At 41.9% G+C, this 576,716-nt stretch overlaps 4 protein-coding genes, 1 long non-coding RNA gene and 1 pseudogene across 57 annotated transcripts in view; 4 read left to right on the top strand and 2 right to left on the bottom strand.

Moving 5' to 3' along the window:
* MEF2A (myocyte enhancer factor 2A) overlaps window positions 1-155,200 on the top strand; it is a 166,376-nt gene extending 11,176 nt beyond the window's left edge. For 3 of the 49 annotated variants that reach the window (XM_072737141.1, XM_026001684.2, XM_072737142.1), the window contains exons 2-12: window positions 22,356-22,442; window positions 64,586-64,776; window positions 92,631-92,834; window positions 119,548-119,685; window positions 121,816-122,035; window positions 122,748-122,807; window positions 133,832-134,019; window positions 142,216-142,239; window positions 146,026-146,152; window positions 149,689-149,815; window positions 151,127-155,200. In XM_072737141.1, coding sequence (XP_072593242.1) covers window positions 64,723-64,776; window positions 92,631-92,834; window positions 119,548-119,685; window positions 121,816-122,035; window positions 122,748-122,807; window positions 133,832-134,019; window positions 142,216-142,239; window positions 146,026-146,152; window positions 149,689-149,815; window positions 151,127-151,490 — 1,506 coding nt within the window. In that variant the 5' untranslated portion in view covers window positions 22,356-22,442; window positions 64,586-64,722 and the 3' untranslated portion in view covers window positions 151,491-155,200. Of the gene's footprint in view, window positions 1-22,355; window positions 22,443-64,585; window positions 64,777-90,076; window positions 90,145-92,630; window positions 92,835-119,350; window positions 119,686-121,815; window positions 122,036-122,747; window positions 122,808-133,831; window positions 134,020-142,215; window positions 142,240-146,025; window positions 146,153-149,688; window positions 149,816-151,126 lie in introns of all 49 variants that reach the window. The other 46 variants (XM_072737143.1, XM_026001690.2, XM_072737144.1 and 43 more) reach the window with 27 other exon arrangements.
* On the top strand, window positions 106,305-109,636 carry LOC112922289 (small ribosomal subunit protein eS19-like). The gene has a single exon (XM_072737180.1). It carries the CDS (start codon window positions 106,432-106,434, stop codon window positions 106,795-106,797), a length of 366 nt encoding a protein of 121 aa, XP_072593281.1. The 5' UTR covers window positions 106,305-106,431; the 3' UTR covers window positions 106,798-109,636.
* A 4,853-nt stretch (window positions 155,201-160,053) lies between the features above and the next one.
* Window positions 160,054-172,922, top strand: LOC140595274 (ADP/ATP translocase 2 pseudogene; annotated as a pseudogene).
* Window positions 172,923-177,724: 4,802 nt separating this feature from the next.
* On the bottom strand, window positions 177,725-184,043 carry LYSMD4 (LysM domain containing 4). Of its 4 annotated transcripts, none has more exons than XM_072737131.1 (3): window positions 183,910-184,043; window positions 182,444-182,736; window positions 177,725-180,148 (listed from the first exon to the last, which is right to left on the bottom strand). In XM_072737131.1, the coding sequence occupies exons 2-3, from the start codon at window positions 182,726-182,728 to the stop codon at window positions 179,537-179,539; spliced, it is 897 nt and encodes a 298-aa protein (XP_072593232.1). In that variant the 5' UTR covers window positions 182,729-182,736; window positions 183,910-184,043; the 3' UTR covers window positions 177,725-179,536. The 4 variants fall into 4 exon arrangements, with proteins under 4 accessions (XP_072593232.1, XP_025857552.1, XP_025857562.1 ...); XM_026001767.2 differs by lacking the exon at window positions 183,910-184,043 and adding an exon at window positions 183,265-183,658; XM_026001777.2 differs by lacking the exon at window positions 183,910-184,043 and adding an exon at window positions 183,179-183,378.
* A 45,352-nt stretch (window positions 184,044-229,395) lies between these two features.
* Window positions 229,396-555,949, bottom strand: ADAMTS17 (ADAM metallopeptidase with thrombospondin type 1 motif 17). 2 transcript variants are annotated; one of them, XM_072737129.1, is made up of 23 exons: window positions 555,798-555,949; window positions 554,885-555,255; window positions 544,454-544,619; window positions 495,094-495,266; window positions 480,277-480,360; window positions 479,212-479,369; window positions 471,499-471,542; window positions 422,700-422,805; window positions 389,762-389,902; window positions 387,792-387,942; window positions 361,530-361,634; window positions 360,110-360,255; window positions 345,968-346,134; window positions 338,560-338,687; window positions 326,361-326,481; window positions 310,625-310,705; window positions 301,854-302,011; window positions 298,748-298,907; window positions 295,876-296,011; window positions 252,326-252,530; window positions 247,717-247,869; window positions 233,487-233,664; window positions 229,396-232,319 (listed from the first exon to the last, which is right to left on the bottom strand). In XM_072737129.1, the coding sequence occupies exons 1-23, from the start codon at window positions 555,874-555,876 to the stop codon at window positions 232,150-232,152; spliced, it is 3,381 nt and encodes a 1,126-aa protein (XP_072593230.1). In that variant the 5' UTR covers window positions 555,877-555,949; the 3' UTR covers window positions 229,396-232,149. The 2 variants fall into 2 exon arrangements, with proteins under 2 accessions (XP_072593230.1, XP_072593231.1); XM_072737130.1 differs by having other exon boundaries at window positions 361,530-361,631.
* LOC140595460 (uncharacterized) lies at window positions 343,729-351,466 on the top strand. The gene is made up of 3 exons (XR_011997075.1): window positions 343,729-343,856; window positions 344,061-344,497; window positions 347,685-351,466. It is a non-coding gene; the product is annotated as an uncharacterized lncRNA (long non-coding RNA).
* Window positions 555,950-576,716: the final 20,767 nt, after the last annotated feature.

The following is a 576,716-nucleotide window of genomic DNA, read 5'->3' as shown; positions in this document are numbered from 1 at the left end:
CAGGAGTTGTCTTCGTAAGTATTGTATTACTTCGGCAATTTATTTTGCACTTTGGTCTTTATTTCCTTGTTCATTCAGTTCATTGGCCTTGGTACGGAGGAATACAGTGAACAGGCTTGGCTTTCATAGTCAGATGGGAGTATGGACATATAGGTGTTTATCACCCACTTTGCTATGTGCTTGTTGTGTATCATGCAGAGTGCTATAGGGGCATACAGAAGGGGCAATTAACCCAAGTTGCAGGGAGGCCAGGAAAATTTACCTCGGAGAAGTGACACCTTCAGTTTAGGGTGAAGCCTCAAGAGGACTTAGCCTTGTGAAGAGGGTTTACTACTTGTGTTTACCACCTGTGTTAGGGACAGGAGATAACTTAGAGAGTTTGGATTGCTTGTAGAAACTCAGGATGGATCCGGCAGGTACTTAGGAGTAGTGAAAGATGAGGTTGAAGACATAAATTGGGGCCAGATATGAAGAGCCCTTGAGCTGTGTTAAGGAATTTGAACTTTATCCTAGGAAAAATCGAATATCTTAAGTCTGGGAGGGAATTAATTTAAAAGATAATACTGATTGCATTGGGAGGATTCTTTGGAGAGTTAAAAGTAGTAGGCAGGAAGAATAATTAGGAGGGTGTTACAACAAATTAGTTAAAAGAGGTAAGATGGCTTGGACTATGGTGTAGGGTGATGATAGAAGAAATAGGTGGATTTGAGAGATAATATAGGAGGGCATGTGGAATGAAAGGATTCCGTGATGGAGGGCATATGGAAGGTGAAAGAAAGAGGTGTTAAGAGTGATGATTAGGTTTATGGCTTGGACAACTGAGGGAATGAATGGGTAGTTTACTGAAATAGGAAGCACAGGAGGAAGAGTAGGCTTGGGGGGACTAGGATGAATGTACTTATGAGAGTACCTGGAAGGATAAGGAGGTGTAGTCAGAAATGGGAGACTTCCTGGTAATAACAAGGCCTTGGGATTTGGCTGTGGAAGTGAAGGTATGAAGTGATCTGGAAACAGGATTTGTATATATATTAAAAAGCCAAACAATATGTCTGTCCTGGGATCCCTGGGTGGCGCAGCGGTTTGGCGCCTGCCTTTGGCCCAGGGCGCGATCCTGGAGACCCGGGATCGAATCCCACATCGGGCTCCCGGTGCATGGAGCCTGCTTCTCCCTCTGCCTGTGTCTCTGCCTCTCTCTCTCTGTGTGACTATCATAAATAAATAAAAATTAAAAAAAAAATATGTCTGTCCTAAGGCCAGACGACCCTGTTTTAGATGATTTTAAGGTTTCCATTGTTTGATTTGAAAATATAAATTAAAAATTTCAAATAGCGTTTTATGAGTTAAGATTGTCTTATTAAAACAAAAAAAAAACCCCCATAACAATGAAAACTTTTTTTTTGGTAAACAGTGAGAGACTGTTGTCCCAGATAGCTAAAAATGTCAGTGCTTCTCAGTGGTGGCTAAAAATTATGAAACATATCAGGATACAAAAATTTGAGTGAATAATGTAATGAATACTAGCAGGATGAATGTAATGGATCTTTTTCAATCCTGTTGCCCTTTTTTCTTCTGCAGAGGTAATTGTTATCTTAAGTAAAGATTTACCTTTCTCATTCATTCATTTTTTTTAAGAGTATATATCCATATATATTGCTAAACAATATATAGTGTTTTTCATGTTTTAAAACTTTATAAAATGATTTCAAATTTGCATATCCTTCTGCAGTTTATGTCTCAACAAATTATCACATTGCAGCTTTTATCTGTTCTTTCAGTATTAATGATTTGGATTTTTTTCTTAAGGTTTTATGTATTTATTTGCCAGAGCACAGGCAGGAGGAGTGGCATGCAGGAGGGGGAGAAGCAAGCTCCCTTCTAAGCAGGGAGCCCAACGCAAGGCTTGATTCCAGGGTCCTGGGATCATGACCTGAGCTGAAGGCAGATGCTTAACACACTGAGCCATCCAGGTGCCCCATGAGTAGCAAATTAACATTGTAACAAAATGAGGGGATATTATGTCATTGAAGAATTATATTTTGAATTGCAATGGGAATTACCATAATGTAGTCAGTAAATTTTTATAAAAACTAAACTAATCATTTTGTGGCTATTCTTTTTTTTTTTTTTTATCACTAAAAAAAATTGTGGAATAGTGTTAGAGAAAAGTTGCAAAAATAGTATAGATTGTTTTCTTAATGTTGGACCACTGTGGTATAATAATCAAAACCAGGAACTAAATCTTAACACAGTATAAACTATCTTGTTTGTACTTCATTCACTTTTTTCCTAGTTTTTTTTTTTTTTTTTTTTTGATTAGGATCCAATCCAGGATCCCACATTGCTTTTATTTGTTTTATATAGTCTCCACATATCTGTGATATTAATTCATTCTTTTCTTGTCTTTCTCATCTGGATGCTTTTAAGGAGTACTGATTGTTATTTTGTAGAATGTCTTCCAATTTGGATTTCTCTGATGCTTTCTTAGGATTAATTTGGAATTTTGCTCTGACAACACTGAAGTAATGGTAGCATATCAAGAGGTATATTTTACATCAGGGGTACATGATATCAGTATCTTATTGTTGGTGATGTTAATCTTGAGTAATTAAGGTGGTCTCTACCGGTTTCTCCGTTGTAAAGTCACAGTTTTCCTCTTTGAAAATGATTAATATCTTGGGAGATACTTTGAGAGTATGTTAATTTCCTGTTTCTTCTCAAACTTTCACTTGTCTTTAGCATTCATGAGTGGGAATTAACCTGCAACGATTCCAGATTTCCCCCATTATCCGATTCCAGATTTCCCCCATTATCCGATCGTATAGTGTTCTTGTGAAACCTTCCAAAAGATTAACTGGTGTAAAGAAGCCTTTACCAGGGATCCCTGGGTTGTGCAGCGGTTTAGCGCCTGCCTTTGGCCCAGGGCCCGATCCTGGAGACCCGGGATCAAATCCCACGTCGGGCTCCGGTGCATGGAGCCTGCTTCTCCCTCTGCCTGTGTCTCTGCCTCTCTCTCTCTCTGTGTGACTATCATAAATAAATAAAAATTAAAAAAAAAAGCCTTTACCATTAATTTAAATTTATACAGAAAATTTTTGAGGTTTTTGACTAAAATAAATAATCTCCTTAGGCTTTTCTGATACTTCAGGACACATCATGTTAATGGACACACAGACTAAATTGAGATAAGGCACAGATACTGACAGACAAAATTCAGAGCTATGGCAGCTTGAGATTACACTGAGGTGCTGAGTATAATTACCAGGGAAGGAGCTTGGTGGTGCTGCTCAAGGTGTGTACTGCCTCTGTAATGGCTTATTGCAAAATAAAAGCTGAATGCTAGTTCTGCCTTTTTTCTTTTTTCTCTTTTCTTTCATTCCTTCTTTCTTTCTTTCTTTTTTTTTTTTTTTAGTAAAGTGAGAATCCTTTCCATATTTCTTTCAGTTAGAAAACAGGTACTATTGTGGATCTTTCATGAAAGTGAAGTGCCTTAATATATATTTTCAAAAAGTGGGGGATACTTGTATTACTGTAGTAGTTACCTAATAGCAATCTTATAGTTTTTTTTTTCCCTTTCTCACTTGTCAATTGAAATTCCTCTGTACTGAATAGATGTCACTTCTCTCTATTTAGTTATTTATATCAGTATAGATTCAAAGGCATTTATTTTGTAGGTTATAATCTGATGCTATTGTTATTTTATTGCTCAGATTATTATACAGCTTTAGCCATTGAAAGTTCCTCCTGTTTGACTCTTGTGTTCTTTTGACATACCTTCATCCTTTTTTCAAGAACTTACTTTCTGGTACTACAGGAAACTCCAGGCTCAATTTATATTTTCCCTGTCTCAGTCCTGGAATTAACCTCTTTTCCAAACAGCCCTGACTCCGTTTATTAGAGGATGACATTTGGAATCTGAGATCTGGTTGCTAGGTGAGCTCATTACTATTGGGGTGTTATTGTCTGCATTTTCAGCAGAGCTAAGAAATACATGTGAATACTAACCCACACATACATTTCTACAGTCAGTTCTACCATGACGCAGTGTACGTGGTCATAAAAATCTAATGCTATGCAAAGTGATGCAGTAAAAACCATGGGGTTCATGGGAGTTAGGGGAATGATACTCAAAAACTTTGTCAGGGATCCCTGGGTGGCGCAGCGGTTTGGCGCCTGCCTTTGGCCCAGGGCGCGATCCTGGAGACCCGGGATCGAATCCCACGTCGGGCTCCCGGTGCATGGAGCCTGCTTCTCCCTCTGCCTGTGTCTCTGCCTCTCTCTCTCACTGTGTTCCTATCATAAATAAATAAAAATTAAAAAAAAAAAAAAACTTTGTCAGTGACACATTAAAAAGAGGGACCAAATATATTTAAAACAATAGCATAGGGATCCCTGGGTGGCGCAGCGGTTTGGCGCCTGCCTTTGGCCCAGGGTGCGATCCTGGAGATCCGGGATCGAATCCCATGTCGGGCTCCCAGTGCATGGAGCCTGCCTCTCTCTCTGCCTGTGTCTCTGCCTCTCTCTCTCTCTCTCTCTGTGTGACTATCATAAATAAATAAAAATTAAAAAAAATAAAACAGTAGCATAGTTTTAGACATGTTGAATGTGTAATACATAGCAAATATGGCACTTCATTATGAAAAAGACATGAAGTTTTCTTATGTGAGTGTTGGAAGAGTTGAGGCTTGTTAGTGATTGTGAAGTGGTAGGTAGACAGTTACTTGAAATCAGATGAAAAAATAACACCAAATATGGATGGATGGGGCTCATAACTCTTGTGCCAGACTTTGCTACCTCATTTTCATTTGAGTCAATTGTCTCTTGGAGGCCTTGCAATTTAATCTGTATTTCTGTAATAATTTTTTATTTTTTCCATTTCTTTTTTTTATTCATTCACCTTTTAAAATTTCTGTTTGTATTTTGCTAATTTCTGTTTTTAGTTTTTGAATTTCTGATTTGAAGTGGCTTTCATATCCTTAAATGTTTGAATATCTTTAATTCTGTTTGGAGTATTGACTTACCTTTTTTCTGCTTTGTTGTTTGAAGTTGTTTTTGGCAGGGGTTTTTCTTCAGTTGATATGTGTCAAATTCGGTTTCCTGATTTTCTGAATTTCAGTTTTCTTTTGTTTTTATGGTATTGGGGTGTTTTACAGTATTTCTAGTTTAATGGTGCCCTCTTCTGTCAGTACAGAATAGTCTTGTTCAGTGGTTTTGGTTTTAATGGTTGTAGAAGGGTTGTGTGAGGCTTCCAATTTTATATCTCTCTTTGGTCTTGTAAGACCCTAACTTTTATCCTTTTTTCCTTTTCCCTTCACTATCCAGTTGCCAAAGGATACGCTTCCCTTCCTTTTGCCTGTCGTCTTACCTAGAACCTATATGTTTCAGAGTTGTGCTCCCTTATGTGGCAGCTAGTGCCTTAAATGGCACCTGTTCCTTTAAATCACCAGAACTTTGAACTTTCCTACCTAGTGTCAGTGTTCTGATCTGCCCATTTTTCCAGTATATTCAGATTTTGGGTGGGTTTCATAGCTTTCATTGTCCTTGCAAATGACCCCTGATGCTCCTTTGCTAGCCTTCTGTGTTGGAGTAGGAATGGAGTAACAGCCTGAGAGATGAAGTGCTAGGATTTGGTGGTTTTTCTGTTTTCACTCACAATTGTTTTGCACTATCAGCATTCTTTGGTCTACAAGGCTATGCTGAAAGCATGGTTTTGTGTAGAATTTCCTTTTCTTGTTCTTTTCATGTGGTTTGGGGGGATATTTTTAGAGTTACTTAGATCTACCATCACCATTGTCCTTACTGAAGTCTCTACTTTGGGGGAGGGAAGCAGGAATCTAGAAATATGTTGTCAGTGCTACATAGCCTTTAGTTAGGAAGAGACATAGACAGTTTCCATGGGTGAGCTTGGAGACTCCAGAAAATACCTTGTAGAAGAAATTAATTAAACTTAAATACTCTTCATTCTGTTAGCATGTAAATGCAATTTCTGGGTAATTGGAAGGGTCATAAGCGCTTTTTTTCTGTAAAGCAAAGTTATTAATTCACAGCTTTTTCTCTAGAATGTATATAGAAGTGCCTTGGTTTTATTTCAACATGAATGAGTTACAGGCCCACATTTAGCCACGGGCTTCTTGGTATTTGTTTATTCCAGTGGCAATCTAGTATGTGAACTTTTTGGAAAAGGTAACTTTTAGACTTGGGAAGTGACCTGATGTCAACTTCTTTGAAAATTGAACTACATGTACCTCTTATCATTCTTTCTTTACTCTTTTGGTTTTCTTTGTTTTATGACCTTGACAATTGTCTTTCAGTTGCAGTAAATAGTAGTTTGTGGCATTATTCCTTGGCTACATGCTCATTATTATGTTTAATAAGATAGCACTAAATCTGTTTACTGTAACTAATGTTAATTGGTTCTCTGTCTTTTATGCTTTTTGTCTTGTTAACATAAGAAATTTAACAGGAAGTTGGAATTATGTGTGGAAGTTCTTTATGCTTGGTTCTAGAATTTAGTTGTTTAAAATATTTATTGCCTTAAACATTTCTTGCCCTAGAATTAAGTTTTTTGTCATGTTTCATGTTGTTGGAGTAGAAATTGACTTGTATAAAATAGTCACGTTTTTAAAAATAGTTACGTTTTTAAAAATAAAAATACCAACTAGGATTGAAAGGTATGTTGACTTCAAACATCAGAAATCTTTCATAATATAAATTAAGATTTTTTGCTTTTATTTATTTATTATTTATTTTTTGATTTTTTTGCTTTTAACGATACATCTTTGGAGTTCTCTACCTGGCTTTCTAATGGTATTTAAAACTCAGTATCTAGGCCTATCTGTTTTGGGGTCTGCATCTGTAAGTTTTCATTTCTCTTTTCATAGTTTCCGCAAGTCTTAAATAATGACTTCCCAGGCTGTCGATACATTTTCTTTTTATTGCTTTCCTATTTTTTTTTTTTTTGACTGGTTTATACGGTAGCCCCAAAGCAATGTCCAAGACTGTGCTCCCTTCTTCCCTCTTTTGGACTATCCCTAACCTAGTCTCAGTGCTTTCACTATTTCTATAATAGTTGGTTCTGAAATCAAAACACCTATGAATACAGCTTTTTGCTTCTAGGAGGTAATAGCTTAGGGAGGGTAAAATTCCTGTTATTTGCTATGTTATACTAATTACCAAGTGATACGTAAATCTTAGACATAATGGATTAGAGCGTTCACAAGTGATAAGGGGGCTGCTTGATGAAGGAATTGGTATTTGAGTTGAATGTCAATTTTATTGTCAGAGAGGCCAAAGATATTCCAGACAGAGAATACAGTTGGAGCAAAAGAGCTAAGACAGGAAAGTGAGAGGTGTGTCATGGACAGAGTTTGGCTAGATTGGAGGTTCTTTTCAGTGTGAAGTGGGAAAGAGAGTTTGAGGCCAGATTATAATACACCTTGAATGTTGAACAGACTTTGTTCTTCAGGTAAGGAAGAGCTATTGAAAGTTTTTAAGCTTGAAAGTGACCAGTGCCTGCCTCAGTATGCCTGCCCATACAATAATGAAGATGGTGTGTATGTCCTTTTCTTATTAATAAAACTTAGTGCCTTAAAGAATACTCCTCAGCACCCCTTTTAAAAAAGCATAGTGTTAGGTTCATTCTTTTTTTTTTTTTTTAATTTTTATTTATTTATGATAGTCACAGAGAGAGAGAGAGAGAGAGAGGCGCAGAGACACAGGCAGAGGGAGAAGCAGGCTCCATGCACTGGGAGCCTGATGTGGGATTCGATCCCGGGTCTCCAGGATCGCGCCCTGGGCCAAAGGCAGGCGCCAAACCGCTGCGCCACCCAGGGATCCCAGTTAGGTTCATTCTTTAATTTGATTATTTGAAGGGAATTATAGGGGAATACATACCTTTCAAGTAAAGGCATGAACATAGATATATTATCCTTTTCTCGTTCTCTATATCCCATTAGTCTACTTTCCTAGGCCAGATCAGTGCTGTGCTTGCCATAAAAAATAGACTCCTTCCAATTAGAAGCTTTTTGTTTTGAAATCCAGTAGTACTTTGTATCTGTCTTATCTTAGTGACCTTGTTTGACCTTATGCTAAAGGCAATAGATGCATGCACAATGCATTGAAGGCTTTTATACTTGTGTATTAGTTCTTGCATTTTTTTCATGTAGATTCTTGGTAAATACAAACGAATCTTTAAATAACTGTCTTTCAGACGACCCTTTACAAAATGCATAATCTAGGATCTGGACTGAGCTAATAGGGTTTTCAAAAGATGACTTTAAGACATCTCTACCCCTGCTGGTCTGACTCAGTAGTACTTAAACTTTTTTCTGCTGTGAGATGAAATTTTGACACAGGGGCAACCATGGATCTACTTAGCAGAGAAGTATTATAGTAATTCATTATTGCCGTAGCTGTCCTAGGATATGTTGTATATGTAACAAGTAGTAAATAATGTGCAGTTCTTAGGGCTGTAGTTTGAACTCTTCCAGTTCTCTTTAGCTTAAGAAAGAGGTATCATATTCAGGCACTTTAGAAGTATCAGATAACTTGCAAGGGAAATCAAAAGTTACAGTATCCATCTTTTGAGATAACTTTAAGACCTTTTGGATTTTTTCTTTTTTTTTATGGAAACTTTATATGAAGTATAATTCGCATACAGTATTATATTAGCGTTAGGTGTACAGTATAATGGTTCAACAATTTTGTACATTATTCAGTGTTCACCATAAATGTAATCACCATCTGTCGCTAAACAATGTTACACCATCTTCTCAACATCTTATTCCCTATGCTGTACTTTTTCCCTCGGACTTATTTTGTAACTAGAAATTTGTATCTCCTACTCTCCTTTACATGTTTCACCCGTTTCTTCTGTACTTCTTTTCCATTTGTTCAGGCGTTTTGTTGTTGTGTTAAATAGGTAGAACCCTATTTTAGTGAATTAGGTTGGTAGTCTGGATTTTACTCCTGGATTCCATTTGATTTCTGTAAACTTTAGATTTGTGTCCCTAAAAAGACCTTTTTAAGGCTTCTTCCAGTTCAAAACTGTAGGAAGTTGCAGAATTTCATGAATTCAGTGTTTAAGCTTTTCTAGATTCTGGGCAACATCTTTATTAATATGGAGCATTTTCATATGTTTGACAGACTTTGCCAGTTTACCAGACTATTTAACCAGAGTGACGTGTGTTTGGTCCTTATGTTAGGTGCGTAGTGTCATGTTTTAAAGTGTGCCCATCTTCAAACTTTTTTTTGTTCTGGTGTGCTTGCTATTTGAGGTTGGGTAGTTGAGGACTATTGGTTCCAGTAACTATATGTCTGAGAAGGAATATTGGGAGTATTAGCACTTAATGTCAGGTTGAGGAGTAGAATAAATGGAACTTCAACATTTCAGAGGTCACATCCTCTACTTGAAGAATGACAGCATCATCAGAACATGTAATGAATATTAAATATTAATGTGAAAACTGTGAGTAATCTTGCTGATTGTAGATTGAGGGGATTGGTAAATTATTTGGGAGAATAAAATGGGTCCTGGTAATTTACTTAAAATGCCTAATTTATATCTGTGGCATAGCAGCAGATTTGTATCACTGTGCAAAGATGTTATATACCATAATGAAATGAGATTATAGAAAGACAATCTAAAGAGGCTCTTAATTTTTTTTATTATAAGAGCAGATGCTAGAAATGAAACACATAATGTCCACTCAGAAACTTGTGTACCAGTGTTCGTAATATTATAATAGGTAAAAAGTGGAAATAACCCAGTGTCCATCAGGCAATGAATGAATGAATAAAATTGTAGTATTTCCATACAATAGAATATTATTTGACAGTAAAAAGGAATGACATATGGACACATGGTATAAAGTGGAAAGATCTTATGTGATGTGAGTGAACTGAGTCAGCCAACAAAAGACCATATATTATATGGTTTCATTTATGTGAAATGTACAAAATAGGCAAATCTATAGTTGAGACAAAAAGTAGATGCGCCAGGTGTGGGTGGCGATAGGGAATGAAGAGTGACTACTAAAGAGTATTAGGTTTCTTTTAGGGTGATGAAAATGTTCTGGAATTAGATAGTGGCCGTGGTTGCACATTCCTTTGAATATAAAACATTTAAGTGTATACTTTACTTTCAAAGACTATTTATTCATGAGAGACATAGAGACAGAGACATAGGTAGAGGCAGAAGCAGGCTCCATGCGGGGAGCCCGAAGAGGGACTCAGTCCTAGGCCCCAGGATCATGACCTGAGCCAAAGGCAGATGCTTAACCCCTAAGCCACCAGGTGCCCTCAAGTGTATACTTTAAATGGGTGAATTATATATTATTTATCAAGTTATTTTCTTATTTACTTTTTAAAAAGATCAGAAGCTGAATGAAGAGGTATTTTGGTTCTCATGGGTAGTTTGGGGGCTCTAAATGAAGGTGAAAGGGCATGGGGGAAAATGGGACTCTCTTGGCATTAGTGTACTGTTACATTATGACACTGCTATCTTCTTAGTTCACTAGTTAAGAATGTAATAGGTTGTGTTTTAGTGGGGATTGTATATGAACCCAGCTTTTTAACATTACCTAGCACTGAGGCTAGAATTGTGCATTATTCCAGTTGAGAGGATAGTCTTGCCTTTCTCTTATCTTTGCATTTTTTGCCTTATTAAAATCAAGTACTTGTGTTTTTTCAAGGTAGTGCATAATTGTGTTCTGCCCATCTGTCCATCCTACACTCTGCTTTGCTCTTTTTGTTCACACCTACTCAAGTTTTGTCATCTTTCTTAGCTCTTTAATTGGAACAGTTCCTAGTTTCATGTGTGTCTAAAATTCCTTTCTTCCTTAAATGCTTGGTTCTGTGAAGTTTTGCTGATGTAAAGATATTGTTTCTTGTGACTTAGTATCTATGTGTTTAAAAATCTATTTTTAAGGCCTTAGTAGTAATTTTTTCAATTCTAGTATCAGATATTAAATGATACCAGTATCTACCTTTTTTTACTCTTCACCAAAATGTTTTTGCAATTCATCCATTTTTAGCATTTCCTGGTTTTTAGTGTTGCCTGGTGTCCATTATATGTCTAGACAGTTTCTCTATTCACCATGCATGGACATTTTGGTTGTTTTCAGTTTGGAGCTATTGTGAATAAAGCTATTCTGTGTATTTGAGTACAAGCCTTTGTGTGGACATACGTTTCCATTTTTCTTGGGTAAATACCAGGGAATGAGATTTCGGGTATATATGGTAAGTGTACCTTACAAGAAACTGTGAATCTGTTTTCTAAAGTAATGTGATTTTACAATGCCACCAGCAACAAGAGTTGCAGTTTCTCCATAATTTCAACACTTTGCAGTGTTAGCCTTTTTAAGAGTAGCCATTTTAGTGGATATATACTGGTGTTTTATTATAGTTTTATTTTGCCTTTCTCTGATGAGTAATGGTATTAAACATTTTTCATTTGCTTAGTGGGTATGCATCTGTATTCTTTGGTGAAGTGTTTGTTCAGATCTTTTGCCCATTTTTAATTGGGTTGTTTGGCGCCTTATTGCTGAATTGTAAGAGATTTTTTGTATGTTCTAGATAGAAGTCTTTTTCATTTTCATTATTATATTTTGAATATATTCTAGTATGTGGTTTGATTTTTATTTCCTTAATGTTGACTTTCAAAGAGCAGAAGGTTTTAATTTTGATAAAGTACCGCTTGTCAACCTTCTAATATTGTCAACTTTGTCTTTTTGTGGCATGATAATCTTTGCCTTACATGGGACAGCAAAATTTTTTTGTCCCATGTTTACTTTTGGAGGTTTTATATAGCTTTTACACATAGAGTTGTGATCCATTTTGAATTAACTTTAGTGAATGGTGAGGTAATATCAAGATTCATTTATTTATTCTGGTACCATTTATTGATAAGGCTTCTTCCCATTTCATTACCTTAGTGTCTTTGTTGACTATCAAATGACTGTGTGTGTGGATTTATTTCTGCATTCTCTATTCTCTTCCCTTGATTTAGAGGGGTGTGTGTGTATACTCATGTGTATGTGTCTCTGTTTAAACAGCATGCTTTATCTTCTGACTTTTATTTCTTTTCAAAATTGTTTTAGCTATATTAAAAATTTTTAAATACTTTTGTGAAGTTTTACAAGAACACTTGCTGGGATTTTTGATTGGGATTGTGTTGAATCTGTAGATCAATTTGAGGAGAATCAATATCACAATAATATTGATTTGAGTGTATGAATCTGTAAACATGATAATTTTTTTTTAAAGGTCTTAATTTGTCTCAGTGTTTTCCAGTATTCAGGATAATAGTCCTGCACATATATTGTTAAATTTGTTTTCATTTCATGCTAAAATGAGTATTTTATTTTTATTTTGTATTTTTTATTTTTTTTTTAAATGAGTATTTTAAAGTTAAATGTTTAACTTTGTGTTTGTCATTACCGGTATATAGAAATTTGACTTAAAAACTGATCTAGAATTGGCTCAGTTGGGAGAGCATGCAGCTCTTAATCTCAAGGCTGTGAGTTCAGGCCTCATGTTGGGCAGGGAGCTTACTTAAAAAATACTTAAAATCTCTATTAAAAATATTGATCTTATATTCTGTACCCTTGTAACACGCACTTTTTAGTTCCAGCCACTTTATTGTAGATTTTTAGGGTTTCTTGTGTATATTGTCATGTCATGTGTGAGTAGAAGCTGTTTTATTTCTTACTTTCCAACCTGGATACTTTTTTTCCCCCTTTGTTGCATTATAGCAGTTGTTAGGACCTCTAGTAAAATGGTGAATATAAATAATGAGTGTGCATTCTTGCTTTGTTTCCAGTTGTACAGGAAAAAAAATTCTTTTATCATTAGCTGTAGGCTCTTGTAGTAGATGCCTTTCATTAGATTGAAGAAGTTTCCTTCAGTCCTAGTTTGTTGAGAGGTGTCCCTTTCCCCCTTCCCTCTATAGATGTTTTTTTTTTATCATGCGTAGATGCTTTTTTACATCTATTGAAATCAATCTTTTTTTCCTTTTTAGTATGTTAATATAGTGAGTTACATTGATTTTTACATAACTAAACCAACCTTGCATTCCTGAGACAAACCCCATTTGTAGTGCTATATAACTTTTTACATATTGCTGGATTTGAGCTGCTTAGATTTTATTAATGATATGTGCATCTATATAAGCAAGTGTGTTTCCAGTATGTGTTTCCTTTTTCTTGTGGTCTCCTTGTCTTGCTTTGGTGGCAGGATCATTCTGACCTTATTAAATATGTTAGAAAGTCTTTCCTCTTTTTCTGTTTCCTAAAAGAGTTTGTGTAAGACTGATAATGTTTCTTTTTTAGGTATTTGAAGAATTCACTAGGGAAGCCACATGAGTCTGTGGTGCTTTTTGTGGGAATCCTTTTGATTTTGAATTAAAATTTCTAAATTAGGGACACCTGGGTGGCTCAGTTGGTTAAGCATCTAACTCTTGATTTCAGCTCAGGTCATGATCTCAGGATTGTGGAATCCAGCCCACAGTCAAGCACCCAGCTCAGCAGGGAGTGTGCTTGAGATCTCTCTTCATCTCCTTCAGTCTCTCCCCCTGTGTGTGTGCACACTCTCTCACTCAAATTAGTAAAATCTTAAAAAAGTTTTCTGAATTAGAGGGTTATTCAGAGTTTTTTTGTGTCTTTTGATAATTTGCATATTGCAAGGAAGTTTTTGTCTAAGTCATCAAATTTATTGGCATAGAATTGCAGTACTCATTATCTTATACACATATAATGTTTGAAATATCTCTAGTATGCTTTCTCTTACCATTCTAATGTTGGCAATTTGTGTCTTCTTTCTTCTTTTCTTGACTAGTCTAGCTAGGGGTTCTTTTCAAAGAACCAGCTTTTGTTTTCATTGGTTTTACCTTTTTTTTCTTTTTTAAATCTCTCATCTAGTTCACCAATTTCTACTTTTATTATTTCCTTACCTCCACTTTTAGTTTAATGTGGGTTTTTTCCCCTCTGCTTCTTAAGGTGGAAGCTAATTTAGAACACAAATGCTAAATCTTTATTCTTTTCTAACATAAGCTCTTTTTAAAAAAATTTCCAAGCATCCTTACATCTTTGTATCACCTACATAATTAGGTAATGTGTTTTTATTGTCATTCAGTTTCATGTGTTCTTAAATTATACTTATGAGTTCTTTAACCTGTGGGTTATTTAGAAACGTCAATTTACAAATACTCAGAAAATGTTCCAATATATTTTTGTTACTGATCTTTCATTCTTATGTTGTCAGAAAACACTTTCTGGGGAATGCCTCTCTACTTGCAAGATGAGATGCTGCCTGATTCATGAATCCTTTAATAAAGTCAATTTGATGTTCAAAAAGAAAACATTTCTGTATGATTTCACTCTTACAAATTTATATGTGCCCTGTGTTATGGTCCAGCATATGTTCTCTCTTGTTGACTGTACTAAGAGACATGAAAAAACTCCTCTGGTTCATAGTGTTGTTCAGTTTTTATGTATCTTTACTGATTTTCTCTGCTTGTTTTACTGATTATTGTGAGAGACAGTTGAATTCTCTAGCTAAAATTGTAAATTTATCTATTTCTCCTTTTAGTTTTGTCATTATTTGTGTTCTATGTTTTGAAACTCTATTACTGGCTTTATAAACATTTAGGATTATTTTGTATTTCTGATAAGTAGGTCCTTTATACCTGATAATATTCCTTTTCTTTTGTCATACTTTGATCTAATATAGGCATTCCAGCTTTCTTATGATTAATTTTTGTATGGTATAACTTTTTCTATTTCATGTTTTTTTTTTTTTTTTAAGGTTTTATTTATTTATTCATGAGAGACACAGAGAGAGAGGCAGAGACATAGGCTGAGGGAGAAGCAGGCTCCTTGCAGGGAGCCCGATGCAGGACTTGATCTCAGACCAGGATCACTCTGTGAGCGGCAGGCAGACACTCAACCCCTGAGCCACCCAGATGTCCCTCTATTTCATATTTAATCTACCTATATAATTGTAGTTAAAGTGGGGTATGTATCTTTACTCAATCTGACAATATCTGCTTCTAATCTAGCCTAATAGTCTCTACCTCTTTTTTTCTTCATTTGTTAGTTTTACTTCTTTTCTTTTTTAGTAGTTGCTCTAAGGTTTTACAGCATGCATCTTGAAGTTAATACAGTCTGATTTTATTACTTTATTCATTACTTTATGAATAATGAGAGATCCTTACTACAGTTTACTTTTTTCCCCCTCTCATTCTTTGTGCTGTTTGTCATTTTATCCTATGAATTGTTCTATTTTATTGCCCACTTTTGCTTTATACAATCACTACCTTTTTAAAAAATTAAAGGTAAGATAATAGATGGTAAACTCACATATTGACCATTGTTGTTCTTTATGTAGAAGTGGGTTTCTATGTCTTTTTTTTATTGATAGACTTATTTCTTAGAACAGCTTTACATATACAGAAAAATTGAGCAGGAAGTTTAAAGTTCCCATATGCTCTCTTCTTTCCCTTCACCTGTTCTCCCTCTCACTTTGACCCCCTCTAGCCCCTATTATTTAACACTTTGCATTGTTAATTGTGTGGTATATATGTGTTAAAATTGGTGAACCAATATTGGTACATTTTTATTAACTAAGTTTATAGTTTACTTAAGATTCCACTCTTGTACAATTCTGCTATCCTTTTTCTTACTGAAGAACTTCTTTCAGTGTTCTTTGTAGTGCAGACCTGCTGGTGACAGATTCTTAGCTTTTGTTTGTTTGAAAATGTCTTTATTTCCCCTTCATCTGTGAAGGATGTTATTGCTTTGTGTAAATTCTGATTTGCAGGTTTTTTTCTTCTTCTTAGCACTTCAAGGTTTTGTTCCTTTGTTTTAAAGTTGTTTGTATTGTTTTTGACAAGGAGCTTGGTATTTTTTATCTTTGTTCCACTATGTATAATGTGTGTATCCGTTCCGCCCCCGCCCCCCAGCTGTTTTTAGGATTTTCTCTATTACTGGATTTCAGCAGTTTGATTATTAAGTATATGACTTGGTGTGATTTTTCTATGCTTAACTTGTTTTTTGTTCACTGAGTCTCTTGAATATATGAGTTTAGTTGTCAAATCTGGAAATTTGTTGCTCCTTATTTCTTGAGATATTTTTTGTCTCCCCATCTTTCTGGGGCTATAGTTTTACCACTTTTAGACTGCCCTTGATATTCTCACAGGTCCTTGATGCTCTGTTCTTTGTTTCTTTTTTTGTTTTCTATTTTTATATCTTCAAGTTAGGGATCTTTCTTTTTTCCTGCACTGTTTTAGTCTGTTGCTAAGTCTATATAATTGATTTTTAAAATTTGAATAGTACATTTCTCATTTAAAAATCCATTCTTTTCTTTTTTAAAAAGGTTTTTATTTGTTTATTTGAGAGGGAGAGGGAGAGAGCGTGGGTACACAGGCAGAAGTGGGGGAAGGGGCAATGGCAGAGGAGAAGCAGACTCCCTGGTGGCGGGGAGCCTGACATACAGCTTGACATACATCCCAGGACCCTGGAATCATGATCTGAGCTGAAGGCAGATGCTTAACTGCTGAGCTACCCAGGCACACCTCCACCCCCCATTGATTCTTTTCAAACTATTTGTCTTTTTTTTCTTTAAATCCTTTAACATATTTGTTATTTTAAAGTTTATGTCTTTACATCATCTCTCTTGTTTCTGGGTCTGTTTCTTTTGTCAGATTTTTTCCCCCGATATGGGTCATCATTTCTCTATTTTCTTATGTTTAGTAAGTTTTGATTGACTCTTAGACATTGATTACACTGTTGTCTGGATTTTGTTGATTTCTTCTGGAGAGATTTTAATTTTGTTTTGGCAGGATGTTACATTTCTTGTGGATCTGTTTAAACCTTTTGAGGCTGGTTTTTTTTTTTTAATTTTTTATTTATTTATGATAGTCACAGAGAGAGAGAGAGAGAGAGAGAGAGAGAGGCAGAGACACAGGCAGAGGGAGAAGCAGGCTCCATGCACCGGGAGCCCGATGTGGGACTCGATCCCGGGTCTCCAGGATCGTGCCCTAGGCCAAAGGCAGGCACCAAACTGCTGCGACACCCAGGGATCCCCTTGAGGCTGGTTTTTAAACTTTGTTTTGGGCAAGTCTATTGTAGCCTTTATTCCAGAACTAGTTTAGCACAGCTACTAAGTGATGTTTCTGCTTCAGTTTTTACTGTTTTCCCCAGGTTTCAGTGAGGTCTTTCTCTTAAATCTCTGGGACCTTTTGAGCCTGCTTGATCTTAATTCTTTGCCTGGCCTTGTAGACTTTCACTTTACCCATGCACAGCTTTATGTTCAACAAGAAACTGCATTGTCAAGTACATGGTAGTATTTAGCCACATTGTGGCTATTGAGAGCTTGATTTGTGGTTAGTTTGCATTTAAATATGCCCTAAGTGTAAAACACGCTGAATGTCAGGCACTAATTGTGGGGAAAAAAAGAATGTAAAATACCTGTTTTTTTTTTTTTTAATGTCAGTCCTGTCCTGAAATAATATTTTGAGCATATTGGATTAAACGAATTATGTTAAAATTGGTTTTACCTGCTTCATTTTCCTTTACAATGTGGTTAGAAAATTTTAAATTCTATTTTAGATTCATGCTGTTTCTTTTAGACAGAGCTGCTCTGGAACCCTTTCTTCAAATTTCAGGAGTGCTTTTTCTTCTTGAGCTCTGTGTTCTCAGCTCCTCTGCCCTACAAATTCCCATTACCTCAGCCTCCCTAAATTTCAGCATCTGTCTGTTTTACTCACTGAGTCCACCATATTTTGCTTGGCCTCCTGTTCCTGCATTGCCCTCCTGACTGCATAAAGAGTATGTAGGGGATACTTTTCTATTTTCTCAAGTATCACAGTGCTCAGCTAGCTGTTTGGTGTCCAATGTTTTAAAATGATAACTTTATATATCTGAATAGTTTTCTAGTTGAGTTCGTAGGAAGAGCATGTCTGGTATTTAGTTACTACATCATAGCTGGTACCAAAACTCTTTTTAAGGCATGAGTAGTTTGATGCCTGTGTGTCAGAGCTGTGCCTCCCTTGAATTAAAAAAACACCATTGCTGGTTAACCTAAGTTTTTATTACAAAACAGAATCAGAATTTGAGCAAATTTGCACCATTTATTGTGTTTAATTTAAAATTAAATTTTAATTTTAAAATTTTATTTTATTTTATTTTTTATTTTTTTTTATTATTTATTTATGATAGTCATATATATAGAGAGAGGCAGAGACAAGGCAGAGATAAAGGCAGAGGGAGAAGCAGGCTCCATGCACCGGGAGCCCGACATGGGATTCGATCCCGGGTCTCCAGGATCGCACCCTGGGCCAAAGGCAGGCGCCAAACCGCTGCGCCACCCAGGGATCCCTAATTTTAAAATTTTAAAATTAAAAATTAAAAAAATTTCTTTGGCCTGTTTTCATTTTTCTTTTAATCTGGATTGATTTTAAAGCTGTTTGTTTTCATTTTTTTTAAAATTTTTTAAAGATTTTACTTATTTGTTCATGAGAGACACATAGAGAGAGAGAGGCAGAGACACAGGCAGAGGGAGAAGCAGGCTGCATGCAGGGAGCCCGATGTGGGACTCGATCCCAGGTCTCCAGGATCAGGCCGCTGAGCCACCCAGGGATCCCCAAAGCTGTTTGTTTTCATATAGAAACCTCTTTTCTTTGACACTGCATTGTGCTCAGGGCAGAGGTATATCCGGTGAAATTTCAGGAAGTTCAAACATAAAGCAGAAATTTTCTTCATAATTATATTGAGTTCTTTTTATCAAGACTTGAAATGTTTAGGATTTTAGGTCCTTAAGACTTGAAACTAGAAATGTTAATACTACATAAGGCACTTTGTTTAATTTTGCTTTCTAATTTATTGGCATTCACATAATTAACAACCTAATATAGTGAGAGAAGGCATTAGGGAGCAAATTATCTTGGGTCATTCAGGTCTTCAGTTATCAGCAGTTGTGTTAGTTAGGTGTTGTCTGTTTGCTTTGTAAAATGTAGTTGAGATATATGAAAAGAGGAGTTTGAATCCCAGTCATTTCATTTAACCCTTCTTATTAATATGAAAAATTGAAAGTTGATAGTAACTCGTGCCACAATGTAAACTATGATATTTGACGTTTAACTCTTATTGAAATGATACTGTCTTTAGTGTTTTCATTTGTTTCAGAGTACTTCTTCAAAAGTTTTAAAAAATGACTTAACCATGTGGTTTTTATGATACTGCCTTGTCTAATTTTTAGTTCTGATAATTATCATATCGAAACTTAAAACTTACTTTAAGAGTTATTGAGAAATTGTTAGTGTTTATCATTTTTGTTCACAGCAGGCACCCACCTTTTAATTGTCAGGATATCTGTCATACATAGGCATTGATGTACTGAAGCTACTTAAATGTATTAGTCCTCTGAGACTGAGATTTGCTTTTCTGGCTTTTGAATCCATTGCTTTAGTGTGCATTCATTTTTTTTTAATATATATATATTTAATTCATTTAACAAAAGCATGAACTGATGGTGGTTGTGCATAGTTAAAAGCATGCCTGGGTTTGAATCCTGGCTGTACCACTTTACTAACTTAGCTATGTGACCTTGGCAGGTACCTTCTTAGTATTTCCTTTTGAGGATAATAGGGAGATTATTGTTGGCTTTACCCCGTTGATGCATGTAAAACAGGATACTGATTAGCGTATGATAAATACTGCTGTGTACTTGCTCTCATTATTACCATCTTAACAGGTCTTTCTCAAATCTTAATCTCCCATGGTAATACTTACTTTCTTGCTCTATTTTTTTTTAATTTTTTTTATTTATGATAGTCACACACACACACATACACACACAGAGAGGCAGAGACGTAGGAAGAGGGAGAAGCAGGCTCCATGACCTGGGAGCCCGACGTGGGATTCGATCCTGGGTCTCCAGGATCGTGCCCTGGGCCAAAGGCAGGCGCTAAACTGCTGCGCCACCCAGGGATCCCTCTATTTTTTTTTTTATTAAGGACTTTGTATAACCTGCTGTACATATTGCATATTCTTTATTCACTGTGTGTTGTAAGTCTTCCCTCCTAGAATATAAACTCCATGAGGTCAGCTCATGGAATGTAAGCTCCATGAGGTCAGCCATAGATTATAGGGACTTATCCCTAGCACCTAGAAGAGTATCTAGAATATATTGAATGCTTAGTGCTTATGTTCTGAATGTACTATATTGAATTCTACTCCAGATATTAACTAGATGTGGGGATATAAAAATGAACAAAGTTCTTTCCCTAAGAAAAGCATATAGTATAGAAGAGACTCATACTTAACAAAACTAAGAGTGATAATTTGCCCCTTCTTACCCCCCCCCCCCCAGAAGTGATTGTGATAGTAAGAGTATTCCTGAGGCTGCTATCATGGAAGGTGCAATTAAACTGGGGAAGATTGTTTAAGAGATGGGGGAACATTGTTTCCAGCAGAGGTAAAAATGTGAACAGAATTACACAGTTTGACAGTTTGGGCAAATGGCTTATAGTCCAGTTTAACAACAATGTAGATTGATTAGAAGTAGGTGGGCCACTGGGTGGCTCACTTGGTTTAGCATCCCACTCACGATTTTGGCTCTGGTTATGATCTCAGGGTTGTGAGATCAGCTTGCATTGGGCTGTATACTGGATGTGGAGCCTGCTTAGGATTTTCTGTCTCCCTTCCCTCTGCCACCTCCCCAACTCTGGTTGTGCATACACATGCCTGCACTCTCTCTCTCTTAAAAAAAAAAAAAATAGAGGGAGCGAGGAGGTTGGTTGGAACCAGATTTGGGAGTAATAACAGTTGGAGGTACAGGTTGTCTAGCCTGGACAGAAGCAATGAGATTTGGAAGTTTAATATGTGAAATTTAATGATAACTGGATACAGCACCACCATTTTAGTTTTGGTTTTAGTTTGAAGGTGAGAGTATATTTCATGATTATTATAAAAGAGTTTGATTTTTAGTATATTTCCTCTTAGAAGACACTGAGAACTTTGTACAAGACACAAGTTGTCAAGTTAATTTATACAACCGAGAATGAATTTTTGATGTAAGAAAATAATACCAGGATGTATCAAATTTGTGTTAAATTGGTTATTTACTTGTAGGTCACATTGCTAAACTTTCTTTCTTGACACTGACACAAAGCTGGTGTTAAATACATTTTGAGTTTTGTTTAGATTGAAAACCCATGAATAACAGTTTCACTTTGAATTATTGGATTTTAGAAGTTGGTAGTGAAATTATATTTAAGGAACTTTTCTACATTTCAGTATAATTAGATTAAAAACCCAATTTAGTTTTTAAGCTGTTTTTAACCTTGCAAAAAAAGCTTATTTGTGTGTACGTATGTCTTAAAGTTCAGGCTTTTAATACTTAATTCATTAATACAAAAATATTTGGCAGTTTGTGTTTTTTTCCCCCCTTCTAGAGGAGGTATTCATTTGAAATAGAAATAAAATTACAATATTACAATAAGAAATGTTGCTGAATCAGATTCAAAATTTCCATGGAAAAATTATTTTTATATGATGTAACAGATTTACTTAGGGGTTGGTAGAATTATCGAGTCATGCAGTTCTAAATTATTGGATTAACATGGTAATTGGTCCTGGCCAATCTGGGTGAGGAGGAGGGAGTGCTTTTACCATCTTTCCTTTTTATCTAAGTGCTTTGCTTCTATTCCAAGCAAACTGGATTATTCTTTATGTACTAATCCATTGGTTAGTATTCACCAGTGGTTTTTTTTTTAATATGAATTATTGACATTGATCATTTTAATGTCCATTTTGGGCATTTTATGTTCATTATTTTCATGTCATTGTTCCCTATAAAAGATTGTAAAAGCTACAAGTATATACTTTGTATTTGAATACAAACATATTTTATGGCAATGAAAATCACTGACCCTTTGACAATTTTCTAAAGGAGAATGTGATACAGTGAATACTTTCAACTCTTTTAGCAAACCATAAATTAAGTAGTCTGTATAGTATGTACCAGGTAAATGTAAACCATATCATGTGATAATAAAGGGCAGAAAAATGAGACTAGATAGCTAATTTGTGAATCTAAGAGTACATAGAATATTACTGAACGTTTAAGTAATACTTCCTGAGAAAATGGGTCAGTCGGCTAACAGTATATTTTTATTAGACATATACCACAAATGACTTTTAAAAATTTATTTTCCTGTTATTCAGCAGGTAGTTGTGGAGCTATCTGCCACACATACTGTTGAAAATTGGAATTTAGAATGACAAAACATATGTTTAATTCTATTTTAGAGTTAAGAACATTCACTAATCCATCTCATATATTTTTTTTTCTTTATTTAGGAACTGCGTTTTGTGAAAAAGGAACAAAGAAGAATTTTCTGCAAGGGTCATACTAAGTGCACTTTTTTGCTGATAACGTCATTTCTAGTAAGACGTCTTTCATTTTTCTATGTTATGAAGTAAACACAATGGAAATTTTTTCCTTTTTTAAAAATCAGACTGTCTTGTGAGCTTGAATATAATAGTCTTTTTGGAGTTTATTTTGAGGTTTAATGTAGATTAAAGAAATTTATAAAGTCTACTTGAAGTGCCTTGTATACTGACAGTTTCTTACATATTTTGTCTGATGTTGCTAAGATAATCCTATTTCATCTTTCCCACTTCATCTTCCATATCAATTACCCTTATTTAAAAGAAAAAAATCTAAAGTAAGTAGTCTGTATTTATTCTAATAATACATAGGAGAAAGGGTGGATTTGAGTACATGAAATAGACATAAGCTGAGAAAGATTTTCAAATGAAAGATGGTGTAGACAAATATTTCTAGAAATATCTTTGGAAGTGTCAGAGAAAAAAATTAAGCAGAGTTAAGAGATTTTTTTAAAATGTAGATTTATGTGTGTGTGTAACTTTGAATTTTCTACCTTAAATCCTAGGCCCATATTTGCAGAGCCCTGGAGTAGGCTGTTTGATTTAAAGACTTACATTGGTCTAGGTTAATGGTTCCAATTTGCAAGATATATAGTCCTCCTCAGAAGTTTTCATGACTGAAAACTTCATCTGAGTTTCTCCTTTTATTCAAAATGGAAAAGAAATTAATTATATTAGAGTATTTTGAATTAATATAATTTTGAAAAATATTAGTAAGGAATAGTTTTTGGTGTATTTTAAATTAACATTTTAAATATTAGACGTCATCGATCATGCCTGATGATTATATCAGTAAAAAGCTTGGGAGTAGTACTTGACTTTTTTTTTTTTTTTGTATTTAAGAATAGTTTTGCTATTTAACATAAAGTGTACATTTTTTTGAGTATTAAGCAGTATTAAAAACTTAGAAACTTAAATAAATGAGTTCTTTGTTATTTTATCTTGATACCAGTTTCTTTTTAAAATTTTTTTATTTTTAAAATTTTCTTTCTTTTTTTGAGAGAGAGAGGAGGGGGAAAAGGAGGGGAAAAGGGGAGTGAGGTGTGGATGGGCAGAGGGAGAGGGAATCTTAAAGCTCCATGCCCAGTGCAAAGCCCAATCCAGGGCTTGTCTCACAACCTTGAGATCATGATCTGAGCTGAAATCCAGAGTTGGGCACTTAACTGACTGATACCATTATATTTATCTTGTTATGTATTTATCTTGTTAAACTTTGACAGAGGAAGAGCCCATTTTCTGATATCTTTCAGTTTGGGGAACTAGGAAAACAGACATTATTTTTTCAATGAAAGCAAAGTATCCTTCAGTCCAGAACTTGTATAACACACAGGCAAGTTGGGAATAATAGAGTCTAATTCACATTTTTAAATATAAACCTTGGGGGGCATCCCCGGTGGCGCAGCGGTTTAGTGCCGCCTGCAGCCTGGGGTCTGATCCTGGAGAGCCAGGATCGAGTCCTGCATCAGGCTCCCTGCATGGAGCCCGCTCCTCCCTCTGCCTGTGTCTCTGCCTCTCAGTCTCTCTCTCTCTCTCTGAATAAATAGATTAAAAAAAAAAAAAAACATTGTTCCCTCTTTAAAAAAAAAAAATATAAACCTTGGTTAGTCTCCTGTAAATCTTTGAATTTTTTTTTTTAATCTTACTTACACTTTTGTCTACTAATGGCTCAAAACTAAGTGATTCGAGTTAAAGCATTGTTGGAATTTAAACATTCTGATGCCCAAAGTTGCAGAACTCCGCACCTTCTGTGAACCTCAGGGATGGCTGTGGGCATAAACTTCAACTGTTGTATTTTGGGTCCTGTTTAAACTTAATGGAATCCTTTATGATGCTTCTTCAGCTAGGCTCTATGGATGTATACAGTGTCTTATTCTTCATGGCAGGCTTCTATGGCTCTGAGGGTTGTGCTTGAGTTAATAACCACTTGCTTAGGAGTTACTTTGAGTACTTAGATGGGAAATGCTTTCCTTTTGAATGGATTCATATGTTGACTGAAGAGCTTCAGATTAGTTACCCCTATAATTCTGCCCTAATTTGGGTTAGAGATTGGGCAAAATTCTGGGCAAAAAGTTTTCTACCTTTTTTCCATTTCCCTTATGTCTTGGGAACTCCATTGGGCTCTTATATTTTAGGGCTGTGATCCACTTTTGAGTTAATTTTTGCATATAGTATGAGGGTAAGGGATAAGATTTCTTTGCATATGAAAATCAAAATTTTCCAGAAGCATTTTTGAAAAGATTATATTTTTCCCTCTTGAATTACCATGGTACCTTTGTTGAAAATCAACTTGCAATTATATGTGAGTCTTTTTTAGGGCTTTTTGATTTTATTGATCTGTGTATCTATTTCTGGCAATACTGCACTGTCTTGATTACTGTAGCTTTATTTATTTTTTTTAAAGATTTTGTTTATTTATTCATGAGAGACACACACAGAGAGAGAGGCAGAGACATACATAGGCAGAGGGAGAGAAGCAGGCTCCCCGTGGGGAGCTCAATGCGGAACTCAATCCCAGGACCCCGGGATCATGACCTGAGCTGAAGACAGATGCTTAACCACTGAGCCACCCAGGTGCCCCTCCTTCTGTGTATTTTAGAATCAGCTTGTCAGTTTTTTACAAAAAAGCTTAATGTTATTTCAGTTGTGCATGCTTTTATCATAGAGACTACATTGGGGAGAATTGACCTGGTAAGAACATTGAGTCTTCTGATACATGAACTTGGTGCCTTTTTCTGTTTAAGTTGTCTTTAGTTCTTCTTAAAGTTTTGTTTTCAGTGTAAACGCATTGCACCTATTTTGTTAAGTTGATTTCTGTTTTGTATTTTTATGTTATTGTAAGTGGTAATGTAAAGAAAAATCAGTTTTCAGTTGTTTGTAAGCTTATGATGGATTTTTGTATTAAACTTTGTAATTTGTGATTCTGCCAAGCTCCTTATTAGTTCTAGTAAATTTCTTTTAAAGATTTATTTATTTTAGAGAGCGAGAAAGACAGAGAGGGTACGAGCAGGAGGAGCAGAGGGAGAGAGGGACAGACTCCATATGGAGCTGGATGTGGGGCTTCATCTCATGATCCTGAGATCATGACCTGAGCCGAAACCAAGAGTCAAGATACTTAACCACTGGCACCACCCGGGTTCCCTGTTCCAGTGACATTTTTTATAGTCCTTCAAATGTTTATTTTTATTTTTTATTTTATTTTTAAGATTTTTTTATTCATGAGAGACAGAGAGAGAGAGAGAGAGAGAGAGAGAGAGAGGCAGAGACACACAGGCAGAGGGAGAAGCAGGCTCCATGCAGGGAGCCTGATGTGGGACTCGATCCCAGGACTCCAGCATCATGCCCTGGGCTAAAGGCAGGCACTAAACCGCTGAGCCACCCAGGGATCCCCAGTCCTTCAGATGTTTTATGTAGACCATCATCTTGTCTGTGAATAAAGACTCCTTTAAATTTTTTATCTTTTTTTTTTTTTTTTTTTTTTTTTTGCTTTATTGCAGTAGTAGTCCCAATGCAATGTTGAATAGGAATGGTGAGCTGACATTCTTGACTTACTCCTGATGTTAGGTCAAAAACATTCAGTTTTTCACCAGTAAGTATGATGTTAACTATAGATTTTTAACAGATACCTTTTCTGAGATTGAATTCTATTCATAGCTTGCTGAGAATTTTTTTCTTATTGTGAATGGTTATTGATTTTTTTACCAGTTTTTCCACATCTGTTGGATGATCACATTTCCCCCCCTCTCTTATCTGTTAATATAGTTAGCTACATTGACTTTTTTTTTTTGAGTATCAAACCAAGGAATCTTGCATTTTTGAGATAGTTTGTACTTGGTCATGACTTTGTTATACTTTATATATTAAAGTGTACACTTTATATATTTCATCATTGCTCATAGTAGATATTGGTTTGTAGTTTTACTACAATGTTTTATCTGTTTTTTTTTTAAGATTTTATTTACTTATTTATGACATAGCAGAGGGAGAAGTAGGCTCCCCACAAAGAGCCTGATGTGGGACTCTATTCTGGACCCTGGGATCACGCCCTGAGCTGAAGGGCTCATGCTCAACTGCTGAGCCACCCAAGTGTCCCTTTGTCTGGTTTTTGTATCTGGATCAGAGTGAGTTGGAAAGATTTCTTCTTTTGGAAAAGTTTTCATGTGTTTGGTGTTACTGCTTCTTTAATTGGTAGAATTCAATAATGAAGACCTCTGTGTTTGGAGTTTCTTTGTGGGAAGGTTTTAGACTATGAACTCAATTTCTTGGATTTGGGCAATTCAGATTTATAGTACTTCTTCTTGAATAACTTTCAGTTGTTTGTGTCTTTCAAGTAAATTTGTTCATTTCAGGTAAATTGCCTTATTTTTGGCATAAATTTGCATATTCTATTTTTTTGCTCTTTTTAATGTTCGAAGGATTTATAGTGATATCCCCTCTCTTGTTCTGGTATTAGAGATTTTCATTTTTCTAAAGGAGCAATTATTAAAATTTTCCTCTTCATTTTACAAAGTTTGTTTTGTGTTCATTTACATAGAGTTCAAAGAATTCTTAAATTCCTTTGTGATTTTTTTTGACCTGTTGTCAAATATTTGGTTTTTAGATATATTTCTCTAATAAGTTTTTAATTATGTGGTGGTCCAAAAACATATTTTGTATATTTATTATAAAGTGCAGAATGTTGTCTTTGTCAGTGAATGTTTTGTATGCACTTAAGAATGTGTATTGTGCTGTTGTTGAGGTAGAACTTTCTAAAAATGTTAATTAGGTCAGATTGGGTGATAGTGTTTTTCAAAATTTATTCCTCTGATTTTGTCTTTGTTTCAGTAGTTGCTGAGAGAGGAGTGTGGAATCTTCAGTTTTAACTGGATTTGTCTGTTTCTCCTTTCACTTCTTGGTTCACGCATGCATTTTGGAGCTCTACTATTAGTTACATGCATATTTAATTTTCTACTATACTCTTAATGAATTGGGTTCTGTATCTTGAGATCGCCCTCTTTTATCCTTGATAAAATGTTGTGAAATCCTTTCTGAAAAAGTTTGCATAGTTTCTGATAGAGACTTTTGCTGTTTTTCTTCTTCTGCACCTCCCCCCCGAACCCCCACCCCCAGTAATTTTTCTGTTTTCTTTGACAGGTCTTAAGACTTTTTCAATGATTGTGTTTTAGTCATTTGATTATGATGTGCCTTAGTACAGTTTTCTCTGAGAAAATCCCTCTTAGGTTTTCTTGAGTTTTGTTTTCTTTTTTTTTTAAACTAATTTGGAAAAATACTGGCATGATTTCTTCAAATAGCTCACTTGCCCCAGGTGTGGGTTTTTATTTTTTTCTTTGAGGAGAGGGAGGGAATTTTATACATTTGATACTGCCTCAGCATTTGTACTTTTTTTCCTCTTTTTTTTCTTTTTGAATGGTTAATATCGTCATATTTCTAGTTTCAGTGATCTTCTGCAATATGTTCTCTTTTTAATCTTATCTAGTGTGTTTTTATTTCTGATAATTACTTTTTATCTCTGAAGTTTTATTTCTTCTATTTCTCTTCACATCATGTTCCTGTTTTCCCTTACCTGTTTTAACATGTAGAGCTTATTGATGATTATTGCTTTAATGCCCTCTATCTGTTAATTCCACTAACTTGATCGATAATTCCTGAGTTTCTTTACATCAGTTGACTTTCCTTCTTAGTATGGGGTACATTTCCTGCTTCTTTTCATTCCCTCTAATTTTTGTATGGATCTTAGACATTATGGTGTGAGATTGTTAAGTGAAGAATTTTTTTTGTATTATTTTATGTAGTGTTAAACTTTGTATTCATAGGAGTTACTTGGTACCAACTAAATCTTTTTGAAGTGTTGTTTTTTTGTTTTTAAAGCTTTGTCAGCATTGGTCCAGAACATTATTTATGTAGGGTTAATTTAGTTGCCCATTAAAGTTATATCTTTCTGAAGGTTATAATCCATGCCCATTTGAGGATTGTTTTTTTTTTTTTTTTTAATTTTTATTTATTTATGATAGTCACAGAGAGAGAGAGAGAGGCAGAGACACAGGCAGAGGGAGAAGCAGGCTCCATGCACCAGGAGCCCGATGTGGGATTCGATCCCGGGTCTCCAGGATCGCGCCCTGGGCCAAAGGCAGGCGCCAAACCGCTGTGCCACCCAGGGATCCCTTGAGGATTGTTTTTATCCAATATTATAAAATTTTCATTAGTTTGTTTTCATTTTGTGTTTTGAAGGAAATTTTTTGGCCCAAGAATAGTCTTGCAAGAAAAGATCAAAGCAGAGGATTTTCTTTACTCAAAACTTACAAATCTACAGTAATTGGTTTCATGAAATAATGCCACAAGGATAATAAATAAAGAGCCTGGAAGAGGGCCAATGTGTATTTGCATGGATGCATGCTTTATGATAAAACTGGCACTATAGAATAGTAAGGAAGGAATTATTTAACAGATGATACCAGAACAGTTGGTTGTCCATACAGAAAAAAATGACATCCTCCATACCACATGCAAAAATCAAATTGAGATTGATTTGTACATCTCAGTATGAAAGGCTAAACTATAAAACTTTAGAGGCTAATATAAGGAGAACATGTTCATGATCCTCCAACGGTCAAAGATTTCTTTAAAAGTAGTAAAAACCACTAATATAAATAAAACAATTGATACATTTTATTAACTTAAAATTAATAAATTTTATTCTTGTAAGGTTACCAATAGGAGAACAGTGAGGCAAGCCAGAGTGGAAGAACATATTTGCAAAATATATAACAGACAAAAAGCATGTATCAGAATATTCAAAGCACTTTTACAAATCAGGATGACAGAGACAATGGAAAAATGGCAAGAAACATGAAAAGACACTTCATAATATGTGAAAAGTATGTTTAATCTCATTAGTAATGTGAAAAATGTAAGTGAAAACTAAAGAGGCTTCATCATAAACCACTGAAGTGGCTGAAATTAAAAAGATGGACAGTACAAGTTTTGGAGAGGATGTTAAGTTATGGGAACTCATTAAACATTGGTGGGAATGTATGTTATTAAAACCATTTTAGGAAACACTTTAATATTACTATATTACTAGGTAAGAAATTACCTAGTAATTTCTTTCCATGGGTATATCCCTGAGAGTAATGTGTGAACTTGTGCACTAAAAGATGTGTTAATAAGTAACATTGGTAGCAGTGGTTTTGTAATAGCTTCAAACTCAATTATGTTGTTCATCAGCAGTTGACTGAATAAATAAAATTGTGATATATTCATATAACCCACTACTTTTCGACAATAAAAGTGAATAAAGTACAGCTACATGCCATACAGGCGAGTTTTGCAAATATGTTTCTTAAAAGAAGCCAGGAGCAGAGAATTCAAAATTTGTGATTCCATTTATGTAAAGTAAAACACAAAAATATAATGGGTAAAATGCCTATGTTTTATGTTTATGAACAATTATATGTTAAAACCAAAAATGCCAATTCCTAATTCCATTACATGCCTGTCCACATTTCTGAACTACTTTCCACATTCATTAAGAAATTTTCTGGGATCCCTGGGTGGCGCAGCGGGGATCCCTGGGTGGCGCAGTGGGGATCCCTGGGTGGCGCAGCGGTTTGGCGCCTGCCTTTGGCCCAGGGCGCGATCCTGGAGACCCAGGATCGAATCCCACGTCAGGCTCCCGGTTCATGGAGCCTGCTTCTCCCTCTGCCTGTGTCTCTGCCTCTCTCTCTCTCTCTCTCTCTCTCTCTCTGTGTGACTATCATAAATAAATAAATAAATAAAAATTAAAAAAAAATACTAAAAAAAAAAAAAAAGAAATTTTCTGATTATAATGGTATGCCCCAAGTCATAATTCATCTTTATAAATAAAGATACAACCGAATTTATATATAGGTTTGATTCAGGTAATAAAAGATTAAAAGTTTTTAATATATCTATTATTTAAATCATAATGTGGAGTTAATATGGTTTCTAGTAATGATAATTCATCTTTATACAGGATAGTTATTGGCAAAGCAGTTTTTCCACAAATCATCATGACGGTTTCAAAAGTATTTGGAATATCTGCATTTTACAAATGAAGAGAGTATTAACATGGAAAGTAAGTTGGTGGTGGTTGAAAGACTAGAACTTCATTTTCATTTCTATACTTTGCCTTAACTGCGTCCTTTATTTCTCTGGCATGTCCCCTGTGAAGACAAGACATTGCTCTTATGTAGATGTAATTAATCTGGGAATGAATGGTTATGTGGATGGGTTTTTAATCTTTTTTTTTTTAATTTTTATTTTTTTAAGATTTTTATTTATTTATTTATTGGAAAAAGAGAGAGAGAGAGAGAGGGTGGGAGGGAGAGGGGCAGAGATACAGGCAGAAGGAGAAGCAGGCTCCATCCAGGGAGCCTGATTTGGGACTCCATCCCAGGACTCCAGGATCATGCCCAGGGCTGAAGGCTGGCACTAAATTGCTGAGCCACTCAGGTGCTTCGGGCTTTTAATCTTAATAAGGGTAATTTTGTCTTTCTAACAGTGATTTTAATAAAGCCCATCTGTAAGGAGCTGAGGATGCCTTCTGGTTTTATTCTTATAATTTACTGTAAGAGTTTTTAAAAAAATTTTTTTAAAAGAATTTTATTTATTTATTCATGAGAGAGACACAACAGAGAGAGAGGCAGAGACACAGGCAGAGGGAGAGGGAGAAGCAGGCTCCATGCAGGGAGCCTGACGTGGGACTCCATCCCTGGTCTCCAGGATCACACCCTGGGCTTCAGGTGGCACTAAACTGCTGCGCCACCGGGGCTGCCCTACTGTAAGAGTTTCAACTGTATTCTTTCTCTACTTTTAGAACTGATTGAAATAGTGAGGAAGTGAGTCACTGAAAATCACATGACAATGCATTGGGTGTATAAATAAAGAAAGAAATAAAACACATTTTTAGGCTGGTCATTCTGAAAAAAAATTTTGAAGTTACCATGTCTTTTTAGTCAGTATTTTTAGTCAGTATTTAGTCAGGATTATTTATCATGATTAATTTATATCATTTTAGAATAATATTTCTTGATTTAAGGAAGCAAGTTTTACAATTTAGAAACCCTTTAATTCCCTGTACAATGAAATGAAGACAGTGATATTAACATTAAAAAAATTATTTCCAATTTCCCTCAAACTTAATTTCTGTAGTGAATTTCAGATGCTTAACTGACCAGTATTTGTAACCAGTACATAATTTTTAGCACTTCATTACATGTTGTGTAAAACAAGGCCTATATTCTCTAACAGGAATAGAGCCCAATAGGAATAGACTCTTGACATTTTATTCCTAAGCTTCTCCTAAATATTTTTTTAGCATTTTGTTTTAAAATGTCTCTCATGGGATGTCTGGGTGGCTCATCAGTTGAGCGTCTGTCTGCCTTTGGCTCAGGGCATGATACCCGGGTCCGGAGCTCAAGTTCCACGTCGGGCTCCCTGAGGGGAACCTGCTTCTCCCTCCACTGTTCTCTGAGTGTCTCATGAATGAATAATTTTTTTTTTTAAAAAGTCTCTCATCCAAAAAACATAGGGTCAGAGCATACAAAAATATATAACCTGTTATTAATCAAAGAAATCCAAACTAGATAGATGCCATATTTAAACCACTCTTTAGATTTTTACATGACTTCTCTCCTCTCCCCAGCCTATTCATGATTTTACCTATAACATTCTAAATAAATACATAGTAAGAAGTGATACTGTGTTACGATTTCAGGCAGGGGCACCAATATCCTGTATTTCAGTTGCCTTAACTTTCTAACAAGTAATTACTTGTTTGGAGGTGTCACAGCTAGGCCATAGCTAGTTTTTACAAAGCTAGAAAAAGGTTCTTCTCCCAATTTTTGGTAGATGCTGCCCTCTGTGAGCGTTCAGTGCTTAGAAAGTGGAGAACAAATCAGATTTCAGCCCCCATCTGCTCTCTCTTGGTCGTGCACTCATGTGCAGGGTACAACCTCCACATTATTCATAGTGGCCTTGAGACATAATGATTTCTTTCTTTTGATAGGTTTATAGCATTAGAATTTGCAGGTCAGAATATGTCACTATACCCACAGACTCTTCAAGCAGTCCCTTTTCTAGTTGGTCAGGGATTATTTTCTTAATGTGGTCTATACTTTTGTTGATCTTATTTCTTCAGTGAGATGTTAGTATTTTTGAATTTTACCTAAAATTTATACCAACTTAATAAAATAAGGTGGGAATGTTTGTAGGGTACATTCTGCCTTTATGAAAGTTACGTAGAACAATACAGCTGGGTTTTCAAGCAATGACCATGAATGTATAATTTCTATATTTGAACTAAAGTTTGTTTTCCTTGTTGGATCATTTCTTTAAATAGTGACTAGTGGCTGTTACTGTGTTCATACAACATATCATTGTATTTTTAAAATGTGTAATTAGATACAACATGTACAATTCTGGCTGAAATGGAATGCTTTAGTCATTTTCCATAAAACAGTAGTTTAATGATAGTCTTAAATTAATTTAGAATTTGATTTTGTGCCTGGATTTAATTGTTTGTAAGCAGTAATGAAAGCATCCTATTTTAGAGGGAACAAAGAAGATTGTTCTTATATTAAAAGTAACTGAAAGATAATTACGTAAGGTCAAAAGCCTCTGATTGCATTAAAAATGAACAGTAAGATAGTTTCCCCCAAGTTTGTCTGACAAACTTACTGTACAGTATGAGTGGTTTTTTTGTTTGTATATTTTATAAGGGAAAGTGTATATAGGGCATTGTGTGTGTATGTGTTATGTAGTTGCATTGGCCAGTACTGACATTAGGATTAAAATTATTTGATATTGCTTGATTCTGATTTTTCAAAAAGCTCTTTTAGCAAAGTGGGTAGCTAGTGGAGTTTTTTGCTTGTATAGGTCATTTTTTCTTCCTGTTTTAGTAGATCACAATTAAAGGATCTATGGTACTTATACTTTTTTTTTTTTTTAAGATTTTACTCATTTATTCATGAGAGACACAGAGAGAGAGGGAGGCAGAGACAGGCAGAGGGAGAAGCAGGCTCCATGCAGGGAGCCTGATGTGGGACTCAGTCCCGGGACTCTAGGATCATGCCCTGAGCTGAAGGCAGACGCTTAACTGCTTAGCCACCCAAGCGTCCCATGGTGTTTACACTTAAATGCAGTTAACTTTTCTAATTGCTTTTTCTTATACAATTGAAAGTTCTTGAAATTAAGAATAATGTAGAAGGTTATCAGTGAAATCTGTAAATGAAATTAAACAGTTCTATTTTAACAGTGTCAAAAGAATAAAATATTTGGGAGTAAATTTAACAAAAGTACAATACCTATATACTAAAAACTACAAATCACCCTTGAAAGTAGTTAAAGAAGACCTAAATAAATGCAAAGACAGGAGATTACTGTATTTATGGATTAGAAGACTTAATATTATTAAGATTGCAAACAGATTCAATTACAGAGTTACCATATGATCCATTAGTTCTGCTCCTAGCTGTATATCCAAGAAAAGTGATGACATGTCCACACACACACACACACACACACACACACACACACAAACACACATACTTTCATAGCATTATTCAGAAGAGAGTGGAAACAACCAGATTTCCCTCAGCTTGTTGAATGGATAAATGAAACGTGGTGTATCCATAAAATACAGTATTGTTCAGCCAAAAAAGCAGCGAGGTACTGATAATACTTAACACAGATGAACTTTGAAAACATTATGCTGAGTGAAAGAAGTTACAAAATGCTGCATATTGTATGACTCCCCTTGTTTGAAATATCTCAAATAGGCAAATCCATAGAGACGTTAAGTTATTGCCAGGCGTTGCGGAGAGGGAGGAATGGGGAATGATTTGCTAATGGGCATTGAGTTTCTTTAGGGGATGACAAAAATATTCTAGAATTATATAGTGGGGGTGTTTGTACAACTTTTTGAATATAGTAAGACAAACAAACCCTGTATGGTATACTTTAAAAAGGTGAGATTTACGACATATGTGAATTATACCTAAATTTAAAAAAATCACATAGAAATGAAAAAAAAAGTGGCCTACTTCTGATCTAATTTATTATCAAACAAGGATGTTTTTGAGAGTGAGGGATGTCACTTAATTACTCCAGCACAATACACATAAAGCTGGCTGTCCCAGTTAAACCAGTATGTATGTTCTCCCTGCTTTTTATACTATTTTTTCCTCCTCATTGAAGAAATATGAAGAATATAAAACTCTTCTAATATCCTTTTTTTTATCAGATGTGGGAAAAAGAAGATTAAGAAAGTCATGTAATTCAAAGAAATGGGAGAGAAGGTATTTCTTAATGAAAATGAGCATAAACATATATGTTAAATGCAGCGTGTAGCTATATACAGTTAGTACTTTTTTCATTTATGTGATTTTGTCACTTCATTCTCACACATAGCCAATTAGTGTTTGAATGAATTAGGAGTTTTGTGTTGTTATATAATAAAGCAGTTTCTCTGAACTAGACATGTGTATCATAATCTGTGGAGCTTTTAAAAGTTACTCCTGGTTGGGCATTAGTCTTAATTATGATTTGATAGTTATATTTTGGAGTTAGGGTAAGTTCATGCATGCAAAATATGTTTTAGCTCTCTAGTTGAATCTAGTATTCATTTAAATTGAAAACTATTACCTTAAGTCAATGAGTTTTATTGATCTATTAAAATATACAGTTGTTATTGTTTTGTGCATAAACAGTAAGTAGCAGTAGCAACTGAGGGAATCTCATTCTAACTACACCCACCTACCATTCCTCTCTACCAGCCCTGTATGTTGGTCATCCAGAAATTGTGATTCTTTTAATTCTCCCAAGCACTGAGGTGGGAGGAATCTTATTTATTTATTTAGGTTACCTTGCGGCAGGAGGAGTAGTGGGAAGTAGATAAAAGCTGCAGTTCCTTTGCAAATATTGAAAATCTATCTCTGGTAGACAGGGAAGGGTATCATCCTCACTATATGAAATATGAGGGCTTGAGAGATGGAAATCTTTTAGGGGGTCAGAACACTTTAAGTTAGCTGAGAACTGCTCGTGGCCCATTGTAACGGTAGATTGCTCTCTGTTGTTTGAACTGGGAGAGGATACAATGCAATGTCGTTTTTTTTTTTTTCCTCCACATCTCTAGTTTCTCTTGTGCAACCATGCAAAGTTTGGCCGAAATTCACTGAAAAGTAGCATAGACTCATGATGTTGAAGCTGTATGGCTCCTCAAAGATTTTGTAATTCAGCTTATTTAATGATGGATCATATCCATGTACTATGTCCCATAGTTTTGATAACCTTTCTTTAGCCACTACCTGCATAGTTACAGTAGGGATGCTGTATTATTATACTATACATGACATTAGAGCCAAAATTTTGACTGTGTCTCCTTCTGTGACTTTGGAAAAGTACATGCCAGTTTGGCTCCCAATTGTTTCATCTAGGAAATGAAGCAAATCCTAGCTGCCCCATAGGATTATCATGGCTTTTAAATGAATATAGCATACATTAATGTCTAACATAGCTGTAGGTACATGTAGATATTGGGTAAGTGGGTATGTTACCTTTCCTTTTGCAGTTCAATGAAGAACAACTGACTACTTTCAAAAGATTGGCTCTTAAAGAGTTTTCATAACCTGGGGCCTGAAATCTTTCTATATGTCGATTTATTGCATTAATTTATTAACTGTATGGCTGTTTATTGAACATCTGTTTTGGACTAGGCACTTTGGTAGCTGCTGGAGTTATGGGGGCAAATACAACATACTTGATCTTCTCCCTCATTGAGCTTACAGTTTGGTTGGAGAAAAATGAATAATTGTACAAGTAATTAATTACAGTTGTGGAAAATGTCATAAAACAAGTATAATGTGCTCTGAAAGTGTATTAAAAGGTCTTGATATAGTTTGGATGTTAGGGAACATTTTGGATGAAATAATGCTAATACTGAGACATAATGGATCTGTGGAACTCACAGTAAGGGGAAGTGCTTGGGATGAGACCTAGCAAGAGAGAGCAAGCTGGTAGGTAGTATATGCGAAGGCCCTGCAGCAGAAAGTATATAGCAGCTTTGCAACTACAGAAAAGCCTATGCCCAGAAACTTACAGGTAATAGAAGGCAAGGAATGAGAATGGGGGTGGGGGCAAGATTAGACAGGGTTCTTCTCTAGGCCATGTAAGGGTTTGGACTTTAAGAACAGTAGTGACATTTGCATTTTAAAATCACTGTAGTGAGAATGGGGAACTTGGATTGGAGAGGAATAAGAATGCCTGCTGAGACCAGTTAGGTTATTGCAAAGCCTAGGCTAGAGGTGGCAGTAGCTGTTTCTGGAAGTAGAGTACCGTGCTATGACTGGAGATTTGAGTTCAAACCAAATCTTTTAACAGCTTTGATTTTGTAGGCCATGTAGTCAGTGGAGATTTCAAGACTTTTACCTTGCCAGTACTTGTTACTACTAAAAATCAGCAAAAGACAAGATTAGTAAGTCTAGCTCCTTTTTCATGATCTGACTTTGAGAGTAAGTGCTCTTTTTTCTTTTTTCATTAAGCCCTTTGCAGAAAGACTTAGTCTGAGAGGCACGTTCTAAAAACAAAAACAAAAACAAAAACAAACAAACAAAAAAACAACCAAAAATCTATCAGCTACCTTTACTTCTGTGCTATTAGTTGATATGGAATGTCTTTTAGGTACTGAAACTGAATCAAGTTTCTTTTGGTCAGTGGATACACTAGTGAGAGCTGTGGCCATAGGATTCTTACTACAATGACGAAAAAAAATCTCACTATGCCAGGAGAACCTTTCTGAAACAGATAATTGAAGTTTGATTAGTTTAGTTGGATGTGAGAGTATTTTGAAGCAGTCTTACAAGGCACTTGAATTTTAGGAAGCAGTGAGTAACTAAATCACCAAGCTTACTGTTCCACTATTTCCTACTTCGTCTTTGTCACAGTCATTTGTTAAATTGCCTTTTATTTTGCATATGAATTATGATCTGTGTATATTACAAGAATTGATTGCTCATTTTTGAATGCTGGCTTCTGTCATCCCAACACTGCTGTTGTTTAGCAGTTTTTAATTAAGGGCTCAGTTCACACATCATTATTTCTTGTCAAGAAGTATCTGGGGTGCCTTTAGGATATCAGAAATAGCTTTCTTTAGAATTATATAGGAAACTCTTTGATTTTTAAGGTTATATATGTACTTTGTCTATATTTATTTATAAAGCATTTTGTATTCTATGTTTTCTATTTCTAGCCTTTTCTGTATCATCTGTTATTTTGACTTGGATTCCAAAGGTTTTGGTCATCTTACAAACATTTATCTTTTTTAATGTCTAGAACAAAAGTTATAAAATGAAGTGATAAATCAAGGAAAGAATATTTATGATCTGTTATGAAAATGACGTACCTGAAACATTTAAAAATGATCTATAATTTATTCTTTGGGAACAGATTGTAACTAACTCTTAAACTGTTTGCATGTATGCATTGGGTACGATGCTTTCTTTGCAAGCACCAGAAAAGCTACCCAAAACAGTAAGAATTTTACCACCTTGTCTAATAAGAAATTCAAAGTTAGGTTGGTTCCATGGTTGGTTAACTTGGGTCCCTCTTCTGTCTTTTCTCTGTCACTTTTGTGTTTTACTGTTTTATTCTAAATTTATTTAGTTGTCCTTCCCAGTAGCATAGTCCATTAGCAATATATGATTGACCTAGATTGTGTTTATGCCTGTGGGTTGAAAAAAGCAATAATTAGTCCTAGACTTCTTTGCTCTGGATTGTTCTAGCTTATTTTTTGCTTCATCTTTTATTTTCGTTGTTGAAACTAAAGGAATTTGAATTGTCTCCTAAGTATCTAATGATGTTTAATTTTTTTAAAAAAGATTTTATTTATTTATTCATGAGAGACACAGAAGGAGAGAGAGGCAGAGACACAGGCAGAGGGAGAAGCAGGCTCCAGGCAGGGAGCACGATGTGGGACTCGAGGATCACGCCCTGGGCTGAAGGCGGGGCCAAACTGCTAAGCCACCGGGGCTGCCTTTTTTTTTTTTTTTTTTTAAGATTTGTGTTTGTTCATGAGAGATACCAAGAGAGGCAGAGATACAGGCAGAGGGAGAAGCAGGCTCCCTATAGGGAATCGATGTGGGACTCAGTCCCAGGACCCTGAGATCAGGACCTGAGCCAAAGGCAGATGCTCAACTACTGAGCCACCCAGGTGCCCCTAATGATGTTTAATTTTAAGTTAAACATATATATCAAGGGAAATGAACATTAAGTAAAGCAGAGAGAATGACAAGTACTTCTGTCTGTAATCAGAAGCCCCTCAGATGATAAAGAATCTTGTCATTAAATCCAGTCCATTTATTGTGATGGCTGTGGTATAATATGAAAAGGGGTTAAAAAGAGTAAATAACTAGTGATGAAAATCCAATGTATTTTAATAATGAATTTTCAGGGAAAATTAAGAAATGATTTTTCCTTTCATAAAAGACAACCACAGGTTCCTCCTAAATAGTTAGCACTTCCTTTTATTCTAAATGTAAGTTTCTTACAGGTGTATAATATCTGATTAATTTCTCTAAATATTTTATAAAATTAGCAGAATTTGATATTGATCTTTTGTGTGCTTCTCAACTCCTCATTTTTGGCTCCTTTGCTTTTTAGATATTCCATAGCTGGCAGCCAAGCATGTGTTGCTGTTATTAATTTTATGATCGAATGAGTACTTGGAGTTGGATTCAGTTGAGTAATAATAGTTTTTAAAGCACTTGATATGTGCCAACTGCTGAACAGTTACTTTATTTTGACAAATTCTCATAAAACCCTATGTAAAATGTATTATTACCATTTTATAGATTTGAAAACTAGAGGTAAGAGAATTTTACCTGATTGTAGCCTACAGTCCTGTATCTAGTAAACAACTCTTGATATTTAAAAAGTGGAGAAAATTTTGTTTGTGTGTCACCAAGAGGGCCTCTCTTGTATCTTTTTGTATTGTCTCTCCAGTCTTTCTTGTGAGCATGTAGAACAGGTCCATGGAAAAGAACACATTCCCTTTGGGTTTTCCAGAGATTCTAAACTGTCTAGTCACTCAGCCTTTATGAATACTTTTAAATATGAACTAGTGGGATCCCTGGGTGGCGCAGTGGTTTGGCGCCTGCCTTTGGCCCAGGGCGCGATCCTGGAGACCCGGGATCGAATCCCACGTCGGGCTAGACTTTAAAATCCTTTCTTTTATAAAATTGAGATTTTCAAAAAACACTATTGATTAATTGCTCTCATTGGCAATTAATGTTAAGTGTACATTTTCTTAAGTCCATAATACTGTTTTAGGTAGGATTTGGATTTAAATTTTATCTTAATTCTCTGGGGGTATGCAGTGAAATTAGTTGAAATTGAAAAGACTCACTGATGATAGAAGTACAATGGAAATATACCAGAATTTCTTGGGGTGCATTTGTTAATTATGTAAAATAATCTTTCTACTCTGTAAAGAATAAATTGTTGTCTTGATTCCATTTAAGAATGAAAGGCTAGACTCAGAGTCATCTTCCTTCTGTTTATAAAGGCCACAGACTTGTTAGTAAAGCAATGCAGGGTAAAGCTTTTTGTTCCCTGATTGTTTTACATTCTGTGTCTATAGAAAACCTGATCATAACCTGAAACGCTATATGGAGCTAGAATATTCTTATGGGACATAACCTGATCATAACCTGGAATGCTATATGGAGCTAGAATATTCTTATGGGGATGTATGTATTTCCTATTTGTGCTTTGATACGTTTATTGTTTTTCACATATTAACTAAATATCGTAACACTTGAAGTTTTATTCCTTACCTTTGGCTGTTCTGAAAATACATTTCTCTCTAATGGTAGTCAGTATACCTTATCAGATAAACAGGGCAAATTTCACTGAATTTGAGTAATTATTTTCTTTATGATCTTGTGTGTCTCTCTGTCTGGAAATCTGATTGTCTTGAAAATATGCAAAGTTTTTACCTTTTGGGAATTGTCCTTGTCTCTGAGAATATTATTGAAAATGAGATCCTTGCTTGTATAAATGTTGCTTAAAATATTATATTGTGATGCCTTTATCAGTCCCACTTCTATTCCTGACCAACTTTGGGATTTTGGGTAGGCTTCCTGTTGTCTCTGGCTGCAGTTTACTTATGTGTAACAGAGATTGGTATCCATGTCTATTTCTAACTATTGGACATGAAGCATTTTAAAGTAAAATGAAGGTTTAGGAAAGAAGTGTTTAATGCAGATGAATGTCATGTCACCACTATTATAGGTGATTTTTTGTTAATGCAATCAATGATGGGAAATTTTCCTCCATATTCCTGGTTAGATGTCACTGGAAAATAATAATGCTTATTTTCGTGGCTCTAATTATTGACAAATTTCTTTTGATTTTTTTATTGCACTTGGTAGCTTCAATATATATTTATAATTAATTTTTTTTTTTAACTAACCAACATAGGCTTTTGAAATGGCAAAGAAATGATGCCTCTGGGCAACTATGAAATTGTTATTGCATTCTTTCTATGTGGAGAGGATATATCCATCCCTTGAGTTGTAAAACATTTACCATGATTACTGTGAGAAAGACAGCAGAGAGGTTCATTATAGAGCTATCACACTTGATTTGAGAGGATTTGGAAAAATTGATGTAGGATTTTTTAAAACTCTTTGCAGCATATTGTTTCCCTAAAAGTGTGAAAGAAATTTTGTGCAGAAGAAAATGGTATCTTGTTTGTCTGTTGAAGTCAGGATGGTGAAGTATAACATTTTTTTCCTTAATAATGATATCTTTAATAACTGTTTGGATGTCCTTCAACTTTCCTATCATTTCAGTGATGATTTATGTTGTCTATATAGTATTCACAAAGATAGTCAATCTTTGTTCAGCAGAGATTGTACTCTTCAGATGATACTGTAGATTTCATTTTTAGAAGTGTTTTATAAATATTAATTAGAGTTGTGGAATGTTAGACCTGAAATACTGCGTAGCATTTATAGAACACTTTATATGTGCTTGGCACTCTAATAAGGATTTTATGAACATCACTGCATTTACTCTTATGAATACACTTGTGATACATATGTTATTATCCTTGGTTTATTTTGTTTGGCATAGAGAAGTCAAATAACGTTCCCAGGGTCACACAATTAATAGCAAAACCAGAATAAAACTATTGATGTCTTCTCATCCCATTTAAAATAAAGTCCATATATCTCCTGCTTGCTTCTTCAGTATCATCTTTTCTCATTTTCCTACAAATAAATGCCTTTTGCCCTAGTCCAGGCATTCTAACTCCTTAGGGTTTTTCAAAATTATTTTCATACCATGTTCCCTATATCCCAGTAAACATATTAACAAACTTGAAATCAAACAAACCAATAAATGCTTCACTGCTCCTTCCTTCACTGTATGTAAATGATGTATGTTTGACCCTTGAACATCACAGGTTTGAAATGTGTGTGTCCACTTAATACATGGATTTAAAAAAAAAATAAATACAGTATAGTTCTGTAAATATATTTTCTGTAGCTTATTGTAAGAATACAGTATATAATATATGTAACGTACAGAATGCCTGTTAGCTTTGTGTTATTGGTAAGGCTTCAGGTCAGCAGTAGGCTATCAGTAAAGTTCAGAGAAACAAAAGTTTGCATGGTGGAGGGAGGGGATGGGCTTCCCTAACTCTTATGTTGTTCAAGGGTCAATTTATGTTTGTCATTGAATGTAACGTTGTACTGATGTTTATTTACATGGCTCTCTTGAAGATAGATTTCTAAAAAAATTCATCTTTGTTTTTTTAGTATTTAGCATAGTTGTCTGATATTTAATTGCTAGTTATGTGGTATATTGGGGTGAACTTTGTGGCTTTGAGACTGTTACTTCTAAACCTTAGTTTCTTGTCTATAAAAAAAATAATTTGGACTAGAATCTCTACGCTTCTTTTCCTTTTTAAAATTCAACACTTGAGGGCAGTCCTCGTGGCGCAGTGGTTTGGCGCTGCCTGCAGCCCAGGGCGTGATCCTGGGGACCCAGGATCGAGTCCCACGTCGGGCTCCCTGCGTGGAGCCTGCTTCTCCCTCTGCTTGTGTCTCTGCCTCTCTCTCTCTCTCTCTCTCTCTCTCTGTGTCTCTTATAAATAAATAAATAAAATATTAATAAAAAATTCAACACTTGAGACTGAGTGGTGCAATTGGTTGAGCCTCTGACTCTTTATTTTAGCTCAGGTTGTGATCTCAGGGTCATGATTAAGCCCTCAGGCTCCTCTCGGCATGGAGTCCGCTTGAGTTTCTCTCTCCCTCCCTACTGCATGCACACTCTCTCTAAAATAAATAAATAAATCTTAAAAATTTCAACACTTGAGTTTTTAAATATTGAGTTTGTAAAATAAAAAAAATTCAAGCTTTTGGTTTTGAGTCTTTTGTAGTGTTATTTTAATAAATAATAGATGTTATAGTAAAATTCAGTGGAAAAAGATGATTTCTATGAACTGTTAAATGAAAAACAATATATATGAAAAAAGCAAAGTTGTAAAAGAATATAGTATATTGTATGTAAGAAAAATTATTTTTGTAGAAAAGAAATAGGAAAAATAGTAAATGTTGGAATTAGTTATCTGTAAGAGGGAGGACAGGGAGAGAAGTAGGGAAAAGTGGACATTCTCTGATTCTAGATTTTAGTATGGTTTGGAATTGTAGGATCATGTTCATGTTCTATATATTGAAAAAAATAATAACAAAAGATTTTATTAAAATTAAAGAGTATCAGGGAAAAAGTCCTAAAATTGAATGCAAGTGGAAATGAACCCAGTGGTATAGAGAGTAGCAACCACCATCCTGAAGAGGGGAAAAAAAGAGAATTGATCCAAATAACTTTTGAACATAGTACTTGACTTTATCTGCTTATTCTATGGGGGGGAAAAAGAAGTATAAAACAAATACAGAGCTCTTCTTTAGTGATTTTTTGTTTTTTGTTTTTTGTTTTGTTTGTTTGTTTTTGTTTTGGTAACAGGATAAGAGAGGCAATTCTGAAACTATTTGGTGTGTATTGTGCTTCTCTCCCTGGGGGCTTTTGACCCCTTGGGGACATATGCAGTTTCTGGAAGTATTTTTGATTCTCATGACTAGAGGGGTGTGCTGCTGGCATCAAGTGGGTAGAAGTCAAGTTGTGCTACAAAATGTGCAATGATACATAGGATTCCCATCCTCCTCCACAACAAAGAATTATTTGTTCTAAATTTTTTTTTTATTTGTTCTAAATTGTCAGTAGCGCTATAGAGAAACTTTGGATTAAGCAAATGAATTAATGTATTGATATTGTTGCAAGCCGAGGTTCTTACCTTAGAGGATGGGAAGAACAAATAGGGAATAGAAGAGGCAGAGAAGAACCTTGTGGGAATTGGAGGTATCAATATGGACATATGTTTATATTTTCCTAGAAATGGTTTAAAACAATGGCACTACAGTAGCAATGAGCACACCTACCACCACTCAGATCTTGGCTTCTAAATACTATTCCCCAGTGAAGGGAACCAGAATCACTTGGATAAATGGCTTATTTTAGGGATGGCTCAGGAAAGTGCCAGATGAGGGACACCTGAGTGGCTTAGCGGTTGAGCGTCTGCCTTTCGCTCAGGGCGTGATCCCAGGGTTCCGGGATTGAGTCCCACATCAGGCTCCCTGCTCGGAATCTGCTTCTCCCTCTGCCCATGTCTCTGCCTTCTCTCTCTGTGTCTCTCATGAATAAATAAATAAAATCTTAAAAAAAAAAAAAAAAGTACCAGATGAGTCTAGAACATCTTGTTGGGCTGAAAGTAAGGAAGTGTGCTCTAAGCAAGGATGAGTCATATTTGCAAGACCTAGGACCCAGTTTGGAAGGGTGGGGAGGGGGGTCCCACTCGCCAAATCAGGAATAATTTGAGCATCATATTTAATAAGGAGATTAATGGCTTAATACTCATTGAGTAAAAGGAATATTGAAAATAAATAGTAGTGGACTTGGAAGACCATCATTTTATAATTGTTGTGGTATAGATTGGTTTAGGTAAGAATCATGAAGGCATTCCAAATTCAGGGGAAAAGTTTGAGGAGTAGGGTATTTGTAGGGGTCTAACATGTTTTCCCACAGATATGTTATTTGCAAGAGGGAAATAGGTGTATACAGCAGAGAAATTAGAAGACATTTTGATCAGATAATCAAAATAAACATCAGAAAAGAGCTACCTCTTTTGAACATCAGGTACCTCTGGGTGTGTGGTACCCTAAGAAGGATACAAGATCACTTATACAATATTTTGTCTAGGAATTGTGTGGGAACATCAGACAAACCTAAATTGAGGAATATTTTATAGAAAAATGCCTTGTATTATTCAAAATGTCATGTCATGATAGGTAAAGGCCCAGAAATTCTCCTAGATTCAAGGAGACTGAAGAGACTGACAACTATGTGTGATCGCATAGGTTCTGTATGAAGGAGGGGGAAAAGCTCTAAAGACTATTATTAGAACAATTGGCAAAATTAGTTTATGGCTTGTACTTTAAAGTATTGTATCAGTGTTGTGTGTCCTGAATTTGACTAACTATACTTTGGTCATATAAGAAATATTCTTGTTCTTAGGAATTTCTGTTAAGTATGGAGGGTTACGGGCATGATACCCCCAAGTGGTTCAGAGCATAACATTCTAAAACTTATGTATGGATTATAGCACATATGTGCTGTCATACCATGAGGAATGAAGGAGAGAATGAATGCTGTTTTGTAACTTTCAGTAAGTTTGGAATTATTTTTAAAAAGTTAAAAATACTAAAAGTTAAAAAATAACAATGTTTCTGAATGGTTGTAAATATTAATATATGGGCTAAGACTTTTAAAATATTTTCTTCTGAAGCATATGTGAATTTTAAATTGTGCAAGGTCAAGGAAGATGTATCCCAAAGTGTGGACAAAGTTGGAGGAAGAGGCTGCTGTGGTGCCCCTGGCATGGCTATGAATGATGAGAGAGGGAAGGAAGGAGGGAAGAACTAGGCAATGGGATTGGTGGCAGGGTTTCTTTGTCTTGCTAGTGTTGGTAGTCTTTGGCTTCTCCCATCTCCCGCATCACACTTTTTGCCAACAGTGAAATGAAGAGTTTTCATAGCCAGACTTTTGACCTGGGGTAGCCCTGGACTCGGGGTCCACTGGTCAAGGCTAGTGTTTGGCACCAGAGATTTAGCTGCTCTGGGAAAACTGATGCAGGGCTTTTAGATTCCTGATCGTCTTACTAAGGCAGGAGAGTCTGTTAGAGCGTTTTCTGGAGTTTACATAGACCTGGATTGAATCTTGGCTCTGCTCTTTGGCAGCTGTGACCTTGGAGAAAAGATACTTAGGGCCTGGGTTTTCATTTTCTCATATTTATGATGAGAATAATAATTATATCTCCTAAAGAAGCTGTAAAATTTAAGAAGATAAATGCATGTAAAATGCTTTGCTGTTATGTACTAGAGCCCTTGAAAGACTTCCATTTCTCCATTGAATCAAGTAATACATAATAGAAAATTTACTCATTGAATCCTGTGGTTATGAACTTACCTGATGACCTGACTGTGAACATAATGTGGATATTAGAAGATACAGGAAAGGCCTGATAGAAAACTTTTTTTAAAAAGTATTTTTCCCGGGCAGCCTGGTGGTGCAGCGGTTTAGCGCCGCCTGCAGCCCGGGGGGGTGTGATCCTGGAGACCTGGGATTGAGTCCCATGTCGGGCTCCCTGCATGGAGCCTGCTTCTCTCTCTGCCTCCCTTTTGGTCTCTCTGAATAAATAATTTAATAAATCTTAAAAAAAAGTATTTTTCCCAAACTGGATAGCAAAATGAATGGAATAGTACCTGTTTCCCGTAACTATTTGAAAATTGCCAATTATATTTTCACGTTTAGGAAGAAGGCTCTTGATTGTCCCTTGTCAAAAATTTGTTGAACAAAAGTGTCTCTCTTAATTAGGAATTAATTTTCAATATTCCAACCCTTTTAGAAAATGTTGCCCAGATCTTTTTTGATGAAGTACACATGTGAGATGAGATTCTTTGGTCTAATTTACATTAAAGCTAAAAATTGGAGTTGTCTTCCTAAATGAAATGGAACTGAATCCTTCTGTAATACTAATTTTTTTTTTTACCATCTCATTCTTATTACTGAAGATATGATTTGCAGGTGTGCATTTTTACAAATTAGGTAATTTGTTGTTACCATGATTTTATATGTATTATGTATTATATATTATATATGTTTATATATGCAGGTACAATATAATGTACTTATAATCACCATTATTATATATTATATATTACATAGGTTTATATATATATATATATATATAGTTACCATCTAGTCATGGTACTTATAATTACCATTATTATATATTATATATCATATATATATTTTTTTACCATATAATTATGGAAACCATATAAACGTACCAACAGTATATGTAAATACTTCTATTTTACTTGATATTTAATTCTGTTTTCATTATTTTTTTTTAATTTTTATTTATTTATGATAGTCACAGAGAGATAGAGAGAGAGAGAGAGGCAGAGACATAGGCAGAGGGAGAAGCAGGCTCCATGCACCGGAAGCCCGACGTGGGATTCGATCCCGGGTCTCCAGGATCGCGCCCTGGGCCAAAGGCAGGCGCCAAACCGCTACGCCATCCAGGGATCCCCAAGTTTTCATTATTTTTAAAGCAATTTTCCATTTGTGGCAAGATCTGTTTTCTATCAGTAATAAAGTTTTATATTCAGATAATTTATTAGAGTGAAAATGGAAACTGATGTAAAGAAAAAAATAGGTAAATAGTAGTGTTAAGAGTGGTACTTGGGAGAAAGATTGAGAAGTTAGTGTATGAATGATTAAAGTCAAGAAACAAGGGCCATGTTATATAGTACAAAAAGTCCTGGCTGTTTGAACCACCTGAGACTTTGGAGGGTTCACTTTTCTTCTTGGATTCCAGCTTGTCTGCTGAAGGGGTGGGGATTATAATACCAGATGATTTCTTTAAAAATTTTTTTTCTGTTTTTACTTTTATTTGCATTCATTTTATGCAGAATTTACCAGCCCTGGGGCCATAAGTTTTTGTTTCATCAGTTTCTTTTGTAATACCTCTTTCTTCTGCGCAACCTCGTCTTCTGGTTTAGGAACAATCTGCTCTTTTTCAGTAAGAGTTGTCTCGGTGTGCTGGGAAGAGCTCATATCTGGGTTAATCTGACCATGAACCCTGTAAATTCTATGCCACATCATGGGGACTTTGTTCACCTGGATGTGTTCAATGACCAGAGAATCTACATCTACATCTAAACCCTTAAGCTCAGCAATACTCTGCAATTTTAAGCATGTGTAGTAAAATTCAGCACTCTTTTTTGGCCTGTGTGCAGCCCCATTCTACTGTTGTAGTAACAGAATGACACATATTGGGTGTGCAAAGTGCCATTTTTCGGATACTTGGTGGCTTTTCAGGTATTCATACTCTTGATGGGCTGGGCATTTTCACTTGTGTTCTTAAAGTGACCGTGAAGATTTGAAGGTTAGCCTGAATTTGTAGGGTTTTTTGGGTCAAGTGAAGAGCGAACCATTTTCAGAGGTCACCTCTGGCCTCTTGGGGAAGAGAAGGAGCAATACAAGATGATTTCTAAGGTAATTTGAAAATTACAGGATTCTTTTTCAAGCATCTTTTTTTTTTTTTTTAAAGATTTTATTTATTCGTGAGAGACACAGAAAGAGAGGCAGAGACATAGGCAGAGGGAGAAGCAGGCTCCCCCCAGGGAGCCCTTTTTTCAAGCATCTTGATTAAAGTTTGGTTAAAAAAAAAAAGGTGTAGATTAAAATGGGTCCTGGAATAGTATTGACTCAGCATTTCCCCCTTTTCTTCATTGATAAACTATTTATAGAAAAAGGAAGAAATCAGAATATCTACCAAGCTTAAGGCAAAAAATTTATACTATATAGAAGCTATATATACGATATATGTATAATATACTTTTATCTCATGTTTTAGTTTGCTTTTTTTATAAGGTATCATCTTAGATACCAATTTGACTTAATTATTGGAAATAAATTGCAAGATAATATTTTTAATTTTTCTCTTGATTTATATTGTGTGTACAAAAGATTAATATGTTTCAAGGGAAATAAATATGTGAAATAGCATCATAGTAAATACTCATTTTTTTCTGATCATAAATATTAATATCATGCTTGGAAATCTATTTGTTAGTAGTAATAGTGAATCACTTTCCCTCTAATATTTACAATTGCGTACTCTTATTCTAGCCCTGTGTGGTACATATAATATGTATAATCTTAGTTTTCCTCTTAATATAAGAAGTTAGTTTTAGATATTGTCAGGTACCAAATTTATGCAGCTAATTTAGTGAAATGTCTGTGGCTCAGATCTAGGTTTCTTGCTCAAATAGTAATAAGCATAGTGCTTTGAAATTCCAAGCAAGTTGTAAAGAAAGAGTAATTGGAAATGGCACAAAATGCTGAAACAGAAGGAAGATTTCAGTGATGTTTAAAGTTCATGATTTTTTTTCATATTTTTTTTCTTAAATTTAAAAGCAGCCATTGCTTGTCTTTTTGTAGTAACTTTTTCCTTATCCCAACAATATTTATTTTAGAAGAAAAAAAACTAGAATAAATTCTTGAAAGCAGAATGCATTTTTCAAGAAAAGCTGAAAGATTTTTTTTTTGAAAAAAGTTAAAAAATTATTTCTTTAATGTTGGCCACATTGTTTCAAAACCTTATGTCTAGAGGATAGTTTTGGGCTATTTATTTGCAACAGTAATATTTGTTCCTTGGGACTTTGGTGCTGTTTTTTATGTTTTGTCTCTAGGTGAGCATGTTGTTTCCCACAATATTAATAATGACTATATGCCCAAGATTCCCAAAAGCATGTTTTCAACTCTGATGTTTGAGTCTTATATCTAGCGTCCTGTTTGACATTTTCAATTGTATGTTTTTTGACGATCTCAAGTTTAATATGTCCAAAATTGAATTAAGTTCTCTTTTCTCTCTCTCTCTCTCTCTCTCTCTCTCTTAAAGATTTATTTGAGAGAGAGAGAGAGAGAAAACACTCATGAGCAGGGGGAGGGACAGAGGAAGAGGGAAGGAGGAGGAGAAAGAATCCTCAAGCAGACTCCCTGTTGAGCACAGAGCTCAATAGAGGGCATGATCCTAGGACTCTGAGATCAAGACCTGAGTAGAAATCAGAAGCTAGCTGGCACTTAACTGATTGAGCCACCCAGGTGCCTCTTAAGTTTCTTTCCTTTAAAGCAGTAATGAATAATTAAAGATTTTCTCTTGTTAAATACTTGATTATTTGTTTAAAAAGTTCAGTCATTGATTGGACATAGTTTTACTTTTATGACAAATTCTTTAGTAGTTTTTGAAAAAATAGATTTACCAGAATCATCAAAATGAGATGTTCTGATGAACTCAAAGGTTGGTGTTTATTTGATAAGAGCTAACCTTAAAAAGTAAAGTTCACCTTCTGTTTAAAGTCCATGCTCTTAAAATATTTAGTTACTTAAGCAACAAAGTTCTTTAAAACAGTAAACAAAATTGATTTAAAAAGACTGAACATCTGTGATCAGTATTAGTATGAATTTGAATGTTAGATTTTATATTTCTTTCTTTCTCTCTTTTTTTTTTAATTAAGTAAACTCTACCCCCAGAGGGGCTTGAACTCATAACCTGAGATCAGGAGTCACATGCTCTAATGACTGAAACAGCTGGAGTTCCTTAAATTAAGACAGCAGAATCCATAGTGGGAGTCTCTTTTTTTTAATCTAGTTTCTGATTTTATAAAAATGATCTAGAAAGAATTTTGGTTAACTGAGAGTTCAGCTTAAACTAATTTTCTACTTTAATGTTGCCTGAATACAGATACAGACCTTGGGATTTAGTGTGATTCCACCCTCCCCCCGTACTCTCTCTCCCCCAAGGATAAGATACATTACTTTGTGGGAAAAATGCCCATCCCTGTTTACCAAATATAAGTATTAGTTTCAGAGGTTGGCTTTAAATGTTTCCATTTCTTAAACTTATTTTAGTTTTATCATATAGAAAAATTAGTACTCATTTGACCTAATGGGTTAATGGTTAGCTTAATTTAATAAAATCATAATCTACAGTTGTTTTAAAGGTGTGTAATGTACCTTTTTGTTTTTTAGTATTTGTATTTTTTGAAATTGTGGTAAAGTATACATAACATAGTATTTATCATTTTGGCCACTTTTAAATATATAGTACAGTGGTATTAAGTAAACTCATACTGGTGTGCAACAATCACCATTTATCTCCAGAACTTTCTTATCATCCCATATTAAAACTTTGTACTCATTAAGCAGTAGCTCTCCATTTATCCCTCCCTCTCATCCCTGGTAACTGTCATTGTACTTTATCTATGAATTTTGACTACTCTGTGTACCTCATATGAATGGAATTGCCTAATATTTATCTTTTTATGACTGATTTATCTTACCATAATATTTTAAGGTTTATTCATGTTGTAACAAGTGACAGTATTATTCAGCTGAAAAAAATACTCTGTTGTGTGTAGGTAACACATTTTGTTTTTCTCTTCATCTGCTAATGACGTTGGGATTGATTCCACCTTTTAAGTGTGAATAATGCTCTTGTGAAGATAGATGTTTCCACCTTTTAAGTGTGAATAATGCTCTTGTGAAGATAGATGTACAAATATTCAAGTCCCTGCTTGCAGTTCTTTTGTGTATAGACCGAGAAGTGGAACTGTTGGATCAAATTATTATTCTCTATTTAATTTTTTGAGTAGCCACCATACTGTTTTCCACAGCAATTGTGCCATTTTACATTCCCAAAAATAACGCACAGGGTTTCAGATTTATTCACATTCACGTTAAGGCTGCTTGTTTTTTGCTTATTTGTTTTGAGGATAGTTATCCAAATGGTGTGAAGTGGCATGTCATTGTGGTTTTGATTTGCATTTGCCTAATGATTAGTGATGTTGAGCATCATTTCATGAGCTCATTGGCCATTTGTATATCTGCTTTGTAGAGATGTCTATTCAAGTCCTTTGCTTATTTTTGTTGTAGAGGTTTAGGGATTCTTTACATATTCTGGATATTAATGTCAGCTAATATGATCTATAATTATTTTCTTCCCTTTGATGGGTTGCTGTTTTACTCTTTTAATAGTATCCATGGACACTTTGACATTTGGCCATACATTTATGGATTTGTCTGGGCTTTTTATTCTATTCCATTGATCTATATGTCTGTCTTTATGCCAGTGCCATACTGTATTAAGCATTATAGTTTTATAGAAAATTTTGACATTCGGTAGTGTGCATCCTCCAACTTTGTTCTTTTTTGAGATTGTTTTGGCTATTTGGAGATCATGAGATTCCATATTTATTTAGGATGGCTTTTCATATTTTTGCAAAAAAAATATCATTGGGATTTTGATAGGGATTGCATTGAATTTGTAGCTCACTTTGGGTAATACTCCCATGTTAACATTAAGTCTTTCAGTCTGTGGATATATGGTGTATTTTTATTTATTGTATTTTCTTTAACTTTTTTTTTGTCAGTGTTGTTTAGTTTTCAGTGTATAAGTCTTTTACGTTGACTAAGTTAATTCCTGAGTGTTTTAAAAATTTTGATGCAATTGTAGGGGCACTTGAGTGGCTCAGTCAATTAAGCATCTGACTCTTGATTTTGGCTTGGGTCATGATCTTGGGGTTCTGGGATTGAGCCCCTGTGGGGAGCCTACTTGAGGATTCTCTTCCTCTCCCTCTGCCTCTTCCCCATCTTGGACATGCACACTTACTCTCTAAAATATTTGAAAAAATATTTTGATGCTATTGCAAATGGAATTATTTTCTTCTTTCAGACTGTTCATTGTTAGTGTACAAATGCAACTGATTAAGCGTTCATTTGTATCCTACTACTTTGATGAATTTGTTTATTTCAGCAGTGTTTTGTGGAGTCTTTAGGGGATTCTATATATAAGACCATATTTGTAAACAGAGATACTTAACTTTTTCTTTCCAGTTTGGAGACCTCTTATTCCTTTTTTATTGCTTAATTGCTTTGTCTGGAACTTCTGTTGTTGAATCTAAGGGGTGAAATCAGTCATCCTTGTCTTATTCTTGATCTTAGAAGAAAAGCTTTCAGTCTTTCACCATTTGAACATGCTGTAAGCTGTGGGATTTTCCTAAATGATTTTATTTTATTTTTTTCTAAATGATTTTCATTATGTTTTTATTATGTTGAGGTAGTTTCCTTCTATTTCTGGTTGATTGCTTTTATCATAAATGAGTGTTGTATTTTGTGAAATGCTTCTTTTGCATCAGTTTTTAAAGGGTCATGTGGTTTTTCCTTCTTTCTCTTAATGTGGTGTATCATATTGATTAGTTTTAATTTTAGTATGTTAAATCATTCTTTCATTCCAGGAGTAAATCCCACTTTGTCCTGGTATATAATCCTTTTTAACATGCTGCTGGATTTGGTTTGCCAGTATCATCTTCAGTACTTCTGTATCAGTCTTCATAAGGGCTATTAATTATTTTATTGTCTAGCTTTGATACAAAGCAATGCTGACCTTGTAGAGTAAGTTAGGATGTATTTTTTTCCCTTCAGTTTGGGAAGAGTTTGAGAAAGATGTGGTAGTTTGGTAGAACTCCCAGTGAAGACATCAGGGTGAGTACTTTTCTTTGTCAAGAGGATTTTGGTTACTAAAATTCAGTCTCCTTTCTAGGATCTATTTAGCTTTTTCTGTTTGTTTCTTTTTGACTCCGTGTTGGTAGGTTTTGTGTTTCTAGGAAATTTGTCCATTTTATCTAAATTATCCATTATGTTGGCATTACTATTGTTCATCATACTCTCTTATAATTATTTCTAGAATTGGTAGTAATGATCACACTTTCATTTCTCATTTTAATTATTTGAGTCTTGCTTTCTCTTAGTCCATCCTAACTAAAGGTCTTTTTTTTTTTTTTTTTTAACCTTTTGAAAATCAGCTTGTCAGGTTTAATCTGATTGGTAGTGAAATGAAATAGAGAAGCCAGGCAAAAGTTGGTTGAGGCAAGCTTTTAATGGGTTGCGCTCTTGGGCAAGGTGTCCCCCCCCCCAGGCCAGCAAGGGGAGGGAGAGGGGGGATGTCGCACCCCAAAGGAGTACATGTGAGCTTTTTAAGGGGGGTGGGTAAGGGGCTGTGTCTGTTTGGGGTGATAACATATGCCCTTATATGGGGTTTGGGTAAGGTGCAGTTCAGGTTTCCTGTGTAGGCCCTGTCTCCCCATGATGACGTGTCCTTGGGCGGTCTGCTGGTGATGGGAAAGTTCCCAGGTGAGAGTAACAAGATGGAGGGTCTGCTGCCATTTTGTTGGTACCTCCCTATCCCCCTTGATCCCACTGGCCCAATACAACTTTTGGTTTTATTGTGTTTTTTCCCCCCCTTATTTTTCTATTTTTCTTTGTTTTGGTCTTGATTATTTCCTTCCTTCTGTTAGATTTGAGTTTGCCCTGGGGGCAAAATTCACACTGTCTCAAATTACTATTGCTTTGTAATAAGTCTGTTAAGTGACTGTATGTGAGTCTTTTAGCTTTATCCTTCAAGGTAGTTGTGACTGTTCTTTATATTTGCAAATGAATTTTAGAGTAGTATTGTTAGTTTTTCTGCATATAATAAAAGGAAACCTGGTGTTTTGATTAGGATTGTATTGAATCTCTAGATTAATTTGGCGGAGAATTTACATCTTTTATGAAATTGAAACTTCTCAAAGATGAATTTGTTTATTAGTATATTTTAAATTTCAGGATCAAGGCACTTAGTTTTCTCTATTTCATTTTAGGTAACTGATATAATAGTATCTTTTATTTAACTTTTTCCAGTGGAAGTGCTTCAGTATAGAAGAAGATTTTGACTTTGAAGGAAAGAAAGGAGGAATTGCTGCAACCAAGACCTAAATAGGAAAGCAGTGCATAATGGGACTGATGGTGATGGGTTGATAGTTGTCATGGCAGGAATTTGAGGAACTTCTCTTCTGATTACTATTTTTCCATCAGTAGAATAGAGAACAAAGTCATCAGCTGAAAGTGAGAATGAGTGATGAGTTTTGGAGAGAGGAGAGAGAATATGGCATAAAATAATCAACCAGGAAATTGGGCAATGGAAAATTGCTAAATTTATAGTGAGATTAATTAGACTGGTTAGCATGGTGGTTTATTCTCAGCCATATTCAGCTACATGGGAGCGGGTAGTCAAGAGTGAGTTTTTTCCCAGGAAATGAGTGGAGGGAGGAGGGAGAGCAAAAGCCAAGGGAGTGAGGGTATATGAAAACTTGACTGGATAAAAGGAGGGATATATACTGTGTGAGGGACCATTGAAAAGGCACTAGATGTACTTAAATTTTAGGACCTAATGGAATCTAAAGATTGTTACAATTATGTTGTTAGTGTGTTTGAGCTAAGTGGTTCAAGAGTTTACACCTGCCAGTTTGGTTTGATAAAATTTACTTTCATATTTTTGTTATTTGTATCAATCTTCATGTGATATAGGACATGTTATGAAAAACAAGTTCATATTTTTAAATCTAAGACCTTTGGGGCCAGATATGTTTTTTAGTTTTTTTTTTTTTTTCCACTGCTACTTTTTCCCTGGACTTACATTAGTCCTTCCAAAAACTTTTGGTTTTGTTGGTGTCTGTATGTTTGTTTTCTGTCTCATTAATTTATGCTCTTTTATTTCTTCATTTGTACTGCCTTGGGTTTAATTTGTTCTTTTTATAACCCTTTCAGATGGTTGCTTTAGAACTTTGGTTTTTGGCCTTTCCTCTATATATGTATTTTAAAGCTATAAATTTCCCTCTTAAGCATGGGGTTAGCTGCATCCCATAAATTTTGATGTGATGTAATTTTAATAGCATTCCATTCAAAATCTTTTCTAATTTTGACTATTTCTTCTTTGACCTATGAGTTAGTCAGAAGTTTATTGCTTAATTTCCCAATATAAGCATTTTCTAATTATATTGTTATTCATAACTTAATTGGAGGTCAGAAAAACATGTCTGTCCTTTGAAATTTGTTAACAGTTTATGATCTAGCATGTTGCTCACTTTTGGCACATGTTTTTGTGCACTGAAGAAGAACGTGTTTTCTGCTTTTATTAGGTATAGTGTTCTATATGTCAGGCTGTTAATTGTAAAGTTCAAATTTTTTTCTTCTTGTCTGTTGCTTGTTTTGGTTTGCTTGTTCCATCAGTCACTGAGAAAGCTATGTAAAAATCATCTTGCTAGAGGGATCCCTGGGTGGCGCAGCGGTTTGGCGCCTGCCTTTGGCCCAGGGCGCGATCCTGAAGACCCAGGATCGAATCCCACATTGGGCTCCCGGTGCATGGAACCTGCTTCTTCCTCTGCCTGTGTCTCTGCCTCTCTCTCTCTCTCTCTGTGGCTATCATAAATAAATAAAAATTTATAAAAAAAAAAAAATCATCTTGCTAGAATTGTGGTCTTCACTTAGTTCCCTTGGTACTGGCTGAAGTTTATTTGGAAAAAATATGTTTTCGGGCTGCCTGAGTGGCTCAGTTGGTTAAGTGTCCAACTCTTGATTTTGGCTCAGCTCAGGATCTCAGGGTTGTGAGATCGAGCCCTGTATGGGTGGGCTCTGCGTTCAGCAGGGATTTTAGTTGAGATTTTGTTCTCTATCTGCCTCTGCCTCCTCCCTCAACTCTCTTTTAAATAAATAGATCTTTAAAAAGAAAACGAAAAGTATGTTTTTACACTGCAGAATTCAATGCAATATTTTAACAAACTGATGTATGGGAAAAGTCAAAAAATAAATTTCAGATGCAATTTGTAGAACATTAGAATCACATGTAAGACATTTTTGAAGCATGTACTGTCAACAGAAGGAATGTGCTGTTACTGCTGGCAGTAAGAAAGAAGTTACCTTGTTATAAGCCATTGAGCTGTTATTTGGCATATGTATTTGTCTGAATAAGTTTCAATTGCTATTCATATTTGGCCCTTAAGTTTGCTTGGATTTGTAGAAAGCACACACCCAAAAATGTTCAGAAAGTATTAAATTGTGGAGAAGGAAACAAAGACAGTGAGCAAACTATTGTGTATGAAGTCATGTAGTATTTACATCCTAACCATGATAATTACTAATATAAATGGACATTTTCTGTATTTCAGTTTTAAAAAAGAAATGATTGGGTATTACAAGTTTTATATGTAGCATAATTTTTCCTATTGAAAGTAATGGAAAATAAGCTCCTGGTTAAGGTTTTGCACAGAATATCTGATTTTCAGGAACAGATTCCTGACTTTGTGTTATTCAGTACATTTAGATTTAGAATTGCTAAATCTTTCTGGTGAATTGAACTTTTACTGTAATGAAGTATTTTCCTGTATTTCTATCCATGTATTTATCTCCTGCATTGAAATGTGCTGCGATAGAATAAAGCTACAGAACTTTCTTTTGATTTGTGTCCATGCTTTTACTTTTTTTTCTATATAATTATACTTAAGATCTGCTTCTGTAATCGGCATTTAATTGGTCTTTTTTAAAATATAATTTTGAGTTATTAATTTTTCCCCTTCCATTAGTTAGCTGTATGTACTCTCACTATTCTTACATGCTTATTTGACTTAAGTCCAAAAAGTAAAAAAGTACTTTTTCTATTTCCCATAAAATGAAGGGATTTTAGCATACTTTAATTTCATTTACTACCCTTCCCAATTATGTACTGTTGTTGTGCATTGTAATATTTTAAGTTCTACAGTGTATTGTTACTTAGTCAAAATATTCACTTAGAAGTACATATTTCTCCTGTTCATGTTTTTATTTATTTATTTGCTTCCTTGCCTACTTGCTTACTTTTTGGTGTAATATCCAAACTATGCCTGGGATCCTTTTTTCTTTCTACTTGAAAGTGTTTTAGTGTTAAATTCTATTTGACTGCAAATGTCTGTGTTTCCTCCTCCCACCCCCACTCTGTTTTTGCCCCCTTCTCTGAAGAGTATTTTTTACCAGATTTAGAATTCTAGTCTGGCCTTTCTCCCACTCTTGGTACTCACAGGGTATCATTTCATTGTCTTCTGGCTTCATTACTTATGTGAAAAAGTCAACTATAAATCTTAATACTGTTTTTAAAGTTTATCTTTCCTTTTTTGGCTACTTTTAAGATCTGTCTGTGGCTGTCTTTTCGTCTCTCTTTTCCTTTATCTAACCTCTTTGATATGCTTTAAGTTGTGTTTTTCCTTGTATTTGTTTTACAGGGGAGTTTGTAGATACTGGATCTGTGGCTTGATGTCACTGATAAAAGTTTTAAAAGTTTTTACCTATATGTCTTTAAGTATTTCTCTCTTTCCTTTCTGAGACTCCCAGAAAGTTACGTGTACTTTGGATCCATGTGTCATAATTTTTTCACACTCTTTTCTGTGTTTCCCAATTTGTATCTTTTGGGGCATCAGTATTTTCCTCTTTCCTATCTTCTGGTGTAAGTATTTTCCTCTTTCCTATCTTCTGGGTAAGAGAAAAATTATGTACTATTCTTTCCTTAGCTGTATTCTAACCTGTTGTCCAACTCATCATAATTTGTTATTTTCTGTTTTCAAAACTGTTCTGTGTTTTCTATACTTTAAGCATTGTCTGCTAATATTCTTTGTTTTTAATTCTTTGAACACATTAACTTATTTTAAAGTTTTTTTCTGATAACATTACCTGGATCTACTATGGGTCTGATTGTATTCCCATTTTAAAATCTTAGTTTTTAGTCAAGACCTGACTTGGTCTTTCTTAAAATACAATTTTGAGTTAATTAATTTTTTCCCTTCCATTAGTAATAAAAAATAATAAAAAATAAAAATAATAATTATTTTTTATTTTTAGGCATTTTATTTATTTTTTGTAATAAATTAATTTTTACTGGTGTTCAATTTACCAACATACAGAATAACACCCAGTGCTCATCCCGTCAAGTGCCCCCCTCAGTGCCCGTCACCCACTCACCCCCACCCCCCGCCCTCCTCCCCTTCCACCACCCCTAGTTTGTTTCCCAGAGTTAGGAGTCTTTATGTTCTGTCTCCCTTTCTGATATTTCCCACACATTTCTTCTCCCTTCCGTTATATTCCCTTTCACTATTATTTATATTCCCCAAATGAATGAGAACATACACTGTTTGTCCTTCTCCGATTGACTTACTTCACTCAACATAATACCTTCCAGTTCCATCCACGTTGAAGCAAATGGTGGGTATTTGTCGTTTCTAATGGCTGAGTGTAATATTCCATTGTATACATAGACCACATCTTCTTTATCCATTCATGTTTCGATGGACACCGAGGCTCCTTCCACAGTTTGGCTATTGTGGACATTGCTGCTAGAAACATCGGGGTGCAGGTGTCCCGGCGTTTCATTGCATCTGAATCTTTGGGGGTAAATCCCCAACAGTGCAATTGCTGGGTCGTAGGGCAGGTCTATTTTTAACTCTTTGAGGAACCTCCACACAGTTTTCCAGAGTGGCTGCACCAGTTCACATTCCCACCAACAGTGTAAGAGGGTTCCCTTTTCTCCACATCCTCTCCAACATTTGTGGTTTCCGGCCTTGTTAATTTTCCCCATTCTCACTGGTGTGAGGTGGTATCTCATTGTGGTTTTGATTTGTATTTCCCTGATGGTAAGTGATGCAGAGCATTTTCTCATGTGCATGTTGGCCCTGTCTATGTCTTCCTCTGAGATTTCTGTTCATGTCTTTTGCCCATTTCATGATTGGATTGTTTGTTTCTTTGGTGTTGAGTTTAATAAGTTCTTTATCTTGGAAACTAGCCCTTTATCTGATATGTCATTTGCAAATATCCCTTTATCTGATATGTCATTTGCAAATATCTTCTCCCATTCTGTAGGTTGTCTTTTAGTTTTGTTGACTGTATCCTTTGCTGTGCAAAAGCTTCTTATCTTGATGAAGTCCCCATAGTTCATTTTTGCTTTTGTTTCTTTTGCCTTCCTGGATGTATCTTGCAAGAAGTTACTGTGGCCAAGTTCAAAAAGGGTGTTGCCTGTGTTCTCCTCTAGGATTTTGATGGAATCTTGTCTCACATTTAGATTTTTCATCCATTTTGAGTTTATCTTTGTGTATGTTGAAAGAGAGTGGTCTAGTTTCATTCCTCTGCATGTGGATGTCCAATTTTCCTAGCACCATTTATTGAAGAGACTTTCTTCCAATGGATAGTCTTTCCTCCTTTATCGAATATTAGTTGACCATAAAGTTCAGGGTCCACTTCTGGGTTCTCTATTCTGTTCCATTGATCTATGTGTCTGTTTTTGTGCCAGTACCACACTGTCTTGATGACCACAGCTTTGTAGTACAACCTGAAATCTGGCATTGTGATGCCCCCAGATATGGTTTTCTTTTTTAAAATTCCCCTGGCTATTCGGGGTCTTTTCTGATTCCACACAAATCTTAAAATAATGTGTTCTAACTCTCTGAAGAAAGTCCATGGTATTTTGATAGGGATTGCATTAAACGTGTAAATTGCCCTGGGTAACATTGACATTTTCACAAAATTAATTCTGCCAATCCATGAGCATGGAATATTTTTCCATCTCTTTGTGTCTTCCTCAATTTCTTTCAGAAGTGTTCTATAGTTTTTAGGGTATAGATCCTTTACCTCTTTGGTTAGGTTTATTCCTAGGTATCTTATGCTTTTGGGTGCAATTGTAAATGGGATTGACTCCTTAATTTCTCTTTCTTCAGCCTCATTGTTAGTGTATAGAAATGCCATTGATTTCTGGGCATTGTTTTTGTATCCTGCCGCACTACCAAATTGCTGTAAGAGTTCTAGCGATCTTGGGGTGGAGTCTTTTGGGTTTTCTATGTAGAGTATCACGTCATCGGCAAAGAGGGAGAGTTTGACTTCTTCTTTGCTAATTTGAATGCCTTTAATGTCTTTTTGTTGTCTGATTGCTGAGGCGAGGACTTCCAGTAGTATGTTGAATAGCAGTGGTGAGAGTGGACATCCCTGTCTTGTTCCTGATCTTAGGGGAAAGGCTCCCAGTGCTTCCCCATTGAGAATGATATTTGCTGTGGGCTTTTTGTAGATGGCTTTTAAGATGTTGAGGAATGTTCCCTCTATGAAGAGGGATGGATCAGGAATGGATGCTGTATTTTGTCAAATGCTTTCTCTGCATCTAATGAGAGGATCATATGGTTCTTGGTTTTTCTCTTGCTGATACGATGAATCACATTGATTGTTTTACGAGTGTTGAACCAGCCTTGTGTCCCGGGGATAAATCCTACTTGGTCATGGTGAATAATTTTCTTAATGTGCTGTTGGATCCTAATGGCTAGTATCTTGTTGAGAATTTTTGCATCCATGTTCATCAGGGATATTGGTCTGTAATTCTCCTTTTTGGTGGGGTCTTTGTCTGGTTTTGGAATTAAGGTGATGCTGGCCTCATAGAACGAATTTGGAAGTACTCCATCTATCTTTCCAAACAGCTGTAGTAGAATGGGTATGATTTCTTCTTTAAACGTTTGATAGAATTCCCCTGGGAAGCCACCTGGCCCTGGACTCTTGTGTCTTGGGAGGTTTTTGATGACTGCTTCAATTTCCTCCCTGGTTATTGGCCTGTTCAGGTTTTCTATTTTTTCCTGTTCCAGTTTTGGTAGTTTGTGGCTTTCCAGGAATGCGTCCATTTGTTCTAGATTGCCTGATTTATTGGCGTAGAGCTGTTCATAATATGTTTTTAAAATCGTTTGTATTTCCTTGGTGTTGGTAGTGATCTCTCCTTTCTCATTCATGATTTTATTAATTTGAGTCTTCTCTCTCTTCTTTTTAATAAGGCTGGCTAATGGTTTATCTATCTTATTAATTCTTTCAAAGAGGCATTTTGTTTATTGTTCGTTCATTCATTCATTCATTCATGAGACACACACACACACACACACACACAGAGAGAGAGAGAGAGAGAGAGAGAGAGAGAGGGGCAGAGACACAGGCAGAGGGAGAAGCAGGCTCCATGCAGGGAGCCTGACATGGGACTCGATCCTGGGTCTCCAGGATCCCGCCCTGGGCTGAAGGCAACACTAAACCGCTGAGCCACCCTGGGTGCCCATTTTTAGGCATTTTGTATGAAAATTATAAGATCATTTGAATTTCTAGATGATTTTATATTTTGCTGGTAAGATTTACTTTTGCTAACATTTTTTCAGAAGTTTTTACTGGCGTGCAGCTAGGCTAATAATTCTAAGTAGCCCAGGTTACCTTAACCTAATGAGGGATTGAGGTGATCTGAAGCTGTACTCTCCTCTTTCTTGGCCTGGTCTATTTCTAGTTTACCTTTATGCTTAGGGTATAGTCCTTTGAATTCCCTCCAGGTTCCTGGTGTGTTTACTGGGACTGTTTCTTGGTCCTGAATCTATTTTTGTGTCCCACCTATAGAGCTGTTGAAAGCTGTTTAGCTTCTCAGTCTCGCAGCCAATGATTTTTGTTTTTTTAAATATATATATTTTAAATATCTTACTTTTTTGGGAGAGAGAGAGAGCTGTGCAAGTGAGCTTGAGTTGGCACTGGGCAGATGGAGAGAAAGAGGGAGAAGCAAACTCCCTACTGAGCAGAGAGCATTCTGTGGGGCTCAGCTAAAGTTTTAAGAATCTTCTAATGACTAAGGGGAAAATTAGTGTGAAGTGTGGTCTTACCTGTTTCTTCCAAAGCTCAGCGCTTCAGTTCTGTCTTGAAAGTTCTCCAGTAGTTTTGAGCAGATTACTTTTCTTGTTGTTTTTTCATTCTTAAAAGAAGGTTGGTTTGGAGTGCCTGGTTGCTTCACTCTAGTAATTATCTGAGTCTTGGTTTGGGCTCAGGTTTTGATCTCAAGGGTTGTGGGATTGAGTGCCAAGTCAGGCTCTGTGTTCAGTGTGAAGTCTGCTTGAAGATTCTCCCCCTTTGCCCCTCCCTGTATTTGGGTTCACTCATGCTCTATCACTCTCTAAAATAAATAAATACATCTTAAAAAAAAAAAAAAAAAAAAAAGGATTGGAGTAACCTACTCAGCCAGCCAAAGCGAAATACTAAGATATGGTTTAGCATTCAGAATTTTTCAGATTAAAAGATAATATGCATATATCTTTTAGTCATTATTGAAATGTATGAATATTTATGTTACCTACTATAGTGCAGGTTTTTATAATGGGAATTGGATGTGATGTGGTCTATTAGGGAGCATGATTTGAATAAGCTGACTCTATTGGTTTATATATATGTATATATTATTTTACATATATGTATATATTTTTTAAAGACTGTATTTATTTATTCATGAGAAAGGCAGAGAGAGAGAGGCAGAGACACAGGGAGAGGGAGACGTAGGCTCCTCACAAGGAGCCTGATAGGGAACTTGATCCCAGAACCCCAGGGTCATGCCCTGAGCCGAAGGCTGTTGCTCAACCACTGAGCCACCCAGGTGCCCCTCTGTTGGTTTATATTGCAGTCTTGTGAGAAACAAAAACATTCTATAGCACAGCTGCCCGTTTGATTGGTTCTCACCAGTGACTAGCCATCCTTCAGTTTCTCTAGGGTTCCTTGCTTCCACCTACTTGCTATTCTCTCTGTCTAGAATATACACCCTCATACTTGGGTTTGGATATGAGGCACATTCCCAGGGTAACCCTCCCTAAGTAATAAATTTAGATCAGATAAATGACTTCTTAATTTTAATTCATACAGACTCACTTATATGATAGTTTGATTAATGTCTATTTGCCCCTACTAAACTGTGAATTTTATGAGATCAGAAATCAGGCCGTTTTGTTTTTACTATTTTGCCTTCTGTGCCTAGTTCAGTGTTTCGAAGTACATTTTTTTTGCAAGTAGGTGACCAATTAAAAGTTATCAGTCGTTAGTAGATGTTCAGTTAATGTTTATATGAATGAAGAAATGAAAACATGAAGGAAGATATATAAGCAATGCCATCCTTATGGTAATGATGGTACTGATAAGAATTGAAAAACTCATTGCTTTTGAGCAAAAGCCAGATTTAATCAAACAGGGATTTGCATAGTACTTTTAAAGTTTTATGACTATACATGTACAACATTAAAAATACTTTAATAAAATTGTCCTGAGAATTTGATTGTGAATGTTTTAGCATTTGTCTTCCTTGTAAATATTTTACCATATGAGTTTGAAAACACTACTGTCATTAAGAACATGACAAATTGTATCATTGCCAGTCACTGAATTACAGAGATAAATGGAATAAAAAAATCCTGTTTTTGAAGGATCTCAGAGGAAAATTACTTGGAATTTATTATACACATATCCACAAAGTAAGATACTATGGTTTACATGAATCTTGATTGATTAGGAGGATTTTATTAAATGGCTAAAAGGAATGGTATTTAATTTAAGTGGATGTTATTATGAAATCATATGGTGCCTTTGTGGATTCATAGATAGTAATTTTGGTGGCGACTAGGGCAGTTTGCAAGAATGGTTTGTAAAGGCAAATTGGGGCTACCAGATTATCAGTTTATCCTTTGACATAGAGGCCATCAGAAGCTTTTAAGGATATTCTGTAATGTTAAAGAGGAGAAATTCTGGAGCCAGACTCCCTGAGTTCATATTCCAAGCTCTGCCCTTCACTGTGTGTGTGATCTTGGACATATTATTTAGTATCTCTCTGCCTAAGTATTCTTATTTATAAAATGGAAATGATAATTATAACTAAAAAGATTGCACTTTGGATTAAATGAGTTAAGACATACCAGGTATGTAGAAAAAAGTGCTTGGCACATAGAAAAATGCCAGTAAGTGTTGGCCCTTGTTGTTGCTATTATTATATTCATTGAGGAAAAACTCAAAGGTTATAATTGCACTCTTTCAACCAGTTATAGTGGCACAAAAAGATTCAAAAGATGTTTAAGAGGTAAAGTTAACAAAACTTCAACTTAATTACCAATTTTATATAACCAGGAATTTTAACTAATAAGGGTGCCTATATACAGCATAGAAGCAGACTTGAAATTTGTATAACATTTTCATCATTTGCAAACTTATAGAACTTAAATTTTCTAATTTGTGTTTTCTTTTAGATCTTATAGAAAATTTCAGCTGTAGCCCTTGGACTAGAAGCTGAAATAATAGAAGCTGTGTACGATGCATTAGGGTATTGAAGAAAAATAATTTTGAATTAAATATTTGGAATATAAGGAAGGAAAGGTGACTGAAAATGGGGCGGAAGAAAATACAAATCACACGCATAATGGATGAAAGGAACCGACAGGTAAATGAAAATTTTAACTTATTTATAATTGATGTAAAAAGAAATTTTTTTTTTAAAGAGGAGCATAGGAGAGAATGGTTGGATTTTTCTTAAATTTAATTTCAAGTCTAAATATTTTTATTTCCAAACTAAATAAAATTTTAACACTTTTAGCTCATCGTGTGCTTTAAAGAAATTTTTTTTCTTGTTATAGAAATCATACTTGTTAATTATAGAAAACACAGAAAGAAAAAGGTCACTGTAGTCCCACCACTACTGTCCATTGTGTAGATTTATCATAATAAACTTAGTCTTCCGTTCATTTGATTATGTTTGTTAGTTTTTAACATATTATTATTGTAAATTATCATCTTTATTTTCATAATTAGGTAATACCTAAGTTAACTACAGTTATCAGTGAATGTGTTTGGGTCACTTAAATTTTCTGGTTAACTAAGAAATAATGAGAATTTTTTTATAACTCATTATCACATATATCCCTAGAGCATTTATGTATTGATCTCAGTTTTAACTGATAAAATATATTGAACTTAATTTTCAGTACCAATGTCAGTAAGCCCTTACAAATTCAAGATAGTTATAACACTAATATATGAAGACCAGAAGTTGTAAGAGTTTAGAGCAGGGATTGGCAAACTATAGTCCATCGGCTGGCTGACTGTTTTTATAAATAAATTATTTTTAGAACACTGCCATATGCATTTGTTTACATATTGTCTGTGAGGCTTCCACATTATAACAGCATAAGTAAGTACAGCCCATAAGCCTAAAATCTTTACTCTCTGGCCCTTTAAGAAAACGTTTGTCAAGCTCTTGGTTTAAAGGAAAGAAGGAAAAACAGTTTTGTAGAATATTGTAAATAAACTGGTAGTCACAGCATATGCAGGAAGGAGAGATGGTGTCTCTGGAAAGGTTGCCTATCAGGAGAAATTTCCAGAAAAGCTGGTTTCTGAAAGCTTACCAGGAATAGAACAGTACTAAAGTTAAATTCTTCAGTCTGAGTAGTAATTCACCTGGTAATGTGGATAGAATTGGAGAAAAAAACTAAGCCGAGTAGTTGGTAGAGAAGTTAGTGGAAGTGATTAGAATTATCAGTGGACCTAACTAAAGAGAACTCTGTTTCATCTCATGAAGATTGTTTAACTAGAGTGTCAGGCTCACACAGTATGATTCTTTATGAAGGTGGGTAAAATAGGGGAGTCTGATAAAATAACCATCATTCCAAAGGAATGACTCTAAACAAGGTTGTAAGTAAATGTCCTTTCATAAATCTGTGGATTGTGACAGGTAGAGAAGGCATGGGGGACTTGCTTCATGAACACATGCAATATAAATGTAAAATAGGGTTTATTAAGGGAGTAACATAAAAGCAGAGAACTAGCAAAGTACATAACATTCCCTGAATTCTCATTATCTCATACAGAGTTGTGTTTAAATTCAGCATAGATACACTGGATCTACCAGTGGAAAAGACCCTACATGTTTAAAGAGAAAAAGGAGCTAGAATATGTAAGTGACTGTGTGATGGAACTTTTAAGTTAAGGAAATTATCTTACTAAAAGACCTGGCCACTGTAACTCAACAACTAGAATTAGCCTGTTAATAATGTTAAATTTACCTAAGTCGTTTTCTTGCCAAGCTGCCAGATGGGGCAAGGGTGTCTGAATTTCTTCTCAGATGATTTTGGCAAAGAATGCAGAAAACATACAGAAGAGGTAGTTGGACAATTTATTTTTTAAGTTTGGTTAGGCACGGACATAATTTGTCATTTTGAATTTGTGGATTCTGAGTTAAAAGTTTCATTATTCTTGCATTAAAATGGGGGAATAAAAGGTTTCTCTGCAGAAGAGAATATATGTCATTTATTAATCCAAATGTGAATACCTGCTATATTTGAGAGAGACTGTTAAGCACTGGAAACTCATTAAAAATATATAGCCTATAGAAGAGATTTAACTACATGGCAAGTAGAAGGTAAGCTTAGGTGATGGGAAACTTCATGGAAGAATGACCAGCCTCTGATTGGGGTAGTTTGAGGGAGCGATACTGAGGGAGGGAATAGCAGATAGTTTTTTGATGATTGGATTTTTTGAGCTGGTAAGATAAAAGTCATTAGAACAGTGAATGAAAACCTTGGGAGTGATACTATCATGCACTTTTAAGAGCTGCCTCACCTCACCTCACTTCACTTCTACTTGGAAGCTTTCACTTCACTTCCATTTGGGAGTTTCTGGTGAAATCTTGGGTTTGTCCTTCTTGGTGTAATACATTTTTATTGAAAAAGTAAATTTTGTATTAAAGTGTAACGTAAAAAAAACTGCACAGATCCTAAGTGTGGCTGAGTGAGTTATGGCAAAAAAATACATTACCATGTAGCCAGCATATTTCAGTGCACGACCCTGGAAACTCTCTGTCCTGTCTCCCAGTCTATTATCTCCCTGCCCTAGGGAAGGAAGGCCATTAACTGAACTTCTCACACATAGATTAATTATGCCTGTTGTTGAATTTATGTGGACAGCATATGTTCCTTTGGCAACATTATGTTTGTGAAATTAATATTGCTGTTACATGTGGGTATATATGTAGATGTATTTTGTACATTTTCATTGATGTGTAATTCATTGTGTGGAGAGAACATAATGTATATACTTATTTTTTTCTATTGGAACTAGACTTTTGGGTTTTCCATTTTGAGACTTGTTACAGAATGCTGTTTTGAATACTCTTACATGTGACACAGGAATGCTTAGGTATATACCAAGGTATACAGTTGCTAAGTCAAAGAGTATACCTGTGATCAGCTTTAATAGCAATAGAGTTTTTAGAAAAAATCACTTTTAGTGATTGTGCTAATTTACAATCTGTACTAACATTGTGTTGAAATTACAGTGGCTCTAAATCTTCAGATAGTAGTTTTTATCCCCTTCATTTTAGCTATTCTGGTAGGTGAGCAAAAGTAACATTTTAAGTTTCTGTGATGTTTGATGAAGTTGATCACCTTTTTCATATTTTTATAGATATCTTCTTTTATGACTTAACCTGTGTACTTCTTTTCCAGTTTTTTTCCCTAGTGGGCTGCCTGTCTTTTTCTTATTAATTATTATTCTGTATATAATATGTTATAAATGTTTTGGTTCATTATGTGCATTACAAGTAACTTCTCTCATATCATGGCTTGCCTTTTCACTTTTTCAATCTTTTTTTTTAATGTTTTCCAGTTTACCTTCTTTTTTTCCTTTGACTAATGCTGTTTGTGTTGTGTTGAAATATTTACCTATCATAAGACCATAATGATTATTTTTATGCTTTTTTTACTTTTCATGTTTTAGATCTGTTACTCATTTGGAATTTATTTTTGTATATGATTTGAGGTGCTGGGGTCGAGATTTGTTTTCCTGATAAATATTTGGCTCATCCAGTACGCTCTAAGAACCATCTTTCCTCCACTGCATGACAAGGGTTGCCTTTGCCTGAATCATGTGATTCTACAGACATGGGGCTGTTCTTTTTTTCTTTTTATTTTTTAAAGCTTTTATTTATTTATTCATGAGAGATACAGAGAGAGGCAGAGACATAGGCAGAGGGAGAAGTAGGCTCCCTATAGGGAGCCTGATTCAGAACTTGATCTCAAGACCCTGAGGCAAAGGCAGACAACCACTGAGCCACCCAGGAGCCCTGTGGGGCTGTTTCTGAACTCTGTTTTGCTCCTTTGCTTATTTTATATCTTCGCTTAGTTCTACACTATTTTAGTTACTATAATATTTGGTAACAAATATTCTACCATGATGTTGTGTATGACTTAGTGGTTGTTTTTGCTGTTTTTCTTTCCAAATAAAACCAAGTGTCAATATTCACCAAGAGAACAAAAAACCTTACTGGAATTTAGGTTGTTTTTTTTGTTTTTTGTTTTTCATTAAATGTATGGATTGATTTAGGGAGAACTGAAATCTTTACAATATTAAGTTTTGTAATCCATGGTAATGGTTATCTTACATTTGGTTTTTGTTAATTCTTTCCATACTGTTTGATGGTTTTCAATGTACAGATCTTACACATTTCTTACTTTATTTTTAGGTATTGGATTTTTTTTGTGTGTCATTATGTTTTTTCCCAGATTTTATTTTCTGTATGGTTGTTGAGTATATAAAATTATAGTATACGTTTTTAATGTTGATTTTGTGTCTAGCAATTTTGCATAACTCATTTTCAAAATACACTTATTTCTAATAGTTTATATGTGCAATTTTTGGATTTCCTGTGTAAACAGTCATGTCTGCAAACAGTGATTTACTCTTTTTGAAATCCTTTGATTTTTTTTATTACATTATCTCATTTTATTGCATTAGCTAGGACCTCTAGTATAATGTTGAGTGAAAATGGAGATAGTAGGCATCCTTTGTCTGATTCTTGACTTTTTGAAGAAACATTTGATATTTGATCATTAATTATGATATTTACTGAGAGCTTTTTTTTTTTTTATAAAAAAGAGGATCCTCTTTATCAGAATAGAAAAGTTTTCTATTTCTAATGCCACTATTTCTTATACTGTATCAGTATTGAATTTCATCAAATGCTTTTTCTGAGTTTATGTAGATGATTCTGGGTATTTTTCTTCCCTTTTTTCTTTAATGTGGTATCCTATGTTGGTTGATTTTCAAATGTTAAAGCACCATTCTTGAAATACACCTTGTGATGTGTTAACCTTTTTATATATATCACTTGATTTTGATTTGCTCATGTTCCATTTTGGATTTTTACAAGTATGTGTATATAAGATGAGTCTCTAATATTTTTTTGTAATGTCATTGTTAGGTTATCACAAGTTATGCTGGTTGGGAAGTGATCTTTCTTGTTTTCTGCAGAAGTTTGTGTAATAGTAATGTATTTCTTCTTTAAATCTTGGAAAACTTTACTGGTAAATCTATTTGTACTTGGAGTGTGCTATGAGTGTTTTTTAAAAATAAATATTTAACTTATTTAATGGAGAAAAATGATTCATATTTTTCTACTTTTTCTGTCAATTGGGTAAATTGGGTTTTTAAGGAATTGTCTTTTTTTTTAATTTTTCAGTTTTTAAAAAAGATTTTATGTATTTATTCATGAGAGAGAGAGAGAAGAGGCAGAGACACAGGCAGAGGGAGAAGCAGGCTCCATGCAGGGAGCCCGATGTGGGACTCGATCCCCGGTCTCTGAGATCATACCCCAGGCCCAGGCCGAAGGCAGCGCTAAACTGCTGAGCCACCTGAGCCTCTGGGGCTGCCCTGTTCTTATTTTCTTCCTATTGCTCATACTCTTATATTCTGTCTTCCTGTTCCTTATATTGTTACTTTGTGTCTTTTTTTCTTGATCAGTCTTGCTGAGAGTATATCAGTTTCTAAGAATGAACTTTTTAGTTTGCTAAAATATTTTTATCATCAGCTGTTTTATTTTATTTTTTAATGATTTATTTTTGTTTATTTATGATAGACATAGAGAGAGAGGCAGAGACACAGGCAGAGGGAGAAGCAGGCTCCATGCGAGGAGCCCGACATGGGACTCGATCCCGGGATTCCAGGATCATACCCTGGGCCAAAGGCAGGCGCGAAACCGCTGAGCCACCCAGGGATCCCCTCATCAGCTGTTTTAAATGTCATTTATTTCTGTCTTTTCTCCTCCTCTTGGACAGTTTTGTTTTGTTTTGTTTTGACATTAATCATTGACTTTTCAGCCTTTCTCTCCTTCCTAACAAATCCTAGAGGACAATGTTTTCCCCTGTAAGCAGTGATTGAGCTGTGTCTCACAGAGTATCATAATGACGATTTTTCATCTTCGTTATTATTCTGCTGAAAATATTTTCAAATTTAAACTGGATTTCTTTTTTTAATGCATGAATTATTTGGAAATGTATTGTAAAATCTCTAAGAAATTAGAGATTTTTAAGCTTTTTTGTTAGCTTAATTCTGGTATGTTTAGAGAATGTGCTCCAAATGATTGAGGTTGTTTGAAATATGTTGAGGCTTGTTTTAGGACCCAGGCTTTTGGTCAGTTTTGGTAGGTGTTTTATTTGCCCTTGAAAGACCGTGTTGTTGTTTTTGGTTACTGTAGTGTGCTTATGTGAGGAGCAGGGCCACGGAAGAGAAAATTATATTGGTATCTTAATTGTGTTTCTCAGGCCTACAGAAGGACTGTACCTTTCTGATTATTTGGCTGCTTGTCCTGTCAACTAGTGATAGATGTTGTTGGGCTGTGTTGAGGTCTTTGTAAGATTATGGACATGTCTATTTCTCTTTGAGTTTCAGGTTTTACTTTATGCATTTTGGAGCTATGTTATGAGTTGAATATAAATTTAAGCTCGTTCATATCTTCTGGATGGATTGACATCTTCAGCATTAGGAAATATCTTTTTTTATTACAGCTACTACTGTTTGCCTTCAAGGTGTTTTATATTAGTATACCTTATATTAGCTTTCTTATGCTTAGTATTTGCTTGTTATATCTTGTATCCTCTTCAGCTTTTCATTATCCTTATATTTAGGGCAAATTTCTTCTAAGATTTGAACTCTATTTCATTATATAATCGTAGTCTTTTTAAGAAGAGTATTTTGGGGCACCAGGGTGGCTCAGTGTCAGTTAAGTAGCCACTCTTAATTTTAGCTCAGGTCATGATCCTAGAGTCCTGGGATTGAGCCCCACATTGTTGTTGGCTTTCCTCTTAGTGGGAAGTTGGCTAAAGGATTCTCACTGCTTCTGCCCCGCCCCCACTTGTGCTCCTTTTCTCTCAGATCTTTAGGGAAAAACAGTATCTTAAATTTAATCGCAGATATATATATATATAGAAATATATATATATATTTTTTTTTTTTTAGGTCCCTTTTTCTTCCTCATTGGCCACCTTTTTTATTTACATTTTTTATTCTTTTCTAGTAATTTTCTTCAACACATGTTTTTTTGCCTTTCTTTTAGTGGCTTGTCCTGGAAATTAAAGCATATATTCTTGACTTATTTCAATATAGCTGGTAATAACACACATTTATCTCTTAATAACACACTTCTTTTACCTCTTCCTTGATTTTAGATCCTTACAGCATACTTGGTTCTGTTTATGCTTCCTGCTTATTGTGTTTCTGTTACCAAGCATTTTAATGTGATAAATTAATTAAAACTCAAAGTTTTATACAGTCAATATTCATATATACACACATAAATACACACTGATCTTCACTTTTCACTACTTTCTTCCTTTATGTTTCTTTTTTTTTTTTTTAAGATTTTATTTATTTATTTATGAGAAACAGAGACATAGGCAGAGGGAGAAGCGGGTGCCCTGTAAGGAGCCTAATGTGGGACTTGATCCCAGATCCTGGGATTGCACCCTGAACTGAAGGTAGATGCTCAACTGCTGAGCCCACCCAGGCGTCCCTTCCTTTATGTTTCTACCTAGGATTAGTTTCTTTCTTCCTAAAGAACTCCCTTTCTTATTTCTTTTAGTGCAAGTCTTTTATGATCTTTATCTGAATATGTCTTTATTTCATCACTGTTTTTAAAAACTGCTGTATTGACATTAAAATTCACATCTCTTACATTCACCATTTAAAAAGAAAATGTACAGTTTAGTGGGTTGTTTTTTTTTTTTACTATAGTCACAGAGTTGTGCAAACATCACCATTTTCTTCTAGAACACTTTTTAAAAAGTTTGAGAGAGCATGCACACATGTGAGTGGGGAGGAGCAGTGGGCGCGAAGGAGAGGGAGGAAGAATCTGAAGCAGACTCTGCGCTAAGCAGAGGGCTCAGTCCCAGGACCCATGAGATCATGTCATGACCTGAGCAGAAACCAAGAGCCAGATACTTAACTGACTGAGCCACCCAGGCACCTCTTTCCAGAAGATCCTTATCACCCCTAAAAGAAACCCTATAGTTATTAGCAGTCACTCTCCATTCCCCTTCCTCCATATATGTCTAGCCTTAGGAAGTCACTAATAACCTATTCTATTTTTATAAGTTTGCTTATTCTGGATATTTCATATAAGTCAAATCATATACTATGGATCTTTTGTGATTGTCTTTTTTTGTATAACATAGTGTTTTTATGGTTCATTTATGTTGTAGAGTATATTAGTACTTCATTATTTTGACTAAATAGCCAATGAATATACTACATTTTGTTTATTCATCAATTGATGAGCATTTGGTTGTTTCCACTTGCTGGCTGTTATGAATAATGCTATGTGCATTCATGTACACATTTTTGTGTAAACATATATTTTCATTTTTCTTGGATTTACCTAGGTGTGGAATTGCTGGGTCATATGGTAAGTCTAAAGTTTAGCATTTTGAGAAACTACCAGACAGTCAAAGTTGTCTGTGTCATTTTGCTTTCCATCAGCAGTATATTCCAGTTTTCCCACACCCTTGCCTGCCAACACTTGTTATGTTTACCTTTTTGATTATAGTCATCCAGGTGGGTGTGAACTGGTATCTTACAGTTTTGATTTGCAGCTCTCTGATGACTATGCTGAACATATTTTCATGTGTTTGTTAGACATTTGTTTTCTTCTTTAGAGAAATGTCTGACTATTCAAATTCCTTGCCCAATTTTGTTTTTTTATGGAGTTGTATTATCTTCATTCTGAAAACGTGTTTTTTTTTTTAATATTTTATTTATTTATTTGGGAGAGAGAGCATATGCATGAGTGAGGGGATGGGTAGAGGGAGAAGGCAAGAAGCAGACTCCCTCCTGAAGCATGGAACCTGACTCGGCACCATCCCAGGACCCTGAGATCATGACCTGAGCCAAAGTCAGATGTTTAACTGACAGCCACCCAGACACCTCTGGAAAGCTGTTTTCTTTTCTTTTTAAAGAGATTTTATTTTTATTTGAGTGAGAAAGAGCCAGTGAACATGAGTAGGGTGGTGGGGGGATAGAGGGAGAGGGAGAAGCCAACTCCTCATTGAGCAGGAAGCCTCATGCAGGGCTTGATCCCAGGACCCTGGGATCATGACCTGAGCTGAAGTGAGACGCCTAACTGAGCCCCCAGGTGCCCTGAAAGCTGTTTTCACTAGTTATAGAATTCTAGATTGACAGTTAATAGTCTCTTAATACTTTGAAACCATTTTCTTCCAACATCTGTCACTTTTATCTTTGGAGAGACCAGCTTTCAATATTTCTTTGCCCCTTTTTGAAGATAATGTACCCTGTCTCCCCGTTATTTTTAAGTTTTTTAGTTTTTCATTAGTAAATTTTTTTATTATGATGTCTTCAGAGATTGTTTATGCTCATTCATTTCTCCTCTGGGATTCCAATTACATGTAACTTAGTCCTTTTGAGTATGTCTCATATATTTCTTATGCTTTTTTCTTCTTTAATTTTTTTTTTCTCTGTTCTCCCATTTGAATGTTTTATGGTGGGTGATCTGTTTTCTAGTAATGTTTTCTGTGTTCTAGTAAACTTATTTCTGGTTTTTAAAAATTAGCTTTTAAAATACCTAGTAATTTACTAATTTCTGGTATATTTTCAACTATAGAATTTCTTTTTATTTTTTCTTTTCATAGATTTCACTTCTCTCGTGAAATTGCCCATTTTTTCCACATATTTTCTCCATACTTTCCACTATTTTTTTGAATGTAGTAATCATGGAGTTTTTGTCTGCTAACCCCTATATTTAATTACCTGTAGGTTCATATCTGATCCCTTTTTTCTCTTCATTTTCAATTATATGGTCATTTCTTTTGACATGTCTTGTGGTTTTTTATGAGCCATCAGATACTGTATATGAAAGTTACCATAGATGTTCCATATTATGGTACTTTCCTGCAGAAATGGTTTACTCCTTTCTTTTACCATTGAAATTACCATTCCTACTGAATATCTTAGGCCAGCTAGGGATTGACTTGAGTTGAGGTTAGGTTGTAGTTTTGATGAAGGTTTTGGTTGCCCTTCAAGGAGGCTACTTTTAGGAGTAGCCTTTCAAAGATTTTGGCATTGATCCCAGTGTGTTCTTGGGGCCCAGTCCATGGAGTATTTCTTAAATTTGTTTTCTCAGGAAGATTACAGAAAACTCTACTTTGCTTTTTTGAGGCTTTTGCTTTTCTTTTAACTTCCTACCTCATTCAGTCTCAGAATGACCACCTCTGTTGCAGCTCCTCCCTTCTCACTAGTTTATTGACCCCTGGATTTTCTGTTTTCAACTTCTAGGGTGAAAGCTCTCTATCAACAGCAACCCACTGTCCAAACAGAGGTTAGATCCTTAATCTTCCTGTATCCAGAATCTGTAAAGGGCTGCAGGGGAAAAGCAGCTGCAGAGCACCATTTCACATCTGTCAGGTTCTCACCCCTCTAGAATCTTGACAACTTAAATTCTTCCTTCAGCAGCTTTCCAGTTGTAGTATTTTGTTCTGTTTTCTGGTTGATCTCAGTGGGTTGTTTGGTCTTCTACCAGTTACTTCATCTTACCTAGAAGATTTGTCAATTTCTTTCTACATTTTATTAGTTCAATACATAATGTTTTATATATTTTGGGGCTACATCTCAATTAGGCTCATACATATTTTGAATTATTTTACCATTTTTGTGAATTTTTCAATATCGATCTTCTCTATTTTTTTTAACTTAATTTATTCATGAGAGACACACAGAGAGAGGCAGAGATATAGGCAGAGGGAGATGCAGTCTCCCTTTTGCAAAGAGCCTAATGTGGGACTCGATCCTGGGACTCCGGGATCACGCCCTGAGCTGAAGGCAGATGCTCAACCACTGAACCACCCAGGCATCCCAATCTTCTCTATTTTCAGTGAGACATGCTTATTTTAAGTCTACTTTATTTTACATTAACTTAGCCATACCTTTCTCTCATCTAGTGTTTTCTCAGTAGGTCTAGCTCTCTACATTTACTTTCAACCTTACTATGTTCTTTTGTTTAAGTATGTTTTATAAATATCATATGGCTGGATTTTAATTTTTAAAGTCTAGTTTGATAACTCTTGACAGTTTACTTGGATTTTATTCTTTGTTATTGTTTGTATATTTGGACTATTTTATACCATCTTATTCATTTCAACTTGAGGGCCACAAGCATCAAAAATGTCACAATCATATCATTCCTTATATCCTTAACTCCTCAGATTGCAGCTTTACATAGAATTCCCCAAGGAAAAGAATGTTGGAAGAAGATACTTTCTCTAATGGATATCTACCAACCTCTTTTTTTTTTTAAGATTTTTTTTTAAGGCTTTTAATTTTTTTTTAGGATTTATATTTAGTTTGGGGTGGGGACATGAGTTGGGAGAGGGGCAGAGGGAGAGAATCTTTGAAGCAGACTCCCCTCTGAGTGAGGAGCTGGATGTGGGGCTCAATCTCACAAACCATGAGATTAGGACCTGAGTTGAAACCAAGAGTCAGATAGATGTTCAACTGACTGAGCCACCTGGGTGCCCCAACCTTGGAGGTTTTGATTAAGAATGGTTGGGAAGCCAATGCCAGAGGTAAAATATTTTTTAAAAAATGAATGTTGAGAAAGAACAACAGCAAAATATTCCCATAAAATCCTATTCATGTCTCCCAAAGAGAAATTCACACAGGTCCATAATGGAATAATGGAAAATAGGAAATAAAATAAAATAATGGAAAAAAGGAAAAAAATCGTGTTTCCTGTTGGACATTTTCACACCCGAGTTTTACATATATAGTTAGATTTTTACAGCACTAAAGCAAAGCCACCAGGGGGAAAATACAAAAGGTGTGTTCTGCTCTGTAAGTCCAATTCATCTTCACGTTGGTTCTCGTTTCCCTATCCATGTTTTTTTGACTCCCATCCCAACTAGTGCTTCTGTGATGCTCTGATGTTATTTTGGAGGACATTTGTTTGTACCAGCATTGCTGTCAATCCCTGTTATGAGGTGGCAGGTAGAAGATGAGAGGCATAAACTGAACTGATACTGCTCTTTTTCTTTTGTTTTGTTTATTTTTAAAGTTGGCTTCCATGCATAGTATGGAGCCCAATGTAGGGCTTCATTTCATGACCCTGAAGTTGAGACCTGAGTTGAGATCTAGAGTTGGATGCTTAACCAAACGAGGCACCCCTGAAAATGCTCTTTTTAAAATTTATCTTCTCATGGCCCTGCTAGTGGTTTCTTCTTCAGGCTACAGGCCTCCACATACAACAGTCCTGTTGTATACAAGTCCATATTCCAGCATAACGTGGAGTTTCTCACACTTTCCTCCACTATTCCTTAGGACCCATAATATTTTTAGTTCCACTGGGTTAATTTTTAAGATTTTATTTATTTATTTGAGAGAGAGAGAGAGCAGGCACGAGCAGAGGGAGAGGCAAAGGAAAAGGAAGAAGTAGGCTCCCTGCTGAGGGAGGGCCTCAGGTGGGCCTCGATCCCAGGACCCCGAGATCACAACCTGAGCCGAAGGCAGATGCTTAACCAACTGAGCCACTCAGGTGCCCCACAACTGGTTTAATTTTGAGGGAGGTAGATCCTTTGTCAACATCTTGTTAGAAATCCCAATTTGCTATTTTTTAATATTGTTAAAATTGGTAGTTGTATTCTGTTCTTTCATCCTAATTTCCACAATTACTTAATCATAGTTCTAAATTGAAAGGATTCATTGATTATCAGTGGTTTTTTACTGTGGCTTTTGTATTCTTTTGTTGTTTTAATCTGTTTTCTGGTTTATGAATTAATTCAGAGAATATTTTAGCACCACTCAGTGCCATGTGGCATTTTAGAAGCTGAGAATGCAGCATTGAACAAGACTGAAAAAAGTCCCAGTGTTTTTCAATTTATATTTTACTTAGATGACTAGATTTTTTTCAGCAAGTGTTTTATTTTGTTTTTCTTCCAAGAAGGGCTTGTGGGTGCTATATTTCCTTAGTATTTTTATGTTTGAAAATGTTCATTACTTTATACTTGAAGTATGACTTGGCTTGGTATAACATTCTAGGACCCCATTCCTTTTCCCTAGAACATTGCAGAGATTTTTTCAAGGCATTCTGGCTTTGAGTTTGCCAGCCTCATACCGAGTATATTTTTCTCTTTTCCTAACAAGTGACTTGACATTGAATAACTGAACCAGAATATGCCATTGCATTTGATTTCTTATCATTTTTGCATGTGTATGGAAAGTTTGTGGCTTAATATTATTGTTTTATTTTTTTTTAATTTTTAAATTTGGTATGACTATACTTTCTCTTTTTTTAATTTTAATTCCAGTGCAGTTAACATGTTATGTTCATTTCAGATGTACTATATAGTGGTTCAGAGTCCCATATATTACTCAGTACTCATCAAGATAAGTGTACTATTAATTTCTCTTCACCTATTTTACCCAACCCGCTACCCTACCTCCCCTCTGGTAACTGTCTGTGTTCTCTAACTTAGTCTGTTTTTGATTTGTCTTTCATTTTTTTCTTTATTCATTTGTTTTGTTTCTTAAATTCCACATGTGAGTGAAATCATATGGTATTTGTCTTTGCCTGACTGGCATATTTTGTTTAGCAGTGTACTCTCTAGATCCATCCATGTTGTTGCAAATGGCAAGATTCCATTCTTTTTTTATGGCCAAATAATATTCCATTATTTATACCACATCTTCTTTATCCATTCTTCAATTCACAGACACTTGGGCTGCCCTCATAATCTGTGAATAATGCTGCAGTAAACATAGGGGTGCATATATCCGTTCAAATTAGTGTTTTTGTATTGTTTCGGTAAATACCCAGTAGTGTGATTACTGGATCATAGGGTAGTTCTATTTTTAGTTTTTTGAGGAACCGCCATACTGTCTTCCACAGTGGCTGTACCAGTTTGCATTCCCACCAAGAGTGCATGCACAAAGGGTTCCTTTTTTCCACATCTTCACCAATGCTTGTTTCTTGCATTTTTTATTTTAACCATTCTGACAGGTGGGTGATTATCTTATTGCAGTTTTGATTTGCATTTCCCTGATGAGTGATGTTGAGCATCTTTTCATGTGTCTGTTGGCCATTCGAATGTGTTCTTTAGAGAAAATGGCTGTTCATATCTTCTGCCTATTTTTTAATTCGATTATTTGTTTTTTGAATGTTGAGTGGCATAAGTTCTTTATATACTTAGGATACTAACCCCTTATTAGATATGTCGTTTGCAAATATCTTCTCCCATTTAGTAGGTTGTCTTTTAGTTTTGTCAGCTGTTTCCTTTGCTGTGCAGAAGCTTTTTATTTTGATATAATCACAATTGTTTAGTTATGGTTTTTTTTTTAATTTTTGTATCTTTTGCCTCAGAAGGCATATCTGAAGGGATATTGCTATGACCAGTGTCAGAAAAGCTACATGTAAAAAAATGAAACTGGACTTCCTTAGAGTATACACAAAAATAAATTCAAAATGGATTAAGGACCTACATATAAGACCTGAAACCAAAATCCCAAAAAAGAGCACAGGCAGAAATTTCTCGGACATTGTTTTATGTTTAAACAAATATTTTTTCATTTCCAATTGTTCCATGCTTTTTTAGTATACTTGGTGTCTATTGACCATACCCAACATCTTAATTCATTTTAATTTTTATTCTTTGAATTTCCTTATTGTGGCTTTAATCCTTGTTATGATTTCTCTTTTTCCTGGTTCTTTTCTGAGTGATACTAGCTCCTTTTTTTAGGTCATTATATTGTATCTTTGGCAGTGATGTTAGGTACAAGTTAACAAAAGAGGCTTTTTCAAAAGATTTTGTTTAGAGAGAGAGAGTGCTCAAGAGTGTGAGGGGGGGGGTGCAGAGGGACAAGCCGACTCCCCACTGAATGTGGAGCCTCACGCTACATGGGCTCAATCCCAGGACCCTGAGATCATGACCTGAGCTGAAGTCAGACACTTAAACTCACTGAGCGACCTAAGCGCCCTAAGAAGCTTTTCTTTAAAATTCCCTTTTATGTTTTATTTTGTTTTGTTTTATATCCCTTCCTATTCTGCATTTAAAACAGGATTGCTACAGGTTTTTCTTCCTCACTTCTTTCATGGCCTTCCCACACTTTTGAATCTTACAGCACTAATCAAAGGATCTTTTTCTAAACCTTTACAGGCTGTGACATTGCCACTTTTGTGAAGAATCTCATTTGTATTTAAATTTCTCCAGGTGAAACCCAAATTTGGCAGATGAAAATTTATGTTTTAGAGGCCTTTTTTTTCCTTGAAGAAAACCCATGGTCAATGGTTCATTCATGTTTTTAGTGACTTTAAAAAGGAGTAAACATGGTTTCATTCTTCCATTTTGATTGAAAATAAATATGATTTCTGTTGAAGTTAAAAATAAATTTATGTCATTTTAATGTTTTGAAATCTTCAGCTTTAATATAGTATTTGTCTTGAAATAGTAAGTTGAATATTGAGTTGTAATTAATGTAGTCAGTCTTCTCCAGCCTAATTGTAGGTTATGTTATCTGCTTCACATGAAATTTATGAGCTGAAATGTAGCTGTATTGCAACATTACTAATTAACAGTGTATACTAATTAGACTCTGATGATACTCACTTTTGGATATCTTAGAAAACTGATGTCTAGAAGGAAAATACCTGTATGACAACCAAAAATTTCTAATTGTAAATGCTAAGGTAGAGGCAAAATGTAGACTCCAAAGGCTTATTTTCTTCCTTTGTACCTTGTTACTTTGTTACAATCTAATATTCTGGGCAGAATGGTTTTACCTTAAACTGTAATCAATATCTTTTCATTCTTCCTCCTGTTTTCACCCCCTTGAATTCCGTTTCCTTTTTGTTTGCTTCCAAAATCTATTTGTAAAAACAAACATTTCAGTAGATGTTCGTGTTTTTTTTACTTGTAATTTGTTTTTCATATTGAGAACTTGAAAATACCAAACATAGGCCAGTATTCAAAAATACTTCATAAAAAGTATTTTGGATGTGTGGCCAACTTTCATATAAATAAGTACCATAAGCAGGCTGGATTGTTTTTGCCTAATAATTTTTCCAGTCAAACGAAAGTTTAAATTAAAAAAAAAAAACAACTTTTCTCTCAACCATACTTTTACTTAGTTCACTAGCAAATAGGATATTTCTGTGGTCATATGGTATTTAGCACTTTGTACTCTTTATACTGAGAAATATAAAGGCATTACAACGTTTTAAGAATTTAAGGAGATAGAGCTCTATAAAATTATGAGAATAAATAGTTAAGTGCTAAGACCTGTAGATATTAAATGCATTTGATGTTACCAAAGGAAGAAAATAGACATTGTGCCTAAATAGAATGAAAACTATTAAATTATACTACATTTTAATTTTATCATACTACATAGGAAATGAAATTTACTAAGAAATAAGGAACATCTTTCATTTGTACAGTGAAATGCATTTTCATTGTTGCTTCTCTTTTACACGTATAGGTTACATCTGTAATGTAATAGTATAGTCACTTAATTTTATGCATGTGAAAAAACTTTGTAAACAATTATTTTTTTAAAGATAGATAGATAGATAGATTGATTGATTGATTGATTTATGATAGAGAGAGGCAGAGACACAGGAGGAGGGAGAAGCAGGCTCCATGCTGGGAGCCCAACGCGGGACTCGATCCTGGGACTCGATCCTGGGACTCCAGGATCGTGCCCTGGGCCAAGGCAGGCGCTAAACCGCTGAGCCACCCAAGGATCCCCGGAAACAATTATTTTGAATTGTATTAGAGATCCTCAGCTTCTTCAGTAGCTATTGTAATGTTTAATGTTCAGTCTAAATCAGTGTTAGACAAAGTTCATGGAAGGGAAACCATATCATAGCTGATGGTAAAAAGAGAAAATACTGCAATTAACATTGTTTCACAATTCTAAAGTCTATTTAATGGTATACTTGTGGACTTTTTTCTCTTTTTTTACCCATTTTATAAGTAGACTTTATTTTTAGAGCAGTTTCAGATTCGCACAAAATCAAACAGAAAGTAGAAAGTTCACTTACACTCTGTGCTCCCACAAAATGCAGTTCCCCCACTACCAGCATCTCACATCAGAGTGTTGTACATTTTTTAAAATTGTCAAAGCTACATTGACATATTACTGTCCAAGGTCCATGGTTTACTTTAGGGTTCACTCTCAGTGTTATGCAGTCCTTGGGGTTTTGAATGTATAATGTAGTTTCACTGCCCTAAAGAATCCTCCTTCCTGCTAACCTCTGAAACCACTCGTCTCTTTATTGATCACAGTTTTGCCTTTTCCAGAATTCCATATAGTTCATATAGTAATAAGTGTTTTCAAATTGTTTTCTTCTATTAGTAATAATACATATAATGTTCCTAGCTGTCATTTCATGGCTTGATAGCTCATTTCTTATTAGAGTTGAATAATATTTCATTGTCTGGATATACAGTTTGTTTATTCACCTACTTAAGGAAATCTTGGTTGCTTCTACCTTTTGGCATTTATGAATAAAGTTACTGTCAATATCCATGTGCAGGTTTTCATGTAGGCAGAAATTTTCAACTCATTTGGGTAAATACCAGAGTGGGATTGTTGGGTATATGGTAAGAGTATATTGAGTTTTATAAAAAACTGACATTCTGTCTTCCAAAGTGGCTGTAGTGTTTTGTATTCCCACCATCAATGAATGAGTGTTCTTGTGTTTTTCCACATTTTTTGCCAGAATTTAGTATTGTTGGTGTTTTTCATTTTTGCCATTTTAGTAAAGCATGTTGTAGTATCTCATCGTTAAATTTGCAATTCCTTAATGCCCTGTGATGTTGAGTGTCTTTTCATATGCTTTTATACCATCTGTATAATCCTTTTCGTTGAGGTATCTATTCACATCTTTTTCCCATTTTTATTTTTATTTTTAGAGAGGGAGGGGGGTGGCAGAGGGGAAAGGGAGAGAACGAATCTTAAGCAGGCTCCATGCCCAGTGCAGAGCCATACGTGGGGCTTGATCTCACAACCCTGAGATCATGGCCTGAGCTGAAATCAAGATCAGATGCTTAACCAACTGAACCACCCAGGCACCCTTTTTTGCCCATTTTTAGATTGGATCGTTTTTAAATGTTGATATAGCCATGCATACTTGGGCATAATCCCACTTGGTTATGGTATACATATTTTTTATATATTGTTGGATTCTCTTAAATACTGTTGAGTATTTTTACATCCATGTTTATAAGAAATGTTGGCCTGTAGTTTTAGCTTTTTGTAATGTCTGTCTGGTTTTGATATTTAAGGTTGTCTTGGCCTTACAGAATAAGTTAGGAAGTATTGCCTCTGCTTCTGTCTTCTAGAAGAGATTGTAAAGTGTTGGTATAATTCCTTAAATGTTTGATAGAAATTGCCAGTGAATCCGTCTGGGCCTGGTGCTATTTTCAAAAGTTGTTCACTACTGATTCCATAATAGAGGGTCTGAATAGGCTTGTATCCATTTCTTCTTGTGTGACCTTTGGCAGTTTGTGTCTTTCAAGGAATTGATCTGTTTAATTTATCAAATTTGTAAGCATGGAGTTATTCATATTATTCCTCTATTAATCTTTTTTAGTGTCAGTGGGATCCGTAGTTGGGATTGAGTTGTTGTATCACTTCTTTCATTTTTAATATTAATAATTTGTGTCTTTTCTCTTTTCCTTATTTAACCTGGCTAGAGGTTTATCAATTTATTTATTTTTTCCCCCGGAGTCAGTATTTGGTCTTGTGGGTTTTCCCCAATTGATTTCTTATTTTCTATTTAATTGATTTCTGCTCTAATTCTTACTATTTTGTCTGCTTCCTTTGGTTTTAATTTGTTCTTCTTCTAATTTCTTAAGGTAGTAGCTTAGATTATTGATTTTAGATCTTTCTTTCACAATTTATTCACCTAATGCTAATTTTCCTCTAAGCATTGTTCTCACTGCATCTCAAAACTTGAGTTGTATTATTTTCATTTAGTTCAAAATAGTTTTTAATTTCTCTTGAGATCTCTTCTTTGATGCAGGTGTTATTTAGAAGTATGCTGTTTAAGGATTTGGGGATTTTCCAGTCAACTTTCTGTTACTAATTTATTTCATTTATCATCATCTGAGAACCTGTGTTATCTGATTTCTAGTCTTACAGCTTTGTCAAGGTGTTTTATAGTCCAGAATGTGGTCTATCTTAGCGAATATTCCCATGTGAGCTTGACAGTAATGTGTATTCTTCTGTTTTTGGATGAAGTGACTGTCAATTATATTCAGTTGCTTAATGATTCTGTTGAGTTTAGTTATGCCCTTACTGATTTTCTTCCTGTTGGAACTGATATTCAGCATTTCTGATAGAAATGTAGTAAACAAAGTGTAGTTTAATTTAATACTTCTCACTAAATTTAGGTAAGATGTCTGTTTTCTTCTCTTGGGTAACATTAAACGCATTTAATATCTACATGTCTTATGTTGAAGTTTCCTCCTACAATAGTAAATTTCTCTATATTTCCTTGAAGTTTTGTCAGTTTGCCTCACATATTATGATGCTTTGTTGTTAGGTTCATATGTTTTAAGGATTGTTATGTCTTCTGGAGAATTGACTCCTTTATCATTGTGTAATGCCCCTCTTTGTGATAATTTTCCTTGCTCTGAAGTCTGCCCTGCTGGAAATTAATGTAGCTGTGTTAGTTTTGATTGATGCTAGCAAAGTATTATTTTTCTCTCCTTTACTTTTATTGTTCTATGTGTCTTTTATTGAAAGTGGGTTTTTATTTTTTAAGATTTTATTTATTTATTCATGAGAGACACACAGAAGCAGAGACATGGGCAGAGGGAGAAGCAGGCTCTCTGCGGGGAGCCTGATGTGGATCAATCCCAGGACCCCAGGATCATGCCCGGAGCAGAAGACACGCTCAGCCACTGAGCCACTCAGCTGTCCCAGAAGTGAGGTTTTTTTTTTTTTTTTTTTTTTTTTTTTGTAGACAGCATATAATTGAGTATTGTTTTTGATACATTGACAATCAGTTTTTTAATTGGGGTATTTAGACTGTTGACTTTTAAAGTGATTGGTGATAGAGTAATAGCTACCATATTTGTGTTCTCTTAGTTGCCCTAGTTCTTTGTTCCTATTTTTGTTTAGTCTTTTTCTGCATTCTGTGGTTTCAGTTGAATATTTTATGTGGTTCTATTTTCTTTCCTTTCTTAGCAAGTCAGTTATACTTCTCTTTGTATTTTATTTTTTTAGTGATTACCCTAGAGTTTGCAATATAAATTTGCAATGAATCCAAATCTTTCAAATAACACTGCAGTTATAGCTTCACAGGTAGTACAACAACCTTATAATAACAAATCTTCATAATTCCTCTCTTCCATTCCTTTTGTCATTGCTGTAATTCTACTATAATCATCTAATACTTTGTTGCTAATATTATTTTGAACGAATTGTCATCTATCAGGTAAGAATTTAAAAAAATAGAAGATTTTAATTTATCTTCCCTTATTCATTCTCTTTATGTAGATTTGAGTTTCTGATCTATTAGAATTTCCTTTTTGAAGAATTTCTTTTAACATTTCTTACAAATCACATCTACACACCATGAATTCCCTCGATTTTGTTTGTCTGAGAAAGTATTTTTAAAGTATAATTTCTCAAGATACAGAATTTTGGATTGGTGGGTTTTCTCCTCTTACTACTATATATATCACTCCACTATCTTATTCCTTATATTGCTTCTGAGGAGAGATTGGGTATAATTCTTTTATTTGTGCTTCTGTATATAAGGTGTTTTTTCCTCTGACTTTCAAGATTTTTTATTTTTTACTTTCTATTAGCTTATATATAATATACTTAGATATAGTTTTTTTGTTTTTTTCTAGGTTTTTTGTTTGTTGTGGGGGGTTTTTTGGTCAGAGGTTGTTGCATTTCTTCCTGGATCTGTGGTTTACTGTCTGACATTGAGGGAAATTCTCAGATGCTTTTGCTCCATGTGTTTCTTAACTTTCATTTTATTTTTCATTTTATTTCCTTCTGGTATCCATGTTATTATGTATATTATACTTTTTTAGTTGTCCCACAGTTCTTGGATATCCTGTTCTATTTTTTTTAGTCTCTGGTCTCTTTGATTTTCAGTTTTGGAAGTTTCTATAGACTTGTCCTCAAGCTTAGAGTTCCATATCAGTTTCCAGCCTGCTAATGAGTGCATTAAAAACTTTCTTCATTTCTATTTTTTTTTTGTCATCAACATTTATTTTATTTTATTTTTTTAATAATAAATTTATTTTTTATTGGTGTTCAATTTACCAACATACAGAATAACACCCAGTGCTCATCCCGTCAAGTGCCCCCCCTCAGTGCCCGTCACCCATTCACCCCCACCCCCTGCCCTCCTCCCCTTCCATCACCCCTAGTTCGTTTCCCAGAGTTAGGAGTCTTTATGTTCTGTCTCCCTTTCTTGTCATCAACATTTAAAAAAAAACTTTGAGAATTTCCATCTTTCTAATTACATTATCCACGTTCTTGCATGGATTTTCGGCTTTTTCCATTAGACCCCCTTAGCATGTTAATCAGAGTTATTTTGTATTGGTGGTCTGATAATTTCAGCATTTTTGCTATATCTGAGTGCTTCTGATGCTCCCCTTGCCTCTTCAGACTGTATTTTTTTGCCATGAAGTATGCCTTGTAATTTTTTGTTGAAGCGAGACATGATGTACTGGATAAAAGAAACTGCCAAAAAAAGGCCTTTGATAATGAAGTAGTAAGGTATGGGGAGAGGGAAAGTGTTTTGTAGTCCTATGATTAGTTTCTCGGTCTTTTAGTGAACCTGTGCCTTTGCACTGTGAACTTTGTGTTTCTCAGTCCCTGCCCCCCATCTGTAGGTGGGACAAAATGGATAGAGGGGTTTAAAGTTGAATATTTCCCTTTGCCCATGTTAAAGGCTAGTGGGAACTGGTGTTGGATATTTCTTTCTCCCAAGGTCAGTTGGGCTCTTTTTAATACCTCTAAGTTAGGGAACCCTGGGTGGCGCAGCGGTTTGGCGCCTGCCTTTGGCCCAGGGCGCGATCCTGGAGACCGGGATCAAATCCCACATCAGGCTCCCGGTGCATGGAGCCTGCTTCTCCCTCTGCCTGTGTCCCTGCCTCTCTCTCTCTCTCTCTCTCTCTCTCTCTGTGTGACTATCATAAATAAATTTAAAAAAAAATTTTAAAAAATACCTCTAAGTTAGGCTCTGGTAAAATAGTTTGTCTTAAAGGCAGGCCTTTTGAAGAACAGGATGTTCTGACATATTTCAGAATGGCTACTTTTTCCACTTGCCCTGCTAGAAGCACAAGGGGATTTTTCTCTGATCTTTACTGTGAGAACCTGATGGGCATAAAACTCAAAAGTGTATGCATGCAGCTTTAAGCCTGGGCACCTGCCCCCTAACCCCCCGGTGGAGTGTTTAACTTTTGTATTTGTCTACTCTGAGCTTCGAGGAATTCCTCAATTACAGTTCAGGTTTTCCTACCCTGCTGGTACTTTTTGTGAAGGTTTCTGCTGATTTATGATTTTTTGTATCTGCTTGTTTGTATCCAAATTGGGGAGCAGAAATTGCTCTTTGACCTCAGTTCTGTGAGGGATCTAAGAAGAGTTGTTGATTTTCAGTTTGTCACACAAATAACATGGAGGCTAAATAAGATGCTACTAAACAATGAATGGGTCAACCAAGAAATCAAAGAGTAAATGAAAAAAAATATATGGAGATAATGAAAATGGAATCACAGTGGTCCAAAATCTTTGGGATACAGCAAGAGCTGTTCTAAGAGTGAAGTTTATAGCAATACAGGACTATCTGAAGAAACAAGAAGAATGTCAAATAACCTAACCTTATCCCTAAAGGAGCTTAAAAAGAACAAAGCCCAAAGCCAGTAGAAGAAAGGAAATAATATAGAGCAGAAAGAAATGAAATGGAGACTAAAATTGGAAAAGATTAATGAAACCAGAAACTAGTTCTTTGAAAAGATAACAAAATTGATAAACCTTTACTAGACTCATCAAAAAAAAAAAAAGAAAGAAAACTCAGATAAATGAAATCAGAAATGAAGGAGAAATAACAACTGACACCTCAAAAATACAATACAAAATATTCTCATATTTATGAAAAATGATACGCCAACAAATTGGACAACCTAGAATAAATGGTTATATTTCTATATATCTGGAAACATATAACATACCCAAGCTGGAACAGGAAGAAATTAAAAAAAAAATTGAACAGACTGATTATTAGCAATGAAATTAAATCAGTAATCAAAAACTCCCAACAAAAATATAAGACCAGATGGCTTCACAGTTGAGTTCTACCAAACATTTAACGAAGAGTTAATACTTATTGTTTCCATAGTGTTTCAAAAAGTAAAAGAGGAAGGAAGGATTCCATGTTGTGAAGCCAACATTACCCTGATACCAAAACTAAGTAAAGATACTACCAAAAAAGAAAAATTTCATACCAGTATCTCAGAATGGACATAGATGAAAAAATCCTCAATAAAAAAACATTAGCAAACCAAATCCAGTAGTACATTTTAAAAAGTCATTTCCTACGATCAAATGGGATTTATTCCAGGAATGCAAGAGTAGTTTGGGTGGGTCAATATTCACAAATCAATTAATGTGATTTATTAATGAGAATGCTAAAAACTATATGATTATCTCAATAGATGGGGAAAAAGCATTTGACGAAATACAACATCCATTCATGATAAAAAACTCACAAGAAACTAGGCCTAGGGGGAACATACTTCAACATAATATGGGCAGTATATGAAAAACTCATACCTAATCTCATACTTAATGGTGAAAAACAGAGAGCTTTTTCTCTAAGACCTGGAACAAGACAGGGTTGTCCATTCTCACCACTTTTATTCAAAAGGCATCTAAATTGGTAAGGAAGTAAAGCTGTTACTATTTGGAGATGACATGGGGTACTATATGTAGAAAAACCCTAAAGACTCCACTAAAAAAAAAAAAAAACTAAAACTGATAAATGATTTCAGTCAAGTCCTAGGGTACAAGATTAATATATAGAAATCTGTTGTATTGGTATACATTAATAATGAAGTAGCAGAAAGAGAAATTAGGAGTATAGTCCCACTTAAAATTATACCAAAAATAAATACCTAAGAATAAACTCAACCAAGGAAGTGAAAGACCTGTATACTCTGAAACCCATAAAACATTGATGAAAGAAATTAAAGATGACACAAACAAATGTAAAAATATTTCATGTTCATGGATGACAAAAATTGTTCAAATGTCCACACTACTGAAAGCAATCTAGACATTTAATGCAATCCCTTTCAAAATACTGATAACATTTTTCACAGACCAAACAAATAATCTTGAAATTTGCATGGAACCACAAAAGATTCCACATAGTCAAAGCAATCTTAAGAAATAACAGCAAAGCTGGAGAGATCTCAGTGGTAGATTTCAAGATATACAACAAAGCTGTAGTAATAAAAAAACAGTGTGGTATTGGCACTAAAATAGGCATATAGATCAACAGAACAAAATAGGGAGCTCAGAAGGAAACCTATGCGTATATGGTCAATCTTCAATAAAGAAATAAGAATATACAATGGGGAGAAGACAGTCTATTCCATAGATGGTACTAGGAAAACTGGACCTGGACCTGAAAAAGAATGAAACTAGGCCACTGTCTTAAAGCATACACAAAAGTAAACTCACAGTGAATTAAATATCTAAATGTGAGACTCAAAACCATAAAATTCCTAAAAGAAAACATAGCCATAATTTCTTGGAAATCAGTTGTAGAAACAATTTTCTAGATGTCTCCTAAGGCAAGGGAAACAAAAGTAAAACTAAAGTATTGGGACTACGTCAAAATAAAAAGCTTTTGTATAGCAAAGGAACTCATCAACAAAACTACAAGGCAGCCCATTGAATGGTAGAAGATATTTGCAAATGATATATCCAACAAAGGGATTCATATCCAAAATATATAAAAAGGGTTATATAAATCAATACTAAAAAACAAGTAATTCGATTAAGAAATGGGCCAAGGACCTGAATAGATATTTTTCCAAAGAAAACCTACAGATGGCCAGCAGACACATAAAAAGATACTTACCATCACTAATCATCAGGGTAATGCAAATCAAAACCACAATAAGAGATCACCTTAGAATGGCTAGAATCAAAAAGACAAGCAATAACAAGAGTTAGTGAGGTGGTGGAGAAAAAGGAACCCTCATGTACTATTGGTGGGGATGCAAATTGGAACAGCCACTATGGAAAACTGTAAGCTTCTCAAAAAGTTAAAAATGAACTATCCTTTGATCCAGGAATCACACCACTGGGTATTTACCTAAGGAAAACAAAATCACTAATCCACAAAAATTTATGTATCCCTATGTTTATTGCAGCATTATTTATAATAACCAAGATAAGGAAGCAACCCAAGTGTCCATTGACTGATGAGTGGATAAAGAAGGTATTGTATATATATGCAATGGAATATTACTCAGCCATAAAAAAGAATGTGATCATTCCATTTTACAACATGAATGGACCTAGAGGGTAAAATGCTAATTGAAATAAGACAGAGAAGCACAAATACAATATGATTTCACTTGTGGAATTTAAGAAACAAAACAAATGAAAAAGATGAAAAGACTTAAATACAGAGAACAAACTGGTGGTTGCCAGAAGGGAGGTAAGATGGGTGGGAGGATATGAGAAATAGATAAATGGGATTGAGAGTACACATATGTTGATGAACACTGAGTAATGTTTATAACTGTTGAATTAAAAAAATTCAACAATAAAGATATGCCTAAATATAGATCATGTGAAAATCTTTGCAGGCACTTGGGATCTTAAATACAGACATTCTTTTTAGAGATGCTGCAGTCCAACCTTCTTAAACTCAGAATTATGTGAGTCCCAGATTTGATAACAAAATCTAAAAAAAACTAGTTAGGGTCAAGCAAATTTGTCTCAATTTATAGAGGTAATGAGTTTTTTAGGTTAGGCTTTTTTAGCCTCCCCCCCCCCCCCCCCACCTTTATAACGATTGTAGTGCTGGAGTAAAATGACAATAAAAATAAAAATAAAATTTGTGGGGTTTTTTTTTTTTTTGCCTAAAATTGATGTGGTTGAATGAGTAAAATAAAGCCTATCGAAAGAGTCCCGGTTTTGTCAAATGCTAACAAAATCCCTTGTGTATGTATACGTGTATGTATGAATATGGTTATATGGTCTTGCACAAAACCGTGGTATGAAAAATACTAAGTTGAAAACACTGGTTAAGGGACGTCTGGGTGGCTCAGCAATTGAGCGTTAGCCTTTGGCTCAGAGCATTATCCCTGAGTCCTGGGATCAAATCCTACGTTGAGCTCCCTGCATGGAACCTGCTTCTCCCTCTGCCTATGACTTTGCCTCTCTTCCTCTCTCTCTTTCTCTCTCTCTATGTCTCTGTGTGTGTGTGTGTGTCTTATGATAAATAAAATCTTAAAAAACAACAACACTGGTTAAGGGGCTTTATGTTGGTGCAAGGGAAAGTAGGGAGGCAAGCATAAAACACTATTCCATTTGTGTGTGTGTGTATATGCATTTATATAAAATTATTTGTATTGTAAGGGTTGTTTTGAAAGATTAAATAATGATAGATTTATTTTCACAAGGTAAGGAAAGGAACCATTAGGCACAGGTAGTAGAGAGTGTTCCACAGGGAGGGAAAATAGCAAAGTTCCTAAGGAGGAAAGTAGCTGGTGGTTAAGGAAGACATACACATGTACATATGTACACACATATCAGAGATTTGGGAAATAACTTCAGATAGAGAGTTTGAGGTTACATAATTTGTTTGCTTAATGAATTTGGATATTACTTTCAGTGCAGTGAAAAGCTCTGAATTTCTACTTATACAATCTATGTTTCAATAATATCAGTTGGTTTTCCAAAGGATAAAAACCTAGTGATTTGAAGGGGCACATCACCCTAGTGAGGGAAGAAAGGACATGAGAACAGACAGTAACAAAGTGGTGAGGTAAATGGATTGGAGGATTGGATAATGGTTAAAAAATTTCTGAATTTCTGGAGAGAGAATACAAAAATAGAGCTAGATAGGAGGCAAAATGGAATACATGAAATTGAGATTTTGGAGGTGATGTGTGTGGTTCTTGATGATGGTATAGTTAAAGGTATGACAGTAGGTGGGAGCTTGTCATGTGGTGGAAGCGGATCATTTGGAGGTTGGGAGATGTTGCAATTTCTTTCTTTCTTTTTTTCTTTTCTTTTCTTCTTTTTTTTTTTTTACACAGATACTGAAGTCACTAGAGCTAAGAGCAGGGCTAGAAAGAAAAGTATCAGATGAAAGTTATCAGTACATGATGGTCACTTGGTGCTCATCAAAAGGAGAATTATTTGGTGATACCTGGGGTTTTTGAAGGGGAAGGAAGGAAAAATAACTTGTAAGATAGAACAAGGAGCAAAAAGGACTTACTTTCAGGCTTTGAGCATAGTGGGTATAATGTTTTAAACCAACAAAAATTGATCTCTGAGAAGACTTGAGGTGACAAGTTCCAGTTAGAAACTGGAAGAAAAAAAAACTGGAAGAAATATTCAGAGAATTTAGACATTGGGGGAATTTGTTGACCCTAGACTGTGAATTTTAAACTGGATGGTAAAGGGCCAGTGGTCAACTGTGTCATTCTCTGGTTCTTTGCCTTCTGCAGCACACTGGCAGCCAGGGATAAAGGGAAACCTGCTCTGTCAGGAGTTACAAGTTAAACTTAGGACTGTAGTCTTGGAGCAGAGCGGGGAATAAGAGGCTCGTGTGGAGCATGAGGCTAGGAGGCTTTTTCAGCTTTGGAATATGACTCAATATTAAAATAAGACTCCTCTTTAGGTACCCTGTATTCAAGTACTACTAATACTTTTGCTAAAAATGTACCTTTTTTTCCTTTGATTGTCTAGGTCACTTTTACAAAGAGAAAGTTTGGATTAATGAAGAAAGCCTATGAACTTAGTGTGCTCTGTGACTGTGAAATAGCACTCATCATTTTCAACAGCTCTAACAAACTGTTTCAGTATGCCAGCACTGACATGGACAAAGTTCTTCTCAAGTATACAGAATATAATGAACCTCATGAAAGCAGAACCAACTCGGATATTGTTGAGGTAACACATATATCTAGAAATGCCTGAATTGAAGATATAATTAATCTTCCATTTAATAACTTTAACTATCATTGCTTTTCACATCCAAATTATAAATCAATTATATATATATATTTTTTCCTCCAAATTATTTCTTGGGATGATCTAATTGTTGCTACTATGTATATATTTTTTTCTATGAATCATTTGTTAGAAGGATATAATTACTGATATGTAATAACCCACTTATGCTATAAACATATCCTATTAATTGAGACAAAATAGACTATTGTACTATGTACAGCAGTATAATATAATGTTTTATCTATGATTGCTTTGTATGAGTTTTAAAGTTAATATAAGAAACTAGATCCGTTGGGTATGAAGTTACAGTTTTAATATGTCTTAATCATTTCATTAGGTCAGTAACTACCCACAACTTTAAAATGAATGAAATGGAAGAAAATGACATAAATAATACTTTCATTTTGTGAATAGTGCTTTAGTTGTGGGGTGGGGGGAGATTTTTCACTTTTTTTCCCCCTTATCTGCTATCCTTCAGTATCTCATAATTCTGCCAACCTAATTAAAATGAAAATAAAAGGAATTTTTTGGCATTATTTCCATCTTATTCAGAAGTCGTGTTTTAAAGCAAAACCTTCAAAAAGGAGAATCTGTATGCTTTCCCTTTTAATTCTCTTCCTCTGCAAAATATTTTTATAAAGATAACTTTCCATTCATAGTTCTAATAGCATTTTAAATTAGCCTAATTCTTTTGTCTTTTTTGTTTGCATTTAGAGATTTTGTTTCAGTTTTATTCAAAAGAGGGAATTTTTCCCCACTACTTCAAAAGATATATACTTTGGCTTAGTTTTGTTAATAGTAGAAAACTATTTCAGTAAATTACGGATTTTCTTGGTGAAAATACTAAAACCATGTGAAATGATGCAGAACTAGCTATAAAGGAAGAAATGAAATTTTAATATAGATTTTATTTGAGTAATTAAGATAAAGATTCTTTAACTGTTTTTTTGTGTAGGAATCTAATTTGCCTGCCTCCACCAATTAAATGCTTTTTAAATTTCCCCTATACCCTATTTCTCTACTGTAACCATTCCTTTTTGGATACTAATTGATTTAATTACTGCAAAAAAAAAATACTCTGCTACTTTTAACTAAAAAAACTTTTGTTACTTTTTAGCAGTTAATCAGTTGTTTGCAGTGAGAAGTAAAAGCATAATTACAGTTACAACTCATCTCTGTAGCATGTTCCCCACAGTTTTATTTAAATGGCTCATTGCTATGAACATCCCCTGAAATGTGTATGAAACTTTTGATTTTGCTTTTGTTGATCACTTCAGTTAAACAACAGTTACATCTTAGCCAAACCCCTTAATGCAGTTACGATTATATCAGTTATAAGTTACTTTATATTATTTAGCATTTGTGGTATGTCTTATCCACTTATGTGCAATACAAATTAGTAGACTTTTTCCCTGTTATATGTCATAATACATTTTCAGTCATAATTTTGTAAATTATAGGATCATTATTTGGATAATCTTTATCAGAGACTCCATAACTGGTTTCCCTTGAAATGGAAATATCCCTGATGTGTTTAATTTAAAATGACATCTTATTCTAAAAATCTCTGTATCTCATCAAATGCTCCTCTGCCTAAGTCAAAGAAATATAATTGACTTTGATAATACCAACAAATAGATACTCAAGCTAGTTTCATTGTAGATGGCAACCACCTCCTTAACCCTAACTACTCTGCTCTTTCATTGCAGCAGTTGTTGTTCTTGACCCCTGGAAGTTGAGGGTGCTTCGCACAGCCTAAAGCTTACTTCCTTAGAGAATGTGAAGAATATAGTCTGATTTAATCCTCACAGAATTTTCAGACTACCTCAGTCTTCATCTCTGTTGTGGTCAGCAATCAAAGTGTAAGAGAGTAAATCCCAAACATATTTTAGCAGTCTCCTATATTACAATTTACTTCAGTGGGAAGGAAAACTTTTGCAGGTCAATTGGAATCTTGATGTTTTCTTTTTAATTGAATTTCTTAGATACAAGTGAACACGAATATTATCAATAGTTCTTCATGGAGTTCTGAATTATATAAATACAATAATAGAAGACACATTGGCTTATGAGGGATCAGTTTGTTGGTAGGATAAATTATAAGGCTGAATTTACTTCTCTGTTAAGGTTATTGAATTAATCTTCATTAAGACAGTTTTGAGATTCTAGATATTCTTTCTTCCACATATAAAAGTAATGCAACTACAGCCTCACTAATAGTGTGCACATATTTGAGATTTCTTTTATCAGTGGTGGTGATGGCTTATATTAATGTAGCTACAAAGATTGTTGTGAACCAAATTAAGTTTACAGGACAAGAGTAATGACAAGTACATGTAAGAGCTTCCTATGGGCGAGGCACTTCCAAGTGCTTTATGGAGAACTCATATAAATGCATTTTAGAATACCATTGTAAGTATTTTTTTCATATAGTTTCCTTTCAAACAGTTGTAGTAATTGGTAGCACATTTTTGTCCATTTGTTCATTTAACAGAAATACTCGAGGGGCTCCCATGTACCATGGAGTCTGCAAAGTGACGTTATTTAGAAATTTCTAATTCAGGCTCCAAGACTATTCTTTCTACCCATAGTTTTGTAAACCACTGAGATATATTTGTACCAACTGAAGATTTTATATCCATAAATTTCTAATAAGTTGGTATAATGTTCTGGATAGGTAAAAAAGCCATCTCCTGTAGCTGAAAATGGAGGCATAAACAACTATAAATGACCCACTTTAGAGTGTTTCCTAATGCAGTGAGACTAACTGAAAGCTTTGAAAACAACCTTCATAAGGCCTGTAACCTGAATTCACTTGTTTCCTATTGCATGTAAGTTAGTCTTTAAGATCAGGATTTTCGTTTCCCCCATTTACTAAAAAGCTGCACCTGCAAGGATGTGCGTGTATTAGGCCTATGAAGTTAGATCTAGTATGTTTTCTGGGAACACAGTGGCATAAATATATTAAAAGTAGTTGGTATTTGAACATTATGATAAACCTATATAAAGGAAGACATGGTGCTCATATTTATCTACTTTTGATTTTAATCTCTAGTATTAGAAACCCATTTACAGAGTGGCATTCTATCTTTGCTGTCCCTTATTTTGCATTACTTATATTTTCAGAGTAATTTCTTAAAATTTTAATCAATTTTAACAATTATAGTTGATAAAAATGATTTTTATATGGTCTTTTAAAAAATCAACAGCATTTACATATTTTAAATTGCATTTAGATATTTTAAAGTTTATAGTGTCCTGTAGGATGTGGGTATCTCCTACATTGAGAAAGCTAAATAAATGAAAATGGAAACTTACTAAATTAGGAGTGTTATTAAGATAAACTTTATAAAAGACTTCATAACTGGATTTCTTTGAAATGGAGAGTATTGATGCTGTGTTAATGGTATCTTATTTGAAAATGCTTATACATGCTTTTTAAGAGTTCATTCCTTACAAAAAAAATGAGTTTTACTACTATATTTCCTATGTTTCATTAGGAGACATTCTGTAAAGAATGTCATCAGAGATATACATTGTATCTTTCCTTGTTATTAAGCATTGGTAACAAAAATGTGTGGCTGACTTTGTTTGGTCCTACAAGTAGTAATTTAATTGAAATTCCCAAATTTTCTTTTCAATAAATTAAGATATAAAAACTTGTGAACTGTAGTATGCAATTTTATAAGAACATTGGATTTATCTTAGAATATTAGTAACTAGTAATGAAAATCACCAGTTGGTAGTCACCATTATTCATACACGTGTGTGTATATATATATGTGTATATATACATTGAGCTATGCTAAACAAAAGCCTTGCACCAACAGAAGGCTTCTTCATCAAGATAAAAATTATGCTGACACCACAAAGTGACAATTTTTGCAGCTTCTATCCAATAATGCCTGAGATTACTTTTGTATCCACTTTTTCTTTCACTTTGCAGGATGTATTTCAAATATTCCTGAAACATATTCCTGCGTATGATATTTTAAAAAGTTATGACTAGGTGATATTGGAGAATATCCAGTAAATAGTTTATGTGGTGATTCGTATCATTGTACTGTTATTTAAGAATATAAGAGACCGTGGCCATTTATTTCTTTAGTTAATATCTTATAAACTGTTCCCAGATAGAGGTATTTTTCTCATAACAGGAATACTGTAGTACTTAAAAAAAACTTCCCCTTGTATTATCTCATTTGATCTTCATATCCAAGGTAAGCTTTTTTCAGAAGTGGAAATTGAGAGTCCATTAAATGACTTGCCCAGAGTCATGTAGCAATTTAGTGGCAGAAGTAGGATTACAACCTAGTTCTTTGACATTATAACCTTACTTTGCTCCCCAGTTTATTGAATCCACTGGAGCTCTGGAATATTTCACCATAAGTGGATGAAGATTTCATATATAAATCAATGATGTAAAACATGTAGCAAACATGAATGAGTTTTCCTCAGTAATAAAGAGAAAATGAGTGAGGATAACCACAGTAATATATTGCAGTAAAATAATAAATGACATTTATCTAGTTGCTAATATAACCTGGTATTCTTCCAAGGGCTTTTATTTATTTTATCTGATTGAACTCTCTTATTGTCCCCCTTTCACAGATGAGGAATTTGAGGCACAATGATAAATGAAGTAAGATGACAGTAATTTGGATTCTAAAGAAAGAGAAAAATCTGTTTTGTTTTTTTTTTGAGCCTTAATCATCTCTGCCTGCTTTCAGATTACAAGGGAATTTAGAAATCATCAATATCTTAAAAAAGAGGAAGATAAGGAATCGATATAAGATGCATCTATCAATTTATTAAATAAAAATAGCTGGTACTGAAACAGAAGTACATTATTTAAATCGCTGGCTGTCAGAGTGTGGTACACTGACCAGCAGCAGCATCACCAGAGAACTTGTAAAAATCTAAACTCTTGGGCCCCACATCAGATCTAGCGAAGTAGAAACTCCTGAGCAATATTGCATAAACTTGAATTAACTTGTCCTAAGTGGAGGGAAACTAAAAGCTTTGAGTTAACATGCGGTCTCTAGGCAGTGGTTATCCAGCTTCTTAAATGTTCTTATTCCCAAGAATATCCCCTGAAATATAATTTTAAGCAGTGAGCAAGCACAAACTGTAACTTTTAATATCTTCTAAGAAGCAGTGCAAAATACATGCCGATTTTGGTATGAATTGCAAACTAGGGAGCACATTTCTCATGGGGTTACCTTTCAGTTCACTTCTACATGGTTATAAGTGCTTCATACCTATTTAGGGGGTCTGATGGGGATGTGTGGGCGATGGATTACAGTTCCTCAGTTGAGCAAAACAGAAAGATAAATGACTTTTATTTCCTGAGATCATATAGTACTGACCTTATAGAATCAATGCTTCAGTTTTCTGACAGTATTATGTTCTCAGAGAGCCTTTTTGGGCCAATCATTTTTTTTTTCCTCCCCGTGTGGTGAGGAATGGAACAGACAGGGAGTGTTTAAGAGGCTTGCCTAATGTTTTACAGGGCTGCAGTGGAGCGGCAGGGAAAGGGGAAAAATAATGAGACATCTGAAGACAAGACAAAGCTTCCCTCCACCTCCAGCCCCCTGCCCTGCTCTTTTATTCCTAACAGAGCCTGAAGCAGCAGGACGGTGATTCACAGGGTGAGGCACGCAATCCTCATGGCCCTCCTCCTCTTCTCACATGTCCTGCACCATCACCTCACACGGCAATCACCGTAGCTCTTGCGATTTCAGTTTGACTCTTTTTATTTTTACTATGTATTTGAATATTATTATTTATCATACAATTATTAGTTTTCATTTATATGGTTTTTAAGGAACTGTGCATCTCTGCGTGTAATTTTTTTATTTTCTTGAGGTCAGATTTTTCTCCTGTCAGAGATTGATGTGACATATAAATGGGAGTTCATGCGGGAAGAGGGTGAGGTCTGTCACTTTATAATACAGATTACATTTCTCTAATGCATTTCTTGTGTTCATCAATGAATACCTATATATCCTCTTTATGTCCCTTTGTGTCAGGGATTGAGTGTTTTAGTAGTTATGATCAGATAAGTTGTTCCTTTTCCTCTGGAAGTTCTTTGCTACATTAGCAAAATTTTTGGCCAATGAGAAAAGCGGAGAGTACAGAGAATTGGGAGAGTGGTCAGAGAAAACTTCCTGTAGAGGTGACACCATCATCTTAGTCCTTTAAAAGACAGGATTAGAGAGGGAAAGGGGTAGAAGAAAGGTGTTCCAGTTCAGCAGGGCACCTTATGTGGAAATTAGGAAATGAGACACAGCATAGTTATTTTATGGAGTTAAAGTCCACTAAGTATAGCTGTAGTAGTATAGTGTGAAGAGTGGAAATAGCCATGACTGACCTGGGAAGTAAACCAGATCCCAGGCCCTTAACTTTATCCTGAAGGCTTGGGTAGCTATTGAAAGAGCTCTGTCTAGGTTATACTGTCTTGCACTTCCCAAGCAATACATTGTGTTCCAAATTGCCCTGTGATGTTTTTTGAAAGGGGTTGAAAAGGAGGGAGGAGGAACGGGTAAAAATGAATGATGATGAATGATAATGAATATGATGCATTATTTTTACATTTTTAATTTATTTTACTGATATTTATCATACTGTGTACAGGCATTGTGCAAGACATTGGGAATAACTGGCCTATTTCTGCTGTTTTCCTAAAAAGATGATGTGTTGGCTGTTTTATCTTATTACAGAAGTTTCTTTGTTGGTTACATTTTAATATAGATTTAAGATAGTTAGAATCCCAAGATTTTGAGCTTTCCTACCATATATTAATCATTCAGCATATAATACTATATATATATTAATCATTCAGCATATAATACTATATTAGTATTAGAGCTGCAAGCTTATTTAGTGCAAAAGATGCAGGGTACTTACCATGTTAGGATGTCCTGTGTATGCCTGTGAGATATATAGATAGATAAGATACACTATATATAGATAGATAAGATTGATATACCTCTATATCTTAGTCTTAGAAAATAAACCAAAATTTGAATTCCTATTGAAATTTACCTCTTATCATTCAATGGGGAATATTTTTCTGTGATGCTTTGTTTTTATAGATATAGCTCTATATCTATAGATACACCTCTATATCTATCTATATCTATAGATAGATAAAGTGATAATTCTCTTATAAAGAGGTAGCAAATGCAGATATGCGGTTTTTTAAAAGCTAGCCATTCATACACACATCTCCTTAAAATTAAGGAGACAGTGGTGTAGTTTTCATATTTATTTTGAAGTTATTTTTGTAGCTCAGTTTTGAGAGAAACTCCTAGGGATCTAGAATCTAAAGAAAGACAGGTATTTTCTTAGCGTAGATTAGTCATAACTCTACTTTTAAATTTACAATTACATAGTTGGTGCTTGACCTGTAAACATTTCTAAATGGTAGTATGAACTTCTTATATTTTGGAAAAGTAATTAGAGCTTATAATTTTGTAGGTTTTGTTTGGTGGGTTGATTTGTGAATTAAACCAATTTTTGATATGTGTTTTGATACTTGTGTATTCTAAGTGTCTTATATGAAGAATATTATATGTAGGCACATTGATAAGAAATATGTGATTATATTTCTTTACTCAAAGAATATTTCCTATAAGTGCTTATTTTAATTTATTAGCAGTAAAAGATCAGAAGTTATAGTTTTAAGATTGTTTTTTAAATGTTAGTGATTCTTGAAACTTGGTAAACAAGTTACCAGTTTTAGTCTTAGAAAATAAACCAAAACTTGAATTCCTATTGAAATTTACCTCTTATAATTCATTGGGGAATATTTTTCTGTGATGCTTTGTTTTTATAGAAATTTTCTTTTCATATAACCAGTTTGTTATTTTGTGGTAATTTCTGGGTTTGAGTTGTTATTTCCAAAGTCTGTCTTGAAAACCTCAAAAATGTTTGTGTTCTCCAAAACCTTAGAAATAACAACTAGTACTTGTACAGGAATTTTAAAAATCAGCTTACTTTTTCATACTACCAGTGTTCATAAAGGATAGTTCCATTCATTATATGATATAATTAAAATATTTTTGGTGCTATTTTCCATATTTGTTATAGTTGCATTAAGTTTTTTAATTGTTCTGTTACTTTGGGGTATAAAAAAATCTACCAGTTATGTTCTGTAGGACAGCAGAAAATAAATTAGATGAGGATTGACATTTTGTCAAAAGTGTTAATAATTCTCAAATTCTGCTATTTGATACTTCACTTAATATGATCCAAAGTAATTGCTGTTTAGTATTTATAATTAGTATTTCTTGGCTATACTAATCATTATTTATTGAATATTTATAGTACCTGTTAAATAGGAAAAGAGAGCAATATTAATGTTCTAAATCTTGTGAATTTGAAGGATCAATTAAAATAATGTATGCACAGCATTTTTTTTTTTTAATTTTAAGTGATCTGTACACCCAGCATGGGGGCTCAGACTTACAAGCCCAAGATGAAGTATTGCATGTTCTACTAACTAATAAGCCAGCCAGGCATCCTGTGAAAGCATTTTGAAAACAATTAAATTTTTATTTTATTTTTTTTAATTTTTATTTATTTTTATTTATTTATGATAGTCACAGAGAGAGAGAGAGGCAGAGACACAGGCAGAGGGAGAAGCAGGTTCCATGCACCGGGAGCCCGATGTGGGATTCGATCCCGGGTCTCCAGGATCACGCCCTGGGCCAAAGGCAGGCGCCAAACCGTTGCGCCACACAGGGATCCCTGAAAACAATTAAATTAGGTTGTTTCTGATTACAAACAAGAAAGATCGGATTCAAACTCACCTTTAAAATAGGGGTACTTGTTACATGTCACATAACAAAAAAATGAAACAGTATGGTAGAGATTAGGCTCTGCTCTATTAAAGTGGGTTCCAGGTTTCTGCCTTCCCTTGGGCATCATCTTTGTCCTGATGCTGCCTGCTGCATTTTGACAGTGGCAGCTCCCAACTTTACAGCTGCACATGGCATCATCTATAGCAACATTATCCAGTAGAACTTTTTGTGGAGATGGAAATGTTCTCTGTTTGTGCTATCCAGTGCGGTAGCCATTAGTCATATGTAGTAGCTGTTGAGCACTTGAAATATAACCAGTGCAACTAAGAACTATATTTTTAACTAATTAAGTAACCACATGTGGCTGGCTAGTGACTACCATATTGTTAAGCACCAATAGAAAGCATCAGAGATTACTTGTGTGATCTAGAAACTAGAGTTTCTACCAAACGTTCTAAAATTAATTCTGTTATGCTGGCTTAGATAACATGCATTCACACTTCTTCCTGTAGTACACTAATCATGGTGGTAAGAAGATGGAAAATACTTGTCTTATTTTAGCTAGATGTTCCATCTCTTAGATGTACTATGAAGCTACTGTAATCCAGAAAGTTTGTATAGGTCGGGATAGATATGTAGCTCAGTGGAACCAGGATAAAGAACTCAGAAATAGACCTGTACGTTCATGGTTAATTGATGTTTGACAAAAGTGCTAAGGTAAATCAATAAGAAAAGGAAAGTCTTTTTAATAAATGGTGCTAGAAAAACTGGATATACATAGAGAAAAATAAACCTCAATATTAGTACACATCATACCCATTTCTGTGGAATAAGGAGTATGTATAGGTGAGTAATAAAGGTGAAGAACAGACAGATTGGGTGTGGTTGATAGAGTGCCCTGAGTATAGAGTGTTTGACATTTGTCTTATGGGCATTGGGCAGCCTTTAGAGGTGTTTAAGAAGCTTAGGTAGTCAAATAATAGTTACCAGAATACTTATCGGGCAGCAGATTGTCAGCATTTTAAAAGTTGTTTATAGGGCAGCCTGGGTGCCTCAGCGGTTTAGCGCTGCCTTTGGCCCAGGGAGGGAATATTCTTCCCATAGATTCCCAAAGATCAGCACACAGCTTAGTAATGTGCTTTAAAATTGAACTAAAAGCAGTATTGCTTACTTCACTGTTAACAAATTTGTACCCATAAAACTTCATCAGGGGCACCCGGTGGCTCAGTCGGTAGGACGTCTGAGATTCTCTCTCTCCCTCTGCCCTTCCCACACTCATGCACACACTCTGTGTCTCAAATAAATCTTAAAAAAAAAAAAAAAAAAAGACTTCATCAAATGTTACCCAAAGCTATTAGGAACAAAAGCATAGAGTATGTTTAAATGGAAAGGAAGTTCACGAATGAAGGGGATGTGATTCTCTCCATTCTGTAACACTGGAAATACTGCCTTTATTGCTGTATTGCCCCATCTTCCACATGATTCCCAGTATATATTATTTCTAGCCATTAGAGAAGTAAACAGACGTACAAAGAAAAAAAGTACAGGTGCTTTTGCTCTCATGTAGTTTAGACATTTCTGAAAAATCTCACAACTCCAAAACTTGTACAACTTTGTGTTCTGAGCAACACAAACTAAAACATAATTGTAATTAAAAAGAGAGCTTGAACTGCTCAGTGAGGCAACTCAGTAGTGGCTACCACCATGGGTGTTACAAATGCACAAAATTCATTACTTGAGTAGAAATGTTGGCAACACTTGAATTAGAATGGAGATAGTCGTCTTAGGACAGTGCAGATGGCAGTGTAGCAGCGACCAGTGGAGGGTGGTGGAGGTTGCCGTTAAAGCAAGCACGGGAATGCTCAAGGCTGGGAATACTCTGAAGCCTTCATTTTCAATTTTCTTTTTTCTTTCTTTTTTTAATTGCATGCAGTTAATTCATTTTTTTTTTTTTTTAATACTCCTGCTCTCGGGAGGACTTTCTCCTTTCTGCTAAAGGTTATAATTCTCTTGCCACTTTCCTGGTTCCCTTTGCCTAGGAAAAAGTGCCCAGTGAACCAGAGAGACTTCTTTATTATACTGACACTATTCTGTATTTACCAGTTTCATAGCACCTAATTTACATTCCAAAACACATTATAGTAGAGCAGGCTTTATTGTTTAATCATAGAAAGTGTTTTTTTTTTTTTTTAAAGCACATTCTTCAGCTCAGATGAACTTATGTTCATAAGTGGCTACTATATAAAGAAGATTATTCAGAGAGGGGAAGTTGTATTATTTTGCTGTCTTCTTTTCGGGTATATAAAAGCTCTTTTCATAGATTCTGTTGGCTTTTGTTTCATTTGGTTGGTTCACTGGTCATAATATACCTGGATATAGGCTCAATAGGTATGGATTCCAATATGCTTATTCATAATCATGGTAAAGATTTCCAGTGTTTTCTATGACCTGCATAATTACTTTCATACGATTTGGTATCTTTATAAATCATTGCTCCCAATATCTTTCACTATCATGTGAAATTGAATGTTCAGTGAGGCAACTTAGTGTAGCTAGCGGCTACCACAGTGGGTATTATAGACATATCTGAGATTAACTTTGTTCTATTCTATTGAGATATAATTTACAGACCATAAAATTCATCATTTAAAATTATACATCTGTGGTTTTTAGTATATTCAGAAGTTTGTGCCACCATGACTACTAATTCCAGAACATTTTCATGAATCTGAAAAGAAACTTGGTACTCATTGACAGTCATTTCTTAACTCCCCTTACCACCTCATCCTGGCAACTGCTAACCTTTTTTCTGCATCTGTGGATTTTCCTATTCTGAATATTTTATATAAATGTTCTCTTTTTGTGTCTGGCTTTTTCCATTTAGCATAATCCTTTCAAGGTTCATCCATATTGTAACATGTATCAGTATTTCATGCCATGGCTAAATGATATTCCATTGTATGGACATAACACATTTTGTTTATCCACTCATCAGTTGATAAACATTGGGTTGTTTCTACTTTTTGATTGTTACAAAAATGTGTCTGAAATTTGTGTACAAGTTTTAGTATGGAGATCCTTTCATTTCTTTGGTAATCTCCCTAGGAGTGGAATATGCTGGGTTGCATGATAGCTCCCTGTTGAACTATTTGAGGAACTTGACAGTGGAATTTTTGTGGAAAATGTGGAACTCTTTTCCATATTTAACTTAAAGAGAAAGCAAAAACATCATCAGAAAACTTTGTGGATGTTAGAAAATATTTGGTTCATTTTTTTCCAAAAACATTGATTTTTTTTATTTCTGTTGTTGGACCAAGTTGTCTGGACCAACTCTTCAGTGAAGACAACTAAAAATACTAGATAAATTGTATAAAAACTTTATAGCATCAAAGAGCTGTTAAAGGACATGCCAGACCAAAATCTAAGAAAAGGTGAGAACCTAAAAAGTAAAGAAGTATTTAAAGTCTGGCTACCCTGAGTCATTTGCCCATCAGGATAAAACAGTTGTAAACTAAGCTTCAGGTTTTGGTGGATCCAGAGGCAAAGAATAAACCTCATTACTTCTAGGTTTCTGAGTCTAATAGATTGCTTCCCATATCAAATTGGGACCTTAGGAAGAGGGAAAAATCCACTGCCTTTTCCCTACTTGCAAAAGATTGCAAGGAGGGGTCTATTGTACTGAACAAATTAGGGAAAGAGGAGAATAATAAAAGAAAGAGAACCTGTGTCTCAGAGGTTGTAAAATAAGTACCAGCATTGTGTGGAATCACTGTCCAAAGTCCTTTAACACAAGAAGTCCACATTTGCCACAGGTAACTGGAAGAAGCAAAAGCAAATTGACACACTTTTTAAAGAAAGGCATCTTATTCAAGGCATCAAAAATGTCTTTCATATAACCTTTCAAAACTATAGAGTATCCATCATACAAAGATGATCAACCATAAAAGAAAATAAGGCATAAACAAAATGCAGAAGAAATAGCAGATACTGATGTCTGAATACTTCAGATACTCTTATTATATTCATAAATTATAAATAATTTCATTCTAATAAGCTTGCAAACGTGTGCAAGAAATGGGAAATTATAAGAGAGGTGATAAATAGATTTGAATGAAATACTTAGAGCAATGAAAAAAACACAGTAACCAAAATGAAGAACTTAGTAGGCATGCTGGAATTATATTTGACATAGCTGAAGAATTTGTGAACTGAAAGAAGTTATATGGAGGCTTAGCACAAAGGGATGAAAAGGTAGATACAGGATGTTGAGGAAAAGGAAGATTGGTTAGATATTCTAACCTAAATTTTTCTTGGCATTCTAGAAGGAGGGGGAAGAGAGGATGAATATGAATGGGGCTGACACAATATTTGAAGAGATAATTACAATTTTCCAGAGTTGATTTAAGGAACTCAACAAACCCCATGCAGAATGAAAAGAAAAAATAAAACTATACATAGACATAGTGAAACTACAGAAAACAAAAAAAGAATAATTTCAACACAGCAGATAATCTTCAAAGAAGTGTTGACTCTAAATAGCAACAAATGAAAATCTATAGTCCATGAAATGATACCCTGAATATGTTGAGAAGATGGAATTTGTAGTCCAACCTAGAATTCTATACCCAGAGAAGACATCTTCAAGAATGAAGGCAGGACAATTGACTTGTGTCCTTGGGAAACCCCGTTGCTCCCTTTCCCCTGGCTGGCAGTGAGGAGGCCACACTATGGCTGGAGTTACTATAAAAGACATGAACCAGCAGGAGTTCATCAGAGCTCTGGCAGTCTTCCTCAAGTCTGAGAAACTGAAAGTCCCTAAATGGGTGGGGGGTGGACACCATAGCATAAAGAGTTTGCTTGCTCCGTGTGATGAGAACTGGTTCTACACATGGGCTGCTTTGACAGCTTGGCACCTGTACCTCCAGGGCAGTACTGGGGTCAGCTCCATGACCAAGATCTATGTGGGATGTCAGAGAAACGGGGTCATGCCCAGCCACTTAAGCAGAGGCTCCAGGGGCGTGGTCCACAGGTCCTCCACACCTTGTGAGGGGCTGAAAACAATGGAAAAGGACCAAGATGGGGCTGCAGACTGATATCAGGGACAGAGAGATATGGAAAGAATCACTGGACAGGTGGTAACTGCCTCCCAGAAACATCAGAACAAATGCTGGGTTAATAAATTGGCTCATTTGTTTTTAAAAAATAAAAGCAAAATACCTGTGTATCAGTTTTGCAACTAAACCACATCAGGATTTTGGAGAAGGGGTTCAAAACCCTAGTCAGACTGCTTTACTAAGAAAGCAGTCTTCATGGGAACATCAGGTAACCTTCACAAGCTTCATGTGGACCGTAACCTATGTCCATGTCATCAGTGAACATCAGAACCTAGTAGGTGTTCTCAATAAGTTTTGTTGGATTAAAAGGAAAACAAGGTAAATTAAGTCATTTGTACAGTTTAAAAAATGGCACACACAAGGAACAGATGATGAAAACCAGGAGCCTAGAGTTTTGAAGACACACTTTCCTGGTTTTACAGTGCATTGAGGACCAAGTTTATTTATGTGTGGAGATTTAGAACAGAATTGCATTATCCCTGTTCATAAGCTGAGGCTAGTCCAATATCTAATTTCTGGGAGTTAACGGTCCCCCAAAACTGTTGGTTTTGCTCAGGGCTGAGAGGAGGAATACCATTACCATTTGCTGCAATCTCTGCAGTCAAATTTAGGAATATCATATAACTAGATAAGGCCTTAAAATTCAGAGAAGCCATAGCTTGAATACCACATAATTCTTTCTGAGGAAGATAGGAAAAAAATTATGGAGGAACTGGAGAAGGACCGTGAAGGCAGTGCCTGCAACTCCCTGCATAAGTAATATGGTATCTTCCCAAAGTTGAAGTGGTTCCCGATCACAAGCCTCTCTGCATTCTCCCTTTCATTTGTTGACTGATTAATGCAGTCTGTTGAACCAGGTGAAGTAGGATAGTGGGAAGAGCACTAGACTGGACATCAGAAGATTTAGGTTCTAGTCCAGTTCTGCCACTTAATAGCTGTGTGATGTAGTATGGTTGAAGGGGGAGTAGTACTTGGGTCTCTCCTAAGCTTCATATTCTCCTCTGTAAAGGTAAGAAGCAAACTAGATTACAAAGGTACCATTTAATTTTTTTCATCAACTATTTTAATATACTTTTTTTGTGCACACAAAATCTCAGGATCCTGTTGTGCCTCAAAAGTTTTTGAGGACAAAAACTGAGGACAAAAGTGCCTCAGTAGACAAATTTTCAGAAAAATACAATTTAACAAATGGAATCATGAAACTATAGACAAACTGAAAAGTCTTATTGTCAAGGTTACTGCAAAGGAACTCCAAATCCAGGTGGCTTCATAAGCAAGGACTAACAGATTTTTAGGGAAGAAATAATGCCAGTATTTCACAGACTCTACCAGAGAATAGAAAAAGAAGAAACACTCTTTTCCCCATTATATAAGCTAGCCTAACCTTGATAGCAAAACCAGGAAGGAGAGTTCTAAGAAAAATCAGAAGTCAGCCTCACTGAGAATAATTATAAAACTTCTAAACAGAATATCAGTCCACTTCTTTGAGTTCACATCTTTTTTTAGTGGAGACAGTTACTTTCACATGGATCCATTTTCTCTGCTGCTTGGGCACACATATAGACTTATCAGCCTCCCCATGGGAGTGGCCATGTGGCTGAGTTGACCAATGGAATGTGAGTAGAAGTGACACATGCCGCTTCTAGGTCTGATCTGTAAAATACCTCCCACATGATCTTCATACTCTTACTTCCCTCTTTGCCAGCCAGGTACAGAGAATTATGAGGGGAACTTTTTTTTTTAAGATTATTTATGTATTTATTCAGAGAGAGAGAGAGAGAGAGGCAGAGACACAGGCATAGGGAGAAGCAGGCTCCACGCAGGGAGCCCAACATGGGACTCGATCCCGGGTCCCCAGGATCACACCCCGGGATGCAGGCGGCGCTAAACTGCTGCACCACCGGGGCGCCCAAGAGGGGAACTATTGACGTCTTGTGTGTGGAGGCACAAGATAAATGAGTCTAGGCTCTTGGATAATCTCATGCAAGTCTCTCTGAGATAAGAAACCCTCTTTTGGGGGATCCCTGGGTGGCTCAGCGGTTTGGCGTCTGCCTTCGGCCCAGGGCGTGATCCTGGAGTCCCGGGATCGAGTCCCGCGTCGGGCTCCCGACATGGAGCCTGCTTCTCCCTCTGCCTGTGTCTCCGCCTCTCTCTGTCTCTATCTGAATAAATAAATAAAATCTTAAAAAATATACATTAAAAAAAAAAAAAAGAAACCCTCTTTTGGCTTTGTAAGAATAAGCTTCATTGTATTAGGCCACTGAAATTTGTGTTTGTTAAAGCATCTCATGTTACTTTATGCTAACTAATAAATTATATCCAGCAGTATGTAAAAGGGATAGTATAGCCTAAGTAGGATTGATCTCAGGAATGCAGGGTTGATTTACCAGAATTATCCCATTATTGTGGACTGGAATTCTCAATATTTATACTTCAGTGCCACAGAAAATAATCTTCGTAGAGTCAAAGAACTGCCAGTCAAAATCCCAAGGGTTTTTTTTGTTTAAGAATTTAACAACTGATTCTGAAATAAAGGGAAGTAGAAGGGGAAAAGAAGGACAGCCTGAAGAATAACAATGTGAGAGACTGTGCTGTACAATATATTGAGACTAATTTTAAAGTTGTAATAACGAAGATACTGTGACAACGGTACAAATATCAATTGCCAACCATATCAATGAAGTAATAGCTCAGAAACAGAATCATGTGCATAAGTGGATGTGATCTATAACCATAGGGGAAAAAACAAACTCTAATTGTGCTGGGACAATTGGATATATAGGAAAACAATTAAGGGAACCTACCTCATACCATACATAAAGTCAACCTCCAGGAAGATTATAGACTTATAATTTTATCATAAGGCAAAACTGAAAGCTTTTTAGAAGATAATATAGGAGACCTCTGTCTTCATGATTTTGAGGTAGTGCAGGATTTCTTACACAAGACATAAAAACTATAAAGGAAAAAATTGATAAATTTGACTTTGTTAAAATTAACCTGTTTTTATCTGGGGGCAGGTGGGTTTTTTTTGTTTTTAAAAACACAATGAGAAAATATTTTTGTAATGCATAAAGTTAACAAAAGACTTACATTGATAACAAACTTAAAAATGACAATAAAGCAGTAAGACGAACAACTCAGTAGAAAACTTGGGAAGGACTTGAACAGGCACTTATAGGAAAATTCAGATAGCTAATAGGTATGAAATGTGCTTCATTTCCTCAGTAATCAGGGAATGCAAATTAACTCTTTATTGCAGGTAGAAATGTACTTTGATACAATTTTAGTTGACCCTTGAACAACTCTGCAGTTGAAAATCCATGTTTGACCTTGTCTCCCCCAAAACTTTTTTTTAAAAAGATTTTATTTATTTATTCATGAGAGACAGAGAGGTAGAGACAGAGGCAGAGGGAGAAGCAGTCTCCCTTCAGGGAGCCCGATGTGGGACTCAATCCCTGAACTCCAGGATCATGCCCTGAGCTGAAAGCAGAGCTTAACCGCTGAGCCCAAACTCCTCCCAGACTTACCAGAAGCTTTACCAATAACATAAACAGTTAACATACATTTTGTATGTTATATGTATTATATGCTTTATTCTGACATTAAAGTCAGCTAGAGAAGAGAAAATGTTACTAAGAAAATCACAAGGAAGATAAAGTGCATTTTAAAAAAAGCATCTAAGTGGGTCTGCATAGTTTAAACCTGTGTTGTTCAAAGATGAACTGTACTTTAAAAATGGTTTGTCATTATCTAGTATAAGATCCACATATTTTATAAACTTAACCATTCCATTCCCAAGAATACACCCTAGAGAAGTGTGTGCAGGTATGCAGTAGGCTATGTGTCTGCATGCAGAAGTGTGCATAGCACCATTTTCATTTTAATAATGGCCAAAAGATTGAAGCACCTCTGGTGTTTGTCTGCAGTAGAATGAATAAAGTTTTTTTTTTCCCCTTTGCAATGTAATACAACATTCAGTGAAAATGAACAAATTGGAATATATGCCACTCTAAGAATGAATGTAATAAAATGTATGATAAAAGAGGCAAGACAAAATAATACATTACCTATATTCCATTCACATAAAATTTAAAAGTAAAACCTAAATAATATATTTAGGGATATGCATACATGTGGTAATCCTATAAAGAAAATCCATAAAATTTTGTCATCACAGAAGTAGGATAGTATTTCCTGGAGAGGAGAGAGGAGAGCATTAAATGAATTAGAGATATATAGGTTCTAGTTCTAGTCTGTGTTTTGATTTGGTAAGAATTACTGGTATTCATTTTATAATTCAATTTAATAAATTTTGATGCCCTTTGTGAATGTTTCACAGTTCTAAAAAATTTGATGTTTTTATGCATTTCCAAATTGTCTAGGAAGAATAAATGTCTTTCAAAATTAGCAACTATTATTAAAAAGGAAGAGGAGAATGTTCCTAATTTTTAAAAGTTCTATTTAGTTTAAATTCCTTAAAACTCAAGACATATTATTCCTTTATTTTAGAAGTGTTATATCTTATGTTATATCTAATTATCCATTCATCCAGTATTTAGGGAGCACTTACTGCTCAGGTGCTTGACAGAAATGAGATTGAAGGTGGGTGGTGATTAGTTATCGATTGATTAATTAGCTTCTCATGCATTTAAAAACTATGTATATATACCCTTTGAGTACTTTTAATTCCATAGTTTGCTTCTCAGTACTGTGATTCTATTAGTTTGGAATAGAATTCGATAGTTATAAAATTGAGCATACATTAACAAACATTTCAGTCTTGGTAGGCAGTAGTTAAAAACACAATCTTGTCAGGTATGGGCTCTTGTAAACACTCAGGCAGTACAAACTCCTGAGTCTAACATTTAGTGGCACATCTTAAAATTTCAGAAAATGCAGTCCCCTGGGATTTTTATCAGTTACTTCAGACTTTGTGTAGTTTAAATATTTAAATTTATTTACAGTGAAAAATATTATGAATACTAGATTTCTTTATTAAAAGAACAAAAGATTATAGTATATATGTATATATGTGATAGTACATATATGTATTTGTTTATATCTATACACGTGCATATATAATTTCTATGGAGCATAAGCATGTCTAAAATTTTAAATACATTATTTTTTGCTGATAAGAATATAAGCTAAAAATTTTATTTAAAATTAGCTACCTTTAATTTATAATCCATTTTGAAATATTCTTGCTCTTAAGTTTATAAAAAATTCTTTGAGTATACCTAGGGAAAAAAGTCTAAACCTAAACCTCTAGCATTACTTTTTCCTCAAGTTTCTTTTTTTTTTTAATTATTTTTTTTTATGCCTCAAGTTTCTTATCTCCTTTCCACCATTTCCTTGTCCTTTCCATCTTCACTTTCACCAACAGATTTAATAGTACAGACTAGAAAATGAAGTACAGGGCCTGCCAAGCAGTGTTATATACCCAGAATTCTATACATGCTTCCTTGAACTTGAAAGATAAGGTTATCTTTATAAGTAGAACAATACAACACTTGACTTTAAAGATCTTTGTTGGTATATGTACCATTATTTGAATCAATTATCTTTGGCCAGAAACTAAATAATCCTCAGTTATCTTACCTCCAGGTTTGGGATCCTGTCTGGGCTCAGCGTTCTGGAGGCACTAGCCACACTTGTTTTGGGAATTATGTGACTTAGATAAGGACACTACTAATATGTGACCTAAAGGATTATGACAGTTTTCTTCATCAAGGTTCTTTGATTATAAGAGGTAAAATCCACTTAAAGTAACTCAAACTAAAGGAGAATTTATCATTTTTTTAAAAGATTTTATTTATTTAAGAGAGAACATGGCGGGGGCCAGGGAGAGGGGGACAAACAGGCTCCCCCTGAGCAGAGAGCTCAGCACAGGGCTCTCTATCCCAGGACCCCAAGATCATGACCTGAGCCAAAGGCAGATACTTAAAACCAACTGAGCCACCCAGATGCCCCTAAAGGAGAATTTATTGAGAGAATACAGGCAGGTGGCACCCAAGGCAGGAAGGAATACCTGGTTTCCTAAAGGCTTGACATCAGGAGCTCCATCTCAAGATGTGCATGGTGTGTCATCTCTGCCACCAAGGCTGGTTTGCAGGTTGACTTTTGTGAAGGCACCATGGGTGGTCTTTATGTAAAAATAATTGAGGTTCTGGGTCCTTCTCAGGTATACATTTTTATAATAGAGCATAATTTCCAGATTTAAAAAAAGCTTCAGTTATGTAGTCTTTTGTCTCAGTAGGAGAAAAGGTTTAATCAGCCATGGGACCTTTGTCTTAGCATTAATATAAATGCTGGGTTGTATTGTTTATAGATGGTACAATATTTTCCTTATTCTAGAAAAGCTTGGCTGTTTGTTTGTTTTTTTTTAGATTACGAAGTTTGTACTCCAAGACTGCTGGGCTCAAAATAAAATCCAGAATCAAAACCTTTGGTTGTTAATAATTAGACACATTCAGTGTAAGAGATGTTTCTTGCCTGCTAGTTCTATCCAAAAGCCCACTGGAGCGTCTCCCAGCAGCTTTCAGAATATAGGCTGTTGTAAGTTAAATATATGTATGAATTTAAGAAATTATACATAAAAATTATATTTTTGTAGTTCAAAAGCAGTCAAATATCAACAACTTCTGTAGATCAGTCTAGTACAAACTAATGTCTTTAGATTGCCTTATTTACATTTTAACAAATTCATAACTGTGTTTTAGAAGACTTCAAAGGTAACTTGTCACAGCATCCTGATCTCATTCTTCTTACTATATATTTTTTTATCTTGCAAGTATTAATAAATACATATTTCATGTCTGTATAGCATCTTGTCTAGACTCAGAAAATGTAAAGCAATCTAGAATTCAGTCTTTGATTTCAAAGTTCATAGATTACTTGAAGGTACAGTAGATAGGTAAATACAATGTATATATATATATATATATATATATATATATATTAAATGAATGTTCTCTCTGTAGAGTAAGTGCTCTTAAAATTTTAGCATAGGGAAGTAGTGGGGGGAAAGTTTCATGAAAGATGAGGTTAAAATTAGGCCGCAGCAAGCTATGAAAGAGTCATATGGACAAGAGCAGGATTTCAAACAAGGGAATTGATACATAGGAGTTAGGCTGTTAGAGACCTGCATTTAGGCTAAGGAATTATGGTTTTGTATTCTATATCTGTTATTTCAAAAGAAGGATGTAAGGTATATAAAAGAATCTGCTGGGGTTCAGGAAGAAAATAATAGAAATTCTTTTTACCCTAAAATGCACTTATTAAGATTAATTTATGCATATAAATGGCAAAATATACACATATGTTGAAGGCTGTACATAAAATATGTTTCCAGATGGGGTAGATAATCTGAATCTTAGAGACTAGTGCTGTAGATCATAGCCACCTAAGATTTAAAACAAATGTGACAAATAGGAAGTGGCATTGAGGAGACTGGAATCTCTAACAGCTTATGGATCAGATTAGAAAAGAGAGAAAAGTAAAAGGGGGAGATATAATAAGCATCTAGACATAAGGCAGCACAGGCCTGTGTTGACTATGGTGGCAGTGGAAATAATAATCTATGAAATTTAGTATTCCGTGTGATTGTGGGGAAGAAAACAAAGCATGAGCAGCAAGATTGCTTGCTGTGTTGACTAGATAAGGTTAAGTCTGAAGAGGGGATCTATTAAATGAAAGATAATGAGTCCATTTTAGTTAAATTGAGATAGAGTAGCCAGCTATCCACATGATAATGTGCAACAGGCAGTTGGGACTATCGGTCTTCCAAATTTCAGATTAGATGTGTGAAAGAAACCATAATTGTTACTCATACAACTATAAAATGAACATGCATCAAAGATTTTATTTTACTAATGAGTGAACCAATAAGAGGTCACAATTCAAAGAACTCAAAATACCACGTAATAATAGTTAAAGAATGCTGATGTGAATTTAAAAATGCAAGAAAACAGGTCACTGTTCACAAGGCGATAATCAATGACATCCCACAGGAAACAATTTCTGTGAATAGGAATTATTTGCAGTTACTATTCATTTTCTGCAAGTTAGTCGACATCCATCCCTTCAGAGTTGTAAAATAGCCTAATTAAAGAACAAAGGTAGATAAAACCTGAATGAACGTTATAGCCAGGATATAGTTTTCATTGTTTTTTCCTTAAATTGTTATAAAAAAATTTTAAATTTCAGAGCCTTCCTACTGATGGGGTCTTTAATCAGTAGACAGGAGGTTTTAAGTTCCTCTTCATTAAGCTAAAACTCATTTAACTAATAACAAAGGAAAACAAAACCTTCTCTTTTATTTGGGCATCTCCAGGTCATCTCCTATATATCCTGCGATATAGGCATACCTTTTCCCTTGGAAATTCGTAAAGGTAAAACACTACCCACTCTCCTTCCACCAGCTTGAATTTCACCTTAGAGCTCAGTTGCTTCAGATGGAGAGGACCCTGCATCAGGAGATCATGGGTTTGCAGGTTTAGACCTTCGTACTCTCAATACTGTGATAGGAATAGCATTTAATTTATGAATTGTCACCAAAATTAAGGATTATTCTCTTTTATTTCTTGAAGAGTACTGACAAGTCACAAGCCTTCTCTGATTATATATCTTTAATTTTTGAAAGTATGATAAATTAATACAGATCATTAATCATTTGACCAAATATTTTCAAAAAATTTAACAACACATGAGTTTTTTCTTTTAAAAGCCAATACTCAGTCTAATACTAAGTCCTAACAAGAGGTACTATGAAGCTCTCTTACCCTGAGTTTACATTTACTATGAATCATTGTTAAGGGTAATTTTATTCTCATAACTGTTAAACAATAATCTTCAAAAAAAAGTTAAGTCATGACTCTCAGATATAAAATGAACATGAATCAAAGATTTTAACTCATTAGTGACTGAGGGAACTGGAAAAGAATATTATAGGTAGTTAATAGGTAAATCCAAAGATTAGACAAATATATAAGCCTATCAGGAAGGCAAAATACATTTGCTTCATAGAGGCAAAAAGAACCTGACCTCTTCCATAGTAAGGACAAAAGTCAGTTGAACCTCCAGCAGCTGGCATTTATTTGCATGTCTACAAACACTAATTATTTCCATTACTCTCAGTTTCAACAAAATAACTTCTGCCTCTACAGAGTTGTAAAAGAGCTCAAAGGCACAAACCCCATAGAATCGGATTGACTTGGAAGAATGTACCCTAAACAATACATAGTTTTCCAGAAAGACACTTTGGAATTGTATTTTGATCCATTTAAAAATCTTTCAAAATCTGTCTTTACATAACTATGCTGAAGGTGAATGTTAGCCAAGTTCATTGATTATTTAAAACTTACATTTTATACCATAAAGTATGCAAAAAGTACCTGACTGAATTGGCCCAAAATATGGAAATATTTAATGAAAATATAAAAACATTAAACTCCTAACACAGTTTAACTTTATTGTGAGAAGTAGAAATGTTTGTTTTTTAAAGGTGCTTAGCTGACCCTCCAAAAATAAAATTTCTGTCTTTTATAGATACACTGATGAAAATTGTGGGTGCATTCATTTTAGGATTTCATTTAAGTAATCTTTGCAGTTGGAATCATTAAACATGTTTGGAATACTGGTACAAAAGAACATAGAACAGTTTGTGTCAAGGTAGCTTAAATTCATAATTTAATTATTTAAGAAAATCAACTTAGTCAACTTACATGATACATAGCCCTGAAATTTGAAAGTATTTTGGCACAATTGAGCTTTCCCCTTAAGTTTGCCATGTCACTGTGAAAACTGTCAATTGCATGTACAAGAGTAAAGTACTTTTGAGATGCTGTTTACTTCAGAATGGAACAGTATAATCATCACTAATAGCATAGACTGTGTACTGTGCTAGTACCCTGTACCCTTAAGGAATCTACTTAAAAGCAGATTCCTCAAAATGGTAGCCTTTCAGACTGTGTTTTCTTCATTGAACAAGTGTTTTTATTGTGGCTAACTTGAAGCATGTAAAAAAAACAAAACAAAACAAAACTGAAGCTAGATTGTTTCATGCCTCACCTAGCCTTGTTAATAGATTGCAGCATTCCATTTGTTAGTACCTGTGACACAGGAGAAGCTTTTACTATTAAGCTATGTGGTAATGATAAAGAAGACAGAAAAAGTCTTTTTATGGTAGTTGGGTCCTCAACAACAACTCTTCGTGTTCTGGTGATAAGAAGAACAGTTGGATATCCAGTGGAGGTACATGGGCTTGTTATCTCCAGAGCTGATAGAGCCTCTTAAATTCCCTCACAATGACAGGAACCCCATCTGAAGTGAAGACTTGCAGAGCTGGAGATGCCAGAGCACTGTTCTTCCTCAATGAGTACAAGTAGGGTTAACCCTGTTGTTGTAGAATAAAAATTTTGTGTAATTACTTAGAAGGCCATATTCTTTTCGTTCAGTAATTTAAAAGGACTTCAAAGACATACATACTTAGTGGTTGCTGTTAGTGGAAGAACATGACTACGATTTTCCTAGTCTTAAAATATGTGAATAGGATGGGAAAATACCTAGAGATTTCAGGCTAGAATAAGTCAACAAGTTCAGGATGAAATCTTTGTTAGGCACTTACTATATTTGTTTTGTTTCTAGGGCTGTGTAGGTTATAAGAGTTCATTGTGTTCCAGTATTCTGAGTGTTAACGTCTTCATTGCTGATAGCAACTTGCAGAGTTTTGGCAAGCAGAACTTGCTGCCATGAACAGGGGAGAATACATGTCTCCATCCTTTAGTTCTAAATAACAGAACCTTTTATGGCTAAGTACACATAAAAGTTTATGTCATTAGTTAGATCCAAGGAACTTAGAGCCATAGTGCCAGTGTTGGGGAAGTAGGTGTAGTGTTTGCTTTATCCTTATGTTTAGTGATTGTATTATGGTGATGGTTTCAGGTGTGTTGTATGTAGGATTCCTAGTGCATGCCAAGTAATTTGAGAAGTTAACATATCTGTACTTAGGATTTCTTATGATTCTTTAAACACAAAAAAATCAAATAGACTAAAGTGATTTTAAAAATAATTTGACTTTAGAGAAACTAAGAAAAAAATTCTCAAATCTGAATCTAGTGTGTGTTTACATTCTTTTAGGGGAAAAAGGTATGAAATAAGCATTCATAATGATTGTAAATCATATTTTAAAGGATACCAAGATTTATTTTTATGAATTAATTAAAAGTATATCTTAAATCTAATTTAATCATTTAATATATTAATATAAGTTAACATACTTATATAGTACTAATCTATTGATCAAACTTTGTTTTCCAATTAAATAAACTTTGTTAGTTTACTTGGAAAATGTTTAACTTTCTAAAACTTCTCAATGGTTGGCTAGAAAATCAATAAGTCCCAAAGCTATTTGAGCTGTTGAACTCTAATTCTTTTTAAAAAGATCCATCAAGGTTTTTAAAAATTTAGACATTCTGCAAATAAGTTAATATTCCACAGATTGTTAAGCCCCTGGTTTTAAGGTTACTCTTCTAAATACTGGACAAGTCATTTCATGGTGATTTTAATGAAAAATATAAAAAAAAAAACAGAAAGCCAACTGTTCATTATACTTTTACCCCAAAGTAAGAAGGAAAAAAAGTGAACATATGGTCTAGGAGGTACTTTTGTTACACTCAAGAAAGTTCTCCAGAAAGTCAGTTCAGTGGATTAGATCAACTGACGAAGCTCTATAGAAAGAGAAAGCAAAGGGGGAAAAAGATACATGCTGAATGTTTTATTAAAAATACTGGAAATAAGTAAAAGGGGGAAATTTTCATTAGTTTTTCTTTCTTTTGGTTTTATAGAACTTCAAAATAAATTTGTTGCAATCTTATAATACATGTTCAGTGTCACTAATAAAGTCATAATATTATGCACATTCTACATAGGAAAGAGTCATTATTGTCATATGTAAATAAGTATTTGAGTTTTTATGCTTCACAGTTAGTAGGGAAATGATAGTATTTAAGGACAAATTAGGAATAAAGTTATTCAGATACGGTGCCAGTTCTTTCTGGTGGCTAGGATAAACTCAGGTGAAAAGCAGTTTCAATAGATGAAGTTGCTGAAATGTTCATTTTGTAAAGGTACTATGATAGCTTCCCAGAACCTCATTTTGATACATTTCTGTATCAGTTCTCACACTCATTGGCCCTATCAGATATGTTGATCAGGCTGTAATCAGATTCAGGTTATAACTGTCAGAGCTGTGAGTAATTTAGTATATTCTCTAGGAAGTTTGGGAAGAAATAAGCCAAATAAGTAAACATTCCTTTTTTTCTTAATGTACAAGGGGAACATTAATTTTGTGTGTGTCTAAAGTTTACCTTATTTGAAGGATTAGAGTACATTTGTGATCATTTAAAATCATTTCAGTGGCTCTTGTAATAACTCCGTTCATTCAGTCTGTGCTCTCTTAATAAATTTAACAAAAAAACTCATGGCAAGTTAGTATCATTTGTGTGTGAATTTTCCAATTGTATTTCAGACTTTAAGAAAGAAAGGCCTTAATGGTTGTGAGAGCCCTGATGCTGACGATTACTTTGAGCACAGTCCACTCTCGGAGGACAGATTCAGCAAACTAAATGAAGATAGTGATTTTATTTTCAAACGAGGCCCTGTAAGTACTTTTACTTTACCTCTACTTTTTATTTGTTGATCCTTTTTGTTAACTTCATTATATAGGCTCTGAACAAGAAGGAACACAGAGGGTGCGACAGCCCAGACCCTGATACTTCCTATGTGCTAACTCCACATACAGAAGAAAAATATAAAAAAATTAATGAGGAATTTGATAATATGATGCGGAATCATAAAATCGCAGTGAGTACTAAAGTATGGTTTGTGCTTTTATCTTGTGCATGAAGAGATTGGCTACACTTCTTGTTTATTTTCACAGTGGGTGATAATACTAATAAGTAGAAGGGGAGAAAATTTCATTAGTCTTTTTTTTGGATTTATAGAATTTCAAAATAAATTTGTTGGCAATCTAATAATAAAGACGTTCAGTGTCTTAAACATGAAAGTGAAGAGAAAACATCCTATTCCAAGTTCTACTTATTGTCTCCTGTACCTTTGGATAGGGCACTTAAGCCCTTCCTGGATTCCAGTATTTTTCCTATGGAAAGTGAATAAATTGACTTACATAATTTTTAAGGTCCCTGCTAGCTCTAAATTTCCATGATTGTAAATATATAGGGTGCTTCTAGGATTTTCTTTCCCTCTCATGGCTTTTAGGAAGTATTACATGTATGTAAATAGATCTTGAGACTATAAAATATAAATTGGTTAGATTTATACAAAATTTGGTGTTTCGCAATTATGTTTAGTTATTTATTATTATTATTGTATAGTGGCTGTAATAGTAGTAGCTTACTCTTTGGTTCTTTGTAAATGTCCCAAACTATTTGGCAAAATAACCTCCAAACTCCTATTATTTTCTTACACATAGGTATTGAGGAAGAGCCCCTTGGCTTGATATTTATTTAAGAAATCAATGTTCTTAAGTTGCAAAACAAATAGTTGGTTTAAAATTTTCCTATGCTCAAACATCTAACTGTCATGAAAACCAGTACTTTTTTGAGTTCATCAAAGAGTTCTCATGGGAAGCTCATTGGCCAAGAATTGCTTAAAACAGCTATTCTGGATCTGATTTTCTAATGCCATATATGTCTTGCAGGCTTCATGGAACAAATTGGTTCCAATGCTGATATTTATTTCATGGTCAGAATTAATTCTCTTAAAAACTGTGCCATACATCATGGATTATTTCTCCAAAGTAATCCTTTACTATTAGAAGCTCATGAAAAATAGATTTAAAGAAGTATTTTTGTGCTAATACCTTTATTGTTTTTAAAAAATAATCCCAAAACAATAGCAAACAAAATAAAATCCCTTCTGACCTCACACGGATGTTGGTAACTTTGTAGTTAATGTTAAGCTGCAAAAATATCATGTAAATAAAATTGCTTTACCTTTGAAAACATTTTTATCATATAGCCATTGTTTTATATGTTAATAAATTATAATTTTCTTTCTCAAATAAACTACTGTTGAAGAGAGTACATAAACTATATTCTTCCAACTTTGAATTAGCAGTGTTACCACTCTTTGCAATCACTGTTTTAAAATGTGGGGAGAGGAAAGCTTTTTTCTTTCTTTATGATGGAGATATTACAAAGAGAATTTTCATGTTAACAAGCATATTGCATGTGTTCTGTGGAAGAAATACAAGAAGATATAGAAAATACTATTTTAAAGGGGTATGAGATATTTAGGAGGGAAGTAGGATAGCATTTATAATTGTAATTTAATCTTCATACAATTTAAAAATAGGTTGTCAATGGTTAATTTTATTGTTTAGATTGTTTCTTTGCATTTTCATTATACTCAGATTGCATTGTGTTGTGTATATACAACTTGATATTTTTTTTAGTTTTGTTCATGGAGAATGTCAGTCAATTAAACCAGGGCTTACTTAAAATGTCCCACATTTGGTGTATTAAATTTATAATTTGTGTACATATTTTTCCCCTTTTGTTATATTTGTAATCTCTCAATAGAAATGTAATGTTTGGATTATTAGAGTGCTAATTTTATGCTTAGTAGGTAACAATAATATATTTTGTAATATCTAAATCTGACAACACTAATATCAGGTTCTGACATCTAATTTTCATCTCTGAATATTTGAAATATATACATTATAGTAATATATATGTATTAATATGTAAAAATGAAAATTGAAAAGGTTCATATCAAATGTACTCATGTTAAAATATAATTCTAAAGAGAGCAGCTTAAATCTGCCAATTTTAGTAAGAAACTATCCCCATCCTCTACTTTTAATAACCAGAGTTACCTAATCAAATTAAAGTTCATAAGTTATCACATTTAATATAGATGAAAATGAAACTAACAGGTTTTTTTTTTTCCCTTGTTCTTTATTTACAGCCTGGTTTGCCACCTCAAAACTTCTCAATGTCTGTCACAGTCCCTGTGACCAGCCCTAATGCTTTGTCCTACACTAATCCAGGGAGTTCCCTTGTGTCCCCATCTTTGGCAGCCAGCTCAACATTGGCAGATTCAAGCATGCTGTCTCCACCTCAAGCCACATTACATAGAAATGTATCCCCGGGAGTCCCTCAGAGACCACCAAGTACTGGTAGTGCAGGTAGGTAGTGATTCTGTATATATTCGTTCTGCTGGTTCTTTAATAAAAGGGTGGAAAAAATAATTGCTAATATAAGCAGTTTCTTATTTTGCTACTCTTTAAGATTCTGTCTTTGATGAGCAAGAGTCACTGCTACATAATTGGCTCCATTTTAAAGAATATTTTTGAGGATTCGCTGTGGTACTTTAGCTTCCTCTCAGGCAGGGTGGAATGATGTACAGAATCTGTCATCTGTAACTTTCCTTATGATGGGAAAGCCATACTTTGACAGACAGAAAATTTAATTAGGATATCATGAGCAAAGATTTAAAGTTTGGGTGTGACTCACTCATGTGAAAAATACAGAAAATAGATGTACCTGCCTGGAGTTAAAGTTCATTAATCCAGAAATTTGCAGTGCATTTATGGCTTTACTCTTTGTAATGCAGTGTCTTCTCTCCTCTAAGTCCTAAATTTAATAATACTCCATTAGCGCTGCCCCCATTCTTATCAATATATATGATTTGATACTGATACCGAAGGCATATGCATTCAGAGCTTGATAGGTGAGCTTTTATATGTATGTTTAACTATATCATATTACACAGTAATGCCAAATTCAGTCTAGGCTAGGTTTTGTTTTTCAGGAGAGGAGTGCTGATTACTTCATTCAGATAAAGAGAACCCATTCATATTCATTATTTACCTTCTTTTCTCTCTGTAATGTTTTTAGGTGGGATGTTGAGCACTTCAGACCTCACAGTGCCAAATGGAGCTGGAAGCAGCCCAGTGGGTACGTGAAATTACTTGTTTCACTTTGTAGGCATCTATCCTATGAGATCGAAGGAATATTGTCCCTCAAATAAGGCCTTTTACCAAATGAAGAGGAAAAAATGGATATATGACCAGAGTAAATGTGTCCCTTTGTAGACTTAATTTTCCTCTGAGGGATACTTTTACTAATACTTACCATTTTTTAATAACAGCTCTGCTGTTCTTTACACCTTGGCTTTAAGTGCCTCCTTGATAGTGGTTAATAGCGGTTATTGTTCTTTGCTAAAGTTAAAATTGTCTTAATATGGTTTTTACATCAAGCTAGTTTCTTAAGGAAGAAGCTTTCTGTATCATCTATTCTCACCAAAGTTACATTGTTAGCAGACTGATACATCTTCTAATAGCATGAAATGTTTTTATAGAGAGGTTGCAATACAGAGATATGGTGGGCCTACTCCTAGAGCTGCAAAGATTGTTGAGAAGTTTGTCTTCAAAAGATCTGTTTTGTTGGCCACATGTAGAACATTCACATTTTGTTACAGTTACAGCCGAATTGGGTGTTTTTTGTTTTTGTTTATTTGTTTTTACTTTGGGATCCTTTCTTTTTTTTTTTTTTTTTTAATTTTTTTTATTTATTTATGATAGTCACAGAGAGAGAGAGGCAGAGACATAGGCAGAGGAAGAAGCAGGCTCCATGCACCGGGAGCGCGACGTGGGATTCGATCCCGGGTCTCCAGGATCACGCCCTGGGCCAAAGGCAGGCGCTAAACCGCTGCGCCACCCTGGGATCCCTGGGATCCTTTCTAAAGATGACTAGCCAGTTTAAACACAAGGTCTGCCCAACCTTTGAAGTGCTGGCAAAGATAGATTGTAAACTGAACATCAAAAATTATGGTATATATGTGAAAGAGTTATAAGAGTAACTGTATTCCTTTGGATTATCATCACATTAAGTGGTCTTAGTCTCTTAATCTGTGATAAGCACAATTGTCATCATTGTTATCTGAAAACAAGGGCAGGAATTTTCTCCCTGCTTTTAGCTATTGTGTGTTCCTGGAGACCTCTGAACACAGATCACTTTTAAGAAAAATTCATAATTTTATCTATTCAACTTATTCATTCTGTAAAAATGTAAGGAGCTTCTGCCTCAAGAAAATTGTAGAGATGATTGAATAGCTTAAAGTGATGAGAAAGACGTGCTTGCTTCGGCAGCGCATATACTAAAGTGATGAGAAAGAAACAGATAATTGCTGAGACAAGTTATAAACCATAGTGACCTAAAGTAGAATAAATGCCTAATTATATCTGCCATTGTATTAATTGCTGTTTTAATGGAATTAAATATATAAGACTCATTGTAGGATTTTTAAAAAATTTTTTTTATTTATTTATGATAGTCACACAGAGAGAGAGAGAGAGAGAGAGAGAGAGAGAGAGAGGCAGAGACATAGGCAGAGTGAGAAGCAGCCTCCATGCACCGGGAGCCCGACGTGGGATTCGATCCCGGGTCTCCAAGATCGCGCCCTGGGCCAAAGGCAGGCGCTAAACCGCTGCGCCACCCAGGGCTCCCTCATTGTAGGATTTTTTAAAACGTAATTAATTGTGGAAAAATTCATAATGGTCTTAATAATTATACATTAGGGCTGCTATACTTGTATGTGTATTTCCAAGTATTTATAGTTTATTTCAGCTCCATTTTAGTTACTTGCATTCTCATATACATACTCTTTTGGTGTTAAATTTTCCCTTATGCTTTTATTCCCCACCTACCCCCCAGTACTGTCCATCTTACTTTTCCTTCTACTTCCTAGCCTGGTTAAGGATAGAATCAAAAATTTCTATTTCATTTAATGTTAATTGTAACTACCTCTTGGTTTATTTACAAAATTAGTTTTATTTAATGGAATATAACCCTTTGAAGATTTCTAATACATTTTCCTCTTGCCTTTACTTTTTTTTGTTTATCCTTCTGACATATCATAAACACAGTTCTTCCCCTTGTCAGATAAGTGTTTCAATTCTCATTTATTTTTTCTTGTACTTTCCACACTTCCTAAAAACTTTCTCACTGCTCTTATCTGCCATGCAACTGTAAATCTAGACTTTGTCTCTGCTGCTTGATTTTCGGTGTTGACTTTGATAATTCGAAACTCAGACTTTGTCGTCAACCTGATTTGACTTTCTGTGTGTAACCCTGTTTGTTTTGTTCTTTTGATTCATTTTCTTTTTCTTTTTTTTTATAAGCCTCCTCTCCCTTTCTGTAAACCTCATGTTTAGAGGGCTACATAGTCATACCCCTTGGATCATGGTACATCATGATGCATTAAGTTTACACAAAGCATCTCAGTATGCTGTGCATCAACCCTTTTTATATCTCAGTTCCATTTCAATGTCTTCCCTCCCCCATCATAGGCAATCACTTTAACGTGTTTAGTGTAAATAGTGTTAATAATCATGATTAGTGACCATGAGTTTCTTTTAAAACTTAACATTCATTATGTTTTAAGTGCTTAGTGAGTTACTTATATATTTAAAGATTTTATTTATTGCGGCGGGGGAGCAGAGGGAGAGAGTCAAGTAGACTCCTTGCTGACCTGCGGAACAGAGAGCCAGACACGGGACTTGATTCCAGGACCCCAAGATCATGACCTGACCTGAAGGCAGATGTTTAACTGAGCCATCCAGGGGCCCCGTTAGCGAGTTATTTAAAAGTCTATTTCCATTATTTTGTATACACAGAGATAAATCCTGCTTCTTAGGGCATGACTCAGCATCTCGTAACACATAAAGATTGGATGTCCTGATTTTTCATTGGTTCATACTCCTATATGCCTATTTTGCCTATACTACATGGAATTCTACTTACTCTGCTTGTTTGGATTATATTCTAAATGGCATGTGCATTTTAACTGCTTTTTAATAGAATCTAGATTTAACTGAATAGACCTTTTATATCACTTAATTCAGATAGTAACTGGAAGCAGTTATTTCTGTGCATTCTTAGAGCATACATGGGTTGAAAGTGTTTCTTGCTATAAATTTTCCCTAAAATAAATGATCTGTCACAGACATTTTAGAAATGTTATTTTTGTGGGGAAATGTCAGATAATATATTAGCACATTTCAACAATGGTGCCATTTTGGTTTAGTAGTTTGGAAAAAATAGTTTAAACTCATAATTATACCCAAACATAGTCTTTATGAATGAAAAGATTAAGCAGTTAAAATTCCCAGAGAAATTTAGGAAAAAAAATCAAAAGGTATCAGTATGATTTCTAATCTATATTTTTCAAGATATGTTTCTTAGAACTGTGTGAGAAAGATTTTTCTATATTTGGTAAACCTTGCGTTAAACAAAACTAAACAGGTTTCTTCATTGTAGAACTTAAGGGAGCCTTTAAAATGCTAATCTATTTTGTGAATCATTAAACTTAGTATATAACATATGGCTACACAAAGTGATTTTGTGATAGAACCCTTATTTTTTTTCTTCATGAAAAAGCATCTTTCATAATTAGTATCATGTAAAACATTTTGAGAAATCTTGCTTCTGATCTTAAGATGATACTTAGAAAAGTTTTTGAATAATGAAAACTTCCATAAATTAAATTAAAATTGAGGTTTAAAAAAAGACAAGCAAGACAATTAGGCTTGTGCTGTAATAATAGCAGATCTGGTCAGTGAGACCAGCCCTTCCACTGAAGACACCTAGAAATGCTAGGCAAAATATTTAAAAAATCTGCTTGAAAGCTTTTGAGAAACTAACAAGAGAATGAAGGATTTCTGGCTCAAGATGCAGGCAGTAATGGAGACAGAGCCTCAAAGAGGGTGGGCCCAGAGTCTATGACTGCTTTTCCTCAGGTGGTATTTGCCACTTCCATGGTAGAGTATGATAGCCTCAGGGGCCTAGGGGGATGGAGAGGGGAAGTTAAGGGGAGGGTCCAGTGTGCTCCTTTCACTGTGTGTCGAGCCCCCAGAAGGCTGAACCATGAAGGTAGAATGAATCAGAGATTAATAGCCCCTTGCAGTAGCTACATCCAATATTTGCACCATCCCCCTTCTTGAAATTAGAGTGTGCTCATCCACACTTAGAGGACAGAATAAACATTTCCAGTATCTGTGTTCTTTTATATTTAAAAAAATGTTCTTTGTGTACAAAAACCTGAAAATTGTCCACATATGCTGGGCCAAAAAAAAAAGTATCAACAGATTTCAGAGAATTTAATCATGGAGATAAGCTCTCTGGAGACAAAATATTTCAGCTAGCAATTAATATCCAAAGATACTTGTTTAAAATAAATTTTTAATATATATTCTGTATAATAATGTATTTTTTTTGTCAGTCTAGGTTTAGGAATTAGGAATTTGTCATGAGCCACTTATGGATAGTTTGACTTAACCTTTACTGATACTGTAATTTTCAAAGGCATAATATTTTTTATAGATGAGCCCTCCATTGGTCTTACTCTTATTTTAATTTTTGTTGAGTCTTCTTGCCAAAAGATAGGATGTTTCAGGCCCATCTAATCGTGAAAGCAGAAAGATCCTTGGGGTTTTTAAGCATTGAGCAAACTGAGGGTAGGGAAAGATATGTAAGTAGGAAACCAAAGGAAGCCTAATAACCGTTAAAGAAAGATTGATTTGCTTGTGTAAAATTAGGACACTTTGTTCATCAGAAACACCATGAAGAGAATGAAAAGGCAGACAGAGTAGAAAAATGTAGACTATAAACAGAAGGCTTTTTATGAAGAATATGTACAGATCATCATGAAAAAGAAAATCTGATTTTTGAAAATGTGCATTAGAACATAGATATTTCACAGAAGAAGTTATCCAGGTATCCAGTAAACATGTGACAAGATGCTCAATTTCAGTAACCAAGGAAAAGCAAAATTAAAACCACAGAAAGCATTATACACCTACCAGAATGGTTAAAGCAGAACAGGCATGATACCAAGGGTTGATATGCCTATGGGAACATCCAAACTCTCATTCACTGATGATGGTAATACAAATTGGTGTAGCCATTTTGACATTATCCATTAAAGTTGTATATATATGTATTCTGCAACCCACCATTTTTATTCATCTTTACATACTGTAGAGAAATGCATGTGTGTACCATGAGCACTAAGAGTTATGTAAAGGAATGTGCCTGGCATTATTTGTTGTAGCCAACATCTAGAAATAATCCAAATTTCTGTCAACAGTAAAATAAGCGATAATTTATTATATAAAGGAATACTATACTGCAACGAAAAGGAAGAAACTACAGCATTAATTAACAGAGTGGCTGAATTTCACCAAACTATGATGAATGAAAGACAGAGGATGTGATGCCTATGTGATTCTATCGAACTAAATAAAGCTTGAAAAACAGCTGAATAAAATTACAGTGCTAAAGATGCATGTGTAGATAGGTGATAAAAAGATGAAGAAAAGTCACTGTAGTGGTCATGGTACTGGTTATTTTGGGACAATAGGAATGTTTTGGAGGGTATGTTGTTAGAGACTTTCAGGGTTTTGGCAGTATTCTTTTTCCTTGTCTAATGGTTATATGGATATTCACTTTATGCTAAATCCTTGCTCTTTTAAGTTTTTGTTTCTGTGCAGTTTTGTATCATGTGCTACATTAATATGAGGTTTTAAATAAATAGATTTGATTTTATAAAGGAATTATAAGCCACAAATGTGGAGGCATTTTTAAAATTATAAGAGAATGTAATGTACATTATATAGGTGTTAGACTATTAATTCCAAAATCTAGAGAGAAAAATACACACACAATATTCACACTCACAGAAAGACTTAGCAGTCTTTGGGCAAAGACTTGATTCTTTTTTTTTTTTCTTTTTAAAGATTTTATTTATTTATTCATGAGAGACACAGAGAGAGACAGGGGCAGAAACACAGGCAGAGGGAGAAGCAGGCTCCATGCACGGAGCCCAATGTGGGACTCTATCCCAGGACTCCAGGATTATGCCCTGGGCCAAAGGCAGGTGCTAAACCTCTGAGCCACCCAGGCGTCCCCAAAGACTTGATTCTTTGGGCATTATTGTCAGCATGTGGCAGCTAGGTGTACAGCCCCATCTTGACATCATGAAACAAGACCGTATAAGAAGACTGGCTGACAAAAGCCTAGGATGGCAGAGTAGAAAGCTGAAAAGCTCTGGGTCCTCCACATTTAGCTGCTAAAGCTGCTGAGTTTGCAACCACTTTTCCCCAGTCGTCTTATAAAAGATAAAAGATTTTCTCATTCTTTACAGGAAATGTAAGATAAAATATAAGCCATAGGTAGAGGAATATTTAATAAGTAGATGGGTTTTTAATGTACCAAGTGTACACTTCAAAAAAGAAACCCAACAAATATTTTAAAAAGTGAAAGGGTGTACCAGGAGATTTTTTTTTTTTTTAAAAGGCAAAAAAACCCACAACTCACTAATTGCCAACTATTACCACTTTCTGTTGTGTCATGGAGAGCCGATAAAGGTGTGAGGAAACTGATAATCTTCTGTGTGCTTATGGCATTGTATATTAGGAACAATCTTTCTGAAAAGATTTTGGCAAGATGTTTCAGTAGTCATAAAAATGTTTGTGCCTCTGAGCCCACCAATCTCATTCCTGAGTATCTCTCCTAAAGAAATAAACTAGAATATGCAAAGGTTCACTGCAGCTTTGTTTATAGTAGTGAATAATAGGAAGAAACCTATTCAACAATATGAAAATTATGCAAACAAAAATTTTCAACTGAATTCCTTTTTAGTTATGATTTGAAAGTATGCGAAAAATATGCATGTGGAAAATAAAAAGGAGGGGAAACGCAAACTGATTATCCATAGTTCTGTTGGGATGGTGGAAATAGTTTTCCCTCTCTTTTTCTTAGTTCTTAAACTTTCTGAATTGATACAGTACTTCCACAAGCATAACATTTTTATTTTAGTAAATTAGAGCATTCATTTGTTTTTCCTTGAAGCATGGTCATTTTTTGTTTCCTTGAAACATGATTATTTTCAGTCTGTCATTGTCCAAGTAAAACCTCCCAGTTTTATACATGCTGTAAGTTGTATACATCTTCCATAGTGGCAATCTGATAAGGCATATTAGATAAATTTCTCTGTTGAAAGTTGACATTTAATACTTAGATAATACTGTAGTTCAGTGACTTTGGGAACTCCTTTTAACTTTGGGCCTGTGTTTAAAGATCAAGCATAAAATAAACTTTCCAATATCCAGCAACTTCACTTTTTAAAAACATGCTGAGAAAGAATAAAATACACTGGACTAGAAATAGAAGGACTCAAGAAGCTCTTAAAATTGTCTAGGGGTGAGCGAAAGTAATATATAAGGGCTTGCATTGTAGCAGAGGCAGTATCAGCTAAAGAGAGATGGAGGAAATGAAAAACATTATAAAGCAACAAAGCTAGAGCTCTATGGAAGTCGGATGGGAGTGACAGGGGTGGCAGGGGTTTAAAACAGGTTGTTTGAGGGGCAGTGGTTTAGCACTGCCTGTAGCCCGGAGTGTGATCCTGGGGACCCGGGATCGGTCCCATGTCAGGCTCCCTGAATGGAGCCTGCTTCTCCCTCTGCCTGTGTCTCTGCCTCTCTCTCTGTCTCTGTGTGTCTCATGAATGAATAAATAAAATATTTAACAAAAAATAAAAAAAAAATAAAACAGGTTGTTTGAGATGACGGTTGTATCTGTGGGGAAAAGGCACCGGATGAGATGGTTGCATGTGGACTAGAAATTAGGAGAGACACAGATTTAAGAGTCATATTGAGGCAATGGTTAAAGCCAGGGGGGTGCATGGAGTCTCTGAAGGAGGAGAAACTCTTTGGGGCTGTGCACACGGCATAGATTGAGAGGGTGAATACATTACTCAGGAAGAGATGCACAGGATTTCATGAGCATTGTCTGCTGTGGATTATAACACATGCAGAACCCATGTTGTCTGTCATACAAGAATTTCCACTGAATCAAGTAAATGTATCAGCTATAATTTTAAAAACCATGGTTTTTTTCATTAGAAACTCATTGATTTCTTACACAAAAGATAATTGTTCAGACTTTTAAAATGTACTTTTTAAATTTATTGAATAATCAGCTGAAAGTTTGTCAGATTTTATGAAAACTTGTCAAATATGACAAAATCAATTCTTGAACCTTGCTTTGGACGGATTTTTCAGAATCCTTTGAGATTTTCAAAATCCTTTGCATGTCAGTTCAACTTTTGAACAAGATTCATAGTAATAAAACATTAGTGACATCATTGTCTACAATTTAGCCCTATAAGAGTAGTATTAAGGACATGGAGAGCTTTCTAGCCACTTGAATACATTATTCCAGCTGATAGAATATTCTGAAATATGAGCCAGACTGATAAAATTGAATGATCTGCCTTAGAGTTGTAGGACCATAAGTGAGATTACCTTTGTTAGGTTTCCGGATGCATCAGTATGCAGTTTGCTCAAGAGCATTTTTATCATGTTTGTGTCAGGGCATAATTTACCTTAAAACCTGAAAATACATTTTAATAATAATCACATTGGGTTTATTCATTTACAGTTAGTACTTAATTCTTAAATGTGTAGGCTATGGCAAGATGAGATACTGAAAGTATATTTCTGTCTTAAAAAATGAATGGGAGGTAAGAAGTATATTAGATAGTATATCACTACACTCCACAATATAACAAATAGTGCATATAAGGTTATCCTCTTTCAGCCTGGCAAGTCACCAGACAGTTACATCATCCTGTAATAATTACCTGCTGCAGACTCCCGACTTCACACTAAAAAATACCATGCTTTTAGATTCCCTTCACTCTGGGTTACTATGGTATTCTACGTAGCTGAAAAGCATCCTAGACTCCACATGGGAAAGGAGTATTAGAGCTTCTTGATAATGGCATTCTTCTGCATCAACTTTGCATCATCATGTAATGTACTTGAGAAGAAATACTGCCTTACCCTTCAGATTGGAGTTACAAATGAAGTAAATAAAAATCTTCTAAATGTAATCAAAGAAATTACAAACATACGTTTGTGCCTTATAAGAGAAATATTAATCTGTACTTATTAGTGTTAATCCAACATTTTTTTGGTTTCTATTAAGTCTTTCTATCTTTGAAAAATTATTTGATACGCATTTTATATTCAGATGACTTGCCTTAGCAGTTCCCCCTGCCCAATGCGTGGATGAGCTCTACTCCACAGGGGATGGCCTGGTGAAGAGATTGTTTAAAAGCACTGCTTTCTGAAGCTTAACAGAATTCAGGAATTGCTCTCTGGGGTGTGGAAAGGATATTCAACCCAGATTTAATACATACTGCTTCAAGATAATGGAAGCAGAATGCAGGAAATAGCCTCATAATGTTAACTAAAATACCAGTCCTCACATCAAAAATTAAATCACATAAAAAAAATTAAATCACATAAATGAATTAAAACTGGTAGGTCATTTGGTAAAAATTTCAGAGAAAACAGGAGGAGTTGGGTCAGGTGAGGTTGGGCAAGAGGAAAACTGATTATGTGGATTCCTGACAGTTTGGCAGCTGCCAAAGAGTTGCATGCCAGTTCCTGATTGTCACACCTCACCACTGTTTGCTTTGTCCTTTGGAAATATACTGGTTAGAATTCATAAAGTTGATTAGATCACATTGTCAAACATCCATTTTTAATTATTCATGTAAATAATACACCCAAATAACATGTTTTTCAAACTCTATATTAGAAGCAGATATATTGAAGCAGCCATTTTCTTCAGCTGATTATCTTCAAGTACTTAATCCCTCTCTTTCTAGTTCTATTTTTTAAATTTTAGGATTCTCCTATTGATCAGTTGCCTCTATTCATTATAATACTGTTCCTAAAAGTGTTTTATAAGCCACCAACTACTATACAGATTGTTTTAAATAATATTTCTGTTCCATTCAAGAATCTTCCATAGATTTAAAATGTTCTGATACCCCAGTACAAATGCTCTTAAAGTGAAAAATATGTAGTACATAATTGTTTTTTGTCAGTAACTCATTGCAATTCTTTGAGACACATCATTTTACTTCTTGGCATACAGTCTTTTCAGGGTGCAGTTCTCCTTTCCCTGTCAGCTTTTTCCTCATTCTGGCTTTCTTCTGAGTCTCAAAATGGTCGAGAATCAAATGCTTCCTCAGTTGTATTTGGAGGAATGCAGGAGCCTCCCTCACCATCATGTAACAGCTGCTTTACTTAGGATCTGATTGGACATTCCTGTGTCCCGTCACTGTGGGGAGGGAGAATGCCTGTACCGATTGGCTTGGGTTTGTCACCAGTCATAAATTGAAGTGGAGTCCGCTCACTCAAACTACATGATTGCTACACCTGAGGAGGACTAGAAGGACGGCAGCATCCATGAAAATAGGGGTGATCTTCTAGCCCAGCTGACGCCCAGAAGTACTACAGCTATAGAACATACACGACAACCTATAGACTGTTCTTTTAGAGAAAGTTGAAAACAAGAATTAAGATGATTAAAGTCAGACCACAAATACTTAATGAAGACCTTACTGGCAGCCAAAGAAACAGTGTGGGTAGAGGTAGAGCAATAAGGAAGAAATACTTGGTGAAAATGAAGCATTAGAGCTGAGTGCTGAAGAGGCTGCAGTAAAGGAGTTGCCCTGGTAGCTCCTTCAGGCCCAGACTAGGAGGGTTGCCTCTGTTACCACAGGGATGAATGAATAGGCCAATCTCAGGCAGTTTCTTATAATATCTCCATTATCTCGGTCCCCAGTAGGAGATGCCCTGGATCTTGTGTCTTAAGTATCTCTCAGTAACTCCAAGCAGTAAGACTGGAAAGTAGTGGCATAAGTCTTAAGTTTTATGTGTATTTCAGGTTGGGTTGATATTTTTGCTTTTTAAAAAAAAATATTCCTAAAGATACATGGTTAGATACTGAGTTTTGTTACAAAATTTACTTGAAATTAGGACTAGGGAAAACTTGTTTCATATTTGTACCAAAGTGTTTTAATGACTGTTTTCAAGTTAATGAATGATACTTCCTTTTTCCAGGGAATGGATTTGTAAACTCAAGAGCTTCTCCAAATTTGATTGGAACTACTGGTGCAAATAGTTTAGGCAAAGTTATGCCTACAAAGTCTCCCCCTCCTCCAGGTGGTGGCAATCTTGGAATGAATAGTCGGAAACCAGATCTTCGAGTTGTCATCCCTCCTACAAGCAAGGGCATGATGCCTCCACTGGTACGTTAAATTTTTCTTCATTTTCATTCTTTAAAATACAGCCAGTCTGTATTTTTCTTTGGAATTTTCCGTACTTCCATAGAATCTAGACCCTTTCTTAATGAGTGTTTCTATTTGAAGTCAGCATTTGAAGAGACAGATCCATTTTAAATACACAGAAATCTGATTATGGAGAAACAGGATGTAAATATGCTTAGTGGTTATTTAAAATTAAAGCTAAATGAGGAGAGGTTGTTAGGCTTAATTTTATCAGGCTGGGATCTTAGCTCAGAAATTCCATCACCAAATTGATAAATTAAACCTGACTTAAATATTTTTCTGTCTCTACTTTGCATACTTTCGGTAATCGATTACATATGCTTTTCTGTAGAAGAAACACTGTATTAGTCGTTAGAAAATTCTGCATACCAAAAAGAACCATTGTAGAATAGGGAACAACGCATCAAGACCTGAATGAGTTATTCTCCAAATCATTTTCCTTTGTTTATTCCTTCTCCAGTAACCTTCCCATTTAATTCTATAAAGAATATAGATCTTCCCTCAAATCCCTTGGCAGTGTATTCATAATTGCAGCTTCATAGGCTTTTGAATCCTGTGTTCATGAAGAAGAAGAGAATATGTTTATCCCTTGAGCTTCTTACAGAAAAAACTTAGATTACGTATGCAAGTTTTAAAACCATTCCTAGTATCACGTAGCTTGACTAACATGCAATGTGATATGCCAGGTGTTCTCTCTACAGTGCAGCTGCTAAACCCACTATTTGATTTTTTGCCTAAATGAAAGTTGATGTTATCAGGCTTTAGATAATCTACGTATGTGTAATGCTTTATAGATTCCCGAACATCTTCATATGCATCGTCGCATTTGATTGTCAATTATACTATAATCTTGGCTAGGTAGAGATGAGGAAACTGAAGGAGAAGTTAGTACTTATCCAAGGTAATATAAAAGAGAGCCAGGACAAAAACTTTTTAAGTCAAGAAACAAACGAGTACTTTTTCATTTGTAGTAGAAAGCTGGAAACTGTGTTGCCCCCAGCCTTACAATGAAAACGAGTTGAATAAATGACAAGTTCACAGTTCTCTTTGAGTAGATTATAGTGCTGAGATTTCATAGTATTCAGGTGGCCCAGACTCTAGGGGAGAGACACATACTGCAGGCAGAGGACACATTCGAGCACTAGCTTATCCAGTAAGACCCAGGTAATAAGAGTTAAGCTCAGATGATGGATGAATTGCCAGAGGCCAGCTGTTCACTGGCAGGAGCGTGTAAAACCCCTAGGGCTGTGACATAGCAGGAGTCAGTTCTTTTATAGGCTTTTTCTCCACAAACCCCACTGGGTACTCACAGAAGAGATAGGGAATGTCCTGAAAAAGTCTCTGCTGTGGTAATCTGCTGGGAAAGGGGAAGAGCACCCACTACAGTAGGGACAAAATGTTCTCCCTGGACCCTTCTCCCCTTTCTCTCCTGTGGACCAGAAGCCTTAATCTGTAAGGAGATGAACAACCAAAACTGTCACCATTAGGGCATTGGTGACCTCCCATTGTATCTCAAGAAATGGAAAAGGAAAAATATCTAAAGCCATGGTGGAGAAGCAGGAACAATGCCAGAAGCATGACAGGGTGACCAAGGAGTCACAGCTCTGGGCACAGCATCAAGAGGGGAAGGCTTCAGACTGACAGTGGAGCAGTCACTGGGGAAAAAGCAAACAACCTCTGGCAAACTAGCACTTGTTTCCTCCTGGAGGGATTTGAGGCCCATGGTAGATGCACTTAGGGTGACCATTGATTGCAGCAGTGAAGCTCAAACCCAGTGCAATTCCTAATTTAACTCAAACCATGCACTAGGAAAGACCTCTTGGTCTATAGGTCAGTAGAGTTACCCAAACTGTAATACGAAGAGAAAGAAGAGTGAAAATAAAAAGCAGAACAAAGCTTCCAAGACCTGTGGGCTTTTATCAGGTGGTTTAACATATTTGTCATTGGAATTCCAAAAAGAGGAGAGAAAGAGCAGGACAAATACTTGAAGAAATAACAGAAGTAAGATAAATACACATTCAGACTGCTAAAAGCAAAAGACAAGTAAAAATCTTAAAGGCAGCCAGAGAAGAAAAAAGAAGAAAGATACGAATTTATACTATACATCTCTCTAGAAATTGTGCAAGCTACAAACAATGGAGTAAGAAAGTGCTGGAATTCAAAACAGACAAACAAAAAAACTCCTCAACCTAGAATTCTATATCCAGCAAAAATGTCTTTCAGAAATGACAGAGAAATAAAAACTTTCTCAAACAAAAAGTCTTGAGAGTTTATTGCTGGAAGACCTGTTCTGCAAGAAACACGAGGGGAAATCATTTGGCAGAAGGGCTATGATGCCAGCAAAAACTTGGATCTATACAAAGAAATACAGAACAATGGAAATGAAATAAATGAAAATAAAGCACAATTCGTTTTCCCCCTACATTTTAGAAGCCTTCTATTTTAGAACAATTTTATATTTATACAAAGATTACAAATATATTATCAGAAAGTTCTGCTAATGCTTCACACCAGTTTCTCAGATTATTAACATCTCACATTAGTATGGTACATAAGTTAGAACTAATGGGTCAGTACTGATACATCATTATTCACAGAAGTCCATACTTTATTCAGATTTCTTTCATTTGTAACCACATGTCTTGTTCTGTTCTGGGATCCCATCTAGGACAGCATTACAATTAGTAGCCATGTTTCCTCAGACTCCTTCTCTTGGCTGTGATAGTTTCTGAGACTTTACTTGCTTTAATCATCTAGACAGTTTTGAGAAGTTCTGATCAGGTGTTTTGTATAATATTCCTGAATTGGGATTTTATTCTCATGTTTTTCTCATGATTAGACTGGAGTTATGGGTTTTAGGAAGGAAGGCGACAGAAGCAAATTACCAGTTTTATCACACCACACAAAGGATACATACTGTTGTTATGAGTAATTATTACTGATGTTAACCTCGGTTACCTTGCTGATGTAGTATTCCATGGGTTTCTCTGCTGCAAAGTTATGCTTCTTCCTTTCTATACTGTCCTCTTTGGAAAGAAGTCCCTCTGCAAGGTCCATACTTAAGGAGTGGGGAGTTAGGCTATCCCTCCTTGAGGGCAGAATATCCATATAAATTATTTGGAGTTCTTCAGCAAAGGTGAAGAAACTTGTTTGCTTTCATTTATCTAATATATTAATACAGAGTTAACGACATTTATATTTTGAGTTATAATACTAAATTCTTTTAATATATAATTCTATCAATACTATTTTATTCTACTGCTTATATTCCAGCGTTAGCCATTGAGGACTATTCAGTTGGTTCCTGTGCCTCTTGCATGCACCGTCATCTTTCTGGGGGTTTTTTTGGGAGGAGTAATGGGGGGAGGTTATTTTTAAATTTTTCAGTTACTATGAAATGCCCTAGACTCATCTTACATATTCCTGCCCTAGTCCTAGAATCAGTCATTTCTCTAAGGAACTGTGGTTCCTTTTTATTGGGAAAGGTATTAGAAACCAGAATCTGAGCATCTTTCTCTTCTTAATTGCTCTAAAAGATTGCTGACTTTCTAAAGCAAAAATAGTGGGAAGAATTTTGTGCTTATAGCACATGTAAAAATAAAATCTATGACAATAAAAGGCAGGCAAATTATAAATACAGTGTTGTAAGTCCTTACTCTACACCTAATGTGATATCTATTTGAAGGTGAACTCTAACCTTATGTTATGAGTATGTTATGAAACCTAGTGCAACTAGGTTGACCAACGTCCTTTTTCTGCTCTTTAAAAAGAGAGGTATAAAGTCAGTAGAGGAGATAAAATGTAATTATAAAAAATGCTCAAAAAGCCCAAGATATAAGAGAAAAAATAAAAACAGATGGTACAAATAAATATAGCTAGCAAGATTGTAGATTTTAATCCAACCATACAAGTATTCACTCTGAATGTGGTCTTTTAAGACAGTTAAAAGACAAAATGTCAGATTAAGAAAAGGAAGATCATACTATACAGAAACCCTAGTTTAAATATAAAGGCATAGGTTTACAGATACAGAAAACATATAGTGCAAACATTAACCACAAGAAGACTAGTGTAGCTATATTAATTTCAAACAGTGTAGACTTCACAGTGAGGAATTTCATCAAGGATAAAGAAGGACTTCACACAGTCCATTTCCCAAGAAATAAGTATCTTTAATGTATACACACCTAACAGCAGACCTTCAAAACTTATACACCAAAAACTGATGGAACTAAAAGGTAAAATAGAAAAATCCACAACTGTAGTTGGAAACTTAAAACACTCTTTTCTCAGTAATTGACAGAACAAGTAGGCAGAAAAATCTGTAAGGATCTAGACAACCTGAGCAGTACTCAACCAGCTCGACCTAAGAGACATTTCTAGAACATCCCACAGCAGCAGAACATAACATTTTTCTTAAGAGCCCTTGGAACATTCACCAAATAGCACTTTCCTGTGTCACAAAGTAAACCTCAACAAATTTCAAAGAATTGAAATCCTGCAGATTGTATATTCTCTGATCATAATGAAATCCATAACAGAAAGGAAAAATCTTTATATATTGAAAAATTAACACACTTTTAACTAACCCACAAGTCAAAGAGGAAATCTCAGGAGAAATTGTAATTAATATATACATATATATTCTGTCAAAAAAAAAAACCTGTCAAAATATGGGGGACCAGCAAAAGTAGTATTGGGAAGGAAACTTACAGCATTAGATGTTTATACTAGAAAAGAGAAAGGTAACAAATCATTAAGCTTTACTTAAACTCAAGAAAGAAGAGCAAACTTAACCCAGAGTAACCAGAAGAAAAGAAAGAGCAGAAATTAATGAAATTTAAAACAGAAAAACAGAGAAAAGCAATCAAACCACAGCCTAGTGTTTTGATTGCTAAACTTATAGCCCTGCTGACCAAATTAAAAGAGAAGGCATAGGTTATCAATATCAAGAATGAAAGAGGTACTGGCAAAAAGATGGGCACATAGATCAATGGACAAAACGGAGAGCCCAGAAAATAGACCAACACAAATATATTCAGTTTATTGACAAATGCAGTAAAGCAATTCAACATCCATATGCAAAAATAAAATGTCAAAATATAACTCATACAAAAATTATAGACTCAAACATAAAATACAAAAACTCTGAAACTTTTAGAAGAAAACATTGGGAAAACAATACATCAAAAACATGATTGATAGAGAAAATTTTGATACATTGATGCTTATCAGAATAGTTTCACTGTCAAAAAAGTTTTACTCCATGAAAGGTCCTTATCCAAAGAATAAAAAGACAACCTACAGATTGGGACTGCTTGCAAATCACATATCCAGGAAAGGACTTGCATCCAGGATGATACAACTATATATCTGTTAGAATGGCTAAGATTTAAAAAATAAAATCAGTAGTGTTGTGATAGCCTTATGTGGTGACAGATGGTAGCTACACTTGTGAGCACAGCATAATGTATATATAGAGTTGTTGAACTGCTGTGTTGCACACCTAAAACTGATATAACATTATGTGTCAGCTGTACTCAACCAGGGGTGCCTGGGTGGCTCAGTTGGTTAAGCTTCAGACTCTTGATCTCAGCTCAGGTCTTGATCTCAGAGTAGTGAGTTCAAGCCCTGTGTTGGCCTACTTTACAAACAAAACAAAACCCCAAGATACTAAAATGCCAAGTTCTGACGAGGATGCAGAGCAATAAGAACTCTCATATATTCATGCTTGGAAAGCAAAATCATATACCACTTTGGAAAACAGATCATCAGCTTCTTACAAAGTTAAATATATACTTGTTATACAACCTCTCCTAAAGAATTTACCCAAATGAATTGAAAACTGTGCTTATACAGAAATCTGTATTTTTTCATGGTTGCCAAAAACTGAGAGCATCCTAGATGTCCTTCCAACAGATGAATGAATCGATATACACACTGTGGTACATCCAGACAAAGGAATACTGCTCAGCAATAAAAAGGGATGAGCCATTTATTCACAGCAGTACAGATGAATCTTAAATGAATTTTGCTAAGTGAAAGAAGCTGGATCTAAAAGACTACATAGCATGCGATTCCATTTATATTTCATTCTGGAAAACGCAAAACAGATCAGTGCTTGCCAGGGATGGAGAGAAGAGTTGACTACAAAGGGAATTTGAGGTGAATTTTTGTGGTGATGGAACTATTCTGTGATCCTGTGTTTTTGGATGTACATACGAGTCTGTGCTTTTGTTAAAAACCCATAAAACTGTACAATACCAAGATTAGTTTTTACTATATGCAATTAAAAATCAACGAGGATTCGAGGGGAACTGAAGATAGAATATAGACCGTGACACGTGAATGTAACTATATCTCAAGTCTGTGACATGATGATATGGAAGAGGATGAGGAAGGAGCTCACAATAACTTTGGAAACGTTCAAGTCTAAATAGAGAAAACAAAAAAATTTGTAGGAAATCATTGCATATCTGAGGAAATAGAAGTCCCAAATTATGGCAGATTTGCAGGTGGCTCAGTTGATTAAGCATCTGCCTTCCGCTTGGGTCATGATCCCAGGGTCCTGAGACAGAGCCCTGCATCAGGCTCCTGCTCAGCAGGGAATCTGCTTCTCCTTGTCCCCCTGCTTGTGCGTGGACTCTCTCTCTGTCGAATAAATAAATAAAATCTTTTAAAAAAATTATGGGACATTGGATAAGATATCCAACCAGTACTCTTCAAAGTTATTAATGTCATGAAAAATGAGGAAAGATGGAGGGAACTGTCACAGACTAGAAGAGACGAAAGGTACATGACACCTAAGAGCATGTAGGACACAGGATCTGGTCCTGGAACAGAAAAAGGACGTTGGTCAAAGACTGGTGAAAGCTAAGTGAGATACTATAGTTTTAGGTACTGCTGTTACTTTGTTAGTTTTGACAATTATATCATGTTTTTGGGGGGATGTACCAACTGGTGGAGTGGTGCTGGAGTGTGGTGTGTGACAGTATACTCTCTTCGCAGCTGCTCTCTAAGGGTAAAATTTTTTTAGGATACAAAGTTAAAAATACATATAGGTATAACAACCCCAAAAGAAAACCATTTAGGCATTCAGGATAGTCATTTGGCTCACCTTTTAGGAATGGGATGTGGAATATCTGCCACTATCTTTCAGAAATACAAACTACAGAAAGTTTCATTTATGGGTCAGAAATATATTGATAAGAATTATTAGTAAACTGAAGACTTTAAGGACGAAACTGCATTTAGGCATTTAGCAGCTGGTCAGGGTTATCTCTGATCTTTGTTTCAGAGATCATGAAGCATCTCTGTAGAAGAGTGAGAATTTGCCATATAAACTATTTTACACCCTTGTCCCTGCAGGTTCAAGGGAAAACTACACAGCAAGCACCTATTGTATTTCCATGTGTATCTTGTTAGTAGAGACCTGTGAAGGTCTCTGGAACTCAACAACTGAAGAGCCTTTTACCCACATTTGAAATAGCAATTGTAGGCAAGGTGATTGTTTTTCAGAGTAGATAACCAGCCTCCCAATTTTACAGTTTGTGTGCAGATAAACTGGCTTTCAGATTGGGGTTTCCTGTATCAATGATGCTTATAAAGACACCTTCTATAGATTACCAGTGATGCTATGTCATTTAAAACTGTTAACAAATGTTTGAGTTCTTGTTTCATAACACCATGCTAGCTGCAGTCGGAAATAATTCCTGCTGACTGAAGAGCACACATCTAGGAGATAAATAACGGACGTGTTTGACCAGGCGGGCTAGGGATGGGAGGATGAAGTATTCTGAAGGTTTCAGATATAAGCTGGTATGATTAAGAACTCCTTTTAAACATGGGTGCAGGGGCCTGGTGGTGTGCAGGGGCCTGGTGGTGTGCAGGTGAGACCAGCATAGGAGCAGACTAGGCTAGGCTAGGACAGGGGCTTCTTTAAAGCCTGACCTGAGAGGATTTAAAGAATCTTCTGAAATCAACTACCCGTGGCAAGACTATAAAAAATTTATATTTGTATTCGTTGCATATAATCATCTCTTTAGGGTTCCAGGCAACCACTAGTGTCCAAATGACATGCTTTTCTAAAGAAATATTTTATTTTTGAGTACCAACAGTCTTAGTAACTCTCGTATCCCTCTCATATGCTGAGTGCAGTCGGAGGAAGAGGAATTGGAGTTGGTGAGTGTGTGTTTCTGCTTGAAGGGAGTTGCAAAAGATCTAGAAAGTACTAATTCTATTAAATGTATTTATCTAACCCGTGTTCCCTTTGTTACACAGTTTTTCTTGCTGTTATTAAACACTATCCAGGCAATTTCAATAACTGAACTGATCTACTGGTCCTACAAGAGTCCATCTTATTTTTCTACTTATAATTGTATATCTTGACCCATTTTGTTTGTTGGAGGGAACATTGGAACAGAGTTTACAAAAACAATAGCTGTCAATGACTGCAAGACACTTATGAAAGATTTTTTTTAAGGCAAGATACAAAATACCTTATATAGTTCCCCAAATTATTAATATATTTTTAGAAAATGACTTCACCCTCAAAGTTCCTCAGATTGTAACACATGGTCTTGTGTTATTTCTCTTTCTTTCAAAAAGATTACATCATTTTTGGTGAGGTCACCTTTTTCAGAGTTGGAATTATTTCATACTGCATGAGACGATCTGAACCATAAGGGGGTTCCCTGTTTGCTAAAAGGAATGTCTGTAATTTAACATACATAAATTTACTTTTTTCTATCAGGACATAACTCTGTTGCTAAAAGTAGCTATTACCTTTTTTCTAAAACAAATAATTTCTATTGGCTTTTCTTCTAGAAAATAAATCTGACTAAAAGTAACTTTGATTTAATCTCTTTTTTGGGAACTAAAACTCAAAATTCACAGAAATGATCACATAAATTCAAAGTCAGTTGCTAACTAGTGACTCTAAGGGGGAAAAGCTTGAAAATGTTTAGTTTGTAGCATGGACAAGGGTTCAGATTGCATGAGAGCATGGGGGGAAGGCATCTATTGGTTTTGTTTATATTTTATTGCTATATATAAATATATGCATGCTGGTGTGTTTTGCACAGTTTGTGTCTTTTTAGATAAGGTTGTCTGTGCTCTGTCCTTAAAATAAGAGATCATTCTTTAACTTTGTGATCACTCACAGTTTTAGATGTGGTTTTTTATTTAGCAAACTAAAATATACTAGTCTGCCATTAATTGCAGTGTTGGATTATATCGTGCAGATTTAGACTTTCTTCTGGGGAAATACTTTACTTAGTGATACAGTAATGATTAGAAAATGGAAGTTTATAATTCAAGATAAAAGAATTCGTCTCAGACTACTTACCCTTAGGAAGTTGTCATGAATGCTTCCTTTCAATTCTCTTGCAATATGTTGCCCTCTAGTGGTCTCTCAAGTCTCTTACTCAGAAAAATCAATGCCAGTGAGATTAGAAGCTTTGATGCATGGAACCTATATATTGGCATTCACTATTACACGAGCACGTGCGCACACACGCACACACGCACACACACACACAAAACCACCCCTTCTTGAGGTAATCCCAGGAGATTGCCATGGAGATGAAACCCTGGCATGGATAGAGCCAGGCCAAACTGTGTCATGCTATGTTCTTTTGCCTACTGTCTGACTCTTGAGGTTCCAGTGACCAAATCTTAGAACAGATAAGTCCAAAGTATAGGTCTACCTCAAAAATTCATTAAAATTATTAACTTGATGCTGAAAGTGTATTTTCAGTTACCATACATTGACCTCCACCCACTTAAAGTTCATCCCCCATTCAGAGTCTCAAAGGTACGTTTCTAAATCTTTGAAAACTGCAAGATGAAGACATCAAAAATATTTATAATTATGAAATAAATACATAACCAAAAACTATCAACAATGTATATTCTTTAAAACTTAAGCTGATTCAAACTCTGAAACTTAATCAATTTTAATGCAAAGCTTCGTGATCACCAAAATAAAATCCCAATCTGTTAGCATTTAGAAAGTTTTTCAGATTGAACTCTCAGATATAATCCTGGATGGCTCTGACCTAAAGAGAGGAAAAACAGGTGCCTTGGAACCTACACTCAAAACTCTTCTGGGAAGGGCTAGGCCATGGAGATTCCTTGAGAAGCCTTGCTGTTCTAAAACAACCTTATGGTAGCTCCAGGAGCATACATATGGATCAGAAGTAATAAATATATTTATCTCATCAGTTACATAGAAATCTTGGGCCAGAGTGTTTCTTGGGATAATCATTTAAGGATACTATCATACGTTTGTGTAGTACTTGAGTTTCCAAAGCACTTCTCACCTCTTGGCTCACTAGAGCTTCACAGGAATCCTCCAAGGCAGGCAGCACAGATAACCACCATCTTCCTGCTGTACAGACAGAGGTTCAGAGAGGTGAACTGATTTCCCCCCTGTTTACGAAGTACTGGATTTGGGACAAAACCCAGGTCCTATAACCACATTCCAAATGGTCTTTCTTATTTAAAATAGAAACTTAAGATTGTTGGGCAGCCTGAGTGGCTCAGCAGTTTAGCGCTGCCTTCAGCCCAGGGCCTGATCCTTGGGACCCAGGATTGAGTCCCAAGTCAGGCTCCCTGCATGGAGCCTACTTCTCCCTCTGTCTGTGTCTCTCACGAATAAATAAAAATAAAATCTTAAAAAAAAAAAAAAGAAAGAAAGAAACTTAAGATTGAGTGAAAAATACAAACTAAAAAGAAATTGAGATTTGGATCCTTATCAGATGATCAACATTCAAGTATCTAAATCTAGCACAAGGCCTTCATCTGATTATCCTTTGGAAGTGGTGAGAGAGAAAACTGAATCATACTCTGACTCTTTATAATCTCAAGAGCACTGAATTGTACTCTTAGTGATATGGGTTAGGCCCACAGATGTCAGTTTTCAGGCTGTAACTTCTTCATTAAAAAATAATTATATATGTAAAAACCCTGGAGTAGTTCTGCTTTGGCTTTCTTGGGTGCTGATCTCATGGATCATGGAGTCTGTTCTCTTCCTCTGATCTTGGTTTTGGAGCGTCCCCTGAAGCCACTGTGGTAAGAAACTGCTGTCATCCCCTGGCATGTAGAGGAGTAGACATCTTAAGCTAACTTGATCATTCAGTAGATGATTTTTAAAAATTCATTCCCAGTGTAGATAGGATACTGTATAGATGGACTCGGTCAGCAAGCATTTAATATTGCTCCATTCACGGTCCTACAAAAAGTACGTTAGTCACAAGCTGTCTCCACAAAGCCTCTCAGAAGAGTTGGGAGACTGTGCAGGGATGCATATCTGAACCTGCTGCCAAGAAATAGGTCACTGGGTAGGTGGTGTTGACAGTGGGGGAGGCTGAGCAAGTATGAGGGTGGGGCACATAGGGTGTGTATGTGTGTGTTTCAACTGCAGGATCCCAGGGAAGAAATCTGAAAGCAAACTGTGTTTTGGTTAAGCCAAGACTTAACACCATGTTAACATGTGAATGCTGTAGATATAGGTAGTTTTGATGCCTAAACTCATGGACGACTTACATTCCCAGTATACACATGACTTTTCGCTATCCTCAAGTCTCTAAAACCTAGATGTTTGATTTGGGGCAGCCTGGCAGTATTTGTAGTACTACCAAGTCCTCATTTATGGTAACACATAAAAGTGTTACCACCCATGGTGCAAGTTTCTGTTTTAAGGATATATCTTTGACATCAATAAACACTATGAAAGACAGGGAAATGAATAATTAATGTAAAACTATATCCCTTGAAATTAAATATTTAGTTCTTCCCATTAGTATTTTTAAGTTTTTTTCATATCATCACTGCTTTAAGAAATAATGATATTCACATCATAAAACTGTGAAAAATGTCACTTTTAAATTGAATGTTATTTTTAAAATACTAAGTTTGAATATAAATACTCAAATAATGACACTTTTTTTTCCTGCTCTCTCACAGAATACCCAGAGGATAAGCAGTTCTCAAGCCACTCAGCCTCTAGCTACCCCAGTCGTGTCTGTGACCACCCCAAGCTTGCCTCCACAGGGACTCGTGTACTCAGCCATGCCGACCGCCTACAACACTGGTAAGCCTGCTCTCTGGCCTTCTGTGGATTTTAGTTCTTTGTTTTGTGATCAACATGTGCTTTTGTGATTTTTTTTTTTTTAAGTATATCGAAATAAATTATTTCCAGTTCTTTAGGTCCACATTTGGGTGTATTAAAAAACAGAGGCTAGCTTTGAAAAATGTACAAAAAAATACATTAATTGTAGAATGATTCCCAGCATCAACTTTTACAACCCCCCCCAGACAAAGAAACAAGTAGCTGTTACCAGAATTACAGCCTGTGCATCAAACCAGAGAGGATGATAGATACTGCTTGGCATTTTCTCTGTCACTTCTCATTACACAGTATCCCACTCCTCCTGGCTGTTGAAGCATAAGAAGTTTTTCTCCGTATGCTATGTTGACCCCCTGGGGGAAAAGACAGAATCCCCTTAACTCGGGCCTGCAGAATGTGGCAGGTGTGTAGCTGCGCCACGCAGGGTGTGTTTTCCTCTGTGTAACCACCTTTAGTTTCTGTTGTTTGTGTCTCAGGAGCAAAACCAGGACCTTTCTTGTTTCTCCTCAGAGCCAGTCACTCCTTACTTCTGAGAGGAACTTTTCACTCATTAATGTTTATGTAGACATTTTATTTTAAAATACCCTATTTCAGGAGTCTGTGAGGCAGAGTTATGACTGCTGAGTGGTTGGAGGGGCACTCTTAGCCATCCAGGGTGTCCGAGGGTCCTGGTGTGCAGCAGGTTTCTTTCAGATTAGCTGTTCTGAGGGGAGGGAGAAGGCTGGCTCGGGCGGTTTGCCTTTCTCACCAGCTGAGCCCAAGACCTTTTGGGTGATGCTTCAAAGGAAGAAGGAAATAGTTAAATTATACCTTGTCAGTTATTCAGATTACAGTGCAGGGCATTCAGTCTCTCATGATTCTTATAAGTAGACTATAATAAAAAAAAATAATCATCTAATTTTAGACTTCAGGGTAAATGCTCTAGCATGGTGCTTTCAAATTGCTGTCTGGAGCTCCCTGAGGCCACTGATATATTTTATTGTCACTTTAATTCCACGCAGTTCATTTAAAACAGAAGTTTAAAAGGTTTTGTTGAAAAAAGAGAGCAAATGGCCACTCCTTATCTAACAATCAATATAAAAAAATGCCCAAATCTATTAAGTGCAAATCTAGAGTAAAGCAAGAGATTACACATTCATAGAAAGTCTGTGTCCTTGCACTGATCACCAGCTGTATGAGTGACAGCAGGCCAAGGACAGAGTTTTTGTTCCAAATTCACACCAGCTCGGGCGACAGGATGTACCTGAGCGGCCAAGGCAAGCAGCGTGCACTCTGAGCTGGGGGAGCAGGAGCAAAGAGCTCAATGGTACAGACATGCAGGCAAGCAGCAGCGGCGCAGTGAGGGGCTGCACCTGGTGTTGAAGCTAGTGGCTTCCTGAACCCTTCCTGATAGGCTTTCCCATAGCCGTAGCCATGGAAGTTCCACTGTGCTTGTTTTTAGAAATGCTATTGGATGGATTAGCAAGAACTTATTTTTTTTGAAGTCCAGAAGGAATTACCGAAACATAAAGATGGAGTTCAATTCTGTCAAAACCATCAGCCCTTGGCCTCAGTCTCATTCCATCTCTAACCTGACCTGGTCCCTGTGCTCTTTTGCAAGCATGTATTTGGCTTGATTTTACCATATTATTTTTACTGTATTTCATTGCCCTTTTTAGACACATGTCCTTTTTTATCCTTCTGTAGTGTGTCACCTGCCTTTTTCTGTACAGAGTCAGACTCAGGTCAGATGGAACACTTGCTATGTGGCAGGTACTGGGCCAGGCACACAAGAGTATATGGTTCACAGTAGAAGTCAGGGCCTGCCCGGGAAGACAGACACAGGACAAGCAGCCCTGGGAATAATTGAGTTACAGTCATGGCAGGAGCTACATTGAGGCTACACTAAAGGGACACACGTGACCCAGTCGGACGGAGCAGGGAGAGTGTTCCAGGGTGAGAGAGCACCGTGTACAAAGGCCAGGAGATGGGAGCCTGGCGGGAGGGATGGGGATGGTTCAGCGTGCTCAGAGTTGAAACTGTAGAGGTAAGTAAGAATTTGTAGGCCATGTTGAAGATTTTGGATATTGAGAGCACCAAGAAGCCAGATTGTTAGGGAGAGAGATTTGGTGACCATATTTGTTATTTTAAGATCACTTTGGCTAGTGTTCATGGCAAAACAGCATCCCAAGAGACCACACAGGAGGCGAGCCTGGTGGCCCAAGGAGTGGATCCCAGTGGCATAGCAGGAGAGCTGGTGAAGTGGGCGGGTTTGAGACTGTACGGAGCACCAATCAGCCTTGGTGATTGGCGGTGGAAGTATTAGAGAAGTATCAGAAACACCCACAGGTTTCTGGTATGAACAATGAAGTGAATGTTGGTGCCATTTATCAAGATAAGGAGCAGGTTTGGAGGAGGAGAGAGGAGTCTGGTTTGGGTGTCAAATTTGAGGTGTTTGGAGAGACATCCACATGGACAATGGACATATCGAGTAGGCAGTTGGGAGGACCCAGAGGTAGAGAGTTAGGGGTGGCAGGAGGCACTGTGGAAGGCCGCAGTGTGAGGGACCCCCTGCGCCACCTGCCGTGGGAGTGGATGAGGCGGTCAGAGAGACTGTAGCATGAGCAAAGTGTAGAGGAACGCAGAATCATAAGCACTAACTATGCTCTTTCCACTCAGTCCTTTTTTTATTAATGTTAATTCACTAAGACCAGCTTCTTTAAATACGTCTCTTGAGACATGAAAAAGCAGTTAAAAGTAGAAGAGTTTTTGCCACCTCTCTTTAAAACTAAATGGAAAAGACAAGTGTTAATGAAGAACTGAAATAAACCGATGTGTGAATGATACGTAATGTCCCAAGTATTGGCCAAAGTGATTATGACTGAGGCATTCAGATACAATGAGCTATATTCTATATTATACTCTTGTAAACACATAAGGTTTTTCATGAACTTGAAGTTATGTTGCACAAGGATCTTTGACAGCCCCTGTACTGTGAACAACTGCAGTTCGTCAGTTGTGTGATAATGATAATGTCCTCTCTAGGCCACTGAGCTGGCCACCGCCTGGAAAAGGGCGCTGTGTCCTTCCTGCTCCCCTTGTACATCAAGAATAGAAGATCTGCTGCTCGAGGCTCCATCTGATCTGTCATTCCTTCTTCAGGGGGGTAGCAGAGGGCATGTGTAAAATGACAGCTGTGTATGAACATCCCTTAGCAATGGCTGTGTCATTATTTCTATTTACAAGTCTGGAAAAAGTATCTCAACTTATTGTGAGACATGAAACTGTAAACATATAGTACAAAGTTGAGACTGACTTTAGTGAAATAATCCCAGACAAGCAGATACAGTGAGGACCTGTAAACCTCCCAAAGAAAAACTATTGTGGGTTTAGACCTGTGTGTTTTATGTTAGGAAGTACCTGGCTTCTCTCAACTTGGGAACCTTTGGAGCTACTCTGTGAAAAACATTTTACTTGAGCCTTCCTTATACACACGAGCAACAGTTCTTTCCTTGTCCTAGATTACTCGCTGACTAGTGCGGACCTGTCGGCCCTGCAGGGCTTCAACTCCCCGGGCATGCTGTCTCTGGGACAGGTGTCAGCCTGGCAACAGCACCATTTAGGACAAGCAGCCCTCAGCTCTCTGGTGTGAGTAACTAGAAATTGTCTCCAAATCTCTCCTTTCAGCCTGTGCACTTTATTTTTCCATCAATTATGGTCTTCACTGTTTACTTTCATGTGACGATCTGAAAGGATTCTTTTTTACATGGTACAAGTGTTTGGAGAAAATATTTTCTTTATGTGACTCTAGGTAATAGCTTGGATATTGATCAAAGTAGGCATTCCCTGAGGAGATCTGGGAGGCAAGGCTTCTCTTCTGTGGAGGTAGACTCAGATAGTAACCAAGGGGTACTGAGGCAAGACATCACCCACATGCACCTCCCTTCTACCTACCAGCTGACCACTAAGCCACCCAGTCGCCCCCTCCTTCCTCACCCGTGTACCTGATTCCAGTGTTGGAACAAAGGCAGCTTAGAGGTATTCACCCCACACACATTTTTTTTTCCTTCTGGTGATTATCAGTAGACGAAGGGAACAGAAAAATAAACAGCCAACCCTCCTGGAGGCCAACTGGGAGTGCTCTTCTGTCCTCCTTCTGAGATGCTGTCCTCCACCTGAGCAGGCTTTCCGTCATCCTGCTTTCCCCTCCTACTAGTGCTGCCAGATACCCCCTGGGCACCACCATAAGGTCTTCTCACTCCTGTCCCTTCACCCTGCCCATAAGGAATGTTCTCATTGTTGAACTCGTGCGGTACAGTGTGTGCAGCATGTTTCGACCAACCCCATGGACCCCAGTAGCCAGATTCACACACAGATACCCAACCTCTGCTATTCTCCCCTCCTGTCCGCGGAGAAAGCTAAGGTTATTTTCCTTCTCTGATTTTCTTTGCCCACTGGCCCTCAGAGAGCCGTGCAGAAGTGAGTGGAGATGGCTTGGCACTCAGCCTGAGGGAGAAGCCTGTCCACACACTCTGCTACTCTGCACGAGGTGGCCTGTCTGTGCCATTTCCTCACCTGGGAAAGACAGCCAGGTGACTAACTGCCTTCTTAGAGTTGCTGTGAGAGGAGATGAGATGTGCCTGTCCCAGGACGAGAGCAGAGAAGAAAGCAAGGATGAGAGGAAGCCAAATTCAGAGGCCGAGTCATTCCTCTCCTGTTCTGGTCCATATGCAGCATTAGACACACTGCTTCGGAGACTTCATCTGCCGAAGGGCCAAGGGGGTGGGTGGGGACACTAGTCACCAAAGCTCTCGACTGTCCTGTTTTTTTCCTTCCACAGAGAGGTCGTTAAAAGCAGTATGGGGGAATTCTGATAGTGTCAGTCAGGGGGTGTCTGCGGTATCATTCCGGTTATGCAAAGGCACTCAGAAACCATCTAACATCTTTTCTTTCCTGCAGCGCTGGAGGGCAGTTATCTCAGGGTTCGAATTTATCCATTAATACCAACCAAAACATCAACATTAAGTCAGAACCAATTTCACCTCCCCGGGATCGAATGACCCCATCAGGCTTTCAGCAGCAGCAGCCACAGCAGCAGCAGCCACCACCGCCCCAGCCCTCCCAGCCCCCCCAGCCCCGACAGGAAATGGGGCGCTCCCCTGTGGACAGTCTGAGCAGCTCAAGCAGCTCCTATGATGGTAGTGACCGGGAGGATCCACGGGGTGACTTCCATTCTCCAATTGTGCTTGGCCGACCCCCAAACACGGAGGACAGAGAAAGCCCTTCTGTAAAGCGAATGAGGATGGACGCGTGGGTGACCTAAGGCTTCCAGGCTGGTGTTCATACTTCGTGTTACTGCAGTGAACTGCCCTACATATCTAAATTGGTAAATAAGGACATGAGTTAAATATATTTATATGTACATACATACATATATATCCCTTTATATATATATATGTATGTGGGTGTGAGTGTGTGTATGTGTGGGTGTGTGTTGCATACAGAATCAGGCACTTACCTGCCTTGTAGATTGCAGATGTGCGTCCCATGGCAAACAAAGCACCCCGTAGGCAGAGTCTAGTCTGGCACTTCCTTGGACTACTTGTTTCATAAGATAACCAGTTTTTGCAGAGAAACGTGTACCCATATATAATTCTCCCACACTAGCTTGCAGAAACCTAGAGGGCCCCTACTTGTTTTATTTAACTGTGCAGTGACTGTAGTTACTTAAGAAAAAATGCTTTGTAGAACAGAGCAGTAGAAAAGCAGGAATCAAGAAAGCAATACTGTACATAAAATGTCATTTATACTAATTACCCAGCCTGGCATGGGTCTCTGTTGCAGAGGGGTGCATGGGAAGGGCTGTTGATATTTTAAAAAACAAAAGAAAAAAGCCCCACACATAAATGTTTTGCACGTGCAAAAATGTATTGGGTCAAAGAAGTGATCTTTAGCTAATAAAAAAGAGAGAGAGTAGAAAACACGCATGAGATATTCAGAAAATACTAGCCTAGAAATATAGAGCATTAACAAAATAAATTAATATATTAAGTTATAATTGGACTATGTCAGAAGTTTCTTTTTACATTCATATCTTAAAGAAACTGATTTTAGCTCATGTATATTTTATATGAAAGAAAACACCCTTATGAATTGATGACTATATATAAAATTATATTCACTACTTTTGAACACATTCTGCTATGAATTATTTATATAAGCCAAAGCTGTATGTTGTAACTTTTTTTTTTTTTAAGAGAATAGCTTTATCTTGTTTTAACTTTTTAGTTTTATTTTAAGAGGGGAAAAAAAAACAAACAAAAATATCTTGCAAGCAGAACCTTGGAAAAAAAAAGCCATGAACACTTATTATTCTATATGTAAATTAAAAGTTGAGCCAAACTCTTTTGTGTATATAGCATCTTAAATATATTATCACCTTTGATGTAAGTACCTATGTATTGTATGGTCACCAGATTAAAAAGTATATTTTTGTGGATTGCCGCCAATTTGGGGGGAAAAGGCGAGATCCTTATTAAGTAGAGTATTCACTGTTTAACATTTACTATTTTGTTAAATATACTGTACTTTGGATTTTAATTATTAGCCCAGTCTTTTCAGAGGATTGTATAAAGGGGTTTCTCCCCTCACTGGTGGTGAATGTGTGATGTTACATTGTAATCTTTGTGCTGTATGGGTTGAGCATCATTATATATTTTATATGTGTACATAAATAGCAAAGTGGCAAAAAAAACTGGTGTTAAGTTCATCTTGCATAAATATAAAATGTGTTGTTACAGATTTTATAAGGCATTACTTAAAACTTGCCTTTTGTGAGGAAAAAATATAGTAGAAAAGCTGAACTAATTTAATATTAGAGAACATGGCAAAATAGTAGATGAGCACAAAGGTTTTATAAGTGGTAAATGATTAGGGAAAAATATTTGTGGGGGAAGGGATCTTTTTTCCCCGCTCCCCCCCCACCCCCCAAATAGAATGATGCAGCTGGTTATAAAATACTACCATTCTGAACTCTCTGCACATCGAAGTGGCACTTTGGTGTGGGGAGAAATTCTCTCACAGGCACATCGCTGGCTGGCCCGGCTCCCCAGTTGCACTCAGCGGAGCCTTTGAAAAGCCTTCCTCCTCCGGGAAGACAACGAAGCGTCCGTTTCGTGGGCTTGTGCCACAAACAAAATTCAAAGTCCTGTATATCTTTCATCATAGGTTTTTAAATACTCCCTTTCCTGAGCAACTCAAAATAAGGGTTTAAAAATTGCTGCTATTTTGTATTTTCAACTTAATGTCGAGCAGCTACCTACAATTTTTACTTATGTTTTGCTTTTCCCCCTAAATTGCCTTCTTCTGACATTTTCCTCATCTGCTATTTGTGACAAATCATCAGCCAGATTTCCTGACTGACACATAGGTATTAGGTACAGGATAAACCTGTGGTATTCAAAGCAACAAGACGGAATTCGGTTTTAGTTAACAGTTTGGGTAGTAGATTTCGACAGAGGCCCCAAACGGGAGGGTAGCCTGCCCTGTCCTCTTGTCAGTATGGCCGTCGGGCTCTCCTTCTGAAAGGATCAGTTGCTCCTTAAAATGTCCTTACTTTCCTGAACTGCATACAGGCACGTTTCTTCATAAGGTCACACCTGATTGAAACAAGACAGTCTCCCAACACTGAACTTCCAAGATAATCCTTACCACTTTGTAAACCATTTATAGCTTTGAAAGTGTTAAGTGATTCTTTTGTTCCTCTTCATGCACGTTCATGAACTTCTGCTGTACCTTGGAATAGGAGTTACCACATTCGCATTTACTGTCTATTTTCTTGTGTGCCTTATGAGATGGCTTTTCTGACTGTATCTCAATCGTCTTTCTTTCTATGCAGGTTTATAATCAGTACAACTACTGTTTTCTAAAATACTATTCCACGAGGCTCGGAGTTTGTATTTCAATTACACTGACCAAGTAACAATGTATTCCGTTTTCAGGAAGTGAATATTTGACTGTTAACCCTTCCCTGTCTGCCCAGTGTGACCTGGAGCGCACGGACGTGACAGACACCCCTCCCCCAGACTCCATGTACAAACACATCCACACGCACATCTCCGGGTGGAAAGCAGCTCAGAGCGGGGAAGACACGGATGGTGTTCCTTTAGAACTGACTTTTCTTACTGTTTTAGACTTGTGTGTTTTGTATGACACCATCACAAGAAAATTTTATCCTTCAGATGAAGTATTTTATTACTAAAAGACAAAAACAAAAAAAGCTTAGAGGACACCGCACTGGTTCGAGTACAGTTTCCAACAGCTGTCCTTCCCGCGGGGCGCTGAACCGGTCCTACATTGAGAGTGAAAGTCACCACTGTACGTCTGCAGGTGGTCCCGATCAAAACTCCATCCTTTGAGCCCTAATTATGTCCATTGTGTTCGAGACTAAATCAGGGGTTTGTTCTAAAAGAACAATACATGTTTTACCATTTCCTTTAACGCTAAGGACAACTAATAAAGCATTAACACATTTTCTGTATTAACCATCATGCGCACAAGAAATACATAGTAAATAAGGAACCAGAAAACTCCTGGCATTGGATCATAAGAAGCTAGATTAGAATGTGAAAAAGATTTTACAAATGTAAAACTTTTATTTCTCTGTAGAAACTTTCTTCACTTTGCTGTGCAAGAAGACACTGCTTTGCTATATTTAAAATGGCTTTTTTAAAAAAGAGATTTATGTATTTGGTAAATGTTTGTAGTCAACAGTTCACACAAGAAGCTGTACACGGTTTGATCATGTAAACCGTTTGGCGGCACAAGCTGGACTTTGTTGCCATCCTTGAGATGAACCTTTTAAGAAAAATAAGTTAATCTCAATTTTTCCCTGAATGTGTTGTTTTTTCTTCATTATACAATAAATATTATAGTGAACTTTTTATCAAATGGTTAAGAAAATGCTAGAGGTTGTTGTAAACTATTTGTATCCTGCACTCACTACAGTAAAGACGGACTGGCTTTTCCTGTGTACTCCCGACTCTGTCATGTTTGCCGCCAGTCGTCCCCTCCATCCCTCCTTCTCCATTCCCTTCTCCTCCTGGGCCACCCATGGCCCCTCAGGACGCAGCAGGGACCCAGGGCCCAGCACCAGCCAGCCTGGCCTCGACTGCAGTAAGTGTGGGTCAGGTGAGCCCCTCCAGGCTCTGGGAACAACTGCTCGCAGGCTGCACTATTGGGGAGTGGCAGTGGGGAGGATACCGTGGAGCAGAATCTAACGATACCAAGTTGCATCTCTCACATTTAGGGGGGAAGAGGATTTGTTTTACCCAAAAGGCATACCTCACACTAAGTGAGCAGCAGCAGAAGACAGATTTACTAAGTGAATTACTCTAAAAAATGACAGATGTGTTAGTCGATCTTCACCTTGTCAGTGGAAAGTGTTCTCTTCCTTGGACTGGCCTCTTAAGCCAACTCCTCACAGAGCAGATTCTTGCAGTCAAATTAAAAGCCAAATTTTTGTGCCGGTTTTACTCGCGGCTACAGCAAGGCTCTTATTAGTAGGTTTTGAAAGCTGGTTGAGTCCTGTGGCTAAAAATAGTCTAATCACAGCTGCAGCTCCTTAAAATCAATTCATTGTGACTTCGTAGTTGGCTCCCACGGGCGGCTCCCATTAGGCTCTAGCCCACTTTGAAGCCCGTCCTGTGCCTGGCCAGCTGCTAAGTAGGGGCCCGAGCGCCACCAGGGTGCCTTCTCATCCCCCACATTAAGGGAGGGGTTTCCAAATAGGGTCCCGGGAGCACCAGGAGAGGGGCCCCTCAGGCCGTCACACAGCTGACCAAAGTGAGCCCTGATCCCCGGCTGTCAGGGTAGGAGCTGAGGACAAGCTCCTCTCTGCCAGCCCCCAGCCGATGGCTGCACACAGCTGGGGTGCGCCCCTTCCTGCCTGTGAGAAAGCTTTTGCGCTCCAACTCCATCTGCGTCTGCTTCCCAGACGACCCAAACTGACACGCAGCTCACCCAGCCTTCGAGAACGTGTCCTAGACTGGAGTCACTGACATCATCTGCCTGCTTACTTGTACCAAAGCAGCTGAAGGCAGCTGGGGAAGAAAAAAATCACAGTTGTACTAATTGGTTTCCACTGTATACTCCTCCCACCTCTTCAAGCTTTTTTTAAACTTTACTTTGAACTAATTTGTAAGTTAGAAAAGTTGCAAAAATCTTAGTTTCCACATACATACCCTTCACTCGGCCTTGCCAAGAGTTAAAATTTACATAAACACCATGCCACTGTCAGAACCACGAAACTGACAGTTACAGGACTACCTAGCCCCACCTTCTGTCACTGGCCAGCATCACACTTCCCTGTAACTACCCCTCCAGCTGTGCACACCCCCAGTCCAGCTACAGAAGACAGCACTGCTTGCAGGTCAAGACCAAGCCTCATGTCCCTCATGTCCCTGGCCAGCACCACCATGCCCACTGCAGCTAGAGCTGGTCTGCCCAGCCGAGGACCCGCATGCCCTTCACCACCTTTTGTGCAACCTGATGCCTGTTGCCGACCTCCACTGCAGTATGCATGCTCAGCGGTAGAATGTGAGGTCCTGGGACAGCATGCTGACACTCAGGGCCTCTGCTAATGCCAGGGAGCCTATAGTTGACCCTAGCCCTTGCTACCTGCCCTGACACCTATTGCTACAATTTCTGTCTGCAAGTGACCTCTGCCACTACCTATGTGTCTACAGCTGGCCCCATGCAGTGGGGTATGTGCACACCATTGGCCCCAGCCACCAATGCTGCCTGCCCTGGTCCCTTGCTACTTACTGGTCCTAGAGGCATGGCTGCGAAGCCCAAGAGCCCTCACAGGCACTGCAGGCCCCTGCAGTGATCATCAAGTAATACACTGTTACCAATAGTGTGGACCCCAGTGGCTTGAGCCAAAGAGACATCATGCCCCAACTGGACCTACTGCTACCACTCACCCCTACATTTGTTGCCCTGCACCACTAGGCCTGGGTCACAACACAATCCAGTGTGCCCCTACCTGCAAGTGAAAGGCTTCTCTAACCAAAATCAGTCCATAAAGTCTAGAAGAGGGGAGGGTACCATGTCTCTCCCCAAGGAAGAGTCCAGTGACTGGACCCAAAGAAATGGAGATGCAGGCCTTACCCGACAAAGAATTCAAAATAACTGCAGTACAGATGCTCAGAGCTACAAGAGAACACATAAATGATCTAACAGTATGAGGAAAACAATACAAGAACAAAATGAGAAGCTCAAAGAGAAAAGAACCAAAGAATACAATGAACTGAAGAATCCAATAGTTTCAACAGTATAGTTGAACGGATAGAAGAGCAAGGCAGTGAACTAGAAGGCAGATGAGTTGAAATTAAACAATTAGAAGAGCAATAAAAAAAAATAAAAGGAACAAAGCCTATAGGAGTTATGGGACACAATCAAAAGAAACAATGTATGTGTTACTGCAGTCCCAGAAGAGGAGGGAGAGAATGGAATGAAAAGATTATTTAAAGAAATAATGACTGAGAATTTCCCAGACATGGGAAGAGAACTGGATATCCAAGTTCATGAAGCTAATAGGTCATCACAAAATTTCAACCTGAAATGGTTTCCAAGACACATAAATGAAATGGTCTAAAACCAAAGACAGAATTTTAAAAGCTGAAGAGGAAAAACTTTTACTCTCTCATGCAAAGGAACCACCCATAAAGCTTTATGGACTTCTCACCAGATATCTTACAAGCAAAGGGATAGTACAATGATATATTCCAAGAAATGCTGAATGAAAGACCTGCCAACCAAAATGTTTTACCCAGCAAAGTTGTCCTTCAGAAATGAAAGTGAAATAATAAAATCATCCTCTGATGAACAAAAGCTGAGGGGATTCATTGCCACCAAACCACATTGTAAGAAATACTAAAGGTAAGGGTTAAGCATCCAACTGTTGATCTCAGGTCAGGTCTTGATCTGAGGGTTGTGAGTTCAAGTCCCATGTTGGGGTCCATGCCCAACTTAAAAAATATTTATAGTATAAAATATTATTTTAATAAGCCTACTTTAAATAATTTTTTTAAATTAGAAATGCTAAAAGGAGTTCCTCCAGCTGAAGCAAAAGGATACTAATTAGTAGCTTAAAAACATATGGAGATAGCTCACTGGGAAAGATAAGCATAGAGTCAGATTTAGAATACCTTAACACTGTTAATGTGGTGATATGCTAGTAAAGTTCACCAAAGATTAAAAGGCAAAAGTATGAAACCTCGGTATAGCTTCGATAGTTTGTTAATGAATACACAGTAAACAATGTAAATGGTCTCATCCAAAATGTAAAAAAGGGGGAGGAGAGGGCAGAGGTTTTTTTATATGCAATCAAATTAAATTGTTATTAGCATAAAATACACTGTGGTATCTATAAGATTTTTCATATAAACCCTTATGGAAACTCCAAAACAAAAATCTGCAACACATAGATGAGAAGAAGGGAATCAAAGCATGCTGCTACAGTAAAAGGCAACCATAGGAAGGCAACCAGGGGAAAAGAAAAATGGAATTATAAACAGCCAAAATAAAATGGCATTAGTAAGTCCTTATCTGTCAATAATTCTCATAAATGTTAATGGACCAAATTCTCCAATCAAAAAGCAGACTGGCTGGCTGGATTAAAAAGAAATAGACCCAACTATATGCTACAAGAGATTCACCTCAGCTCCAAGAACACAAAAAAATTCAAAAGAATGGCAAAAGATACTCCATGCAAATAGAAGCCAAAAGAACATGGGTAGCTATACTAATATCAGAGAAAATTGACTTTAAGCCAAAAATGGTTAAAAGGGACAAAGATGGTCACTGCATAGTGATAAGGGGGCAATTCATCAAGAAGACATAAAAATCATGAATATATATGTAGTCAGCTTCAGAGCATCTGAATTATATTAAGCAAATTCTAACAGACTTTAAGGAAAAAATAGATGACAACACTATAATAGAAGGGGACTTCAATACCTTACCTTCCAACAATAGATCATCTAGGTAGAAAAACAATGAGAAAGCACAGCACTTGAACTATAGACCAAATGGACCTAACAGACATATACAAACATGCCAGCCAACAGCAGCATAATACAGATTCTTCTTAAGTGCACACAGAACATTCTCCAGAATACATCACATGTAAGTAAGTCATAGAAAAAAAATCAGCATATTTAAAAAGATTGAAAAATATCAAGTATCTTTTCTGACTATAGTGGTATGAAACCAGAAATTAATAACAGGAGGAAAACTGGAAAAATAACAAATATATGGAGACTAAAACACATGCTCCTGAATAAATAGGCCAAAGAAGAAATCAAAAGAAAAACAAAGAAGTATCTTGAAACAAAGGAAAATAGAAGCACAACATATCAAAAGCTATGCGATGCTGCAAAAGTAGTTCTGAGAGGGAAGTTTATAAAAATAAGTATCTCTAACAGGTACACATAAGATGAGAAGAAAGGAAACAATGATACCACTACAGAAAATCATTTATTTACAAATGCCCATATTAAGACACAAAAGAGAACATCAATAAACAACCTTACTTTACATGTCAAGGCACTAAAAAAAGAACTAAGCTTTCAGTAAGAAGAAAATAAAAAGATCAAAGCAGAAATAAATGGAGACCAGAAACATAACTAAAAAGATCAATGAAACTAAGAACTTTAAAAGAAGAAACCAAAGATTGAAAAAAATATTTAGCCAGAGTGACTCAGAGAGGGCTCAACTAAATAAGAAATGAAAGAGGAGACATTACAACTGATACTACAAGAATACAAAGGATCATGAGAGACTACTATAAATTTTATTACAACAAAATGGATAATCTATAGGACATGGATGAATTGCTAGAAATGTACAACCTGCCGAGACTGAAACATGAAGAATTTGAAAATCTGAGCAGACAAGTGTCAAGTAAGTAGATTGAATCAATAATCAAAAACCTCCCAATACACACACACATGCATGCACACACACACAAAAACAAACAAACAAACAAAAAATCTCCCAACACAGAAAAGTACAAGACCAGATGATGTCACTGGCAAATTCTACTAAATATTTAAGGAAGAGTCGATGACCATCTTTGTCAAACTATTCCAAAATATTGAAAAGAAAGGAACATTCCCAAACTAATTTTATGTGGCCAGCATTACCCGATACCAAAGCCAGATAGGGAGCCTACTAGACAAGAAAATCACAGACAAATATACCTGATTAATATAGATGCAAATATCTCTGCAAACTATTAGCAACCCCAGGGATCCCTGGGTGGCGCAGCGGTTTGGCGCCTGCCTTTGGCCCAGGGCGCGATCCTGGAGACCCGGGATCGAATCCCACGTCGGATTCAACAGCACATTAAAAGGATCATTCACCATCATCAGATGGGATTTTTCCCTGGAACACAAGGTGGTTCAACACACAAATCAATGAATGTGATAATAGTAATAGAATGAGATTAAAATCATATGATCATTTCAACACATGCAGAAAAGGCATTTGACAAGTACAACAACCTTTCATGATAAAAATGCTCAATAAATTGAGTATAGGAGAAAGACACATCAACATAACCAAGGCCATATATGACAAACCCACGGCCAACATCATAATGGTGACAAGTTGAAAGCTTTTCCTCTAAGATCAGGAACAAGACAAAGATATCATACTGTCACCACTCTTAGCCAGAGCAATCAGTTAAGAAAAAGATAATAAAAGGTATCCAAATAAGAAGTGAGACTGTCTTTGCTTATATTGCTCTGATCTTATATATAGAAAATCCTAAAGACATGATCAAAAAACTATCAGAACTAATTGACAAATTCAGTAAAGTTTCAGTATACAAAATAAACATGCAGTAAACAGTGTTTCTAAACATTAACAACAAAATATCTGAAAAAGAAAGAAAACAATCTATGCTAATACTAGCATCTACAACAGTGAAAATAGGAATAAATCTAACCAAGAAGGTTAAACTTCTTTGGTGAAAACTATAAGACTTTGACACAAGAAATTGAAGAAGACACAAAAATGGAACAATAACCTGTGTTCATGGATGTAAAGGATATTGTTAAAGTGTCCATACTACCCAAAACCATGTACAGACTCAGTTGTAATCTGCATCAAAATTGCCATGGCATTTTTCACAGAAATAGAAAAAAATAGTCCTAAAGTCTATAATGGAGCCGCAAAAGAATTTCAACAGCCAAACCAATCCTGAGAAAGAACAAACCTGGGGGCATCACATTCTCTGATGTCAACCTATACTACAAAGCCATAACAAGCAAAGTAACAAGCACATAGACCAATGGAACAGAATTGAGAGCCCAGAAAACAAACAAACCAAACCAGGCAGAGAGTCAATTAATATTGACAAGGGAACCAGGAATACTTACTGCGGAAAAGATAGTCTCTTTAATAAATGGTGTGGGGAAAACTGGATGACAACATGCAGAAGAATGAAATTGTACCTCTATCTTACTACCATTCACAAAAATTAACTCAAAATGGATTAAAGACTTAAACATAAGACCTGAAACCTAAAACTTCTAGAAATAAACATGGGAAAAAAGCTCCTTAACATTGGTCTTGGGAATGAGCTTTTGGATATGACATCAAAAGCACAAACAACAAAAGCAAAAATCAACAAATAGGATTACATCCAACTAAAAAGCAAAAGAAACAACAAAATGAAAAGGCTCCCTAAGAATGGGAGAAGATATTTGCAAACCACATAAGGGGTTAATAGCTAAAAATATAAAAACTATACAATAGTATAAAAACAAACAACCTGATTTAAAAATGGGCAGAGGACCTAAATAGATATTTTTCCAAAGAAAACATAAGGGTGACAAACAGGTATCCGAAAAGATGATCAACATCACCACTCATCAGGAAAATGTAAGTCAAAACCATAATGAGAGATCACCTCACCTCATCAAAAAGAGGTAACAAGTGGTAGTAAAGGTGTGGAGAAAAGAGAATACGTAGGCTCTGTTGGTGGGAGTGTACATTGTTTTGGTCACTATGGAAAATGGTATGGAGGTTCTTCAAAAATTAAACTACCATATGCCGCAGCAATCCCACTTCTGGGTATATATTAAAAGGAAATGAAAAGAGGATATCAAAAAGATATCTGTACTCCCACATTTATTGCAGCATTATTCACAATAGCCAAGATATTTTAACAACGTAAGTTAGATAAACAAATGGATGAATGGATAAAGAAGAGGGGAGATACACACACACACACACACACACACACACTGGAATATTATTTAGCCACGAGAAAGAAGGAATCCTGGTCATTTGGGATAACACAGATGGACCTTGAGCACGTTGTGCTAAGGAAGATAAATCAGAGAAAGAAATACAGTAGGATATAATTTATATGTAGAATCTCAAAAGAATTGAACTTGTAAAAACAGAATAGAATGGTAGTTACCAGGGGGAATTGGATAGATGTTGGTCAAAAAGCACAAACTTACAGTTAGAAGATGAATAGGTTCTAGAGCTCTAACAGCATTTTGATTATATTAACAATATTGTATTATATACTTCAAAGTTGTTAAGAGATTGGATCTTAATCTAAATGTTCTCACATTTTAGAAGTTATGTACTTATCAAAGAAATGATGGTTATGTGATGTGATGGAGATAACAGCTAATGCTACAATCATAGTCATTTTAAATTTTTACCCATTTATTTGTGAGATTTCTATATCTCAGTTTTAAATTTGCCTTTATCTAATTTGAGTGAATTTGAACATTTTTTCATATTAGAGGGCTATTTTAATCTTTTCTGTATCTGTTTGTGTCTTTTTCCCATTTGTCTATTGGGGTTTTGGTCTTTATCCTTCAGTTTTTTTTTTTTTTAATTTTTATTTATTTATGATAGTCACACAGAGAGAGAGAGAAGGGCAGAGACATAGGCAGAGGGAGAAGCAGGCTCCATACACCGGGAGCCTGACGTGGGATTCGATCCCGGGTCTCCAGGATCGCGCCCTGGGCCAAAGGCAGGCGCCAAACCGCTGCGCCACCCAGGGATCCCTATCCTTCAGTTTTTAAGAGTTCTTTTTATATTAGGTATATAAGCCCTTTGTGATTTATGCTATAAATATTTTCTCCCAGTTTGTCAGTTGACTTTTAACTTTGGGGTTCTTTTTTTTTAACTTTTTAAAAAATATTTATTTATTCATTCATTCATTCATTCATTCATTCATTCATTCATTAAGAGACACACAGAGAGAGGCAGAGACACAGGCAGAGGGAGAAGCAGGCTCCATGCAGGTAGCCTGACATGGGACCCGATCCCAAAACTCCAGGATCATGCTCTGAATCGAAGGCAAACACTCAAGTACCCAGGTGTCCCGGTGGTTCTTTTATCATGCAAAATTTTATTACTTTATTATAGTGAAATTTATCAAGCTTTTATTGATATGAGGTTTTTTTAAAAAAAATTTATTTATTTATTTATTCATGAGGGACACACACAGAGAGAGGAAGAGACGTAGGCAGAGGGAGAAGCAGGCTCCATGCAGGGAGCCCAATGCGGAACCCGATCCTGGGACTCCATTTCAAAAACCTGAAAGAACTAAATTCTCCAGCTCCTACCCCCTCTATCTATAACAGTAGGCTCATAAAGATCATCAAATCCATTTCCTTCAAGGTGCTGCACATATTTTTATTCTTTTCTCTATATGATACGACCTAAAAAACATGAGGAGGCACTGATCTACATGGATCCAAGAATAAAGACAGGTGTTGAAGTCTTCAGTGGATGAGAGGGAAAGACCAGTGCATCCCGGGTGGTTTGTTAATGGTTTGGCACCACCTTCGGCCCAGGTTGTGATCCTGGAGATCGGGGATCAAGTCCCACGTCGGGCTACCTGCATGGAGCCTGCTTGTCCCTCTGCCTGTGTCTCTGCCGCTCTCTCTCTGTCTCTCATGAATAAATAAATAAAATATTTAAAAAAAAAAAAAAAGAGAGAGAGAGAGAGGGAGAGACCAGAAGATCTGTAGATAATGCAATAAAAAAGAGTAGCAGGTATGGAGTTCTGATGACACACAATTCTTTTTTTTTTTTTTTAAGATTTTATTTATCTATTCATGAGAGACAGAGAGAGAGAGAGAGAGAGGCACAGACACAGGCAGAAGCAGGCTCCATGCAGGGAGCCTGCCGTGGGACTCAATTCTGGGTCTCCAGGGTCACGCCCTGGGCTGAAAGTGGTGCTAAACCACTGAGCCACCCAGGCTGCCCTGATGACGCACAATTCAAAGCAACAAGAGGATTTAGGCAAGAGGGTGGAACAATGATTTCAAAGTGGCAATAAGGAACAAGGACAATACTATCACTGCTTGGACTACTAATGAATTGTCTCTCCTTTCCAACTACTCAGCTGAGATAACACACTGAAAGACAGGGAGCCTAGCACTTGACACATAGGAAATGTAATAACGTTCAAACCAAATCAACTACAGGCCTCTAGTACAGCTGTCTTGCAGCATATGGAATTTAGTGAACTTATTTTCAGGCCCCTCCAAGAAAATCTGCCTCTCCTGACTTCCTGTTCCATGATGGATTCTACCTCACAAATTCAGGGTCCAATAGGCCAGCTCCCTTGAATCTGCCTCAACCAATCTTGCCCCTTCATGCTATCACCTTGCCTGCCTCTCCTCTGGCCTGTGAACTTCTGCCTCTGGCCATAAGAGAGTAACGGGGACCAGGTGTATTCTTTCACCTCAAACAACTGAGTAAAAGATATTGGACAAAAGGCAGTACAGGAGAGTGATTTTTGAAAAAAGAGAAATAAAGCAGGTAAAACTGGTAAGTACCCCCACCTCATTGCCTGGGGAGCTACCAGACCACAGCACAGAGCAGAGTGATCTTGCTAAGTTGAGGAGATGGAGTTTGGAGTTCAAGGAAGCCAAGGCATCTAGAATTGTGGGGACAGAGTATGGGGAAAAGAGGAACTGGAAAGAGATTCTCTAAATCTCTGAGAAATGAGCTGTACATGCATCTGAGACAATCACAGAGGTTAGGAAAAGAATAAATAGAGAAAAGTAGGTGGAACGATTTCCATGCTTACCCAGGGCTAGGAACAACCGGTGTTCCCACCAGCCAGAGCAGTGAGACCTGGCTACACCACAGCAACAAGTAGAGTCTTCTTCGGAAGTATCTCACCATAATAGTGGGGCTGAATTAGCCCTAAAGGCTACTCTAGACCTGCCCATGTGGAATTTACATGCAAGCCTCTGATTCCGTTCCCCAAAACCTAAATATATTTAAAGGAAAATAACAAAAACCTAGCACCCATCAACATACAATTCATGTCTAGCATCCAACCAAAAATTACTCAGCATACAGAAAAACAAGAAAATAGAATCCATAAGCAGAGAAAAGAAATCTATAATAGAAACAGACCCAGAATGACAAAAATGATAGAATTCTCAGATAAGGACTTTAGGGGCATCAGAGTGGCTGATTTAATCAGAGTTAAATATCTCATGGTTTCGGCTTAGGTCATAACCTCAGAGTAATGAGACTGAGACTTGTGCTTGGGCTCTGTGCTCAGCATGGAGTCTGCTTGAGATTCTATTCCTCTCCCTCTGCTTCTCTCCCCACTCATGCTCTCTTTCTCTCTAAAATACAAATCTTTTTTAAAAAAAGAATTACCATATAAGAACTTTAAAACAACTATTATAAATATATTCCACATGTTTGAAGATATGAGAAATGATGAAAAAATAGAAGACAAAAAAAAAAAAAAAAAAAAAAGCCAAACCCAAATAGAACTTCTACAGATGAAAAATACTGGTAATAAAAAATGTACAGAATATCCCAACCAATTAGATATTACAGAGGAAATGGTAATAGAAACTGTCCAAGATAAAACAGAGAGGAAGACGATGAAAAACGTAGAAGCATCAGTGAGTTGAGACATCAACTGGCCTAATATATATGTAATTGGATTGGTATAATCAGAAGAAAAATATTTGAAGAAATAATGGCTTGAATTTTTCCAAGTTTCATGGAACCACATAAATCTATAGATCCAAGAAGCTTAATGAACCCCAAACAGAAGAATTATTTTAAAAAACAACTTTCCCAAGCTCCTCAGGATCAAATTAATTCCAACCTACATTGCCTCTTTAAGGTCTCTCCTCTCCGAAACTACAGGATTACTATTCTTCAAGTCAATGCTCATCTCTGCTGTCCAAATAGCTTCCCATTGCCCATCAAACAATGTCCAAATCACTTAGAATTCAGGGTTGTGTATAACCTGCCCCAACCATTACTGCAGCATTTGCCCCCATTTCCGTTCACACTTCTTTCACTCCAGGCTATGATCCCCCTTGTTTCCAGCCTCCAGGCCTTTGCTCACACTGGAGAGCAATCCATTACCATATTATTATATCCCCCCTCCTTTCATGTGTCAACTAAGGAAATACCACCTTCTCTAGAAAACCTTTCTTGTTTTATCAACCATGTTTCATCTTATCCACTTCCTTCTCACAGGGCCCAGCATGTTCTATCACATCACTACCCTTATGCAAGTTTTATCTTTCCCACCAGATTTTAAGTACTTTGAGGGGAGAGGCCATGTCTTGTTTTTCACGTAGCCTCTTGACATGTAATTGGTGCTCTGAAAGTTTTGTGAATGAATGGATGGTAGCACAAGTTCCTTACTCAGGCTGGTGAATGTTAAAATAACAGTGGTGTTTCCTAAAGATCTGGGAAAATCCCCCTGTCAGAAGACCCTCTTCCCAGAGCGCTACTGTGGCAGTCCCTCCCAGCTCTTGCACGATGGAAGGAGGATGGAAGAAGGCACAGGGCATAAGCTGGATCTGCACATCACCACCACGTCAGTCCTTTCCAGGGCTATGGGGCCTGGCTGTGCAGGAGGGCAGGGAGGGTGGCCCCATCTCTCCTCAGAAGCTTGGCTGTACTCAAGTGGCTCCTGGGGGACAGGCAAAAAAAGATGGATCCGGTCTTCTCTGCCACCCCCATGCCTCTTCTTGGCCTGGTGAAACCAGCAGTCCCTCCTCTCTGGAAATAAGCTTGGAGGAACCTTGTCCCGAGGTGCAAAGTACTTGAGGGAAAGGGCTAAGGGGGGCTACTTTACCAACACAAATGAGGTTAATTTCTCATAGTCTAGGAGCCTGGCTCAGTGGCACCACCCAGAGAACAGGCAGGTAAATGCTGATTCTACAGTTCTCCTTAGGGTTAAGGCAGTGGATCTGACTTCTTATCACTGCATGGCCAGTACTGCATTGTGGTCCCAAAGATATTTTCTCAGTTCTTCTCTTTCTTTTCTTCTCTCAAGTCTGCCTCATCCTAAAACCCTGCCCTGCGAGGCACAAAACAGCAAGGCCCCAAGCAAAGGGGTTAAAGAGCATAGGGTCCCAGTCAGCCTGGGTGGGACTCCCAGCATCTCCATTTACAAGTTACATGATCTTAGCTTAGTTTTTCCATTAATAAAACAGGAATAGTAAATGGCAACCTCCCAAATTACTGTAAGGGTGAAATGAGTTGGTGTATAAAGCTCTTAGAGCATTTTCTAGCATCTAATGAGCGCTGTGGATTAAATGAGGATTGTTTTTATTCTGCACTGCACCCCAGTCTTTTCCCAAAGAGAAATCTTCACATCTGTTTGGGTCCTTCCTAGATAGCTAAGCTCAGCCTCCTGCCTTGACAATAGCCAAGTGGCTATTGTCTCAATTCAATTCAATGACTTTAGACATGTCTCCTCCCACTTCTCCCCTTCCTCCTTTCTACTGCAGCCTAGGGCTTACATGGAGCTGTGACCATCTCAAAACAAAACAGACAAATAAGAAAGCCACACACACAGACATTAAGGCTCGATCAACTTGTTTCCACCTCTGTCCTTCCATTGCACCAGTAGAATGCTTAAAAATATTATATTGTTACTGGTTTCCCTTGTTATGCATATTTTCCCCCATTAAACTTCAAAGCCCCTTGAGACCAGGGGTCTATCTAGCCTTTTAAAAAGATTTTCAGTTCCTTGCACAAGGCCTGCCACAAAGTAGGTGTTTAATAAGTATTTGTTGAAAGAATAGACTCATTTATTATGTCATTCCATAGTTGAGGAAGTGAGGCCCAGAGAAGTGAGATGAGTTGCCTAAGCTCACAAAGCTTGTCCTTAGCAAAGCTAGAACTGGAGACCCCTTTGTTTTGAAGGGATTGCCTGGGAGCCCCATGTGGATGCAGCCCTTAGAGCTATTAGACACAGTCTTTATTGCTTGCTGCATTGCAATTATCAGATTACTTGATATATTCCAGGCAAACCCTCCTCACCTCTGAGGTCCACCTCAGCTAGCGTCTGGCATATACAATGCTCCAAATACATTGTTTGAATAAATGGATAAGTTAGTCTACAGGGAGGTCATCGCATTGCCTTCTCTGAGACTCCCTCTAGGACACTAGGTATGGGGGAGTGGTGGACCTGCCAAAACACAGGCGCAAATACCCTGATCTGCTAGAAGAAAACAAAAACTTAAAACCCCGTCTTATACACAAATGATTATAACTCTTTAAGACAAACTTTTCCACAAAGAGCTCCTGGAAAAAGGAAGAAGTTTCCAAAATATGGTAGAAAACAGGCCAGGAGAAGAAGTAGAAGCTTCTCTGCTCATTTAAAAAGCAACATTAAGAAAAAAAAAATAAATAAAAAATAAATAAAAAGCAACATTAAGGGCACCTGGGTGGCTCAGTGAGTTAAGCATCTGCCTTCCACTCAAGTCCTGATCTCAGGGTCCTGGGATCAAGCCCGGCAGGCTCTGTGCTCAGCGGGGAGTCTGCTTCCCCCTGCTCATGCATGACCGTGCTCTCTCTTTCCCTCTCTCTTAAGTAAAAATCTTAAAAAGAACATCCTGTAATCAAAGCTGCAAACACTGTCCCACTCTGCAGCAGCATTTCAACACCAGCCGACTGGGAAACTGAAATTCCAACATTACCTTACAGAAATCTGCCCCTTTGTCTGCTCTTACCAACTGCTTCCGGTGCTGATTATTGTTCTCTGGATCAGGTGATGCCCAGGCCTCCAAACTACCTCAGAAGAGCTGCACAGGAGACTGTGTTCAGAACTCTGGACAATGCTCTTCTGTGCCAGGTGATGTTTTAGGCAATAACACTGAGACTTTCTTCCTTTTTCCTCTTTCCTCAAGTAGTTATGGAAAATGTATATCTGACTGGCTTTCCCCCCATGTTGTCTTTTAAGTATTCCCTGCATATATAGTTTTTTGTCTATTGAAAATTTATTTTTTTCCCCAAAGGCTTCAGAGTACAACTGAAAGGGAATATGGGGGCACATGGGTGGCTCAGTTGGTTAAGCATCTGCCTTCAGCTCAGGTCATGATCCTGGAGTCTTGGGCTCCCTGCTCAGTGGGAAGTCTGCTTCTCACTCTATCCTTCCCCCTGCTCTGCTGTGTGTCACTCTCAAGTAAATAAAGCCTTTATTTATTTTTTTTTAATTTTTATTTTATTTTTTGTAAATAAAGCCTTTAAAAAAATTTAAAAAGGGAATATGGACTACTTGATGAGATCTTTCAGGATTCTGACATGGATGCAGTTCAAATATCACGTCCTCAGAACTCCAAAGTACACTCCCCATTTTTCCCCCATACATGTATACCTACCAACATTCCCTGGTAACATCTTCATAGCACTTTTCACATCTGAAATGATTGTTTTATTGTCTATTGTTTACTGTCTCTTTGAAAGGTAAACTCTACCAGGGCTGGGACACTGTCCCTACCTACAGCTGTATCTCCTACAAGGCCAGGCATATAGTCAACATAGAGTCGAATGAATGAATGAATGAATGAATGAATGAATGAATGAACGAACGAACGAGTCAGTGAATTTAGTTTTTTATTTTTTTTAAAGATGTTATTTATTTATTCATGAGAGACACACACAGAGAGAGGCAGAGAGACAGGCAGAGGGAGAAGCAGGCTCCCTGTCGGGAGCCTGATGTGGGACTCAATCCTGGTACTCTGGGATCATGCCCTGAGCCTAAGGCAGACGCTCAACCACTGAGCCACCCAGGCGTCCTGTGAATTTACTTTAATAAAAAGGGGGACGCCTGGGTGGCTCAGCAGTTGAGCACCTACCCCTGGATCAGGGCATGATCCCACAGTCTCAGGATCGAGTCCTGCATCAGGCTCCTTGCCCGGAGCCTGCTTCTCCCTCTGCCTATGTCTCTGCCTTTCTCTCTCTGTGTCTTTAATGAATAAATAAAATATTTTTTAAAAAAAAAAAGATGGGAGGGAGAAAGGAAGAAAGGTAACAATTGTTGGCAATTAAATTTTTTTTCTATCAAAAATAATATTCAAATGTGAGATTTCTGGCTCTCTGATGAAGGGCAAAAAGAAAACACTGCAAATCTATTTAAATGGATCCCTTTAAAGCTATGTTAATGGAAGCAATCCAAATGTACATCAATGCATAAATGGATAAACAAAATGTGGTATTTATATATAAATTATATATATACAATATATATAAGTTATATATAAAATATATGTGGTATTTATATTTTATAAATATAATTTTTATAAATATTTTATATTTATATTTATAATTTATATTCATATATCTTATATATATGATATATATAATGGATATATATATCCATATAATGGAATTATATATATATATATACACACACACACAAATGGAATTATTCCATCTAAAAAATGAAATTCTGACACATGCTGCAACATGGATGAACTGTGAAGACAATACACTACGTGAAATAAGCTAGGCACACATACAAAAAGACAAATATGAGCATATGTTTCCACTTATATGGAACTGACTACTAGAGTAGACAAATTCATAGAGACAGGAGGTCTACCAGGGGCTGGGGGAAGGGGAAAATGAGAGTCTTTAATAAATGAGTTTCTATCTGGGAAGATGAAAGTTCTGGAAATGAATAGTGGTGATGGTTGCACAAGGCTAAATGTACTTAATAACATGGAATTGTACACTTAAATGGTATATGTTACATATATTTTACCACAATAAAAATTTTTAAAAACTATGTTGGACAACCCAAAAATAAACTAAGTAGGTAGACTTGATGAAAAATAGGTTGAACCTGAATAGGGCTACACTGTGCCATATTATAATAAAATGTCAAAAGACAAAGACAAAGAATTGTCATAGCAGCAATAAAAAGAAGTTACATACAATGGAATCCCCATAAGACTACCAGCAGATTTCTCAACAGAAATATTTCAGGCCAGGGATGATATATTTACAATACTGAAAGAAAAAAATTGTCAGCCAAGAATTCTATACCCAGCAAAATTGTCCTCCAGAAATGGAGACCTATACTTTCCTAAACAAAAGCTGAGGGAATTCATCACCACTAAACCTGCCTTCCAAGAAATGTTAAAGGGATTTCTTTAGTGAAATTAAAAGGAGCTGATTAACATGATAAAAAATAAGAAAGTAACACAAAACTATCTGGTAATGGTAAATGTATAGTCAAAATTAGATTCTGTAAAACAGTAATTGTGATGCATAATTCACTTACAGCTCTAAAAGATAAAAAAAAATAGTAAAAATAACCATAATTATGATGTTATTGGTTAAACAATATAAAATATGTAAATCTTAACATCAATAACCTAAAATGTAAGAAAGAAGTAAAAGTGTAGCCTAGGAATGTTATGGAAGTTAAATTGTTATCAGTTTAAAATAAGGTGTTATAATTCTTTTTAAAAAATATTTTAGGGACGCCTGGGTGGCTCAGTGGTTGAGTGTCTGCCTTTGACTCAGGATCCTTGAGTCCTGGGATCAAGCCCCACATCCGGCTCCCTGCATGGAGCCTGCTTCTCCCTCTGCCTATGTCTCTGCCTCTCTCTTTCTGCCTCTCTCATGAATAAATAAATAAAATATTAAAAATAAAAAAATAAATATTTTAGGGGGGCCAAGGTGGCTCAGTGGTTTGGTGCCACCTCAGTCCAGGGCAGCTGATGTGGGCAAAGCTGGAGCTGAAAGAGAATTCAGAGGGCTCGGTGACTGCCTGGTTAAGATCTACAAGTCTGATGGGATTAGGGGCCTGTACCAAGGCTTTAACGTGTCTGTGCAGGGTATTATCATCTACCGAGCTGCCTACTTCGGTATCTATGACACTGCAAAGGGAATGCTTCCAGATCCCAAGAATACTCACATCTTCATCAGCTGGATGATCGCACAATCCGTCACAGCAGTGGCTGGGTTGACTTCCTACCCATTTGACACTGTTCGTCGCCGAATGATGATGCAGTCAGGGCGCAAAGGAACTGACATCATGTACACAGGCACGCTCGACTGCTGGAGGAAGATTGCCCGTGATGAAGGAGCCAAAGCTTTTTTCAAGGGGGCATGGTCCAATGTTCTCAGAGGCATGGGTGGTGCTTTTGTGCTTGTCTTGTATGATGAAATCAAGAAGTTCACATAAGTTATTTCCTAGTTTTTCCCCCTGTGAACAGGCATGTTGTATTATATAACATATCTTGAGCATTCTTGACAGACTGCTGGCTGTATTTATCAATGGCAACTATTTATTGGTTGAAAATGGGAAGCAATAATATTCATCTGACCAGTTTTCTCTTAAAGCCATTTCCATGATGATGGGACTCAATTATATTTTTTATTTCAGTCACTCCTGATAAATAAATTTGAAGAAAAAAAAAAAAAAATCCCTGGAGACCTGGGATTGAGTCCCACATCAGGCTCCCTGCATGGAGCCTGCTTCTCCCTCTGCCTGTATCTCTGCCTCTCTCTCTCTCTCTCTGTCTCTCATGAATAAATAAAATCTTAAAAAATATATATATATAGAGATTGATTGAGAAAGAGAGACAGAGAGAGAGAGAGAGAGAGTGCACAAGCAAGAGTGAGAGACATCACAGAGGGAGAGGGAGAAGCAGACTCCCTGCTGAGCAGAGAGCCCATTGTGGGGCTCAATCCCAGGACCCCAAGATCATGACCTCACCTGAGGGCAATAATATTCATCTGACCAGTTTTCTCTTAAAGCCATTTCCATGATGATGGGACTCAATTATATTTTTTATTTCAGTCACTCCTGATAAATAAATTTGAAGAAATAAAAAAAAAAAAAATCCCTGGAGACCTGGGATTGAGTCCCACATCAGGCTCCCTGCATGGAGCCTGCTTCTCCCTCTGCCTGTATCTCTGCCTCTCTCTCTCTCTCTCTGTCTCTCATGAATAAATAAAATCTTAAAAAATATATATAGAGAGAGATTGATTGAGAAAGAGAGACAGAGAGAGAGAGAGAGAGAGTGCACAAGCAAGAGTGAGAGACATCACAGAGGGAGAGGGAGAAGCAGACTCCCTGCTGAGCAGAGAGCCCATTGTGGGGCTCAATCCCAGGACCCCAAGATCATGACCTCACCTGAGGGCAGATGCTTAACTGACTGAGCCACTCCGGTGCCCCCAAGGTGTTATAATTCTAAGGTATGTTATGTAAGCCTTGTGGTAGCCACTACAGGAAAACCTGTAGTTATCACAAAAAATAATATGATAAAGAATTCAAAGCATACTGATACAAAAGACTCCAAATTACAAAACAATACAGTAGGATAAGAAACAAGGAATAATGGATCTATAAAATAGCCAGAAAATACTTAATGAAATAGCAATTAATGAAATAGGCAATTACCTATCAATAATTGCCTTAAACATATGTGGATTAAATTCTTCAGCCACAAGACATAAAATAGCTGAATGGATTAAAAAAAAAAGAGAAAGAAAACTACAAGACCCAATGATATGCTGCCTACCAGAGACTCACTTTAGCCTCAAAGACACAGACTATGAGTGAAAAGATGGAAAAAGATATTTCAAGCAAACAGTAACCAAACAAAAACAACAAAACAGGGATAGCTGTGCTTACACCAAACAAAACAGACTTACTAAAAATGGCAAGAGACACCGAGGATCATTACATAATGATAAAGGGGTCAATCCACCAAAAAGATATAAAATGGCAAATATTTATGCATCCAACATTGGAGCACCTAAACATATAAGGCAAAACAGAGGATAAAGGAGAAATAAACAGAAATACAGTAATTGTTGGAGACTTTTAATACCTCACTTTCAATAATATAGATCCAGAGAATCAATAAAAAAAAATTGGATTTGAACAACACTATAGACCAAATGAACCTAACATATATACAGAACATTATTATCCTACAACAGGAGAGTACACATTCCTGTCAATCACCAATGGAACATTTTCTAGGACAGACCATATATTAGGCCACAAAACAAGTCTAAGCAAGTTCAAGAAGATTAAAATCATATTAAGTATCTTCTCTGAACATAATGGTATGAAATTGGAAATCAATAATAGGAAGAAAACTGGAAAATTCATGGATAAATGAAAAATACCACTCTTCTGAACAACAAATAGATCAAAGAGGAAATTAAAGGGAATAAAAAGTATCCTGCAACAAACAAAAATGGAAACACAACATACCAAAATTTATGGAATACAACTGCAAAAGCTGTTCTTAAAAGAAAATTCAGGGCAGCCCGGGTGGCTCAGCAGTTTAGTGCTGCCTTCAGTCCAGGGTGTGATCCTAGAGACCTGGGATTGAGTCCCATGTCGGGCTTCCTGCATGGAGCCTGCTTCTCCCTCTACCTGCTTCTCCCTCTGCCTGTGTCTCTGCCTCTCTCTCTTTCTGTGTCTCAGGAATAAATAAAATCTTAAAAAGAAAAAGAAAATTCATAGCAACAAGCACCTACACTAAGAAACAGGAATGATCTTAAATAAACAATTTAACACTTTAAGAAACTAGAAGAAGAACATAGTAAACACAATGTTAGCAGAAAGAAGGACATAAAGATTAGAGCAGATAAATGAAATAGAGAATAGGAAAACAATGGAAAAGACTAATAAAAGAACTGGTTCTTTGAAAAGATAAACCTTTAAAAGGCTTGTTGAAAAGGTTTGTTTGAAAAAGATAAACATTTAAAGAATTAATGCCAAACCTTCTCAAACTTAAGAGAGAGGAGAGAACATTTCCAAACTTATTTTAAGAAGCCAGCATTACCTGATATCAAAGCCAGAAAAGGACACTACAGGCCAATACCCCTATGAATATAGGGGCAAAAATTCTCAATAAAATACCAGCAAAACAAATTCAGCAGTACATTATAGAGATCATTCACCATGATCAAGTGGGATTTATTCCAGGGATGGAAGGTAGTCTAACATATGCAAATCAATGTGATATACCTTATTAATAAAATGAAGGACAAAAATCATATGATCCTTTCAATAGACGGAGAAAAAACATTTGACAAAATTCAACATCTGCTCATGATAAAAATTCTTAACAACAAATTAGGTATAAGAGGAAGGTATCTCAACATAATAAAGGCCCTATATGACAACTCCACAGCTAACACTATGCCTAATGATGGAGTGAAAGCTTTTTTTCCCCGAGCTCAGGAACAAAACAATGGTGCTTATTCAACATAGTACTGGAAGCTCAAGCCAGAGTGATCAGGCAAGAAAAAATAAAAAAATAAATAAATAAAAAGCAGAAAACTGAAAAAAGAAAAAAAAAAAGGTAAAATTGTATCTATTTGTAGATACATCTATTTGTACATGACATGATTTTACATATATAAAATCCTAAAGACACCATAAAAAAAAACCTGTTAGATCTAATCAATGAATTCAGTAAAATTCTAGGATACAAAATTAACATATAAAACCAGTAGCCTGTCTATACACTAACAATGAATTATCTGAAAAGAAATAAAGAAAGCTATCCCATTTACAGTATCAAAAACAATTACATATTTAAGAATAAATTTAACCAAGGAGGTGAAAGAGCTCTACACTGAGCACTACAAAACATTGATGAAAGAAGATAAAAATAAACAGAAAGGTATCCTGTGTTCATGGGTTGGGGAAATTGAATATTGTTTACATTTCCATATTACTCAAAGCCATCTATAGATTCTATTCCTGTTAAGATTCCAATGGCAAATTTTACATAAGTAGAAAAAAAAAAACAACCTAAAATTTATATGGAAGGACAAAAGACTCTGAATAGCCAAAGGAATCCTAAGAAAGAAGTACAAAGCAGGACACCACACTTCCTGATTTCAAACTATATTATAAAGCTATAGTAATTAAAACAGTATGGTGCTGGCATTAGAACAGATACAAACCAACAGAACAGAAATGAGAACCCAGAAATACATCCATGCATGTATAGTCATATTGAGAAGGGAGCCAAGAATACTCAATGGAGAAAAGGCACTCTCCTCAATAAATGGTGCTAAGAAAATCAATATTCATGTGTAAAAGAATGAAAGCAGACCCATACCTTTTTCCACTCACAAAAATTAACTAAAAAAGACTTGAATGCAACACCAGAAACCATAAAACTCCTAGAAAAAATCATAGGTGGTAAGTTCCTTGACACTGGTCTTGGCAATGATTTTCTGGATTATGACACCAAAAGCATAAGGAACAGAAGCAAAAATAAACAAGTGGGACTATATCAAACTAAAAAGCTTCTGCAGAGCAAAAGAAACAATCAACAAAATGAAGACAACCTAAAGAATGCGGGAAAATATTGGTAAATCATGTATCCAATAAAGAGTTAATAGCCAAAATATATAAAGAGCTCACACAACTCAGCAGTAAATTATATATATGTATGTATATATATGTGTATATATATAAAGTTTAGAAATGGGCAAAACTTCTGAATAGACATTTTCCCAAATAAGTTATACAAACAGCCAACAGGTACATGAAAAGGTGCTTACCATAATTATTAGGGAAATGCAGATCAAAACCACAGTGAGACATCACCTCATGTCTGTTAGACTGGCTCTCATCAAAAAGACAAGAGATGACAGATGCTGGTGTGGATGCAGAGAAAGAAGAACCTTTATCATTCTCCCTCAACCTCAGGCCAACTTCACTATTAACAGAGGCAATTTAAAGAACTACCTTCCCGAGGAAGGACTGTGTCATGGCCTTGGCTGGGCAGTCCTGCACTATAAACCTGAGACTTCTGCTTAGTCTCTGCCATCCCAAAGTAAAAAGGGAGCATCGTTTGCCTGATGACAAATTCCCTCAGTGTCCACAACATTGGGTACTATAGTTCAGTCAAAAGGACCGAACACTACCTATCAAATCTATTTATTTAAAACGTTAACTCCTAAGACACCAAAAATGTAGCAAAATGTGTAGAAAGTGAGCTTCACAGTATCTCTTACACATACTTAATAAAACCACTTTAAGGCACATTATACAGAGCAATCCACAGGACTGTGCTGTTTACCACTTCTGTTCTTCACCTGTTGGGGTAATCTTGAGCACAAGCCCTGGGCAGGCCTCACCTCCATATTCTCCAACACTGTCGTCCATCTTTCAATTCTGAATTACCACCCTCTCCATATTAAAAGAAAAAAAAAAAAAGAGAGAAGAATCAATTGTCCTTCACAGAAGAAATTATTTTATTTCATTTTAAAAAGTAAAGGATACAGATACTTATTCTTAGCTTGACAGAAGCCATTTTCCCATGAGACTCCGAGCTCTGCCTGGCGAAGTTAATGGTGATGTGTTAGAGAAACCTGTGGCCTCCAGGGGCACAGGGAGTACAAACATTTGCTGGAAAAGCATTCACATGATCAAAACATTTCCTGCAGCAAAGATTCACAAGGTCATTTAATCCTGAAGATCATTTTGGTTTTGAAGAAAAGATTTACTTTTGAAGATTCTTTAAATTTACTAATCAGACCAAGAGCAAATTGTTTTTCACATAGCTGAGAAGAGAAAAACCAGAAGCCCATTTTAAGTACTCTTCTGCCCTACTCGCCTCTTCTTACATGACATCTCAATTTATCTCTAGGCCTGATGAATGACATAAATCACGCTCAAAGCTCAGCATTTGTGCAGTGTGTTTTCCTCCCTGGTGGCAGGCTTCTCTGAGCCTCAGCCATCAGCCATGTAAGCCCATTTCCACGCTTCCATGGGACCAAGATGGGCTCTGTCCAAACAGGCTTTTGCCCTGCTTCAGAGGCTGACCCACACCCCCCGTGAGCCTCCAGCATGACTGCAGCTGTATAGGAAATGGGAAAACCTCAGGCTGATGGGAGCCTGACCTCTCTATTTATGGCCTTCACAGCAAGATTCACCTCCATTAAGTCGTTTGGTCTTTTAACACCATGAGCTACACTATCTAAAGTGTATTTACCCAAGGAAAAACACCGAGCCCCCTTCTGGGGCAATGGCTCTAGACTTCCTAAGATTAGTCAGGGAAGCAGTAGGAAGCACACTGATTCTCCCTGTACCTCCCTTCCAGGTACACTCGAGACTGCTGCTCTCAGCAACGCTGGACTGATGAGTGTGCCTATCACCGAGATCCCAACATGTGACACTTCTGGATGAACAGTCATCTTTCTCTTTGTACCTACTTAGCTCCAGACACTGACCAACAGGAATTCTTTCCAAAAATGCTAACAGGTAATCTGGTTAGCCACTGGGGTGGGGATGTACCTCTGGTGAAACTGAGCAACAGCCTCCAAATGTTCTGGCCAGGAAGTGCTGGCCACAATATGCAGCATCTTAAAAGTAGGCCTGTGGATCACTAAGTAGTTCTAGAAGTACAAGGAACAGAACTGCCATTTACACAACATTAGAGTAATTCGGATTTAGGGCTTTTTTAAATTTTGGAAGCGACACTGCCTCAAAAAGGCTAACTGGTGGGACAACTATGCAACAGAGCTTGTTATTATTTGTATACTCCAAAACAGGGTGATGTTCACCACTACTGGACAGCACCTTTGCCAGGGAGACAAAGAACATCATTTGTCACAGCCAGTCATCTCTTCTCAGCAGGCAGGGGACCTTGCAGCCAAGTGACTAAAGTGAACCCCAGAGGCTCCCACACTGAAGGTCCAATGCTGCTCCTCAACTTCTAAATAAATCGAATGTGGGGACCCACGCAGTGCCAGTCCACTATGTACCTTCAAGAAACGCCATGTGTCACGTGTAAGTGTCTCTCTTGCTGTACCTTCTGGATGTAGAGGGCCGAGGGTGCTGGTGCTTTGGTCCTCACAGCCTTAGATTAGGAGAGCCTATTCCCCAGGTGAGTGTTATGGGGAACACAATAGTGGCTTCTGAGATGTGTCCATAGGTCACAGAAAAGGAAATGCAGCACCTTAGGAGATGGATGAAGTCAGGTGATACACATCAGGAAGTCAAATGCTGATGCTGGCCTGATTCTTTAGAAATGACAAGAGCTAGTTCCCTGCCCGGGTGGTTGGACTGAAATGGCCATCTGAAGAGGGGATGGTTGGCACCGGAACTACTAATTTGGGGGCTTGCCCTGGAATTGCACTCATAGCCATCGAGCCATTGGGGACAGTAGTTGTGTTCAAGCTACTGGGGATCTCGCCAGTAGACTGCATTTTAAAATAGACCAAATAAAACACTGGTAAAACAATCCCAATTAGAAGCATGATAAAAACAGCATTCCACCACTGAATTCCACAGTCTGCACCATTTGTCAAGGTCTTCGGAGGAGCTGGAAGCAGCGGCTGACTGGAGGTCTCTACACAGTAACTTTCATTTAAAAAGATTTCTGACTGCACTGCACGCTCAATATTCTGGTCAATGCCCTTAAAGAAATCCGTCAGTGGGCTGGACAGGGCACCAGCGCCTACAGCCGCTCTGTCTGGATCTGGCTGCTCCTCGAAGGTCACTCTTGTCTCTGAGGATGGGCTCAGGAGGGGTCTGAGTTCTTTGTGGGTCTCTGTTAGGATCCCATGATTTTTCACCGGAATCTTAATAGATTTCAAAGCATATAAGTCTTGTTCTCTGATGAAGTTGTTGACTTTCTTGATATCTGCGACCTAGGGAAGCCATGAAGACAAACATCACAAAATATGTAAACTCCTTAGAATATCAAAAAAAAAAGCAGCTCTTTCTGGAAGACAATCCAAGCCCACCCCACTTAGGAATCTGATGAATACTGGAATACTGCACCTATACACAAAATCAGTTTAGGCTGAATAACTGATTTTTGGCTTTAACTCAGCCTAAATGCATAGCTTAATCATCACATTTCCATACATATTAACAAATATAATAACGTAAATCAGTCTTGGAAAACAGTGTTTGTTTAAAGTATGACTGCAACAAAATGTTTTTAGGTGAAAGCCAACCCCAGCACTGAAAAAGCAAAAGTCCTTTGTATTTCTTTTAACTTTTGAGGCAACAGTGCCCCCATCTGGCTGACTTCCCTCCCCACAACAAGACCCAATTTAGTAGCTGATTACATTGGCAATCTCCAAACAGGAAGCCTCAGCCAGCTCCACAGACACTCAGAACCTACTTTAACAGTAATAACGTTTTAAGAGGTATGTTCTCATGATTCTACCATGTTTTCTTGCCCAGAAGTACTGTATGGCATATAAACTTATTGTTTAAATAAATGCAATCTAGAGTTAATACACTGAGGATTTCACAATACTTAGGAGAATTAGAAACCTACAGAGAATCACAAATGGAGTTGGAAAATATGGACTGAAATCCTCTGTTCCAATATTAGGACTGGAAGAGAAAGGAACACCACTAAGAGTTTTATAAGGTAACAAAGTTCACTGACAAATTCCTTCCACAATCTTGAGGGAGGGGTGGTGCAGAATGTAAGTCAAAGATAAACCCTCCCTCAAGCTAACATTTGGAACTTACTGAAAGCATCAGAAATGGGTTTTAACTCACGAGCCCACTTTAACTAGAGTGTAAATAAAATCAAAAGACCTTTAGGGAGCACCTGATTCAAATCAATCATCTCCATTACTTCACTTATTGAGTAATTGTTTTTATCATCTAACTGAATTGGGCTGGTGGACATTGTTAATTTATCATGTCCTGAAACTAAAGCATAAGGTTCTTGAGACCTGTTTTTTTTCCCTTAATAAAATGACACCCAAATTTACTTTAAATTGGAAAATGGTTACTTATCAGAGGCATTATATATATATATAATATATAATATACATATTATATATATATAATCTTCACAGATTTATTAAACGTCACTGTTCCAAGAAGCCCACTGCATCCACTCAGTGTAGGGTCAGATTCATTTTCAGCCCATGTTCCATAAACCATATAGTATGCCTACAGAAGCTTATTAAGAGAGTCATATATAAATCTCAGTACAATTGAGACACTATGTGTCCCTAGAGACCATCCTGTTTATTTCCTCTGGGAAATACCACAACATCCTATAAACTGTGTTTAACCATTTGAGCCTTGTTAGATAAATGACAAGAAACTAAGGAGGAAAAGATTTTTAAAATAAATTGGTTAGACAGCCTTAGGGGAGGCCATGGAAAGTTGTAACAGCGTAATTAGCAAAATGAAATAAATAGTTTCAATCTAGGAGAAAATGCAGCAATTCTGTAAATACTTTTCCTACTTACTTTGCCATGTTAATCACTCTGAATGCTAAAAACATAATTAAAGAGAGAAACAGGGTTATATAGATACACAGTGTACAAAGGCTAGATCATGCAGTTCTAAGTGAGAGACTGTAAAATTTGACCAAGTAAGGTACAACCAGCAAGAAAGGGTCAGAAAATGAGAAGTAGTGAGAAAAGCAAGCCTAGCAAATTTATCTTGGATAAATTCTGCCTGGCATCTTTGACCCTAGTAGGTCTTAAATAAAATGTGTCTTTGGGGGACACCTGGGTGGTTCAGTCAGTTGAGCATCTGACTCTTGATCTCGGCCCAGGTCTTGATCTCGGCCCAGGTCTTGATCTCAGGGTCGCCAAGTTCAAGCCCTGCACCGGGTGTGGTGCCTACTTAAAAAAAAAAAAAATTCCAGAATTCAGTTTGGAGGGACAGGGAGAGAAGTACTTTGTAGACTGGGAACTGCTCCAACACATGAGACTCCTAACCCTCACTTTTCATGATCCCAAGGTTCAGAATTGAAAGTGCTTCCACCTGCCTTCCAGCTCTGGTTAGATGGGAAGAGTCTTCTGCTACAACAGGCCTCTCCAAACCACCTTGCTGGGGGTGGTGGGGAGAGGCGGTCAGGAAGGGGCAGCAAGGGCCCCCATGCTTCAGTGAGTTCCTGCGTTCCTGAAATACACAGGAACCATGGGGCAGGGGACACCTTCACCTGCGAGGTTTCTTACTTTGCAGCCATACTGAAGAGCAAGCTTGTTGAGGCTGTCCTCCTGGACCAGCTCGCGCTGCAGCAGCACCACGTCCCCTGCTCCTGGCTGGCGAGGGTGGTGGGCACCCTTCTTCTGGTGGCGCTCCTTGCCCCGGGGCCGCAGAGCCACATGGTGGGACTCTTCCTCAGAGGAGTCCCCCGAGTCCCCACCACTGTTCTCAAACATGTAAACGTGGCTGGTTGGAGTCCTACAGACAATGGCGGGGCCTTGGAGGGTCTTGGTTAATACTTCCTTCTGCCTCATTTTCTTAACTGAAAACCAAACCCCAGGGTTAATTCCACATAAGGTACGTTCATTCCTCTGCAGCTACACTAAAGAGAAGTGTCCGGTTAGGGATGACTCCTTTCCCTGACCCATTATAAATATTCAACAGACACCATCAATACAGAAAGAGCGTTCTCCGCTAGTTGGGATGGAGGGTGAGAAGCATGTAAAAATAGTATTTTTCCCTGACTGCAGACTTCTTAGAAAAATCAAAGAATCCCTCCTTTCCCCCTTGTCCCTCATCCATAGCTGGTCCCTCCCCGAAACCCACCAGATAAACAACTTCTCTTTTTGGTCTCAGAGGAGTAAAGAAGCTGCTGGGATCCTTTGCAATGAGAGGGAAGGGCTGTTCCCAGCTTCCTCGCAACTCGGAACTTTTGTGCCAAACAATTCTTGTTCAATACTTTACACATTGCAAAGTATCCTCACCAAGAAGGTCAAGACTGAGGGCGCTTGCTTATGAGATCCAGGAGAATAAAATACTCGGATTTCCAATACAGGCGAGCTTGAATTACCGTAGTATTGTGGGCCCAGCTGGGCAGAAAACTCTCGTCCAACTGAGACATTCGTCCAGTTTTCCACAGGTCCCTTTGCCTTCATTACATCCCACGTCCGGTTTTTATGTTCACCTCCAGCCAAGTGCAAAAGCCTCACGACCCGCTTCCCCCCCTGGAACTGCCCGAATGAGGTTCCGGAACACGGAACCTCAAGCTCAGGGAACGACGGCCGCGCCAGAGCCGGCGTGGAGCCCGCAGGACCCCGGGAGCAGCCAGCGGCCCCCGCGCGACCGCGCCGCCCGCCCGCTCTCCCCTCTCCGCGGGCGCCCCAGGGCCCCGCCTCCCCGTCAGAGCTCAGGGCCCGCAAGGGGCCCCGGCGGCTTTCCCTCAGAGCCCCTCCCGCGCGGGGGGGCGGCCGCTCCCAGACTTAGACCGACGAGACCCCCACAATCCGCCAAGGCACTACCTCCGCCCTCCGCCCTCCGCCCTCCATCCCGGCAACCTCAGCCAGCCCCGGACCGTGGCGGTCGCCGCCCCTCCGGACGCAGGAGCGCGGCCCGCCCCCGAGGCGGAAGGGTGGCTCCCGCCCGCCCGCCACGACGCCGCGGAGGGACCCCGCGGTCCCCCCCCCAGGGCCGCGGCCCCTCCTGCGGGCCCCGGTACCTCGGTGCCGAGATCCGCCGAGACTCGCCGCCGCCGCCGCCGCCACCGCGCCTGCTGATTGGCTGCGAAAATCAGCAGGTCTCCAGGGGGCGGGGACGGCGAGGCAGCCAATGAAGTCAGCGCTGTGCGGGCTCTGGAATGAGCGCGGCTGCGCTGAGAGGTCAGCGCAGGAAACGCGGCCCGCGGGGCGGGGCCGGGAGGGGCGGGGCCTGGAGGGGCGGGGCCGGGGCCTGGAGGGGCGGGGGCGGGGGCGGGGCCGGGGCCGGGAGGGGCGGGGCTCCAGCTCCCGGATCATACTGTCGCCCTGCCCGCCCGCCCGCCAGCCAGCCGCGGAGAGATCCGCTCGTCCCAGCGGCAGCTTTTGCTTCTGCTATGAAACCGCTTACCTCTCTCCCCCACCTTTCTGTGAACCTCAGCTTTCTCATCTGTGGAAGAGGCCTTTGGCCTAGCCCTCTGTATCAATGGTGTAAAACGAGGGGGCGGGGTCCCAGGAGAGTGACTGCCACCTGCTGAGGCCCCCCGCTGGGAAGCCCCCACCGCGCTGGGCCTGGTGGGCCAGGGGTCTCCACGGCAGGAGCCCTTACCGCCTCAGGAGTTTGCTCCTCCTTGCCCACCATCATGGGAAAGTCCACCAGTGTAAACCACTAAACCACGACAACACCGACCACAAATAACACTATTTTGTTTTATTTTTAAGATTTTATTTATTTATTCATGAGACACACAGAGAGAGGCAGAGACATAGGCAGAGGGAGAAGCAGGCTCCCTGCAGGGACTCCATCCCGGGACCTCGGGATAATGACCTGAGTAAAGGCAGACACTCCTTCACTGAGCCACGCAAGCACCGCACAATTAACACAATTTACCAAATGTCGGTGATGGGGGATTCCTTATGCTTAATAGTAAGGGGTGAACATTCTCATACACTAAAGCACAGAGGCTTAAAATTTCAACCCAAAAATGCAAACCCAAATTAAAAAGCAAACTGTAACCAGGGAAAAGTAAATGCAACAAACACCACAAAAAATCCTTTATTGAGACAAACCTCATCAAATTGATGAGAAAGTCACTAACAGCCCAGTGGATAAATAAATGGGTGGGGACCATGAACAGACATTTCGCCAAAGTATACAAATGGTTAATAGGTGGGATCCCTGGGTGGCGCAGCGGTTTGGCGCCTGCCTTTGGCCCAGGGCGCGATCCTGGAGACCTGGGATCGAATCCCACGTCGGGCTCCCGGTGCATGGAGCCTGCTTCTCCCTCTGCCTGTGTCTCTGCCTCTCTCTCTCTGTGTGACTATCATAAATAAATAAAAATTAAAAAAAAAAAACAAATGGTTAATAGGGAGTAAAAATGAAACCTCAGTAGTAATCAAATTAAACCACAAAACAAAAAGATGAAAACAAATCCAGATTTATTTTTATTTTTTATTTTTTTATGTTTTTACAAATCCAGATTTAGGAGAGATTGTATTCAAAAAGATTATTGCAAGGGGAGAAAAAGGCTTGCAATAGGGAGAACCTTCTGACTATAAGGTCTGTAAGCATCTCAAGAGTTAGGTAGAAAGGGTTTTTCTTTTATAGAGAGGAGTAAGCAAGGCTGCAAAAAATCAGGTGTGGAGAAGTAGGACAAAAGGGTGGCAGAACTGGATAGCAGATACAAGAACGTTCCACACTGGCCAGCCTGTTCTCAAGAGGGACTGTATGCTGGCTCAGGCTGAGTGTGGGCTAAAGTCCATTCAGAGGCCTGGATGAAGGAGAGAGGCTTCATGGAATTTTAGTTAGCAAGCATTTTGTTGTGACTGATCAGTCGGGATACAAAGCTAGAGACAAAGAAAGAGAATCTAGGGGATCTGTGTCTGGCCTAGTCATAGGTAAACAAGGAGTGCATCCGTGAGTCTTAAGTCATACGGGGAAGGAAGGGTGGTTCTTTGTAATAAGCCATTTTCCAGAACACAATGGATGGGTGGGGATGGGGAGGTCTTAACCTTCACTGTTTTCCAGGAGCACAGGGTGTTGGCAAATTCCAACATTGTCGAGTTTCTGTGTGTGGATCTATATCCACATGTCAAGCCCTGGAGCACAGCAGCAAATAAAGCTGGCAAGCTTTCATGGGGTTTACACTTCTAAAAATGACCAAAGACAAAGACATACACAGAAAGAGCATTGCAGATTATGCTAGATCTTGGAAAAAGAAAAACTAGGTATCTGTTAACAAAAATTATCTGAACTTCATAAAGGCAAAAGGATGGTTGTATGTTCTTTCATTGTTGTGCTGGAGCTTGGCAAGTGAGCCCATCCAAGAATAATCTGATTCTCCAAGCAGCAGTTCTCAAAATGTGATCTGGAGTCCTGGAGATCCCCTGAGACATTTTCATTGGGTCTGTGAGGTCAAAACTATCTTCATAGTAATGCCAACATTATTTTCCTTTTCCACTTCATTCTCTCTTGATAGACAATAATTTAGCTAACATATATTGAATCCCTACTGGGTATAAGACAACACAACACTCTTGTGTGGTAGGTATTATTACAACCTCCAAATTATAGACAGAAAAACTTTAACAGAATTTGCAAGACGCCTACCCAATATCCATTCTAACCTTTCACTTCAGAAAAGAACCCCAATATTATTTGGGGCAGCAATGTGCCAAGCTGAGACTACACTTCTAGTCTTCCTTGCAACAGGGTGTACCCCTGAATAAATTTCAGACGATACAAGAGAAAATGTTGGATCGGACTTCTGAAACTTTTAAAAAGCAGACACCTGGAAAAGCTCTGTAAAATATGTGTTCTGCTTATCTTCCCCCTGCTAACTGGAATGAACATATGATGGCTAGGGCACCTGCATTCATCTTGGACATGAGGCAGCCTAGAAGGTAGACAGCACGTGCTAAGGATGGCAAAGCAGAAAGATGGAAAGTGGGCAGGAAAGAACTAAATGTCCCCGTTGTTTAAGAGATTAAGATTTCTGTCAGTAGCAGCTATTGAAATTCCTAACTTAGAAACCTGAGCACAGAGATTAAGTTACTTGTCTTAGATGTCATAGCTAGTCAGTATAAGAGGCAGAATCCAACCTCAGACAGATGACAAAAAGCCCATGGTCTTGGGCGCCTGGGTGGCTCAGCGGTTGAGCATCTGCTTTCAACTCAAGTCATGATCCTGGGGTTCTGGGATCAAGTCCAGCCTCAGGTTCCCTGCAGGGAGCCTGCTTCTCCCTCTGCCTATGTCTCTGCCTCTCTCTCTCTCTCTCTCTCTCTCCCTCTCTCTCTCTCTCTCATGAATAAATAAATAAAATATATTAAAAAAAAAAAAGCCCATGGTCTTATAAAAGCTTCTGAGCTGAACTCAGCTTTGCTTTCTCCATCTACTGGCCCAGCCCAGGCAGGATGCCTGCTAAAGCTTGGTGAACAATTCCTTCAGAAACATACCTTAGTTTTCTCTCCAGGCCCATGGCTAGACTGGCTGAGATGCAATTCCTCAGGCCCAGGTGAGGTCAGAGAGGAGGTTTTGGAGCATCATGGCTCATCCTCTGAAGTGTTTCAGGGTCGCATCTGCCAAGGACAGTCCCACTTGCTCTGGCACTGAAAAAGCTGCAATCAATCCTTCACAAGCTGACAGGCCTGCTCAGATGCCCCTGAAACTCCTGCCAAGCCCAGAGCATCCTGTCCCTGTGTCAGCCTACTGTGGACTGAATTGTGTCCCTGCTAAATTAAGTTGACATTCTAACCCCTAATATGACTATATTTGGACAGAGGGCCCATAAGAAAGTAATTAAGGTTAAAAGAGGTCATAAGGGTGGGGCCTTGGTCCGATAGAATTATATTGTGAGAGGAGACAGCAGAGAGAGCTTGCTCTTATTTTCTCTCCCTGCTCACACTCAGGGGAAAGACCATGTGGAGATACAGTGAGAAGGTGACTATCTGCAAGCCAGGAAGAGAGCCCTCACTAGAATCTGTACCCTGATGGATCTTGATCTCGGATTTCCAGATTCTAGAACTGTGACACGTAACTTCCTGTTGTGTAAGCCATCCAGTCTGTGGTATTTCATTATGGCAGCCCAAGCTAAGACACTAGCCTTCTCCCTGGAAGAGCAGAAGATGGAAAGGAACAGATGCTGAGTGACTGGCTTTCACTAGATGTTTTAAAACTCCAGTGGGAAGAGAGCAGAGATCTGTATTAGCAAAGTCATTAGAATTGCTTAAGCCTCAACTTCTCACTTTACAGACAGATTGAATCTAAGACCCAGAGACACAGGGGGCTTGCCTGAGGGTGTACAGCGAGTTAGCTGTAGCCTTGAAGCATGGAAGATGAATTAGTCCAAGGTTAGTTCTGCACTTACCAGCTGTGTGACCTCCATGGAGGCGGCCCATCAGCCTTCTGGGCCTCGGTCTCCTCCTCAAGGATGCTGTTCCCTATGTCTGGGATGGCCATACATCCCTTCTGCCTGGAACATTTTCAGCTTATATCTGGTGTCTTTGCACAATTATTATGAACACCCCTTCCCTTTTCATAGTTTGGACACACCCTTTACCTCTCTTTGGAACTGTCTGCAAGGCAAATTCTCCTTGCCCATGCCTTGGCAGACGCTGCTAGTTCATCACAGAGGCCAACACAGTTGTCAGATCTCTGCATGGAGTTATCCAAGACAGCTCTAGTTGTTCATGGATGAGTGGTAGGGGTAAAAAAAAAAAGGTCTAAAAAAATATTGCATTTAGCATGGAAAAAAACAACTATTAAAAAAATTAACACATAACAAATTGAGTAAAAATATTTGCTATTTGCTATCTTAGACATGTCAATATCCTTAATATATAAAAAGCATTCAGATTTCAATAAGAAAAAAAATAACCACTCCCAACACTCCATAGAAAACCTGGCCAAATGTGGCAAACAATCCACTAAAGAAATACACATTGAAGAAAGGTGTTAACTTGACCGATGGTCAAATCAGTGGAAATTCAAATAGCTGCAAGAAGCTGAAAAAAGTCAAATCTGAAAGGATTAGAATGCATGGTTACACAGGTGGGGAAAGAGTACTCTCAGGCCCTGTGGGTAGGAGTTTCAATCAGGACATTTGTAGCATTGTGCAGCAATAGCATTGTGCAGCAGTTTTACATTGTGCATATGCTTTGATCTTGTCTCCCACATTTAGGAATTTGCCAAAGAAATAGGTAGACATGTGCAAAGATTTGTGACAAGGCTGTTCTTAACTGTGAAAGATGGAAAAAAGCCCCACAATATCCAACAGGAGGGGATTCGGTTGAATTCATGTAGCTCATTTATGAAACAAAATAAAGCACATTCATGTAAAATAATCTAGTAGAAGTAACAGTTATTCATTCACATGGAAGGATGTTTATGAATAACAAGCAGTTTTAAAAATCACACATCTCAGGGTAGTAAGGCACAATGTCTGTAGTGATTATTCCTAGGTGGACTAATAATTGCCTTTTTGGGGCACCTGGGTGGCTCAGCAGTTGGGCGTCTCCCTTCAGCCCAGGGCATGATCCTGGAGTCCCGGGATCGAGTCCCACATCAGGCTCCCTGCATGGAGCCTGCTTCTCCCTCTGCCTGTGTCTCTGCCTCTCTCTGTGTGTCTCTCATGAATAAATAAATAAAATCTTTTAAAAAAATAGCTTTTTTTAAATGTGTGCTTCCTTTTTTAGACTTGTCTTTGCCATGCACATTTACTCTGATTAGGACGAGGTGGCACACTGAACAAGCGGTTAAAGCTGCAAGTGCTGAAGTCAGAGGTCTAACTTTGTTGCAGCCCATGCTCTACCCCTGGACTAGACTCCCTCAGATGTCCAGCTCTGAATCTAGTCCTTAGGACCTAGAGGAAAACTCCATGACCTCTGCAAGACTCAGTTTTCTTGTCTAGGAGATGAGATGTAAGATAGGCCCTGCTATTCGCCAGGTGCTTGGCATACAGTGAACATCTGGGGAACATGGGCTCTCATGATTATGGCAGGGGAACTCATAAAGCCCTGAAAGTCCATTTTTCTTTAAATAATGCATTCCTGCCCTAACTTAGGTAGCTGGAGGTGGTTTGGGAGGCTCTCAGATCTGCTCTGACTTAGGGACAGGTTTCTCAGGTGAGTTTTAAGCTTGTTTGTCAGCGGCTTTATTTGTTTCAGTCAGTTTTCCCCTGGGCCAAAGTATGAGGAGTTGCCCGAGAACAGGAGCCTGAGGAACCAGGCAGACTGCCCTCAGCAGCACAGTGGGGGCTACCGCCCTTCAGAACTGTGAGCACCTGGCCGGAACTCCTGGGGATCTCTGTGGTGCTCACCAGGTCATCCCAGGCCCAGTTCTGCTTGGCTTTCCCCCTCCCACTTGGAGGCTGGGGCTGCTCTGTCATTGATACCTTTTTTTTTCTTTTTTTAAAGGTTTTATATATTTATTTATGAGAGACACACAGAGAGAGAGAGGCAGAGACACAGGCAGAGGGAGAAGCAGATTCCCTGCGGGGAGCGGGATGCAGGACTCAATCCCAGAACCCCGGGATCACACTCTGAGCTGAAGGCAGACACCTGACCACTGAGCCCTCCGGGTGCCCCTCATCAGTGTCCATTTTGGGTTTCCTGGAAGGGCTATACCCACAAGACCTCGGTATCTACAGCAGAGTGTTTACAGTTTTCGTAGACACCTCTTACCTCCATTTTGTCCCTCTCAGGATCAAAATCTCAGCCACCCTCTCCGTCTACTGCCACTCCTCTTCCTTGGGCCCAATTTTCTAATTCCTTTGTTTACTCTTGTGCCAACCTTGAAACTCAACTCTGGCTTCCCTGGGCATACTTGGGAATTGTACCCCAGGTTCAGAGAGTCTGATGCAACACCTCCACGGTCCCCATCTCTTCCCAGTCCCCCAGAATTGTACAGGGAACAGATCTTTTATAATTTTTAGAAGAACTGCCTGCTAAAACAATACTATTTTAGATATATTCAGTTACAGAAAATATTACTAAAATCACGTCTTTTCTTTTGGCTCCTTTTTAATGCAGCCACTAGAAGTTTTAAAATTGTGTCTGGTTCCCATATGTTCCTGTTGGATGGCGCAGCCCTAGGGTCTCACTGCCTGTAATGCCCAGAGCCACTGTTTGGAGCCTGCCTTGATCTGCAGATCATCTTGTTCATCCCCTAAAGGGCCCTAGTTCATCTGGGTGACTCAGTGGTTGAGCATCTACCTTCAGCTCAGGTCATGATCTTGGGGTCCTGGAATTGAATCCTGCATCAAATGGAGTCCATTAAATTGAGTCCATCAGATTGAGTCCTCCTCAAATGGAATCTGATTCTCCCTCTGCCTGTGTCTCTGCCTCTCTCTGTGTGTCTCTCATGAATAAATAAATAAAATCATAAAATAAAATAAAATAAAATAAAATAAAATAAAATAAAATAAAAATAAAGGGCCCTAGTTAACTGCAAATATCCTGACCATTTGTATCAGGTCCTGGCTTGGCCAGGCATTTGACAACTGGGGAGGGGATGAAGAGAGGCAGAGGTACTGCCAGAGAGACCCCTTTTGCATCCCTACCTGCTGTATTCCCAGACAGTCCAGCTAGGACCCTTGGATGTGAATTTCCCCCCAGGTGGTGGTAGACCAGGAGCAGCGGGGCCAGCTGAGCAGGTGGGAAGTCTCTCAGCTAAAGACTTGGGGGCACTGTCCCAGGGAAGGGCCCAGGAGTAAGCTGCATCCGATGACATTTCAGAAAGCAGAAGTGAGGGCTCCACCAGACAGAGGGGCCAGGAGAAGTAGTTGGAAGCAGCACCCCAGGGCCAGGCTTTGGGGAGTGAGTGAGGCTAGAAGCCATAGTCAGCAAAGTCAGATGAATGTCTCTCAGAGAAGACTCCTCACCATGTCCCAATGACACTGTCAGTGTCTGCTTTCTAGAAGGAGGTTTTGGTTGAAGTTCTGTGTCATTGCAGCTCAGGGTACAATCCTGTGAAATTGTAGGTACCTCTCTGGTAATGGCATTCATTGGGACTCCAAGTTGCGGAAGGTTTGATGACATACACAAGCATGTCTAGGTCTCTCAGCAGGACTGTTCCAGACTTAAAACAGACTTCAAGATGATGCATCCTATATATACATAGTAGAAGTTCAATACCAGGTTGTAAACATCCTGTTGACCGCATGCTTAGAACCCAGAAGGGGCTCAATAAAACATTTATTTACCTAATTTGAATATGTACTCAACTAATGCTTCTGAAAGCCTGAAGCCACCAATTGATTGAGGGTCTGCTATGTCTCTAACCCTTTCAACGTTATTTCCAGCCTCAAATCCTTTTAGGAAAAAGTATTTCTGTATCAGTTAGGATTTAATCAAGAAACTGCTCAAAATGCTCACATTGGAAGGATCTGCGTGCCAGGATTGGGGTCGTAGGTGATGGATAAGCAAGTGGGGGGCATTAGGATAACCCAGAGATTAGCCATGATGGGTGGGGGGCACCATTCCTCTAGGCTGGGGCCAGAAGGAGGAGGTAGTGTCATGGGAGTCCAGGAAACCACAGGAGCCTGTGCAGTGGGAGCTGAAAACTTAGAAGAGATGGAAATGCTGTAGAGTTACCTTGTGAAGCAGGAAGGAAGGGAGGGGACATGCTCATGCCTCTCACCTCCTCATGCTCTCCAAACTACGCCATCACCTCCCATCGGCTGAGCCAGCAGGAAGCCAGCTGGCCTGTGAGCCTGGAAGCACAGCCTTCCATACAAAACAATATAAGAAAAAGCAAGGAATGGCTTGGAGTATGCGGCCCAGGACCAGTACTACCTCCAATTGTCCTGATACCTTTGAAAGGGTGCTATTATTGAAGAATTGAATAGCCTGCCTGTTATGGGCTAAATTACATCTCTTGTGAAATTCATAGGTTGAAGTCCGAAACTCTAGTACGGCCCAATGTGGACACATTTGGAGATAAGGTCTTTAAAAAGGTGATTCAGTTGAAAGGAGGCCATTAGGGTGGGTGCTTATCCCATCTGACCTGTGTCCCTATAAGAAGGGGAAATTTGGACACACTGAGAAAGATGTGTACACAAAGGAAAGACCATGTGAGGTCATGGGAAAAAAAATCAGCCATCTACATGCCAACAAGAGAAGTCAGGAGAAACCAGCCCTGCTGACAACTTGATCTTGGACTTTGAGCTTCCAGAATGATGAGGAGATAAATCTGCTATTAAAGTTACCCTGTGTGTGGTGTTTGTCATGGCAGCCTGAGGAGATTAAAACTGCCCAAGATTCTGCATTTCAGGGGGAAGTCAGAATTCAGCACAAATCCATCCCCAAAGGGCAGGAAATCTACTTCTTTAGACAGCAGTACAAAAATGCCACCCAGATGTCCAGAAGCACTCCTCCTGCCTCCCCCAGATTCATCCTTGCTGGGAGGAATAACAAGCTGGTGTGTTTGGGGCAGAGTGTGGCTACTGGTATCTATGGATGCAGCTAAACATCTTACATTACACAGGAATGGTGCCCCACCTCCTCCAAAAAAAGAATTACCCAGCTCAAAATGATAATAGTGCCAGGACCAGAAACCTGCCCTACAGGTTGCTCCATGTCTATAAACCAACCATGAGTTTGAGACAAAAGCAGGCTTTTGGTTTTTCGCACCTTAACATGAACACAGATGATCATCAATTAGCAGACACCTGAAGAAAGTCTCAGACATCAATGATAGTGATCAGAACATACAGAGAAAAAGCAACGGGGGTAAAACATTATACAGGGAGAAGAATATTAGGGAAATATTAAAGAAATGAAGGAAAAGAAGGAGGGAGAGAAAGAAAGAGAAACAGACAGATAGACTGAGAGAAAGGAGAGTAGAAATAAAAGAAGATACCAGGTTCAAGAAACCAGAATAAGATACTACAAAAAAAAAAAAAAGGGATATTCCAAAAATAAGAACTTTTGGAAATTAAAAAGATGATAGCAGAAATAATAAACACTAAGTAGTTCAGAATATAAAGTTGAGAAATTCTTCCAGAAAGTTAAGCAAAAAATTAGAGATGGAAGATAAAAGGAAAAAATGTAAGAAAACTAGGGGCTCAGTCCAGGAAGTCTACTATAAAAATAATGGCAGTTTCATAAAGACAGGACAGGGAAAATGGAGGGGAAGAAATAATCAAAAATATATTTCAAGAAAATCCTCCAAATAAAGAACATGAATATTCAGTTTGAAAAGACAAAACAGATCCACATCCAGACATCTCATGGAGGCATTTTCAAATAATGGTGGCAAAGTGTGATATTTTGATTGATAATAAGAAATACATATTTGATCTTCAACTCCATTCCTGGTTCCTAGCTTTCAAACCCTTAGAATTTCTCAAGTATTGAGAGTGATAAAGGTGTTTTTTGTTATGTTAATGAATGGGTTTTTTTTTTTAAAGCACCTAAAGATGGAGTCTGGTTGCCAGGAGAACCAACCATGTGATTAGAAGATCAGGACCATTGATCCTATTTTCCTGACCTCTGGGAAGAGGAGAGGGGCTGGAGATTGAATCAATAGCCAAAGACCAAAGATTTAATCAATCATGCCTATGTAATGAAGCCTCCATAAAAACCCAAGAGAAGAGGGTTCAAAGAGCTTCCAGGTTGGTGAACATGGGGAGATTTTGGGATAGTGGTGGGCTGGAGAGGGAATAAAAGCTCTGTTTGTTCCCTATACCTTGCCCTATGTACATCTCTTCTATTTGGCTATTCCTGAGTTATATACTTTTATAATAAACTGGTAATCTAGTAAGTGAAAAATTTCTCTGAGTTCTGTGAGCCACTCCAACAAATTAATCTAACCTGAGGAGGGGTTTGGGAACCTCCAATTTACAGCCAGACAGACATATAGGTAACAACGTGGACTTGCAAATGGCACCTGAAGTTCAGAGAGGAAGTTGTGGGAACCTCCAATCTGTAGCTGGTCATTCAGAAGCACAGGTAACCACCTGATTACAACTGATGCCTCAAGCAGAGGTAGCAGTCCTATAGGACTGAACCCTTACCTGTGGAATCAGATGCTATCTCTGGTAGATAGTGTCAGAGTTGAACTGAGCTGTAGGACACCCAGGTAGTGTCTTGAGAATTATTTGTTCCTGTGGGAACTTCCTCCCCTGTGTTCCTGCCCCTCATCCTCATATATTGAAATTGGGTCCAAGAACCTAATTTACAGAGATTATATTACAAACCTCAAAAGGGCAATGAAAAAAATGAAAGAATGGGCAATAAGAATGACTTCAGAGTTCTCATGATCACACTTAAAGTAAGAAGACAGTTCTACTATGTCTTCAAAATTATGAAGAGAAATGGTTTTCACTCTAGCTAGAATTTTTAGATCCAAACTACCAATGAAGTGAGGAGATGGAATAAAAGCATTTTGGACATGTAGGACCCTTTAGAATTTACCTCCCATATGGATGTGCTCTTATAAAACAAGGGAGTAAAACAAAAGCAGTGAAAGGTATCCAGGAAGCAGAGACTGTCACGGGAGCAAGGGTGGTGGTGAAGGGTGTGTATGAGGTGTGGGAGGTAAGTTAGATGTGTCTGAATGTGTTAAGAAAGACTGGCAGAGAGTTTAGGATTATATTGTTAATAAAAACATAGAAAACTAAGCAAAAATTTAAAAACTCAACAGTTGTGACTCCAGGATAAACAAAAATAAGAACAAAATCTAGCTGCTGAGTTACTACTCTACATTAAAATGGGATTTTGTTTATGAGAAGGGTCAGGTAGCAGGAGATAGTAATTGGAGCACTAGATCTCTCTGCAGCAAATGCCCTTTTTTAAAAAAAGATTTTATTTTATTTATTCATTCATGAGAGACTCCAAGAGAGAGGCAGAGACACAGGCAGAGGGAGAAGCAGGCTCCCTGTGGGGAGGACCAATGAGGAACTTGATCCCAGGACCCCAGAATCATGCCCTGAGCCAAAGGCAGATGCCCAAACACTGAGCCACCCAGGCATCCTAAAAATGCCTTCTTTTTTATCAATTTTTACCATTTTTCTATTTCTCTTCCTTTCTTGTCCACACTGTATTAGGTTGAATTATATGAAATTGTTGATATTTCTCTGTTTGACCAATAAAAACAACAATTTCCTCTGATTCAATCTAGTAGACATAAACTCTTTGCCTTTGTCTCTCATCAGCATGGCAAACCTCTTTTTCCAAAGTTGTTGTCTGTATATCAAATCTGTTCGTGGTCCCTTTTGCCACTACCCAAAATTTAAACACTTTGTATAGTCAGATGTCCCTTTCTTTCATAGCTTCTGGGTTGCCTATTTTGGCAGAGAAATTTCATGTAGATGTAACCTATATTTTTTGGTAAGATTTGAGTTGCATAATTTTTTGAAACACATCGAAATCTTTGATTGTTCTGGAATTTATTTTTGTATACAGTATAAAATAGGGTCCAGCTTGATATCTTCTAGTTGGATGGCCAACTGTTCCAGGGGACACAGGGGACGGTTACAAAGGTGGAAGAATTTGATCCATTGTTAAATGGATCATCCATTTCCTACTGAGTTGAAATTCCATCTTTGGTGGGATCTATCTGGGGACTTTCTTTCTGGTAATACGAATTTTTAAACTTCATGACTTAGCTTGAAACAAACAGGTTCCCACTGTCCCTCTCTGCCTCTTGAAAGGGTGGTGGGTGTGTGGCTGGTGACAATCTGAAGAAGGTCAGATATGAGGCACGTGGCTGTCTTCCCAAGTCACTCATGCTTTTTGTTTTGTATAGCCTGAAACAAGTCCTTGGCCCGTGTCATAGTTTTGAGGCAGGCCCAACATCAGTTTGGGCAATGAATGGCCCACTGATGAATGGGCCATTCACATGCTCAAGTGAATCATGCTCTAGCTTCCTTGCAATACATGCAGGTGGCCACCTCTAGGTTCCAGTTTAGAGGGTAGATATTAGGTCTTGCTCACCCTACTCGAGAGTAGGAGTGGAGTTCACCTGGCAGCAATGGTAGTGAGCACCAAATTCTTCTGCCTTTGTACCCACCCCCTAAGACTGCTGTTACAAGGCACAATTATTGTGATCTCCATGTTACAGACGAGGCAACTGAGATTAGAAAGATGGAATGCCTTGCTTGGCATAGCCAGCAGCAGATCTGGACTTCTAACTACAGACCTACAGCAGGTAACTCCATGATGGGTCTATCCATTCACTGGAGTGGGAAGACAGATGGACAGCATGGGCATGTTTGCCTCATGTGCTCCAGAAAGACTCAGGCCCAATCTGAACTTGGGTCAGGCTGTTGCATGGCAAAAGAAGGGGCAGGAGGGTTACAGGTCTCTGACGGGAGCCCCTGTACTGGGTTCTTGTGTCTGCAGTATGGATGAAGAGTGAGAAGCCAAAATAAAAAGGGTGACCAGCCTGCCCCATGGCCAAGCTCAGCTCAGGTCTGCATCATGCAAGGTAGGAGACAGTGGCCCCAAATATTCTGGCTCTGAAGTGGCCAATTGCAAAGTAATGCGACTTTGTTGACTAATACAGAGCGTCTCACCCTCCATGTTCCCCGTCCCTCCATGTTCCCGGTTCCCGGTTCCCTTGCCTCCTGTTTCCTCTACCCTGACCTCAGCCCCTTCTAGGGAAAAGGTGAGTGTTCTGGGAAACTTCAGGGAGGGGAGGGAGAAATTCGTGTGGCTCTATTGGATAAAGGTGCCTAACTGACCATAATACCTGGTCCTGTGGGTGAAGGAGGTGCTATATTCAATTCCTCATTAAGGAAAATGCTCTGCCCTGGTATAACTCTCCCAAGGATCTCAAATTTACCTGCTGCTGGGTGTGCCATCCCATTCCAGACAGCTTGCCCATGATCTGACGGCTATTCCTCTTCACTCTTGTCCACTCTCAGCAGCAGCTACTGCACGTCTATGTAGTAAAGGGTAAACTCATCAGGCCTGGCTCACTCAAACTCTACATATCCTGAAAGTCTTCAGAAATGCCCTTGACCAGCTCCTGGGGGATAACTTCTGAGTCTCTGAATATTTTGCCTGAGAAGTGTCATTAATTCCCTGGGGCCTGGAGCCAAACCACATATTTGATGCTAACAATGTGATTTATGGTGGGAGGCTTGGGTCATGCTGTATTGGTTTGACCTTTGAGGCTGAAGGCTGAGTAAATAAGGTCAGTCACATGGACATCCTCATGTCCACACCATCAGGGGCCTATACAACTGGCCCCTGATATACCCCCTGGACACCACAGTCAAGGTAAGCTTACATTTGTATGCATTTTTTTGTTTCTGTTTTGTTTTGTTTAGATTTTGTTTATTTTAAAGTAATCTCTGCACCCAACATGGGGCTCAAACTCACAACCCCAAGATCAAGAGTTCCATGCTCTACGGACTGAGCCAGCCGGGCACCCCCCTTTGCAGGTATTGTCATGGATCATTGCTAGGAGAATTTAGCACTGTTCAGGTGACTCCGCTGAGTGAGGACGACAGGGAGCTTGAACCTGGTTTCTACTGGATTCTGCCTTATGTGCCTTTTCACTTGCTGATTCTCATCTATATCCTTTTGCTGTAAAAACCTGTAACCATGAGTATAACAGCTTCTCTGAGTTCTGTGGGTCATTCTAGCAAATCATTGCCACTGAGGGTGGTCACTGGGATACCCTGCCACAATCCCCCACACTAACAACCTGTTAACCCCTTGGGGTGTCTTCCTTAGACACTCAGTCATTCTGTGGGGTGGACAAATGCCATCTGACTAGTGGTGTGGACAAAGAGAATACATAAGACAAGTGGCCTGAGGCAGTAATCCTTTCAAAAACTAGGGCTAGACTGAATTATTCAAATTTAGCTGGGAACTGGAGGGCCATGTTGGAAACTGTCAACGTGGGGCCAGGACTAATGGAGGTTTCACTTGGAATTTGATAACAATTGTGAACAAATGTTCTTTTCAGGAACACATACCTTGGAATCCTCTTTCTTATGTGAAAGCCAGGCATTACCTCCTCCTTCTTCCCAAAATACAGATCCTTGCTCTCTAGAGGTATTCATAAGAGACCTCAGATATTTAAGGAAACACCATCAGTAGACCCTGTAACCCTCCAATGACTTCAGAGAGCTTTCTAAAATGAGATGATCCCTGGTTACTTGGGGCAGTTTCTGAGAGGGATAACTAACTCCCTATTTAGAGACAGCTTTCAGGCAGTCTTCCCTATAATGGGGAGTCATCTGATAGAAAGGAGGGTATAAAATTGGTCCCTGACTTCAGCCGTAGTGATCAGTGATGCCACTTTGGCCCTGAAAGTCTTTGGTCTCAACCTTTGTGTGCCTGGCATGGCTCAAAGTGATGGGTACCTTCTCATTGAACTGTTCTTATGTCCACACCTACAACCAAGATTCAATAATCATCCATTCATTCATTTATAGAGTGCACACGTGCGTGCAACCTGGGGGGTACCAAGAGAGAGGGAAGGAGGAAGTCTCAAGCAAGCTCCATACCCAGCATACAGCCAAGTGCAGGGCTCAATCCCATGACCCTGAGATCATGACCTGAGCCAAAACCAAGAGTTGGACACACTCAACTGACTGTGTCACCCAGGCACCCCAACCAAATCCATTTTTAATTTTATTTTATTTTTAAAGATTTTATTTATTTATTCATGACAGACACACACACACACACACACAGAGAGAGAGAGAGAAAGAGAGAGAGAGAGAGAGAGAGAGAGAGAGAAACTTAGGCAAAGGGAGAAGCAGGCTCCATGCAGGGAACCCAACGTGGGACTCAATCCCGGGTCTCCAGGATCACACCCTGGGTGGAAGGCAGTGCTAAACCGCTGAGCCCCTGGGGCTGCCCTGAGATCCATTTTTAAAGAAACCACCCCTCCTTCACCACATGTGACAGTGCCCTTTGCTTTTCTCTATCCTGTCCTTTTCCATTTTTGTAAGATGCCATCTGTGACCCACTCAGCTGATCTCATGACCCAGAACTGGACATGTCTGTGATCACATGGAAAACGTTGCCTTGGGTGAAGGGCCCTTTGAGAACCAGGCCCCCTGTTATTAGCCCTGGGCCTGACCCACAGTAGGTGCTCATCATAGGCTTGAGGACATAGTGAGTGAGGAGGAAATAGGCCAGGGGAGGAATCTGGGAAGTGTTACCAAACTTAGAATGTGCCTCCTTTGCCCTGGTTTCCAGGAAGTTCAGAGAAAAATTGAAAGCTTAATCCAAGAGAGCAGTTTGACTCCCTTCATTTTCTCTTTTTAAAATTTTATTAAAAAAAATTATTACCTTATTATATGTTGGTTTCAAGAGGTGCATTATGTGCTTTTGGAACTGGATATTTATAAATACACACACCCCAATTAGCAAATGGATATGTTGCTTGTTTGGATGCACCTTCCTGAATTTCTATTTGGACCTATTTCTTAGTCTGGCAGAGGTCAGGTTCCCAGGCCTCTTGCCTAAAAAAGTATCTTTACCCACGACTCTTTTTTTTTTTTTTTTAAATTAACTTTTATTGGTGTTCAATTTACCAACATACAGAAAAACACCCAGTGCTCATCCTGTCAAGTGTCCACCTCAGTGCCCGTCACCCATTCCCCTCCAACACCCGCCCTCCTCCCCTTCCACCACCCCTAGTTCATTTCCCCGAGTTAGGAGTCTTTATGTTCTGTCTCCCTTCCTGATATTTCCCAACATTTTTTTTCCCTTCCTTTATATTCCCTTTCACTATTATTCATATTCCCCAAATGAATGAGAACATACACTGTTTGTCCTTCTCCGATTGACTTATTTCACTCAGCATAATACCCTCCAGTTCCATCCACGTTGAAGCAAATGGTGGGTATTTGTCGTTTCTAATTGCTGAGTAATATTCCATTGTATACGACTCTTAATGCCATCTATATTTTAGAGAAAGTAGGGCTGATCTCCATCAAAAAATGTTTGAACCCCAACCTGGGCTACCACTTTGACAAGAAAACGCAGAAGACTTCCTCCAGCACAGAGACGGGTAAATGGCTATTTATAATCCCTGCCACTCTCCTCACCCCCACCCCCCAGCTCATCTGCCCTAGTATGGCCCAGAGCTGGTCCACAAAACTGTTTAATGAACTCCAAGTCTGGCCCACACACCCTGTACCTGGAATGTTCCCTTCTCCTTCCTCCCTAGATTGGCTCAGAGGGCTAAACCTGACAAGGTTAGAAGCAAGTCAGTGTCACTGGCCCATAATGTGTATATCTGAGTGGGAGACAGTTGTGGACATGATCCAAAGGGTGACATTTCAGGACCTTGTGACCAGCTCGCAGCACAGATCAGCACTCTGCAAATTCACCCACGGAGGTGGCTACCATCTCAACGTATTTGAAAACTCATCTCTCACTGAAGGTAAATAAGAGGTTAGCTGTGTTCATGGGAATACACATATCTGGGATACCAAATGGGCACATCCAGATGATGATGTCTAATATGGCAAACTTCCATTTTTTGAGCATCGCACCTGGATATGACACTAGTTTTACAGAGGGAAAGCTATCACTGGCCAGCCCAGGAGCCCAGGTGTCCCCTCTGTGCTTTCTTCTCCCACGGCCATATTTGGGCCTGCCTGTGACTTCTCCTTTGCCAGGTCCTGCTTGGCTGGCTTCCAGTTCTCCCAGGTTCCTGCCAGACTGTGTCATGCCTTTTTGTTCTTTCTGGAACGTTATTTCCCTTTTGTCTGCTGGAGGGGTTCTGCTTTCCTTCTCAAGACTCGATTTACCTATGACATTCTCTGCAAAAATCCCCAAGGTCTCCAAGAAGAGTTCACACCCTTGTACTGTCCCTATTATAGAGTGAACCACAGAGCACTGGGCATGGAGGGGTGACACAGAAATGGCTGTGGGGGCTGCTGCTGGGGAAGTTGTAGCTCTGCACCCTCCAGGGAAGAAGACCCAGCACTGAGCACCCAGGTGCTTGGGCTGTGTGGACCAGGACCCCCGTGAACCCAGCTCACACTGTCAGCTGGATGCTCATGACCCCCCACCCTGCAGACACTTAAGAGGAAGCAAAGTCTTCCAAGGGGATGGCTGGACTACACAGGATGCAAAACCCATGTCTGGGGCCTGTGATCCCACTGCTGTGGGTGGTGGCCTGGCCTGGAAGAGTATGTCCTCACTTGTCCCTTCCTCGCAATGGGAGCTGACACTGTTGCAAGAGCCCATGCACCTTCTTCCAGTTGGGGTGGTTCCATTTCAGTCATTCCCTTTGTCAGCCCAAGTAAAATATGTTAGCTGTCCTATGGGACCTGGGGTGAGGCGGACAGCCCCTGGTTAGGGTGCCTGTCTAGAGGTCTGTGCTGTCTGTCTGTCATGGCTCCTGCTGTCTCACAGATCACATAGATGCATGTCAAGCACGTTCCTTAGCCTTCCTTTCCATGTCTCCAGAGCTCCAGTCTGGTGCTTTACACATAAGCTCACTGAACGTTTGTTGAACGAACGAATGAACGAACGAACGAATGAATGAATGAATGAATGAAAACCTTTTAAAAATTTCCTGCTGCCTCAGGAACTTCCCCCCCAAAAAAGCAGGCTTTGGCACATCACTGTACCCTGGATATCTGTTGCATTTTCTATGTCATCATTTCACTGCATTCAGCTCTTCTCCACCCCCCAGATGGCTGGGGTCAAGAGGCCAGTGTGGCGAGCCCTGTCTCCCTGCTTTCAGCATCTGGCTCCTGTCGAGTGAATTCTTCCCTGGCAGTTGGCCTGGCTTCCTCCTTGGGGAGGCCCTGTACAGGCAGCCTGCTTTCGTTCCACCCCTAGGGTAAGTCGTCTTTCCTTGTTTTCCCCCTGGAGACTAGAACTTACTCCTTAATGGAAATTTAAGCATCTCGGAGTTCTTCCTGGCTTCTGCTTTATTACCTGGGAGTAAAACCCTAATGTGCTTTTAAAGAAAGACCTTTCAATTTTGTTGAAGGGCAGGAAGCCAGTCCTCCTGCAAGCCAGAATGGTTTGATTCCATGGGGATCACTGCCAGACAAGATTTTAGCCTTAGAAGGACACCAAAGTGCCTGCATTTTATTGGTAAAAGGAAACTCAGCTCCTTTGTACTCTATGCGTGACATAGGGGCTCGGATCCAAGTTTCTGGGACTTAGAACTAATGAGCTTTGGGGAGATGGATCTTCTTGATGAAAAAGAAGTAAAGTTAGAAGTCAGGAATTTGATGCAGGGCCTGGGGCAGCACCCTGCAAGTGAGGGTTCCTGAAGCTTCCATGTCACAGTGAGTCCATCCCTGCTGATATGCGTGTTTTATACATTTTTTTGACACTTTCTCCACTCTCTATCACCATTTCATGAAAGCCAGAAGACACACTCCCTTCCCCAGTGCTTTGCTCCTTGTGGAGTGTGGAAAGGAGCGAGTCCAGCACAGCTGCTCAGCTGTGCTGCTCATCATGTATTATCCTGCTGTATGTGGTTCTTCTCATGCAGGCCTCACTTCTGGCGGAATAAGCAACTCTCCTTCCCTCCTGAGCATCCCAGGTGAACTCAAGGGCTCTTGTGATTCTGTTGGAATGGTGTCTTCCAGCTGGGAAGAAGGTTAAGGAGAGGCCCCTGCCTGTCCCCTCACATTGGCCCATGAAAGCATTTGCAGTGTGAGGACTTTGGGTATGGGGTCTCCAGGGTCAGCAGGCCAGAGGGACCTGGGGGAACCATGTGTCCATCTCTAGCCAGGCAGGATGAGCAGAGGATCCCTGAGTGATGGCTATAAAAAGGAAGGAAATCAGACCAAAGTGGCTGCAGTCACTTGGCCTTGTGTAAAGAGGCTCCATGCAATGAGTACAGTATGAGAATCCCCTTGGAACACCTGTCAAGGGCAGCAGAGTGGGGGCATCTCTCCAATGAGGTCACTGAGTGCTTACACATGCCAGGGTGGTGCTGGGGCTGCTATGTGAGCCCTTCATTATGAAGGTTAGGTCAGCATTATTCTCCCCAGTTTACAGTTGAAGAAACAGGTCCAGTGGCTTTATTGCAGCCAGCTCCTCCACAGCTGCGCCTTTGGCCCTTAGACTAAGGCTTTGGAGGAGGAAATGAGTGTCCGGGGTCAGGGTGTAATGCATGGAGACTCTCCCCCAAATGCTTTGTTAACCTCTTAATTTTTCCCCAGAACTGGAGATTTCCCAGAGAAAAGCCACTCGATGTTGACCTCCAGGTTTCATAACACCTTCTCCAACTCTTCTTGGGGCAGGGATTATAGAATAGGTGTCCCCCAAACCATCTGTTCTGGATCCGGGTTCTCCTGGCAGAACAACAGCCCAGAACCTTCCTTCATGATTATGGGTTGAGTTGCCCCTCAAAAATTCATGTGTTGAAATATTAAGCCCCTAAGTACCTCAAAATGTGGCCCTAATGGGAAGTAGGGTCATTGAAGATGTAACTTGTTGAGTAGAGTCATAGTGGATTAGAGTGGGCCCCTAATTCAATATGACTGGTGTCCCTTATATGAGGGGAATTTGGACGTAGAGATAGGCATAGAGGGACAACACTGTAGGGACACAAAAACAGAGGTTGGGGTGATGCTCCTACAAGCTACGGAAGGCCAAACATTGCCAGCAGACTACCAGGAGGTAGGCAAGAGGCCTAGAATGGATCCTCCCTCAGAAGGAACCAAGATGCCCAGCCTCCAGAGCAGGTAGGCAGTAGGGTTCTCTTGGCTAAGCCATTCAGTCTGGGGGTACTTTGTTACAGCAGCACTAAGAAATGAATAATCATATCCCCATGCACTCAGTGGACCTCCAGGCTCCGCTCAGGGTGGGGGATCTCTCCTGTGGACCCCAGGAAATGCCCCGCCACTGCTTGAGGACATGCTGACAAGACCTTACGGGCTGCCTGTTCACATCTTGTTTGCCCTGGATGACATTCCCCCTCTCTCTTCTCCGAAAACAAACTTGGCCCTCTCTGAAGCTGGTCAATACCTGTTTCCAGAGAAGCTCAGTATATAAATGCTCTCCTGGCTGTCACAAGTGCTGTTTCTTTTGCCTCAGGGGTCTTTGTGTCAAGTTATTAACCTGAGGAAAGTTCCAGGCCCTCCCTTGGCTGTTTGGCCAGCCTGCCTGATGGCTCCAACCACAAGAGGGGCTGGGAGGTGCCCTCCTCCTTGCTGACAGGCCATACCTTGGAGAAGGTTCCATGTTTCCATGAGCCACTCTAACATGTCACTATTGTGAAGAGCCCTGAATTGGCAGAACTGAAACTACAAGATTCCCAAGCTTTCAGACAGATCCAGAGGGTCCTTCCCACAGACAACACCCACAAGGCCATTACTGATTAGTGTCCCCCAAAGGGGGCTAGTTTAATAAACTGTGCATCCATGTGACACAGCCATATACACTGAGGAAGTTTATTATTGGTAATCCAGAAATATAATTGATTTTTATAGTGATCCTGTAGCCAGTGACCTTGATACATTCTTTTTTTTTTAAAGATTTTATTTATTTATTCATGAGAAACAGAGAGAGAGGTAGAGACACAGGCAGAGGGATAAGCAGGCTCCATGCAGGGAGCTCAACATGGGACTTGATCCCAGGTCTCCAGGATCATGCCCTGGGCTGAAGGTGGTGCTAAACCACTGAGCCACCCAGGCTGCCCAATGAATTCTTTCATTAATTTTAATGTCTTACCTTTTTTTTTTGTGAAATTTTTATGCATATTATCATGTTATATGTAAATAGTGACAGTTATTTCTTCCTTTCCAATTTTTACCCTTCAATTACTTTTCTTGCCTTATTGCAACAGCTGTCTCCCCAATCTCCTAACACTAACCACAGGCAACCATTGATTATTTTTCATCTGTGTAATTTCATTATTTCAAGACTATTATATAGATTGAGTCGGACAGTATATAATCTTTGATTATTTTCTTATTCAGCATACTTCCCTTGAGGTCTATCCGAGTCCTTGCATGCCAATATACATATGATTTTAAGAATCACATTTCAAAGATCTATTTGAGGAGAACTGACATCTTTCAACATTGAGTATACCAATCCATAAACATAGTATATACTTTAATTTACTTATTTCTTTGTCTCTCAGTGTTATCATATGATTTTCCCCTTTTTCTCGCTAATGTAGTAAATAACTCTGATTTTAACTCCCTCTTTTCCTATGCTTTGGAAGATTTTGTTAAAGATTAGTGATATTTCAGGGCACCTGGGTGGCAGTTGGTTAAGCATCTGCCTTCAGGTCAGGTCATGATCCCAGTGTCCAGGGATTGAGCCCCATTTTGGACTCTCTGCTTAGCAGGGAGTCTGCTTCTCCCTCTCCTTCTGCCCCTTCCCCTGATCCTGTTCTCTCTTTCTCTCTCACTCTCCTCTCACTGTCATGCATGCTCTCATAAATAAATAAATAAATAAATAAATAAATAAATAAATATTTTAAAAAAGATTAGTGATATTTCTTTCTTAATTGTTTCTGCATCTGATTTGTGGGCAGTTTTTAGATTAGAATATATATACATATTTTTATATTATATATATTCTATTGGTTTTGGATTAGAATAAATAAATATCCTACATATATATTCTATTGGTAATGAGTTTCTCAGTGCCATTTGTCTTTAAACCTCCATATTTCTCCTTCACTTTTTGAAGGACATTTCACTGGATATAGAATTCCAGTTTGTCAGCTATTTTAAGATTTCATCCCTTGTTTCCTAGCTTCCATTGTTTCTGTTTCAAAGTTATTTATCACTTTAATGTTGCTCCTTTGAAGGCATTTTGTTTCCTGAATGCTTTCATGTTTTTTCTCATTGTTTTTATTTTTCATCAGTTCATTGTCCCTAGATATAGTTTTGCTTGCTTTCATTCTTCTTGGGAATTATAGTGCTGCTTTCATTTGTGGCTTGATTTTTTAAATCAGTTTTTGCAAATCCTCTGCTTTTATTTTTTCAAATAGTATTTCTGCCCTGCTCTGTCTTCTCCCTTCCTTCTGGGACTCCAAAATACAAATATGCTAGATATTTTCACCATATCTTGGATACATATTATATTCCTTTCTCTGTTTTCCAACTTTTTGTCTTCCTTTATGCAGACATTTTCCTCTGATCCATCTTCTAGTTCACTAATTCTTTCTTTAGTTGAATTCAAGTTCTTGTTAAACTCATCTATTGAGTTCATACTGTTGGGGGTTTTTTTTTTTTAGTTTTAGAATTTCAATTTTGAACCCCTTTTTATGCTTTCTTATTTTCTGCTGGAATTCTGTTGTATTTTAATTTTTTGAACCAATTAATCATAGCGATAGTGAGGTTTGTTTCTGATCACTTCAAATCCTGGATTCTCCATGGGTCGGCTTCTACTGTTCATTGATTGTTTTGAGTTTTGCTAATATCTTATCCTCTGTTATTCCTGGCTATTTTTGATAGTATGCTGGACATTATAGGTTAAAAAACCCTTAAGAGGTAATTTGAGGCTCTGGATTATTGCACCTATATTTTACGAGGATTACTTTATTTGCAGGCAGCTACACTACAGTCACTGGTGATTCTAAGTCATCTTAATCTAATCAGGGATTGATATGATTTTGAAGCTGGGTTTCAGTTCCTTTGAGGGATGGTCTCTTCTTAATATTCTGTGGTCAAAATGGCTTCAAATTATGGGCTACATTTTCTGGGATTTCCTTTCTTCTACACAATTTCTCACTGGCTTGTTAGCTCTCCAACAATGTCAAGCTTTATTATCATTAACAGGAGGAAAATGGTCTGATCCACTGAGTCATTACTAGGCACATAACCTACCTCAGAGCAGCTTGTTTCTTTGCATGTCCTGTGACTTTTGATTATTAAGTCAGGTCCCTACAACTATCTCAGAGAATCTCAGAGAATTCTTTTTTTTTTTTAAGATTTTATTTATTTATTCATGAGAGACACAGAGAGATGCAGAGACACAGGCAGAGGGAGAAGCAGGCTCCATGCAGGGAGCCAACATGGGACTCGATCTGGTGACTCCAGGATCACAACCTGGCCTGAAGGTGGCGTTAAACCACTGAGCCACCCAGGCTGCCCATCTTTTTTTTTTTTTTTTTTAAAGATTTATTTATTTATTCATGAGAGAAACAGACTGAGAGAGAGAGAGGCAGAGACATAGACAGAGGGAGAAGCAGGCTCCTCACAGGGAGCCTGATGTGGGACTTGATCCAGGATCCTGGGATCATGACCTGAGCCAAAGGCAGGTGCTCAACTGCTGAGCCACCCAGGTGTCCATCAGAAAATTCTTTAAGGCCTAAGGTTAAGTCTTTCCCAGAGAATTTATATTTGCTTTTGATAGGTGCCAGAAAGCACTACCAACTTTGAATCACTTTAAACTAAAATTTCCATTTGAAATTCCTTCAATTTTCCAAGAGAGTATGAATCCTTATTACCTACCCCATTGACTATATACAAGTGGTTAAAGATTTTTCAGGGAGAATGCATTACTCTTTTTGTTGTGTTCACCCACTGAAGGTGTTGATCTTTAAGGGTCCTTGCTTTATGCAGGGGACTATGATCAGAATATTCCCCTCAAACAACTAGCCTCTTCTATTTTTGTCTCTTGTGCCTATCATAACTCAGTGTAACTGGGGCTCTAGGCTGTTTGGGGGAGTGCACACTAAGCACAGGATTTGGAGTCAACAGACATAGGTTTGCCTCTCAGCTCCACCATGAATAGTCAAATTGCTCCATGCAGGCACTTGTAGTTTTATCATCCATAAAACAGATAAAATAATATCCTAAATACAGGAAACTTGGAAGGATAAATCATATGACCAAATTGTGAGGTCCTTGATTCAATATAGATTAACCGAGCACCTATTATGTGTAAGGAACTTTTCTAAATGCTGGGAATACAACAAAAAATCTGTGTGTGCATATGCATGCACATATGTATAGCAATAAAATAAGAAAAACTGAGTAAAATATATGATATTTTAGATGGTGATAAGTACTATGTCAAAAAATAATGCAGATGAAGTAAAGGAGATAGGAACATGTGCATGTGTGGTGGCAGAGTGCTCCGTGGTTTTGTATCCCAAACACTGGCACATGACCTGGCATAGAGTAGAAGCTCAATAAACTTTTGACATATGAATTAATAGCTTAGGGCACACCTACTACTATGTATGGCAGACAATAGCAGTGTTTTTTTTAGAGTGGATGTAGTTGCTACTGGACCCTCCTCTTTATGCCCAGTTAATGGCAGGTTCAGAGGTCCTCTGAGGCTCACAAATCTGTCCTTGGGCTTAGGAGTTATCCAGATGAAAACTTGAATAGAAATTCCACTCCTGGGCAGCCCCGGTGGCTCAGCGGTTTAGCGCCACCTTCAGCCCAGGGTGTGATCCTGGAGACCCGGGATAGAGTCCTGCATGGAGCCTGCTTCTCCCTCTGCATTGTGTCTCTGTCTCTCTCTCTCTCTCTGTGTGTGTTGTCTCTCATGAATAAATAAATAAAATCTTAAAAAAAAGAAATTCCTTTCCTTCCTCCTTCTGCGCACCACATCTGTCAAGTCTATTGCAGAATCCCAGACATGTTTTCTCCCAGGGGGTATTGTCCTGGTCAATGGGGTTGACACTTTGCTGACTGGGTTCTCCCTTTCCTCTAAGTCAGGGAGCCTCACATCTAGGGTGAATACCGCTGAAACCATTTTGGGTGCCCAGGTGCGGGTCCGGGTGCCTGCCTAGGTACGTGCCCAGGTGTGCTGAAGTGGGTGAGAGATTGGCAATGTAGCCTGCCCTTGTGAACAGAGTGAGGGCATCTGGCCAGCAGGGGGCACTCTGGTGTCACCCTGGGTCTAGTTTGGCAGAGCGCTCCTTCCTATGTGTTTTTGTCCAAGATCGCACAGATGTTGAGGGGCAGAGCTTGGTTTTAAATTTGCATCTCTGACATCAATGGTTATGGTTTTCTCACTGTCCGTGGCTCAGTTTCCTCAAATGCAGGCTGGAGCTTGTCACTCAGAGAGCCCAGAAGGCCCAGAGTTCTGGCACAGGCCTGCTTTGTGACAAATGGTATATAAAAACTGATAGAAGCTCCATTGGGTTTTCCAGAGCTTTATGCTCTTCCCCGTGGGTTGCAGCATTAACCTTGGAACTTTAAAGAGGTGTATGCCTCTGATTTCTTGGACGTCTCCAAGGCTCAAGCTGGTCAGAAGCCCATGGGGCAGCACAGCCAGGGGGCATTGCTGGAAGGCTCCAGTTGAGGCTGGAACCATGGAGGGTTTTAAAGACAGCAGCTCCAAATATCTGGCCCTCAGGATCTGACATCCTCCATTGTGGCCCTCCCTAAGCCAAGAGCCTGGACTTAAATATGAAATCTCCATTGTGGATCCGATGAATCAGCCCTGAGCCAGGGAGGCTTGTGATGCTGTGATGCTCCCATGAGGAGATGCAAGGGACTGGGGAGTATAATGGAAGCTCTGGTAGGGCACTCATCACAGACTCTGCCTGAAGATCCACTTCTAAGTGCCCTGGGGCCAGCCATGGGAATGCCCTTGTTTATCTGTGATTGCTCACCTGGCTCTTTCTTTTTCTTCCCCTCCCTTTCTCTCTCTCTCCCCCTTTTTGGGGAGCAAGCTGCCCTCCCCTCCACCCCACCACCCTAAGCCATTGGGTCGTGAATGTTGGAGAGTCCAGAGGAGGTTCTGGTCTCAAATTAGTCACTTTCCCTAGGCAAATCACCTCAGTTGGAATGGAGCTTCTTCATCTTTTCATACCCCTGTCTGTTATACAGGCTGCTGTTAGCATCAGATAAAGACTTGGGAGAAGGGAAAGACTTTGAAGGCTTCTCTTGATGGCTCATCCAGGGCCAGAGCTTGTCTCTCTTCTGGCCCAAATTGCTTAAGTCGCCATCCATGCCCACCCACCCTCCCCCAGGTGCCAAGTCCATGGCAGGGAAGCAGTGTAGATTGATGGAAAAGTTTGAGGATGGGAATTCCACCATATTGACTCAAGTCCACCAGGAAGGATCCTGAAGTAGAAGAAGATGGGACGGGATGCCCATTCAGAAAGGGAAATGCTGTCTTTCAGGAGATGAATGGTGAGAACAGATACCCTTGTTTTGTTCCTGACCTTAGGGAGAAAGCATTTAGGCTTTTACCATTAAATATGATGCCAGCTCTGTGTTTTTCTTGGTCCCCTTTGTCAGGTTGAAGAAGTTCCCTTCTAGTCCTGGTCTGTTGCATGTTTTATGATGAAAGGGCATTGTATTTTGTCAAATGCTTATTTTGAACCTATTGAGATGATTTTATGTTTTTTCTTTTATTCTATTAATATTTAAGTCTATCAATTTAATATGCATAACATTTTATTACTATATTATTAATATGTGCTATGCTAAATAATGACACCTTAAAAAGTCCTAATCTCTAGAACCTATGAATATACTATTTTACCTGGTAAAAGAGAATTTATAGATGTGATTAGATTAGGGGTCTTCAGATGAGATTTTCTAGGATTCTCTGGTTGGAACCAAAGTAATCTCAAGGGTCCTTATAGAAAGAGGGTAAGAAGATTAGAGTCAGAGAAGGTGATGAGATGATGGAATAGAGACAGATATTTGAAGATGCTAATCCATTTATTCCCATTAAGTCTGTGGTAATTTGTCATAGTAGCAGTAGGAACTAATAAAATTACATTGACTGATTTCTGTATGTTGAACCAAACGTTCACTCCTGAGATAAATCCCACTTGGCTCTGGTGTACAATCCCTTTAATATACTACTGGAATCTGTTTGTTAGTGTTTTTGCTGACTATATTCACAAGAGATATTGATCTGTAGTTTTTCTTTTCTTATGATGTCTTTGTCTGGTTTTGGTGTCCAGGTTATACTGGCCTCATGGAATAAGTTAGGAAAAGTTTCCAACCTTTTCTATTTCATGGAAGACTTTGTGAAAGATTAGTGTTAATTCTTCTTAAACATTTGGTAGAATTAACCAATAGAGCTGTTTGGCCTTTCCTTTGTGGAACTGTTTGATGACTAGCTTGATCTCTTTACTTGCTGTAGATATATTCAGATTTTATACTACTTCTTGAAATAGTTTTGGTAGTTTGTGTCATTCTCAAAATTTGTCCATTTCATCTAGCTTATCTAATTTTTTGGCATTCAATTATTCAAATATTCCTTATAATCCTTTTTTATTTCTGAGGGTTGGTAGTCTTGTCACCCCTTTCATTCCTGGTACTAGTAATTTGAGTCCTTCATTTTTCTTCTTGGATTTCTCAATTTTGTCCATCTTTTCAAATAATTTTTACTTTCATTGATTTTTCTGTTTTTCTCTTTTTATTTTATTTTTACCCTTATCTCTGTTATTCCCTTCCTTATGCTTGCCTTTAAGTTTAGTTTGCTCATCATTTCTAGTTTCTTAATGTTGAAGATTAGGTTATTAACTTGTAGTTTTTTTCTTTTTTAATGTAGACATTTATGGCTTTGAATTTCTCTCTAGGCACTAGCTTAACTGCATCCCATAAGTTTTAGAACTTCGAGTTATTTTCATTCATTTCAAAGTATGCTCCAATTACCGTTGTGATTTCTTCTTTAACTCATTGGTTATTTAGTCGTGTGCTGTTTAATTTCACAATCAATCAATTGATTTCACAAAAATCAATATTCATTGATTCCTCAAATATCTCTCTGTTCCTGATTTCTAATTTCATTTCATTGTGGTAGGAGAATATGCTTTGTATGATTTGAATTCTTTTACCTTTATTTAGACTTTTTTAATGGCCTATATATGGTCCCTCCTCGATAATGCTCCATATATACTTGAGAAGAATGTGTATTCTGCTGTGGTTGGGTGCAAATATCTACAGATATTTGTTAAATCTAATTGGTTAACAGTGTTTTTCAAATCTTCTCTCTTGCTGATTTTTATCTAGTTGATTTATCCATCATTGAAAGTGGAGTACTGAAATCTCCAACTATTATTGTTGAATTCTCTAGTTTTATTTTATATTGCTAGTTTTGCCTCATGTATGTTGGGACACTCTTAGGTATGGATATGTCTATATAATTGTTAGATTATCTGGCTTTACTATAGTCACTCCAGATGTTTTTTGGTTACTCTTTGCATTGTGTATCTTTTGCTATCATTTGACTTTCAACTAATTTATGTCTTTGAATCTGAAGTGAGTCTCTTGTAGATAGTACATAGTTGGATCATTTTTAAAAAAATTCATTTCATGGGCAGCCCAGGTGGTTCAGTGGTTTAGTTCCGCCTTCAGCCCAGGGCATGATCCTGGAGACCCGGATAGTCCCACGCTGGGCTCCCTGCATGGAGCCTGCTCCTCCCTCTGCCTGTGTCTCTGCCTCTCTCTGTGTGTCTCTCATGAATAAATAAATCTTTAAAAAATTCATTTCATTAAAAAATAATCTGCTTTTTTAATTGGAGAGTTTAATCCATTTATTTTTTTTAAAAGATTTTATTTATTCACTCATGAGAGAGGCAGAGACACAGGCAGAGGGAGAAGCAGGCCTGTGGGGAGCCTGATGAGGGAGTCTATCCCAGGACCCTAGGACCATGACCTGAGCCAAAGGCAGATGCTCAACCACTGAACCACAGGCATCCCGATCCATTTATGTTTAATGTGATTACTAATAGGGTAGGATTTATGTCTTCTACTTTGCTGTTTGTTTTTTATATGTCTTAAGTTTTTTTGTTTCTCTGTTTCTCCATTACTGCCTTCTCCTGTTTTAAAATATACTTTCCAGTGTAGTGTAATTCCCTTGTTTATTTTATTATGCATATTTTGAGTTATTTTCTCAGTGGTTACCCGAGGATAGAGGCTGGAATAATATTAACTTAATTTTAATGATATACAAAAACTCTGCTTCTATATATCCTGTTCCCTCTTCCCTTCTTTAAGCTCATACTATCCACAAATTATAACTCCATACATTATGTACGCATCAACAGACTTATAATTATTGTTTTATGGAGTTGCCTTTTAAATCATCTCTTTAAACGTCTCTTTCATCAATCTTTTAGGATAAGAAAGGAGTTACAAACAAAAAGATGAAATTATACTGTTATCTTACTCAGGTTAGGCTGGTATAACAAAATACCATAGATTGAATGGCTTAAACAACATTTAATTCTTATAGTTCTGAAGGCTGAGAAGAATAAAATCAAGATTCTAGGATGGTTGAGTTTTGTGGGGATCGTCTTTCTGGCTGCAGGCAGCCACCTTCTTGCTGTATCCTTACATGGTGGAGAAAGAGATCTCCTGTCTCTGCTTTTTAAAAATAAGGGCATTAATCCTATCATGAGGGCCCCATTCTCATGATCTAATCTGACCCTAATTACCTCCAAAAGCCCCACCTCCAAATTCCATCACACTGGGGATTAGGGATTTGATATATAAATTCTGGAAGTACACAAACACTCATTCCATAAAACTGTCTCTTTCAATTTACCAGTGTTCTCTCTCTCATGTGCATTCACATTTCTTTGCCATCTGCCTCTTCTGCCTTCCTGTTCATTCCTCTTCATATTCTAACTTACTTCCTTCTCCCACAGCTTCAGGTATCCTTTTATTTCATTCTGTGGGCCTGCAAGAGTTTAACTTCCTATCTGTGCAACCATTGACTTCTGCCACTTTCCAAGATCATGGTTCCTAAACTGCCGTCTCCCTCTGCCCTCATCCCAAGTACAGTGTGAGAACACCTATTTTCCAAGCTATAGGAACATAATTCACTTGAGGAAAAACTGACTTTTCAAAAATATCATGTTTTCTATATTGTCTCTAAAGGCTGGGGCAGTAGCCTCTACATTGTCTATTCTACTGTAGCTGATTGCACATAATTAGCAACCATTGAATAAAGCAGTTGTCCCCTTGAGTAGATATGGGGCTCCAGGAGGGAGGTTGTAAAACACAGGGTAGACTTAGTAATGGATATCTGGTAGGAGCAGACCACCAGGGCTGGCCATTAACACCACATTATTCAGGGCCATTGTTAAAGAACTAATCAATTGTGAATTAGAGTTTGAGCCATACCATAATTGTGGTATGGTGTCACCATTAATCATGTTCTGGAATGCTGAGAAAAGACTGAAGTGAGCTAAAAGTCGAAGGTTTAAGGTTTCTTGAAACAAAGCTTATTTAATGATATTCATGAGTGAATGACGTATTGTGGTAACCAGTTCTTGGTATTAGTCCAATTCCACTGGTGATCCCAGGGGCTAGATAGCTGCCCAGATGCTGAGCTTTCTGGAAAACAGTGATTAGTATTCAGCATGTGTCTGGGGAGAAACCATATACAGCACATCTTGTATTTTCAAAGATCCAAATGGAGACCAAATGAGAAGGAGAGGCTTAAGATATCCCTGTAAAATTCAAAAGTTGTATTAGGCTGGAGAGAGGGGCCAGATTTCCTTGCAGTTGGGGACTTCCACAGAGTCCCATAGGACTGGAAATTGACCTAAACATAAGAGTCATCTTTGGAGGGACAGATACAAAACAAACTTGGTGTTGGGAAAACTACTAAAATGCTTTTTAGTGCTCTTTATCTAGCTATTATTATTACCACGAACAACAGTAACAATGACGACCATCTCTTTGGACCTATTATATACCAGGCTGTGTCCTAGGTGTTTTGTTGACACTGAAATATGTAGTTCAATTTTCAGAACAATTTTTCATGGTAGGTTGTAATATCTTTAAGATGAGAAAACCATGTACCACATGTACCCATGGCATTGAGCACACAAAAAATCTGGAGTTGAGGTGGTCATGAATCATTTTATTGCTGCCTCTTCACTGTTCCTATAAATTCACATTGTGAGGCTGGTTCTTCCCCTTTCCCTGGATGAAAACTTTGGCCCATGAATTTTCTGGTCTCTCCTAGGTAATAAAAGCACTTCTATGGTCACATTCTTAAGTCAAGTAAATCTGCAAAATATTGTCTCAATTCAGTAATAAAAATATCCAGTTCCATTTAATAATCCAAATTCTGAACTTAATTAAAGTTGAGATTACTCCTTCTCTTACTTGGACCAGAAACATGCTTGCAAGAGGGGTCCATGATAAGTCACCTGAATTCTTCTCACTTGGGCATTCTTTCCCTATGAACTTGGGTAGGGTGGAGAGAAAAGGGGAAAAGGAAAGATTCCCCTTTTCAGGTACTCATATGGCTACTGAGTATAAGCATTCTTTGGGCCTTCTGGGCACCAAAGGCTGACTTTCCTCCTAGAACACTTTGATAGGTTGCTTGGAGATACACATCCATTGTCCCATCATCTGCTGGGATCTTCCATTGATAGAGCTGTGTGGGAGACATCTTTCCTCCATTTGTGGCTGACTTGTGGCTCTTTCCTCAGCTCCTGGATGTGGGCAGGTTAGAGTTGGAACCTTGTGGTTTCTTCACCATGCATACTTCTTGGACAGGACCCAAGCTCCCCCTTAAAGTGGTTCTCTCTTATGTAAAGCCCACACACTTTGCACACTCTGGAAACACAGACTGATCCTGGTGTAGCCGCATATCTTGTGTTTTGCTATCAAGGCAGCTAGGCAGCCTGCCATGAACTGAATTGTGTCCCTCCACCCCCATTTATATGTTGAAGTCTTAAGCCCCTATGTGACTGTATTTGGAGATAGGGCCTATACAAGGTAATTAAGGTTAAATGAGGTCATAAGAGTGGGCCCCTGAGCCAATAGGATTAGTGTCATGGTAAGACAAGATACCAGGGGCTTATTCTCTCCTCCCTTCCTTTTTTCTCTTCCTCCCTCTCTTCCTGTCTCCCTCCTCCTCCCCACTAGAGTACATTCAGAGGAAAGACCATGTGAGAACAAACTGCTGTCTGAAAGCCAGGAAGTGGGCTCTCACCAGAAACCAAACCCTGCTGGACCTTAATGTGCGGCTTCCAGCTTCCAGAACCGTGAGAAGTACATCTTGCTTATTTAAGCCACCAGTCTGCAATATTTTGTTATGGAAGCCCAGGTGGACTGATACAGTCCTCTCTCATGTTTTTTATTTCTCTGGTGTGAGCTGGGCACCCGTACACTGTGCCACACAAGCTTCTGGGTATGTGTTAAATCCTTGAGAAGTCCCAATGTACCCTCTTTTCCTATGTGTAAGGGCAGTAGGAGGCACGGTCTCCCTCTCTACATTGGCAGGGCCAGAGTGAGGCTCATAGCACACCAGTAGTGCTCCGAAGGAAATCTTTGAGTCATTAATATTTTTAGATCCATGAAGTGGGTATGTAGGTAAGAGATATATAACTGGTTTTCCCACATGGTTTGACAATTTTGCTTAGGCACTATCTTAGGCACACAGAACCTACAGTCTTGGTAGCAATCCAAACTTCCATTTCAATGCCACTTACTACACAGAGGGGAACAAGGTAGACCTAACTATGTCTTGAATCCAGGCCTCTTTAAGATTTGTGGTCTCTCCACAAAAAAAATTGCACTGACCTTCTGAAATGGAAGGATTCTAGACCATAAGCTTATGAGGGTACAGCTATGTCTGTCATATTTACCACTGTATCCTTTGACTTCTGACATGCTTAGCACAGAGCATACACTATTGTGCAGGTGGCAACTGCCACATGGACATCAGCTAGTACAGTGCCAGCCACATAACAAGGGCTCAATAAATAATTGTTAAAATTGTTGAAAATCTGGTACTCTAGCACCCGAATGAGGGGTTTGGAATCATGGTAAATTGTGGGGTCTTCTGAAGGGTCCAAGAAGGTCTGTCCAGTGAAGGGAGGCTCTATGGGACATAGCAGTGAAGTGTTACTACCTGAACATTTCTCATGGGGTTAGAGCAGGCCCGTTTTTCCATTTGGGTCCAGCTTCCACCTCTCTCTGCTTTCTTCTAGGCATAAGTGAGCCATCTCCTCTCTGCTCTGGGGCTGTTGTTCCATCCAGCCCACAAAGGGACAATTATCAGAGGAGAGAACCACAATGCTGTGAGTGGAGTGCAGCAGGTCAGAAGAAACCAGTATCTCAGATGCCCTGGAGGAGAAGGGCTCCCCCTGGGCCCAGACCTCAGACAAGGTTTCAGTCCATGGCTTGGTGGCTTACTTTTGGCCCTTGGTCCAAGGAAATAAGAAAGAGAGAGGGAGAGAGAGAAAGAGAGAGAGAGAGAGAGAGAGAGAGAGAGGCCCAGTTTAGGACAGGGGCCAAGGGTCATTGCTGCTTTCAGTTTCACCTCTGAAGTGCCACGTGACCTTGGTGAAAATCATTACTCTCTAATCAAGCCGGGTAATTGGCTAATGCGTCACATGTGTATGTTGCAAGGAATAATGAAATAGGCTCCACGAAACATATTTTGTCCTTGAGGGACAAATAGTACAAGCTATTTATTTTAGGAGCATGGCTTCACCAGCTCTTCCAGCTCAGCTCAGAAACACCCCTGGCCATCCTGGCACAGCCTCGTAGAAGCAGTAATGTCTGATGCGAGCAGAAAGCAAAAATGCTGGCAGTCATCGAGGCCACTCTGTATCTGACCATGGCTACCTCTTGTCCTCTTTCATTCATCCAGACTCTTTATTTAGTGCTCCATCTGTACCAGGTCCAGGGCCTGCAAACATATTGGTCTTTACACCTCCAGTTTCAACTCCTGTCACTGCTACAATGCTGCGCCCCATGTCCTAGCAACTTTTCACCCACTCTGTCCCTTCTACCTGGAATGCCCTTTTCTCGCCTCTGCCTGCCAAATCCTTACTGCTCCATAAAGTACCCTCTCTGTGAGGTTTTCTTGGACTCCATTAAGCAGAGTAAGTCACTCTGTGTTCTTGTCACTGCGAGAAGCAAAGACAAGAGCACCCCCTGGCTTCAGCCTTCCTGATGCTGAATGTGGCGGAGCTTACTCTGTCCGTGCTGGTGGATGGCCCTGGATGACTCTTAATTACTCAAAGCCAAATGGGACTTCATTGTGAGGGGTTTCAACCATCAGTCTGTTTCAGGACCTAGAAACTGCAGCCAGTATTCCTTCAAGCCTCTCGGGGGCAGTTTTTAGTTCTGATAAGGTAATGTGCATTGTGCACTTACAGAAGGCTGGGGTTGGGGTGGGTAGACCAAAGGTTCAAAAGGTCCCTATCATCCAGGAAGCCTGCGTGACAATAAGATAAGGGTATAATTATTTTGATGTTTGATTTATTAGTGTTTTCTCTTTCCAAAGAGAGCCAGGAAGAGTCAGTGCATTTCCCAACTTAAGAAGGAAGAACAAGCTATGGGTCAGCTGAGGATAGGTGGGCTGAGCAAGGCAGGGTGGTAAATGGCTGTTGACCACCAGCTTAAACACAACGTGCCTGAATCCTCCTGATATAATGTATTATTAGTAGAGTATTTAAGGTAATGCATAGCCAACAGACCAAGAGACAACTGCAAATGAAAAGAGAGTTTGTTGTTATTCACAGTTCTCAAAAGGGGGGTGTAGGGCTACAGGGGGAAGCGTAGGGTCAGTCAGGAGACAGATGAAGCTGAGGGGCTGATGTAGACAAAAGCCTTTACTATGGTTTCTGAGGGAAGAAATGGGCAGGGCAAGGTAAGCAGGCTTAGGATGGTCTGGTTTGAGTAATACCAGTGGGCTCTGGAGTACATAGTGGCTTTCCCTAGTTGTTTGAAAGCTGATCCTGAGGTGATAGGCCAGGAGGAGAGTGGCCTGGAGTGAGAGCCTCACGAAGGAGGTGGTTAGGGGTACAGTTTGTTGGCTGGGGATTTGTTGGTTTGCATGTGATAAGCACACTCTTGGACAGTCTGTCTTGGGGTATCCAGATGGGCAAGTGTCTAGGAACTGGCTAGCCCTGGAGGGGGGCTCTATCCAGCTATTCAGCTCTTTGTAGTGCACAGGCAGCCGTGGACAATACATAAACAGATGCGTGTGCTTGTTCTAATAAAACTTTATTTATAACAGGAGGCAGTGGGAAGGAATTGGCTGGTGGGCCACAGTTTGCAGACTTCTGGCTCAGAGAGTTTGGTGTCCACAGGCAAGCATGGGCAGGATATGGGAGGGGGATGGATGGACAGGGCTGGAGGGAGACTCGAGAAGGGCAAAGATGAGCTTTCTACTTTATGTTTCATAGGACACTAATAGGTGAACGAAGGAGGTATAGCTGCTCTCAGCCCTTGAAAATATTATTCCATTTCCTTCTCGCACCTGCTCTCAGCTAGCTGTTATTCCCCTGGGTTTGCTTCTAAGATTTCCTCTTCATCCTCGATTTCTGCAGTTTCACTATGATGTGTGAGGTATAGATTTATTTCTACCTATTGTTTAGTATTTGAAGTGCCTTTTGATATAAAAACTCATGTCTTTCTTCAATTCTTGGCCATCCTGAGTATCTCTCCAAATGGCTCCTCTGCCATTTCTTCTATTCTCATCTTGGAAGCTCCTATCAGACAAAAGTTGCTACCTTTCAAAAAGTTTTCATTCTTTCTTAATGACACTTTCATTAAAAAGACAAATAAATAAGAAAAATCTAGAAAAACTTCATTTCTCAATACTGCCTTTTAGGTAAAATTCTTCAATCCTACCTTCCAATCATGAACACTCTCTTTGATTCTTTCAGTTTTAGATAGAGTTTATCCGGAGTTTTAAGTTTTTCATTGTAATGACTTTGCTTGTTAATTATGAGTTTTCTTCTTTACTGTTCTTCCTAACCTCTTGATTTTGTTTCATGATTTCCTGTTCCTTTAAAAATGTATTTTACTCTGTGATTTCTTTGGGCATCCTAAAATAGCCATTTAAGAGTCTAGCTTATATCCTCAACTGGCTCTGTGCAGAGAGATATGTCCATCCACCACGGTCAGGGGGCATGGTCTAGACAGAGAAAACAGTACAGGACTATCCAGTGTGGTTTGACCCATCAATAGCTTGGAAAGCACAGGTAATGTCATTATGAAGTGACATTTGTCAATGCAATGTTGGAAGCAGAGAAGTTATTTGATGGTGCTCACCAGGGAGGTACTCAAACTTCAGGAACTTGGCTTTGCTAAATGATAGTCCAAAAGACAGAGGATCTGATTTCTCCTTGGGCAGAGGTTTGTTTATCCTAAGCACTGAGCCAATGGCTCTATTAGTTTTGAACTGAGTTAGATATTTTTCCACATTTGGGCAGAGCCACTATTTGCTAAGAGAAGGGTACATCCAACAACATATTGTTATAATTCTTCAAGGACAGGGGACTGTGCATCACCACTTATTCTTTCCCCCACCTTACAGCCACCACACTGCTCCATAAAAGTGTATTGACTTACATTGTAAAATGATCATTTAGCATAGAAGACGTGATACAAATAAATTTGATACTCCATAATTTGTACACTGAGGTGGGTATTGCATCTGCCCTGGTAACCTTTGTCCTAATTGAGAGATGTGGTCACTGCTCCAGAGGACACAGAGATCCTTCTGAAATTGCTCTAAGGCCATATAAGCCACAACAAAATGTCCCAAGTTAACCAACCTCGTGGTCATGCTTCACATGTAGGCATTGTGTATATGCATGTATTCTATTAAGTATATAATAGAAACAATTATATTATATATAATACAAAATATAATGTAACATATGTGGATATATAATTATTTTATAAAAAACAGTATTGGTGAAAATCATGAACACATCTAACCAACCTTGCTGAACATTTGCAATGCTCTCTCTTCCCTTTACTGAATTCCAATTTAATAGAATGGCATCTAACTTCCACTGAAGTTTCAAAAATTTTCTGCTTTTGATAGGTCAACAATTATAATAGTACATTATCCTTGCAATATACTGTCTTAATAATGTGTTAATACATAGCAATCCTTGGATGGAATTTCCAGAATTGATGTTTTATAACCATCAACTGGCATCTTAAAACTAACCTCAGTGGCAAGAAAGCCAATTGCTGAGGTGTATTATTAGCCAAAGGATTGTTGCACGTGTGACTGGCACACACAGAATGAAGGTGGAAGTGAGTACCTGGAGACCTCTAAAACTTCTAAAGAACAGTTAGCTTGCAAGGATTCTGGGTGAATGGTTTGAGAGGGAATTTTTAAAGGGTACTCGGTAATCTAAAGACTCAGTGGAAACAGTCTCTGGAGGAGCTCGCTGTTCTCTGGCAACCCACGAGTGGACCCTCCATGAAAGTTTCTACATCAAAAATGAGGCCAAAGTCAGAAGTGGACAATCATTTGAAATGGGAAGGAATGGTAAAATGTAGACAGTGACCAGAAAAAAAGGAGTGAATGAGTGAGGGATGGGTAGAGGAAGGGAGAGAGAGAATAAATAAATGTAGCCTAAGAAGGACACAGAAAGTAAGATAAAAAGATGGGAAGGATGGAGAAGAGAGAATTTTGACCAAAGAGAATGAAGGAGAGAAAAAGATGGTAGAGCAGCAGCGAGGAGTCTGTTGGGAGACTGCAAGGACACTCCTCCCTGAGCCTCACTTAGGCCAATCTGCACCTCCATGCACATAACTCCTCTGTGTTGGACTGTATGTAAGTGGCAGTCACTGTGTGGGTCCTGAGGCAGCCCTGCCAGCGTGCTGATCCACATCCTCATTGCTCTCTCAGAAAGGAGTTTTGTTTCGACTTGGCTGGGCTCTATCTACCAAGGAACTCTTTGATTCACTGGCTCATTTATGTTATCTATGGAAGGATAGAATCCCCCAGGTCTGAGTAGCTAGTCTTTTCCAAGGGAACTCCCAGGGAGTTCCAAGGGAACTCTTCTTAGGAGAGTTCCTAAGAAATTCCAGGAGGAAAACCTCATTTCTTTGTCATTTTTGAAAGTTATCCCCTGAAATGCTAAAGCTGCTTGGGCTTTTTTAAAAATTTTTTTAAAAAGATTTATTTATTTATTGCAGTGAGAGAGAGCATAGTGGGGAGGGGCAGAGGAAGAGGGAGAGAGAAAACCAAGCTGACTCCTCGCTAATCGCAGAGTCTGGCACGGGGCTCAATCTCATGACCCCGAGATCAGACCTGAGCTGAAACCAAGAGTCAGATGCCCAACCAACTGGGTCTCCCAGGCATCCTGAAGCTGCTTGGGCTCTAAAGGTTGTTTTTTTGTTGTTGTTGTTTTCTGAAAAGGGCTTCAAAACCAAGGGGATGACAATTTCATAGTGCATGGGGGAGAAATGAGTGTCCCTCATCTGGGAAATGTCACAATGAGTGCCCACGTTGCACTGAATCCCAGCCAGGCACATGTGCCTGTCCTGACAACTCCCTGAGCCTCAAGCTAAAACTTTTATTCCTTATTACTCAGCCATTAGAAAAGACAAATACCCACCATTTGCTTCAACGTGGATGGAACTGGAGGGTATTATGCTGAGTGAAATAAGTCAATTGGAGAAGGACAAACATTATATTTTCTCATTCATTTGGGGAATATAAATAATAGTGAAAGGGAATAGAAGGGAAGGGAGAAGAAATGGGTGGGAAATATCAGAAAGGGAGACAGAACATGAAGACTCCTAACTCTGGGAAACGAACTAGGGGTGGGGGAAGGGGAGGAGGGCAGGGGGTGGGGGTGAATGGGTGACGGGCACTGAGGGGGGCACTTGACGGGATGAGCACTGGGTGTTATTCTGTATGTTGGCAAATTGAACACCAATAAAAAAAGAAATTTATTATAAAAAATTAAATAAAACTTTTATTCCAGAAACACCAGGTGGTGGCACCGCATCAAGCTTTACAAAGATTCTCACCAAATCTCAGACTTTGCCTCTTGAATCTGTCACTCTCCTGTTCCAAAGATAAAATGAAATGAAGAGAAAAACAGCTTTTAGATCACCATGGCTACCATCTGGAAACACCTGTCTCTGTTGGCAAGGGGTGGCTGACAAGGGGGAGAATTTGAAAAACTGCAAACATCTTGTTTTCATTGACTTAGAGCTAGCTGTCCAAATATTTGTATCACTTGAGGTATATGCAAAAAAAAAAAAAAAAAACCACTGAATTTAGAGTGCACTTCTATTATTCAGTACAAACATCTTCTGGTACAATCTTGAACTTACCTGAAAATAATCTAAACAATGTAAGTTGTAACCAGCGAAGGGGAAGTGTGTTAACTTAGTGAGCACACGCGTTGGGCACTGGGATCTGGTGATACATGGGAGGCATGTGTTTTCTGCCCTGGTGGCACTTACTTTCTAGATGGGAAGACAGACAACATGTTAGTAAAACAGATTAACTGAGTAGTTATAAGGATGTCTGGGTGGCTCAGTGGTTGAGCGTCTGCCTTTGGCTCAGATAGTGATCCTGGGGTCCTGGGATTGAGTCCCGCATCAGGCTTCCCACAGGGAGCCTGCTTCTCCCTTTGCCTATGTCTCTGCCTCTCTCTCAGATAAATAAATAAAATCTTAAAAAAAAAATAGACTAGTCATAGGTTATGGCAAGCACTGAGGAGGCAAAAGAGATGGCTGCCGTGACTAGGAAGTCACTTCAGATAGAGTTCAAGGAAAGTCTGGCTAAGGAATAACATTTCAGCTGAGGCATGAGGGATGTAGATGGTCAGCCATGGGAAGAACTAGGGTTGGGGGTGGGGGACCAACACAAGCAGTAGGACCTACAAAGGCCCAAACCGGGGAAGAGGGTGGAGGATCTTCAGACAGAAGGAGGCCGTGTGGCTGATGTAGGTGTGAGAATGACCATGTGGGAGGTGAGGACAGCAGGGGCAGGTTCACACAGGGCCGTGAGATGAGAAAACCTCAGGGATGAGAAGCTACTGAGGGGTTTTAAATGGGGAATACCAGGATTTATGTTTGTGAGATATTTCTCTGAGTGGAGTGCAGAGAATGTATTGGAGAGAGCCAGAAAGGAGGGGAGGGAGATGGTCAGGAAGCTTTTGAAGGACCCTGTTGGGGGTCTGTGACTTGGTGCACAGTGGTGGCAGCGACAGAGGGAGAAACAGACAGATTAGAGGCATAACTTGGAGGCAGAACCAGTGGAATTTATGGCTGCTTTGGGCTGGGGATAGAAAGAGAAACTGAGGAAATTAGAATGATCTTCAAGTTTTGATGTCAAACGTTTTGATGTCTGCATCAGGGGATCTTGGTGCCATTGAATGAGATGAGGAAGCGTCTGGAAGGAAAGAGTTCATAAGAGGGAGGGAATTGAGAATTTAATTTAGTCAGATCTAAACTGGAGGCATGCTATGGATTCTGTGGCGTGCCACACAGATCTCTCTCCACAACCCAGGCTCTCATGTCCCTGGCTGCTGGTAGTGTTGGCTGACTCACTGTGGAGTCTGTCCCCAGGCCTCAGCAGAAGGGACCTAACTCTTAAGACTACACTTGCCCCAGGGTAGCTGGCAGCCAGGGCCACCCACTTGCCTCAACACGGGACAACCTTGAAGGCCATTCCTTCTCTAAAGCTCTCCATGGCACCAGCTGAGCTCCTGTTGTGACTGCATCAGAGTTTCGTGTCTCCCCTTGCCCAACCCTGATGCTCTCATGCCATTACAGTATATTCCTGAGGATGTCTCTCTGTGAACCTCCTCTCATAAATCTCTACCTCAGGGGATCCCTGGGTGGCTCAGCGGTTTAGCGCCTGCCTTTGGCCCAGGGTGCGATCCTGGAGTCCCAGGATCGAGTCCCACGTTGGGCTCCCAGCATGGAGCCTGCTTCTCCCTCCTCCTGTGTCTCTGCCTCTCTCTCTCTTTCTCTTTCTCTATGTCTACCATAAATAAATAAATAAATGAATCTTAAAAAAAATCTCTACCTCAGAGCCTGATTCCAAGAACCCAAACCAAAGCAGTTGGTGCCAGGAGTGATCCTAGGAAGCAGACCCTAAAATAGGATTTTGGAGCTGCACCACCTGCCAGCCAGACCAAAGGACCTCTTGCCCCTGGCATTGGTGTAAGGAAATGGTGAAAACTTTCACTGGTGGCGTAATGTCTCAGTCATTTGAAAGATACAGGCAAAGAAATTCAACAGCTGTTACTGAGTGTTACTGATGCATTAGAGAAACACAATAAAAATGCTGAGGGTGATTAATTTAACCATCACTCAATTACATGCTACACGTAGGATCCAAGTTGATGTTGCTGCTGGGGACACAGAGTGTTATCATAGTCCTCTCTTTGAGTGAAGGGGGATGGGGTTCAGATAATAAATGGAGTCTTGGTCCAGGTTTGGTTCACATTGAGCCCAGTGGTTCCTTATGGTCACCCGGTGATCATTTCCCCTGGCCCTGAAAGCACACTCAGAGTGGATGAACTTGGCCTGTGGAATAAGGCATCATTGTAGTGGGGAAGGCTGAGAAATTGCCTCCATGTCTCCAGGCAAGAAAGTAAGTCAATAGCTATATTGCAATATTGCAACCTGGTGAGGACGGCATGTTTGAGCAACATGCTTACCTAAAGAATGCCGGGGAGGTTATTCCATCATATCCCTGTCAGAGCCATCAGTCTGGCCCCTATAAAATTTAGATTTGGTCCTGTCATAGGACAGTGGACTCCCACAGTCTTAACCACTGTGGTAGAATTAGCCACAAATGGACTGCTGTGCCAGATATGGTATCTTTTCTAGTGTAGACTGACAAGGTTCACGATACAAGGTATATGACTATTAAGCTAGGAAATGCATTCTTTTCTATCTCTATCAGAGAGGAAGACTAGAGTAATTCATGCTCATGTGTGATAGACAACAGTAGCCATCATGTACAGTCTTCTCTAAGGGCTATGTTATAATACCCAAGAATGCCTCGACTGTTCAGACCCTCCACAGAATCCACACTGACCCACTGTATCCATGATATCCTGTTAATTAGACCAGGTGAGCAAGAAAAAGAAAAAGCACATAAATTAGAGATAGCCTTTGTAAGATACCTGTGCCCTAGCAGGTGGGCGGTAAACACCATGAATATTCAAAGGCAAGTTCTATCAGTGAAGTTTTTATGAGTCCAGAGGTCTGGAGCATGTCAGGACATCCTCTCCAAAGGGAAGAGCATTTGATTGCATTTAGCTTCTCCTACCACTAAGAATGAATTACAAGAGCAAGTGTTGTTGGCTTCTGGAGGCAGTCCCGGGAGAATGACCCGCAGGCAGTAGGGCTGAGACAAATGGAACTGGCCACATGTGCTATGCCAGACTTTAGAACTGCTATGGACAGTGGCTTCCATGTGCTTGCCCTTTCCCTCCTTTTTAACTAGAGAGTATCTACATCTGTTCTCCTGTGCCCATCCCACCATTATCTCTTGGGTGTTGGAAGCTGGGAGGAGACAACATCTCTTTTCAGTTCCCTGGTCTTTAAATTGAGAGAAATAGTGCTCAAGAAGCTGTACCTGAGGGAGTTGCACACGGGAGGAAGCCAACCTGCACCTGCACCTGACTTAGATGATGAAATCCGGATGAAACCCAATCTGAACATGATGTTGAAATGGGATGAGACTCTAGGGGAAGGGTGAGCATATTCTGCAATGGGGGTATGTGAATTTTCCTCCAAATGGCTAAACATTTCTCATTTCACCTGCTCTTCCAGAGCTCGCCACTCCTTCCAGCAAGAGGTAGACTCTTGTCCCCTCCCAATGAGCCTTTGTGACTGCCTTAATTATTAGAGGATGGAGGATGTCATGTTGTGTAACTTTCTAGTTGTCACATGAGGTGACATAGCTGTCATGAGAGTCTTGCTCTCTCTCAAGAGTGTTGACCACTGCAACCCTGCCACTGTGCTTCAGGGTTGCCAAGCAGCCCCTTGGAGAAGTCACTTGTAAGTGTTCTGGCTGACAGTCCTAGCTGAGGTTTTGAGGACCAGCATTGTTTGCCAAGATACACAAGTGTGGAAGACTTTTGATAATCCTAGCCTCTTCTTGTGCTTTGAACCACCCCAGTTAATGCCGCATAAAGCAGAGGTGAGGTATCCCCACTGAGTCTCAGATTTGGGACAACTCTGAAGGGCCATCCCAGTCCCAGAGCTTCCCATGGGATGGCCTATACATGTGGAGAGGTAGTTTATGAACATAGAGGTCAAGAGAGTGGTCAGGACCAAAGAAGCAAATTGGGGAGATACCAGAATGTGCATAGTTTTCAAAGTCTCAGGTCTGGGTGACATGCCCTGGGGGAGAAAGTATACATACTTTCTGGGGGAGAAAGCATCCTATAACCCAGACCTGGCAAAGAAAGGAGAGATAGGAAGGAGCTGGAGGAAGAGAAAAGTCAGGAGACAGTGGTCCAGAAGCTGGGAGAAGAGGATGTCTCAAAGGAGAGGGGCTGCTAAAGACAAGATGCAGTGGGGTATCTGAAGGTCAGGTGACCCTAAAATAGTGCAAGTGCAGCATAGGGACCAAGAGCCAGGGGAGCAGTCTGGAGAGCTCATGGGAGTTCCAACCCCAGTGCTTCTAGCCTCCTGTGTCCAGAGGTCAATCAACAAGCCCACAAAAGAGGTCCTGACCTTTCCCTTCTTGGCATTCCTGCAGCTCTCCCTCATTCTGTTTTCTGCGACTCTAGTCTTGTCTGCTCAGCAGGGTGGTGGGCTCCTAAGGTGGTCTTTTGTTGTGTTCTCAGCAGTTCCAGGGAGTCCTGGGTTCCTACTAGAAACCCACTCAACATTTGCTGACCGAGAGCTTGTTGGTTTCAGCTCCCAACCTGAAATTGCCGAGGGCCACCCAGGAACCACAGCCGCTCCAGGAGAAATTACATACCATCAGAGCTGCTAGAAGTTCCAGAGAGATCAGAGCTCTCCGAAAAGAGGATACTAACAGCTCTCTGAGATAGGTGGCTGATTATTACTGAGAATTTATTTTTATTTTTATTTATTTGTATTAATTTGTTATTTCTTTATTTAAAAAATTTTTTTTAATTACTGAGAATTAAGGCAAGCAACAGGCTTGTGTCTCCTGGCAACTGGGGGTGCTGTGGGCAGTCTGCTATCTGTTAAATAAATGGTTTTCACCTCAGGAAACTTCTGGGGCTGCTCCAACATTAAAAGGCGGCGATCTCTGTTGAATGGAGCTCCAAGTTCTTGGCTGTGGAGCTCTTTCTCCTTGATGCCAGAAGGGGATGAACAGAGAAGGAGTGGTGACATCCCTGCTCTGTGTCAAACCCAGAGGGGTTCCAGTTATGAGAGTGTGGTCCCCTTGCCGTGTCCTCAGCTGGGAGGATGGTAGGGCCAGGACTCCTCCTCATAACTGCATGAGAGGGAAGCTGAATGCACTGTTAGCAGGGTTGGGGGAGGGGGGCTGGAGGTAGAAAGGCAAGGTTGTAGGGAGCAGGTGCCCATTCTGGCATGATCAAGGCCTGGGCTCTGTCTGCAGGCACCCCCCTCCACCCCAGGGGTCACTGCACCTCCATGGAGCATGGGCATCTCTGAGAGTGAAGTGGTGGCTGGGGCTCTGCATCAGACACAGACTCACAGCACAGCTGTCAGACCTTCATGTCCCCACCCAGGGCTTTGCAACCACACAGGGGTGAGGCCTGGGACAGAATGATTTGTTAGAGCTTGCTCAGGGAGACGCAGCCACCCGCCAGAACTGCATTTACCAGCGACCTCTGACACCGTCACAGCTGTGGTCGGTATGCCGTTCCAGGCAAGCTATGTGACCACTTGCAGAAGGACAGGCCTCCTTCTGTCAGCCCTCGAGGACTGGTTTTTGTCTTTGACTTCACGGACAGCTTAAAATTGTTATGGAAAAACATTTTTATTAAGACATGTTCAACTCACTTCCAATGAAATGATTAATTTTTCATTTACAGTGGTGTCCAATGTTTGTCTTCTGTTCTTTTTTTTTTCTTTCAAAACCAGCACCAAAAAGTGAAACAAAAATACCATGGGTACAGTACGTAATGGAAGTTAACTAATGGAAAATATATACATTTGACTCTGAAATGAAGAAAAGAGAGCAAAGCAATGATATTATTGCTATTGAGGATCTTTCCCTGTGTTCTGATAATATCAAGCCATGGTCAGGTGAGAGGGTTTCATTTGCACCCACGAAAGTAGCACCAAAAGGTCCTAAGACTCTGCAGTTAGTAACACATTTTGCACAATCAAAAAGGTACAGTACTTAAGTGACAGTACAGGGTATTTTTAATAAACATCACTGTTGTGATCACAGGGTTTCGGTGTCTTCTGTACAAAGTGGAATGAAAGCGCCAAGGATGGCTTCGCTGAAATCAATCACTTCTTGTGCCATAGACAGAAGGCAGGCTGGTGGTGAATTTCAGAGCAACAGTGCCAGCATGAGCTAAAAGAGGTCAGAAAGACACAAACTTTGGGAGAACCAATGGATGTTTAGTAAGAACCAAATCAATTATTTGCATTTTGAAGGTGTGAGGCCCTTGCCAGAAGCATCCAGTTGATAGAGTCAAGGTATCTGGGGTGTAGGTGGGGAGGGGGTTAATTCAGAGGCATCAGGGAGAGGGCTTGCCTATGGGCAAGTACGTGCACATGCTTGCCCAGCTTGGGTACCAGATGCAGATGAGCAAGCAAGGCTGCCCTGGCTTCCTTAGCTTGCCACCCAGGCTCTGCTCCTCAGTGTGTGAGGTTGCTATCTTTCTGACATTACATGGTAAAGCACGGCCCATTTGGGGTTGGGGGAAAACGGAACCCTAGATCCCCAAGAATTTGAGAGTTTTGTGGAAACGGGGTTGGGGGTCAGGGAGAGTCTCTTGGTGGCCAAGCCTGAGCTGGGGAGGACAGCATTTTGCATAGGCTCCGGTGCAACTGTTTTGGGAGGGGGAGGTTTACATGCAGGGTGGATCGCTCCATCCTGGCATTCTCTCAGTCCTTGACACAAGCAGGTTTCTCAATACTTCTCATTGATTCAAGTGGAACTGCACACATTTCTTGTCATCCCTACCACTTCTCTGTCTCTGGAATATTGAAACAGCCTTAAGCTAACCCTAAATTTGTGACATCATCAAAAACAAAAGCAGATACATAAACACAGCACCAATAAATCAGGAAGTCCTCAGAGACGACCCAGGGAGATTGGTATAAGTGAGACTCCCTGTCCATAATAAGGGAGGTGAAGGGGGGTGGTTATCAGGATAAAGTCTTTGAATGTAAGCACCCATCAAACACCCACCAAGTTGGTGAGCGAAACAGGCCTCCTGGCATGTAGAGTCTTTTCTTCCTGGTTCTCAAAGCGGGCAGGGTTGTAGTGTCTTCTGTGCTCTTGTCATTTCCCCAGGCTTCTGGAGAGGGCACAGCTCTTTATGAGGGGCTGCAGGAGGGAAAGACTTTCTTCGTGCTGAGAGTCATCCTTGCCTTACTAAGAAGATGGGTCAATTACAATAGTGTGACAATGATGAGTCCTGCAAGGTCTGGGCTATGGGAAGGCACGGTGGCTGTGCAGTGATCCTGGCCAGGTGGCACTCCTCCACTGATCCTGGCATACCAGGTGGAGTGGCTTCTAGAGGAAACCAGTCCCATGCCAAGGCGAAGTAGCCAGAATTTCTATAAAGAATCAGCTTCAGATAGATGGCCAAGGTCACCTTATTGAAGCCATCTATGAGGTGCAAGGCTTTATGAAGTACTGACTGGAGTAGATGCCCCAGAAGGCGGAGGGGGTGATGAAGCTGTCCTGAGCTCATCTTTACGCCAGAAAACAGTCCCATCCCCCAAATTAACATATGTCCCATTTCATAGCATCTTGAAGAAAGACTTTTATGTTTCCCCATGCTGTGGACAGTAGAGTATAAAAATCAGATGCCTCCCCAAACCCAAACACTTCCAGAATATTCTCCCCAACACAGGTGGTATGTACAACTATGTGGCCCTGGCATCCTTGGCTGATACGGATGCAAACTGTCAGGGCTAAGGCCCACGATCTAGAGAACATGTTTTTAGAGACGGGTTGAGAGGCAAAGTGCTGATTCTTGTGTTATCAAGAAGGGTTCTGGCTGCCGGGCCCTCTTGGGAGAAGCCATTAGCAGAGGCTCGCTGACATCTGTCCTTCCTTCCAGGGTGCCGTTGGCTTTCAGAATAAAGCCTGTTTTAACATCAAATGTCTCCTTTGGGGGACAATCTCCCCGTGGCATATTAAGCACCAGGAATTCAAACGCCAAAAGAAAGAGCGGCTCTTTCTTTTGACAACTGTCTGTCAGAGGTGTTCCCTTTGAGGTACACGGAACCTTAGAAATGACAATAATTTTGTGACTCATACCTATCTTTTCCTTACTGTAGAAAGCCATCCAGTGGCTGTTAACAATATATTAAGTACAAAAGCGCTAACAGCAAACGTCAGGTTCACGCTCAAGTTCTATAGGATTGGGTTCTTGGGACAGCCGTGTGGGTGACCGGTGGTGTGCTCTGGGGGGGGGGGTCCTGGCCGCAGGACTGGTGTGCTCTTGGGTGGGCAGGCTTTCAATTAGCCGTGTCATCAGGGTTCAGACCATGTGTGGGAGCGCTGAGGGACCACTGGGCCACGTGTCATGAGCTTGGTGATGGTGGTGGCGGCTGGCGCATCTTGTTGGCATAGAAGTCCCTGCATGTCTGGCAGCAGCGCTGGTACCACCGCATGTCCTGGCAGAGGTTCTTTTCTCGGATGACCCGGCAGTACACCGTCCACTGGTCCCGTGTACATTTGTAGGTCAGAGCAGCTGAGGGGATGGTGAGGAGAGAGAAAGCCCAGAGGTTATGGATGGCATGGGGACATCATGGCTCATGCTCAGAGATGGCCTATGGTCTGACACACTCTAAGCTGTCCTCACTCGCATGTATGTTGGAGTCTTACATGGACTTGAGGAAACATGCCCACTGCCAGGGCCACGTGATGTCACTTTTTCCTACAGGGGATGCACTCCGTGTCTAACCTAACCACTTAGCAGAGCATGGCAGTCTGGCTGCTTCTGCAGGGCAAGGGCAGTTGCACACCCTGCTTCTCAGCTAAGTACTACTTACTGTTATATTTTGGTGAAGAACACCATCACTGCTGGCATTTAGAGGAAAGAATGGCATGGGGCAGTGGACTTCATAGGGCCCACTAAAGCATGAGCTCCTAGCACAAGCAAGTGGCCTAAGTCACCCTCAGGGTCATCCTGCAGAGAGAAGGTCATGCCTGAGGGAGGTCTCTGGAGCATCCCAAGTAGGTCCATGCGTGTAGAAGCTGGGGTTGCCCCTCTCTCTGCAAGCTCAAAGACCCCCCTCCCCCCCCAGTGAAACGACCTATAAGCCCCCTTCATTCTGGTTGCATTCCAGCATTAGGGAAGGGGGCTCTGGGTAAGAGAATATTCCTTAGGGATTTCTATTGAGAAAAGCAGAGACTGTTAAAAGGAATCACCAGATTCATGTCAAATAAATGTTCCTCTTCTCCTTCCCATGCCACTGAATTCAAGACTCCAAGCTATCAGCACTTCTGTTTTCTTCTCAAGCATCAGCTTGAGGAATATCCCACATGTACATCACTAAGGTTTTGTGAATAACACTCGCTCCTTCACTTCTGGAAGAATGAACCTCCCCTTGCCCTCCTCGTGCACAGGAACCCCAAAACATTAACTGAGGACCATCCTCCTGTGCTCCTCACTGTTGGTGGTGTGACTAGTGGGATGCTTGAGGCATCGTGTTTGAGGCTGCCACTCGCAGACATGCTTTTTATGACAAAAAACCAAATCCCATCTCTGCAACCTCTGACCTTCTACAGAGCTGACAAGTATTGACTTCTTGAGGGATCAGATCAGGCCCAATGGGGGGCTTTCTGGCTTCTAGAACTCCTTAGCCAGTGGGGACTCACTGGCTGGGGGGGGGGGCAGCAGCCTGGGGCCACTCACCAAGGCGAGGGGAGGTGATGGTGTTCACGTTGATCTTGTCATTGCAGACCTCCTGGTGGCACTGTCTGTAGGCTGCTGGCTTCAACAGGGCGGGGCACTCGCTGCCATGGCGCCCGGTGACCTTGTGCATGCACTGGACCACGCGGGACTGCAGGCCCTTCCCACAGGTCGAGGAGCACTGCCAGAGACAGGACCAGTCTGAGCTGGGGGCCTAATCTGGGCTGCAGCATGTGACAATGGCTCTGCAATGTAGCTGCCTCCTGGGCCTGGCCCCTGCATGTCATTCCCAGGGGCTTGAAATAATGCAGGACAAGGAGGCTTGGCTGCACCCCAGCTTCCTGATAGAAGCCTGTTTCAAGATGTTACGGACTGAATGTTGTCTCCCCAAATCCACATGTTGAACCCCTAACTCCCAATGGGATGGTATTAGGGGAAGGTGGGGGGCCCTTTGGGAGGTAATTAGGTTTAGATGAGGTCATGAGGGCAGAGCCCCCATGATGAGATTAGTGTCCTTATAAAAAAGAAGAAGAGTGGGACGCCTGGATGGCTCAGTGGTAGAGTGCCTCCCTTCAGCCCAGGGCATGATCCTGGAGGCCAGGGATCGAGTCCCGTATCAGGCTCCCTGCATGGAGCCTGCTTCTCTCTCTGCCTGTGTCTCTGCCTCTCTCTTTGTGTCTCTCATGAATAAGTAGATAAAATCTTAAAAAAAAAAAAAAAAAAAAACCAGGACAGAGATCAGAGCCTTTCTCTCCACCACGTGAAGACACAGCGAGAAGGCAGCCACCTGCAAACCAGGAAGTGGGTCCTCACCAAGAGCCAAATCTGCCAGTACCTTGGACTCCCAGCCTCCAGAACCACGAGAAATAAATGCTCTTTAAGCCCCCAGTCTATGGTATTTCATCTCGGCTGCCCAAGCTAGGACACAAGACAGTTGCTGAAATATTAATTTATGAGGCCTGCATTTCACTTCCCACCCTCTCTACTTTAGTTCTGAGCACGAAGCTGGGCTTCCAAATTATAGAGATAGGGAGAGGATGGCCTGGTGGCGCCCAGGAGGTGCTGGGCCTGATGACCTCTGGCATCTCCCCAGCGCTTTGTGCTACATGAGGCACTGGGCCCTTCACCTGGCCGTGTGGTTGTGGAGGGGAGCTCAGTAATGGGCAGGGTCGAATTTCCTGCAAGCCTGGAGAGTGGAGGCCCAGAATTAAGTTGGAGAAAATGAAGTACAACCTTTCTTGTATAATGGAGTCCTGGAGTCACATACTACTTGTGGTTCATGGTTTTAACTCAGACGCCAAGGCCTGGGTTGCTGGCATTTCTGGCACCTGTACGCCTGGGTTTGCCAAAACCAGCCCAGTGGCAGCTCAGCAGACGTCCCAGGTTCCCAATGTGTGGACTTGGTGGGACTTGCCCATGCAGCTCCTGCCCTCCTCCTGTCCCTCTTTGTACCCTTTTAAAGTGTTCCACAGGGAACCTGCCAGCTACTCAGCCCCTCTGCCCCAATTCCACCTCCAAAGTCCTGGGCCCTTGCTGGCTCTCCCAGGAGCCCTTGGAACTGTCTCTCCGATAAGCTGGTCTCTTTTGGCCAGAGAGTCAGGTCCACATGTGCACTCTCTCCATCTGGAGTCCCCTAGCACCCACACCATCTGTGATTTATGGGGTTCTAAGAACACTCTGCAAAACTTTAATAATGCAAAGGCCTCAGGTGTCACAGCCCAGCTGGAGTTAATACCGCACCTCAGGGTGGAGAGAGGGGAGGGGGGCCTGTCCTCTGAATGCCACATGTGGTGGCCATGCCAGGTGCTGTCTGGATCATGTGCCTCCCAGTCTCCTGCCCTTTAGGCCTGACCTCAGCCTGTGCTGGAGGGAGGGCTTTCCCTGGAGGGGAGGGGGGGTCTGTGAGGAGTCATAAGGCCTAGGCTCCGGGGCACACTGCTGGTCCTGTGTGTGACCAAGGGGGCACAGTCTGCTCCCCAAAGAGTAGTGGTGTACCAGGTGGATTCCTCTGCTTTCTAGTCTGACAAGCAGGATCACATTTTTTGTTGGTTTTTCTTTTTTCTTTTTCTTTTTTCTACTTTAGAAGGATAAAGAGGCTCAGGGGGAATGCTGCTGTGATGGGGCTCCAGTCCTCCCCCCTCCTCCAGCTGTGGGCCCTGGCACATTCAAACCAGAATAAGCACTCTCCCCAACGGCCAAGGCCAGCCCCAGGGTCTCAACTTTGTGTCTCTCTTCACATCCAATCTTCTAGATAAACTAGGCAACGGGCTGCTTATGGGCTTGAGAATTCATCACGCATCACAGATGCAGATTTCTGGGCTCCACCCTAGGCCTCAGGACCTGGCACCGGAGCACAGGTGTGTGAGGGGTGCTGAGGTGGACGGATGAGGTCACATGAGGAGGCCCCACCCACAGGAGAACTTGAACGTGGGATGGCTGTCACAGCAAGGACTTCCACCGGGAGGGTTCTGGGAGAGAGCTGGGATCTGTTGTGTGAGATCACCAGGTGAGCTTTTCAAAACCCCAGTGTCCCAGACCAATCACTCAGTGCCTCTAGAAGGGGCACCCAGAGCTGAGAACCTCTGATTTATCCTGAACTTCTGCCCAGTGGCCTGTGCAGAGTAGAAAGATCTCTTTTTTCTTGCAATGAACTGGTTGAATATTCATATTCAAATATGTGTAATTACGTAAGAACTGACATCCAGCCACTGCCCTGCAGAGTCCATATACAAGCAACAGACATGCTCGAACATGAGGGGGGGGAAGGCTTTTGCTAAAAATTATTCTTGGAAAGAGTTATACTCAAGAACAAAACCTCTCACAGTTCAGGGGGAGGCCTAAGGGACACCTTTAATTATTTGTAGTAAGATCACTCAGGGATCAAAAAAAAAAAAAAAAAAAAAGGAAACATAGAAATTTAACTGTCTCCAGGAAGTATGATTTCATAATCACAGATGAGGGAGGATGATGTAAAGAAATGTTTAAAAATCACTTAAAAGCAATCTGGTAAGTGGTTATACAAGGGGACTGGGAGTCCACACCAACAGAGCAAATGAAGGAAAAGACTGAGGAGAATACAGTACAAGATCTCGTGAATGCAGAGCACAGTCACACCAACACACAGCCACACCAACACAGAGCAAGGCCACAGCGACACAGAGCAAGGTCTCACCAACACAGAGCAAGGCCACAGCAACACAGAGCAAGGTCACACCAACACAGAGCAAAGTCACAGCAACATAGAGCAAGGCCACAGCAACACAGAGCAAGGTCACACCAACACGGAGCAAGGTCACAGCAACAAGATCACAGCAACACAGAGCAAGGTCACAGCAACAAGATCACAGCAACACAGAGCAAGGTCACACCAACACAGAGCAAGGCCACAGCAACACAGAGCAAGGTCACACCAACACAGAGCAAAGTCACAGCAACATAGAGCAAGGCCACAGCAACACAGAGCAAGGTCACACCAACACGGAGCAAGGTCACAGCAACACAGAGCAAGGTCACAGCAACAAGATCACAGCAACACAGAGCAAGGTCACAGCAACAAGATCACAGCAACACAGAGCAAGGTCACAGCAACACAGAGCAAGGCCCCAGCAACACAGAGCAAGGCCCCAGCAACACAGAACAAGGTCACAGCAACACAGAGCAAGGTCACACCAACACAGAGCAAGGCCCCAGCAACACAGAGCAAGGCCCCAGCAACACAGAACAAGGTCACAGCAACACAGAGCAAGGCCCCAGCAACACAAAGTGACACCAACAGAAAGGTCATACCAACCCAGACCAAGGTCACACCAACACAGCACACACAGTGCTAAGTTATGCCACAGCTTGTATGAGACTACCTAGCAAGGGCAGTGCATATAGATTCCAAAAGAGGCAGTATCTCTGAACACTGGCAGCAGTAACAGGTGTATTCTGGCGGTGACTCAGGTGACTCAGAAGGGTGGGGTGAGTAACAATGAAGGCAGACACTGCAAATCTTAGGCTGCACCTTACAGAACTGCTCCTATTCAACTGTTTTTGACCTCGTACAACCAGCACCTTCATAAGGTCTCATTTGATAATATGCTACAGAGAAAAAACAGCAATATTTCTAAGTTAAAATATCAATAGATCCCTTTAAATATGAATGTGTAACTACCAGAATAAATAATGCCATGTATTTGACATAGGCATTTGACCCGTCCACCTCTACCATTAAAGATATTTATTTACATGTAAGTTGATTGTAAAATTAAAACAAAACAAAACCCTGCTTTCTGGGGAAATGGGATTACTGCATACTTGAGACTCGTCATCTCTGCCTATTTGGCACTAAACTACATATGTGGGGAAAAGAGGTATCTGTGTGCTGATCTAGAGACACTGTCAAGGTCCTTTTTCTCATCGGATTGTGACTTGAACCATGGACCCTGGAGCTACCGTCTGGAAGGAGACTTGTCTGGAAGGGAGAATTTGGAATTAGGTGTCTTCATACTCCTTCTTGGAGAGGGAGGTCTTCCAGGGTGGGATAGACAATGGCTGGGGCCCCAGGAGAAGGCTCCTGAAGTTCTGCTTGTCTTGCTCCCATGGCACCATCTGACCACACAAGGTACCCAAGGCCATGATGTCTGGGCAGTCAAGCTCGGCTGAGTCACTTCCTGAGCAGGAACATCAGAAAGGGTTTCGATGTCTTTTGCAGGTGTCATTATTACGTATGTAAAAATCAGGGCAAGAACTCTAGTCTGTGGGTCTATTCAAACCAAATGCAAAACTGACAGGGTCACTGCCTGAAAATGATCAATGACCATTGTAAAACTCAGGTGTCTAGGGTTGACCTTGAAAAATGATTTCCCCTCTGCAAGTTCCTAGTCTTGTTTCACAGGCTCATAGGCTGGGGAGTCTCACAAGGACAAAACTTTCCTCAAGCCTCTTTGTATCGGGGGAGGGAGAGCATTCACGACAACCCTGTGTATACAGATGGTATGTTTGCTTATCCCATGGGCTCTCCTGTAAGGTTCCACAATAGTGTGGAACATTCCACAGCAATCCTGAGACTGCTCGCCTTTGAGCTCAGTGGGGGTCAGTGTCTGGGCCAAGGTCACAGTAAGTGGCAGAGGATGGACAGGACAGGACCCCAGCTGCCCCATTTCATGGACCGAATTCCATATTCCTGTATGAATGATGGGTTGTACTGGCTGCAGCCTCTATGTGAGTCAGGAAACAAAAAACTAGCTAACTGCCCAGGTCCACCATTTTATTCATTATCCTTCCTAGCATAGGGTCACAGGCTTTTAATTTTCTAGCCTGGAGAAAGAACTGCTCTATGAGATCATGGAATTATCTCCAAAGCTCCTGCACAGAGACTCAAGTGTCTGTTCTCATAGCTCTTCAGCATCTCCATGGGGCAGGGCAGGGCAGGGCCAGGTGACAGGCTGTGGGCTGACCTTCAGCTGCCATGGGGGCACTCAGGGACCCTGCAGACAAATCCCATAGGGGGGATTTGCTAATGGGGGCAGAATGGCTTTGCTAAATTTTTCCTGGCATCCTAGGGACTTTGCTGTTCACACAGCTGTGAGCTGTGAAAGGCTTGTAGTCATTTAGAAGAACTTTTGAGAGCCTTGGGGTGTTTGCTTATCCACCTGAATTGTGTCTGAGTCAGCCCCATAGAGACAGCTTCAACACATCAGGTGTTAGAAGACAAACAGGTAACCAAGTGGCATGTACAGAAACTTTCACTTCAGTCCTGATGGTGCCACATTTGTCCTTGGCCTAACATCTGTGGGTAACCACACTCTCCTCAACTAGAGTTTTATTGGGGGCAGAGCAGTGGGGGCAGGAAAGACCTGTTAGCATACTCCATACTAGCTGTGTTACCTCAGGTAAGTTACTTAACCTATCTGAGCCCAGTTTTTTCATGTTTGGCTTGAGGATAATAAAACTTTCCTTGCAGAATGATTTCAATGATTAGAATAGCTTGGAATAGGCAACCCGTAGCGAGTGAGCCCTCAGCAAGTGCAACTATTATTATTAACAGTTAGTGCCAGGACAAGAGCAGAGATTGCTGACTGGGGAGTCTCTCGAGCCCAGGAAAATGCACTGAGCCACTTGGCCTGCTTGCTTAGTTCTCCATGGGGTGGCCATGCCCCAGCACCATGCCTCCGCAGGCAGGTGTGGATGTCTGCCTTAGCCTGGCTCCCAGCTCTGATCTGGAGGTTCAGCCAGATGACCTCTGGGAGCATAATTAGAAGCTGATTTAACCCTGAAGATGGATGTGATTCCAGACAGGTCCAAGGGGTTGCTTTTGAACAGCATCCCCTCGTAACTAGAGCTTGCTGCATTCAGGGTAACACAGGCACAGACGAAATCCATCTCTGCCTGCCTCCCCTCAGTCTCAGCTTTAATTAAATAGTGAGAGACCACAGTGTCTCCTGATAGCATCGGATTAGCTCCAAGCATTGCTGTGAAGCCATTCTCTAGCTTTTAAAAATCCAAACACACAGATCTATAAAAAACATACCTGGTCTTGTTTGAAGCACTCTTTCACTGTGGGTTATTTTTTTCAGGTCACTCATTATATTAATGTTTAATGTGGCTCCCTGAGACTCGGGAAACAAAGACAGAAATGAAGCAGTAATAAATCCAGGGGAAAAGCTCCCTGCCAGACAACCTGAAATGAGGGCAGGTACCCCCACCCCTGCCAGCAACTGGCTGCAGCTGCATATCCCAGGCCAGGCTTGGTGATCTGTGCATCCCAGGGCACTCCCCCAGCTGGGAGGGAAATCAAAGACACTTGGGGTGGGAATTTTACCGGAAAAGCAGTAATGGAATTAAACATTCTGGTACATGGGGAGCAAAAGGCTCATGGCAACAAGGAGATAAGTCTTTGACTTGGATTTGGGTTTACTCATGAGCTGTGGTGTTGGTTCTGGTGTGGCTGTGAAAAAGAGCTCCCTAAAAAATTGTGGAGGATCTGGTTTTTTGGACCCAGGTGGACAGTGAGATATGATGCAAGGCTTCCCAGCCTGGCTTCTTTGTGGGGGATGATGATGATGATGATGATGATAGTGATGGTGATGACAGCAGGAGGAACCGCAGCAGGGCCCACCTTCTGCATGCCCACTGCGTGCTGGGCACTGGGCTTATGCCATTCTCATTAGTCCTCATTAATTGTGCTAACACCAGCTGTGGCCAGAGCAGCGCTCAGCACACAGTAGGTGCATGAATGGCATCTGCAGGGGCACAGTACTGCCCTTCAGAGAGAAGGAATGGGAGGCTCAGAGTGTCTAGATGCCTCTTTCCCAGTGACAGCTCCAGACCCCCTACCTGACCTCCTCCAGGGCCACACCACTCCCCAGCAGGGAGGAACTGGGTCTCTGTCATCCCAAAGAGGCCCAGGCCTGATGACATGCTACACTGCAGCCAGGACTTCCTTCTCTTCCCTTCTCCCAGCTGTAAAATCACAACTATAAATAACACCAGATCCCAAAGGGGTGTTTTGAGAATTAGCTAAAGGAGGTCGTAAAAACCTCAGGAAGAGGGAAATACTGCAGGAATGTTTGAGACTTGCACCAGCGCAGGTTCCAACAGAGGCGGGGGGGGGGGGGGGGGGGGGGGGAGGGGGGGGGCGCTGGGCTTCCTCCCCGGGCTCTGGGGTGAGCAGAAGACCTGGAGAGGGGGAGCCCTCACTGCCCCTTGTGTAAACTCCCCACCGCTGCCCCATTCTCCAGCTTTGAGGGGCGAGTGGGGCCCCCAACCCAGGGAAGTTCTGGCTAGTAGAGCATGAGGCAGGGGTGGGGGAACAGCATACCCTCATGCTAACTCCATTTTCTGTTTGTGTCTGAAAGGCACTTGGCTGGGGAAATTGTCAAAAGCTCTTCAAAAGCATTTTTGACAGATTTCCCCCGAGACTTGGCATGAGCCATGCTAACGTCGGAAGCTGTTGAAACCTGAAATAGCAGGTTTTAAACAGTAATGAAAAATCCCCACTGTCTTTGCTCCAGCCTTGAAACGGGAAATTCTTTCTCAGACACACACACACACACACACACACACACACATACACACACCTTCAACTCATACTCCTTCTCAAACTTTTTCCTTTGTATCCTCAGTCTTAGCTTCAGGTTTCCCCCATGTCTCTGAATTTGCAAACTGGCGACCTACAGATTCTGGCTGGGGCACTACAGCCAGGCAGCCAGAAGACCAATGTGACCCTCCCAAAGGCCCGCAAGGGCTGGTGATCCTAAGAGCTCTTGATTGTGCTCTGCGAGCCCAGAGTACAGAGGACCCTGCAGGGCTACTCTCATTGTCCGTCCTTGGGCTGGAGCTGTTACCACTCTGATAGCTTAGCTCTCTCAGCCTATCAGTGACTGTGTGAAAGACCCGTCACTCCGGCTAGAGAAGGCTGGCCTAGTGCCCAGCAAATGCTACAGCCCGTCTCTGGCCTCTTAGCCATGTTGTCACCACGTATATGCACCAGGTGAGGGCAGGCACTGTTTGATGGGATCTGAACCATATTCAAAGAGCTGTTCTAAGACATGAATATTTGATAGGCCCATGGAAGAAATGGGATTCTGATGAGAGACAAGAGATCTGTGGTTGTAGCCAATTACAAAAAATTGTGCCAGGCATGGGGCTAAGTGCTTTTTACAGATGCCCCACAGAGGGAACCACTAGACTCAGCTGACAGAGGATGCTGTCAAGGTTGGATGAGGCCACAGCAGAGTGGGATGTGGACCTGAGTCATCGTGACCATGCATGTGCCCTGCCCTGGGGTCGCTGGTGTAGCATGTTCCTTAGGGGCAATAGCTTCTCTGATTCAATGGCAAGGTTCAGGTAGTGGTTAAAACCCAGGCTGCCATGCAAGAGAGCCACCCCCTCCCTCTGATCCCTCACTCCACACAAAGGTAGCTGGTCTGACAAAGGACACTGGGTGAATGGAGGGGTGGCAAGGGAACGGAATGGGCAAAAGTATCAGCTGTTTGACTCGAGCTCACTTCCATGCAGGCACCTGTCCTGGCAATTTCTGGGGGCTCTGCTGCTCTACAGCAAACTCATTTCTCTCAACTGAGCAGGTATGGGTTCTAGACTTTTCTCTGGAACTCCATGACTCGGTGGCAGGCTCTGCTCAAGCCATGCAAAGTGCTCCATACCCTGGGATGGGGATGTTCCTGCCCTCTCTCCCTTCTGCCCCTGCTCTGAAAAGCACTGAAATCTGATGAGCCTCCTTTCCTAAGAGTAATACTGAATGGAGGACTGGCTCTCTACCTCCCTGCAGAGTGGTGGCTGCCTCTGTGGTATGGTTTCAGCTCAGAAAAGGGCCCTGTTATCCCTGATGCCTCACACACTTCCTTATAGATGTTCAAATTTCCATTAATAAGGACTCAACTTTTTATTTCACAAGTGAGGAATGAGGGTAGACAACAGGCTGGACCTCAGAGACAACAGATTTATACTAAGGTGTAAATGACTGATATAAAGACCCTAGGGGAACAGGTTTTGATGGGGGTGGTGGTGGAGAGAGGGTAGGTAGATACTTTATGACAAGCATATTCCTGTGATGGTGACAGCTTCAGGCATCTTAGAGTTAGCTCCTTCATATTTCAAGTTAGGAATCTAAGCCTCTGACAATATTATGCACCTGAAAGAAAGGTAGACTGATTTAGAAGGCAGGGACCAGAATTTGGGGAAAAAAAAAAAAAGCTACATCACCTCTCTGAGCCAGTTTCCTCATTTGTAAAATGGGGATGGGGCCAAATGAGATAATATGAGTGAATGTCCTTTGTCAATTCTTTCAGCACTAGTATATGTCAGAGGCCACTGTCGCCGAGCCTGAAAGAAACAGCATCACCCTGCACGAGCAACCCCATCCACAGCTTCCCCAGGTGGAGGATCCCTGGGTCCCATAACACTGTGATCACAGTGGCCCAGGGGGACTCAGCATGGCCTAATGGCATTGACTCCTTGTTGGGACCTAGGCTGGGTCACTGTCCACTCACACCTCCACTGTCCACAACAGGTCCGGCACATTCTCTCCTGAGAACAGGAGCTCAGGAAATGCTGGCTGAATCACACAGGTTTGGTGGCAGGCCCCCAGCATGGCAGGCAGGCCAGCCTTGCAGAGTCAGGTATGGGTCAGGCCCCACGAAAGAAAGGAGGTATAGGCTTTGGAAGTGGTGTGGGCTGCAACACTTTCTGCAGCAAACCTGTCTCACGACTACAAGGTCTGTTCATTCCTAAGGTCATGGAGCTGAAATTCCCGTCTCCCAGCTGTTTGGGGAGAGCACAGTACAGCAACGTATAAGTGAGAGCCTCTCCCTGACTTCCTGGGGCTCTGTAGCCCAAAGGCTCTTACAGGCTTATTTCTTCCTCTGACCTCCCAAGGCCTCTGGGAGCAGCCCTGATTGCCCCATCATAGTCTGAGGCTCGGGTGGGAGGGGCATACCTGGAGGCTGACTGAGGCTTTGGAGTCAGACCAGCCCCCTTCCACAGGACCTCCGCTGGCACCAGGAAATCAGTGGTCACTTTGATCTCTTTGGGGAAAAGGAATGTCATACTCTTAACCCAGAGAGCCAACGGTTTTCTTTAAAAACACCATCCATTACAATCCCCCCAGAATAATTTGTTTCTAATTAGAAACATCCCATCATCTCAGTGGTGATTAATGCCTCTGGTCTTGAAACTGAAACATCTCAACTTTTGATCAAAAGTCATGCTATTCTAGAAAGAAATGTGATTTCCTTCTTTCCCATTTTAAGTGACATCTCCCTGCCCCCGGGTTGAATACCCGGCATTTAGCCGGTGGAAACAACGATTTGCACACATCTGGAAATAGCTGATATCCCAGGAGGGCAGGTCATTTTTCAAACATGGTAGAGAGTAATAATGCCCTCAGCAGGAATGGGAATGTGAGGTCTGTCCCTTATACAGGACCCTAGTTGGGTTCTAGCCATTTGCTGACGCTGGGGGAGGGAGCCCTGCCTCCCCACAGTTCTGGGTGTTGCTCTCAGGCACCCTCACCAAGCTACAGGAGGACATGGGTGCCAGCCTTCTCCTGAGGGATGACTGACTGGTCATTCTTGCTTCAGTGAGTGCAGGACAGCACCTGTGGCATGTGGAAGGCCCCTTCCATCACCTCCCTGAAGAAAGGCTTAGCTTTCTCAGCAGGACCTTCAGGCTAACAGATTGCTTAGAGGCAAAATGTCAAAGCTTCCAGGTACACTGGTGCTCTGATAGCCCTTGGACTTCGGCTGACTTTCCTTCTGGGCAACTTGTTTGAAGCCTTCCAAGTCAGGCATGTGGGAAGCTGGTTACAGAAGAGGGTTTAAAAGTATACCAACCCCAAGTGAGTGATAAGGGGTACTGTCCACAGGCCATAGACTGAAGATAAGATGTCAATGGAAAAGCAAATCTAGTCTGAGCAAGTGAAAATGCCAGGGTAAGAGCCATCCAGTGGAATCCACTTATGTTGGCTGGTCACCCAGCCAGTGAGGACGAGGATCCCCATGGGGAACTGTATCCTTTCCACTCTCCAGAGAAGAAATAGGGGAAAGCAAAGGGCAGATTTCTATAACTACTGTACAGATTTCTGTAGCTGGGCAGGCCAGCCACCCCAGTGATGACAGTGACAGGAGGGAGTAGTGGCAAGGCAAACAGGGTGGGGGGGGTCCCACAGTTGAGTTCTGGGAGACCCCTGCCCTACCACACTGGCTCCCAGTAAGTTCATGCATACACAGACTTCCAGGTCAGTGTCTGTGGACAAGTTTTCAGCTCAGTAGAACGAGTCCGCCCTGGGCCCCGGCCCTGCCCCGACCTGCTGAGTCCCCCAGCCATGCTGAGTACTCTCCCCAAAAGCTCTGTGTACACCAATCAGATGCCATCAGATATCAGCCCTGGATGGCACCTGAGTTCATTACATGCCATTGATCTTGTTTTTACTGCCAGGGATAAGTGATGAAGCTGGCTGTGGTAAAAAGCCGGCACTGTGGCCTCCCAGTGCCTTACTTTCCAGAAAGCTGGGAGGCATTATTCACCATGGCCTGGTTAGTAAAGAGGCAGGCTGGCTGAAGGCTCTACCTCACCTGGTGCGCTTTGCGTGTGGGAGTTTGCTGGATGGCATACCAGCAGCCTCGACAAGGAGGGGCCCCTGAACAATGGAGGAGGGTGACCAGGAGCTATCAGATCTGGGGGAGCACAGTGCTGAGCTTCTCAGGTACTGTTCACATTCATTTCCTGGTGTTCTGCAGCTCCCTGAACCACAAAGTTCATGGTACTTAAGAAAACAAAAGTATCCATCTGGTCTTTAAAACCAGAATGGTTAGCCTGGAGAAACCCAGGTTCTGGAGAGCCAAAGACCCTCTGTAGAGCATGCTGTGGCTCAAAGGTACATCATGGGGCCTCCAAAGTCCTTCTTCATATGGACTGAGCTCTGACCTGGGGTTTGAAAGCTTGGACTCCTCCACAGGTGTGTGGGCAAGTCACTTAATCTCTCTGAGCATCTACTGCCTTTTCTAGAAAGCAGGGCTAAGGACCTGGCTATAGGGCACAGATGCAGGGGATATACCTCAAAGAGGAAACAATGCCAGATGCCCTCACACCTGATGGGCACATGCAGCCCAGGCCCTCTCTGACCATTCCTCACCTCTGCTTCCTGCCCTGGGATATCTGGGACCAGGGAGGTCATCCTTCACTAGCACAGGCTGCATTGGAGATGTGACCACAGGACCCTACTAATTCCCCAAGTATAATGACAGCTGTATTCCAATCCACACCTGGATATTTGGAGTCCAGAAAATTCTATTCTGCCTATTACTATGCTGTGTAGCTCCCCTTCCACGTCTTTTGACAAATCTGACACAGAACACTCCCAAACGTCAGATCTTCTGATCAGGGAGTAAATTAAAAGGAGGTGGTTTTGGTCTTCCCCAAATTCACAGTTATCCAGAAGCTATATTTTAGCACAGCCAGCAAACTGGAACCTGAGAAATTTGGCTTTGATGCACTCCAGGAATTTGGAGGAGCTTGTATTCTGACTTGCAGGGAGGTGGCATCTCTGCAAAGACCAGATCTGGATAAGTTTTGCTTTCCAATGGCCAAACCAACTATCTCTCCTTCCATAAAGTACAGATACAGATCAAATTACTGCCTGGGCCAGGCGGGTAAATCAAAACACATAGTGTTTGGAGGAGTGTAGTGGGGGTGGATGACCAGGGCCCCAGGGAGAGGCGTTAGGCCTGCTTGCCATGGTGCCAGACTTCCAGACGGGGGCCTAAATCCTGATTTTCACACGAAACTGCCCTGTTTTTAAATATTAGTAACTAATTCCAAAATGCTTAAGATATCGTGTGGGCTACACAAAAACCAGGGGCTCTCAGGCCACAAGTGTGCAAACCTTGGAGTGAAGAGACATCAAGGGAAAAGCAAGTGGGGAGTTTTCAGTTGCAAAGACCAGAAAAGGAACATGGACACACTCTAGGCTGCTGTTGGAAATTTTCTTTAGAAGACTAGACATTAGCAAATGTCACTAGAAATTCTACAGTTCTTGGGGAAGGGTTTTCTAAAAGGCCTACAGCTGGTGCTCACGTGTGATAAGGGTACTTACCTCGCCCTCCCACCCCACCCTTGGGGAAATACACATCCAAGGTAATAGGTTCACAGGTACCAGGTCAATGAACAAAAGAAGAGCTGGACAGCAAAGAAGTTTTCACATCTGATTTACATTCCAGTAATATTTAACCCTCTCTGCAACCCCTAGGCTGTAGGTCAGGCTCCGGAAGATGGCTCTAGCTTTCTGCCACCCCTAGGTCCCCTACCTGTCTACCCTTGCATTGTCTAGGCCCTCACCCAGGGGTCCTGAAAGTGAAGGGAAGTGCTGTTTGCCCATGAGCCCCCTCAGTGTCTGCCTCAGCCAAGGCTTCCCCTCATGTTTACGAGGCTTTTGCAATGGCCCGTGGCCAAGGCCCCCTGCAGGACGCTGGGGCACAGCCAGCACACAGCACAGGACAGCCAACTGGCATCCAGAGCACCCCACTTCATGCTCTAGGGAGCACTGGGTTTCCTTCCCACTGCGTGTGGCACAGGGTCCCGGGCTGGTGCCGAGCTCAGAGAGAAAGCAAACCTGCCTGGGAACACTGGGACTGCCTCATTGAATTGAGGCGCAGGGTGATGGCTGAGCTTCTGCTTCCAAGGTTCCCTGCGCTGCCGGGCAGGATGGAGATGCTAGGCCTGCGGGACTCACCTTGGACCAGTCCCCAGTTTTCCACTCGTAGCAGCCTGAATAGTCCTCGCACGCCTCCTCTGCTCTGGGCCTCGTGGACGCATCGCATTTTCCTTGCGAGTTGGTGCACGTCACAGTTCGTTTTTGCGTCCCTTTGCCGCAGGTGGCAGAGCACTGCAAGACACCGTGTGGAAGTTTAATCCGGTCTGATTCAGCTCATGTTCCTCAACAGCTGTTAAGTCGCGACGATGTGCCAGACCCCGTGCCGGGGACGCAAGGATAAAGATGCTCCTGGGCATCTAGAGTCTGAGCACATGGTCCCAAGCTGAGACTCCAGCCATGTGGCCGGTGATGGGGGAAGAGCACAGGAGTGGGGAGAGCTTGAGGCACCCAGGAGACCAAACAAGGAATTTAGTGGCCCGCTACCAGGTCCACGAGACCCATGCAGTGGATAAATTCAAGGGGTAAATGCTGGTGGTCCCGGTGAAGCCAGGTAAGGACATCAAAGAAAAGATGTCCGAGGCCCCTGGCTCCTCCCAGCTACCTGCACTCTACCTGGGGCAGCTTGGGGCGAAGGCACAGGCTTGGGGTAGGACAGGGAGAGAGGCAAAGCCAAGCTACAGGTGACTTCCATTTAGGGGGCTGGCAAGCTCTTGCAGAGAGCTACAGTGACTGTTTCAAGCGTGGGTGCCAAGAATGTAACAGAGCAATGTATTTTACTCACTTCCCAGGAGACACTGTGAGATAAAGAGTGCTGTGGGGACCCAGATAGGGCCCAAGGATGACAAATCATGTGTGAGCCCTCAGAGTTCATGATTCCCATGCCCTCAGGGAGCAAGAGCCATGGAAGAAAGGAAGAGAGGTGGGGTGGTGGTGTAAACAGGGCAGATCTGCTCCTGGTATGCTCTCCCCCTGGGCTCAGGGAGGAACCATGCTGGGCTCCAAGAGTCCTTACCCACCTTGAAACGAAGCAGAAGGAAGTTCTCGCGGTCCAGACCTATGACCTTGGGTGGCCGGACCTGATAGCGTGCATGATCTGGCCAGCAAAAGGAGGTGACATGGCCTGCAAACCCAAGGAGCTCTCCGTCCTATTTGCCGGGTACAGAAGCCCTGTCCCCCACCATGGAAGCAAACACGCAACTTGCGGAGATGGTGGGCTGAAGGCTGCTTTCTGCCACGAGGTACAGACACAATGAGACCCAGGTTCCCAGCAGCTGGGGCCCAGAGCTAGGGCGGGGACAGCTCAGGAGCCCTGGGAGCAGAAAATGGAGCCTAGCAATTGGAACGTCTGTTTTCATACTTGCTTGATTTACCAAATAAATATATATATTTATATATATATTATATAATACATATTATATGTATATGTATATACATACACACACACACACACACACACACACAGAGGAGTGATATTCTTAAGCTACCATAAACTTGATTTTTAAAAAGTTCTACTGTGTCCTCTGGAAAAATGCACATAAAAGACAAATGTTATTCTTTATATTCCTATTATTAACACTTATCCCAAAATGTTATGTAGCTTTATTTTTCCCGTGAGTTCAGTTCAGCTAGCCTAGGTTTTTTGTCGTTGTTGTTGTTTTTGAGACATAGGCTTGTTTTTAAAGAAATACACATGCTTCAGAACTGGTTGTGGTGTCCCCTGGGGGAGCTGGAGAGCATGCCTATTTGGTCCCAGATGTGAGGGGGGGCCTGACTTACCAGGACCTCAGACGTAAGGGGTCAGTCCGAGGCAGGTGTTACCCTCCTGGGCATGATGGGTTGTGGCTGGGAGGGCCGCTGCAGGGAGCCTGGGTTACTGAGTGGGTCATTTCTCTGCTTCTCTGCATGATGCTCCCTGACCATTCATTAGCTCTGCCCTCACCACTTGACTTGTGGGCTCTTCCCTGGCACTAGTACCCATACTACTGGCTCTTTCTTCACTAGAAGCCTACTTCTCACTTCTGCCAGAGTTCCTGCATTGTCTCATTTGATTCTGCATTCTCTGTCCCTTTCCCTTGAATTTCAAATGTCTAGCCTATTTCTTGACCAAACCCTGGCTCAGCCCTTCTGAGCAGCAGCCCATTGGCTGGAAGCCTTAAGTCTTGAGAAATGGGCAGCACTTCAGATGAGGCTTCCTCTGGAGGGACCGAGAACAGGAGACAGTCACTTATCTTTTGCTTCCTTCCTGGTATCTGCTTCTCATTCTAACAAAGCTGGGAAGAAGCTAGGGGGTAGACAACACTGCTGGCTATATAGAGGCAACCCCCTCAACAAAATAAATTTCTCTGCCATGAGAAATTAAAACCCATTTGTTTCCAGAAGAAGAAATATTAGAGGGGCTTTAGCATTGGGGTGGCTGAGTGGCTCAGTTGGTTAAGCGTCTGCCTTTGGCTCAGGGCATGATCCCAGGGTCCTATATCTGACTCCCTGCTCAGCACAGAGCCTGCTTCTCCCTCTCTGCCTGCCAACCCCCTGCTTGTGTGCTCTTTCCCTCTCTCAAAATCTTAAAGGGGCTTCAGCATGTGGTGAAGCAAGAGAAATACCAGTCTGGTGAGCATCTCGTGAATGAGGGCAAGATCTGATTCTAAGTTGAATGTTCAGAAAGAGGCATGTGCCTCGAGCCTGGACTGAGCCGGAAAGTGACTGATTGGCGCCGACACTATTTCAGCATTAGGATCAGCTACACACAGAGATAGAGACGTGAATAAGTGCTATTTCTTTAACTCTTGCTTCAATCCTCTTACATTTTCCAATCTGGTGTTCTTTAATGCTACAGTGATAGTTGATAATGTCAGGCTTGGTTATTCTGTTAAGGACATTTTTTTTTTCCTGTGAGAAAGAGTCTGAATGGAAAATTTATGGCTTTGATCTGATTAAAGTGTAAGTCTTGTTTGGATCAAAAGCCAGGTGATCAAGGACCTCAGGCTCATGGTGGGGGTGGGACAGACCGCATGCCTGGCTATGGCACTCCCCACACCTCCAGCAAGTAACCTGTTCCCTCCACAAGAGGTCCCTTGAATATTTAACTTATAAACCTAAGCACATATTAAAAAAATCAAAAATTTTAAACTCTCTCTTTTCCCTAACATAAACAGCAGGTTAGAGACTCAGGTCTTTAAATGGGTATATGTCAAGGTCCATCTGAAAGGTAAACCTCATTTCAGAGCAGTCAAGGGCAGACTTTTCGTTCATTAAGAATGGGCTGAATACTTTCTTATTCAAAATAATTCCAACTGTTTGGCAATAAAAGGGAACTTTAAAAATATTTTCCACACTGAAGAGTGTCTTGGATTTAGCCTTTCTGACTTTCCTAGAACCGGACTTTCCGCCCACCGGAGAAGCCGCAGAGAGCCTCTGCTCAGCATCCTCTATAAAGGTTAAGAAAGGTCATTCATGCTTTTTTTTTTTTTTTTTAAATGCAACATACAAACTTTATTTAACAAAAGTAACACAGACAAAGTCAAACAGGCACTTATATTAAGAGAAAAACTGACTAGAAGAAATTTATCTTGAACATCTTATAGTAACCTACTTGCAGTTGCATTTAACTGAGCTCTGTTGCTGTGAAGAATACAGCTCATGCACAGGTATGGATCAACAATTTGTACATTTTAAGTATTCACTGAATACTACCTTATATACACATATACATTAAATTTGAAAAAGATTTAATTGACGATCCCCAGAAAGACTTCATTTTTGTTGTTCTTTTGGAAGAGGTCGTCTAAAGAGAAGAATATGTGGTTCTGGCTCATGAATCATGTAATGAACCCAGCCTAGACTCTGTTGGACACCAAGTCTCCTCCACTCCTCTTCAGACATCAGATGGGTTTTAGGTACTTGTTTGGAAAGTTCTCTGGGTAACAGTTGATGGAGGACCTGAGGGAAACTTGCCCTTTATTCAGTTATTTTTTTGTTTTATGGCCAGTCAAAATCATTAATGCAGGGTCAACACAAAGCCTTGAAGGATGATATTACCAAAGATAAAATATTTACAGAATTAGTCTTCAAAGTTAAAACTTAAGGCTTAACTGACCTCTTTCCAAAATGTTTTATGGCATGAGATGTGTGACTCCAATTACATACTAAAAACTGTCCCTCCCAGTGTCTGCTTGTCTCTTATAATCTACAGAGACTGACACAGAGTTCAGAGAAAGCCTTTGAAACCACCTTCCCAATCTGATCACACTAGAGTTCCGATATACCAAAAGAAAATTAAAAGGTCAGTTGGTTGGTTGGTCTGTCTACCTACCTATCTAACTACCTATCAACCCCCAACTCATCCACCCAACTACTCAACCACCAATCCATCCAACCATCTAACCAACCATCTTTACATGAGAATTTTCAAAGGAAATGGGATCAAACTGCAGTATATATTACCAAAGCCATAAACGATCAAAGACATATTGTCCATGTTTGTTTAGCCACACTGTGTCATCTCAGATGGAATTTAAGAGTATGTGAGTGAGGATACATCTTTTGGTTATCTGGGGGCTGGCGAGGACTGTGATACTTGGGTTTGAGTCACAAAGACTATAGAGGGAAAGGCACCATGTTGGGATCCCTGTGGACAAGACCCAGGGGCCCTAGTGCTGTGTTCAGCGTTGGCAGCAGCCCAGACACCCACCTGTGACCACTCAGAGGCCTCCCAGATGGACAGGCAGTCCTGGCCTTCGCAGCTCTGCACTGGTGCTGGCCGGGGACCCGGGCAATAGAGGGGCCGTGTGGTGACGTGGGTACCGTTCTGCAGCTGGTATACACATGTCACCTCTCGATGCTGGATGCCCTTCTCGCAGGTTGCTGAGCAGGGGCTCCATGGGCCTGCCACCCACCTGTTCAGGAGGAGGAAAGACAGCAAGAGAATAACTGGGTGGGGAGGCCAGCTTCCCCAGAGGGCCTTCCAGACACATCATGGAATCTTGGGCCTGTAGGGTGAGGGAGGGAAATGTACTCAGAGAGCTTTGCAGTCAACTTTAGGAATAATTCTAACTATTAGAGCAGAGGGGGCCACATGAGTTGAGTGGTTCAATGGCTTATTCAAAACAGAAATCCTACTGCGTACAACACCTCTCTGACAGATTGAATTATTGTTCCCAAGTGGTCACTCTCCTTTTAGCGGGATCACATATCCCACCCACTGTCTACAACATGCTTTGTTCAATGGGGTGTGAGTGGACATGAAGCTGGCCATATCCCAGCAGAAGCTTTGAGTGTGATTATGTGGTTTGGCTCTGCTTCTCTCCATTTCCTGCCCTCTGACATGAGAATAGCAAGTCCCAACATGGGATGCTCCGACAGCTGAGTTCTGTAATAACAGGACACTGTTGTAAGCCATTGAGATACTGGAGTTGTTTGTCACTGTGACAAAATCTGACTGGTACAGCCCTTGACTGTAGATGCTCCAGTGCCAGCATGGACACATCAGGACCAGGTACTCCCAGCTTTCTAAAGAGTGGAGGGCCTTTTTGGGTGGGGACTGTCACTCTTGAGGAGGCAACCTGTGGGCTGTGATGAGACTGATCTGTTGAAAGTGCTCAACTAAAACTTGGCCTACCTCCCTTATACTTCAATGACCCCAGTTCTACCAGAGTCTCTGCTGACCTCAGGGTGTTAGAAAGAAGCTGAGAAGTTGGAAATCATAATTTCTCAGGACACAAGTGGGGCTTTGAATGCCCTTTTGTAGACACAAAAGGACTCTCTCCTACTCTGGTCCCTGCACGAGCCTTGGGTCCTCCTAGCTCCCAGGAGCTCACCACTTGACAAAAAGGCTCAATCCATGGATGGTCGGCTCTGACAGCTGTTCAATTCTTCCTCTTCAGTTGGAGCAGTCCTAATCACCTGAAACCAAATCTGATCATGCCATCCTACTGTTTAGAAGCGTCGGTAGTGTCTTCCCACTGGCAGGGTTCTTTAGGGGATACTGGATGGTGCCAATTCCCCTTCTTCATCTCCAATTCCAGCTTACTTGCTCATTCATCCATCCCAGCACAGCATACTCACTGAGGGTTTTGCATGTGCCAAGCACTGTTCTAGGTTCCGAAGATAAGGCAGGGAACAAAACAAAGCCCTGCCATCTGAATCTTATAGACAGTAAACCAAGGAATGATATACAGTGGAATATAATACAACTGACCATATACAGGGTGTATCATATATGAATAGAGAAGATGCCACATGGTGGTTAAGTGCTTCAGAGAAAAGTAAAGCAGTGTAGGACAGACCAGGGAGGAGGTGAGAGGTGAGCACTTAAGGTGGCAGGGACGGCCTCACTGATAAGCTGACGTGTGAGCAGAGTCTGGAAGGAGCAAGAGAGTAAGTCATGTGGTTCCTTGGGAAAAGACTTCCAGGCAGAGGGCACAGTGGGTGCAAAGGCCCTGGGGAAGAACATGCTGGAAGGGCTGAGGAGCAGCCAGGAGTCCAGTGTGGCTGGGGGAAGGGCGAGGAAGGAGGGGCAGAGGGAGGAACATGAGAGAGGACAGGGTAAGATCCTTCAGGCCCTGGCTGGTCACTGTGATTCTTGTTCGGATAAGATGCATTCCTGAAAGGGTCTGGAGAAAGGAGTGATGTGGCCTCCAGACTTGGAGAGGGTCACTCTGGCACTGGGCAGATACCAGTCTACAGGGCAGTAGCAAGAAGACCAGGGAGAAGACTACTGCACCAGTCCAGCAGGAGAGGAGGGTAGCTTTTACCAGCTAGGGGTGGTGGTAGTGGTTGGGCTAAATGTTAAGAAGATGGAGCTACCCAGGCCCCCTCTCTCCACCCCTATATTATTCCTCCTCATCCCTTAGAGCAAGCTCAGGCCACCTCCTCTTCCAGCCCCCTTGGTAGAGCTCATCACTGTCCTCCACACCCCCAGGGACTAACTCCAGGGAGGCCCCTCTTCCCAGACCCCTTGGCTATGCTGTAGGATGGCAGTGACTGTGCCTACCCTGTGGTGTGAAGACAAGGGACATATTGCCTGTAAGTTGCTTCCACCAGTGCCTGACACACTTAAGCCTGTATAATTCTTAGCAATTGTTCTTTAATTCCTCGGTAGGAGATGATGAAGTCCCAGAGAGCAGTGAGCAAATCTTGCCCCCGTGTCAGCACCTGACAACTGATCAACACCATAAAAACTAAACCAAATCTTACCCATTTCTCCTCGTTCTGCTCTTTGGAGTAACACGATTGCCTTCTTAAATATATGAAGATAGCTCTTTTGTTTCCCCTTCTAAGCTTTCTCTTATCTTGATCAAAATAATTTGCATGTGGCAGATTCTGAACCTTTGGTTCTAATTTTCTAATCAGTCACTACTGTTCTCAAAATGGATTGCTTTATTGTGGGCAAAATAGCCCAGATGTGGTACGAAAGCAGCAGGAGAGAATGTGATGAGTTTCTCCCTCTTTAAAGGGAGGCTCTGTATTTATTAAAGCCGCTCAGCTCTAAAAAACACTAATTCTATTTTTCAAGCAAGCAGACTGTACCTCTGTTAGCTCCTATGACTTCTCTTTTTTCCTCCTGAACTGACTCTTAGCCAGATCTCCTCTGTCCTGACATTTTGCAGTTGATCTTGTGCATACAAATGTCAGGCTCTAGGTTAGACCTGCTCAGTGCTACCGTGGGGACCTCCAATGTGAGAAGAGTTTTGTATCCCCCTCTTGTCTTTTGTATTTGCTGTGCTTTCTGGGGCCAACCTGGAGCAGGACCCCTATGTCACACTCATGGGAATGTCACCTGCTGTGCGTGTGCATGCTGTTGGCCGGAAGGTGCCAGTATCTCCATCCCGGAGCACAGAGCATGTGCTCTAAGTGAAAATGCAAGGTGACTTGTGTCTACACAAAGGTCACATCCCAGCAGCTGGGAGGGGGCGGGGATGGGGAAGAGCTGGGAGAGGTTCAGCAGTCTTGCCTTAGACATCTCCTATGCCTCCTGTTCCATCACTGACTGGAAATGTCAGAGCCATGGGGATCAGATTCCCATAGAGCTCTTGCCAACCTTCCCTGTTTTACTTTCCTTTGCCTCTGGGATCTCCTGTGTATTTTAGGTGCTTTGCGAAAGGATGACAGAATGGAACACAGCCCATGCATCCCCTTGTCCCTTTCCAGAATAATCCTTTGACCCCCCCCCCTCCCCCGCAACATTCCTCCTTGCTGTTGCCCAGAGTCTGGCAGAAGAATGGGTGACATAGCCCCAAGCATGTGCAAACATGCATGAAACTGAACTATGGTCTGCCCTGCTCCCTAAGGGGGCGGGGGGTTTATCTGTCTCCTGGAGCTGTGTAAAAGGGGTTCCCCCACTCCCCTTCTTGGAGGGCTAGTTACTGTCAGGCATACTGGGAACCTGGTGGGATTCAAAACAAGCCCTGTCTGAGGCCAAGGCAGCCTCCTCAAACCACTGTGGTTCTCATGGATGATGGGATGGGGTGAGAAGGGGGCACAGATGTACTCCACACCTGCAAGTCACACATGGGGCAGCTCACGGCACATTCCTAGCTCTCTGCCCCGTTGCCCTTCCTTCTCCCACTCCTACTTCCCAGCTCTATACAGGGTTCAGGACATACAGATGCAAATATGGCACAACGCCTCAAGAACAGACAACCAGCCAGCCAGCCAGACCATTAGTGTACGAGGCTCACTGGGTGGAGATGAGCACAGAGCTGCAGGAGCGTAAGGAGGCATCTCACTCCAAATTGGGGTGAGTCTGGGGGAGATGATATCTGAGCAGATCCTTAAAGCACAAGCAGACGTAGCTGGAAATAAACTCAGCTGTTGTATATTGTTTTAGTCAGGGGGCCCTGTGTCATTCTAATACGTGATGGATTTAAGAACAGTGACAGGAGTGTTGAATCACTATCCTGTCACCTGAAACTAATACTACACTGTATGTTAACTGGTTAAATAAAAACTGAAAATACAAAGAGTAATAGGAAAATATTTGGGTGCTCTGGTTCATGGAGCATTATTCCCTATAGCCAAAAGTAAGACAAGTGGGTCTTGGTGGATAAATGGATAAACAAAATATGGCATGTACGTACAGTGGGATAGTACTGATAGTATTCAGCCTTACAGAGGAAGGACATATTGTCACAGGCTGCAGCATGGATGAACCTGGAGAACATTATGCTGAGTGAAATAAGCCAGTCATGGAAGGACACATCATGAATGATTCAACTCAGGAGAGGTGATGGGAGTAGTTAGATTCATTGAAAGGAAAACAGAATGGTAGCTCCCAGGTTGGAGGGAATGGGAAGTTTGTGTTTAATGGGTGCAGAGCTGCACTTGAGCAAGAGGTAGAGTTCTGGAGACAGTCTGTCGTAATGGGTGCAAAGCTGTGCCAAATGTGCCTAATGGCACTGAACTGTACACTTAACAATGGTTAAGGTGGTAAATTTTATGTTTACTTTATTACAATTTAATTTAAAAAAGTGGTGGTTAGAAATAGAGAGTAAATACATGAGAAAGGGACAAGGAAGTGAAGTGTTTCCCCACCCCAGGTAGGCAATGATGAGACAGCTCTGTGCACACACCTGGTAGCCATGAGGCATCCGTGCAGAGCATCCAGATGTGCTTGCTGCAGGTGATCAGAGCTACTTTTCAGCTAGATTATTTTTTTTTCCTCCCAATCTTGACAAATGGACAAATACCTCAGTGAGGTGTAGGGAGAAAAAAAAATGACTTTCTGGATACTTTGGTTTTGGTGGCTAAAAGAAATCATTTCACCAGAATGAGTGGGGCTGCAGGAAGCCCGGGCTGCAGGGATGGGCAGTGGGACAACACCATGCAAGTAAACATCAGAGGAATATCCTATTAATTCCAAGTCCAGGAATTTGAGAAAGGAACTGCTATTCCATAAAACAAATCATATGGCAATGACAACTTAAGTGCTTTTTTTTAAAAAAAATCATGTCCCCTAAAAACCCTAATAGTGACATGTATTAGCTAAGTTTGAGTTTGCAGATCTTAAAAGCAGTATAACTATTTCTTGAGGAAGCCACCATTCAAGCTGCCCTCCCTCAGTTGCTCTGGAGTCAGGAAGGACTGGATTCCTTTCCTGTCCAGCAGGAAACAGACTCTGGTCCTCCACACATGCTTCAAGTCTGATTATCCCAATCAGATCCTATCTGAGCTCTTGTATTCTTATTTTTGTTGCTCCTGTAGCAAATTACCATAAACGTAATGGCACAAGGCAACAGATTTAGTATTTGATGCTTCTGGAGGTTGGAAATCTGACATGGGTCTCACTGGTCTAAAATAAATGCACTGCTCCTAGAGCTGGTTCTTTCTGGAGACTCTAGAAAGACTTGCCTTTTCCAGCTTCCAGGCGCTGCCCTAGTTCCTTGGCTTGTGGTCTTTTTCCCTATCTTCAAAGCCAGCAGGGTCAGGTCAAGTCCTTCTCACACTGTATCATTACAACATTCTTGTCTGCCCACCTCGTCCACTTTTAAGAACCTTTGTAATTGCACTAAACCCATGCAGATGACACAGGATAATCTCTCTATTTTAAGGCTAGCTGATTAGCAACCTGTATTAGTTTGCTAGGGCTGATGAAGAAAGTACCACAAGCTAGGTGGCTTAAAACACTAGAAAGGTATTCTTTCAGAGTTCTGAAGGTTAGAAGTAAAAAATCAAAGTGTCAGTAGGGCTGGTTCCTTCTGAGGGCTATGAGGGCTCTGTTCTATGCCTCTCTCCTAGGATCTAATGACAGCTGGCAATCCTTGGTGTTCTTTGGCTTGTACATCTGTTACTCCAATCTCTGCCTCTGCCTTCATATGGCGTCTGCCCTGGATCTTTGTATCCTTACATAGCTGTCTTTCAAAGGACTCTAGTCAGATTAGATGAGGGGCCTACATTACTCCAATATGACCTCATTTTCACTAATTATAACTGTAGTAACCCTATGAACAAGGTCATGTTCTGAGATACTGAGAGTCAGGATGTCAATGTGGTTTTTTTTTTGGTGGGTGGATGGGGACATGATTCAATCCATAACACAACTTTAATTCCAACTGCAAGATACATTCACGAAGGCAAAAGAAACAAAAGCAAAAATGAACTATTGGGACTTCATCAAGATAAGAAGCTTTTGCACAGCAAAGGATACAGTCAACAAAACTAAAAGACAACCTACAGAATGGGAGAAGATATTTGCAAATGACATATCAGATAAAGGGCTAGTTTCCAAAATCTATAAAGAACTTAAACTCAATAGCAAAGAAACAAACAATCCAATCATGAAATGGGCAAAAGACATGAACAGAAATCTCACAGAGGAAGACATAGGGCCAACATGCACATGAGAAAATGCTCCGCATCACTTGCCATCAGGGAAATACAAATCAAAACCACAATGAGATACCACCTCACACCAGTCAGAATGGGGAACATTAACGAGGCAGGAAACCACAAATGTTGGAGAGGATGTGGAGAAAGGGGAACCCTCTTTGCACTGTTGGTGGGAATGTGAACTGGTGCAGCCACTCTGGAAAACTGTGTGGAGGTTCCTCAAAGAGTTAAAAATAGACCTGCCCTACGACCCAGCAATTGCACTGCTGGGGATTTACCCCAAAGATACAGATGCAATGAAATGCCGGGAGACCTGCACCCCGATGTTTCTAGCAGCAATGTCCACAATAGCCAAACTGTGGAAGGAGCCTCGGTGTCCACTGAAAGATGAATGGATAAAGAAGATGTGGTCTATGTATACAATGGAATATTCCTCAGCCATTAGAAAAGACAAATACCCACCATTTGCTTCAACGTGGATGGAACTGGAAGGTATTATGCTGAGTGAAGTAAGTCAATCGGACAAGGACAAACATTGTATGTTCTCATTCATTTGGGGAATATAAATAATAGTGAAAGGGAATAGAAGGGAAGGGAGAAGAAATGGGTGGGAAATATCAGAAAGGGAGACAGAACATAAAGACTCCTAACTCTGGGAAACGAACTAGGGGTGGTGGAAGGGGAGGAGGGTGGGAGGTGGGGGTGAATGGGTGATGGGCACTGAGGGGGGCACTTGACGGGATGAGCACTGGGTGTTATTCTGTATGTTGGTAAATTGAACACCAATAAAAAATAAATTTATTATTAAAAAAAATTCCAACTGCAACCCTCTGATTTCCCTCATTTCCCTTTGACATATAACTCAGCATATTCATGAGTTCCAGGAATTAGGATACAGACATGTTTTGGGGGGCATTATTTTGCCTATCACAAATCTATCACATTCACAGTTCTAAGAAATTTCAGCTTCTATTCAAAATACACTTTGTATTCAAATCTTGAGATTTTAACTAGGTAAAGACCTCGTGAAATCTGCTGAAATGTGACTTAGTTGTTACAAAGAAAGAATGGCATATTCAAGATCCTATTCTTTTCACAGTCATTTTATGTTGAATATAAAGTGAATCCCAAATACAGACACCAGGTCATTCATTTTGAACAACCTCAAACTGAAAAAAAAAAAAGTGTGAGATGTATTTCAACACAAGAGGTGTTCAAACTAACAAGTGCTGTGTCTATGGGATTTGGTCAACTTTATTCATCTCCAAAATGCATCAGTAAGAAAGATCTGGCACCGGTTGAGCACCAATCTGCGCCTATCTCTGTGCCAGGGATGTTCCCTGCATTAGCTAAATTAACCAAAGGAAGGAAATAAGATGCCTGTATGTGATAATCTGAGCAGCTGACAGACAAATACGAGCATAGATAGGCCACATGTAAAACATCACAGCATAAAAAGAATGATGGGAAATGGATTAGAAGCTCCAAGAAGCTGCAAGGCAGGTTACAGAGAGAATGGCTACTGTATAAAGTAAAGCTGCTTTGATCGACTTCAGTTTATATGTCCCCCAGACACATGAGTGCCACCTTTATGCCAAGTTCTAAACCAAGGGCTGGGCACTTGGCTCAGTGTTGAATGCTCCCTGCATTCACAAAGCTCAGGCCAATGTGTGGTCCTTGAGGAGAAATAGAAACATATAAACAGGCAATTTCTTCACTATCTGATAAATGCTGTGGAGAAAATGGAGCTTGAGTTGGGTCCAAAGTAAAGTTGGCCAGCCAAAGAAGCAGGCCTCAGTGCTCTCATAGGGAGAGCCTACCCGTGATATGCCAAGGAGTGAGAGAGTGCAGCTGCCCAGTTTGGGATGGCTGGTTCTCACGCAGTACTTAAAGATGGGTGGGAGAGAAGTGGCCTTGGGTGTCAAGAACCTTGGTGCAAGATGATGGCTTTCACTGAGGCAGTGGTGGAGAAATGGAAAACAGATATAAGACTATTTAAGAGTGAAGCTGACAGGGCTTTGGGTATGTGAGGTCAGAGACAAAGGACGTAAGAGTTATGCTCAGGATTCCAATGGGCTCAGAGGAGGCCAGTTATGCTTCCACTGTGAGGGAGAAGATGTGGCCTGGGGGCAGAAAGGTGGGCATCACTTTGAGAGGGCCAGGTTGAGGCGGCCACTGGGTAGCTGAGTGGTGCTAGGAAGGGTCAGAGGTATGGTCTGGGGTGGAGACACAGGGTGGGAAGTCATCAGCAAGAAGGTCATGGTAGAAAGCAAGGTAAGGAAAACTCCCCCCAGGAGCTTCTACAAGGAGAAAAGAAGACAGAGGACAGATGGCAGGGGTGGAAATGCAAGCATCTATGAAATAAGGAGCCAGAGAAGGGGCAACCAGCAAGGCTAGAGAGGGCAGGAGGACTGTTCAAGAGATGCCAGGCAAGGTTAGGTTGGAGGAGGCCTGAGAAGTATTCTCTGGATTTAGCCACAAGGAGGTGTTACTGACTTGGGAGAGGCCCCAGGAAGGAGATGCCAGTGGTGTAAATGCACAATGGAATGAGGGTAGAGAAGAGAAACTTTGTGGGTGCCCCTTAAACAAGTCTGGTTTGAAGCCTACTGAGTGGGCTCTATAGATCTCAACCTTGGGATAATGCCCAAGCTTTGGAAATGAGGCCTGTCCTCATGGTAGAGGTAAGGAAGTCATCTCTTCACTCTCACTGAGGCTCTGGTCAAGTGGCTGCACATGGAAGGAGCATGAGTGAGAGGGGACATCTGCTGTGTGAGAAGGGAAGTGCTGAGAACTGAGGGGTGGAAGCATCCAGAACAGACAGGGAGCTTCCTCTTATGGATATGTCTATCTAGAAGGGCAACCCCTGCCCACTGGCAGAAATTCAGGAAAAGTCATCCTGAGCCAGATGGCAGAGCAGGTGACCTGTCAGGGACCTGCACAATATCTAAGACACAGGTGGCTAGCAGGGGCAGAAGGCCAGAGACCAGGTGAGTAGAGAGAATGCGTGAGGGGAAGGTTGGGACTCAGCCAGGGCTCACCACCATCTCCACCTTGGGATGTGGTGGTGGAATCCAGGCCAGTTGTCTAGTCTACTTTGCTAAAGGGTCTGACCTTTGACAAGAGTGATCTTGTCTACCACTAAGCTAGGAAGGATTCAGGAAGTGTGATTTGGAAAGCCAGATAAATCAAAGCTCTCTCTTCTCATTTACTCTCTACCAGAAGAAAATGTGTAAGCACAGGCTCACATTTTCCCTCTGGTGGGTCAGCTCTGTATTCTATATGGGCATGGTCACCCCTCTGCTTTGTGATTCGGTCCTTCCCCACTCCCATCTTGCTTTGCACCAACAGAACCACCAGAGGAAGGCTGCTCAGGGCCAGTGGTCTTGTGTCAGAGATGGAAAAACCACCTGGAGAGGTGGCCAGGTTGGCCCAAGGCCCACCAGTAATTAAGAGGAGGAGGTCTTCTGTGTCCCAATCCAGGGCTTTGTTCTTTGCTTATACAATTATGCTTCTGGTTAGGGTACACCTGACCACCTTCATCAAGATGCATTGTAAGTCAAGGGTGCCCACGTATTTTAGTCATATATTCTCAGATTCTCAGGAGCCCACATTCAGGACCTGGACTTGGATCTTCACTCCACTGACTCACCAGCCTTGTGGTCCTGGGCAGGTCAGTGCTCAAGGCTGTTTCCTCCTCTATAAAATGTCAGTGCCAGTTCTCATCTCACAGGCTTGTTGGAGGATTGGCCCAGGTGGTCACTGTGACATGGTCCAGGCCCAGATACTAAATGCAAGGTAGGTATAGCTCCTGGAGAGATGGCTGGCACAGAGGATGCCCCCAAGGAGTGGGTCTCTTCCCATCCTCCCTGGACAGGGCTGCTGTCCACTGGGCAGTGAGAGTGTGGCCAAGGGAATGCAGACACCTTGCTCTGCTTTCCCATGGATGACAAGGCCTTCCCCAGGGCGCCCAAAGCTTTGGTCACCACGCTATGCTACATGCCTAGGGGTGAGGACACATGGCAGAGGCTGGCTGGCCAAGACCTGGATCTCCCGGGCCCCTTCCCCAAAACACCAAGGAGGACTGGAGGCAGCATCAGACTCCCATCTGCCCGAGTGGCTCTTACTGCTCAAGGCAGATTGAGGCCAGCAACTCCGTTAAGAAAACAATCAAAATACAACTTTAACATGTGCCATTTATAGTCTCTGAAGATATGTGGCTGCTTTTATTGAACAGATGTCTGTGAAAGAAGGAGGGGGGTGAGGAGCAAGGACTGGGACTTCACGAGCTCAGCTGTGATGTTATCCCGGGGGAACGAGAGGGACGCTTTACAGCTGCACATTTTGTTTCAACTCAGTGTTTCTCCATCTAAAACTTGAGAATTATGAGTTCTCATATACATTTCCCTGAAAAGTAATATTATTCACATATTTGTTTTTTGAGGGAGGAAATGAAAACCTGAAAGGCATAATGAGGAATGAATATGCTAGTCTGTGAATGTGAGCTTTTTCTGGGCTTGAACTCTCTTAGGTCAGTCCTGAGAATCAAGATGGGTGACTGGCCACGGTCTGAGAACTTTCCACATTTTCCTTAAAAGATCTTTGAATCACTGTGGTTAATTCTCATTTTCTGGGGAAAGAATGACAAAGAGAGGAAGAGAGGGAGAGAGGAAAGAGGGAAGGAGGGAGGAAGGATGGAAGGAAGTGGGGAGGAGGGAGGAAGGAAGGAGGGAGAGAAGGAGGGACTTCAACACTTAGCTAGAATACAGTTGAAGGGGTAATGTTTTAAAAATGGTTTCTCTTAGAGGGGGTGTGTGTGGGGATGGGTGAAATAGGTGATGGGGATTCAGAGTACACTTATGATGAGCACTGAGTAATGTATGGAAGTGTTGAATCAGTATGTTGTACACATGAAACTGATATAACCCTGAATGCTAACTATGCTGGAATTAAAATAAAAAAACCCCATATGCCTTAGCTGTCATCTTCCATGTCCCCTACCTCCATCCATCTCAGTGCTAGGCAATCACTAATCTACTTTCTATCTTTATAGACTTGCCTCTTCTGGACATTTCATATACATGGAATCCTATAACATGTAGTTCTTTGTGACTGGTTTCTTTTTTTTTTTCCTTTTTCTTAGCATAATGTTTCCAAAAGCCATGTATGTTGTAGCATATAGCAGTACTTCATTCCCCTTCGTTGTTGAATTGCATGGCTATACCACATTTTATTTATCAGCTCATCAGCTGATGGGCATTTGGGTTGTTTCCATGTTTTGGCTATTATGAGTCATGCTGCAATAAACAGCTGTGTATAATTTTTTGTGTGGCTAGATATTCTCATTTCTCTTGGGTATATTCCAAGGAGTGGAATTGCTGGATGATATGCAGACTGTATGTTTAACAAATTGAGGAATGCTAGACTTTTCCAAACAGCTGCACCATTTTGTATCCCTGCAATAGTTCATGAAGATTCTAAGTTCACCACATCCTTATACACTTGTGCTATTGCCTGTCTTTTTTTTTTAAATTATTATTATAGTCATCCTAGTGGGTATAATGTGGTATCTCATTGTAGTTTTGTTTTATCATGGCAAAAGATACATACCGTGAAGTTTAGCATTTTAACCACTTTAACATGTACAGTTCAGTGGCATTAAATGCATTCACATTGTTGAACAACCATCACCATCATATTCCAAACTTATCATATTCCAAACTTATATTCTTCCCAAATTGAAACTCTGGATTCATTAAATAGCTACCGGGGATGCCTGGGTGGCTCAGCGATTTAGCACTTGCTTTCCGCCCAGGGCGTGATCCTGGGGTCCCAGGATCAAGTCCCACATCAGGCTCCCTGCATGGAGCCTGCTTCTCCCTCTGCCTGTGTCTCTGCCTCTATCTGTCTCTCATGAACAAATAAATAAAATAAAATAAAAACACACACACAAAAACAATAGCTACCTATTCCCTTTTCTCCCCAGTCCCTGGCAACCTCCATGTGTTCTGTCTTTAGGAATGTGATGACTCCAGGTACCTCTTGTAAGTGGAATCATACAGTATTTGCCATTCTGTGAATGGCTTACTTAGCATAATTTCTTCAAGGTTGTAGCATATTGTAGCATATGTCAGAATTTCTTCCTTTTTTGGGGCTCCTGGGTAGCTCAGTTGGTTAAGTACCTGACTCTTGATTTTGGCTGCGGTCCCGGGAGGGAGGCGCCGCGGAGCCTGGGAGCAGAGACACTGCGGGAAACCGCTGGGCTCCGCAGCTTCCAGGAGTCTCCGGCCCCGTTTGCTGGCGGCCGTGCCTGGGGCTGGAATATCTTGACACGAGGAGGGCTGCCCCAGTTTAAGTATCCTTTTCTCTTAAGACTGAAAACTATCCCAAAGAACAAGAATGAAGACAAACCACCATCTTTTAGGCTTAAAAAAAAAAAATCCAAAAAGTGTCCAGAAGGTCCGGTTCACGGGCCTCGGAGCGATGGACGAGGAGGCGGCCGGGGGCGCGGGGGGGCGGCCGGGGGTGGCCGGGGGCGCAGGGGGCGGCAGGGGGCTCGGGGCGTGGGGCCGCAGGCCACTTACTCCTGAAAGGCTTTTGCCAGAACCTGCGTCCACTGCACCGTTGTGCAATCGGGGGCTGCTACGCAGACCTGGTGACGGTGGCCCCGCTCCTCGCTGCTGGGCTGCCAGCGACCAGGCCGCGGGCCCGCGGTGTCCTGGCCCCGGACGCGCACTTTCCATTCAGCTGTTAGGGGCGGGCGAGGCCTGGCAGGGGCGCCGGGCCGGGCCGGGGCGGAGCTGGGGGCCACCGCAGTCCCTCCCTGGCGGCCTGGCCCTGCGCCCCGCGAGCGCGCCTCGAGGGGCGTGCGAGGCGGTTCACCCACAGACGGGTCCGAGATGGAGTCTGTGATGGGCTCTGCACTCAGCAGGCTGCCTGCTTGAGATTCTCTCCCTCCCTCTCCCCCTCCTCACTATTTGCATACTTTCTTTCTCTAAAATAAATAAATAAATTTTTTAAAAATTTAAAAATTCCCTTCCTAAGACTGAATAATATCCCATTTTATGGATGTAATACATTTCATTTATCCATTTGTCCACTGATGGAGACTTTGGGTTGCTTCTACCTCTTCGCTATTGTGCATGCTGCTGCTATGAGTATGGCTATACAGTTCTTTTTTTTTTTTTTTTTTTTTTTTTGGAGTCTTCACTTTCAGTTCCTTTGGATATATACCCAGAAGTGGAATATCTAGATGATATGGTAATTCTGTATTTAAATTTTTTGAGGAAATACCATACTGTCTCCCTCAATGACTGTACCATTAGATATTTCAATTAGCAATGCACAAGGGTTCTAATTTTCCCACATTTTTGTCCAACACTCATTATTTGTTTTTTGAAAACTATCCTAATAGGTATGAAGTGATTATCTCATGATTTTGAATGGTCTTTCCCTAATGATTAGTGATGCTAAGCATCTTTTCATGACCAGTTGTATCTTCTTTGGGGAAAAATATAACCAAGTCCTTTGCCTATTTTTAAATTGGGTTGTTTTTTGTTGTTGATTCATAGGAATCTCTCTCTCTCTGTCTATTCTAGATACTACTCTTTTATCAAATATATGATTTGCAAATATTTTTTCCCGTTATTTGGACTGCCTTTCACTTTGTTGATAGTGTCTTCAATGCATAAAAGTTTTTAATTTTGTCAAGTACAATTTATCTATTTTTCCTTTTGTTGCCTGTGCTTTTCTTGACACATCTAAGAAAACATCATCAAATCCAATATCATGACACATGGTTCCTATGTTTTCTTTTAGGAGTTTTATAGTTTTATCTCTTACTTTTAGGTCTTTGGTCCACTTTGAGTTAATTTTTTGTATATAGTATAAAGTAAGGGTCTAACTTCAATCCTTTGTATGTATTTACCATTTGTTGAATTTCATTGTTTGATTTGTATTTCCTTGGTTGATGATAAGGAGCATCTATTCATGTGCCTGCTGGTCATTTGTATGCCTTTGGAGGAATGTCTATTCAGATGATTTGCCCATTTTTATTTATTTATTTATTTATTTATTTACATTTTAAAAATTTATTTTTTTTTTAAGATTTTATTTATTTATTCACGATAGACAGAGAGAGAGAGAGAGAGAGAGAGAGAGAGAGAGGCAGAGATACAGGCAGAGGGAGAAGCAGGCTCCATGCCAGAAGCCCGACACGGGACTTGATTCCGGGACTCCAGGATGGCGTGCTGGGCCAAAGGCAGGCGCCAAACCGCTGAGCCACCTAGGGATCCCGGATTTGCCCATTTTTAATTGGATTGTCTTTTTATATTGAGTTGTGTTATTTATACATTCTAGATGTAATGACTTTATCAGATATATGATTTGAAAAGTTTTTCTTCAATTCTCTGAATTATCTTTTCACTTTTTTGATGACTTTGAAGCACAAAAGTTTTTAAGTTTGGATAATGTCTAGTCTTGTCTTTTGTTGCTTGTGATTTTGCTCTCATATCTAAGAAATTATTGCCTAATTTGGAATCAGGAAGACTTATGCCAGTTTTCCTATGAACTGTAAAGCTTTAGTTCTTACACTTAGGTTTTTGATCTATTTAGAGTCCACTTTTGTCTAGGGTATGGGCTAGGAATCCCAATTCATTCTTTTGCATGTAAATATCCAGAGTCTCAGCATAATTTGCAGGTAAGATTAGTCTTTACCCATTGCAATGTCTTGGAATCCTTATCAAAAATCAACTGACGGTAAATAGAAGGGTTTATTTCTGGACACTCAGTTATATCCTATTGTTCTTTATGTTTCTTTTTATGCCAGTACCGTACTGTCCTGATCACTCTAGCTTTGCAGTCATTTTTGAAATCAAGAAGTACGCGGCCTCTACCTTTATTCTTATTTTTACAGGTTGTTTTGACTCTTCGGGACCCTTTGCAATTTGACATAAACTTTAAAATCAGCTTGTCTGGTTTGTGCAATAAAAACAGCTGGAATTTTAATAGGGACCGTGTTATAGCAATATTTACCTATATTTTATAGATATAATGTAATAGAGAATAGGAATGTAATAGATATTGTGTTATAGTAATAGACTGACTTGTAGAGTATTGCCATCTTAATAATAATAAAGTCTTCTAATCCATGAACATGGGATATATTTAGATATTTGTTACTTTTTCCTTCAATAATGTTTTGTTGCTTTCAGTGTAGAAATCTTGTACTTCTTTTGTAAATTTATTTCTAAGTACTTTATTGTTTTTGATGCTACTGTAAAAGGAACTACTTTCTTAATTTTCTTTTATAGCAAGTTTTTTTGTGGATTCTTTAGAATTTTCTACATACAAGATCATGTCATCTGCAAATAGATATAGTTTCACTTCTCCAATACAGATGCCTTTTCATTTTCATTTCATTTTCTTACGTGAAAATGTTTAGAACTACAGTACAATGTTGAATATAACTGGTAAAAGTAGACATTCTTGTCTTGTTCCTCTTGTAGGGGGAAAATATTCAATCCTTCTCCATTAAATATGAGGTAGCTGTGGGTTTTTTTTTTTACAGATATTCTTTATGAGGTTGAGGAAATTCCTTTCTATTTCTAATCTGTTGAATTCTTCGATTGTGAAGGAGTATTGCATTTTGTCAACTGCTTTTTTTGTATTTGTTAATTGAGATGACAATGTAGTTTTGTCTTTTATTCTACTGATGTGATATGCTACATTAATTCATTTTTAGATGATAAATCAACCTTATATTCCCAGCATGAGTACCACTTGGTCATGGTTTGCAGTCCCTTTTATATTGCTAGATTCAATGTGCCAATATTTTGTTGAGGATTTTTGCGTCTTTATTGATAAGAGATATTGGTCTGTAGTTTTCTTGCAATGTGTCTAGTTTTGTTATCAGGGTAACACTGGACTCATAGAATGAGTTGTAAGGTGCTTCTTCCTCTTCTACTTTTTGGATGAGTATGTAAAAGATTGATACTAATTCTTCTTTGTACATTTGGTGAAATTCACAGGTAAGGCCATCTGATCTTGGGCTTTTCTTTGTGGGAAGTTTTGATTACTAATTCAATCTATTTACCTGTTATAAGTCTGTTCAGGTTATCTATTTTTTTCCTCGGACAGTTTCAATAGTGAGTTCCTGGGAATTTGTCCATTTCATCTAATTAATCTCATCTTTATGGCAGAACCACTTTTATTTTTTTAAAACAGTAGCGCTAAATCTCCAGATAATAATGGAGACAAATGGGAGGCTATTCAAGGGGTCACATGTACAAGGTCACTATGTTGTTTGGGAAGAGGCTAGTCATTCTGAGTAACTCTGGACTTTACTGAAACCCTGAGAGTTAAGATATATGGGAAACATTTAAGGATAACCATTAAAAGAATAGAGAAACAATCTATAGTTTCCAAATAATAAAAAGGAAAGAAGAAAATAAAAGGTGCTTGTTAGTTCTGAATAATTTGTAATTTTCAGTGCCATTTCCTTTTTATTTTTTTATTTTTATTTTTATTTATTTATTTATTTTTATTGGAGTTCAATTTGCCAACATATAGCATAACACCCAGTGCTCATCCCGCCAAGTGCCCCCCTCAGTGCCCATCACCCAGTGCCATTTCCTTTTTAACACACAAGTTATAGATTCATATATTTTTAGTTTCTGAAAATATAGAGTAAGATGGATCATTACCTTCTTACTGCTCATTTCCAATATAGTTTTCTTGTTCTCGAAAAACCGTATGTTTTGTTATGTTGGTCACCATAAATATGGACTTATCAATGGAAAAAGAATCAACTACCCACTACATAATGCAGAAGCAACAGGTTATCATATGGAAGAAATACATTCATGCTCTCAATTCATACTATACAGAGAAAGGCATTCTGGATAGGTATGGCCAAGCCATATCTGCTGTGGAATCTGGCCCCATGGTCTCCAGTCTGCGACTTCACAATTGAATATTCTGGGGAGGTGGCTGTGGCAGTTCAGACTCTATACTCGAGTGGCCAGATGTCTGTTTTCCTCACCTGAAAAGGCCACTCTGCACCGTTTGTTTGCCACGTGGGTGCCCTGTCATTGCCTATTATACACATGCACTAGTCTGTCTTTTGGTTGGTTTAGCCGGTTAGCCCCATGAATTGTGTCCTAAGATTATGAAAAAAGACCCCCACTCCAGATTAATGATGTGACATGGTTTTCCCAAGACACCAGTCTAAGTTGTACCAGTCTGAAATGCACACCCAAGTCCTGAACCAAGTGGGCAGTGCAAAACACCCAGAGGCCTGATTAACACCAGTGGGAGTCCCTGCCTAGCCGTCCCAGCCGCACAAAATTATTCAACGTGAAAACATGCAAGCAGACCTCCCCAACATTCCACCCCTGCTGCTGCTCCAGTTTGGCTATGAAAATGCTCAGAATTTCACAAGACTCTCTGAAAACGTTCCTAGGGGGAGTTCTCAAGAGTTGGAGTGAGCCAGCTCTGCGTCTTCTGGAAGGGGTACAGAGGGGAAAGGCCGTTGTGTTTGGAGGGACAGAGGCAGGGCTCCAACACTACCAGCTTGAAGAGCTGGCTGACGCTGGCTCTGAGCTCGCCCTGGGAGGGTTCTGGCACACAGATTTATGAGCAAGAGAATTTACAGCTCTGCCCGCTTCCCCACCCACGACTACCTTTAATTGCAAGCCTCACATTTGTTCCCCGTACCCCTCCCACCAAAAGTGCTCCCTGACTCCCCCAGAGCAGACGGGAGCTGGCCAGACCCTTCAACAGCAACTTCCAAGGTGACTCTCTGTTGGTCTATGTCAAACCCCGGGTGCCTCATAATACACTGCTGTGTTAGAAGTGGTGGCCCTGCTGGTTATGGCTTGTGAAAGACTGTGTCCGTGGTGAACCTGAGAAGAAATTCTTCAAGGGTCACAAACATGCAGGCCAGGGCTTTGGGGAGAAGGCTGGTTGACGCGGGACCCAAATATTGCTCAGTGGCTGGTGTCCTGCAGTTTCTACCCTCCTGCCCTAAATAAAATGACTAAGGGTCTTTGGTGAGCATAACTCATCCTAACAGTCCTCAGTGTAGCTGATGGCTTTGACACGTTTAACACTGGCCACCATTTCGCCTGATTTTTGCTGTTTTTTTTTTTTTTTCCCCTTGACTCCTAAGATGCTAGGACCTCTTGCTACCCTGTCTTCTGTTCTCTGTGGCCTCCTCCTCCCCATTCTCCAGATTTCAGCCCTCCCCTTGGTTCAGTTTTTGGCTCTTTTGCTCTTGTGGCTCGCTTATATTTTATTTTTCCAGATCTTACTTATGCCACAGTTTCCATAGGCACTTTGATGCAGAGGACCCCTGACTCTCTACCTTGGGAACCCTGGGCTTGGGCTCCTGTGATCGACAGCAGAGAATAGCAGGGAATTCCATCACACCTTTGGTTCTGGGTGGGTGTGGTCATAAACCATGCCTATTTTTTGCATTGCCAAAGTCCAGTGGCCCCTTCTTTTCTAGACACTAGCTATGAAGGGTGAGGATCCAGCGGGCAGTTCAGAATGCTCCCTAAACCATGTCCAAGCATTGCTCAATGCCACCAAGCTAATCTCTACAAGGAATCTCAAATCTGCCTTGCTTTTCCATTTCCATGGCCATCCTTGCCTGGGGGTATTATAACACTCTCCTAACTGGCCCCTCTTCTTCCCTTCCACTGTAGTCTGTGCACTTCTGCATGGCTTCAGTCATGTGATTTCCCCACTTGGAAACTTTCAATGGCTCCCTAGTACCTATTGTCTCTTATACCCTCGGCCAGCAATCAAGGCCCAGTCTAGAAACTGAGTCATCCTTCAGCCCATGCTTCTCTGTCATTTCACCAAGGTTTGCAAATGTTTTCAGGATTACATGCAAGGCAACAAAAATAGGACTCTGGGCTAAGGAGAATAAGAATTAGGATACATCAAGGCAAGGAGAACCCAGTCTTATCTCCTGGATTTTGGTTGGCCCCATGTACTCCTTTCCCCCCAAGACTGATATTCCTTGACCAAGAGATGTGGACACTGCTCCTTCTGCTTAGCATACCTTCCTCATTTCTCCTGGTTGGCCAATCTCAAGTGCCTGCACCTCCATAAGCTCTTTGGTGGGTCCTAGATGTACCCTCTTTTACCTCTGGCACTTCTAAGGATCCTAAATGGTCTGAATGATAGAGTTTCTCCTGTGAATATCTTCACCTTGTTATGGCTGAGAGCCTCCTAGATGGCAGGAGGCTCTGTTCTAGTTTGGGCTCCCCGGCTGTCTTTGATGACCTTGGCTACTAAACTTCTTCCAGGTTCAGATTTTTCCATCTGTGAAATGGGGTGAATGGTACTTATTCATTTCTCACACGGATGTGCCGGTAATCAATATGGTCAACCTGTTATTTTCTCATATCCCCTTCTGGGTTGACTTAGGTCTCCAGCTGGCACATTACAGAATGGTCCAGGATTTGTACCCCCTTTACCCCACACCAAGTACGCTGACTTAGCCACATCGTTCACAGACCTGCCCACCTCCTCCTCAGGGGCAGAACTCATGAAGGCAGTGTGCTCTGAGTACACCCTAAACTTTGGCTCCAGCATTTGGAGAGACACTGTGTATTATGCTGCTGGCTAATAAAACAACCAGCAGTTTCCTATAAAAAGTTACAGTGGGATAAATCCACAATAAAATATTCATGCCCTTTATTTCACTTCACAGAAAGATTCAAACATCCCGATTAAATGGATTCACAGCAGATGCTGGGCAGATGTTCTTCAGGCAAGCAAATGAGAGACAATAATTAGTCTCAATTAAGTTCTCAATAAATTATGTAACAGAGACCTTTAGACATTCAGCCAGAGTGCCTTGCTGGGCCAAAGTCAGTGAACCTGATCCAAAATGATTTAGAAACTTTGGATTGGTTTGGATAATTTATGTTGTGAGTAAATTGCAGAGAGTCTTGGCATGAGAGGAAATAATGAATACCATAACCACTTTCAATTGAAAATAATAATTTGTTAATAATTTTAATAGCTAATGAGCTACAGAAAATGTGTCCCTGAGCCCTCCAAACAGAAAGGAAAGCGATTCATTTTATTCCTGGCTTTATTAAGTCTCTGGCATTAAATCACCGACATACTTTTGAGATTTTTATTCAGCAAGTATGTCAGAATGATCTGTTTCACTAGAACACTGCTTCTTCTCCTTGATTTAAAAAAAACGGTTTCTTAAGTATCTGTTCAGTGAGGGTGTCTCTGTCTAACTGGACTTTAAGGATTTCCATCCAAGATGGGCACACAAGACCGGCTACCCCCACTCCACCTTCCAGAACCTGAGAAAAGAGACTTCTAGATCAAGTCTTGTCAAATGGAGTTTTGTGACACCTTCTTCCTCCTCCTCCAAGTATTGCATGTTGTCAGTTTTTAGGTGAAGAAAATAAAATTTTATTTGGAGAACTGTAGAGAATGTTCCACCCCGTGGTGAAATATCTAGGATCACTCAGAGTCTGAATCTCCCTCCCTTCAAGCTCTAAGGCCTGGCCACATTTTGATGTGGATGATCCTTGTGCAAGCATTTGCTTTATTCCTGGCACTTTCAACAGGAAGTTTCTAGCATAGAGCTTTGTGCTCATTGAAGACCCAACAAATGTTCTTTGAATGTAACTGAATACATGGTTGTCAATGAAGAATATTGAGAAGTGACCTGGAGCTTCCCAAAATGATATTTGTGTTTGTCTGAAGGGAATCTCTGTCTACACTTTCATTCATTTTAGGAATCTTTTGTATAGCCATATTTTTGTTTACTTGGTAGAAATTATAAATATACTCCATTCACGTTGTAGAAAATCTGGGAGGTACATAATAGTATAAAACAAGGGACCCAAAGAATGCATATGATCCTAGTCTTTACCTAAACATATTTTCTCTTATGTTGATGTCACTCTATAAACAAGTCATTTTATATTTTGCTTATTTCACTTTTAATAGCAGGAATTATCCTGCTATGAGATCAAAAAATCTTTTCTCAAGAGTGACTATTTAATGCTTGCATGATACTCCATCACATGGATAGAGCCAAATTACTTAACTAGTGTGCTTAACTTGTTGGACATTTGGGTGGTTGTCAATTTTGTCCATATTTTGGATCATTTCCAGAGGGTAGAGACTGAGGTCCTGTACCTGAGTTGATGAGTGATGCATTCAGACAAACAGCAGGGGCTGCTCAGATCTATGCATGATGGAAGTGCATTACACAGTGACCTGTGATGTCTGTCCCACTAGCCTGCTGAGGTGTCAGAGTAGGCACAATTGTTCTCTAGGTGATGATATTTAAAATATATAAATAAGGCAATGGGGTAAGAAGGTCTCTGAAATCCTTCTAGGTCTCTCTTTAGTTTTTTTTTTTTTAAACCAACAGACACAGCCCTTCCGCCATTCTTAATGAGGCAGCAGTACCCAGGATGCCTGCCCTTGACTCCCATCTCCTGCTTTGGACACACCTACTCAATAAGAAACAAGAGCACTGACTGGACATTTCTCATGCCAAATGTCAGATGCTTTGGTTCTTACTCAATCCCTAGCTAGATAAGCAAAGAGAGGCTCCTTTGAAGTAGTATGCCAGAGGTAGCCTCCCTCATCCCATACTCTACTGGCTCTGGTGTGATATGGTCCAGCCACTGCTTCCTGGGACCTTGATACACCTCCACACAAATCCTGGCAGGATGTTTGTCCTGTGTCCCCAGTCATGGGCCCCTTTCACAGGGCTGGAGCTGCCTTCCTTCTGTCAGCCTCTTCTGCCCAGGGAAAGCTCTGGAGGGCAGAGAGGAACTAGCCTCAACTGGACACAATGTCTGCACACAGAAGGTGCTCAGTTAAATCTGTTAAATGAGTGAATGAAGGAACAGCTTTAAATGCTCAGATGAGCTTAATGTCAGTGGATAGCCCAGATCTCCTCACTTTTGAGTTACTGTCATAGGTAGGTATTATTATTATTATTTTTTATAGGTAGGTGTTATATCCTGTATAGTTTTACTTCTGGGTAGAGGGGACTTTTGCATTCAAAAAACATGTTGGCTATTAATTTCCAACTTTATTGCTTTGTGATCAGAGGGTCTTATTTGTACTAGTTCTTTATGGAGCCTTTGATGCCTTCTTTGTGACCAAATACATGATCAATTTCATGAGTGTCCTCTGTGCCCTTGAAAAAAAGGTGATTCTCTACTCTCAGGGTGTAGTGTTTGAGATAGAGGACTTGTCTTATGGATTACGTTGTATAGGACTTCTATTCCTTCCTTATTTTTTATCTACTTGCCACTTGATATGTCTTACACGCTAGTGGCATGTTAATATCTCCTATACTCAATAAATTTCTCTTCAAATCCCTTTGCATGTCCTGTGATTTAAGCTTGAAGGAGTTGCTGTGTTATTTGGGGCACAAGTATTCGTAACAGTTGTATCTTCATTGTTAATAATCTTGTCTCCATATATGCTTTAGTCTTAGTTCTATAATTAAACATATTAAAATGTTTACCATCAGTCCTTTGACCACAGTGTCTCCAATCTAGCATCCTATCATGCCGGGGTTGGCCAATTATACAGTCTTAGGGCCAAATTCCTTTTGACTCTTGTATTTGTAAAGTTTTATTGGAACACAGCCCTACCTATTTGTTTATGTACTCTCTATGACTGCTTTTTTTGGGCTGCATACAGTTTAATAGTTATGACAGAGATCATATGGCTTACAGAGCTAAAATATTTAATATCCCTTTTCAAAAAAAGTTTGTTGAGTTCTAGTCTAGTAGATTCCTCAAGGAGGGCTCATGGACACAGTATCCTAAGCTCTTGCATATTTAAGGCTGTTTTTTGAAAGCCTTGATACTTGAAGGACAATTTTGCCAGATATAAAATCCTCAGTTCACATTCTCCTTCCTGGTCTGCTGTCCTGACACCATACTCTTATAACCACTGAGAACTGGGGGTCTGTGTGCCACTCACTGGAACCACAAGAACTGGGTGGGGGATGGAAACAAGGGAGAGTTGAGTGGGTGCCCTGGTCCTCACAGGAGCCCCACCACTCAACAGCCACAGGTTTCTCTGGTGCACCATGGTCCTGTGGTAGTCCCCACCATGGAGCCCTGTCCAGAGCAGTCACAGGACAGGAGGCTGACATACTTGACAGGGACCTCCCCAGACACAGACAAAGGAGACCTGGAGCTAGCTGTAGCTCCATGGCAATGGGCCATCAGCCTGCCCCAGTTTTCCTGCTTCATCCATAGCAACATCATGGAGACTTGCTAAGTGCTCTGCTGACCTGACTCACCACCAGTAACACCATCTGACAGGCACCAGTATTCTCATTAAACCTTCCCCCATTTGGGGCATACATGCAGCCTTCTCCCCAAAATGCACATAAACCATTTTCCTAAGTCATTGGTTTGTCTTTCAGTTGTACCACGAGTTGACAGCAGGCTGAGGTAGCATTCCTTGGATCTACCCATTTATCCATTTGGGAAACCAAAAACCACCCTCTGAATCTGGCCCTCTCTCATCATCCACAATTTCATAGAACCATCAGCAGAGCCTTGGAGGGTTTGTGCGGTTCTGTAGCATCTTGGATTGGATTTCCTCCTGGAATAGTGTTTTGGACACTTCTAAAAAATCATGATGATAACAGTGGTCATAAAAATGACTTATTTAGCACTTACTGTGTATCAGGAACTGTCCTATGCAATTTATTTCTACTAACTCACATAATTCTCATGACAGCCAAATTCCAGTAGGTACTATCTATGTCCCCCATCTTATAGAGACTGAGTGACCTGGTTGAGATCCCCAGTGGCAACTGCAGGGCTGGGATGGGATGGGAACTCAGTAGCTGAGCTCTCATCCTTGAATTTGGACACATTCTGCTTCTTGCAGCTTGTGCTCTATGTTCCCTGTATCGCCCTTGGCTGTCATGCTCTGTGTGCTTTTTTCTGCCTTGCTCCAGTTTTAGCCTCATTCTCCTTATTAAAAAGTATTTGGCCTTATCCTTCCCAGTTTTTCTTACTTTGAAGTTTAATTTAATCAGCAAAGGCTGTTTTTTTGTAAACAGGTCTCAGCTGGCAGGCCTGTGCCTGATTGGCTTGAGCTGTCTGTTGAGGTTCCAAATTGTTTTCTTGCCACATGTCCCTTTCGCCTGACGTTCTTACGCATTTGCGTTTGGCTCATCCAGAGCTGTGGGTTAGCTCCCTGATCCTTTGTATCCTCTTGTACGTCTTGTTGGGTCTGTTCATGATTATGGAGTCAGAATCAAATCCTCCAGAATTTGCCCTGCCTCCTGAGCTGTACTGAATTTCTTTAGCTCTGAGATCAGAACTAGCTCTACCCTGACTTTTATTTCTTCTGTTTCCCAAAAGCAGAGCAGCCTATGCTTAACTTTGCTGAATTCCCTTTCCTGACTGTGACCAAGTGAAAAAATGATATGGTGAGTCATTGCTTCTCTGGTTTTTGTCACTGCCATACCAATGATGACTACTTCCTGGTCTGTCAGAATTAGAGTGAGAGTGATGGCCCCTTTCATGGCATCCTTCTGAGAGAAGAGCAAGTGGGGAGTGCTTTGTCTATAAGTATAGGTGACCAGCTGCCAGCACCCCGCCTCTCATCTCCATCACCAGTCACTACAGCCTCTGCTGGGCAAGGTCCGTCTGGAGCCTCCTTGAGGGTCCTGTTTGCATTCTTGACTTGGTTAGGGTTTCTGGCCCCAGTTGCTCTTTCCCCCTCAATAGTCTGGGGTCTGGGTCTCCTAGTCCTCCAGCCCTCAGGAGATGAGATAAATGACTAGCTTTCCTTCCTGGATTGGCTGCACACTCTTTCCACTGGAGGGTTTTGCATCTGCTGTCAAATTTAAATCCTGGGACCCAATCCACCAAACCTAATTCTTCTCACCATATATCTTGAGATAAAATTTCAAGTAACCTTATTTCAAGTTACCATATGTTGGTGGCTCTCATTGTGGAGTCTGAGCCACCATCAGTGGAAGGCTTGTTAGGGATGCAGATTCTCAGGTCCTTCTATAGATCTATTGACAGAAACTCTGGGAGTGGGCCTGGCTACCTGTCGGTTAACAAGATCCCAGGAGATCCTGGCACATTAGAACCACTGAGTATGCTATAAAAGTAATCATCTGATTTGTGACTTATTTCTGACTGGCTCTGTGAGAATGGCTGGTCCTCAGGTCACCTTTTGTTCTCCTTGACAACTTACTGGGCAGGTGCAGTTGAAATTTTTTCCCTCCCTGCTCTCAAGATTTAGTGTAAAGCTGTCTCCAAGTGGCTAGTTTGTGTTCCTTTCCCAGGAAGTGGATTAGGAGTTATGGAAGGAAAACTACTCCTGAGCCGTGTGTTGGGTGTAGGCCAGAGCACATTCATTACCTCCACAGTGCTAATTTCTGCTCTTAATGCCGTCAGGAATTCCTCTTGGAAATTATGTACTTATATTTCACCAAGCTCCTTCCTTCAGTGGTATTTAATTTCAAACACAGGTTAGCAGGCAGAAGTGCTGGCAGGATCCAGCATTTGACATCCATCCACATCAAGTGTAACCTTATTACTTATTCTCCACCATCTCTCAAGCCTGTTTTGTAATGAGCCACCTGGGCACGACACATCTGTGAAGCTTCTAGTCATGCACCAAACTAGTAACCCAATCTTGGGGCTTGAATGACTCTGAAACCCTTTCATATAATCCCTTTGCCTCTCCAAGTCCTACCTCCATCCTGCTGATAATATTATCTCAAGTTCACAAATACAGCACTCAGAAACATTCATGATGTCAGAAATGAACCACTTGAGAGTTTCCTGCTATTTCAATTTACCCTGAAATATATATAAATTATACAAACTTGTTCTGACAAGAAGGAGAATGTTAGCATATGCTAGGACCTTCCCCCAATATTTTATTACCTGAAAAATACTAGCACGGGTTATGTAAATTATGTAGTTATACACTATTAATAACGTGTGTGTGTGTGTGTGTGTGTGTGTGTGTGTGTGTGTAGTGTCTTAAGGAATGACGGATAACCCATAAAATGCTGGGGTTCAACAGCTGGCTGATGTTTATCATTAATATAGTTTTGTAGCTGAGCACCAATGATGGTTTTGGCCAGCATTCACCTAGTGCTTACTTACTACGGAGGAATTTATAGGCATTACTTCATCTAATCTTCTCAAGGCTTCTATAAGAGAGGTTCTAATTTCCCAATTTATAGATGGTAAGATCAGGTAACTTGCCCATGTGTTTGCCTGTAGCTAATGGTGGTGCTGGGACCTGAACCCATGCTGCAAGTGACCAATCAATAACCCCCATACGAGAGCATTTCCCTTTTTTTCTCAGCTACCAAACCTAACAAATTGTGTATCTTCATGTCTCTATGTAATAAGCATATAACGATCTTTTCCTCTCAAACAAAACAGTTCTATTTAAATGAAGACCAGAGTAAAACATGCCTGGGTGAAGGACAGATTTAAGCAACTTCTGCAGAAACTGATGCTGACAGAGTGGACAAGAAGAGTTCCTGGGAGGTGTCAGGGTTGAGTCAGAGTTAGGTCAAGGTCAAGATCAAATCAAGGTGGGCCTGGATGAAGTCCATCATGGGCTACACCAACGGTGGGCAAATGATTTAACCAGGGGAGAATGGAATACACACCAGGGTCCCAAACCAGCCTCTGACTTCCATCTCCTTGTCTGTGAAGCACCTGGCAGGTCAGACACAGGTCTCCCAGTGGGTCAATGCTCATGGCTCTAGAATGAAATCTCATCTTCAACACGGTGCTGCTTTACCACAGAGATGAGGAATCATGGGAGGACTGAGGCTCTGCCCCTCAACTAGTACTAAATAATTCATTCATCCATTGAAGCAACTTACTAACCCTCTTTTTTTTTTTTTTTTTTTTTTACTTACTAACCCTCTTAAGCTCTGAGCATTGCCAGATACCCAAGCTTTCCCTGCCTACTTGGCACATTTCAGGTGCTCTACAAATTATCTGCTGAGTGAATGGCTTCTTGACAAGGTCCTGCCCTTGAGGAGAAGAAAACAAGAAAAAGAAGGGAGAACAATAAACAAAGGAATATACAGAGCCATACAGATGATTTAACAGGAGTGACAAAAGTGTCCTGCCCACACTTTGTATTTGGCCCAGGTGAGTTCATTGTTTGGCCACAGTAGACACATCAGAGGTGTCAGAGGTTACAAGTTTGATTCTTGAATGGGAAGGCTAGCTTTTTACCCAGAAAATCTTAGATCTGGGCCCCAGACCACCTCTCACCTGTCCAGTCCCTGTAGCTCATTTGGGTCTGAGTGAGAGAGTGTGAGAGTGTGAGGGTCTCCCCCAGGCTCCTGGAGCCCATCACTGGGTAGCTGGGTGTCAAGAGTGAGCTGTCTTGGTATTCACAGGACAGCACCCCTGCAAGCACCTCTCCCTGCCCACCAACTCTTTTTACAGGCCTCGTAGGAAGTCTCCTTCATATTTGAACCTCTTGTCTTAGATGCCGAAGTCCTGAATTTTAATTTCTTTTCCAGCACAAGTGCAGATAACATGAAGAACAAACATGATAACTGACCAACTACAGGCCTTCCTCAACTTATTATGAAGTTACGTCCTGACAGACTACTGTAAGTTGAAAATATCCTAAGTTGAAAATATGTTTAATATACCGAACCTACCGAACATCATAGCTTTTCCTAGCCCAGCCCACCTTAAGTGTGCTCAGAATGCTTACATTAGCTCACACTTGGGCAAAATCTAACACAAAGCCTATTTCATAATAAAGTGTTGAATGTCTCCTGCCATGTATTGGTTACGGTACTGAAAGTGAAGAACAGAATGGCTGTACAGGTGCAGAATGGTTGAACGTTTGTTTATTGGTTCCTTATTCTCATGACGGTGTGGCTGACTAGGAGCTGGAGCTCACTGCTGCTGCCCAGCATCACTAGAGATGATCCTATCATTAGCCTTGGAAAAGATCAAAAGTCAAAATTCAAAGTATGATTTCTATAGAAATCTGTGAAAGCAACACGTATAGGTGGAAAATCTTAAGTTGAACCATGGTAAGTTGGGGACCATCTGTATAGCATTTAGTGAAACTGTTCTAGTGTTTAATTTCAAAACTTCAAACCTCTGGCTGTGTGTTTCATTTCAAGAGAAGGGAGCCACCATGGCTTCCTTTCCATCCCACCCTGGGCTGAAGTCTGTTTTGAAGCCATCCACTGTCTTCTCTTGTTCTCCTTCTGAGTATCTATTTAAAGGCGCTCTGGTCAGAACGGGTTATTCTTCATGTCATGGTAGAAGCTGGTTGTACTATTTTTTTTTTTTTTTTTAACGGGAATGGTGTAGCAGGAAGCATGCAAGATTTAAGGTACGAAAACCTGGCTTGAGTTCTGCTTGCTACCAGTGGTATGATCTTGGGTAAGTTACTTCTCAAAGTCTTCAGTTGTAAAATGGGGTGACTACACCAACTTCCCCATCCTTCTCTCCCTTCTTGCCTTACTGCTCCCAGGTAAGAATGGACTGGACCACTGCTACCCTGCTTTGGATTTCGGCCACTGCCATAATTCACACCTTAGCAAGAAGAACACAAGTTCTCAGTTCTAAGATCCTCTGCCTTTGGGTATAAAATGTAGTGATTTGACATTCTGTACATTATTCACTGCTCACCACTTTAAGTGTTGTAACCATCTGTCACCACACGACATTATTATGATATTATTGACTATATTCCTATGCTGTACTTTTCATCTCCATGACTTATTTATTTTAAAACTGGAAGTTTGTACCTCTCAATCTCCTTAGTGATTTTACCTATCCCCCTCACTCTTCTCCCCTCTTGCAAAGACCAGTTTGTTCTTTGTGTTTATGAGTCTATTTCTGTTTTATTGTCTGTTTGCGAATGGGTATGGAGTTTCTCCTTTTTGCAGTGTTGAAACTGTTCTTCAATTGGGATGATGGTTGCACAACTCTGCGAGTATAACTAAAACTTTAAATGGGTGAATTGTAAATGGCATGTGAATTATAACTCAATAAAGCTGTTTAAAAAAAGACTCTGCTTTTACAATAAATTCACTTTCAAATATTCTTTTGAGAGGGGAAGAAGTTTCCCTGGGTATTATAGGAACAGACTGAATTGTCAGTAGGGAAGTAGAAGGACAGAGTTTAAGCTGAATAGAGTTTAAGCAGCAGCTGATGAGATCACTGGACCCAGAGACATTTCTTTTCAGCCATCACACCCGATCCGGTTACACTCCAGGAATTGGCACTTGTGCTGGTATAGTTTGGGGTTAAAATAACCAGGAGAAGCCTGGGTTTGGTAACACATCGTACCACACCCATCACTAAAAGTTTGGAAAAAAATCTCTCATGCTTTGAGAATCGTACAGTTGCTGATGTTGAAAGTTCACATCCAAAAGTAACATTCTCATTGGGCTGGCTTTCTTACTGGGACACAGGAACTTCCCAGTACAGTAGTCTTCTTGTTAATAGACTTGCCGGCTCTCATACTAGCTGGACAGTGTCAACTGGATGGTTTTCCTTAGTCTCACTTTGGTCACGACATCAACATGTCCCTACGTGTTTGGGGTGGAAGACGTCTGCTGTTTCCGCCTGCTTGCTGTTGTGTTCCTTCTTTGGTTTTCCTTTGGGTGTCTACACCATGCCCCTGCAGAGCATGTGAATCAAACCAGGCTAATCAGGCCTTCTTGGGGGAATGTGGATTCAAGTGGAGTGGCTCCTGGAGGAGTGGCAGTGAGCTCACAATGCCCTGTGGAGCCTGTCCCTGGGAGCTGGCTCTGAGATCCCCTCTCCAAGACATGCTTTTCAGCATCTCTTCAATGTGGGGGGGCTACTCCACATCCTTTCTATATACTCCAATATTTTTGGTACATTGGTAGATTCAGTTCCCGTTGTCTGGAACCAAAGAACCTTGATGCACATGTTTCTTGAGTCTAGCTACACTAAAGACAAGGTCAAGTGTGTTTGAGAAGCTGGTGGTCCCAGGTCACCTCTGTTGTATTCAAGAGAAAGAGGTCTAAGTACTGAGTGTACTTTTCTAGTAGAGGTGTAGGGTCACCCTGTGCAATTCACCTTGCAGGGTGGTGGCCCCTTGAGCCTTCTGCCAGGAGCATCTGTCTCTAGAAGCTCTAGGAAGGGGAGTTTTCAAGATCAAAATTCTCTTGGGGAAACAGCCCAATCATAGTGTTCTCATAGCAATTCACAGTGTACAGTGGCACATCAAAAGTGCAGTGGATAGGGACCATGCAATAATGAGCCCCATGTGGCTCTGTGTGACATATCATTTCCCCTTCTGATGTGAGACCATGAAGTTCTTCCTCCCTCTAAATTTGCCATGAGCCCTGCTTTGGGAAGTGTTGCTGGGAGCAGCACCAATGTGTACATATGGCCAAGACCCAGCCAGCTGGCTGGTGGGAGGGTTTCAGGACTTGCTATCTCAAAGACCGAGAAGCGATGACACTCAGAGGCAAGACATGCACTCTTACCTTAAGAGAATCATGAGCCCCCATGTAAGGGAATACCACAGCCAGGCTTGGAATGAAGAACACTGTGTCACATACTATTGCTAGGATCTGAACTGGCATTTGTGGCCTTGGCCGAAAAGCAGCCTGATATATTTCAACTGTGAACCCTTTCCTTTGACATTTGATGCTGTTCTCTAAGACCCTCTCAGGGAAGGTTCCAGTCAGAATGGGGGAAAGGGCCAGGTGTGACTTCATACTGCACTGACCCTCTCCACCCATTCTCCATCCTGTTCCCTCATGTGACCAACATCTACTTGCTCTCTGTATTCCACCAGGATGAAAACCTCTCTCCAAAAAGGACCCAATAACTCATTCCAACACAGTAAGTTAAAAAAAGGTAAAATTTCTTCCTTCCCAGGGCAATGTCTTTGGCTTAGCAAAGAAATCCTTCATTCCATCCCTTCCTTTGACACAATGGCCCCTTAACCTAACTGTGCAGGCATGCAGAGCTGGAAGGCCAGCTTCCTTGGAGTAGGAGAAACTGGTATGTCTTCTAGCGAACTCTCCCTGTTCTCAGGAAGCACAAGAATAATGCTGTGTACCAAAGGGACACCCTAAGCACTTGAGATATTTGTAAAAAGACTCATTTTCAAAAGTGCAATAAGGCTGAGCAAAGGCCAGGCATGCAGGCACACAGCATCACTTTCGGTGGTCAGAAATAAACTAAGTTCCATGGTGCTGCTTCTCACAGATACTTTTAGAAGGCTTATAGATCCAGCCTATGTAGGGTCTTTCTAGAAAGGTGCAAGTGGTTTCTCAGGGAGGAACAGATGCAAAATGCCACCATAAGGCAGTAGTTGTTTAAACAATTATATATGAATGCTGGGATATTTCTTGAGCATATGCATTACTCTAGTCTAGCAAGAATGATCCTGTTTTTTTTTTTTTTTTAAAAAAAAAAAAGAATGAAAAAAAAAAAAAGAATGATCCTGTCTTTGTATGAAGGAGGCCTGACCATAGCTTCTGTCAAGTTTCTTTTTTTTTTTTTTTTAAAAAAGGTGTAAACCTTTACATTTTTACATCTCTGTGTATGATGTAATGATTTGATATCTGCTGTTTCAAAATGTTCATGGCAGGAAGTCGGGTTAACATCTGTCACTAGGTGTGGCTATAGAACTGTTTTTCTTGTGATGAGAACTTTTAAGATTTACTCTCTTAACAACTTTAAGTTATGTGATACAGTATTATTAACTGTATTAATAATGTGCCATGCGGTACATTATATCCCCAGGTACCCCAAGTGTGTACCTTTTGACTCCCTTTACACATTTCACCCACTTTCCCACCCCTGCCTCTAGCAAGCACCAATCTGATCTCTATCTATAAACATGTTCTTTAGTTTTTGTTCTTGTTTTAGATTCCACATAGATGAGATCATACAGTATTTATCTCTCTGACTTATTTCATTTCACATAATGCTCTCAAGGTTCATCCATGTTGTTACGAATGGCAAGATTTCATTCTTTTTTTTATAGCTGGTAATATTCCATTACATATATTTTTTCTGTATAGATTTTTAAAATTTATTCATCTGCCAATGGAAGCTTAGGTTGTTTCCATATCTCAGCTATTCTAAATAATGCTGCAATGACCAATGAGGTCCATATATCTTTTTGAGTGTTATCATTTTCTTCGGAAAAATACCTAGAAGTGAAATTGCTGGATCATATGGCACTTCTGTTTTTTTTTTAGGAGCCTCCCTACTATGTTTTGTAGTGGCTGTACCAATTTACAGTCCTGCCAACAGTACACAAGAGTCCCCTTTTCTCTGTATCCTCACCAACACTTTTTATTTCTTGTCTTTTTGATAATCCCCATTCTAACAGGTGTAAGGTGATATCTCATTGTGGTTTATTTTTATTTTTATTTTTATTTTTAGATTAAAAAAAAATTATTCAGAGAGAGAGAGGCAGAGACACAGACAGAGACACAGGCAGAGGGAGAAGCAGGCTCCATGCAGGGAGCCCGACATGGGACTTGATCCCAGGCCTCCAGGATCACACCCCCAGCTGCAGGCAGCGCTAAACCTCTGCGCCACCGGGGCTGCCCCTCATTGTGGTTTTGATTTGCATTTCCCCGGTAATTAGTGGATGTTGAACATCTTTTAAAGTGCTTGTTGGTCATCTGTTTATCTTTGGAAAACTGTCTACTCAGATCCTCTGCCCATTTTTTAAGAAGACTGTTCTTGCTATTGAGCTGTAGGAGCTCTTTATGTTTTGGATATTAACCTCTTATCAGAGATATGATTTGCAAATATCTTCCCCATTCAGTAGGTTGCCTTTTCATTTTTTGATGGTTTCCTTTGCTGTGCAGAAACTTTTTAGTTTAGTGTAGTTCCACTTATTTATTTTTGCTTTTGTTGCTTTTGCTTTTGGTGTCAAATCCAAAAAATCATCACCAATACTGACTGTACATAGTTTGCTTAGCTGATGTTTTTTTTTTCTACATTTATGGTTTCAGATATTACGTTCAAGTCTTTACCCCATTTTGAGTTCTTTTTTGTATGTGTATGTTATAAGATTGTGGTAGTATGAACATCTTACCATTATTAATTCTTCCAATCCATTGGAATAGCATATCTTTCCATTTATTTGTGTCTTCTTCAGTGTCTTACAGTTTTCTGTATATAGGTCTTTCATCTCCTTAAATGTATTCCTAGGTATTTATCATTTTGATGCAATTGTAAATGAGATTATTTAAAAATTTTTTTCTGATAGTTATTAGTATAGAAATGCAAGACTTTTGTATATTAATTGTGTATCCTGCAACTTTACTGAATTCATTTATTCAGTTTTTTTGATGGAGTCTTTAGGGTTTTCTATATATGGTATCGTGTCATCAGCAAACAGTGACAGTTTTACTTCTTTTATAATTTGGATGCCTTTTATTTTTTTTCTTGAGTAATTTTGCTCTGGCTAGGATTTCCAATACTACGTTGAATAAAAGTAGGGGGAGTGGGCATCATTTTCCTATTCCTGATCTCAGAGAAAAAGCTTTCAGCTTTTTACCACTGAGTATGTCAAGATCTATTTTAATTGTCTCAACGGTATGTAAGGTTTGCTCATTCATTTGCTAGTGTGTTTGGGGAATGGCAGCTATGCTGGGTATACACCTTGCTAGAAAGCTCTCCAGAGGAAAGGCATGGAGGATACAGGGAGGCTTGGGAGACAGCCAAGTTTGGTTGAATAAACCCATCAAATTCTCTGTCCTAAGAATCCTAAGAATACAATTGTTCATAGTATTCCTTTACAACCTCTTTCATTTCTAATTTTAGTAGTTTGAGTCTTCTCTCATTTTTTCTTGGTTGATATAGCATTTTTTTTTGGTTCTCTTCATATATGATCAACATTTGTTTTTACTGATTTTTCTCTATTGCTTTCTTATTCTTTATTACAAATATCCCCCTAAGCCATAAAATTTCCCCTAAGGACCGCTTTGGTTGCAATGTCTAACTTTGATATGTTAAACCCTCATTTTCATTCATCTGAAAGTATCTTCTAGATTGTTTTAAGATTTCTCTTTGATCCAACTGTTATTTAGGAAGTGTGTATGTGTGTGTGTGTGTGTGTGTGTGTGTTTTAATTTCCATGCACTGTAAATTTCTGTTGTTGATTTCTAATTTTATTCCATTAAGGTCAGAGAATATAGTTTGCATTATTTCAGTCCTTTTACATTCATTGAGGCTTATTTAATGGCCTAGATGATGGTCTATCCTGGGGAATGTTTCACACATACATAAGAATAATGTATATTCTGCTTTCATTGGGTAGACGGCTCTGTAGCTATCTCTGAGGTCAAGTAAGTTTATAGTATTGCCCAAGTCTTAAACTTCCTTATTGATTTTTTCTAGTTAAAAAAATCCATTATTGAAAATTGAGCATTAAAGTCTCTTTGATGATTGAACTACTTTTCTCTTCATACTATATATTCTAGGGCTCTGTTATTAGGTACATATATGTTTATGTAATTGTTATTTCTTTGATGGACTGTCCTATTATCATTATAAAATATTCCTTTTTATCACTAGCAATTTTTTTCTTTTAAAATCTATTTTATCTGGTATTTGTATAGATAATTCCAATTTTTTATGTTTTCTTATTGCATGAAACATCTTTTCCCATCCTTTTACTTTTGAATGTCTTCTTTTTTTAATAGAGAGAGGGTGCATGCACAAACACATATGAACAGGTGTGGGGAGGAGCAGAGGTAGAGGGAGAGAGAATCTTAAGAGAATCTCCATGCTGGGCATGGAGCCTGATGTAGGGCTTGATCTCAAGACCCTGAGATCATGACCTGAGCCAATATGAAGAGTCAGATGCTTAACCAACTGAGCCACCCAAGCACCCCAGGAATCTGAGTGTATTTATATATAAATCTGCACCTATAAGGAGAAAAGAATAACACTTTCTAGGCAAAATCACTCCTATCTGTGCACTATTCATTCCTATAAGAGAGCCAGCCAGCACAGGGCTCTGCCAGCAGTGGCCTTCATTAGCCTCCAGGGTGAAGGGGCCAATAGGCTAATCCTCTGGGAAGCTGCCACCAAATACACCCCAAGCTCAGTTCTGAAATATCCCTAGAGATTCTATAAGTCAGGAATACTTCATTGTCCATCCCCACTGTAAAGCCATTCCTTCTTGATCTAATAGTTCCCCCTCCCCCCAGAACCTGGAGAATACATATTTCCCCTTCATTTCCAAAAGATCACTATGATCTTGGTTATACTTTTTTTTTTTAAATAGGTTTTCTTTTTTTTAAAATTTTTATTTATTTATGATAGTCACACACAGAGAGAGAGAGGGAGAGAGAGAGGCAGAGACACAGGCCGAGGGAGAAGCAGGCTCCATGCACCGGGAGCCCGACGTGGGATCCGATCCCGGGTCTCCAGGATCGCGCCCTGGGCCAAAGGCAGGGGCCAAACCGCTGCGCCAGCCAGGGATCCTGGTTATACTTGTTTTTATCCCTCAGACTGAGTTTCAACTTTTCCATTTATTTTTCATTTTTTGTAATTGTGACATAAAAATCGAATGCAAACACTGAGTGCCCAATGCTCTTTATACTTTATGACTCAGAAAAGTCAGAAAGACAGAAGGGTCTCTTAATGGATCTCAGGGTCTACAAGCAAAGCATTTCTGACAGGAGAAATCTGTTACCTGTGAAACTGGTATCTGGGGATTCTCTTGTCCCCTATAATGATCAAAGTTGGGGCGGGGGAGTTCAAAAGGTTGAAGGGTTAAGTATGGCAGAAAAGAAGAAAACAGAATTTTCAAATTCAAAACAACACTCTGAAATGCTTTCTCTTTCTCCATCTGGAATGTTTCCTAACTTAAACAAGTCACTAAAGGTTTCAAAACTTTCCCATTTAATTTAAATATGAGCGAAGTTCTGGAATTTGAGTAGTGCTGGAAAAAAGATCTGGAATCCAACTAAATTTCTCCTCACTACTCCTATCCCATTGATAAGGCACATAATAGACCAATAATGCTATTTGTCATCTTCCCCTCTCAGGCACTAATTTCTTTATGGCTTGTGGGGTGCTCCTCATCCCAGATCTGGGGCCATATGTCCAAGTGTCTGAAGACTGGGCCAAGCCCAAAAGAGAGGAACCTTACTCTGGAGATCCCCAGTCTATCACTGTTGACTTGTAGGACATACCACCTTAGGCCTTGCCCTCCTGCCAGGAGAGCATTCCAGCAATGGATTCCTGTTCTGCCAGAGGAGGCAGGTAGTACCAAAGGTGGCCTCCTCCAGCCTCTTGCATCTAGGGCCTGGTAGACAGAGGTGTGGCAATTAGATTTACCTATTTTATTTTCAAGGAAAGCATGAAATTGAAAAGCTTTACGTTTTAGACTAACTAGAAATGGATGAAACAATGGCATCTTTTCAGATTTTGGCTGTACCTAGAGATCATATGTTCTAGGTTTCATTCTTAAGTCATGATCTCACACACACACACACACACACACACACACACACACACACAGAACATGCTTTAATAAAAACATGAGGGATCCCATTCCTTTTTAATGCAAACAAGGCATACCTGGTTAAGATAATGAACAAAGAAGACAAATTTAAAATCCAAATATACTTCCTTACAGATGATTATTCAATTCAATTGGCACTACAATATTAAATATTCTTTTATAAATCACTCTAATTCAATGTACAGTACAGTATGTACTGCCTGGAAAGAAATTCAAATCATAAATACAATGGGAAACATCTAATAGCTTGGAATGGCCTTTTCAAGTAGCCAATAAGCTCTAAGAGACTGCAAGAATATTAAATCTGGTTCCAGAATGAGCCCATCTAACTGTCATTCCCCACCTCCATGCTCCAGCACTATCCAGGACTGGGTCTTAAGGAGCTGGCACACAGTGTTACTCTTTGGATGCCAAAAGATGGTGGGGCCTCTTCCCTGTAGACTGTGGTCAGCAAGGTGAAGGCTGCTGGCCACAGTCATAACAGCTGAGCTGATCTGTGATTTTTGCCTCTCCTGCCAATGTTGGAGCCAGGTTTGCTGATGTGTTTGTATTGGTGTGCAAGATGCTGGAGAGAGGCCATCTGTCCTGTGTGTCAGATTCCAGATTCCATATGGTTATGGCAGGGCTTGGGAGAAGTATCCACAGAGCTAGGGGCAGGATTAGAATAAAGAGGTGCTAATGGTGTGCAGTTGGGAAGGTAAAGGAAACTGTCGGGAACTTGGTGGAAAAAGAGGGTTGAAGAAAATTAAAAGGAGATCAGGGGAAATAAAGAAAAATATGAGGGAAAAGACAAACATGGCTGTTGTTTTAAAGGTCAAAGGGTAACAATAATATAGAAAGGCTCTTTTGCCTTGCCGTATTCAACAGTGAATTGCATTTTGGCTTCTTCAATAAAATTTACACCATTGAGTTCTTGGGTTCTCCTTCCAAGTTACAGGCTCTGTCTTCTAGGCATGCCCACCCCACCAGGAGCAGCCATTTATCCCCCAGACCCTACACATCTCCATGCCCACCCCCTTTGTCAGTGTTTAGGTTTCACTCATAGATTAAATCTTTCTGATTATCTAGCAGGAATTTTCTCAGGCCAATCTCCTCACTTTTCTTCACCTACTAGCCTAAGCCCATATAACTACATGTTCTAAAAAAAGACTCAGGTCAACTAGATCATGCTACGCAATAATCCAAGTTTTATTGTTCAAATATATGTATGTGCACATATACATATGCATATATATACCTTTACATGATACATGCATACATATTGTGTATATATATGTGTATATACATACGTATGTGTTTGTCTGTGTGTTTAAACATAAATAAATACAACCAAGACTTGATCTACCAGATCACACATTTCTTCAGCCAAACAATACTCTTTGATGACCCATGATACTTCATTTTCATGTGTTCACTTTAAGAAACAGTATGAGGTCAGGTGGTAAAAGATAAACAACTAAACAAGCAACAAACAAAACCAGACTAGAGAGGCAACTAAGCATTTCTTTTTCCCCTTGGCTCTGAGACAAATTTCAGGTGCTGTCTTGTATAAATTTCATTTTATCCTCTGCTTTTAGAAATTCCACTCATTTTTTAAGACTGATTAGTATGATTTTACAGAGTCAGGGAGGGCATGGAAGGATGTGGGTAAAGAAGGAAAAGCAGATGATCTAGAAAGGTAGGTCAGAAAGGAGGGGAGGGAGAAAGCTGGTATCTATCAATTTCCATGAGAGCAAAGACCTTGCATGTCTTTCTCACCTCTAAATACCTTGGTAGCCAGAACAGGGCCTGGTGAATGGGAAAGTACATGTTGGATGAAGGATATCACTGATGTTGTGCTGTGTGCTCAGAGTCATGCTAGATGCTTTTAAAAAGAGTAACGGGGGGAGCCTGGGTGGCTCAGCGGTTGAGTGTCTGCCTTCAGCTCAGGTCATGATCCCAGGGTCCTGGGATTGAGTCCTTTATCAGGTTCCCCGCAGGAGCCTGCTTCTCCCTCTGTCTGTGTCTCTGCCTCTCTCTGTGTGTCTCTCATGAATAAATAAATAAAATCTTAAAAATAAATAAATAAAAAGAGTACTGGACAACTGGACAATAAAAAGTAACTCAGTATAATGACATGTGCTTCTTTGTATAAGAGTGTGCATTTCCTGAGGTAGTACCTTTAGAGCTTGGGCTTGTGCTGAGATTGTGGTTCCAACATTTCTGAGGGGGCAGCCCGGGTGGCGCAGCGGTTTAACGCTGCCTGCAGCCCAGGGCGTGATCCTGGGGACCCTGGATCGAGTCCCGCATCAGGCTCTCTGTGTGATGCCTGCTTCTCCCCCTGCCTGTGTCTCTGCCTCTTTCTCTCTCTCTCTGTCTGTATAAATGAATAAATGAAAAATATTAAAAAAAAAAAGTCCAACATCTCTGAGGGTAAGACAAGGGTAAGTGATAATTTAAGACAGGACCAGCAAAGGATGGCTCATGGGCCAAGTCTGGCCTACAGACTGTTTTTGTGCAATGGGGGAGTTAAAAATGGTTTTTACATTTTTAAAAAGGGTTATAAACAAAACAAAGAGAAACAGACATCAGAAACCATATGCGGCCTGTAAAACCCAACATACTTATTATCTAGCCCTTTACAGAGAAGGTTTGCTGACCCTTATTCTAAGGAGACACAGAATGTGCTTCTGAACTTACTTGCAGTCTAAAATGTGTTTGGATTGAACCTGTGTTCAACCATGGTTAAGACTGCAGACCTGTGGTCTGTCAGAATGCTCTGTGAGCAATCTAGAGTCCCCCCTCCGTCCCCCACCCTCACACTCAGTAGTCTTCATCGAAGCTTAGAGACGCTCTGTAGCACTGCTTTGAACAGTTTGTACCTTTGTGGTTTTATTTTATTTTTAAAAGATTTTATTTATTTATTTATTTATTTATTTATTCATTCATTCATTCATTCATTCATTCATTCATTCATTCATTCATGAGACACACAGAGAGAGAGGCAGAAACACAGGCAGAGGGAGAAGCTGACCCCCCCTTGGGGAGCCTGATGTGGGACTCCATCCCAGGACCCCAGGATCATTACCTAAGCCAAAGGCAGACGCTGAAACACTGAGCCACCCAGGTGTCCCAATACCTTTGTTAATTCATGCTTGGTGATGTGACTTTTTTGGAGGTGTTTTCTTACACGATTTTCTGTGTAGTTCTACAGTGCAACAAAGTCCCCATCTAGAAAAATCCATGTGTGGCAAAATCATAAAGCTGCTGCTTTGTCCTACATGGTATAACAATTAGAGAGCTTTGTCATGGAGCTTTAAATTCATCTGGAATTGAGTGAACTCCTCAAGATGTGACCTAATCACCTCTCATCTGTCTTTCACTAAACCTGGGAGATTTTTGGTCATTGTCTCTGATTATTTTCTGCTCTATTCTTCCCTTCCTCCTCTTCTCCAACTCTAATTACACTTATGTTAGAATGTTGGATATTATCCCACAGATCACTGAGTCTCTGTCATTGTCAACAATCTCTTCTTTCCATTTCCCAGACTGGATCATTTCTATTCTTCTACTTTCAAATTGGTCTTTTTTTCATCATCTGCTCTTAGGCCTATTTTTTTAAAAATTCCATATACTATGTTTCTTGGTCCTAAAATTTGGTTCATTTTTAGAGTGTTTCTTTTTTGTGCTTAGATTTCCTATGTGTTCATTGATTGTGACTATATTTTTTCTATGTCTTTGAGAATAATTATAATAGCTGCTTCAAAATTCTTGTCTGCTAATCTCAATACATGTGTCATTTTAGAGTCAGTTTCCATTAATGTATGGGTCACATTTCTCTGGGTTTTTTTTTCCTATGTCTGGTAATTTTGGACTGTATCCTGAACATTGTGAGTGCTATGTTAACCTATAGCAGTGTCGTTCAATAGAATTAAGATGTGGGCCATATATGTAATTCTAATTTTCTACTACCCATATTAAAAATTAAAAAGAAACTGGTGAATTGTAATAACATATTACATTTGACCTGGTAAGTTCAAAGCATAGTTATTCCAACATGTAATCAGTATTAAAAATCACTAAGATATTTTATAATCTCTTTCTGTACTAAATCTTTGAAATCAGGAGTATATTTTTACTTTTATAGCACATCTCAGTTTGGACTAGCTAGTGGCTACCAAATACTGTACATGATCAGCATAGTTAAGAGTACTATTAGTGAAGAATATTAAGGGTTGGTCCAATAAAAGCAACCCCATCATTATGGAATCCTGGGTCGTTTTTTAAACTTTATTCCTTAATCCATTCCTTGGGCCTACTGTGGTGTGAGGGAGGGCAGAGTGCACTCTTCCCCATCATATATGTGTCTCGATTCAATTAGCGCAACTCTGATTTCATGTTTTATGTTATTTGGTTTATGTCCATAACTTAAATATTTGGACACTAAAATAGTTTGAAAACATAAACAATTTGAAAATATGATTCTTGAATGGATCCCTAAGATCTTTCTTGCTCAGTCATGCAAGAGAACATGCTGACCTCCCCTCTTCTAGATTCACTCATCCTGCTTTCTAATATGTTACAGAGCTGGGCTGTTTTATCTTTGAATATTCACAGTGGCAAGACCTTCCTTCTTTGACCCCAGGTGTGTGTGGTTGACCCATTCATCAATTCATGAGCCTGTGGGCTGGCTGCTCATAGCCAAGATGTTCAAGAAGGCTTCCTAAAGTGAGCTGTTCCTCATAGCCTTCAATATTAGGGTAGCATCTCATTCTTTTGATTAAACTGAAGTATAATTAATATATAGCATTATATTAGTTTCACATGTACAACATAATGATTAAGTAATTTTATATATTACTCAATGTTCACTACATTAAGTGTACCCATCATCTGTCTTCAAACAACACTGCTACCATCTTATTGACTATATTCCCTATGCTGTCTCTCTCATCTCCATGACTTATTTATTTTGTGACTGAAAGATCCACTCTTAATCCCCTTCACACATTTCACCCATCCTCCCACCCACCTTCATTCTTATTTTGCTAAGGACCACATACAACTAATGAAATAAGTCTTGCTTCTTGCTTTCTTATTTTCCTTCTCCTACTCACTTTTACCAATCTTTTAATTTTTATTTATTTTTTATTTTTCTAAAGATTTTATGTATTTATTCATGAGAGACACAGAGAGAGGGAGGGGCAGAGACATAGGCAGAAGGAGAAGCAGGCTCCATGCAGGGATCCCAATGTGGGACTTGATCCCGGGACTCCAGGATCACGCCCTGAGCCAAAGGCAGATGCTTAACCGCTGAACCACCCACATTTTACAAATTTGACAAAGCAAAGGGGGTTGGCACAAAAACCATGTGCTTTGTGAAACTTTTGCACCAGGCAAGAGGCCTGAGTTGAGCTTAACTGCCAGTCCAAAGTCCAACTTCTCTATAAAAGAAAACTAGGCACAGAACCACAAAACAAAAACCATGCACCTCAACTTGGAGCAGAATGGGAGGCCAGAGGTGATATTACATGCTCAAACAATCCCAGTATAATGCAAAGTCTCACTAAAATGACTGGAAATAAGAAAGCTTAACTGACGAGCAAGCTTCACACAATTCATCTTGGTTGACAACCCAAGAAAATTCACTTCAGAGCACAAGTGACAGGGCCAAGGAAGCTGGGGTTAGGAACAGAAATTCTGGTGGATTCCAAGCAATGAACACCCAAATCCATGCTCACAGGTGTTAGTTTCAGCTGCCAAAACCAACCGATCACAAACACTAACCTGTGTGCCTTACTCATGGATGCTTACATTCTGACTGAATTTTCCTTTTCTTTTTTTAAGATTTTATTTACTTATTCATGAGAATATACAGAGAGGAGAGAGAGGGAGAGGGAGAGGGAGAGGGAGAGACAGAGAGAGAGAGAGAGAGAGAGGCAGAGACACAGGCAGAGGGAGAAACAGGCCCCACGCAGGGAGCCTGACATGGGACTCGATCCTGGGTCTCCAGGATCACACACTGGGCTGAAGGCGGCGCTAAACCGCTGAGCTACCCGGACTAAGTTTCCTTTTCTTCCAAGACAAAATAACCTGGGGGAGCCTACATGTACCAGTTGAAAGTATGTGATTTTTTTTTTTACTCCATGAGATGTTCTTAGTGGTCTGCTAAAAATGCCTTCCAGCTAGGACTGTACATTTTTTCAGACTTCTGGCTTAGTAGCCAGATATTCAGTACTTTGAGCAAGCAGAAGTCACTTAGCAACAAGAGAACATGGCATAGAGAGGTACTGTGGTATTAACTGTGTATCACTGCCCCCCACTCATGGGGGTTTCTGCCCCGACCCTGGAGGGTCCAAGCTTGAGAACAGAGCTCCTTACCGTGACTGGCATGGATGTGAGTTGCATCTTCGGACCTGGGGCTCTGGGCGGCTTGCTTGAGGACAGTCACTGTCATTCACCAGCGTTGTGGTCTTATTAACAATCCGTGTGCAGGACACAATGGTTCTCCGTTCCCCTGGAAACCAAACCACAGGAAACTGAGATGCTGTGACTACACACACCTGGAAAGGCCATTCATTGATGCAGATGGAGGAGCATTCAGGTGCCTCTTTTGATCAGTTTTTCATGTGAAGTGACTGTTATAATGCTTTATTGGTTGTTGGAGAAAAATAACTATAATGTTAAGGATGAGGGTGTGTAAGACATGGCAGGGGCAGCATGGGGCAGGAGGAAGATTTTAGAACAGGATCAGAAAAAGACACCGCAGATTAACTATGTTCTCGGACAGCTTGGGATTCACTGAGGCCAAAGTTATGATTTGGGTCTTTAATTTCCAGCAAAGATTGCCAGTCTATTTATCTTTTCCTTTGATATTTAAAGTCTACAGAGGTTTGGTCTTGATTAATACTCTCACCAGAGAACACGGCTACCTATTACAGAATCACTACTTGCTGGAGAGAAGTGAGAAGCAGGGAGTTTGGTCTAAAGGACACCCAGACCTGCATCATCCAAGTGGGCAGTCTAGAGCCAATTTGAGAATTTATTTAGCTGGCCAACTGCTACATGTCTTAAGCATCACCTGCATTTGAGGACCTCACTATCTGGTTACCCCAGATGGGTGTGGCCATTCTCTGGGTATACCCAAAACATTTTACACACAGCTTGGTCATGACTTTGCCATGGAGGTGGATGGTTAGGAGCTAGGAGGGTGGCTTCTGGAGTCAGGCTGTCTGGGTTCAAACTTGGCTCCATCACCAGCACAGTGATGACAGTATCGACAGCTAGCTGCCATGATTCTGTGCCTCAGTTTCCTCAACCAGGCTGATTTGCTTAACCTCCCTGTGCCTTAGGGTAATACACAACAGAGCCTAGTAAGGGGTTAACATTTCATATTAGCTATATTCTGTTTTTATTATTATTTGGGAAGTATGGCAATACAAGATTAAGAGGATGTCAGGCACAGCTCTTTGGAGCCAAGTTTCCTCATTCAGTCTGTCCCCTGGAGAGTTTGTCCTTTAGGGATACCTCAAAAGTGTGGAGTCCTGAACTATGCTGTCAGCTCTTACTGCCTGCAGCTGCAGCTTTGTATGCGTCTAAGAAGCGCAGGGCCACCTCAAGCCACACTTCAGCTTTGGCTGCACGTCTGACAATGGTGAACCATTGGTTGTCACCTGACAACATGGGAATCTGTGGTGTCATAAAGGAATGCCACCGGGCTGACAGTGACAGCAGCAGAACAGCAGCCTCCCTGCCCCCACCCCCAGCTGAGGGGAGCCTGCTAACTGTGCCATCTGGGCCATGCTTAGTTTGTAGCAAGTTGCCTGAGAGGAAAAGTCTGGCAGTCAGGAATATGGGAGTTGCTAGATTTGGAGGTTGGATGGCTAGTGGCACAGGAGGACAGCTGAAGGACAGGGGGGCTCTCATGAGAAGTATAAAATGGGACAAAAACAGGGCTGATGGGGGATCCTGAGGCTATGCCAGCTACCAGGGACGCTTGAGGAACGGGCAGAGAACAAGCAGCAAGGGCAGTTAGCCAAGACATGCAAGAGAGGGAAGGAAAGGAATTCACAGGTGACCCTGGCAGTATCTGAAGGCCGAATCACGTTACAGCAGTAATTCCTACCCATTAGCAATGGGACGATTCACTTAAATGGTAAACAATCCTCTAAATATTGGATATGTGACAAATATCACCTTGACAGTCAACAACCACATAGAAATGGGTATTGGTTGGGCCATGCCACACTCTCTGGGTTGGCATTCCAGAGTCTGTGTGAACCTTCCATCCTAACTCTGTGCCCACCAGAACCCACCCATCCTGTGTCCCATGTCCCACACCTAGCTGTGTGTCCTGTCAGGGTGACAAAGGGCTGTCTCAAAGGGCTTCTAAGAGTTCATAATGGCTTCCTACCACTCCCCTAAGTCCCCTAAACCTCCCAGTAATGAATACAGTGCCTTTTTCTGATACTAATTTTTATAGTATAGCAGTTTCCTCTCTGCAGTGGGCATACGGGCTGATCACTCTATTTTAGAGGTAATGAAATTTTGGTATAGATCATGTGAGTCATTTGCTAAAAATATGACAGCAAATCACGAAGCCAGGACTCATGCTTGGAATGTTTCACCAGGCTCGTGGGGCTCTCTTTCTTTCCATGGCATCTTGTAGTGGGGTACCTGTGGCAGAGACATCTGGTGGCCCTCCACCGAACAATAACAGGTGAAGGTCTATTCTGTTCATTCCCAGGTCACTCCCCATCACACCTGTGATGTACCTGTACAGTGGCCAGACCTCCACTCAGGGCAGAATCCAAGGGCCCTAAGCTGTAGGCAAAGCAGCTGTGTGGCCACAGCTCCAAAAAGTAGGAGTTTGGAAGTCTGCATGAGTATTTTGCAGAGGGAATTGCAGTGGGGCAGGGGGCGGGTGTGTGTGTATGCCTAGGTGGCTTGGTCAGTTAAGTGTCTGCCTTGGGCTCAGGTCATGATCTCAGGCTCCTGTGATTGAGGCTCACATCAGGCTCCCTGCTCAGTGGGGGAGTTTGCTTCTCCCTCTCCCTCTTCACACCCACCCCCCTCCCAACTCCTGTTCCCTTTCTCAAATAAATAAATGAAATCTTAAAAAAAAAAATTGCAGTGGGGTGTTAAGTTCCTGTGGAGAGACAGGTGGCATGGCCAGCCTTTCCAATGCCCTGGGAAGAGCGTCTTCCCTTGGCAAGACCCCGCACCCAATGGGTCTCCGACCTCGGATGCTCACCTCCTCCACACTGCACACTGCACCCTTCCCAGCCACTGTGGGTCCAGATGAACAAAGAGTCCTGGGGTTTTTCTGGTTCACTTTGATTTTCAGCAGTGTGGTTGACAGGAACAGTGTACTCGTAATGGATTCCATAATTCTGGTCATGAAATAACAGCACCTGGATCAGCAGTAAAATCAAAGGCCAGTTTGAAATGGAGCGGAAGCTTACAGGCTTGCTGAATTGGCAAGCTAAGCTGCACTGTGGCGGTCTCTCTAGCAGGGTCACCAGGTCTTCTCTGGGTTTCAAAACAGGCTTGGTCTAGGGGCGTTCCCTTATTTCACTCTTGCGTTCCTCAGATACTCAGCTCAGGGGCAGGAGTCTATGTGAACCCTCAGCAGGGAGCTCTGCTCTTTCCCGCCTGAGAGAGGACCAGTTTAGATGAGGGAGGATTCTGTGGGTGGTGAGGGGCAGGGGAGGGGTAGCGGGGAGCAAATTTGTGGGCTCTCACTGCACTTTCCAGAGAGAGCTGCTCCAATTCCGAGAAAATAACCTGTTCCCACATCCTCCGCCAGGGAGCTGCCCTTGTGGGCAAAGAGGACACAAACATGCTGCTTTTACCTAAAAAGGCATCTGAACAGGTGGGGTTATTTTACTCCTTTGAAAATGAACATAACTCTTCAGGCCCCCAGCATCAGCCATTGCTACATGGAAGACAGGCTCAAGGTCAAACACAGCCCACCATACAGGGATCTGGGGGACTTTTGCTGAGGAGTCTTGAGATGCATGAGCCTTCTTGCTGCCGCAGCGGCTATGATGTTGATGCCCTGAGGGTGGCAGAGGCCTGGATCAAGGCATAAAGCTGAGAGTGAAGGGGTGGGGAGCTATCTTGCAGCTTGGGGACCCTTGGGTTTGAAGTCCTAGTGAGTGAGCAGATGGATGGATCTGCACTCTGGTAATGCATTTACAAGCCCTGTAAGGACAGAGGTGCTCTCCCAGCTTTATTTCTCTAAGTGTAATGGTGCAAAATCAGCCCTCTGATGGGAGCTTGGGTGGAGGTGCTGTGTCCTTAGACTAGACTTGGGACCAGTGGGCACTCCTGGGTTAAGGCAGCCGTCAAGTTCACTTCCAGGCCTGGAGATGCAGCAGGCAACTACAGGCAGCATGTGCTCCACCTGCCTTGACCTGGGGAGGCCCCCATGCTGCTCCCAAGAATCTCCCAGTGCTCCAACTCAAGCCAAGGGCTTGAGTTGCAGGGTGGGGGTGAGGTGCTCAGAGCTGCCTGAAGTACATAAACATCCACTTCTCTAAGAAACAGACTTGTAGTATAACACATTTGGAAAAATGCCTCCAGTTCAAAAAAAAAAAAAAAAAACCCTTTTTAACAGATCTTTATTATCTCAGTATGGGAAGAAGACTGGTGAATCAAGAATCCATATGAAACCAATTTCATGCAATTTTGCAGCCATGTATAATTTGTGTGTGTGAGTGTATAATTGGTTTCAAATGCAGGTCCCCATTGCTCTATGCGTTCTCCTGACCCTGCAAGCCATGAAGGCACCCCAGTTTGGGGACAATAAGCTTCTATTTAGAGGCAGAGGGGCACCTCTCATTTCTAGACTTAAGACCTTGAAGTAACCACATTTCAAGAGAGACAAGTGGTTAATATCAAAGAGGGTCAGAACTTCAGCTGAGTTTTGTTTATCAGGCATGGTATGAATGAATCCAGGCCCTGCATTTGCTTTAATGGGCTGATGATTCCCTCACAGTTTATGAAAGCTTTGGGCAAAAAAGGCAAATACACCCATCTTAGGATTTGCCAGAGAAACCAGATTCGTGCACTCACACGTGACACTGCTACATGGCTTTTATCTTATCACATGCTTCCTCTTTTAACCCCTTTTAAGTCAGGATGGATTTGTTCTAAAGCCATAGAACATAATCTAATCACAGAGGAGTGGCTTAGGTATGGGTTCTTGGGTCCCAGAAATCAAACTTGCAAGGCTACATCTGCCGTGGACTTAGTGGGCCGAATGTGGCATTGATAGGTTTCTGGATGGTTGAAGTCATGCATGGGAACCGGTTCACTTTGCTCTCTCATCAGAGGTTATAGTGGGGGGTAGGGCCATCATGCATGATAGTGGCCTGGCTGCCTGTGCTCACAGGCAGAGCTGGTCTTCTCAGGAGATTCCCTGAAAAGTGGCCAGCAACTCTTCTGGGTGTCACCTAACCTAGGATGGCTGCAGGTTACCAGAGACCACAAATTAATGGAGAAAAAAAAGCTTCCAAGGGGAGATTTTGGCAAGCATGGAGGACAAAATGTGCTTTGATTACAGATGTACAAACTGCCATAGAACCCATTCTTTGGAATGAGACGTGGAATCAATAATTATGAGCTGTCAGAAGTTAGCCATGAGAACTTCTGGGCCCTAAGAAGGTGTGTTCCTTTCTCTGCAAAGCTTTAATACTCATTAAAATCACCCATGTTAAAGTGGTTTGCACGGGGTCCCCCCACCTGAGACAAGGGGTAAGATATGGTGCCCTAACTTGGCCTGGCTGCATGGGTTTTGTGCAACTAACCAGGGAGTAAATTTTCCTGTAGAACCCAGTTCTCCTTTTCCTGATTCCCAAATGCTTGGTGCAAAGCCGAGTCTGGAAAAGTTGAGTGATGCTGGTTTGGAATCAGAGTCAACAGTTCATTTCCAAAAGGTAGTTTCCAGTGTGGATACACAGAGTGTGGGGTGGATCTGTGCCATCTGATATAAAAACACAGACTCTGAGTGAGGCTGTCTGCTTAATGGGGCCAAGTCTCCCTGGCTGCCACATGGCCAAGTATTTCCTTCCTGGAGGTGGTTCCTTTTGAAAAAGATGGGAGCTCTGCCCTCTTCACTCTTCTGCCAGGGCGAAGTCTGGGGAGGGGGAATATTCTCAGGCATGCAGCGAAAGGGATGAGATAAGAGAAGACCTAGTAAGAGAGTGGGGGGTGTGCACATGCACTTGAGCAGCAGGTGGCCAGGTCACCCACCAGAACCCAGGCGATCTCTCCCTGGCACCCCTGGAAAGAAGGGAACTGAAAGACCCCTGCAGCCTCAGGCTTGAGATGAAGGCAAAAGCATGGCAAGTTACCATCAGATGCAGTGGGATTTTGGTTGGTCCCTTGGCAGAAATCTTCTCCCACAGGCCCCTTCTAACGTAGCGCACGGTTGTACCCGCAATCTGGTACTCTCCGGGGAGCTCGATCTTCCAGTCGCTGTTGATGGATCTCTTATTGGTATCTTTCAGGGCTGGAAAGAAAAGGGAACACCATGAAATCAGGGGGAGTCAGTCTGCCTTTTAAGGGGAATCTGGTTGTCCTGAGGGGTGCATCAGAGATGTCCCTCTACAGGGTAAAGGGAGGAGGTCTGCACTGGTTGGTGAGCTTTCTGTATGCTGAGAATGGAAGACTGGCTCACAGGGGGCAAACAGCTCAAGACCTGCAGGACCCTCTGAGAAACCTTGGCACATGGCCTGCCTGTCTCTGGATCAACTTGCCTGGTGGGGGTGTGGAGAGGAGCGCTAGAGGATGGAGACAAACACAGCCCAATCACATTTTACCAGACTTCCAGGGTAAAGGGTCTTCGGCCTGATGGATGCACTCTATTTTAATGTGTCCAAGGCTACAGAGAGGGTTTTGCTGCTTTAGAAAAACTCGTCAATTCGTTTTACTGTTACCTACCTGGGGCTTTGTACAGTTACAGCCTAATCAGCTTTTCTGAAGGATTTGATAGCTCTGTGTTAGTAAAGGAGACACTCCTCCAAGAAACAGTTGCTGTTCTCCTAAATGGTAGAGTCTGGGAACCTGAGCTGCCCACAGATGGGACAGTAGTGCTCAGACAATGCTGTGAGGGTAGGGCTCCGCAGTCCTCAGGTTCACGCTTTGCTGGCTCACACCTTCACTCCATACAAACGTGTTGGAAGAGACAAAGTCAGTAGTTTGCTGATTGGCCAGAGCAAGAATCTGGTTTTCCAAATAAGCCATATATTGATTATCTAAGTGCTGACAGTGGCTTTCTTGTGTTCTCTTGCCTAGCAGTCATGGCATTCTCATGAGGAGAGCATTCTACAGTGAAATCCTGTTTTTGTTTTGTTTTGTTATTTAGGAAAGACAAGAACTAAAAGATATTTGGGAGAAGGTTGCAAATGACAATAGGTGGCAACAAGTCTTGTCACTCAAAAAATGCAACTTCAAGGACACCCTGGGTGCAATGCAAGTACAGCTGCAAGTACAGCTGGAGCCCCCAGTAACCCAAATGCTCCCAATTGGGACCCTGCTCAGTCCACAACCAGCGATATCAGGATCCATCCCATTCCCTCTTCTCTGCCCATCGAGGCCAGAAATAAAACACCTGCATTTAATACCGATTTTGGATAATAAGAGTTGAAACTGAAAAGGGGTTTCTGTTAGCTCTGAATCCATGAGTCCCAAGGCTGGGTTAGGACCTGGTTGGACCTGGTCCCGGTCAGGTCACAGGCAGCTGGGGGACCCTGGGCCTCTGCTTCCTCATCTCTAGGACATTCTGGTCCCAGTGCCTGCTATTGCCCAGCCAGGCTCTCCTGGCACATGCAGGAGAGATGGATGCTCAGGGCTCCTTGCTTCTAGGAACTGCCAAGAGAAACTAGGAAAGAAGTAGGAAGGGTTTCTTTCCAGTAGAGCTACTTTCAGTCAGGGTTTCATATCCAGGGTGGTTGTGCAGAGTGAGTGGTGGAGGATTACAGGACTCCAGGGAAGGCTTAGAAAAGAGAAGGCTCTACGACTTGGAATCAAATGTTTCCCTCCAAGAAATTCTACCTGCTACTGAAATTTCCTGGCTATGAAAAGGAAGTAAGAATGTCGGCCATTTACTCTTCCCAACAACTCTCCAAGGTAAAGCATTATTTTTCATCTTTTCACAGATAAGGTAAGGAAATGGGGGCACAGAGACATTAAGTTACCTGCCTAAAATCACACAGCTACAAAGCGTGGACAACCGGGATGCCTGGGTGGCTCAGCAGCGGTTGAGCATTTGCCTTCAGCCCAGCGTGTGATCCCTGACCAGGGATCAAGTCCTGGGTTAGGCTCCCTGCCAGGAGTCTGCTTCTCTCTCTGCCTGTGTCTCTGCCTCTCTCTCTCTCTGTGTCTCTCATAAATAAATAAAATCTTTAAAAAAAAAAAAAAAAAAGAGGGAGAACCTGAATCTAAACAGATTATAACTCTGGCAATTTAAATTGCCATACTCTTTAGGTTATAAGGCTCAATCTTGACTTTTATGACAAAAGTGAAAATGTTCAAGTGTCATGCTTGTTTTCCAAGAGAACACATTCCATTGTTGCAGGGTCTCACATTCTATATACCCCTTATAAAAATAACAGCCTTCCGGAAGGCTGCTGGCAGTTTTTCCTTTTTTTTCCTTTTTCTTTTCCTTTTTTTTTTTTTGCCCCACCACCCTCCCTTTTTAATGATTGTATATAACCCGTAGTTTTGTTTTACTGGCTCATCTTCTAAGCCGGTGGGCCCTGTAGTTCCTTCCCGTTGTTAGACTTTTGCCCCTTACACGTGTACCCGACCTGCAATAAACCCTTCTTGAGAAAAAAGTAAAAAAACAAAACAAAACAAAACAAAAAACAACAACTTGCAGGTTGTTCTTTCTACTTCTTTGTAGGTTTGGAAAATTGTTTCCTGCACACGCATATTTAAATTTGGTTCCAGAAATCAGTGCAGACTGGTGGGGAGTGGCAGGCAGACACAATATGGGGCCAGAGTCCTCAGAGAATGGTCAGGGAAGCACAGGGAGCAGCTGACACATGCCCCTGCCAGTCAGTCCCTCCCGTTTTTCTCAGGGCCTCCTAGCTGGGTATTGAGGACACAGCTCCTGCCCTTGGGGAGCTCAACATTTGGAAGGGAGATGCGTGTGAAAACAGATGAACACAGGACAGTTTCATAGGCTCTGTGGCAGAGGCCCCAGTACATGTGTGCTGGGGGTGGAGGGAGGGTGTGAAGGGACTGGGGTGGATGGGGAAGACTTTCTGGAGGAAAAGCCGATGTGCCCTTGAGGTGAGGTGGCAAGAAAAGCAGGGAGAAGAGGTGGCCTGGGAGAGCATGGCAGGTGTGGACTGTGGATCCTGACCTGGGTGGCCCTGACTGTTCTTCCTGTGTCAGGGCAGTGAAGAGAGGAAAGCATGCTGCTCTGTGTGGAGAAGCAAGTGGGAGGTGAAGGAATTTTTTCCCCCAGGAGTCTGGCTGGGAAAAGGAGTCAAGATGAAGAGTGACTGTATAGGGTGGCGAAGGAGAGAGAAGTTTCACTGTTCTTGTTATTGGGGTGGGGGGTGTGAGCATGTTGAGACCCCGCTGTAACTTGGGTTCAGGGAGATGGGCAGAGTTTCTTTAGAGCTGTCCGCTCACCACCACCATGCTAGGCCCCACCCCACAGAACCCATTTCCCTCACAAAGACCAGAGGCACTCTAGGGTGGCTGCTCTCCTTGTCACTGGCCACCCACATAGACCAGCTGATTCCCCCCTCAGTGCCCTGGGCTGGGGCCTGGGGTTTAAGAGTTGGGGCCCTGACCCATGGTGTGGCTGCTGTGGATGGTGTGTTGGCTGCCTGGCATCTATTTCTCTTTCTTCAAGTACCAACAACTCGGAGTTTCCCCTGGGGATATGTTCTTCTTCTAGTCATGTCGGGCTGACCCCAAATTCACCCCAGCTCCAGGCATGGGCCCATCACTCAACCCTGGACAGTGGGAGTCAGTTCCAAGACTTCCGTTCACCTTGGGAAGAAGCTTTCTTTCCACAGGATTGCCCAGAGACTTGATGTAAGTCTGGATTACCAATACATGGGAAGAGGCCCCCAGATTAAAGTCAACTGAGAGACGACAGTAGTGCCAGGGTAGAGAGAGTTTCCCAGGATATCATTTTAAGCTCCTGGCTCTAGCAGGGCCTGAAGCTGATGCTCAACAACTGAGAATTGGGCTTGGCTTTCACATGTGTCTTTCAGAGTTTTGTTTTTGTTTTTGTTTTTTAAATACTAACCATGATAGGGGCAGAGCAGGTTGGGAAGGAAGATTACTAGTATGGACTCCTAGGAACCACCCTATGATCCTTAACCACGTAAGCTTTGTACCCTGAGATTTAGAAGGCCTGGGATGCTCCATCTATGCCTTAAACTGTCTCCTGGGCCTCTGCTCCTGGCCAGCACTCATGTTCAGGATGAGGTGGCTCCTTCTTACTCAACCTTGTGTTTGTGTGTTTCCTCATTCTTTTCTGTAAGGCCCTTTAGGGTGACTCAGTGAATTATATGCTGAGAGATACCCCACCTCTGTGCCAAAAGTCAAACATCTGGGGGGATCAAGAGTGGAAAGGACTGGAAAAAAGTGCAGGAGGGCACACCTGGAGGCGATTATAAAACCATCCAGAGAAACAGTGCGTAGAGGTGTGGGGGCCAGCCTGGGGAGCCCTGCTTCTGTCAGCAGAGGCGCCTGCTGTGGCCGAGACAAGGGATGATACAGAGCCAGCTGGGGCTTGGGGTATGTCGGCCTCTGCTCACCAGAGCAGGGTCCTGCTTGTCAGTAGGGAGAGGTGCTGAGAGGGGTAGGTGGAGGAGACATTGCCAGAGGCGGTCTTCAGGATGGGTCTGGGGAGGCCTTGGGGGAATGGGTGTAGTCAAGGAAGACAGGGAGGGGAAGTGACAGTGGAAGTCTGTGGCTGGCCAGCTAGGCCAGAACAAGGTCAGTGGCCGGATGCAGAAAAACACATCAGACAGAGGAGCACTGGCAACCAGCTCTCTAGGGAAAGCAGCCTTGGTTTATAGTGCCTGTGCTACCCAAGGTGTAAATGCCCCCAGCAGGTGGCTTTCAAGCAATCCGCGTGACCTCAGCCAATGCAGAGCTCCTCCAAGCCACACACACCACTGCTGGGGCACCCCACCCTCAAGTTCTGAGAGCGCCTGTCTTTGCTTTGGTGGGCCTGATCTGGAGCTGCTGACTTGGGGAAGTTTCACACTATCACAGCTTTGGGAGTGTGGGCAGAGCTCTCATGTCCCTACAGAGAATAAACTTTATATGCTCAAGCTCTGCTTGTGGCCACTTTCACGGGTGGCTGCAAGCTTCCATGCCCTGTAGACTCAGCTTTACATCGGCCACTTGGCACCCCTTCTTCAGGACGGTTTGATATGGGTGCCAATCCTTTATGAGTTTCTCAGTGGTAGGAAAAGCACAGAGTTCAAAGTAGGAGCTCAGAAATTCTGAGAAGCATGGTGATTGCTTCAAGTCTACTGACTTTGTGTGACTCATACACTCAGCAAGATGCAAAATTTGCAAAGTGCTGGGATCCAGTGGTGACACTAGAACTTCCTGCTCTAATGAGGATTTAGCACCTGAGATTCATTCAGAAGGGTGGGACAGCCATCTCAGAGAATCTGCTGGAACATTGAGGTCATGATTAGTAGCCAAAATGCAGGTTCAGTGTGGAGTCCAATGAGAAATCCATGTTGTGGGGCCATGTCAGTTCCAGACAGTGAGAACGCAGACCACAGCCTGGCCCAACTGCAGCAGCCTCCACCCAGAGTGAGCTTCCCTCGGCAGGGTTTGTGACAGCTGGTGGGGTGAAAGCTCCCTGGCCCACCTGCAGGAGTCATTTCCAAGGCCTTGTATATAATGCTGTATTCTTATTCTTTTTCTGACAGAAGGTCCCAGAGTTAAGGCTTTGGGTCCTATGAGCTCTTGTCCCTCTCGGTCCTGCGGCCTCATGGCTATAGGCAAGTGCCCTGTGTCTGTAAGCAGGTTGTGTTGAGTTTGCACTTGAAATTGGGATTTTTAGGCCTAGAGATTCAACAAGAGCTATTGAAGTGATTACAAATGCTTTGATTTGATGGGCAAATAATAAAGTGAAGAACAAAGGGAAGTCCTGAGCCACCTGCTTTGGCCTGTGCTGTCTGAAAGTTCTGATTTGCTGGGGAGGAGATTTTTGCTTGCTGGTTTTGTCTGGGTCAGAGGCTGGATGTTTTAAGTCACTGTACAAAATATCACAGTGCCAGCTTTTGTGTATTTGGCTTAGAAGCCATCAGAAGCCTCTCAGCAGCTAAAGAGACTTTTTGCAGGGATGAAGATGGGCACATGCTCTCTCTTGCTACTGTGGCAGAACAAAACCTCCTTAATGGCCTGGAACGAGAGGTCAGGTGGCAAATGTCTGCTTCTCTCCTGGGGCCCTTCTCTCTCCCTGTGGATGTCTATACATCGTCCCTGGACTGGCAGTCAAAGTGGGAAGAGGTCATGAGCCATTCTGGGGAGCGGGGTGGGGGCGGGTGGGGCACAGTTCCTCCTTACAGCTGGCTGGAGGCAGATGTGAGAGGTCCGACCCCCACCCATGCCCTCCTCTTGCGTGGCACTGCGCAGAAGCTGGGCTTCTTTCTGTCTTTCTCCCCTTGGATTCTGCTAGAAGACTTGACCCGCAGTCAACCTACTTCTAATCCTGGCATCCAGTCAGTTCCTTTTATTTTCACTCGGATTTCTGCCAATTCTGTTCTTAGCTAGGGATGCAAACTGCAGAGACATTTCCTGTTCCAGGTGGTTTTCAGCAGAAAGCCAGGCAGCGTGGGCTGAAGGTAGGTGGGGTGAAATTCTTCAGGAACTGCTCCCGGCAAATGTGAGAATGATTCAAAGTTACACCGGGGTGACTTCCAAGGCACCCGGCCCCGAGTGGAAACAAGGCTTGTTTGAACTGACTTTAGAAACATAGCGAGGGGGGCTACCTTTGGATTTGCCCTTGCTCACACACCAGGCCCTGGGATACTGGGATTAAAATTCATGAGTAAGATAAGACAATAGCTGGCTCCAGCACCCCCTGGAGGTGCAGTGCTTCTAGGGGAGTCGTCCTGAGACCCGGAACCAATCTCCTTGGGATGGAGGTTTGCCTCTTTGAAGTCCACACAAAGGAGTAAAAGCAATGGGCAAGTTTAACACGTGTTTGCCAGTGAAAAGTCATCCCCTTCTTGTTGACCTCTGCCTGTGACTGAATGCATCAGAGCAATTCTGGGAGACTCTGTGAATTGCCATGGACCTGGAGGAAATGAGGAGTTTGGACGAGCTATGGAACTCCCAGAACCTCAGTCTCCTTCTCATTGAAACAGGCAAAGCAATACTTTGTGGTACTTTTGGGGGTGATGACAGGTCAGGTCTGTGAAGCAGGGCACGGCTCAATGATTGGGAGCCACAAATATCAATGTTAGTGCCATCTGTATATGTGGCCCACAGACTATAAGAGCTGAGGGGAACTAACAGGAGAGCTAGCCCCCCATGGGCAGCATTCACTAGTTACATGGCCCTAAAACAGGTTCCAGGAAAAAGTCCATTTTTACTAGAGGAATCAGAAGTTGAGCAAACTAAAGGATTCTGATACCCTTCTGTCATTCTTATATGGCCACAGGAAAGAATGGCCATATAAAAATGAACATAAACAGATATGTTTGAAGATGTTCCTATTTTTGACAGAAAGCTGGGGCTGGATCAGGTGCAGGAATGGTGCTGGAAGTCTCAGAAGCCAGCACCAGAAGCCAAGGGACTCAATTGGAGGGCTTACTTACTGGTGCTTTGATAGAAGAACCAATCAGGTGATCTTGGAACTGTGCCGGCTCCCAGGAATACCAAGATAATGTCAAAGGCAGTGTCTGCCACCCCCCAAGGCCCAGTGCCCCCAGGGAGCAGAAATGTCTCTTTCAGGTAGGCGAAGGCTTATGTACCAGTTGGAAATGGTAACTTTTTTGGGGGGGGGGGCATGAGGTGACAGGGCTTCCAGAGCAAAAGCTGGTGAGGTTGACTTAGTTTTCTTAGGTGGGCAGAGAGGGGGTGGGCTCTTTGAGAATTTAGTAAAAAGGCCACTGCTTTGTAGAAACAGCCAAGAGCCAAGATCATGTCTTATATATTTTTATCAATCTCAAATAGAACCTTGCAACACAGACTGAGGCGATTATAATTGGGGGAGGCCCAGGAGAAGGGTACCTGAGTAGGAGATCAGCCATCTCCAGTTTGAAATCCAACCCAAGACAGGAACACAGGAGGAAGGCTGGCGGGAGGACATGGGTCACAGAATATCCCATCCCCATGAACTATGAGTAGAGGCAGCTGCTGGGCACTCTGCTGGCTCCCATAACCTCATAAAGAACACTTAGGGGTCCCCTCACACCACTCTACCATGGTGCTCAAGTACCAGCCAGATCTTTGCAAGTGCCAACGGAGAGTCTGGGTGTTAAGTTTAGGATACACTCAGAGGGACTTCTGTGCCTAAGAAGGGGTTTAAATGAACAATTCTTAGGCTTAGAATGTGGTTTTGTTGAAGGCAATGAAGACCAATCTGGAATGGAACCCCATCCTTCCATACAGAGACATAGGCATTTGTGCCTCAAGTCAATAGAGTTTGGCTGCTAGGAGTTTGGGGTACACAGCACTTGGTGAAAACTAGTATTCTTTTGTGCTTCCATTAGATCTAGGGCTATTACTCTCTTTTCCAGCTAAAAAAAATCATCCCCAGAGCCATCAACAGCTTCTAGGGGCTTGTAAGCTGGACAATGTAACCATGCTGTGCACGCTAGTGCTGCTCTGGGTTCTCCTGCGGTGACTTTGGGAGATTTTCACTATCCCAATTCCTCACTTCCTTCCCTCTGTCATCTTCCATCCTATTTGAAGTTGGTAGTTCCTACTAATCCCCACCCCTGGCCCCAACCCATCCACCCTGGGGGTGCCTGCACTTTAGCCAAATAGAGACAGCACTGTGTGGTGTACTCTGATTACTTCTATCATTATAGGGAGAACGATGCTGGACCAAATAATCAGCCTGATCATCCAAATCTTAGAACATAAATCAAGAGTCTGATTATTTTTTGTTTTTTACCCAGAAAACTGTGGGCAGGTTTATCCTCTACCACTCGAATCCTCCGAGCTCCCGCTGGAATGACAGCAGCTTCGATATAACCTGCGGTGACAGATAATGAACAGGTGAAGCACACCTCCACACTCCATCAGAGGCCCACATAGAACCATGTGTCCCACCAAAATCCACCCTACCCCACACCCACCCTCAGGGTGATTTTGGAGCCTGCAGGCTTGTCTGACTCTGAGAGATCAACTCAACTAACAAGGAGCATTCTTCTATGGTCAGAACCTTCTGGCCGCCCAAATTCCAGAGAGCACCATTTGTATACCTTGAGAGTGAAGGGTGTCTTCCCCACCCCCATTCTTATGTTGATGTCCCCAATCCCCAGGACCTCACAGTGTGACCTTATTTGGAAATTGGGTCTTTGCAGATATAACCCATTGAGATCCCACTGGAGTAGGGTGGGCACTTAATCTTATAAAAAGGGGAAAGCAGACATAGACATGCACACACAACTCCGTGTAAGCATGAAGCAGAGATCCATCTGAAGGGATGATCCATCTACAAGTCAAGAAACACCAAAGGTTGCCAGCAAACCACCAGAAGCTAGGAGAGAGGCATGAAGCAGATTCTTCCTTACAGCATTCCAAAGGAAGCAACCCTGCCTACAACTTGATCTTGTACTTGTAGCTTCCAGAGTCATGGGACAGTAATTGTCTGTTGCTTATGCCACTCAGTTTGTGGTACTTGGTGACAGCAGCCCTACCAGACGGAGGCAGCCTAGAATCCTGTGTGAACAGCCTCTCCCTGGAGCACAGATGCTGAGTGCCCCTCACCACTTCATCTGTAGTTCCTTTGGGATTCGCTGTACTTAGGTTCCTTTGGGCTTTGCTATACTTTGAGCTGTCCCTAAATTCTTGGAATGCTAGCAGAAGCTAAGCTACTTGCCCAATGACAAAACCACTCCTAACATGTTGTTCACCATTTCCTGCTTCCACTGACCTCTGGGCATTTCTGCAACTCTCCCAGCGCATCCTCTTGTCTATCTCCTTGAGTATTTCCAACTAAAATAGGAGGCCCTTAGAGGCATGGGGCCTTCCTCTGCCCATACTCTGACCCCACATGGCATGGATAATGAAGACAGTGGGTGGATAATGAAGATTCAGGGAGGGTATGACCTAGGCTGCCAGGCTGGCTGCTGCCTGGTTAACTGTGTCTGTCAATGAATGAGGCCAGGACAATGGTGAGATTTTGAAATGCAGGCCAGTAATTGTTTTGTTTTGATTTTCATTTGGGTTTTAGACAAGGGTTATGTGTGTTTGCTTCAGCAATTTAGATGATGATCCCGAATTAGATTATGAATCCCTCTCCTGTGGTTCCTAAATGTGATCATCAGAGTCAGCAAGGGAGCTTTAAAAATGAGAGATTTCTGAGCCCAACTATGTAGAGATTATGGAAATATCTATTTTTGAAGGGTTGGTTTATTTCCTCATTTTCTCACAGTAAAACTAACTTTATTTTTATTATAAAAATAGTACATGATAATTCAAACCACAGAAGGGAAAGAACCGAAATCAACCAGTAACATGTTGCACTATAGAAAATAACCCCTAAAAAAGTAATATTTTGGTGACTAGCCTTTTTAGCATCTATTAATGCATATAAAAATACGTGTATCATTTTACATGAATAGGATATTGTATGGAGTTTTAAAAGATCAGGGACAACTTTAAAATAGAGTTTTGCTAAGCAGTGTGTGCCCAAGTACAAAATTCAAGTTACAAAAGGTTATTGTAGAACGTATATTTCTCTAAAAAGATGTATTCTGTACTTAGCTATCTTTCTAACACTCTTATTATTTATAAAACTTTGTATATTTTGGCTGGGTTCCTGTAAAGCTAATTGAAACATCTGCTCATATGATAGTTTTTTTTTTCTTCCTTTCTAATCATTATGACTTTACTTTCTTTTCTTTTTACCATTCTGGTTGGAACTTGCAAAGCCATGTTGTATGCAACATGAAATTGTGGCATCCTTGCCTTATTCATGATGTTCACAGGAATGACTCCAAAGTTTTCCCACTGAAAATGATGTCTTCTGTGATAACGTGACAGATATCAATGATCAGATTAAGGAAGTTCTCTTTTATCCTACTTAAGAGCTTTTGTTACAAAGAGATACTGAAGTTAGTGAAGTGCTTTTTTGCATCTACTGATAATTGTCATTGTTTCTTTTCCTCCAAACAATCTGAAGACCTCAGGGTAGCTGAACTGTAATCACACTAGGCATGACTAACATGGCACATGGGTCAGTATATTAGTTCTGTCTTTCCTTCACCAATACATTTTAGTTAATTGTTATTTCTTTTTTTATCCTGATGTTTTTATGTAAACCTTTAATTATATTTAGATTTCTACTGTGTAGTTTGTCAGCTGGTAAGTGAAATATTTTAATCCCTGGATATTAAAAGATGAGGAAAAATTACACTGTCCTCCACTTTCCTACATACTCCTTTCAACTTTTATTATATGAATCCTACATTGTATTTATTTATGACATTTATCCTTTGCTAAGGTGATTCCTGCAGTTGTTTTAATCTTAGACCTAAAAATTAATTTAATGTTCATTATGCGTCCCTCCGCCAGTTTCTTTAATAAATTCGTACTTGCCTCAAGTTTGTGCTCCTTGAGATGGGCTTGTAGGAATTATATTTTTTGAAGTGTAATATAGTAAAAAAAAAATGCTGTTTGTTGTTCTTATACTTGAATGTCAGTTTGACAGGTATAAAATTCTTGGCTCATACTTTCTTTCTCTGTGCCCATTGTTATGAGTTGCTCCATTGAATGTCAGTGAGGAGAAGACAGGCCAATCTGATGTTTTTATTAGGTGACCTAAAATTTGGACTGAATGCTTAAAAGAGTCCTATCTTTAAAATCTATTAACTATTAAGCTAGTCTTAGTTTAGCATAATTTTTTCCTAGAACATGAGGCTATACTACTATTCTACTTAAATATATATTTTTCTGATCTATTTGTTTGCTTTCTTTTTGGGGGACACCGAATTATGCTTGATTTTATTTTTCTTCCATTGTATTCATTTGGTCTCTTCCCCTTTTGATTCTTTGTTCATTTCCATTTTGCTCTGCTCATTTTCTTCAGTCCTGTTCTCTATGCTTTTTGTGTTATCAGTGATGTCACTTCCTTTTGCTTCCATATGAACTTGGTTTCTGTGATGGATCAATGTTCTTCCTTGACACCTTTCCTTAGCTCTGCCATATCATGTTTCATCTCCCTCTGTTGCTCCACTGTATCTTCACTGAGGTCTTGTATCTTAGTTATGAGTTCTTGTTTTTTTGAGGCTATTGTTTAATCAGTTTTTGGAATTTATGGAAGTAATTTTTGGTCACAATTTTCATCTTCTCCCTGGCAATATTTTGCTGGTGGTATTTTCTTTTCATTCACTTGTTCTCCTGTCTTTTATCCCTTTCCTATTGCAGTGATAGATCTTGTTCTGATTTTTTTTTGTTGTTCTGATTTTCTAAGTTTATTACTAATTTTTATGTGACAAAGTTCTAATTGTATCAGCTGCTTGCAGTAGGCTTGTGCAAGAGGGAAGAACAGGATGGTGTCATGGGCTAGCAGGACTTTTAATTGTTAGGGCATGGGTTTATGTGTATCAGTGAATTTTTATTTTTGTAAAGCTTTATGCATTTTAAATTGATACAAATACACATGTATATTTTCTCTTAAGAATTTTATAATATAGGGAAATCTCATGTCTTCCTAATCCCTCTTCCTTCCTTGTGGGAACTTCCACTATCAATCTGATGTATATTCATTCAGATATACACATATATCTCTGAAAATTAAAAATATTTATATTCATCTATATTTTACATAAACATTAAGAATAACATTATGACTATTGTATTATATTATACTTTTTAACATGATATATCTTGGAGATCAATCCATGTGAGTGTGTATAGCCCTACTTAATTTTTCATTTAAATTTTGGCTTACATAATTACTCCCCTACTGACATACGTTGAGGTTGTTTCAAATTATTCACTATTAGAAACAAGGCTATCTTGTGTATGAATACACACACAAAACTCCTAACAAAATAGCAGCAACTGAGTCCAGCAACATATTGAAAGGATTATATACCATGATCAAATAAGATTTATCCCAGGAATTCAAGGTTTAACATGTAAAAATGAGTTAATGTAATCTATATAAAAAACAATAACTACAAGATCATTTTAATAGATTCAGAGAAAGTATCTGACAAAATTTAATACTCCTTCATGATAAAAACACTCAACAAATTAATGTAAGGGAACCTTCTCAACCTGATAAACAGCACTTATAAAAAACCCACAGCTAACATAAGACTTCATGATGAAATATTTTAATGCTTTCACCCTAAAATCAGGAAGAAAGTAAGGATGTCCACTCTTGACACTTCTGTTTAGGTTTGTACTGGAAGTTTTCTCCATGTTGATTGGGCAAGAAAGATTTTTAAAAGGCATCCAAATTAGTAAGGAAGAAGTAAAAACATCTCTTTGCAGATGTCAAGATCTTATATATAGAGAAATCCTAAGGAATACACTAAAAGCTATTAAAATTGGTTTAGTAAGGTTGCAAGATATGAGATCAATATACAAAAACCAACTACATTTCTAGGCACTAGGGTTGAACAGTTCAAAATGAAATTAAGAAAACAATTTGAATTAAATAGCATAAAAAATACTTAAGAATTACCTTCACAAAAGACGTCCAAGATTTCTACACCAAAAACTACAAAACACTGTTGAAAGATATTAAAGAAGATCTAAATAAATGGAAAGACATTCCATGTTCATGGAGAAGAATATTTAATGCTAAAGTGGGACTACTTCACAAACTGATTTACAGCTGCAACATGGTCTATATAAAAGTTCCAGCTTTTTGTTTCTGTTTTTTGCCAAAAATGAGAAGCTGATCCTGAAATTTATATGGAAATTCAAGGAACTCAGAATAGACAAAACAATACTTAAAAAGAACAAAATTGGAGAACTGATGCTTACTCATTTTAAAGTTTTCTAGTCAGCTATAGTAATGAGGATAATGTGGCATTTGGCATAAAGACAGGCTTTTAAAAAAAAAAAAGATTTTATTTATTTGAGAGAGAGAGAGTGTGAGGGGAAGAGCAGAGAGAGAGGGACAAGCAGACTCTACATTAAGCAGGGCTCAATCTCATGACCCTGAGATCATGACCTGAGTGGAAAGCAAGAATTGGGTGCTCAACTGACGAAACCATCCATGCACCCCAAGACAGACATGTTTATTAATGGAATATAATTGAGAATCTAGAAATAAACTCCTTATTGACTTTTTAAAAGCAAAGGTACCAAGAATATTAAATGAAGAAAGAATAGTCTTTTCAACAGTGTTGGGATAATTGGATATCCACATACATGGATAGGTGGACTCTTCTCTCAAATCATACAGAAAACCTATCCTAAAATGGATCATAAACCTAAATCTAAGACTTAAAACTATGAAAATCTTAGAAGAAAATATAAGAGTAAACTTTTTATGACCTTGGATTAGGCAATCGTTTCTTACATATGACAGCAAAAGCACAAGCAACAAAAGGGGGGTAAAAGTAGAATATATCAAAATTTAAAACTTTGTGCTTCCAAGGACACCATCAAGAGAGCAGAAAGCAAACTCACACACTGGAAGAAAACATTTGCAAGTCATTCTGATAAAGAAACCATCTAGGATATATAAAGAAAGCTTACAATTCAGTAATAAAGTAACAAATAATCCAATTTAAAAATAGGCAAAGGATTTTAATAGACATTTCTTCAAAGAAGATGGATGAATAGCCAGTGGGCACATGAAAAGATGCTCAAAATCATTAGTCATTAGGGAAATGCAAAACAGAACCACCATCAGATATTACTTCACACCTAGTGGGATGCCTATAACCAAACCAATAGACAAGAAGTCCTATAGAGAATTTGGAGCTGGGATCCCTGGGTGGCGCAGCGGTTTGGCGCCTGCCTTTGGCCCAGGGCGCGATCCTGGAGACCCGGGATCGAATCCCACGTCGGGCTCCAGGGACATGGAGCCTGCTTCTCCTCCTTCTGCCTGTGTCTCTGCCTCTCTCTCTCTCTCTGTGACTATCATAAATAAAATAAAATAAAATTCTTTAAAAAAAAAAAAAAAAGAGAATTTGGAGCAAATGGAACCCTCATTCATTGCTAGTAGGAATGTAAAATGGTACAGGTACTTTGGAGAAGAGCTTGGCAGTGTCCCCTAAAATTAAATAGAATGACCATATGATTTACCAATTCCATTTCTAGGTATATAGCCAAGAAGAATGAAAACAGATGTCCACACAAAAACTTACATACAAATGTTCACATCAGCATTATCCATAATACCTAAAAAAAAATAAAAAGGTGGAAACAACTCAAATACCCATCAAGTGATGAACGTATTTTTAAAACATGTGGTAGAACCACACAATGAAATATTATTCAGCAATAAAAAGAATGAAGCCACTGATACATGCCACAATATGGACAAACCGTGACATATTATGTGAAGTTAAAGAAGCCAGTCACAAAGGAACCACATATAGTGTGTGCTGTTTATATGAAATGTTCAGAACAGAGAAACAGACAGAGAGAGTAGTTGCTGAGGGCCAGGGTAGGAGGGAGATGGGGGATGACTGCTGACTGTGGGGTTTCTTTTTAGGATGACTGGTGATGCTTGCACAGCTTTGTGCATGTGTGACACACCCATGTTATTGCACATTTTAAATGGGCGAATTTTATGGTGTGTGGATTATATTTCAAGAGAGGTACTTTAAAAAAAAGAAATAATACTGCAGTGAACAGTGCCACGTCCTACCTGATCCGCTGTGAGAATTTCTGGGTCAAATATACATGAGTTTAAATGTTACTTGTATAGCTTAACTGCCCTCCATAACAACTTGACTAATATATGTCATCCCACACTCTATGAGGTTGTCTGTTTATTCAGACTTCTAAGTACTTGAAATCATCCATCTTCTTAACATTTGCTAATCCAATAGGTGAAAAAAAATTATATGGGAGATTTAATTTGCATTTCTCTCATCAGTGTGGGTTGGCATTTTATTACATATTGATTGGCCATTTGCACTTCCTTTTCAGTTAACTGCCTTGTTGATAAGCACTGCCCATTTTTCTACTGGCTTTTTGTTTTTATTTAATTGATCAGCAGGAATTTTAAAAGTATATCTTAGTACCTATTAACTATATTTATCAACTCAAACTCTACTTACTCAACTTATTGCAAACATTTTTTTTGTCTGTTACTTATCATTTCTTTATGATGCCCTTTATTACACGTTTTTAATTTGAGAGTCATACTTTTGAGATTTTTTCTTTTCTGATGGCTTCTTCTCATTCTGTACTATATTTATTTTATTTTATTTTATTTATTTGACACAGAAAGAGAGCACAAGGAGGGGTAGCAGCAGAGAGAGAGGGAGAGGGAGAAGCAGTCTCCCACTGAGCTGGGAGCTGGATGTGTGGCTTGATCCCAGGAACTCTAGATCCTGACCCTAGCTAAAGGCAGACACTTAACAAATTGAGCCACTCAGGCATCTCACATTCTGTACTAGTTTTATGAATACAGTAGCATCTCAAATTTTTTTGAGAATAGTTGGTATAGATTTTTCACTTCTATTACTTGAGTGATCTTATTTTTCCCATGGGTCCTCCTTTCAGCTTTCCTTAGTCTTTCCCATTTGTGTTGCAAGCTCTTTCAGGAAGGATGCTATAAATGGGTTGTCTCTGTGAATATGGGCAGGACTGGCTGACCATCAGGACTGGCTTTCAGCTGGAGGGCAGGGAGCCGTTGTTGGGTGCTAACCACAGAAACAGCAAAATGTTTTCTGCAGGTTCTATGTCATGATGCTGGCCACCAAATATCTCCAGGTGTCTGTCCAGAAAAGACAGGGATGTACTTCCACGCCCTCTTAAAACCTTGTGACCATGGGACATACTTTGATCCTTAAAATGTGAGTGAAAGTGATGTGCACATAGGAGCTTGAAGAACATCAGGGCCTGATTTACTGTCTTCCCTTTTTCCAGCCGAGGTGCTTGTTACAGCTTCTGAACAATGAAATCTGTCAACCCCAGTCCATAAGAGACTCAAATATGCAGACCCTCCTACCACCCATGTTGGACATGCAGCAGGAACAAGAAATAAACTTTTGTGTTAAGCCATTGAGATTTGGGAGGCTTTTGATTTGTGTCTTATTTGTTTATTGCAGCAAATCCAAGTCTATTATTCGGGTTCTATGCATGAGATGTCCTTGTTCCCCTTAAACTTCTTAATAAGTTCCTTTTCTTTTCTTTTCTTTTTTTTTTTTTTAAAGTAGGTTCCATGCCCAGTGTGGAGTCCAATGTGGGGCTCAAACTCACAACTCAAGACCTGAGCTGAGATCAAGAGTGGGACACTCAACCGAATGAGCCACCCAGGCACCTCTTAATAAGTTCCTTTTCATCGTTGTTAAGGTGAGCCTGGGAAGAGTGGAAACACTTATTCTTCAGCCAGCCATCTTGGATGGAAAGTTAAGCAGTGTCTGTCAGTCTTGACAGCAAATACCTGGGTGTTGTTACCATAGATTCAGCTCCAGAAGTTTCACACATACATGTTCTACTTAATGCTTAGGGGGGATTCACAGATATAAATACAGTTTGGTCTGAGGGCAGTGGTTATCTTACTTCTGTGCCCTGATCCTGATTCCCAGGCAGGGTAACTTTAACCAGATGGGGTGTGGTCCTCCAGGATGATTCCTTCCAGATACTTCCCACAGGGGATGGCATCACTGGCCTGCCCGGAGAGACTGCACACGGTCCCTGAACTGTCCAGTCCTCATAGGGGGAGGCAGGGGGCTCGTGATTGAAAACAGTTTTTTGCTCTAGCAAGGCTTTTCTACTTAAAAAGTCTGGCCACCAAAACAAAACAAAACAAAACAAACATAACATAACAAAACAAAACAATAGAACACATCTTTTAGGATTATAGCATTCAGCTTTGTACCACAAATTTTTCTTAGAGAAATTCATTCCTTCTGGGGGAGTCTGAAGAATTACTGGATTCTAGGCATACAAGACAGTAAAGTGTCAACAACGGAGACAAAATTGTTCAGGGTCACTAGAATGGGAACCTTTTCTGGGGAGGAATCTCCATTTCAACTACACAACTGACCTGGGAACAGGATCTGCTTGGGGAGCTGAATTCTTCTTGGAAAAAAGCTGCTGTTACATGGAATCTTCCTATTTTGTGACTAATAAATCTTGGTGTTAGCATGATGAGGCTGCTAGGATTAGAGGCAATGGATGCCATCTGCCAAGATCCAGATTTGTTCATTTACCACATTCCACAGCAAGGTAGTATGTTTATGACCAATGCATGGTCACCACACCTATGTTTAAACTTAACTTTGGCAAAAAAAAGTAACACTGAAAAGGACCCTGTCTTCTCTCCTCTCTCAAGCATGCTGGGGGCAGAGCAGATAAGTAGTGAAGAGCTCAGGGTATACACACAATCAGGGGAGGCTCACCCTCAGGTGACCTCTGAGTAATAGGCCAGGGGAGTCACTGCCCACACGTGGGTTCTGCTAACTTTTCTAAGATATGCAGAAAACTAATGAAAGAGATAATCCCTGGGAAAAAAAGGCAGGTGTTCTGTTCATAAACCAAGGAAATCACCTCTACTTCACTGTCCTCTTTCTGATGGTCCCCTCCTTTGACCCACAGCTCAAAGCCCATGCTGAGGTTGGTGTAAAGAGTGACCAGGAATGGCAAGAGGCCCATCACCAAGTCCCAAAGTACCTTGTCATCCCTCATACCAGACGGTCCCTTATGCAGATGCCAGATACCATATATTGAATGGGCATGAAAAATCACTAAAGGGGGATGGATGTACTCTAAGAATTCACAAGATAACGTCACATTTTAGGTAGGGTAGGCAAGACTTTATCTTTGGAATAATTTTCCATTCCAGTCTCTGCCATCAAGCAAGAGAAATCCAGTTAGAGGGACATGATTTTAGTTCCATGATGAAGCCATGGATAAAATTCAGTGCCTTTTGCCATCCTTCTAGGAGAACATGTCATTTTTGCTCTAAGGATGAGTTGTTCAAAGGGACATCAAGGTGATGTTGACCTGAAATCTATCTCAAGTCTTCTGAATAGTTAATATGACCGGGCTATGAACCCATTCCCCTGCAAAATAATTTTTGTCTGAATTCCCCAAGTACTTTAGATGATGATGTGGCCACACCTTTCCCTTGTTTTTTAGTAATGTTAACTTTCTTTGGAAGGAAACAATTGTGTTGGGTAGGTACCATGATGGAATACAGGTAAAACTCTGGCGAGGTGGTCTAGAACTCTTTCACGAGTCTGTATCAAACATGTGAAAGGAACAACAGGTTTTTTTTGGGGGGGGGGTGAGGGGAGGGGTAATTGTTTTACAGAATGCTTGGAGAGGCTTTTGTGTAAGTTTGTAGTTTTCTCTCTCTCCCCCACGCCCCCCCCCTTTTTTTAAAAATAAAGCTGTTTATGAGAATACTACTGTCTTTATGTTTATCCCTAAGGGTTGTTCTGGGTCTAACTGGAAAGACCTGTTTGGAAAGCCTGTGGGGTCATACTAATACCCTTGTCCAGTTCCAATGATGTGAGAGCAGTGTAGGTGGGCCAAAGCAAGGCCATGACCTGATCTCCAGTATGAAGACCAGGAGGCTCTTATTCCCTGCCCTTTGGGAAGTCCAACTCTGTGATACTATTCCCTATGGAAGATAGTGCCCCCTGTGGCTAATTCTCTGGTGTGTCTTAGCATTTTCTGCCAAAGTGCCAGGTGTGACTGAGGAAAATGAAGATGTATCCCTGGCACATTGATACATGTTTCTGGTCTCCCAATCTCATAACCCTTTACCTTTTATAGCTTTAAAATTGGTTTTATTCCACAGTTCTTTTTGGCAATCAGTCTTAAATATCATATAGCAGTGATAAATGGCCTTAGTGTCTATCCAATGACTTCATGCACAACTCATTCCCATTGACTCTTCTCAGAACACATTCAGGCACAGAAGCGAGGAAAGAGTCCCACACCAGGCATGTCACCTCTAGTACTGTGCATGACATACAAACATCTTACATGAGAAACACTTGGGAACAGCCTTTGCCATCACGCATGTGGACACCTTCGTACAAAGATTATTCTTGACTGAGGAAAAGAAATATACTGTAAATGGCTTACATGCACATTTCAAGGAACTGATACTGTAGTTCTTAAATGCGGTGGAGAAAAGAGTCATTTTTTGTCATTATACAGGGTAAATTTCCCCACAGAACCTCCATATCCTACACCCAGGGAACAGAACTTGGCATGTCACAGAGTTTCTCAAGGTAATTATTGAATACATATGTGACTTGCAGATCTATCCACACTCAAAAGGGATAGATCCCATCACCTTTCCTTTTAAGAATTCATTATTTGAGAAGGTTCTCTTCAAGATTAAGTGCAAAGTGACTCAGAACCCATGGGGTGCTATGGGTGTTCTCCAGGGGGACTTCAGGGGCCACCAGTCACCTTTGTAGGTGCACAGAATAAAGGAGGAGCACAGAATAAAGTTAAAATAGTTATAGTGATACTTTAATGAATGAGATAGAGGCATCCTACGAAGAACTTTCAGATCACTAAATTAAAAATAAACTCAGCTCTTTCAACTCAATCAAAGGCTTGAACATGTTCAAGCCCATCCATTAGAGAAACAATACAATAGCCATTGGAGTAGATCCCTTCTGTAGCTGAGTTGCTAAGGGCCTTGGTTGTCCAAAGTCAGGAGTCAACATGCCAGGGGGGTAATAACCAGCCCACACTCAGAATGCCATATTCCCATTTGCTCTTTGTGATCCCTCAAGGACACAAGAGGGGGGCATCCTGGCATCCTGAGTGTGTGTGTGTGTGTGTGTGTGTGTGTGTAGTCTCAACCCAAACACTTAGGTGAAAAAATCCAGAAGAGTTCAGGCAAGGGTCAGAAATTCATATAATTGGGCAAAAATCCTGAATTTGATTACTTGTTATCTCTGTGGTGTGGTATTTCTTTTTGATATTCACCCTTAAGGGTGATAAGACATTCCTCCTTCTCCCAGTCTTTCTAGCTGGGCAGAGATGAAAGTTACCTTCCTATCTAAACTGACAGGATTAGTGAATCCACCCGGCTGTACTTGGAGTCACCCAGATGTGACGTGACCTGGGGGCTTTGGTTTCTAAGTTTGGTTTTTTCTTCAGCCTGAAATAGCTTTCCTCCACCCCCACCATCAGTTCACTTCTACTCATCCTTTATGGCTCAGGGACCACCCTCATCTTTCAGCAGGCCGGGACAAGGCACCCCACCAGAATTTGAGGCCCCAGAGCACCCCCCATTGAGCAGCCTCTGCCTCACACATGGACTCAAGCTGCTTGCCTGGGGGTACCCTCCTTCTGTAGGCAGTGACCAACTTAGTGATCATTAACTTTTATTTCTGCACATCTCATACTTAAAACAGAGTAGTGTTCAATAAATGTTTACTGGGTAACCATTTGTACCTTTGCATACGTACATTCCAGAATGTCAGACCCCAATTATAGGTTTGTGTTTGATGGAACTATATTAAATAGTGATGCATTCATGTGTGAGTGAGCATTTCATGCACAGCTACAGCAAGCAGAATCCACACTGATATGAGCTTCTGCTCACAGGCCCCAAACATCAGGATTTGGAAAAAAACAGCTTCAAACTTTAAAACAAAGGTGTGACATCTGGCAACTGTTCAGAAGGACAGAACTTTTCCAGGTGGGGGAAGCTAGTGGGTGCTTATCTTTCTCTGAAGGTTTGCTAAGGCTATTGTGCCCCAGAAGCTGGCAGGAAGCACAAATATCATGAGCTAGGGTGGCAAGAGCTTGACCCTCATGAGGTTTCCAATGGCCACCTGTCCCTCCACGGGGGAGTGGCAGCCAGACCCCAGAATCCTGACCTCCCCCCCAGGAGGAAGGCTGCACATTCCTGCCACCCCCCTTTTTCCTGTGCACAGATGGGACTCAGGCACGAGGTAGGTCAGAGAAAGGAGAGAGAGAGAAAAAAAACAACAACAGGTTACTATGATTGGAAGAATGGATCTACTCATACCAAGATTAAAGGCCAACAAGTAGATTAGACTCTGGGGGAAAAAAGAGGATTTTTTTTCTTTCCCTATTGGGGTTCTCTTGGAAGTGAGCTGCTATGCAAGCAGTGGAGGTTTCCAAAGATGTGTGTAGCAGAAATGGCCTTAGTGTTCTGGTGAATTCCTCAAGGGGGCAGGAGTGGGCACAGTTGTGCTTGACCTGCCTTCCACGTAAGGGAGCAACTGTGGTCAGTTCAGTTTATTGGAGCTTAGCACAACATTTGATTTAAATAAAGGGTTCTAGTGCTTCTTATTTTTTTTTTAAAGATTTTATTTATTTATTCATGAGAATACACAGAGAGGAGAGAGAGAGAGGCAGAGACACAGGCAGAGGGAGAAGCAGGCTCCATGCAGGGATCCTGACGTGGGACTCGATCCCGGGTCTCCAGGATCACGCCCTGAGCTGTAGGCGGCGCTAAACCGCTGAGCCACCGGGGCTGCCCTATTTTTTTTTTTTTTTTAATCAGTAGTAACACTTGCCAACTGCAGAGGTTTTATTCCTAGCTGCCCTTGCTGGCATAACAGACAAGGTCAAAGTCTCGCTGCAAACTGGAGCTAAGGGTCCCAATAGAGAAAGTGGCCTCAGACATGTCAAAACAAATAGAAATCACCCAAGTTCCAGAGCAGTGTTGTTTGAGAACTTTTTTTTTCAACATTAAAAAAAAAAGTTTATCCATGAGAGACACACACAGAGAGGCAGAGACATAGGGAGAGGGAGAAGTAGGCTCCCTGTGGGGGCCTGATGTGGGACTCAATCCCAGGACCCAGGATCACAACTTGAGCCAAAGGTCGACGCTCAACCACTGAGACACCCAGGTGTCCCAACTGAGAACTTTCTGTGGGGATGGAAATGTTCTCTCTGTGGGCTGTCTTGCACAGGAGCCCCTTGCCACATGTGGCAATGGAGCACTAGAGATTGGAGCACTAAGGGCTGAATTTTTAAGTTTAATTTTAACTATAATTAAAATTTGAATAGACTAGAGTGGATACTGTCCTGGAGGATGCAGCTTCTGAGGGCACTTTTCCCCCAAACTGACTGGTTCTAGCATGATCTTCAGTTTACCTCAGGAGCCACACAGCAGGCACAGATTCTCACATGATTCTCCTATTTCATATGCTGAGCACCTGTTTTTAAAAACCAGAAACCTGGCCTCAAATGTAATTTTTAAGCATAATTTTAAAATTAAGTTTTGTGCTTGCATTTGCCTCTAGTTTTGCTTTCACCAGCTCCTGCAAAATGCTTGTGCAATAGGTTGCCCTTTCTGCAGGGTATCGAGAAGGAATGTTTCCTCCAGATCAGTTCTTCCATCCACCTGGAGAAATGGGGGTCTGTATAGACTTCTCTCCGTCTCATTCTCAGAAGCCTGTTCTGTGGGATTTTGTTCTCCTGTGAGGGTAAAACTGAACTGAAAAGCTTCTATCCAAAGCAATCATTCAAATTAGAATAGAGGCCTCTCAGCTCAGCTCCATCCAACAAACTACCTTGGCAATGTCGCTCTTGGTGATGTGGGGTGAGGGACCACACAAATAGGTTTCTAGAAGAGCTCTCTCCCCATATGACTTGCCTGCCTCCTGCTCCCCTCATTATGTATCAACCCAGATACTTCCCTCGATGTCAAAAGCTGGTGTCCTCCAGGACAAGAGATCAGAACCCATCTCCCATTTCTGGTCAAGGAAGCCGACAGCTGTGCAGGAGGCTCAAGCAGAAAGACTTAAAAAGACCATCAGCTGGGGACACCTGGGTGGCTTGGGCCTGCCTTCGGCCCAGGGAGTGATTCTGGGGCCTGGGATTGAATCCCACATCGGGGTCCCTGCATGGAGCCTGCTTCTCCCTCTGCCTGTGTCTCTGCCTCTCTCTCTGTATCTCTCATGAATAAATAAGTAAAATCTTAAAAAAAAAAAAAAAGACCATCAGTTGATCAGTTGAATGTTATGGACCTCTAAGCACAGCGTTGGGGGAGGTCTACATTTGGGAAACAGCAGACTCCCTGACTTTGCATTCACGGTCGGTGGAAGCCACTCTCAGACTTCCTGGAACAGAAGGCTTCATGCACATTTTAGGAATGTGTGTAAATGCCATCCTACTTTAAGTGACAGAAAAGTCAGAACAAACCTCTTCCTCTATAGGTAAAATGTCCTGGCAAGGTGTTGCATCAGAAGATGGGCTGGTACGAAGCTTCAGGGGAGCTGGTTGGGCAGGCAGTACCACTGAGCTCCACAGGCAAACTATTCACCTCTAGGAACCTCATGATATTCTGGCAAGAATGTTTCCTCTTTGCCTTTCAGCAAGCATAACACTGAAGTGCTGGGTCACCTATCTATTACCGACTAGCCCTTAATGATGAAAGCATATGATCCTTGGCTTTGGGCAAAGGAAATAAAAAATATAAACACCCACAGGCTGTCCTGCAGCTGCAGTATCCCCTTGAGTCTCCCTCTCGCTTGTCCTCCAGGAGTGGTCAGGGATCCCTTTCCCTTGTGCTTCGCACTCACCTGTACCCCGAGAGTGGCTGAAGTCGCCCTTCACCACGCGGCAGGTCTTGCCGTCCCCGCTGCAGACCCCACACCGGTCTTCCTTGGCCGCAGACCCGATGATGCCATCACAGCCAATTTTCTGAATGACCAAAGGGCTGGGTTATTCTGGGTGTAAGACTCAGAGGCATTTTTCAAAGCAAATCTCCACAGGGCTGACTTGTCCAATGGGCCCAGCAGGTGTTGGTACCTAGGGCCCACCATCCTTTCAGAGGTCCAAGAAAATATTTTAATTTAAAATCAGAAGAGAAAAAAATGAATCGAGCTTATACTATATCTGTCTTTACACCCACGTAGTTGTCAGATATATTTTTTTATTATTTGTTACAGTGGAGGAGGCCCATGAAGGCAAAAAAGGCACTCCTGCTGAGGCCTGAAGCCTGGCCCTTCTAGTGCTACCTGAGGCAGAGGCCAGGCCTCTGCCTCCCTTACAGCTTCCATTGTGGCCACAACTTCACAGGACTCACACTTCCCTTGGGGCTGCACAGGATACCTCTATCTTGGTTGGAACAAACAGCAGAACAGTGTGCAGAAACCATACTGACTTTTCTGTTGAGGTCAGGAGGCCCAGAGCTCATTCAGACATGGCTGGGAATGGGCCCCCATTTCTCCATTGAGACCTCTCCCAGGAGGACCCCTATCTCCCAAATCTTTCAAAAAGGCATGTGTGAGGTCAGAGAAGAGTAACTTGACCCTGAGTGGCTCTGGGCAGCATAGCCTAAATCAGTTCAGGAAAAGTGGGAAAAAGTTGTGAACTCCTGTTTTTCCTTCCAAAAAGAAAAAAAATGAGAACTTTATATTCTGCAAAATAACATAGCCTTATATTATGGTGAACACTGAGTATTTAATTGCTGAAGTTAAGCTGCTCAAACTCCCCTCTCCACTTTTCCTCCTGAAGTGAGTAGTTCCAGAACAAGACTCAGTTCCCCCATTGCCCTGCATTAGGGATTGGAACTTCAGGCCGTAGAGGAGTCAACAGCCAAATAAGTCAGGCCATGGTGATTTTGCTCCTTCCCATGATTTTGGATGGGTGCTAGCAAGATGCTTCCCTCCCTGCCCTCCACTGAAACAGGGCAGGGTGTGGAGCACTTCAATGAATCCTCTGCTTTACGATGGCAGGTTTGTTTTTTTTTTTAAAGATTTATTTATTAGAGAGTGAGTGAGCATGCACATTAAGTGGGGGAAGGGGCAGCAGGGGGGACTCTCAAGCAGACTCCCCGATGAACATGGAGCATGATGCAAGGCTCGATCCCATGACCCATGAGATCATGACCTGAACTGAAACCAAGAGTGGGACGCTTAACTGACTGAGCCCCCAGATGCCCTTGGCACTGGTTTTTCAAAAGGAGTATGCATCCACCTCTCCAGGAGGACTATCAAAACAGACTGCTGGATCCCATGCCCAGAGTTTCTGACCTAGTAGGTCTGGCTGGGCCTGAGAATGTGAATTTCTAACAAGTTTTCCCACGACACTGCTGCTGCTGCTGGTCAGGACCACACTCGGGGAACCACTGCCTTCTGAGATGTTCTATGAAGAGTAAAGGGGTGCTCTACCTCAGCAACAGTCCCAAATTCTCATCCTTAGATCCTTTCATTTCCTTAGGGAAGAATTACGGGAAAATTACTGTTGTGTGTCCAAACATAACTGCATACGTTTCAGTAAAGACCTGAAGATAGGCTTTTTTGCAATGGGTTTGCTGCCAGAACACAGGTGTCATGAATACCACTACTAAACCTAAACCAAAATGGGCAAGGAAAAGACTCACATTGACATTATCGTCATTGGACATGTAGATTCAGGCAAGTCTACCACTACTGGCCATCTCATCTACAAATGTGGTGGGATCAACAAAAGAACTATAAAAAAATTTGAGAAGGAGGCTGCTGAGATGGGAAAAGGCTCCTTCAATATGCCAAGTTGGGTCTTGGATAAACTGAAAGCTGACCGTGAACATGGTATCACCATTGGTATTTCCGTGTGGAAATTCGAGACCAGCAAGTATTATGTGACCATCACTGATGCCCCAGGACACAGAGGCTTTATCAAAAACATGATTACAGGCACATCTCAGGCTGACTGTGCTGTCCTGATTGTTGCTGCTGCTGTTGGTGAATTTGAAGCAGGTATCTTCAAGAATGGGCAGACCCGTAAGCATGCCCTTCTGGCTTATGGGTGTGAAACAACTAATTGTTGGTGTTAACAAAATGGATTCCACTGAGCCACTCTGCAGCCAGAAGAGATACAAGGAAATTGTTAAGGAAGTCAGCACCTACTTTAAGAAAATTGACTACAGTTCTCACACAGTAGCATTTGTGCCAATTTCTGGTTGGAATGGTGACAACATGCTGGAGCCAAGTGCTAACACGCCTTGGTTCAAGGGATGGAAAGTCACCCGTAAAGATGGGAATGCCAGTGGAACCACAGTGCTTGAAGCTCTGGCTTGCATTCTATCACCAACTCATCCAACTGTTAAGCCCCTTGCATCTGCCTCTCCAGGATGTCTACAAAATTGGTGGTATGGGTACTGTACCAGGGGGTCGAGTGGAGACTGGTGTTCTTAAGCCTGGCATGGTGGTCACCTTTGCTCCGGTCAACGTTACAACTGAAGTAAAGTCTGTTGAAATGCACCATGAAGTTTTGATGAGGCTCTTCCTGGGGACAATGTGGGCTTCAATGTCAAGAATGTATCTGTCAAAGATGTTCACCATGGCAATGTGGCTGGTGACAGCAAAAATGGCCCACCAATGGAAGCAGCTGGCTTCACAGCTCAGGTGATTATCCTGAACCATCCAGGCCAAATCAGTGCTGGATATGCACCTGTGCTGGATTGTCACACAGCTCATATTGCTTGCAAGTTTGCTGAGCTGAAGGAGAAGATAGATCGTCGTTTTGGAAAAAAGCTGGAAGATGGTCCCAAGTTCTTGAAATCTGGGGATGCTGCCATTGTTGATATGGTTCCTGGTAAACATATGTGTTGAGAGCTTCTCTATCCTCCTCTGGGCCGTTTTGCTGTTCGTGACATGAGACAGTTGCTGTGGGTGTCATCAAAGCAATGGACAAGAAGGCAGCTGGAGCTGGCAAAGTCACCAAGTCTGCCCAGGAAGCTCAGAAGGCTAAATGGATATTATCCCCAATACCTGCCACCCCAGTCTTAATCAGCGGTGGAAGAACAGTCTCAGAGCTGTTTGTGTTAATTGGCCATTTAAGTTTAATAGTAAAAGACCAATTAATGATAGCAATGCATCGTAAAACCTTCGGAAGGAAAGGAGAATATTTTGTGGCCCATTTGTTTTCTTTGTGTCAGTTTTAAGTTATTAGTTTTTAAAATCAGTACTTTTTAATGGAAACAGCTTGACCAAAAATCTGTCACAGAATTTTGAGACCCATTAAAACAAAAGTTTAATGAGAGAGAAAACAAACAAACAAACAAACAAACAAACAAAAAACACCTGAAGATATACTAAGTGTTGAGCAAGGTTAGTCCAAAAAATGGCCATTAAGAAACTGAAAAAGAGCAGCCTTTGGGGGAAAAAAAACCCCACAACACAACACAACACAACAAAAACAAAGAACAAAACCAGGAAAGTTAGTGTGTTCAAAGTAGTAGAAAGACAGGTCAAGGGCAAGACTGGGGGCCCTAGCAGCTAGAGGCCAGGCAAGGAACAAATGCAGGCAAGTGGACTTGAAGGAGCTGGGGAGACTTAGGCGACATATGGAGATTCAGATGGTAACCAGCACAGACTGTAACCTTGCCTGGGCGGGACACCCTAGAGTGGCCTGGAGGTAGACCAGCTGCTGCAGGGCACCTGGAAGCTAGAGCATGTTGCAGGAGTTGCCTAGATTCAGGATCTGGACTGCTGGCTGATTGCTGTCAAGTTGCCTGATAGAAAATGATGCAGGCTAAGAATTCAAGGCAGCCAAGACCCAAAATCTTGCTTGACCAGTATGCTCAGCAAAGGCCCTGCCACCAAATCTGTGGGGCTGCACATGTATGTGCTGCCCATCTATATTGCTCCTTTGTGTTTAAAGCTCCAGCTGGTTTCTGGCTCCCAAACACTGGCCTCTTTCATGTCACCCTGACGTGACTCTATATGTGGCTTTCCCATCTCTCTGGTGCTTTCAGCTCTAGACTCTTCCTACATGGGCTTCCTACTGTCTTTTAACCACACTCCCACTCAGCAATAATGGGTCTCTGGCTTGGCTACCCACTATCTGAATGGTTTCTCAGCTTCTTGATTAAATACTTTCTAGATATTCTAAACTAACACCCACTCTGTCCAGACAACTGCCCATCCTAGCCCCACTGATGGCATCTGATGAATCTGAGGCCACACAGCAGGCCATCTGGCAGGGTCAGGAGCAGTCCCTCACCTCTTGCTTCCCAATCCTGGGCCGGCTGGGTATCTCCCCTGATTATCCTCAGCCAAAGGGTGGGGTCACTGGGAGAACTTCTGGAGAGGGTGAGGCTTCTTCTGAAAGTATGCTGGGTTTGCAAGAATGTAGAAATCTTCAGAATAAAGAAGCTAAAGAAACAGGAGAGACACCACCTATGAGGTAGAGATCTGTGCTAGGATTTCAAAAGCCATCTGCAGTCTGACTAGGAGATCAGGACAAGGAGCAAAGCATGTCTTTGCAATCTGCCAGAGCAGGAATTCACCCAGGAGCAGGAAGGACAGGCATGAGGGGTACTTTAGGGAGGAACAGGACAGGGACTCACTGGGAGGAAGAGTCCTTAGGAGGGTACATACTTTCCTTGATGAGAAAAACACTTCTCCTCAAGGGTTCCCTGCAAGAAGGACCTTGGTGGGAAAGAGACAAGTATGAGAAAAGGTCATGGCTTAACGAGCTCATGCAAAGCACCTACATAGCCAGACCAGCACTAGGTGCATTCATGGCTGATCCTGGAGGAGATCCTGTTGCCCCAGACAAGCAGATGTTTACAGGCAAGCCCAGGGGGGCCCATACTCATCAACATCTATTCCTCTCAAGAGGCCAAATACAGCATCTAAAGAGTGTGGGCTCATATCTGGATCTGAGACACTGGGGGATCCTTTCTGAAACTGGATCCTTTCTGAAAACTGCTTATTTTTTGGTTGGTAATGAGGGTTAAAATTAGTCTATGAAGATGGTATGCCCTTTCAGACAAAGTCTTGCTCTGTGTGCTCTGGAAAGCCTAAAGGGAACAAGTCCCCCCAGTCTGACCAGCATTGGTCAATTTCTAGGGTGGCCAGAAGATCTCCCAGGCCCACGGACAAAGGATCACCTGGGGTGGTAGTTCTCCAACTCCTGCATTCGGGAATCATCTAAAGGGTTGGGCAGGTCACTCATTGCTGGGATGGAGCCCAAGGATTTGTTATCTCCAATGAGCTCCGAGGTAATGCTAGGGGCCCAAGTCATATTGGGAGACCACTGTCCTAGGTTTGGAGCTCAGAGATAGAGACCCTCAGGGAGATAGCCATTACTGTCATATGCCAAGCCATCTGTTTCCCGAGGGGGCAGTATATGCCTAATACCCTCCACCTGGAAGAGCGCTAAGCATGAGTTCCCACTGGGGAAGTAACCCCTGTTGCCTCCATCCTCTGAGCTAAAGCAGTTCTGGGCTGAGGCATCCTGGAGCCCAGGAGAAGTGCAAGGGACAACAGGCTGGCTCCCCTCTACTCTCAGGAAGCAGAGCCCCCTTACAACGTGGTAAATGATCCATGGGATGCTCCATCATGATAGAATGTCTAGTTGTAAAACCCAAAATGCCCTCAAGTGAGGGCCTCACAGATCACCCGGATGCTGTTTAGTCCTCTACTCATGGGCGGTTACACTTCTACACCTCTCCACCAAGGAAAAGAAACTCAGATCTGGAGCCTTCCATAGCCTTGCTTCATTCCAAGGACTTGGAAGATACCTGCCACGCCACTGAGAGTCTTCCTCAGCTATAATCCCTCTCAACCTATGACACCATTTTCTTCTCCACATAGACCAGTTCTTGGAATGACCATGTTTGTGAGTTTGTGTTTCTCCTCTGTATACTGCATGGGTACAGGGACCTCTTTGGGGTGGGTCACCACTGAAAGTCTAGCACATAGAATGTGCTCAATAAATCTTTGATGAATAAATCAAGTTCCACCCTATGTACCTTCTGCTGTGACTAAACCAAATCTCACTGGCTTTCAATCATGACTTTGCCTTCGGTTATTAAGGTCTCCCATGAATATCTCATTTTCAAGACAGATTGTAAGCACATGGAGGACACTGTCTTACAATTCTTTGTGCTCTTGTCCCCCAGGTCTAGACACAATGCCCACCATGATATGAAGCACATCAGAGGTGTTCACTAAATGCATAAGAACGATGGTCTCTTGCCAAGCTGGCCTCAGGCTGGGAGCAGGAGACTATTTTCAGAGTGGGCCCTCTGCCTGCCTCTCTTCTATGCCCCAAACCTGCCAGCAACTGCTCCCCAGTTGTGAAGGCTATTCTTTCATATAGGTTTGGATGGTCTTTGTTTTTTTGTTTTTTCTTGTGGCCAGGAGGAGAAGCACTTGCTTTCTTTAACTTCACAGCAATCTTCTAACTACGCCTTATTCTCTTCTGTTGGAGGGATGCCACTGACTTCTTGTTTTAATTTTAACTGAAGGCTTTTAGGCCAGTACCACAGCACCCAGCCTGGCATTTCTTGGGCTCCTGGGTTAGCTGCATCAACTCTTGCTGTGCTTGTTGTCTTCTTTTTGATTTTACCTTTATTTTGCTAAACCACATATAATTTCTTCAGAACAGATGCATGGAAAGGAAACTAAAATTTCTGAGTTATTCTGCATCTCAAAATTACTTTATTTTATCCCTGTGCTTGATTGATAATTTGCTGCAGAGAATTCTATGATTATCCCAATTTTGTGCCAGGGTTGGTTTCTCTGTTTTTCTTGGTCTTTCTTGCTCTTGTTGCTGGTTTTCTTCAAATAGCTGATGATCTCTGGTTGACCACTCATATTTGAGATTGAGGCACCAAAAGGTAGACTGAGGGGGCTCTATATTTGGGGATGGGAGGTGTTGTGTGGTAGGCTTCCATTTGGAACTGGTAGGGAGAAAACTGGAATCCACTCCCCAACCCAGGAAGGTAAGTACTATGCACAAGTTCTGAGATCACACACCTGCTCCAGCTGCCTTTGAAGAGTTGATCACACAACTTTGGTACTCTGATCACACAACTGTGATACTTTGCGTGATAATCACCCAGCAGCCTGTAAAGCTCCAAGTGCAGGGCCAGCCATGTGGTTTCTTTGTCTCCTCTTCAGTTTCAGTCAACACCTCACTCTCGCCCTCTGTTCCCAAGTCTTAGATGCCCTCAAGCATTCTGTTCCAACTCTCTACTTGTTATGGTTCTGGCATCTGCTGATTTGTTCCCTCAGTGGAACTTCCATCCACTTCCACTTGCCAGAAAGAGGTGGTGTCTTTCTTTTATCACAGGGCGGCCTCTGCTTCTCTTCGGCATCATGGTTTGTGCTATCCTACCTTTACCATCAGTTTAGTAGAGTCCTGTCATGGGAAAGGAGCATGTGTGAGGCTCCATCTATTGGCTTAATCCAGAAGTTGCTGAGGGAAGTTGATCAGATAGAAGAAGTGCAGGCAATGACTTCAGAGTTTTAGGCACTGCTGTTAGTGAAGGTTCGTCACCAACAGTCACACATTTCAGAGATGCCAACTGCAGGGTCATGATGTGGGGAGAAGCAGCAACCAGGAGGGTTTTGTTGAAATACAGGCCCAAGCATGAAATCCTGGTACATTTTCCTGCATGCTTGTTACCCTCTTTACACAGGGGGACTCTGAGGCCAGAGTCTTATAATTCTTCTAGGTTTCGCCAGTAATTCTACTTGCTGAATGGACCACTGTACACAAAGTGGGAGGCTAATAAATCCTGGACAATGAAAATAGTCCATTGAAATGGTATCCAGATTCCAGAGTCACTGAAGTTCTAAGAGCAAATGACCCATCCACCTATGCATCCACTCAATGTGTTTCTGTGTTCAATCTGTTTCCCCAGCTGCTGGGGGAACAAAGATAGTTGGACACAATCCCTCCCACAAGCTTATGGGACCTCAAGGTCTTTTGGTGTTCATCAAGCCCAAGATATGTACACACAAGTTAGGATCTCAAAGAAGTGGGACCTTAATTGGAATATAATGCCTACAAGTGTACACAAGTTAGTGAGGCCTTACAGAAAAGCCAAGTGTAGTGGGTCTCAGGTATCTGAGATCTCAGATCTGTCAGTTTGACTCACCCACTGAAACTCAGTAGCTGTGAGGCAGAGTCACACATTAGAAACATATTAACTTGATGTCTGTGCCTCACAGGCCAACAGTAGGAATTGCGAATGATGGAACTCCTGATTTATACAGACTTGCTGAAAAACAGACAATGTTTGTGTTTCTTTCCCCAACTCACTCCCACTTTTATGAGCACTGTTAAGTTTCATTTCAGCATGTTAAATAATTTGTGACTCACTGAAATGAAACTTAACTCAGTCCTCGTAAAAATAGAATAAAATGGCATTTCCATGTTTCATGTTATGGTTTGAATCAGCCTGCTATTTGGAGCTTAATGGAATCTGCTCAAAATGCCATTTGGGAGCCTCTCGTCCCCTCCATTCCCTACCAACTAGTCACTGCTTCTCAAAATTTCCCAGAACTCCTCTGCCACCCCAAAATAGCAAAATTTATAGCTGAAGGGAACAGAGGAAAAAGCTAGTAAGTGAACCATGGCAATATTTCTGTAAGCACTGTCTTACACAAAATATGGATGATCTCTACCTCTGATCCATTATAATCAGATAATAGTATTGATGAATAAGTACAGATCCTCTGTTTACTAAATTCCTGAGATTTTTTTTTTACTACTATTCTTCTCTTTAACCAATTTTCCTTGCCTTACTCATTCACAAGTACCATAAGAATCCAGAATATTCTACTTGGGCAATTACTGTAACTAGGCATCAATACTGTACTTATACTTAATTTCTAATACTCTTTTTTATTTTTAAAAAGATGTTACTTAGGGATCCCTGGGTGGCGCAGTGGTTTGGCGCCTGCCTTTGGCCCAGGGCGCGATCCTGGAGACCCGGGATCGAATCCCACGTCAGGCTCCCGGTGCATGGAGCCTGCTTCTCCCTCTGCCTGTGTCTCTGCCTCTCTCTCTCTCTCTGTGACTATCATAAATAAATAAAAAAAATTAAAAAAAAAAGATGTTACTTATTCTAGAGAGAGCAAGAGAGAGAGAGTGAGGGAAAGAGTGGGGGAGAATATGCAAGCACATGTGCAGGGGCAGAGGGAGGGGCGGGGAAAAGTCTTAAGCAGACTCTGCACTGAGTGTGGAGCCCAACACATGGAGCTTGATCTCATGACGCTGAGATCATGACCTAAGTCAAACACTCAACCAACTCTCCTCTTCCCCACATGCCCCTAATTTCTCATACTCTATTCAACAATGTTCAACTTCATTATAAAACTTCTTTAACTGTGACTTTACTAAGTTGGATTCTTGTGAGAATTGAATTCACAATGGGCTGAACATAACCTTTTTGGTTTTTCTCTGAGGATTAAGAATTGTCAGAAAAATTACAGGCGGTATTTTTAAGTTCTTTCAGAAAGTGAGTAGTTTCTCAGGGACTTAATCTCGTGAGGTGCTTCCAGGTACATGCTGCCACCCCCTACCAGGATGATGGGCTTTCTGCGAGGATTGGTAGGCTGCCTGGAGGAGCTGGTAACTGAGACACATCCATACAAAGGAGATGGTACTTCTGAGACCAACAAGGGGTAGGGCAAGGCTCTGATGAGCATGAGCCTACCCACCTACCACAAAACATCATGAGAGGGGCACTGTCTGCACCTGGATGCCCCAGTGCTCCTGTGTTGAGGGGTGGTGGTTGGTTAGGCTAGTCTCACCGCAGGGGTCAGTAAATGCAATGACCATGATGGTGGTGAAGGCATCTGAGATAGACTAGGGGGTAGGCATGGATGGGGTGGCATTCAGAACTGGGAAGGCAACTGTACCCGTCACATCCAAGTGCAGGGCAAGTGCACCATCACATCTAAGCGCAGGGCAGGCTCTGTCTCAAAGGTGCCAGATGACCATAGACTTCAGGTTATTAAAGACCCTGAGAGGCATCTCATCCATATTGTTCTCACTGAAAAACTGGCTATTTTGCTGTCATGGCACAGGGAAGATTCCCTAATTGACAAGCGTGTGGTTGGTTCCAAGGTCATAGAAAGGGCCCATTGGCACTGGTCACTTAGAGCTGAAGTCATGTCTGGCCACTTAATACTGACCCTGCTGGCCAGAAAATTTCAGGATTCTTAGAAATGCCTGCATGCTGGCAAGAACATTGCAAAAGACGCTGGCAAAAGCCCAGAGGTGGCTCAGATGGTGCTGCTCTAAAGGGTACAAGTGCTTTTACTTGGAAAACTGTCACTAAAGAAATGTTTATCATTGTGCTGTAGCAAGGTCTGTTTAAGTGAATAATTTAGGAAAGAAAAACCGCCTGCACTTGACTTGCTAATAGGTTTGCAGAGAAATGCTGGCAATTCCTCATTTCAGTGACAATGATAAGACCTGTGTTCACACCGCTCCAGGCCCTGCACATTCTCCACAACTATAGCACAACCCCGAGGGCCCAGCTCCATTACCGTCACTGCTTCCTTCCCATAAGGATGCCTTGCCAAGACGCTTGGGCACCCAGTGCCTATCACACACACACACACACACACACACACACACACACACACACACATATATCTGAATTGATAACAAAGCCAGGCAATGCTAAAGGAGTCTGGATATTGTCAAGCTTTTTCAGGAAAAATCCCAGGTTGGGACTAGTTTGCGCTTTGCAGGGGGAAAAAAATCTACTAGGGTTGAAATGGCCACAGGCACCACCCTAGAAGTTGTGTTTGTGTCTGTGTATTTCTGCCTTCCTCTCTTTTACTCCATCTGTCTTCATTGATTCACCAAAACGTTGCCCTTGGCCAGGTGTTGGGAAATAGAACAAACAGGATGTACTACCTTTTGGGGTCAGTGGGTCCCAGGCCTGGAGGCAGGTTTCTGGCACTAGCGTTGTTAAGGGGAATGACAGTTTCTCTCCCCTGTGATCCTTGGAATTTACAATTTTTCAAATGTCTTTAATATTTCCATGAAACAGAGCATCAGAGATGGGTGTTGACTTTGGGAGGTGTGGGCACCCCAAAGCATCAGTAGTCACATAGCTCCTGAAACACAGCTTCTCTTTCCCTAGCAAAATGAGAAGGTCCCTCAGGGGCCCTTGGTGACTAGATTCCTTGCTTACTCTCATGCTGCAGGTGCTGGTCCATGGAGGCCAAACAAGGTAAAGTGAAAATTGGAAGCAAGACCTGGTTTTCCTTTTTGTGCCAAGTGCATAGCACTCCTGCTATTCATCTGCTGGCTTAGGACTCTGGGAGCAATTGCCTCTTCCAGCTCTTTTTGGGCTCACCTGCTGAGGACATGGCTGAGGGAGCCTGCCCTCAACCATGAAGGTAGCATGTGTCCATGGCTAAGGGAGAGGACTCTTCTCATGATAGGTGGGGATCAAACTAGGTCTTCAGGAAATACGGCACATGTAGCATAATGGAGGGTGGTACTACCTGAGTCATGGCCCTCTGGGTGTTGGAAATACACAGCCTCTTGACTCCCTACCCCAGTTCCAGCCGCTGCACACATCAGGAGGATGCCCATTCTTATGGATAAATAGTCCTGTTATACTACCTGCGAAGGAATCTGCACTGTTCTACTCTATCTGTTGTAGGTAAACACAGTATAACTTGTCCAACAATATATTCATACACATCTTCTAGTCTTACCTTACTGTTTTACCTGTTCTTTCCTTTGTCAGAATGACTAAAGTTATTTTAAGATTTTTGAGGTTATTACGTTGCCACTATTTTTCCAGCCACCTCAACTCCTAGTTGGCCTGTAGGTGGGCTTTATGCTCAGTCACTGCTCAGGGAGGGAGGGGTGCCAGGTTGCAGGAGATAGCACCACTGGTGTCTTCTTGAGAAAATCCATTTCAAGCCTCCCGAAAGTTTTGCCCCACTGTGAAACCTTCTGGGGTGAGAGAGCCTCCCCTCCAAAGGAAGCCCCACAAAAGACACAAGGAAAACACATCACCTGGCACTTGCCGTGCACACAGAGGTCGGTCTCATAGGGCCCGCAGGGTGTGCCATCCAGGACCCTGTCAGCCACCAGCAGTGGGGACTCCTTCCCGAGAGGTGAGCAGTAGAGTTCACATGGTTTATCTGAGGAGGGAAAGAGGAAGGTGGACATTGATATAGGAAGGGGTTTGTAGGCCATGCAAGGTGCAGGTGCATGAAGGCAATGAGCTGGCAGGGTGCAGGTGCATGTAGGTGGTGGCCCAGAGGCTGAGAGGTCAGTACGGAATAGAGGTCACAGAAACCCAGCACATGTTCCTCAGAGACATGCACCTGCCCCTTGGAACACAACCCAGCAAATAGAGAAGGATCCTCAGACATAGGTAAACAACACATGAGTGAGGGCTCTGTAGGCTTTTATTCACCTAATTCTCTTCATCCTTTGTAAACGTATAGTATTCCTTTTCCTTTAGGCATTAAAAATACCAGGCTGAACAAACATTTTGTTGTGTGCTAACCCTTAAGTGAGTTGAATATGTATCAAGGGAGAGCCTGGGAGCTTATCTTGTTGTGGGGGTGGAATAGGGGGAGAAGGTGAATGAGCATGCCTCTGGGTAGGAGGGGGTGTGGTCCCTATGGATGTCTCTATAGCAGTGGCTTTTGCTAAGTGCCTTAGTGTTCCACCAGCTGCTGGATAAAAGCTTCAGGGCTGTGATATGCAGCAAGAAGGTCCTGGAAGAAACTGAGAGGGAGTAAAGCATAGGAACACAGGGGCCTCCAGGACAACTTGTAAGGGCCATATTACCAGGCAGGAGGGAAACACTGGTTTCTGCTGCTCTTGGAACCAAGTGAGCTCCTAGAACATGACAAGCTCTCATAGCCTTTGCTTAGGCTGTTCCTTTGCCTGAAAATCCCTCTCTGCACAAAGCTTTCTGGAAGTTTCCTATTACCCCAGAAGCTTCTACTCCAGAGCTCTCTCCTCTCATGCCATCTCTGACATGGAATCTCCATCTGCACTTTGCATACACCTCCTCAAAGCCCTTAGCCATTATCTTATTGACTTATAATTGAGTAACTTATGTATAAGGGGATTTCTTTTAAGGTGGGTTCCATTTCTAAAAGAGTTTGGATCTTATTTATCTTTAGATTGATTGAAGAACTGACAGTACTAGGAGACTACAGAGGACAAGGTACTGAAATTTTAATCTCTTATCCCCAGGCCAGGCCAAGGACCTGACTCATAGAAGGACTTGGTAAATATTTTAATCTTTCCATATAAACTTTAGAGTGAGTTTGTCGATATCCCCAAAATAACTTGCTGGGATTTCACTGGGATTGCACTGAATCAAGTCAAGAGAGAATGGACATCTTGATAGTATTGATTCTTCCTATCCACGAATATGGAATATCTCCTCATTTAATTCTTTTAATTCATTCATCAGAATTTTCCTCACATGTATCTTCTACATACAGTGTTAGATTTATTCCTAAATATTTCATTTTGGGGGTTGTCAGTGTAAATGGTATTGTGTTTTTAAACTCCATCTGCTCTTTGCTGGTATATAAGAAACTGAGTGATTTTTGTACATTTACCTTATATCTTGCAACCTTGCTATAATCGCTTACTAGTTCCAGAAGGTTTTTGGGTTTTTTTGTTTGTTTGTTGATTCTTTTGTATTTTCTACATAGATGATCATGTCATCTGCAAACACAGGTAGTTTTATTTCTACCTTCCCAATCTGTATATTTTTAAATTTCTGTTTCTTGTCTTATTTGCATTAGCTAGGACTTCCAGTGTGATCTTGAAAAGAAACAGTGAAAGAAGAAATCCTTGCTTTGTTCTTGATTTTAGGAGAAAAACTTCAAGCTCATTTTTAAATAAATGAATAGATTTTCTTCTTCTCTGAGAAGGATGAATGCACCCTTTTCTTTCTCTCAGTTATAATTCTAGTGACATTTTTGTGACATTATGTGATTATTCTATAAAGAAACCTCCAAAGAGAGAAACACTAATACCTTTGTGCTGCTTCCGTCAGGCCCTTTGTTTCCACCATTGGGTCCTTTTCCCCACTGGGTCCTTCCAGTGGTCTCAGATGATCAAGAGCAGGGGAAGAGAAAGGCTTCTGGAGTTTACTTGGTCTCAGAAGACCTTGGAATTCCAGCTAGACAGTTCTTATCAGAGCAGATGTGTTGTCCCATCCAGGGTCTGTGGCTTTCATGACTGAATGACATTCACTAAACCACCAACATGTTCAGCAGCTTTCCAAAGCTCCTGTCTCATGGAGCTTTGCTGACCGACATGCCCAGTAGGATGTCTTGCCTTAGAACACTGTAAAGAAGCTACAGAGGTTCACTGGAAACATTCAACTTGTTTGTTAGAGTTAGTTGTGGAGGTCAGGGGAAACTGCTGTGAAGAGTAGCTTCCCAGGTAAGTAATGATGCTTCAATGTTTATTCATCCAAAAAACCCCCAAAAAATGAAAACAAAACTTTCAAAACAAAACAAAAACAGGAATTGAGCCCCTCCATCACACAAAGCACTCTTTGGGCACTGCTGGAAAAGAAAGATGAGTAGGGCATGCTTTTCAAGGCTGCCTCTAGCCTGCTGTCTGGGGAATTGAGCCATTCCTTCCACTCTATGCTTTGTTCTCTAGCAGCTCAGGCCCATTTCATTGGGCTTTTCAGTCTGCCTCAACTGGGATTTTCTGTGTACTTGTCCATTAAACTACCAAGGGTGAAACTGATTTGGGCCAAAATGGAAATGGGATTTGGGCAGAAAAGTAGAGGATCTTTTGCAGCAAGTTAGAAAGACCAGACTTGGAGGGGATAAAGATTGTTTAGCTGGGCTCTTTGTTATAAACATCAGGAAAGTGGAGATCCACATATGGAGGGATTTTTTGCCATGACCCCAGGCAAGAAGGTACACTCAACTCCACGTGCACTGGACTCTCCTATACACAGACACTGTCCTCTTTGGCTTGGGCAGTCTGGGGGCACACAGACTCCAGAATAGAGTCCAGAGGTAACACTTCCTTTGCTCAGCCAAAACTCCATTTGTCCATCTCCTTTTCTGAGGTCTGTGCTCAGAATTTAGGGCACCCTACACCTCTAAGGAGGTGTAGCACTATCTCTCAAAGGGACTCGGGATAATCTTTATAAAAGTTGAGGAGGAGCCCCTCAAAATTCTCTGAAAATTCTCCTCCAAGCTACCTTGGGTGGACAGTTAATCCCCAGATAAATGAGGTGCTGTGATTCCCCTTTGGGCATAGCATTTTACATTCTTAGTTGTACAGAAGCTTAAATCTTCTTAAAAGTCATATAACCACATACTCCAAGGAAAGAAGCTTAAAGCATTCCTCTTATATGGCTGATGTGTGCTAAAATGAAATTCTGATTGAGGCTGGACTGTCTGGTGTGGTTCCTGGTGTCTCACTGGCCTACTTTTTTTTTTTGCCAGGACTTATATACCTGGATGGAGAAACCACAGACAGGGCAGGGGAGATGAGCTCAGGGGCTTGGAGGATTCCCCCTGGTAATCCATAGGATGAAGACACAAGGTCTTACTGAGAGACAACACTGAATTTTGAGGCTACCACAGGTGTGTACTCCAGCTCTGTCTGGGATACATGCTGAGGAGGCTACCCTCCCCTACTCCCAAAGCTGCCCACCACGACTCCAGAACCAGGCCTTAGTTGATTGGACCAGCAGCAGCCACCTGACTGTAGCTATACCAAACAGTCTTTCTTTCCATCACAGCCTCATAGCTCCGCCTTGTGAGGCCTCAACTGATTAGACCAAGAGTGGCCACGTGACCACAGGCGGGCTGATCAGAGTCTCTCTCTCTTGAAAAACCTGCACTAAAATTCAGATACAGAGCAGCTGTGTCTACTCATGGCTGATGAATCTGAAAGAAGTCTCTTCTCCCTTATCCACAATTCAGAAGTCCAAAAAGCTCTGAAAACTGCAAGCATTTTCTTGCATTTGTGGCAAACGTATCTGGTAGCAAAACCAGCCTTGATGACATGAGCCTGTTGGTAGTATTCAGTATCCCAGTTAGAGACTGTTCATGGGTTCCATCCCATCCCTGAAGAGAGAGGCATCCATGTGCTTCCCTGGATGGTGGGGTGCTCCTTGGACCGCACTGGTAGTATTAATACATGGTTGATGCACTGTTGTTACCTAATACCAAAAATGCTTTGGCCATATCTGGCCCCAAAGGATACAAAGGATGAAGGTGTTTCGGGCCACCCATCACTCTACATGTGGACAAGTCATGTGAAAACCAATTTGCAGTTTGAGGCAGGAAGAAATGACTCACAAACACAAACTGTGGTGGGCATGGAGAAAGGGTTCTGATTATTTTCTGAGGCCCTTTCCTCAGATCCCAGCTCTTGGGATCCAAGACCCCCTGCATATTTGCGACAACTTCTCTCTTTGTCATTAAGCACCTCCAGTCTGCTTGGCTGAACTGGAGCTGAAGTGTCCCTAACCATCATACCCTCCATACCCTGGAAGACTCAGACCCAGAGGGGGTTTTGCCATGCTTGAGAGGGGCTGGGAATGCACCTCCATGCTCAGCCTCGGCCTTGCCTGAGCCCTCTGACACTTCAGTGGGCATGTGGCCTGCTGGCTTGGGCAGGAAGGACTAAACTCCTAAAGATTTCCATTTAAATGGGATTCCACGGGGAAAGCAGAAATGGGGTGGGTTTGGCAACAGGCCATCTCCATGGGTTTCTCTTTAAAGGCCTTCCCACTTAGACCTATTTTCGAAGGAGAGCCTTTGTCTTCTTTCAGAGGTGGTATGGATTTGTGGTCCTGAGCCCTCCCTTGGAAAATCTACCTCTGCAAGAATTCTTTTTTTTTTTCTTCAATAAGAGAAAAAAGAAAAAAATATAGCTTCCCCTTTCTTGAACTATGCGTCACTCGCCAAAGAATTCCACAGTGATAGCAATGCTATGAATAGGGCAGTCATAATGGGCTTCGAGAGAGCCCAGAGCCCAACCACAGGAATCGTTCCCATCACAGCTGAGCTAGAATTGTGCCTTTTATAAGCTGAGTTTTGAGAGGAACAAATTTATAATCTGTATTCTCCCCATGCCCTCTGAATTGGCCATTTGTTATTTTGTTTTCATCCTTGTGAAATGCTCCTTTTAAGAGTCTCTCCTTCAAAGACAAATGCTTTACTGCCCATTAGCTGTCCTTATCAGATAGGGCAGCACTTCTCAGATCAAAAGCAGTGGCACTCTGGCTATAATTATTTATTGCTTTGGGAGAGAGAAATGAAAAAGCAAGTGGGTCGGAACACATTTTGAACCTGGTAAGTGAACCCAGATAGCTGCCCCACGAAGCTCCCTGGGTTGGGGAGCTGGGGCAGACATCAGTTTCAGCCACTGTGATGATAAGGGAGCCGAGGAGCTCAGTGATCCAAAAGTGGTTACAAGTAAAATAGAAGTTTAATCTGGACTTGGAGAAATCTATGGAAAACCAGACATTTACGTGGGATTTCTGCATTGAATTTCAGGGGAACTGAAAGCTGAAGCAGAGCAAGGAAAGAATAACAACAATAGTGTGTGTGCAGTCAAGTGGAAATGGGGATGTAGCGAGTCCCTCTTGGATCTGATCTCTTCTTGCTCCTTACAGCAGCAGAGGACATGACAGAGGATTTAAAGCGTCTTCATCCAGCAGGCTGGAATGGCTGATGGTTTGGAAACAAGGCTGCTCCTCATCAGAACCCATCACTGCACTGGAAACAAGGCAGCTTCGGCTGGGGCTCGCTTTCTCCCGATCAGGGGTCCGAATGTGCTCGAGACATATGGAAGCCTCCTGGGTCTTCCTACACCAGAGGAATGGCCTGGCCGAGAGCAATGAGGGTCTTGTGTGAGTCCCTGCCTCCAGCTGCACATATTCCTTTTGGGAGGGCAGGTCTTTTCGCTCCTTTGTCTGCAGGAAAAGCTGAGGGTATGTAGGCTGCTCTTCTTTTGAAGTCTTGGTTAGGCAATGGTGCATCTACTATCACACAGCTCTAACAAGTGGTTTTCTTTTTAAAAAGGAAAAAGTCTGGGGAGCTCCCCAGTGCTTTTAAATGAACCTGTGGCTGAGCGGGGTGGTGTATTATCTGCTATGATTATAGAACATCCCACGTTACTTTACAGCTCAGTTCAAGGCTAATGGGTTGGGTTGCTAGGTTCAAAGCTGCAGGTCTGGGGCCTTTATTTCCTGTGATGCCTCGGCCTACCCCCAGAGAGCTATGCACACTTGAGCTTGTAACAACAGACTGCAGAATATAGATTTCAGAGGTTCTTCAAGCCACAAAGAAGAAACCTAGGACTTGGCACAGGAACCTCATTCTCCTGCAAAAGACTTTGGAGACCGTGTAAAAATCAGGCACAGTCACCGTAGTTCTTATTAAAGCCTCTTCACTTGACACTTATGAAGTCATGCTCTTATTCTGTCTTACTCGAGTAGTGGAAGCCAGATGAGAGGTAGTGATTTTCTCAGCCAGCTCTTCTGGAACTGGGGAAGTTCTGCTTATCAGCTGCAGGAACTTAGACATGTCATGTAACCTGTAACCTCTCATCTTTGCATGGCTCGTTTTACATAGTAATTGAAATAATGTATGCAGAACTAACTTGTGCTTGGCATATGATGTGCTCAACAAATAGGACCATATAGTCATCGTTACAATGTAGTCTTGTCTCCAGAAGATGAAGAGAATTTTAAGTGTAAAAAGCTTTGAATGAGGCCATGGGGGTAGGCAGTCCTTATCAACAACAAATAAACATTACAAATCTTATAGACATGATATACCACCTAGAATGTGATCAGCTGCTAGAAATGCTTCTAATGGCCCATGGGGCAGACTCCTTTGATTTGGGAGAAAGCTCTTGGAAGGAAAATTTGACCTGTGCCTATCATCATCTTTGAGTTATAACTGTCCTCAAAACCTTTTTTTTTCCCCCCCAAACACCATAGTCAAGGAGTAAAAGCCAACTCAAAATGAATCAAGAAAAGAAATGTAAGAAAGCATCAATGTTGTAAAGAGAGAGAGCAGACACAGAAACCCACTGTCCTGTTCCTGCAGAGCCTCGTTCTCTTCAAAGTTGGCCCTGGGCCCCTCAGCACGTGGCACTAGGCAGCAGGCTGCCAGCACACCTGCCTTGCTGCCAATGGGGGTGCAGGACAATTCTGGTCTGTTGCCTGCCTCACAGCTGCTTTTAAGAACTCTCCCAGGGCTGGGTCACCCAAGTTCAACCCCACTGCTCGAGAAACCAGTCCACTGATGATTGGGGCAGCTGGACTGGGGTATCCCGTTCATTAGATGGACTGCTGGGAAGGGGGAAACCTGTGGATTTTCTTAGGAGGTGTTTACATTCTCGGAGGAGAAGGTGGTGGGGGGGCACTGTGAAAGGACGTGCCATATGCCTTTACCATCAACCACTACTGCTGTCAGCAGGCCCTTCTTCTTGTTGCTCAGGCGGTCATGTGTCTGGCACTGCTGGTCTCGGAAGCTGGGCAGGCCCTTGGGGCAGGGCAGGTTCTCGCAGACAGCATGCTCCACACTGGCTCCCAAGCAGTGAGTGCCTCCTGGCCCAGGGCTGGAAGAAAGAGAAAGGTCTTAGTTAACCAGACAGTGCTGTGGGAACAGCAGGGGTGCTGTTTGCCTCTCTTGCCCAGAGGGGGAGGGGCCAGGCAGAGTTTCCAAAGCAACCTCCCTCTGCTCTTGCACATGGTATCTCTGCAATCCCAGCCCCGTGCTGATGGCATGTTGAAGTGAGCCGTCAGCAAAATGCACCCAAGAACTGTAAATCAGGGTCATCTGGAAATAGGATCGGGTATCAGTTCAGTAAGATCCACAAATTGCGTCTTTCATCTGAACTTAAGACTTGGCCACTTGTAACACTGAAAATGCCAAGGGGAATTTTTAGTGTTGGGGTTTTTTTTGCTGTTGTTGTTGTTATTGTTGTTTTGGTCTTCTATAAAGCAAAGACCTTTAAATGGCTCCTAGGTATACTCTGGGGTCACTAAGTTTCAGGACGAGTAAATAGTTCTCCTTTACTTTAGAATGCAAAGAATCAGAATGATTCATTAACTTACTCAATGGCTTTGGGTGGAGACCTGTCAGATCCTGTCTCTGCAACCTTTACTTGGGCAAGTATGAGACCATAAGTGATCAGAAACACGTCCTCTGTCCCAGATGCTCTGTGCTTAGTATGGGGATCTAAGCAGTTCTGGAGAGCCAGATGTGTTCTCTGGCCAAGACCAGGTGTGTGACCAAAACACTGGTGTGGCTGGCTGAAATGTGGCTCTGTCCAGCTCTTCCATGAGGGCCTGGGGTGTCCTCACAGGACTCTGACCTGAGCAATCTCATTGGTTCCCTTTATTTTCATGATGCCAAAATTACCAGGTTGGAGTGTGACTGTTTTCTCTCCGTACTTTTTATTAAAATTCGGCATACAAAAGAACACAAATCACAAGTGTTTTGCTCAATGGCTTTTCACAAATTACATATACCTGTTGGCAGGACAATATTTTTGACATGATAACCATTTCATATTGAGTATTTTTTTCCTCCCTTTGCCATTCCTTGTAATCAGACAATGAGGCTGCCCTGTGATCACTGCTTTAAGGGGAGAGGTATCGCAGGAGAATTCCTTGGGCTTTTGTGTTACAGAAGTCTACACAAGGAGTCCACAAGCTTTTTCTGCAAAGGGCCAGATGGTGAATATTTCTGGCTTTGTGGGCCATGCAGTCTTTTGCAATTACTCAACTCTGCCGTTGTGGCACAAAAGTGGCCAGAGACAATGCATGGCATTGGCATGGCTGAGCGCCAATAAAACTTTATTTATAAAACAGGTGGTGAACGAGATTTAGTCCATGGGCCATTGTTTCCTGGCTCCTGGTCTACATAAATGTGTTGGAGAAAATGTCTGGAACAGGAAGAAAGGCTCTGCTCTTACCTTTATGCCCACCTCATATAACCAGACAACCTCTCCCTCACTTGGGAGGGAGCCTTGAGAGATTATCCACACTGGTGACCTCAGAGAAGGGCCCTGCATTCTGATCTCCAAGTTAGGAAACAGCAAAACCTCTCTACGGTTTATGGGATCTGAGAACAGAGGGACCTTTTGTTCTTTTTCCTTCCCAGAACACCAGGGAGGAAGCTGGATCTCGGAGAAATGACTGCATGGCATGTTTGAGTAGACAGAATCTCGGACCACCTCCCCAAGAGTCCTGGGCCTGAATGCCAAGTGTGGAGAGATGAATGGACTCCTGTGCCGCAAAACACAGTGTGGAAGAAACAGAGAGGGGAAAAGCCATGTGGACCAGCAGGAGGGGCATCTCTGAAACAGGCAAATTCCCACGGCTGGGACCAGAGAAGGCATGGGTGAGGCAGCAGATGCTGTATGGTGAGAAGTTATGGGTTGAATTGTGTCCATCCTAAAATCATATGCTGAAGGGCTAACCCCACTGCCTCAGAATGTGGCCTTATTTAAAAATAGGACCACTACAGATGTAGTTAATTAAGATGAGATCATACTAGAACAGGGTGAGCTCCTAATCCAATGTGACTAGTATTGTTATAGAAAGGGGCAATCTAGAGATGGAAGCACAGAGGGAGAACACTATGCAAAGATAAAGACAGAAATTGGGGTGATGTTCCCACATTTGAAGGAATGCCAAAGATTACCAGTAAGCCACTAGAAGTTTGGAGAGAGGCATGGGACAGATTATCCTTCACCGTCTTCTGAAGGAACAACCCTTCCAAGACCTTGATCTTGGACTTCTGGTCTCCAGAACTAGAAGGGAATAAATTTGTGTTGTTTTTGCACCCAGTTAGTAATAGTTTGCTATGGCATCCCTTAGAAGACAGATATACCAGATGATACAAGAATCAGATGCATCCTCACTGAATTTAGTTGCAGACTTAGGGAAAATGACGCAAAAACTCCTCAAGTGACTAGGAATCCAACCTGAACCAGAACGGAGTTCAAAAATACAAATTAAAAAACATCAAGAGTACAAATGCAAATAAAAATTGGTTTCTAGAAAAATGAAGAAAACAATGTTTTCTAGTTAGGTTGTGAAATGAGATGTGTGCACCTCGTGTAACTAACTTCCTGGGTTGTCACTAGGCTTTAGTTTCCACTGTACCTGTCACTAGCAACTGATTTTCCTAAATTTATATCTGACTGACCGCAATGAACAAACTACCTTTATGCCTTGTAGCAGGTGGGTGGAGAGTTTATATATGAGAAGACAACTCCTGGATCCAGCAGAAAGTGGGCCTGGAGTGGCGGTAGCCCATGGGAAACCTGATATGCCTCAGGGTGCTTTCCTTCTCAACCGTTCACCTGTTTCTTCTCCATTTCCAACCTTCTCCCATGGGAAGATCCTGCTTCAGACCCTCATCTAGCCCACTGCCTCATCTTCCCCAGCCATCCACCCCACCCACCCCCAGTCTGTCTGTCCTTGAGGCCCTGCAGCATCTTTTTATTTCCTACCTGGTGCCTCTCTTGACCCTGCTTGGGTCTCTGGTATGCTTCTTATCATCAACCTTGTGAAATGGTGAGGTAGATTATTGTCTTCCTTCTATTTTTCTGCAGCTTTCACGCAGAGAACCTTGCACAGGCTAGTCTTCAACAAACAGAAGTTAGAGTTGAATTATATTATCAAAATTTATCTTACTATGACTGAGAGACTAAGGTCAGGGAAGATAGTGGAGTAGGAAGCACCAGGAATCCATCTCTCCACTTAGACAACTGTATTGGCAAAAATTATCTGAAATAACTATTTTGAAATTCTGGAGTCTGTTAAAAAAATGTGTCACCTCCTGAAAAAATCTTGGCAGGTAAGGTGTGGTTAATTTAGATAAATTTCAGCCTTTATTGTGGTAGTGGCAGTCTCCCACACTTCAGCCCCAGGGTAGGTAGTTGTACCTGTATGCTTGGTATGACTGGCTGGAGCCAGGGAGGACAATAAGAACCTTATTCTCCAAATACTGGGGTTCTCTGTTCTGATTTTTCAGTGCTGCTTCTGATTTCTGAAGTATGGGAATAGAGGGTGACCACCATTGTTGCAATTCCAATGAGCTGAAGGGACTTCCAGGGACTTTCAATGAGAAATACCTTTTTTTTTTTTCCTCCTTTGGGAGCCAGATATGTAAGGACTAAGTCATTTAAAAGTAATTACACATTTGAGAAAATTTAGAGAGCCATCAGGATTGTCTGGAAAAGATGAAGGCTAGAAAAGGCTTGAGAAGACCTTATGCTTTCACTTTAGGTTGATCCCCAGCACAGAGAAACCTTTAACAACAAAGAAACAGCAAATCCTGGGAAGGAGGGAAGCTGATTATCAGAGATACATTATAAGATTTGAATGTCCAGTTTTCAACAACAACAACAACAAAATCACAAGGTATAAAAAGGAAAAGAAAGGTATGGCCCACTCAAGGTAATAAAATACACTGGCAGAAACTGTCTGAGAAAACTCAGATATTGAGCGTATTATGTAAAGACTTAAAACAACTGTCTTAAAAATGGTCAAAGCACTAAAGTATAATAGTGCTTTGAATAAATAAAGACAGGAAAATGATGTATGAGAAAAATGATAGTGTCAATAGAGACAGAAATTATGAAAATAAAAAATTATTTCCAGGGTTTAAAAATATAATAATTGAAATGAAAAATTCACCAGGTGAGTTCAAAAGCAAATTTAAGCAGGCAAAAGAATGAATCAGCAAATTTGAATATAGGGCAAATGAAATGATTAAGTCTAGGGGGTGAAAAGAAGAATGAAGAACAGTGAACAGAAGGGACCAACATATACATCATGGGAGTTTCAGAAAACAAAGAGAGAGAAATAGAACATTTGAAGAAATAATGCCTGAAAGCTTCCCAGATTTGAAGAAAGACATGAATCTGCATATCCAAGAAGCTTAACAAAGTCCCAGTAGGATAAATTCACTAATACACTTTTCAATTAAACTGTCAAAAAATAGAGAATCTTGAAAGCAGCAAGAGAGTGGCAACACAACACATATAGAGAATCTTAATAAATTATGAGCCTATTTCTCATCAGAAACTTTGAAGGCCAGAAGATAGCAGATCAATACACTCAAAGTTCTCAAAGAAAAAAAAAAAAATCTATCAACTAAGAATTCTATATCCAGCAAAACTGTTATTCAAAAATGAGGGAGAATGTCAGACATTTCAGATAAATTGAGGATGTTTTTTGTTTTTACTACCAGACATGCTCTACAATAAACACTAAAGAGAGTCCTTCAGGATTCAAATGAAAGGATGCTAGATAGTGACTTGAAGGCATATGAGGAAATAAAGATCTCCAATCAAGGAGGTATGATGCTAAGCTTTGTCAGTACAAGGTACTAGAGAGACACAGAGAAAGAACAGACTTTTGTCTCTGGTTATGGTATTTAATTTCTCTCAGCAGAGTTCTGTGGTAGCATGTGATGCATGCCACCTCCCTCTGAGCAGCTTCATCTCAGAGGGCAGCATCTAAGCATGCCAATGCTTTGGGAAAATTCTCATCCTGGTTTCAGAAGCAGTTTCTCCCCTTGGACAGCTTTCCCTAACACCCCATAGTGTGGCTTTTCAAAGGACTCCACCAGTGTAGCACCTCTGCAAACTTCTCCATCATCCAATGGACCTTAGTTTCATCCTCTCCAACAAGTCCAAGGAGTTTTGTCGCTGTATGTGTGTGTGGGGGTGTGGGGGGGGTACCTTCATCCATATTTGTTCCTTCCTTGTGTGCTCTGTCTCAGACCCAAAGATAGTGACCACTTCCTATACCTGCTCTTCCAGTGCTCTTCCTCTGTTCTCTTTATCTCAGCAGCTAATTCCCATTACTCCAACCACCAGTTATAGTTAATGCTTTTTTACATTAAACTTTCCGTATTCAAAAACAAAATGACTGAAAGAGTTGATATTTTCCAGTTTTCCTTTGGGTCACTATTTGAACAACATGGGAAAAAGAGACACAATCCATGAGCCGTGTGATTTGTTACCCAAATCATCCCAGTATGTCAATCCATGGCAGGAATCTGCCTTGAGCCCACTCATTCTTCATAACTGTATCTATAATACAGGTCATCTTAGAGTTACCATGACATCAGTAATGGCCTCCCAGGTATACACTGGTGTGAGACAACAGAAAGAAGCCCTCCATAATACAGCTGAGAATCTTTGTGTGCAGAGGGTGTGTCTGATGGGAACATCCAAAAATGGCTTACAAACAGAAGTTCTGTGGGAGGACTTGGAAGGAGAGGACCAGCTTTACCAAGGAATCCACAACAGAGGAGTGTGCCAAGCCTAAGCCATATGGACACAAGGTCCTTCAGGAAAGAGATGCTGTCTTGGGGCTGGCAAACACAGGTAGGAGAGATCACCCTCCAAAAGTCTGAGGATCAGAGAGCTGAGGTTCTCATCCAGTATTATAAGTTTCTCTGGACTATGTAGTGTGGATGAAGTAAAAAGAGGTCTAGGAAGACTAAAGCAACAGAAACCAAGCTTGATAAGGCTAAAATGAGCAATGGTTGAAATCAGAGAATTCATGGTAAAATGAAGTTGTTCACTTTTTAGAGCTGGAAGTAGGTCTGTGTACTACTCTCAGCTTTTCCTTTGAGGAGTGCAAGGCACAGACAAGACTGCCAGGCTCTACCGCTCAGGCTCCAAGGCCTCAGAACTCATGGAGACAGAAAGGGTGGTGATACAGTAATTTGAAATCTTATCTTGAAGTGAGGTATGGTCAGCTCAGGACATGGGTGAGAAGTGATAAGGATAGAGGAACTTTCACATCCACAGGATTATAGACTAATATGGCCAGAGGGCTTACACATGACCTACTCTTTATAACCATTACTTTGTCAAACCTATGCAAAAAATCTGAAGGGGTTCTTGACTGCATCCTTCAGATGAGGACATCAAAGTTCTAATATGTTAAATCAAAAAGTCCAGCAGGTAAGCGAGAGGTAGACATAAAAAGTGTGATTCCCAAGAGCTCCTGGATATGGCAGGAACTGGCTGGGAGGGCAGCTGACCATTAGCTGTCATGATTCTGAGAGGCCAGCCTGACCTACATTGTGATGGATGTTTCAAGATGCTTTTCCAACACCAATCCTCAGGTTCTATTTGTACTCTGTTGGGACTTTCTAAACATCAATAAAATAGAAGTTTGGATATAAACCCAAATGATCTGAATGTGCACATCACAGGAAGATATCCAAATGGCAAATACAGACACAAACAATGCTCACAAATGCTCATTAGTTGGAAAGGAAATGCAAAGGAAAATCTCAGGGAGATACCACTACACACCCATCAGAAAGGTCAACGTGAGAAATATTGACGATACAGAAGCACCGGTGAGGCTTGGAGCAAGTGGAAGCTCCCTGTTGTCCACAGCAGTTGATACAGTAGAGCTGCCCTGTAAAACCACACCCTCATTCAGTCACATGCATGCACACTAGGAGCCAGTGACTACTTCCTGCTCCATCAATATGCACCTGCATGTGTGCCCAACACACACACCCGACTATGATGAGCAGTCCTGCACCAGGAGCCACACTCTAGAATAGGTGTGCTTTTCTGTATATTGTACCTTAATAAAGATGCTTAAAAATAAGGGGAAAATAAGGTAGAGAGGCTTTGGTGAGAGATTGAAGTGTGGAGAGAAAAGTGAGCTCCGGCGGGGCAGGACTATCTCTTGCTAGAGTGGGGTCTGAAGTGCTTTGGGCAGACCCAAAGCAGAGTAGGAATGCAGCAAAGGTTCATGGAGATGAACGAGATCACGCAGCATCTTGGGAGTGGATGGACATGCAGAATACCCCAGCTGAGTGACACTTTTTATTTTTTTGCTCTGTTCTCCTCAATGAAGATAGATTGTAAGATAAAGTCACAACAGTGGTTCAGATCTGCTCACCATCCAGAGCCACAGATGGCTTAGTGGACAGCCAGCAGCTCCAGATGTCAGGAGTAGTGTAGGGTTGCTAAGGTCCCTTCAGGGCAGCAGACATCCTAGTTATAAGGCCTCCGCTGCAAGGTATCCAAGTAATACATGTGACTTAGACTCAAGTGTAAAAGACTGAGATTTTAAAAACCCACCCATGGGAACATCAGGTCACTGGCATGTTGAAAGTGCACATACAGGAGTTTAATTTTGGAAGCACTTACAGGCATATAACTTCACTCCCCAACCCCAGGCCTCACATTGGGTCTTAGGAGGCTGGCTGCTTTCAGAGCGATACTGTTCGGTGAACCCAGTGCATTCTGTATCTATGCTCCACTCACCTTCTCTTCCTTCTTGTGCTCTAACAGAGTGGGCTTTTCACACAAGACCATCTGAGCCTTTCTCCTGACCCTACTCTCTAGCCCTCCCTCTAAAACACAAGCCTTTTGATGGGGTACCAGAATTCAAATTATAAGTGAACTTACTGCCTTATAGTCTTTTGGGGCAGAAACTCCCACTGACAGCGACACAAATTGTGGCAGGAAAGGACGAGCCTAGGAAGCTGGATTAAAAACCCAGATGGTCCCCCAGGCCCGGATGTCAGCCAGCAAGAAATATGAATTCCAAGAGCTGTAAGGACTAGGACTAGAGAAAGAAAAAGGTGGAGTTGGGGAGTGGACTCTCTTGTCAGTATTTTTGGACAGTGAATAAACCAGCTGCAGGATATGGGGAAGGAGCCAGGAATATAAAGTGAAGGGGATAGGGAGAGGGTGGTGGGAGCCTTCCAAGTCTGAGATGTACATAGCAGTGAGATTTGGACATCCTTGGGAAATCTCAAGGCAGCAAGCCTGGTGAGTTAAGGAGCAAGCCAGGAAGAGGACGTTGTTTTGGTCAGAGATTGGCTCCAGGGCCTCAATCAGCTGTGCTTTGTAACAATCACCATGTCAGGCCTCTCTGCAAAATCAGGCTGACAACTCTTGCCTGGAATTCATAAAACACTGTCTGTATCCTGCATGTTCCCCCTACACCCAAAACCCTGGGGCTGCTACTAAACCACCCACACAACATCGGGCCCTTCTCTTTCCATTCACCAAGGGGGTGCTTCCCCCTGTGCTTCTGCCAGGGAGAAAGAGCCTGTTGGTGCTCTCCAGAATGGGAAACAAACCTACATTGTTATTGCAAAAGATTGGACAGGCTACCCAGGCATAAATATTATAGAAGCAGGGACATATTGTTTCTCTCACTTGGGATAAACAGACTGGGTGACATTTTGGAGTTTGCTCTGGAGAGGATCCTGGGCACCCCTAGCTATGGAACACAACCTCCCGGGGCGGGGCAGGGCAGGCATGGGGAAGATGACTCTCATGTGCAGGGGAACCTGAGCCACACTCAGGGCTGTTCACAGCACTGGGGCCTCCGTGAAGTGAGATAGTATGAGAAAGGGTGGCCAGCTGGTGACCTACCTTCTTGGCATAACAATTTACAATGACCTTTGTGTTTTGGGGGAGAAACAATAATAAGTGTGTGTTCTGGGATGCTGGACAAGCAGAGACTGCTTTTTCTCAGCAAGCATGCATCCAAGTGGTAGGGAGCACAGGTCATGGAGGGCTATTCTGCTCTAAGCAATGGAAAGGAGGATGGTGCCCAGCAGGTGTGGACTTCATGGAGTTCAAAGGCCACTGGGGTAGGGGGAGTGAAAGCAAGTGAGCAAGTATGTATGAGTAATTACAAATTGTTAAAATACCTATAAGGTAGGAAAGGGGTGCTGAGAGAGAGTGCAAAGCAGGCACTCTACCTTGTTCAAGGTGGTCAGCAAGGAGGCCTGAGAAGGCATTTACTTAGAGACCCAAGGAGAGGGAGGGGCAAGTGGGGAGAGGGAAAGGAATACTGGAAAAGGTCTGGAGCTTGGAATGTTGTATCTGAGGACAGAAAGAAGGCTGAAGTGGGTTGAATGGTGGCTCTTTCCCCTCCCAGATTAGACTACCCAGAACCTTCGAACATGGCCTTAATTAGAAAAAGGGTCTTGGTAGATATAACTGAGAATCTCCAAATTAAGAGAAGAGATCATCCTGACTGGGGTGGGCCCTAAATCCAATGACAGGTGTCCTTAGAGGAGTAGAGAAGACCACAGGAAGACAGAGGCAAGTCTACAAAGGCAAAGAATGCCCAAAGGCACAAGCAGCCACCCAAAGGTTGGGGAGAGGCGTGGGTAGGATGAATCCTCTTTCAGTTTCAAGAAGGAAGCAATCCTGCCAACACCTTGATTTCAGACCTCTGGTTTCTACAATGGGGAGAAGGTAAATTTCTATTGTTTTTACGACACCAAGTTGTGGCAATTTATTACAGCAGCCCTGGGAAATGAATACAGAGACTGCGGTCAAGAGTATGGAAGGGCAGTGGGGAAATGATTGAAATGACTGTAGCAGGAAGAGAGAGAACTGGATTTATGCTTAAGTGGATCTCTCTGGCTCTGTGTGGAGAATGAATGGTGAGGGGTGGGGGCGGGCAGAGAACATGCTAGAAGCAGGGAAGCCAGTGCAAAAGGTCTGAAAGAACAATGGAGCCTCACTGCTGGGTTCTATACCAGCTATGTGACCGTGGGCAAGTGACCTGACCTCTCCACCACTCAGTTTCTAATCAGTGGGCCAAAAAAGATTACCTCTCCTGTACGGCAGCATTAAATGATTTGCTATGTGTAAATGTCAAAAAGGGAACCTAGCACATAGTGCAGGCTCGCTGCATTTGCCATTCTCATCACGAAAGGATGTGGCAGAGGAAGAGAAGGGACAAGAGGACAGTTCATGAACTCAGGGGCTTTGGACTGGAGCACTGTAACGGATGGTAGTGCTATTAAAGGAGTGTGGGGAAGTGGGCTGGGAGGAGAGATCATGGACTGGGAAGAGTCAGGTTTGAGGTGTCCAGGAGAAGACCAAGGGAAGTTGGCGGGACTCTGCCCATTGAGAGTGGGCAAGAATTTTTTTCATCTGTTTTTTGCTTGTCCCTAGAGGCCTATACCTAATAGAATCTTGGCCCAGAGTCAGAACCCTGTCAAAGTTGGACTAAAGGTAGCAGGTTGGAAATGTATCACCGAGAAGGGGTGCAGGAGGTGTGAGTATACCAGCATTCTCCTTCTGGTTCTTCTACCACGGCTTGCCCCACTGGATGTTGTTGATGACAGAGACCAAACATAAATACCTCCCTCTCAGGGATGTGTCAGTGCCTGTAACCATCTGACGCGCCGAGACTCACATATCCCTCAGTGGCCTGTTCACACTGGCCGACAAATTCCCTTATTCCTCAATGATAAAGCATAGGAAGAGAGACAGAGAGATCAAGCTCATGACCACTGGGTGGGCTGGGGAGCACTTGTTAAAGAAAGGAATGGAAGATTTTTACAACAACTTTGGAACAAGCCTCTCTCTTGAGGCCACTGGGCCTGGAGGGATGAGGCAAGGACCCAGCTCATGAAATCCCACAGCAGGCCAGGCCAGGGGGCACATTAACTTGGTTTCCTGAACTAGGGGTTCTTTAGGAGTGGGCAGGGCAGAAAACAGCTAGGATGGGAACAGTGGATGCAGCCAAGGCATGGGGGATGCTTTACCCAAAGTCATGCCAAGAAAACAGAGTCAGGACCCTTAAAGGTTTTGCCTCATGCATCTGTTCAGCATTGATGACATCTTATCCTCGTAAGGGCTGTTCTCACCTAAATACAATCCAATTGTCAATCGTCTCAGGGCACAGGGTCCTTCTGTTTAAAGGTTCTAATGTGCCCCTACTATGACATTCCTGGGGGACACCTGACATGGAATGATGTGCTGCAGGAGACCAATCCTGTCAGGGTAGAAGAGCTCCAGATGCAAACACGAAGCACCCATGACAGCTACAGCTCTTGCAAACTGTGCCCTGGTCTGAACAAAGCCTTTCCATGTCAGTCACCCCCCTCTGAGCCTCACATGGTACTATGAGTTAGGGGACAGACACAGAGTCTCATCTCCATCCTTCTGTTAGTACTAATATGGAGAGGGGCTGCGTACTCAATATAGATCATGTCCTTTATATGTATTCCCACGAACTATTCCAACTTCAGGTAGGGACACACGTAACAGCTGGTCTAAGGAGTGGCTCTGGGACTTGAAGCCTTGTCTGTTCTTTCTTTGAAGCTGGGCTCTTCCCACTGTACTGTGCCAGCTCCCTCTAATGATGGAACTGAGGCCCAGAGAGAAGTGGCTTCCTTGAAGTCACATGACCAGCAACCAAGCCAGGCCCAAATCTCAGCCTGCTCTCTTTTTCTTTTCTTTTCTTTTCTTTTCTTTTCTTTTCTTTTCTTTTCTTTTCTTTTCTTTTCTTTCTTTTCTTTTTTCTTTTCTTTTCTTTTCTTTTCTTTTCTTTTCTTTTCTTTTCTTTTCTTTTCTTTTCTTTTCTTTCTTTCTTTCTTTCTTTCTTTCTTTCTTTCTTTCTTTCTTTCTTTCTTCTCTTTTCTTTCTTCTCCTTTTCCTTCTTTTTAAGATTTTAAGGAGAAAGGGCACCTGGGTGGCTCAGTGGTTGAGCGTCTGCCTTTGGCTTAGGTCATAATTCCAGGGTCTTGGGATCAAGTCCAGCATCAGGTGCTCTATAGGGAGCCTACTTCTCCCTCTGCCTATATCTTTGCCTCTTTCTAGGTCTCTCATGAATAAATAACATCTTAAAAAAAAGAAAATATTTTATGGAGAAGCAGACTCCCTGTTAAGCAGGAGTCTATCAGGGCTCTATCTCAGGACCCCGGCATCATAACTTGAGCCAAAGGCAGATTGCTTAATTGACTGAGCCACCCAGGTGCCCTTCAGAGCTCTCTTCTCAGGGCCAGAGATGGAACTATTTTAACTTCCTCACAGAGCTATGAAAAAACTGAAACCTCTCTCTACTAATTTCTCACCATTTAGTGAAACAGGCTTTCTAATCATCTATGCATGTGTGATGGTTATTTTTATGTGTCAACTTGACTGGCCACAGGGTGTGCAGATTAAAGGTGATTTCTGGGTGTGCCTGTGAAAGTGTTTCTGGATGGCACTGGCATCTGAATTTGTGGATGCAGTAACATAAATGGCTCTCCCTAATGGGCATTATTCAATCCCCTAAAGGCCTGAACAGAACAAAAGGCAGAAGAAGGTGGAATTCACACACACCTCCTGTGCCCTCTACCCCCACTAGGGCCTCTCTTTGCATCTTCTCTTGCCCTCCCACTGGGATTTACTTCATTAGCTCTCCTGATTCTCAGACCTTCAGACCTGGACTGGGTGACACTACCAGCTTTCCTGCTAGCTTGCAGATGGTAGATGGTGGGACGCCTCAGCTTCTGTAATTGTATGAGCCAATTTCTCATCACAAATCATGTATATATCTGTTAATTCTGTCTCTCTGGAAAATCCTAGTATGTCCTCAATGCTTTTAATTAGGAAGTCATTCCTAAAAGATTAAAGATCCACCTATCATTTTTCAGGCACTCTGCTAAATACTGGAAGGAAAAGTTTTAACAAGACACAGTATGTGATGCCAATTCTTATAGCATTACTGTTGGGAAAAGATAGTGTTCTTGACCTTGACTAAACTGTGAGCATGTTCTCCTTTAATCAGGAGATTTTTAACTTTGGCTGGCCATTGAGTTCACCTGGAGAGATTTAAAGCATCCAGTTCCTCGGTCCCAGCTCCAGAATTTGTGATTTAATTCATCTGGAATATAGCCTGAGCATCAGGATTCTTAAACACAAGAAAGGTTGGCTGGTTATTCATCAATGTGACTTAATTGTGGATATAAAGCATTTCTTTTTACTTATAATTTATAACTTGCTCATTTTCAAAATTAGTGTGATATAGCAGATGGCATACAAGACATAAAACAGACTATTTTAAGAAATATTAAAAATGGTAAGTCTCAGAGGAGAAGAGAAAAACTTGTGGGAAAGAAATTATTGAAATTAAGCACAAAATCTGGTCCTGAGCTTTCCGGAGCTAATGTGCCAAGAACAAGAGGGGTCATGGTGTCATCAAGGTCAATAAAAGGAAGGCTATGAGAAAAACAAACAACACCCCCCAAAACCTATTTTCTGTCAAATAGTTCTAAGAGCACAGGTGAAAACTGTGCTGGATGAACAAGACAGCTGAACCCCCAGATGCTGTGTGACTCCTCCACGGCCAGGTTGCTCCCAGATCAGCTAACAGCCAATCTGAATCTAACAGCTAAGGGCCAATCAGTTGGCCATTCTTTCCAGAGGTCCACAGGCTTACCAGGAATGATCTTTGACTAGGGGAGCCTGCAAAGAGGCCAGGGGAGATTGTCATCCAGCTGTGTCACAAAAGCTTTCCACCGAGGCCCACACAAGGTATAAGGAGCCAGCTCTCCATAGGACTTACTGCATCCACGTTCACAGAAAGAGCTTTGTTGAAGCTGAGATGCCATGTGACACACACATCATCCCTGCACCCCGGGGCCCTGGGAGTGATTTCATTTTTTCTCTTTGAGGTCAAATTCTCCTCAGGAGACAGATCCTCCTTTGCATAAGACGGTAAGAGCTGTGGGTTGGAAACCCTGATCAAGGCACCCTGGAGAATGCCCGGTCAAGGGGGACTTACGGGGGGTTGTCACATTTCCTCTGCCGGAAGCGGGCTCCTGTCCCACACGTCCGGCTGCACATGCTCCAAGCGCCCCATGGGCTCCAGTCTCCGTCCACGTGCTCCGGGATGGGCGTCTTGCTCACACACTCCCCTGCGCGGCACCACTGAAACACAGCAGGGCAGGCCACAGGCCCCAGGGGCCACACAGCTCCAATGAATCCAACCTGCTCACTCACCAGATCACTGCAAGTCCCTCCACATGAAAAAAAAAAAAAAAAAAAAAAAAACCACCATGCCATCCCCAAAGGCTTTTTGTAATTTGCACAAAAGTAGACTCTTTCAGGGTATGCATGCTTGTTAACTCCAGACAGTCCGTCCTTACTCAACCTGACACCCATATACCTGTGGGCTTTGCATTTGGCCCTAATGCTCCACATGAAATGTGCTCCCCTGAATTTTTCTAAGTTGTCAGGAAAAGGACTAATTCACATGGCTCATGAAGAGACCCAAGCTTCAGCAAGCTTTGCTTAACGTTGAGTGTGTCTCTCTGGAAGGCTGCGTTTCCTGGCTCTGGGGCTTTGCTTTGCACTTCAAAGCTGGGTTTGGTACTTGGAGATGACACTGCCAGGTCTGCATGGGAGAACCTTGGCTCTGAGAATAAAACAAAGCTACTCGTCTAAAACAGAATTTCCCAAAATGTGTGGCAGGCATATCCGGGGCCCGAGAGGTGATTTGGTGGTTTCAAATCATGGCACCTGATTCACTCCTTACAGTAAGACTAAGGAGAAATCTGTGGCTGCTGGCCCCGAATCCCTCTCCTCTCCAAAACCAATCTCTCCTGTTAATGAAGATCAGGCCTTGGGCTAGCTTTCTTAACCTCTAGTTAGAACTGCATCACAGGGCAGCCCCGGTGGTGCAGCGGTTTAGCACTGCCTGAAGCCCGGGGTGTGATCCTGGAGTCCCGGGATCGAGTCCCACGTCAGGCTTCCTGCATGGAGCCTGCTTCTCCCTCTGCCTGTGTCTCTGCCTCTCTCTGAATAAATAAATCTTAAAAAAAAAACAAAAAACAAAACTGCATCACATTGTTCTCATCCAACTCATTTTATGATAGCTTTTTGCATACAGCCAGTGATCCTGTTTTTGCATGTATGGTTTATTGATGAAAAAGCTTTTTTTTTTTTTTAAAGGGTATTCACTTGTGTGACAAAAAGAGTCAATTTAACAAAAATATTAAGCGACTCTTGTATCTTATCAGAAAAAAAGGAGAGAGGAGATAGAAGTGTTCCTCTTTGCCCAGAGTAGGTTCCAGTGGCATTTCTGGAGCAGCCAGCGGAGCTTCAGGCACTACTGAGTACAGTGCAGACCACCGCTCTTCGGGAGACGTGCCCGATGCCCAGGAGACAGGGGCTAGGGAAGGGCTGTGGGAGGTGGGGGTTACCTTGTCTGCCCCACACTCGGTGCCGTCCAGGGGAGGGTCCAGCTTGGTCTTGCAGGACGTATCTCCTTCCACCAGGCACCACAGTCCAGCGCACATCAGATGCTGCTGACAAGGGAAGGAACAGAACTGCCTAGAACACCATATACAGGTCATTACTGGGGTCAGAAGGTGGGGCCCAATAACTGGTTTGGATTTGGAATTCAAAATGTGAAGGGAAGAAGGAGGGTTGTGAATCTGGATGTTTAAAAAAAAAAGTGTATCATTCAACTGGTTCATTTTAACTCCACAAAATTCTGTGTATAGACTCCTAGGAGGGTTGCCCTCATGGGGATTCATTTCGGCAATTCCTGCGTTAGCTACTGAGGGAGTGTCCACCACAGGGTGCAGGCTGGGTGCCATTAACAAACACATATCTTCCATTTAATGTAGGAAGGTATGAGGCAGATACCCATGGGTTAGAGAGAGTGCACAGGAGGAGAATCTCCCTGGCCTGGCCTCCCCACGGAGGGCTTGCTGGAAGAGGCAGCTCCGTTGCTGAGGCTAGAGGGGCATTTATGCAGGCCTAGAATCCGGAGCTCGAATGCTGATAATGAGCTCAGAGACCCCAAGGGGTTAAAGAAAGGTTTTCCATCTCCCCGTGGTTACCCACATTTCTAGCTCAGCTGACTTATGCATGATTTGTTATAGTATTTCACCTAAGGCATTTCTTAACCTGCACAAATATACAGTGAAAATAACTCTACTTCAACAACAGGCATTTAAAAACATGCCCATTTGTATTAATAGGAAACTTGCACATAGACAAAGTGCTCAGGATGGGACCATTTATGAAAATAACCGGAGCAGACATGGCCAGTGTTATCCCGGGCTGCCTCAGTCTCCCCTGCAGGATTCAGACCATTCAGTGTCTGCACACACTGGTGGCTGCTTCCTCAGTCTTTGTGCTGGAAGCCATCCTTTGACCACAGAGCAAGCTTCAACCACAGGGATGCAGCTGGACACTCCATCTCCCTGGGTGGGATGACTCTGAGGCAAGCTCCAGCTTCTCTCAGAGGGTCCCAGCAGGATGGCCCCATTGTCCATGAGGTGGTCTGCTCACCGGTGCACTTTAGACTCTCCACCCTCCTCTCTCACTTCCCTGCTCCCTCACTGTGCTTCCTGGGATCACTTCCCAGATAAACTCCTTGCACCCAAATCCTCGCCTCATGGTTTGAAAATTAAGAACAGATGTACTGAAGGCTCTTTTAAAGATGTAGTACTTCCAGGTTGCCAAACCCAGTCATGGGAAAAAGGCCTAAGCTGGAGCAGGGAGACCTCACCCTCCAGGGTATGGCCACGGCACCTGTGGGTGCAACTTGGGCAGAGTGAGGGTCAAGGGTCTTTGCTCAGGACAGGTCACAGTGGAGCTTGTAAAGAGTGTACCCTGCTTCGTGTTGAGGTCTGCCATTCCAAGTAATCTCAAATATCTGCATAGGATAGATGTGCACTGTGCTGTCTAAAGTCAAAAAATATTTAGAAGTTTAAGAGACAAAGGGAGAAAAAGGGAAGGAAAGCAGAGCTGGAGGGGCTTTGACAAAGAGCTCAAAAGCCCACAGCTCTTGCTCATTTTTCAAGTATGCCGAAGCCGCTCTGTGCCCTTAAAGAAGTTGATGATTCAAGTGGAACAGTGCACATTTGGGTTCAGGAAAGCCCCTATGTTCCCATTATTGTTCGCCTCTCCATGGAATGGTAAAAAGATGAGAACTCTGAGTACAATGCCAGCTGGTCCCATAAAGACAGACTGAACCTCATTAAATGTTTGATTCCATGCACTTTAACCCTGGAGCTCTTTGAGAGTGTGGTGTCAGTGTGTAGACACGTGTTCATGAGTCAAGGCTGACCCCAGAGGTAATTTATGGGATAGGAGAGCTTGGGATTAGGAGACGCATCTGCCCCATTGGGAGAGAGAGGAAGAAGGCAGTGTGAACTGTTATGTACTTAATAGCACATTCCCATAAAACTGTCCTAATCATCAGAGAAGAAGAGATGAGGTCAGGCAAAGATTTCTTAAGTAGAACACAAAACATACTAACCATAAAGGAAAAAATTAATGAATTATACTACATTACAATGAACTTCTATCAAAAGGCAACTGTAAGAAAGTGAGAGAGGAGGATATTTGCAATACGTGCAAGAGATATTTGTAATGTGTGGATCCAACAAAGGATTTGTATCGAAAGTGTATGTAAAAAACATGAAACAAAAGCTCCCAAAGACAATTAAAATGATGCAATATAAAAATGGGCAAAAAACTTGGGCACTTCACAAATGAGGGCATTTAAATGTAAGGATGGCCAGTAAATGTATGAACAGGTACTCAGTTTCAGTAGCCATCCAGGCAAAGGCAAATTAAAACCACCACTCAGGCGTCCCCAGTGGTTGAGCATCGGCTCAGGACGTGATTTCTGGGTCCTGGGATTGAGTCCAGCATCAGGCTCCCACAGGCAGCCTGCTTCTCCCTCTGCCTATGTCTCTGTCTCTCTCTCATGAATAAATAAATAAAATATTTTAAAAACCACCCAAAACCCCACCATTTGGTACCTCTACACACCTACCAGAATGGCTAGAATGACAGAGACATGAATACAAAGTGTTGGCAAGGATGTGGTGTGATAAGAACTCTCCTTAATTAATGATGAGCTTTTAAATTGGTTCAACAACTCTGAAAAACTCCTTGACAGTACTTAATAAAGCTTAAGACATGCTGGATGTTCTACTATTCATCAATTCCACTCCTACATATGCATCAGGCAGAAATGTGTGTATACGTTTACCAAAAACATTTTAATAATAAATTTATTTTTTATTGTTCAATTTGCCAACATACAGAATAACACCCAGTGCTCATCCCATCAAGTTCCCCCCTCAGTGCCCGTCACCCATTCACCCCCACCTCCCGCCCTCCACCCCTTCCACCACCCCTAGTTCTTTTCCCAGAGTTAGGAGTCTTCATGTTCTGTCTCCCTTTCTGATATTTCCCACACATTTCTTCTCCCTTCCCTTCTATTCCCTTTCACTATTATTTATATTCCCCAAATGAATGAGACCATATAATGTTTGTCCTTCTCCGATTGACTTATTTCACTCAGCATAATACCCTCCAGTTCCATCCACGTTGAAGCAAATGGTGGGTATTTGTCATTTCTAATGGCTGAGTAATATTCCATTGTATACATAAACCACATCTTCTTTATCCATTCATCTTTTGATGGACACCAAGGCTCCTTCCACAGTTTGGCTATTGTGGACATTGCTGCTAGAAACATCGGGGTGCAGGTGTCTCAGCGTTTCATTACATCTGTATCTTTGGGGTAAATCCCCAACAGTACAATTGCTGGGTCGTAGGGCAGATCTATTTTTAACTCTCTGAGGAACCTCCACACAGTTTTCCAGAGTGGCTGCACCATTTCACATTCCCACCAGCAGTGCAGGAGGGTTCCCTTTTTTCCGCATCCTCTCCAATATTTGTGGTTTTTTGTCAAGAATGTTCATAGCAACAATCTTTGTGTCCAAATTGGAAATTGCCCAGGGATGCCTGGGTGGCTCAGTGGTTGAGAGCCTCCCTTCGGCCTAGGGTGTGATCTCGGAGTCTCAGGATTGAGTCCCACATCGGGCTCCGTACATGAAGCCTGCTTCTCCCTCTGCCTGTGTCTCTGCCTCTCTCTCTCTGACTCACGGTAAATAAATAAAATCTTAAAAAAAAAACACAAAAAAGGAACTGCCCAAATGGTCATCAACAGAGAAATTATGGATTATGGTCTATTAGGACAATGGAATACGGCATGATCCCATTTATATGAACTTCAAAAACAAGAGAAAACTGTAGTGTTGTGAGTCAGGATAGTGGTCACCTTTCTGTTTAGTTTCAACAAGGGGACTTTGGAGCTGCAGCCTCTGACCTCAGCTTGGCCATCAGCATTGCCCTGGGTGCCAGAGCTAATCAGCTGCCCTTCTGTGATTTGGTTTCAGTACTGGAAAAATGGTATGGACAGCACTAATGCTTGTTACCATGATGCCTTTTAGATAGTTGGCATTCATGTTGTGCTTTCTAAATGACAAAGTGCTCTGCTGTCTGTCATCCTGAGGCTCATGACAGCTGGGGGAGGCAGGTAGGACAGGGCTTTCTCTTTTTTCCATTTTTTTCAAAGAAGAGGCACATGTTTATGTGGAAGTCAAGGGCCTGAGCTGGACCAAAATTACCAGGCTGGGAGTTCATCAATCTAGGTTCAAGGTTCACATCCTGGTTCTTGACTCATGTAGTGGCTCCACAGGTGTATTCACTCTCTAAAAAACTGAGCTCTAAATGTATGATCTGTGCATTTTTATGCATGCATAGTATACTATAAATAGTAAGACGTTTTACAGAGAGAGGGGAGAAAAGAAGAGAGAAATGTATGCTCAAACTGGCGATGGAAGATTGTCTGGACCCAACCTATCACAAGGTAGAAGCAGGAAAATCAGGGTTTCACCAAGAAATTACAAGGATAGACCATATGTATAGGAAGTCATTCCTCCTATCAGGAGAAATACTTCATAGTGGGTAGTCTTGCAACTGCTGGTCTCTTTAGGGTGGAACACACACACTTCTCTCATAAGGAAAATTCTTGCTAGCCTGGAAATAGCCCTGACACTCTCCAAAATGAACATCCTATCTATAGCTGATTCCAGCAATAACTCAGAGGTGAACAACAGTAAAAAAGAAACAATTTATACAAAGAACTACAAATATGAAGGGAGAAGGTACAAGAGGGAGAAAGCATTGAAGAATACTTACCAGATAATATCATAATACCGCTAAAAATAATGTGTAAGTCTATGGGCATTTTTTTTAAACAGAGTAATTGTGTCTTTTTTTGTTTTTGCATTTGCAAAAAGCAAATATATAAGAACTCAGGGAAAAGATGGTCAGGTCAAAGGAGATAAAGTAGCAACATCCGAATGGGCCAAGGAAGGGGGAAAAAAAATCACATGACCAATGAAGACTGAGAGCAACATAAAAAGAGACACACCACTGAACACATAAAGGGGTATATAGAGTTGATGACTGAGAAAAAGTGAATGTAATAAAATAGAAATGAATAAACGATTTAAACAGATAAGACGAATGACAGACATGAAGACACATAAAGGAGATGGGACACAAGCAAAAGTGGGAGGCAGGTGGGATGAGTTTTCTCTACATTTTTTCCAATGAGGGGACGGATGTTTGTGGAGGTCAAGGGCCCTGAGTTGGGCCAGAAGCACAGGACTCTTAAAGAAGAGAACCAAGGTAATGGAACAGAAAAGGTATCTGAAAAGAAATTCAAGACCCTATCCTGAAATGAAAGAAATCTCTGTTTCAGATTGAAAAGCAAAGCCCTATTCCAGGAAAACAGCAAAGAATAATGAACACAGAGGGATGTCCTGATAAAAGTTACTGAATTTCAGGGATAGAGCAAGAAATATTTTAGGCAGCCAGGAAAAAAGGATCAAGCTAGTGGCAGTGGGAAAACACAGCAGGCTACCTGCAGATTTCTCCACAGCAGCACTCACTGCCAGATGGCAGTGGATGCCTAGAAAGACACAAGGAAAGAAAATGTAATCCAAACAGCTTCTAGCAACTAAAGGGTTGCTCAAGTATTTAGGTAACAGAAAATGATTTTTTAAAAATATTTTTGTCTATTTATTTGAAAGAGAGGAAGAGAGCACAAGTTAGGGGGAGTGGTGGAGGGAGAGGGAGAAGCAGGCTCCCCTCAGAGCAGGGAGCCAGATACAGGGCTTGATCCCAGGACCCCGAGATCATGACCTGAGCCAAAGTCAGACACTCAACTGACTGAGCCACCCAGGAACCCCCAGAAAATTATTTTTGAATCTATAAAGAAGCTGAATCCTTTTTTGGAGAAAATACTAGAGGATGATGTTAGCCAGAAGAGAAATAAAAGGAAAACCCAAGGGTTAGCAGTGAGCACCCAGTGAAGCATTGACTGAAATGTGGGGACTGAAGTTAGGAACAGAATGCATAGGATATAAAGTCAGATGAGCCAGAAGTGATATAGATACAAGAATAGCCTAGAAAAGAAGGTGCGGTGGGGTGGAGGGCATAGGAGATTGTCCATATATATCCATTTCTTTATCGTTTCTAGTTGGGGGAGGAGCAAAACATAACAGATAAATATAGCAACTGGGATATCAGAGCTTTTAAAGGGAAAATGTTACCCACTAAGAAAAATAATTAAATTGAGGGGTAGAGGGAATGGAGAGAAGGGGTTTGAAGGTGGAAATGGTTTTATCATGCCCATGGAATTAGGATAGAGTAGAAACTCTAAAGAGAAGTTGGCCTATGGCACCTTTTTGCTTCTAGCAAATGTCAGAATAGATAGTCTGTGGGAGGTGGGGCTGCTCTTCCATTCCAAAAACAGGTAGGTATTGTAATAAAATGTCATTTTTTCCCCTGAAGATTTTACTTTTAGGTAATCTCTGCACCCATTGTGAGGCTCAAACTTACAACCCCAAGATCAAGAGTGTCATGCTCTTAACAACTGAGCCAGCCAGATGGTTCAAAAATGTCATTCTTATTGCTGAGCTCACCAGAAGTTAAGAAACTATTCAAGAAAACAAATACAAAATACACACATAGCTATACTTGTACATACTATTAACATAGTCTAGTCTGTAGCAAGCACTTACAAGGGGTGCATTCCCCTGAGCGCCAGCAATGATCTTGACACTCCAGCTGGGAGAGTAAGTCTGGAATCTGGAAGGGTGTTTACCAGTTCTAGAAGGATTGGTGGCACTGGCTTGTTGAGACAAATATACAGACAAACATATAGCAACCACCATTCAGACTCTCAGAATTCCATGGTGATATTCAATAAAAGTAAACTCACAATGAAGCATGGAAACATAAATGACAGCTAACAGAAGCAACAAATAAAAGATTTAAACTTCCAAGGTGTTTAGATGATAGAATGATCAGATACAGAATATATAATAACCATAGGTGTGCCTGGGTGGCTCAGTCAGTTAAGTGCCCTACTCTTGATTTTGGCTCGGGTCATGGTCTCAGGGTTGTGAGATTGAGCCCTGCACTGGGCTCCATGCTGGGAGTGGAGCCTGCTTAAGATTCTGTCTCTTCCCCTCCCCTTGCCTATTCTCTCCTTTCTAGAAAAAAAAAATCATTATAATAACTATCTCTAACATGTTTGAAGAAATAAAAGATGACATCATGTACACAAGCCAGTAGTGAAATACTATTGAATCAGGCAAATCTGAAAAAGAAACTAGAAAGCACTTTTATTATGAGACATTAAATGTATAACTGTTGAAGAAAAGCAGTGGATTCTGACATCACTGAGAGAGAGAATTAGTGACTGGAAAACAGATTTGAAAAAATATATAGATTGTAGCATGAAGACAAAAGAAATAGGAAAATACTGAAAAAAAAGGATTAAGAGATAAGAAAGAGTAAAATATTGATGTATGTGTCTAATCATAGTCCCAGACGGATAGCAGAAAGAATGAAGAGAGGCAGTGTTTGAGAAGAAAATAGCTAACACAAAATACGTACTGTATAGAATAATGAGTCCTCCCACTTAGTAGAGGGGCAGTCTTCTAATATAGGCCCAACAACCCCTGTCTCCTCCTACTCATGCTCTTGTGTAACACCTTCTTTTTGTACATTTGACGAAACTACTTGCTTGCTTTGCATTCACTGAATGCAGCAAAAATCATAGGATATAATTTTAAGTAAAAAGAGAAATGTATTATTTAGGAAACAGATAAACCATAGTCAAATATGAGTTGGTCTCTAGGCGACAAATGTACTAGATATACTACTTGCTAACCTATTCAAGAAAAAGAGGAGACAATATGAATAAGACAGGAAGAAATGAGAAAGAAAAAAGAAAAAGAAAGGAAGAAAGAAGATAACAAAAATGTGAAGGAAATTTTATGTATGTATATATGTATGTCTGCATGTAAATTTTAAATAATAATCAGTGATCACTGAGCTCAATACATAAACTCGATATGAAATGATTTCCTTACAAGAAGAGCTATTGTACAGAATAGAATAAAAATGCATATGGACTAACTAATATAGAAGACCTAGGGAAGCTGGTCAATGAGCTACCCTTCCTGAAAACCTCTGGCCCACATAGTTTCTTAGTAGTATTTTTCATAGGGAGATTCTATTTAATCTTTCAGAAACAGATAACACCAATGCATTCAAACTGTTTAAGAGCATTGAAAAAAGGGGGATTTTTCCTTATACTTCACATTAATATCACATTGAAACCAAACTGAACAAGATAAGTACAACAAAAGAAAAAAGGTTCATATCAAACTCATTCATAAACACTGTGATGAAGATCCTAAATAAAATTTACTAATATAGTGAAGCATATAGTGAACCATGACCAAGTAAGGTTTATTCCAAGAATCTGAAGATGGTTCAATATTAGAAAACCTGCTAATATAATTTGCCACACTAATAATTCAAAGAGAACTCATCCAGTCCTCCCCATGGATGCTGAGAAGACATTTGATTAAATTTAATCACAATCTCTTATTAAAGTTAACAATGTACATAAATGGATACATCTTCTTTCATTTGATAAATATCTATTCATGCAGAAACGTCAGAAGCACTCTCATTAAAGTTGAGAAGAAGAAAAAAATGTATATTATCACACTGTTATTATTTTAGGTGAGAGAAGGAACTAGGGGTTAATAGAATTATATAACTAAAATAATCATATAACTAAAAACCCAAATACTTAACTAAAGAACCATTATAATCTCTAAAATAATTCGGTCAGATGGTTAGGTATAAAATTAAAATACAGTAATTAAAGCTCTTTATAAATAGCAACTACAATTTTAAAGATATACTGAAATAAAAGATCCCATTCAAATTGGAAAAAATATTCTATAGGAATAAATATAGTAAGAAAATTATAAAATATACATAAAGAAAAATAAAAATTTCCCTGAGGGAGCAAAGGAAGATGTTTTGAATAGATGTAAAGAAACGCTATGTAGGAAGACTCAAAAGTATAAAGGCATATATTTTTCACTAAGTCTCTAAAATAATATAACTGAATTAAAAATACCAACACATATGGAAAAATAAAAAATAATAGCCACTAAAACTGTGAAAAAGCATACAGCTAGTGTATTAAAATATTTTATAAAGCTACCATCATGTAAATATTAAGAGGTTCACAATTATATCAGTGAAATAGACTGGAAAAATCCAGAAATATATTTTAAAAACAAGATATAAAGAAGCATATTATAAAGATGACATTTCAAATTAATGGGGAGAAATGAATTAATTAATCAAGTATGGAACTACATGAGGGGTCATCTGGAAAAAAAGTCAGGTTGGATCCCTTACCTCACACCTAACACTAGAGTAAATGACTGCTGTATTAAAGATTCATACATAAAAATGTAATAATAAAAGTGCTAGAAGATATAACATGAATTAAGTTAATTTACAGTGTAGGAGTAGGAAAGACCTCTAAGCATGACATAAAACTCAGAAGCCTTATCAAGATATTGATGCATTTGACTTTACACACACACATACACACTTCTGCTTGACATAAAATCATAAAAAATAAAAGTAAACAAACTGCCAAAAAAATTGCAACTCCTATTTTAGCTAAATGGCCAATTTCCTTAATATATAAAATTTCCAACAAATCACTTAAAAAAGATCAGTAATCCAAAAGATTTAAAAAGATACTCCACAGAAAAGAGAACACAACTGGCTTCTTAATATATGAAAAAATGCTCAAACTCATTATGAGAAATGCCATTCAACCTGTCAACAGACTCATTTCCTAAATGGTCAGATTGTCAAGGGCCAGAGACGCTGGGTGAAGATGTGGGAAAGCTGGCACTTCCATATGCTGTCTATGGTAGTGTAAAGAGATAAGCCTCTTTGGAGATCAATCTGACAATATCTATCAAGAACTGAGGCATGTACATAATTTTTTTTTAATTTATTTTTTATTGGTGTTCAATTTACCAACATACAGAATAACCCCCAGTGCCCGTCACCCATTCACTCCCACCCCCCATCCTCCTCCCCTGCTACCACCCCTAGTTCGTTTCCCAGAGTTAGGAGTCTTTATGTTCTGTCTCCCTTTCTGATATTTCCCACACATTTCTTCTCCCTTCCCTTCTATTCCCTTTCACTATTATTTATATTCCCCAAATGAATGAGAACATATAATGTTTGTCCTTCTTCTATTGACTTACTTCACTCAGCATGTACATAATTTCATCTCAAGTTCAAAGACAGGTAAAATTAATCTGTGGGTTCAGAAAGAAAGTGATTATTGCTGGGGGTTAGTGAATGGAAGAGGGCTTTAGGGAAGCTTCTGGAATTGCAGAAATGCTATATTTCTTCATGTGCAGGTTCTACTGATGTGTTGTTTATAAAAAATAAGTATAACTGTACACTTAGGATTTGAACTTTTCTGTTTCATGTTGTGCTCTATATAGGTGAATAAAATTCCAAAAATCACATACATGCAAAAGTGACTTTTTGTCCACTTCTAGGTATTTATCTTGTAGACTAATGGTTCTCAATTAGGGGTGATTTTGCCCTCCTACAAGATATTTGACAATGTGTGAAGACATTTTTTGGTTGTCACAACTTGGGGATGCCCCAGACTTAGAGTGGGCAGAGGCTAATGATGTTGCTAAATATCCTACAGTGCATAAGATAGTCCTGCAGCAAAGAATTATTTGCCCTCAGATATCAATAGTACTGAGGTCAGGAAACTTTGCTATAGATCAACTCAACAATAATGATAAAAAGAAAAATAATAAGTTACAGTGGATATAAGAGCCTCTAACTCTAGGAAACAAACTGAGGGTTGCTGGAGGGGAAGTGGGAGTGGGGAGGGGGTAACTGGGTGATGAGTATTAAGGAGGGCATGTGGTGTGAAGAGCACTGAGTGGTTATGTGCAACTGATGAATCACTAAATTCCATCTGTGAAACTAATAATATGCTATATGCTAATTAAATTGAATTTAAAATTAAAAAAAAAAGTTATGGTAGAGAATCCTCTAAGACACCTTAGCTGGGTGACCAAGGTTAATATCACCAGGACCGCAGTCCCCATTTATCCACAGGGGATATGTTCTAAGACTCCCAGTGGATGTCTGAAACCATGGACAGTACTGAACCCTATATATACTGTTATTTCCCATACGTACATATTTATGGCAGGGTTTGATTTATAAATTAGGCACACTAGGCCACCTGGGTGACTCAGTGGTTCAGCATCTGCCTTTGGCTCAGGCCATGATCCAGGGGTCCTGGGATCGAGTCCCGCATTTGCTCCCTGTGGGGAGCCTGCTTCTCCCTCTGCCTATGTCTCTGCTTCTCTCTCTGTGTCTCTCATGAGTGAATAAAATCTTAAAAGGAAATAAATTAGGCACACTAAGAGATGAAGACCAATTACAAAACAGAACAAGTATAACAATACAGCGTAATAAAAGTTTTGTGAGTGTGGTCTCTCTCAAAGTATCTTATTGTATTCACTCTTTTTTTTTTTTTTTTTTGTATTCACCCTTCTTGTGATGACGTAAGATAATAAAATGCCTATATCACCTGATGAAGTATGTCATCACTTGATGATGTAGGCATTGTGACATAGGGATGGGCTACACCTGACCTGACCACATGCCACAGTTGACCGTAACTGAAACCACAGAAAGCAAAACTGCGGATAGGAGGCACCACTGTAACAGGATGTAATGTGGTCTCCTTCTCGATCATTCACAACCTCAATCTGATCATGAGAAACCTCAGGTAAACCCAGATCGCAAAATAACTTAGTGGTACTGTTCAAGGGATAAGGTCATGAAAGACAAGGAGCAGATGGGAGGAGACCAAGGAGATGGGACTAACTAAATGCAAAGCAGGATCCCAGAACAGAAAAGGGATATTGGCAGGAAAACCAGTGACCTCAGCATGTACTTTAATGAATAGTATTGTACCAGGATTCATATTCTGGTTTTGATCATGGTTCTAGGATTCTGTAAGATGCTGACATAGAGGGAAGCTGGGGAGTAGGGGGAAGGTATATACTTTCTGTACTGTTTATGTACAAAAAAAATTTTTTTAAAGATTTTATTTATTTATTCATGAGAGACACACAGAGAGAGGCAGGGACATAGGCAGAGGGAGGAGAAGCAGGCTCCATGCAGACAGCCCCATGCGGGACTCAATCCTGGGACTCCAGGATCATGCCCTGAGCCAAAGGCAGAAGCTCAGCTGCTGAGCCCACCCAGGCGTCGCTGTAACCCTTCTTTAAATCAAAAGCTACCTCGAAAGGAAAAGTGAAAAAATAACACCATCTGTATTTAAATAAAAAAAGGATGGGGCAACTCTTACTTACACAGGTATTGAACAACTCTAAAATATAGTTAAGAGAAAAAAAAAGCGAGATATACAACAGCGTGGCAGGGTGCTCATATTCATATGAAAAAGTATGCAAATAGTGATATTTTGCATTTCACACCTTGTGCATACATTGCTTACTCAGAAAACAAACTGATTCTGAAAAGTCACACCAAGAGCCAAGCATCTGTGGTAGAGATGGTCTTTGCTATCATTACTTAGCGCCTGCAATGCATATTTACAAAGTATCTGTCAGATAAATGTAAAAATGGCATTTTGGCTTTTCCGGAATGAATTCTTTTTTCATCCTCAAAACCACTGCCTCATTCAAGTCCTCTTCCTCTGGACAAATGCAATCATGTTCTGCAGGCTGTCTTGACTGCAGTCTTCCTCATGCTCAATATATCTGCAGAATCTCTTTGGAAACACAGATACCAACTTAACCCATCCATTGTTCTCTTCAGGACTCACTTAAAACCCTTATGACATAGGCCCTCCCCTCTCCCTGCTGCCTCCACGTACTCATGTACTAAGTGCACCTGACTATCCACATCCCATGGATCCTCTGCACCCCTACCCAGGCTGTGGCTTCTCCCAGGTGAGCTTGCCCTGCCCAGTCTCCAGGACCCCCCTCCCTGCAGGCTGGGCTGCACCACACCGGAGAAGTAAAGTGAACAGTGAGCATGACCTGCTGCCTGTCGTCAGAGAGTTCAGTCTAGGGAAGGAACCAGAACTGAAAAAATCAACAGAGTCATGAAATCATCCTCCATATTCTACAAGGCCAAATCCAGGACTTTGTAAAAGCTTTCCTTCTTTTCTCCATTCTCACCAGGAAGAACCCATTAGGGTTCTAAGAGCACTCCACACCAACTGGTCCTGCCAAGTGACAGTGCCATGTGTCTCACCTGCTACCCCTTTGGCTCCCCTCCATCCTGAACTCCTAGGGGGCATGGGCGGTCTTTCATCACCTCCTCCTCTTATTAGTTGGCACATGCCTGGAAGCAAATGGTACCCACCAAAAAGGCCTTGCTGAATGAGCAAATGAATGGATGAACGAATACATTCACGAGTGAGGCTATGCACTGCTTTGATAGCATGAGGGAAAAGCTGATCTACTCTAAGCATTTACTAAGCTCAGGCATCAGGCTAAGTACTTTATCAGAATTATCTCATTACCACTCATGTCAATCTTAGGAGACAGAAATAATCACTCATCACACTTTGCAGTGACCTACCCAAGCTGCAGAGCTGGGACCTTTCCTGACCCTAGAAAAGACACTCTTATCCACTGGTTATAATACAGTTCTTGATGGGTCCCAATTTCCTCTTCTACTTCCTCCCCCTACAATCTCACATTCTCTGCATCAATCAGGCACGAGTATTCATCACTGTTTCATATTTGCAGTGGAATGGAATGGTTTGGGCCCTCTGCCTGCAATGTTCTGTTTGCAAGCACTGCTGAGCAACATAATCTTGGCTCAACTGAAATGTACAGCCACTTAAGCCGCATCAGGGGTGGGGTTGGGGGTGTACTGGCTCCCCCAGCTCCTGGCCAACATTGGAAACTAGGATGCTCAGCTTGAGACCAACTCCTGGATAAGAGGAATAAAGGAGAATCATGTTTGTAATGTACAGGTAATATTTTATCCCATCCTGGATTTTAACTTTTTGTTAAATGGTGAAAGTATCAAGTTTTACAGGAAAAAAAAAAAAAAAAAAACTTTAATAGAGTTGGATGGGAAAGTAAAAAAACCCAAAACCAGGAAAAAAAAAAAAAAAACCCACACCAAACCAAACCAGCAGCAGTGGAAAGCTACTGGTCTGGGGCAAAGAACAAGGAAAATGAAACAGCTGTCTTGTTTTAGCATCTGTTGCCTCACTGGCTACATTCAAGGTTTGGCAAAAGTCGTATCAACTACATTTTGTAGCAGAGTGTCTCCAGCAGCTGCGTGACAAATAAGCCAATGCCAAGCTTCCTTCCTGGCATACTGTGAAAACACAGGCAAGGTCTGAGTTCCTCCTAAGACAGCACTGTTCGTGCATTCAAAGCTTTACCATTTTTCTTCAACTGGTGGTGTCTGGTGACCGTTTTAAGTGCTGGGAAGGTTGTTTTGATTCTCTCCCTTACTGGGCACCCATGAAGTATTTGGAGAACAGCTCTGTCTCAAAGCGTACTGAAGGCGATGGTTATGTAAAAACCCTCAGAAATGTGTTGCTGATAACACAAGCCAAAAGGGAGATAAAATAAGAGCTGGATGAAAAGGTTACTAATCTAAATTTTCCACAAGTACTACTGCAGTTTGAAGCCTTCCCCCCGGCTGGCATGCCAGCCCCACTTCTGGAAGGCTCCCTGAGTCCTGAGGCTGGTCACTCCTTCCATGTCCTATAGGTTGCAGAGATGGTTACCTGGCTGGGGCCACTTTGGGTGGGGGGGAAGGGGGGAGGCTGCTGGGTGAAGACAGGGCCAGGGTCCTCGGGCATCTGCTGGCAAGGGGAGGGGATCAGGGATAAGAAATGGCAGATAACACACAACTTGCAAAGTCTGGGGAGCTCTCTGAGGAGGCAGTCTACTGTAAACTTCCAAACACTTCTGGAAAATTGGGGCCATCTGCTGCCAAAGCCCAACAGTTTTGAGAGAGGCTGCAGATGCTGGGCAGGAGACTGAGACTAAGGCAGGCAGGAGAGCTTTCAACCTGGCACCCAACCCAACATCCTACCGCGTGGCCCTGTCTGTCTGAGAGGGGCAGGGAGAGGCTGTGGCTTGGGCCAGCCATCCACTCTGGCCAGGTACGCAGCATTAAAGGGGCAGGTTTCATTTAGATAGGCAGTTCCCAAGCCCCACTGAGTGCGAGATCCCCCAGGAAAGCTGTCTTCTAGAGACTCAAAGGCCAAAGATCTGAAGGAGGGCATTAAAACTTCTGATATCCTCAGGAGGAGCTTCTAATGACCCACTCAGTTGAGAAGTGACCAACATCAGAGAGAAAGAACCTATAGTTCCAGGTGGAATTCTGATGCCCTGAGCTTCCTGGACCCCACAGGGATCTCTAGCCATCAAGATGCCTGTGAAAATCTCTGTGGGATTTGGGAAAGTTTGCAAAGAGCCTTTGCATCCCGGGGACTGGGGCTGTGCCAAGACAGAGCTACTGGACACTTCACATTAATTCCTGGTGCTCCCAGGGTAGCAGAAGGAATGTCAAGAACAGCATAAGGAAAGATGTGGAAAAGGACCAGCCAACAAGACTGTCAGCTAAACAGTGTCCTCTCTGCCACTGGCTCCAGGATGGAAAAAAAAATGGTACCAGCTAACCTTTACTGAGTGCATGTTACATGCTAAGTACTCTAACTCATGTGTTACTCAGCCCTCAGAATAACCCTATGTAATATGTAAGTAGAGCCATTTTTCCCATTTTGCAGATTGGAAAACTGAGGCAGAAGAGGCTGTGTAGCTCACTCAAGAGGCAGAGGCAAGACATGACCCTGGGTGTCTGACTTGGGAGACTACCTTCTTAAACACCATGTGATATGAAGAGCACCTCCACACTGTACTACTGAAAAGCTGAGAGAACTAAATGGGAAGAGCAAATAACAGGTAGAAAGAAGGCATAAGACCCTTAAATGCCTATTATCATTCCAGACACTCTCGCCTTCCTGAAACAGCTGGCCTACAGCTTCTGTGCTCGATACTCAAAAAAACAAAAAACAAAAAACAAAAAACAAACAAACAAACAAACAAACAAAAAAAGCAAGCAAGCAAGCACGATAGGCCCATCTCCGTCCATTGCAAATGCCATGATGTATAGGCACACTCTTGCTCAGGTCAATTATAAGGCTGGTGTTCATCACTTCCCACACTAACTTCCTTTCCAGGTGGGGTGGATCATGTGCAGACTTTCAGGGCAACCATGGTGGAATGTGTTGCCAAGAAGGCTGTAGGGTTAAGGGACAAGTGGTCGTTACATAGCAACTTTCAACTCAGAATCTCCAGGAACCAGGGTGATGAGCAGGGACGGATATATATCTTTCATGCTGGAAAAGGGTGGGGGCTTTAGGAGGTTGTGGTCATTGTCAGAACATTGTCCTAACTCCCCACTTCCCGCTCTGGTCTCCAGGAGCAATGTCACATTCTTCCTTTCAGTTGGCGATACCTACACTTTGGGCTTTCTTACCCCTTGCTGCACTCAGCAGGATAGCTGAGCCCCAATAGCTTTAAAGTCTTATTAAATAGTGACTATGCTTTCCAGTGACTTTCCTGAGACAGGAGGAACTTGTAATCATAAAGAAGATGGATTGAGTTAATTGCGTAAAGTTCATTTCCCCTTTGTAATAAATATTTACCATCCAGTGTTTATAACTTTTATGTTTGGACTTTCTTAAATGCTTTATTGAATTAAAAACATCACATTACCATTGGCTAAAAGAGGAGACAGCTATATTTGCCAATAATTGCTGCAAGAAATGCCAACTATTGATGCCAATTTTTTTTGGTAGTTCATATTTCCATAGACAGCTTTGAGCCTTACAATACCAGCATTTTGCAGACAGACATGAAAGATGTAATGGTGATGGTGTGGGGATCTCCAGAGCCCTAGACATGAAAATGGACTGTATTTTAATTTTTCTTGGTTCTCTTGTATGCAAATCTTTAAGAAGGCAAGAAATCTGGTTAGTATTTGAGGCGAGGCTGCTCCCAAAGCAACTGTTTTTCCAGTCATTTACCCTATGCCTTTGAATGAGGAAATGGCTTATAATTTTGATTGATCTTAAAATGCCTATGAATTGTGTCAAAGAACATACACAAAGTCCCAGTCAGAAGGAGGTTCTGTATTTAAAATTCTGTCTAAAGCCTGTAAACACCTTTGCAGAATAATATTTGTCAATGCATAATTATAAAATTCTTAAGATTGCTAAGGAAACAATTAAATTTAAGGATCATCCAAAATACAAAAATAAATACCAACTTGTAACACAGTGACCCATGTGTTTTTTGGTCAACATATTACCTTAGAACATCTGGCTCTGGGTCTAATAACCACTGTAATTTCAAGATTATTTATCTGAGAGAGAGAGAGAGAGAGAGAGACAAAAGAACAAGTAGGGGGAAGAGCAAAGGGAGAGGGACAGACAGACTCTTGACTGGGCAGGGAGCCCAATGTGGGGCTCGACCTCATGACCCTGAGATCATGACCTGAGCGGAAATCAGGAGTCAAATGCTTAATCGATGGAGCCACTCAGGCACCCCTAACCACTGTAATTTTAAAGTAGTGGTGAGTCTAAATGATAATTTGAGATAGCAGCTACAACTGTCACACAGTATGAACTATCTGGGTGTCTTAATCCTGACAGTCATGGGTGCTGCTAAGACTGTTGTGGCTTACTGCCAACATCCATGGGTGAAGGAAATACAGTTGACCCTTGAACAACACAGATGTATGATTGCTGACCCCTGACACCATTGAAAATCCACATGTAACTCTTGGCTCCCCAAAAACCTGATTGCCAATCACCTACTGCTGATTGGAGGCATTCCCAATAACATAAGCAGTTGAGTAGCACATATTTTGTATGTTACCTGTATTATATACTGTATTCTTACAAAAAATTTAGTTTAGGTAAAAGAAAATGTTAAGAAAATCATAAGAGAAAACACACTCAAAGGCGCCTGGGTGGCTCAGCTGGTTAAGCATCTGCCTTCGGCTCAGATCATGATCTCAGGGTTCTTAGATCGAGCCCCCCCCGCCCCCCCCCCCCCCCCCCCCCCCCCCCCCCGTCAGGTTCCCTGCTCAGTGGGGAGCCTGCTTCTCCCTCTCCTGCTGCCTTTCCTCCCCAGTTCATTCTCTCTCTCTCTCTCTCACTCTCTCTCTCAAATAAAATAGAATCTTAAAAAAAGAGAGAAAATACATTCATAGTACTGTACTGTATTTATATATATAAAAAAATCCATGTAGAAGTAGATTCATACAACTCAAACCTGTGTTGTTCAAGGGTCAACTGTACTCATGTCAGTTACAGATTGGAGAAAAATAAACTTTCATTATCCTTGTTCACAAAACCTCTGAAATCTACCTCTGCAGATCCTGGTTCAGAACCCCTGCTTCTGTACAATAATAAAGATGTGTCCATGAAAAATACAATCCTCTGAGACGATAGGCCTCTACCTTCTGCCAGGGATAAGCTTTTGTTCCTCATAAAAGGCAGAAGCAAAATGAAAATTCTTCTCACCGGTAGTCATGGTGGTTAGTATTTTTCTCAAAATATAATCTCCCCAGTTTCTTTTCTTCTTATTTTTATGGGTCTATATTCCAGAAAAAGAATAAGAAAATGTTCAACTCCTCAACACTGGTGTATTTTGTGGTTTTCTTCCTTTGGTGGTGTCCAACCTCTGTTACGTTTTATTGTTTTTTTGTGTGTGATAGGCTTAAAGTTCTAGAAATTTCTAAAACATACACACACACACACACCCCACTTGCCTCACTGATGTTTAGGTACTTTTCCAACCTATCCCCCTACTACTCTGCACAGGCATGCCAGCTGAGGGGCTTGCCAGTGAAGTTCTCACCATCAACAAGCTTTGGGGGAGCCTGAACCTGAAAACATGGACAGTGTTCCCAACTGTCATGTGTGAGTGTGGTTTGTAAAAGAAGAGGTTCCTCCAGATTTTTGGAGTTGTAATGGCTTTGTGATATTCATTCCCCTAAAATTCCTGACTGGGAGTGTTTTTCTTTTCACTGTATCTAGAAAGTAGTAACTTTTTTTGCCTATTAAAGGGGGCCTCATGTGATTTGGAGAATTTTACTGAGAATTCTGCATCACAGTCCCCTCTGAAATAACTGGAGATCCTTAACAGGTCATGATGTCATGGGAGTGATTATTATAAAGAACTGGACAGCTGGAGAAATGGGATGCACACGAGGGCCACATGGAGACTCCCCATGCAGAGGCCCTAATGCCAACTGCACCATTTTCTTAGCAGAATGGAGTATAAATGACTAACATGAAACGTGCACTTACAACCCACCTTTACATAACCTAGTTCTAATATGCTTAAGGGGTCACTGTAATATATGCTCACATTTTGTTTCATTTGTTGGCTTATTAGCTATAACTTTGTTGTATTAGTTATTGGTTGATTTATAGTTTCTTTCTGTGCAATTATTCTATCTAGTATATGGTGCAAAAACCTTACAATAGAATCTGACCCTTCCTCCTGTTCTGGCCTCTATGTGAATATCATGTGTTTTACTTTTATGAATGTCATAAACTCTACATTACTGTACTGGTTTCCCATGGCAAAGCTACTAGTGTTTCCTACTGCTTCTCTAACAAACATTGCTGTAAATTTAGTGGCTCGTGAGAATGCCAATTTCTCATCATACAGTTCTGGAGATTGAAAATCCAAAATCAGTCTCAATGGGCTTAAATCAAGGTTTTCACAGGGCTGGTTCCTTCTGGAGGCTCTGAGGGGACAGTCTATTTCCCTGAATTTTCCAGCTCCTAGAGGCAGCCTTGCTCTCCTTGGCTGATGGCCACCTCCTTGCATGATTCCCACCTCTTCCTTCTGCTGTCATGTCTCCTACTACCTACTCTGATCTCCTGCCCCCCTCTCAGTAAGGACTCTTCTGATTATATCAGGCCCATCCAGATAATCCAGGAAATATCCCCATCTCAAGATCCTTAATGGAATAAAATCTGAGAAGTCCCTTTAGCCATCTAAGGTAAAGCTCACAGGTTCTGGGGATTAGGACATGGGCATCGACCATGACTGTATTCTTATTTTTTTTCTTTAAGACAGTTGTTTAATCAATCAATGATCTTTTAAAGATATTTGAGTATATTTAAATATATCATATATTCACCCATGTAGTCACAACTTCCAGGGTCCTTCATTTCTTTGTGTAAATTGATATTGCCATCTACTATAATTATCTTTCTGCATGAAACATTTCTGTTAATATTTCTTATAGTATGGGTTGGCCAGAAATGAATATTTTTAGCTTTTGAAAAACAGAAAATCTCCATTTCACCTTAATTTTTCAAAGAGATTTTTGCTGGGGGTTGATTTCTAAGGTCACAGGCTTTTTTTCCCTCAGTACTTTAAAGATGCTGCTCTACCATCTTTAGGCTTGCATTGTTTCAAAGGAGAGATATGCCATCTTTTTTACCTTTGTTTATGTGTTCATAACTTCTACTCTGGCTGTTTTAAGATTTTCTCTTTATCATTATTTTTAAGCAAATGGATCATGATAAGCGTTGGTCTAGATTTCTTGTTTATGTTTCTTGTGCTTGAGGGTCATAGCTTCTTGGATGTGTGGGTGTATCATTTTCATCAAGCTTGGAATGTTTTTTTAGCCATTATTTCTTCAAATATTTCTGTCCTTGCTCTCTCTCATTTCCTTCTGGGGTATCATCTGCATATACATCTTAGGCCACCTGAAGACCCATAGCTCACTGATACTGTCTTCTTTTTCTTATCTGTCCTTTTTCTCATGTTTCATTTTGGATAATTTTAATCACTTTGTGTTCAAGTTCACTGATCACTTCTGCAATCTCTCATTTCCTAGCAATAGGGTCTTTTTCACTTCAGATAGTATAGTTTTCACTTCTAGAGGTTTCCTTGGCATCTGTTTTATGTCTTCCATATCTCTACTTAACATGTTCAATCTTTCTGCTACCTTCTTGAACCTGGACAATGGTTACAATTACTATTTTAATGCCCTTGTCTGTTAATTCTATCTTTTGTGTCTTTCTCGGTCAGTTTTGATTGATTGATTTTTCTCCTCATTATGGATGTACTTTTCGGCTCCTTTGAAGGCCTGGTAATTTTTTATTTGATGCTAGACATTGTGAGTTTTATTTTATTAAGTGTTGGATGGTCTTCTATCTCTACAAATATTTTTGAGCTTTCTTCTAGGACCTGGTTAAGTCACCTGATAAGAGTTTGATCCTTTCAGATTTTGCTTTTAAACTTTATTAGGTGGCACTAGACCAACATCCAGGATAAGGCTAATTTTGCCACACTACTGATGCAACACTCTTCTGTGAACTTCACATGAGTTCCAGAGATTGTTTCCTCTAATATTTTCAGATGGCCTTGGGTAGTCTTCTCACATGTACATTGCTGAGTACTAAGCTAAAGATTCATGGAGCTCTTGTGCACATTTCTGAGGTTCTTTATAAAGCTTTTTATTGTGTGGTACCTCTCTATGTGAACTCTAACTTCCTTGGCTTCTCTGTGCTCCCAGTTCCACTTCTTCAACTCAAGAAGACTTGTTTCTTCTCTGTTCTCCCTCTCTGTGCCACAGCCTGGAGACTGTCTAGGAAGTAAGCCAGGATAATCAGAGGGCTCACCTTATGTCCTTGACATCTCTCAAGGATCACAATTCTTTCTTGTTGGATGTCCAATGTCATGAAAAATCACTATTTTATATAGTTCATTTGATTTCTTAGTTGCTTAGTTGCAGGTGCGAAGGTAAATCTGGTCCCTGTTACTTCATCTTGGCCAAAGGCAGAAGACAGAATAAGAAATTAAAGGCAAAATTGGGACTGTGGTCATTTCATTATATGAGATCCAATTCAATCCTCAAGGGAATTAAAGAATAGTAATGGTTATAAAGATCAGTTTGGCATTGGATTAAAAGACCTTTATGATTGGTTCTGGATGTCTCTGGCTGCCAGAAAAGTATAGGTTTTACATAATGCTTAATTTTTTCATGATCCTGAGAAGTTCGATACAGAGAAATGCTGATCCTACAGATGTACACAGACAGATTAGTTCTGTGTTCCACTGGATGGGAGTCAGTGTTTTCCAGAAAAGTAATAATAGCACAAATATCAGCTCAAATACCTCAGTGCTGATGCTGTGACAGACTCAGTTCTCAGCACCTTATGTGTAGTGACTCACCAGGAGCCTTGGATTTCAATGATGGCACTAATGCACAGCATAGAGACACACAGAGATGGTCACCAGAACCAGCCTACAGTCACTCACCACCAGATCTACTGTGCTGCTTTGAACAATTTCTTGCCTTGGGAAGAAGGCACAGGAAGGAATAGATCCCTGCAAAAAATTTGATGGAGTTTTATATGTATGTTGGCTGGAACTCATGACCCCGAGATCATGACCCGAGACAAAATCAAGAGTCACACACTTAACCAGCTAAGCCACCCAGGCGCCCCTTACCAAATTAAAATTTTATTTTATTTAAAAAATGTTTTTGTTATATATATATATTTTTTAATTGGAGTTTGATTTACGGGGAATACAAATTAAAATTTGAAATAGCATGGTCAGGGTAGGCCTCCTTAAGAAGGTTACCTCTGAAAAAAACAAAGCCCCCAGACTCAAAAAAAGATGAGGCACCTAGTCACAGGGACAAGTGGAGGAAGAGTGTCCAGCGAGAGGATGCAGGCAGCATGAAGCAGAGTGTGTTGTATTCCTGCCAATAGCATGCCTTGCCAGTTCAAGAAAGAGCAGGAAGGCAATTCAACTGGATCAGAGTGAGTGAAGGGGATGCCGAATGAAGTGAGGACAAGTAAGAGGAGAAGCGGCTCATACCCACACCAGAAAGTCAGTGTTACAGGGAATAAGAAAGAAACAACACTCTTGCTCTTCTGCTATACTGAACACCAGCTGAAACATAGACCCATAAATGTATAACATGAGTAAACAGATGATAAAACAAGGCTTAGAATCCCTTAGTTGGGGGGCGTCTGCGGGCTTAGTTGAAGTGTCTGACTCTTGATTTTGGCTCAGGTCATGATCTCAGGGTCGTGGGATCAAGCCCTGGGTTGGGCTCCGTGTTCAGCTCTGCTTAAGACTCTCTCTCCCTCTCCCCGTTTGCTGTCTCTCTCTCTCAAATAAATTAATTAATCAAAAACAAACAAACAAACAAACAAACAAAAAGAATCCCATAGCGGTGTGCTGCATAGTTTGGCTTTGAGTCCTATGGTGTGTCCCAGGCCTAGGGCAGCACTCGCAAAAGATCTTGTCCCCAGCTGGCCTCTGCCTCTCCCTTCCAGCAGTGCCTCTTGTGGGTTAGCAGGACATTTTTCTCCTGAGTGAAGTTACCACCATCTGACTGTGAGATTCACAATGAAGGAAGCACCCTCGCCATGCAAGCCGAAAATTTCTGCCAGTTCCCTGAGGCTGCAGGTCATCTAGTCAGACGTGCTGACAGGTGCTTCTTCACTCTGGCTAGGTACTGGGGAGAAAAACGTCCATTTCATTGTATTTAGTACTGAAGAACTCTCAAAGAAAAGGCAAGTGGGAAAATATATTTTGTGGTTCTGCTGAGCTGTGGCAATTCATTCTCAGCTTTCCTGTAACTCACAAGATGAGAAGATCTCACTTTATATACTTGTATCTTAAGCTTCTAGGGCAAAAGAAAAAATCACATAGCTAAGCTGATCAGTGCTTGTTGACATTTTGCCATGTTCTTTGAACAAAATGATGCTAGCAAAGGAAAATGAAATACCAGGTCACCTTCCTCCCTTTTGGGGTTTGTCTTTAAATGACTATACATGGCATTTCTTTTCTCCCTCGGTTATACACACACCTGGGTTTAGTCTGCAGCCCACCCCTCTTCCTGACCGGGTGACCTTGGAACATTACCTAACCTCTCTTGGCTTTTGTCTTCTCATCTGTTAAACGTGGTTCAAAGCCTCTGCCTCGACAATTATAGCCAGGGTTTCTGTGCCAGTACATGGAAAGTTGACCCTTCCTAAGCACTCCCTCTGCCTGGGAAATCATGAGCTCCCAGTATAGATATCTCCTTCCTCTTATCCCTCCTCCTGGCCCAACTGGTATACAATTGCCTGGGTCCTAAGAGGCAAATATGACTGATTGCAGTTCTCAGGAGGGAGGCAATCTCTGCCCAGGTTCCCCTCCACACACACACACCCCTGCCCCCTGTCCATCTTGCCCCTGGTTGGGCTAGTGCAGCCTGGCCTGCAACGTCCTACCAACCCTGAGGAGACCCCCACAGTGAGCTGAGTGGCTGCTCTGTGCCCTGTGACTCAGCTGAGCACCTCCCTTTTCTCCACCTTGGCTGCCCAGGGCATCTCTACTCTTCCTGAATGCTCAGGGTCCTCTCCTGGGGTTCCATCCATATGGATTTTGTGCTGTCACCACATCATCAGAGGAGCCTCTGAAAGCTGCCCTTTCTGATGACTCTGGGCCATCAGGTACTTTTAAGGACTGAAGGCTGGGACAGGCAAACAAGGTGCTTCCTGGCTAGCACGTGGTATACGAAGGAGAGTATTAATGGTCAAGGCCAATGGTAAGCACCAGACGCCAGTGGCAGACTGCCAGAGATGATTTCATCCTGGAGCTCACTGCATTTCCCCATAGAGGTGTCCTTGTACCTTCCAGGTTCGAGGCATTGGGGTGTAAGGTGGGAGATGGCTCTCCATTACCAAGGTCTGGAAAGGACCCTTCCTGGCACCTCCACAGGGGGATGGAAGAGGATTCAGGACAAGGCTGTGAACAAATGCCCTTTGGAGAAACAGCTGGCAGGAGGTGCTAGACTGGTTTTGAGGTGAAACCCTCTTCTGCACCCCAAACAAGGGCAAGCAATGCTCCACCTGAGGACTCGCCCCGATTTCCTGAACCAACTCCCACAGAGCCAGGAAGCCCTTGAGGGGCAGCGTCCTGCCTTATGGGCTCCAGGCTGACTTGTTCTGCTGCCTGTGACCCTGGGGTCTCATTCTGGAGGCATAGTCCCTCGTGTGTCTGTCTTGGAGTTGGTCTTGCCCTGGGTTCTTGCTCTGGGAACCTGTCCAGCCCTCCAGGCTCCCTCCCTGGGACTCGATGCCATCCTGAGCTCCAACACCAGGACAGCCCTTCCACTGGGTGTCTCCTGAGTCCTACATGTCCCCACCCCACCTAGTTCTCCTGCTTCTGTCCTTCTGGCTCTGCTCCCCTACCTGAGCCAACTGCCAGCTAGAACATAGGCTGCTCTGGCCTTCCCCTGGGCCATGGCATGGAGATGGCACTGCCCCAGGTCCTGGCACATCCATCTTGGCACCTCCATCCCCAGGGGTGGCCAGGCCACAGCTTGCTGTCTACAGTATAGTGAGAAAGTGTGTGCTCTGTGGGTAAACAGACCTGAGACAAATCCTTGCTCTACTTTCTACTAACCAAGCCATTTTGGATGACTGCATAACCTCTGATGCTTGGTGTTACCATCTGTACACTGGGGAGAGTAATCCAGAGAGCCCGTGGTGAGGGCTAATCTGACTCACACATTAGGTAGCAAAGGACAAAACACATGAGCATTGCTCACTGAATGGTAACATCTTAACAGGGTTATTGATGCTACTATCAAATAGCCAATTTATTATTTATTAGATGTTCTTGACCTGACACTTTCCAACACTTCACGGCTTTTTGCTGCTTTCCATAGCTACCCAGGGTTTAATATCAGGTGACATCACATCACTTCCAAGGAGGATGGGTGAATTTTCTTTTCCCTAGTGTCCTAAATTTTTCATGTTACGCCATTAGGCTATGAAAGAAGAAAGAAAAAAGAAATGCCTTTGGATTAAAACAAAACATTAGGTTCTTCTTGTTGGTAGGGACTCTGAAGTGTGCCCCTATAAAGCTGCCTGTGTGTGAGGAAGTGTGTATGTTTAGGTGTGAGGCTCTCTATGTGTGCATCTGTGCAACTGCCTGTGAGGGTGTACGTATATGTAGGCCAACGTAAGTGAAAATGTGCATGCACATATGTGTGTGTATGTTTGTATGTGGCATATGGATAGTTGTATCCTCCGACAGAAGCCAGATGCTCCCTCCTGTGTCAGTCCTCTGGTGGCTGCTTACCTCCATGTTTCTGCAGAAGGTGGCGTTGGTGCCAAACAGGATCTGGCACTGCTCGTTGGCACTGTAGTGCATGCCCGGCAGCTTGTGAGGGAGACGCACCACGTGCTGGCTCCGGGGGTCTGTGACCAGCAAACAGGTGCTGACTTTCGACCTGAAATGGCCAAGAGGCAAGTTGACTTGCAAGTGTACGTACTGCTCAGGTGTTTGTTCTGTCAGTCAAGAGAAGGCAAGAAGGATGCATCTCCAAATTACCTATGGAAGATGACTCAGGCATTGGATATGTAGATTGTGCTTTTTCTCCTCTCTCTCTTTTTGCTCTTTTTCTACCTGGCTGAATGTAGATCTTTACTGCAAAGGCAATGGGAGTTTAGCAACTAGGAAAGGGCCTGAGAATAACACCCATGAGGCTAATGTACTTTTCTCAAGGTTGAGCTTTCTTGGATGAAAATGCTTTTGAAATAGATTCCTATGGTATTTTCTTAGAATATGTCTTTGAGCAAAATTACTAAGAGTGAAGAAAAAAATAGAAGTTAGGATTGTTTTTGTTTTATTTCAAATAAAAACAAAGTGTTTATTTCCAACTCTGCAGATTCACTTGGAGGGCCTGTGGCAGGCTGTGGTCACTGACTGGTATATGTGTTCCATCCCTGAAAGCTGGCTGGTGGCACAATCTGCAAAAGACATCAGGATCGCAACCAGGGTAGAAATGTCCACAGATGTTGCGAACAGTTCTGAGAAACTAAACTCGGGGAGCTGTGAGGCTATGGCTCCATTATGAGGTTATATACTAGAATGCTTTGACTTCTCAATTCCCCAAACAAGGTAGATGGTAGTGGAAAGGAAACCCAGCCTCTTGCCAAAATTCTTGAAGAAAAGAATTACACACAAGTACACTCAGGCTGACGCTGGCCCACCTCTCCCAGACTCAGACCCACACAACACTTTAACAAAGGCATGGGATCAGCAACATGTAAATGAGCAAATGAAAATACCCTACCTTGTTTCATTGACCCTTCTAGGAAAAATGAAACAATGTCAAGTGGCTTACAACATTTCATTAAGATTCTGTGATAACAAGTGATAACAAGTACTCAGGAGGAAATAGATTATATTAAAACTAACAAGCCCATTTTTAAGACATGTGTACCACCTAATTTCCCCACCCACAGGAGATGTAATGAAAGAAGACCCAGGATGAGGACAGCAGGCAGAGTGACGCCTTTGGCTGCTCCATCCCGAATTCACTAGGTGCTTTAATGTGTTACTGAGCTTGCAAAGCTCTATAGAAAGGGAAGACTCACTTGAGTCCCTTTCATCTCCATGGAGTGGACAGATGAATCCAACTAAGTAATGAGGTGATCTAGATCTGCGCATCAAATCTGTAAGCTTATCCCTGAGGTCTTGACACTAAGGGACCCTCCCAGTACATGAGCTAAGACTTTGACAAAGGCCCAAAATCAGATAGCCAGTTCTTCTGTAAAAATCTGCAAGTGGAATGGTACAGATACATTCCGCAAAGAAAGTGCCAGTGAGATAGAGCCTATCCCCACATGTGAGGAAGGTGAGGAAGCCCTGCTCCCCAGAAAATGCGCTCCCCATTAAGGGAAACAGCCTCAGCACTAAGGAAATGTCCTTTTCTGTAGCACCCAAGGGATGCTGTTAAGGGAGTATCCATTCAGGGTCAAAATACCTCAGAGAAATGAAGTGGGGTTCTTTTCAAGTTACAGTCACTGTTGACATTCAGTCAATCAACAAAGCATTTATGATTAGCATCTGGGTGCCCAGCATCATACAAGACACACACTTGGGAGGAAATTGGGCCAGATATGGGAGGTTCTGTACCTCTTTAGGCCAGTTCAGAGTTCTAAGAGATTCATTTCTCCTTCCCACACTTGCTAAGACTCTAATTGTTGTGCTTTCTGGAAGTACTTTCTATTGTAGTGATTGTACAGAATGATTCAAGGACTTACTTGAGGAAGTTTTCAAGGTCATCACGACTGCAGGAGGACCAAGAGAGGTCACTGGGGTTCCGGCCCTTTACCCACTCTCCTGACATGATGTGGGATCTGCCGGCGCAGGATGAGTGGTCATCGTCATGGTTCATCCCCAAGCTGCCCAAGGGAAAGTAAGAGGAGAGAGGGACACTTATGCTACAGGCTTTCATCTCCAGTTCCAGGTTCCAGCATACAATGCTAACTTAAGTCAAATCTGAAAGACCAAGAGTAACACAGGCTGATGCCCGGTACTTGGCTACTCTCAACAGAGCAGACCAAAAGCCATGAGCTTACAGAGAAACAGAGCGATGGTTTCCTTACTTCATGCATGAAGACTGATAGAGCAAATGGAATACCACAGCATTTGTTAAATAAATGAATAAATGAACCTATAATATCACAGTTAATATAGAATTATATAGCTGCTGCAGGAGGGAAGCTCCCCAGAACCCACAACTGCACACCTGTGTTCAGAACACTGGGGGCTCTGCTTCTGGCCCAGCTGTCCCTAGCCCAGGACCCCTCATTGCCCTGGCTGCCCCACAGTGATAGAACTCCCTCCTCATGCTCCCTGGGAACAAGGAGAGTGCAGGCAGATGGCACCCGAACGTGGATTAATATAGAATTAACTGTGATATTATAGGTTCAGATATTATAGGTCTTAAACTGCAAGTTTCTGATGATTACACTTGTTTTTAATACTAAAATATGTCCATGTTAATGATTGAAATGTTTTGCTGCCCTATGGAGAAGTCACTATGTGAAAGTCTAGTGGAGACCATCCAAGACTTTGACTTCTATAATATCATGGGTGCAAATCTTTATATCAGTGAAAAATGTGGTTTTTCTATCTTTCACACATCATTATACCTGGATTCACCAAGATCAGACCTGTCGCCTTCCCTGCCCAGTCGTACCTAATAGATACCAGGACGCCCGTCTAGACGTGTGTGGCTGACCATGCACTATAATGCACTATAAGCTGAACTGATGATCTTAGTTTGCACTTATGCTGTCACTGGGATAACCTGGGTCACAGAACATACATGATCAGATGGCCCACGTTTTGCTGACCTGTGATTTCCAGGGCAGTCTCACTGCCAAAGGAGGCCCATCCTTTGTCAACAAGTTCAATGGAGAAAACATACACTTTCCTTCATTCAAAAATATTTATTAGAGGTTTCCCAAGTGCCAGCTAATGGACTAGAAAGAGAACAAATAATAGTGCACAATATGCCATCCCTGACCTCAGATCACTGCCAGCCTGGGTGAGAAGACACAAACAGAGATAATTATAAAAAGAGGTTCTAAAGGCTTCTCCAGAGCCACTTTTCCCAGTTTCCTTCATATGCCTCTGACCATCTTCCATCCATTCTCCCTGCTTGCTGCTTAATCAAGGTGTCTTTTGGTGTCTTTTGACAGAGGCCTGCCTGTATTCTTACTCTGCATGCCCTCTAGCCACTCCATACTCTTTCCTATGAGACACAACCTTCACCACCACCATGTGGAGTTGGATTAACCAAAACTCTCCGCGTCCTCTGTAAGATACACTGCCTGGCACTCATGCTCCTCAGTCTCTGGGGTGGCAGGGCACTCTCTGATCACCCACACGTTGCTGCTGCTCATATGCGGTGAGGGTACACTTAACCAAGGCTTAATTGTATTTATTCAAACCTATTTATGTCAGTAATACTTGTTATTTCAACAAATATGTCTGGTTACATGTTGTTTTAATCAATGAAATGAGAACAAAAGTAGTTATTTTCATGAAAATAACTTAGCTAGTAGCTAAAAATTGACCACTGCCAAATTGGGGGTGGGTAAGACAAGTGTAAAAGATGAAGGGGAAAAAATCGTAAATATCTGCCCTGGACTGCTTCACAAGGGTCTTTTATGTCCTACTCCATCTAAGAAAGAAAAAAGAAAAAGAAACCGGAATTCTGACTCATTTCATTATAGTTGTGGCTTTGTGTGAGGCATGCGATGTGCACATCCAGTCGGCAGACATGCATTCTCAAAGAAAAAGCTTTCACCTTTGCCGTGAAATTGATGAAAAAAATTAACATCTTCATGGCTTAAGCTAAAATAAAATGTTTAAGGCACTGAAGTATAATTTCTTTGTTTCCTCACTTGTACCAATTTTTTTGGTCAGTTGGTCAACTGACTAACTACTATCCTGTCAGAAGAAAGCACACCTATGTGTTGACGGCCACATTTTCCCATGGCCTGGACCCCTCTACTAGACTTTACCCTGAATAATGTCCTCCCTCTGCATTTCCCAAAGGCTCTTCCAACTCCCCAGATTCCGTCAGGGTGGCTTTCTATCCCAGATTCTCTAACAGTGACCAGCACAGAGTGGGTACTCTGAGTGTTTATTGAATGGATTCTCTATTTAATACTGGCGAAAGCATCACAAAATCGGAGAATCCATATACATTACAGGGGTGATAAGTCTACTGCAGTGATGACGGCTTGTTCTGGTTAGATTCAGTCTTGCCTTCCTGCCAAGAAATCCACCCAACTCAAGTGAAATGAAGAGACTGTCAGATAAGTCTGACCAAAAGGAATAATTTAGATCTATTTCTAATGGTACTTTGCTGAATGAGTCCTATTTTTCAGTGCCACTACTCAATTTTTTAGGTTTTCTTTTTTCTTTTTTGCCTTATTATCTATCCATAGCCATCCATTTGCCTGTCCAACTATTATCTCTTTGTTTTCTGTTAACTTTTAAAGGCACTAGCTGGTTTTTCAAATTCATTTAGCAGATGATGTTAAAAGTCATCTGAAATTTTATTTTGGATTTGATATCTTTAAATAAAACCAGTGATGGAGTTTTCCCTTTTTTTTTTTTTTTTTGTCTATTTTTTTTTTTTATTGGAGTTCGATTTGCCAACATATAACACCCGGTGCTCATCTCATCAAGTGCCCCCCTCAGTGCCTGTCACCCAGTCTAGATCTTCTGAAAATGCTGATAGATTTCAGTGACCTCTGCTAAATGTGTAACGGTTACAGAAATAAGATGTCTCATGAAGAACGTGGCTTCATCCCATCTTCAATGACAAGGCGTAAGCATAGCACGCGGACCAGATGCAACTGCTTTGTTGTCAACCTTGGAGAACCCAATCCAACAGAGAACCCACCCATGAGTCTGTTGTTCTTCTAGCTTTGCACTTTCATAAGCCAGTTCTCATCATCCTGGGCTGGGATCTCTTGAGAGAGAGAGTGACCACCAGATGGGTTTTTTCAAACAACAAGGATGTTGTTTGGGAAACCACAATTGGAGGAGCTCCAAGCCCTGGCAGAGTGGCCTCACCACATATGGAGGAATGTTTCGTTTGTGACTGCTTCTAAGTTTTCTCCGGTGGTCAAGTTGGTTGTAAAATGAAAGAGACTCCTTTGCTCTCACTGCCAGACTCTGCTGGCCAGAGGGCCTGGTCTCTCAGGAGACAAAACTGTGTTTTAAACAGTGCTCAGAAAAGCTGACTATGCCGTCCACAACTGTATGCCTGCACGGTATGTTATGTTAGTGTTTCACTATGCTGGCCCCAGAAAAGGACTTCCCCAAGGAATGTTCCAGTCAGCAAGATCAGCCAAGAGTGGGATTCTTGGATTTCTGCAGCCTGTGTCTAACACAGATCATGCTTGATCTGGTTTAAAATGCTCAAATGCTAACTAAGTACCTCATAAATTTACAGTTTGATGAACTAGCATTGGGCTGGGAGTCTTGATATTTGAGGTTTACATAAACTACTGTTTAGGCTATTTTTAGATTAATTTCGGGATTACTGGACTGAGAAATGTATGTTGTTTTAGGTTTATGTTCCGGGGCATCTATTACTCCTGGCAACATTATATTAAAACAAAACAAAAACAAAAACGAGTAGCATTAAGCATACACAGTAACTCTAACTTTAAATAACAGTGGGGTTAAGGACACAGACAGGCTTCACATCACATGTGACCCAGATTTATCAGACACAATAACCACTTAATGGCTTGAGTTTATTTTATCTTAAAACAAATAACACACTGCTTCTGTATTTGCTTTAGGAAATCCAATATATACCATGCAGGAAATTCTAAGAGAATCCCTACAATGTTCAACCCCTCCTACCTTCACCCCAAATTCTGAAAACCATGGAGAGGGCTGGGTGTTTTAGACTTGATATATACACCATTTTGAAAGCTTTGGTTTTACCTGGCTTTGAGCCTACCTGTCTGTTTCTCAGAAGCTTTGGGGTTTTGACTTCGGGTATGTAATCAGATCCTACCTCTCCTCAAAGTAGTTTTGCCTGGGAACCTAGGGAAATGGCTCCTGTGATGTAGCCTCTCCACTGAAGGGGTCCTCAGCCAGGCCAGGCCCTAACCTAATAGCCCTATGAGCACACTGACAGTCCCTTTTCAGTAAATGCTCACTGATGCTACAGTAACAGGGAGGCCTCATGGCAGTTTCTAGGAAATGATAGGCAGATTTGTATCGTTAATATTACTCTACATGATAATAACCAAAACACCAGCTTTATAGTAGGAGGAAAATTCTCAACTGTCAGTATTTCTTTGCCAAGAACCATACCATGCCTTCAATCTCCAGCTACTCAGAAATGTCACCTACAAGTGCTGAAAGTCACTAGGGGTGACAGTTTGCACTGGCTTATGCAGGTTAAATTGTCATAATCATCCATAACTCCATTACGGGGAACAAAACAGAAGGCAACAATAACATCAAAATCCTCTCACCCCAGAGAAGTCTTTGTTTTTATTTTTGCTCAAGGAAATGAGCCTACCAGCCTTCAGGGATTCAGTAGCAATGCAACCACCAGAGTAGATCTGGGGTCTCTACAGATTCAATGTTACCTCCTACACATTCAGGATCATCATGGTATGAATAATCCTAAAATATCACATAATTCTGAATCACCAGTGGTGAATAATGATTCATACAGCACTGGTGTGACATGAATCACCAGTGGTGAATAATGATCCATACAGCACTGGTACTACACTTTGCTGTAGTAGATTACATCATAGTAGGTGAAAGTGGATAAGACACCTATAGTATAAACCATCTCTCTTCACTAGCAAGAGTACTAAAGTAACAAAAACACTCACGTTCTTGAATTTCTACAATAATAGATTTTGATGTCAGGTAGAAGAGTCAGCTCTGTCCTCTCCTCACTCTTGCCTGGGATTGTGTATGTGTGCACGTGCGTGCGTATGTGTTTATTCATACCAAAGATTCATATCATATAGGCTTTTAATTTTTCATTTAACAATTCGATTAACTGCTAAAAAATTTATTTAACAAAAATTCATTAAGAGAGGTAAAGAGAGACAAAGAAAAGAAAAGAAGATAAGGAGCATAGCCTGGGTAATGGTACCCCTCATTCCAGGGCCTGAGCATGTATGCTTGTGTGTGTAAGAGCATGCATGCCCTAAGAGAGTGTGACAGAGCTGTGTATCTGCCCTCCTCCCAGGAGTCTCAGGGCCTCCCTGTGACCACAGCATCATACAGAGGGTGATTCTGCTGTTTCACAAAAAATGGTGCCCATTTTTCATACAACATGGGCATGAGGTATGGAGTCTTGACAGGTAAAGTTTAAATTTCATCTGATGCTTGAAGAAAAGGTTGCTGGTTCCCATAGTGGTAGGAAGATTGAATGTGATGGACTTGGTGTCCAGTGCCTGAAGTGGCACTTTTGAAAAGTGATTTTTAGAGGTAATGTTGATACTTTCACCTTTTATTCTTGTTAAAGAATCTCACTGTACAAAGTGCTGTGGCATTACTGTGCTATCATTTGGCCTGAGTATTTTCACTTGTATTTTTACAGCTTCCAGATGAGGCAAACACTTCCTCCATCCTTGATGAGTCCCTTTGGGGGCTGTAAAGCGAATGTGATTTGTTGGAAGCCATACACCAGGTTAGACTCCTCACGGATGGCCAGTCTCTTTTTTCTGAGACCATCTTTCCAGGCCAGGTGGACCAGAGCAGGCACCCGTGCTGCTCAATGATGAGGCTTCACCCCTTCCAGCACCTTCCCCCACAGACTCCCCACTGCTTAGACATGTACACAAACTGCAGCTGGCTTTAATCTCCATATGGTTTCCAATTTTTTTTATTGTTTTAATGAAAATATGTAAACAAAGAGATGATAAAATTCAAAGAGATACATGTACCCCTGTGTTTATAACAGCATTATTTACAACAGCCAAGATATGGAAGCAGCCCAAGTGTCTGTTGACAGTGAATGGATAAAGAAGATGTGGCAAATAAATGGAATGTTATTCAGCCACAAAAAGAATGAAATCTTGCTATCTGCAGAAACATGGAGGGAGCTACAGAGTATAATGCTAAGTGAAATAAGTCATTCAGAGAAAGACAAATACCATATGATTTCACTCATATGTGGAATTTAAGAAACAAACAAAAAGAGAAAAGAGAGACAAACCAAGAAACAGACTCTTAACCACAGAGAACAAACTGAGGGTTGCTGGAGAGGAGGTGGGTAGGGATGGGTGAAATAGGTGATGGGCATTAAGGAGCGCATTTCTAAAGGAATGGAAGTAGGGTGGGAAAACACACACACGTGCCTGAGGGAAGGTGGTAGCCCCCCAACGGCAAGCCCAGGTGCCCTCAGAGAGCTGCAAAGTTAGTGAGGAAAGTGGGGAGATGCCATGCCAAGGGAAGGTGGGCTCGCGGTGAATGGAAAAGTTGCTACCCTATTAAATGCCTTTATGTCCCATTTTTCTTTTGCAGTGAGCTCGCTGAAGAGAATGGGCCTGTTCTGCAAGATGTGGCACAGGGACTACAAGTGTGGGACCCCTCAACAGCAGCTTTGCGGGAGCCTCAGAAGCCCAACTGCTCTCGGCAGGCAGTCATCCCATGACTGCAGACTCCCCCAGGATGCCTGTGAAGGATGATTGCTGATGACCACTGGTCAATGCCATGTGTTGCCCTTTGTAGGAAGAGGATGAAGATGGGGGCTCATGGCACAGCATCTTGTTTCTTTTCATCTCCTAGTAGCAGATCTAGGTTTGAACACACAGGTCATGCTCTTGCATGTCTCCCTGCACATCCAGCAGTGGAGGTTGGTAAAGGCTCGAGGCACACAGGCCTGTAGGGCTGAAGCTGTTGTCATCTTCGTGAAAACCTATTTCCAGGCTCTGATAACTCCTACTGGCTCACCAGCCCAGGTGCCTCTGGTCTTGCCCACCCCTGACAAACATGGTCCTGACATCCTAAAATGGGCCACCCTTCCCTGCTCCAGCAGCTCTCAGAACAGGGCAGGGCACAGAGAAGGGCTCAATAAATGGCCATTAAATAAATGTGCACATGAACATCTAGGTCCATATGGCAGCCAACTAGCACACAGAGCAGGGCTACATGTGGTGTCCTTCCTCTGCCTCATTAACATAAGGCAATTCCATGAAAGGATGGTCCCCAACATGATCACATGAGTGGCACCTCCTTGGGAGGTTCATAGCTTTCTCTACACAGTATCCTTGCTGCTTAAAGCAGTCTCTGAGTGCATTCAGAACTGATGCAAGCAAACATGCATGTCACTACTTCCACAGACTTAACAATCAAATGGTGCTTGAAAATTTTACCCCCCTAAAAAATATCTGCAAAATTATGTTGACTTCTGACCTGAGAAGACATTCCATAAAAGAGGAGGGAAAAGTGTGAAGGAGATTCCAGGTACATATTCCAAAGAAGTCTAGAATGGTAGGTACATTGATGGAATTAGGATCTAGCTTCCCAAGGGGACTGCTCTAGAGGTGACAGCACTGATTCAGCTGGAAAGGCTGTACAGTGTTAAGAAAAAACTCTACCTCTGACAAGGAGTCAATTCTCCTTCCTTCTTCTCCTTAGTCTTTTTTTTTTTTTTCCAGGATTATCTTCGGGTATTTTAAGAACTTTATTCCCATATGTGCTTTGGCTTGTTGAGTTCCACAGAAAGCCCTTTTAGCTTGGGACTGCACTGAATAACCTGATTTCTAGAATCACTGAAGTTTTGAGTCTTGCCAGCCTGGGACACAGGCACCTGTTTATCTTTCCAGGCTTTCTTGAATGACCTCTGGCAAACTTTTATTTTGCATAAAAAGGTCTTATATTTCTTATTTGCACCATTCTTGGGTATTGCACATCTTTGGTAGATGTGCAATGTGGTGAACGAGATCTGCTTTTTATTGTTCTGTAACTGATCTGCGTACAGGGGAATCATGGATTCTTGTATATGTATGGGTCTTGTGATCTGTACCAATTTGAACACAGTGGTTGGGATAGGTTGTCAGATGATTCTCTTACCATGTGCAGATAACAACCACTCTGACTCTTCCCTTTCAATGTTCATACCACACTTCTTGCCTTAAGAGATCTGACAGACTTCCAAAACAATGTAAAATATTAGTTACCATATGGGCACCTATACCCTGGTGCCAAGTCTAATGGGAATTCTATTAATCCATGCACACTGAATACATCTGCTCTAGATTGCTCATAGGCAGGTAAACTTGATCAACTTAAGGACATTTTCTTCTAAATAATCCCTTGCAGAGGATTTCCTCACTGCCGTTTCAAAGTAAACACTAAGCCAGTCTGACACAGTGGACAGAGTGATGGTCCAAGGAGAAAGAGGTGATGGTTGGTTTAAAGATTTGTCCCCAATTCGTTTGGGGACTAGACACAAGGCTCCGACCATCCCAGGCCTGTTTTCCTAGCTGGGAAGTGAGGGGCTTGAGCAGATAACTATGAAATGTTTTCCAGTTCAAGATGTAATCATTTCATGATTCTCAATCCAGGAAGGCTGAACACAATTTAAGGTAGAGTTGCTATTCACTCTTTCTGTCAGGGCTGATTGAACGTGACCTTGTACCAGGCATTTTCAGGGCACTAGTCATACAGCAATGGGTGGTACGCACAGTACAACTTGCAGAAAGTCCACAGTCTGGAGGGGATCACAGATACATCAACAACTGTGACCCATGCTGTCCAATAAAACTTTCTGTCATGAAGGAAAAATCTCTATGTGTGTTGTCCAATATGGCAGCCACTGACCACAAGTCGGTACTGAGGGCTTAAAATGTGCTAGTGTGACTGAGGAACTAAAGTTCCTATCTTATTACCTTTTAGTTGAAGGACGCTTGGGTGGCTCACTGGTGGAGCATCTGCCTTTGGCCCAGGGCATGATCCTGGAGTTCCAGGACTGAGTCCCACATTGGGCTCCCTGCATGGAGCCTGCTTCTCCCTCTGCCTGTGTCTCTCCCCCTCTCTCTGTGTCTCTCATGATAAATAAATAAAATATTTAAATAAAATAAAAATAAAAAAATAAATATTAGGTGAGTTATCTAAAAATTTTTTTTAATTGAGATAAATTTAAAGATCCAGCTGTGGCTAAGTGCAACACGGCTGGACCATACTGTGTAGGCAATAATGAGATTGGACTAATTTGTATACCACCATTGTGCTAGGAGCTGTGGGTGTCGTCACAGTGGGATAAGAGTATATCCATATCCACAAATTACTTACAGACTTACAGATTCTGGGGGAAATAAGAGAACTTGATGACATACCTGAAGAAGAATGAGTGGCCAGGTATAGACACCAGGAGCTAAAAGCCATGGACATTTAGAGAAGGGAAACTTTCACATGTTATCTCAGAGTGACTTTTTGTATGACCTTAATTTATTCCTAGTTTTTCTGCCTGCTGATGGTTGTGCTGATGGTGCCATCTATAAAAAGCCCTCCAAATCCCAGGGCTGAAGTATAATGTATTAGAAGAACCACAGAAGAACCTCTCTGAAGGCTTTATTTACACAGCAGCCAAGAAAATGAAAGAACATCAGCCTAAATTGATTTAGACAATAAGCTGCCTGAAGAGCAAATATAATCTCCAACAGAAAGAAGTATGCCTCATCTGTGCAATTAAATCTGGGACATTCTTGGTGTCAAACCAATTTTGTCAAAGAGTGACATAAGGTAATGTGCCTTTGCTAACTGAAAAAGGGAATAATGAGCTATAATAAGGCGGAACAAAGGAGATAATTCTACTACTGCAAGTTCTGTGAGGTTCTCTTTAGCTTTTTAGAAGGAGAAAATTTATTGGAAAAAAACAGTATTTTTATTTCAAAAGAAGACTATAAAAGAGGTGAGCTCTTCTAAAAATAACCACAGATACAATGAGTACCATCCTGGCCCTAGAGCTGTCATCCCTGCAGGCTCTGGGCCTAGAATGTGGAAGTGTCCCCAGCCAAGGGCCTGGGTGACCTGAGGCCCAAAAAGCCAGGAGCCCATGCAGACGCCAGCAGCATCAACAAGGCTGAGCTCCCTGGGATGTGCCCCCAGCCTCCCAAATTGCATGATGGTTCACTGGGACTCTTATCTCTTCAAATCTGTGGTGGGCCCTCCCTTGCTTGGCTGTATTTGATGGAGGCATGGGAACATCTCAATACCCCTGTTTCCAAGGAATAATACCTGGGTCTTTATTCTAACTGGTTCCTGGATGCCTGAGGGGACTTTAGACCACACCATTGTCTTCAATAAAAACCTCCGGACCCCAAAGACTCATGATGCTTTCTTTTCTGAGTCTCCCAGATGCTCCATCTATATCTTCAGTAAACTCTGCTCTTATTTCCCGGTAGTTCATGTTTGATTTCCATCCTGTGTGAACCTAAGGACCCTCTAGGTCTCTGGACTGCCAGCATCAGGACAGGTTCCGAGCACGCAGGCTGATGCAGTGTAAGTGGGTCTCAGTTCCACTCACTTTTCCCAGTCTGCCAAAGGGGCTCTGCAATGATGGGGAAACCAGCCCTGGTTGGGTTTGGTTGACCAACTTTGGTTCCAGGGTGGCTCTACAAGATGACCACACGACCAGTTTAGCAAGCAAGAACATAACAGGAGAGTTGAAGAGTACGAAGTGTTTTCTCTTTTGAGCAATGTGTTCCCAAGGTCCTGCTGAGGAAAGACTGCTGGAACAGAGTGCTATCCCTATCACAGCACTAACTTTGCGAAAGGGAACTGAAAGATTGGGTGAGAATTAGAAGCCTATGCTTTCTGCTTCTTGGTCTAAAGAGTAATTAGTGGGGCTGCAGATACTACAGTAGGACAGGAGGTGGAAGGACAGCTAAAACCTTCCGAAGACACAAATCCCGGGCTGATACATCCTACTTTACAGATGTCGAGAAAGAACTTGCAGTTAACAATGGATGGCAAAAATGACACATAAATGGAGAGTATAGCTCAGGTTTAGGGAAATACATAGTCAGCCCCATTCATATGTCGCTGTCCTCTGCAGAGTGTTACAAAGGTAAGCACTGCAGCAGTCCAAGGTCAGATCTCCTGATCCCTCTGCAGTGAGGTAGAGGAGGGAGAAGAATGTGATTCTTTCCCTTCCTACAGCTGGTATCCAGTGTGCCAGTGCATGTTATAGACGTTAATTATTACTGTCCCCACTTTACAAGTGAGTGAAATGAGAACTGAATAGGCACTGGGAAATTGAGAAGCCTGCCCAAGGTCAAAGACCTGGCAGATGGTCAAGCATGATTTGAGAGCCTAGGCAATCTATACCCTGAACCTGAATGCAGTGCCCAGCCCTTTGAAGATGGAACTTGCCCCCATACCCAAAGGAGAGCAAAGGATGGGACCCACTAACCCATGCAGAAGTGGCTGTCTTGAAGGTTGGGGGGCTGGCAGGGAGCCCCCAGAATACCATGGATGGCATAGAAAAATCCCTGTTGGGATTAGCAATGGAAAGCCAAGAGGCACTGGAGGGGCTCAAGGTCTGCTCTCGGGGCAAAGGGACTTGCCAGAAAGAGAGGAGAAGGGCCTATAGAGTGTGGACATGGCCTTGGGGAGAACAGGTGCTGGGAAACAGCCAAGAGCTTTCCTGCATCCAGCTTGGAGGAATTACACCTCTGTTCTCGGGGGAGTGAGACATTCAAGAGGGGGTTCAGACCTGGTTCCCTTCTTCTTGAACACCTTCCCCCTGCTTCTCTTACCCAAAGTTCACATCTGAGATATTACTAGCATCTGCCCTATCCTCCAGCCTCCCCATAAAATACCTGAGGCTCAGGGTGCAAGGGTAGGAGAGGGGGAAGGACATATCCAGGGCCATGAAATGCTGGGTGGGCATGGTAAGGTTTGAGAATGACCCAGAGAGTATGAGGTCAGGATGGGGAACCTTGAAGTTTTTGTGCTATCTACCCACACTCTCCTTTTTGGTACCTGAAAATTTTGCACATTAGAAACAAATTGCTAGGAGGTTGCCACTCAGGATAGTGACTCCTTTTCTATGTAGAGTCCTGAGCTCTAAAGAGCTACAGGATTTGAGATATGAAGGGCTCTTGAAGCTCTTCTGTCTGGGCCAGCATGGAAGCCAGAGCCCAAAGAGAGATGCCCCATCCAATACTCTCTGCCAGCAGCAGCAAGTGCCTCTAGGTACGAAGAGTCTCCTGCAGTTCTGGCTTGAACTCAGATTTCTGGTCTACTTCCCAGGTTCTGCCTTCATCCAACCAAGAAGCCACCTTATAAACCGGGATGGGAAAGGTGTCTAGAAGCTTGAGAAGACATCACACTGGGGAATTCTTCAAAGGTCCTCTGTGGACTTAAGGATGAAATTTGGTTTGGGGTTGCAATACCTCATAGTCAGCCCTCAAATGACTGTCTTTTACATTTACCTAGAAGAAATGCTCTAACATTCATTGGTTTTATATTGGCCTCCCCCAGCGCCCTCCCCACATCAACAGAACAAAAGGTCAATATTTTTTTTTCCTTTTTAACCACTGCTATCCCTTAACTAAACATGATTATTTTCAATTGCACCTGGACTCAGCAATTGATTGCTTGGAAGCTTGGATTTAATAACCCTTCCAATCACAAACAGTGGCAGATGCCTGATTTCTTAAGGGAAAGGTTTTTCTTAGCCGACAAGAGAAGTCCTAGCTTGGAGTAGCTAAAGTAAGTGCGTGGTAGAAATTAAAAGGATACAAAGGGATATGGGATGAAAACTGAGTCTCCCCTCCCCCACAGTAGTTTCCTAGCCCCCTGCTGCCCACCCCAAACCCAGTGGCAATCTCAGTCACTAACTCTTCCAGGGGCTGCTGTTTTAATGGGCACTGGAAATCAGCCCCCAGCACTTCCTAGCCCCTTCAAAGGCAGTACAGAGGAGGGGATTAGCGGATCTGCAGGAGGGACCTGCGGCCCAGGCAAAACCTAAAGCTTCTCCAAGTTCAAAGACCCCTCAAGGACATCAAAGGGCACAAGATGCTCGCAGCAGAAACCCTCAGGATAGGTTGGTTGCTTCTTGCTCCTAATGACCCTCACCCCTTGCTTTCCTTAAAAACCTCACATCAGGAGGGGCTTTATGGCCTAATTATTTGGACTCTGCCATTTCCACCTTGCCCAGGGGGCCAGTTTGGGGGTGTGGGGGCAGGCATGCTTACTTTCACCCTACCTCACAGAACTGTGAAATGCATGCCATGGGTCAGCAGGTCTGGGAGGGGGGCAGCCCAAAGTGACCCCAGCCTCACAGCATGCACCTGCACAGCTCCCATAAGCCCTGAGGACCTTTGCCCATGCCCTTTACGTGGGCACCCCGACAGACCGAAATCTTCCTACTTCTGGAAGGTCCAGATTGAAGGTCACTGCCTCTCCATACTAGACCTTGACCCTGCCCAGCTAAGAGGGATCCTTCTGGCCCGAACTCCCAAGCGCCATAGTCCTTCTCTCAAAGCCTCCCTGAAGGTGGGACTCATCCTTCTTCCTTATACCTTGACAGCCCAGAGCCTTCCCACAGCCTGGCCACACAGTGCCAACCACACAGAAGGTGGTGATAAGTGTTAGCTCACTGACAGAATAAATTGAACAAAACCAATCTGAGTGTATCTAAGGGCTTCTCTTGAAAGCTTTTATCCCCAAGGATCTATGGTCTCTGCTATATTTAGTGGCAGGGGGAGTCTGAGAGCATCACCTCACCACAGAATTCCTGTGAGCCCTTTCTCCTGCAAGTACAGTGAAAAATCAGAAGCAAGCAGTCACACCTTCCAACAATAGGGTCTCTATCACCCCTAAGATAAGCTGAGCTCTAAGATAGGTTATGTCCTGCCTAATGAAATTGAATGCTAAAGGCATAGGAGAATTTCAGAGATAAATCCTACAATCTCATGACCAAGAGGAACCTGGCTCAATTTCTGTAGAGCACTGGCTCTTAAACACAGCCACACAGTAGAAATTCCTGGTGATCACTAGAAAATGCCAGGGCCTGGCTCCCACCAGCAGAGGTTCTGATTTCACTGCTAGGAGGCATGACTTGAGGATGAGATTTTTAAATGCTGCCAGATGATTCTAAAGTCAGAACTTCTGTGACAGTGCTGACCAGTGGTTCTCTGAACTCAGTGCACATGGGAACCCCCTGGAGGGCCTGGGAAAGCTCAGAGGGCTAAGCCTCACCCTAGAGTTCTTGATTCAATAGGTCCAAAGGGGGGGGTGTCAGGGAGAGGGAGAAGAATTTACATGCCAGTAAGTTCCCCAGGGAAGGGTCCAAGGAACACACCTGACAGCCACTGTGGATGGTTTTACAAAGTGCCCCATGTCAGCTGCAGGTGAGAATCACCTAGGATACTTTGACCATTACCAATACCTGGGGCCCACCAGACACCCCATAAATCAGGATTTCTGAGGGTGTGGCAGGCACCCATGTTTCAGGGGCTCCCAAATGAGTCCAGTGTACCTGCAGGTCTAAGAACATTGCTTCTAAGACACAGGATGTCTGGGACGCCTGAGTGGCTCAGTGGTTGAGCATCTGCCTTTGGCTCAGGTCTTGATTCTGGAGTCCTGGGACTGAGTCCTGCATTGGGCCTCTGCAGTGAGCCTGCTATTCCCTCTGCCTATGTCTCTGCCTCTATGTGTCTCTCATGAATAAATAAAATCTTTAGGAAAAAAAAAAAAAAAAGAAACAGGCTGTCCATTAATGTGGCAGCAGGGGCCCATGCCAAAGCCTCTTCCTATTCTGAGCAGATATGGGCCTTCATGCAGCTTCCAAGCCTGCCTTCTCAGCACTGGTGAGAACCCTTGCTCTTCACGATGAGATAAAATTCAAATATTTGAGATCACACTCTTGTCCTCCTATGCTCTTCCCTCCTCCTGCCCACAAATTCCAGGGAGAAGTCCACATTGATAACAAATGGCAGGACTTCTCACCAAGCTTTCAGCCAAGCAACAGAGGTTTAGGACAATCACTTCTTGGTAGTCAACATCAAAATCCTGACTGTACTTTATTTCTGTCTGGATTCCCAGTTTTGGGGAAGACCAAGGGAGGGTATTGCTGTCACACAAAGTGCAAGGACCCAAACGTTTCAGCTACAAATTCTACTCTCATGGTGAAGATTCTAAGGAACAGACAATGTTTGGGTGGTCATCAACCTATTGCTAAATTATTAAATGCTGATTCGTGTGACTCTCTGTGAAGTACTCTGGGTACCATACATAGAGACTCTTTGTTTCTCTAACACCAAGGGTTTGAGAAATTTCGACACAATTGAGACCTTGGGGGCTTCAGTCACTGCTATTTCTCCCTCCCCCCTTTTTTGAGGCTCTTAAGCAATACTTTTTATCTTAAAAAAGAAATCTTCACTTCCCTTAGTATAAATTATAGCTTCTTACAGTAATCACTGCTGCTTAACTGGCATTCAATTTACAGGATAAAAATATATTCCTTTGGCTGTCTTAACGACTGTGTACACAGCTTGTCCTCAAACCCTCTCTGAATTTTGGCTCAGAGCAACTATCATGTTAAGAGGATGGAATGCGGTTTCAAGCAATGCCAGGAGAATTGCATAAGCGATAATTGATATTTTTACTAGCGGCAACTTTGTAGTTGATAATGGGTTATTAAAACAGGAAAAGAAGCCCTCCCCACAGAATCCCATCTGAGATGTAGAAGGAAAGGTGTTTCAGACAAAAAGCCCCTCAGTGTCAATAAAGGGTGGTTCTGGCAGGCCCCATATCTTCCAGAATGTGTGGCCCTAGGCAAAAGGCAGTGGAGAAGAGAAATCCCCTTGTTTCAGGGTCTCCAGGGCTGAAGCCAGAGCAGCAGCTGTTCCTTCGACCTCACCTTCAGCCACATGAGACCCAGCTCTTGGTGGGGCTCTGTCACACTTTTGGAGTGAAGGGGGTGGCGGGAGACAGAAATAGCAAGGGTACCAAGTATCCTGCCATCCCTGATCTTTTTAAAAAAATAATTGGAATGTCTGCTTTCAACTGATGTTTATAGAAGGGATCAGTGTCAAATCTCGCCAACCCTGACAGAGAAGAAACTAATTGGTCTGAACCAGGAGCTGTCAAGGGCCAGCCATCTGCCTTCATCTTTGGCCACTCCCACCCCCAAGCCCCATCCTCCAGGTAAGATGTTGAAGAGGTTGTGCCTAACTGAACGCACCCATTACAAATACCATAGGTTCCCCCCTTCCCAACCATTTTGAGGGTTTTTTTTTTGTTTGTTTTTTATATTTTATTTATTCAGGAGAGAGACAGAGAGAGGCAGAGGGAAAAGCAGGCACAGGACTTGATCCCAGGACCCCAGGATCATGACCTGAGCCGAAGGCAGACACCCAACCACTGAGCCACCCAGGTGCCCCAAGTTGCAAGAATTCTTATTCTATTCTAAATACAAATCCCTAAAAAAAAAAAATAAAAAAAAAAAAAATAAATACAAATCCCTTCTCACATGTGTGATTTTTAGGTATTTTTCCCATCCTGTGGTGTGTCTTTTCAACTTTCTTGATGGTATCCCTTGACACATAAAAGGTTTGAATTTTGACAAAGTCCTATTTATCTATTTTTAGGGTACTAGAAGGAAGACAGCTGGGGGTGGGGTGCAAGACACACAGAGAGAGAGAGTGACCTGAAGGTGGTGGAACCAGTGACAGACTTACCTGCTACCACAATCACTCCCTAAACAAGGTCTCTTATCCTCCAAATAAGAAAATAGGCCCTGCCACCTGCACCATGAGACCAAACAGAGTCACACGGACCCACACAGGTATGGACTTTCTCTGCTTCTACATCTTAATTTCTTTCTAAGTCAATCTAAGTGTCCAGCAGAATTGCCTACAAGCTGTATCCTGTGGCTGGTCAAGTCCTGGGGGCCTTGGGCCCACCTCCTTGCTCCCCCATTCCCCGCTCTCCATTTGTTTTGGTTCCAGAAGGCACCATAAACCAGCAGCACAGACGTGTCCAAACCATAAAGGACTGTCTCTGGGTCAGAGGAAGAGACATGCGAAACCCTAAAGATCACAATGAGTGAAGGCTTTCCAAAGCCAGTTCATCCTGACTGCCTTCTGAAATGTACAGGACTCTTCAGAAGCAGGGAACAATCTCCAAGTGCCTTTTCTCTGTCATTACAGAGGGAAGTCAAAGGGACAGAACCACACCAGAATCCATGACCGAGGCACCATCTCCTGACACCGAGGTAATGACCTGACCCAAAAATCAAGAGTTGGATGCGTAACCGACAGAGCCACCCAGGCACCCCTGGACATCTGCATTTTTAAAAGATCCTCAAGGCATTGCCTGCCTTACTCTGAACTTCTAAATTTTGGAATAATTAAAGGTGCACAGGTGGCCAAAGAGAAAAATACAGGGAGGTTCTGTGCACCCCTCACCCAACCAGGCTATGGTAATATCTCACACAGTAACTATAATGCAATGTCAAAACCAGAAAGTTAACATTGGTACAGTCCATAGTGTTTCTTCAGACCTCACTAGTATATATGCACTCTCCGTGTGTACTTCTATGCAATTTTATCACACATTCTCTTCCTATAACCACCACTCCAATCAAGTAATCAGAGCATTACCACAATGGGATGCATGGGTGGCTCAGTTGGTTGAGGGTTTGACTTCAGCTCAGGTCATGATCTTGGGGTCCTGGAATCAGGCCCTGCATTGGGCTCCCAGCTCAGTGGGGAGTCAGCCTTCCCCTCCCCCTCTGCCCTTTCCCCACTCCTGTGCACATGCTCTCTCTCTCAAATAAATAAAATCTTTAAAGAAAATCAGAGCGCTCCAAGACTATCCTTTTATGGCCATACTCACTCTTTCCCCCATCCCTTAAACCCTGACAAACTAGTCTGTTCCCTATTTCTATAACTATGTTATTTCACAAATGTTACATAAATAGAATCATGCAATGTTTACCCTTTTAAAGTCTGCCTTTTTTACTCAGTATAATTCCTCTGAAGTTCATCCAAATGGCTGTGTGTGTCTATAAGGCATTTTTCACTGCTGAGTAGTATTCCATAATGTGGATATACCACCATTTTTGTAACCATTTGTCCACTGAATGACATCTGGGCAGTTTCAAGGTTGGGTCTACTATGATGAAAAGCTGCTATAAACATCAAGTGTAAGATTCTGGGTAAAAATAAGTTTTAATTTCTCTGGAAAAAATGCCCTAGAGTGCAGTTGCTGGGTCTTATAGTAAATTTCAGTTTTTTAAAAAATGTTTTTTAATCAAAAAAATTTGTTAATAATTTATTTGAGGTTAGTGGGGAGGGACAAGCAGACTTCTCACTGAGCAGAGAGCCTGATGCAGGACTTACTCCCAGGACTCTGAGATCAGGATCTGAGCTGAAGGAAGAGGCTTAACAGACTAAGCCACCCAGGCATCCCATAAATTTCAGTTTTAAAAGGAACTACCAACCTATCTTCCAGAGTGGCCATTTTAGCAGATAATCACCCTGCTTGGGTTCACTCTGCAGGTCGTGGCCTACTTCTGTGAGCAGAAGACAGACATGTTTGTTAGCAGTGACTAGAACCTTTTCAAACATGCTACCATTCAGCCATGTTTCCACCATCCTGTGCATTACATCTGGTTGGTTCATCTGGGACTTAAATACCATCTGAAAAGCTGTAAGACATACAGTTAGTACACAGACTTCAACACTGACAAAGGACTGGAAGCTGGAAGGACCTCTCATTTTTCACTCTACAAAATGCAAATAATAATAGCAGCAGAGAATTGGGTACAAATGAAATGCAATTAGGCACTACTATATTGGCCACTCTTTCAAGGTGGTCAAGGACTTCACATACTCCAGATTTTTCCACATTGTTCTCCGTCCCGTCTTTGTGCCACCTCAGTGACTGATGAGCATGCTGCCACTCTCCACATGCAGGTCATGGTTGGAATGTTAAATCAGGGAGCCCCATGGCAGAAGGAAGCTTCTCTCCCAGACAGACACCACTCTATTGATCATGCCTGAGTAAGGCTGTCCAACAGTTACAAGTTCATTTAATCACAGCAGTATCCAGTGTACAGTTCCCCATATTTCTCATTAGAAATGTTAAAGAAACTTGGTAAAATTTACATTCTCTGCCTCTGCACAATCTGCTTTGGGTATGACTTGTTATCCATAGATTCTTGGTGGACTTCTGGGAGGGCCTTTTTTTATGTGAATGCTCACAAATTATGTTTGACGAGCCATTTGGGAATCTTTCCTGCAAACGATATTAACATCGTAAATTTAAATTGTATACAATTTGTCTCATTTCTCTTTTGCAATATGACATTGGTCTATTTCAATCTTTGGAATACCTTGCTTCTTCTCCATTGCTTCTCCATGATTACCAAAGCAGGCTGGCACTCTCACTTGCAAACAGGTTCTATTCATCTGGGCCGAGGGAGCCTGAACTATGTGAGACAGCTGGTAGATCTCTTATCACCTCCCTCCATTATGTGGGTCTTTAGCTCCTCACAGAACAAGGGTGTATGAAAACCGCATGGGATACACCAGGTAGTGAGGTCATGATGAGTATGTCCAGCAACAAAGGCAATTAAGTTAGAAAAGGCAGTATCTCACAGGGTCTGGCTCTTCAAAAGTGCACAACCCTTTGCAAACCTACAAGTTTGGAATTATGATTGCTTTTGTGTGTTGGGGGGACTGGGGCTCTAAACTTTCTTTCCACTTTGGTAACCAACCATCATAGTGAATCATCTTTCATGAGGAAATGGATTTTATAATCACTTTGTAGGAGTTGCTATATGTACCCCAAGGACCACAGAACAATAAATACTGAAGACTGATGCCAGGTGGTCTTGAGGCTCAAGCCACAGGCGTGGTCCAGCTTCTCAGAGGACACATGATTTAATGTGTGTTGCCCCAAGAAGTGACCAGGGTCCTGGGCTTTAGGGCTCACTCTAAACCTTCAAATTCCAGCATTCCACATAGTGCTTACTAGTCTTCTAGACCTTAGGCAGTATTATGGAAAATGTGGAAAGAGAAAATGGTGCCTTTAATAACAGGTCCCAAAGTGGCTGACTGCCAACTCCCTAAATCCACCAACAGGGCAGCCACAGGAGGGACTCTTCATATACATGCCACTGGTGGCAAGGATGGGAAGCAGCCATCCTTAGGACAAGCACAGTCACTCATGCATCACCTTCTGCCTCCAAAATGCATATAAAATCAGAATGGGGAGGGGGGCAAGAGAGGAATACCAGCATTTCTAAGCCTCAGGCCAAGGACCTTCATCTGCCCTTTGAGCATATCAAAGACCAATGCTTTGGGGCTTTTAGAGAGTTTTAATTTTCTACTCAGTGCTCCAGTCCTGCCTCTTCTTTCCATCTTCTACATGCTAAATCCCCCCATTTCATAGGCAAACCAAATTCTGGTTGACCAGTGTGTTTCCCAAGAGGCCTGTGGCCACCTGAGAGTTTGGCTTTCTGGAGGTTGGACAAAGATTTACTAGATTTTATGATGCATCAAGTTAGATGTTTAGACTGGAGTGGGGTCTATTTCAACAGACAGGATGGATGGTGGCTGTTCCAAACATGTCTTCAAAGAAAGCTGGTGTCCAAGCTACAGAGGAAGCTGAGTGGGAACCTAGAATCCAGCTCTGGAAGCCAGTGGAAGAGCCCTTGGTGCGTACTGGCATGACACAGGTAGTAAATAAAGCATGGGAGAAAAGGAAGGATCACAGAAGAAATTCAAAAACCAGAGCAAGGAAGCTATTTGAAAAACTGCCCCATGGTTTGGGGGGGCGGGGCGGTGAACTTACAAATGAAACCGTTTTCCCTTTAAGGCCAGCTGGCAGGTGCGGTGTGGCATCCAGCTAGAAGCAGCACTGCACTGAGATGGTGTCCACAGGATGGGCTCCACTCTGAAGTGCTTTAACTGCTCTGTTTAACTGTCTCATGCACAGGAACACCTGGGTGCGTCTGATCCTGGCATTTCTAACTGGCTCCCAGGTGGTGCAATGCTGCTGGGCTTAGACCACACTCTGAATAGTAAGGCGCTAGCTAGATGTACTTCTAGGTGTTTCTCTAGGCTGCTCCTGGTGCAATGCCACAGTGGGGCTGGCCCACGCTTCCCTGCCAGATTCTGGACTGGGCATGGGATAGGGGAGTTTTAGGTGACAACTGTCAAGTCAGTAAGGACAGTTCAGGTAGGGACAGAGGGGGTTAGGAAAGGAGTGGGGTTTCTGGGAGCTTGCTCTGCTGATGAAGCCAAACTCTAAGTGGAATAGACAGCTAATAGCAAGCTGGCCTCCTTTGTCTCCCTGCTGTTGGAACAGTTTCTGCCTCCCCTCGGTAATCACAGAACATGTGCTGCAAAGATGAACAGACCTGGGGCACCTGAGTAGCTCAGCTGGTTAAGTGTCTGCACCTTTGGCTCAGGTCATCATCCTGGGGTCCTGGGATCAAGCCCCAGGTTAGGCTCCCTGCTCAGCCTGCTTCTCCCTCTCCCTCTGCCTGCCCCTACCCCTGCTTAGGCACGCTGTCAAATAAATAAAATCTTTTTTAAAACAGATGAACCTTTAGGTAATCCGGGAGCTCCCCCTGCCCCCAGAGCCACTGACACAGTCAACCATAGGTTTGTTAGGTGTTGCTTACCCAATGAGCACATGTGCTCCTGCTGGGAAGGCTCCTCTGATGGGAAGCCAGCTTGCACATCCCTCTTGGAAATGGGCAAGGCTCCTGTTATCTGGTCCTCAATGTGTCTGAAGCTGCTCCAAGGTAGCCATCCTACTGGACCTGCCATGTCCTCATTGTGGGGCCACCATTATCAAGTCTGACTTGCAAGACCATGACTGTTTCTTGCCCCTCCTTCTCCTTAACAGTCTACCCAGTTGGAAGCTGGGGAAGCCATGGCCATGCTGCAGGCACAGGTTTGCCTCCCCAAGTAACACAACCCAGTATCCCAGGGTCCAGCATCTTTAGTGACTATGTACCCAACCCACTCCATTGCATCAGCATCTCAGGGGCTTTGACCATCCTGATATTGTTCCTAGCTCAGTTCAAAACTGACTGAGCCCGAGCCTTCTCCTTTCCATTCTGTCTCCTGATCCTAATCATCAGTGAATATCAGCGAATCACTGGGCTTGCTTCACACTTGCCCCCTCTCAACACCTCAGAACTGTGGCTACAATTAATAAGACCGTATCTTTGAATGCTTCCAGTGACTTGCTAAAAAAAAATTATGACATCCCTCCTTCTATATCCATCTCCTTATTTATGTTTTGACTGAGATGGGGCTTTCCTAGATCCTCACATGGGCCCTGAGCAACCATAGTGCTCTGCTCAGACTTTAGAAACAGAGGGCATGCTTTCATAGCTCCCCCAGACCCCTTCTGCTTGTCCTTTCTGATGCCACATCTGGCAAAACCACCATATCCACACCCTCTATGCCTGCAAATGGACAAGGATGAGAAGGGCTCTTTCTTAGAATGTGCTGCTGACAGCACTGGTGGCAAAGTTCCCAGGGTCTTAGAGACTGCAGCTGCCCTCAGGTCTTTAGCCTGGACTATCCCATCAGCAGTGGACAGTAGATAAATAAGGATTTCAGGCATGACACCAAATGCCATGGCAGAATCGTGGCATCTTTTAGTGAGCTTGGGCTGCTATAACAAAATGCCATAAACTGGGTGGCTTGTCAGTAATGGAAATTTGTTTCTCACAGTTCTAGAGGCTGGAAGTCCAAGGTTGGAGTGCTAGGATGGTTGGGCTCTGGTGAGGGGCCTTTTCTAGGCTGCAAATGTCTGCATTCTCTTTGTACTCTCATGTGGCAGAAATAGAGCTAGCTGGTTCTCTGGCCCCTTCTTATAAAGGCACTAATCTCATTCATGGGGACTCCACTCTTATGACCTAAGCACCTGCTAATCCCATTAGAATGGGGGTTAGATTTCAACATATGAATTTGGAGGGGTCATGAATATTCATTCCATAACAGAACACTCCATCTGTAGAGAAACTTGCATCTTATACCCCTGCCACCTCCCATGGTCCTTACAAAACCCTAGCCATACTAGTGGAAAGTGTCTTTCTGGGTAAAGGTAAGTAAATCCAGTTACCAGGAGACCCACATAGGGAGGTCTGGGCCTCAGCACAGGTCTGTTCTCTTGTGTAAGGGGCACCACCTCACTGCAAGAGGCCCTGCTAGAAGTCTCCCATTGGCCACTGATAAGGGAGGGAACCAGCCATCTGCAAAATGAGGCTGAGAAGACTATGGATGTCCCTTCCTGCTCTGAGAACCAAGAGAAAAGCCATTTCGGTGAGCCTGCCAGAAGCTCTGGCAATTGAACGAGAAAACTGGATCCCGTCTCATTCCTGGGATAGTCTGTAACATAAGGAAGTTGTGAGGGGATTTCGGAATTTGGTTCTTTAGCCAAACTCCACGTTCCTCCCATCTCCTCAAACACCATCTCGGACAACAGCCTTTCAGGTAAGGAAATCCACCCAATAATTAAATGCAAAGAATTCCTGGGGTAGAGACAGACACTAGCGACAGCTTCTGTTATGGTAATGATGCTCTGGGGGCCGCAGACGCTCCAGATCCAGCTGGAATTTCCATCAGAGCGATAACGTCCAGCCAATAGCTGTGCAGGCTGGCTGCTCCGAATGCAGGTGGGATGACATCTGTCTGCTTGCTGAAGAGCTTTTAATGCTTTTCGATTTGTGTTCTCCTCCCAGGCATCGCCTGGGCAGATCTGGGAAGACTGTGCTCAAGGTCCTCTTAAGGACAGTGGCTCTGGGCCTTCCAAGCAACTGGAACAAGTGTTCTCTCCCCACCTTTGACTCTGCATCAAGGGTAAGAGTGCAAAGGAAATCCTGGTAACTTCTGTGCAGTTCTCCTTAAGGCAGGGCAGTGAGAAATCCCAGCTTAGGGCAGGAAAGCCATGTCAACACAGCCATCAGTTACAACCTTCCTTGTGACTCTGGACACTGAACCCATTCAAAAATCACACACGTCTGAAAGGAACCAGAAGGAAATTCTGCTGTTATGAAAGCCATGCTCAGGGCCATGCTGAGTGGGCTCATGGAAGCTGTGTGGGGTGCAGGTCAGCACCATTTCTCTGAAGTCCCAGATTGTCCTAATTCAGTGAAGACTTGAGGACGAGGGTGGCTTGTGGATTAATGTGCAAGGACCCCGCAGTTTCCAGCAGCAAATTTAAAAAATAATAATAAAGCAAAAAGGAGCGAGGCCTAAATGTTTTGTCCAAGTCTGGAATTTGGATAAGAAAGCCGCGCCCTGCGGATGCTCACACACCGGCTTTGATCCAGGGGCCAAACGCCGAGGAAATCGTACTCAGGAATCACTCCAAGCTCCTCTATGTGAAACCTGAGAGCCCTGAACACTGCTAGCACCACCAGATACCCTTCAGTCTGGAGGGGGAGGCTGTGGGAGGCCATGGGAGCTGAATGGGAACAGAAAAGAAGACCCTGAGACCCAAGGGGAAGCCTGTATGAAAAGCCAGCATGGGACCTGCCTAGAACCAGACCAGAGGCACTTGGGCTTCCTGCAGACCTCCTGGGGGATAGAACCCCCCCCCCCAAATTAACACACTATCCTAATCCCAACTAGAGCAAAAGCATACTTCCCCTCCCTCTGGGGTTTCTAGACAGTTATAACATTTCCAGAAATCCCCTCTCTGCTGTACCTTCTTCATAAGGCTGGCCCATCTAATGTCTACACTATGCCTACCAGACTGAGGCCCCCAGACAGGGGCAGGGCAACCGTGGTGGCTGCTGGGGCCGTCCAATGGCAGGTGATCTGGCTGATCACATCTGGCCTGCGTTCACTCTGCGTCTCCCCCACACTGCACCGGGCAGCTCATTCTTCATACCGATCATAGACAAACAGTCCCCCTCATCACACATCTGGATAATGGCTTTCCTTACTTCCTGTCCTGGGATCAAGACAATTCTTTTCAGATTGAACTGTGATGACTCTTATTATAAGAACATTTCCCCCAGAAGAGCTCCCTCCTCCCCTTTCCCTCTGCTGCCCAGCCCTCCTGAGACACTTGTCCACTCTGCCCATAAGCCACAATTCTCAGGGATGGGATTCAGATGGCATTCTGTGCTGTGCACCAGGCAAGCAAGTCCTCAGGCATGCATGATTGAGACATCCTTCCAACATCCACTGCCCTGAACTCATTTGCAAGCTGTCATGTTCTGGCTGGAAACATCCAGAGTGCCTGGATCTAACTTCTAAGGAATGCCTGTATTGGAGGATACCAAGCTTCACATGGGACCTGCCTGGTGTGGGACCCAGGAAATTTAACAAAAATCCCCTACCCCTGGACAAGCAGAGCAGGACTAATTCCATTTTGTGCTACACCCGCCATCTCCTGTATGACCCCCACATGACCTGCTTATTGCTTAAGGCGCTCCCCCACCCTAGTCAAGCCGCTGAGCATACCCTTAACTGGAAATCGGCTCATAAAAACGTAACCCTGCCTTGTGCCCACCAAAACTGCGCGCCAATTCTGACCAGAGTGATAGGCCAGTTCAAATGGGTCACTATAGGGTAAATTGTGATTCAATTGGCCACTTGCGGAACAGAATAGAGAATCCAGAAGTGGACCCTCAACTTTATGGTCAACTAATATTCGATAAAGGAGGAAAGACTATCCACTGGAAGAAAGACAGTCTCTTCAATTCCACATGCAGAAGAATGAAACTAGACCACTCTCTTTCACCATACACAAAGATAAACTCAAAATGGATGAAAAATCTAAATGTGAGACAAGATTCCATCAAAATCCTAGAGGAGAACACAGGCAACACCCTTTTTGAACTCGGCCACAGTAACTTATTGCAAGATACATGCACGAAGGCAAAAGAAACAAAAGCAAAAATGAACTATTGGGACTTCATCAAGATAAGAAGCTTTTGCACAGCAAAGGATACAGTCAACAAAACTCAAAGACAACCTACAGAATGGGAGAAGATATTTGCAAATGACGTATCAGATAAAGGGCTAGTTTCCAAGATCTATAAAGAACTTATTAAACTCAACACCAAAGAAACAAACAATCCAATCATGAAATGGGCAAAAGACATGAACAGAAATCTCACAGAGGAAGACATAGACAGGGCCAACATGCACATGAGAAAATGCTCCGCATCACTGGCCATCAGGGAAATACAAATCAAAACCACAATGAGATACCACCTCACACCAGTGAGAATGGGGAAAATTAACAAGGCAGGAAACCACAAATGTTGGAGAGGATGTGGAGAAAGGGGAACCCTCTTTGCACTGTTGGTGGGAATGTGAACTGGTGCAGCCACTCTGGAAAACTGTGTGGAGGTTCCTCAGAGAGTTAAAAATAGACCTGCCCTATGACCCAGCAATTGCACTGCTGGGGATTTACCCCAAAGATTCAGATGCAATGAAACGCCGGGACACCTGCACCCCGATGTTTCTAGCAGCAATGTCCACAATAGCCAAACTGTGGAAGGAGCCTCGGTGTCCATCGAAAGATGAATGGGTAAAGAAGATGTGGTTTATGTATACAATGGAATATTCCTCAGCCATTAGAAATGACAAATACCCACCATTTGCTTTGACGTGGATGGACCTGGAGGGTATTATGCTGAGTGAAATAAGTCAATCGGAGAAGGACAAACATTATATGGTCTCATTCATTTGGGGAATATAAATAATAGTGAAAGGGAATAGAGGGGAAGGGAGAAGAAATGGGTAGGAAATATCAGAAAGGGAGAACATAAAGACTCCTAACTGGGAAACAAACTAGGGGTGGTGGAAGGGGAGGAGGGCGGGGAGTGGGGGTGAATGGGTGGCAGGCACTGAGGTGGGCACTTAACGGGATAAGCACTGGGTGTTATTCTGTATGTTGTCAAATTGAACAGCAATAAAAAATGAATTTATTATTAAAAAAAAATTGGCCACCTGCGTGCGGACCGACATGACTGTGCAACTTTCTATGTGTGTTACAATCCCATTGGCCACTGGCCCCTATAAAGCTGCTACGTCTCTTAGCCTCGGCGTCCAAGTCCCTGCTCTGCTGTGTCGGGTATACTTGGACCCAAGCTTGAGCTTGTAAATAAACCCTCGTGTGTTTGCATCCGTGTCGGCTCCTTGGTGGTTTCTCGGATTCGCAATCTTGGGCACAACACCTGGGGCCGAGGATCCCACTTGTTACAGAGGCAAGAAGGTAGAGGAGGCCAGAAAACAACAGTGAAACCCCGGAGTCCTGTGAGCCATGGTTCTCTACCCCGATGTACTGGGACTTGCCTGGAGGGTCTTCCTTAGCTATTTCTCCCCGGGAGGGCAGGTCCTAACTGGTCTAGGGTGAAGCTCAGGCCACTGGCACTTAAAAATGCTTCAGGCACTCCCCTTGTGAAGCAACATCCAGGTGTCACCTGCCTCATGTTCCCAAGCTTCCCTGAAGAGAGCGTTTTTCAGAGGCCACAACTGGAGGTAACCAACCGGAGGAGAGATAAATTCCAGAACGGAAATACCTGAGAAAGGGAATATGGAAGTCTGAAAAAAATTCTGAGGAAGATCAAGTGGGAAGAGTGCCCACCCTCTCCTCCAGAATAGGTAGCAAGAGCCCAAATAGGGGGCATGACTTTGGGGCCCACCTGGAGGGCTTTCTGTGGATTTATTTGGGTCAGAGAGGTCACGGAGTTTGGGATGATTCAAGACAAGAATTGATCTGGCTCAGGCTTATCTGCAGAGCCTCCTAAATCCAACAGAAGCAGAGATTTATTTTCTGCAATAGAAACCTCTTTGTTTCTACATATAATGATATGTTCTTTGTTTTCCCTCCTGTGTGTGGGTGGCCAAGTGTGCACCACATGGTTTCCCGCCCCCCTCTCAGCACCACACCTAGAAGGGCCTGTGTTTAGACAATCCCTGAGAGATCTTGGGCTTACCTGATTGAGAAGCAAGCTGCATGCATGTCATTCTGGGTCTCCTCAGGCCCCAAATGTCGAGACTGTTGAGACTCAGCTCTGTGTTCTCCTGGCCTCCCACCTGGGCTACGGAAGGCTCTTGCCCAAGTACCTCCTCTGGGCCTGATGACCCCACTTCCCCAGAGAAGGACTTTGCCTCAGAGAAATAAATGCTTGCTTCTCCCTGTCCCTCTTTCCCTTTAAAAGTAAATATTGATAAACATCTTGGACAGTGAGGTCTCCCACAAGGCACCCTGTCCTGGTTTCTTGAGGGAAAACACCTGGGCAACACTGGCCCAGCTGGGCTGTGTCTCTCAAGGAATGCCCCCCCTCCACTTCATTAATTCAATTATAACCAGTAACAGTTGTCAGCTATAGCTCTCTGGAGAAAGAGAGGTCCATCTCAGCCATCTTCTTGCACTCAGGATCTATTCCCCTCTCCTGGTCACTGCAGGATGGAGTAGTCCCCTTGTTTTTACTTGGGTTTCTCAAATTATCATGGAAAGACAGGGAGACAGCTGCCTTCCCTACCACATTTCTGTTCACTAAATGAACCAAAAAATAACATGCAGATACCTATTAGGCAGGGTTTTACAGGCAAGGAGGCAAGGTCATGAAGGCTCATCAGAAAAGCTCAAAGTCAGGGTGCCTGGGTGGCACAGTTAGTTAAGTATTCGACTCTTGGGTTCGGCTCAGGTCATGATCTTGGGATGGCAAGATCGAGCCTGTGTCAGGCTCTGCACTTAGTGAGGAGTCTGTTTAAGATTTTTCTCTCCCTTGGGATCCCTGGGTAGCTCAGCAGTTTAGCACCTGCCTTCGGCCCAGGGCATGATCCTGGAGTTCCGGGATCGAGTCCCACATCAGGCTCCCTGCATGGAGCCTGCTTCTCCCTCTGCCTATGTCTGCCCGCCCCCCCCCCACCCGTCTCTCATGCATAAATAAATAAAATCTTAAAAAAATTTTTTTTTCTCTCCCTCTCCCTCCCCTCAAATAAACAAATCTTTTTAAAAAAGAAAAACCTCAAAGTCACTATCATCATGGCTTCTGCATGGAGCCAACTCATCCTCATGGCAGAAACACAGAACAATTCCTCCCAGGTCCTCCACCTTGACCACAACGAGGAACTGCAAATCTTTCAGACGCATCCAAAGCCATGGCTGCAGTCTTTTCCACCCTACTTCTTTATCAAGTAATCATCAGAAAGCTGTTAATCACAGCTAAGGTACTTGAGTTTCTTAGGTAAGACCCTCTTGCTGACTCATTGGCTTTCTTCTGCAACTAGCATGATGATGATGGTCTTGTCTTTCTTGGTTGGCAGCTATCTGAACGTACCTTGTTTTTTTTTTTTTTTTAACAAGTTTTCTTCTTATTACCCCTCTCTTGGAATGAGGATCCTTACTTTAATACTCCTGATATATGAGTGTATTATCATAGAAGTGATCCCAAATCATTTAAAGTAGAGGCTGGAAATTTTAAAAAAGTAATACTAGTTTCCTAACCTATAAAATAAAAGGGAAATACTACCCATCCCATAGAATTGGTTAACAGCATAATGACTGCATGGCATCTAATACAGTAGGTGTTCAATAAATGAGATCTGACTCTCATTAATTCCTGTCTTAAGCAGAATTATTGATATTACCATGGCAAGAATTTTTCATGTAATTCATAATTCGGAACCCATTTGATTGCAGATTGGATTGGAGCCAGTTTATAGTACCAAATAAATTACTTTTGAACTACAATATGTAAAATATGGTGAGACAAAGACAAAGAGACACAGAAAGAGAGAGAAAAACACAAGTCCAGGACAGGGTGAGTTAGTTGCTAAAAATGAGCCTGACATTTGCTTTGTATTTTCTGACAGCCACAGCAGGAACAAAATCAGGTTAACGTATAATGACTCTCATTGTCTGATAAATGCAATGTGTAGCTCACATGGATAGTGAATTTTTCTCCTAACATTCAGAGCTGGAGTAACTGCTTGCACTGATCCTTATATGACATATACTGGGTAAGCTACAGAGCAGCCATACTTATGTGTGTCCATGTACAAAAGCACATACAGATCCTTCAGAAGACAGGTTTCTCTTTATCAGTATTAAATGGTTAGAGACCACTGGGTGAGTCCCCTGGGGACCTTCTAAGGGTAGTCTTTTTCATTCTCTAAAGTTTTCACTGAGAAATTTTCTTGAAGAGCGTAGACCAGTGGCTCAGGTCCACTGAGAACATCATCCCATCCTCTCTTAGTGCACATGTACTTAGGGAATAAGGAATTAAATGATTCCATTCTGTCCCCATATATGCAACAGCTTTCAGGCTTTGTATCTGTAAGCAGCCTGGCCAGTGTCTTCATCAAGAGTCCAGGCTGATCCCTCTTGCTAAGCCTCCACACAGCCTTGTCTGTGGCTTGAGCCTGGCTGACCAGAGGGTTGCAGATGGAGAGAATGTGGCTTCATCCCTGGGGGACCTGCTTCCCACTGCTCGCAAATAATCAGAGACAACAGACGTCCCTGGGAAAACCGTAATCGCCCAACTAGGGGCAGGGCCAAATGGTCACAGAATTTATTGGCTTTGATTAACAATTAGGTGTTTGTTTTTGTAGGTAATTAGAGTGCAAGAGCAAGCTATAAAGAGCCCTTCAAGAAACTGAAGCAGACTATAGCTAAAGGCTACTGGCATTGGACTGAATCTCACCATTCATCTCTGCAGACCCCCTGCGCTCAGACGCCAGTGGCTCTGCACAATTGCCTAGGTCATCAGGGAGAAAATGGCCCTCTGTGTTCTTCACATCCAAGGAGAAAAGCTTCTGCATAGCACGTGTGTGCTCACATGCGGGTGCAAAAAGCAGTCCAGCGTGGGTGCTGGCACTGGACGCTGCATGGAATCTTGCAGTTCATATAAATAGATGTATTCAAAAGTCCACGACAACCCACGTGTTGGAAAATGTTTTGACAACTGCATTCTCAAACCCATTAGGTGGGTAATTCTGAGGAACTAAGACAGACCGGCTGGGTCATTTTGCCAAAAGGCGAGAAGAGAGGATGTTTGCCAAAGTCATACTGATTTACGCTTTTCTCTCAGCAACCATTCTTGGCTACAGGTTTGTACATGATTTTTTTTTTCTTTAACAAATCAGAAATATGAATACATATTTGATTACAGTTTATCTTTAAAAATTATTTCCTAGTAGTATAGGCAAAAAAGTGTGGGCAAAGAGTTGTCACGAATATTTAAAAATACTGTCGAGATAAAAGAACTGTGTACTTAGTGACAAGTGCTCATTTTGCCTCTTTTAGCTGATGGCATGTTATTTCTGCCTTAATCCCAGGAAATACACATAGGATTATTCTCACTCACTGTACTCACATCATGATACTCAGTAGGCACAGAAAAGCTAACTACCAAACCCATCTATAGGACTGAAAAAAATGAGAATGGGACCAGATAAAACAAGGCAAAAGCATACACACACACACACACACACACACACACACACACACACACATATTATATATAGAATCACAGATATAGCTAATCCTAGAGGAAATTGCTTTTGTATTTCTCCTTACAGACTGACTTTACAGAAGTCAGAAGTTTGAGTTTACATTTAGGATCCCAGGCATCTTACTACATAGGTCATTAGGAAACCTTTATATTTTTTCACCAAAAACTAGGTTTCCATTTAACTTTGTTCCATCCAACGCAATACAAATTTTCCTATTGTTCTTCATGCTCTGACCTCCTTGATTTACGTATTTATTTTTTAAGTTCTCATGCAGTTGTACCACAATTTTTCCTTCAGAGAAATACAAAACAGACCCCTACTGCAGGAGAAATAGTAAGCCTTCAGGCCATAGTTTTAGAGTCGGCTGGCTCTCTGATGCCTAAGACTTCCTGCAGGTGATCTCAATTTTGGTCCAGCCACCCAACCCCTCTGACCTGCTGCTTCCTCCCCCTGTAAAACCAGGACGCTGCCTCAGATCCTTTCCACAATGTCTTTGGGCTCTGAGGGTCTATGGCTGTCCCCTCCTCAAGGGAAGAATTTCCATGTACAAAGGTAGTAACTGATAATTCTTTAAAACTAAGACATTGAAAGGCATCTGCCTTTGGCTCAGGTCATGATCCAGGGGTCCTGGGATCAAGTCCCGCATTGGGCTCCCCATACGGAGCCCATTTCTCCCTCTGCCTATGTCTCTGCGTCTCTCCTGAATAAATAAAATCTTTAAAAAACACAAACAAACGACCCAAAACCCCAAAAAACTGAGACACTGACATTCTGCCTTTGGACAGTTGGACTTTGAAACCAGCTTTCAAGGAAATAGAAAGTCAACAGTCTGAAGATAAATCCCATTATTTGACTGACAGAGTGAATCACAGATCATGCTGGTCCAGGAAAGAAATGCAACCAAAGAAGACACTCCGAGAAAAACCCCTTCCCTCTGGAGTGTGTGCACTAAGAGCAGTCTGCTCTTCTGCTCTTAGTGCACACATGAACATGAAATTAACATTTGACTCACAGAGACCATCTGTTCAGTAATCTCTCCAGTTCCCTGAAGGGCTGGGACCCAAGCGTGCTGGCCTAGGTCTGTGTTACAGAAGAAGCAAAAGTATGTGGCAGCACTGTTTCAAAACTTATGGAATTCAAGCAGAAAAAAATACATATATATATTCAGCAAGGAACTGGAAGAGGCAGAACAATAGAGTCTGATACTTACTTGTGGCCCAGCTCGTGAGCGATGGTAAAGGCCAAATTGAGACCATTGTCTTCGGCAAGCACACATTTCCTCTTAGCACTGCACACACCTCCTAAGTAAGCAATCCCTGTAGCAGAGACACAAAACACATCCTCTTCAGAACGTGGGAGGCCCTGACCTCGCTGGGCAAGTCCATATGGTCAACAGCACGCATGATGGGAGAGAGGAGGGGCAGATGGGGACGAGGATGTGGCCATGGGGTTGGGGCCATCATTCCAGAGCTCTTGTGTGGGACGGGCTGGCGTGTAATGCTTTGGGATTCACCGAAAAATAATTAATGGTAACAATCACCACACCACAGAGATCTCCCAAGCATTTAATGGATGTCGGGCAATGTGTTGTGTTTAAAGACATTATCTAATTTAATCCTAATGACTCAGAGGGTTGATAACAGGGAGAGACCAAGGCTCAGAGGGGGAAAGGTAAGGTGGATTGGCACGCGGTGCTGGGATGCTGTCCAACTTCACCATCTAGGGCTGGGGTGAGGCGAGGCTGGCAAGGCAAGGTGCCCAGTGTGAAAAGCTGAAGGAGGGTCCCCCACACATGCATGCCCAGAGAGGGAGGGGCCACCTTCCTTCCCTCACCCCACTCCAGCTCTGCTAGGGCCAATGCTCTCAGGGTTCCTCTTGCTGTGAGTTCACAAGGGTGGGCAGGGGCTCCACTGGCCCCATGACCAGGCATGTGCTGTCCAGTGACCAGATGGACGGAGGCTCTGCAGCCAGACTCCACCCACCAGCCCTGTGCCCTGGGACCGACTGTGGCCACCAGCGCAAGAGGTGTCTCTTTTCTACCCATGACACCACCAACTGCTGCTGAGCTGCACGCCGCTCCATTCAGAGGGCCCCTTTCGCTAATGTGCAGTAGGTGTCTTGGAAGTGGACACTGGCCTTACAGGCACAAGACTTGGGGAGGTAAGGAGTTGGCAAAAGCGGAGGGGAAATGCACGGGGGAGTTAATTAAAAATAAACCTCTTTCCCTGCTACCCCAAAGGGACACCTAGTCTCTTTGGTGACTTCAAAATCAAATGGAGGTGGACCTTGGCCTCCTGGAGTGCTCTCCGTCCTTCCTCTCGATGCCCCCTATGAGCCCCTAGACACACAGCTACCTCGCCTCTGGCTCTGCTCTGCACGGAGATGCTGCTGCGGGTTCAGCTCACATTTAGCACCTCAAGCTGCCACCACAGCACGTCTATTTTTATTTTAAAACATGCAACATACTTGGGCAAGATTGAAGAATAAAGGAAGGAAGGAAGGAAGGAAGGAAGGAAGGAAGGAAGGAAGGGAAAAAAGGGGAAAAGAAATGTTTTCTTGTTTTTTTGCACGTGGACATCATAATCCAGCAATGCAGACTACTGGAAGGAGAAAGATAACAACCACAAAGGACATGATCTGGCTTCTCGGTGCCTTCAAGGTCATTATTCTGGTTTTGTTTAAAAATGTTTTGTGGGTTGCTGCACCAAGTTCAGCAGTGAGTAGCTGGAATGCTTCTACATAGCTCCGATGGTATGTGCGTGTAACAACACACGCACACACTCGGATGCACACCCAGTAGTGCTCTCCCAGCCCAGGCTGCAGCCTCCTGGGTCAATGAATCAACTGGAACAATCAGATGTGCACGCCCCCGGGAGAAGTCATCTGGTGAGTGGGGAGAGGAGGCATCTAAAGACAGCTGTACTGAGCCTGCTGTCCCCAGAGCGGCTGCTGAACCAGCAGACGTTGATGCCACACAAAAACATCCCCTGGCCTCTGCTGCACTCAACTCCCCGAGCCGGCAGTCCTGAGTTTCCACTCTAATTAGGTAACACGCAATGTTAGGGAAACAGCTAAGCAATGAGCCTTCCAATAATTGCATTTTAATTTTTCCAAGGCACAGATGATCTTTTTTTTTTTTTTAACGAGAAACAAAGGATCAGTTTATTTATGAGAAATGTTCTCGCACGAAGGTGGATTATGGTCTAGTGCTTTTAATGATGCATTCTGATCACGAACAGCCTGGTCAGGAAAGTGAGCAAGGCAAAACGTGTAAAAGCAGATGGCCTCTGATACAGAGTGAAGGAACCTTGTGCATTCATGACCCATGGTGTGGAAATGCTTAGAGCTCATGAAACAAAGTCTGGAGAAAATCCCAGGTTGTTGTAAAAGAGCTGCAAGGAATACATGGCAGTTAAGCCATGAGCTTCCATGAGAATCAAAGCCCGTCACTATTCCTTGTTCCCTGGAAAGAATGGAGGAGCAGGGAGCAGTGGAGGGTATGCTGAAGCTATGGCCCCACTGGGACCTTCCTATGTCACTGGAATTCCCTACACAGACAGCAAGACTCCAGAGGGGTGTTTTCCATGTATTTAGCATTCTATGAATTAAAATTCTCCAAAAAAAAAAAAATCCTAGAACTTATTTTTGAAATTTTAAAAACATCAATTCCACATGTTTGCAGAGCTCCCTGGAATAGAAAAGGGAAGCAGAAAGGCAACCGAAATTTATTAGGGACAAGCACTGCTCAGAATGGGTGACCATTCCTTATTTCATGGGTATGGTTACTGGCCCCATCTTATAGGGAAATGGAGGCCCAGTAACCAGTTATATGCCTGACAGAGCCGAGACTCAGATACTGTGCAGGACTCTTTTTTTTTTTTTTCAACACCAGTGCTCTTCCAGGCAAACCCAGGGCCTCTTTCATCAAAGCTTTGGTGACCAACAACAATGAATCATCTTTGGGGGTTTCAAGGATTTTCATAAATCTTAATGTGTTTATGCAGAGATGTGCGTGGGATAAAATAAAGGTTTCAGGTGTTTGAGTCCAAATGTTTTTTAAACTAAAGATAAAAAAGATTCAAGGGATATATGCAACAATATTAATGGTTACCTCCAGGGCGTGGTGAAGTCATTATAAATCTTTTCAATTTTCTTCCTTTTGGCTTAAACCTAATACAATGAATATGCACTTGCCATGAAAATTAAAGTTACTGGTTATATTCCATTCACCCAAGGTGACTTATAGCAGAGGCAGAACTAAGAAAAGACCTCTACCACCTGCCTGCCCCCGCCCCCCCAAAAAACCCTCCAAATTTTGATTCTGAATATATAGACTTTCAGGCAGCAGAGATGGAATTCACAGTCAAGGCATTACTGAGTATGTGCTTATATCCTAAGGGCAGTTTGCTCCATCTCTACTATACACCTCTGGCACAGATTAGAGAAGCAAAACATGCTTTTAAAAATCTGAAATGCTGGGGTACCTGGATGGTGCAGTTAGCTGAGAACTGACTCTTGGTTTTGGCTCAGGTTGTGATCTTGGGGTTGTGAGATGAAGCCCCACGTTGGACTCCATGCTCACCACAGAGTCCACGTGAAATTCTCTATCCTTCTCCCTCTGCCCCGCCCACTCATGTGTTCTCTCAAATAAATAAATCTTAAAAAAAAGAAATCTGAAACGCTGATGGTAGAAATGAAGAAGGGCTATGAAGATTTTTTCTGATGCCTGGAGAAGTCTATAGGATCCATTCAGAAAAGCCAGAGTCTCTTAACCCGGCTTCCCAGCCATGTCAACTCAGTGTAGACATTCTCCCTTTTCTTTTCCTTGGTAGGATTGTGATTTTGGAGAGGAAACTGGGTGAGGAGGTTTAATTATTTTCTTTTTCAGTAGAAAACTGCATGGTGTAAGCACATAATACTTAAACTCAGAGTTGACCATATCCTTTCTAGATTAAGGAGTAAACAACATACAACTGTATAAACTCTGATTTATCCAGCAAATTGTCACGTGTAAACAGTTTGCAGCTGTTGGCCTTGTTGGCCATTACTCATACCTTCTTGGACTCTGCCCCTGAGAGAAAAAGGCTGAGTTTCTTCTACCAACTGCTCGAAGTACTAACATCATCATGGTTATCACTGGGATGCCACGCTGCCAGTTATAAGAAAGCAATTTACATCTCTTCACTTGGCAATCACAGTGGTTGAGACAGAGTTGCTCACTCAGCCTCGGGGGCATGGCCTTGTGCTCTTGTAAACTTCACTACATGGTTGGAAGTATGATCTGAATTTCTGAACAGCATTTAAGAGCCCATGTCTTAGTGTCTAGGATGTGACAAATTATAAAGACCTACAGTTGATTCTCATTATCTGTGGGAGTTGGATTCTAAAAAGTCACTGGGAATGTGAAATTCTCAAATATAGAACCGTTGCTCCTAGCAGACATACAGAGGTAGGCTCCTGTGAGCCTCTGGTCACAACATCTTTGTCAAATGATCAATACATAACCTTGTTTTATGTGTGTTCCTGTTCAAAGAAACCTTATTTAATATATACTGTTGATCTGTTAACATCAAATTCATGGCCAACAGTTCAGCAACTCATGCCGAAACGAAGCTTATCTTGTATTTTTCTCAACAAAAAGCACAAAAATGTAAAAAATAAGGCACCTGTTGACCACAGAAAGGACTTTTTTTTTTTTTTTTTTTACAGTATGAGAGCTGAAACAAGAAGGCAAAGGGTCACCTTGTTCAACCTTATTTGTGAGCATGCCTCTTCGGTGACTCAAATATTTTGCTTCTCTGCACATGTCTGTACATGACACATAAACACTATGAATACTGATTCTGGAATTACTAATAAATTTTGGCGAGTAGGCAAATTCACAAATGCAGAATCCTTGAATGCCAATGGTCCATATTGTAAAAAAAAAAAAAAAAATCATGTCTTATTGTTGGACACGATGGAGTCCTTATCAGTTGCAAAAAGGAGATTTAGTCTACATTTAACTGTCACATAATTTCCTAATTCTGTATTATCTAAATTATTTGAGGGTACCTGCCTGGTTCAGTCAGTTGAACATCCAGCTCGTGGTTTTGGTTTGGGTCATGATCTCAGGGTTGTAGGATTAAGCCTCAAGTAGGGCTCCATGTTCTGTGGGAAGTCTGCTGAGTTTCTTTCTCTCCCCTTCTTCCTCTGGACCCCATCCTGCTCTTTCTCTAAAATAATAAATAATCTTAAAAAATAAATTATTCTATTAATTCAGGTCTATCCTCCTCTGCAATTTCACGTCTGCATTCTCTCCAAGGTGAACAGTCCACAGGGCCATCCTCTTCACTGTAAGTTACAGACCTCCTCCTAGTCCTGCAAAGAGCAGACAGGACCTCACATATGCTAAAGGACAGACACAGCTCAAAAATTGGGATAGAACATTGATGATAAGGTTCTGGAAGGCTGGCAGAAGTGGTGGCCTGAGTCACATGGTCCCACTGCTTGGGACTAAGGAGCACTGCCTTCCAGATCTGGCCCTGTCTCTGGCTCTCTGCCCCTAACCCCAGGAGCACACATCTGGGTAAGCCCTCCAGACCTACTCTTGTCTTGGCAACTCCGCCCCCAGTGTCTCTGCTTCTTTTTTGGATCTCCTGGGGTCAGTTACCATGGAAGGAAGATGAGTTCGCCAAGGTCTTTATTCCAGCACCTTGAACAGAAGGTGGGGGGATCCCTGGGTGGCTCAGCGGTTTAGCACCTGCCTTCAACCCAGGACATGATCCTGGAGTCCTGGGATTGAGTCCCGCATTGAACTCCCTGCAGGGAGCCTGCTTCTCCCTCTGCCTGTGTCTCTGCCTGTCTCTTTGTGTCTCTCATGAATAAATAAATAAAATCTTAAAAAAAAAAAATAAAACAGAGGGTGGGGGCCATGGCTTAAAGAGGGACATTGGCTCTCTCCTTAAACATGAGTATTGTAGAAGCTGCCACAGCAATTCAAAACTGCCAGTACCTAACACCTACTTATGGAGCAGAACACTGATGACCTGAAAAATTCAGCAACTTACTCAAGGCAAAAGTAGTAGTAAATGGGCAAAGTAAAGGTAAGAGCTTCCAAGTCTGATCACTGAACGGTTCAACATTCCCTATTTTGCAACTTAATACAAAGTTAGAGTAGCCAAAACAATGTAGTACTTGCAGAAAGAGACATTTAGACAGAACTGGGAGCCCAGAAGTAAACCTGCAGATTTACAGTCAATTCATTTTCAGCGAGGGTGCCAAGACCATCCAGTGTGGGGAAAGAAGAGTCTTGTCAACAAATGGTGAGGGAATAACTGGACAGCCACATGCCAAAGATTGACGTCAGACCTATCTTTATGTGGTATGCAAAAATTAACTCCAAATGGATCATAGAGCTAGATGAAAGATCTAAAACTATAAAATGCTTAGGAAAAAAACAGAGAAGTCTTTCTGACTTTGGGGTAAACAAAGCCTTCTTAGGTATTACATCAAAGGCACAAGGGAGGGGTAAAAATGCCCATGCCAGTGTGTTCATCAACAAAGACACCTTCCCTGGAACAAGAGAATAGCTGTGTGAGAGCTGGGAGTGAGGTGTGTGTGGGGGTAGGGAGTCACCAAGACAGGCAATGAGTATGCTGATACATCCTAAGGAAGCTTCTCAGTCTTCCCCCTGCATTAAAACTTCCTGCTAATCTGCCCAGCAGCCTTTGTGTCACAGGCAAACTTGCTAGCCAGTCCAAGTGTTGCATGAACTGCTACTCTGAGACACACAGTTCTTGATTATGTGCAGAGTCAAAGGAAAACCACACATGCTGACAAACCAACTGCCCTCACTCTAGGTTTCCCCAATGCCTCCAGGATCCAGAGTTTGGGGAAGAGATGTCACCACCCCTGGTGAGGTTATCACACAGCCAAGTTCCCAGAAAGGGACTGGAGGCTTCTAGGTTTGGAGCCATGGCTCCTACAACAGTTTGATACATTAAGTAAGTATAAAATGTAGGAATTTACAAGTTCAAAGCAAAAACATTCATCCCAACACTTTACTGCATTCTTTGAAAACCCAAACATGCTGGGACAGGGGAAGGAAGAGAAATAATTTGATCTTCAACAGATCACAACCAACATGAGCCAAGTACACAGAGATGTCCTGCAGATTCCCCACCCTCCAGGCAAGATGGCACTTGTGTCTGGGGGGTTGGGTGGGGGGCTCATCATGTGGGAGGGAATCTCCAGAGAGTAGACTTAACGTTCCTCAAATAAGCATGATGCCTCTTGGAAGACGAGCCCAGATAGGCTCAGGGGCTTCTGGAACAGGCCTGGACACCCACCAGAAAGGGCCCCCAGCAGGCTCACCTCAGGACACTGTAGGGGAGAGGGAGTCTATCCAGACATCTTTGAAGGTCTCTTACATTGACAAATACTTCATTAAGGGTTTCCTGGCTGCCTATCCTTGATGGCATCATGCCAGGTATGAAATTCTAGGTTGAGCAAAAGCCACACAGACCTAGAGGGGAAAAGAGCCTTGAGAACAACATCCCAGGAAAAAGCCAGGGAGGCAGGTGGAACAGTGAGCAAGCTCAGAGCCTACAGGGAGGGTGCCACAGTCTCTACAACACAACTGTCCCAGTGACCTGAGTCTGCCTCTAGCTCCTCAGCAGAGCAGACAACAGAGAATGAAACTGGAGCTTGCCTGGAGTCCCCTGCTGTCTCCTGCTGTGGGTTATCTGTCAGAGCAGAACACCTTCTCACACAGCCATGCCCTCATTCTCACTTCTATTCACTCAGCAAACTTTTCTGGGGACCTGGGAAGGCGGTTAGCTCCTTGTATGGGAGCCTTTGCTGGCAGCATCTATGAGGGCAGCATGCAATAGAAGCCGTTTGCATTCTCCTTTAAAAGACTTCTGAGCCCTTGAGTGTGCTTCCTGAACATGAGAGGGGCACAGACCTATCTTCTAGCATTTGCCACTCCAGAAGGATGACCACCTAATAAGCCTGTTGGACATCTGCACCTCCAAAGCACTGCAACCCCTCCTGTGTGTGTGCGTGTGTGTGTTTCTGTGTGTGCACATACTGAGTGTGTGTGTGGAGTGGTGCTGGGCACATAACACAGGACAGTATTCTGTCAGCTGGTGCTATGAGACTGACACCCACACTCCCACAGCGATGGACCCAAACAAGTTTTGAAAGCTTTAACGCGTTCACATTTTCTCATCATATGCGTTGCACGGTACTTGTTTTTGTTGATCATTTAAAATGGAACTTTGACAGTCCTGCATCAACAGCCTTAAGACTCTTCTGTCTTCTTCTGTCACCAATTAATATTGTCCCTTCACTGCAGGTTAGAATGCTCTCCCTTGCCCTCTGGAAAATTGGGGTTTTAGGTGGTGGTGAGGTTGAGAGGGCAGGTGAGGTGTTGTGTCTAAAAATATCTCCTCCATGTAGGGAAGAGACAGCTAAGGCTTCCTCAGGGCCACATGTCTCTAAAGGGGTCTGAGAATGAATTCGAGTCCTCTCTGTGGGAACCAAGGTCTCCCTGGAAAGAAGAACACATTCCTGACCCAGCCTTCTTGTGAACAAAGGATGTGCCTTGGGTCACAGTCTCTCTCAACCATTCCGTGTGAACTTGTTCGAGAGCCCACAGGCAGGGCCACGTGGGAAGACTGCTTTATCCCTCCAGCAGCCACTGCCAGGAAGATGGTAAAGTGACTGGTGGCTGGTAAGAAGGACCACATGCATTTTCATCATGTCCAGGGTGAAGGACCATGTTGTGTCCCCCCAAATTCACATGCTAAAGCCATACCCCCTGGTGTGACTACTTTCAGAGATGGGTCCCTTAAAGATGTAATTTAGTTTAAGTGAGGCCATAAGAACAGGGTGGAATCTGATATGACTAGTGTTCTTAGAAGAGGAAGAGACACCAGAGACCTCTCTACCCACGTACACACAGAAAGCACATGTGAGAACCCAGTGAGAAGATGGCTGTATACATGGCAGGAAGTGTGGCTTCCCCAGAAATCCACCCCAATAGGATCTAGATCTTAGACTTCCAGCTTGAAAAACTGAGAAAATAAATGTCTGCTGTGTAAGCCACTCAGGAGGGGGTATTTTGTTACAGCAGCCTGAACTACTACACCCAGAGCATAACCTAGTTATAGACGAAGTACCCTGTGTCCTCTTCACTCACATGACAAAGACAGTGGCCATGGTAGTTCACCATCCTCATGTGCTAGATGACACCATAGCTGCCCAACACGCTGTGGGACCAGAGTCATTGTTAAGAACGTAGTTTAGTAAGAGGCAACTGATCTGGAAAGTGATACGGGCTATCTGGTTGAAACAGCAAAAACGCTTGGTAGAGAAGTGGAATGCTGGGAGTCAAAGAAGTGTTGGTGGCTCTTTATTTCAAATCAAGAAACACATCAACCAGTGGCACTTGGAGACACAGAGGTGACAGCTCAGTCATTTGGCAGTGCAGTGCCCACACGAGTCAGAGCTAGGATCCCCATTTGGGTAAACTAGGATGCCTTGGAGAGAAATAGGAAGATGATGTCATGCCACAAGCAGACCCACATCATCCATGGCATCAGCATCTCAAAATTCCCCATCCCTAGGAAATGCTCAAAAGCAGCTCACAAGCACAGTATTTGAGGGAAGAGCCAATTTCTGATGATGCTTGTCAAAGTCACACAGTGCTAGGTCTGAAGAATGGGAAGCTGAACATTTCTCTTCAAATCCCCAGGGAATTGCAAAGAACACCAGGGAAAGGGGACAGGGCGATAATTCATGGGGCAGGGAGCTAGGGAACAGACCTTCTGGGTCTGTGTGGGAACCCGCAAGCTTCACCAGGCACACAGCAGGCCCCAAATTTCTGCCAAGCAAAGGGAAGGGAGCCTAGCTGCCTTTTCTGCTTAGTGAATCTCAATAAAAGAGGAACCAATGGCAACAAGCATTCCATGCGCACAGGGCCAAGTTCAGCAAGCCGGGAAACAAACACTGCTGTTCTTTTCACCTTGACTCATTCAAAAATTATAAGCGCACAAGCCAGGAGACACATGGGAGACGTCCAGACAGTGGTTCCGTGTGGGAGGAGAGAGGCCAGGACTGAGATGGGGCCCAGGGAGGGGCATCGGCTAGGCTGACAGGCTCTGGTGCCAGACTTGGTGGGGGTGGTGGCAAAGATGTTCCTGTTATAATAATTCACCAAGTAAGTTAAAAAGTCAAGTCTGGGGATCCTCGAGGGAACAGACACTGATGGGGCATGAGTGAGTCTTCCCAGAGGCTGGTACTATCTCATTTCCAGATCTGGGTTCTGCTCATGCAGGGTGCTGAGTGTGTAAAGATTTGCTGAGCAGTGCACTTAGATATACTTGTCTACGTGTAAGTTAGGCTCCAATTAAATTTTTAAAAACTAGAGAGATATGAAATAGGAAGGTATGGGCCTGATTTAACAATGTGGGAGTGACCAAGATTACAGGCCAATTTAGATAATAGGAGTCTGTCTTATTTCAGGATCTGATGTATAACAGTGACTAGCATCAATTAATTGAAATTTGCTGACAGATTAGCACTTCAATGTTCTAAGGAAGGAAGGAAGGAAGGAAGGGAAAAGAAAAGAAAAGAAAAGAAAGAAAAGAAAAGAAAAGAAAGAAAAGAAAAGAAAAGAAAAGAAAGAAAAGAAAAGAAAAGAAAGAAAAGAAAAAAGAAAAGAAAGAGGGAGAGATAAAGAAAGAAAGAAAGAAAGAAAGAAAGAAAGAAAGAAAGATTGATTTGTGTTTATTAACTTGAGGGGAATTCCTTTATAATGTATATTAAATTTCAATATATTACATTTTTATCAATAATACCTTAATAAGGCCAAGGGGAAAAAAGGAGTTAGCATTAAGAACATTCAAGGGTCATAGGTTGATAAAGTCATAGTACTAATAATAATCAGTTAATTAGTCACAGTGACATTAACTAGTCAAAGTCTGTTTTCATCTGTGTTACCAGATCTCACCTGGATTACCTGCATTTCTCAGACCATATGAGCTTGCTTCATTCATTCATTCATTCATTCATTCATTCATTCATTCATATGAGCTTCTTCTATAATTTATCTTCACTATCTTGCAAGGACTCTTGCAATGGTATATTCTTGAAACTTGCCTGAGATAGCCTTGACAAGTAGCTTCACACTAATAGCTGTATTTCCACAGGAAAAATAAAATACGAGGTCATGCATAGAAATACTTGCCTAGTAAAAAAAAAAAAAAAAATGGAAGAAGAAGAAAAGAAAAGAAAGGACAAGCTTTCTCAGAATAATTAAGAAACCACATTTCTTGCTAAATGCTTAGTGCAGCAAAGTCACCCTCTTGGGGATGCAACGTAAATCTAAGTGAGATCCCAGGACAGGGTCAATAGCAGTACCAGGGGCATTTGGAACCCATGCTTTGTTCTAGGATTCTCTAGGATGAGCCTGGTTCTGCATGGGGTGGGGAAGACATCAGGCCAAGCCACGGGGCAGCTCTGCACACCAGCTTGTGAGCACAGGTCTGTAAATCCCTCTGCTGGCAGGACACTAAGGCCCCTCAACTAAAGAAAGATGTAACCTAATGTGGGAGCTGGCTGTCATCTGGATGCTGACTCGACGTTCACAAGAGAGTCAACCTACCATTACAAGTCCTCCCATCTGAGGGCTTCTGGGAGGCTTGGGTGGGGTTTGGCCTCTGATGACTGGAGGCAAAAAATGACGTCATTCCATTTGATTTAAAAACAAAGCAAGAGCCAGCCTCTTAAGGAATGTTGACCAGAGCTGCAGAGCCATGAAGTCAGGAGGGCACCAAGCACAGGGAGAGGAAACAAGCAGATGTACGTCAGAGGTGGCTGACGAGGAAGATGCCCAGCCTCTGGCACAAAGTGGATGGTATTAATTCCCAGGCTCTGCCTTTGAGTTGAAGTCATTCTGCTACTTTATGCTTACGGATACAACTCATAGGCAATGGGCTACTGTCTTAGTCTGTTTGGGTGGCTTATCCACAAACAGACATTTACTTCTCACAGCTCTGGAGGCTGGAAGTTGGTGCAGAGGATGCCAAAGTGGGCAGGTGAGGGTCTCCTCCAGGTCCACGGAGGCAGTCTTCCTGTCTTAGCTGCACAAGGCAGAAGGGGTGATGGAGCTCTGTGCGACTTGGTATAAAGGCACTTATCTCAAGCATGGGGGCATCACCCTCATGACCTTATCACCTCAAAGATGAGGATTCTGACATATGAATTTGGGTGGGGAGGGGTGGGACAAACATTCAAACAGCAGGCACTCTGAGCTTCAGGATAATCCCAGACTACAAAAATAATGTGAACGTTAATGCCAGTGTCCAAAATGTCAAAGGCAGAGAATAAGCACGTGCTTCACATCTTTTAAGCAATTCCACACACTTCCATGTCACTTCTGTGCTGATGAAGGTCCCCACACTCCATCCCCAGGACCAGGCTCTCATTTGAGCTCTGCTGGCCAGCCTGGCTGTTCCGCTGTCCCACATTTACCCCAGACTCAGTCCACACCAAACAGGACTTGCTACTCCAAACTGAACCTTTTCAAGCCACTCCCTGCCCCCCACTGCCAACCCTCCACTTCCAAATTCAAAAGCTGGCAGACCCTGTGACTCTCTATTTCTCTCTGTCCTCCCAACCCTATCTCAGAAATCACCAGGTATTGTCATTTCCTGCTGCTCACAGACTCAGAGTCTTATTCCTTTCCCTCTGGGCCCAAGCCCAGGCCTTAGCCATCACTTTAAAGCGTGGTACTTTCCTCAGCGGTCACCTTCTCTGTCAATGCCCACTCTAGGCCTCGAAGTCCAGACTGGAGGCTACCCTCCTCTGCTGATTCTTCCCCGATTCTGCCAGGACACACTCCTCACCTCCTCTTGATGCCCAGAGCCCATCATAGTTCCCTTCCTGAGGCAGGAGCCCCAGGCATCTGAACAAAACTTACATCTGTAAAGAACTACGCAGACTCTTGGGCACATGAAACCCATGAGGCATGGTGTAGGTTAACGTGTCCTCAAAAAGTTTCAGGGATGAATGAACACGTATCAGCCCTGCCAGCTTCAACTTCATATAATGTCACCCTCTGCTGCTTACAAGAGGTCAACTAGAACAGGGCAGAATGAACAAGGAGGGGAAGGAGGGTGATGATTGCTAACATTTCTTGAAACCCCTACCATGTGTGCACCAGGCCCTGAGCTGAAGCATTATCTCACTTTATACTTACAATCATGTGGGAAGCTACATACCATTATTACCTCCAAGGTACTAATTATGAAAGTAAGACCCTCAAAAGTCAACAACTTTCTCAAGTTCAAGCATCAAGTGAAGGTGCTGAGATTTGATCTCAGGTCTTTCAACTGTAGGCCTTAGTCTGAAATTTGCATCAAGGGCTGTCAACTGGTTGCCTACAAGCAGGATCTGGACCACAGAAACAACAGACCATTTCATAAACAGTGCCAAGACAAGTGATCCACAGGGGAACAAAGCCCTTCATCATGTCGTACCAAATACACAAAACCAAACTCTATAAATAGATTAAATATACAAGCATGAAAACAAAATGTTGATTCTGTCAGAAGGAAATGATGGGGGATGTCATTATGACCTTAAAGTAGTAAAAAAAAAAAATTTAAAGCAAGACCTAAAAAGCAGGAATCATAAAGGAAAAGACCGAGAAATCTAGCTCAATCTACACTGAAAATGTCGACATGACAAAAGGCATCACCAGGTTCAAGCCAGAGGACAAAGTGATTTTTAGCTCCCGTGGCCAAGTGAAAATTTAAAAGATGTTCCACCTAGCTGGCAGAAGTGCAAATTGGCCATTCAACCCCAGAATAAAACCCAGCAAGGTCATCAGGATTAAAGACTCTCAGATGCTGTTAATAAGAGAATAAATTGGTAGAAAGGCCATTTTGGAGAGCAATCTGGCCCTGTCCAGAAAAGCTGGAAGATGCGCAGGTGTTGAAAAGTGGCTGAACCCAAAGAAGCGCCAGGCTGCATTTCTGCATGGACGTGTCCCACCCGACTGGCCCTGGTGGTAGGAATCTCCATAACCCGATACACGTACACACATGCACACACACCTGTGAGTGTCCACACATGTCCAAGGCATGTCCACATATGCACACATGCATATGTGCGCACACATAACTACTATTACCATCCTCGTTGACATGGGAGAAAATTCAGGCACCTACAGGATGAGCCATTTTCCCAGGCTTGTGCTGTAACCAAGAACTCCTCAAACCAGGCAGTCTGGCTGTGGGTCACCCATCTACCTGCACCGGGGTAAGGACGTCTCTGCTTCAAGAGATGGAAGGCAGGCAAGGGAGACAGACACACAGCCAGGTCTATGCATAATGCATTCCAGGGGCTACAGGCGAAGTCTGCCAAATACTGTTCAAAGTCCAGGGACTTTTCTATTAAAACATAAACTAAAAAGACTCTAACACAGATGTCTTTAACCCTTAAAACTGTGCAAAATTTGGTGTGTGTGTATTTCTTGCAAGAAGGTTTATAGCCTTCCTCAAATTTCCAAAGGGATCCATAACCTCAAAAAAAAAAAAAAAAAAGTTAAAAACACTAAACACAGAAATCCCAGAATATAATCAAGGACATTCCCTATGAAAAAATCCTCTCTGGACAGCCAAGTCAGACCAAAAGATCCTGAGAAAATTATCCTTCAGCCTTCAGGGACTACCCAGGCATTCCTCAGAAGGTGATAACCACCAACATTTCATAGAATGTGCTTTTCTATGCAGATCTCAACTGACTGATCCACAGAGTGAAAGAGTAAGGGTCTAACTGCCATTATTCACCAACAACGTTACTTTTCAAAGAGCAGCCAAAGCAATGCAAACAGTGTGTGCGGGGGTAGGTTCCTGTCAGTTAGGTGCATGTGCTTTATTGAGGAAACACTTTCAATTAAGTATTCAAGTTATACTGGACAGTTGTTATAAAGAATGTGACAATGATGAAAAAACAGCTGGGGGATATACATACACATCACACACAGATGATTTACAAATACATAACCCAGAGTGTTGAAATATACATACGACCTTTCAAAGAAACCACTGTTCTGTTTTGACAAAGCCCCTATCTGTCCCTGGGGGCTGCATTTAACTGTAGGACCTTTACCATATCTTTACAGTTAGTTTTTTTATTGGATCAGGAAATTGTATGTATGTGGAAGTGCACTTCACACAGCAGAGGACACGTGACATTTGTTACAAACTGCCTTTGTTTCCTGCAAATGAGTATTTCTAAGAAATGAATGTGTTTGGGGTTCATAAGAGTGGAAACACAACATAAAAGCCATCTGTTGATTTTGTATTCCACTTGAAGGATACAGATAAATGACTATTCTCATTCAGAAAATTCAGGTCACTGTCCACTGTATCAGCTTCAAAGCTAAGGTCGAAGGAGCATTTTTCCAGCTCCAACCCGTTCACTGCACACATACCCTGAGGACACTGCACACCAATGCCCACCAGTACAGGAACAGAAGAGAGCTTTGGTTTTCCATAAGTCATCCTCAATCTTGGTCTAACATAACCAACCAACCAAAACTTGGAAACAAGGCAGGGAGATCCATCCTATAAAATGAGAAGCCCTTCAAGACCATCTTCTGAGAAAGTATGAAATTACACACACATTTTTAAGGCATTTCTTTACCACACTGCTGGTCTGGACACCGTCCATTCTTCCTGGTACTGGAAACCACAGAATGTTCTGGGTTCATCTGCCCAGCTGCCACCCACATAGGACGCTGAAATAATTTCTTCGTGCCTCCTGTATTAGCTCCCTTAACTGGTCATCCCAATCCCAAATATGCCACAGACTTCCTCTGAGATGGGCTTAGATTATCATTATGGGAATAATGACATCATGGAGAAGTACAAGTCTGCTCTGAAATTGTCCCAATCCAAGTTCATTACTCGCCTGCAAAGATGACTGTTTCTTAGAGGGAAAGAACTGCCCCATTCTATTCAATTGTCCCACTGATCTTTTGAAACTCAGTTTGGTATCATTAAATAAATATTAATCTCAATCTTCTCAAGAGAAGATCTTCCATTCAGAAACATAATAATCCAAGAATGCAAACTGAAGATTTCTGACCCTGTAACTGTGCTGGGCAGGTTCTGGCTATAGCCAAACACAGCCTCCATGACTGGTCTTGAATACAGAAGCAATAATAAATCAGTTGGGACTGGTGAACCCAGGAATCAAATCAGAAGATCTCAGGGCAAATTTCCCAAAGTGAAGAAAGATGTTAATGGAAGATCAACTGTTCATGGGATGAGGTGACAATCTTTCTGGGCTCCTTTTTCTAGATTTCTTGTCTGGAACACCTACCAAATTGATTCAGGCCCAAATATCTGGTGTTTCTTTTATAACCCCAGCCCTGTGACTGTCCTTAGCCATGGCAATGGGAATCTCACTTCCAGCCTTGATTTCAGGTTATGACTGACTCTCCCCCTTTATCACCTGAGCTTATCCAACACAGGTAACTCTACAGATAACTCTGGAGTCTTTACATAGCCATTAGAGACTTTGAAAGCATCTATTTGTCCTTAGCTATGCCCAGGGGCCTTGTGGATCATCCCCGAGACACCTCTGTTACCTTGGTCACTCACATCAGGTTAGTCAAAGACTTTGCTGGCTATCCACTGGGAGGACAGTTGGTCCCCCAAGGACAGTGACAGCAAGTGTGGGTGTCCCAGGTGCTTTCAAAGTCTTCAAAGCTGGCTGATTCTGAAGGGCTGGAGCAGGCAGCTCTGGACTTGGGTCTGTGTCTGAATCCTACTCTGTGACTTACCACCTGAGTGATTACAGCAATTACTTACTCTCTCCAAGCATTTTTCCCTGTTTGTAGGATAAGTCTAATACCCACCTAATGGTTTGGGGATTAAGTGGATAATGAAAGTAAAGCACTTTTCGCATAAACACTGAAATGTATTATCTATTACTGTAATTATTTTTGACCAGTCAAAAAAAAAAGTTTAATGAGAAGTATTTATCTAGCAAAACTTCTGTGCCAAGAAGCATATAATAATCTCTCAATTATAAGCTTTAGTTGCCAGTGTAAAGATGTACCAAGCTTCTAAATGCTTTTACCAACATGATATTTGGAAGCCGAAGACAGAAAAGTAACCAGCTGGGGGCTTGGAAAGCACCATCTTCAGTGGTCTTGAGGGGCAAGGATGCAGCCTACTAGCAAAAGCTATCACATGTCTATCAATTGTTTGGAACCATGCTGTATTTCCTCTTGCTCTGGGCTCCCCAGCTGACCCAACTTCAACTTGGATTTTGGACTGACCCTTTACAAGAATGAGGCTCAAAGAATTCCCTTTGAGGATGCTTCTACCTGTCTGGACACTGCCTGGATGCTTCATTCAGATGTCTTTCCAAACCCATTGTCTATGTCCTCATGCACCAAGCATGCTGGATAACTTTCTCCCTTGTGCTTCAAAGGTAAAGAGAATGCTTTACAAAACTTTCTCAGGTTTGGAAATAGGTGAATTCCTAAAACTTAAATAAAGAGATTTACAAAGATTAAATTTGCAACGTGTACTAAATGTACTCCTTGCAAACATTGTGTTCTGTTCTCTCTTTGAGGTCACCTTACCACCTTGCCATAGGTCTCCGAGGTATTTGATCAAGCACAAAAAATTAATGAAAATTAAAATTAATAAAATTAGTTTCCTGGGGCTGGAAATGCTATTTTCAAGAGAAAGAGTTGATGTTAGATTTATAACTGGACAATAGTGACTTATCCTAGGGGTGTGTGTTATAGTTCAGAAACATGTTTCTGAAGGGACAGAAGAAGTAGGATGTCTTGTATTCCACTGGAGAAAAGATCTGTCTGTCATCCAGGCCAAGTCAATTCAGGAGAGACAAGAAGTCTTTTCAATGAACGGTAGTATGCCAAGTGGAGATCCATAGGCAAGAAAATGAATTTAGACCCCACCTTGTATCATACACAAAAATTAACTCCAAGTGGACCGTAGACCTAAATATCAGAGCAAAATTATACAACTTGTAGAAGAAAACTTAGAAGTAAATCTTGGTGACAAAAGGTTAGGTAATGATTTATTAAGTATGACACCAGAAAGTACAAGTGATGAGAGAAGACTGATAAGCTGGCTTTCATCTAAGTTGAAAAGCTTCCATAAGTCAATATATACCAATTACTAATGTGAAAAGGGCAACAGAAAATATTTGTAAATTACCCACCTGATACGGGAGTTACCTAGAATATATAAACAATTCCTATAACTCAGTAATAAAGAGGAGAAAACAATTAAAAAAGGTGCTGAACAGACATTTTTTCAAAGAAGAACTACACATGGACAATGAGTGTGTGAAGAGTTGCTCACCACTAACAATTGGGAAATTGTGATTCAAAACCACAAGAAAATGCTACCTCATCTCCACTGGAATGACTGTCATCCAAGAGACAGGTGCTGACAAAGAGGCAGAGAAATTTGAACCTTTGGATGTTGCTGGTAACAATGTAAAATGGGTAGACACTTGGGGAAACAATTTAACATCAATTTGTCTCATGACTTACTAATGCCACTCCTAATTAAATGCCCGAGAGGCCTGAAAAATCATCCTCATGAAAGCTCATCCATAAGCATTCACAGAAGGATTACTCATAACAGCCAGAAAGCAGAAATAACCCAAACACTCATCTCCTGAGGATGGATAAACAAAATGTAGTATATCCAAGCAATGGACTATTATTTAGCAACACAAAGAATGATGTTCCTCCACTAAAACATGGAGGAAGCCTGAAAACATTAGGCCAAGTTAAAGAAGCCAGACACAAAAGACCACAAAGTGTATGATTCCATTTAGGTGGAATGTCTAGAACAGGTCAGTCCATAGAGATAGAAGGGAAAATTGTGGTTGGCTAAGGCTTGGGTGGGGGGTGAAGGGGTGAGGAAAGAATGTGGCTTTTTTCCAATGGGTCCAGAGTTTCTCTCTAGGGTGATAGAAATGTTCTAGAATTAAATTATGGTCAGGGAACCTGGGTAGCTCAGTCAGTTGGGCATCTGACTCTTGGTTTCAACTTAGGTCATGATCTTGGGGTGGTGGGATTGGGCCCCATATCAGGCTCTATGTTCAGTGCAGAGTTTGCTTGGGATTCTCTCCCTCTCCCCCTGGCCCTGTTCACATTCTCTCTCAAGTAAATAAATTCTTTAAAAAAATTTTTTTTAAATAAAATTAAATTACAGTAGTGGTTGCACAACTCTATAAATACACTAAGAAACACTGAAGTATAGACACTTGAGGCAGGTGAATCATATTTCAATAATGGTGTTTTAAAAATGTTATCCTGCACTCAAAGGTTTTGTTTACCTTTTTTTCCTAATTAAAATAGTATATAACAGAGTAGACAGTCTCTAAAACACTGAAGAACTTGGACAGGATAATAAAGAGATACTCATGACCCTGTCCCTATATAAGGAGGCAACTCTGCTATCCTTAGATATGGCTTTCCCCATTTCAAACCCAGGATTGTGATGACAGATAGAAGTATGTGCAGAAGCCCTGCGACTATGTCTTTCAGGAGAGCTCAGTCACATCCTAAAGTGGGCTGGGGGAGGCAGGTAAGGAGAGAAACCAGGGAGAAATCATGGCAGCTTTACATTCAGGAGATGGCCAAAGAAATAATAATTCTGACTGTTCCAGGTGGAAGTAAAAGGTCCCTTCACCTAATTTTGGGGTGTTAGAGATCCAGAAGTATTCTGAAGCTACAAATGCCCCTTTCAGGCTAGATATAAACCATTTAGCTAACTCCTCTAGTTCCCCATCTTCCTCCAACCCTTTCCATCTTCCACTGAACATGGGTACACAACAACTTCTTAAATAATGTGCACAAGAAATGGTGGTAAGCACCTCCCACATGAATGCCCCACAGCAATTTTCTGTGGTAGGTACTGTGGGACCCAAGGAATTTAACAAAAATCCCCTCCCCTGGACAACAGAGTAGGACTAACTCCATTTTGTGCTACACTCGCCATCTCATGTATAACCCCCACATGACCTGCTTACTGCTTAAGGCACTCCCCCACCCTAGTCAAGCCACTGAGCACACCCTTACCAGAAACCGGCTCATATAGGAATGCGAAACCCCTAACTGTCAAAGAATGTAAACCCCGCCTTTTGCCCGCCAAACCTGTGTGCCAATTCTGACCAGAGAGATAGGCTAGTTCAAACAGTCACTATAGGGTAAATTGTAATTCAATTGGCCACCTGCTTTGTGGACCGACATGACTATGCAACTTACAATCCCACTGGCCACTGGCCCCTATAAAACTGCTATGCCTCTTAACCTCGGGGTCCAAGTCCCTGCTCCACTGTGTCGGGTAAACTTGGACCTAAGCTTGAACTTGCAAAGAAACCATTGTGCGCTTGCATTGGTGTCGGCTCCTTGGCGGTTTCTTGGATTCCCAATCTTGGACACAATTATTTCCATTTTGCAGAGGAGGAAACTGAGGCCTACGTGCACACCCTTATGGTCTAGCTTCATAACCATTCCTATTGCACTGCTCTAAGTTCTGTATACAGTCTTATCAGCAATCTATCTGCTCATTCACTTATTTAATCAGGAGTACTAACCTGATGAACCAACCATATGACCTTGAACTCTTATCATGATGGACAACAGTGTGTATCAATGTCAGAGACTTCATAAGGAACAAGAGATGTGTCTCTCTACCAGGAGACTCCTCGACCAGGGTCAGACTAACCCCAAGGAAAATGGGAAGCATTCTGTAGCCTGAGGGCTGACCAGTTCCTCCAATGTCTTTTTTTTTTTTTTTTAATTTCAACTCAAATAAATCTATTTCAAATGTGGGTACCTCTTGTCTTTGCATTTTCCCTCGTGAACTATTCACTGTGAAAATCTTCAAACGCAGAAAAGTTGAAAGAACAGACATATGATCAGCCCTATTCCTTCCACTAGAATCAATAAGGGGTAACATTTTCTCCCATTTGCTTATCTAGCCTTTAATTTGAGATATAATTCACATACCATAAAACTCATTTTTTAAAGTGTGTAATTTTGTGGGTTTTGATATCTTCACAAAGTTGTGCAACCATCCCCATGATCTAATTTGAGAACATTCCATCACCCTGAAAAGAAACTGTACTCATTAGAAGTACATTTCATCTAAATGGAAATCATACAGCATGTGACCTTTTATGGCCGGCTTCTTTTCCCTTTGGATGACATTTGCAAGATTCATCTCTGCTGTAGCCTGTATTCATACTTTGTCTTGCTGAATAATATTCTCCATTGTATGGATATATCTCAATTTGTGTAACATTTGGATAGTTTCCATTCATGGGTTATTTATGAATTTATGAATTCATATAGTACCTCCATATTGAATTTTTTGAGCAACTGAGGATATGCTTCTTGATTTCCTATTTAATACGGCTAAATTGATGTGCAAGGCAAATAAATGTCTGTGCTGTTCTTGAGACAGTGGCCAACAAGATGTGTACAAATCTTCTCAATTAAAATAACACGTTGTAAAAGTTGGATTCTGCCTTTCTTGTTCTTTTGAGGAAACAGAAGCATTCCCCTAAGATAAAAAAAAAAAAAATCCCAATGTACTTACAGTTCTCCTCTTTAAATATATTCTCATTTGTTCTACAACCTTGCAAGTACTGGATCAATCATGACTATTTTCTGACAATCCTGTACACATTCTAAGATCCACATCATTCTCAGAGGATTGCAGATCTTTCTAGAATGTTGTTTCTTAAAGAGGTGGGCAAAGAGTGTCTCTGTGTAGGTTTGTGAGCTGGTCTGAGAGCTGGTGTGAAACTGTCCAGAATCCGATCTATTTCCAAGGACTTTAGGTTCTCTTAGCAAAACCTGTAATAATAAGGTCCGACTGTTTACTTCTGTTTGTGCTTAGGGCTGGCGGGACCTGGAGACTCCTTCTGTCCTTGAGCTGGCACCTTTGCCAATAGTGCCTTGGGGTTTTTGAGAAGCACCATACCACCTTGAGGGCCTTGGAGATGCTCTTGGAGACCCCACACAGGGGCCAGTGGAGACTTACAGTCTGTGACCTAGTTGGCCAAGTGGGTTAGCATGTGCCCCGAAGCATCCAGTAAACTAAATTTGCACCTTAGCCTTAAGAACACTTCCATGGCAGTCTGTCCTCACCACTGCAATCAACCCATCAATCTCTAATGCGACCACTTCTTCGTAGCTCCTGTAGACTAATCCACATGGAACAATGCATGAGATATAAGCAGTAAACTAGATGCTGGGAAGAATCGAAGGGTCAGGTAAGCACTTAGGAGGTGCTATTTTGTGCAGACAGTTCTCTGCTTTCAGTCCGGGCATCCATCCAGATTTGGATCACTCGTAATACCACACTGGCCAACAAGCCAGATGCTCCTGCCAGCTCACTTGGCTCCCAGGGATCATGGCACGTTTGAACAAAAAGGTATGATAAGAACAATGTGGCTTTGTCCTGACAGATCTTCTGAGAAGCCTGGTAGCCCTGCTGTAAGAAGAGGCTGATCAGACAGGCCTCAGCACTCAGCCAGGAGAGCACGGCCTTCGAGTGCTCCCCACACCAAACTCACGGGCTTGGGTCCATCCACTCCTGCCCACAGCTACCTCAGGGCTCAACCATTCATGTTTTGCCCCTTGTGGGGGGCAAGCCCTGGAAGGCAGTGTTCCTACACCTGGGGAATATTTGGAAACACTGAATTTTGGAAATATTACAATGAGTGAGGGGGTCACTAGTGGGCAGAAGCCAGGGATGCCAAATGCTCTTAAGCATACCAGACCTGCACAATGAGAGAACTACTCTGTCCACGATATCAATATCACTGCCAGTGAGTGATGGCCCTTTTGGGACAAGAATCACCAACTCAAATGCAGGTGAAGACCAGGCAGGTATCCCCCAGGTGAAACAGGCTCCCACAATGGGCTCACCGCAGGGAGCCTGCTCCTCCCTCTGCCTATGTCTCTGTCTCTCATGAATAAATAAATAAAATCTTTAAAAAAACAAAATAAAATAAAACCAAACCTCAGTCTTGTGAATTGGGTTCTTCTGACACAAGCACACTGTGCTGGCATTTTAATGACAAAGGGGTATTTTTCCATGAGTTAACTGTAGAAAAAAATACACCCTTTCACATTTTTTTCCTTCAAACACAGCCTTCCTTACCTTATTTTTCATTTTCCTACCTTTTATAAAGATAGAGGTAAAGGAATATTTGAGTTTCCTCTTAACAGCAGCATCATGGGAAAAAGCAACAGCGTAAATCCGCAAATGAATGGCACTTGCCGTTCACCCCTTAGCACCAGAGAAGAGAGACAAGAAGTCGTGCTGGGGACTGTGGCAAACTGGAAATCTTTTAAAACTGGAATCTTTTAAAAATCTTTTAAAAATCTTTTAAAAATCTTTTAAAACTGGAATCTTTTAAAAGGGGCAGCTACTACTCTGCTCCAGCAGACTGCGGCCCATCCATACAGGATGTGGGCCTGGAGTTGCCTAACCCATCCAGAAAAGCCAGAGTCAGGGGAGAAAAAAAGCACAGTGTGTTTTTGTTTGTTTATTTTATTTTTTATTTTTTTTATTGCTGTTTTTTGTTTTGTTTTGTTTTGTGGGTAAATTTTAGAAAACGAATAAGAACATGTTTGAGGCCAGATGCAAGCCCTAGGTAACTAGTTTGCTGTTTCTGCACAAGGGCGTAAGACCACATTTCATGTGTTGTCCATCTGCACTGGCCCTGAGACACCCTCGTGGGGCCAACAGCTGGCCCCTGCCTTCCCATGGGGTCGGGAACAGGGCAAAGCACCCAGCCCGAGAGGAGGAAACCCACAATAATGACAATGACTTCTTTCCCCGTGACCCACATATTCAGGGATGTCTATACTGACCCCCATGCGTGGGGACATCTACACTGGCCACAGCCCTTTGGTGTTGCTCAATGATTACACAGCACAGACATGTCAAGTGTGAACATCCGAGTGGGGTGAGCGCAGTGCATCTGGGAGGGGCTGCTACCTACCTCCCAATGAGGCGGTTTTCCTGGGCAGCCATTTCTTCCTCTGCAGCCAGGTATTGACACCCCAAGGTAAGAGAGCCAGTTGAGAGACAGACATGGTTAGAAGTTACTCAGCACGCATTCCAAGGATTGGATTTGAGGGGGGAAATGCTTGCCATTGTGAAGCAGCAAAAAATTATCCTTTCTTAAGTCCTCCCACTTCTTCACCCCCAAGTACAAAGGCCAGGAAAGGGCACTATGTTCCCAGAGTCCCCTTGGATCTGCCTTAACTTACCCTAAGGCTTCGATTTCTGAAGCACCCACAGAGGGACAGAAAGCTCTTTGTCTGGGAGTTGCTGCCTCAGGTCCTGATATTCCAGGGAGAGGGTCTCCCTCCAGTTCCAGGGAGTGCCTCAAGGTACAACCCCAGGCTCTGGGCAGTGCTGTCCTTGGTCCCGGACAGGGTCACTCACAGGTTGGGGGTGGTCAAAACAGGAAAGAGAGCCTAGGAGACTGGGCCAGCAACCTCAAGAGCCCACAACCATCACCACCAAGGTTCTGATGGGACCCAGGCACAACCAGGATTATTGGGCCCCCCCAGGTGGGGTGTGGGTCTAGCTGATGGTGGCTGGCACAGACTTAGTGCCAAGAAATATTAGGTTGAAGCATCCAAAATTGTTGATAGTCAATAGTGTTGACATATTAAAATGACAATGTCACTTGGCTCAATCTTCTATACGTGATTTGAAGCAATTAAGCGACCAATTGAAAATGTCTATCATTTAGTGAATAAAAATATCATGAGGGCTGGTCAGAAGACGATGAGATATCAGTGCCTGGCTGTCTCTTCACCCCTCTGGCTCCCTGAGGTGACCTCACCCCTTCCCATGACTTCAGGCCTGAGTGCTAATAACACCCAACTGTCATCTTAGCTGGACTGCTCTTTGAAAATCTGGATCCACATAGCACGACTCTTGGACACTTCCACCTGGATTTCTCATGGTCTAAAACCAAACCTCGGGGGATGCCTGGGTGGTTCAGTGGTTGAGCATCTGCCTTCAGCTCAGGGCATGATCTCAGGTCCAGGGACCAAGTCCCACAGTGGGCTCACCACAGGGAGCCTGCTGCTCCCTCTGCCTATGTCTCTGTCTCTCATGAATAAATAAATAAAATCTTTAAAAAAACAAAATAAAATAAAACCAAACCTCAGGCTCAGATCCAGCTCTAAATCAAAACTGTTTCAACTTGACCCAAGTAACGACTATCTACAATGCTGGCTGCTGAGGTGGGTGCTGGCGGGTGAACAAGATGGACATCATTCATCACTTACCCACCACCCATCCTCTGTCATGCCAGAAACCCTTACCAATTCATCTCCAATTCATTACTGAGTCATATCCACTTGGCGATATCAGATCCAATCTTTCCTTCATCTCCCCTGACATATACATTAGGATGCATTTGCCTGTAAGTAACAGACAGCTTGGCTAAATGTGGCTGAATCATAGAGTGCAACAACCACTGCACAAAACAGAGGTCTGGAGGTGGGAAGTTCCAGTTGATGAGCTAGCCAGTGGAGGCATAGCTCTGGATGCACAAGTCTGTGGCTGCTGGCCTTTTCCCTCATGGCTCTAAGAAGGCTGCTGAAGCTTCAGGCACTATCCTTACACAGCAGCTCCCTCTGAAGCTCCCAGCAGGCCTTCCCATAGGCTCCCTTTAGGCCAAGTGTGGTCACAGCCACTGCTGCAAGGGAGGCCATAGTGGTATATTATCTGGCAAAAGAAACTGGACCAGATTCATCACCTGACGGTGGGCGCACAGGAAAGGGCACGTGACTATTAGGCACAGAGCTAGCAGTCCCTTCTATGCCTGCCATTCATCTGAGAACTACTGCTTCCTCCTGACCACCATCCCACCCTTAACACCTTAAAAGTCAATCAGATTGCATCATTCTGCCTGAGGCTCTTTAAGGATATATCATTGCTCGGGATAAAATCTGCAACTCCCAATAGCATGCCTCCAAGGCCCCATGTGGTATGGCCTCTTGTCTCCCGCTCAGCCTTATTTGTCACCATTTGGCTCCTTTTTGTCCCTCAAATGCAACAAGCATCAAGCAATTTTTTTTTTTTTTTTTTTTTTTTGTGCATCAGAACCTTGTGAAGGGGTCATCTCTTCATCTAGAACATTCCTTCCTCAAACCTTCATGTGGCAGACTCCTCACACGTCAGGTCTCAGCCATTTTGAGAACTTTCTCTCAGAAAGTGGATCTGCCCTATGACCCAGCAATTGCACTGCTAGGGACTTACCCCAAAGATACAGATGCAGTGAAACACCGGGACACCTGCACCCTGATGTTTATAGCAGCAATGTCCACAATAGCCAAACTGTGGAAGGAGCCTCGGTGTCCATCGAAAGATGAATGGATAAAGAAGATGTGGTCTATGTATACAATGGAATATTACTCAGCCATTAGAAACCACAAATACCCACCATTTGCTTCAATGTGGATGGAACTGGAGGGTATTATGCTGAGTGAAATAAGTCAATTGGAGAAGGACAAACATTATATGGTCTCATTCATTTGGGGAATATAAAAAATAGTGAAAGGGAATAAAGGGGAAAGGAGAAAAAATGAGTAGGAAATATCAGAAAGGGAGACAGAACATGAGAGACTCCTAACTCTGGGAAACAAACAAGGGGTGGTAGAAAGGGAAGTGGGCGGGGGGGGGGTGACTGGGTGATGGGCACAGAGGGGGGCACTTGATGGAAAGAGCACTGGTGTTATTCTATATGTTGGCAAATTGAACACCAACAAAAAATAAATTTAAAAAAAGTTTCTGTAACACTAACACCCTCCCCTTTAACTTCACAAAGCTTAGCATAGTTTAGAGTGCATACCGATTTGCATGACTATTTCTTTTATGTCTATCTCCTCAATGAGAATATAAGTGTCCTGATAGGAATCCTCCCTGGTTTATACACCACTGTAACATGGCGGTGCTCTCAAAGCCTGATGTGTAGCTCACACTAAAGAACACTACTGAAGTCAGGGTTGGTTAATTAGAGAATACACAAACTGGCCCTTGAAAGATGGATGGCCTAAGGGGAAGAGGAAAGCTCAAGGGTGGCAGTGGATAGGGTACTTTCGGCAGGAAGGCAAGGTCCAGGACACTGGGCCCACTAAAGCAGAGGTCTTGGCATGAGATGCTGACCCTTGAACATGTGAAATAGACAGATGCAGGGCCCTTTTACTGCCATGCTCAGCATGTTCCTGTAGGACCCTGATGCTCCAGCCTTCAGCTCCCCAGTAAGGGGGTGTCTGGCCAGCCTGGGTGAAGGAGCTCACCTGCCTGCCTGAAGAGGACAGGACCCAGAGGTGGGCTTATCACACACAGCACTGTCTCTTTTCTCCCCCTTTCCCCCCACCACATGATGGCTGTGGAGGGAGAAGCTTGGTAATTCTTGGGTTAAACACTCAGTGACATCCAGGGCTCCTTCCTCAGTCACGTAATCAGTAGAAGCTGTGACTGCCACTGGCCCCCAGCTTGGGAGGGGAAGATGGTTACTGTGCATTAGCCCTGATGACCCCAACTTGGCAGTTCACCATTTATTACATGGACAGTGGCTATTGAGACACCCTCCCTCCTCCTAAGTGCTCTTCTGCACTCATTCCCAGTGTTGAATGAACTGGGGAATGCAGCCCCAGCTCCATAGTCTTATAGTCTGCCCTGCCCCCCGACCTGAAGCATGAGTCCTAGATGCACAACAGGCTCTCAGCCTGGTGCCTTATGATCTATGAAATGCACAGTCCTGCCCATTTACCAGGATACTGGCTTTATGTGCCCCTGGATTAAGAACCACAGCGAGGCTGACCCCACACAACTAGACAGGCCCCAATCTCCTGACCTACAGTCCAAACGGTCCACTCCATGCTGACTGCACAGACCTGCCTGATGTCCCAGAGGCGGCTACTCAAAGGCCCCCTGGTGCCATGGAAGCTGCTGATACCCCACTATGGCAGCAGAACTCGGAGAACCCAGCATGAAGCTCTGTCCACCTGAGCAAATGCAAAGGCCTTCCACAGCAGAGCAATCAGGGAATGTGAGGAAAAGTGTCTCAAGGTGGTAATGTACTGAGCTGCTTTGGGCAGGTATGCACAGCACTAAGACCAAAGGTTCACAGATGCTGCCCAGCCAGCATGACACTGCTGCCCTCAGTCATCTGAAGTAACCAACACAGGGGAACCGTGACTGTGTTCCCTGTGACTGTGACTGTGTTGGCCTCTCTCACCAGACAAAGGCACACAGGCCACCAGCTCCATCAACTTCAAGGGAGTCAACTCACTCTGCTCTGACTTACAACTCCTGGCCCATGATGAAGTTCTAGAAGCTTCCTGGTCAAGCCTACATGAGCATAACCAAAGTTAGGCATTTAAGGAGAACCACAGAGTGTTAATAGAGAAAACCCTCAGGATGGTTTGAAGAGGAGCAGAAACATTAACAAGGACACTCATGGCAGGGCAGGGCTGAGGCTGCAAGGCAGCTGCCTTCTGACCCCCTCAGAGTGATCTCTACATTCTACAGAGCCCGTCGGATGAGGGCCCAGGGCTGACAGTAGGCTAAATGGTAGCAGATCCTCGTGTGTAACATAACTCTCTCCAGATATGGATAGAGCTGGAGGAGTAGTAGTCTATGCCAGGGATGCCTGTGAGTGAAGTCCAAACCCGCGGGGGGAGGTGGGTGGGTTAGGTACTGATGCCAGCGATGACTCGAGAGCAGGCAGCGGTGTGGAGGAAGCCAGTTTGGACTGGAATAGCAACAGCACGCTAGCCAAGAAGCTCTAGAAAGATAGACAGGTCTGACTGTCCGGAGGCATTTTCATAATGTCCATCCCAGGCTGGCCACTGGGTTAGCACACAAGAGACTGATAGGGAACACTTCCATCAGGCTGAGCAATTCAGCAAAAGCTCAGGAAGTATTGGGTTTTGATCGAAGGTTTTATTATTTAATGAAGCTACCTCATGGGTAACAGTAACACTAAGAATAGAGATCGATACAAAAGTAGATTTAAAAATACACACACTTGCACATACAGAAATGTATCTTAGCAGGAGAATCGAAGCTGCTTGTTTATATTGAACAATGCCAGACACAGGTGTTTTGACTCTGCCTGGTGACCCAAATAGGAGGCTATCACTCTGTCTCCCAGCAGCTAGGTGCAAGAACATCTGCAGGAAAGAGGAGGAAGGATTCGTCATGGCAAGGTAAGTCTTGGAAGGCAGCCACTCTTTCCTCCCGGCACTGAGAACTCTGTTGGCACCAAAAGGAATTTCAAAGTTGGAAGCCCTTCCCATCAGAGCACAGATGGAGAGCCCGCATGTCCTAGGGGGGAAATAATCCAGAGCAGTCTTTAAGATAAATACTTCCATCGGGGTAATTTAAGTGCTTTGTATCTAGCGATGGCGTGCCTCATTATTTCCAGCACTGTGTTATGTTATGGCCTGTGTTGCTTTAAATTCTGAACTCGTGCCATTTATCAAAGACAAGAAAATCCTAAAGGCACACTACTTATCATCAGATAATCCAATGGAAAGTTTAATTGAGGCTTCGGTGCAATGCTTCTTGGCAATAACCCCCTGCTTCTAACTCTCTGGCCGATTCTCATTTCATTAAAGACATTTCCCAGTGTGCCTGAGCTTCTTACTTCCTAACCCGGCCACTGGAACTCCGCAGATGATAATCGCCTTCTTACAGGAATGCACGGCACCTCTCAGCTGCTTGCCTGGCCGGGACGGGAGACAGGGACCCAGCCAGTTACTGATGGAAGACCTTGTTCCCTTCTCCAAGGACAGTCTGTAATCACACCATAGTTTTCTAAGTGTTTCACCAGCTGGGATTAAAAGCTCTTCTCCAGAGCTGACGTCACACAATGAGTAATTTCCCAGCATGCCCCCCACTTTCTCAGGGCAGGAGGTGTTTGGAATCGCTTGTTTGGCTGGTCAGGTGTAGGCTTTCCCTAAACTCCCTAAATCTTGTCCAAAAGGGTCTTCTCTTGTCTGCTGCTGTCTTGTGAGCTTTGAGTATACATTTTCTGGCCTCAGAATCAGCCACGATTTTATTATGTAATCCTATGGTAATCCCCTGGAGACTTTAATGATGTATAGGAATTCCTCATCAGTTTTCTTCTTTTGAGCCCAAATTTGGGCTGAGCACAGAGAAAAAATCCTTGGCATCATTCTCCTTCATTAGTCTCCATGTCTAATTCCTGAACCTTCCTTCTACTTATAAATTACACTTAACTCCAGTACTTAGTAAGTCAGCAAAAAAGAATCAAAGAGACCTTAGCCCCACTTGAATTGTCTTAAGAGTCAAGACTTGTTTTCCCTCAGCTGAAGTAATGAAGGAATTTATGCTCAGAATAAGATAAGCAGAAAAACTGGATTGGGCTGAGGATACCTAGCCAGAAGGCAGTTCCAGATTTCACTGCAAATTTCAGAAGGCAAAACTTTCCCAAACTGGGCCAGTATAGCCAAAGACTAGCATGGGATGCCAATGCCTCCAGGTGGGACCCCTGCCAGCAGTGTGGAGTCAGGACAGGAGGCGTGGCTTCTCCTCTGCAGCCACCTCCCCACTCCCAAGCTGCATCATCCCCCACTAAAGGCAGAGGTGACATTCAAGTCCTGGGCGTGGAGGCATCCATGAGCTTTGGAAGCTGAGGGAGATGAAAATGGTGCCAGATACAGAAAATTCTCTGCTATTCCTAGACCAGCATCAAGTCCTGTGGAGAGGCTATATGTGCTCACAGTATGCCTGTTCTCTTCTTAATCAAAAACATGCTGATAGGACATAGATGCTATGTCAGCGGTACCACTCCCTGCTTGTGCTGGGAAACCTAGTGAGGCCACAAAGAGCTATGTGGGCCAGTGCCAGGCCAAGAGTTATCAGAAATGTGTCCTTCCTCCCAGTGCACGCCCTTCTAGCCCACTACCATCAGCTGCTGCCAAGGAGTGGTAAGGGTGACCCAGGCTAACATGGACTGAGCATGCCTTACCTGCAGACCACACGCCAGGCCTCATCTCATCCCACCCTCACAACACTTCTGTGCACAGACACTGTTTCCCTTGCCCTTAAGAGCCACATTTGAGGCACCACATATTCAGCCAATTGCCAACGGTCTCACAGGTAGAAGGGCCACCTCAGGTACGCTCCACTGGAGGTATACCTTTCTTAACCTTCCAGGCCCACTGCATTAATTCTTAAAACTGGAGCTATCTAAATATTTAACAAATATCAGTTGCATATGAAGTTCTTTTATGGAAGATTCACACATTGGAAGGTTATATTGGGCATTTATTTTTTTTTTTGAGAGAGAGAGAGAGTGCACACATGAGTGGCAGCAGAGAGGGGCAGAGAGAGAAAGAGAGAGAATCCCAAGCAGGCTCCACACCCAGTGCCAGACCCTGACACAGGGCTCAATCTCATCACCCTGAGATCATGACCTGAGCTGAAATCAAGAGTCAGATCCTCAACTGAGTCACCCAGGTGCCACTAGGTATCTTTTTTAGAGATGCTGAGCTGGAGTCAAATGGAATGAAAACTTCCTAGTGGCCCCCCTTCCATGAGCCCTTAATCTCTCTGAATAACACTACCAATTTACCTGTTCAACAAATTCATTCGTTCAGTCATACAATAAATGTTCATGGAACCATCATATGCTGGGGCTGGGAATATAATGGGGCCGTGAAGACAAAAAGGTACCTTCTTGGGGTGTGTGCTCCTGCTGTAGTGGTCAGCGGCACATAGACATAAACAAGTGATTTGGGGTACTGATTAACACAGCAGGGAACAGAGAGGCTACTTCTGCTTCTCTCAGATGCTATTTGAACGGAGACCCAAAGGAAGGAGAGAGTGAGCCATCAAGACAGTGGGAGAGCATGCTGGGCCCAGCAAGAACAAGTGCAAAGCCCTGACAAGGTGGCAAGCTTGGCAAGAAGGAACAGGTGTCAGGTGCAGGTGACCAAGGCCATGGGCACTGGGAGGTGAGGTCAGTAAGGGAGCCAGGAGCCACATGTTCTGGGACCCACAGGATTGTGGATTTTATCCAAAGATAAAATCCAGGCCTCCAAAGGCACTGGAGGAGTTTAAACAAGGAACTCACATGATCTATGTTTTAAAAGGTATTGTCTGATTATCATATAAGACTGAGTTGTCCAGGAGACCACCACGGAGGCCTGGAGACCTGACAGGTGAGGGTAAATTGGCCTGGACCACAGGGAGAGCAGGTCTGATTAAGAATCTATGTTGAAGGCACAGCAGTGGGGAATGGCTGGTGGTTTGGAAATATCAGACGCCTTCTGAAACACAGACCATACAATGGCCAGTTGACTCCCAGAAATGGCTAATAAAAATCACAGCCACCATTTTCCACGAGGCAGGCAGGCGCTGTGCCAAAACCAATTACACTTGTTCACCTACTCGGTCCTGAGCACACTGCCAGGCAGCAGCCACCCCCATCACGACTGCACTGATGAGGGAGAAGGGAAGAAGCCTGAGGCAGGCCACACCCCAGTAAGCAGCAGAGCCAGCATGCCTCTGGAGCCCCTCCTTTTGCTTTGTGGGCTGTAGGCATCCTCCCTGCATTCATAGCTCCTTCTGACTTCTCACATGCAGCCCGTACAGACCTGGGCGTGCAGGAAAAAGACTCCTTGGCCCAACACAGTGACTGTCTTATTGATTTCATTTTCCAAGATAAAACAAAAAAACAAACAAAATAAACCTCTTGGGGTTTCCACTTCATCTCAAAACTTATGTTTACCTTGGCAACCGGAGCTCTGTGGCAGAGGAAATGCTGTAAGCAGCCCTGGAGAGAGGCCGGGCCTGGGGTCTCCTGCTGCTCCCCTCACCCTGCCTCCCCAGAGCCCTTCCACTTCAGCAGCAGCTGGCCCTGAGTGGGGAGAGGAGGGAGTGGTGGGCCACCCCCCGACTGCTCCTGAGGCAGCCCCTCCACAGCCCCGGCACAGCTGTTTGGTCCCGTTTGATTCTGTAACCAAGGGGTACCAGAGACACTAAGGAAATATCTAGAATAGTGTGACACCAATGAGAACTTGAGAGAGGAAACAGTAAGTTGAATCAGCTCTTCCAAAAAAACAAAAACAAAAAACCACTGATCAGTTTCATAGTGTTAAAAACAAAACAAAATGAAACAAACCAACCAACCCCTGGAATGCATGGGAAAAGTAAAAGGAGCTTTATGATGTACAAGCACGACCTTCTGGCAATTTGAGAAGGCGGCCCAAGTGGCCCGGGCAGTGAGGCTGAAAAGCAGAAGATTCTCAGCGGGGGCAGCCAGAGAGTGGTGGAAAAGGAGAAATGCTAGAACCATTTAGGGACAGTGTATTTAGGGACAGTGTCTTCCTCAGCAGGAACAGGATGAGAATTCTATTTGCCAGAACATTTCGAGCCTGCTCCGGGAAAGGAGTCAGCAGTGTGCCTCCTTGGTTCCTTTCCTGCAGCTGCTGGGCATCTATCTAGCTTCCCTGAGCTGGCAAAGATCCCCCACCCCCCACCCCGGTGGAATTCAGTCCTCCTGTTTCTCTGGTACTGCCAAGGCTTAGATCAGGGTTCTCCAAGTTGAATCCACACCAGAATCTGGAGAGCCTGTGAAAAGAGACTGTACAGAAATGCAGATGCAAAGGCCTCAGGTGGTGCTGAGGATGTGCATTTCTATCACCTTCCCAGGAGGTGATAATGCTGTGGTCAGAGATCACCCTTTAAGACACATTAGTTTTGAGTGTCTCTTTTCCTCAACAGCAGCACTGAGGGCTTTCGGGTCCTCTTCTGACACCTGTTGGGGGCAGGGGGCACTGAAACAAGGCCACCAGAGCCTGTGGAGATGGGGCGTTTATAGAGAGTTCTAGGCCCTCTACCTACGCTGTCTCATTTCCTTCCCACAACTACCATGTGAGGAGGAATTACAATTATGCCCATTTTACAGACCAGGAAATGGAAACGTGAGGACAAGTGACCTGTCTAGGTTTCCATGGTAAGCAGAACTAGGATTCTCAATATTTTGAGAATGCAGGAAACTTCCACTCCCTCTTGGCTCAGACTCCAATCCAAACTTGCAAGCTGGGCTCTCTGGGCGTCCCCAGGCCTCCACCATCCTGCCCCAAAGTCTGCTTCCCCCTTTGGCACAAGCATGACGAACTGGGGATCAGGCTGGGCCATGCTTGCCAGCTGTGCAACCTGGGGTAAACTCAGCATCGGTTCCTCCATCTGTGGGGACCTGAGCATTTGACACAAGGTGCTGTCACAGCACCTGGCAGTTGGGAGAGCCGCGATAAGCATCGGGCCCCTCAGCGTCCACCCTTTGTCTCAGCTGTCCTGGCTCATACTGTGACGCCTGCCTGCGGAGCCATCACCCTGACTTGTTCTGAGGCCCTGCCCCAACGCCCTTCCCAAAAGGCCCACAAAGTGATAGGACAGAGGTGGCTGGGCACAAAGGCCCGTGCCAACTGAAAGGAAGTGACAAGATCTGCAAAGCACGCACCATCATTAGGGCTCACCATGGGCATGTTCTCATGTGAGGCTCAGAGCAGGCCTGCAGGGGGATGTCGAGATCTCCTACAAGCAGGAAATGGAGGATTGCTAGGTTTATTAAGTGATATGCCCAATGCCAAGTAAACAGCAGCATGAAGGAACCAAACCCAGGTCTGACTGCAGCTGAGAGGCCGAGGCAGGAGTCCTGTGTTAAGGAGAGCAGAGGTGGAGCAGGCCAGGGACACCCCGCTTGTCTCCACTGTGAGATGGCTGCTCACCCTGGGGACCCATCCTTTGCCCTTAGAGATTAATACTCCTGGCACAGTTCACATCAACACTTCTAGAAGCCTTGGCCTGCTGAAGAGATTATAGGTGAAGAGTCTGATGGCCAAATGTCACCCTCTCACCAATGTCTTTGGCCACTGCAGCTAAAATCTGAAGTCCTGCCTCCTCAAATTCCAATTCCCTATTTTTCCTCTTTAAAATTTACCTCTACTGCTACTCTTGAGTTTACTTTTAGATGACACATGGCCATTCTTCTGCTAAAATGTCAGTGCCACAAAGGCAGGGACCTTGGTTTTGTGTGTCCAGTAACTCCAAGCTTGGAGCAGTGCCTGGCACATTATAGGTACTCAACGACTATATATGAATGTAAAGCCTAGAGAAGCAGAATGTCCGCGAAGACAAAGGTCTGTTCTGAAAATAGTGCGTGACAGAGACAGGGAAAAGAAGGCCACACGGGTACAAAGAATGATGAGCAATTAATACTTGCAGAAAGAGAAAACCAAATGGGCACAGATGTGGCAAGAGAGGAGTTAAACCCTCAGGCTTTCCAGTGAGTTCCTTCAATGCCAGTTGCCACTCATTAATGCTAGAACTTCAGACAAGAAATGTACCTTTGGGGAGGGGGGTCTCAGTTTCTCCATCTACTCACAGGAACGATGATACTTCACTTAAAAGGCTATTGAAAGGCAAGATATAGTTAAAGACTGGAACTGAACTTCCTGGGGTCAAGTGCTGGCTGTACCACTTAACAGTGGTGTGTGGCTCTGGGCAAGTTTGTTATTGCTCCATACCTCGGTTTCCCCATATGTAGGATTAGCAGCACTTCCTTAAAGAATCAGGAGGATTAAATGAATTAAAAGCAAGAAGTGTTCAACCCCAAAGTTCTTGACAAATGGTGGCTGCTCTCATTTGCAGCTCTATCACCGCCAGACAACAGGATGGACACCATCTGTCCTCTAGGGACTTATGTGGGGAGACACCACACCACAAGGCTCTGTTGAGAGCAAAGCTCCTCCATGTTCCGAGGGGAAATTCAAAAAAAGCTTGGATCTGGGCACCACTCCCAGGACTGTTGCCTGCCACTGCCTGCTATGCACTGCATGTTTGTGTCTCCCCCAGAAAATTTGTTTATTGAAGTCCTGACCCCTGGTGGGGTGCTTTTAAGAAGTGGGAGACCTTTGGGAGGTGACCGGATTTAGATGAATCATGGAGGTGGAGCCCCCATGGTGGGATGAGTGTCCTCATAAGAAGAGGAAGACAGACCAGGGTCACTGGCTCGGTCTCCACCAATGGTCATCAGCAGGCTGGAAGGCTGGATGTCAGCAGACCTCGGATCAGCTGGCACCTTGATCTGGGACTTCTAGGACTCCAGAATTGTGAGAAACAAATGTCTCTGATTTAAGCCTGCCAGTCTGTGGTGTTTTGCTAAGGCAGCCTGAGTTGGTGAAGACAATGCCCTTGACCAATAAGAGATGGAAGGGGACATGAAGAGCTAGAAGAGGCTATTTTTTTGTGGATGTGAGCAGAGAAGAGAGTCCTGGAGGAGGGAGCCCCTAGTGAAGTGCTCTAGAACCACAGAGGCTGGCATCTTGTCTGCATGTGGATGTCTACTGAGCCACCAGGCTTCCTGACCTGCCTAGTGCTACTGGAGTGAGGTCCAGGGCACTGCAGAGAGAAGACCAATGTGGCCAGGAAGAGGGCGAACAAGCACATATTGCCCTTAAGTATTTGACTTGACAAATAAATCAGATATGATTCCCACCCATCAGGGCCCTACTGCCCTCAGAGCAGGAGACAGTAAACCCTCTGGAGAAATGTGCCCTACCCTCAGGATCAGCCCCTGCCCTTGGCCAGTGAAGGAGGAGGTGGTCTTCAGGTTAAAACTTCACTGAGTCTCTCTTCCCCTCAGTCATAGCAAGGCCTAACCCCAGAGCTCTGGGTCAGGCCAGCTTATCAATCAATCTGCTCCACTCATACTGGGCTGGGGAAAAATGCCAGGGATGGGTGGTCCAGTGGTTATAGGACTCTTCCTCATGACCTCATGCTACTGCTGGCAAGACACAGGACGGGCTCTGGGACTTGATCAAAGCAGGGAAGCTGCTGGTCCACATTTAGCCCACCTCAAGAGACCAGAGCTGGGCAGCACCTGTGGGCTCCCCAGTATTCAGGACTATTCTCAAGGAATAGCAATCTTTGTGTATCTCTTCCCTCCTCAGCCCTGAATACCTTCAACCAAGGAAGGAGTTTCCCTCAAGATCATGGTGAAGTCTGCAGAGTCGCTGAATATGCCACCCCATATTGCGCCATTTGGACATAAGGAATATTTTGAGCTGAAGGCAATTCAGAAGCAGATATAAGAAAATCTCTCCATCCTTCCCCCATTTGCCTAAAAGCAGGACGTATACTTGTAAAAGTGTCCCTCTCTCCTCTCCACAGATGTTAATCATCAGAGAGAACCCTAGATCCTTCTCAGCCCAGAGATGGCATCCAAGGAATCTGTATGTCAAAACTGGCTTAAACTAACCCTTATCTGGTCCCTGATCTTCCTACAATTTGTCACTACAGAAACCCAAAGCCTTTTGCCTCTGGTCACTTCTTTAAAAAATTTTTTTTTTTAAAGATACTCTATAAGCCTGAGTTCTAACCACCCTTTCAGTTACCCATCACTGGGTGCTCCCACGTGCATGTGCACTGCCTGTGTTAATCAATTTGTTTGCTTTTCTCTTGTTAGTTGGTCCTTTGTCAGTCATATTTACAGGGACCCAGCCAATGAACCTGAGACTGTAGAAGAGTAATAGGTTTTCCTCCCCTCCAACTCAAAGACTGCTTTTTAATGCTTCATTGGAAGTCTGCTCAAGGTTCTGGGATTTGTCCCTTGGGGAACCTGACAGACCCATTCTTCCAATCTGAACATGGAGATGGTGCCATTGCCCTCTCAGTGTTCACAGGGATGGAAGTCCTCACTGTGCTGGGACTGCAAAGGATCTTCAGGGCACAGTCTTACATGTACTCAGCCTTTGGCATTTCTGGTCATCGGAGATTAAGTGCAGTAGCTAACAAAACTCTGAATTTCATAGTCACTATATACTTTACTTCTCACTCACATGGCATCCAATGTTTTAGGGATGATGGCCGTGGCTCCCAGGTGGGCCTTAGCCAGTCATCTATTGAAGAAAGAGCCTCCAGCACTGTTCATGAAGGTTTATAGGGGCTGCACCTAGAAATCACTTCCACTCTCATTCTCACTGGACAAGGCAGTCAGTTAGCCACAACTACTGCCAGGAAGGCAGGGAAATTTATCATTCAGAGAGAAAAAAATATGCGTGGATATTAGCTAGCAGTCTTTCCATAATGCCCTAGGCTGTGTTGGCAACATGTTCTAACCAGAGCTTGGTCCCTTCCCAACCAGGGCTCGGTCCTTCCCAGCTAGGATTTAGTCTCTCCCAACCAGGCAGGATTCAGTCCCTCCCCAACTAGGACTCAGTCCCTTCCAAACTAGGATTCAGTCCTTCTCCAACCAGGATTCAGTTCCTTCCAAACTAGGATTCAGTCTCTTTCCAATCAGGACTCAGCCTCTCTCCAACCAGGACTCAACCCCTCCCTAATCAGGACTCAGTCCCTCCCCAACCAGGACTCAGCCTTTCTTGTGCATCAATGAAGCCCCCTCCCCCTACAATAGCGCTTATCAGGAATTTCTGATCCAAGTTATCTATGCCAGTAATTCCTAAGGCTGTTTGAATCCAAATGCTAAATAACAGCCAGGCCCAGATCTGGTGTAACAGAACACACCAATAGACTGGCCTGACATAACCTCCTCTCCTTGTCCTGAAGCACTCCTAAGTCTTAAGCTGCATATTTATAGAAATTGAGCTAGAAAACTCAGAGCCAACTTTCAACTTCATACAGGGGGCCTGGGGGTTCTTCAATTTAAGGAGCTCACAAAGACCACAAGATTCTGATAAATTGCCTGAAATACACAAGCAACAAACATTCTTCCCCCAAATTGTAGTTCTTCCTCTGGAACGTCACACACATCCTACCCTGTGCTTAATTCTGAGTACCAACCATATGGCTTGAATGTGACCAACCCCAGCTCTGTACACCAGCTCTGTACAGTCCTCCAATAGTCAAGCAGTCACTGAGAAAATGAACTCTTGGCTCCACTGTAAAGTGATGAGTTTTATGCCACAGACGATGGCCCAAGCAATAACTTTACTAAGTCTCAGTGCCTGCATGGTCCAATCTGGCCCCAGGATCTAAGCCAAAGAAGCACACCTAGGAACTGAGGAAACTTGCAAAGAGCCTCTTACTCCCTACTAGTTTCTCTCTTAGAATATTAAAGAAGGCTCTACAGTTCAACCCCTTTACAATGCTTCTTAGAATGCTCTCTTCTCTCTTCACTCTCCCCACCACCAACCCAGAGCCTGATCCTCTCCCAGGCTGTACAGATTCTCCCTCTCCTGCCCTGCCTGCCATACCCTGCATACTACCTATGGTCCTGTAGTGACTTATATCTTCTCACCTCCCACCTAGCCTCCCAGAGAGAGAAGCATGAGAACGCCTCTCCCTGATAATTGTACTTTTCCCATCCTGACCATTTCTTCTAAAGGAAATCTTTGAGGGGGCATCTGGGTGGCTTAGTCAGTTAAGCATCTACCTTTGGCTCAGGTCATGATCCCAGGATCCTGGGACTGAGCTCTGCATCGGGCTCCCTGGTCAACAGGGAGTCTGCTTTTCCCTACCAGCTTGTGCTTGCTCTTGCTCTTTCAAATAAATAAATAAAATCTTAAAAAAAAAAAAAAAAAAAAAAAGGAGGAGTTGGAGGAAAAGCAATCTTTGAGAAGAAGGGGTAGTGAATAAAATTCATAACCTTGCTCTTTGGTCATCTCTAAAAAAATTGTGGCAAAGTACATACAACACAAAATTTACCATTTTAATCATTTTTCAGTATATAGTTCAATAGCACTGAATATTCACATTGCTATGCAACCATCCTCACCATCTATCTTGAGAGCTTTTCATCTTTCCAAACTGAAATTTAATACTCATTAAACACTAACCCTTCATTCTCCCTCCCCTCTAACACCTGGCAACCATTATCCTACTTTCTGTCTCCATGATTTTGACAACTCCAGGAACCTCACATAAATGGAATCATACATTATTTGTATTTTTGTAACAGGCTTATTTCATTGAGCATAATGTCTTTAAGTTTTATCTGTTACAGCATCTCAGAAAACCCTTCATTTTTAAGGCTAATATCCGTGCACACACATGCATACACAAGCACACACACACATATATGCATATTTTATCTGTTCATTGTTCAGAGGACACCTGAGTTACTTCTTTGTAAATAATGTTGCGATGAACATGGATGTACAAATACCTGTTCAAGACCCATTTCTTTTGGTTATATACCTAGAAAAGGAATTCCTAGATGATATTTTGAGGAACCACCATACTGTTTTCCATAGCAGATGAACCGTACCTTCCCTCAGCGGTACACAAGGGCTCCTCTTCCTCCACATCCTTCCCATCACTTATATTTTCTGGGGTTCTTTTGGGCAACAGCCATCCTAATAGATGTGACCAATTATCTCATTTAACCTTCAAAATAACCCTGAGTAATATTCCCACTTCACAGATGAGAAAACAGAGCTGGAGATTTTAGATGACTCACACAAGGACAGTGGTGGAGGTAGGACTTGAATGCATATCTAGCTGCAGGGCCAACGCTCAGACCACTGCACTAAGCCAAGCACGGCTCCTGAGGGTGGTTCAGTGTTCACTGTGGAGGTGATGGGGCTTTAGGAGTGGTAAAGGGATCACCATGAGGGTCACACTGTAAAGAGAGCAGTGGTGGGAGCACTTCTCTGATTCTTTGTTCTCACTGGACCAGCAGCAGATGCAAACCCAGTGCCCCCTGACTTCTGCCCACCCCTCAGGCTCTCAACACTCAGGAAGCACACAGGTTCCAAGAGTGCTAAAGAACTCACAATTACACAAAAGGCATCTCGCAAGGACCTAGTTTCCTGTTTACGATTCTATTCCCTATCCTTGCCCCCATTCAAGGAGGGTTTCTTGTTGTTGTTTCTAACAAAGCTAATAAAAGGTCGGAACCGCTGAGAATTGCAAGACTGGAGGGAGAGCCATGCAATGAGGTGAAGCATCCCACTTCATTCCAAGCTAATCATAAAGCACTCCCCTGGCCATGAGGAATGGGAAGACAGGGGGAATGACCAAGACATGAAGACAGATGGCCTCGGTCCACATCATACTGAGGCTCATGATCAATGACAGGATGGCCAGCTATGGCCTGACACCCATGTCACCACCACCTTGTGCACAGGGCCACTTCCACTGGAACATCTGTGTCAGAGTCCCCTTCAGGCCACCTGAGCACAGAATCTGAAAAGGTACTAATCAGCAACCTTGGGGATACCTCTTCAGGAGGTATCCACTTTCTGAGCCGAACATAGAAGGGAACTCCAAAGCCTACATTTGAAGGCCCACCACTGGAAACCCTGCAGGGGCCAGGCTCTTTCTTATCCAGCCCTGTCTTTCCAGCCCAAAAGGCAATCAAGCATGGCTGTGTTTTCTTGGTCTCTTTATAGTTCCAGAATAAATAGAGTTGCACTCTCCAAAGAGCTGGCAGAAGTATACCCAATGCAAAACATACCCATGTATTTTCACCATTTTAAAATGCATTTCGGCTATTATATAACCTTAAATATGACCCTGGCACGAGGAAGAAGAAAAGTTGAATTTGGTCCCCTGCGGCAACTGGTTTTAGTGGGGATATCCTGCCAAGTCCCAAACAGAAACCTTCTGCCCTGGGTTCTTGTGTTGTCACCAGGGCAGGCAGGCCTTCTCAGGGCAGCTCCCTTCTAGAGAGCTTACAGAATTTTGTGAGTCCAAAGGAAGCCCCTCTAAACTTGAAGGTACAGGAAGTATGCACACTTACTAACACTTCCACCATAGGTGTATGCACTTAGGCATTTGTGTATGTCAGGGTATATATGTACATATGTACATACACGCACATACAAATTCATCTTTTTAAAAAAGATTTTAATTTATTTGAGAGAGAAACAGAGCACACAAGCAAAGGGGAGGGGTAGAGGGAGAAATAGACTCCCCATGGAGCAGGGAGCCCAATTTGGAGCTTGATCCCATGACCCTGGGATCATGACCTGAGCTGAAGGCAGACACTTAACCAACTGAGCCACCCAGGTGCCCCCTCATTCATTCATTATCTTCAGTCACTATCTTCAAGTCATTCCACAGGACAGCCATACAGTGGGAAATAGGCAGGAAACTCCCCCCAGGGCTGTCCTGTGCTTGCCAGCTTCTGTTCTCCTTAGGCATGGTAGCTCTTATGAAGGTCTTTTAGAAGACACTCTCCAACATCCAGACACAACTTATCCTTTTTGAGAAAATACTCTAAATCTACATTTGAAGCTGAATAGGTGAGGGAAGAAGCCAGCTTACTGAAGTATATATTATTTAGCTTTCCCAGCTAATTTATGTTAGGTGAGAAATCAAGCTGAGTTTGTAAGGACCAAAGGCCCAAAGTTAACAGAAGGCAATTTTCCTAACTCTCTTAGGAGGATGGCCTATTTTTTTTTTCTTTTTTGATTGTATGAGAAGACAGCACTTCCCCAAACAGTCTGAGTCCCTGATTGCTAGATGCATGCATATTTGATTTCCAAAATTGAAACCTTTCATAAAACCTCACAAAAATCACAGATCATGGTCAAGATCCTAACTATAAATACCAAAATAACTTCTGAAAAACAGATGAACTTGCTGAAGACCTCAGGTCATCTGATTTAGGACAACTAACAGATCATTGATTGTTAAGCCCTTCTCTTCTGGAAGTCTCTCAGAGTAGACACAAAGGACATAATGTGGGTAACACCTGGCCCTGAAGCAGCATGTGCTGTGCCAAGCATGAGGTGGGGTTAGAAGGAAGACATGTCAGAACTTGTTCACTCAATGGGATAATTGTCCTTCAGGGACAAACATCTGAGACTACTTCTGACAAATAATTCTGAAGCAAAACTGAACGCTCACTTCTGTAAGGTCACAAGGAATAACAAAATAAAGCAAGCAAAACCAAAGGTTAGTCTCACTACCAAAACTCTTGTATTTTTATCTCAAACAGTACTTTCCAGCCTCATTCAGCAAACAGAACCTATGATCCTCTACAGTTCAAAACCACCCTCACAGAATGAAGACTTACTAACACCATGAAGACACACACAAAAAAAATGTGCACTCTGAAGGAAATTCCCCAAAAAGATCTACACAGTTTTTCTGACAGCACCAGGACTGGAATAACCAAAGGTCCTCCAGAGTGATGAACGTGGAGATCATCATATACAGCCAGGGGGTAAATTCTGATGTTTTTATACATACAAAGTGGTAAGACTTTTTTGCTTAAGCCCTAATTGAACATGACATAGTTCAGAGCTCCCCCTCCTTGACACTATTATTTAATAAAAAGCCAACAAGTGCAGTTAGGACACTAGTCCCACTGTCCCTCATCTCTCACTGGTTCCCCAGCAAATATTCCTTCTGTGGTCCCATGATAGCTGGCCTGAAACAGACTTCCAAATCAGATATGTCATTCCTAAAAACCTTCATCTTGGTGGGTGATGCTCCTTCCCTTGCTTCCTCCCTCCCTGACAGAGCTGCTATGTGGAGTCAGTGGCCACATCCATGAAGCCCCCACTGGACTGCTCAGACCTATGAGGGAGCTCAGCACCAGTGCCGTGGGCCACACAGAACCCACTCAAGTTCAGAGACAGCCATTGGGCCCTCAGTCCAGGGCAGTAGGGCTCTAGCACCTGGACCAGTGTCAGAGCTCCTCAGCGGCATCTCCCTGGCCTTCTGTGTGAAATATTTCACAAAGTCGCTTAGCATTTCTATTGTCCTTTGGGCAGAATTATCACATATCACATCCCTTGGCTTGGCAGCAGCGGGGGAAAAGAGGCTCTTCCATTAATTAAAAAAATGAGAGCAAGGAAAAATATAAATCCCAATAATTAGAACTAAAGAACTAAATTCATGAAGCTTGAATAGAGTTGTTAAAAAAAAAAAAAAGAAATTGGCACAGCTCAGTTTACAGCTAAGTGTGGGAAAAGGACAGATGCCACGTAACTGAGATGTCTGGTCATCCGGGTGCTCAGGTACTACCTACAGATGCCCAGAGGTGTGTGTCGGGAAGAGGAATGTGAATGGCTCCCATAGATCTCGCCTCTTCACACTGTCTCATCTAGGACAGCTTTTTCCTTAGGATGGTGGCAGGAAAGCAAATGACTCAGGATGAAGCAATTCAATGGAAGAAAAGCCTACACCCCCACAAAGGCAAGGTCTCAAAGGTAGAGACCATCTAGTGAGGGGGCAGCTGCTTCTCTTAGCAGTGAAGCTGTTTTTCCAGAACCTTCTGCCTTAAGCATTGCCTTTTCTCTTGTGTGTGTCCTCCGGGGTGAAGATCAGCAGAACCCCTGTGGTGCTATCCATTCTGCTTCCATAGTGGCCCAAACTGACAGAGCTGGGAGGGAGGGTCCATTAGGTACAATTGTTTTAAGTGTGTTTACTCATTTGTGCAGGCCAGCTCTTACCCAGAGTGGTGGAGCTTAATGAGGCCTCTCACTATCAATAGTCAGGACCACCTTTGAGTTAGTGCCATGGAAGACCCCTTGCCTACATCAGTAGGACCCCTGTAATGTGCCCAGATAGTATGCTGCAGATATGTTGGTTTCTCATATTTCAATATTTACTAAAGGGTCAGGGATGTAGTGGACACTGGTGGTTGTGGAATGTCTAAAACCCATCCTTCCCCCTGGCTAAAGCACACTGACCCTCTCTTTGGAGAACTCCTTCCCATGCATTGTTGTGGAAAGTACTATTGTGTCTGTTCCCCCCACCCCCACCCCCACCATAGAAGGCAAAAGAGCCAGAGCTTCCTTCACCCCTGTGCAGGTGGGTTGAGGAGCTGCAGCTGTAGGCCACATGACCTAGGCAGGACTGGGAGCCAGTGACCAGTGAGAAGCAGTTGGCTGTCAGGGCAGATGGAGGCCATTCCCCACAGGCCCCGCTGCTGACCTCTGCATAGTGTCTGTGGCCTCACTCTCTGAGGGTGCCTAGGGTGCTGTGTTCCAACCAGATCTTCCACCCTCATGGGCAGCCCCCATTCAAATTTAACTTTGAAATCTATGTTAAGCTACTTTTTAAGACAGTAATTAAAACGTTTACAACAGCAAGTTACCTTTGAGGAGGATAGTGGCTGGGAGAGGGCATGAAGGAACCTTTGTAAGAGGCCAATGACATTCCATACCTTCATTTGAGTAGTGATTTTGAGGGTACTGGCATAGGATTATGCAGCAGCGTGGATGTACTTAATGTCATTGAACTCTACACTTAAAAATGGTTACAATTTCATGTATAAATTTTGTTACATATTTTTTAACCACCATTTAAAAAAATAGGTTAAAACAGAATTCAAAATGCTGCCTTAAAACTATTTCAATAAACAGGAGATAAACACACTAAAAAAAAACAACACAGGCATAAATTAAAAATCCACCAAGATTTATACCCTTTACTGTATATAAATTATACCCTAATCAAACCAAGAAAACAAACAGAAAACACTATTATGTGCCAAATTATAAAACCCTGGCAATCCCCAAGCTTCCTTGGTTTCCCAAGGTGGCATTTTATCTCATTTTCTGCAAAACTGGGGACACAGCCCCTCCTGCTAGAGCCTGACCCTGAGATTTGAAGGCAGCTGTTCAGAATCTCTTAGCACTGGCAACAACATATCTATGTGATTCAGATTATTTTTCCATTCTGTGGAATCAAAACAAATATGAAAATAAATTAGATGTTGGAATGACAAAATTATAGAGTTGGAATACAAATACATGGTAGCCAGGAGTTAGGGAAGGGGAGGGAGAAGGAGATTTCACAGAAGCAGCCCAAGGGAGCTACTTGGAGGTGATGGACCAGTTCTGCTCCTGACTGTCCTAGTGGTTGGATGACTCTACATATGCAATAAAATGGCATAGAACCATATGTAAAAACATACCCTGAAACGGGTTCATGCAAAAACCAGTGAAACCTGAGTAGATCTGTAGTCTAGCTCATCATACTGTGCCAATCAATTTCCTGGTTTTGGAAATCCACTATGGTTACATAAGATGCAACCATGTGAGGAAGTGGGGTGATAGGTGTAAGAGACTTCTCTGAACTTCTTTGGCAACTTTCAGAGATTCTATAATTACTGCAAAATAAAAAGTAAAAAAAAAAAACCCACAGAAATAAATTGGATGAGACTTCTATAACCCTAGCTTTCAAAATTTTCTCTTCATGGAATCACCATTGTTCTTATGAATTGACTTGATAGTAAGTACTAACAAATTATGACATGTTAAAACCAAAGCACCATGTAAATTTTTTTTTTTTTTTTTTTTTTTTTTTTTTTTTTTTTAAGGAAGGGATTCATTTCCTTTGTAAAAGCTGAAAATCACTGAGGTATTGGAAAGAGTATGCAAGAAGGAAGTACGAGACAGGACTGAGCTAACCAGCTGTCATATAAAGAACGATTACAGCTGGTCCATGCAATTAAAAGATTTTGTGGAGGAAATGAGACACACACACCTGGGAGGTCATGCAAGGACATAAGATTTCCACAGCAGTGCACAAAGTATCTAAAGAGGAGTGTGTTATGGACTGAATTGTGCTCCACTCTCCTCAAAATTCGTATGTCAGAGTGCTAACCTCTGATGTAAATGTATTTAGAGACAGAATATTTAAAAAGATACTTAAGGTTAAATGGGGTCATGAGTGTAGGGTGCTAATCTGACTGTTGTCCTTGTAAGAAGAGTGCTCAGGACACAGACACACTCAGGGAAGGCCATGTGAAGACACAAGGAGAAAGGAGGTATCTGCATGCTATGGGGTGAAGCCTCAGGAGAAACTGCCTGGGCCGATACCCTGATATTGGACTTCCCATCTCTAAAACCATGAGAGGATAAAGTTCTGTTGCTTAAGCCACCCAGCCTATGGTATTTTGTCATAGTAGCCCCAGCAGGTGAACATAAGTAGCAAGGTGATGTGATGTAGGAGAAAGAAAGAAGACAGAACTAGCTGTCTGCTCTTCAACAGGGGATCTGAAATAGAGTACATAATCACAATGAATGGTTGATAGGAAAGATATACATTCAAAAGGAAATAAAAGCCAGCTGTACATCACATGGAATAAAGCCATGTGATAAAATGCTGAGTGTTCAGAAATGCTGGAATTCCTTCATCTGCATTTATTCATTGATTTGTTCGTTCATTCAATTAACAGTGGTGACTGGGCCTTGCAAGCCCAGTACCAGGCACCAAAGGACACAGGACGGAAGGGCAGAGTATGGCTCTGGCAGGTACAGTCTTCCAGGGAAGGCATACAGGCTTGGGCAATGGGATGGGGCAGCGTCCCCTCAGGGGTGAGCATGGCCTTGGAGCAGAGGTGCCTCCCCAGCTCAAGTAGAAAAGCTGACTTGTGAACACCAGGAAGGAGTGGCCACTCATAGAGACAATACCCACTTCTGCAGCTCTGTCAATTGCTAGAGATCGACATGTGCTGGCCTAGCCCCAAGCCAGACTTCGACAGGTGAAGCCCATATCACGTTGAAGCTCATTTCACATTGCTTCAGTAGTGTAGTGAGTCCTTTATGGAGAGAGCCCCCAGGTAATGGAGCACTGATTGGCTGGTTTCTGATGCTCCTCTCACATTTGTTTAGGGGATGGATGAAATAGAATATATAAAAAAATAAAATCATCTTGTAAGCTCTTTGATGTGCCATGAATGCTAGCTATCATTGTACTAGATTTTGAAGGGCCTTTTAAGTCACCTAGTGCAAAATGATTGCTTTAAGGAGATGAACTCAAGGCCACCACCTGGCTCGTAAGTAGCCGAGCCAGAGTGAGGGCTCAGGATTAGTCCACTGCTAGAACTCCCTAGGAAGCACAGGTTTTTAAACATTTGAATCCTACAATAATATTTATTTGTCAATCCCATATTGCTTGCCTGCACTTCTAGGCACATTGTATTCAGAATCTTGCTCTTGGTGGTGCTATATTTCAACCTCCTGGCAAATAAAGGTTCATGCCATAGAAATCAACACTGGAATCCATCTTCATGTTTTCTCTGTTAACCAAGGACTCCATACCTATGCCCAAAAATTTGTTCCTTATTTTTTTTAAAGATTTTATTTATTTATTCATGAGAGACAGAGAGAGAGAGAGGCAGAGACACAGGCAGAGGGAGAAGCAGGCTCCTTGCAGAGAATCTGACATGGGGACTCGATCCCAGGACTCCAGGATCATGCCCTGGGCCAAACGCAAGCACTCAACTGCTGAGCCACCCAGGCATCCCCCAAAGACTGGTTTTAACTGGAAACCTATGACGTGTCAAGAACAAGCTAGATACCAATAAGGACAGGAGAGGAGGGAAGATGGCAAACAGGGAAAAGCTGGGGGAGGAAGTGAAGGTAGAGAAGAGAAGGAAAGGGAAGAAGGAAAATGTGCCTTGTCAGTGCTGCATGTTGGTGTCAGAACCATGTGACCAGAAAACAATGAGCCTGGTGCTCAGGCTGGGGTAGAGACCAGCTTCACACCCATATAGTCCCACTTTACCTCTTTGGACACTTGGTAATGATCATTGGCACACGTGAGAATAAACCTGGAAGCTCTGGTCTCATGCCAACTGTGTAACTCAGTGGGGTCCCCCCTCCTGCATGAGTGACCAAGAGGCTCAGAACCTAATGTGGCTCTAACCACCATCACCTTGAGGCAGCCTGGAGGTGCCCCCCGTGGTTTAACTTTTCCTATCTTCCTTATTAAGCATCTGTCTTGATGTCCTCTACCCTAAGCAACCTCAATATGTATCCAGGGGGGGATTAAAAATTGAAGTCAAAGAGGTCAAAGAACAAATTTATAAGAAAAGAGGCAACAGGAAAGGCAGAGTTTGAGAATAAGCTCCTCCAGACTGGAAGTGTTACCAGGTCTCCAGATTATCACAGGGTTCAGCAGCCCCTTAAATTATTATTCTGCTTCTAAACTTACCAACCGTGTCACATGGTTCATCTTTGTGTACGCAGAAATCGGTCCTAAAAAAAACAACAAAAAAAACAAAAAAAAAACAAAACCCAGACATGGTCAGGTGTATGTAATATCCTCCAAGACTAGGAGAAGAAAACATTGTCGGTTAAGCTTGATTGGTCATCCTGCACATAGCAATGTTACTGCTTCAGCTGTCATAGCTTATAGCAAAGAACAACTAGTCATTTGTCAAGATTAACCCATTCATGTTCCCAACTGGTAGGCCCATGGCCCTACCTAACAGCCCTCCTTTCATAGCTAAACTACTCCACCTAACATTCTGTTGCTGGGAGGGCTCCCTCCAACAACTGCAAAAGTTCTGGAAGATGTTTGCAAGTCATGCATCAGAGCCAATTATTCTTCAATATCGTCAAACTATAGTGACTTCCCCAAGCTACTTTATGTGGGCAGCGACGGGTTTTTTAGATGCTGAAGTGACCATGTAGCACTTAGAGGAGAAGACAACAAAAATTAATTTCTTTAAGTCATATCCTTTAAAGCTTCCTAGGATCCCTGGGGAGGGGGCTGTGGCTGTTGTGTGAAGAGCAAATATGCTCAAAAGCTGGTCCAGCCCCAGTTCTGCCAGTATAAGGGGTTCACTATGGCCTCTACCCACTTGGCTCAGGGACCTTCTTTTCCAAAACCAGAGCATTCCCAGAGTTAGGGGCTGAGCAGATCACTGGCTGCCTGGAACCGGGTGAGGAGAACACTGGCCTGGTTCCCCCACCCCACCCCAGGGTCCCATGCTCATTTACTCATGGGGGCTCATGGGGAGATGACAGAAAGTGCCCACTCCCTTAAACTCCTTCAGGTTTAAAAGCTGTGTTCTGAAGCCACTTCTCATTTTACTTTTAAAGTTCTTCTGGGAAGGAAGATGGGGCCAGCCGGACACTTAGGTCAGCACTAAGCCAAGTTGTCAAAGAAAATGACAGGTCCCAGTTGGGCCACCTTTGCTCTTTCTGAGACTCTGTCCTTCCCTACCCTCTGTCAGAATCTCTTCTCAGGAAAGGATCTGACCTGCCGTTCACAGAGAAGGCCTGGGTTACTCTCCTAACCTAACTGTAGAGAGTCATCTTTCCTTATCCTTCAATGTCAATCCGATGCCAACAAACAGCACGTCCTGTTGTATCTACCTTTAGAATGTGACCCACACCTGATGTCTCACAACACTATGTGGGCTCCCAGGGAAATGGCTCACTTGAAGTTTGTCAAAGATTCCACCTGCCTACTCAGACCACAGATTCTACTTGGGGCCCCAATGTATAGAACTGGGTGCTGCAAGACCAGAGGAGAGGATGGGGTAGCTCTGAAAGTGTGGCCCTGAAACTAGCCAGAGAAACACTGAGGAGGAGCTGGGGCCAGTCTGTCAGCAACCCACAGAGGTCAGCAACTCATCTAGGTTCTACTTATTGCAAGTTTTAATTTTTTCATAACAAACCTGTATGTTTTGATAACCAATTATAAGGCCATTTTAACAGAAGGAAAACAGAAGCTTTCAAGAATCCCACAGTTGGGGGGGGGGGCAGGAAGAACTGTACTCTTGTCACAATCCCACTCCAAAATCACGAGAACTAAATGGAATATTAGTCAAAAAAGAAATCTTGCTATTTGCAATGATGTGGGTTGAGGTAGAGAGTATAATGCAAAGCTAAATAGGTCAGAGAAAGACAAATACCATATGATCCTACTCATATGTGGAATTTAAGAAGCAAAAGAAATGCTCAAAGGGCAAAAGACAAACCAACAAACAGACTCATATATAGAGAACTGATGGTTACCAAAGGAGATGTAAGGGGATGAGTGAAATAGGTGATGGGGACTAAGGAGGGCACTTGTGATGAGCACTGGATGATGTATAAACGTGCTAAATCAGGGATTCCCCCAGTGGCTCAGTGGTTGGGCACCTGCCTTCAGCCGAGGGCGTGATCCTGGAGTCCTGGGATCGAATCCTGCATTGGGCTCCCTGCATGGAGCCTGCTTCTCCCTCTGCCTGTGTCCCTGCCTCTCTCTCTGTCTCTCATGAATAAAAAAAAAAATCTTAAAAATAAAATAAAGTGCTGAATCACTATTGGTACACCTAAAACTAATGTAACACTGTATGTTAACTAATTGGAATTAAAATAAATATTTGAGAGATGACCTTTTAAAAGACTAATTAACAGGCAATAGAGGGTGGCAAGGAAAAAGCAGTGGCAGACAGAAAACCAAACAAATAAAATTAGGGACATACATATGCTCACTGCTCTGGCATCTATCTGACTCTAACTCAACACTCTTGATCTGACATCCCTCCTGTTTGAATGTTTCAAACATCTCTCTCTCTCTCTCTCTCTCTCTCTCTCTCTCTCTCACACACACACACACACACACACACACACACACACGGATCAAGCTGGCCCCATGCCCTGCTCTAGGGTTTCCCAGAGTGAGCACAACAAAAGCCTGGGCAAAAGGAGAATGCCACGTGACCATCAGTCCCACAGTTAAGTGAACAGAACTTAGTCAAAGATGGTGCCTACTTCACAGGCCCCCTCTTGTAGAAAGTCAGCCCTGCTGGCTGACAGGAGCACCGTGTGTTCTCTCATCCCATGGCTCCCCTGAAGGGAAACAGATGGTCTCGAATGATAGACCCTGCAACATTATCCACTGCTTCTCCTGAGGAAGTGGGAGAAGTGTGGTCTGCTCACAGAGGGGAGAGCCAAGCTTCCCATCCCCCAAACCCATCTACTATTGCCATCTTGAAACTCTTTTTAACATGGGGTCCCACATTTCCATTCTGCACCAGGCCCCACAATTTACTTAGCTAATCTTGTGCATAACCTATTGCCTGACATACAATTGGGGCTTAATAAAAAGTGGCTTATTACTGAAAGACATACATTTCCAGGCTACTTCCAACGTGCTCTGCAAGCTTCCCAGTGGCCTCATCTCCCCCATGTCTGGAAACCTGAGAAAACGTAATTCAATGGTCCAGCTACTCACTGAGCTCTCACCATGAGCAAGGCCTGTATGAGACCCCTTCCCCCTTGCTCAGAGGCCAAAGAGAAGACCATTCTGGGGAGGACAGAGTGACATGGAGGGGAAGGGGAAGGTGGAGGGAAGGCTGGGGGTACCTGTGGCTGAGCTCTGAGCTGGCCCTGCATGCTTGCTCTAGGTGCCCCTCAGGAGCACAGACCTGGGTTTGGGGGTGAAATCCCACTCTCATGGCTTCCTACAGGAGACGCAGAGCCAAAGGCAAAGCTGTGCCAGGTGCTGAAGCCCCCTGGACCCCAGTCCTCTGTGTGAGTCCCATGTAGTCTCCAGACTCAGTCCATTCCAAGGTGTTTTCTAGCCCCAGACATGGCTGTAGTTGCCAGAAAGCCAGCTTCTGTGGCTTCTGGCTCAGCAGCTTCTGCTGGACATGATGTCATGCTCACCACTCTGTGGCTGGCCAACTGTAGGGCTGGGAGTGTCCAGGAGAATGAGCTCTTGGGCTCAGCCACAGCCCATAAGAGGGGGTGGGGAAGAAAGAAAGAAATCCTTGCACTGACCAGTCTCAGTCCCAGGAGGAGGGGACACGGACCCCTAGACCCCTCCCAGCCCATGCAGCCTGTAATTAGACTCTCAGCTCAGATTATTCCAAGAGGAAGGAGCTGCTTCTTAAGAGCAGCAGCTGTCTCACACTCAGTTTCCACGTGAAAATATCAGCCCGTTATTATCCTAACCTAGCAGACTGCAACTCTCAGCCTCTAATTATTAAACAATGCCTCTCAGCCAACTCGGCTCCCAGCCGCAACTCCGGTGCTGCCTCCCCCGTACTTCTGGGAGGTCTTCAACTTCCCAGCTCTGAAGACCCAGACAGGGAGCCAGGCACTGGCCGATTCGACCCAGCAACTCCGCAGTGGCAGGTGGGAGGAAGGATGATCGCTCAGGTACCACATTAGATGTCAGCGAGAAACTGAGAAAGAACCCTAGCTCCTGGGATGGCCTCAGGTAATGGAGATACAGGAGGCCTTTGCGTGGCTCTACCTGCAGCAGAAGGAACCTTGCTCCTTGGGGCCACCAGACACCCCCCACCCTAGCACTTGCACTCAGAACTACTCCCATGCATTTGGGACCACCCCTGCTCCCCTAAGTACTGAACTAGAAAAATTTTCAGATTGTTTGTATTGTGATAAAATACACATACCATAGAACTCTCTATCTCAAACATTTTTAAGCATACAGTTCAGTGATGTCAAATGCATTTATAATGTTGGGCAACCAAATGTCCAGAACACTTTACATCTTGCAAAACTGAAACTCTATCCATTAAACACTAACTCCCTACTCTCTTCTTTTCAGCTCTACATCCTGTCCCAATGAACTTAACTCTAGAGGTCTCATGTAAGTGGAATCAGACCATATTTGTCATTCTGTGACTGGTGTATTTCATTTAGCATAATGTTCTCTAGGTCCATCCATGTTGTGGCCTGTGACAAGATGACAAGATGTCTTTCCTCTATAAGGCTGAATAATATTCCATTGTATGCATAGACCGAATTTTGTTTAGCCATTCATCCATCAAAGGACACTTGGATTGCTTCTATATTTTAGCTTATGAGTCATGCTTCTGAGAACACAGGTACACAAATATCTCTTGAAACCCTCCGTTTCGGACACCTGGGTGGCTCAGTGGTTAAAGCACCTGCCTTCAGCTCAGGTTATGATCCTGGAGTCCCAGGATTGAGTCCCACATTGGGTTCCCTGCAGGGAGCCTGCTTCTCCCTCTGCCTATATCTCTGTCTCTCTCATGAATAAATAAATAAAATCTTCAAAAAAAAAAAAAAGAAAGAAAAAGAGAAGCCCTCCTTTCAATTAATGTCTTTGGGTTTATACTCAGAAGCAGGATTGCTGGAGCATATGGTAATTCTGCATTTAATATTCTGGGGGAACCTCCATACTGTTTTCCATGGCAGCTGCACCATGTCACGTTCCCACCAACAGTGCACAAGGGTTCCAGTTTCTCCACATCCTGACAACACTCATTACTTTATCTTGTTTTTGGTAGTAGCCCAAACCTAATGTAACCTAATGTGTGTGAGATGTAAAAAAAAAAAAAAAACCCTGACATTTTTACATAATATATTTCCAGTACAGTAAATAAGTTTGTTGGAGGTGGGAAGCAGAATAGAAAGCCAGAAAGCCTAATTGGCAGCCTTCTCAGGCTGAGGGTGCATTCACATCTGCTGATGGTGCTTTGTGAAAAGGCTAATCCAGAAGCTTTGTCAACACTGATTTCAGTAACACTTATTGCCTCTGAAAAATAAAGGGGTGGGGGGCTACTCATTTCCCAAACCAAGCACATCCTTGACCAAGACAAGGAATGAAACTGCAGGAAAGAGACTACATAGTGAAAGATCTCACAAATGCCAGAATTTGTATATTTTATGTAGTTTTGATATGAACCACTTTCAAAGTAGTGATCCTGGAAGTTTAGTTGTATATTCCAAAGATGATGTCATTTAAGGCCTCTTCTTTAGGACCGCACTTAATTAGCATTTGGAAAATTAGTCGTGTGAATTTACAGCCATACACAGACATGGCTCCCAAGGACTCTTTGCTGTTCTTCAAATCTAATCCGCTCTCAAAGGGTGCTACCTATCACCTCAAAACTGTAATCCTGAGGATGCTTTCAGAAAGGCCCACAGGTCTCCAAAACCACTTCAAAGTGCCTAGAGCAATGACAACCTCTGGCCAGTGAGCACATGGTGCCAGAGCCTCTGGAGAAGGTGGTACCGAGGGGTTCACAGCACCCCCTGGGGTAAGCAAACCCAGATCCAAAGCAAGAACTGGCTCCCGATCATCGTTCGTCCTTGGTGCCTTGGTAGTGCACCAGCCGGATTGCAGGCATAAGGGATCAGTGTGCTACATATCACATTTTAACCCCTTAGGTTTGGAAACTGATGAATCACTCACAAGGGTGATGAGGTATCTGTTTGGTGTCTAGTGGTAGCAATGCACATGTTCTGAGTTTATTTAAGAGGAGAAAGTTAGGCAGTTGCGTTGCCAGGTACCTGGGGATGAGGGTTCAGATCTTCCCCAGTTAGCTCTGGGATGTCACTGGGCCAGGGCTCAAGAGATACACCAAGGAGCCTTTCTGGCCCCTCTTAGAGGGGCAGGCTGTCTCAAGCTACCAGAATGGTAAATACTTCCCTCCCATAACTTCATCTCTGAACTCAGGAAAAAAAAGAAAATATCTAATTTGAGAAATCATTTCCTTAATTTTAAAAATTCCTTAAAATTCAAAGTTGACAGCATAGCAAGTCTAATAACATTTTGGTATTTTAATTTAACAGATGAAATTATCGAGAAACACTTCTGCCTATTTTGTAAAGGGGGGGTTCTGGTATGAACACATAATGCATTCTACTTACACTGTGGAAGTAAAGCAACCCAAGCAAATCAGTTTTTCTAGCAAAATCTATCAACTTCAAGCAAATCAAATGTCTCAGAGACGTTTGAGACATAAGGGAAAAATGAAAGAGCCACATCCATATCTGTTGTAGATTGTGTTCCCCAAAAAGATAGGTTCAAGTCCAAGTCAAGTGCCTGGTACCTGTAAATGCGATTTTATTTGGAAAGAGGGTCAGTGCAGGTATAAGCAAGTTAAGAGGAGCTCATAGTGGGCTAAGCTGGGCCCTAATCCAAGCACCAGTGTCCTTATGAGAAGAGGGAAATGGGGACAGAAGAAGACAGCTACAGGACAACATGACAGTACAGGAGAGGTTGGAACCATGCATCTACAAGACAAGGGATGCCAAAGATTGTAGGCAACTCCTGGAAATTAGGAAGAAGGAAGCAAGGATCCTATCCTAGAGCCTTCAGAGAGAGTACAACCCTGCCCACACCTTGATCTTGGACTCCTGGCCTCCAAAAAAATGAAAGAATACATTTCTGTTGATTTAAGCCACCCAGTCTGCTGTCCTTTGTTTCTGCAGTCCTGGCAAGCTGAGATCACATTGCGGCTGCCTGTATGGAAGGCTGTCTTTGGTTTCTGTTGCCCACCGCCAGGCCCCCGGCTTCCCTCTCAGTCTGAAAAGTCCAGCTCTGTTATATAGAAAGCTCAGCTGCCTTACTTGCACCAGAACCTCCATGTGAATTCCCCAGGCATCTCTGCCTCCTGCTCATGTCCCAGGAGGGCCCCAAGGATGGGGCCAGGCACAGCACAAGTGTGCCTTTGTGGACTCCCTCTCACAGGAAACTAGGGGTATCCACTCACCCTCCAATAGTACGCTTAAACCAGGTGGGAGGCAGCCTCCAACACAGGTTAGTTCATTCCCAGTGAGCATGATATATGGCGCCACGGAGAAGTAGTAGATGAATTTTCTTGGACGTTTTAAGACTCTTGGGTAACCAGGATTTTGCTGCTTTTATATTAATGACAACAACAGAAACAATTATGGCTAACAATTTGTGTCCTTACTTTGGGCTGGGCATTGTGAAAAGCGCTTACTGTGCTCACTGAATCCTCAGAACTCAGGGTTAGGTATTGTCACTTATCCTCATCTTACTGATGAGGATGCCAAGGCTCAGAGAGCTGGCCCAAGGTCTGATTTCCAAGCCTGAATTTCTAGCAAACTGCCTTATTTTCCTCTGCAAAGAGGAACATGTCTTTTCCCTGTCATCTTTGCAGTTACAGACCAAATCCAGCTTTACCTGGTAACAAACACAGCCGCATCCACGGGGGGTGTATCATCCTTCCCTCCTGGAACCTGATTATTGCCGAGGTACCGTGCTCCTCCATACTCCTCATTCTGCCAGTGACAAAAGCTCTCCAGGGACCGCTCGCCATGGTGCCCAATGGACAACTTGGCCTAAAACAAATTGGGGATTGGGGAAGGAGTAGTTAAAAAGGGCAAACACCCAAGGAAGCTGGAGTTTATATTTAGAACATTAGTGCAGAGGCAGCTGCTCACTGGGACATCATTCAGTGATGTGCTTCTCCCAAATACAACCCTAATGTGGGTAGAACGGGGCAGAGACCCAGAGAGAGGCCAGGCCTTATTTGTAAATTTAAATGAAGACTATGGGGCATCTGGGTGGCTGAGTGGTTGACCAGGTCATGATCCTGGGGTCCTGGGATCATGTCCTACATTAGGCTCCCCAGGGGGAGCCTGCTTTTCCCTCTACCTATGTCTCTGCCTCTTTCTCTGTGTCTCTCATGAATAAATAAATAAAATTAAAAAAAAAATAAATGAAGACTATTTAAGAAAAATATTCTTTTTGGTTGGGCTGTACCCAAACAAGCACCAGTCCCTCATTTTAAAATTCATTGCCCAACTCCGTAGGCAACATGATCACATGAGAATGCACTCAACTCAAAAATCAGAAAACAATGCTACAATGAATCCAAATTTGGCCTGATGCTGGGAGATAGCTCCAGAAGAGTAGCCCTGGGTTTCCTGAGACCTCAACATCCAGATTTGCACAGGTGAGATGTGCCAGAGTGTCAGAAGGGTGCACACAGGCCCACTGCTCAGGGTTCCCTTGAGATTCCAACATGATCACATGCACACCAAGCTTCTAGTAACAGTACCCACTTCCTCCCACTGGATGTCTCCAGCGCCTGGTCCAGGGCACACTGTTGCCATCTGCAAAGCCCTGGAGAGCAGACAAGACTGACAACCACCAGCACTTCTCCCGAGCACTCAATGGCAACTAGGAGACTTGAAGGCCAGCTACATCATCTGTAAGCCCTAGAGGGTGCCTGTTTGGACTTACAGGCCGTTGTCGTAGCAGGACGAGCTTGGTAACTTGAATGTTCACCTTACTTCCAAGGCTCTGGTGCTGAAACATATTGTACACCTGTCAAGAGAAAACAAAGAAATAATGATGTAAATGTAAAAATTAAGAAAGATACACTGGTGTCCTGGATGGGATCCTGGAACAGAGGAAGATGTTGGGTAAAAACTAAGGACATTTGAGTAAACTATGGGTTTTGGTTAATAAGCATCTGTCAGAATGCCAAAAAAATTATCCAGTAGGCAGAGGACCTGAACAGATATTTTTTCAAAGATGACTTACAGATGGCAAACAGACACATGGAAAGATACTCAATCATCAGGGAAATGCATATGAAAACTACAATGAGATATGACCTTACACCTATCAGGATGACTGGTATCAAAAAGACCAGAAATAATAAATGTTGGCGAGGATGTGGAAGAAAAGGAAGCCTCATGTTGGTGGGAATGTAAATTGGTGCAGCCACTGTGGAAAACAGTATGGAGGGTCCTTCAAAAATTAAGAATAGAATACCATATGATCCAGTAATTTCACCACTGGGTATTTACCCAAAGAAAATGAAAACACTAATTTGAAAAGATAAATGTACCTATGTTTATTTCAGTATTATTTCAATAGCCAAGAAGATATGGAAGTAACCCAAGTGTCAACTGATAGATGAATGGATAAAGACGTACTGTGTGTAAATACACACACACACACACACACACACACACACACACACACACAAAATGGAACATTACTCAGCCATTAAAAAGAATGAGATCTTGCCCTTTGTGACAATAGGGATGAGTCTAGAAAGTATTATGCTAAGTGAAAAAAGTCAAAGACAAATACCACCTGATTTCATTTATATGTGGAATCTAAAAAAACAAAATAAGCAAACAAAAATAGACTCTTAAATTCAGAGAACAAACTGATGATTACTAGGGGGGAGAGGTGTGGGGAAGATGAGTGACAAAGGGGATGAAGAGGTATAAACCTACAGTTATAAAATAAATAAATCATAGAGACAAAAAGTACAGTATAGGAAATATAGTCAATAAGATCATAATAACATTATTTGGTAACAGATGGTGACTATCCTTATGGGGAGCACTGAATAATGTATAGCATTATTGAATCAGTATGCTGTACACCTGAAATATAACATTGTATATTCATTATGCTTCAATAAAAAATAACAATACATCAATATTAGTCCATTAGTTATACCATGGTATTGTAAGATATTACTAAGAGGAGAAATTGTATATGGGAACTCTTGATACTATTTGTTCCAATTTTATATTTTAGATTCTATGAATCTAAAATATAAAATACAAATGAATAAGATATAAATGTTTATAAATAAATCATAAAATAGAAATTATATTCATTAAAAATTATATTCATTTGAAAATTATTTTAAAAAACAGCTTGCATTGTTCCAGTACAAAAAAAAACTAAAGAAAGAATAATTATATGAAATTTAATTTTCAGTGTTCATAAAGTCTCACTGGAATTAAAAAAAATATATATATATATATATATGTGAGAAATATGATCCAGATTTTATTTAAAAGGCTTTCTGAGGGGCTCAGTCAGTTGAGCTTCCGACTCTTGATTTCAACTCAGGTCATGATCTCAGAGTGGTGAGATCAAACCCTACATCAGGCTCCATGCTCAGGGAGGAGTCTCCCTGAGGATTCTTTTTCCCTCTCCATTTGCCCTTCCCCCCATGCTCTCTTTCTGAAATAAATAAATCTTAAAAAAAAAAAAGGTCTTCTAAGTCCAAAAAGCTCCCATAAATATGAATTCCCAAAAGAAATATGCATATGATCAACAATTCTGGAATCATACACACAAGTGTGCATATATACACAAAGCTAAGATGGAAATCAGTTGTTTAAAAATAAAAAGGCATAGGACATCAGTTTCCAAAAGAAGCAACGGATATTAGATAATCCTGACAGAAAACTCAAAACTCCCATTCTGGGTTTTTGTGCAGGAGGTTGAAGGGGACTTTAAGTAGGGCAAGGGGGAGCTCAATGCCTGCGGCCATCTGCCATGTACCAGCCTGTGTCACCTCTATCCCTCATCATAACCAGTCAAGGTCAGTGTGTCCACTACCTTCTGCTCATCAAGAGAAAGCCACCTGCTCAAGACCCACAGCCAGTCAACTATGACCCCAATTCATATCCAGGCTTCTCCAGCAGTAAGACCACCCCCCCCACCCCCCCAAAAAAAAGACCATTCCCTAAACTTATTCTAATGAGTTTAGGGAAGTGCATCATGGAGACAGAGTTATAGTAACAAAAGAGGATTTGTCTACCTCTCATTGGTAGAACTCAATTATAAAGATTTCAATATCAAAAACATCAAAGGAAAGCATTTCAAGGGGAAGAGAGATAGGAAATCTCAAACAAGGCAGAAGAATCAAAGTTGATATGGATGGGAAGAGCCTACTGAATGTGAGGATCCCTGAATCCCTTTCCTATAATATGGACAAAGCAGGGTATAATGGGATAGATCATGTAGGTGGTAGTAGAAGATATGGAGAGAACACGGATAAGAGTCTTTTGAACACATCGGGAAATATTTCAGCTTCACTGTGTCCTGGTTGTTTATTTTTTTATAGTTTTATTGCGATACTATTGATATATAACATTGTGTTATTTTTAGGTGTACAACATGATTTGACATATGTATATACTGTGAGATGATCACCACAATAAGTTAACACTCATCCCCTGGCATAGTTACAATTGTTCTCTTGTGAGGAACTTTCAAACATATGACATAGTATTATTAACTATAGTCACTGTACTATACATTACATCCCCAAGACTTAAAACTGGAAGTTTATAGCTTTTGACCCCCTTCACCCATTACCCACTCCATAAGAAAACTCTTCTCTGTATCTATGGGTTCAGCCTTTTTAGACTCCACATAAAAATGAGATCATACAGTATTTATTTTCCTCTGACTTCTTTCACTTCGTTTTGAATTGTCTACTTTTTTTTTTTTTTTTCCCTGACAGACACAATCTACAAGGGAGAATTTCCAGCAGGGGCATTAAGATTTTCTCCAGTTGGCACTGTGTTCCTCAGTCCATCAGCAACAACATAAAGCAACAACCAAAGCAGACAGTGTAGCCACAGTTAATTCAGGCCATGTGAAGCTGGACACAGAGTCTGGCATACAAACGTCAGAAGCCAGGCACGCACAATGTTTCAGCATCTGTGTGACAAAGGAATTAGCTGTGTCATTGCTTGGATCTTACTCTTTGAAAACCATTATTAAAGCAAAAGAAAATCTTTGTGTAACTTAATATTCTTTCCCACAAGGAAAAACAGAACACATTTAGTTGTTCTGTTCTTACTCCATACCTCCTCCAATTCTCCCCCCACAAACAAAATAGTAGTCATTTTTTTTCTTTTTTTTTTTTTTACACTGGACTATCTGTAAGCCAATTCTGAAGTCATGTCTTAATTACCTATCCCCAAACCTGGGTGAAGAAGGGGAAAACACATAACTTTTTCCTTGTTTTGATATTTTGAGAACCACCCAATGGCTGCGACTCAAATTTTTCCAAAAATATTCAGCAGTAGGATTGGGCCCAAACTGGAAAACCTCAATTCAAAACATGAAAAATAGGAAGAATGAAAATCTGCCACAGTTCTGAGGGAGAAACGTCAAGTCATACAGGATTTCAAGGTACAATTTAGTTATAGCCTAGAACATCAACATCAGCCAGGGATGTTAAAGGATATTGTTTAAAGGTTTCAAGGAATAACACAGTAAAGCACTGAAGAGTGGTTATTGTGACATGCCACATAAAAGCAGCATCAAGAACTCATGTTAAAAGGTGCAAATTTCAGTAAGGAAAAACTATAGGAACAATCTCCCTGGTCAGAAAACTTCCATTTCCTCCTCGCTCAGCTGAGGATAGTTCTGTGCATTCTATTCAACCACTACCCCAAAGACTCAGTCACTTCTCTTGGGGCAAGTGCTCAAGACGGATGTGAGATGGAGGGGAAACAAGGCTTCATGCTTCTGGGGCTGGGAGATGGGTACAGAGTTTCAGGTTGAACAACAATGTGAATATACTTATACTGAACTGTACACTTACAAATGGCTAAGACGATAAATTTGATGTGTACCTTACTGCAATTAGAATTCTTTGAATTAATTTTTGGAAAGAAGCTTCATGCTCTAGCAACATTCTCTACGAGCCTGAAGGCAGGCATTTCCCTGTGACAGGTACCTAGGGTGCTCACTTCCAGGAAAGCAGATCTGGGAACCTGACCATGGCTAGAGCACCTCATCACCTGACGCGAGCCATACCACGTTCTCACAAAGCTGGGCAGAGCACAGAGCAGGGCAGATGCACAAGGATCTCCCTGGCAGCCCAGAGCCAAGCCACACGAGCCAGATGAAAATCTGACGACAGCCACAAACACAAAGCAGCAGGCCCCAAAGACATGTAACAAAGTCTCCTCGTCTTTTTTTCCCATGGAAATTCATGCTCAGGAGAAGTCCTGGAGGTGGCAGCCATATGATGTTTAGGGAGACACCTGGTTGGGCAAGGAACAGCACGGCCAATCGTCTGGAAATTTTGTCTCCGGCGTCCAGCTCTGGCTGCGTCCTGGCAAGTGTTCAGAGCCCTGGCTGCATTTGTCACATTTCCTTGGCAGCCTGGGGGCCAAGCTGGGTGGACCTGCTGCCAGCAGCACAACGCAGCTCTCCTGGCTGGGCAACTTGGGGACTCTGGACAGGGCCAGAGAAGAAGCAAGTGACATGTGGGGGAGGAGCTGTTCAGGGTGCCCATGCAGGGTTTCACAAGAGCACCACCTACCTGTGCTATTCGGGGCCTCTCCAGGGACAGACAGGGATTCAAATTATATTTGGTCCCCATTTCAGAGCCCCCTACAGGAAATTACTCTCTAGCACAGTGCCCCCCGAGTGGGGTTCCTGAAGCAGCAGCACCAAAGTCACCTGGGCATTTGCCGGAAATACATTCTGGAGCCCACCCCAGAACCACTGAGCCAGGGAGCCTGGGGGTGGGCCTGGCCACCTGCATTTTACAATCCCCCTGGTGGCTTCTTCTGGATGGCTGCTGGCATGTGGGAGCCAGTGAGTACTCTAACATTCTGATGGTTTCTCTGGGCACCACAGCAAGGCGTGTTGTCTGTTTTGCATGGTAATTGAATAAAATTGATGTCATTTTTCCTTCAAAAAGAACTTGCCTGGAACAGTTCACGTTTTCATTTCACTCCATGGTTGTTAAGGAAGCTACAAACAACCAAAGATCTGTCAAGTGGCCCTGTTTTCTGATTTGGCTGCCCACCCCAGGGGTTCTGGGGTCAACGCCACCTGTTTCTATTTGCAATTGGTTCTTTAAAATATGCCTGCTCCTGTGTCACTGCCACCCCCAACCACAGGAAAACCAAGATACGTATGTAAAAAGGCACAACAGCTCATTTGGAAAATGGACAAAGTCAAGTCCAGAGTACCACTCTGTAGCCCACTGCCAGCTTTAAGATCCAGTTTGCCAGTGGCTTTTCCCTCCTAGTGTCAAGCAGAGGGTTTTTTTTTTTTTTTTTTTTTTTCCCTTAACACAAGTCAGGGCATGCCCTTCTTCTGCTTACCCCTCTGCGGTAGCATCTGCTCACACAGGTGGTACTGAAGCCCACTCTCCCCGCCCCGGCCTAGGAGACTGTGAGGCTGGCCAACTGGCACACCTCTCACTGCGCCCCTTTCCCATCACCCAGCAGAAACCACCTCTTTCTGTGCCTCCCAAATGCCATCTTGACCCCCACTGTCTAGCTCTTTAGTGCCTCATCCCTTCTAGGTGGAGCATTGCTTCTTGTGGAGGTGTCCCTGACCACCTCGTCCACTTGCCAGTGCCTGGAGCTTTGTATAGCAGTTGATAAAATTTGTACACAAATTTTACTGATTTGTGTGGGGAACACTGTCTGTTGGTCCCACTGCATGAGTTCCATGGGAATGGGACTGGCCATCGTCCCTATTCTCACCCCAGACCCTAGAAGGTGCCATAGAAATACAGCTGAATAGAATTACTGGGTGAGCCTCTTTTTGACTTATTTTTAGTTATAGTAAATACATAGAATATAAAATTTATCATCTTAAACACTTTTAAGTATAGGCTCAGTAGCGTTAAATGCATTCACATTATTGTACAATGATCACGACTATCCATCGACAGAATTCATTTGTTTTGCAAAACCGAAACTCTGCACCCATTAAACAATAACTCCCCATTCCCCCTCCAGCAGGCTGGCAGTCCCCATTCTACTTTGTCTCTATGAATTTGACTACTCCAGGGACTTCACGTAAGTGGAATCATACAGCACTTGTCCTTTTGTGACCAGCTTATTTCACTTAGCAGAGTATCTTCAAGGTTCATCTACGCTATAGTATATGTCTGAATTTCCATCCTTTTTAAGGTTAATATTCCGTAGTATGTATGAACCACACTCTGCATATCCATTTATCCATCCATGGACACTTGGGTTGCTTCCTCCTCTTGGTTATTATGAACAATTGTGCTATGAACATGGGTGTACAAATATCTGTTTACAGCCTGAACTTCCCTTGAGTGTATACTCAGAAGTATAACTGGTAGATGACATGGTAATTCTATTTAATATATATATATATTTTAAACTACCAGTCTGTTTTCCATAAGAGCTGAACCATTTTACAGTTCTATCAACACAGCACAAGGGTTCCATTTCTCTACATCCACTCAACTTGCTATTATATGAACTTTTAAATGATAGCATCCTAACCAAAATGGTTGAAAGACAGTAAGAGATACAGGCTGCCAGTTAGGGGAACGAACAAGCCATAGTGATGAAAGGTACAGCAGAAGGAACACAGTCTCTGGTATCATGATAGTATGGTGACAGATGGTAGCTACACTTTTGGTGAGCGTAACTCAGTTATTGAATCACCATGTTGTACCCTTGAAACTAATGTCATATTATGTGTCAACTCTACGAGAGATAGGTAAATAAATATCAATAATAAATATCCTAATGGTAATGAAGTCCTATTATGGTTTTGATCTACATTTCCCTGATCATCAGTGACATTGAGCATCTTTTCTAGTACTTATTGGCCACTTCCAGATCTTCTTTGGCGAAATGCCTATTCAAGTGCTTTTGCCAATTTTTAAATCAGTTTGGTTTCTTTTGTTGTTGTGTTTTAGTTCTCCATATCCTAGATATTATAAAATATGTATTTGTAAGTATTTTCTCTCATTCTACGAGTTGCCTTTTTACTCTGCGGATAAGTGTCCTTTGATGCACAAAAGTTTTTTAATTTCATGAAGTCCAGGGATGCCTGGGTGGCTCAGTGTTTGAGCATTTGCCTTTGGCTCAAGTCGTGATTCCGGGATCCTGGGATCGAGTCCCTCATCAGGATCCCCATGGGAGCTTGCTTCTCCCTCCGCCTATGTCTTTGCTCCTCTCTATATATCTCTCATGAGTAAATAAATCTTTAAAAAATATAAATAAATATGATGAAGTCCAATTTACCTATTTCTTCTTTTGTTGCCTATGCCTTGGTATCATAGCCAAGAAGTCACTGCTAAATCCAATGTCACGAAGTTTTTTCTCTGTGTTTTCCTCTAGGGATTTTATAGTTTCAGCGCTTATATGTTCAAGTCTTTAATCCATTTCAAGATAATTGTTGTATATTCTATTAGGTAAAGGTCCAACATCATTCTTTTTTATGTGAATATCTAATTTTCCCAGCACCATTTGTTGAAAAGACAAACACTTCTCCTCATCGAATGATCTTGGCACCTCTGTTGAAAATCGTTTGACCAAATATGTCAGGGTTTATTTCTAAGCTCTCTATTTGCTTGTATCCCAGCACCAAAGTGTTTTGATTACTATAGCTTTGTAGTAAATTTTGAAATCAAGAAGTGTAGAGTTCTCCAACTCAGTTCTTTCTCAAGGTTATTTTGGCTACTCAAGGTCCCTCGAGATTCCATGAACATTTTAGGATGAATTTATTTCTGCAAAGACAAATATTGTTGAGACTTTGCTAGAGACTGCACTGAATCTGCAAACTGCTCTGGGTAGTAGTGGTGACATCTTAAGAAGTCTTCCAACCCACGAATGTGGATGTCTTTCCATTCCTCTCCATTTTCTTAAATTTCTTTCACTAATATTTTGTAGTTTTTAGTGTACAAGTCTTTCACTTCTTTTATTAAGTTAACTACTAAGTATTTGTTTTTGATGCTAATGCCAGTGAAATGGTTTTCTTGCAATTTGGGGTTGTTCTTTGTTAGGTATAGAACTCAACTGATCTCTGTGTGGTGGCTTTATATACTGCTACTCTGAATTATCCCACTCTGAAATTTGAGGGGAAGAAGTTTTAGGATTTTCCACATATAAGATCACATCATCTGTGACTAGAGATAATTTTACTTTTTCCTTTCCTTTTTGGATGCTTTTTCTTTTGTCTAATTGCTTTGGCTAGACTATCAGTATTATGTTCAATAGAAGTGCTAAAAGCAAGCATCCTTGCTTTGTTCTTCATCTTAGAAGAAAAACTTACAGGTTTTCACCCTTGAGTATGATGTTCACTGTGGATTTTTCATATATGTCTTTTATGATGTTGAGGTGTTACTTTCTATTCCTAGTTTTTTGGATATTTATCATATGGAAAGGTACTGAATCTTATCAAATTATTTTTCTAAATCAACTGAAATGATTATGTGTTTCTTCCCTTTGTTATGTTAATATGGTTTATTACACTGAATGATTTTTGTATGTTGAACCATCCCTGCATTCTGGGCATACCTCCCACTTTGTCGTGGTATATAATCCTTTTAATATGCTGTTGAATTTGGTTTGCTAATATTATGCATAGGTTTTTACATCAATAATCACAAGGTAAAATTTTTTTTATTCATAAAGAATAAATATTTTCCTGTAGTGTCTTCATCAGACTTTGTAAGGGCAATACCAGCCTCTTAGAGTTAGGACATGTTTTCTCCTCTTCAGTTTTTGGGTGAGTTTGAGGAGGAGTGATTCCTTTATTCTTCTTTAAATGTTTGGTATAACTCACCAGTGAAGCTGTCAGATGCAGGGGTTTTTTTGGCCAGATTTTTGAATCTACAGATTCAATCTCCTTACTAGTTCTAAGTCTTCCCAATTTTTTATTTCTTCATGATAATATCTTACTAAGTTTTGTGATTCTAGGAATCCATCCAGGTCATTAAGTTTATCCAATCTGCTGCTATACAATGGTTTATAGTCCTCTCTTATAATCCCTTTTACTTTTGTAGAATTGGTAGTCATGTGCCCACTTTTGTTTCTAACTTTAGTAATGAGTCTTCTTGTTAGTCCCTCTCACTACAGGTTTGATGATTGGGTTAATTCTTTTGAAGAATCGGCTCTTGGCTTTCTTGATTTTCTGTTTTTTAAAGATTTTTATTTATTTATTTATTTATTTGACAGAAAAAGAGCACACACAAGCAGGGGGAACAGCAGAGAGAGGAGAAGCAGACTCTGATTTGAAATCTTTCTTCTTTTATTATTTTTAATGTGAGAATTTATAGCTATGTATTTCCCACTGAGTATTACTTTTGCAGAGTTCCATAAGCTTTGATATGTTGTGTTTTCATTATTATGCATCTGTATGTATTTTCTCATTTTCCCTGTTACTTCTGCCTTGACCCATGGGTTTAGAGTATGTTCTTTAACTTTCACATGTTTGTGGATTTTCTAGTTTTCCTTCAGTTGCTCATTTCTAACTTAATCCCATTGTGGTCAGAAGATACTTTGCATGATATCCTTTTTTTTTTTTTTTAAGATTTTTATCTATTTATTCATGAGAGACAGAGACACACACACACACACACAGAGAAGCAGAGACACAGGCAGAGGGAGAAGCAGGCTCCATGCAAGGAGCCCAACGCGGGACCCAATCCTGGGTCCCCAGGACCAGGCCCCAGGCGGCGCCAAACCGCCAAGCCACCCAGGTCACCCTGAATATCTTTTAAATCCATTGAGACTTAATCTGCAGCCTAAAATGTGCTGTATCCTGGAGAATGTCCCATGTGCGCCTGAAAATAAGGACTATCCTATTGCTGTTGTAGAGTGTTCTGTATGTCTGTTAGATCAAGTTGGTTTATCATGTTTTTCCAAGTCCTCTATTTCCTTACTTATTTTCTGCCTAGGTGTCCTATCCACTATTGGCAGTGGAGGGGTTGAAGTCTCTTATTATGTAACTATATATTTCTCCCTTTAAATCCAGCAATTTCTGCTTCACATATTTTGATGGTCTGTTATTAGATGCAAAAAGACTTACAACTGTTGTATTTTCTTGCTGTATTGAAACCTTTGTTAATATATAGTATCCTTATCTCTCTTTTTGATTAAAGTCTATTTTGTGCAATATTAGTATAGCCACTTCTGCTTTCTTAGGGCTATATTGGCATGGGATATCTTTTTCTATCCTTTTGTTTTCAACTTATTTGTGTCTTTGGAACTATGAGTCTCTTGCAGACAGTATATAGTTAGATACATATTTTAATCCATCCTGCTGATCTTTTAAAGAATTCAATCCATTTACATTGAAGGTAATTACTGATAAGGAGGGACTGACTGACTTCTGTATTTTACTATTTGTTTTTGATATACTTTATAGCCTGTTTTGCCCCTTGTTTCCTGCATTACTTTTTTGTGATTTTTTTATAGTGAAGCTTTTTAATTCCTTTCTCATTTTCTTTTTTTTTTTTTTTTTTTTGAGAGATAGAGAAAGGGGGGGGGTGCAGAAAGAGAAGGAGAAAGAGAATCTCAAGCAGACTCCACACCCAGCTCACAACTTAATACAGGCTTAATCTCATGAACCTTGAGATCATGATCTGAGCCAAAATCAAGTCAGACACTTAACTGACTGAGCCACCCAAGTGGCCCTCCTTTCTCATTTTCTTTTGTATATGTTCTGTAGCTATTTTCTTTGTGGTTACTGTGCGGATTACACTTAACATCCTAAAGTTGTAAATACGCTAATGTGAATTTATTTATTTTAAAGATTTTATTCATTTATTGAGAGGCACTGAGAGAGAGGCAGAGACATAGAGGGAGAAGCAGGCTCCCGGTGGGGAGCCCAGTGCAGAACTCAATCCCAGGACCCTGAGATCATGCCCTGAGCCAAAGGCAGATGCTCAACCACTGAGCCACCCAGGCCCCTCTAATTTGAATTTATACCAGCTTAAATTCAATAGCATAAGAAAATTCTTCATATCAAGGTGGTTCTTCAAAAGCAAATAAATATGGAATTGTAACTTGAGATAAGGACCAAGTACAAAGCAGACTGCAAGGATAAAGAAAACAGGTTGGCCTTTTCAGATGGTCAGCAAGGAAAGCCCCTCCAAGGGGACATTTGCCCAGAGTCCGCAAAGATAGAGAAGCTAGTTTGATAAGGAGGATTACTGACAAAGAGAGGCTGTAAGTCACAGAAGAGCTTAGGCCCCCTGAGAAACAGAGGCCAACATGGCAGGAGTTTACTGTTGAGGTGGAGAAGGGAATAAAGTCCAGGGCAAGCAGGTGGTCCCAGTTACAGAGCCTGGGAGGGCTGTGCAACACAGAGGGGTACTCCCCATCACCCACATGGGAAGCCACAGGAGGGCATAATGCTGCTTAGTAACAAGGCCCTAATTCTGCAGATGAAGCTCTTGCTGGTCCTTCTGTGGCAAGGAATCAAGAGGGAAGAAAATGAACGTGAGGAGCCCAGCAAGGCAGCTCCTGCAGTCACCCTCTTTAGTCTGAACAGAGTTGTTGCCAAGGCCAGAGACAATGATGGGCAATCCAGGGTGGAGATGCAGACAAACAATAGGCCCCAGACATGTTTGTGACCTTGAAAGGTGAGACAGGGCTTCCTTGGCGCTGGCTTTGAGCGCTTGCCCTGCTGTGTACTTGCTCATTGGCTGTGCTCCCTGACCACAGCACTGCCCACAAGCCTCCATCTCCTCTGTAGGATGGAAATATAACGAAATACACCAGGTATGAGGAGAAGGAGAAACAACCCAGCTTGCCATCACAGACATCCTCTCCTTCCATTCCTCTCAGGCATGTGCCATCAGGAGAGACAGAGAGAGAGGCAGAGACATAGGCAGAGGGAGAACCAGGCTCCCTGTGGGGAGCCCAATATGAGACTTGATCCCAGGACCCCAGAATCATGACCTGAGTTGAAGGCAGATGCTCAACCACTGAGCCACCCAGGTGCCACGACACTGACCTAATTCATACATCACAACCATAAGATGCTTATGAAAATTGTAAGCAAACACATAACACCAAATTCACCCAGTTTTCAATGTGTTACCAAGGCCCTAACAAGTGTCCAGGCCTGCCTTGGGGGATAGGAGCCTGTCTAGATTTAGCCTCAAGGGTCTGAGCCACAAGCGTGGGTGAACAGGTCTCTACTCAGAGAAAGCGGGAAAGTGGGAAGGGTGTGGAAGCTTGGATGTCACCACCCAAAGCTACTTCCCACAGCTTGGAGAGAAACATGGTGCAAGGAAGGTGGCAACCACTCTAGCAGATTCCCTTCCAAATCCACAAAAACTAGGGAAACACAGCCATTTCAATCCAGCAGGATCACAGTAAACACTCTGACAGGAGAGAGGCAGGCTGCTTGGCATCACCTTCCTGCTCACTGCACCTGGAGACCTGTCTAATGACAGGGCTCCTCATCCCACCCACAATCCTTTCCCATCCTCCTGGTTTAAAGAAGATCTTGCTTCCTAACAGTAATCCCTTTGCCAGAAGAGCCACAGGAAGAACAGAATTCTTTGGATTTTCAAAACTAGGGTTTAAGAGATTGAAGGACGGTAGTGGCAGAGGGTGGTCTTGTTCATAACAAGGTGTAATGTCTGAACATAACCTGTCTTTAAACTTGCTGAATGGTGGCCCACTACTAGAGCAATAGAAACTAGTTCCCAGTGCTGAGAGTCTGTACAAGTGGGTCAAGGAAACTCTGCTTTCCTTTGTTCTCTGGCCTCATCAGACTGGCCAAGAAACCCCACAGGAGGAGGCTGAAGGGTTCAGTATTAGTGTACACATGCCAAATGCCCTTCACCACAATGGCCCCGCCCTTACCAGGCAGGCTTCATCAAGAAATATCTAAATCCCAAATTAATGTGGTTGGCCCCAGATCTGCCCTCAGCCATGGGGTCTGGAGCCTCCAACCTCTTTGTGCGAGCAGTGGAAGGGGAGTGAAGAGTGTTGGATTAAAGCCAAGTATAGGGACCATTCAGTCCTTGTCCTTCATCATACCACTGTGGGGGAGTTTGGGGGCAATAGTACCACCCCCTCCCTGCCCCCATCCTGATGATCAAATTATGAAAGCAAATATCAAAGTGGAAGTGTGGCCTCATTACTACTTTAGCTGCCATAATAAGTGTTTATTCCTGGCATTTGTGCTCTGGACAATTAAAATAAAATAAATGAGATGAAATTAACTACAGATGAAAGAGTCTGCTGTGGAGTCAGCCCCACTAGCCCTCCTCCCAGGCTTCCTCTGGGCAGACCAAAGCACAGCAACCCATCATTAACCAGCCACCAGGAGAACTTGGGTTTGTGCAGATGAAGAACACATATTTCTCAGAAACCAGGGCTAGCACCTCCTCCGCTCTCACTCCTGCCCTGTGGTTCAGATCCTCTCTCCCACACACTCTCCATTTCCAGTCCCCACCAAGCACAACTGTGGGACTGCTCCTTCTCCCTACTTCAGCAGCACCACTCCTCAGAACACCCTCTCCAAATGCCCCGCTCCAGTGTCCACCCAAACCCCTAGAGCTCACCCACTCCTTCCTGCAGCCGTGTCACACCACCTGCCCTCCCACAAATGTAGCTCCTACCACAACCCCTGCGGCACCTGCCACCCCTCTCCTGATCTTGCAAACTCTTAAACTCTTACTCTTTTTAGCTCAAAGGTCAGCTCTTCCTTGAAGACTCTATGCTGCAAGATCACTCAGCAGCCCTCCACCTGGACCCCAGAGGTCACTGCAGATATTTCTACGGGGTTTTATCTGTCTGCTGATAACACTGCCTTCTGAGGGATGGACCAGGTCTGTTTTGCACCTGGATCCCCAACACCTTAACACAATGCCAGTGGGCTTCAAAAATGCTTGTTAGGGGAGTGGATGGATGTGTGGGGTTGAGATGCATTCAGAAGTCTTTCTGTGTCTAAACTGAGGAATGCAGGCCCTCCCCCTGCACCCATCATGTGAAAGCTTCCCACTATTCCCATTCACCAGAGAGGTAGACACAGGCTTTATGGCTCCTTCCCTGTGCTCTCAACCAGACAACCTCTCCCCCGACTCTCGTCCAGCCCTCATGGCACACAGAAAGAGCTGATTCACATTCAAGTTGGATCCTGATTCCTTCTACAAGACCATTGACTCCTTAGAACAGGGACTGACTCACCCAACTTCGAATCCCCCCTGGAGGAGGTCTGGCATTTAGGAAAGGTCTCGGCAAACCTCTGGTAAGGAATGGCAGGGCGGGCACAACCACCAAGCAGACCCAGGCACTGAAACTACACACTAGGGCAGAGTGGGTGGGTGGGCCCTCTCCCATGGGATGCATCCCCTGACCCCCTCTGCTCAGGGGTCACGGGGCCGTGGGTGTCTCCATCCCCCAACCCAGCTTCTTCCTCAGCTGGGCAAAAGACAAAAACAGAGCACTCATCAAGGAGGAAGCAGAGCACTCATCAAGGAGGAAGCAGAGCCTGCCTAGATCAGGACCCCAACTCAAGACTCACCATGTTCATGACAGTGAGGATGAACCTCTGGGCAGCCTCTGCCCCGTGGTACTGCACCATGTCGGCATCAGCCACCACCAAGGTCTCCACTGTATGCTCGTTGGTGAGCTGGATGGCGTTCCTCCGCTCCCGCCAGTCCTGGGACTGCCTGCCCTTCCTTGGCTTCTTCTTTTCTAGAAAACAACAGAGATGTTCATGCAGTCCTTGGCATTTTGATTTCCAAGACCCTACAGTGAAGCAGCCTTCTACTGAGACTCTCACTGAGAATAGCCAGCCTCCAGTGGCCAGAAGCCGGACCTCCATCATCATAGGGTCGGGGTGGGGGGAGGTGTCCTGAGCTCACTTCCTACAGGTGGAGCTGAGGCACATCGAAGCCTCAGGAGGCAAATGGGACTGAATATCAGGGAAGAGAAACCCTGTCGCATTAGAGGAAGGCAGACAGCAGTGCAAAGTCAGTGGAGGAAAAGGAAGCCTAGGCCCAGTGGGGAGAGATCAGAAAGCACCTCAGGTAAATGGCAGAGAACCAGCCAGACTTTCTGAAAGGGCTTTACCCACTGCTGATAGCTGGGACCCAGGGAGGTGGCACTCTGGCCACTGTGCTGACAGTCATGAATAAGGAGCCATAAACATAAATAATCACAAAGCATCATTTCAAAGAAAAACAAAACATAATCAGAAAAGAAGATCACATGACACACATCCCAGCCAAGATGCAAGTGTGCCCTTTGGTTAACACAGGGAAGGGTCATCAGTAATCCTCTGCTGACTCTTTAGATAAACCGATTTCTCTATCAGATCTTACGTGGATCAGCAGGCCTCGTGATCAATCAAAATCAGAGTGTCTGGGTGCTCCAAGCTGCCGTGTGAGGGTGACCTAGACTTTGTTGGTAGAAACCCCTCTGACCAACACTAAAGGCTGATGCAAATGGCACCCATTTTCAGGACCTAAACAGAAAGGCCACTTCCTAAATTTGGCAACTATTATTTCCATTTTGAGCATTTGGAGAGGACAAAAGTCACCTCTGCTCCAATTTCCATGTAGGGAATGCAGCCTACGTAGCACATACTGGCTTCACAGTGTGACCTGATCACTCCAGGGCCAAAAAGCACACTGAAATAGCCTGAGGTATGGGTCATAATGGACAAAAGAGAATACTCTGTACAATATAATTTACAATTATGAAAAACAAAAAGCAATCTAAGTATCCAACCACAGAGAAAGCCAGCCATGGCAAAACAAGTTTGTAGCCATGAAAGGCACGTTTGTGAAGATTATTTAGCAATGTAGACAGAAGCAGGACTAAATCTGTATATACAGTTAAGCTGTGATATTGCAAAGATTTAGCACACAAGTACCTTCAGGTTCTGAAAGAAAAAAACAAACAAACAAACAATCAAACAGAAGATAACCAACCAACCTAGGTAGAATGTAACTAAACATGAGTGGTAGGGGATACGTGATCTTCATTTTCCTTTTTTTCCTCTGTATTTCCCAAGGGTAGACAATGAACTAGAATTTACTTTAAGAAAATGGTGAGTTGTAGAAAAACACAAATGTCACTTTTAAATTCTCCACAATACAGAAGGCATGGGGGAGCAACTAATGTCATCTAATTAGCCACCAAAATGCAAAATGAAACACATGAATGTCTTGGCCCTGCAGGATGGTTCTCTCCTTGCCCAGAGCCAGGTCCACCTCCCACGAAGACTTCTAGGCCTCAGCAGTGGAATGAGGTAAGAGTCCATTTGAAGACAGAAGGCAAGGCCTTACACGTGGGCAGAAAGAAAGATGCCACTTGTTGAGGTCTCTTTATAAACCTATACCCACTTTCAGCAACCACTTCATCTCTGACCACAAGGAAGGAGGAACACAGTGATTTCTAAATTCTGGGCTCTGGGTGCTTGTTTGCCACATACTTATTGCCTGGATCAGGCTGGCCTGTCCAACTCGGAATTTGAAAAAAAAAAAACCCACATTGGGCTCCCTGTTCAGCTGGGGGTCTGCTTCTCCCTTTCTCTCCCTCACCTTCCTGTTTGTGTACCGTCAAATAAATAAATAAAAACTTAAAAAAAAAACACACCCCAAAAAATCACCTTGCTCCCATTGCAACACAGTGGAAGTGAAGGGCTACCCAAGTAAGGGCTCTGCTGTCATGAGCACACCCACATTCTCCCAGGCAACTAGCCAGGAGCCACGTGGTGCTGCAGCTCCAACTTCTGTTCACATCTGCAGATGCTCAGCACTTGTTTTTGCAGTGTCCTGTTTTCAGGTTCTCATGCATAAAGAGCTGTAGTTTTGGCAAGGCCCAGAGGACACATCTCTGGAAGATGGTGAACTTTGAACTTGTTTGAGCTGAGCAGTCACTAAGAAAAGGAGCCCATTGCTCCCAGACCAAAGGGGCAAGCTGCACCTAGACATTCAACATATCAAAATGCTGCATTGGGGGAGGGTGGCCGGATGGCTCAGTCAGTTAGGGGTCTGCCTTCAGCTCAGGTCAGGATCTCAGGGTCTTGGGACCCACATTGGGCTCCCTGCTCAGCGGGGAGTCTGCTTCTCCCTCTCCCGCTGCCCCTCCCCCCTGCTCCGGCACACACACACACACTCTCTCGCTCTTAAATCAATCAATCAATCAATCTCTCTCAAATCAATCAATCAACCAATCTATCTTTAACAAAAGGTTGCACAGGCATCAGTCTTTCAAGTACATAGTACTTTCAAATACAAAGACCTGCCTCTCCCTCCCCAATGGACGGCAGAGAACTAATAAACAGTGTTGTCCAGGGGGAAATGCTGCAGGTTGACATGTGCCCTGAATACTAAATATCAGTAAAACACAATGGTCAGAAGCTCTGGTTGTATGTATGTATGTATGTATGTATTTATTTATCCATCCCTCCCTCCCTCCTCCTCTCTGTCTCTCCCGACTTTAAAGGATTTTCACTACGACTATCCCATCTGTTTCCTTCATGGTTCCCAGCTCCTGGCACAACACTTGGAATGGAGTAATATTCACTGAACAAATGCACGCATGGACGGATGAGTGAGTGGGTACGTGGAATCCCTGTTTCCCAATCACAAGCTGAAGTCAAGTGCTAGGCAGTGCTGGGTGATTTCAGCCCTAGAACCCAAGGCTTGCCTGGCTCGGCTCTGATTCCCCCCACCTGCTCTGCCTACATATAGCCAATGGGCTCCTCGCTGCCATCCGAACTTCAGGCACAACAGTAGGAGGACCCTAGAAAGCTCAGGAAAGGGTTCTATGCTGAGCATGATGACACTGATGCTGTGTGCTGCAGAACCCACACAGGAAGACAGGGCACAGCTCTTCTGAGTAGCCCTGTCTGGCAGTGGTCCTTCTGCTTGGAGGGTCTCTAGGTTGGTCAGGGCTCTTTAGCAGCTATGGCATAATTATCCCTCCCAGCTGCCCAGGGCCTGCTGTCCTGCTGTCTGCACTCCTTGCACTGAGTGCTGCTCATTGGGGCTGTCACACCAGAACCACACTAGGCTGGTTGGTGATGCAGAGACGTGCCCTAGGGCTCTGTCCTGTCCCTGCACTCAAGGGAAGAGGTGGGAAGCCTTGATTCAAACTCCTGCAGCTACACGGGTTTCAGGAATCCAGAATTTTCAGATTTTTGCAAAGCAATCTGGTATGCATGCCGAATATTGATTACCACTTTCAATGAGGTCTAGGGTAGCAAGCTGTTATCCAAAGGCACTACTATTTCTACAGTGAGATGAATTAAAGGGGTGAAGAAAGACACTTGGGAGCCTCACATCAGGGTAGGTCAGGGCTTCCACAAAATGAGTATCAAAAATCCTGGATTTAGGGGCACCTGGGTGGCTCAGCGGTTAAGCATCTGCCTTTGGCTCAGGTCATGATCCTGGGGTCCTGGAATTGAGCCCCACATCAGGCTTACCATGGGGAGCCTGCTTCTCCCTCTGCCTGTGTCTCTGCCTCTCTCTGTGTGCCTCTCATGAATAAATAAAATCTTTTTTTAAAAAATCCGGGATTTGGAATTGCAGATAAGAGAGAGACCAAGGACCTGTATTCCCTCTCCATGCCCGTGTCCTTCTTGGGGGTGGCGGCAGAGGAGAACAGGAGGGTGGAGGGAAGCTTGCTTCTTCCCTACCCCTGTCATCAATCCCTCTGCCAGTAGCTCCACGGCCATCACTTCTGAGGGTCATTCCTTCCCTATGGCAAGAACAGTACCTTAATACATTTTGACCTTCAATTCCACAAACTGTATACATACACCCTAACAATGTTTGTCAACACTATTTTTCACGGATTATATATAAGCATCTTGAAAAGTAAGAAGAAAAAGGCCAATTTCAGAATAACAAGGGTGCTGGATCCAGACCTCACTGGAGAGATCAAAGCTCAAGCTGGGCAGGTGTGCAGCCATCTGGAGGGCCCTCCACACTGGGCTCGGGAGTCTGCTGTCTCCAGCCACTGTGGGAATGAGTGAGATGGCCCTTACCACCCTGATGAGGACAGACCACGACAGTGGGGCTCCAGGCCTTCTCCTGCTGTTACAGACACCAGGGATCATTCCAAGTCCACCCAGTGGTCTTGTTTGCCAGCACATTGCTGGAGTTGGTGCTGACTTGGTAGATTTTCAACGTCTGGCTTTATACTATTTTTTTCTTACATTTAGTTTCCCTTTGCCCCCATTATCCATTAAAAAAGAAAATTCTAGGGGGCGCCTGAGTGGCTCAGTGGTTGAGCATCTGCCTTTGGCTCAGGTCTGATTCTGGGATCTTGGGATCAAGTACCACAATAGGCTCCTCGCAGGGAGCCTGCTTCTCCCTCTGCCTGTGTCTCTGCCTCTGTCTCCCTCATGAATAAATAAATATTTTTTAAAAAAAGAAAAGAAAATTCTATGTATTTATGTATGATACCCCAAGTCTCTTTTTGGACCAAGAGGAGGAAGAGAAAAACACAAAGAAACTCAAAGGGCATTCTAAATATGGTGCTTTTAGAATATTCACATTACTATTGATTCTAAGAATTTGAAGACTACTGAAAAGGCTGAACAAACACAAACTGTCATTTCAGTTAGAAGTTTTGCTCTTGGCAAACTAAAAAAAAAAATCTCAATTGTGAATTATTAAGCTCTGTATGAAACAGTTATTTCTTGAGTTTAAAAATAAAGAGTCTTTAGCTATTTACCAGGGAAAACAACACATGGATCACAAAATATTTGGTGTGAGAGTTCAACAGCCAGAAGAATTACTCTGTGAGTCTACCAATGTCATTTCCAGGGAAGACCTCAGGTCACCTTTGTGCCAAGAGAGAGGAAAAACAAGCCCATGCCAGCTGTTGAGGCAAGTCAGAGAGAAAACAGACAGAGTAGAGGACAGGGGGGCAGCTGCCCAAGGACATTGGGCCCTTCAAGATCTCGGACAGAGGGCATTTCAGGCCAAGAAGCTCAAGATGGGTGCCACTGCTGGGAATTAGGCCTGGGGTGTCCAACATGCTTACAGAGTTAAAGGAAAGATTTAGACTTAAACGTGTTGTCCTTCAAGCCAGAAATATAAGCTTTTCCCACACACCACATTCAAGGTCTAGATACAGAAATGTCTGTACCAGGCACAAGGGTACAGTGGAAATGTAAGATTCTAGAACAGGATAGTCACCTAGCCACACTGACCGCAGGTTTTCTCCAGCTCCCTTGAGGACAGGGTAAAAAGGCAATCCCATCAGAAGCCCTTGGTGCCATCATGATATGCTACACAGAATTTGCCTGTGGTCAGAGGAAGGCCACCTGTCCGTCATTCTCACCTTGAGACACCAACTCAGTGATTTGCACCCAATCGCCCTGAGACCTTTCTAAGCCCTGTGGTGAGGAATCCCTTCCAGTACTAGCAGAGGGGTCTGCACAGGCACGACCATGGCAGTGTTGCCCCAGTGGTCAGAGGGAAGGGAGGTCTGCACCTGGAGGGCCACAGAGTTGATGACAAGAATTCAAAACAGGGCTGTGGTTGGGGGCAGACCAGATGGTGTGCTTAGTTTAACCGGGAGCCACAATGGGATGCTGAGCAAGCTACAGACATTAAACGTCATATGAATATTCATACTCATCACCCTGGTTTATAGTGATTAAGTGAAATGCTCATTGAACACATACTACATTCCCCAGAATGTTCTGACTCTTCAATAAATGGCACCTTCATTATGATGAGGATTATGCTGGTGGTGGCAGGGGGCAGTGACTTACTGGTCGAGGACACGGTTTTAAAGACAAAACACCTGGATTCCAATCCTGGCTGCTCAGCTGTTTTGTCTGACCTGTGATAAATCTCTCACCCTCTATTTGTCTCATATGCTTTGTCAGTGAAGCAGAGAGCATCACAGTTCTTCTCTTACCAGGATGCTGTCCAGATCCCAGTTGGAGGCCTCAGCAGAGTGCTTGGCTCCATGGTAAGTGCTCAAGAAGGCGTAGCTTGACTACTGTCATTCTTCATGGAGACAGGACATAAGAGGGGCCTGTGGAGGCTACAGTGAGGGTGTCCCTGTTGACTGTGTGACCCAGGCAGGTCCCTAAGTCCCCCTCTCAATGCTGATGAGGAGGAAACGCATGAGCCACAGAGAGCTCAGAAAGGCAGATGGCAGCCACAAGGGCACAGTCAATGGTGCAAATAGGAGGAGGTGGTGGAGGAAGCCAGCCCAGGCTCACCATCCCAGGAACACAACTGCCCACAGAGAAACCTTCTGAAACGGTAAAAGAGTCCTCCCAACCCATAATTTGGGTGCAGAGGATTTTGGTTTTTAAGATAAGATTCCCCCAAGGAATCCTTTCAGGTAGAAGGTTCATTTTCACACCCTATTCCTATGGACACAAACAGCCCCAGGGCTGTCCAAGGACACTCTCTGGACAGTTGCTTCTAGGGAGCAGTCTTCCATCCGAAGGTTTTCTGGATGGAATGCACCAGCCACCCATGAGCCCTGGGGACTGATAAAGTCACACCTGCCATGCCAGCATGAAGGAACACAGTCTCTGTGAAAGGGAGCTGTGTGCTCCCCTTGTCTATAGTTTAGGTCCCAATCACAGCCCCCAGGAGCTAGGCTATCACTCCTCATGAGGGACTGATGTGGGGGTGGTCAGCATGTCTACTGTGAGGGGCAACTGGGGTTTTCTGGTGGAGCTACCACCCCACAAGATGACATCCTCTGGGGTGGGACAGTGACAGATCTGGATCTCCTGGTTCAGTGTGAAATGCACCCCTTGCATGATTCTTTGACGGTTGACAGGTGAGTTTTTAGGAAACTCTGAGCTGCAAATCTGCTCATGCAAATGGGTCAAAGGTAGAATCTATAAAAATGGCCATTCCCTCAATTTCCACTGAAATAAGATCCAGTGCCAGTAGATGGAACACCGCATCAGGGACCCTAGGACAGGGAGTGACACAGATGCCAAGCACCCTCATGATTTACCTCTGAGTGTAAAAGATTTAAGGTGACTTACCCCCAAAATAGACAGACTGAAATTAGAGATATTAACAACCAGAGAAAAGAAAACGCAAATACACTTAACAGAGAAGGTCAGCATGGCAGCTCTGGTGATAAAAATCAGAGTCGTTACCCAACGCAAGGCAACAGGCATCTGGCTCTGAGGCCCACACTGTGTCAGTCACAAACTGTCATCATGCAAACCTCCAGAGGAGCAAGCTGAAGCACCAGAAAATTTGGCAAATTATCTAGCTCTGGGCCACCAACCCACTTGACTAGGAATCCAGGGCCAATGGTCTCACCCATCCATTCTGCCTTAGAATTTGGTTCTGAGTTTCCTGAAATCAGGGAAAACATTTTTTTTTTTTTTTAAAGGTAAACATGCTTGCTGGTCAGTTTTCTCACCCTCCACCAAGGGGCAAAAGTATACCATTCCTCAGGGAAAGGCAGGTGTACCTAACACCAACCTCTAACAAAACACCAGTAGGACTTGACATAGGGGCCTCTTGGTGATGCTTGGGGCAGCATTTTCCACAATGTTTTATGGCAAATGTGATTGTGAATTCTGTTCCTCAAATCTGATAGGAAGCTTCTCTGCCGCCAAAGAGCCTAAAATTAAACCCTCCACAAAAGGAATTCCAGCAAAAATTGCACGGTGTGCTTCAAGTCAGCCCTTCCATCCAGGGAGGGCCTGGCAGCCCACATAACATGGGGAGGGCATGAGTGGGGCTGAAGTAAGAAAGGAGAGTGACAAGTGCCCTGAGTTAGAAAGGACATGCAAGGTCATAGACGGTGACAGTGGCTTCCAGAATAAGAAGGGTGCTGTATAGCAGGCAGGACCCACTCCTTCACCTCATGGCACAAGCCCCAACAAGGGCCTCCCAGTAACCCCCAGGGCACCAGGGGTCTGCGGCTCCCTCAGCATAGGCTGCCCAGGCTACCATGTAGGACACATGAATGGGTTTTTTTTTTCCCCCTGTACCTGCCACATAAAAAACTAATTCAAATCCAGAAAAACAAAAGTAACGGTGGGAAGAGCAGAACCTCTCAGACCAGATCAAGCAGAAGACTAGAGTCCTGGGTCCACCAAGAGTGCCTGAGAGCCCTTCTGTGGCCTGTTAAGGTGGGAGATCCAGTTGGCCAACCTCGAGGGGCTTGGAGTACTCTCCAAATCCCCTGCTTACCTCCAAACTCTGCAGCTATTAACATCCACTTTGCAATCTAACATGGGTCCAGGCTTGCCTGCTGGACTTGACAGTGAGCTCAGGAGCCCAAACATCACCTTCTGAACACACCACAGTGCCTGCTGAGCATTGCCCAGAGTATAGTAGGAATTCAAGAATTATACTTAGTTGAATCAATGTTTTTAGACTTTGAAATTCCTCATTAATATCAAGATGAATTTCTAGGGCACTTCACACAAATGTCCTAGAATTACACTCTCACGAGGCACTTCCTCTACCTAAGGAGGTAGCAAAGCTGGTCGTGAGAGGCCCACAGCTCCACCACCTGACAGAGCTGATTAGAATCTGCCCATGGGACACCTGGGTGGCTCAGTGGTTGAGCATCTGCCTTCGGCTCAGGTCATGATCCCGAGATCCTGGGATTGTCCCACATGGGGCTCCCTGCATGGAGCCTGCTTCTCCCTCTCCATGTCTCTGCCTCTCTGTCTCTCTCATGAATAAATAAATAAAATCTTAAACAAACAAAAAGAATCAGGGGTGACTATGGGCAAGTTCCCTCATTAAGAGAGCAAGGTGATAATTATTCCTCTCCCTTAGGGCAGATGTAGGGAATAATGAAGGGATGCATGCTCAACCTCTAACACAGGGTCAGATATAGAATACCACATCCAAATCATGCTACTCGTCTGATTCCTACCCTTAGCATTACACTACTATTACTGTGGCTCACAATTAGGGTCTAAATACTCATTTTTAAACTTTGCCTGAAGCAAACAGGGAACTTTGGATGCCTTTACACTCTCTACAAGGCCTAGCTGCTCATGTTCTCCATCTATCAGCACCTCTCATCTAGATGCTCATCAACCAACTTCTTGCCTTTGAAATTCCTTACTGGGCAGAGGGCATGAACAAACGTCTCGAAGGTCATCCTCAACCATGCAAAAATAAATTAAAATAATGTAGAAACAAGAGTTTCAAGAAGAGTGAGGGAGTAGCTTGTCCCTCCTGTTTGACATCCCAACTTACCCCCCAACATTCCAGAGGGGGGAATATTGTAATCCCGAACATGACAGAACCTAAAACATGACTGTACATGAAATCAGCTGTTGAAGCCGTGAAACATACATAACGTTTCACATAGGATAGAAGAATGAAAATCAAGTGGTTCTCATGAAAGCCTGGAAAACACCATGAGTCCGTCTCCTTGGGGGAGACACGTGTTGCTGCTGGGAGCGGGCTTTCCACACACAGACCCTCACCATCACACCATCAACCCTTTCGCAGGGCACCACCACGACAGCATGGAAAACAGTAAGATGTATGGTTTCAACTGTATGTCCAATAGCCCCACTTTCCTAAAATAAGCAGCCACGGGGTATAATGAAAACGTCCTCAGTCTAGGAATTAGGAACTCTAGATATTCATCTGGGCCTGAACTGGATGCCTAAAAAGATGCCAGTTCACAGAAAGGTCTCTGTTTCCCATGCACTGGTAATTTGTCTCTTGTCTCTCAGCATCCTTTCTGCACTCTGCTCTGGGGCTGGAAGCCTGCAAACTACATTTCCCAGACTCCGTTGTTAGCTGGCTTTCTGTTCAGCTCTGCCAACGGGGTGCACCAGAGAGAGACCAGAGGGAGAGCCCACAGGGAGCATTGGCTCCTTGTGTTTTCAGCTCAGGATGGCACTGTTCTAGCAGAACTACTGGGCAATATGGCTCCAGCCTCCAGCTCTTGGGACATTCCCAGCCTAGCTCCTCTACCACCCTCAGAGGCACATCCATAGACACACCAGCTTTGGCTAAACCCCTTGGTGGTCCCAGACATGGACAATGATATAACCTATTCCATGTGAAATCCTTCTGTTAGAAACACTTAGCATGGTTTCCATTTTCTTGACTAGACACAAATGGGTATAGCCTAAAATGAAAGCGTCAGTCCTTAAACTACTTTTTAGATTTCATTCAAGCTTCAAGGATTCTTCCTCGTTCTGCAGTTAAGGTTTTTTTCGCCATGGGAGTATGAAGGTACTGGATGTGTACTTCCCCACTGCCATAAACAGGAATGCTGCCCTACACTCTAGTCACCATTTAAGAAAAACCAGTCACTAGGGGGCTCCAGGGAGGAAGCACCAACATCAGTGCATGCTATAGATTTCCCAAACAACCTCTCACAGCCACATCCAAGGACCTGGGGACAGTGCCACACAAACTGAGAGTCAACATGGGGAAAGTGCTGGAGGAGGAACCATGACCAGCCAGTGAGCCAGCAGTGGGTTTTCAGATGTAGTTTGAGAAATCTGCACCCACAGACTTATACACACCGTTCTTTACAATAAAACCATCAGGCTCCCCAAAATTACTTTCTCATCACTTTTTTCTTCAACCAAAGCAAAAAGGGTCTGTTTGTAGAAAAGCTATCTTTTCCAACTGGAAATAATGGTTCCACGTGTGCAGAAGTGCTCCCAGCCAGGTGAACTTTCCGGCAGCTGCAGAAATCCAACATCCTTGAAAAATAATGGCCCTCTCTCTCTGTCTCTCTCTCCTTTTTTTTAATAGGAAAAAAAATAACTTTTGCTCTCCAAGTATGAATTCTTTAAATAACTTCCCCCAAGGCCAAGTCATTTTCATAAAAGGCATTTTTTTTCATGTAAATTCCTTACAAAGAAAGGTGGAAAATAAGAGCTGTGTTTTGGGGGTTTCTTTTTGAGGGGGGATATTTTATTTTTTTGTGGTTAAGATCCCAAATGAAGAACTGATCAACCTTGGAATCCAAAATCAGTCCCTCCACTAGACAGAAGGTACGATCCACATCCTGGCCTTGGGACACAGCAGGACCAGGGGCAGGAAACACACGCTGGCCCTGCTGGACCTTTTCGCCCATAGTCAGAGTCATGTAGATACCAAGTAGCCAAGTACCACTGCCTGCAGGTGAGGTGGAAAGGTACTTCTGCAGCCAATAAATGCTGACTGGGAACCTACTGTGTGCTAGGTACTGCCACCACATAGGTGACCCTCTAGAAGGAACAGATGTTAACCAAATGCACAGATAAATATATGAAAGTTTATAACTGGAACGCATGCTTGTAAGAAAGAATAGATAACGCTATGACAAAATACAGACGAGGTGGTTCCAATTCAGGCTAGGTTCTGTGGGAAAGTGACACACGGGACAAAATCAGAACAAAGGTTAATGTGGGGGTGGGGAGAGAAAGCTAAACCCCTTGGTGGTCCCTTGGGGGTGGGGGCAGGCTAGGCAGTGGGAACAGCACAAGGGAGGCAAACTGCAGTTAAAAAGAATCAAATACCTTCAGGAGGTACTTAGAAGGTGACACCAACACTACTAGGGATATTTCAATGACTAAGAAAGAAGGGCCACCAATGAGACACCTGGGTGGCTCAGCAGTTGAGCGTCTCCTTGGGCTCAGATCATGACCTTGGGGTCCTCAGAGTCCCCTATCGGGCTCCCCATGGGGAACCTGCTTCTCTCTCCACCTATGTCTCTGCCTCTCTGTGTCTCTCATGAATAAATAAAATCTTAAAAAAAAAAAAAAAAAAAAGAAGGAAAAAGAAGGAAGAAAGAAGAAGAAGAGCCACCAAGGAGCCATCTTGTCCTGCTTTGAATGGTTGTGCTAATCAAGGAGTTAGGGACCACTGGTTCAGGGCCAGGGTTTAAAAAAGCTCCGTGGGTTCTAGGCTAGTTAAATTTCAGGTGTTCTTGAAGCACCTAAGTGGAGAGGTGAAGCTGGTTGCTGAACATGCAGACTTGGATCTTAACAAGGTGAGAGCACAGAGCAGCACTTAGGCATCAGTGGTCCCAGGCCAATCCCACAGGGACCTTGAAACTGTATGGCTGGATGGAAGAGCTGGAACCAATATGGCAGCAGGCAAAAGTGGGGGGCAGGGAGCACATGAGGTGAAGGGAGACCAGGAGCCAAGAAAACAAAGTTTCAGAAGGGAGGGCTGCTCAGCATCCCCAATACAGGAGAGAACCAGGTCAAGAGACACTCAATACAACAAAAGAAGGGCACATGGGGGTCTTAGCAAGAGCTCGACCAGGGGAAGATGGTGGAAGGGGAGCTGAAACCAGAGCAAGAAGGGGTGAAAAATGGTGATATTGGAGGGGTTGGGGAGCAAAGAAACAGGGATACTTCTGGAATGTCTTAGAATAGAAGGACCACTTCCCTGAGATGACAAAATACCTGCACGTCCAGTGGAGGAAAGCCAGGCCCATGGAAAACTGCCATCTCCTCTCAATTTCTCCTGCTCTTTTCCTCTCCTTGTGTTCACCAATGAGATTCCACAAACTCCCCACCGGGAAGAACAAAGCTCCTAATTTGCCCACCTTACACCAACTAAGAAAAGATGATCCAGTTCAACAGGTGCGAGCCCAGCCCCAGATCTGAATACTGGCCTTGCACTGGGTGCCCCTCTCAAGGGAGAGAGAAAAGCACATAAAACTTAACAGTCCTATAAACACCCCAAGAATGACAGAACCATCCAGGGGACAGCACAGAACTTTTAAGGAAAACTGGCTCTGGAGTAGAAGGGGTGGAGAAGCATATTCACTGTATCAGGAAAGGACAGAATTGCACTAACATGGGAAACACAGCAGGGAAAAGGGAAACTACCAGGTGGTACCATCCAGGAAGGGATCCACCTAGGAAGAGAATTCCAATAAGAATTCTTTAGACTGGCTGACACAGGGGATTCTGACCATTAAGGTGGAATACTGCCATTTCTCGTTCACTTCACGTCCATCTGAAGCCTCATTCTCACCCTCTATTAAATATTAAATGTACTCGCAAAAGATACTGTTATTCGTTTGCTAGGTTGGTCCTTACAAAGTGCCACAGACTGGGTGGTGCGAACAACAGAAATCAATTTCTTCACACTTCTGGAAGCTTGGGGTGTCAGCAGGGGGGGCGTTTCTCTTGAAGCCTCTCTCCTGGCCTTGCAGGGGGCCATCCTGTCCCTGTGTCTTCATAGGTCTTCCTCCTCCATACCCATCTATGTCCCAACTTCCTCTTGTTGGAAGGACACCAATCATATTGGTTTAGAGCCCACACTAATGACCTCATTCTAACTTAATCAGTTCTTTAAAGACCCACTTTCCAAATGCAGTCATATTCTGATATGCTGGAGATTAGGACTTTGCCGCATGCATGGCAGGGAGACAACAATTCAGTCCATAATGAAAGATATCCATGTTCCTTCCTGCCCTAGGAAGTGTGGACTGGGAAGGTCACACCCCTGTGTGAGTTGGTGTGTGTATAACCATACAGTCAGGACAATGTGGCAATTCCTGGAAAGGAACAATCCTTGCCAGAGTCTGTCGAGATGCATTTGGCAAATTTGAAAAATTGTTTTATGCAAGTGCTTGGCATGATCACATGCTTTAAGACTTGCTGAAAGTGTATATACAAGCCTACTGGTGTCTGACAGTTTTATCTTCTAAATTGATGGAAGATTTAAAAAAAAGAACATTCCCCAAACACACAGCTTGGGGGAAGAAATTAATTAACCTGCTCATGTTTCAACCAGAGCAAGACAGGACAAACAAAAGCCTGTAAAGAAATCGACTTTTCTTCTGCACCTGGAGTCCCCCGTTGGAATCTTGGGTATTGTTCCTTTTGACAGGTGCTCTTTCATCTTTGACAAGGAAGTACAAGAAACTTTAGACACCTCTTCACCTTTGCAAGGAGAGCAGGCCATTCTATGGATTTGGAACTTAAATGCAAAACTAAAATAAAGCTAAAGGCTCTATCCTTCTACCCCTCCCCCAATAGCACTCAGCACACCTTGGTGTGGTTAGACATCTCCTCAGGCTTCTGGGTTTTGAGGGACTCCTCTCCCATACCCCTACAGCACTCAGCACACCATAGAATGTTTGGTTGGACATCTCACCAGGCTTCTGGACTTTGAGGATGGAGACTGCCCACCTCTGTATCTCCACCCTGAGGAGGGTCACCTGGTACACAGGCAGTCTTCAGTGACTATTCTGGAATGTGTACAGGAATGAGAGAATGAAGTGAATGAACAATGGATCAAACAATGCTTTCACCCTCTTTTTATTGGCTTAGAAGAAGAAAAAAATCTCCTTGGCCTTTGTAGAGCTCTTGGATGTCAGGGATTCTTTCAAATGTATTAAATTCCCACATATTTCCAGAACAGCTTGCAATAAGACATCATTCACTCCTCTAAAGACCTCTTAAGTTTCACAGAAGCCCCAGATGTCTCCTAACACATGGAGAAAGAGCTCAGAACACCTGACTTACAGGCCTAGAGGTGGGAAAACAAGTCCAAGTGCTCTTCTTTTGGCCTAGAACCAGTCACCAGACTGCTCATCTTTCCCAAACAAAGAGCCCTTTCCCGGATGCTCAGGACACTCCAGGGCAAAAGGACCTGCTCTTCTTGCACATTTGCCTGAGCATGGCCGTGGTTCTTCTGACACCAGGGTGATTCTTAGTAATGGGGCTCTGACTCACAACCTTCCAATGCCTCTACCAGGTCACTAGCAGGTGAGTTGTTCCCTTACAGTCAGGTCAACCACTTCTTGGACTTCCACATGCAAAGCAGCCTTGTGCTCTACCAGGATAAGCAAACCAGCCAAGCAGTGGAGGGGGTAGAAACCTCTGTTAGGTCAACTGACAAATTCACTAGAACAGCCTCCTCTGTTGTCCTGTGGCTTCCTCTGAAATCCAAGGAGGCCACCACATTATCACAATGGCCTTCATGAAGCATCTCATCTCTTCTCCACATTATGGCCTCTGAACATATTATGACTCTAGCTAACGAAGTCATGGGACTAACTTGTACTTATAACTTCAATGCCACTTTCTCAAAGAGGCTTTCCTTGGACCCCTTCATCTAAGTCACATAGTACATTTTTATTTTCCTTGGACCACTAACCAAATTTAGTAATTATTTAATTGTGCTGTGTTTAGTATTAGTCTCTTCCTGGGGCACCTGGGTGGTTCAGTCAGTTAGGCATGCAACTCTTGGTTTCGGCTCAGGTCATCATCTCAGTTGTGAGATTGAGCCCCACGCTGGGCATGGAGCCTGGCTGGAATTTTCTCTCTCCCTCGTCTCTCCCTCACCCTACCCCCTAAAAGTAGATTTAATATATATGTAAATGTATATGTATTTATATGCATAATATGTAACATATAAATATATATATATATATATACACATATTTTTATAGATACATATTAGTCTCTTCCCCTAGACAGGAAGATCAATGAGAAAAGGAACTATGTCAGTTTATAGCCCTTAGCACATAGTAGCTGTTCAACAAATAATGTTAGAATAAGCAATCAATAGAGGAAATGAGTATTACACATTTGTACTATATGGTAAATAGTTTCTCAATTTTATCACCTTTTAATTGTGTTCAATGTTTAAATCTTTACCCATGCTTTTAAAGTAATCTCTTGGGTATCATTTCTGAGTCTTTGTCATTGAATAGAGGATTTTAATGCCTTGAAATTTATTGTAAAAATTATAATGTTTGAACTGTCATACTTTTAGTTCCTTTTTCCTCTTCATTTTCCTATGTGAACCACAGTTCATTAAGTTTATCACCTCTAGTATTGAGGATGCAATTCTATTAAGTTATCTTTAAAATCTTAAGAAACATTCTTTATGTAGCTTTCTGATTATCAATGTCAACATATAATTTTGGCTTTCCCTTTTGTACAAAAAAAGAATTTAGTCTCTTTTTTTTCCTCCCATAGTCCATCTCTCAGATTTGTAAATATTTCTTAAACTTGAGGTACAGATTATTAAAGTGTTATATTTTATATTTTTATCTTAATTTTTATAACAGTTTTGTTGAGATATAATTCACGCACCATAAAATTCACCCATTTTGAGTATATAACTCAATGGTTTTACAATCACCACCACAATAATAGGACATTTTCATTACCCAAAATGAAACTGCATATCCTTTGGCAATCTCTCCCCATGTCTCTCTTCCTTCCTTAACCCTAGCCTCAGGAAATCACTAATCTACTTTCTGTCTTCATACATTTGTCTAATTCTAAACATTCCATACAGACAGAATCCTAAGATATGTGGTCCTCTGTCTGGTTTCTTTTACTTACAATAATGTTTTCAAGGTTCATTCATACTGTAGCATGTATCAGTACTCCATTTCTTTTTTTTTCTGATTATATTTATTTTAATAATAAATTTATTTGTTATTGGTGTTCAATTTGCCAACATAGAGAATAACACCCAGTGTCCATTTCTTTTTATTGCTAAATAAGATTCCAATTGCATGAATGTACTACATTTTATTTACCCATTCATTAGCTGACAGATATTTGGGCTGTTTCCACTTTTTGGCTATTGTGAATGATGCTGCTATGAACATTCATGCAGAGGCTTTTGTTTTTCTGTGGACAAATGTCTTCATTTCTCTTGGGTCCATATGCAGAAGTGGAATTGCTATATCATATGGTATCTCTATGCTTAAACTTTTGAGGAACTGCCAGGCTGTTTTCCAGAGTGGCTGCACCGTTTTATATCCCTAGCAGTAGTGTATGAAGATTCTAATTTCTCTATGTTCCCACCAATACTTATTATTGTCCATATTTTTATTAGAATCATGCACAAGTGTGAATGGTATCTCAATATGGTTTGTTTTTTTTTTTAATTTTTTTATTTATTTATGATAGTCACACAGAGAGAGAGAGAGGCAGAGACACAGGCAGAGGGAGAAGCAGGCTCCATGCACCGGAAGCCCGACGTGGGATTCGATCCCGGATCTCCAGGATCACGCCCTGGGCCAAAGGCAAGCGCCAAACCACTGCGCCACCCAGGGATCCCCTCAATATGGTTTTAATTTGCATTTCCCTCATGTCCAATGATGCTGAGTATCTTTTCATGTACTTATTGAACATTTATATATCTTTTTTTGTTTTTTTTTTTGTATATCTTCTTTGAAGAACTATATATTCTAGTCCTTAGCCCATTTTTAAACTGAGTTTTTTTTTTATATATATAATTGAATTACAGAATATATTCTAAACACAAGTCCCTTATCAGATATACAAGATTTGGAGAAATCTTCTTCTATCATGTGAGTTGTCTTTGCACTTTCCTGATGATGTCCTTTGAAACACAAACATTTGTAATTGTGAAGAAGTCCAATTTATCTCTATTTTCGTTGGTTGCTTGGGTTTTTTTAATAGCATTTCTCAGGAATCATTGCCTGATCCAAGGGAATAAAAAATTTATACCTATATTTTATTCTAAGAGCATAACAGTTTTTGCTCTCACACTTAGGTCTTCGATATTCTCTTGATTTTTCAATTATTGCATTTCATGTGCAACTATACTCACATCAGTTAGTTAAGCTTGACTCTATCTTAAGCCAGGTTCAATTATCAACATCAACTCTTTATATTATGACTTCCCTATGTCCAGTCTCTTAATTTTACTTTAGCTCAATCATCTGCAATTTATCTTCAGGGAATTCTTCCTGGGAGAAGGACAAGTAGGGTATACAGTTTCTAAACTCTCACCTTCAGTTGCCCTCACACTTGATTCACAACTTGTCTGAGTGTCACATTCTTAGGGCACAACCATTTCTCGACCCAACACTGCCATCTTGGCTCTACTGTTTTCTGGGACTTAGTATCTTAGACAACTCTGAGGCCTGCCAGATTTTTGTTTCTCTTGAGTAATCTTTTTTTTTTTTTTTTTTTTTTTTAATGAGAGGGGTGGGGGGAGAGAGAGCACGCGCGAGCACAAGAGCAAGTGAGCATGAGTATGAAAAGGAAGGAGAGGAACAGAGGGAGAAAGAGAAAATCTCTAGGCAGGTTCCACACTCAGCATGGAGCCCAACATGCAGCTCGACTCATGTCTCTGAGATCATGACCTTAGCTAAAATCAAGAGTCAGGTGCTTAACCAACAAGGCCACCCAGGCACCTCACTGAGTCACCTACTTTGTCTGCTTAAGAGTGAAAGGGAATATAAAGGAAGGGAAAAGAAATGTTGGGAAATATCAGGAAGGGAGACAGAACATAAAGACTCCTAACTCGGGGAAATGAACTAGGGGTGGTGGAAGGGGAGGAGGGCGGGTGTTGGAGGGGAATGGGTGATGGGCACTGAGGTGGACACTTGACAGGATGAGCACTGGGTGTTTTTCTGTATGTTGGTAAATTGAACACCAATAAAAATTAATTTAAAAAAAAAGAATAGTACAACTTAAAAAAAAAAAAGAATAGTACAACTTTTATTGTGACTCTTGTTAATTCACAAATTTTGCAAGGATAAATAACCTGGGTCTATGTATATTAATTTTGACTAGAACACAGAAAGACTTTTAACCTATAACTAAGTTGTTTTGTTTTGTTTTTTAATCTTCTGGAAAGCATTCATTATACATCTTTGATCAGTGCTCCCATTCTAACTTGGGGGTGGGGCCCACAGGATTCCTTTTCCAGAGATACTTAACTTGGGTTTCCATCTTCTACAACCCATTTCTATCACTTTCTTTCTCACTGCTTTCTTTCCTTTGTGTCCCAAGGAAGCATCTCACATTTATTCTCTACATCACTATTTCAAATGGGTGATGTCATTTCTGCCCTATACTGCCTCCTTCCTGGTTTTTAATTTTGCTATAGCAAACTTCAGCTTTATAAGCTTTCATTACCTTACTAGCTCCTTTTTATTTTAAGGCTATTGTTTTTACATCTCATTCTGTAGTCCTTATGACTTTTGCTTCTTGAAAGCCCTATCTTTCTGCATCCCATTTAGACACTGGTTTTCTAAGATTTACTCTGGTCCCTGAAATAAATCCTTTCTGCATAGCCAGTTCTGCCAGACTGTGGTAGGATCTTAATCTCCACAGACACTGGTATACCACATGTTCTGAACTGATGGGACACTGAAATTTGGATTGACAGGCCTCCTCCTGTCTACAGGGCAATGCTACACGCAAATTATCAGCAACACACACCTCTTCCTGCAGGGATGTCCTGGAGTTGGCCATGGAACGGCTATAAAACAATAGCTAATGCCAAACCAAGAAGGATAGCTGACCAGTTTCCTAAGTATCCCAAATCCTCGGAATGTCAGAGCCAAGGAAAAATGAATGGAAATGGGAAAATATTTTCTCTTGCCCTCTTTTGGACGGCCACTCTGACTGCCCTTGGCAATTTGGGCTCATCATCCTTTACAGTCAATGGAAGGTCCTCACCGATTTCAACAATAAATTGCCTATTTCCTTCATTTTTCTAAATGTGTTTTTGTTCTTTTCTATCTTCAGAGGGGCTTTAGTGGGAAGCACTGCTTATTACGTCCAGTGTTAAACCCAAGGTCATGCTACAAGCACACTCTGTAATACCCTAGTCATCCAGAGGTTAGTAAGAGAGCATTTCCATGGCCTCCTAATCTGAATGTGCCATCATATCCAAGGGGATTTATTTTAATCTGCTGCCACTGCAGATTATAGCACACTAATTTGTGGTGTAGCCCTTACAAGAAGCTTAAAAAGTCCTAAGTCCAATAGCCTTAGCATTCAATTCCTGGAAGATAACACTGCCACGTGAATTTCCAGATGCTGGCAACATGTTGGAACCAGAAATGCCCCGGTACCTCCTCAGGACATTTAGAGCAGTCACATGTGCTCTTTCTTCATGGTTCTATTTTATCCTATCTCTTAGAGACAGGATAGCCTCTTCACAGCCGCTCTCCCTTGCCTCCATGTCCTTTCCACCCAAATTAATTGCACATTCCTTTTGAGTCAGGCTCATATCACTTCTGCTGTGATCCTGGCACATCTGAGCCAACTATCCACTGCATAAGACTGGCTGGCACCAAGTGGCCCTAGGGCCAACCTGTTGCAAAAGGGTGTCTCCCTCTGTGAAGTACACAGTCCTTTTCTATCTGATGTGATTCCAGTTATGTGTATCCCTGGAAATCACACTGATTTTCTCTTGCAGGAGCCTGTAAGAGCAGACCAACATAAAGTCACCAGTCCGGCAAGCAATCTTCCAGGGCTAAATTCTGCCACCGTGGAATCATGACCACTGTCAGCAGGACTCTGACCTGTAGTGACCACCCTGTGTCATCAGTCAGCACAGTGGTCTGGGATTAGCTCCAGATACACCTTCTGTCTGAAATCATGTCTGCCTACACATCCCAAGCAGGAGCCTCAGACAGGGCACAGGAGCCACATGAGCTCACCACTTGTGGCCAGTCCTACTGCAGGTCAATCCACTCCTTGCCTGGGCCTCGCCCAAGAGAAGATAAAAGTCCAGCCAGGGAAATCCACAAGTCAGCTGCTTAATGCCATGACCAAGCTGCTTCCCAACTCTGGGAATGGCACCAGTGAGTTTTCTTCCTGGTATGCCCTCTTCTCAGGGCCAGTTATCCTGGTCAGCAGGAGAAAAAGACCACACTCCCCATCACATCCAATGGAGGGCCTCCCTCACTCAGAAATCTTTAGGGAATATTTGATCATAGACTGTACTTCCAGAAGATCCACTTCAATGCTGCCTAAATTAAGTCATCACCTTCACTAGCACACTTCCACGGGCAAACTAGCTTCAGATTTATGATACTTCAAACTCCTGACTAGAAGAGCCAATTTTATGACAACATTGGTTCCCAACCTGGCCACTTTTCTCTTTCAGTCCATGAGCTGCTAGAAATAGGTACTCGTGTCCCACTTCTGAAAAGAGAGTATGAGGAGCTCACTGGGGAAAACTATTTTAAAAAAAGTTTGAAAATTTCTGGAAATTTTCTTAAGAGCATACAAGAAATAAATATTTATTCAAGAGCATCTACTATACCACAGTAGGGAGAACAAGAGTGTGGCTTCTGAGCCACCACTCAATTCCTCCCATCTTAACTCTGCTTGATGAAAACTCCATTCTAGATGAATGAGACCAAGAAAATGGGCTCTTCTTCCCCTTAGCTGCCAACCAAGGGGTATGGTACTTTACCAGGAGGCGTAGGACACCAGCATTTCTCATCCCCTCCAAGTCCAAACTGAAGAATCTAATCTCCTAATAAGTGTATCCAAAAGGTCAGATTTCCCTTCTTTCACCTAGTCCCCACTACCCAGAAGACGGTTCTATCCCAGGAAAATTCTGATGGCACCAATCACCTTCATATCAGCTTGTCATAAGGCATATATTCCATGCCAGGAAAGGCAAGCTCAGAAGACCAGATACTACCAAGCCTGCTAACTACCCAGAGTAGTGGCTCTGAGATTTTTCCCAGAGACAAAGATAGTATGCTTTCCCCAGAAAACTGGTGTTCTTTGAAACAGAGTGTAGGAAGGTTCAAATCTAAGGGCATTCTCCAGAAACAATGGAGATTTTAGTGGTAAGCAAATATGAGGCTGAAAACTCCTCTTAATTAAGAGCATAAGCTAAATGATAGGCCAGCTACTTCATCAGAGATAACTGAGAGAAAAAAGACAGGTAAGCCTTCCTGGGGCTAGAACAAATCTCAAAGGCTTGCCACAAAAATGACCCCTAGCTGAATTTAGTTAGATCAAACTTGGAGCAATATATGTCCTAGGGTACTGTTGAAAATAATAGAGTTATCAGCCAGTAATTAGTGAAGCCTACCACCTGGACATGATATCAAATGAGGCAGACAGCTTAATAGAAAGATCAGGGGAAAAGAAAGTCAGACAGCCCTGATCAAACCACTGTCATCTCAGAGTGACTGTACACATGCTCCTTCTGAGGAGCAAAACTAAAAGCTTCACTATGCATAAGAAAAAAGACATCACCAAAATAGAATGAGTCACTAACAAAAAAATAAGCAATAACAAAAGCAAGCCCTGAAAAAAGGAACAGGGGAATCAGTATCTAGGTTCCTACAATTATTACCTAAAATGTACAGTTTTTAACAAAAGAGAGAGAGAGAGAGAGAGAGACCTACAAAGAACAGTTAAGTGTGACCCATACTAAGAAAAAAGGCAGGCAATAGAAACTCTTTGTGAAAGAGCCCAGATGAAAGAAATAAAAAGTAGACACAGAGCAGACACAATAAAAAGATTCAAAGAAGGGTGCCTGGGTGGCTCAGTCAGTTAACTCTCGATTTTGGCTCTGGTCATGATCTCAGAGTCATGAGATCAAACCCTATGTTGGGCTCTGCACTCAGCAGGGAGACTGCTTCTCTCCCTCTCCCTCCTGCTCACACATTCTACCTCTCTCTACCTCTAAAATAAATAAATCTTCAAAAAAAAATGGTCAAAGAACTAAATGAAACCATGCTTAAAGAAGTAAAGAAAGCTATGATGACTGTCTCATCAAATAGAGAATATCAATAAAGACAAATTATTTTTGTTAAGAACCAAATTAAAATTCTGGATTTAAAAAGTACAATAACCAAAATGAAAATTTCACAAGGACTAAAATACAGATTTTAACTGGCAGAATAATCAGCAAATTTAAGGATATTTTGGTAGAGATTGTATAACCTGAAGAACAGGGAAAAAGTGAACACAGCCTCTAGAGAATATGGGATAACATTAAGCATATCCACATACATGTAATGGGAATACCAGAAGGAAAGGAGAAAGTGAAAGGAATAAAAAGAAATATTTGCATAATGATTGAAAAATTGCCAAGCATGATGAAAACCATGAATTGATACACCCACGAAGCCCAACAAACTCCAGGTAGAATAAAAATAGAAATCCACATCCAGACATATCATAGTGAAAATGATGAAATTAAAAATAAACAAATAAATAAATAAAATCTTGAAAGCAGCAACAGAAAACTGGTCATGTATAAGATTTCAATAAAATTAACAGCTGATTTCTCATCAGAATCAATAAAGGCCAGAGACAGCAGAATGACATGTTCAAAACGCTGAAAGAATAAACTGTCAACCAATAATCTTATATTCAGCAAAACTATCTTTCAAAAATAACAGCAAAATACACTCTCTAGTAAACATTAATAGAGAATTTGTTCCTAACAGACTCGCATTGCAACAAATACTAAAGAAGTTTCTTCAAACTGAAAATAAGTGACTCCAGATAATTCAAATTAAGACACTCTGAAAAGAGTAAAGCTGTAATTATAAGAAACACATAACTATATATTTCTTCCCCTTCCCTTAACCAATTTAAAAAGACATTGTATAAAACATTATTTAGATAGTTATATTCCCAGGCCTTTCACATACAGAAATATAACACTTGACAATCACAGCATAAAAAACTTGAGTGACAGCAAAGTTGTATTGGGGTAAGGAAATGATATCAGATAGTAACTCCAATCCACAGAAACAAATGAAGGAGAATCAGGAATGGTGAATAAGAAGGTTGATATAACAAACTGTCTACCTAGACTTAATCAACTTTCTCCACTCCTTTTTAACAGAGAGAACTATATGAAGAATTAGATAAATTAAGATAAATTATGCAAAGACAATGTATTGTTGGGTTTGTGATATGTATGTAGTATGTAAATATATAATATATTGTGATATATATGTAATTATTATATATATCTGGCACAAAAAGGGTAGAAGAGAATAGAGCTATATGGAAATAACATTTCTATATCTCACTATAATTAAGTTAGTGAATCTAAAACAGCTTCTGGTAAAATGTACATGATAATTTCTACAACAACCATTAGGAAAATAACTTAAAAATGCATAGTGAAATAATGAAAATATTTAAAATGCAATGCTAGCAGATATTAACTTAATAAAAAAAAGGTGAAATACAGGAACAAAAGGACAATATGTAGAAAATATTAATATGGTAGACAGAAATCTAACTATATTAACACTAACATTAGAACAAATTTCAAAAATCCAACTAAATGCAGTAAATGAAAGACATACTTTAAATAATACAAATAGGTTAACAGTAAAAGAATGAAAATAATATGACATGCAAACAGCAACCATAAGAAAGCAGGAATGGCTATAGCAATATCAGGCAAATTAGACATTTAAACATAAAATATTGCTAGAGATAAATAAGGACATTTTATAATGATAAACCGTCAATTTATCCGGAAGACAAAACAATTATAAACATATGTGTACCTAACAGAGCTGCTCAATATGTGAAGCAAAAACAAAAAGAATTAAAGGGAGAAACAGACAATTCAACAATAATAACCTGGAGACTTCAAAAACAGTAACTAAACCTTTACCTTAAGACCCTAGAAGGGCAAACAAAATCCAAAGGAAACAGAAAGGAAGAAATAACAAAAATTAGAGAAACAAAATAATGCAATAAAGAACAGGAAAACAGGGGCACCTGGGCTAGGGATTAAGCATCTGCCTTTGGCTCAGGTTGTGATCCCAGAGTCCTGGGATCGAGTCCCACGCTGGCCTCCCTGCAGGGAGCCTGCTTTTCCCTCTACCTATGTCTCTGCCTCTCTCTATGTGCCTCTCATGAATAAATAAATACAATCTTAAAAAAAAAAAGAAAAAAGAAAAACAAGAGAGAAAAATCAACGAAACCAAAAGTTGGTTCCTTGAAAAGCTTGACAAAATTGACAAACTTTAGGGGCGCCTGAATGTCTTACTCAGTGGAGTGTCCAACTCTTGATTTCACCTTGGGTCATGATCTCAGGGTCATGACATCAAGCCCTGAGTCAGGTTCTGCACTTGGTGTGGAGTCTGCTCGGGATTCTCTCTCTCCTCTCCCTCTGCCCTTCCTGCCATGCACACACATGTATGTGCTCTCTCACTCAAATAAATAAATTAAATATTTTTTAGAGAAATTGGCAAAATTTAGCCACAGTGGCCAAGGTGGGGGGGGGGAATCTAAATTATTACATCATGTATGAAAGAGGGAACATTACTACTTATCTTACAGAAAAACGGAAAATTATAAAGGAATACTATGAATAACTTTATGCCAACAAATTAAATAATGTAGAGGAAATGGACAAATTACTAGAAGGAAAAAACCTACAAAAACTGACTCATGAAGAAATACACAATCTGAAGAGACCTATTCACTTAAGAAAGTGAATTTTTAACTTAAAAACTACCCACAAAGCAAAGCCAGACAAAGATGGCTTACTGGTGAATTCTGCCAAACACTGAAACAGAAATTGATAACAATTCTTCACAAACTCTACCAAAAAATAGAAAAGAAAGGCACACTTCCAAATGCCTTAGATGAGGCAGTATTACCCTGATACCAAAACCAGATAAAGACATGACAAGGAAAGAGCAGTACAGACCAATACCTCTTATGAAGATAAATACAAATAGTCTCAACAAAATACTAGTACATTGAATCCAGCAATATATAAAAAGGAATTTAAGTCCTGACAAATTGGGATTTTATTTATTCCCAAGAATGCAAAATTTATTTAACATCCAAAAATAAAAAAGTAATACAATGCAGTATCTATAAAAACACATAATCACGTCAATAGAGGCAGAAAAAACATCTGACAAAACTGAACAGCCCTTCATGATAGACAACATCAACCACAATAAAAACAAAAACAAAAACAAAAAAAACTCAGGGATGCTTGGGTGGCTCAGCAGTTGAGCATCTGCCTTCGGCTCTGGGAATGATCCCAGAGTGCCGGGATTAAGTTCCACATCGGGCCCCCTTGAGGGATCCTGCTTCTCCCTCTGCCTGTGCCTCTGCCTCTCTGTGTCTCTCATTTATAAATAAATAAAATCTTTTTTAAAAAAATTCAACAAACTAGAAGTAAAGGAAATGTCCTCAACATGAAAAAGTGTATCTACAAGAAACCCACAACTGACATCATTCTCAATGGTGAAAGACTGAATGCTTTCTCTTTAAGATCAGGAACAAGAAAAGGATGTTCTTTCTTGGCATTTCTACTCAGGATTGTGTTGAAGGGTCTAGCCAGGACAATCAGACAAGAAAAAGAAATAAAAGGCTATTTTGGATATAGAAAAGGAGGAAGTAAAGCTGTCTCTATTCACAGATGGCATGACCTAATACATAGAAACCTCTAAGGAATTCACTACAAACTAGTTGAATAAATGAGTTGAATTAATATTGAATTATTTAAAAGATTCAAGGATGCAAGGTAAATAAACAAAAATCAATAGTTCTCTATAAAGTAGTAATGAATAAACTGGAAATGAAATGAAGAAACAATTCCATTTACAACACCATAAGAAAGAATAAATTGTTTAGGAATAGAAGTGAAAATCTTACACTCTGAAAACTACAAAATATTGCTGAAATAAATTAAAGAAAACAAATATAAAGGGAAAGGTATTCCATGTTCATGGATCAGAAGACTTAGTACTGTGAAGATGGCAATACTCCCCAAACTGATCTACAGATTCAAATGAATTGCTATCAAACTGTTGCCTGGCTTCTTTATAGAAATTGAAGAAGTTGATCCTAAAATTTGTATGGAAATTCAAGGGACCCAAAATATTGAGAGAGAGGGAAAGAGAGAGAGAGGAGATGGATGGATAGATGGATGGATGGATGGATGGCAGGAAGGAAGGAAGGAAGGAAGGAAGGAAAAAACCCTTTTGTAATAGTTACAATTATTCCTAAAAAGGTAAATACCTACCTACTTTATGATCCAGCCATCTCACAACTATATATTTATCCAAGGATTAAAAGAAAATGGTCCATAAAAGCACCTGCAAACCAATATTCACAGTGGCTCTAGAGTAAAGCCAAAAACTGGAAACAACCCAAAAGTCAATCCATAGATGAACAAATAAGCTGGATTATCCACACTCATATACCATTGCTGGTATACTACTCAGCAATAAGAAGGAATAAGCTATAATTATATGAAAGATCATGGATGAATCTCAAAATAACTGTAATAAGTTAAGACAACATGAAGAACACACACTATATGATTCCACGTATGCAAAACTCTAAGCAGCGGACACCAATCTAGTGGCAGAAGGCAGATCAGTGGTTCCTGAGGAGGGGACATGTTGGCAGGGGCAGGGGAGAGGTTACAGGGGCCACAAGGAAAAGTTGGGGGATGATGGAAACAATCATTTCCTTGATTGTGGTGTGGCTTTACTGGTATATTCATGCATCAAAACTTATCAATTATATATTTCAAACATGTCCAGTTTAGTATAGGTTCATTTGATTTCCTTGAAGCTATATTCAGTTAACTGATTGATTGCACTCTGGGGCTGTACCACCACTTCTGATACAAAGCCCTGCTTTAGTACTGCCACTCACATGCGATGGCCCAATAATTTCTAAAGAAGTCAGGGCTGGAGAGAGGAACACCCGACATGTTTTCTCCTCTCTTTGGAAGTGGGAAGAGAGTATGCTTCTCCTCATGTTGTCTGTGACCCCCCGTGCAACAGAACAGGACCCTCATCATTAGCCACATCACTTACTCACAGGTTTGTAGTGGTGATTTAGAACGAAATTCTCTAAATTCTTCGACATTGAGAGGTGGGGTCTGTCACCACCCCTCTTGAATCTGGGTGCGCTGTGACTGCTTCAACTAATAGGGTACAGTGGAAGCAATGCTCTGCGGTGTCAGAGGCAGCGCTTAAACTGCTGGGTAGCACCTGCTGAGTTTGCTGCAACTCATGAACTTGGAGCCCTGAGTGGCCACAGAAAAAGAACTACCTCCATAATGCGAGGTGACCAAGTCTCAAGCAGATGCCACCTGCAGATGCTCTGGTTAATGGTTCTACCTTCAAGGGATTCACTCCAGATGTGAGTGAAGGGATCTCCCGATCATTCCAGCCCATCCCTTATTGCCTTTAAATCTTCCTCAGGCTAGAGGCTCAGACACCATGGAGCAGATCCAATTTATCTTCTCTATGCCCTGTCTGAACCCCTGACCAAGGAATCTGTAAATACATTAAAGAGGCAGTTTCAAGCTTCAGGGTAATTTGTTACATAGCAGTAGTGACTGGTGCAAAGGTTAAGTGCAGTAATTTGTTGGGTTTCTCCCATGCCAACCTAGGTAGAAACTCCTATGTCCCGCTATGCTTCCAAAACCCAAAGTACCTACCTACATTACCTGAGCCAACCCAGACTTTGGAACGCAGGTATTCTATAAGAACACAGGCCCAAAGGCACTGCTCTTAGAATGGTCTTTCATGTGGGCATCACCCCTACCTTGAATGTGATTTCTTTCCTCCACTGCCTTTTAGAGAATGGGGAGGAAGGCTAAAAAGGGGACAGCACTTTACTGATCCCTGGGCAAAGGCCACTCCAGGAATCTGACCCTGGAGAAAAAAGACAAAGACTGACAAAATGATCTGGGCCACCTAAGCAGGCATCTGCAGCTGTGTCCTGTCCTGCTAATAGAATGTCCCTTTGCTTCTGGGACCAGCCGACACCAGTGGGGCTTCTCTCACAAGCCCCTCTACTTCTGCGTGCTGACCATGTTATGTGGGCAGAACAGAGGGACTCTACTCTTCACAGTGATTGGTCCAAGGAGGGGAATATGACTCCAGCAGGCTCGTGTGAGTCATTTTATGAAATCGGATGTAACTCAGTTGCTGGGCACTATGGAACACATACAGTACAGCTGGTCAGGCCTCCTTTGCTACTGTCAGGGCAGACCTGCTGAGAATGAAGCCCACATAGAGGGAAGCAGAGGCAAGAGCTGGCAGGATGAAGTAGCAAAGTCCCAGTCACTTCACTAAAAACCCAGCTTCCAATCATAAGTGAGCTATTACCTGAAAGACTTTCCACAAGAGCTAAGACATTCCTTTTTTTTTTTCTTTCTTTTTTGCTTAGTTGGAGTTCAAGAGAGACCCAATCAATGCTGGGCCCTCCTCCTGTGCCTTTGGTCCATACAGGCCCCTCCATATTTATTTGGCTGCAATGCGGACCATGTAGCTTGACAATGGCAGAAAGAATTCAGCATTTCAGGAAGGATAAAACGAGATGATGAATGTAATGTGACTGACATGGTGCTAGGTATGTGGCTCATGTCCCCAGTGTCTCCACAGACCTCTGCTCGTGGTGCTATCTTCTGGGCAAAGAGCTAAACCTGGCACCTGGTCATGCACACCTGATAAGACTGCACCTGCACCCTGTGTCTTGCCCATAGGTAAAAGCAGCCAGCCATGAAGACACCCCGATTATCACAGATCTGATCTAGACAATTAGGTCACTTTATGAAAATACAGAAGTAACCAACAAGCACGTTCTGAGAATCTGGTATGTCTCCTGCTAAAAACTTCGCCCCTCATGAGGATTCACTCCAGATTTCCTTAAAATGGTAAGCTCATATACTTAAACTTTGGTTCACTCTGCAGAAATTTCACTTATTAAAACTACTTTTCAGTGACATCTATTAGTGAAAACATTACACCCTAAGGAGAACAATCTCTACTTTTTTTCCCCCACATGCACAGACAAGTCACACCCACACACGTACACACCACAAAATGCTTCATAATAGAGCCTTGTCAAAAAGTTATTATAAAACATTGTATTTTATCTGGCAGCCAGAAATGATGTTCAGCTGTCTGGAACATAGGCTCCTAGAGACTGCTTGTCACAGACAGCTGGAAGGGAGAAAAATCCAGAAGAGGACTGACTGCTGTAAGTTTCAAACCTCCAAAGACAAAGCAAGTGGCCGAACGCCATTGTTCACATGCTGGTCAAAATCACAGGCCTCCTGAAGACAGTGCCCTGTCATTCACACTGGTAGTAATTAAATCAGAATTATATTCTTACTGCAATGTAAACGGCTTCCTTCTTCTTTTGCTATTGCTAAATGCTTTCCCTTTTTAGGTAGTTACTGGGGCATCAGAACTCCAAGTAACTGTTCTTTAATATGGTTGAAACTGGAATATCTTTAAGAAGTCTGTATTGTCAGCATTGGAATCATGTAAAAAAAAAAAAAAGTCATGGGAAATAAAAACATAATCCTGGCTTAGCTACCCAACTTTGCTCTGGCTTTCCCTCCTAGCTTGCTTTCTTCATGGGATGATCCAGTGTAGAATCCTCGTGGGAGCCGGACCAGGCAGCAGGAAGATCCACCCCCCACCCCCCACCCCCCCCCCCCCCCGGGACACAGGGACAAGTCTCATTTATCTAGACACACACCTTAGGTGCTGAACGAGCTGGTCCCACGAGGCAAGGAAGCCACACTGGATTCAGGGCCATCCGTCCCTGCTCTCGTGTCTTCCCAACTCACTGTGTCCCCCAAATCTAGTAATTTTCTGGCCCCTGATGCCAACAGGGCATTTTGCTGGGGTACATGATTTTTTTTTTTTTTTTTTTTTTTTACAATATAAGAGTCCCAAAGGAAATCATGCTTTTAATCATATCATGCACATTGTCTACCATGGTTGGAAGCTGTAGGCCAACAGAACTTCCCTCCTGACGCTGCTGCCCCACAGCTGGCCATCTGCCAGGCATCAAACCAGTGGTCAGCAGGAGGTGGAACCTCCAGGACAGAGGAGGTCTCAGGGAGATGCACCTGCTCAAGGTCATACAGTACATATGCATCTTGGGCCAGGCCTTGAATTCAGGCCTGCCTGACCCCAGGCTCAGCACTTACTATCCCGGCTGCCATGAAACCCTCTCCATATTCCCAGACCAACTGCTACTTGCCAGGTGACATGTCCATGCCCTACAAGGTCCCAGGCAAGTCAGTGGTATACAAAGAGAAATTGACAGGAATAGTTTTCCTTCTCTGGCATCATCTCCTTAGCACATCCCCTTAAGTCCTGCTGTGTTCAAGGCCCAGCTCAAGCTTCATCCCATGGTGAGCATTCCCAAATTTCCCCCTTCCCATCCTGTTGGTGCATCTCTGACTCACCCACCTAGGGTTGGATAACCAGATTCTGTGTCGCTTAGCCTGTTTCTTTGATCTCCTTCTCCACGTTCCCTGCCACGCACCATGGTATCCTGTGAGGGCCTGGTACACATGGAATGATATGAACACAGAGGAAGAGGAAATGCGTCTGGGGCATCCTCAGGGCCAATCACAAACGGACTTCCTAAATGCCTCGTGAGGTATGTGCCATATGAAACTGGAAAAGAATAACTGCACTATATTCCTCAGTCTGCAATCAAATGAAAAATCTCCACCTTCATATGGGATAGACAGAGGACCTAAGACCCTATCAGGGCCGAGGCTAGGGAAGGGCAACAGGGGGGAAACGGGGATCTGGGGGGGGGGCAGACAACCTGCTGGCAAGGGATGGCATTTCCCTTGAGGGCCTGAAACACAGATGCTCCCATCACAGGAACAGCCAAGACATCATTCGCCACTGGGGAGTGCATATTTATACCGAAGGAGACAGTTTTTCAAACTCAGAGACAAGCCAACAAGGCCCTTGACAGAAATTAATTGAAGGCCTCAGCCTCAATGCTGCTCTGCATACTCTATACCAACAAAATGATTAACTGCTTCACAGAAAGGAGACTCACAGTCCAAATATGACTCAGACAGTACCCCCTGGGACAGAGCAGGCATAATACCCAAACGCTCAGCTATCCCCACTGTCAGCTCCACGCAGCGAAAAGGCATTGTGTCAAGGTCAGGAGGTTGGAGACAGTCGAGGGAAATAAAAACTCACCCAAAAGCACAGTCAGAAAAGTAGCAGCCGGCCTTGGCGGTGACGGGTAACAGTTTATTTTCTGGGAGAAAATTGTATTTCCTTAAATGCTGACATAAAGAAAACTCATTCCCTTTGCGAGGACCCAGAAGGCCAAGTATGGGCTCCCTAGGGGACCTGTGGGAGCACAGCCTATAAACTCTATCTCTAAATAACAGCTGTCTTCTTGGAGAGACGAAAAGCCTCTTTTCCCTGACGCAATCCCTGAGCCTCCCTGGGGCCTAGGGCATGGCATCCAGAGGGAAGGCCCATATGGGTGGGGTATCTCTGTGTCCCCTGCTGGGGGCTCTGGCCCTTCACAGCCATCCCAGGTTCCATCCAGGGCCACCATCCCAGCTGATCACCAGGGATGCCTGCTGTGTTCTTCTCCACTGGGCGGAACACTCCCGGTCTCCCTGGGCTTTCCCCCCTCTGGTTCACTGTCCCACTCCATCCAAACTCCATCCTTACTATTATATAAGTGACAGGGAGTTTGATCCACGACTTGCTAATGGATTGAGAAAGGTAAGAGCTCCTTCAGCCTGAAGGCAGTCTGTGCAACTCCCTACCCGTTCCAGCAAGCAAATCCCCTGTCTGTTCGTGCAGGAGAAATTGCCCACTGCTTTGAAAGGCTGTGCACAAGGAACCCAGTGCATCTGTGTCTGGAAAACACCCATGAAAACTGGGCAGCAGATGTCCTGATGGGACTTTTTTTTTTTTTTTTTGGCTGGGCTTTTCCATGAGAAATTAGTGCGCTGGAAAGGCTAGACCTTTCTGTGGGAGTGGTGGTGGTGGTAGGCGGGGGAGGGCTACGCATCCCTGAAGTCATTTCTTGAAAAGACCAGTCACCGCAAACACACCGTCTGTTCCCTCTCCCCCTGCTGCGTGTCGGACCTCCTGGCCCGGGTCTGCCTGCTGGGAGGGAAGCCGGGCGTGTTCTTTCACTCAGTCACACATTCTCTCCTGCTCGCTTCCCTTGGAGGGAACACGAACGCGCTGATTCAAATATCAGACACTTCTGCGGGAGTTGGCAGCGCCCGGATCTCCACCCCCGCCGCCTCTGGAACCCGGAGCCAGCGCCTCCTCCACCGCCCCCCACCCCCACCCCCACCCCCACCCCACCCCCACCCCCACCCCACCCCCACCCCCACCGCGCATGCTCACTCGGGCCGCCTGGGCCGCGTCTGCCTGCCGGGGGCCACTGTCCCCCTCCAGCCTCAGGCTCGGACCGGCTGCCAGGAGCTTCCTCGAGCCACCTGGCCAGCCCCAGCCAGCGTGCACTTTAAATAATAAACTATGCATTCTTGATCCGTCTGCAGCTCGAGGCAGATTTTCCGAGCGGAGCTGGAGGCTTTCTCTGCTTTGAGTTACTGAAGTGGGGCGGGTGGAGACAAGTGGGGAAAGACGACACCACTCCTCTTCCGATTCCTCCATTCCTCCGGCTTGGTGGAGCCGCGTGTGGGAAAAAGGATCCAGGCACACACAAGCACAAAAAATATCCCGGTATCCATCCATCCGACCCTCCCAACCGTTCTTTCTCTTTCTTTCCCATCCCCCACCCTCCCCACCCCCCCCCCACCCCCGCATTGGAATTTCAGATTTTCTTCCTCAATCAAGCAATGGGAATATTCAAGAAGAGGACTAATGGGCTTGCCCTATAGTGGTTTTCCTGCATTCTCTCAGAGAATATGCTCGAAAGACAACTGGCAGAGGAAGACAAAGAATTCTTAAATAGGCATTGCAGTGATCAGATTTACAGGAGAATCATATTTATGAAATGTTTCATAAAACGCTGGAAATGTGTTTATGAAAATGGTAGGCTGAAGAATGCCCCCCTCCCCCGAAGATGTCCAGGGCCTGAGCCCCAGGACATGTGAATATGTTAACTTAATGTGGCAGAAGGGGCTTTGCAGATAAGAATAAGCTAAGGATTTTAAGACAGATTATCTGGGATTATCTGAGTGGGCCTGATGTGATCACACATACTATTATATAAGGGAGACAGAGATGTAATTACAGAAGAGAATCATCAGAGGGATGCAGCGTGAGAAAGACTCCACTGCCTGTTACTGGCTTTGAAGACCAAGAACGGGGCTGGGAGCCAAGGAATACAGGCAGCTTCTAGAAGCTGGAAGAGGCGAGGAAATGGATTCTCCCCCAGAGCCTCCAGAAGGAACGAAAGTCTGCTAACTTCCTGACATTAGCCCAGTGAGAGAGAGCTCAGACTTCTGACTTCCAGAACTGTAAGATAATGTATCTGTGTTGTTTTAAGCCACTAAGTTAGTGGTAATTTGTTACAGTGGCAATAAGAAAGCATGAGTCTTCCAGCCAACCAGAGGGCTTAATGTACAACTAGGATGGCAAACAGCTGATGGAGGTTATTAAGTGTCATACTCAGAATGCAGACAAAGCACTTCTGGTTTCTAGAAAACTAAGTGAGGCAATCAGGGTGGATTTCCTTAAACAGGTAACATCTCAGGCCTCTAAAAATAAGATGGGTTTTCAAGAGCAGTAAAAAGACCAATACAAAGGGATCATTCCACACAATTCCATACGTCGAAGTACATCTTTAATATATCAAAGGCCCTGTGACCTAAATCTAGTTGGAGCCTCATTAAATAATAATTATTTAATACATCAAGTAAGGGGGAACCTCTGTGCACTTAAATTTGAAAACCTAGATGAAATTTGCTAGGGAAACACAATTTACCAAAATTGATCCCATTAGCAATACAAAAATTTAAACCAATTATTTTACAGAAGAAACAGAAAATTATAAAGGAACTACAGTCACAGAAAAGCACCAAGCTGAGCTGGTTCCATAGCAGATTCCACCAAACCTTCCCAGAGCAGACAGCCTCAAGGATTCATAAATCATTCCAAAGTCTGAAAACAAAGGAAAGTTTCCACACTTCTTTAAAAGCTAGTATATCTTTGATACCTAAACTGAGGAATAGCATGTATGCACACATGCACACACACACAGGCACAAATTATAGAGCTACATTACACATGAATATGGATGCAAAAAGCCTAAATAAAGCATTAGCAAAGAACAGTATCAAGTTAAGGAAATAAAACATTATGACCAAGTGGGTATTCAACCAGGAATTCAAGGTTGGTATAATATTAGGACTTCATTTACACTATGCCATCTTAATACATCTAAGGAGAACAATCATATATATGCCTTCTCACCAGGGTTGCCTTTAGAAATTCCAGTGTTCAGGGGTACCTGGGTGGCTCAGCAGTTGAGCGTCTGCCTTCAGCTCAGGGCGTGATCCCAGAGTCCTGGGATCGAGTCCCACATCAGGCTTCCTGCATGGAGCCTGCTTCTCCCTCTGCCTGTGTCTGTGCTTCTCTGTCTTTCATGAATAAATAAATAAAATCTTAAAAAAAAAAAAAAGAAATTCAAACATCCATGTCTGATTTTGAAAAATTATACTCATGGTGGGGCCGTGTCTGAGACTATTTGTGCATCAAAAAAAAAAAAAAAAAAAAAAAAAGGAAATAAATCACTATCCATTTATTTGAATAAATAAATGAGTAAATTTTTTATATTTTATATATTTAATAATATGATTATATATGAAATAACTAATATATATTATATAATGATATATATTAAATACAATTAAATAATAAATATTTAAATGAGTTAAATAAGAATCTACAAGTCCACACAGATGCACATAAATAAATGAGGGAGAAGATGAAGCTCTCCTTGCAGGAGAACACTGATTAGAAAGGTGGAAGAAGGGCACTGGGTGGCTCAGTCGGTTAGGCATCTGCCTTTGGCTCAGGTCATGATCCCAGAGCCCTGGGATCCAGCCCCACATTGGGCTCCCTGCTCAATGGAGAGTCTGCTTCTCCCTCTCCCCCTTGCTTATGCTGTCAGATAAATAAAATCTTTAAAAAAAAAAAAAAAAAACAGGTGGAAGAAATAATGGAGGCAGAAAAGCACCATTATGAAGCCCCCACAATAATAACTGAGTCTTTGAAGAATCAAGAGACGCTAAAACTAGTGAATGAAAGTCAGATGAAGAACAGGATATTTACACAGTCTCCAAAATATTCCACAAATTTTTGCTAATTGCATATGGAAAGATCATCGCTCTATATCAGATTCATCTAGAAACACAACCTGAACCAGGAATAGAAGTTGACGCCTAGTCACGGGACAAACTACCAGCATGTGCCTCCTGAAAAGAACAGAACCTCACCTTGTTGGTATTCCTGCCAAAAGCATAGGACTTATGTCTAGTTGTGAAGAAATGTCAGACAAAACCCCAGGCAAGAGGGACTTCCCTTCCAGACGGCCTTCACCAAGCCTACCGGAGGTCCATGTGTGCAATGCTCTGTCCACTCCTTTGTGGACATCTTGGGGTTTCTTTTGCGGAGTGTCTAAATTTCTTAAAAGGAAGGAAGGACACAAGAGGGAAGGGAGGAATATACTACAGATCAACTGATTGTTCACACGGGAAGAAATTTTTTAACTGATTATATAGGAATTTTGAGAAGGTAACAAGCTTTCTCTAATTTTTAACATTTGTAAGTGGTAAGGGGTCCCTCCTACTGGGTGCTGCCTCCCAACCAGGACACCTGCAGGATACCCCTTAGGTACCCTCCCCACAGTGCCCCCTCTCACCCCAATTTATGCCACCACTTTGATGGTTAGCTCTTGTGAACAGAATCCCGCCTCAAGGATATGATCCTGGTCTTCCCTTTAGATTCCCTTCCAGAATCTTTTTTTTTTTTTTTAAGATTTTATTTATATATTCATGAGACACACACAGAGAGAGGCAGAGACATAGGCAGAGGGAGAAGCAGGCTCCCTGCAGGGAGCCTGACGTGGGACTTGATCCCAGGACCCTGGGATCACGACCTGAGCCAAAGACAGATGCTCAACCACTGAGCCACCCAGGTGCTCTTATATCTAAAAAGCCTGCTTGGCCTACACAAGAGCAGCTGGAAATATGGGAGACAAAAGGTTCTGGATAACACTCCAGCTTCCCAGTGTCCACAGTCTTAAGATCACTCTGGAAGCTTCCAGGCACTTTTCAGAGTAGGAACCAAGCTCCTGCCGCCCCCAGCAATAACCTTGACATAATCGCCTTCCACTGGGTTTTCCATTGGACTCCACTGAATTTGCTCTTCCCTGTCTCTCTCTCTCTCTTGCTTCCTAAGACTCCTCCCTCTCTCAAACCAACCACCTGCACTCAGGCCTTCATCTGAGGCCTGGCTTTTAGAGAGCCCACTTGATGGACCTTTTCCATAACGAGATGACACCTTGTATTTTATTTTATTTTAAAGATTTTATTCACCTATCCATGAGAGACATGGGGGTGGGTGGGGACAGAGACACAGGCAGAGGGAGAAGCAGGCTCCATGTCGGGAGCCCGACGTGGGACTCGATCCCGGGGCTCCAGGATCACGCCCTGGGTCAAAGGCAGGTGCTAAACCACTGAGCCACTCAGGGATCCCCAACACCTTGTATCTTAATGATACTTTCTACTTAATGAAAACCCGTTAGCACCAGCTCACTTGAATCCCAGCAACCTGGCAAAATGAAAATACTGACAAAAGTCTTACCTCTCTTTTACAGGTAAGGAAACATAGAAATAAGGGAAACCGGCAGACTTGGTGCATCTCTGCATGCTGGGAAGCAGCGAGAGACCTGCCCATAGCTGCTAGGCCCTGTCCCAGGGGCTGCATTCACTCCCAGGCCATGTGGGCAGGCAGTGTCCATTTTACAGCATCTTACAGGTTCCAAAGCCAGAGTTATACAGCCTCAGGGAAGAATAATGGCAATAATTATAATCATAGTATAAGGATGATGATACCTTTATAGAGCGATTTTACTGGGTTTTAATTTTATTCTTTCCAAAGAGTGATTACCAAGCATCCTCTTCCCACCCAAACACCCCAAACGAAAATCTGAATGATTTCTTCAGTCATGTGTCTTAAAAAGAAATAAAAGTGAGATCAAAGGGACTTGGATGAACACATGGTTCATATAAAACAAATGGCAGGATTGGAGAGTCCCCCCGAGCTTGGGAGAGTAAAGTCGGAACGCAACAGAGAATGCCGAAACCATTATTCCTAAACACTCAAGATGCCAAACGGGCCCCGTGGGCTTTTCTAGGAAGACTCTGAAGTCCAAGAAACACTTATCTGGTGATCTCAAAAGTGCCCCCTGGGAACACCAGACAGCCAGGAAATGTGGATGTGCATCCCCAGCCCCAGAGGAGGTGGGAGGTCTGCCTGCCTGCCCCCTGGCCTTCCAGGGCAGACCCTCGCTCATCTGTCAGCTGACACTGGTGCCAGATCCCTCCAAAGCAGGTGGTGGATGCACACCAGAAATGCCACAGGGCACCTGAGAAACACTACCAGGTCATTCCAGGAGTCCCCTTCAGCCCAGGGAATAAACTCAATTTCCACAGAATTTGAGAGTCATAGATATTTTCTTTGAACAACATGACAAAGGACATAGCACTTATTCTAGAGGTCAGTGAAAGACGCAGTGAGTGACTTCTGTGTGATTTACTGTGTATTAATGTGGTGCGGTTTGTGTGTGTGTGTGTGTGTGTGTGTGTGTGTGTGTTTCCCCTAAAGCTACTGATGCAAGGTAGCCTTCGTGTTTCTTTGCCATGGGCATTTTGGTGGGCCCAAAGCAGAAGTCAGGCACAGCTGCCATTCCTGGCTGTAGTTTCGGAAGCCTGATCTCCCTGAAAGAACAATTTTAGGGGAAAGAGTGCCCTTGAGATGAGGGTTAGGGGTTGAAGCAGCAAGAGCAGAGTGGGAGGCATCTGAGCCTGGGGGTTGGGGGGCTGCTTGAGTTCTCAGAGCAGCAGAAAGGCAGTTATGCTTGCAGCCGCTAGGCCATGGGCCCCAGGCACCATGGAAAGGTCCCTGGCATCAAGGATGGCACAGATGCATTGAGAAATCTCATATCTGGAACAATTAATGAGTGATCTGAGGCCTCAATGACCTGGAAGACATGTGACCCAAACAATTGGCCTAAAGGGTAAGGGGTCAGTGTTACACTGCCACCGTGAAATAAGAGATGTGGCCAGGACCCTGGAGTGGCAGGACACCTGCACCCACAGGTCAGAGAAGTTTGTCTCTGTTCACAGCTCTGAATGCCAGGGGAATGGTAGGCAAAGCCTTGGGTGCAAATTGTCCTGGTCTGTATACACACAGACGTATGTCACTCTCAAGGTACAGCTTTCCTAAGGAAAAGTGCTAAAGTAGAAATCACATTTGGACTGGTGAATCAAGTCCTGGGGTATCCAACAGAAATCCATGTGAAATTCTCAGTAGAGATTCTTCCATAACCCAGCATACAGAGCATTCCCACAGAGAATGGGCCAATGGGGGTGGAGAGGGCAACACAGCAGCCCACACTGAGCTCATAGTATAAAAATTACAATCCAGGGGCCCCTGGGTGGCTCAGTGGTTGAGCATCTGACTTCAGTTCAGGTCGTGATCCCAGGGTCCTGGGACCGAGTCCCCCATTGGGCTACCACGGGGAGCCTCCTTCTCCCTCTGCCTGTGTCTCTGCCCTTCTCTTTGTCTCACTCATAAATAAGTAAATAAAATCTTAAAAAAAAAAACCTACAATCCACATAAGAAAAAGGGCCAGTGTGAGAGTGGGCCTATAGGACAAACAGCAAGATCAGCATCCCAAGAAATTCACGAGGTGGAATAATTCAAAGAAGACCCCAAACAATTAGGGTAAAATAACCAAGGTGATAAAATAACCAGGCTAAAATCATAATGAAAGAATAAGACATTATGAAAAAGGAAGAACTGGAAAAGAATCAAACATAACTTCCAGAAGTTTATATTCTAATCACTAAAATTGAAAACTCAGTAGTTAAATGAAGATTAGACCCAGTTTAAGAGAAATCCAGTGAAGTGGAAGACCAATGAGAAGAAACATCCAGAATACAGAAAAGACCTAATATGTAAAAAAAAAAAAAAAAAAAAAAGGAAGAAGAAGAAGAAGAAGAAGTAGTAGTAGTAGTAGTAGTAGTAGTAGTTAACAAAACACTGAGGAAAGAACCGGAAGGTCCACATTGACCGAGTAGGAGTTCTAGGAAAGGGAATAAGCTGATCACAGGGAAGAATCACTCCTCACTAATTTGAGCCCAGGCCTTTCTCAGAATTGACAGAAGCCATGAATCCTCACATCCAAAAATCACAGTGGGTCCAAAATGGGATAGATATGGCAAAAATCTGCCATAGGTATACTAGAGAACACAAAGATAACATTGTTTAAGCTACAGAGAGAAAAGAAGATTATTCACACAGAATTTAAGATCGAATGGATAGAAGACCTTTTAAAGACATAACAAGTCAGAAGATACTGGATTAACAACTTCAACATGTTGAGAAAAGACTCAACCTAGAATTCTATATTTAGCTAAATCATCACTAGGTGTACAGGTGAAATAAAGGCAGCTTTGGAAAAGCAGAGATAATAATTGAACCACTCACAAACCCTGACTGAAAAGGCCAGAAGAAAAAAAGGTATAACCAAACCAAAAACAAAAACAAACCCATAAATACAGAGAACAAAGTGATGGTTGCCAGAGGGGAGAAGGGGTGGGGGGGCAAAATGGGTAGAGGGAGATACAGGCCTCCAGTTCTGGGATGAGTAAGTCACAGGAATGAACGGCACAGCGTAAGGAATGTGGTCAATGATATTTTAATAGCAACATAAAGGTTCAGATAGCTATGCTTGTGGTGAACATAGCAGGACATACCAACTTGTCAAATCACTATGCTGTACCCCTGAAACTAACATAACATTTTGTGTCAACTAGACTCAAAAAAATGAAAATTAAAAAATTTTTTTGAAAAAAGTTTTTCAGAAGGATATTAAACACAGAAAAGTGGCTTGCAAGAAACAATACTGAGCAAATAAGTTGGCAAAGATGTAAATAAACCTAAGTAACTCTAACTGTAAAAAAGACATAATGATGAAAAATAAATAAAAAATACACAATGATGACAAGTATAAGAGTAGACAAAAAACAAAATAGAATGGGTACAAATAACAGGTAAAATTAAAGTGAAAGCATCTGAAGGCTCTCAAAATGTGAGGCATGGGTACCTAATGTCTTATAGACTTTTGTAAGATAATTAAATTTACCTTTTAAGGTAACAACAAAAATGTGGAATAGATTATAAACTTCCGCATCAATGGAAAAAAGAAGGGGGAATTCAGACTATCTGGTAAACCAGAAAGAAAGGAAGAGAAACAACAAAAAGAAACAGAAGCAAAAAAAAAAGCATGGTATTATCAACTGAAAACAAAATGTAAGATGGTGGAAATAAACTAATTATACTAGAAACACCACAAATGTAACATCACTGGGGAGCCTCAGTGGCTCAGTCGGTTAAGCATCTGCCTTTGGCTCAGGTCATGATCTCAGGGTCCTGGGATCAAGCCCCACAGTGGGCTCCCTGCTCAGTGAGGAGTCTGCTTCTCCTTCTGCCCCTCCCCCCTGCTCATACACTGGCACACACTCTCTCAAATAAATTGATAAAATCTTAAAAAAAAAAAAAAAAAGAACATCGTCAATGAAAAGACAGATATTCTCAAGTTGGATGTTTTTTTAAAAAATTGGATACATAAAAGATACACATAAAAACATCATGAAACATAAAACATCATGATAGAGAAAGGCTGAAAATAAAACTAAGGAAAAGTAAACACCAGGCAAACATTGATCGAAATAAAAACTCTGGCAATATTAATATTAGGTACACCTAATATTAGGCCTAGGACAGCAAAAGTTTTACTAGGATAAAAAATGGTCCATTACACAACAGTAAAGGTAATAACTTCACGAGGAATGAGGCTCCTATACCTGAATACAGCAAACAATACTGCCTCATAACATCAAGTGAAAATTTACAGAATTGAAAGGTGAAATTGGCCAAGCCACAAAAGTTATGAGATTTTTAACATACCTCTAGTTAAAACAAATAAATCCAGCAAGCCAAAAATGATGACAGGAATGATTTTGACATCCCAAGTTTGAGCTAATAAACATATATACAGAACACTGTTCACAACAATTAAACACATTGTTCTAATTTACACATAAAACACTTATTAAAATAAAAAAAAGATGCCTAAACTCTAAACCACAATGCAAATCTCAACCATTACCAAAGCATCAGTATTATGTAAAATGCAATAGAGCCAACAAGCTTCTCCTAGACCTAACCCTCCTGTAGAGAATAACCACAAATTCGAACAAAATACAAAAAACCCAATGATCCGAAGGACTAGAAAGTGAGCCAATGGAGAAGACTCAGGGAGGGGAGAAGGTGGTGGTGTGTCAAAGCTAGGAAGAAAAGAACAGCACAGGGGGCTGAAGGCAGGCCTAACTGTGCTTTACTGAGTGCCTTATAACTCCCATAGAAGGCCTGTGATCCTCAGACCGGAAGATCCAAAGGACAGAATTCAAGGCAACAAAGTGGTGAGGAGGTAACTGAGGACATGCTGGAAATGCATTCCCATAACTGAATTACATTGTTGCTGTTAATCCCTTTCTATGCCTCCTGTATAAATTAAATTTTATCATACATATGTGTGTATAGGAAAAAACATAGTAGATACAGCCTTCAGTACTATCCGTGGTTTCAGGCATCCACTGGGGGTCTCGAGTGTATTCCTCAGGATGGTGGTTTCTTCTGGGGAGTAAGTTGGAGGGATGATATGGGACAGAGTGAGAGGGGACACTCAGTCATATCCATAAACGTTAACTGCTCTCAAAAAAGGAAAAAGTTCTGAAGCAGACATAGTCGACCTTAACATTGGTTAAGTCTGAATGCTGGGTTTATGGAATTCTGGTTTTTCTTGCGTGTGGTTTTTGTTTTTGCCTTTGTTTTTGTTTTTTTGTTTTCCCAGTTGAAATATTTCAGAGCTAAAAATAATTTAAACCTGCTACATTTGTTTACTTCTATATTGTCTGGCTCCCCCACCAAACCATAAGCTCCCCATGCACAGGGACTGTGTTGTGTCAAGCTCATTCCAGCGTGCCCAGGGTTCGGGGGGCGGGGGGCACATTCATTCAACAAATACTGAATGGCCAAATAAATGAAAAACAAGAGGAAAAATGTAAGCATATGACCTCTAAGGGCAACTGCTGGTCTAGAAACACTAAGATTCCTTGATTTTGTTGAGGATTTGTTCAAGAAGCAAGAATGGCAGATTTAAGAATAATGAGAGCTTTCATCTCCTAGCTCAGTGCCCTGTAGGGTTTTTCTTTCTCTCCAACTTAATACAGAAAGAAGGCATTGAAGTCGTCCCGAGGATGAAGAATGGGGAGGTACAAGTAATAATTATAAGCACGGCAGCTGCCACAATAGCTAAAATTTGATAGTGGCTAAGTGACACGTGTGCATTATCTCTTGTAACACTCAGAAAGCCACTAAGAGGTATATGACACTACTTAGCTGCAGATGATATTGAAGGTATTGATGATATTGACAGTGGCTCAGTCCTTTCTATCTTGTCTGAGACTATGCAGCCCCTTCAAGTATCTGTTTATCAAGAAAAATATGTGAATAGATTGCCAGCCAACTATGCTATCTCTTTTTACAGAAAGGGTTTCTTTATCCGGCTTGTTTCCAATTCCTTCTAAATTTGCCTTTTTTTTTTTTTTTTTAACATTTTAGGCATCCATGAATGTTCTCATGAATATACCCCCCACCCCCAACAATGTGGCTGGAAAGATCACATCACCCCTCATCTGCATGTTCCTTAGCAATGACCATGAGAAGTGGACAAGACCAGCATCCTCGTCTCAATGTTACAGATGAGAAAACACAGGCTGTTATGGACTGGATTATGTCCTCTAACCCTCAGCATCTTAAAGTCTGTGTTTGAAGAGAGGGTCTGCACAGTAATTAACTGAAAAGGCCATCATCAAAAGGCTCTAATCCAATGTAACTAGTGTCCTTAAAGAAATGAGAGATTAGGACACAGATACACACAGACGAAGACCATGTGAGGACCTGGAGAAGGTGGCCATCTACAAACCAAAAAAAGAGGCCTTTGGAGAAACCAATCCTACCAACATCTTGATCTTGGACTTCTGGCCTCCAGAACTGTAAGGATATAAATGCTTATTGTTTAAGCCACTCAGCCTGTGGTACTTTGTTCTGGCCGCCCTAACAAATTACAACAGAGGCACAGAGATTTCAAGGGACTCTTCTGGGGTCACACCCAAGAAAGACAGAGTCAGTCACTGTTCTTCTTTCTGTTCCCCTGTAATAATAATTCTTAAAATATCAGTGTCTGCCTTTGGAGTTAATTTTTTTTTATCTGTAAGTAAAGTCTTACATTAAAATATTAAGATGTAAAAACTCAAAGTAGCATTTTAATTCCATATATTTTGAGTTCTTTTTCTAGGTAAGATGCAGAACACCATTACCACTGAAATAGCAACAACAAAAAACACTGTATAAACCATAAAATCATTTTTTTTAATCCACTGGAGAGCTGAGGCCTCACTGAAGTTTAGAGTAGAACCAAATTTCAGAGGGATTGAGCCCTTCCTAAGTGAACAAAGACCAAGAGCCACATTCATCCCTGCCACACAGGTGGGATGAGGAGCTAAAGCAGCATTAGACAGAGGATCTTGTGGAGGTTAGAAGGAACCAGCCAGGGCAGCCCGGGAGGCTCAGCAGTTTAGCGCCGCTTTCAGCCCAGGTCGTGATCCTGGAGTCCTGGGATCAAGTCCCACATCTGGCTCCCTGCATGGAGCCTGCTCCTCCCTCTGCCTGTGTCTCTGTCTTTCAAAAATAAATAAATAAAATCTTTAATAATAAAAAAAAAGGAATCAGCCAAATTCTTATGGACCATGTCAGCCAAAATGATGGATGAGGTCTGGAGTAGGGGTGCCCTGCGTCTATTCCACCAGAATTTTACCACGTATGGTGGCCTGTAGGAAGTCAGTACAAAGACAGAAAATGGAATGATACCTCCACAGTGAGGTGGGGACTGGGATCTAAGCTCTTCTGGTGCTGTCCCAAGACATGTGAAACTAGTGGCAAACTGCAAGTAGTTAAAGTTGCAATCCAGATCAACCCACTTCAACTCCTGATTAAACAATAGAGATTATCTCCTGAGCCCTTCTGCCTCTTTGTCACTACATAAGAAGCCAACCGAGGCTGTTAGAGAGGGAAACAACTGCCCAGAAACCCAGCCTGACCATGCCTCCCTGAGGTCCCATCTCCTGCTCTGCTTCTCAGTTCCATGCACCCAGAGCAGTGATGTTGTAAGTGGTTAAGCCAGTTTGATTTCTGTCATTTCCAACCAAATGAATCTTAATGGACACAAAACCCAAGTCCCAACCAATAATTTATTACAGATCATATGCCACGATTGTATATATATATTTTATGGCCAAATGTGCAAATTATTGCATAAATTGGCAAAACACAATTTCTGAAGGGTTATGGTGTCCTCCAAATACTTGCTGAAATTAACTTTATAATGCTATAAATGGACCAAACACTACAAAATAACTGCAATGATTTTCTAAAACAACCGTAACAGAACCTAAACTACAAAGTACACATCAACATCTTAGCAGGTACCATTGTTGGTGTATTTGAGTTAAAATGAGCCCACCAAAACACCGTAGGATTCCTATCTTGACAGTGCCTGGTAGGAAATTAGTTTTAATCTTCTGCCATCTACCTCAACCAACCACATGTTGGTTGACCACCTACCATGGTGGAGGAGACAAAGACTGAAATTGTTACTAAAGCCCAGGAAAATGGGGAGATTCTAAACTGAATCTGTATGGAGACATTAAAATAAACACAGAAGACAGACATGAAGTATTAATGTCAAAATTGAGAACCATTTCCAAATATCCAAAATACCATTTTTGCTGTTGAGAATAGCTCCCAAAACCTCCAAAAACTCAAGGTGTGACAAAAAAAGAGAGAAAGAGAGAAAGAGAGAAAGAGAGAAAGAGAGAGAGAGAGAGAAAGAAAGAAAGAAAGAAAGATAGGTTGGTTGGTTCACAGACTCCGTATTTTTCATGCCAAGTTCCAATGTGGAGTGATACTTCATGAATCATTTTATAAAGTTCTAAAAATAAGGAGCAATAGAGGTAATAGGATCAGCCTGTCTTCTCTCTAGGAGCCCCAAAGACTGCTAGAAATGCAATCTCGGTGGTACCTACAAAAAGGCAGTAGGTCCTTCCTGGGGGCCTTCACTGTACAGGCTAGCCCCTCTGTCTGCCTAGAGAACAGGATGGCTTATCACAGTTCAGCACTCAGGTAAATTGAGTGGTTCCTGGAGGAAGAAGAATTATCCGACTCCTCACCTGCAAGAGCCAGCTGGTTACTCCCAGGCCAGGTCCAAGGTTGGGGTAGCACAAGATCCAAGGCAAGACAATGACACCTGGGACAGCCACGTCAGCCATAAAGAATATGTTCCCATAGGAAATCTTAGATGATTCATCTGATTCCTATTTCCAGGAAGCCAAAATTGTATCTTCCTGGTTTCCCAGTAAATTGATTTTCTCAATTTCTCAATTAAATTTCTAAATTCACAGGAAGTTAATCCACATTAGATAAGGGTTAATTGCTTTATTACCTAAGCCTAGTAGAAGGTTCACGGTCTTTCTCAATACGGCAAAACTTAGGGAGTATTTCACACAAAACAAGAAGGACCAGAAGGGAAATATATACTTTTCTCCTGTGTCTGTGTTCCTACCCAGGACAGTCTGAACTGGTCCCAACTTAAATATTCATGTGGCTCTGAGCACATGAAATGTGGGGGCAACAAAGGGGAGATGATTTTTTTAAGCAAATTCAGAAATTTCTTGCATGGCTGCTCTTATTTTAACTTTGTTTCTATCACATCCTCCCCACTCTGGTTTTGTTCATTTTATTTCCTTCATTATAAGCTAAACACTCTATCAAAGGGTGCCTTGAAACCAGCCCCAGGGACCAAAAAAAAAAATGCAAACCCGAGCATAATTTATCATTTTGTCAGCAATCCCGGGTATCATGCATGCCCCTAAAGAGGATGGCAGTAGGTAATGAGACAAATATTCCATGATATCATCCACAAGCACCCTGGGTTTCTGATCCTAAACTAGCCGTAGATGAGCGCTGGCTTGAATAGAGGGAAAAGTGAGAATAAAATGTATGAAGTCCCTTGGACTTCATGGTGGGGCCCTGCCTGGTGGTTCTCACCTGAAAAACCCACTTCCGATGGCCCACCGGTGCTATTACTCATGTTTCATACTCCTTAGCGCGGCAATTCTCAGCGCCTGCTGAACATTAGAACCACCTAGGGAGATTTTAAATCACCAGATGCCCAGGCCCTGCCCGAGACCAATTAAAGCAGCTCTCCTGGGGGGAGGACCTAGGCGTGAATTGTTAAAGCTCCCCAGGTGATGCCAATGGGCAGCCAGCCCTGAGACCCATTGCCTCGGGGTAATCCCCGTCTCTGAAACAATATATTCAGATTAGCAGAAAATGCACACAGGTGTAGAGTGAGCAACAGTCACTTTGAAAGCAGGCTTTAAAAAAAAAAAAAAACTGCCCCACCAAAACTGACAGGTGGCTGATTTTTTTTCTAAAGATTTTGTTTATTTATTCATGACAGAGAGACAGAGAGAGAGAGAGAGAGAGAGAGAGAGGCAGAGACACAGGCAGAGGGAGAAGCAGGCTCCTTGCATGCAGGGAGCCCGATGCAGGACCCGATCCCAGGCCCCCAGGATCACACCCCAAGCCAAAGGCGGTGCTAAACCACTGAGCCACCGGGGCTGCCCACTGGCTGATGTTTAAAATAACACACCAACATCAAGCCCAAACACACAACCAACCAACTTACCCAAACACCCTGCCTCCTTTTAAAGAGTTTGTTTTTTTTTTTTAGTTTTATGCTGAGATCCACCTTCCCCTAGTTTTGTAAGGGTACAGGAAAGAGCAGAGCAAAATCCTCATGTATGGTGCCACTCTCTATTTACCACTCAGAGCTCTCCTGTGGTTTCGGATATGGCCGTAGCTCAGTAACATCACCTCCAATACCTCTGTGCCAAATGTAGACCAGCTAAGGAAGGCCGCTACCTGGATACGACCAGGTCTCCACGAAACAAGTAAGCTGAGCTGCAAGGCTTGTTCATATACCCTAAAGCTGTTCTAAAGGAGAGTCACATCACTGATATATTTCCAATGTTACTAGAATACCGAACAGAGTATTATATGTCTATTATATGTCTATTTTTTTTTTTATCCAAAAAGAAGTCTTGGTCAGCCATGGGGTTCCATGCTGTCCAGGGAGGAAATGCCACTTGTGAATAACAGTTTATCTGTCTTCATCAGGGGACACTACGCAGGATGACTGCCGGTGTCACTGCAGTGTCAATTTCAGTGACCGTGAAAAACTCTTAAAATACCTGACTGATCGGTAATCCACAGGTTGCTCAAATAGATGTACAAAATGTAAGAACCCTGGGTTCTTACCCCAAGCTACTTATTAGAATCACCTTTAAAAGCATGGACACCCCAGTCACACCCCACACCAACTGGATCAGGAGACTGGAGGGACAGGTCAGTGCAAGGCATTGTTTAAAGCAGTGGTCCCCATGCCTTAGAGTACATCAGGATCACCTGTGAGACTAAGGATTCCTGGCCCCACCCGCACAGCTTCAGATTCAGGAAGTCTGGAGAGGGCTGAGAACCTGAGAACATGCATTTGACAGGTTCCCAGGCTGCAATGCTGATGCTGCTGAGAATCATGGCTTCAGAGGCCCCCAGGTGGCTCTGATTAGTGCATCCAGGCCTGAGGACCCCTGTGTTGAAGAGCAAACTCTGGCCAGGGAGGGAGGGAATTCTCATTCTAGCTCTGCCACCAATGTAGGGTTTGATAACAAACAAGCCATCCAGGTTTGGAGGCCCTCCACTTGTTCCTAATCTATGCAATCGAGGCACAGCATGAATGAGATCCTGGGTGCCTTCCCTTTTCAAAGGGCTGCTACACATGAAATGCTGACACTAATCTACACAGAGAGGAAAAGGCAGTGGTCTTAGGGGCAATTAAAGTTTCAAAATCTAGGGAAAGGTAAGTTCTTGCTCACGACTTCAGGGCATTTGGGGACATGGAGCAGTGTCGAACGGCGTATACTGTCAATCATGCTGTTTCCCAGACTCACCTGTTAGCACCTGGCAAAGCTGTCCAGGTATGTGGGCCTCGGTGGAGGGGCTGGGTGTCAAGGACCATTTGCGTCTGACCAGGTGCTCTCCTCTGCTGAGCAGGCCCTGGGAATTGTTGAGAGGCTGGATTAGCACCTGTTCCTGCCCAAGCTGGATGAGGCCAACCTGCCCAGAAAGAGGAAAACGGGACGTGAATCATCCTCATTCACACACACACAAACACACACACCCATGACCCCAACAACCTGATGGCAGCAAGGCCACCTGGCTCTGGCCTGGTCCTCATGTCGGGGCTTTTGTTTTGCAGGCTGCTCCAATTTACCAAGCCCAAAAAGGAGCTTTTGTGTGATTTGAAACAGCCCACCTAGCGGCTATTTTGGGGAAGGGGGCATGGGGTCAGGAGTGCAGAGATATCTACAAGAGTACCCACCTTCCAGGTTCATGTTCAAAAGAATTGTATTTTATTATTAATAAAATGAAATTTTCTTTTAAAAATTTTTAAAATAATCCTCCAAAATTCCACTTGAGGCGGCAATGTCAAAAGTGTTGGGGATGAATGACAATTATATCCTTAAGGGGGGGTGGGGGGGAAGAATGCATCTTATCCCTGGGGATAATAAGAATTAAAAAGGATGGAGTCAGTCCTGTAGTATTAATAGCTTTGTGACAGGGGATTTGTACATTCTTTCAGAACTTGTGGTGTTTAAGAGAAATTGACAGAGTATCCAGTGGATTGGATTTGTGATTTTAATTTAAAGTACATCACAGACTTAGATTTGTGATTTTAGTCTTATTAGGTTTATAAGCAGTGTTAGAATGTGTAAGAGAATTTAAGACTTCCCATGTTTATAGGACTACTTTTTAGGTTTGTAGGAACCACTGAAATACTTGCAAAGGGCTTCTCAGCCAACCAGAGAACTTGAAAAGGAAACAGAATATGTTAAATTTCTCAATGCAGTTTTAGAATTTTAAAAGTTGTTAATCACCAAATTTACAAGTGGTGCCAAATTTTATCCAAAGCTTCCTTGAAAAGGATTGTAAAAAGACTTATGAGATAAAAGGGATTCAGAGGACACTTATGTCGATGAGCACAGGCAAATGTATAGAATTGACTCATACTGTCGACCTGAAACTAATATGACACCATTAATTATACTTCGATAAAAAGAGTTCAAAAAACTTGTTAGATTAAAAATAGGATATGAGTTGTAAATTGAAGTAAAAAATTTAAGAACTAGGATTTTTAATTTGCTGCTTTAATACAGTGAATATTAATCCTAAAATAAATAGATATGGTGCAGAGAACTCTTCCTATCCCTTGGAACCCATGCTGACAGCATGAAACCAATTTGTGCTCCTTCCCCAGGATACCTGCTGCTAGCTTCCCCCCTAAGGTGTCAACAAAGCAAGGTAAACCTCCCACAAGGGACCCAACTGGGCTGTGCAGTCCATGGTGCCTCCTCCAGGTGGATGCCCAGGACCACCTTTGCTAAACAGATTCAGTAGATCAAGCAGATAGATCAGTGTTTGGCTGAAATGAGCATCATCTCTTCTCTCTCCCCCTTAGCCCATTTTCTAAAGGCTGTGTCACACTGAAGCGGTGGCTCTCAAACTCCAATGCATGTGAAAATCACCCAGAGGTCCCAGGTAGACCTCGAGAACGTGCATTTCTAACTCGTGCCCAGTGACACCAACACTGCCGGTCCAGGGCCCACACTTTAAGAAGCACTGCTCTCCATCACATCAGCTCCTCTGGTCTCAAGCATAGAGCTCACTCAAGCCAAATGGCAGATCTCCTCTACATTCTGAAAGAATGCCTGGATACCAAGCCTCTTTGAAAGCAACTCAGATCAACTAATAAGATCGCCCACAACCTTGAGTGCCCAAAACACAGAGTGAGACCGTACTTACAGCTCTAAGCAGATTTCAAGGTTTCCATTTTATTAGAACTTCTGCCAAGAACTACTCAAGAGATTTTACTGCCCAAATAAAACTGTCTTAAAGTGGCAATGCATGACCTGTAGGAAAGCATGGCTTTCCTCTCTCTCCTTTGAAGTTAAAACTTGAATTTGTTCATGAAGATACTTTGGGGAGACAGAAGAAGTAGAAGCAGAGGTGGCTGTGGGGATATGCAGAGCTCTACTCAGGCTCTACCTAAAGAAAGCCTCAGAGCAGAACACACACCTCAATAACCATAGCAAACACTTCCATGTGTTGAAATAAAGTTGGCAGGTGTGGCACAGCACACAGGATGAGCCCCCACGTGGAAGGAGCCCCATGCTCTCCGGAGGACATGCTCAACTTGGACTCTTCCTAAAATGCTCCGGCTTTGGCAGCTTACAGGCCCCCCTGAACCTAGCACTTTTAATGCTGGTTACCCATTTGGGCTAGTGTTTGCATTCACAGGCTATGGTGTAAAAGGTCAGGTAGCAGGTAGTTCTCATGCAATGCAACATAGGGGCATGGCCCCTTGGCAAGAAAGCTTGCCTGTACATAGAGCCTCAAGCATAATTAGCCCTTTTGCTTCAGCAGGTCTTGTTTGGAGGGGACTCACATGCTGGTTTCCACTCCTTTATAGACAACAGTAAGATAATTACATGGATTGATGGACTGTACTCTACCTGGCAGGGACCCAACCTGTAAGCCGACATAGCCAGGACTAGCACCCAGGAGGGAGGGGGCTGGACACAGCCCCCGCCCCCCACCAGCCAGCACAAGGAAGGACTTTGCTCTGCCCCACCTCCAATCCCAGTCTGTCACTAAGCTCCCTGGAGTGTCTCTTAATGTTCATCCTGTCATCATGTGGCCAACAATAAAAATATCCTATTGAAAAGTGCCACTTGCATCCCCGCCCCCCCGGCCCCCAGGCATACATGCCATCTAGCCCAGGGCAAATACTCACCAGCCCTCCTTATCTTTCCTTGACCTTCCCCCTTCCTCCGCTCTTCCTCCCAAAAACATCCCCTTCCCCTGGCACTTTGGTGCAGCCCACTGCATTATGGGGCATTTGTCACAACTCGATAGCTTGTTCCTTTTGAGACAGGATCACAATTAGTCCTGATTTCTCCAGTACCTTCCATGTAATAGTTGCTCAAGAAAATGCAAATGTAGAACAGAATGGATTGGAATGGAATAGGATCGGATGAACCGGACCAGCAGGGACTTTCTGCAATCCCCCTCACTCGATGTTTTCATCCCCAGCTATACGGTAGAGCCATATGAGAAACTCCTGATGCCCAGGCCCCACTCCAGGCCAACTGAACCAGAATCCCTGTGGGGTAGAACTCAGGCAGTGGGACTATGAGCCTGCCAGGAGACTTTCAAGTGCAGCCAGGGTTGAGAATCACTGTGCTAGTTTTTAACTAGCTGCCAGAGATGCTGGCCACCTCCTGCCTTGATTGAAATGTCTGGAGGTAGCCTGGATTTGAACTGGACCTTCCTCTGACCTTGTTACTCTGGCTTCTAGTCCCCAGCCACCCTGTGGTCCCAGAAGCTGGGCAGGGCTGCTTGGATTTGCATTAATCCTCTGGTCACCATCTATGCTGAGGTGAGACACGGGGATCTTCTTCCAAAGCCTTCATGTCATACCGATTGCAGCGACAAACAGCAGTAACAAGCCAGTTCCAGGAGACAAAAGAGGCCTGCAGACTTCATCTGAAGACACACAGCTGTAAAGGAATGCCTGTAGCAGACAGAGCTGGAAGTCCTGAGGCCGCATGGTTTTAAAGGATGCAATCATCCTCCATGAAATGGTGCTCTTAAAAGAGAAATCTGAAATTTTCTAAGATGTGGTATCCTACTACAGAAATGTGCATTAAATAAAATGCATCAGGTATCACCGGATACTATAACTGTTCTGAGTGGCTCCTTTGCAATTCTCTTTGTTCTGGGTGCTTGCTTTGAAGGGTTTCTGTACTGCGTTAGGAGAGTATTATAAATCAGATCGTGTTAGCTCCATCCCAACCTCCGAAGCATGACTAGCCCTCCTGGCAGCATGGAAAATGCACAAAGGATGTATGGACTTTTATCACCTCCTGACATCAGCACAACCTCTCAGCATAATGGAGAAAAATGCTTTCAAGATAATGTAAAAGAAAGGGAAGCCCAGGTGGCCCAGCGGTTTAGCGCCGCCTTCAGCCCAGGGCGTGATCCTGGAGACCCGGGATTGAATCCCACGTCGGGCTACCTGCATGGAGCCTGCTTCTCCCTCTGCCTGTGTCTCTGCCTCTCTCTCTCTCTCTCTCTCATTAATAAATAAAATCTAAAAAAAAAAAAAAAAAAATCATTAAAAAAAAAAAATCTGTCGTACGTATGCTCCGGGATTGAGGAATACACTTGTCTGAGGGGATGACGCTACGTGACCTCACTGTCCTATGAAGACCTCACTGGAGTTTCAGGGCCTGGGGAGCCCTCCCAGCCCCTTCTTCAGGAAGCTGTGGCTCCTTGGTTAACTGGCGTGGGTCTTGGGTGGCCTTCTCCCTGTCCATGGGTTAGTGTGGGTGGTTTGGGAGGATGCAACAAATGGGGTTGTTAGTTTGCTTCCTGCTTGAGCAAGAAAGTATCCAAGAAGGGAAAACAATCCTGTGACTGCAGGCCCTCCTGTACCTGCCTCCAACTTTCTGGGGAGGCGGAGCTTCAGGGGAGCTCACCTGACCCCACACAGGCAAGAAGGCTTCCAACCCCCCCCCACCCCGTATTGAGTCCCACTGCCCCTGTCCTGGAGTGCCATCCAGAGCCCCCTTTCAAAGTCCAGCTGCTGTCTAAACAGATGCTCAATCTTCTTCCAAAAGCCAGCCTGCCCCCTGTAATGTGGGCCAGTCACTGCCAGCTTCTCCCCCTTTCTGATCACTAAAGTCAGTCACAGAGAAGTCAGTTCTTCCTTCAGAATCTCTCTTGCATAGATTTTCCTTCCCACTCCCACAATCCAACGCTTGAGGGCTCATCACCCCGTGCTTCCAAATGCCTTCCTCCTCCAATGCCCCCCACACTGCTATCATCAGGGACCCCCCTTAGTCAAGAACCAGAAATGCTCCCCATTGCCTCTAGGCTGGTGATCCTCAAAAATGTGGTCCCAAGCCAGCAGCAGCACCTGGGAACCTGTTCAATTCAAGCTCTCAGGCCCACCCAGACAGACTGGATCAAGGACCCCAGAAGGCGGGCCCGGCAACCAGGGTAACGAATCCTACAGGGAACACTGATGCCAGCTCAAAGCTGAGAATCACTGCTCTAGGAGAAATTCTAAATGCCTTAGGTTGGTACCCGGGGTCCTGCCTCACCTAATTCACATGCTCGTCCATTCAGTTCATCTCCTAAAAAACCATCTCCACCCCCATCCCCATGGCACAGCCACCTTGTGGGCCCCTGATATAGGGAAGAACCTGACCTTGGAGGCTCTGCCATCACTCCTCTTTCTTAGAAGCTGAGGCCTGCCCCCTTCTGCTCCAATCCTCCTTCTCCCTGAAGACCCCACCCCACCCTCAGTCACCCTGCAGGCTCCAGCGTACCCTCCTTCCTGTGTGAATCTGGATTGTTTTCTGAGACAGGGTCCATGTTGTATTACTCCTTGAGGCTTGCTGGGAGCCCACCAGTGTGTCCAAACAGGGCAGGTGTGTGATAATGATCTGTTCACTTAGTCAACAGTGTTGACTGACTGGTTGATTTATAGCTGGAAAAGTCTGGGCCCCATAGGGCAACAGAAGAAACGTGTTTTTAATGCCTTAATGTGCCAGGCTCGTCCTAAATGATTTCACAGACTTAATCTTACTTGATTCTGTCAACAGCCACACAAGGCTGACGTTCTTTACCCCCCAAGTGGCTGCAGACAGGACCATTGAGAGGAGGTGGCTCACTCACGATCACAGCCCCCAGGCGACCATGCAGCCTCACTTCCTAAAGAACAAGAAGGTGACCGTGCATCTGTATGCAGAGGCATGCAAAGGATCAGCAGTGACTGTGCATGGCTCCCTCTGATAAACTGGTTGCAAAACCATCTCCCATTGCATACATCCAAACCCAGGCAGCTGTAGCATTTTAAAGCTCAGGAAATAAGCCCCAAGAATGCAATCAGGTGAAGACATCTTCAGTTTAGCATCCCATCTTGCACTTCTTTTTCCTTTTTTTTTTTTTTTTTTTTTTTTTTACAATGCTGCCAATGACACAAGAGTTCAGATGCAGAAACCTAGTTACAGAGTGTAACTGGGGAGAGCTCCATGGACACCATGATGCCCATGAGAGCAGTGGGGGCAGAAAGTCACTGCGCGCCCCCGTGAACATGATTCTAGAGCAAGATTAGATTAGATTAGATTTCTCCCATCCAAAAATTTCCCTTCAAATCCTCCACGCCTCCTAATTCCACACTGTCTTTTCCCTATTCTCCTGACTTTCCTTAACATCCACTCAACTCTTTATGAGGCTTGAAAGATACATGTGCATTTTCCAAGTACATTTACGCTGTACATGATGAGCTCTTCAGTAATATCCAGTGATGAATCACTAAGGACAATGTGCCTTCGCCACACCTATACCAGTATGATGATGTAGGACACTGTACTTTGGTCTCTGTGCTCCCTTCCAAATGATCTCCATGCCATACAATTTTTGCCACAGTGGATTCCTGCTCGGCTGCATGCAATCAAGTGATGCTGTATTAAAAAGCTAGGCAATTTTATAATCAGTCAAAAGAGAGCTTCTAAAGGGAGAGACAGCAACCTCCCAAACCTGCCCCCTTCATCAAAGGAGTCATGAAATGCAGGCTGTCCTCTCAAGAATGGAGTCCTCCAACTCTTCCAAGCTGCCTGCTCGATGACTGTCTGGCCTCAACCCCACTCTGTCCTTATCTGTCTAGCCCATGGAATAGAGAGGAGCATTCTCACAAAGCTCCCGAGTAGACAACAAATGATGTGCTGCCAAACTGGCCCCTTGTGCTTCGATCGAGCTGACTGGCCAGAGTCAGGTTGGGCTGGGCCATTAGGTCCACCCTCGGGGCCAACCTGGATGAGAGAGACTCCAAACACAGATCACGTGGAGTGTGTCTGAGATTCTAGAGAAAGCATGCCAGGAACGTCCCTGACCTTCTCTCTGTCCTCCCTCTGGGGTGGCCTGGCTTCTGAAATTTCCACAGCCTGGAGCTCCTGGGTGTTCTGTCTGATCTCAATATTTCTCTCACTGCATACACCTGGCAGGCCATGGCCTCAGCCCAGAAGGGAGGGACATTTTTAGTTGGGTGGACTCTCCTGAGCTTACATTCATCAAAGCAGAATGGCCACCGCTCAGCAGGCAAAACTCTCTGGCAGGGGCCTCCTCTGCTCTCTGTCCTCATGTATCGAGATGGAAGACAGCTCCTTTATTCACTCATTGCAGACTTTTTCAGGGACTGACATTCATTCTGCCCCTTAAAGCTCCATCTCTGCTGCCCGCTCTGGCAGTTTAACCTGATTTCAATTTTGCTCACCTTCCATCAGCTGGTCCAACTCACAGGAGGCAGCTGATCCAAACTTGCATAAATTCTCTGGGGGGTGGAAATACCTGCCTCACATGTCCCAAGTTCATTACTCTGAAATACACGGTTGTACAAACTCTTCCAAAAACTTATGTAATGTCTAGGGACTCCCTGAAACGTAAACAAAATGAAGAATCATAAACAGAAAACAATTAACACTTGCACCTTTGGTCTCCAAAGAGCCAAGAAGGGCAGTTTATACAGCTTTTCAAGATAAGAGAGGGAGAACACCATGGGCCCACACCTCTGCCCACAGTCAAAAGCAGAAGAGGTAAAATGCAACATGATATTTACACTTCATGCCCCACAAACAAGTACCTACTCTAATTATGCATCTCCTTTAAACAGATACCAAACTTCTCTGGAGGCAGCACAGATGCCATGCAGCAGGGAATAGGGCCTACATTCCCCTGCACCTAACACTCCCCACTAAGCCATTTGGGAGATGTTTGATGCATCAGGATATAATTGCGACTCAACATTGGAATAAAGTTTTGTTGAGTATAGCCATGTCCATCTGTTTATTTACTGTCTATGGTGCCTTTATGCCAAAAAGGACAGTGTGGAGTTAACTGTGACAGAGACCACATGGCCCACGAGGCCTAAAATATTTACTATCTGGTTCCAGAAAATTTTGCCGTCCCTGGGCTCTACCTGACCTTCAGGTACAAGGCGGCTTTGGAAGACTCCCATCTGTGGATGTCAGAAATCTCCTATTTGCTATCTCTCCTTCCCCACACCTTGTGGTTGAGCCTGTCCTGACAAACACACAACACACCCCCATTCCATCTCCCAGGGCTTCCCCCTCAGTCAACAGTGACTAACACAACATTACCACCCACCTGCACTGTCTCAAGTGAGTCTGGGAACCCAAATCAAAGTGAAGCAAAGTGCCATGCAAACTCGGTTAGCCTGAGATCCTGTTGCCTTCCTTCTCTTGACAGGTCTCAGAACCACCCTGCAACCAAGAGGTCCACTCCAAGTCACCACGCCGTCTCTTCCTTCCTGCCTCCAGCCCTTCCTCTGCAGAGTGCACTTAGGAAGAAGTGTCCAGCATCCAGCTCACACGAACAGGATGAATGCAGCAGACTAAACACCAGAAGTGTCTGCTCCTGCAGGAATTTTAGAATCTCAAGTCTTAGAGGTCCACCAGCAGCTGGCACACACTGAACGCAAGCTCTTGGCGGGATTCCTTTAACTAAAGCACAGCGCCCTCACATGGCATCGAAGGGAAGGACAGGCTTCTCCAAACACTGGAGGACTGAAGTGAACCCGCTCAGGGCTCAGATGCCATCTGTGAGAGGGCCCCGCATTCAACTCAGGGAGGATTTGGAATCAATGTTATCCAGATTTCCACCCTCGCTCCTTCACAGATAGCTCCTCGCTGGAAACTTTACACCAAGAAGTATAAACTCTGACCTCTAGAGAAACTCACCAAACCGCAGCAAATGGGATTCAGATGTTTCCATGTACAGTACAGTGATGTGACCTAGACTTTAAACACTTTGGCAAAAACAGGAAAAATGATGTGGGCCTTCCAGTCCCTCCCAGAACATGATACAGCCTTGACCCGAGTCCTACGGTGATCTGAGCCTTTCTCACTCCTACTTAAGCCTCCTCACCCGCAGCCCACATTCTCTGCCCCTGTTCCACATTAGCTCCTAACAGGCTGCCTCCACGGTCCATTTTCCTCCTTTAACCAAAGACGCCAATTTCTTCCAGCCTAGCAAAAGTAGATTACATTCTGATCAGGGCTCAGAAAAGTCCTGCAAGGGGAACCAGTGAAAGCCAATCCTAGGAAATTACCCCCAGAATTCCTCTACATAGCTGTGAAGAAAGCAGAGGTCTTTCATAAAGACTTAGACCCCCAGGCTCTCTGGCTCTGCTGCAGAGTCTCTAGGACCTGTGTTAGGCTCCGTGGGTAAGGGCTAGAGAATTCTAGATGGTAGAGCAAGATAAGGCGGAGATGGGGGAAACAGTTTCTTCTGCTAGGGAAGAAAAGACATGAAAGAATATCAGAAACTGCTTCCCCAGAGGCCAGTCATGTCGGAAGATACAGAAACAACTCGGGTGTTTCATGCACTGAGCCGATACCAAGCTTTGTTGGGGGCAGCCCATCTGCCAGCCATGTGCGCTCCTAGGGGGCATGGAGAAGCGGAGAGGCTGAGAAGCAATTGGCTGGGCACCAGCGTACAGTGATCAAGCGCGAGCACAAGCAGGGCAGAGATGCGCCAGAACTTCCCCTGCCCTTCCTAGCACTGCCACAAGTGCTTCAAATGTAGCAGGGTGCAGTCGCTGCTGCCACAGCAAGGGAGCTTCTGGGGACAGGAACACGGTCTCATCACCAGTGTAAGCATCCCTCAGGCCGGGCTGAGGCTGGCTGCCAGGCAAATACCTGTTTGTGCTCTAAGAGAACAGGAGTATGAACACCCCCTCTCTTGGTTTTCAAGGTTCAACTAAGAAGAGGAGGTTAGTGGCCTGTCAGGGGACCCCTCCAAATTTTCGTTTGAGGGCAGAAGGGAGGTGAATGCTCACTACCCTACCCCCACATCCCAGAACAGATGACACGCACACGTACACGCCGGTGCGGGTGCCACGAAACACGGGTGAGCGCGCCTCTCGGCCTCGGGGCCTGACGGGTTTCGCCCCCCAGACCCGCGCTCCCCGCGGCGGGTGCCGCACAGCCCCCCAGGCAAGCCCCGAACAGCGGCACCTGTGCACCTGGGACGGCTCCGTACAGCCGGTGGAAGGCACCGGACCCCCTCACCCCTTGGCTCAGAGACCCTCCGGAAGGTCGGGGCAGGAGAAGCCGAGGTTCCCTCCGGAGGTTGAACTACCCCCAGGCGCCGCCACCCGCATCCCAACCTGCCCCGGGGACCACCCCCGGCGCCGCGACTAAGCGACGGGCAGACCCGGAGGGCGCGGGCAGTACCAGGCCGCCGCCGGCGCCGCAGGCGCTGAGCGAGACGAGGGAACCCGGGTGGCCGAGCACGCGGCCCGAGTAGAAGCACAGCTCGGCGGGCCGTCCGCGGCGCCCGGCCGCGCCCGCCTCCTCCACCTCGAAGCCGCGGGACAGGAAGCGCAGGTCGTGGCGAAGCTGCAGGTACAGGTCGCGCCCAAAGGCCGGCAGGTGCAGCAGCAGGGCGCGCTCGCCGGGCCGGGCGCGCGGGGCGCCGAGGGGCGCGCGGGGGCGCCGGCGCTTTCGGGGTCCGGGGGCGCCGGGCAGCGGCGGCAGGTGCACGTCGTCGGGACGCACCCGCCGCGGCAGCACCACCTCCACGTCGGCCGCCGCGTCGCCCACAGCTGCGGGGAGAGAGCAGACGCGTCAGCGCCGCGGGGCCCGCCCGCCCGCCCGCCCGCCCGCAGCGCACCGGGTCCGGCCGGCGCTCCCTCCCCTCCCGTCCCGTCCCCTCCGCTCCCCCCCGCCGCCCCGCCGCACCTCCGAGCCGGCCAGCGCCTCCGCCCGGGCCCCGCGCCACCCGGGGAAGGGCTCCAGCGCGGCCGCCCCAGCTCCTCCGGGGACCCGGCGGCTGCACGGCCGCCCGGGAGCCGCCTGGAGCCCGGCCGCGGCCCGCACCCCTCGGCCGCGAGCGCTGTCAGCGGGCCGCCGGAGCCGGAGCCGGAGCCGGAGCCCGAGCCGGAGCCCGAGCCGGAGCCGGAGCCGGAGCCCGAGCCGGAGCCCGAGCCCGAGCCCGAGCCGGAGCCGGAGGAGCCGGAGCCCGAGCCCGAGCCCGAGCCCGAGCCCGAGCCCCGCCGCGCAGGCAGGCGGGCGGCGCCAGGACGCCTCGGGAGGGCAGCAGGAAGGTGGCCGCGAGAGGCACGGGCGGGCGAGGAAGGGGCGCTACCTGTGCCCGGGTCCAGTCCCCAAACCAGCAGCAGCAGCAAGGGCAGCACGAGAGGAGGCAGCAGGGCGCCGTCACACATGGTACTTGGGAGGAGCAGCCCCCCGGACGGTCGCGGCGGAGCAGGAGCGCGCGAGGCGGCGGCGCCAGCCGGAGTGAAGCCCTCCAGCCTTTGGAAAAAGTAATTAGCGCTGCGGACAAACCCAACGTGGTAAATCGCAAGCCCCGCCTTCGCCTCGGAAGGCAGGAGGCGATTGGACCCCCGCTTCCCCCTGCCCCGCCTCCCCCTCTCTCATTGGCCAGGACGGGTCTAAACCAGGGTGCGTAGTTAGGTTGTAAGCACTTTCTTACACGTGGTTTCTGGGCAGTGGCGCGGATGGGACACCAGGTGGCGCCAGGGAGCCTCTCGGAGCCGCGCTACCCCGGACGACCCGGGAGGACACCTGACTGGTCTCCCGAGTTTGTCCTCCTTATCAAAATCCTCTCTGCTCCTGCTGCCCAGCATCCCAAGAGGACAGTCCAGATATCGTCCTGGGCAACCGGTTTCATTCATAAAAGCATATTCTCTCTCCCTCTAGAGTAAAACCAGTTGGGTTGTTTGTGGCCCGGCACTTTCTGGCACACCTGCGTTTGCGCCTGATGGCTACGTACAATGCAGCGGTGTTTATCTAAAGCCTCGCACCTGCTGTAGTCTTTACCCTCACAGAAGCCTGTAGTACAGGCATGTTCTTACAGACTGAGAAACTGAGAGGGAGAGACTTTAAGTTACCCAGTAAGTTTCTACCACAGCAAGAGCTAGAATTCGTGGTCCTGATTTTTTTCAAAGATTTTTTTATTCATAAGAGACACAGAGAGAGAGGCAGAGACACAGGCAGAGGGAGAAGCAGGCTTCCTGCGGGAAGCCCAATGCAGGACCCGATCCTAGGACCCCGGGATCACGACCTGAGCCAAAGGCAGATGCTTAACCACTGAACCACCTGGGTGTCCCTGTCATCCTGGCTTCCAGTCTAGTGCTGCTGACAACCAACAGCAAGCCAGAGGCTTCAACGGCAGACAGGAGGCAAGTATGAGCCCGATTTGGGGGTCAAGAAACTCACACAAAGTGGCAAAGCCTGGACATCAAATTGAGTTCATTCTTTTCCCACCAGAATATAACTGAGGTTTGTAAGAAAGATGATTCCTTCAGCTTCCTGAGGAGCATCTGGTAGAAAACAAAACAATTAGCTGAAGCATAACAATTCTCAGGTTTCTCCTTGTCCTTCCTTGTCCTGTTTTCTATTTTCTCAAAGCAGAGCAGTTACAGCACTCCTACTGGACCCTGAATCTAAAATTTATCACAGGATTACATGTCACCAGAAGGAATCCAGAGGTGAAGGTTGTCCAGCTTCCATGACATTTAATTAACCTTGGGAGTGGACTGTGTCACGGATTCTCAGTAAAGCCCACCACTGCATGTCCTCCAGGGTGTGGCTGATAGAAACTTGTTCTGCTCTGTCTATCCCTCCCCTCCACAGGGGCTGGTCACTGCTGAGCGCTCAGTAGTCCCTCCACTGCTTGGGGGGGGGGCGGGGAGCAGGTGGAGGATGCCACACACGTCCAAAAAAGGCTGGGGGCTTTTCCCCTCCCCTTTGATGGCAGCCTCAGCGAACTGCTGATAGCACAAGAAATCATGGTTAGCTTCATGGTGCAGCTTTGTTAGCAAAAGAGCCACTTCACAGACCTGCCCCTGAAAGCCAAGCTGTTTCACAATTACTTCTGCCATTTGAAGTAGTCCTTGTTAACCTATCAGATGATGCTCAAATGCATCAGTCCATAGGAGCGTGCAAACTAAAGAAAGCAACAGCAAGGTACTGTTTCATCCACTAGACTGTCCAAAACCAAAGAGCTTGGAAATATTAAGATTTGGAGAAGACATTCTCCTGTCCATGGGTGGGAGTGTAAATTGGTACAGCCCCTTTGAAAAACAATCAGGCAAACTGTAGTAAAATCTCAAATGTACACCCTACAACTCTGTGATTCCACTTCTGCTTAAACTACCATAGTGAAATACTGGCCCATGTGTAAGAATGTTCACCACAATGTGTTATTAAGAGCAAAAATATTGAAAACCTGAATGCCCAACATTAGATAAACGGCTACTAGAACAGAAAGCATCAATTAAATGCAATAATCTCATATTTATAACAACGTGGAGAGAACTCCAAGACTGGTTGTCATATTTTTTAAAAATCAAGTTGCAGAAGAATGCATATGAATGTTAATACTTCTGTAAATACACAGTATTAAATCATTTGTATTCTGAAGTCATAGGGAAGAGTCTGGAAGGATACACACCAAACTTTAAAAAAGTTTCTAAAAACGTGTACTTTTTAGATTAGATTAGATTGCCTTAAAGGATGCCACATCAGGGCCCAGGCAGGATAACTGTTACCATTCTAGGTATTTCAAGCAGGCAGAATTTAACACGGAGAATTGAGTACAGAAGTTAGGGAGAGCTAAAAGGGTAAATTTAGTGATTATATCCTGCCCCTGCCCCTGCCCCTGCCCTGTCTCTGTCCCTGCCCCTGCCCTGTAATACATTCCAGCCCTAGGGACCTCTGCTTCCTGCTGCACCATTAAAGACACTCTTAAGGTTGGTTCTGGATCTACCAGATGCGTGAACTAGACCAAGGCTCTGTGCCTATTACTACATCAGCAACTTCGAACACCTGCTGCACTCGATCTTTATCTCTGTTCCTTGCCATCTGATCTCCTGCCAGGGCCTCTTTTTGGCAGAATCTAACAGGAAGCCTAAGAAATGTGGGGGAGAAACGTCAGGGAGTGAAAAGCAGCACTTAAAAGTGAGCATGTGGAGCTGAGAGACAGACCTTCTAAGGGTCTTAATCTGGTCTAGATGAGTCTGAATTCCCTTTGCCCCTCACCATTGCGTTCATCAGTCACCATTAGAAGTTTAAGCCTCCCTTCCAAAATGATCTACAGTTTCAGCGCAATCCTTATCAAAATTCCATTGGCATTTTTCACAGAAATAGCAAAAACCCAAATTCATATGGAACCACAAAAGACCCCAAATAGCCAAAGCAATCTTGAGAAAGAGCAAGAAAGATGGAGGTATCCCACGGCCTGGTTTCAAACTACATTAAAAAGCTATAGTGATCAGAACAGTAGGATACTGGCATTAAAAACAGACACATAGACCAATGGAAGAGAATCAAAAGCCCAGAAATGGGGGTGCCTGTGTAGCTTAGTTGGTTAAGCATCTGTCTTCAGCTCAGGTCATGATCCTGGAGTCCTGGGATCGAGCCCTGCATCGGGCTCCCTGCTCAGTGAGGAGCCTACTTCTCCATCTCCCTTCCCCTGGTCTCTCTGTGTCTGTCTCTGTCTCTGTCTCTGTCTGTCTGTGTCTCTGTCTCTCTCACACACACACTCTCTCTATCTCGAGTAAATAAATAAAATATTTTAAAAAATAAAAAGACCAGAAATAAACCCAGGTATATATGGTCAACTAATACTTGACTAGCCAGCCAAGAATTCTCAAGAACAGACAGCCTGTCCAATAAATGGTGATAGGAAAACTAGATATTCACATGCAAAAGAGTGACATTAGACCCTTATCTTACACCACTCACAGAAATCAACTTGAATTAGATTAAAGACGTAAATGTAAAACTTGAAACCATAAAACTCACAGAAGAAAGCACAGGGAACAGCTCCTTGGCATTGTTCTTGGCAATGATGTTTTTGGATGACACCAAAAGTACAAACAACAAAACCAAAAATCAGCAAGTGGGATTATATCAAATATTAAATCTTCTGTGCAGCAGAGGCAACCGTCAACAAAATGAAAAGGCAACTCTAGAATAAGGAGAAAAAAATCTGCAAACCATATGCCTAAGAAGGGGTTGGTATCCAAAATATATAGGGGAAGCATACAGTGTAATAAAAAATAATAATCTGGGATGCCTGGGTGGCTCAGTAGGTTAAGCATCTGACTCTTGGTTTCAGCTCAGTTCATGATCTCAGGGTCATGAGATCAAGCCCTGAGTCAGGCTCGAGGCTCCATGTTCATCGTGGAGTTAGCTTGGGGTTCTCTCTCTCTCTTTCTCTCCCCTCTCCTCCACGCTTGTGTATGCACGTGCTCTCTCTCTCTAAAATAAATAAATAAAATATTTAAAAATAATAACAATAATCCACCTTAAAAATGGGCAAAGGACCCAAATAGACATTCTTCCAAAGTAGGCATACAAATGGCCAACAGGTACATGAAAAGGTACTCAACATCACTCATCATTAGGGAAAAGCAAAACCACAATAAGATATCACCTCACACATGTTAGGAGAGCTGTTATCAAAAGGACAAGAGATAGCAAGTGTTGTCAAGGATGTGGAGAAAGGGGAACCCTCAATTGTTGTTGGAGGGAGTGTAAACTGGTTCAGCCACGAAGGAAGACAGTATGCAGGTTCCTCAAAAAATTTGAAATACAACTCCCATATGATCCAGCAATTGCATTTCTGCATGGAATTACATCTGAAAAAAAGACATTACACTAGGTGAAATAAGCCAGTCACAAAAAAGACAAATGCTATACAATCCTACATATATGACATACCTAGAACAGTCAAATTCATAGAGACACAGGTAGAATGGTGATTCCCACAAGCCAGGGGATGGGAAATAAGAGGTTGCTTAATAGGTACAAAGTTTCCATTTGGAAAGATGAAAGAGTTCTGGAGATGGAGGGTGGTGATGGTTGCACAATAGTATGAATGTACTTAATGCCTCTGAACTGTATACTGAAAATGGCTAAAATACCATTTAGGTATTGGTATGTGTAATGTGTATTTTCCCACAATTAAAGGAATGCTTAAAAAAGGAGAAATCATTACCATAGGCTATGATCTCAGTTTATCTTAACACACACAAATTGACTTGTCTTAATTTTGTGGAAGGACAGGGCTTAATCCCATTTCACGGATGGAGCAGAGGGCTCAGGGTGAGATAAAACAAGACCAATAAGCAGACAAAAGCCCTACAGGTGGCAGTGGTGATCTGAATCTGATGTAAGGGAAGCTGTCCTCTGGGTCTGGCCGTCAAACAATTTGTTGTCCTCATGGTTGACAAAACTCAACTTTGCAGCTTGTCCATGCGGTTTGTGTGAACGGCTCTATTCTGGTGGGCAGTGGTCCTTTTCTGATCGTATTGTCCAGCAATGGACCCCAGCAGGTCAGGGTCTCTTGTCAGACACTTCACAGTGGACACCTGGGTTTGGATGCTAGTAGCCATCAGAGACCATCACTGTTATTGTTAGTGAAAGCAAGATAGACTCTGCCAAGACCCACCATTTCAAAGCCCATACTTAGAAATAGAGGGCCCAAGACACAGACTGGGCTGAGTATAAAGAGAACTGTAGGCACTTAAGCCAAATATGATCCTCTTGAATTCTCCACCTTAGGGCTTTCTTAAGCTGGTAATCGGTGAGTCCAAGGGCCAAGACTCATGTGTAAACTTGATCTGTTTGTGGGTGGGAGAAGGCCCCTGGGCCCTAAAGATCAGTAGGCATTGGTGGGGTCTTGAGAGAGGGTGAGTGAGGGGTTTCCACATCACAGCCTCCTTTTTTTCATTTGTTTTTATTGAAGTTCGATTTGCCAATATATAGTATAACACCCAGTGCTCATCCCATCAAGTGCCCTCCTCAGTGCCCATCACTCAGTTACCCCAATCCCCTGCCGCCTCCCCTTCTGCAACCCTTTGTTCGTTTTCCAGAGTTAGGAGGATGGTTTGTCTCATCTCCCACAGCCTCCTTTTAGAGTCTCGGTTCTTGAGGCAAGGAGCCCTCCTTCTCCGCCACCAATGAGGTGCCACATACTCTCCAGCAGGGGGCGTCCAGCATCAGCCTTGTCTTCCTAAACCAGAATTGGTGTGAAATGCAGTGTCCCTGCTCCAAAGGCAAGGTTTTTCGGATTTATACTTCACCCCTTCCCCGTTGAACCAGGACCCTGGCCTGAAATGCTGGCCTACTTGGCCAGCATCCCAATCCTCTGAGTGAATCTTGCTAACCTCTCGCTGTGGGGTCTGCACGCTCTTCCCTGTACCTCCCTGTACCATAGGGTGCTGGCTGCATTTGCTCTACCAGGAATGGGTGCCCTTGCCCCATAAGACAATTCCTGCCTGACTCTGGGAATGGCCTCTGTGTGGAAATTCCTGCCGTATTCCATTCCTGATCACCGAAACAGGCCTTCAGGGCGACAATGCAGAACAAGCCCAAGTTCCTACTCCTTGGAAAAGTCTTTTTTTTTTTTTTTTTTTTTTTACAGTCTAGCTATTATTTGTTCAATCAAGGCTGCTTCTAGCCATACCCATTCCCAGTATCCTGGCTCTACCCACTCACCCCCAGGCTGTGCCCGTAAAGTCTCAGCCTGCCCAGAGCTGAGTGTCCGCCAAAGCCTTCAAGTGTCCCCATTGTTGCCAAAACGACTCGTTATCATGTCCTTCTAAAGGTCACCAGAGGCACCCTCTGACCAGGAGGCAGCATTTGCAGCCCTCATTTGTCTGGATTAGCAGGAGGAGAGCCGTTAGTGCCAGACAGGAGCACAGAGCTTCATCCCAACCACTTCCTCGCCCCAGCGAACAGGTGAGAAAAGCAGTCTATTTTTTGCTGTTCTGTAACACACCTTTCTCTTCTTCGATGACTTTCTCCTCTTTCAGCATCGCTTCTTGAGGGACCAAAGAAATTCTGTCCCAGTTCTTCCTTTGCTCAAGGAAAGCAGCTTGTCTGAAATACTAGGCTAAAAAGTGATGCAAACACTAGCCAAAAAACAGAACGGACCCATATTTACAAGTGATTTTAGTAAATGCCAATGATGATGGCTCAGGTGGGTGTGGTAATGATAGAGTATTCAACATGTGGCAGCTGTCTACAAACTCAGACAAAACCTAAGTTAGATTCTGTGATGGTTTTAAAATACACTTGACCCTTGAACGCTTGGGCTTGACCCTTGAACACTTGGGCTTGAACTCTGCAGGTCCACTAAAATGCAGATTTTTTTTTTTTACAAATACAGTACACTACTATGTATTTTTTTCTTCCTTATGAACTTTTTTAAAGAAGATTTATTTATTTACTTATCCATGAGAGACACAGAGACAGGCAGAGACATAGGCAGAGGGAGAGCTCAATGCAGAACTCGCTCCCAGGACCTGGGGATCATGACCTGAGCCAAAGGCAGATGCTCAACCGCTGAGCCTCCCAGGTGCCCCCTTCTTTATGACTTTCTTAGTAACATTTTCTTTTCTCTAGCTTACTTAGTAAGAATAAATATGACATGCAAAATGTGTGTTAATCGAGAGTTTATGTTATCAGTAAGGCTTCCGGTCCACAGTAGGCTATTAGTATTTAGGTTTTGGGGGTGTCAAAAGTTATATGCAGATTTTCAGCTGCACAGGGATCAGTACCTCTAGCCCCCATGTTGTTCAAGGGTCAACTGTATATCTGCTAATTATGATCCTTTTCCCTTCCACAGGTGGAACCTGATCCTCCCACTTGGAAAATGTACTATAATCACTGACTTGCTTTTAACAAAGAGAATGTATTGGGAGTGACAGAGTGAGGCTTTGTGATTTCTGCAGCCATGTCAGGAAAAGAATACACTCTCTGCCTGTTGTTCTCTCTCTCTCTCCCTCCCTCATTTCTTTCTCTTCTCTCTCACTCTCTTTTATCACTCACTTTGGTGCAAACCAGCTGCTCTGCCATGAGGATACTTCAAGCAGCCCTGTGGAAAAGCCCAATGAAAAGGAAACCAATTTGCCAGGACCAACTAAATAGCTATTGAGTGAGTCACTTTGAACGTGGATATTCAGGGCATCTGGGTGGCTCAGTCGGTTAAGTATCTGACTCTTGATTTCTGCTCAGGTCTTGATCTTTGGGTCCTGAGTTCAAGCCCCACATTTTTTTAAAGCAGATTTTCAATCATTAGTCAAGGCTTCAGATGATTTCAGGCCCTAGTCTTAGAGTCAGCCCCAAATATTATGAGCAGAGACAAGCCATCCCCACCCTGCTCTGGCTGCACTCATGACCCACAAAAACCAAGAGAAAATAAATTATAATTATTTTTTTAAGCCACTAAGGTTTTTGGTGGTGGGGGGGAGTGCATAATTTGTTACATAGCAATAGTTAACTAATACAGATTCATAACACATACTAAAATTAACTCCAAGATAGATCAAAGATTTGTATGAAAACATTCATTCAATGATGGCCTGCAGGAAGTGGTCATTAGGAGTTCCATCTACTTAGAAGCAACCTGCAGGGTAAGCAGGGTGACTACATTCACAAAAAGCAGCTAGACAGCTGGTTGGTCCCCAACCTTCACTAAGCCTTGGTCCAGGTCCAGGGATGAGACTGACTGGCTTGCCTGGAAAGCAATGAGTGTAGATAACTTGAATCTGTGCCTACACGTGTTAGGCACCATCAAAAAGAAACTGGGAGTCTCAGTACCCAGAAGATAAGCAGAAACACTAAAAAAAAAAAAAAGTCACACAAGAAAGAAGTATAATATGTGCTTGGCTTTGCACAGAACAACTTTTACATAGTCATCAAATATAAACACTGAGATGATTTTCAAGGGATCAAATCAACCAGAAAGAAATGCCAGAATAAATCATTCTGGCTACAGAACCAACTGTAAAAATTATCACCCTGGAAAATATACAAAGAATAAACACCAAAGGAAGAGAGATGGGAAGTTTAAAAATATACATATGAAGAAAAGTGTAAGGGGAAAGTATCTTTACCTTCCAAACTGCAGAATCAAAAGATATAGCCTATGGTTAATAAAATAAGAAGTAGAGTAGCAGTAGAGTTATACATATACATACATATACATATAATTTTTTGAATTACCAAGGCAATCAATAAAAGAAGTAAAAATCCCTTCTATTGGGATAGGAATGTGATAAAAGTGAGGTAAATCCTTATCCATTGTAGCAGTAAATCAACTGATATATCTAACCTTGAGATCTAAATAACTAGTATAAGAATAGTTTTTTTAATGAAATGAAGGAAGCCAGGGATGCCTGGGTGGCTCAGCGGTTTAGCGCCACCTTCGGCCCGGGCGTGATCCTGGAGTCCTGGGATCAAGTCCCACATCGGGCTCCCTGCACGGAGCCTGCTTCTCCCTCTGCCTATGTCTCTGCCTCTCTGTGTGTGTGTGTGTGTGTGTGTGTGTGTGTGTGTGTGTGTGTCTCATGAATAAATAAAATCTTTAAAAAACAAAAAGAAAGAAATGAAGGAAGCCATCAGAAAAACTAACAGAAATAGTTAAAAGGGAATGAGTCTGCAGTTAGAGTTGGGGCAAGTGTTATCGTTTCACACTTCAAGAATTTTATCAGTTGCTTTCTCTGCTGAATGTAGTATTTTGGATTTTTAAAAAATATTTTATTTAATTTATTTTAAAGAGAGAGAACAGGGGAAAGACTGGAGGGACAGAAGGAGAGGGAGAGATAATCTCCAACAGACCTTGTTCTGAGCTCAGAGCCCCATGTGGGGCTCAATCCCATAACCCTGAGATGGTGACCTGCACCAATATCAAGAGTTGGACCCTTAACCCACTGAGTCACCCAGTTGCCCCTGAGAATGTAGCATTTTGAAAATATTCAATTCTTAAAAAAATTCCAATGCATTTCCACCTTTAATATATTTGACATATTGCTCTTGTGTTTTCAAGTAGGGTGCATTTATATAATGTAATATACACAAACTACTTAACCTTAAATTAATCCTGTGAGGGAAAAAATATTATCTCTCTTTATCAGATAGGAAAAGTGAATTGAAAAAAGCTAATGACTTACCCAAGATGACTTAGCAAATTATTTCCTTAAGAGTTATAACTTACTAAAACACTAACCATTTCTGTGTCAATCAGTTGAGCATCAGACTCTTGGTTTCAGCTCAGGACATGATCTTGGGTCATGGGATCAAGTCCCATGGTAGGCTCTGCATCAGCTTGGAGTCTGCTTGGGATTCTCTCACTCTTCTCCCTCTGCCCCTCCACCCACTCATGCATTCTCTCTCCCTCTCTCTCTCTCTCTCTCAAATAAATAAAATAATTTTTAAAAATAGTGACCATTTCTTACAAGTGTCCATAAGGCACAGAGTCCCACTTTATGGATGAAAATGTAATAGCAACAAAGATATGTAATTGTTTTCCCTGGACCCTAAGGAGATAGTTGATGGCCTTGGCTCCTATTTCTGTCCTGCTTTGTTGCTTTGTCTGGGAGAACTGGTGACCATCAACACAGCATGTGAAAAAACTGGAAAAAAGGTGCAAAGGTCTCATCATAGCCCTTTTTTTGAGTATTAGTAACCACATTCTACAGGTGTGGCCGTAACACTAGAGAGAATTAAGCGTTGTGCTCATTGAGGCCACATAGTGGGTCAGTGGGAGCTTTTGGATTTGAATCAGTGTTGGGGTACTGGAATCATGGTCATTAATGGGGGGAGCTGGGAAGGCACCTGGGTTGCTCAGTGATTGAGCATCTGCCTTTGGCTTAAGTTGTGATCCTGGGGTCCTGGGATCGAGTGCCACGTTGCGCTCCCCGCAGGGAGGCTGCTTCTCCCTCTGCCTATGTCTCTGCCTCCCTCTGAGTCTCTCATGAATAAATAAATAAAATAGTTTTAAAAGGGGAGGGGACTGGAAGAGAAAAAGGAAGTTTACTTGCTTGTAAAGGAATTATATGGCTGTGTAGTAAATCTGTCTCTGTCTGTATAATTTAAGGCAGGGTTTTTCTCTCCTCAGATCTTCCATTTTCTCATCTATAAAAGGGGATGGTGAGCTAGACTATCTTCTTTTTTGAGTTTGAACTTGATTTTAGCCTAGCTGATGATATCAGATAAATAAAAATAAAAATTCTACTGGGAAGAAAGAAATGAATTGCCTTTTTCACAGAGAATTTGATCATCTTTGTAGAAAATCTTAAGAAATCTACCTTTTGAAGCTCTTGGTACTAATAAGTAAGTTCAACAAGGATCCAAAATACAAGATCAATGTAAAAATTTCAATTGTATATCTATACATTAGCAATGAAAAATTAGAACTTAAAATTTTAAAACACCATTTATAATTGCACAAAAATATGAAATATTTAGGGACATGTCTGGAAAAAAAAAGATGCCAATGACCTGTATGCTCAAACTATAAAACATTACAGCAAAATTTTAAAAGACCTAAATAACTGGGAGATGTACAATATTCATAAGACTCAATATTGCTAAAATGTCACTTTTCTCCAAATTGTACATTTGATGTGTGATTTGTATGTACATTTGATATATCCTCAAAGTCCCAGCAGACTTTTGGAGAAACTAATAAGCTGAGTCTAAACTTCCTATGGAAATGCAAAAGTCCTAGAAAACAATTCTGAAAAAGAATAATTTGGTGGGCTGATTTCAAGATTTATTGTAAATCTATACTAATCAGGACAGCATGTATTTGTATTAAATCAGACAAAAAAGATCAATGGGGCAGAAAAAAAAAAACCCCAGTTATAGACCTGCACATATGCAGATAATGGACTTTTGGAAAAGATGCAAAGGTGGGAACGCATAGTCTTTTTAAAAATGTGGCTAGAAAAGTTGTTTATCCATAGGAAAAAAAATCAACATGTATGCCTTGCATCATGTACAAAATTAATTCAAAATGGAACAGAAACCTAAATGTAAAACTTAAAACTTCCAGAAGCATAGGAGAAAACCTCTGGGACTTTCATGTAGGCAAAGATTTCTTAGGATATGACACCAAAAGAATGGTCCATTTAAGAGCATAATCATAAACCGATTCATTGAAATTTATCACATTTGCTGTACACAAAACACTGTAACAAAATGAAAAGACAAGACACAGGCCAGGAGAACATATTTGCAGAGCATATATCTGATAGGGTACTTATATCCAAAATATATACAGAACTCTCAAAACTCAATAATAACCCTATTCAAAAATGATAAAAAGATTTGAATAAGCATTTCTCCAAAGAAGTTTCACAAATGGGGGTGCCTGGATGGCTCAGTAGGTTAAGCATCTGCCTTGGGCTCAGGTCATGATCCTAGGGTCCTGGGATCGAGCCCCACAGTGGGCTCCTTGCTCATTGGGGAGCCTACTTCTCCCTCTCCCTCTGCCTGCTGCTCCCCCTGCTTGTGCTCTCTCTCTGTCAAATAAATAAATAAAATCTTTAAAAGAAAAAAAGAAGTTTTACAAATGGCCAACAGCACATAAAAAGATACTCAACATCATTAATCACTAGGGAAATGCAAATCAAAACCACAATGAAATACCATCATTAAGATGGCCACTCTCAAAAACAATGGAAAGTATGAAGTGTTGATGTGGAGAAACTGAAACTGTCGTATATTGCTGGTGGAAGGGTACAGTTGTTGCAGCCTCTGTATAAAAACATGGCAGTTCCTCAAAATGTCAAACATAGAATTACCATATAGCTCAGCATATAGAATAGGGTTATGGGGTTGGAGAGTTGTTGTGTAATGGGTATAGAGTTTCTGTGTAGGATGAATGATTTTCAAAAAGTTTTACAAATAGATAGTGGTAATGGTTGAATGACAGTGTGAATGTACTTAATGCTATAGGACTGTACACTTAAAAATGGCTAAAATTATCTTATGTTACACATATTTTACCATAATAAAAAACTCAATAATAAGACAAAACACACCCAATCAAAAAAAAATGAGCAGGGGTACTTGTATGGCTTATTCGATTAAGCAGTCAACTCTTGGTTTTGGCTCAGGTCATGATCTCAGGGTCCTGGGACCAAGCCCCGCATAGGGCTCAACACTCAGCAGGGGGTCTGCTTGTAGATTCTCTCTCTCCATCTCCCTTTACTTGCATGCTCTCTCTCCTCTCTCTCTCTCTCTCTCTAATAAATAAATAATATTTGAAAAAAGAAAAAATGGGGAAACTTTTATTCAACATAGTACTGGGGATACCTAGCATAGCAATCAGACAAGAAAAGAAATAAGAGGCATCTATATTGGTAAAGAAGAAATTAAACTGCCACTATTGTACATGACATGATATTATACATAGAAAACCCTACAGACTCCATCAACAAACTACTAGAAGTAATAAATGTATTTAGTAAAGTTGCAGGACACAAAGCTGATACCCAAAAATTGGTAGCATTTCTGTATTTCTACATTCTAATAATAAAGTGGTATAAAGAGAAGCTAATAAAACAATTCCACTTACAACTGAGCCAAAAATAATAAGCTACCTAGAAATAAACTTAACCAAGGAGGTGAAAGACTTGTACTCTGAAAACTATAAAATATTAATGAAAGAAATTGAAGATGCACAAACAAATGGAGAGATATCCCATGCTCATGAATTGGAAAAATTAATATTGTTAAAATGTCCATACTACCTGAAGCAATCTACAGATTCAGTGCATCCCCTATCAAAATACCAACAGCATTTTTCACAGAACTAGGAGAAACAATGCTAAATCTGTATGGAAGATCCTAAATAGCCAAAGCAATTCTGAGTAAGAAGATCAAAGTAGGAGACATCACAATTTCAGATTTCAAGATACACAGTATGACACTGACACAAAAATGAACACATGGATCAATAAAACATAATAGAAAACCCAGAAATAAACCAATGCTTATATGGTCAATTAATCTATGACAAAGGACGCAATAATATATAATGGAGAAAAAAACAATTTCTTCAATAAATGGTGCTGGGAAAACTGGGCAGCTACATGCAAAAAATCAAACTAGACCACTTTCTTACACCACACAACACACATACACACACACACACACACACACACACAATGGACTAAAGACCTAAATGTGATGCCTAAAACCATAAGCATCCTAAAAGAGAACACAGGCAGTAATTTCTCTGACCTTGCCATAGCAACATTTGTCTAGATATGTCTCCTAAGACAAAGGAAGCAAAAGCAAAAATAAACTATTGGAACTACATCAAAATAAAAAGTTTTTGCCCAGCAAAGAAAACGATCAACAAAACAAACAAACAAAACCCCACAACCTACTGAATGGAAGATATTTGAAAATGATATCTCTAATAAGGGGTTAATATTGAATATATAAAAAAACTCATGCAACTCAACACCAAAATAAACAATCCAATTAAAAAATGGGCAGACGGGGGTGGGGGGGCACCTGGGTGGCTTAGTCAGGTAACATCTAACTTGATTTCGACTCAGGTCATGACCTAGAGATTGTGAGATCCAGTCCCAGTATGGAATCTGCTTGATATTCTTTCTCCCTCCCTCTGTTCTTCCTCTCCCCCATCTCTCTCTAAAAGGTAAAAATAAAATAAAATAAAATAAAATAAAATAAAATATTAAATTAAATTAAATTAAAAATGGGCAGAGGACCTGAATAGACATTTTTCCAAAGAAGACATACAGATGGTCAACAGGCAGATGAACACATGAAACATGAAAACATCATTAATCATCAGGGAAATCCAAATCAAAACCACAATGAGCTATCACCTCACACCTATCAGAATGGTTAAAATAAAAAAGATAAGAAACAACAAGTATTGGTGAAGATATGGAGGAAAAAGAACCCTCATGCATTGCTGGTAGGAATGTAAATGGTACAACCACTATGGAAAGCAGTATGGAGGTTCCCCCAAAATTAAAAATAGAAATACCATATGATCCAGTAATTCCACCACTGGGTATTTATACCCCAAAATGAAAACACTAATTTGAAAAGATATATACACCCCTATGTTTACTGCAGCATTATTAACAATAGCCAAGATATGGAAGCAACCCAAGTGTCCACTGATAGTGATGAATGGATAAAGAAGAACAATGGAATATTATACAGCCATAGAAAATATGATATTGTGCTATTTGAGACAACATGCATGGACCTTGAAGGTATTATGCTAAGTGAAATAAGTCAGACTGAGAAAGACAAATACCACATTAATTCACCTACACGTAGAATCTAAAAGAGCAAATGGATAAATGCACAAAAAGCAGAATCAAACCCACAAATGTAGAGAACAAACTGATGGTTGTCAGAAGGAAAGGGAGTGGTGGAGTGCACAAAATGAGTGAAGGGGAGTGGGAGATACAGACTTCCAGTTATGGAATGATTAAATCACATAAATAAAAGGCACAGTATACAAAATATAGTCACCAAAATTATAAAAGCATTGTTTGGTGACAGAGAATAACTATGCTTGTAAGCACAGCCTCACTTGCAGAGAAGTTGAATCACTCTGTGGTGGTATACCTGAAACTAATATACTCAAATAAAAAAATCTTTTTAAATGTGCAAAAGATTTGAGTAGACATGATGCCAGAGAAGAGATACAGATGAATGAGAAGATTTGAAATGTCCAATTTCATTAGACTTAGGGAAATGCAAATTAAAGACCACCACAAAATAACAGCAATATATCTATTAGAATGCCTTTAATAAATGATACCAAGCATTGGTAGATTATGGAGGAACTGGAATTTTCATGCCCTACTATGAGTATGTAAAATGGTACAATCAGGGATCCCTGGGTGGCGCAGCGGTTTGGCGCCTGCCTTTGGCCCAGGGCGCGATCCTGGAGACCCGGGATCGAATCCCACATCGGGCTCCCGGTGCATGGAGCCTGCTTCTCCCTCTGCCTGTGTCTCTGCCTCTCTCTCTCTCTGTGTGACTGTCATAAATAAATAAATAAAAATTTAAAAAAAAATGGTACAATCACTTTGGAAAACATTTTGGCAATTCCTTTAAAGGTTAAACATATGCCTACCCAGCCATTCCACTCTTTGGTATGAAAGCGTGGCTCCATACAAAGACTTGTAAATGAATGGTCGTGACAGTTTTATTGTAACAGCCCCAAATTAGAAACAACCCAAATGACCATCAATAGGTGAATGGATAAATAAATTGTAGAATACGCAGTATGCAATGGTATGTACATACAATATACAATGAAACACTACCTGGCAATAAAGACGAATGAACTATTGATACAGGTGACAAGACCAGTGAATCTCAAAATAATTGAGTGGAGGAAGCCACACACACACACACACAAAACCAGAGTGTAGCATCCAGGATCCCATTTATTAAAATTCTAGAAAATGTTGGGATCCCTGGGTGGCGCAGTGGTTTAGCGCCTGCCTTTGGCCCAGGGCGCGATCCTGGAGACCCAGGATCAAATCCCACATCGGGCTCCCGGTGCATGGAGCCTGCTTCTCCCTCTGCCTGTGTCTCTGCCTCTCTCTCTCTCTCTGTGACTATCATAAATAATAATAAAAAATTAAAAAAAATAAAATTCTAGAAAATGCAAACTAATCTGTGCTGACAGATCAGTTGTTGTCTGGGGAAGGAGCAGGTAAGGGAGCTACAGATAGAAGAAAATGGAAGGGGATGGGAGGAGTCTTTGGAGAGTGCTGACTATATTCACTATATTGATTGCAGTGATGGTTCAGCGGAGGCGCACCTATGTCAAAGCCTATCAAAGGTCTGGGTGAGGGTCTGGGTGAGGGGCACCTGGGTGGCTCAGAGTGTGAAGTGTCAGACTCTTGATTTGCTCAGGTCATAATCTCAGGGTCTTAAGACCCAGCCCCCTGGGCTTCCTGCTCAGCAAGAAGTCCTCTTGGCATTCTCTCTCTCTCTCCCTCTGCCTCCCCACTAAAATAAATAAATAAACAAACAAACACATACATATATATTTTTAAAAACCAGTACATGTGAAATACGGGCAGTCTGTTGTATGTCAACTATATCTCACTAAAGCCATTTCAATGTTGAATTTAAAGTGCAAATAATGGTATAAAATTTTGACAATACTTTCATGTAATTAAAGCTCAGAACAGGGACACCTGGGTGGGTCAGCGGTTGAGGGTCTGCCTTTGGCTCAAGGCAGCTCCGCAGGGTTCTGGGGAGCCTTGGGGGATCCTGGGATTTGAGTCCCGCATCAGGATCCCTGCAAGAAGCCCGCTTCTCCATCTGCCTACGTCGATGTCTTTCTGTGTCTCTCATGAATAAATAAATAAAATCTTTAAAAAAAAAAAAAAAGCTCAAAACAACTATGTATTGAAGACAGAAAGTGGACTGTAAAGACATACATTAAATATGCAGACTGGACATCTCTACTGGGGAGTGGGAGAGGAAGGAGTAAGAAGAAAATAATAGAGAAGCAAAGAGGGGCTTTGGGTGGCCCTATGACCACAGCGTGCACAGTGTGATTAGGCCCAATGTGTGCAACTCGAGTCCTGGGGGAGCGGAGGGGAGGGGAGGGGAGGGACGGGGTGGTGCAGGAGAAAAGCGGAGGGGGCCAGGGAGAGAAAGAAGTGAAGGGCGGGAGGGGCGACAGTTCGACGCTGGGAGCTTGAAAGACGAACGGGGTTTGGAGCAACGCCTCCCTCTGCTGCTCCGCAAACCCGCCCGCGGCTGGGGGCCAGGCCAGGCCTGGGCTGCTTCCCGGGGCGAACCCACGCGGCCATCAAACGCCCCTTCCCTGGAGCCTCTGGAAGGTGCTGCCAAGAACAGAAGGGGGGAAATCCATCCCTTTGTCCCTCTTTCTCCCCCTTGGACCCGGTTTCGTGGTATCCTCCTTATTTTCCCCCAGCTGCGGAGGTTGCGGGTGGGGGTTGCACAGGGTGCACCCGGGCGGGCTCGGCGCGCCGGGCTCCCCGACGCTGCGGAAGGCACCCCCCACCCCAAGGCGGTGATGCGCCCCCAGCCTCGGCCCAAACCGCTTCCCGAGTTGCCCGGGCAGGTGCGCGGCGGCCGCCGGCGCGGGAGGGAGAGGCGGTGTCCCCGCCCGCCGGCGCCGCCCTGCACCCTCGCACCCGCCCCGCCCTCTCGCCTCTCCCGGGCCGCCGAGCACCAAGCTCGCGGGCGCCCGGAGCGGCCTCTCCAGAAGCTTCTGCACAGCTTGCGCCGCGGAGGGGTGTGTGCGCGCGAGGGCGGGCGCTGCGCCTTGCTGTCGAGGACGCCTGGGCGGCTCCCAAACTTTTCAGGCTGGAAGTATTTTTATTGTGATAATACACAGTCCCCAAAGCGAAATCAAACGGGTGGCCAAACGCCCCCCGGGGCTCCTCCAGTTGGACAGACGGACTGAGACACCAGGACACAGAGCAGCGGACAGATCACCGCGCGGGGGAGGAGGGGGGGGCGGGGGCTAACGGGGAGCGAGGCTGGGACAGAGGAGGAGGCCGGGCTGCGGGGTAGTTGGGAGGAGCCAGGAGAGCTGGAAGGGGACCTCCTGCCCACTCCACCTAGACCTGCTGGACCTCCAGGCCCCTCCCCTCCTGCTAGCTCCTCCTCTCCACCACCCCCTCCCACCCCTTTCTCTTCCCGGCTCCCTGGCTTTCTCCTTTGCTCCCCCCCAACCCCCCCACCTCCTACCCCGATGCCTCTCTCTTGTCCACCCCTCCCTTCTGTCTCTCGTTCACTCTTTCGGGTTTGCTAGGTTCTCTCTCCCTCTAGGACTCCAGACTCTTCCCCACTGCCAGCCCTGCCACCCCACACCCCCAGCCCCAGTCAGGCATTTTCTCCAATGGCTTTAATCAGAGTGACACCACATTGACCGCTGTGTTCCTGGATGTCCATCCTGGACTCGAAGCCCATGGTTTGACTTGGGTTATATAATTGCTGCAGATTTTTTTTCCTTTTAGAAATGGGTATAAGGGGGTCATTGTCATGGCCCATTTAATAGAATGGAGGGTCAGAAACACCCATCATTCCCCCCCCCCCCCATATTCTTTGTCACCCTAAGCTAGGTTCCATTGCTGGGAGGAGAAGGAGACAGCCTTCTCTGTCGTTATTTACACTGCCAAAGTCCCAATGTCTGTTTAGACTTGACATCTCTGCTGCATTTATAGTTATTCCCAATTCATTATTAAACAGCTGAGCTCCAACGGATTAAGGGGAATTCACCAAGGCCCAAGATAGTGGAGAATAGAGCTTGGGGTTGTTTGTTGTTTTTTTTTTTTTTTTTTACTCCAAACGCTTACGTACTCATTTTTGCCTACTTTATTTTTAAAATGTAGAAAGTATCCCAATACAGAAGTGTATAGAAAAGCTATATGTATGTTTAACAAAAAATAAAATGAATACCCTTGAACCTATCACTCACGCTAAGGACTAGAACACCACCATTACCTTAGGAGCCCCTGCCCTCATGCTCCCTAGATTTCTGCACCTGCTTCCGCACCGATAGACAATAGCTGTCTGGACTTCTGCATTTATTTTGTATGCCTTCTACCTAAGTAGGTATCCCCACATAATATGTTGTTGAATTTTAGAAAACCAAATAGCAGAATAGCCCCTATTAGGGACAGGCTATCTGGAGAAAAATTGTTGAACAGGGTCTCTCCAGGTCATAGTTCAGTCTGGCTCCCCTGAGAGTTTTCCAAGGGCCTATTCTCAGAAAGTATCATGGCAAGATCATGAGCAAGTCCTGGAAACAGAGGTTTTAGCACACTAAGTTTACAGGGAATGACTGGGTATGGCTCTTTCCTCAGTAGCATGTAGAGGAAGGAATGAGATGCTTAATAATTTTGGCTTCTAGGCCAGCCATGGCTGCTGGAAGACAATACTCACAGGCCTTTGGCATCTCTGTAAATCTTAAAACATTGATCCCTTTTGTTCCAGACTGTCTTTTCAAGGACATTTGTACAAAACAAAAACAAAAACACATCACATTTTGGAAGATAGAGATAATGTCTCTAGCAAACAGACTTGTTGGCTGTCCTGGATAATATAGATAATATTTCCCTGGGGCTAAGACCAAGCAGGTTTGCTAGTAGCTCCTTTGCAATGGTTAATTTAATGTGTCATCTTGATTGGCCATGGGATCACCGGATTAAACATTATTTCTGGGTGTGTCTGTGAAGATGTTTCTGGATGGATTCACATTTAAATTGGTGGACTCATTGAAATAGGTTGCCCTCCCTGGTGTGGGTGGGCATCACCCAATCCATTGAAGGCCTGAGTAAAACAAAAGGTGGAGGAAAGGGGAATTTGCCAGCCTTGGTCCTGCCTCACAGCTTGAACTAGAGATGGCAGTGCTCTCAGCAATAGTCATCCAAATTATCCGGATTTTAGAATAAGACCCTAAAATAAGACCTCCTCATTTTCCCCTCCAAAGAGTGCCACTTCTTGTGATAATTGATTCCAGTATCCTACCCAATGACCTAGCCAATCGCATGGGGGTATGTGGTTTATTTTTGGAAGAAAAGATAGGTGGTAGAGAGAAAGGGGAATCAGGTTGATGCATTGGATCCTTTCTGGAAATTTTGCAGATACATTGAATTCTTGCTTTAATTAATTTAATTTAATTAGTATGCTTTAAGTGGAGAGGAACTATGGCCATTTCAAGGAAAAAGTTTTCACGAGTGAAGTTTGGAGGTTGTCCAGATTTTCCCCTACAGAACTCACCTATTACTGAGAATAAATAAATTTGAAAATTCATTTTCAAGTAAAATTGTATAGTGATATGGGTTATTTTGGTGCTACAGATTTTACAGGATAAAACAGAAGAACATCCTGCTTGGGCTCTGAAATAACAAACTGGGTCACTTTTGACTGTGAACTCTTATTTCCATGTTTTGGCTTCTTTTTCTTAAAAACGAGAGTTATGTAGTTAAGGTAATGGCAGCTGTATAAATTCAAATCTCCCAACACATCCTCAAAAAAGTAATACAGAACAACATGAACAACTGTACCTTCACAAAACCCACATCCTCCAAAAATCTGGAAGACAGCAAATGTTCAAGTGTCATGTAAGTAGAAAAATTCATACTACGTCCCAGTGAGCAAGCATGCTCTCACCAGAAGCCTCTGAGGACAGCAAGTATTGTACTTTACAAAACAAAAAACAAACACACAAACAGAACAAGAA

The sequence above is a fragment of the Vulpes vulpes genome, chromosome 14, assembly GCF_048418805.1.
Source record: "Vulpes vulpes isolate BD-2025 chromosome 14, VulVul3, whole genome shotgun sequence".
In the NCBI taxonomy this organism is placed as follows: domain Eukaryota; kingdom Metazoa; phylum Chordata; class Mammalia; order Carnivora; family Canidae; genus Vulpes; species Vulpes vulpes.
The sequence above is the reverse complement of the archived record's forward strand: the minus strand, read 5'-3'. Positions and strand labels throughout refer to the sequence as shown.

Excerpts from the sequence above, each read along its gene's own strand:
- LYSMD4 (XM_026001767.2), bottom strand. The coding sequence starts at position 183,349 with ATGAAGGCAAAGGGACCTGTGGAAAACTGGACGAATGTCTCAGTTGGA. Across the intron at positions 182,737-183,264 it reads GCTGGGCCCACAATACTACG|TTAAGAAAATGAGGCAGAAG; the intron begins GTAATTCAAGCT and ends TTTGGTTTTCAG. Across the intron at positions 180,149-182,443 it reads CTCTTCAGTATGGCTGCAAA|GTCGCAGATATCAAGAAAGT; the intron begins GTAAGAAACCTC and ends TGGCTTCCCTAG.
- LOC112922289 (XM_072737180.1), top strand. The coding sequence starts at position 106,432 with ATGGCTGGAGTTACTATAAAAGACATGAACCAGCAGGAGTTCATCAGA.
- ADAMTS17 (XM_072737129.1), bottom strand. The coding sequence starts at position 555,876 with ATGTGTGACGGCGCCCTGCTGCCTCCTCTCGTGCTGCCCTTGCTGCTG. Across the intron at positions 360,256-361,529 it reads CCGAGTGTGGGGCAGACAAG|TGGTGCCGCGCAGGGGAGTG; the intron begins GTAACCCCCACC and ends GCTGTGTTTCAG. Across the intron at positions 326,482-338,559 it reads GTGTGCACGGCAAGTGCCAG|AAAATTGGCTGTGATGGCAT; the intron begins GTGATGTGTTTT and ends TTGGTCATTCAG.